Here is a 480,409-nt window from a genome sequence, read left to right as displayed (position 1 = left end):
TTGAAGGTCTGTGTTTTTACTGTAGTGGACAACACTGTGTACTTTGTCTCTGTCATGAAAACTCACTAAGAATGTGTGGTATAAACAGAAAGATTGTGTCTCAGAAACTATTTTTGTTCTTAAATGTTATGCATCTAGGGCAGTTTGTTTGATATAGTAGGTGCTGTGGATTGCCATGTTTGTAGAACACTTTTCACCCCTTTTTCCTTTTACTTTAAAAGTAACAGGAATATGTTGAGGATCTGAAGATATTAGCTCTATGCTTAGCAGTGATAGAGTTGCCAAGCAGAAAAATCATTTTTCCATCTTGGTTGCTTCATGGGGAAAAAATGCAAAACTCCAGATTCCTCCCCGTGTTCGTGTTGGGTGGTTGTTTTATTTTCCAGGACAATGTTCCATTGAGTAAAAGTCCTTGTTTTGCTCTTTTGCTGTAGAGAAGTCAGTGCCTTCCCCTGCCTGCGGCTGGGCTTTTATTGGAGAAGTGACTTTGATGTCTATGCAAGCTCTTTTCTACCAGCTTACCAGCCTGCATCAAATAATTCTTTGAAATCTCATGTAGCTTGTTTTGTGTACATAGTGTTATTTAGCACCTTTTGAAATTGAACCATCTGAAATGTGTGATTGCTTGTGTTGATTTGTAACAGGTACACTGTGCCTGTATGGTATCATAGAAACCATGTTTGTAGACTGATATTAAGTTGCATTTAGTTTCACGGAATCTATTTTTCTACTGTCGCCTCAAAACGGTGCATAACAGTGGTCAACTTGGGCATCCTCAAAATAAACTGGTTTGATATTATGGAATTAATGTGATCTCACATGGGTTGTTTGTTCACTTGAAATGTCAAGTACATTTTGCTTGTATATGATCATATATTCAGATTCAAAGGGCTTTACATACATACAGTAAAGAAAATTATCCATACATATCTGGAGCTTATCTCAGCTGTCATGGGCTGAGAGGCAGGGTACACCTTTGACAGGTTGTTCATCCACTGTAGGGCTAACAGTTTATAACCAACAGGTAACCTAAGAAGCTTTTTGGACTGTAGAGAAAGCCAGACGAATGACACAGAACCCACACACGGCAGGGAGAACACAAAAAGGCGCCAGCTGACCCAGAACCTTCTCACTGTGTGACAACAGTGCAAACCACTGACATGGTCAAAACAGACAAGCAAACATATTTAAGTTAAAAAATAGAAGTCTGACATAATATGAAAAGGTGCATCTGCTCTATAACCTACCAAAGTTTAAAAAACAGCATGCTTACAGTGCTTCTGTGTCCATTATCTACTTAAATTGCTCTCAGCTTTTCTTTTCTTTTTTTTAAATAAAAACATTAAAAGTTTCTTGAAAGGGGGGGGGTTATCCCTGAAACTCTTTCCATAATTTGCAGGAAATAACCATCAGAAAGTAGATCTGGTTTTATAATATAAAATAAAAAGCTCCAATGCATGCTCTTGTTCAAGATTTCTAGTACTTTTATTTTGAGCGTTAGTCAGTATTTTCATCACAGTGAGTCTTTCACATGACATTTACAGACCGGTTTGTCTTAGCAGTGCAAGGATTATGGCATCAAATTCAGCCAAACTTACATACTTTCACACAATAATCATGTTCATTCAACAAACTCTGTATGTTCACAAATGTAATAGTGTGCAATATTTATGTGAGGTAAACTTTAATCACAATCTTTAAAGTTGAGGCATCATCATAACCCAGTTATGACACGAACCTCAAACCTTCAAATAATAAAGTAAAAACTTGAAACTAAAACTTTTTTTTTTACCCCCAACTTCAAACATCACATTGATTGCAGCAAAACGGTTTATTCAAGAGGAGGGTGACACATTCAGTCCAGACAGCCCGTGAACATGGCGTACGGTGGCAGCAGAGTGGACACCTTGTTACTGATTTCCGTCGCTGGTTCTGCGTCTTTTTCTGGCCTGCAGCTCCTCAAAGAGTTGATGTACAGCTTCGACTGTGACTGTCTGATGTAGACACAGAAGTGTTAGGTCTGAGATTTGAGCAGAAGAAAGAAGATGTGACTCACATAGACATCCACTTCTCACCTTTCCTTCAGAGGCACACTGCTCTAAAAATTCACTGATTGAGGTCGTCAGCTCGTTGAAACCTGAGGGAAGAACACAAGATTAATTAGTCCGCCGCATCAATGCGCCAGTGCTTTGAATTTCACTTTACGCAGGACAACTGACCCCGTGGCTTCCCTCCCTATCCTCACCGTAAATGACCTCCAGCTGCTGTACACGGTCCATCGAGTTCATTAGCGCCATCAGTGGGTGCTGCCCGAAGGGCTCATGCAAGCCTCTCTTCTCATAGGCCAGAATAGTGTCAGACTGATCCAAGAGAAACTGCACCTCAGCAGCAACATAGGCCCTCTGAGGAAATGCAGCACACAGGGGACAGGCATTCAGAAACAGGGATAACTTGCAGCATTCTGGCTTTTGTGAGTCTACATTACAATCTTGGAGCTAGAAATTCTGTCTCACCTTGCAGCTCGTGCAGGTGCAAAGCTCAGCGCGCCAGCTGTAAGGCCAGAACACCGCTCCCCGTCTCAGCCTCTCTAGCCCGCGGGCCTGCAGCTCCTTCAGCTTGCACTCCACAATTTTCGTTGTAGCCATCGCAGGGCTGCCTGTCATTTCCTCGTGAGTTCGTTTGCCAGGGGAACTCCTGTTTACAGCTTCCTACGACACAAATGAGATGGGGTGAGTGACTGTATTATACAAGAGGCACAGGCACACCTGGGCTTGGTGAAACATCTCCACTCATGCAGGAATGCAGACGCATCCTGGGGAAGTCTCACTGCGAGTGACGCGGTAAGACGGTTGGGCGATGAAAATCGCCAGTTTACAGTAAGCTAGCCTGTGAAGCCCGGCCAAAGTCATCTACAGAGCAGAGGAAGCTGTGCCTCATGGGTCATTTCTCCTCTAATTACCCCAGAGGAGAGGAAAGCACGATAACAGGAGCTGGTGCCTGCTGTCTGGCTCATAGTCTGCTCATTACTCTCCAGCCCCACCTAGTGGCGCACTGGCATTCAGAAAAGTTGGACAGTGTTGCTCCAAATGAGGTCACAAAATAGACAAAGGTAAAATATACTCCAGAACATAAATAGGAGAGTAACAAAGCAAAGCAAGTGGTAAACACAGCAAGATATATTATGGATTCCTTTCAACTTAAATTATTTTTTGTTTTTTATAATGTAATTTATGCATTATGAGAACACAACTAAAAGAATAAACATGTAAACATAGATCTGAATTCAAATGCCATTGTTTGATTATAAATAAGTCAAAAGTAAAGTAATGTTCTGCCCTCATTTTAACTTGCACAAAGCCATTTTTAGTTCTCCACTATCCCAGAATCCATGCAAACAGCAGAACCGTTTCTCACCTCTGGTTCTGTGCGCTCATCACTAGAGGACGGTTCCTCGTCCTTTCTTTGACCAGCCTCACGGTCTTCCCCCTCAATGTCGACCTCTACTTCCTCTTCGGCATCACCCACTTGGATCACAGGCGGAACTAAATGGAAAAGATGAATTAATGATTATCTGAATTTTGCTGCTAAATGTCTGCCTAGTTAGTTACAGTCAAAAAAATTTGTTACCTGCGATGTGGGCAGCATACGTCCACAAGAAAGGAGCCTTGTTCATGCAGGCCTCACATACCATCTCTTGAAGCTCCTCGGGTTCAACCACAGGGCAGCCTAAGTGCTATTTAAGGCCAAAAATAAATAAATAAAAGAGCAGAGGACTCACAGAAATGATAACATGCAGATCAAAAATCCTCTCAAGCTTACCCTGCTGTGTAACCAATCCTCACAGATGACGCACTGAATCATCTCGTCTTCATCCTGTTAAACAGATTTATTTATATATAGCCACAGATGACAGAGAAACAAGCAGCAGGGTTTAGGGTGAACAACAACAACAAAAAAAAAGACGGACCTGGTCATCGGTGTCTGGGTACGGCCGGTGACACGTGCAGTAGAACCCACTGAAGTTGTGATTGTAGCGATTTCTAATATTTTCCTCTTCTTTAACCTAAAAAGAAAGAGGGGGAATGAACAATTGAAACAACTGGAACGTATCGCACACGTGGCAAACACATCTGGGAGACAAGAGATTCAAAGCGTCTCACAGGATTTAGCTGGCAATGGAAGCCCCCAAACTTTCTGTTTCCACAATCACAGCGAAAATTTCTGCAAGAAAAATAGAAATATTAGAAAACTGTGGGCCAAAAGCTGAATGCTCAGTCTACTCAGTCAACATAGAAGGATTTCTACCTTTTGGTATACAGTTCAAAGATGTCGTGTCCATCATGGCATTTATTGGCGCAGGCCAGACAAACCCCAGCAGGCTCTGCATCATTTGGAGTGCAAGTGTTGCAGGCAAACACCGCCTGTCTCTTCACATAACCCTGCAGAGCAACAACACACGTGGCATCAACACACAGCATCAATTCACAAAATATTACTGATTTGACATCCGTAACAAAGAGAAAATGTGCTTTAACATAACAATACTTCCACCGTGCTTCTCATAAACATCGGTGACGAGAACCACACAGAAACTCAGCGGTGCAGATTGCAACATTTAACACAAAGAAAAACAAAACGCTTACAATGCACAGACCACACTACAATGCAGCATTTGGAAAAGGCTACTAGGCGTACAATGGGCGACACACAGGCTGCAGGGCTGCTGTGCAGGAAGCTTCTCCTACCTTGGAGTAAGAGCAGTTGTCTGGGTCGCTCCCAGCCAGCACACACAAAGCCTTCTCGAGCTCTTCTTCGCTGGTAAGAATATCATCAATATCCGAGTCGCCCTTGTTCGCTGCCATCCTGGGAAGTGAGGGTAAAGATGACTCCAACGTAAACAATGAAACACCGAAGACTGAGCAGCAGCTGCGGTACCGCCACACTGTTGACAAACGACTGTTCCTGGCGGGAGTTTAGGCCGAGACCACGTGGAGGAAGTGACGCAAGATACCTATTCACGACCTGCTATTGTTTAAAAATAAATAAATAAATAAAATTTTAAAAAACGAATTTAAAAAAAATTAAACTCTACTGCACTTTCATTTTCAGTGGTTCCCTTAAAAATCTAGTAGTGTTTTATTTATTATTATATATATATTTTAAAGTACTTTTAAATAAAAATAAACACATTACAACGCAATAAGCAAAAATAATAGTAACATATATAGAACAAAAACACCATCCAAAGATATTTTACTCATCTTACAAGCGGTAATCTATCTTTAATAATAAAACAGAGCTGATTTAGGAAACATTAGTTCATCCTTTATCAAAAAAATTAAACGTTAGCTATTATAAGTGGCACCTAATAATAAAATAGATTCCGTTTCGGGTCTATTTCCGTTTTGGGGTTTACGAATTAATGGCTGTTGCACAAACAAGTACGACTGATTTTTATCTGTTTATTTTCTTTTTTACATATATATATTTTTTTGTTTGGATCTAGCATCACAAAGGCTTTAAAAGGGCATATCAGGAGAAGATGTTTAAGTGTTAATTCGCCCAATATGTAAATAGACGAATTGCCTTAAGTTTTGTCTGTAGACATAGGCAATGGTCATATTTCTATAACAGCTGGCGTATATTTCTCAAAATAGAAACAAGTTGTAAATTGGTGAGTGGTGTGAATTATCATAAAAGGAAAACAAAAAAACTCTCCACTCCAGTGGAAACAATGGAAATGAACAGTGCTGGTCCCAAAGAAGGAGAGGCGAGGGAACAAGAAAATAATAGAGCTCTCTGTAAGTTTAAAGAATATAATATACCCTACCCTTTTTTATGGTTTAGTCTGTGGTCTGTCCTCCTTCCAGCCACTTGAGCAGCGTCCGTTGTGTATTTTTGAAATAGTTTAGTTTTTGAAAACCTCGTAGAATTAAGAATTGTATTCAATTAGATTCTGGACAGGTTGGATGCGTGGATTTAAATGGATTTAATGGAGGGATTTAAAACAAAATAAAATCCAAACCCCTGCATGTGTGGCTATTCAAGCGATAGGCTGAACAGTATCTAATTTGGGATGGCAAACAAATCCAGAGCATCGATGAAATAACAGAAAAATTGGGACTGGGGGAAATTGTTTGCAGGCGAAATATAGAGTTGAATATAGAGTTGAATCCATAATGAATAACATTTTAAAATTGTGAATAACATAATGAACAACACCTGGTATATAGCAAGTGCAATTAAGCCAAAACATGAGTGTTAATGTGCTACCTTTTTACTAACTGAAAGCCTATAGCTGGAGTTTTAACCTTTGGATCACCACGTGCAGGACTTCACAGTACTCCAAAAAAGACTTGATGAAAGCATAAGCAGCAAAAAAAAATCCCTTTAGGCACAAAGGCCAAATGTTTCTGTCCTCAGTGCTAGATATTGTACCCAGTAGTCATCACAATAAAACTTCAGTAAAATCATAAAAGTGTGTGATATTAAAAATAAATTGAAACAGCAGCAACTGTTTGTTGTGGTTAACACCTGCAGAGGTGTTTGCGCACAAACACACGTGCCGTTGTTTCCTTCCTGTCTCTCTCTTGCACTCCCTCTAATGATCTTCATATTACTTTTCTCATTTTATAACACTGGCTGTGGCATTCCACAAATTCTGATTAATAACCTTTTGTTGTTGGTTGTTTTTGTGCCACTTGGGTGGAAACCCCCAATCGCTGACTTTTAATTAGATGCCTTTTCAGTTTAAATGGTAAATGGCCTGTATTTATAGCGCTTTACTAGTCCCTAAGGACCCCAAAGCGCTTTACACAACCAGTCATCCACCCATTCACACACACATTGGTGATGGCAGCTACATTGTAGCCACAGCCACCTTGGGGCGCACTGACAGAGGCGAGGCTGCCGGACACTGGCGCCACCGGGCCCTCTGACCACCACCAGTAGGCAACAGGTGAAGTGTCTTGCCCAAGGACACAACGACCGAGACTGTCCGAGCCGGGGCTCGAACCGGCAACCTTCCGATTACAAGGCGAACTCCCAACTCTTGAGCCACGATCGCCCCGCCAGCATGGGGTTTAAGCATGGGGAAAACATGTTGGACGTTTCGATAGTTTTCCAACGGATGGCGCTAGTGTGACATGCTTCTCTTGTCTGTTACGGGTCAAAAACTGGAAGAGATGATGAATGTGGAGGGACGAAATAAGTATTAACGCATCTCGTCATTTATTATTAGAAAGGCAAATCAACAGAACTTGTTCTAATTATTCAAATCATGAATTAACATTTGAGGGGTTTGAAATGGGAAAATATGACGATAATATATATATATATATATAGTTAAGGGACGTCTTTTCGTTAATTATCTTGTTACATTTTATAGATAAACAATGACTCGATTATTCTATATCATAACAGGAAAGATAATCATTAGTGGAAGCAGGAAGGCGCGTGAAAGCAAGACGCGCTGTGATTCGACAGTCAGTCAGGCAGGGGTGGTGTTTTCCGAGGGGGTCGTGAAGGCGGCATTAGTCTCCTGGATCCTGGGTGTGTGCGGGCAGTCCAGTTCAGAGACTGAGAGAGAAAACACCAGCAACATCTCAACGTGAGCCCAGCGGTGCCTGTCATCGTGCTTGTTACTCCTTCTCCAGCGAACGGGCTGAGAATGGCAAACTACGCGAGCTAGTTTCTGAAGAGGACGCAAATTCAAGGGGAACTGTGCTAAAACTGCCAGGTTAGTTAGCTCTCTATAGCCTCCCGATGTCAGCTTTATCTAGTTGAGGGAGTTGCCTTATTTTTAGGTAACCAGGAGCTGTTTCCGCTAACAATTCACTCATTTCTTATGGGCACGTATTACGACTGTGTTCAGCCTGTAAAGCTAGGAAGCTAGCTTGCGTTTCCTAATTGCACGCCATCGGTTAGCTCTGGAGATTGTCACTACATAGCTAGCCAGCTAACGTTAGCAGTTGGGGTTAGCAAAAGAGGGTCAGTGTGTGGGATTCGCTGATGCTCAGCCAGATGCACTGTAATATTACGTTTGGAAACTATATCATGCTAACCACAAGACCGTGAATATCCAAGAGACAGACTGGTAGAAGACGTCACTTATTGCTTTGGAGCAACGTATCAGTAACCGAGCAGTGAACTTAATTATTCCCCAGATTGCTCCCTGGTTGGCTGTTGTGACACTAACGTGTGTGTGTGTGTGGGGGGGGTCTGTTCTCGTCTGTCCAGGTTGAGTCATTAGTTGCACCATTTACCTGCAAAAAAAGGACCAGGGGCACAGTGGAAATGCAGACTTTCCTGAAAGGCCGGAGAGTCGGCTACTGGCTCAGCGAGAAGAAGATGAAGAAACTGAATTTCCAGGCCTTTGCTGATCTGTGCAGGTTCGTTAACTAACTCCAGTTTATTGTGTGCAGTTGAAATGATTGAAGAACAGCCGTCAAACTACATGCATTCACATAGTTGGCCCCTATGGTTAACAAGTTATGTGACAATTCATCGAAACTTCCCCTTAAGGCTCTGTGACAAGGAGGACTCTTCTCACAGATTTAAGCCCTTAGGCACTTTTCACACAAACGTGCTCACCAAATGTCAGTGAGTGACATCCCTACTCATGCATGCTAAGCATTTAAGGTTGCTGATGTGGCCTGAAGCCGTACTGCTAATCTCCTTTTCTGTTGTATTGTGAAGAAATGTGTTCCCCAAAGGATCAGGCACAAGCCTGTTTTGTGTATGTCCTGGCACAGTGCTTGTTGGTGCATGGTAAATGTGTAACAGGATAAGCTGACAAAACCAGTTTTATTATTAGGTCAGTTGGCTCAGAGCGTTAAACTTTAAAGCAGCTAAATGTGGTCTAAAAGAAAAAGTCTCTTCCTTATTAACGTATCTAAAAAGTAGCATTTGATGTTCAACTCTGACCACCATATCATTTTTTATCATATGTAGATGGAACAGTGCTAGCTCAGTCTGAGGCTTTTGTCTCTGTTTATCAACAGAAAATAAACCTGTTCTTACCAAATGCATCGTCCTAACATGAATTTAGTCAAGGCTGGTGTAAGAATTTGCACAGATTCCCCCAGCCTTGACAGACGCATCTATGTGAGTGCTGTGTGCACACTATTTTGTTGTGTCTCTTATCCAGCTGAGTCAAGTGTTACACAAGCTGAAGGGCCTATATTTTCTTAGCAGATGTGAGCTCGTCCTTGCTGTTTTACGATAGGTGCTGTACAGTATATCAGATTGTCAAAGGGCATTAGGGCGAGACAGCCGCTTTATAGTCTCATTGCAACAGCTGCCTAGCTGCTGGTGATGCAGCAGTCTGACGTTTTCAGTACAGATACTGAAGTACAGTATCGGTTTTGGGTACCATTCGGATACAAGTGCTAATGGACTTGAGATTTTTCCACTAATATGAGCCCTGACTTAGACGTTGTTTCCTAACTTTGTAAACAAAAAAATTTAGTAATAAATGAGCAAATACATTTAAAGTGAGATCAAAAAAAAAGGGGGGGAAAAGACAAAACTCTGTGCTTTTATTAGTTTCTGTCTTCTACTCTCACTTTCACTTTCCTGTAGGTGTCTTTTTCAGTGTGTGCAACTCCCCAGACACTTCAGACAAGAGATGGGTGTCGTTAATCAAGCAGACACAATTTGTTACCTTTGAATATTTGCAATAAAAAAAAATCCGAGCAACTGTTGAATCTCGCATAGCAATATGAAAGGGTGAGAGAGAGAAGCTCTAGCTGGTTCACTGTGCCGTTTTTTGTTTTAGTAGGTATCATACTAGTTTCCAGTATAAGTATTTGGCTCGATGTGACCTTACCTACTTGCACTGTATGAGGGCTAGTTATCACATAGTAACATGTCTTGAAAATCTGAGAGAGGCTGGACAAAACAATGTAATCTCCGGTCCTGTGATTTTGCACACATGTGCCTCAGTACATCAGATATGTTGATATGTTCCAGAAGGATTTTCACCTTTTCCAACAGTGTGTTGCCTCATAAAGCAACCTGATTGAGTCAGCACAGATTACCACACTGTAATCCACGAAACATTTTTAATCTCTACATAAAGCTCCGAGCATACCTCCCCTCCTCCCTGCATCCTGCTCACCACCTTCTTCCCTATGAGCTGGATATAGGTTTGTTCGATATGTTTGACACGAAGAGCTCTGGCTCAGCATTAAGAATTGGTCTTTGTGACGCATAGCCTTTGAAAACTGCAACAAATGGCACAGCAGATAACTGCAAATGAGCCACAAAGTGAATGTGGCTTGTATATGTTCACTATATGTTCACACATGACTACTTCTCCCTGTTAGTCAGGGAAACTTTTCTTCAAGTTCTCCTTTTCCTACTCCAGTCATGTAGCATAGAAAACAAATGTTATGAGGAAAGGAAGGATGGCACTAAGAACACCCTACCACCTTGCATGTATGTTTTCTAAAAAGCCGCGACTTTTGAAAAGAGGTACAGGATGTGGCAATTTTAAACTTTATCTGGACCTGGTGTTGTGCGTCTGAGGAAGTCTGTTCCAAATTAAAGAGACTTTATGTAGTTTTAAATTCATTTAGTGACCCTTTGTGCTTAATTTCATGAAGTGCAATTTTTACTTGATGGTTTAAATTTATCTGTTTCCCTGCATCATTTATTATTATGAAAGATAAACCATGTGTCAGTGTTACTTTTAAACAGTGACTGGACAGAATTTCCCCTGTCATCATGTGGTAAGCAGCTGACATTGTGTGTGCATAATTGAAGAGTCTGTCCTGTCTCTTGCATCTGGACTTTGGGGTTCCTGCTGGTCAGAGCTAGTTGAGTTTATGTCCGCATGTCAGCTTGCACAGCAGTTGAGAGGCATCTTTTCAGTTGGCACACATGCCTGATGCTTTAAAAAGCAGCAACCCTGATTTTCATTAGATTATCTGAAAATATTATTTTCTCATTCTTCAGTTTCACCACAACTCTCATCTACATTATACTACAATATACTAATAATAACAAATGCAAGGAGTTTACTGAAATTGTTGGAAGACTTGTATATAAACCTGGAATGAGCAGAAAAAGATAAATAAACAAATAATTAATAACATGTATATTTAAAAGGTAAAAGGTCTCCAATTCAAGAGCAAGAGGAGAAGAGAAGAAGGGCCTCTAGTCTAAAAGTCTGCCAAATCAAATTTGTGAATCCATCTGCTGTGGTGATCCCATGTGAGTAAGGGAGTAGTCGAAAGAAGCTTTGTATTTTTTGACTAGCAAAAATCAGCTGCCTCTCCAGAATGTTCTTCATGCCGTTTAGCTCACAGAGTCGTTGGAGCAGAACATCAATTTCTGAATTTTCAAAATCGAGAGTAATTCATTTAATCTAGGTTTTAAACAGATAAGGGTTAAAATAAATAAATACCTCAAAGTATAGCTGGCTGATCCACCTAAGTAAAGCCCCACGGAGTAAAATATTAACAGACAAATCTTGAATATCCTCATGGCCTACATTTTCCCTTGGATAATAATTGGTACTTTTTAAAAATTATTTTTTTTAAATGCTCAAAATACTTTTCTGTATGGTTAATTAGCTATGCATAAAATGTTATTTACTTTATGGTCACCATCTCATTTACACCCTTTGTCAACTTGGTAACTGTTAATGCCACACGATGTGCCTTAAATGCTAAACTTCCAGGTTTATAGATGTACAGTGTGCCTGTATCAAAGTGGTTGTGTATGTGTGTGTGAGAGAGAAAGGTTTCCCTTTCACTGTGTTGACCGTGTAACAATATAGCAGAGCAGAGGATCTCCATATCTCACGAAACTAAAGACCTCATTCACGTCGCATGAAACGCACCAGCTGCAGTATTAAATATCCACATTGTTGTGAAGCGGTGAATGGTTGCACTGCTGTTACCATGGGACTGCAACCTCAAAAACTGCTTGCTTGGAAAGGATGAATTGGATGTAGTGTTAGGCTGGTGGTGTTCTCTTTGTGAATTCCCCCAACTAGGAGTCGCTGCATTAAGCATTGGAGTTTTTTCTGTTATGCTTTGCTGTGTAGAAACTCTTTGGCTAACTTTCTGTATTGACCTAGTAGGGTTTCGCCGAGCCAGCTGAACCAGGATTGTACAAATGCCCTCTCTTCTGCTTTCTGTTTGGGCTGAGGTTTTCCTCTCAGTGCAGGTGTTAGGACCGGCATACACCCAGCAGGTTTAAATGTGTGGTGCCAGTTTAGTAATGCTCCTCTCTCAAAAGAGATAAGCCATCTCACATTTAAATTTATGCATATATATTTAAATACTGCTGTGTCCTATTGTTTTTTGTTTTTTTTATTTCTACCCAAAGTCTAGTATTTCTGTGCTGTTCCCAAAAGGTAGAAACTGCACAGAAACTGCAGTTTCTCCAGGTCTGTGGGTGGGATTTAGTATTTCCATCATAATAATCTTACTTGCAGATAAATTTTGTGGCTAAATTAAGATAATGTTTCATTTATTTCCTATCTTCAGATGCAGAAGGCTTATGTGTCCCTGGTTCAGGCATCTTACTGTTCATGAAGTTAAACTATTGGAGAGATATGAGTTTCTGTTTAATTCCTCTTATGGAGGGGAACTCCTTTGATGTGAATTTACATAAAGATTTGTGTTAGATTAAAAGGTAGTGGTTCTCAAAAACCTATTCAAAATTCACACCACGTGTTCTACCAATTTTAATCTTTTTATTTGTATAATTACCAATAAAAAAAAGTGGATTTAGTTGAATTTTAGTTAAGTAAAGTTTGGTGTGATGACGTCAGCACACTCTTGTTTGTTTAGTTTCCCTTAGAACTTAGTATTCGGTCAGCACCCCACAGTTGGAGGAGCCACTGTTATGAAAGCAAGACAAGTGCGGACAAATGATTGAGAAACATGTCTTACATGGTGTAACACAAATGGAAAAATAAATATTTAAAATCAGACCAATCTTACATCATTTAGCTGTGTATGTGTGCACGTGAGCGAGCGTACGCGTGTGTTTTGTTTTATTTATTTATTTTTAATTCTGCTTTTCACTTCCTATCAGTCTTCTGCTCTGAATGTTTGAGCCTACGTCTGTACGACTCAAAGACAACAAAGGCATCTTCACCTACACTACATGATATACTTTTATATAACACGCCTTTAGCGTTTAGGTCCTTAAATAAACAGCAATGTCTGTTTCTGAGCATTTTCATCTTATATCTTCTACAAAATAAAAAGTCTTATTTTGTCCTTTTTTTCAGGAAAAGAGGAATAGAAGTTGTTCAGGTAAGAAGAGCACACAGTTTGATTTTGTGTGTTTTTTACTTCTTTGGTCATGTGTTTGTTTGTTTGTGCTGTGATACTTTTGAATCTCTGCTATTCATATTTGATGCCTGAAAGTCAATCCACCTACAACACTTTACATTTGATATATTTCTTTGGCCAATTACTAAGTGCATAACCTCCTACAGACAGGATGTAGTTTTTTCACAGTCTTGCTTTTTTTGTATGTAGCGTCATTGGTCACAGTATATCACAACAGCCCATGTTCCTTGTTAAGCTGTGATGAAAGTCATCCCAACTTGATATTTCAACACCTGACCTCAATTCAACTTGTTTGTCACAAGAGTCTATTTGGGCGAGCAGCTTCTCATGTTGTGAGTGTGTGTGGAGGGTTGAAGTATTCAGATCCTCAGTTAAAAGTCATATCAGCAGAAATACTTTTATGATCTAAAATTGCATAAATAGAAGAAAATACAGCTCTTTTCAGTGGGAGCTGTTGGTGTACCAAAATAAATACTAGTCTGCCTATAGTAATAATTTACCTCTGAGTGCTGAGCTATGTCCCAGTAAATACGGACCTCAGGGAAGGAAAAGCTGCTGTCATTAACGGCTCTTGCCCAGCATACTATGAGTGTAAGTAAGCACAGGCCATTCAGCAGCATAGTAACAATTGTCACGAAGTACTGGGAGCTCTGTGCACAACAGTATCTGTCACTTAGAGTGCTCTCTGAAATTAAAGAGGAAATTATCCTGCCTTTCTCTCAGCCTTTTACTTTGTTTCTTTTTATCTTGTGGGATTGGGTTTTGGTTTTTTTTTTCTCCTTCACTTTGAGGTTATTTTTTTCCTCTCGCTGTGCTGACAATATCAGCACACCCAGAAAGAGTCTTGTCCTGGGAATAGTCCCAAAGTAAGCAGGGCTTTGTTTCCCACTATGCATTCAGCCCCTCCTGGGAGACCGCAGATCCTCACAGGCCCAAAGTTAGGATGTACCCAGGGCTTGGAACGGTGCTGCTATCTTCTCTGTTACTAGTTCATCTACAACTACCTGCTTTTCACTGTTGTGGGGTTTGTTTGTTTTTTGTTTGTTTTTGTTTTTTTTTCTCCTGACTTCTATAAATCAGCATAAACTTGTTAGTTTTAGCTGGGCTGTCACTGCCAGTCGAGACAGTTCAGTTTACTAACAGAGCCAGAAGTGTTTTTGAATGCACACCAATGATTTGGGTGGCCGCGCTGTGTCCGTTCCTGTCAGTGCCTGCAGTGTCGTGGCCACATCAGAAACAAAGATAACAGTATCCGTTGTCCTACTTTGGCCTTGTTGTACAAAGATTTAGTTTCCTATTGCACTAGTGAATTTGGAGCCTGGGGACTCTTATTTTCTAATCTAGAAAATAAGAGTTTAGACCACTGGGATAGTGTATAGATGGGGAAAGTCAAAACATAGGTCCACGTTAAACCTAGTCTTTCTGGAGAGGACACAGGGAGACAGAAAGCAGGTAAACAAATTAGTCTTGAAGTTTTAATTGGTTTAGAGACTTAGAAAATTACAGTAGTGGGAAGATTATTATTGTTTGGTCACTGTTTTAAGCTTTTAAGAAAGCATACAACTTTTGCTATTTTTGTGGATGTCAAGTCAATTTAACCTTCTCTTGCTGCTTGGTGCAGATTTTTATTTTTATTTTTTGTCAGCCAGTGTAATCGGCTAACCTTGTTCCATGTGGTCTGACAGACAGGCTGGCCCTTGTGCTATCAAGTCAACCCTGAAAATCCAAGGCTAAATGAATCCTTTTGGCATAAAAACCTGTTGATTCATTGTCGGTTTACAGCCTTAATGCACAATAAATTGCTTGTTTTCTATGTGCTGTATGTACGACTTTGATCAATCAGAAGTGTTTTAATGAAACCACCCAACAGCTTCTCAAGTAGAAACTTTTTTTTCTTCGTCTTTTGCTGCTACAGCTACACATGTTTCTTTTCCAACTATTTATTTATAAGTGACTTATGTATGTATGTATGTATGTATGTATATATATGTATATATTGTACTATTCTTAGTTAGCGTATTGTCTGTCTTGTCTTAATGTTGGTTTAAAATGGAGCACTGTAACAAAAAATAATTTCCCCCAGGGATCAATAAAGTATTCTGATTTTGTTATATCAGACTTGTGTATGTATGGCTTTTGGATAGTTTGTTGGACAAAAGAAGCGAAAAATCTTTAAGTTCAGGTCCCCACCAATAGTAAATGGGTAAATCACAGCCCCACTGTGATTTGTTTTACAGACCAGTTGTTTTTTGTCTTGTTTTGTTGTTGTGTAGAAAAAAGCTCCACAGTTGAAGTGACAGAGTTAATGAGGTGCACTTCCCGAGAGGTTGTATTCCCCAAGAGGTTGAAAGTGGTTATGACGTCACCTCGTGTGAACAGATCTTTGCTAAATCTGGCCGCCCAAGGGACTTAATTTTATATTTCTGTTTTCAGTGTGGGAAACCCTTCTGTATGTATATGCGTCAGGACTGACGAAAGTGAAAAAGATTCCATTGTCAGACTTTAATGATTTCTCCTCTAGGCTCTACCAAGGCTTACCTTTGCTGTACCCCTCATCCCTCTCATCTTTCCATTACCTCCCCTGTGCACGTTTTTGAAGCTCATCAATACTGACCCTTTAGCACTGAGTCTACAAGAGCCAGTTTCCCCATGATCCCTACATTAGGTTGTGTATATCATGGGTATGATGAGATTAACTCACCAGGGTTGTTCTCCTGAAAGCCAGTATTCTCTCTCAGGAAAAGGAATCTCAAATGATGAGCCAATTTTTGAGTTGGCTGCCCAGAGAAACTTATCATGTCGCTGTTTTTATTATCCTTAGTGCTTCAAAAATTTAAAGGTAATTTCCGGCATGCTACTTTATCTCTTCCCCCAGTTTTTATGTGACATGTGTGCAGTGTAGTGGGAGTTCAGGGGTGGTTGACGAATGATTTAGTCAATGGTCTGAATACAATGGACTGTGCAGTACCTCCTTTATCTTATCAGCTCTTGTCAGTGGGCTTGGTACAATTATGCTGATGCTTTATTTCTTCATCTCACCTGAAAACATCTTGGCAGTTTGTTCATTTTCATCCTGCATGACTTGGTCCGCCTTTTAAGGAAGTTACTTAAAGTTTTTGTAAGCTACCTACAAAAGCAGTAAAATCAGACCTGTCTAATGCTGGGTAACCTTTACTTACCAAAGCATTTATGTTGATCGTGTGATGAAAGGCAGTTCCTCAAAAGCTTAGATTGCACAATCAATTCAGCAGGGATAAGTCTTCTCTCTGTAAACTGCTGAGGAGAGAGCCATTAGCCTAATTAGCTCCCAGTTTGACCTTCCATACAGTTTTTATGTGGAGAATTTGGAGACTCTCCTTTTGTGTTAATCTTTTGCTGATGTGAGATATGTCTGGCAGCCACAGTTTGTCTTAGACTTGTGCATGCATGTTTTTTTTTTGTTTTTTTTCTTTGTTGCACACTCACCCTAGCGTGCCATCATTGCAACATGGCATACAGAATAAATGATTTATCACATGTCTGTCTGTTCTCTGCACATACTCTTTGGGTTTGCCTGACAACAAAGCAAAAGTCAGGTGTGATGCAGCTGAACTAGAATGAGACTAAGCAGAGGCATCGCCAAATAATGACTGTGGTCCTTATAATTTGTGTGCAGTGTACTTACTGATGAGCAAAGCACTCCACAAGCTTTGTCTTTGCTGTTTGCTTAAGATCATGAATGTTAGTTTCCCATAGGGGAGAGACTGGCCCCACAGCAGAGCTACATCAAAGCTGAAAATATGTTAGCCCTGACCTACCCTCTCCCTCCAGGACCCAGCCTTTTTTCTCCGCTGTCCGTCACCACTACGGCCCACTGCTACCTCTCAGTCCCAGAGGGACTTTGAAAACCATCAGCTGACATTTCTGCTTTTAGCATTTAGAAGGACATCAGTGACTTTACTGCTGGGTTCTGGGATAAGCTCTAAAGCAGGGTCATTCTGTCAGTGCACAGGGAGGAGAGAGAGCTTCATCCTGTGTGATGTGTCTTTGCCAATGGGTGATGACCCCACAATCTAGAGTCCTGTTTTTGTGGCAGGGCCAGGCTGTGGATGGGCCCTCTGTGTGTCATATAAGCAGAAGATTAAAAGCAGTGCCTCAGTAGAGACAAATCCCCATCAGGCAGGCCCTGTCACACTGCTAGGTAGAGAAAAAAGAAAAAAAAGGTGGCTCTTGCCACTGGCGTAGCCCTGTCATCACTGCTGCTCACAGCAGCTAGTGTTAAAGACTCAGTAGTTGTTTGACCACAGGTGACAACACATTTTATGAGTATGACTTGCTAACACAGCATTGGTCAGGTCATGGCAGCATGTTTATGTGTTTTATACATCTGCCATATGCTTGCACCACAGTGTCTATGTGTCCTATGACCACACGATTCCTGATAAACCTGCTGGATAGGCGCAACAATAATTCAATAAAGCAGTGTTTGTTTTTGAAACCTTTTTTATTACAAATGCTGTAGAAGTTGTTACATAATATGATCGATTGCCTTCCTGTTTCCATTGCATTTCACTTCATGAAACTGGTTGAGTGACTTTTGAATCCACTAGACACTTGTATGTAAAAACTGTACCAGCAATATTTATCAGAAAGCTTTTGCTCTCAGAGGTTTCCAGAGATCTCTTGACTTGGGGTGGGTGATATGATGATTGTAAGATTATGTACTCCTGTGTTAATAATATGTTTAACATCTCGAGCTTAAAACAAAACTGAAAGTTTACCAAAATCAGAGGTTCTGCTCTCCTTAATTTAATATGGTAACAGTAAAGTTACATATGCGATCATGTTCTGTACAGTTTCAACTATGTTGGTACATATTAAGCCTTCAGTTCATGTAGTTACAAACAACACAGATGCAGATTCACTTTTCAAGAATCAGTTCATGTTAACATGTTGCTGAAGGGTGTGAACTGAAGGGCGTGTTTCTACAGGCAGGAATGTTCAGTTCATTACAATGAAATCCAACAGTATTAAGATGGCCAGAGGAAGAAATGCCATGTTGATATAGGATAATGAGCTCTTAAAGAAATTCAGCTCAACTTGAAAAGCAGCATGAAAATATGATGAAGCATGTCTTTTCTTTGGCTTCACCTGCACAAGTGCGGAGGTAGGTCTCCCCTGCAGAATTGGTTTTCCCTTCATTGGGAGCAGCGCTGGGCTCTTCAAATCACGGACAAACAGTATCCCACATTCTTGATTTTTAGTTCACAAACACTTGTTGTAATGACTAACTACTCCTGACATTTTGGAGATGTTAGCTCTTTATACAGTAAAGTTACAGTGGGATACAAATAATATCAGGCTGATCCTGCCACGATTTGTCCCCCCGGTTCAAATCACGGACAAACAGTATCCCACAGCTGTTTATGTTTTTGAACCCATTTTGCACAGAGAGGCATTTTTTTTGAAAAATGTATTGATATGTTGAATATTATTACACAGGAAAAAAACAGCTACACGTAAAATAATGACACCGTGACGCCTCTGCCTTTGTAAATGGAGGGACAGTAACTGCGTGTAAAACCCGAAGATAGTCAGATTAACAGTATTTTGTCTCTATCTGCCATTCTGCAATTCCTCTCATGTAAACAATAACGTGGCGCACAGCTGACGTGAAAAAAGACACATACCTTTGACGTTGCGTGACGAACTCTGTATTCCTCGTCCACACGTAAACGCAGAAAAGGAGTTTTAAAAAATCTCAGTTTTCGGTGATTTGAAACGCCGTTTACGTGTGGACGAAACGGCTGCGTTTTCAAAAATACCCGTGTAGGTGCAGACGTAGCGTAAAAGAGTTAGTAGTTTACTTTCTTACTACTGTAATTTATTACAGATTACTTGTATTTATTTAATTGTTTACTAAATGTTTGAGGTGTGAAATAAACCGAAATGGAGCAAAATATGGGCGTGTGTGGTTGGAGGATGTATTGGGGCGTGCGTGGGAGCGGGGGGGGAACATTTTTCTTGTAAAACAAAGAGGGGCCCAGCAAAAAAAAGTTTGGGAACTACTGCCTCAGATATTTAAGACTGCCAGATTTTTATTACATGTGTTAGAAAACACATTGCTGGTGTCTAACCAGAGTTTTCTAATGATTAATGTGTATCAAAGCATGTCTTCACTGATCTAGACCCCTTTTCTGGAGTTATTTTTCCTGCCCTGTCTTCACGTCACACATCAAAAGGACCTCTTTAAAAACTAACTGAAAACTGCAATCATGACACCAAACTAACTGTCATAACTTTAAAAGTTGTTATCTCACATAGACCAAACTCTGTCATAACAGTCTAAACACAGCGACAGCCCCGTTGTGGTAATAATTTCATCATGTTCATGTTCACTCGACACTGGTTGCTAAATTCTAGCATCTCTCCTCTGTCGCTTGTGATGTTGCTACATGCATGTGCTAACCTGCATATGCTTTATCAAACTTGGTGCCTTGTTTTGTCTACTTGTTAGCTACTTGGTCTCAGCAGACAGCCCTTTTCAACACCGTTAAACTTCAAACAAATGCTAATTTGGCTTTTTCTCAGAGGCTGTCGAATATGCTCAATGAGACTCGAGGTCTAGCCAGAGGGAGGCTGGAGTTTTCAAAGATGATGCCAGAAATAAATCCGGGTGTAATTCAAAGCAAAAAAAAACCAAACTCTTGCTAATCCACATTTAAAGCTGTAAATAAAGAGGTAGAACACTATGTAAAATCAGTCATTATGATGTTTTTATAACCAAAAAGTCAGAAAATAAAATGTGTTTCCTAGACCAGAACTTACAGATTTAAGAGAGATTTCTGTCTTCTATTAGGAGATTAGGAGTGTAAATAAGCCTTAAAGTGACAGATTAATGACTTTCCAAATGTAGCCACTGTTTTCTTAAAAATAATTCATCATCCTTGTAAGAGGGAAGCAGTTAAGCATAAAAGAATGTGTTTTTCAGGATGAAACAAAATCTACCCACTGTTTACTTTGTATACTCTTCTTTCCCCCCCCCCTATTGTTCTATATGGTAGGAGTGATTTTGAATAACAGGCTAGTTCACTACAGCCATTATTCTGATTCATGAGTACATTAATTGCAACTATGTGTCTTTACCAGTACCACTTCATACCTGAAGCGATGCATCTACAAGTACATGAATATGTAGATTTTCTGTTTAGCGTGTATGCAAGAAGTAACTGATGTGAATAAATGGTGGGTTAAACAAAAGGAACCCAAAAGGTCAGGCAGAAATCCTATGACTTATTTACTAGCAGTAGGTCTTTGCAGATTTTGCAGGAAATGCGGGACGCCGTGACTTAAGAACTCAACAAATTGCAGGATTGACTTGATGTTGACCTGGCATACTGCAGGTGTGAAAGTGCTTATTTGTAACTGCTGTAGTGTTGGTTTTACACTTCCTTTCTCCGCAGCCAGAGACACAAAAATAACCCCCACACCCATAGCACTTAAAACCCTGACTAAAATCTAATGGGCCAAGAATCTATAATATTGCATTAGTAAGTCACAGATTTTTCAAAGCAGTTGTGACTTTTTAATATTAACACCTGAGTGTTATAAAGATAAAATGTTTTTGTTTTTTTTTTTGTGTGTGTGTGTGTGTGTGTGTGTGTGTGTGTGTGTGTGTGTGTGTGTGTGTGTGTGTGTGTGTGTGTATATGGTTGCTGATGGATATCCATTTCAAAAATGGCTAATACATCCCAGACTGCACAATAATCTTTGACCTGTTTTACACTTCTGTCTTCAGCTGGACCTCAGCCAGCCTCTAGAGGACCATGGACCCCTGGATGTCATCATCCACAAACTGACTGACCTTATCCTTGAGGCTGACCAGAATGATTCACAGGCTGTACTGTTGGTACAAAGAGTACAGGTATGCATCGGTCTGTCTTCCTGCTTATCCCTCCCTCCTCCCCATGTATTCACAAATAGAAAAACCAAAATTTAGGAGAGGACAAGGCCTAGAGAATGCTATTCACACTTTTGGCCTGTTCATTTGGACACACAACAATCTAAAGAAAATAGATACACACACACACATTAAGAAAAATGAATACACTGTATGTGTGGGAAACCGTCTAAGTTCATCCTTAACCTTGGGAATGGTAATAGTGTAGGTGCCATAATGAATAATCTCTACTAATAGATGGATAACAAATACTCCAACTTCTTATTCATCCATCAATTTTATGTTTTATTAAATATCAAACAGGTCCAATCTAAGTTGTAAAATTGTTTAATACTTATTCTTTGTCTTGATTTCATAGATCCATAGCTAGATGAAGCTATTATTGAAGCAATTGCATGGCTAATATTAATATTTATTGTTCTATTTTGGCTGTTAAATAACCAAAAAATAATTTGTTACTCAAAATATTTGACACAGAATTTCACAGGTTATGCAGCCTACATTCAATATTGAGATTAACTGGTCTTTAAAAAGCTTTTTTTTTTTTTTTTTTTTAATGTCGCAAATGCAGAAAAGTCTTGCGACACTGATTGGCTTTGACTGATTGGTTTTGACTGCAGCCCTAGTACCGGCAATAAACATTTATGGGTGACCGAGTTTTACATTTACGATTGTAAATGACCCAGTTCAAGGAATCAGGTAATGTGTTCAAAGAATCAGCCAGGCAGATCACAGGAACATACATGCATTAGCAGCTATATTTGAGCACGTGGTCACTCATAAATCCTTAATGTTATCTCTGAAACTTTTTTTTGTTCTTCCTGAACTAAGAAAAATCTCATGTTCAACGCATCAAATTTGGAGCTGAAAACCTACTTTAGAAACATGCTGTTCTTCTCTGTGTATGCATTCATTAATCTGGCAGTGGTACAGATGGTGTGAAAATGAATTTTATTAAACTATCTTGCACTATGCCTCCGTCTCTCTCTTAGTGACTCAGGAGCTGTAATCGTGATCAGAGTCACGCAATTCTGTCACCATGTCCCTGACTGCTCAATTAAGAAGGGCAAACAGGATGTGAGAGTGGAGCAATCGCTGACATCCTGCAGAACCTGGTCGATATTAGCACAGGCCTGCATTTGATGCTTGACAGTGTACATATAGACTTGTTATTTAGTGAGTTACGTATGATAAAAAGCGCTCTAGATTCCTGTGGATGTGCAAACCAGTGCAATTTTTGACTTACATTTTCACATCTTGTCAATTTCCAGAAGCAAGGCATGGATTTGCTCCTTTGTCTTTAAAAGTTCAATCAAAGCAAAAACTTCTTAGCTGCCTAATACCATGTACTGAGCAAAATGTGGCTGGTTTTCATCAAGCTGAAACCCTCAAGGGCTCAGAAAGAAAACTAAAACTGTAGCTCATACAGTGGCCACTTGAGACTGACTCCAAATGTAAGCCATTCTGCAGAGCTAAAAAGCATATCTGCAGGTTTATACAAAAATTCGACACTCACTTTATAATATTATTGCAATTTTCAAGTTTTTGCAGAATAATGAATGTTGCTTCAAGTTGTGCTCATTGACAGCATTAATATGTTGACAGCAACATATTAATAGGACAACATCATGTTGTCCTATTAAGATAATAGATTAGCCATTAGCTTGCTCCGAATTAGGAGTCACGCTAAGTATGTCCAGTGTTGGATGGTTTTAAAATTATTATTAGGTTTTCCCCCAAACATAACAAAAATATTGTGGCTCCCTGTGGATAATTGGTGACCCTTTCATAAGTTCTCTGAAGGCTTTTTATTTATTTAAATATATAATTCATCCTTTTGCTAAAGCTTAGAGATTTTGTCACTTTGATTTACCACTACTGTTAGCTGTAGCCATCTGGCAGCCCTCTTAATCATCATTCATCTTAATGCATACCCTATGCTTAGTAGTGTTCATATCATTATTTACTAAATCAAATTGAACTGTGCACATTCGAATGAGTCGTTTAGATTGAGACGGGAATTTTTCTGTATTTTTTGCGTTGCCTTAATGTTTATTCAGTCAGCCAGTTGATCTTCAAGCTAAAGGTCTCCTCTCAGTTGGCTGTACGAATTACAAAGAAATGTCATCCTGTAAGCATCGATAACATCTTTGTAGGGTTTTCTTCAGTTCAGAGGAAGTGTGTGTGTTTTATTACAGTATTTTCTTCCTTTTAGTCAGTACTCAAACTTTACCACTGTAGTTAGTGGTTGACTTTAATATCAGCGGGTAAATCAGCAGCCAAGTCTTGTGGCTGAGTCTTCTCCTCTTTTGTTCTGCGTGTTTACCTGAACACAACTGTCATCTGTGATTACATTTCCACTGGAAATATATGTGTTGGCGTAATTCTAATGTTACACAGCTGTGATCATAAATAACCCGGTTGTGTCGTGGAGAGAATAAACCGTCATCTCTAAAATAGCTCTTTATGAAAACAAAATGTCGTCCTGAGATGCACTCTGGTTATTCAGTGGCCCTAGGTGCGAGCCGTGTTCGCAGTAAACCTTGGACAAATATCATTTGCGTTCTCCAACTAAACTGCGAAGATAAAATGGCATTTGTAGCTAATTACCAGGCGCTTTTATCTGTTGTAGATTTTCTTTTTTTCGTTTACCTCGCTGACAAATGGGTGTAGATCGCTACAGTCGTAATTTAGGTCTTCCGGGCTTCTCTGTACTTGACATCTTATGTAAGCTGAACTGATGTGGTAAATCGCACCCATCTGGTTGTAGTTGTGGCTAATACAAATGCTAAAAATAATGTATCGCTTCAGGTTTGACAACTGTGGCATCACAGACATGGCTTACAATCAGCAGGACAGATTAGATGCTCTTCTGACCATATTCCCAAAGACAAACCCATTTATTCTTCTCTGGAAACGGATCTGCTCTGAAATGCGAACAGCCCTCTCTTACACCCACGCTGACATACGTCTGGCTCTTTTCCTCTCCAGCACCTGCTAAAAAGCGTTGATCTCTTTCTCAACTCCCCCTCTTGTCTCTGTTTAACTGCATTTCTTCTTCTGAGATGCAGAATTCAGCAAGTGACTGTCCCTATCACAGAGTATTCCTCTGAACTCCTGGAAGATTAGTTTGGATTTATTTATTTATTATTTATTTTTTCCGTGGCAGCATATTTTACTTACATAACAGGTCAACTGGCTTTGATTAGCGTTGCCTGTTAGATCCCGGCAAATCCTGCAGATGGGTCCTCCATGTCAAGGCAAAGGCGTCGGTTTACATTCTTTGTGCTATAGCGTGTGTGTGTGTATGTGCTGAGACTCTGTTCAAAAATAGACATTTATTTCCACTGTACATGTGCTTGATGTTTAATATTGCACGATGTGTTTAATTTCATGTTAAATGTGTGTGACAGCGGAGTTGTGATGTGAGCAGGCGGGCTGTTTGTGTAATGTGTAGGCCAGCCAGCTCCACCTGACAGCGTTTGTGACTCAGTTTGAAATCGCTCGGAATGAACTCTTGGCAAAGGGATCCATGTAGCCGAAAATCAAGTGTGGAGATGATGGAGAGCGGCCGAGAACAGAGAGGTGGTGTGAGGACTGAGTCGGAGGAAAGCCGGGAAGGCGAGAGAAGAGAAGGGGACTGCAGTTATGTAAAATGGCCAGCCTCATGCTGATCTAACAGCAGGTCATGCAGAGATGCAGTGATGTAACCTATAAAGACCCGCTGGCATACATCTCATGCTCTCTCTAGCTTACACACAAAAACAGATTGAGGCATGTTGACCCTTCAACTCAGTGTTTGGATTTGTCTACGTGATTAGTTACGTTTAAAAAAATAAATAAATAAATAAAAGCCACAAACATTTCCATTAGTAAGTCATCAGTTATTTTTCCAAAAAGTCGGTTTATTTACACAGAATAAGAAGTTTTGGGAAATCATAGCCAGGATATCTGGATTCAGATATCCAATAATGGCAATTTTCTTTTTAAGTCATGGCCTTTGACCATAGTTATGTTACTGTAAGCAATACAAAACCTGTTTAGTCATGATGCAGAGAACTGCATCTGTGTGGACATACATGAAAAACAACATTTATAATAATGGTAAATGCTCTCTGAATGTAAAAATTAAGAGGTTTGTAAATCTGTGTTTCAAGGACTACATTGATGCCCATCCTGAAACTATCATCCTGGATCCACTTCCAGCTATCCGAACTCTGCTGGATCGCTGCAAATCCTACCAGCTCATCCACAGATTAGAAAGCTGTATGCGAGGTAAGGTCTTGTCGGTAACTTCGTGAGACTAACTGGTGTGAGGCTCAGTTGCATTGGAGAAATTTTGGAACAAATCAGCGTATTTCAGTGAAGGAGAGGATTTGCTCACTAATTAAAACCTGTACTCACACTTTAGACACTGTCACTAACACCTGGTAGTTGTTGGGGTTTTTTGGGAGGTTTTTTGTACCCGATATAATATATACAATAAAACATACTTGTCATAAAAATATATTCAAGTACAACAGTACATGACAAATTGAGGTACTTTTCTCGTATGTCTCCTATACAACATCTCATAAAGTGAAAGAAGTATCACTGGGGAGAGCTCATAAAAACGCACTAACATTAGTGATAAATTAGGAAATGGATGATGGGTAAAAAAAATCAAATCAAATGAATAACAAAGCTGGGAACCATTCCTGTAACATGTGAGCCTTGTCCAGTGAAGACACGGTCTCCCTGCATCACTGACGACTGTGGGAGAAATAAACAAAAAGACACAACCACTAAGTGAGATTTATGAAAATCACCCAACATTAGTGTTTTAGGGTTAACTTTTCACAGAAGACAGATAGTTGGGCGATGTGTTCTGTTCTTTGAGTGAACTGAATGTCCTGCTTTGTATAAACCGTTCGCCATTAAAGATTCAGCTTTGTTCTCGGGCGACTGTGAGATAAGTGGATGGCTAGCACCATTAGTGTCTCTGTTCCTAGCTCGCTATGTGAAAACAGAAGCTGTCTAAAAATAGGCTTTGATTTTGATTTAAAAGCCACGGCCTTCTGTTTAATGTTATTGAGAGGGAAGTTGAGGTTACCTTTAGGACCTCTGACTGTGCTCTTCACATCCCAGGGAAGGGGGAGCAGAGAGGCGCTGTAGCTTCTCACTTGAACTGTGTTACTTTAAGTGTTCGCATTTATATTTACATAAACATGAGCTGAGCACTTTGCTGATATCATAGTTCCTCCTTTCTATTTCTCTCTGCTTTATCGTAGCATGATCAGAACTTGCCTTCAGGTCACTCGAGCAACACCTTCCCCTGTCACTGATCAAGTAAACTTACCAGCAGACGATGGCTTTTAGCTACAGAGGGACATTCCCTACTGACACACACTGTAAGCACACCTGTGACTCATCCACATTTCCTTTAAACCCATACGTGGCAGGAGAAAATAAACCTTTATAATTATGATCTCACCAAGTTTGTGTGTGATGAGCTGCAGTCTGATGTCAGAGCAAAGACTCAGAGCTGTATCAGCATGTCGGTGCTTTCCTAAAATAGAAATACGAGAAGACGATGTCTTTTTTATCCAAACAGACACGATTGCTGTTACGCAACAGCGAGTTTAAGATGCATCACTCCGCCTCACTGTGTGTGATCGGTTTGAAGAGGAAGATGCTTCACTAGCTGCATTTTACAAAGCTCTTTTTTTTCCTTTCACCATTCTACTTCCATTAATGTAAGTGGTGCTGTCTGCTCACAGTTAGGCCTGCATGCCAAGGCATCCATGACAATTTAGTCATTTTAGAAGCAATGATACAGTAAACCTGTTGTAATACTAGACTGTAGACTATCAGCATACGCCCCAAGTTAAAGAAGAGGATAGTGTAAGAGATTTTAGGGTTTGGGGTTTTTCTTTTCTTTTCTTTTTTTCTTCTTCGTCTTCCTTTTTTTTTTTTTTTTTTTTTTTTCTTCTTCTTCTTCTTCTTGAGCCTTGCTTTCCTAGGCACAGCCTCTTCCTCCTCCTTATCAGCAGAGACCATGGAGTCCTGAAGCAGCTGCCAAGGCAACCAAGTACTTAAAGACCATAGAGAGCCGGCCATGTTTCAGTCTGTATGACTCAGAATAGTACTCAATAGGAGGAAACACTTGAGGTGCGCTTGTGGAAAAGCAAACCTTATTTTGTCACTCGAGTGGCCTCTCAGTATTAAATGGCCTCAGTCACAGTGCATTTAGCTGTTCTTCTCCAAACTGTTTAAATGAAAATAAAATTAAGTGCAAGATTTAGCTCGTCCTAATGCTGTGTTTAATGTAGAGCAGCCAGAAAAGAGCCACACGAGCACTAATGGATCAGCGTCACTGGAAATTTGGCTCCGATCTGTTGTCAGAGTTGCTTTGTGTTTCCTATGTGAGCCAGACCAAGGTAACTGTTTATGTTACTTAGTGGAATCTGCTGGTTCCTGTGTATACACGAGTTTTTGATATCTTAGTCTGTTTTTTATAGACAGAAACCGTTGTCACACCAACTCTTAGTCTTAAACATTTTCCTCTCCAGCTCAAGATAACAGAAATTAAACTGAAACTATTTATACAACAATCCAGTTGTGCTCCCTGTGCTGCAGTATTATTCTGTCTCTGTGAGGACCAGCAGAGCCAGTTTATGCAAGTGATCAATATTTAATTATAGATATTTCTGTGAATGACAATGAGAAACAGTTGTGAGCTCAAAGAGTGCCACCTTGAGTTTCTGCCTGTCAGGTTCACCTGCCCTACTGTGCTTTGATCGTCATTACATAATACCTGGATTTGCATGTTGTGGGAAAACAATCACATTTTCCTTTTTTCTTTCTTTTTTTTTTCCATAAATGACTCATAATTTTAATCGGAGCGTAAGCCTCTTAGAGCACGACATTGACACAAGCAATGCTCTCGGGGCATAGCCTTGTTTCCAGTTCAATTTAGAATATTAAAAAATCCTGCTGCTTTGCTTTGGAGGGACAAGAAGAGAGCAGCAAAGAGAGGATGCTCGGGTTTCTAGGAAAAAAGCTCTAAATAGCAACAAGAGAGTCTAGCCTTTCACTTAAACAGCACCACAGTTTAGCAAGTATAATGAAACTTGGCTCTCTGTAGTTCCCTATACCTAAATCCCCAAACAAGAGAATAGTGTCGTCTGAGTTTAAGTGTTAAAACAGGCCTTTTGATTATTTTCTTTCCTCTTGAGTGACCGGTTAAGGCCTATGCATTTGGAGTTTATTTGACTGTGTGTTTATGTTGTAATCTAGTGGACGAATGACTTAATATAAGGGATGTCCTGATCCTGAAGACTTCATAACTGTATAATCCCACTTTAAAAAGTACCTCATTGTCCATTGTAGAGGCCCATAAAGACTGTCCTCGGCTCCGTTGGGTCTGCTGCAAGCATGTAATGTTTAGACAGAGCCAGAGATTGATCCTCCCCTCCACCTCCTTCCCCCCTAAAGTGTCAGCCAGAGCCAAGCACGCACACTGTTACAAACTTGGCTACTCACGCGTGTCCACCAGTCTCTGCTCTTTTTATTATAAAACCTGAACTTGGAGCTTGAATTTCTTTTCTCATTTGACAAGGCTCGGGGCTTTTGATGGTTTTTGTTTAGCCAAATGTAACACTATCAATCTTTGGGAACTCAGTGACGTAATGGGCATGTTTTTACATCAGGCTTTTCTTTTTATTATGATGCTGTTCTTGACCTGATAAAATAACATCACTAAAAGGGAACACAGTTGTAGGCAGTGCACAGATGACTCATGGGTAACCCTCCAGGCTTGCTCCCAGCACTGGCGGGTATGAAGCCAGCCCTGGAATGGTCCCAGCTTCACAGGCAAAGGTCGTAGTGCACAGAACAAGAGAACAAGAGTATTGAAGCAACCAAAAATAAACCCTTTGTGGTTAAGTCTTTCTAAATAACCAGATTTATTTTCTTTGGACATAAAAATCAAACGCATTCCTGAAAATTAGTTTTCTAAATGGTGTGGAAACACATGTTTGCCAGCAGCAGAGCAGGGGAAGGTTTAATGTCTTTTTCTCTGACCCATCACGAGATGGAGGTACCTAAAGGATTTTCCTGGGTTATTAAGACATTATTTTCACAGCTGTAGCTAACATTTCACCAGAATCACCGCTGCATGTGATAAAACTGTCATAGGATCAGACTGGTAGAGCCTGGCTATGTAAATCACTTTATTTCAAGGTAGAGTTATTGCACTTGAAATGTCAGCACTATAAAGAAAAAACATTTAAAGAAAAACTGCTTGCAAAAATTCAGCAGTTTAAAGTTGCAGCAACATAATCTCAGTCTTAACTGAAATGTGTGTTTACAATATTAGTTTTGTACAGTAAGATTAAGGTTATTTCATCATTTTCTTTGGCTAAAGAAGCTACTGTATATAGTAACATAAATGCCTGTATGCATGAAATGAAAAATTATACAGTTATCGTGTTTATAGACTACACTGAATCTCTTACAATCTCTTATTTTAGCTACAATTGTATGATTTTAATTGTTGCCTGTTAATTTTCTGTGAAATAACAGTATAAGAGGATCCTTAACACCAAGCATCTTTATATGCTTCGTTATCACCTCGCACAGCAACAGTTGATATAACACCTCTGCACCAGCACCATTATGTTTTAGGTTTATCCCCATATCAGTTTCTTTTCATCTCAATCAACTGGGTCGGGGCTCTTGAATGTCAATGTCGGTGGTTTAAAGGTCAGCGTGACCTCTCAATAGCATTACTGCTATGCTCCTAATAATGAAATATCCCAAAAATGGATAACGGAATAAAATGATAAATTGTCGTTTATTTCCAAAAGGTCAAAGGTCAAATCTGGACAGACATACACTAGGAATTTGGAAAATATACAGACCTGATTCTCCTGAAATTATTCATGAGTAGCTCAGAGCTGGGGATGCTCTCCTTCAGTTTGCACATCTGGGAACTTCTGTAGCTTTAAGTTGAGTAGATGCTCGTAGTGAGTGTACCAGAATATTAGCCCAACGTCACATGAGCTCTGTACTGGGGGGAGCCAAACCAGCTGTGGACATTTTTGTTCGCACATGCACCTCTGTTGGTTTGTTTTTGTCTTTTTATTGAAAGAACTGTTGATGGTAGGTGAAAGCATAGAACATCAATATGATAATTCTGCTTCCAACAACTTCATTTAAGTTGTTTCTGTGGTTCCTTTTGGCCACTTGTACATGGTTTCTGTAAAACTCTGACTGCACCCAGAGTTCAGCACTCTGCACTGGACTTAATTTAAGCAAATGAGATTCTCCTGACCTCAGCACTAGCATCAGCTGAGAGCCCTGCCACTGCTGAGGCCCACGGCACACAAAGACTGGCATGTTTCTATTGTGTTTTGGTCATTAACATTTTGCCAGCTGTTGTTTTGGCCCAGCCAATGATTTCCTGTGGCGTTATCTCCAACCCGTCCGCCTTATCGCCCCCATATACCTACTGCGGAGGGGAAATTACAGAATACAAAACATTAATATAGATGCATCCCCAGTCCTGATATGGTGCCGCTTGTCAAAGCTGCAGGATGTTTTTAAAATTTTTTAGTCTTATCAGAACTGACCAACTTGCTGCTGCAGGATGTGATGGAAAAAAAATACTTGTAAACAGACAAAAAATATAGAGATGGGTGAAAAAGAAGCAGAATTTCTGTGGTTAATACTGGAGAATTTTAAAGACATTGTAACTGCAAGTGTGTTTGTTGTGAAATGTCAGGCCTGTGAGTCCATCAGGTGACGTGCCTGATGACTCTGCGTGTCCTCAGCTGGTTTATCCTTAGTTCCTCATTAAATTGGATGCTTTCCTATATTTCATCATTGTATTTGTGTGGGTTTTTGTGGTGACCTGAACTTAGATATTTTATGGACATAAAAGAAGTATTTTGGACATGAGAAGGGATGGTGGATTTATTGAACAAAGGATGTTGAAGATGGATGTCACAGAGAGGATTCATGGATGTAGTGAAGGACAGAAGTGACATGACAGAAGACTGTACTAGGAATAGGAAGTAATGAGTCACTGCTGTGATCCCTAAAGGGATCAACAACAAAAACGTGGTGGTTAAGGTTAAGCAAGTAGTCGCTATGATTAATTTAACGTATGTGTTTGTAAGGAGCAGAAGGACAGTACCAGATGGCCTCTGCTGTGTTTCTTGTGTAAACACATCACAGGGATGAGTTATAAAAATAACTTTTTGACCTAGTACTACAGGTCATAGCATATGACTGTTAGCCATGTGAGTTGCTGAAACGTTATGTTGAAACTGTATGTTAAAGCTAAAACTGCAGAAGAAAATGAGTTTGATGTCTTAAATCTTCCAAAGTTGAACTGTGGATTAAACAAAGCAATAACTTTTATAAGTTTCTGTAGTGAAAATAACCAAGAGTACACATCTCCTGAGCATTAATATAGTCTTTCACCTTTTTCTCTTATTAATTAATTAATTTTTTAAATATATAGATGAGAGGATTTGCTCTCCTCCATTCATGGTCCTCAACACTGAGTGCAGCCCAGACGTGCTGGAGCAAATCAAGAGGCAAGGACTCTCATTCCCCTTCAGTGAGTAGCTCCGCTGTTGTCATCTTAATTCCTTCTACTCACCACACTTTTTTTTTTTTTTTTTTTTAAAACCTGTTGCCATGTTTCTTTGTTCATCATCATCTCAAATATAACAAAAAAATTTAAGGGTTTGTGCTCTGCTGTAAACTCTGCGCTTTTCTTTGTCTTCATTTCTTCCACAGTTTGCAAAACACGGGTGGCTCATGGCACCAACTCCCATGAGGTAAGAGGCCCGCAGGATTCAGAGGTCACTCACACCCTCAAAAGTTTGCTTTAGCTAATACCTGTTCTGTTAGAGGATTGTCATTTAACTCTAGTCCAAACAGCAAAATCTGATAGTGTTATACCTCATGTAGGTATAACACTGTGGAGGCATTAAGTCTATTTGGCTAGCTTGCCAGGAGTGTCAATTTCAGCGGCACAAGCAGCACTGAATGAAGTTAGATTTTAACCTGCCTCTAACTGCTGATTGACCTCAATGTTTCCTGTCAAGTTCTTTGTCATTTATTGTGTGGCCTCCTGCCCACAGATGGCCATTATCTTCAGTGAAGAGGACCTGAAGGATGTGAAGCCTCCTTGTGTGATTCAGAGTTTCATCAACCATAACGCAGTGCTTTACAAAGTGTTCGTGGTGGGAGACTCCTACACTGTAGTGGAGAGACCTTCCCTTAAGAACTTCCCTGCTGGACCTGCAGGTAAGGTTAAGAACGGACACACAGTGAGAGGGAGAGTGACAGGTGGGGAAGTCCGAGCGCTGCTTACAGGCACACTGGTCAGTCTGTGCAATCTGCACAGCTTCTCCAAATTACCCAATAAAAGAGCTCATAAAATGGCTTTATGGTCCCTGTGATTGGACCTGTTCGCCCTTTTAAGGGGTGCAGCAGAGTGCAATTGAGTTATACCCTGTTGGTACATGTTGTCAAAACTAGACAAGAGCAGCAGTGTTTTTCTCCATAAACATGTCAAAAGCTTTACCCATGACGTGTCTTTGAATAAAGGGTTATCCCCAGACACAAACGACTCCAGTATTTGCATGTGATACAGCAGAGGCCCACATGCAAATCATTTTTGCCGACAGCGTAGTCGTCCGCTTTGTGTAACCATGCAGACAGGATGGCTGGTTTCAGCCTGGAATGCTGGTACAACAGAAAAGCTCACCACAGCACAGCAATACACCTGCACAGCGCTTAGGTCATTGTCCCCCACAGCCTGAAGCTATGCATTATGTTTTGTACCTAGAAAGTGATGGAAAGGGTGCTTTGAAAGGTTGAAGTATGGGTTAGTGTTTGGAAAGTGAGAGATGGGCTGTCCTAGTCAGCCTTCCTTCTTAAAGTGAAGCTTTGCCCATCAAGCCAGGGAATGAATGAGCCAATCCGCCGAACATTTCATTACCGCGACCTTCGCCGTGCCGAAGGGCAGATTTATTTGGACAGTGATGGAACACAGTTTCCCTCCACTCCTTTCTCTCGAACACTGATTCATGTTAATCATTACAAGTTAGAAATCAGAGAAAACGTAGGTAAAAATGTTGTGATACATTCCTGTCACATTTATCAAAGAAAATTCCTCACCCGAGCCCAATGAGTAACCTATTGATGTAAACATATGGACAGTGTTGGGAAGGTTACTTTTAAAATGTATTCCATTACAGATTACAGAATACATGCCCCAAAATGTATTCTGTAACGTATTCCGTTACGTTACTCAATGACAGTAACGTATCCTGAATACTTTGGATTACTTAATATATTATCATGCTTTTTACAACAACGTGAATGTACTATTGCTGTGTGATTTATTACTATTACTGAAGGTCCGCGACTCCGAACTGTAGTAAAGGGACCTCTGACTACTACGGCGGGGTCCCTGTCGGCTCATAGCCGAAAAATAGCTTTACTTTGTTGTGTGGGTCAACTTTTCTTGCGAGAGACAGAGAGAGGCGTTGAAAGACTGCTCCAACCGAACTTATTGTTTTCGGAGGAAAACACGAACACGGTGTACAGTCGAGTCTTAATAGCTTACTTACAACTGGGCTCGTCAGGCTCTCTTCTTGGCTGCAGTGGTTATTATTATATTTACATGCTTCCAGCTCCCGTTTTTCCTCGATGACAACTCGTACCTTTCCACTCCCCTTTTTCTCCCTCCTCGCGCTCACAGACCCATAACGTGTATGGCAGTCCATTCTCCCTGCAACACGGACTACACTGCCCATGATGCTACATTCTTTAGAGCTATGCTTGTAGCATTCTGCCTGTTAGCTTAGCACAACAACAACAACGAAAAGGCGCTCTCTCACCCAGGAAACACACAGTCGCAGAGAGAGAGAGAGCGTCGCCCTGTAACCATGGCAACCGTAACCCTGCCGCCTGGAACAACAGAACATAGCTGTCAAACAAAACCCAAACAGTCCTGACCCGTGACAAAATGAAACAGGAAAGTACCGCAGTGTAATCCATTTATTTCAACAAAGTAACTGTATTCTGAATACCACCTTTTTAAACGGTAACTGTAACGGAATACAGTTACTCATATTTTGTATTTTAAATACGTAACGGCGGTACATGTATTCCGTTACTCCCCAACACTGCATATGGAACACTCAACACATTGTAGGTATGACTGAGAGACTTGTCTTGAGAGCTTAAAAAATGGCCAACTGCAGTTCTTTAGGGTTCACCTCTCATCCAAGAGGCTTCTTCAGTTCTAAAAACAAATCATGCACAGTCCTGGGCATTTTACTCCTAGTGGAGGTTGTCCCGTTTGAAAGTGGTCCATTCACAGTGCATGTAAACTGCCTCCTTTACTGCTCTTTCAAACCATCTTTGTTCAAAACAAAGTGAATACTGGGATCCTCGACAGTATTGTTGATCCTTTAGGTGCAGGTGTACAGCCGAGTCTTGTTCTGCTGAGGTGGCTGGGCTATGCATTTATCAAGTGGCTGTTTGGTTTATCCTTTGTGGAGGTCTGAGCACGCCAGGATATGATGTTGTCTTCAGCTCACAGACTCGACCTGGATGACTTGAAAACTTTTTAAGATGAAAAAGAATTACATCAGTGTGGTTTAGTTACATTCTTTTTTGGGGGTTTTGTTTGTTTTTTAAATACCAGGTATTCAAATTTAGAAAACATGAGTTTTACTTACTAAAGGCCATGGTTGAACTGTGGCGCCACCTAGTGCAGATGATGGAAAATCTAGACAGCTGCACCGTTACACCAGGACTGCAGTCAAATAGGAACTTTCCAATGAAAAAAGACTGAGTGAAGTCACCCAGAAGCATTTGCATGGCATCCTTAATAAGATGTGTTTAAAGTATCTAAATACTAAGAAAAGGTCCTTCGGTCTGGTGTATCCTCTATTGAGAAAATTCAAAACAACATACTGTCAGAGGGTTCATGGAAATAAGCAAACAGTATAACTGGCAGGCAAGGTTGTTCATTTTTAAAATAATTAATAATTTGCTTCCACTTCATGCCCTAACTTGCTGATATTTTTTAAATTTGAATAACAGACTGGTAAACCCACAGCTGATGTCTGACATAAGGCTGCAGGAATAAAGCCGCCTTGTTCTGAAGTTGTTTTCTTGCATAAACAGTCTGTTTAGTTCAGGATCATGAGCTACATATTAAACTGATTGTTTGCATTGGTTACAGTTCCTCAGGCTAAGTACTGCTGTTTTGCAGCCTTTATGATTATCAATAATTAATCCTACCTTTAGTCACAGATATTGAAAGCCTTAAAAAATGTAGAAGTCACTGTCGGGACAGGAAGAGAACATGTATAATTGGACATGATGAGGAACTAATCTCAACGGGTCAGCATTTTTTGTCACATTTTTAGGCTTAAATAGGTTTCTCAATAATGAAGTTATATTTTTCACCAGTTCTTATGTTTTATTTGATCTACATGAAAGTGTATGGTAGGAACACATGGAGCGAACATTTTCCATTGATGTCGGAAAAGTGATTTGGGAACTAATTCTTTGGGAGTTTCTTATGTTTCGTGTAGTCAACACTCTTTAAAATTCCGCCTCACCCTTTCCCTTTGTTTCTGCTTCAGACAGGAGAGCCATTTTCTTCAACAGCCACAATGTTTCCAAACCAGAGTCGTCCTCAGACTTGACCTCGGTACGTCCAAAATGTCACTGAATGAAATGTCATCTCGTTTCTTTTCTAATGTCTTTGTTCTTTTCAGGGCCACAACCCTGACTTTTAAAGGCTGTGTAGCTAATGCACATTTTAATATTTGTTTCACCCAGAGAGAGAACGTGGAGGGAGTGTCTCAGCCACCCAGTGATGATGTCATCAGAGAATTGTCCAGGTCATTGCGAGAAGCACTGGGCGTGTCCCTGTTTGGCATCGATGTAATCATCAACAATCAAACAGGCCAGCACGCTGTCATTGACATCAATGCATTCCCAGGTAGGCACAGCCTCAATCTCACAGACACACACACACATAAATCATCTTCTTTAAAGTATCTGCTCATTAAGTGGAAAATAAACCTCCGATTTTACTGGGAGTTATAATGAATCCATCCTTAGAGCAGCCTTCACCTGTGTAATCCTAAACTGTTTAAGCTACAGGTTCTGCTAACTGCATTTCTGCTTTTTATTAACCACAAGAGAGCATGAAGCTTGTGCAGAAAACCTTAAACCTGCATTCTTTCTAATGGCCAGCAGGGGGCGACTTCTGTTTTTGCAAGGTGTATGGGAACACAGACCTAGGCTCTTTTGAGCTATGACCTCAGAAACCTCTTTAAGTATGAGTCTTATTTTAATGTAATATGAAGTTCAGGGTCCTTCTGGACACTAAAGGGAAAAAAATTCTTTTATGTTCCCTTTAGTGTCCAGGAGCAGCTTTATAAGAACAATTTAGGTAGAATATTGTTTATTTAGCACACAGCCAGAAGTCACTGCTTTTCTTCTTCTTAATATTGCCTTCTCTTTCCAGGTTACGAGGGCGTCCCCGAGTTTTTCAACGACCTCCTTAACCACATCAGCAGCGTGCTTCAGAGCCACAACCCTGACTTTCCTCCTGCCGGCGAACAGCCCAAAAGCCTCCCGGTGAGCACCACGGTACCCAACACTGCCCCGCCAGCCCCGGGCTGCTGCAGCATGCTGGGAAAAGAGCTGCAGAGACTGGGCTGCAACTCTATGTCACCCAACTTCCAGCAGCACTGTGTCTCCACGATAGCTACCAAGGCTTCCTCCCAGTGACTGACTTTCTTTTTTTTCTTTTATTTTCTTTCTCTCCCATCCCCTTACCTCCCTATTTGATCCCTGAACAAATAACGGATGACAGTGGTGATAATAATAATAATTAATAATCATAGTAAATATGATGTTAATGATAATATATCTAATCGAGACACAAACCTTTTTCCTATATAGTTATTGGAAATAATGGTGATTGGATGTAAGCTTTTTTTTTTTCCTCTGCCTTTTTTTCTCTCCTCGTTTTGTCTAATGAGACTTTAACAGTACTGTAATGTGAGCTTTGGGAACTTTTGTCTAATAGCTGATTTTATTTTTCTCTCTCTTGCGTGAGGTCTCTGTGATGAAAGGGTCCAGAAGAGGTAACTAATTAGAATGGCCGAATCAGGACTGGAGAATGATGTGCCACTAGATGTGCAATGTATGATCCCTTGTATCTCTCTCACACTCACTTACACACAGGCACATTTACACTGTGGCCAACTGTGCCAGTGATGTGTGTTTGTATTCTGGTCAATACCACTGAGTGCTACGTGCAAGGGCGTAGAGAGAGGAGGCGTTTGGGCATTTGAACACTACTCCACAGATCCCAGGTTGCTATGTGACTGTGGCCAATCGACTGCAGAGAGTGATGAGATTGTTTTATTGGTTTAAACAAACAGGGGAGCAGTGTTTTGTTTTTTTTCTTTCCCGAGTGCCATTAAATATAATTTGAGTGTAGGAGGAGAAAAGAAAAAGAGCATTATTTTTCAAATCTTAAGAGGATAAAATCTCCATGACCATGTGACCAAGTTTCTTTTCGTAATGATTGTTATGGTGTGTGGGTGGGGGTGTTTTTCTGTGTGTTAGATAAACAAACTACATCCTTTTTGAGTCGCAGTTTGAGTCGCTCCAGTGCAGTAAGATGAGGATCACATTCCCATGTTATCTGTCTGTGGATGTTTTCCGAGAAATTCCATGATTTTTCAGAATTCCAGTGGGGGTTGTAGTCTCCTTAAACAGACTCCCCAAGTGTCTTCACTGCTTGTATCTGTCACGCGAGCAAACTGAGGCAAACTTGACCGACGGACAGACTTGGGGCTGCTGTATAGCTTGTCACTTGGGATTAATAAGAAAATCAGGTGTGTGTGTGTGTGTGTGTGTGTTTGAATACCCAACTAAAGTGAGTATTCATCTGAACAGTCTGAGATAATTGAGTTATTTGTTCAGCTTTATTGTCTCTCAGCGCTTCTTCCAGTTAACTAAACCAACAGTCCAATCCACTCATGTGCTTCAAACCTTATTCTCTGACCTGTCTGCTGTTCCAGCTGCTGTATTTGTGTCACATTTTAAGTGAAGGGAGTAGGTGGAGGTCCAGCTGTCGTTCCCAGTGTTCACTGTGAGATTTTTTTTTTTTTTTTTTTTTTTACGAGTTTGTTAAAATCTTATAATGTCCTTACATCTACTAAGAGCAACTTTATTTTGAGATTTTATGGGGGAAATGTTTTATATAAATGAAAGCAGTGATGTTTTTGAAAAAGTGGGGATTTACGTAGAGGGACGGTAAAATTCTGGGTCTTGCTGTTCAGGTGACGTGAAAGGGACAGATCAGCTGAGCGGTTGTTGCATCCCTCTAGCATCTAGTGGGAAATGAGTGCCAACCTGCAGGAAATACAGATTACTGCGTTCCTTCTCTTGTCCCAGAGAGCTCCCCTTGCTGTTTTCTTTCCTCCATCAGCATCCAAGGGAACCCACCGTCCTCTTGCTTGCCCTGTGAGCGGATATATTTGTGTCATTGCGGCCACCTCACCAGCATCTCTCTGGGACAAAAGAAGAGCGACGGCACAGTGGAAGTTGGCCTTCACTACATGTGTAAACAACCCTTCTGAGTATCCTGGTTTTGATTTGCCTTCAGAATGTAGTGAAGCAACAATAAATTCAAAAGTACCACACCAGGTTAAAATGAGTCTAGGTGTTTCCTCACCTAGGAAGCTGTGGTCGAGTCCCTGTTTAAATTGGAAAAGGCTGAGTATCTGTGTACGCCACTATACTGTGTCCTATCTCGTGTTCTTTACTGTGCTTCTAAATGGGAAATATAAATGGTTAATCCCACTCTTGGTCATTTCTGCAACCCAGATGGTGTCATCATGCTCCCGGCTTCCACCTGAATGTGTACTTCTTGGGTGTCTTGTACAGTACGTGTATATGCGCCTATGCTTGCATCCGTACAGTATGTCGTTTTGTATCGGTTCTGTAATCGAGAAGAATCCTCAATTTTGTGACTTTTTTAATTAAATGGCCAATTCAACAGGGCAAAATAAACATGTGAAACTACTCTGGGTGTGTTTCACTGTTTTTTTTTTTTTTTTTCCTTAAAGTTTTACAACAATCATACTCAAGTGATTCACCTGCTTATAAGAGTCGGAGATTTGAGTCCGCAAGGATATCTTTTTGATATAGCCATGTGCGTATGAGTGTATGGGATGGATAAAAAGCACTTCCAGTACATAAAATGTGTGAGTATAGCTTGTAGTGCGAAGTGTTTTTAGCCGTCACTAAGAGTGAAAAATGGCTCCACAAGTACAACTCCACTATTTACATCATGTAGACGACAGTTTAGTTTTATTTTTAAATAACTTATATTTAATGGTTTGCCTTCCTTCTATATAAATGAGTTGTTGACAAAAGAATAGTAATATGATCCTTGAAAGTTTACCCAAAATACACTATTTTATCTCAAAACAAAACATCCACTCTAATGACTTTCTATTACAGCAGTTTAGCTCTTAGCTCCCAAATCTATAAAGATGCTTCATTGAGCTAATCGGTGATGGGTTTGTATTATATGAAATGTCTTAACCAAATAAAACCAAAGCAGTTTCTGTGTGGTATTTTGGTCTGGAAAAATTTGAATGATGCAAGAATAACGAGTTAGTAAGAGGTCTTGGTGAATACCATTTATGTTTAACCGCTAGCAGGACTCCACGTACATCGACTGAAATAATTAGCACCACATTTCCAAAAGGAGCTCGTCTGGATGCAAATATTTGAGCACCAAAGAAATCGGTATTTACTTTTCTTCCTGTACCATGTGAATTATCAGGGCTCTAAAACTTCAGGTCCACTGATTTTAAGTGACAGACTTTACTTTGAGTAACTAACCTCATTTTTCTCCTTTAGATATAAAGAGGGGTAACTGCCAGCTAAGTTTCAGTTATATTACCATAACTATGCTTATGAATTCTCTATTACTGAAACCATAAACTGGCTATAAATACTTTAATTTCTTTTCTACACAGTTCTGTCATAATACGGAGTGCAAAGAGAAGACTGCAAAAGAAAGTGCAGCGATCCTCCACCCGGCCTCCAGATGTTTTATTGTTTCAGCGTGTATCGGTCGCACATTTCATAGTAGTAGGAAACAGTAAAAAAAACAAGACACACAAACACTAAGTTTTCCAACAGGGCTAATGTAGACACTATACAAAATAGCTGCTTATTAAAATAAAAATATATCTTTTCATAATCTCAGTCTTCTGTACATGTAAAAACAACACAAATAGAAGATATTTACAAGAAGAAAAATGACGGTTTCTAATGCTACTTCCAGCTTTTTGACAGGCCTCTATACACAAGGTGTTAATGGGACTGCAGGTGACGCGCTGCCGGGCTCGCCAACAGGCCGAGAATGGTCGAGAGACAGTGAAGCTTTTCCTTAACGTGCTCGGGCAGCTTCTCGTTCTCCTTATACCTGCAGAGAACACACCACTTCTTACTTTTTGTGCCATACAAATACACTGCAGCTTCTTCTGTGTGGAAAGCTGGCCAAAGATCCAGCAAATAACAAGCTCTGTATTTTTATTCTCGGGCTACTTTGTCCTCCACTCTGCGTCTGTTACAGCACTCAGTTCATCAACTGTGTGAAACAAGCCCTTCAGCTCCATTTCCATTATCTTTAAGAAAACTTTCTTCTGATTGGCTGCCACATGCAAACAAAAGATGTGAACAGCAGGTGGATGGGGCTTCTGAAATGGCCATATTAAAAACTTCTACTCTCACAAAAGTTTTTAAAACAGCTCTTAAAGGGAACACAGAAGACATTTCTAATGTATTTCATACCTGGTGATCTTCCCTTCTGGACACGTGTAGGTGATGCAGGAAACTCCTGCCTGAACCACCAGCTGAGAACCATCGTTGAACTGCACCCAAACCTCTCCACTCGTCAGCTACAGATACAAACAAACAAGGATTTGGTTTTTGTCAAAGTGTCAATTCACATTCCCAGTCTTAAAATATTAATTAGTCATCTATTACCTGGGACGCCCATCCAACATTTGGCACAAATATCGACTTGACCACCTTTCCTGTGCTCTGGATGAGGTCCTGTCGCACTGGGGAGCTTTTCTTACTCAGGCTGGCTGTGGTGAAGTCAGACCCATCGTAGGAAATCATCTAGAAATAAATCAGTAAAAATCAAATGCAGATCTCATCACGGCCTGCACACCCACACATGACTCCAGGTGCTGTTTTTATGTTTTGATTTTTTCACTATTAGTCTTCTGGTTGTACTGTGGAAAGAATCCGTCTGCCTGAAACCAGTGAACACTGCATACACGACATGTTTTTGCCTGAGACGTCTCAGCGTCTGGCGTGGAAATCCACATTATTCTTCATTTTATCCTGTAATGTCAGAACTTACCGAAGGAGTGATTTGTGGAGGTTTAGGAGGTGATGCTGTATCTGGAGGAACCGGGTGCGAGGGCGCAGACGATGAGCCTGGAGCGTCTGAGCTGACGGGTCTCCTGGGAAGTAAAAGAAAACAAACATTTGTCACGCAAGACGAGAAATATAACAAAAAAAAAAAAAAAGAAAGGAAAGCTGTCACGAGGTGGCCAGAATTTTCCTGTCACCTGCCAATCGTTATGGGGAAGAAAGGGACGTCCTTGGTGCTGCGCTGCTCCTCTGCAGTGATGGCGGCCTCGAGAGATAAACACATGGCGTGGCCCTCGTCCGACAGCTCCACATACCTCCGGCACTCGGGGCTCAGGCCGCTCAGCCCCGCCTCGCCCTTCACAGTGTACGACTTCCCGCTCTTCTCCACCACTCGCACAAGTTCGGATGTCTTGTGGGTCTTTGCGCCTGCACGATGCAGTTATTACACGTTAATTTAGACTCATCAGCTCAGCCACCTCATTACTGACGTTCAGCAAACACCTCGGACTCACCATCATAAAAGCAAACTTCCAGGTCCGCGTTAGGAGAGTTCTCCATCAGCATGACCTTGGCATACTTGGTGTAAAGGGTCACTTTAGGAGTCTTGGATTTAACAAGCTGAACAAACTTGGAGGCATACTGGTACTTTTTCCAGTATTTCTCTGTGACAAAAAAAAGAAAGAAAAAAAAAAGCTCAATTACAATTTTATTTCACTTTTTTTTTTTTTTTTTTAAATCTGATATTAATGGGTGGGATGCATCCGTCAGAATACCTGGAAGATCCTCGTAGCTACAAATGAGAATATCTTCTGGAGGAGCTGGCGGGCAGTCCAGCACAGGAAAACCTTTTCCACCATTAGGCTGGTATATCGTCACCTACAGCAGATGGTCATAATAAGCCACAACTTACAAGACTGAAGATTTTTTTCAAACATGGAAAGATTTATTAAGTAACTGCATGATAAATGCTGATTGCCCTACAGAAACTGTACCATTGAGCCATCACAGGAAATCCGGAGGACTTCTTTGACTCTTTCTTGACCACTCTGACATTTTAACAGCTCCATACAAACTTCACCCGTGTCCAAAATGCTCACCTGGATAGAAGACAAGAAAAAAGATGAGATATCTAAAAATATATCCACTGTTCACACATAGAAATTTAAAAAAAAAAGGAAAAAAAAAAAGATTAAAATCTTACAACAGCATTTTTGGTCTTCTGTCTGATCGGCTTCAGTCGGGAGGCGCACAGAGGCGGGATTACGTCTCTCAGCGTTTTCTTCGGCTTATCTGTACTGGGTTTGGTTGAAGAGAGCTTTAACTCTCTGTCAGGAGGAGGTTGGAACTCTAATCCAGGGATGTTCTCCCTGTATGAGTCGGAGTTGGAAAGAAGCTGGTGGTGCAGGTTGGGGTGAAGGTTCGCGCCTCGGCTCATGGGCTTATCTGACCAGGAGTTGTGAACACCTAAAGGTCCTCTACTGCTGTGGGCGCTGCTATCTGCGGACCTCTGTCCAGAGGCTGAGAAAGAAAGCAAAACCTTTGGAAAACTTTGTAGTCATGATTAAAACAACCAAAAGAGCACAAAAGTGTTATTTTACCTTCAGTGTTGAGCCAATTAGAAACTCCCTCTAAGTCCTGAAATTGCAAATTTGGTGGAAGTGCGGTCTCTGTGGAAAAATACCCAGAACTGAAATAGAGAGTGTCATCTGTTAGTCTCAATAACCTGAGAGAAAAAAAGATTATCAACAGACTGACTGCTTACTTTGCTGGCTGCTTGACAGGTGGAGATGGGAGTCTTCCGTGCTCTGAAAACGGGTGTGGAGTGGAGGACACGGGGAAGACTGGGCGTCCTATACCAGCCAGAGTCTCCTCTGAGTGGCATCGCCCCAGCTCAGCATGAGTTGAACCTGTTGAAGTGGACATGGGACGGTCTGAAGAGTGAGCCCTCCTCAGGTAGCGAGAATGAGGCTCTCCGCTTTCTACACCATGAGCCGCCCTGCTCCTGCCCTCTCTGTTGAACCTTTCCAGCGGATGCTGCTGCTGCTGCTGCCACTGGTCTCCATCCTCAAAACAGGCACTGTTGGGCTGGCGTGGAAGGCTTGGGATGGGTGCCATGCGATTAGGCAGAGCAGAGCCTATCATGTGCTTGGTTCGCTTCTGGAGGCGACTGCCGCTGCTGGCAGAGGTGGAGGAGGTGTAGGCTGTGGAGATGGTGGCAATGCCACTGTCAATGGACCCGTCATCCCCAAGCCCCAGCTCTTTGGTCCTGACCAGCAGGCTCTGGGTCATGAATGGGTGGTCCAGTACTGCAGAGAGGCTGGGTCGCTGGCCGGGGTCTTTCTGCAGCAGCTGATAAATTAGGTCCTGAGCCTCCAGAGAAACATGGGTAGGCATCTCATAGTCCCCGAGAACCACTTTGGACAAAGTGTGCTTGACCGTGTCTGTGTCAAATGGAGGGCGACCCATCAGGAAAGCATAGAACATGCATCCCAGTGACCAAACATCTGATTCCAGCCCGTGGGCGCTGCGAGTGGCCACCTCTGGGGAGATGTAGTTTGGTGTGCCACACATGGTGAAGTGCTTTTCATTTGGGAGTTTGAGCTGAGTGGCCAGGCCAAAGTCTGCTATCTTAATGTTCATGTTGCTGGTCAGCAGAAGATTGGACAAAGTCAGGTCTCTGTGCAAGATCCCATGAGTATGTAAATAAAGCATCCCTTTCACTGTTTGGTCCATGAAATGTCTCGCTGTGGGGCGAAAATAAAGTTGTTGTTGGGGTTTGTTTTTGGGGTTTTTTACAGTAGTAGCAACTCACAAAGCTGACAACACAACTCATATTTAGGCTTCTAAACAAAAACACATGTGCCTGACCTTCATCTTCAGAGAAAGGCATCTTTCGCTCTTTGAGGTACCGACTCATCTCTCCATTGTGGCACATCTCCAACACTAAATACACATAGTTGCTGTCCTCAAAGTAGTTGTAAAGCTTTTACAAAAACAAAAGACATAACAATATGATTCATTTACCATCGTCTCAAAATATGGAAACATTGAGAAAGAACAAAATATAGAATATATCTGACTGGATTTTAAAATGATTGTACTACTGTGGTCCTGAAAGCTGTGTCAGTGGGACCACCACTGCCTGCTTTCCTGGTTAATCTTTAAAGCTGAAGATTAGCCAGACTACTGATTAAGTGAAGTGGAAACAAATCGGTGGCGCGCCTACACAAAGTACTATCAAGGACGCCCTGTATAACCATGACAACAATACAGAAAGCTGATATATGCATCATCAAACACAACAGTCCCACAAAGACACAGGAATCCCTACAGCTACAGCACTGGTGTTAACTTTAACTGTAAATCTCACACTAAGCAAGCATTCACACGTTTCAAATTATTAAAGTGCATCATTAAACTGTGTGTGATGCATAAAAAAACAGAAAATGTATATTGTATAGATACACTACAGGAGAAGGCAAATTTAAATAAACAGCAGGGTTGGTGTTGTGTATCAAGCACTTCATGGCAAGAAATCATCTGTGGCTTGTCAGCGTTACCTCCAGTATGGAAGGATGCTTCAGTCGGCAGTGAATCTCCACCTCGTTCCTCACACGTTGGACCATGCCGGCTTTGTGCATTGCTTTTTTGTCAATCTGCAGATGGGAACAACAGAGATAATTATACGCCTGCCACTCATCGGCTCAGCGTGGCATGTTGTACAGTTTGGTTTGATCCTAATAATCAGTTTCCCACCCACAATGGCAACGAAACACTGAGAGCTCATCTGTGGGGCGGGTCAAGAGACCACAAGAACCCCACGGGAGGCAACATATGTCATAACCCAGTAGTTCCAAGTTTACAATTTTACAGCATCACTGATAAAGATGTAGATTATCTCACCGTTTTGATGGCAACCTCCAGACCAGTCTTCACCGATTTGGCCCGGTAAACACACGCAAAGGAGCCCTTCCCGAGCAGAGTGAGGACCTTGAAGTCCTGCGTGCACAAAAAGAGAAGTTGTACAAACAACGCATCTGCAGGAAAATGTGAGCATGATTTCATTTTTAAGTTTAAATCCCACGGGAAGCGAGAGCTTTAAAAGCAAACACCTCGATCCTCGACTCCTGATCATAACAAAAACCTCCTTTCTCATCTCTGCTAGCATGGGAGTCAGCAGTCAGGTTGTTAAAGCCATGGCGAAGAACTTGGTCAAACATCCTTCCCGTAACCTGCGACCTGCTGGATTGTTCTCTACAACCACCAACGACTCCACACGGGAGAAATCCACCCACAACAAACGTTAACTGTCAAACAAGCCACTAACACCTGACGCCGTCATATGGCCAACCAAAACCTTTAATTATCCCGGGTCTCTTCCCGCTAATGAGGACCCACTTGTAGCCGTTTCCAAGCAGCATGACGGGTCCCAAACTGACGCGACACAACAATGTCTGTCCTGGGGGAGCATGGTTACACACCCGCAGAGACGATGTTGACATTTTCTACTACATTAACTACTACTAGTACTACTAAATAATAATAACAACAATAATAATAATAAGTAGAAGAAGAATACATTTAGGCAATCGTAAAGAGCGATATCTTTACGACACGTGAAACAAGCTAAAAACGAAAAACTGAACTATCGCCTTAGTAATTGATGTTAAGTAGTATAATATTTAGCTATGACTAAATAAAAGTTTAACATATCCCCATTATATTAAGCAAACAGTGTTTTTTTTCCTTCTCAGTGCGATATTGTTTAGCTAACTTGTAACTCCAGCCTTTGACTTGACACGAGAACAAGCCATCAGTCCGAGTGGACGCTAGCTTGTGGGCGTTAGCCCAACAAAAGCACTCACCTCAATTTTATCTCCGATCGAAACACTCATCGTGGCGGCTTTTCGCCTCGCAGACGCGTGCAGGTTTGTAATAATGTTCCCCGATAGGCAGAGTGCATGGATAGCCGCTACAGGAGTCCTCACACGACAAATAAATGTTGTTCTCGCGTTCCCCTCCAAAACTTTGCCATATCTTCCATTTTGAAAATATCCGCCCGTTACTCCGTGGCTACGTCACACCCCGCGTCACTTGACAACATTAAGCTTTGTCACGCCTCCTCCAAGCGCCCCGTGTCTGCGATGGAGTTACATGAAGCTTCAATGATCTACATTTAATTTAATATCAGTGGTCGTCCAGACACAGGAACTGCATATATGGAATCAGCTACTACTTTTAAAATTATAAATTTAAATGATACGTGTATTATTAAAGAAAATGTTATCTAATCGTGAATTAATCCAGTAACTTTCTTTTAATTTTTTAAATCAGCTTTAATCACAGGACTCGACCTCTCATTTGTCTTGGTTTGCTGACAAAGAAAGTTTGTTTTAAAACAAAAATGGAGAACCATAATGTGCAGTAAAGGCAAAACATTCCTCACAGTAAGAGGATCCTGGGTTTAAAGTAACCTGAGGTACTTTCTCCCTGGACTCATGTTCACTCTGCGGGATCTGGTTTCTTAGGCCATCTATAAACATTACAGGTTAATGCATGTTTAAGAGTAAATGACTGCTACAAATGACTTTCAATATATATATATTGAAACTTTCCATATCACATCTGAAAACATAAGTACAGCACAGATGGCCACTTTCTTCTGAAAATCAATCATTTCACACGTACAAATTAGTCTTGCAGACAAATGCGTTTATTTTTTCCCCCACCTTCAATTAAATATGGAAAAATGCAAGAAAAAAAAAAAAAAGGAAATAGGCAACCAATCACTAAAGGAAACTTGGTATATGAGCATTTCCATTGTAACACTAGAATGTGTTCTCTATGTACATGTCTATGCTGGCTGCTTTTGTTTACTAAAATAATATTTACAGTTTGTAGACACGGACATATCTCTTCGAACTCGTTGAATACAAATATAATTTGTATTATTGTATACTAACTAAAAGGTTTGCACTAGCAGTGGCATGGACAGCACTGTCTATTTCTCTTATGGGTGATATTGGACACTTAAGAGACACGTGGAATGCAAAACACAAAGCGTACCTTCCTGTGAGATACGAAGGAATCGGTTTTACGACAGACTCATATTTTCATCTATTGTGGCATTCTTTAATTTTTTTAGTATGGCAAACCTTTGAGAGACTAAAGCACACCAGTGTCACACGTAAGGATGAAAACAAAAAACCTCAAATGGTAAAATCCAATGGGAGAGGACACAAAAAAAACAGATCCACATAAGTGGTTGATGAGGACTGAGAAATGTTCCCAGGTGTTGATTTTTCTGCGCCTGTCTAGATGCCGTGTGACGGTAAACGCGTTGATGGTTGCGGAGTCTGCGCGTCGGACACAGATCTCAGTCCACCTCCATCTCTTTTGTGCCCGGCTTCGTCTGCTGGCTCCCCTTTGCTTCCCTCTTTCCTTCCGCTCCTCCCTGCTTAGCCGTCGGGCCGTTGTGAGCTCCGCTGGTTTGGTCGTTCACCTCGGGGGCCTCCTCCACTGTGGGCTTTGGCCTGTTGATCACTGGATTACATATGTCCTCCAGCTCCTGGAGAAGAAGCAAGCAAAGGAGAATCAGAAGATGTCATTCTCACTAAAGGAAGAAGATTATTAGATCTTAAAAAGCGGATCACACACCTGGATTTTAGCGATCATGTCTGCTACTTTGACAACTGGGTCTTGAGTTAAAGCAAGTTTACTCTGCGCATTCATCTTGCTGTTCATCCAGCCCATGCTTTCAGTCACACACTTCTCCACAGTGCTCATTTCCTCTGCACTCAAATGAAGGAATCGCTCGTCCTGGGAAAGAGTTTTTGACGAAGAAAACCTTTAGCAGGTCTAAAATGTATCTCTTTTAAAACAAAGTCATCCTATTATATTTTTCCCATAACAAAATACACTTTAAACTATATAAGCTAAAATACGAAAATAATTTAAACACTTAGAATACAAGATCAAGGATATAAACATAGTAAGACACCATCAACATATTCTCTCAGTAAAATATAAAAATAAATGGTTATTTTGTCACATACCTCAAGTATCAGTTACAGACTGTATTTCTTATAAGTGTCAAGTCATCTATGTTTATATGTCTTATCACGCTTCCTGTTCGCATAACACAGTATTTGTAACGCACTGCACAAAACATGCAGTTCCAAACACAAATCCTACTTCTGTCTTTTTCCTGTAAAGGAGTAATGGAAGAACATCACAGTCAGAAGAGGGCTTACCTTCTGTTTGTAGGAATCTACAAACTTCATGTAGAGTTGCAGTTTCTTTCCCAGTTCCTCAAATGCTCTCGGCCTGTCCTCATGCTCCCTGTGCCGGTCCTGAATGGGCTGGCCCAACCTCTGGAGAATAAAAAAAATTTGCGTTAACATTGAAAGCTACTACCACTTTAAAATATTCTTACATCTTTACTCTTTATTCAACGTAACTTTTAGAAAGTTCCAAATCACAGCATAAATTACAATCTATAAGATTATATAATGAATGAATGAAACATGAACATAAAGCAACAATTCTGGGTAAAGTGCCACTGAGATTTATAAAATCAAAGGTTTATTTAAGCAAGTAATCATTAAGGAAAATATGCGTGCTAAGTAGTAGCTGTGGCTCAGGAGATATAGCAGGTCATCTACTAATCATAAGGCTGGTGGTTGTATGAATGGGTGAATGAGACATGTTGTATGAGCGAGTGCTCAAGCAGAGTAGCAAAGCGCTATATTAGAACCGGTTTATTTACTTATGTAACAAAATGGAAAATTTACATCGAATCAAATTACTAAAAGTTAGCATTTGGGGCATAAATATTTTTTTGTATGCAGTAGTCTGCAAAATCTTTCTTGTAATAAATGTAAACATACCATAAGTGCATCTAGCTTCTCCTCATAGACTTGTTTGGGTTGGTCTTCCCCATCCTCATAGAGCCACTTCTCTGTGTCCTCCAGCATCAGCGTCAGCCGGTTGCTGTCCTGTTATTAACAAACATGAAATGTTTATACAGATCAGTTCTTCATACATCGTCTCAGATATAATAGTCGTTTACTGCAACATGGGGGCTGCTATAATAGATGCAAAAAGTACTACTTACCCCCTCAGTGATGTACTTTTCATAAATCCCACAAAGTTTGTCCCGCAGATCATACACATACTCCTCCACAGCATTCTTTGCGTCGTTCAGCTCTTTCACAAGTTTGTCCTGGATAATCATCTGACGCTATGATGAAAAAATTAAAATGAATGAATAAAAATAAAAAAAGTTACGGATGATTCAACCAAGGCGTGCCATACGATATTACAGTATGACATTTCTGAATAAAACCTGTGCTTGTCCTGATTTCTGTCATAAATATATTACAACAGTAGATGTTCATACATAGATATAAAATTCCTTGTATCAGAGCATGACTTGGCTTTTTCTAAAGGCCACCTGCAACACTCACCTCATACTCCACAAAGTTAGAAAGGACGTCACTGTCAAGCTGTCGAATGTTGTTGATCACAATGGGAAGATCGATACTCTTCACCTTGACTTTGGGCTTGCTTCCTCCTGCTGCTGGGTCCTGCTTCTCACCAGCTGCTCCCTCCTAAATTTGGAAACCAGAGAACACAATGAGGCCTTTTTGGATTTCCAAACATGGGGCACCTTGCCAAAATAATCATCTATTTTTTTTTTTAGACTAATTAATACTGCATGAGTCCATCTAATTGTAGCACAGATGCATCAATGAGCAGCGCTGACATGAATTCAGCAGCTCGCATACAGAATCTGTGACAATACATGAATTACTTAATACTTAATTTAATTGAAAGCATGTCTCAACAATATCAGTATCAGGGTTCTGCTTGTCTTATTATCAATACAGTCTGATATGAGCAAGAACAAACAAGAAAAACATGCAGTTTTAAAGCATCCTTAAATCGCAGCCTGACTAACCTTACTGCTGGAACTGGCATCCTCATTCTGCGGCTCCCCTTGGGTTTGGCCTTCCTGATCCACCTGCATTTTGATCTGAGACACATACATAATTATTTTAACGAAGATTTAAGTCAGGTGTCACAGCATTAGATATTTTTCATTGCATATAAAAGATCAATTAATGATAGTATCTTTCAAAAAACTACAAAAAAGCTGATTTTTAAGTGGCGGAAATCCACTGATAAACAATAAGGAACATAAATTTTATGAGAATAGTACCCATTCTATCCAATAGCTGTTGTGCTTTAACTCTGAACGGCTCAAAGAAACTGACCAGCTGACATCTGTGGCATCACAAGAGTGACTGTGGCAACAATAATCCTACCTGCTCCTCTGCTCTGCTCTCATTCTGCACCACTGGCTCTGTATCAGTTTGCATGTCCTCGCCCTCTCCTTTCTGCTTCTCAATCAGAGAAGCGCCGGACACGCTGAAGATGCCGTGGATGTTGACGCGCACTTTGACTTTCACTTTAGAGCTGTCACCATCTGGCTGGGGAACCACATTCTGTACTGAAAAAAAGCCTGGAAGCAGATGGAAAGAAAAGGAGCGGCTTCTTTAATAGGACCTCAACATGTTCTTGTGACAGGAAACTGGCAGTTGCATAGAAAAAAAAAAAAAAGATATCCCACTTGAGAAAACACACCCACCCACCACATGGTGATACACATACAGTACAGATAATTATGATGTTCGGCTGAGTCACACGAGAACCTGCTTCCCTTACTCCTAATTGCCATCCAATTTGTTGGGCCAGCTACTTAGCGCACCTACATTAGCCGCCTCTTTCTGCATACTTGTGCAGCTGGTTAAAGGAACCTGATACATGCATACATGCAATGTCTATGTAAAACCAAGTAAGGACTGATCACTTTGATGCTAATAGAGCAGAATTAGCACCATTACCTATCCTGTGGTCGGAGTAGGGCAGTTCTTGAGGGTTGCTGTAAAAGGCTTCAAGGTCGAAGGGTTCCCTCTTGTGGAAGGTAATCACTTTGGAAAAAGGAGCAGCATGATTCTTACTGAACACCTCGCACTCTCTGTAGCACAAATTAGCCAAAAAAAAAGCAAAGTCAGGCAATGGAAAGTAATCACAGTCAGCAGATACTGTGTCCTAGAGCTGACTCGTCTATTTGGAGGAGCAAAAAGCAGTAAGTATACATACAGTAGCCTCCATAATGTTTGAGACAAAGACACAGTTTTTGTGTTTTGTACACCACCACAGTGGATTGTAAATCAGTCAATATGTAATTGAAGTGCAGACTTTTAGTCTTTAGTAATGAAAAAGGTCACTAGATTAATGCCCATATAATCAACTCTTATCTAGACCTCTTAGGTATTTATTATATTTTCGATTAAAGTACTGTGCAAAAGTCTTGAGCTACCCCTCATGTTTTTAAAAGTGGTCTTAAGCAATAGTTCTTCAGGCTTTCTGAAGGTCTTTCAAAGTTCTTCTTTGGACACTGGCTGCTTTTTCCCTCAATTTCAGTTCAGTCACTGACAATTTTCAGAATGTTTTTATTTACTGAACCAGTTACACTGACCTATGAATCACTCTAGCATGAAAACACCACCTAACTCAGGTGACGAATCGATGCTGTATCTACACATAACAGACAACTTAGCAAAGGACCAGTTTTAAATGGTATTTTTAGGCACTTTGTTACCATCAGAATGGTGTGCAGGGTGTCCTTAAAAAAAATCTGAGAATAAAGTGACAAGTGGAGCGCAGGAGAAAAAGGTGACAGGCCTAAAAACCATCTACAGAAGAGGAAAAGTCATGTCCTTTCCAAGTCCCCTCATCTTTACTGAAATGAACTAAACTGCTGAACCTATTTCCATTTTTTTCACCTTCACCTTGCATTTATATTTTTTTACAAAATATAAAGAATTGAAAGTTAAAGATTGAATTGAAAGCGGTTCAAGATTTTTGCACAGTACTGTAGGTTAGGACTACCCTATAAACAGGGTAGAAATACATATATTTATGTATACATAAACCAGTTTTTGTCCTCCAGACACATAATCACAAAAAACACTGTCTCTTGTAGAGTGGTGCTATCTTTACCCCAATCCATCCTCTGTGGGTGATTTCCAGCGCATAGTAATCGGGAAAGGAACCACATCAGTGATAGAGAATTCCCGAACCTTAAATGCTGGTGACAAAATTGCGCACTACACAGACACATACGCACAAGCAAAACCACAAAGACGAACACATATTTACTCCATTTTATCACTACTATTTTTTTTCATATTACATTGGAAAGAAATACTGGGTGTTAATATCTGAGGATCTTCCAACCTGCAGTGCACAGCCTCTTGCTACAGCTTCGTCTGCATTGAGTGTGGTGCTGATGTCTTTGCAGAAGAACTTGGCGATCCTCTCTTTGATAGCCGGGATCCTTGTGGCTCCTCCAACTATCTCCACTGCACAGATATCATCCCGACTCAACTCTGCCAGACAAAACATACACATTCCTGAGCAGATTCTTCCTTTGTTTAACATTAATATCAATTAATGAATTAATAACTCTAAGGGGCGTACTTGATTGTTCAAGGGCCGATTTCAATGGAATCTCAACTCTCATGAGATACTGAGCACACATCTCTTCAAAGTGTAACCTGGAGGATTTAAACATTGGAAAAAAACAATTTAGATATCCACATTAAGTGTGCTTATTGAGATGAAAAAAAAACAACAACAAATAGGTTTTTACCTGTTCATCCTGCTGGAAACATCAATGTCATTCATGAAGCACTCTATGTTTAGAGGCAGGTCGGAGGAGTTGGCACTCATGAGCTTCTTCAGTTTCTCGCACTCCTGGTATAGCCGCAGCACAGCCCTCGGGTTGTCCCTCACGTTGAGCTTGTACTTGCCCTTAAACTCCTCGCAGAAGTAATCTACCAATGCCTCATCAAAATTACGCCCTCCAAGGTATGGATCAAATGCTGTGGCAAGAACCTGACGCACCAGATTGATACGGAGTTTAGAATTTAAGAACAAAAGAGCAGATGCAGCTGGAGGACGAGAAGGAAGGCAAAAGGCTAACCTTGAGTTTGCCTTTGTGGAAGGCAGTGATAGACACCTGGAATGACGAATGCCCCATGTCCACAAATACCACGTTTCTCGGCCTCTCTTCTGGTGTAGGAAGGTCTTGCTTGTAGATCCCATAAGCCAAAGCCACTGTTCATAGACAAGACATTTATTTTCAACCCTTACGTTCCATGTTTGACTATGGCCACTTCATAAAGTTACTAATGTATCCAAGAACACCGACCTGCAGTGGTGTCATTAATTAGCCGCAAGCAATTCAGCCCTGCAATCTGAGTTGCATCGAACACCGACCGCCTTTCAGCATCTGTGAAAAAACTTGGGACCTGTAAAGCAGAGTACAAATCTTAATGTTCTCCTCAAAACCGCGTTCTGAATTACACCGACAAGTCTTGTGCACCGTTTTCATCACTCACAGAGATGACACAATCCACCACCGGCTTCTTCAGGGCGCTCTCTGACGTCTCCTTCAGCTTGGTGAGCAGCATCCCCGTGATCTGCTCAACTGTGAACACTTTATCCTCGTCCAAGTAACGCACCTAGGAACACTCAAGCATTTAGGGAGACCCGAAGCAAATTAAAAACCAAAAGGGTGAAGGTGATCGGTTGCTTGGAAGTTGATGGAAAAAGCAAAGATGGGGGGAAAAAAATGGGAAGTGGTGAAAAAGATGTAAAGTACTTTACCTTAATTCCAGTGGTTCCATTGGCCAGCTTATGCAAGCTGTAAGGCAGTTTAGGTCTTTCTGCTTGGATAAATGGGTCATCGAATGCTCTGCCGTGGAACTTTTTGAAGCCATGGACTGTATTTTTGAAGTTTGTTATAATCTGAAAGAAAGGAAATACTTAGCAAAGATTAAAAAAAGACAACTGTTTGAAGATGTAATGTGTCTGCCAAAAATAAAATTTCATGGATGATCTTACTTGACTTTTGGCTGCATTTCCAATCATGCGATTTTTGGAGGCCAAAGACACACAGGCCCTTAATAGGAAACAAACAGAAGTAATCCTGTTAACAGATGTGGCGTACGAAGAAGAACTGCAATTTCGATGGCTGCCAACTGAAATGTTGAGCATTGCCATGAGGGATAGTTCACGGGGGAGAGTGTCTGAACAAGAACTACAAACTAGGGCAGTGAGACATAGCAGATCACCTTGAAAATTAAGCTTTTTCTATCCAAAATAAAGAGAGAAAAAACAGGAAAATCGTTGTGTTTAATGACAAAGACCAACGCTTCTCCTCACACAAGGATTCATTTCACATTGGCTAGCAGTGACAAGTCACTCCCTAGCTTCACCTTGCCACAGAAAAATATCCTCATGCACTTAAAGGTGCAATGCTCCTCTCAGTCTCCTTTCCACGGATGCTGCAGCAAATTCAGTTTACAGAAACGGAGACCCACTTGGAGATGATTTGTTTCAGTCCGCCAAGTTGATTCCTTACATTCACCCTGGGATTTAATCCTCTGTCACTTCTGATCAAGCACTTGCATGCGTTAAAGATGCAGTTTGTAGACGGGCCTTAACTGACGCATTATCGTTATACCATGTCAAAACCTATTCGTTATCCTTTGATGTCTGTACAGTATGCAAACACTTTAAAACGCATATTAAACAAAATAACATGTACAATACAAGTAGGTTAACTGAGTCAGCTTGTCGTGCACTGCGCAGCTCGGTGGTGATAGCCAGGAGACATCTCAACTACCTACAAAAATAAACTGTTATTTAAAAAAGACCTATAATAACCTGCTGTGACGGGAAATGAACTAAGGCCGCATCACTACCGCCGCCACCATCCCTGCTGCCTTCCTGTGCATCACACCGCTCAGTCAGTGCGCCTCCAGTTGCAAACATTGCGTAACAAACTCACAGGCAGACCACACTTACACGGCGATGATGTCTGTCAATATTTCGGCTATACTTACGGCGTGCATCTGTCACTGTATTCATTGGCAATGGTTTCAATGCCACCGCTCCTGGCCACAGCGATGTAACAATTTTGGAAACCCACATCAATGCCTACCACTGACATATTGAGCGCTCTTAAATTCACCCAAGTTATCCTCCGCAAATGACCGCACTCACACCTAGGAGGAAGGGGGAAAAATAACACACAATGGCGGTCTGTTCCTAATTTTAAATTTATTTAAGCGTGTCGTCCGCTCTGAAAATATACGACACGGCTAGCCGAGCGTGCACTAACTGAATTACTAGCTGTTATGTAAGTAAAGCTGTTTATAGCAAACTCATTCAGTGTAATCCCAGAGAGCAATGATGTCCAGAGCGGATTCTCCCACTCCCAGGCAGCCCTAACATCACCCAGCGGCTCCGACTGACTGTATCTCCTCGGACCCGCCCACGTACGCCTGTGATTGGCTGCGTCACACCCAATGTCCTTACGTGATTGGTGCGGCAACCAATCGATAACAGAAAAATCTAGAACCACCTGGAAAAGGGGACCATTGAGTACGTCATCGGTAATCGGCACGGGCCTGACGTAAATTTTACCCTAAATTTAACCTGCAGGTACAGTTTCTACCTTCACATCTCACGTGCCTCAAAATCAATACGCATACAACTATAATATCTATGACTTTAACATTACTGATAGCTAGATCATATCTGATGAGATAGTGGTACGTAAGCGCTACCTGAAAGCATTGTTTGCGAGAGGTAAAGCTTAGAGTGCCCTAAGACGATATATTGCTTATACATACAAGTTTATTAAGTCGGTACAGTAATATTTACTGTTATTGCAAACATTTGTTTATAGCGACATATGACGCTGCTGTTTACGTGTCTTATCTCCATGGAAATGACAACAGAGGGTTGCACTGCGCGTAATCACATTGAATTATATTCATTTCATTCATTGGTTTTATTTCAATGCGTTTTATCTGTTTATGTTTACTTCTTTGTTTAAACAAAATATGATATACATAACTTTTCTGGCTAAGTTGTTTAGGTACCTACCATAAGATAAAATGTTCCAGATAAAAGGCCTAAATGTATATATTAATTATATTATTGGATTAAGGAATCGTGTTTAAGTTAGGTAAGCGTGTCACACAAAAGGCAATTTCCAGTAAAGATAGAATCACACATAACAGCCTTATGCCAACCGGTGCATAGTAATAAAGACATGATTTTATATCAGTAGAAAGAAAACAAAAATTAGTTTTAGGGGGTGTTTTATATTATTATACTTTACCCAATATATTATATTATTTGAATATTTTTAAACTTTGACTACAGCCTATTCAGATTTCCGCAAGTTGTTAGCAAAGCAACACAATAACGGAAAATTGCTGTCATATTGTTCTATCTATCTATCTATCTATCTATCTATCTATCTATCTATCTATCTATCTATCTATCTATCTATCTCCAAAATAAATGTTTAATTGTGAGTTTTGGGGGGGTTTCATAGTGTTTAAAGTCATGGTATTAAATGGCACAACAAAACAAAAATGCACACATTCTTTAAATTCTAAGGTTTTACATAATTAAATAACATAATTAAAATATTTATAATAATAATAATAAAATCAGGTCCTTAGCCAGTTTTACAAGTACATAAATGCAACCTGAGATGAACAGCAGCACATGACATCGAAGACCTTGTTATTATTTATTTAACACTATATTCATAAAAGATAAAATATAATAATATAGCAGACTATTAAAATGATAAAGACTAAACTAAAATGAGAATAGAGAGATTTTTTAAAAAGAAACTGTAATACCTTTCTTTTTGATTCGATCCAAATGCCTTCAGTTTTTTTTAGGGCAAACCCATAACACGTCACTGCTGAGTGTCTCGTTCGATTTCAGCTTTATTTGAACACTTGTTCTTATTTCCCTGTTTTCTTGTTGAGGACGTGAATGTTTACTCATATTCGGACTCAGCCCGCGGCGCCCCTTGCCAGAACAGGAAGTGATAGTTTAACAGGCTGTGCTAGCCAGCTAGTTCAAGTCAAATAGGTTAGCTTGCCTTTTAACACATTGTTTACGATGGGACTGTTCGGGAAATCACAGGAGAAGCCAGCAGCTGATTTGGTAAGTACTGACTGATGGTGACCAGAACCTGTCTTTAAGAGCTGTGTGGACAAAAAGCAAAGAAAGACAGTGGCTCTAGCTATCCTTGCTAACGTTAGCTGTCACACAGCTAGGGCTTGTCCGTCCTGTATGTTGATACTTCAGGCTGATAATTAAGTAGTCAACAGCACTCTAGTTGAAAAAACAACAACAACAACAAGTTTGACATTAGCTTACATAGTTTTTTTTTTTACACTATTCAAGATCACACGCTTGTATACGGTGTCCATTAGCCGATTTATGCTTTCTATAGTAGTGTGCCTGTTAGCATACATGCTAATATAAGTCTTCACTGTAAACAAACCATTGCTGTCCTCACTTTAGCCAACCTTATGAGCCATTACATATTAGCAGCTGTACATGGCGTCGTTGTATTGCGACACCCGTGTTAAAACGAATATTACATGTACATCCACCTGTAGCTGGCCGAGAAACAGAGACTGTGTCATGTTTTAATAAGATAATGTGCTCTTTCAGGTTAAGGAGTGGAATCATAAAATCAGGAAGGAAATGAGAGTGGTGGACAGACAAATTCGAGGTAAGACTACAGCCAGAGTTTGACACTTCCAGGACCGTTTACATTCAGTTTATATCACTTTCACCTAAATATCTGATAACCAAACTGAGGAGTTATAAATCTAGTGTAAGTACAATGTATTTGAATTGTCTGATAATTGCTGTCATTTAATTATTCATCTGGAAGGTGTAAAATAATCATTTGACTCAGTAAGTCATAAAGATACCAAATTAGCTTTTTGTAAATGTAATAAATATAATCAAAGACCTGATAAATTGTGTGTTGTCTGTGTAATGAAATTGACATATTTTGGTTTCAGATATTCAAAGAGAAGAAGAAAAAGTTAAACGATCCATCAAAGACGCTGCCAAAAAGGGACAGAAAGATGTGTGCGTGGTGCTTGCAAAGGAGGTGATTCAGTCCAAACGAGCTGTCACAAAACTTCACGCTTCCAAAGCACAGATGAACTCTGTAGTTCTCAGCATGAAGAATCAGCTTGGTGAGTGTGGCAGCGCACAAGATGGGGAGGAGGGCGTACTTAGTTTGTCACTTAGAGCAGGTTTTCTAATGACATTGTGATCATCAATGCTCTTCTCTGTCACTGAGGAAATCTGTTTTGCGTGTTTTCAGCTGTGGCGCGTGTTGCTGGAGCAATGCAGAAGAGCACAGACGTCATGAAAGCCATGCACAATCTAGTCAAAATCCCAGAGATCCAGGCCACCATGAGGGAGCTGTCGAAGGAGATGACGAAGGTCACTGTTTACCATGATATTATTGTTACGTGATTGTTACACTGTGTCACTGATGTTGTCTAATATTTTAATTCTGTTTATTTTGCTTTGTTGAATTTGAGATATTATTTTAGTTACAGTTGTGTTAAATTTTTGATCAATTTAATTGTTGTGCCAAAGAAATTTCACAACTTTTCATAGTAAAGCTAAAACTTGGCATATTTACCTTTCAGGCTGGTATCATTGAGGAAATGATGGAAGATACTTTTGAGAGCATGGAAGACGGAGAGGAGATGGAGGAAGCAGCGGAGGAGGAAGTCGACAGGATCCTCTTTGATATCACAGCAGGTGACAAAAATAAAATCACAGCTCAAAGTCACATTTTTGTTTTTGTTTGTTTTGGGGGTTTTTTTTAGGGAGTTTAAGTCTGAACCACAGATCAGCTATAAAGTCAAAACACTGAAAACGCTGGTTCTGCTTTCTCTTGTCAGGTGCCCTTGGCAAAGCACCGAACAAAGTCACAGATGCCCTGCCTGAAATGGAGCCCGCTGGAGCCACTGCGGCTTCAGATGAAGAGTCAGAGGAGGACATTGAAGAGATGCAGTCAAGATTGGCAGCCCTGAGGAGCTAAGGTGAACTGCCGCTGTGCTGCCTGTCGAAGTCAGGTGGCTCACTCCGTGAAGGACAGAGATCATTCTGGTGCAGAGGTTACAGTTTCGAGTATCCTCATCGCTTCTTGTTATAAATTCACATAATCATTTGGGGTTAACATTGTGCTACGACAGTCAATTTTTCGATAGTCATCTGGTTTACTCAGCCAGAAGAAAATACGTTTTTGCTTTTTGTGTATAATTATCAAGGGTAAACCCTGGGTAAGTCTTTATTATCCAAAGTCAAGCAGAAGGGTAAGAAGGTGTACATATTGTAAGTAAGAAAAGCCTGCTGTGCCTACAGTGCTTCATCATACTCTTCTTCTTCTGTCCAAAGTTATTATAGACTGGTTGTGGAAGTATTTATGATCCCAAATGCAACAGACTGAATAACTGTTGATGACAAGTCACATCAGAAATGGCCATTCAGCTGTATTTTTAATCACTTAGGATCAAATTATTATTATTTTGTTTGTTCCGTTTACCTGTAGTTAACCTACAAAATCCGAAACACTAGATGTTGGTGGATGGGGTTCACTTTTTGTTTTCTGTACAGTCCAGTCAAAATGTGTCTGTTCGTTCTGTGGCTATACACGTTACACTGATCGGAAACTCCACGCATACTACTTTACTTTTTTTTTTGTTTGTTTGTTTTTTTGACATTAGCAGTCAGCTCGTTAAATGTTTGACTTCATCCCCATGATTCCCTCCTAAACAGAAACAAGCAGAGGAAATAAGTTGGGTGTTCAGAACGTATGTACTGTGGATGTACTGTGTGTATATTTTTTCTATGTCTTGGAGAAAAAAAGAAATTAACTTTTAAGAATAAAGCTGACAGTTACCAGTAACTTGTCTCTGCCTGTTTCTGCTTGCAGCACTGATCACGCTAACCTTTCTTTTTTTGTGTGTTGTTTTTTTAACATCTCAGGTCTCTTCTTGTTATAGTAGGCCTTTTGGGATATGTGAATCAGCCAATCAGCGGGTCAGAAAAAGTAGTGCACACAGTCGGTTTAATGCTGTCTGGCAGATAAAATGGCTCAACCGGCACACAAAAAAATAGCCTATATAAACAATAAAGACCTTAATGAGACTACTCCAAAGACAACAGTCTATCTAATTAAATGCAGGAGCTATGTGTCAAACTATAATAAACTAATGCCTTCTTCTTCTTTTTTTTTTTTTTTTTTTTAAAGGAGCAGAATTTTAATTTTTAGGAAGGGTTCATTTTCAATTCACCCCATTTCAAACCGGCTTTTTCTTTTTTTGTTTGTTTTTGGGGGTTTTTTGGTCCGTTTTGTTAAAATGGACAAAAGGGTCAAGTTTCTGCCAGCCACGGCCCTCCCTTGGCAGCTTTTGTTGGACGGTAACAAAACCTCGCCTGTGTGCTCTGGCTGCAGTTTGTGTGTGAAAGGCTAGACAAAGCCAAGGTACTGTTGCTCTGGTAATGCAGGTGTTCTCAGGTTTGGGACCAGGGGATGAGAATTTCGAGGATAGGCAATGTCCCTGTCCTTGAAATCACTTTTTAGTTTTTATGAGGTCATTTTAATAAGGTTTGACCTTCAGTTGTAAATGTCAACTGTGAGCAAGATTACAGTCAGTACAATCTGAAATATTTGGACTCTTGCTCGTTGTTTTAGGCCACACTAGCTACTCTGCATCTTCCTCAAATTCCCCAGTGTCACTTGATTTGTGGTCATTTGATTAATTGTAAAAATTCCCTTTAAAAATGTTACACCATAGAATAGTAGTAACATCAGAACCCTGCATCCTGAAGTGGGCCTGTGTGTAGTTTAAAGAGCATGACGTGTTAATGGGTAACAGTTGAAAACACAATGTTCTCGTTACAGTTGTTTAATACATTTCTTTAATCTTTTCTTTCAAGAGTGTTCAGGCTAAAACATTTGTTCCTATCTGCAGCTCTGAGGCAGTGTGATGGATAATACTCTCTACTATTCGGACATAAAGCAAGCAATCAAGAAGTTTACTTGTAGATAAATCGCTAATTAAAATGTTTTCGTTGCAGTAATGCATGTGTGTGTGTGTACCTTCATTTAAATGACCACAAAAGTATTCATTCAAACATATCGGCCACGTAGTATTACCGTATTATTCCAAGTAGGAGGTAGTTTGTGGATCTTTGAGCTTTACGGGGATTTGGTTGCAGTATTAAAAGGTAAATTTGAAAGGGATTACAGAATACAAACGCTTAAAAGGAGCACGGAGAGGGGGAACAGGAGATATTTGTCTCCTTTGCAACCCTGCATCGACACATCCACACACCCTTGTGGGCTTGAGGACTCACGCTCCGGCATGTTGTGTGTCTGCTGTCTGTGCAATGCAACACTGCCATCTATGGATAAGAGCTGTAGGCCGCTCACTGTTTATCCCGCATCACGTTGCCGCCTGTGTGCGTCCACACGCAGCCGCCTGGACGCGCCTGTCATCTGGAGGAAACTCCTCCCTGCAGACAGCGCGTCCTGTCGCCTTCCCAGCGCAATGGTCTCCTGGATCATCTCTAGACTTGTGGTGTAAGTCCCCTTTTTAAATTCATTTAAAACATTCTCTGTCATAGAGGGATATGAACAGATCGCATCGCCTGATTGTTGCAGGTGGCAAATCGAGACGCACATTAACGGTGGAGAAGCTGCGCGCTTTACAAGCCCCCGCATTTCTGCCTGACAGCCTTTTTAATCAGAATCAGACGTCAACATAGAGAGCAAGTGTCGTGCTGTTCATTTCTGACTGAAAGCAGCCCGGGTTTGATGGGATTGTACTTTGTCGTTTCAGCCGGAATGAGCCCCGGGCCTGTATAGACCTACTGTATTTCTTAACAGGCTGGCAGCGCGCAGCAGTCTGCCACTCTTTGTTTTTATCAAGTGATTTGTTTTTTATTCTAGACAAAAAGATGACGTTATTGAGTGAATAATGTATTATCGTCATACGAGATGATAAAAATGAGTCAGATCCTGAAATCTGGGGGCTTCTTTCATAGCCAGAAGCCCTAAATGTCACTGAGTGGCGAGGTGTCTGAACAACAGGAGCGGTCTTTGAGTGGACCAATATTGAGTGTGGATGTCCCACATTGGAAAAAAAACCCCAAAAGGGATGGGTCAGCCTTCTCAGGTTACAATGCAAGAGCATTTCATGTTATAAGAGTGGATGCATATACCCCCATGTTTTTATATCAATAGCTGCCTGTTTCCTATTATTATTAGTGTAGGTCATGGCTATTTTTCGCCTGCACAAACTATGAATCAGCATCATTGCAGACTGTGTAAAGCAACAGTAGGCTCTAACCTCGAAATAGGGAAGCAATTACATTTCGATAACGAGATTTTGTTACACTGATTGGACTGCCAGCGCTTTGGCAGCTCAAAACCTGGTTATGCAGATTCGTTTTTGGATCGGTGGCCAACAGAAAGGTTTTAGCTGCGTCGATATTTTAAGCGTCCTTGTGTTTCTGAACTCAGAGTTAGCCGGCCAGGCCCGAGCAACATGATGTGGGTCAGTAATTTGATCAGGTCGCACTTACGCAGCTGTTGCTGTTGCTTGGTTGTAGCACTTTCACAGAGTCCACGTCTCTGTCCGGACACCCAGCAGCACAGGTGCTTGCATAAGAGGAGGAATTTAAAGAAAAAAGACAACATATGTGAACTAATTTTACCTGAAATGACTTGACTTTATCTGTCAGCTGCCAAGCCCGTATTAGCCATGAGTAATGCTTTACAGTTTCTGATTGACCTCATCTTTCCTGGAAACCTGTAAATGTCTACAAGAGGTCCAAAGATTCAAAACAAAATGTACATACAAATGCTTAAGAAGAAAGAATTATTCCCAAATGTCTATATATGGATTGCTTTAATGCACAGCATACACTGCTGTGGAGAAGTCTTTCACCCCTCGTAATTTGCTAGGAAAATGGGAAATAGGTGCAGCGATTTATTAAAAACATGCAAATACACATGAAAATAGAGTATAGAGGAAAAAAACAGGCTGTGCAATACTAATAAGCTTTAAAGTAAAAATCTGATGTGTTCACTTTTATTCTTTAATGCCTCCACTCTCACAGATGAGTTTTCTTGTTGTTTCTTTAAGTAGTCTTCAGGAATAGTTCTCCAAGCTTATGAAGGACATTCAAAGCTTGTCTTTGGATGTTGCCTGCATTTTGTTCTGTTTTCTATCAAATGTCTTTTGTTCTCTGCTTGTCAGTTTTCCTCAAATTTTTTAAGGACACGCTGCACACCATGCTGAGAAATTACAAAGTTTCAGCTACTGGCTCTTTAGGAATCATCTTGTTGGTCCAAAAATACTATTTTATGCCTGTCAAACTGTGTTTTTATGGGAACCTGACAACAACAAAGTGCCTAAAGGTATAAAATTACTTCTTCACTAAGTTGTCAGTTATGTGTAGTCACAACACTGGTTCATCCCTTGGGTTAGGTGCTCAAAGGATTCACAGGTAGTCATAGGAACCAATAGTTCCTGCAGTACAAAGACTGTACAGCATATGAGTTAAACAACAGCCAGTGTCCAAAGAAGACATTTGAAAGATTTTCAGAAAGCCTGGAGAATTATTGATGGAGATCAATTTAAAAATTACAAGAAAGTCTGTCACTTTGGAAACAAAACATAGACTTTTTCACAGCAGTTTATTGTTTTTAATCATGTTTTATTGCATTAAACATGTCTTTGTGGCACGTTTTTTTATGTCTGAATATTAATCGGTTTTCTGTCTTTTAGACTCGTCTTTGGTACACTATATCCTGCATACTCTTCTTATAAAGCTGTGAAGTCCAAAGATGTGAAAGAATACGTGAGTAAAATGTTTTTAGCTTTACAATAGTAACACCATGATGTATTAGTAAATAGAAATGTTTTATGTGGATTTGCATTAACAGATTTGACTTTTCTATGACATTGCAGGTGAAATGGATGATGTACTGGATAATATTTGCCCTATTTACATCTGTGGAAGTGTTTACAGACATGTTTCTTTGTTGGTAGGTGACTGCAGATGTTTTGTGTCAATGATCGTACAGAGGCCCTCCGGGGAATATATTTCAACTCTTGTCTTGAGTCTTGTAGGGTTATCATTAACAATCTTTATGGCAGACATAAAAAAACACAAGTTATTGTGTTTTACTGCTACTCCGTGTTTTCACTGCAGGCTTCCTTTCTACTATGAACTGAAGATAGCCTTTGTGGTGTGGCTGCTATCCCCTTACACTAAAGGTTCCAGTGTGCTATACAGGAAGTTTGTTCATCCCACGCTTTCCTCAAAAGAAAAGGTGAAATCCCTTTCCTTTTTGTTGTTGTATCTTCCTTTATTTCCTCTGGTGCCGTTAAAGGAAAGGCATAGGGGGCAAAATGTTCAGTCTAGGCTTTAAGCTAACACGCGTGGTTTTGTGTCTAATAGAACTGGAGTTTTGCGACTGTCTCAGGAACAAAAGTGCCTTTGTGCCAATTCACTTTCCCACTTAAGCTTTTAAAAATGTGTCCGCTGGACAAAGGCAAAGACATGTCACAGTCTTCTTCCATTCGTCTTTTCCTTTCCACCTTTTTTCCCCCCCTCTGTTTGTGTGGCAGGAAATGGATAAATGAGCTTTCTGAAGATCAAAAGCCACAGAATGAAATGATGCAGTCAAGCAACACATGAAACAGCTGTCCAGCAATTACACAATGCCAATGAGATACATCATGTTCATGTGATTCTTTTTTTTTTGCTCTTTGTTTAGGACATTGATGAGTATATCTGCCAAGCAAAGGACAAAAGCTATGACACACTGGTGCATTTTGGGAGAAAAGGACTGAACGTTGCAGCCACAGCTGCAGTCATGGCTGCAACAAAGGTAATGCAGACTCTGGACATTTGTTTTGTACTGCACTGGGGGTACGGTGCTCGGGCATTGTAAATAATGTGTCAAGCTTGTTGTTTTTGCGGCCGATCACATTCATGAAGCTTTGAACATTTGTTTTTGAAGCAGAGGACGCAGCAGATTACTGTAATGTTTGTGTATTTCATGATGCCATGTCATCCCCAGCCTGTCTCACACTGCTGCTGATACTAAAACATAGCCTTTCCCGGTTTAGGGTCAAGGAGTTCTGTCAGACAGACTCAGGAGTTTCAGCATGCAGGATCTCTCTTCCTACCAGTCTGACCCTGTTAACAGCAGCTCCGACTCTACGCAGCCTGCAGCCGCACAGCACCGAACCCGACCTATGATGCGCAGCAAGTCTGAGAGCTACAAGGGTGAGGAGATGTGATTTCCATACTGCTTCATGCCACCTACAGTAGCCCTGAAAACTAAATAAACAAACAACAAATAATAGTCTTATAAAGCATTATAAAAATGTAAATGAGTTAAATAGCACAACATACCGAAAAATATGGAAATATGGGCTCGATGAGCACACTGTAGGAGCCATTACAATGCTGCAGCAGTGCCTGCCTGGTTTGTGTGACGCAGATTATCGAGGCGATATCTGTTTTCCTGTTCAAGCTCGTTTAAGCCCAAAGATATTGTTTAGTACCTCAGCTTTCCTGACTGGCCCCCTAACCTCAGCCCTACCTTCCTGTTTGGAGCAGGTCAGGCCCTCACAGGGCTAACCATCCTGTGACAAAACTCGCATGCAGCTGGAGGGATTTTGTGCCAACTTTAACAGTGGAATCGGTTATTATTTGTACTAATTCGGTGCTGTATTTTTCAGATAATTTAAAAAAATTTTCATGTAATTAAATTTAGAAGTAACAACAACTGTTAATATCGATGGGGTTACGGTATTATTAAATAATGAATCTTAGCAAGGGTATGTCATCGAATATTTGGTAACCAAGCTGCTGTAAACATCTGAGCCAGCGTTTGAATTTTCATTCATTCTGAGGATCTTTGTTATTGCCGACAAATCCAAGTAAAAGACCAAAACCATTACTTTCTGTGACTTAGACGTTGTCTGTTGTTCATTTTAAGGCTGCATATGTTTATATGTCTAAATAATGTCCTAAACAGCTGGGCAGTGTAGCTACTTGGATACATTTGTTGGGGACTATTTTCAGCTGTGGATTAATACACATTTGGCGAGCTGTATTTTTAGTTGCATGGTTGGTTTGGGGTGGAGTTAAAATTAATATGAATCATAATAAATGTCAGCTGGAGCTAAGATGTGGTTCATTAATGTGTTTTTTATACTTTCTGTATAACAATGGCGCTTAAGGCGCAGAGGCATCAGAAAGTTGCTTTTTTGTGGTTTTGATCTTTTTGTGAGATCATTGGATTTGCTGACAACAACAAAATCACCAAAATGCAAAATCACTAAAGCTTCTACGATATTATCTTTTGTCTTCTGTTGTGGCATTATTTGACATGGAAAACAGGCTAAGAAGGTTTACTCTGACTCTTAAAATAATAGAAAGGAGGACATAAGGAGGGCTAATAAGAACAGCCTTGTTATGCTTGTATTTGCTGCAGCAAATTGGTGTTTGATCTTAGTCGTGCAGCATGCAGGATGATGATGCATTATGATATGAGCATTCGTAATCCCCAAACTGACCAAAATCAGCTACATCTCTTCTGTAATGAAATGGGAAGCATTAGGCCTTTGATTGGTTAGTTTTTCATTCCCTGCTGCCGACCTTTTCCCACGGTACAGGGCAGGATTTTGACATGACTGAGTTTGAGGTGTTGGGGTTGGACCAGTGGGACTCCAAGGAGTTTCTGTCCCAGAAAGCTTCAACTTCTGAGTCTGAGCCCACGCCCATTACACCCACTATGACACCCCAGTCCACCCCACCCTCCGCACCCTCTCTATCTCCCACTCCGGTGGCTCTGGAGCAGCCTGAGGAGGTGAGGAAAGAGGCGCAGGCAGCGTCAAAATCTCCACAGCTCAGGCTGACTAAGCGGAAGGCTCCTGAGGTACACTGCCTTGTGAACGTGGCTGCTCAGCTGCTGTCTGATCCTAACTGCCCCTTGAGAATGGTGATTTACTCAATGATTCACTAATTTCTGCTGCTGCGTGCCTAAATAAATCATCATGGTCCAGTACCTATGCGATGGTGGAGAGCCAGATTGCTAATAGAATTTCTGCACTGATGAAACTGAATCATGCATTAACTTGGTAGAAACATTATTTAGTTCAAATAATGATTGCATGATTGCAGTGACTCAGATTTTTTGGAAATATTAAACATTGTTGATAAATTCACACGGTTTGCCTTCTAGTGTGTTTCACCCATTTAGAATAACTTTTAGTTTTGATGTGGAAATGTTTGTGTGAAATCCTTCCCTGGAATGAACCAGCATTCATTCATAAACCTCAACACCTAGTATGTCTTTGATTGGCGTTCTCAATGAACAGCTAAATAAAGCAGGATTATTAAAGGATAAAGCTGGCAATATTTTTTTTTCAGTTGTCAGAAGATCACATGAAAAAATCAACAATGAATTGATACTACAAATGAGTGTTGCCTGGGTAGCTAAAGCCTGAAAGAGCTTGTTCCTTATTCCTGTGCGACCCAAACCCTGGTAGAAACATCAGTGAGCCACAGCGCATGCGCTAAGTGACATAATGTTTCATCACAATCAACATGGGACTGTAGTTTTTTGTTGTTTTTAAGTTATTACCACATCAGTCCCCTGATACCACAAATACTCTGCTGAGAAACAAATGTGCATTTACGCCTCGAGACCTAGGACTTTTTCCCTCCCCCTCCCAATCAGTTAGTAACAGCTCCAATGATGCAAGGCCAAACTTACCTATTCATTACTATTCTCTAAGGCAGGGGTGTGCAATCTCAGTCCACGAGGGCCGGTGTCTCTGCAGGTTTTAGATGTGTCCTCGAACCAACAAAGCTGATTTAAATGGCTAAATTAACTCCTCAACATTTCCTGAAGTTCTCCAGAGGCCTGGTAACGAACTAATTGTGTGATTCAGGTGTGTTGACCCAAGGTGAGATCTAGGGACACCGGCCCTCGTGGACTGAGATTGCCCACCCCTGCTCTAAGGTCTCGCTATTGACAAGAGAAACGTGAGAAAAACAGTAAAGCATGCTTCTCTTAACCACCAGGCCAAATTCAAGTTTTAAAGACACAAGCTCTTAATTAAGCTGCATATTAAAATTATGAACAGCCTCTCAACAGTCAGTAAACACTGATGTCATTTAAGCTATTCTGTGCCACATTTGATTCAACATACACTCACCAGACACTTTAAGTACCACCTTGTTCTTACCAGGTGGAGCCTATTTTGTTTTCAGAGCTACCTTTAGTCTTCATGGCAGAGATTCAACAAGATACTGGAAACATTCCTCAGAGATTCCAGTCCAGGTTGACATGATAGCGTCACACAGTTTCTGCAGATATGTCCGCTGCATATCCATGGTGGGAATCTCACGTTCCACCACATTTCAAAGTTGCTACGTTGGATTGAGATCTGTTGACTGTGGAGGCCAGAACAGTGAACTCACTGTCGTATTAAAGAAGCCAGCTTGAGATGATTTGAGCCTTGTGACATGCAACATTTTCCTGCTGGAAGCAGCCATCAGACGATAGGTACTGTGGTCATAAAGAGTTGATTTTAAGGGACCCATAGTATCCTATAAAATACTAGGATACTGGCAGCATTTCTTCTATTGTCCAATTTTTTGAGTCTGTAGAAATTGCAGCCTCGGTTTCCTGTTCTTAGCAGGAGTGGCACCTGAAGTGATCTTTTGCTCTTGTGTGTTCAGAGAAGCTCTTCTGCATAAACTTGGTTGCAAAGAGTGGCTATTTGGGTAATCATGTCATGCTCCTCTGACATCTGATATCAAAAAGACATTTTCACCCAGAAAACTACCACTCACTGCATTTTTCTCTCTTTACATACGATTCTCTGTAAACTCTACAGATGGCAGTGTGGGAAAAATCCCAGTAGATCAACAATTTCTGAAATACTCAGACCAGAACCATCTGGCACCAACAACCATGCCATCACTTAAATCACTTTTCTTCACCATTCTGATGCTCAATATCCAGCAGGTCATTGTTCGTAAATGCACTGGGTTCCTGCCATGTTATTAGCTCTTTAGATATTTGTGTTAATAAGCAGCTGAACAGGTGTCCCTAACAAAGAATTAAACACAACACATTCACAGTCATAGTGATACTAGGCGGCCTCTTCAGTAAAAGTGTTGCACTTGGCAACCTTTGAAAGCGTTACATGCTGTGTTTTTACCCTAGAGACAGTCTGGTCCCAGCACACTGAGCTGATAATCCACAGAAGAAGATTATTCACTACTACAATGTTTACTCCTCTTTTGTAATGTTTACAGTACATTTTTTTAAATTGCCGTCTGCTCCTTAAAAGGAATTAAAGTAAATATTTGCAATCTCCTCTCCTGTTAATGACTTCTGTAGAAATAAACAGGCTTTGGTCTGAGAGGTAAATTGGAAAAACAGGGAAACTGTTTCTTAGTTTTGCTTTCATCTTGACAATAAGAAAAATACAAAATAATGCCAGCCTTTATCCTTTAAATACTTTGCGACTCCTTGCAGCTACTGGCTGACTGAATTCCATCTCTCTGTTCGCTTCTCTCGTCCCTTCTAGCCTCCTCATAGAGTCTTAAGGCCTCTCACAAGATCCAGGAGTGCTCTTTCTTCGAACAATGAAGCCATGTGAAACTGTCCTCAAGACTACTCCAGCTGCCTTTTCTGCAAGAAGTTAAAACAAAAATACTGAATGGCCAAAAGCTACATGACTGAAGCAGCCCTGCTTTGGAATAAGGTATTACCAAAGTGACCTATGATGACCCCTCTATATACAGCATATAGCAAGTGACTCATGATTTAAAATGTTGAGGTAGGAGAAATGAGTGAATGGGTGCCATGCTGAGAAGACACTTTGAGTTCGTTGGTTATTGAATATGTATTTATGTACAGGTTTATGTGTGCTTCATCTTTATGATTTCTTTGTTTTTAATCTATCAAGTCTGGACAGGCAAATGCATGTGTGTCTTCCCAGGCATTAGTCTGCTGTTATTAAACAGAATGTACTGTCACTGAACATTACAGCGGGCACAGTGAGCAAGAGAATGTGATAGAAGCCAAGGATCAACAGCATAGACCGGGCTGTTTTTACCCACGTGAAATAATTTTTCTCTGGAGAGCAGCTTTTCTGCACTTCAATAATTATCACAACAAAGTATTAATAAATCAATCAGTTATCCAAGCGAAGATCAAGCAACAAGTGACAGATATGATTCTGTTTATTACCTCTCTCTTAAAGCCTTAAAAAAAGAGATAGCAGAAACTTAAATGTTGCATTTCCAACAGTGTTCTTATTAATATGCACTAGGTTTAGAATAGAAATCACTGCCCTCAATAATCTAAAATAGCTGAATAAATAAATAAATATAAGTCACTGAACACCACCATCAATCACTTTCATTATTGTGCGTTTTTTCGGTGGTAAATAGTTTTTTTGTGTACCAAAAAACAACACGTGCATCACAGATTTAGAAAAGAAAGAAAGAAAAGAGAAAAAAAGTCATTACATAAGATGTTTCGTTAGTGGAGCTGACTGTTTTTGACAATCTGTTTAGTTTCTAAGCATGTTCTGTCATTTAATTGGCAGTTTTTAGTGCAATTAGGATTAAGTCACTTTTCTGCTGTAGCAAGAGTAGGATACTACATGGTTAAACATTAACTGTATATGGACATGGTTGTTTTATCTTTTTATTTACATGTTTAAAATCACTGTGCAATGTTCTGCTGTGAACTGAGCAACTCTAAGCCCGACTCTCGTTACCGTTATTTGCTTCCGTTGTTATTTAGAAAATCACGAGAGTGACTTTAGTGGTTTTTCAGGTTTACAACCTTTATGAATTAGCAGTGCGTGGTGAAGCGTTGTTTGTTTTCATCCTGAACTTTACTCGCTGCGCCTGAACCTCGGCGACGTTCTAAACAAAGTATCACTGTGCTGGTTGTCGATTGACAGGATTAGCCCAGTAGATTTCTAACTTTCCTCTATGTATCTGTATCATTTAAGGTGGGTTTGAAACAAAAAGCTTCTCAGGTACAACTGTTCTGTTTACACGTCACTCACTCTGATGTTGTAGATACACTTATTATGCACATAAAATGCTCTTTAAACAGATAAAAGGTTATAAAAAATGGGGGGTGGGGGGAATCAAATGATGTGTTTAAGCATTAGTAGTATCTGTGGTAGTGTTGGAGGTGATTTCTTTGAAATTCATTCAAAGCAAAACAGGAAAAAACATGTTACAAAGTTGCAGATCTGTATACTTGTGTGTAGATTGATGAAGTCATCATTGCATGATGTTTTGTTATTAATTTGTATGAGAATTTGATTTCTTAAGTGCTTTTGTGTGAAGCTGTTGGCCTCTTCAGATGCCTTGCTGGTAAACATTTTCTTCTTTAGTTGATTTATAAAAAGAAATGTTATGGCTATCAGTTGGTTAAATAAATATATACGCATACAAACATGTCTTATTAACTGGTAAATTAGCCACTTAACACTTTAAGCAGTGGGAGACACGCAAGTCATTGTACTAACGTATCCTCAGATTTTTTTTCTGGCAGGCCAGAATGTCAAGTTAATTCAACTTAAACTTAATTGTGAATTATGAAACAAAAAGACGTGATGTGATGGCATATTGGTTCATGACTATCAATTTGTTTCACTTGTTTAAATATTTCCGTTGGTGAAATCAACTTACAACCATTAAATATAAAGCAGAACTTTTGTGTCTGTTCTTTTTTCTGCGTATTTGCTTTAAAAGAAAACTTACAGGGAAAGTATGGCAAAATGTGATGATTTATCTGACACATATACAACATCATTACATTACAAGCAGAAGACAAGATGTCATTACGTGAATCAGCAAATTAGGGTTTGAGGTTGACCCGATCGTGGTACTTCAGGTATGGATCATCGACGTACCAGTTTCTCCTTTTCCAAAATGAGGTTGTCATTTTATCTAAAAGCTTGCATTGTGTTTTGCTACAGAATACGATCTCTCTGAGGCGCTTTCGTCTGGCAGGTTTCTTCTTCCAGAGCTTCTTCTTGTATCCAGCCTGTTCATATTCAAAATCAAGAAGTTAAATTTAACACGTTACCTACAATTAACATATGACTCAAGCAGCTGTAACACATACAAACCTTGCGTCGGATCCAAAGGCCACAGTGCAGCCTCATGAACCTATCTGTGACAGATTTTACACTCTTTCTCTTCCCCTTCTTGACACTATAGTAAGTCAGACTTCTGCTTGGCTGCTGAGTTCGACTAGGAACAAGTGCCGACACCCTGCAACAACAGAGAGAAGCAGAACAGCTGTTACAAAGAACATACTTACTTTGTACACCTGTTCACCAGCTTGTTAACACAAATATATAATTATCCACTCATATGGAAGCAACTGAGTGGCTTTTGTCATGTAGAGGATGTACTGAAATGAAAACAGAGCATCAGAATGAGGAAGAAGTGACTCTGAACATGGTTGCATGGTTATTTGTGTCAGAAGGGTCAGAATATTTAAAAAGCTGCTAATCTGCTGGGATTTTCCCCAAACAGTCATCTCTATGGTTTACAGAGAATGAGCTAAAAAAAGAGAAAGTATCCAGTGAGCAGCAGTTTGGGTGGAAATGCTTCAACACCAGGGCCCTATTTCAGGAAGCCGGTTTAGAAAACTCAGAGTGAAAAACGATACTCAGGGTTGAGTAACCCCGAACTGTCCAACTCGGAATATTCGGTTGCAGAAAGGCTGATAACAATTAGTTCAATCAACGCGGAGTTGCTTTAACCCCAAATTAAGCGCGTGCACGAGGATACATAAAGCCCTGATTAGTGGAGCACAGATTAAGCGAGTCACCATGGAGACGAAGGGAAAGAAGGCGCGGTCAATGTATCTTACAGCGCTTGAGGCCGAAATTCTGATGGCAACATATGCCGATAACATGCAAATTCCGCGGAAAAAAAGTAACGCAGCCTCAGCTGCAAAAGAAAGGGAGCATGCATGGCAAAACAAAGCCGACAGAGTCAATGCGTGAGTGTTAATTTAAACATTGATCTAGGGATTTCCACCCATTTAACACGTTATTTTATTATATTTTATTTTTTATTTTATACATTTTATTTTGTGATGTGATGTGAGCGCAGGTGCAACCCAACAGGCCCCAAACATTCCTGGCAGCAAGTAAAAATGAAATATAAAAATATAGTCCAAACAGGTAAGGTGGAATTGTATTATGAGCCATAGTGCTTGGTCTGTTTGTCCGATGTAAATCAATTGCAGTTAGAGGCTACATTAATTTCCCCTCTGTAAGCACTTATTGAAATTATCTGAGCACATTACAAGTACATATTTGCTTACTCTGTATGCTCAAATGTGACCCGTTATAGCCAACAGAAAAAAAAGCGGAGGCCCGAAAAACAGGTGGGGGTCCTCCACCACCACCACCACTCACAGAGGCTGAGCACTTGGCTTCCACATTTGTGATAATGTTGGCAGCATCACATATGATCTTCACAGTGCAGAGAACACAAATTAGCATCCATTACTATAATGAAATAATTTGTTAGTTTGAAATGCTACAGGGAACTATGTACCTGCACATTAATGCTGTGGAAAGACTTCCTGTTCACATAGTCTCCTTCATTTACTGAAGGAGCAATGATTGGAATGTGAGTGCCATCTATACAGCCAATCACGCCTGGGAACCGTGAGAATAAATGTAAAATTTAAGTAGTAGTTCAAGTATCACCACATCATGAATTAAGTTTCGTTCATCCTGCTACCTGCAATTTTGTGGCATCCCTCTTTGATAAATCTTGTGGGTCTATGACCGGGGAACACCACAAACGAGTACAGGAGACGTTTCAGTGCAACTGTAACATTCCTGACTGCCCGACAGACGGTAGCCTTGGAAACGTGCTCAGCGTCACCAATATTATACAGAAAGCTCCCGTTTGCAAAAAACCGAAGTGCGATACAAATAATATGTACAGAACTGAGAGAATGTCCACGATGTGTCACATGAGCAATATTAGGCCTGAGGATGTTATTCAAATAAATTATAGATTGTGCTGAAAAACGGTAACGTTCACACAGGAAATCATCAGGAAATGATAAAATGTCCGAACGCGCTCTAATCACTCTCTCCCGGCGGAGAGCTCTGCGGAGAATTTGGGCTTCAACATCTACTGGCTCTTCAAGGAAGGGGCACGCCATGTCCGACACTTCCTACAGTCAGGTTTCCGACAAAGAGGCGGAGAAAGTTAGGGTTAGTTGAAGTAAACCTGCTAGGGGGCAGGTTAGCTTCACGGAGTGTGTCGTCATAGTAACTCACTCAGAATTAATCTAAACTCGCTTTGTGAAACCGAAAACCCAGAGTTTTCGTTAACTCAGGGTTTACTTACTCAGAGTTTGCACTAAACCGGCTTCCTGAAATAGGGCCCAGAAGTCAGAGGAGAATGACCAGACTGCTTCAACTTGATAGAAAAGCAACAGTAACTCAAATGCCCACTATTATGACCAAGCTGTGCTGAAGAGCATCTCTGAACAGGAAACTGATGCTACAGTTAATACTGGGTCACCAAAATTGGACAACAAGACAGGAAAGAGCTTGCCTGGTCTGATGAGTCTTGATTGTTGCTTCACATTCAGATGGTAGGGTCAGAATATGAGTAAACAACATGAAAACAGGTCAAACTGCCCTGTATCAACTATTGACACTGCTGCTGATGTTGGAATAGTGTGGGGATATTTTCTTGGCACATTTTGAGCCCTTAGCACCAACTAAGCTGAGCATTGCTGCTGACCACGTCCCTCCCTTTCTGACCTCTGTACTCATCTTCTGACGGCTGCAGGATAAAGCATCATGTCACAAAGCTCAAATCTTCTCAAACTCATATCTTTGAACATGACAATGAGAATGACTGTATGCAAATGGCTCCATCATCACCAGAATGCAACTTTGGGATGTGGTGGAGCAGGAGACTCACATCATGGATGTGCAGTGGACAAATCTGCAGCAGCTGTGACATGCTGTCATGTCAGTTCCCAGCACATCATTGAATTTGTTTTGCCTTTACAATTAAGGAAATTATGAATAAAAAATGGGGGTCCAAAAAGGTGAAATAAATTATTTATTTTAGGTAAAATAAATAATAGAAAACTCTATTGTTTTTTCAGACCCGCTGCAAAGTGCTTACATTATAAAGACTCTGTGATGCAGCTGTTGAAGTCACATTTTAGTCATCTCAGTTTTTTTGTGTTTTATATCCGAAATAAAGACGCCTTTTGCCAACAGTAGAAACAAACAACTACAAAACACTCCCAGTGAGCGTGGAAAGCAGGTGCTGTGTCACTGCAAGTCCTCTATGCTGTATACCGGCTGTCCACTACCAACAAAAGTGTCACAAAATGAGATTAGCTCGGATTATCAATTCGGTGAAACGGTTTCCTGGAGGAAAACCTGTACCTAATCGTGATTAGGACGAACATTAACCTAGCCTGTTACTTTGGGGAGCTTAATTACTCAAATGCATCGCCCTCATATTTCTATTCCTTCACTCCTTACCTCTGCAGTATGTTGTAGCGTGGTGTCTGCCACACTGTACCCTGGAGAGGAGCACGGACAGCGGCTGTAAAAGAACTGTAGAGATGCGCAGACTGGACGAGGCTGGACTGACAGGTCTGTGGTGTCCGGGCACATACAGACACGGACAGCGGCCTCAGCAACCCTGTTGTCAAACACAAGGACGACAGAGAAACACATGAATATAAAACCGAATTCAGCTATTTCTGTATGTGTTACTGAACAGCACTGCTCGGTAACACACAGATGATAAACAAGCACCGCATCAAGAGGGTGAAATAAAACTGTATTAATGTCAAACTGCAGTTACACACCGGACAGCCTCCTTGCCAGGGTGGCCGCCATGTTTCCTCCTGAACGCCCAAGTAAGTACGGTGGCCCGTTAGGACAAACCTTCTTGTTAAAAGCATGAAGTTAAGTTGAAGCGACACAGCGCTTTACCGCCACCTAGTGAAGGACATGGTTGGCTGTGCTGTGCAGGATATGGCAAACCAGAGCAGGCTAAAAAGAGAGAGAGAACCATTCAAGTCATTTTGAGACAAACCAAACTTGTAAAATGTGCATAAATCGCATATGAACACATTTCAGTGTAATAAAACATGTTTATGGACAATACAATACTGTACATAAGGTTGGTTCTTTAAGACTGGCCTAAGTAAGAGTTTTACCCCCGTCTGACGAGCTTAAAAAAGCTTTTGCTTTTGTTTAGTAAAATAAAATTATGTATAAAAACATTTACAATAAAATACCTAGTATTTTACTGTACCATTGCTTTTGTAAAATGTCATTGTGTGGGTTTAACATAAATTGAGTATTTCTGTGGCACTGTTTATTTATGTCCTTTATAACTTTTCAGTATAACTTTCATGTATTACAGTAATCAAAAGATTATCAGGCACTGCACCACACTACACCACATTTTATCCAATACAAATGTATTAAATACTCCTGTATTCAGTCTACTTGGTGTATATACAGTATGATATAGCTTCCAGCTGTGTCTGTCTACATAGCTGTCACACTGTAATCATGAGATCCTGAGAGTTGCCATTTTTTCACATTCTTCTGTTGAACTTTTACATTATCTGGAAAGAATTGTTCATTGCTGGAAGACCAAATCAGTATTTCAGTTTTCTTATTTATTTAGTCTGGCAAATTTCCCCGTACCTACTGAACAGATAGCCCATGACAGAAATGTAGCTGGAGCAAATATCCACAATCTAGATAGCTAAATGAAATAGTGATTGATGTTCTTAATAACGCCTGTGCTTTCCCTGCTATGATTCATCAAAATGACTGCTGTGCGTAGGGCTGTGTTGTGCAGTAAATATAATTATGCCACAGCATCCATCCATTCATCCATCTATTTTCTTCACCAGCTATACCAGCTGACACCTGGCAAGAAGTAGTACATCGTGGACAGATCACCAGTCAGACAGCGAGGAAACAAAGGGACAGACGAACCTAACATGTACATCTTTGGACTGTAGAAGGAAACCCACGGAGGCACAGACAGAATATCCGAACTCCAACACAGTGGTTGCAACTGTCATAACATTTCAAGGCAGAACACTGACACATATATACAGTATACAACCTGCAGCAGTTACCTGTTACAGATAAAACTAGCAAAAGAGGATTCAAGTGCCTGATTAATGTTGAGAATAGAGTGTGATAGTTCAAAAAATATTTCCATGACTAATTTCTAAAGAATTGATTGATTCATACTTCTGTGGTTTTAGGCATCCTCAGCATCAGCCTGACTCCCTGATGGAAGGTGTCAGGCTGTGGGGGGTTGTAACGGCCATCTGTTCTTCCTGAGGTGTGCGGTTCTCTCCAACTGTGTATCTGGTGTTGCAGGAGTACTGCAGAATGATCTGGGGAGTGATCAGAACCCCGATGGTACAGCGCAGACATGTCAAACTAATTATTCATGTGAAAAAGCCCAGTAAATATATGAAAAAGAGGAGCAATTTCAACAGAACATCTCAATTTGTTTCTCAATTCTCAATTACTGTCTGTAATTGTTGAACAGAAGCTTTTTTATTATTCTTGTAGAGCCATTGTAAAAAAATAAAAAAAAGAGAGAGAGACTTTTCTACAGCAGATAACAGGAACTTTTCTGTCATTTAATTGTTTATTTATTACTTAACTACTTTTTTGTGGCATGAATGGCCATGGTGGGGGAGGACTTTATCAGTAGGAAAAGCTTTAAAACGTATTCAAATACATTTTAAAGTCAAAACCATTGCCCTGCTTCAGAATGTCTTTTAACTAATTTTACTTTCAAAGCTTTGTAGACAAGCGACACATGTAATGTCAGCTGTGGTAGTTATAAAGAGCTGGTTAAGACAGTGTTTGTATTTCTTAATTCTCCGCTTAGCAGAAGACAGTATAACACCACATTCACAGCATACAGGAGCAAGAATTGAACAATTAAAACACAGCCTAAATTACACTTTCTACACACTAATGGAAGGTATAATATCACCAGATTTACTTGAAGGCTGTTATAAAAGCACTACTCTTTGCTGCTGGCAGGCCATTGTACTGTCACTGTTTGTCTTTGATAAAATACACTACAGTTTTGTGTTGTATGTTGCTGAAAGGCAGTTGTTATTACACATTCTGTTCTGATATTAATTACGTTGTTTTTCTTGGTTAAATTAGCCAGTGTCTTTCAAAATGTTTTGAAATCTGTGAAATGTGAGTCTTTCTTGAGTTTTAAAGTTGTTTATAAAAAGTTTATATATTTACATATATATATTATTTGAATTAATTACACATATAGTACATGCAGCCAATCAAAAGTTTTGAATATGGAGAATCAGTACTTGTTAAAAAGATATATCACCAAAAGATTTTTTCCTCCAGGAAATAAATTAATATGAGGACACTAATGATAACAGGTGCTATTACTTACAACCTATTAACGGTCATTCGAAATAAATTACTTTATACTGTCCCAGCATATTAGGACAAATTATCAAGACAATACAGATTTTTGTTTTCATTTATTTTAAAGCTAGTCCACAATATAACATAGCATTTGAATAGGGTTAGAAATCAGAATATTTTATTTTCTTCTAAAACATACAAATATAACCTTAAAAAGCAGTTAAAAACCTTTAAGCAAAAGTATCTAAAAAGAAATATAATTAAATTAAATTTTTTTTAAAAAAAAAAGTATCATCCACAGTTTACACGTAATCACTGAGACAACAGATGTTAATGTAAGTGCACTGAAACAGGAATGCAAAGTAAATCAATTACCTTGTTAAAAAAAAAAAAGTGCTTTCCATAAGTGAAAAAGGCTGTCACCAAGCAGAGGGATGTATGTTGTTTTCGTCATTCCAGCGTACCTCTCATAATCGAATAACCTCACTTACACAAGGAATGTTTTTCTCTGAGTGGAACGATTGCGACAGAAAGAATTCACCAAAGAATCAACCTCCACTGGCCAGTGATTCATTGCAATTGACAGGCTGGTGGTTTGATAAGGTGTAGTCTCTAGAGGGGAGGGAGGGAGTTTTATCAGTGTCTCTTCTTGTATCTTAGTGCTTCACCAGCCCGCATATACAGGTTCTGCATCACAGGGCAGGCCATAGTATCGTCCTTGAGGTTGCTCTTTTCGTAACAGTGGAGCCCGGGCTACTGTCAGCTCTCCGTCAGTTTCTCTTCGTCGACGTAAAAGCATTAAAATGATAAAAAGTAAGGCCACTGGAATAAAAAACACACAGACATATATGAGAGAGACACACACACGTCATTACAGGCATAGAGTGCTTTAGCATGTGACCATGACTCCTAATTCATTTCATTATATCTTTATTTGAACCACCTGACAGGACTGCATTTAGCCATAAGAATTGAGCTTGAATTAACATGGCTCATTTACAGTTATTATATATCAATAAACAGGACTATAACTGAGTCAAGTTACTGAAAATCCAGTTTGTTTCATCACTTTTTCCTTTTTTCAATTCATTTGAATGTGAATTTTACAGAAAACAGGCAACTTTATGACCCATTACAATACCAGACACAAAAAATAAATAAATCGCTTGGATCAAACAATCGTTGTTAGTATTACTCACCCCCTCCTCCAATAACTAACAAAGCAATAGTGACAGGAGCCAGTTCACAAGTGTCCCCTGCTTTGCGGAAGAAAGTCTCCATGCAGTAGCCCGGAGCCAAGCTGCCCTCTGGACAAAAGGCATCACTCGGACACTGAATGGGGTTCACGTCAGGACTCTGAGAGAATAACATGCTCTGTCGCTAAATATCTTTTAAATGCACACGCATGTATTTCATCGGAGAGAGTGTGGCACACTCACAGGGCAGTAGTGATTCTCTGGGCAGATATCACAGCTTTCCTGGCCCCAGTGGATCTGAAAATAACCACTGCTGCAGATTTGACACATATTCTGACGGGCGGCCTTGTACATACCTGTTCAAAAATCACACATCACTGGGATGGAAAGCAATTCTTATCTTTCTCTATTGCAAGCCACAGCAAACACTCACACAAATGACTAAGTGACAGCCCATTTAAGATACTCTAGTTTACCTGGCCGACATGGAGAGCAGTCCTTAGCGGCAGTCTGCAGAGCTTCTGTGCCTCCAGGACACATCTGGCACTGAGTACAACCCGATGAGCTGTCAGGAAAAAAAAACAAACAACATTTATAGCTGTAAAATACATGTGAACACTTTGGAGCAGGTCTACTGATCAAAGATCCTACTAATAATATGAATGGTTGTTGTCAATAGTTAACAGTTAGATCAGTGGATAAAACAGTGACTACTGGAGAAATGTTTTGTAACTTGGTGGTGGCAGGAGGTAGTTCATCAAACTAAAAAAATAAAGAGAGGCCAAGTCCCAAACACTATTTTTAGCATCTGTAAATAACATATGGAGTCGTGGCTGTGAGACATCACTTCCTATCATGGCAGCAGCCCAGGAACCTGCTGGCAGACGCTGGCAGTGAGGAGATAGGCTTTCAGGCTTGGCTGGCAAGTATGGACAGACTAAAAAGGAATATTGCTTTTATTAGTGCAGAAGCAAACTTGCAATCAGCCCTAGGAAGTGCTTTCAGCAGGCAAAGAGGTCACCAGACTCTCACAATGAAGCCTTGAAGCTCTGCCAATGGAGAAGTTGCTTAATATGACTATGAGTGTTTAATGACTGTCAGTTTCTAAATGGTAAAAAACATAAATCCCCAGATCCACAGAAGGAGCTAATATTGTTGCTCTTTTACACCCACAGTTTAGCTGTGATTAAGAATCTTGCAATACGCCTCCCTGTGAAGGTTATTTGGGACACGTCATCTAGACCGCGTGAGCCTACATATCCTATCTAGTCTGGAAACTCTCAAAAATAACCTGGGAAAATCCAAAGGAGTATTAGCCCCCTGTAACCATATCTCAAACTGTAATGGAGGGATAATGCATTTTTGTCATGAATCAAAACTACATTCATTTCAATAGGAGTCACATAAACCACTTAAACAGGGCTGTGCATGCCATTCGTGACTTTGTGCCAGCTGCAGATTACTCAAAGCAGACGCTAGTCCTGTGTGTGTCTGTGCGTGTGGGTGTGTTTGTGTGGCGTGCAACTGTGCAGGCAACTCAGAACCATGAGATGAAAGCATGTGATGCTCAGTTTGGTGGTTAGATAAGTTATTTTCCAAACACTGAGTTCTGCTCAGTTACAGGGCAACAACAACAAAACAGAAAAATGGACACACAAACAGAAATGCAGTCCCAGCAGCAATCAGGTCCAACTTACTTGCAAAAACGTCCTTGTGCACATGGTTTACATGAAGTAGAATTACCCTGCGATGAAAAGAAACCTAAAAAACGAACAGAAATATACATAGTTTGTGGTTTTGAGTTATAGATATCAACATATACTAATGCAAGCATATCTATAGACTTTAAGGGGACCTGTTCAAATTTCCTGAGATAACCATAATACAGATATCACCTCAGAGTGACATCATACGGAAAAGCTACCGAGCAAATGTTTAGAGGAGTCTGAAGCCTGAACCTTAAGCTATTATTTGAAACCACATCCACTAAGAGGATCCATTGTTTTGTAACAGAAAATAATCAAAAGCATAAAGCGTGCCTTTCTCTTTAAGTTGTGTGTATTTTATAGCAATATTTTACAATTAAAGCATATGTATGGGAATCAACACTCTCTGTTTTCTGATATAGAAAACAATGAGTAACTGCTAGATAAACAAACCTGGTGAGCAACTTGTGCAAGAGTCTTCACCAGTGTTATTGTTGAAGGACCCAGGAGGGCAAGGGCGACATAATGGACTTCCAGTGAAACTGAAGTGGATACAGCATATGAAAAAATTATTAGTGATGTAAACTCTGGATTTCTATTTAAAAAGAGAGAGAAAAAAGTGAAGTTTGAATTTGCTGGAACAAAATTAGTCTTTACTTGGTGTAGAAGCCCCGGCTGCAAGGTAGACACTGCTGCTGTCCTTCTAGTGGCTGATAAAATCCTCTGGTGCATGGCAGGCACGCGCCAGGAAATACACACCGCCCTGAGTCAGGACAGCACGTGCACAGAAGGGTGTCTGGGGGGGATTGACAAAAAGTTGATTTTACTCTTCATTTTTGCTGCTTTAATATCATACAGCTTATTTTAATATCAACAAAAGCAAAGCCAGGTACTTAACAGAAAGGACATTAAATATAGCATATTTAGAAATATCATAAAATAAAGCCATGGCAGATGATAGTCACTGACTCACTGTTGTCGTACTGTGACCCCGGTGCACATGGCTCACAAGCAGAAAGGTTAAAAGTGAAGCAGCCTGAGGTGGTGCTGCTGAAAATCACGGGTGTCGGAGTCAGACTGGTCACATTTTCGATCAGAGTGGTATCTGTCACAGCAGGAGTAAGAGTGGTCTGGCTCACCACTAAGCCTGAGAAGGAAGGACACAATGGTATATATGCGGTCAGCTGTCTTAAAAAGGTTCAAAAGTACCTAAATGTAGTGAAAAAGTTATGGCTCGAGTGCATAAAAGCAAAAATATGTGGTATGATCACTAATAATTAATACAAACAGTGTAAGCAAACATTTTGGGGGACCCTCCTGCATACCTTTTCTTTGAATGTTTTCGTTTATTTATTAGTATTGCAAATAATAACCAGGATTTTAACTCCTGTCTCCCTGCATCTCTCCATGATTCAGTCTCCTGCTTTGAAATGTTGCTGTGGACTGAGGTTGAACCCTCACGTCCCTCCTCCCTAGACACGCACTGAGCTAGGACACAGCCTCAGGGACACAACAGAAGTATGAAAAATAAATGTTAGCAAGTGGATGAGTGACCTGAGAGCCAACCTTGCTGCATTGCCTTTATTAAAAGAGGAAGAACTTCTTCAATCAACTATAGCTGAATGATTTTACAAAAAGTTTATCCAACAGGGAAAGAAAGAAAAAAAGGTGGCTGCAAAAGGTATAGGCACATCAGCAAAACAGAGCCCATATTGTGGTAGTAATCACATAAGCCTTGCGCTTAACTGCTTTCTTGAATAGGAGCCATCCTCCTCATGAAATGCAATTATTCAGAAAGGGGTCATATGATTTCTCAGCTCCAGTCTCCTCTGGGTTGGCAGCAGTTCTCTCCCAAATAGATATGCTTCTTGAATTACAAGTCAGGGAGTTTGTAAAAACGGATAAAATTATATTAACAGAAATACAAAAGCAATAAGTACCACGGAAATACAGTGAGCCAGTGTATTAATTTCATTATGGTGTCCTGGTGCAAAGAAAAGTGTGTGTAATAAAGTTTTGCTTTGAACAAAGTCTAAATTACATGATGCAACAACATTAGAACTGATTCTACTGTTTCTATACTTTCAATAACAAACCATCAGCACTTTTCAGTAGTGAATTAACCTAAGGTGACTTCATGCTTTTTTTCATACTATATAGTAAATCTCTGTATTAGACCCTTGGTTTATAGGATTACCGCCGCCGTTTCGTTAACGGTACAAGCCACTCCACTTACCTATGAAACAAGCGGCGGTGATCGCAGCCAGAACTCCCCGACAGTCCATGCTCCAGATTACCGACTGCAGCCACCAAACAATGCTTGTCTACAGCATCTCATCTCTTAAATGTGGCAGCGTTTCCTTTGTTTTCATAGAGTACGCTGTCAGGGGAATCAGCCCACTCATCAGTGTCATATGACAAAAAGGCATCATGTGATTTTGGTTTAGAGGGAAAAAACCGAGAGAAATGGGCTCAATTCAAGACAGATCTGGTGTAGTTACAAGGAACAACCAACAGGGACACCACCGCCTTATTAAAACATCATGCATTAGGCTCAGAGTTGCTCCCGGTCCGCAGGTGAAGCGATTCAAACTAGGTCCAAGCAGTAATACGAATTTATCATGAAAATTACTTAATTAATTTTTACAAAAAAAAATAAAAAATCATATCATTAATATACTTTATGTTGCTTTGTGCTAAATATAGAATATCACAGAGAAATGTTATTGTATATTGTTCAATTCTTGTGTCTATGCTTGCAGTAGTTCTCTTTTTTGTTGTTGTGGATAGTCCCAAAAGATATGATACTTGACTCTTGGTATTTATTTAGTACAGTAAATTGGTAGCAAGACGCAGAAAACCACAGAAAGCCACAGAAAACAGTATTGTTTAGGGGAAGGGAAACATTCCTCATCAGTCACGGTTGAAGGCTCGCTTCCTTTTTTCATGTTACGTACAGACGTGAGTTTCGATAACTTTGGCAGTAATTGAAACAAAAAATAAAAAAAAGTCGTAATACTCGACTGTTGCAGAAAACCAAGCAGCGATCAACATCAGTACATAAGTGCAACTTCAAATGACTGCACATGTTATCCACACGTGTTTTATTAAATTAAACAGTCATAAGATTGCAGTGCCTGATTGTGGTATCGCAAGAAATAAGTGGTTATATAAATATGAGTATACATAATAGTTATTATTCATAGATACCTACATCCTAAGTTCCTGTTAATCTTCTGAAAGAAACAGAATGAATGTGTTGTTACAATGGTAATGCCAGGAGAGGCAGTATTAGTTCTGTGTTACATTAATGTGTAAGGAAGTGGAAGAAGAGTGTGTCCTGTAGGAGGCAGTAGAAAAATGGATGCTCATGTTCTGTACATGCCCTGAAAGTAAGGTTCAGTAAACCAGTGCAACGATACCCCGGTGTAAGGCTCAGTTATTGTATTTTTATTTTTTGAAGATGCAACATCTTTTTGGCGACGAGGACGTTTAGGGGGAAGGAGTTTGGGCGATCGGACTGAAAGAAAAGAGAAGAAAATAAAGTGATGGAGTCGGCTACAGGTTTGGCTAGCTTTTCAAAGAATGCAAAAGTTTTCGGCTGGAAATAGAAGGCAGTGACCTCGAAGCGGAAATGGCTACAATTGGTACGCTAGTAGCGTTCGATCCAAAGAATCAGACTTGGGATGAGTACACGGAAATACTCGAGCAGTTTTTCGCAGCTAACGGGATCGACGATGCAGAGAAACAAAGAGCGATATTAATAAGTGTCGTCGGAGCAGCGACGTACAGCTTGATGCGAAACCTTCTCAGCCCGGCCAAGCCCAAAGACAAAACCTTCCAAGAGCTGGTGCTTCTGATGAAAAATCACTTCGATCCGAAGCCCAGTGAAATTGTGCAAAGGTATAAGTTCGACTCTCGCTCCCGCAAGCCGAATGAAACCGTCATGGAATATGTAGCGGAGCTGCGTCGCCTGGCACAGGATTGTAACTATGGCAACACGTTACAACAGATGTTGAGAGATAGGATCGTCTGCGGAATTAAGGATGACCGAATTCAGAGACGTCTCTTGTCAGAAATAGATCTCACTTTTGACAAGGCTCTGTCAATTGCAGTAGCCATGGAGACTGCAAATAAAAATGCACAGGATCTGCAGACCTCAGGGGCGTCAGCAAAATGTTTCAGTCTCGCTAGAGGACAACAGGAGAGTCGTACCTTTAAAGCAGAAAATAAAGAGTGTTATCGTTGCAAAGGAACCAAGCACACAGCAGCAGACTGTAAGTACAAACAAGAAAAATGTCATGCTTGTGGTAAAATGGGACACATAGCTAGAGCTTGTAAAAGCAAGACTAAACTGAACCAGAAAAAGTATGGATCGACATATGTAAAGAAAGAAAAAAAGCAGAGTTCACACTACAGTACTCACAATGTGGGCGAGAAAGCAGATAACAACAAAACTGATAGCTCTGAAGATGACTCTTTTATGTTGAACTGTGTCAAGTGCAGTCAAGGGCACAAAAGAAAACTGTTCAAGTTAGGGCGTGGCAGTGCGGTACACTTAAGAAGAGTAGACCCCTACACTGTGGATATGCAAATTGATGGAAAAAAGGTGAACTTTGAAATAGACACTGGATGTTGCCTAACAGTCATGAACGAAGCAACATTCAGAGAAACAGGGAAAGACAGCAAGCCCCCCAGCCTGCAGCCCATCAAAATCAAGCTCGAAACTTATACAGGGGATCCTGTTAAGGTGATTGGTGCAACACGAGTCAGCGTCAAATACAAGCAGCAGAAAAAACATCTGCCCCTGGTGGTGGTCGAAGGCGACGGCCCCAGCTTGCTAGGTCGAGCTTGGCTCGAGGAAATTAAATTGGACTGGGGTGAAGTGAAAAACAGTCCTAACAACAGAAAGCTGCACCAAGTCAAAACAACAGAGAAAACACTTCAGCAAGTGTTAAGTAAACATGAAAATGTGTTCAAAGAGGAGTTGGGCACCCTGAAAGGAATGAAAGCTGCTATTCATGTGAAAAGTGATGCCACCCCACGCTTCTTCCGTCCGCGTTCTGTCCCCTTTGCTATGCGAGCAAAAGTCGACGAGGAAATAGACCGACTGTTGAAAGAAGGCATCATCTCGCCAGTGAAATATGCTGAATGGGCGGCACCAGTAGTGCCACTCCTGAAGCCCACAGGGACAATAAGACTGTGTGGGGATTACAAGCTTACTGTAAATACCGTGGCTTCACTGGAGCAGTACCCCATACCAAGAATGGAGGACTTGTTTGCCACACTGTCCGGGGGTAAGCAGTTCTCAAAATTAGACATGAGCCACGCTTACCAGCAAATCCTCTTGGATGACGAATCGAAAAAGTTCGTGACAGTAAACACATCGCGGGGGCTGTTCACGTATAACAGATTGCCTTTTGGAGTGGCCTCTGCTCCAGCAATATTCCAGAGGACCATGGAAAGTCTTTTGAAGGGGATACCTCATGTAGCAGTGTATTTAGATGACATCTTAGTGACTGGAGTGGATGAAGTAAGCCATCTACAGAACCTGGATGAGGTGTTGACCCGGTTGGAGGAAGCTGGGTTGAGGTTAAAGAGGTGCAAGTGTGCCTTCATGCAAGAGAAAGTGGAGTACTTGGGGCACATAGTGGACGCCCAGGGGCTCCACCCAGTGGAAAAGAAAGTTAAAGCAATCATGGACGCACCTACCCCCACAAATGTCACTGAACTGAAAGCATACTTAGGTTTGCTAAATTACTACAACAAATTCCTTCCAAACCTGGCAACCCGGTTGGCACCCTTACATGAACTTTTGAGACACGAGGTACGGTGGACATGGCAAAAGAGACAAGAGGAAGCATTCCAGAAATCTAAGAACCTGTTGAACTCGGCAGAGGTGTTAGTTCATTATTCTGCTGACCGTGAGTTGGTTCTCTCATGTGATGCATCCCCATATGGCGTAGGCGCCGTATTGTCACATAAGATGGAGGATGGAAGCGAGAGACCTTTGGGGTTCATGTCACGCACACTCTCTCCTGCTGAGAAAAAGTATTCTCAGCTTGACAAAGAAGGTCTAGCTGTGATATTTGGCATCAAGAAATTTCACAAATACTTGTATGGCCGAGTTTTCACGATTTATACAGATCATAAACCCCTAATCTCACTGTTCAATGAAAAGAAGCCTATACCTCAGATGGGCTCACCAAGAGTACAAAGATGGGCCGTGACATTGAGTGCTTACGAGTACAACATCAGGTACAAGCCAGGAAAACATCATGAAAACGCGGATGCGCTCAGCCGGTTGCCGGTACCAGACTCAGCACCTGAGCGAGAGATGGCTGAGCAGGTTTTGATGATGGATGTACTGGATGACACATTAGTGGACACTGCACAGATCAAACGATGGACAGCTAAGGATGTCTTGTTGTCGCAAGTCCACGAGTACACCTTAAAAGCCTGGCCAACTGAGACCGACACCTGTTTAAAGCCGTATCGACAGAGAAAGCTGGAACTGAGTGTGAGGGATGGTTGCGTGCTCTGGGGAGCCCGAGTAATTATTCCCACCAAAGGCCGAGACAAAATATTGAAACTCCTGCACCAGACTCATACAGGCATGTCGAAGATGAAAGGCTTGGCAAGGTCGTATGTATGGTGGCCAGGGATGGATGAGAACATTGAAAGAGAAGTGCAGGCATGTGAGGAGTGTCAGAAACACTCCAAGTCACCACCTACTGCACCATTACACCCTTGGGAGTGGCCGGAGTCACCATGGTCCAGAATCCATGTGGACTATGCAGGGCCTTTCCTCGGGGAGATGTTTCTAATCATTGTGGATGCTCATTCCAAGTGGATGGACATTTACCCTGTGAAATCCTCTACATCACAGGTAACTATAGAGAAACTGCGCCAGAGTTTCAGTGTGTTTGGACTACCTAAAATGTTAGTTTCAGACAACGGAACATGCTTCACAAGTGCTGAATTTGAGTCATTCATGAAGCAGAATGGAATTGACCATGTAAGATCAGCACCTTTCCACCCTTCTTCAAATGGGCTGGCTGAGAGGGCGGTCCAGACCTTTAAGGAGGGGATGAAGAAAGTCAAAGGTGATACCTTGCAAACCAGACTGTCCCGATTTCTGTTCAGTTATCGCATCACACCGCATGCCACTACTGGTTTATCACCTGCAGAGTTGATGATGTCACGGAGACTCAGATCAGTTTTGGACTCGCTCATGCCTGATGTGAAAACAAAAGTGCAGCACAAACAATCGAAACAGAAAGAAAATCATGACACCAAGAAAAGACTGAGAAGTTTCACACCAGGAGACAAGGTCTTCATCAGAAACTACTCCTATGGCCCGAAGTGGATTCCCGCAGTCATTGTGAGAGCATCGGGTCCAGTGTCTTACATTGTTACCATTGGATCAGGTCAAACTGTGAAGCGGCATGTGGATCAGGTGAGAGCAAGAGTGGCTGACACTGTTCCCAGTACACCAGACAGGGAGGTGGAGCCATTGCTTGACAAAGAATCAGTGCCTGAGTGCTGCTTGCCATCAGAGTTGGACACATCGCCACAACCTCCGGCAATGGAGTTGCCTTATGCTCCGGAGACTCCAGCTCCCGGAGACTCCTCAGGGACACCCGTGTTGCGACGTTCCCAGAGAGAGAGACGTCCACCAGAGACTTTAAAGGACTTTGTTAGGTAGTGTGAGATCTTCCAGAAATAGAGCAACAATGCGCTCTGATCTCACAGGAAGGACGTACCTTCCTAGTTAGAAAAAAAAAAAGAGAAACATGGAAACCTATGTACAGTTGTATGGTTGTATGGTTACCTTAATTACATGTTGATTGTTTGTTAAGCATTCTTTAGATAAACAGTTATTTTGTAAGTCAAGGGAGTTGTTGACTTAAGGGGGGAGGAGATGTGGTATCGCAAGAAATAAGTGGTTATATAAATATGAGTATACATAATAGTTATTATTCATAGATACCTACATCCTAAGTTCCTGTTAATCTTCTGAAAGAAACAGAATGAATGTGTTGTTACAATGGTAATGCCAGGAGAGGCAGTATTAGTTCTGTGTTACATTAATGTGTAAGGAAGTGGAAGAAGAGTGTGTCCTGTAGGAGGCAGTAGAAAAATGGATGCTCATGTTCTGTACATGCCCTGAAAGTAAGGTTCAGTAAACCAGTGCAACGATACCCCGGTGTAAGGCTCAGTTATTGTATTTTTATTTTTTGAAGATGCAACACTGATAAACACATTTATAGCTTGAGTCAAGAAAAATTCTCTACAAGGCGCGACAAGCTCTGCTCCAGCTCCTCCCAGCTTGTCACACTCGCCTGGCAAAAGAGGAAACAGAGAAAGGAGTTATGGATACGTTTTATTTCTTCTTTCATTTCTTCTTTGTTGTGGACTTTACACTCACCTGGCTGTGTGTCCCTGTGTGTCCTCCTGTCTGTTCAGGGGCTTTGACCTTGCTTTCAGTTTGCTTGAGCTTTTGACGTTCTTGCTTTTTCTCTTCAAGCATCTTCTTCAGAGCTAAAACCGTCTCATCCTGAGCCACCACCTGCTGAATTAATTCCTTCTCGGCTTTCCTCTCCTCTTTCCTGCCACATGCCAAAACTAGCATCAGTACATGCACATGTGCACATTTCTGCGTTTGAGTATTTTTGTTTGCCACTTTCCTGACCTGATGGCCGTAGCTTGTGCCAGGACGCTGCTGTGGAAGTTGATGGCATCCAGCTTCTCCATCAGCTGCTGCTTCTGTTTCTGCTTCTCCTCCAGGATGAGCTTCCGTTTCTCCTCCTGCTCTGCTTGCTGCTTGTTCTTCAGATGGGCCAGCCGCTCCTTCGTCTCATACAGCGACATTTCTCCCAGCAGCTCATGGCCTACAGTCTGACATGGGATTAGATAACTGTGACACAGAGATCGATAACAGCATCTCAGTATAAGATACAGCACTGTGCAAAAGTCTTGATCCACATTGAAACCACTTTTCTTTTTTGCATAGTACTGCAGCTTTCCTTCACTTACGTCTGTGTCATCAAATTTCTTGAATTTCATGCGAGGAAGCGACTCAATGCAGTGAATTTCTCGGATGACTTCAAATTTGCGGCTCATCTCTGCCTCTGCTTCCTCCAGTGCTTGACGAAGCAGCTCCTGGTTCTGTTCGGAGACTTCTTTCACTGTGAAATTTGTCATGACATTGATGTGAACAGCAAAAAGAAACACGTGAAATGCCCCGTTTGACAAGCTGCTTGAGGAGGCGCACCTATGCTTTGCTTCAGCTTCTGTAACTTCTCTTTAGCTGCCTTTGAATTCTTGTGGCCATCTGCCACTTGCTGCACCAGATCCTTTATTTCCTTTTCCTCTTGCAACCTTTTCTCAGCATATCTTTGCATCAGCTGAGCGGTCTAGAAAAAGCAAACAAGCCATAAAGAAGACGACAACAAGTTTAATCCTCTGTGAATTCCTTTTATTTATTAGTTGCCACTTGGTTTTTACCTACCTCTTCTTTCTTCAGCTGCGCAGCCTTCTGATTGCGCTCCATTATACGTTTGCGGGCCAGAGCTGCCTCCTGTTCACTGATGCATGCCTCCAGGTGTCGGCGCTCAATCTTGGGCAACTGCTCCTGAAGGTCCTTCTCACGCATCTCCTTTTGCCACTGCAGGAAAGATGAAGGATCGCGCTCGCCTTGCACCAGCCGCTCAATTCTGTATTAAAAACAGACGCACAAAGGACACAACTTTTCATGTGTTTGATTTGCACTTCATCCTCGTGGAGCACTATGCAGACACCTTGGAAAAGGTCAAAGTAGCAGGTAAAAGCTGTGCTGTACCTTTGGACCTCCTCCTCCACCCAACGCTTATACAGTGCCTCCTTCCTTAAAATAGCTGCATTGTTGAGTTTGATCGGATAGCTGACAGCCTGTAAAAAATATACACATGACAGCAGATATTACACCAACATTAGGCTATCTAGAAACCGGCAGAGTACTTAGGTCTTACCTTATTACTGGAAGGAGCTCCACGGGAATGAAAGGAATTAGGCTTGAGCCTTGAATCCAAGTCTTCCTCAATCTTGGACATCACTCTCTGTGGAACAAGTATGAGATGGTGTTGAAGCCAACAGAATACAAGCCCACCCTCACACACACACACACACACACACACACACACACACACACACAGTCACACACATACACACCTTTGTGTGCTCAGACTTCTGTGGATTTCCACATCTGAACTGTTTGATATTCGCTTCATACAGAAGCTCCTTTGGTGGAAAACAGATAAGCGAACTTTTTAATGGCAGTATATGTAATTGAATTTAAAAATATAAATTTTTTTGATAATATCTACTATTATTGAACTTAAATGTGCCAGCTGCCGTTTAACTGTTAAACATATCTTCTTTTGTATTAGATTCATTGTACCTGAGCCTTTTGATGGTTCTTCTGTTTATTCTCCTCGATTATCTGCTTCTCCTTTGGAGCCTTGTAGGTGCTGCTTGGTACCTGCATGACAAACAAGAGTGACGCACCAGCCTCTACACAGTTTACAGCTTACATTCTCTTTAAGGATTGAGGACATGAAAAATTCTCAAATTAAAGGACTTTTTGTAACTGATACTGACTGGTTTGCATTTCTTCTGCTGTGGGATGAGCTCGGGCATGGGTAGAGGCCGTGGTTTAGGTTCGGTGAGGGCGAACTCCTGGGGCTCAGTGGTTTTGGTTGCAGCTTTCTTGAGCAGATTCCCTTGAGAGATCTTGACTGCAAGCTGGTCCATGAGAATATCTATCTCAGGGCGCCACCTAAAGGACACACACGCAAACATTTGGGTTGTCTGAATTTGAAATGCTCTGCTCACAAAACAACCTCCACTGGAATACTTGTGCACATTTCTGACCAGACTGTGAGGAAACAGACTCAATGATCAATGGCATGAACACCCCTTAGTTCCCTATTCTCTTGCATGTTCACACTGAGCCTATGTGACAGGAATGAAAGAGTCTACAGACGCTGTGCCGAACTTCATGTGACTTCAGCGTCAAATCAATCACTGAATACAGCCCTCAAAGGATTAAAAATTTTGTTTGCTACTGACTGCTGTCATGTCTTTTTGTTGTCAGTGAATTACACAATGTGTAGATTTAAGTTTTCCATTCATTTTTTGAGTTATTATAGTGTTATTACCTAAGTAGTATTTTTGTTTATCATGCTTTTCTCACCTGAGTAGAGGCCCAATCCACTGTTTCTCCACAAAGGCAGCATCATAGATGTTGTTCCACTCATCCTGTATCCACGTGGTGAGGTTTGAGAAGAAGAAACCTAAAAACTAATTTTGAAAAGTGAAACATAAGAAAGCTGCTGATTAATTTCCCTCTTCTGCACCCAGAATTTGTGTTTCTTACCATGTGCATTTTCTTGATGTCCAGAGATTTAACAATGCTGCTAAAACACTGAAGCCCGAGGTCATCAAGAAGAAATGTGGCCAGGTAACAGATAACTGGGGAGCAAGACGATCATTAAAACGTGTCAGTTCTTTTATTCAGGCTGAAATCAGGAGTAGCAATGAAGTTACTCACCAACAAACTGGCTACGTTCACCTCTGGACACTGATTTTACGTGCTGGCCAAAGAAGGCATTGATGACTACATCCAGCAGCTTCTTTTGCTCAACACATCCGGAAACAACATCAAGAATGAACTTCCTCTGCAGCATGTCCATGTCCTGTGACAAAACAAGAAATACAGACTAATCAGAAGCAGGCCTATGCATCCACTCACATTGATCTGAGTCTGACATACCTGCAGATCCTTCATAGCATCTTCTGTGAAGTCATCCAAACACTGTCTGCTAGCTCTAAACTTGTCGAGGAGCTGAACGGCTTCCTTCACAAGTGATGCATAGTTTGATGCCATCTTAAATCCACTAGAAAAGCCCAAAAATAAACTGTTTATATAAGCAAAGCTCACGCATTGAGAGATGAGAGAACAAACAGTTCTCCCTGGGATAGACAAGCCAACCGGGCTGCTAATGAAAGACATCAATTCACAAAAAACATTTGCTGTCTTCGACTCATAGACAGTCTCCAGCCGTCGCTGTGTTGCGTCGTTGCTTAGCAACAAAAACAGGCGTAAACAGACATACGTCCCAGCTCGAAATGTTAAACGAGGAATGCTTCAGCAAAAAAATTAATTATTTAGATTCAAAAGAGGCGTTTTATTATTGTTCAGTTTAACATATTAAATATTTCACAGTTTTAATCCGTACAGATTAACAGAGTGCCCTCCTCATCCTTTGTTGGCGTCCATAACAATAATAATGACGTAGCGTGTTGTGACGTCTTGCTGGGGCTGTGCTGGTCTCCTGCTGCCTTCATGTGCTTTTGGAAATTCTACAATAGACAGAAAGCGATCAAATTGACACGTTAAAACATCTGGTCAAGATGGAAACCCGTTCTAAAAACCGAAGGAAAGTTGTTGGCTTGTGCTTTAAAAAATGATGATTTTACAAAACAAATTTGTTTCCTAGCTTACCAGGGATTTTACGTTGTTGGTATCTGAGGGACAAAAGCTAATTACTGGGTAAATCACATGCAAACTGGGTTTTTATTCTCAGAATCGAGCATCTGAGTTCCTGGTTTAACCTGATCATCATAATCATATTTCTTAACCGGAGTGAAAACAAAGTCATTTGTTGAATTTAAATTAGGAAATACCAAACTAATGTTATGATTAATCTATATGTGATGTATTAGAAAACAGAAAGTTGAAATGACTCCAAAATAGCTTCTGGACAAACACACACTGCTGATGTTAATCATGTAATACAGGCGAAAGCTAAGGAATAACCTGGAAGTGTATTTTGAGTGAAAATTGTTTTCCCCACTGATATTTTCTCTCTAATCTCTTTTACAAACCTAAAAAATGTGCTTAATTTGCTGCTCCTCATTTGGATGGTCTTTACTGCAAAGAATGGCATCTGTACACATCCTAAATCATACATTTATTTGATGAAATTTCCCTGTATTTGCCATTTGATTTTAAAGTTAAAATTAAACAACATTGGGCTACTGTATTGTTTTTCTCACACAACTTAGTTATAAAAACTGAAAACCTCCACTACTCATACTTAAATATATGCATACACTATTGATATAATCTAGATAAGGGGGGGTCAAACCCTATTTCATCTCAAGTGGGCTGGGCCAGCGAAGCTATTGCATAACATTTTAAGAAGATAAAAATGTTATTAAATAAAATGTTAAATAAATCATTTTTTGTGATTTATGGAATATACTGTTAGTGTCAATTTGACACACTTCCTCCAGATTCTAAAATTATTTAAATGTAGTAAATTCCAATTTGTTTCTTAGGTAACAGAAAACAACTGTCATTAGTAAACTTTTCTTATCTGTTGCTTATGTTTTATTACATGAGGAAAAAGAAAGTAAACCATCTTTAAATTTGAAGGGTTTACATATTAAAGCAATAAAAATAATATGGCCCTTACTTAGTCTCAAAATGAGGTTAATTCATCCTGGGATGAATTGCAAATGATGAGATATTATGCTGTATTTATCCAACCAAAATAATAATATCCCATATTCAGAACAATGGGGTAGTCCAAGGAACTCAGTAAGGTTCTAAGAAGGAGGATTGTAGAATTGTGCTATAGTTTATAACGAGTTCTTTTGGAGAAAGAAGCTATTTTTGGAGGAGCACTTGAACGCACCACTTCCTGGGAAAGTGGGAGGTGAATGTTGTCAACGTGACTGTCATCGAGTAACGTTAGAGGGGCAGAGAACAGCGGAGCCTTCGGTGCTCCAGTTGTCTGTATCGTCGGGGACTTGGAAAGTGACTGGGCAGGTGGAGGGACAGGTTGCTAACCTCGGGCTTCAGGGAAAATGGAAATAAGTGGTTATTTCCCAATACCTCCTTTGTGCGCCTTCAGAGCCTCGGTGTAACGTTCAGGACAACTTGCCGTACATTGTCTTTTTTCCTCCTATTTGGACCCAAGAAGCGCTAGCTAGCTTAGCCGCCAGCCAGCCGCCGATAGTGTCAGACACACAGGTACAGGAGAAGAGAGGAGGGGTTGGTGACAAAGGAAGGTGGCGAGGTAACGATGAACCGCTTTCGAAAGTGGCTGTATAAGCCCAAGGTAAGTTGTTGTGTCAGCCCCTGCAGTCAGTCATTTTTTATGCATAGAGCTCGCTAGCCTGATCATTTCATAGACTGTCGGCACATCTGCTAACGTTAGCCCGTGTTCCTGATGTTACACTGTATTAATCAGCAGCTATCCCCTTTGTTGTTGTTGATGCTTTTGTTTTGAAGCTGCAGTCAGGACTAACAATGCTACAGTCTGCCAATTTGGGCTAATACTCATTTACTTACATCTGTCTTCAGCTGACATTAGTGTTCATGTGATTCTGTCTTGTTATTTTAAAGGTTTGAAATACCTTAATAAATCAGTGATTAATAACAATCACAAGACCACTGAAGACCAGTTGAAAAAATATTCGTTTTGCTTGTAATAGTAGTGTCATTATCAAGTCGTTACCACATAAGAGGAAATATTTTAAAAGGAGAATATATTTTTATAACAAAAGCTCATGTTTTTAATTTCCTTAAAAACTATTTGTTTTCATTATTGATTCTGCTGGATATTTTTTTAATAAACGGGTTTATCATTTGGTGCATATACATGCTAGAAAATAGCACCTTTTTAAAAAATAAAAAAAAGTGCAAAAAACATGATTAAAATAAAAGTATGTGTTTATTCCAAACAAAGAACAAATAAAACATGGCACAGTTTACCTGAATTTGTTATTCTGGTCGACGTTTTCCAAGATCCAAACCTTTTTTAAAGTAGAAGGTGACATATTAATATGGTTTTGTTGTAGTATCAGTTCAAAGTCCAAATATATTTTATTTATATCAGGCCAGGACAAAGACACTTTGTTACAATTGATAAGGTGGACTTTAAGAAAACATTGTTTTGTATTTGAAGCCTTAAAGACCACCAAAATACCTACCAGCTATTTTTCTCATGCAGTTTATTTAAAATATTGATTGTCTCAGCTCTGTATACCATTTGTGAATACAGTCTGAAAAAAGGCAAAACAATCAAATCCTGCCCGGGAAACACATTTGTCAGCAAAATCGTCACTTTTTGGGTGCGCTAGTAATGGATGTGCTGTGATTCCTTAAATCAAGCTCAAAGTGTGGAAACATGCCTGACACAGCAGAGGAAGTATTAAAGGCTTGGTTGCCTTGTTAAATGAACAGTTCAGTATATGCCAACTGCAGCACCTTTTAGGATGAGTGAACGTGAACATTTCTCTGGATTGAAAATTCTTGTTAACTTCATAGCAGTGTGTTTGTGTCAGTATATTGACTTAAGGCTTGCACTTAAAAGGTTAAACCTGTGTCATAGCTGCTGTACATTGTAAGTCTTTAAAGATTATTAAGCCTCTTAAACAAGCTGTTGACTGGTGGAGGTAACTGTTATTTCTTGGCATGCTCCTGCTTTACTGAAAGTTCCTCGATGATAATGTTCAGAAAAACCCTTGTTATTATGATACCTGTGATAAGAGGTAAGTCAGCTGATAGGTCACTGTGTGTTTGAACTCCACACTCAAGGAATCATCGGACGAAACAGCGGTGATTACAAGATATGCTGCATAGCTAAGCAGTTGTGATCACTCACAAGGCAAGCTAACCGAGCTTGAGCCAAACTATAGAGCATAGACCATGGGTGGGCAATTAACTTTCCCAAGAGGCCGTAGGAGAAACTGGGACTGTTGTGGACTTGCCCTACATTATGATTCGATTGGCTAGCAACAATGTGAGCAGAGCAACATAGTTCAGGGAGATTAACAGATGGAGTGGTGCCAGCCTGTTATGGTAAAGAGTGAGCTGAGCTGTCGATTTAAGTGCCAATCTATTTTCCTAGCTAACCTATGGCTTAAGATGCGTTCTGGGCACCTCCTAAGTGAGTTGTTCCGATCCCATAAAGAAGGGGTCCAGGGGCAGAGCAAGGACATGTTGGAGACATCTCTTGGCTGTTTTAGAAGCACTTCAGTGTTCCCCCAGAAGAACTGAGGAGGTGGCTGGAGACAGGGTTTCCTGGGCATCGCTGAAAATAAATAAAACGTAATCAATTCATGTTCAATGTAAAGGGATTTTTTTAGCCTTGGAGGAAGGGAGTTTCTACAGTTCATTCACACATTGGCAATAAAAAAAGTGTTTAATACATGAAAAATGCGTTTTGCATCCGAAACCTTTAAAAGGTTTGGCAACATGTATTTCCAATTGGGAGCATAAGTAGAGTATAAGTCAGCCTTCTTGATAATAGAAAACTGCTGAATCACATCATCATTGGGTAATTATAATAAGAGCTTTTGCAACAGTAGTGTCACACAAGGCTTAGATAAAAGGCCTCTGATTACACTTTGTCCACCTGTTCTGGACCACATACACACACCTGCGTCATTCCCTGTTCCTGAGTCAAACTGTATTTGCTGTCGCAGCATTTCGGTGATCTGGGGTCAGGCCAAAGTGTTGGGGTTCACCAGAGTATTGTTACATTCGTAAACGACTACTGCCTCTAAAGTGCTGAGCTATTGCATCAGTGCCTTTTCTGCCAAATCACAGCTATGGTAGGATTGAAAAGAATTACGCATGAGTCTGTGGGATTTAAATGACCAGTTCTGCCTCAAAGGAGTGGGGAGAGGCGCTAAAAGCTTCTACAGTTGTGCCAATCAGCATGAAAAGGCAACAGTAATAAAGAAAGAAAGTTCAGATGACTTTGGCACATGGTGCTGAAGAGGCACTTTGCTAGCCAATAGTTGTTTAATTTGTTCTAAGAGAAAATATTTCTGTACTAATTAAAATCTGTTTCCATCCCCCATATTTTGGCATTTATTGTCAAACACCACATTGCATTGTCATTTCCATCAACAGTAAGTGGTTTATCACTGAACTATGCTCTCCTGGAGATAGAAAAATGTTGAATCAGCTTGTTCCTTTGACTGAAGCAGAGCTATTGATATTTCCATAGCTGCTCTGTACCTCTAAGATAAGTCACACAGAGCAGGACTTTTTTTGCCCCTGCCACACAATCCCTTCTTAGTCAAACTCAATGCATTAGTTCCTGGACAAGATGAATGTGTAAAGATGGATGTCCTGCTAAGAAGTACGCATGGGTTGGAAGGACATAATACTGCAGTATTGACAGGTTAGGCTTTCTACATACTTTGTAGATCCTTAAACTGGTTGAGCTGGTTTTTATGCAGCTAGTTAGCAACCCAAATATCTATAAAGAGCTCTCCTACCTGGTGTGTTTTGTAACTCAAGTTATATTTAGTGTGGAGAAGAGTTGTAGATCAAAAAGATAAGCTTGGAGAAGGATTAATAAGAGTGTGCTACATTGCACATTGCAGAAAACAAAGCCAAGACCAATGTTGGCGAGTGTTTCCTCACCTCTCATCAAGTTGCACAGTGACTGATTACAAAAGACAGGCGGCTAAACCTGGGCATTTCCTCTGTAACCTGTGTTCCTCTCTGTGCTGGTATTCCATCAGGCATTCAGGAGCTGACCTTCAGCTTCACACCACCTCATCTGTCAGTGTGACGGGGCTCACAGGTCGCACCGAGCCCAGTGCACGCACCCCATTTTGCAGCACGCTACTAATTTTGCCCCTCTCCCCACAGGACATTTTAATGTGTAGATAGCTCATACTGCACTCCTCTTTATCTGAACGAAGCAGGTGATAACTTTTGTTTATAGTGTGCTGCTGCTTAATCTTTAGCATGGAAACAGATTAGCTTTTAGCTCGCAACACATCAAACATCAGCCAATGAGGTTTCCTCTTGGCAGATTTGATTAATTACATCATATTTCTAATAACTACTAGTGTTATTTAACAACAACAGTAATAGTCATAATACTGACAATAATAATTTCATTTGTACAACACTTTAAAAAAACGTAACAGTTTGACTAAAACCACAAATTAAAGATAAGTACACACACATATAAAGACACAGTCAGCAATGTCATTTTGCAATTATTCCATCATACACACATTAGATCTGAACTATGGCCCAAACTAATAGGAGGAAGATTAAAGAAGCTAACCGATAAAAATTAATTTTCAGCAGGTATTTGTTGTTGGGCTGGGGAGAGCTGCTCCAATGTTTGAGTCAACATTCCTGCATAAAAACTCAGAGGGAATTTTATATAACAGTAAACAAAGCTTGCATGAGATCAAATCTCTCGAAACTATGCATTTTTTATATAAAGAACAATGCTGTAAAATTATTAACATGTAAATGAAACACGTCAAGGCAGGCAAGTATTTATCATGCTCATAAATCACTGTCAAACCATCATATGAGATACTCTGAAAAAGTTTATTTACACCATCAGAAAGACAGCGAGGCGCGCTGACAGCTGACGGTTTCGACAAAGAAACAGATTTTTTGCTTTCCCTTTGTTCTCTCTTTGTTGTCGGCCGTGTGGGCCCTTCTTGAAATGCATCATTTGAATTTGATTTGAAAAGAAATGTTCATGTATGAAGAGGTGGCGATGACACACAAACTAACAGACGCATCTGTTTGGAAAGTGGGAAAAGGCACAGTCATCAGACTTGTGACGCTTCACATTCTGGCTTTTTAAAAGACCAAAACCTAACACAAGTTTTCATTCCCATTAACACAGTTGTTACTAATACATTTATTGAATTATTAAATGGCTTCTAGGAAGAAGAGTTGAAACGATTAATAGAAGCAAAAAAAAATCTGATAAATTTTCAGATAATTAGATAAATATTAATTCTGAATTGTTGCTTTTTAAATAAAACACTGGGTTTATGTCATTTGAAGATGTCAGCTTGTGGTCTGTGATATGATGATTTTCATCGCAATGTTTATGTACAATGCAAATATTGATAGTAGTATATATCTTTGAGTTTATGCTGGTCAAGAGTGCATTTTTACAACTTTGCTTCTTTTTTTAGTTTTCAATTTTAATCTTTATTCTGTCTTTTGTAACAAATGTGTAATTACATGTAAAGTATTTACATAATCCTTGTTTGTACCTTTAATTCATTTGATTTCGTTTTCTTGTCAATATGCCTCCAACATTTAAAATTTTATTACACTTCATATATATTCTTATCAGAGGGAACCATAGCTGCTTATTTATTCTGTAATAATTGCTCCATGCTCTCGCTGTGCTTGTGTCTGGGGTTAGTCTTTGCACAGCCAGTTCTGCATATTTGCTGCAGACTGGTGAGCAGTGGTCACTGTGGTTTCATATTTAGCCCAGTTTCTGGAGTTCCTTGTGGACATCCCATTCTGCTTACCCAACAGCCACGTGGTAATTGATTTGGTGTCAGCTGCTGGGATTTAGAGAGCTGACCCTAGTGCAGATTCAGGCAGGCCAGGCAATTGAAAGCCTTTTTAAATTCATTGCAGGACTGTAAGCAGAACCCAAGAGGTGTGAGGGCACGATGATTGAAGGAAAGTAGCCGTGGAAAACAGTGAGATTTTGAAGTACCACAGAGAATCAGCAAGTCTCAGTCCTGACTGAGGGGGATGTACACTTTTCTGCACCCTGTTTTTATTGGCATTGGTACCTTTTAAATTGCTCTCTTCATTATCATTGATGAAAAACATCACGATCACCTTTGTCTGTATTTATAAGTTTGACTGTTCTTGGAATTACCTGTAAATGAAGCGCCACCCCTCATGATTTGGCTTTTGTCTTCCCAGCAGAGGATGTGAGTGACAGAAGGAAAGGAGAATAGTAGGCTTGTATTTCTAGGTTAGATTTTGGATTTGGCTTTAGTTGAGAATAATGCAGCTTTTTATCAACACTGTAGGGGTTTTTCTTACTGAATTTTATAACTAAGAACATTCATGCTTTACACACTCTTTGCTTAACTGTTTAAGTAATTATCAGATTATCAGTTTGTGTCGTTTTTTCTGTAGCTTTTATGTACTCAAGGCCTCAATAGCAAGAGCTATTTTTTTTAAAGATTGCGCAAACTGGTATGGTTAAGTTAAAATGAAAAGAGAGAGCACATAAATATAATAGTGACAATAAGGGAAACAATATGAAAATCTATAATTTCTTCTAGACACAGTAATGCTCTGTAATAGGTAAAACTGTTTTTGAAGAATTGGAAAGATACAGATTAGTAGTTTGGCAGCTGTAATGCATGAATGTAACAATGATGGGATAAATAAAATATATCTTATGTTATCCTAAATTTTAAACTCAGACCACAAGAAATAACACATTGGATGTTTCAGCACCAAACCTATTGTTCTTTTAGTTTGCTTTGCTTCGCCCTTTTATCGAGTTCACCTAAATGGGGATTCAGTCTGGAGACTGCTGGTTTTCCATCATCTGAAGCCTGCCTTGTCCTCTTCCTCTAATGTTTTGGGTCATTATCTTGCTGCAGGGTGAACCACTGACAAACCAGTTACTTGTGTTTATTTGTTGCCATCCATATTGAAGCATCTAGTACTAAATCCCGCTGTGCAGTATTTTTCTGATAATACACAGGTTGTCCTGACACTTCCTTTGCACAGACAGAGGGGTTTCTAACTAACCTTAACCCTAACCTATGGAAGCATCGGGTTCCAGTGTTTTATTTATTTTCATTGCTACAAAAATGCCGTAAGATCATTTTAAAAATAACTTTTTAACATGACTTTTCCGTTTATTTCTTTTCATTTTAAAAATGTAGGATTTTTGACGGCTATGAGCAAAGCACCTGCGAATGAAGTACCCTCCCCCACACCTTGGGCTTTGCCTACCACCTGCAGAGGATGGGAGAGAAATGAGGGAGAATGGCCAGTAACTTGGTTGCAGTCAGAAGTAATGCCGTTCTTTATCAACACTAGAAAACTTTGCAATGTTTCAAGGCCTAATTTACTTCTGGTGCTAAAGGGAGGCTTTAAGTTAATGCAGTTCATGACTAACAAAACAGTCTGTGTTCAGTAAAAGTTTAGCAGTTTTCCACTTACCTTTGTATCATGTTAATCTAAATTTTAATGCTGGGTATGCATCTAGCTGTTTTGCAGTGACGTTGAGGTATCAGGAGTGGGCTTTTAGGTATAATGCCATGTGCACAAGCATGATGACTGGCATAAATGTAAGCTTAGTTTACGCTTGCAGTTGTTACCTTTGCTCATGGTGGCATAAAAAGTAGTCATTATTGCTGATGACCCAATGTCAGGTGGTTGTGTGTTTAATTTTGTAACCTGCATCACGTGGCATGCATGCAAACTGGTTGACGTGGCGGCATGAGTCTATGTACTGGTCTTCCTTTAAAAGCATATTTACAGACTATCAGTTGGATTCCCAGTTGTCACAGAAGCTGTGCTGGGATTGCTCAACCAAAAGGAAAATGTGCGACTGTCTACAGAAAAGTGTAGATAAACCGATAATTGTCGCTGTGCTTGCATGACATAGTTCCTTTATATCACCTCTTCTGTTGCTATTACAGTCGTGTAGCATATACTTTTCTCAGCAGTGACGTCTGTCATTTAGAGGTAGACAGCAGTAAGTGAAGCTCAAGTATAAAAGGTTACAACGCTGCGTTGATGTCATAATTGCTGTGCGCAATAACTGATGCATCAGGCATAACCGCAGCTTTAATCTCCACCGACGCCAAACAGAGGTGTGTGTTTGCCCACACAAGTACTGTAGTTATCCCGGGCTGTCATTGTGTGACATCCTGGACAATACTCATTCTCATTCAGTGATCACAACAGTCAGTATGTGGACAGAATTAGCTCGATTGACTTAGAAGTGTGTGACAAAACTACGGGGAGGACGTGCGTTACCGGACTTGCGTGTTGATTCATTAAAATCAGGAAAATTCTTAAAGTCTGGTCATCGCAGCATAAGAAAAGGGTCTGAGCATCTCCACGAATGCTTTCATCTGATTGGGACACCGAGCGATACATGGAAAAAAAAAAGTTGTGATTTTATCAAATCTAAAAAAGCGTTCCCTTCTCTAGCCTTGATCCAGAAAACATTACCGGATTGTATAACCAGATTATTTCTTGCATAAGAACGCTGAGGTTTTTGGGACGAGGGGTGTCCCCATGTGTCACCACATGACCATGGGGGGGTGGGATACTGAACAAGCCCCAGGGCCACCTAAATCCTCAGTGCACTTGTGTGTTCACTCTGCCTGCTCGGACCATGTGCTGGGCACATGCTTGGGTCATTGCTGTAATACAACACCGGATTATTTCCATCCCTCACAGAGCAGACGGGCTCATAGATTATGTCATCAGCCCAGATGGGTTGAGCACTTTGATAATACTGAGTCAGTGCACTCAGTTAAGTTGGTAGCGTGCTGTGGACCCAGATCAACTTTCAGCTGGTTTGTGCAGAAATACTCCTCAGACATGAACACAGTTAAAGATTTATGTATTAAATATCTTAAAATGTGGTATTTATGGATGAAAGCCGACTATCAATAACTCTGAGGTAGGAAGGAAACTCCTGACGCGAGCTGAATACGAAGGGAATGACTCAACATAACTGGAAGTAAATCAGCATAACACGGCATTCTTAGAAAGATTATACTTTTTATTCTGCCAAACCTCATATAAATAATGGTTGCAGAAGTTTCCTTGTTTTCTACCAAAAAGATTGGCTTGCTCTTGCCATGGCTTTTATGCTGAGTCCTGAATAATAAATAAGGTGATGAACTGTTCTCAGCTGCTTTCTGTTTTTTCTTTTTTTTGCCAGTCTGCCAGCTGACTGAAAGAAGCAGAGTGAACTGGTTTCCCCCTACAATATTTGCCTCTGATCGTTGGAAGGAAGCCAGAAGGCAGCAAATTGAGCAAGGTTTCTCATAAGTCCCTCAAGTGGGCTCAATGTGCATGCACCGATGCTATGGATGCTCATGAAGCATTAGCCTGACAACCGTCATCATCTGCACAGTCTGAATAGGAATGAAATCAGCAGCTCAAGAAAAGAGCTGGCTGAGATGATCAAAATGCTGATCACACAGCGGCAGGGAACTTTCAGTAGCACGTTTCAATGAGAGTCACGCCGACACCGCATGTTATTGATGTTAACGTTGAACAAAAAAACCCAGCAGAAATTCAACTGAGTCATTGTGAAATGATGTTTGAGGGGTTTTTACTCTAATTGTCACTCTGGATGAAATCTTGGGATCTTGGTCACCTAAAATGATGAGTTTCTGACCGCAGTGGATGGAGATTTAGAGTCATCCCAGACAGAGGGCACCCAGGACAAGTGACAGCAGGACTATAACAGGAGAGTGGCACGCCACAGGGGACAAGAGCCAAATCTGCTGAATCATTTCCTCACGCAAGGTAGAGCTGTCATTGGTGTTGAATGATGATAACACAACTCACGAGTTCGGGAGTCAAACCCCCAGATGTTTACAACTTTTATACCACGATATGACTCTGCTATTTTAAGGAAATTTTAAGAGAGATTTTCACAGTTATTCTAAAACTTTTAACAATTTTCTCTAAACTTTCAAAGTTTTTTTTATGTAGGCAGATGAACGCAGGCGCTTGTTTCCAATGGATAGCTTGCCTTTTTTAATTTTTGTTTGCTTTTTTAGAAGAGCCTGTAACATCATCATTGACTCATGACGCATGTAACAAAGTATATTACCAGTGGAGACTGTGGATCTGAATCTGTGACAGAGGACTGATCTGTGTTTTATTACTTTCAAAGGTCTGGAAAGCTTTTTTAGTGAATAAGTCATCGGTTTACTTTTAAAGGCCAGTAAAGCTATTTCAGTGAGTATGTCATCAGTTTCTAACGAACATGTGTTCTGCTCTCCAGTCGATACCACTTAACTACTGAGTGTAAAAGGGACCTTGCAGATACATTATTATTTTTAAATGTAGTTATGAGTCTTTTTTCATCTAGTGGGCGCTAATGTAAAAAATAATTTGGGTTTTGCCTCTCCTGGAGGGTGTCAGAATATACAGCATGTGCAGTTAAAATGTTTGTAAGGTCCTAAGTCCACTCCTACTGCCTGAAACTCCTTGTTTGGAGTCCAAGCTTTTATTCCATGACTTATCTACATAACCATGTGCCACATTTGCATAATGCCTGTCTAGGCACGCCTAGTTTGGCACGCCTTCAGACAGACTTGTTTCAGCTGTGAGCATTTCATACCAGATGTTGCATTGTTAGTTGGAACAATGAGTACAAGTCTTGAAAACCCAGGAGATCACTTATAGTTTTAATTGCAGTGTCAACACAGCCACCCATTTATTTTCTTCCACTTATCCAATTGAGGGTCGCAGGGGTCCTGGAACCTATCCCAGTTGTCATGGGGCAGGAGGCGGGGGATAAATCACACCTACAACTAATGTAGAATCACCAATTAATGAAGCCATGTATGTCATTGGGTTGTGGGATGAAGTGAGTTACCCCAAGAGAAAACATGTTTACTCAACACAGAAAGGCCCCTGCCTGAATTTGAATCTGGGGAAAGAGATTCACGTCAAAAGGCTAAAATGGATGAGATGAGATTAAAGGTTTTGGTGCAGAAGATTTTCAGGTTTTGAAAATGGGCTGCTGTAGTCTGTATGTCTTTGTAATGGCTGCATTAGTCCGATAATGTTGTGTCTGTTCACATGTAGCACATTATAACTCAACTAAATTTAAATTCACTTGAGCTGGTGCAGCTGTCTTAAAGGTTTTCACACTAGTGTCAGAAAAGGGGGCTGATGCAGACGTCTACACTGCATGAAATTCAGTCCTTTCATACCTTTGTACTAACTCTTATTAAATTATTATTCAATGCTGTATGGTTCTGTAGACCAAACAGCTCACGCATTCCTGCCTTTACCTAAATCAGCATGCCGTGAACACTGCTTGCCTTTGACTTATCCCCCATGATGCAATGCTGCAGGAATGTTTCCTCTTGTGTGAGGAATGCAGCAGGAGGAGGCTATAGCATGGTGTCTGTCTCAAACACTTCTTTTCTTCCTTCTTCAGCGTTGGCCTATATCCTTCAGAAAGTCTCCAACTGAATGCCGGCAGACTGTGAGAAGTGTTGTGTCCGGACTAGAAAAAGGTCTTTCACTGTCCCCCACTCCTGTTTCCTGTTTGGTCATTGACATTTGTATCATAGGCTCGCTCATTGTTGTTCAGTTGTCCAGTCGAACTGGCCTGTCTTGCCACTGCTGATGTCACAGCTTTTCTCTCTGTTCAGAGGTCGAATTTAGACAAAGAGGATAAATACCTCATCTTGCGATCATTTGGCTGTATTCCTGTATGAATAATATTTCGTTTGTGTTCATTTACCATTAGCCTACACATTCAGAGACACTTAGATATATATATATATATATATATATATATATATATATATATATATATATATATATATATATATATATATATATATATATATATAAAAACACCCAGCACGCCCTGCGGGCGGTTTATCCTTCAAGCTCGGGTCCTCTACCAGAGGCCTGGGAGCTTGAGGGTCCTGCGCAGTATCTTAGCTGTTCCCAGGACTGCGCTCTTCTGGACAGAGATCTCCGATGTTGTTCCCGGGATCTGCTGGAGCCACTCGCCTAGCTTGGGAGTCACCGCACCTAGTGCTCCGATTACCACGGGGACCACCATTACCTTCACCCTCCACATCCTCTCGAGCTCTTCTCTGAGCCCTTGGTATTTCTCCAGCTTCTCGTGTTCCTTCTTCCTGATATTGCTGTCATTCGGAACCGCTACATCGATCACTACGGCCGTCTTCTTCTGTTTGTCTACCACCACTATGTCCGGTTGGTTAGCCACCACCATTTTGTCCGTCTGTATCTGGAAGTCCCACAGGATCTTAGCTCGGTCATTCTCCACCACCCTTGGGGGCATCTCCCATTTTGACCTCGGGACTTCCAGGTTATACTCGGCACAGATGTTCCTGTACACTATGCCGGCCACTTGGTTATGGCGTTCCATGTATGCCTTGCCTGCTAGCATCTTGCACCCTGCTGTTATGTGCTGGATTGTCTCTGGGGCATCTTTACACAGCCTGCACCTGGGGTCTTGCCTGGTGTGATAGACCCCAGCCTCTATGGATCTTGTGCTCAGAGCTTGTTCTTGTGCTGCCATGATTAGTGCCTCTGTGCTGTCTTTCAGTCCAGCTTTGTCCAGCCACTGGTAGGATTTCTGGATATCAGCCACCTCCTCTATCTGCCGGTGGTACATACCGTGCAGGGGCCTGTCCTTCCATGATGGTTCCTCGTCTCCCTCCTCTTTCTTGGGTTTCTGCTGCCTGAGGTATTCACTGAGCACTCGGTCAGTTGGGGCCATCTTCCCAATGTATTCTTGGATGTTCCTTGTCTCATCCTGGACTGTGGTGCTGACACTCACCAGTCCCCGGCCCCCTTCCTTCCGCTTAGCGTACAGCCTCAGGGTGCTGGACTTGGGGTGAAACCCTCCATGCATGGTAAGGAGCTTTCTTGTCTTTATGTCAGTGGCTTCTATCTCCTCCTTTGGCCAGCCTATTACCCCAGCAGGGTACCTGATCACGGGCAGGGCGTATGTGTTGATGGCCCGGATCTTGTTCTTACCATTCAGCTGACTCCTCAGCAGGTACTTGGTGGTTGCAGCTTTTCTAGCGGCCTCTTCATGGTTCCCATTCGCCTGCGGGATCCCCAGGTACTTGTAACTGTCCTCTATGTCTGCAATGTTGCCTTCTGATAGATAGAGATATATATATATATATATATATTTTTTTTTTCCATTACAGTGATGCCAAATACACTCATGAAATGACAGAAGCATTTATTTATTAGCTAAACATCAGTATCAGATGATATTCCCTTTAACCCTTTATCACCCAAGTTTCATGCAGACCTGATGGACTTATCTCATCTTTCAGGAACCATATGAATTTTCTCTCCCTCCCAACATAGTCAAGGAGTAAGGTAATGTGAAGCTCACATGGTAAAAACTAGGCGGAGCTGGGGATTTTCTGTCAGTGTTAAGATAGCAGTGATTACTTTGTGCTACCGTGATACACAGCTTATCTCTGTAAAGCTCATCTTCTCTTCTTTCCTAAACTGTTTTGTCACTTAAAAAAATGGTTGAACAAATGGTCATTTAAAGATTTAAAGAGTGCTTGTAAAAAATGCTCACTCAACTTTGGACCACTAAAAAAATCTTGATAATCTTAGAATTATGACTTTTACTAACATTTAATGGCCTTTTCCCCCAGAAGTCTGCCTTTAGTCTCAGTGATCTGACTTTTCCTGTATAAATCTACCATTTTTCTCACAATTTGGGTGTTTTTATCCTCATAAACAGATTGAAGTCACTGAAAACATTTTCATTCATGAAAATATTTTTAGTATTACCCTGGATTTATCATGTATTCATTTATAGTCTATGTAAGTAGGGTGTAAAGCAACCTTGTTAAGGCCTTCTCTGCTCCCTGCTTCCATCTTATTCAGTAAACATAACACGGCATATGAAACATTGCATAAAAATTCACACACATGAACAAAATGTGCTGGGATATTATTGATTTTACTCGTAGCAAGTTGAAAAGCTGTGTTTGGATACAAAGTGGGTGTCGTATTGGCAATGACAAACATCTGCCCTACTGAAAGAGCCCTAAGCTCGAATTGAAATGCTGATCTGCTTCACTTTAGTGCCGCTGTTCTCCAGTCATCTTAACATGGGTCTTTACCTGGGAAAGACACATTATCTTCCTTGTGATTGCATTGTCATCTAATAAAAGTTTGACCTTGACAAAAAAAATGTACAAAATGTTCTTTTATTGTGCGCTACGTGTTAATTAGGATTGCCAGGACGTGTTTGGTTACTGCTAATAACCTTTCTAGAGCAGCATGTTCACAGTAGTTTTTCCACCTCGCAGTAATAATGCGACCCAGCTGTAGGAGATATCTCTGTTTTCTTCTTGCTGTTTGTTTCATTATTAATGAGCAAGAGAGTGAGGGAACAGCACCATGTATCATATTCAGAGAGAGAGAGAAGCACGCCTCCATGGGGAGAGCATCGTGCAACAGGAAACACTGCAAACTTAAGGGAAAAGATCCTGTGAGAGGTTCCGATAAATACCAGTATTCTCTGGTTTTTCACGTCATAAAAAAACACTTCCCGTCAGTGCACAGCAGGCAAATGTTTACTGGTGCAGCTCTCTCTGCTTCCAGTCTGCACAGTCATGCTGGCCTTTTGAGCTCCTGTGCCATCACTGAGGCTGCGTGGTTTGTGATGATGCACATCGGTATGTGGTCGCCGTTTTCAGAACCATTAACCTTTTGGTTAACAGAAGCCCTTCGCAGGATGTGTGTGTATGCGTTTGTGCACACTTGAAATGGAAATTTGGTATCTAGATTGTCCAGTTAAGTTTGAATTGCAATTATAGATGAACCGTTGTTGTGTTTCCATTTTTTTAACGTATCTTTTTCTGCCTGGTGTGTTGTGGCTGTGTGTGTGTGCTTCGCGCTAAGCTTTGAAGTGATTTGCTGTGTTGTGCGTTTTCGCCACAGTGAAGAGCACATGGCAGGAGATATCCACCAGCGCTAGGCTCTCTAATTACACCTGCTCTTCCAGGGAGCTTTTATACCACAGTACTGTGGAAAAGTCTTGCGCCACTCCTCATTTCCTTGTATTTTGCTTCCAAGGAGCCAAAATTTCTTGTAATTTCTTAAAGTTGCCTTAAGCAGTTTAGTTAGTTTTCCACGCTTTCTGAGGGTATTTCAAAACGTTTTTATTTTCACAGTTTTAACACAGTTTGATGGGCGTGAAATAGTTTTTGCACCAACAATGTAATTCCCAAAGATATATTATCTGAAAACATGACATATCATGGCACAAAGAAGTGACAGGGCTGAAAACTATGAAAGGTTGTTGAACAGTATCTGAAAGTCAAGTCTTTAAGCAAAGACTGGATACATGGCCCAATAACCGGAGTGAAAATCAGTGGTTACATGTCTTATGGAGTGATGAACCCAAAATGTTAATTTCTGGGTCAAATGTATGGAGGAGATCAGGAGATGGGTACAACAGTGAGTGTCTGTAGCCATCTCTAACACGGTGGAGGCTCTGTCATGGTTTGGGTCTGTCTTTCAGCCAGTCATGTTGGGGATCTTGTCAGAATTAAAATTATGAGTGCAGAAAAGTTATTGTCAGATTGGATCCACCATACAGTACGATCTGGAAAGCAACAGATTCATTATTCAATATGACAATGACCCCAAATGGAGTAAAATTGTTCCTGGATAAGAAAAAAAATACACACACAGGAGCCCCAAGTTCAGCATTATTGAAGCAGTGTTGGATCATCTTGATAGAGGACAGAAAATGTGGCCAAACGTGAAAGAACAACTCTGAATGCCCTTCATATGTTTGCGCCTCTAAACACTGCTCAGATTTCTTATTTTCCTAACAAAACTTAAAGAAATAAGGTGTGGCTCAAGACTTTTGCACAGCATTGCTTATAAACCTTTGTTAGCTCCTTTTGTTTAGATTTTAGCAGGGTTAGTCATTTATTTCCTCATACTGTATGTGTTTGTGAAATGTGCGTATGTACGAATATGAATTTCTATTGTATTTCTCACAAATCAATCCCAGCAAATGGGAAAGCAACCTGCGTTACGCTGGCCTTTACAGCGCCCTACTTACCTGATTTTATTTTTGTCCCTAAAGATCAGCAGTATGTTGGTTTGTTATACGTCCTCTGTGTCCTGTTAGTGCTTAATTGCTTTGGCGTGACTTCTCCCTCTGTTGTGCTCTTTTTATTTTGCTCCTTTCGTGTGAGATTAGCTCCTGTATGAGAAATGAAAAGTTGCCTTGAAGCGTTAAATTGACAGCTGGGTACAAAGTACGTTTACATAAACACTCCACCTGTTAACAAAAGGTTAAGTGGTAAAACAACATTAATAACAACAGAGATTTAATACATTATACCACTGACTTGTACAGCCTACGCAGAAAGTGGTAAGATAGAGAACAAAATGTATTTATACCTAGAAATCCACTGTGCAGTCTACAAGTGGTAATGAATGAATACAACATACAGTTCTCTTACTTGATTATTAGTTCCTCAGTAAAGAGTTGAAGAGCAAATTAGAAAATATTTTTTATTACTTTTACTTGGTTTCCTTTCTATTTGCAGGGTGGTTCTTTATTGTAACTATGCTTCTTGGCAATAAATCTTATTCCACTTAATTCCCTTAAATGTTGCCATGTTTAAGGAGAAATAATAATCAGTAATAATCAACCAAACACAAGGCTCAATGCATACAGTTAACAAGAGAGAGAGCATACAATGATGAATAATGATCTACACCCTGTAATGAAAGTAATATAATTAGGAAATCCATTTTGAATCGTGACATCATCTTTCAGCTAGAAATCTGTTTTGTTTTTTTGCTCAGCTGTTAGAAATTCCCCCTTCAAACCCTGAGTGTGAGTGACTCACCGACCCAACAAATCCATCCAAAAATCTTGTTTAGCTTCAGTTGTATAACCGTAGCGTTTTGTTAAGTGAGCAGAGCGTCAATTTTTCTGTTTTTTAGTAACAAATGTCTGATAAACGCAACACAATGGCCGCTATTGGATGACTTCTTGTGTTTTATTTTTAGGGCATTTTAAACAGCACCAATTTTGTTATGAAAGGTTAGGTAACACAGGTGTTATTAATCATATTTAAACCCGAGCAGAACCTTCGCCACTGTCGTTAGTAACACCTGTGTTTCCCTGCTGCTTAATGTGAGAGGGTTGCTGCGAAAAAGGCCTGTGGTAAGATGCATGAGTGTCTGTCTAAATCCAATCCAGGCTAACACTAAGACATAACCATAAAGTGTGCACTGAATGCTAAAGTCAGTTTGAGTATATGTATCTTCATAAGAATGATCACAAAAGCCATCGGTAGCGATCATGCTGTTAGCCCTGTGACTGGCAACCTGTCCAGAGTTGACCCTGAAGAAGATAAGCTGTTAAGAAAATGCATGGGTAGATGATATCAGCGACTGTTGTGAAAGTAAAAACACAACAGTTACGTGACATATTTTATATATCGACATCTGGGTCAGGAGTCAAACATCTTACCAAAGTGTCTGAAGACTTCCAAGTCCTTGCTTTACCTTGTCTGTATTGTTTCTAGTAAAGGTTTTGTTGTTTGCTTTCATGTATAGTGATTTCTTCTGTAAACACTGTGCTTTTTATGACATGTAAGATTAGGTCAGATGACTTTGTGCCTTGTGCCCCGTCCAGAACCAGGCGGGGTGCTCAACCTTTTTGAACTGCTTGCTTTGCCGCTAAGTTAATAATGTTTACTAAATGAAAGACATTCACTAAAATATTAAATGAACACTTCATGGTTTTTTAATTGTCTGACAGATTAACATTCAGAAACTACTGCTCTGGGGGATCAAATGCTTTCTGTCTTTAATAATTCCATTCAGTGCTTATGTTTTAATACCCAGAATACTCAAATATGCCTAAAGATGGCCAATTATATTATATTATTTGCAGAAAATGCTAATATACTAGTATAATACTAATATGCTAATTTTGTAGCTAAGGCTACCTTTATCAAAAAGTGAGAAGAGGCTTTATGTGATGGATGAGGCACAATAGTTAAACCCAGGAGTGAATAGAAATAATACCCCTAATCTCTATAGATGAACGATGGTAAGAAATAACAGTCAGTGATAAAAGGATAGATACACATCATAAAGTAATTGAAACTTATAAGCTTATGCCATTTACATTGCCTTGCTTTGATTGTCAAATACTGAAATTACTGCTTTGTGTTTCTGTGCAGAGGACAGACCCTCAGCTCTTGGCCCAGTTCTATTACGCCGATGAAGAGCTGAACCAGGTGGCCACAGAGCTGGATAGCCTTGACGGCAGGAAGGACCCTCAGAGATGTACCCTGCTGGTCAACCAGTTCAGATCCTGTCAGGTTGGCAGATAACAAGCAAAACTTTCACTGTCTTTTATTACAAGCAATGCATGTAGATACGCGAATCTGTAATTTAGGTAAATTAACCCCGATTTTGGGTTTGGTTTTGATTTCCTTTGCTTGTTTTAATGTAATTTACATGATTTCCTGACTCTAACCTGATTTGGCCTCTCAACTAAAAATAAAGACAGCCACTATTATCCCTTTCCGGACACAGGCGCGGTGATATGACTGTTGCCTTAGTAAACACTGCATGAAACAGTCTTGCTGATAAGTGAGATAAGTAGACTTTGCTTGGAAGCCATCAGTTGACACAGTTAACTTTGCTCTGATAACACAGAGCCCTGTGTCACGTGGGCTCTCTGTAAATGATTACCGGAGTGGCTTCTTTAGAAAGAGGCATTTTATAACCTGAGATGATTTCCTTTTGGGATTAGAGTTGGTTTATTGGTCTCATTTTAATCTTCTGAATATAAATCAGGTTGAATCTGAGCCACAGAACAAGAATCTTAAGGTGTGAATTCATGGTGGGTTATTTATGTGCTCGTGCAGCGCATTGTTGCAGGTTTTCATGAGGTCAAGGCTGAGAGGAGATTAGCGGGTGATGCTGGGCATGAGTGATGGCTGCTATGCTGCGTCATGCTGAAAGACCTAGAGGTGGTAGGGGAGGTTTTCATGTGACCTGTTGTGCCTTAGCCTCCTCCCCACTGGCAGAGCGCACGGGGAGAACCACCTAATAAGGTCATCACTTGATCCCCGACTGTTCTCTTTCCTCTCCATCCTTCCCTCTGCCGTGCTGCCACCTTTTTTTTCTTCTCCATTATATTCTCAATTAGGCTGATTTTTAATTAGTCTCTGATTTTTTTCAATGAAAATATTTAACAGCCATTCCTAAGCACTTATACATTTAGAGAGGAGGCTTTTTAGAGTGGCTTCTCTCAAAGGCATTAAGGTTTTTTTGAGAATGACTGAAGCAGCATGATACCCCATAGCCCAGAGGCCCTAAGAATAGAAAGCAAGTACATTCAAGCCAAAATGTTGTGCTTGAACCTGCCACTGCAGCTATCAGCTCTTATTCATGGACCTCTGCGGGGGTTGCTGGCATGCTGCTCACATTATGTTGGCACTGCTGTTCTTACAGTGTGGCCTGCTGGAACAGGTGTGCGTGTGCCTTTCAAAATGGACAAAGATTGAGATGGATGGAGAAACATAAGAGACAGGCAGAGAAGAGGCCAGATGAGGACAATAAGGAGAGTGAGATGGGCTTAAAAAAAAAAAAGGAGGAAGGAAGCTAGTCTTGTGTCATATTCAGGGTGTCGCTGCAGTCGCAACTCCTGAATACGTGGAAACAAACATAAGTGAAGGTTATCACCAGTGTCCCCTGCTGGGAGGCGCTCACAGACGTTGAGGTGGCACTTGGACCGGCCCCAGACACATATGCAGAACACAGCCATAAAGGAATCAGTGGTTAAGCTCTCCCTCTCAAAGCTTTTTAATCTCTCTCCTCGGGGCGAGCAGAGAAAGACGCAGTGCTGTGCCCGACAAGATTACAGTGCACAGTGCAGCTGCGGTTGAGTGAAAGGCTCATTGTAAGTCATTGTTATGGCTGTTGTACATGCCAGCGGCACATAAGCTCTTGATTAGCTCTTGTTGTATGTGACAGTGCATTTTCACTGCTGGAATTATGTTTTTATTGAAGGAAAATGTAGCTGTGAGGGCCATAATGGTCTCATGTGTTTGTCAAGTTGTTCCCATTCACGTCCTAATCAATGGTCCTCAGACACTGCGCTATAATGGCCTTCTTGAAAGGGTGACCGATGTTTAAGCACGGATTATTGACCAAGATTAGTTAAACAAAACAAAACAAAAAAACGCTTTTCAAGAACAGACTTTCACTCGCTTGTGTTTTTCTCTGCCACTAGTTCAATTTAGTTTTCTGTCACTCCCGTGTTCATCTGCAGGACAACGTGTTGAACATCATCAGTCAGATCATGGATGAATGTATCCCCTTCGACCGGGCCAACAGAGATTTTTGTGTCAAGTTCCCCGAGGAGATTCGTCATGACAACTTGGCAGGGCAACTGTGGTTTGGAGCCGAGGTAGTGTATTCACAACTTCATCAATCTGGGAAAAAATGACCTTTCTCTGGCTCAAAACAAAATGATATTTAATTTATTTTTTTTTCACACACTGAGTTTTTTGAATGCCAAGTGTGCCATCGTAAACAATTTAATTCTCTGTGCATAATTATATTATCTCTGCTTGTTCCTGTCCAGTGTTTGGCTGCAGGCTCCATTATCATGAACAGGGAGATAGAGAGCATAGCTATGAGACCCCTAGCTAAGGATCTTACTCGCAGCTTGGAGGAGGTACGCAACATCACCAGAGACCAGGCCCTGCGAGACCTCAACTTGTACACAGACCGCATGAAGGACGCATTGCGACATTTTGACAGCCTTTTTGCTGAGTTTGAGCTCAGGTAAAAATAGAGACAAGACTTTATTATCAGTGGTATGCACTGGGTTAATCTAGATTTATCGTCCACTTAATGATATTTCTGCAAGTGTGCCAAAAAGTCATTACGTTCCACTTTCTGTTTTCTTCCACTGGCAGCTACGTGTCAGCCATGGTGCCTGTGAAGTCTCCCAAAGAATACTATGTACAGCAGGAGGTGATTGTGCTCTTCTGTGAGACTGTGGAGAGGTGAATTTATAGACAGACATTTTTCTGCTAAATAATCCTCTTCTGTGAAATACCACACAGAGATGATGCGGTTAATTTGACTACTTTTTTTAATTTCAGGGCCCTAAAGTTGGGCTATCTCACACAGGACATGATTGATGACTATGAACCTGCACTGATGTTTACAATTCCCAGACTGGCCATTGTGTGGTAAGTGTTGCCTGTCCTTTCACTGCCCTCTTTGTTTTCCATTCCTTTGCACCCTCTTACAGAATTTTAAACATGTTTTTAGTGGGCTGGTTGTGTATCCAGAGGGACCTCTCAACCTAGACCGAAAATCAGAGGATATGTCTGAGCTCTTCAGGCCTTTTCGCACTTTACTGAAGAAAATAAGGTAAAAGCCATGAATATCTAACATGGCAACAAATGTATTTTTTCACAGTTTATCACTATGCTCCAGCTATCCTGTGCTGCTTTTTTCAGAGACCTGCTCCAGACCCTGACTAAGGAGGAGTTGATGACGCTAGAGAGAAACTTGTGCATTTCTCAAGAAGGGGAGTTGTCCACAAGCCAGGCGCTGGCCACAAACGGCGTACCAGCTCCAGTCCAAGAGAATCACTCGTCCTGCAGTCCTGCTAATGAAATCTCCAAAAGGGGGAGTGAGGGAGAAGAGGAGCCACCGGCTGCGCTTGTCTGTCCCAGTCAGGAGGAAGAGTTGGCAGGAGTGGAAAAAGGCTGGGAGGAGGTGGAAACTGTGAGGGGAGAGGAGGAACAGGAGCAGGGTTTACTCTGTGAGGAGGCAGAGGAGGCTGAGCTGGCATGCTCCATGCAGTATGATGAGGAGGAACTGGAGCAGCTCAACATGATGGTGTACCGCGTGGGAGACGAGATGTCGACTCTGCTGTCGCCTCCCAGCCAGGGTCAATCTCCAGCCCACGATCCCAACAGAGGACAGCCTGCAGGCTCCAGTGGGGTTTCCAGCACAGAGGTCTCTCCACGCAGAATCTTGGGGAGCCGAGGAAGGACGGGCATTTGTACAGAGGAGGAAGACAGGGTCTTCTTCATGGAGGACCTGGATGCAGCAGGAGAACACATCACCAGAGAGCCTCGCTGTTATGTCACCTCTCCTCCCAAAGAGTCTGCTCGTCCTGTGCAGCGCAAGCTCGCACCAAGGCCAGACTCGGTTAGGAACGGCTGGTTTTCTGAGACAACATCTGAGCAGCCTTGTCCACAGCCACGCAACCTGAACACACACTGCCCAACTGCAAAGTGTCCCCCTTGTACTAATGTCCCTGGTTCAGAACCTCTGCCTTACACCAATGGGTGGGACATGGGTTTAGAGGGGACAGCGTCTGAAACAGCTGAAGTCATCGCCCATCGTATGGGAGGCATGAAGCTGTCTGCTACAGTCATCTTCAACCCTCACTCACCCAGCTTGACAGAACTGGCTGTGGACAAGCTGCTGCTACCTCGGCCTACTCCCTCTGAGATTGAGCCCTGTGGCCCCCTGGTGGCCACTCACTGCCTGCTCAACTCTTGCGTCTGCTGTGGCAGCTGCGAGGATGGCCACGAGGATGCCATCACCACAGAGACTACTGGACTCGGTTTAGGGCTCGCTCTGGGATTGGACAAACATTGTACGACGCCTGCCTCCAGCGCTGTCATTCAGTCCTCTGCTTGTCGGCTCCCTCCTCGTCCTCACGAACACAACAATAAGGACGACGTGGCCCATTTGAGCCCTCCTTCCTCCCGCTCTGCAGAGCCACTCGAAGAGGCTCCTGGGCTGGGACACCAGGCTCAGGATTGTAGCTCTAGTGTCAGAAATGGAGCCTCCCCATGTAATCACCAGCTGAGGACTGAAAAAAGACATACTAGTGGCGGCCGACAGAGGGACAAGGAGATGGATAACGAAAATCCAGAAAATAAGGATATGAAGAGGTACACCAAAGAGGACAACAGGAGAAGCTCCAGGTGTGTTTCAGTTTCATTTTACAATATTTTATGTGGCGAACATGGACTCCTCCATGCTCCATTAACACATATCCAGTTTGTTTTGTTTTCCTTAATTCATCACAATTTTCCACTTTCTTTTCTCTTAATATTCATATCCGTTTGTTTTGTTTAAGTCTTTATATATATGCATGAATCTCTGTATTTGGTTATTTTTAGTTTTCAGAACTCTCCACTCAGCTCTGTGTCAGGTAGTGACTGTGAGAGTGTGTCGGTCACCACATGTAGTCTGTCGAGCAGTGCATATACACCCAGGTAACAAATCATTCATCCAAATGTGTGTCTGTCTCATGTTTGTGCTTACTTCCTGCTCACATTCACAGTAACTAAAGAAACCTTTAATGGCTAATTTTAAAAAAATGATGCATTTGTTAATTTGGGCAGAGTAAATGGTGTTATTGTGCATTTATTTCCACTTTGTATTAAAGTGGAGCTTCAAAGATTTTATTCCTGAACTCCACCAGAGTAGCTTTGCAAAGTTAAGATGGTCCTCATTTATTTTATTTTGGACCATTAGTTAATTTACTGTCTAAATCAAGCTTTTTTAGCTCCTCTCACTTTAAGGCAACTCCACTTTTGTTCTGATTGGCTGCCTCTTGCAAACAGAAGGTTTGAACTGAGGCTTTGTAGGGGTGCTGTTGTCACAGCCAGAGCTGTGTACCAGAAGTGACTATATTATGAGTATCCACTCTCATCTACATTGTGCAGTTTTCAAGAATAGAAAAAGAAAACAGAAGCAGAGCATTAAGAGCAAACTGAACCGTTTGGCTCTCAGGATGTCTCGTACATAGTGAATTTGTATGCATATATAAGAGGAAAATCAGGAAAAGGATAATTGGTCCACTTTAAATATGGAAATCTGCTTTTATTGATGTAAACTGACTGTGAAAATGATGTATGGACGTTTGGGGACAGATGTTAATTGATGATCCTTCACTGTGTCTCACCGCTCCCTTCAGTCCTGTCAGCAGTCTGACTCCCAGCTCAGGGACATCAGAAGACCCAGACCAGCAGGAGATCCAGCTGGCCGTACAAGTTGCCAAAGCAGCAGCCAGAAACAAGATCAGATCTCGTTTCCACAGCAGCAGCGACCTCATCCACCGTCTCTTTGTCTGTATATCAGGTATAAAAGCTCTCATTCTTGATTCGCTCTCTACTCACCTCTTTTTCTCGCTTGGCCTGATCTCCATTCTGTGTTTTTGTGTGATGCAGGTGTTGCTGATCAGCTGCAGACCAACTATGCGAGTGACCTTCGCAGCATCCTCAAGACTCTTTTTGAAGTCATGGCAACCAAGTGTGAGGAAGGAGACAATGATAAGCAGAAGAAAGGTCAGAAAGGTGTTTTTTGGTTATGAGATATTTTTAGTGTTACAATATTTTGCTTTCTCTCTTTAACAGACTAAAGACTGAAGTCAAAACAGCCTTTTGAATTAAGCAGAAGTAGTAACTAGTATTTAGTCATATTGCTCAAAAGATTAAACTTTCTTATAAAGATTTAACCAGTGGCCACAATATGATTTTCTTTTAATCAAAACAATGGATTATGGATCGTGTGACAGTGTAAAAATGAATGCTTGCATTAATTATGTGCAGAGAGTGATCATTGTTCACTCGAATAGCATCGTTTTCTGAAGGCAGCTGCTTTCAGTGAAAAGCTCTTTAAAAACACACCATACCTACCACCTTACTTAATGAGCCTGATGTTTCCCTAATGAGGCTCCATGTGAAAAAAATTAACTCTAAATTAACAGTGATAGGTGCGCACCCCCAAGTGAGCAAAAAAAGCTGCTTAACATAAAACAGAACACATTTCTGATCGTGAAAAACTGCTTGTTTAAAAATAAATAAATAATAATAGTTTAATCCCATTATAATGGGATTTAATCCCCCATTTGAAAAACAAAAATTCACAAATGTAGTCACTGGAGAGCATGTTCAAATACTGCTATTCTCTTTATCCTCATTGCCACATTTGCAACACCTGATATTTGCATCAAAAGTCTCAGTTAGATGCAACATAAATAAATAATAGCAAATGTTACTAGCATTTTAGCTCTTTATGGCATGGTTGGAAACTGACGAAAAATGGTGGTAGCTGGGTCTTTGTAAGGAATATCAAATTCAAATTCAAATTTTATTTGTCACGTACACAGTCATACACAGTACGATATGTAGTGAAATGCTTGGACAACTGCTCGTGACCTAAAGAGAACAAAAAAAGGAAAAGGCTATGAATAAGATAGGAAATAAATATGAAAAATTAAAAAGGGTAAATTTAACTAGGAAGGAATAAAATATAAATTAAGGTTAAAAATGAAATAACTGTACAACACAAATTAGAATGAAGGGTAAATTTAACTGGGAAGAATAAGATAAAGATAAATATATAAATTAAAGTTGAAAATAAAATAACTGTACAACAAAATACACAATACACAATATAGAACTATATAAGAATGTATGAAGAAATCTAAATATAAATAAATATATACACAATAACAGCAGCTGTACAAGTTTTAACCGGAAATGAAGAATATAGTGACCAGTGTTGTGCAAAACCAAAGTCCAGAAAGTCCAGTGTGTGTGTAAGAACCATATGTGTGGGTCAGTACTGTGTGGTGGTGTGATTGAGAGACCGTATCGCCTGCGGGAAGAAGCTCCTCCTCAGTCTCTCTCTCTGGCTGTAGAGTTAAATTTTCCTCGAGTTCTGTTTTCTTTAAATAAAGCTGTTAGGCCTGCACTGTCGCCCCAAAATTTTCTAGATGGCACCTGACAGGGGTGCAAGTGCACATCAGGCATGTCTTTTTACACTGCCAGCTCCCTAGTACACGCAGTGTTTTAGTGGGGCTTTTTCTGGTTGTGTCATATTGGAAAAATATGCTAAGAAAAATACACAACCACATCAAAACAGAACCAGGTGCTTGGCCCAAAACAAGTGACAAATGTAATAAAACGACAGCTTGCACAGTAATGGACACAGCAGTGCAATCTTAAATTGCATGCTGTTAGTCACATTATCTAGTCACTTCATCCTCCCATTACTGTTTCATATTAACAGTTAATTAAGTTCATATGTGAAAACAGCTTAGAAAACACTATAGGGTCTTTGCTAACAGCAGTTTTGCACTGTTGTTTATAACTGAGCTGTTAAACTAAATAACAATCAGTCACACAACACACATTTCTTCTTTTATGGTGTTCAGCGGGGCCTGTTATGCGCAGCGCAGTCCTGGAGGACTGTGCTCTGTGTCAGGAGATCATTTCCTCATCGGAATTGGCAGCCAAGGCCCGTGAGGGCCAGTTCGAAGGTCAGCAAATCCACAAACAGACCCACACAGATTTTTTTTGAAATGTCAGCCAGTTCCTTTCTCCTTCTCTCAGCAAACGTTAAGCTGGTGACAGCTCTGCTTTGTGTTTACTGTTTCTTTTTGGCTCTGTGCAGACCCTCCTGACTGGGTCCCTGATGAAGCCTGCAACTCCTGCATTGCCTGCAAGGCTCCGTTCACTGTTATCCGCAGGAAACATCACTGTAGAAGCTGCGGAAAGGTACGATCTGTTCGGTTTAACGTGAACTCGATCAAACTGATAATTCATGCGTTATCATGTGGATGGTAAGTGATACACTGCATGATGTGTCGTTTCAGATCTTCTGCTCTCGCTGCTCTTCCCATTCTGCTCCGCTGCCTCGATACGGTCAGGTGAAGCCTGTCAGGGTCTGCACACACTGCTACATGTTCCATGTCACGCCCTTCTACAGTGACAAGGCGGGCATCTGACCTCAGAAAACCATGCGAATGCACAGTCTGCCACAACAAGGACATATGCAACAGACAGAAAGCTGTGTACAAAGCAAAAGCAGCACTGCTCGGGTAACCCCTAATGGTCGTAATTGTACCAGCTAAGCATGGCCATTCAAAGATGACACGTCAGAAATTCCAGACAAAAAGCCACTGAATTCCGATTTAATATTTCTAAGAGATTCTGGTGTGTCAGCAGGTTTCTCTGCACCCACATGATGCACAAATGCCTGTACATGTTTTTTAAAAACAGGAAAGAGGAAAAGCTGGCAATAACAGATATTAAACTGGCATTGTGCAGCGGTCCTCTGTAGCAAAATCGAAACAGGCCTCCTTTTTCCCCCTCTTCTTTCTTATTTTTCCTTTTCGTTTTTTAGCTTCCGGTGTAAATGAAAGGACTTTGTGAAATATTTCCGATGCTTTAGCGAGCTTCCTATATTTGTGCCCGAACTGTCACGAGTCTTGGATTAATCAAAAGAATGTAAGTTGTGATCAACATGTAAATAACGGTAATTCTGGTAATAAAAACACTAAAATGTCTTCAGTAAACATTTGCTCTGCACTGGAACTGAAAAGCAACCTTCACCAGTCCACCAGTCCCAGTCAAGCAAAAGTGAACGATGGACGACTTTTATATTGAGATTCCTTCATGCTTTTAATGGCAGTGAATGTCTAATTCTGTATCACTTTGTAAGATGGAGTCTGAATTTCAACAAGACTGTCCATTCACCTCTCCACGGTTATGGGCTGTGCCCATTGCTTTTACTGTTGCACCACGGCACACTGAGTTTTCTCCGGGGACTCTCCTGCACGCTGAGATGAATAAAAGGGATTTCTTAGTCATCACTGTTAGGTCTGGAAGGCCCCCGAGTGGAGAGTTGACCTCTCATTACTCAGTGCCCTGATTAGCACCACAATGTGTATAATTTGCTTTGAACCAGAGGCCTTTTCAGGTGCTGGCCTACAGGAATACAGGCCCGTTGATACTCGCTGGGTTTCTCTTTCTCATGATGCTATAGTGCAATATTGTGACTACTAATTGCAGTGGGCCTCCACATTTAAGAGACATCCCTCTGCTGTTTGAAATGCATCTACAGGCCCTTTCAGAAGAGCAATGTTTTGCTGATATGTGTTTACACTGAATTATATTCATCCGTTCCTCTGGTGGTACTGACGGTCAGGACCAGATTACTTTTGTTCCCAGATTGATGTCATTTACTCTCGACTTCCTCTCTGCTCTTAAATCTGCTTCCACAGCAATGACAGCATACACAGTATCTTCCATAGCTACAGTATATTGGTTTGTACATTTGATTGCTCTCAAGTGGCCAAAATGGACCACTGAGCACCTGTTACGAAATATCACATCCTATCCATTCTGCTCTGGCTTAAAGCAGTTCCTCAGGCTTTACATATTAAGAATCACTAAATACTGCTGTATCAATCTTATTTTCATCAAAGAAACATATGAACTTACTTTGGAAAGGTGTGGTTTTTCTTTTATAAAGAACAAAAATAATGTATGAAGCTATAATTATCTTTATGTTTAAAAAAAAACATGGAATCATGCAGTAATTAAAGGTTGGGATATCATATTATTTCAGAGCTTGGTCTTATTTTCTAAAACTTCAGTCCATTTCCATGATGAGAGCTGTGTAAAATATTGAATAAATACTGTTATATAGTTTTAAATGCAATGTATATTGAAATAAATGATTTTTTTTCCTGTTTAAAAGTAGTCTTCTCTTTATTCACGGAACGGATAGAGACTGAAAAACTGCAGGGCGTATGTTATGTTCACCGTCCCATGACTGGAACAGTTGCGAGCTGAAATGTGTCTGTCTTGATATTATGTAAAGATGATCATTTAAAGCCTGGAATAATTTTAGCTTCTATTTGCCATTTATATTCCTGGCACTGGAGTGGGCAGTGTGGGCCTACTGATGATCCTCCTTAACTGAATTTCTTTATGGAGTTTGAGTACCACATTGTCAGAGTTTCATCCAGCCCAATTATAGGATTTCTAAAAGCAGATATTGGACACAGCTAAAGTTTCCTAACTATAGCAGGTGATCAAGTAGCTGATTGTTCCTGGGAAGGAATACATGGAGAGGAATGAAAGCTACCAGGTAGGTTTGGATTACGACACCAGGCCTATGGTTTGTTGTTGCTGAGATTTGATCAACCATTGGCGGGTCATCTAGCAGAGAGGGATGTAATGTTGGACATCCCCACCCCATTCATCCAAACAGGGGTGATGACGCATCCAATGAGAACCAAACCTTAAGAGATCCCTCTTTAAAGGTACCTTTAGAGGGCCAAATAACTCAGCAACATGACTGTCAATACTGAATGAGAGCCAAAACATCAGTAAAACACCTAAGTTCCAAGTACTTACTGAGTGAAGCAGTGATTGTAGTTGAAATTCTTCAGCATGGCAGAAGCTGATCTGTAGCCAGTAGGTGGCAGCACATGTTCATGGCTTCGCACCATTGTATCTGGATACTGAATGGGTGTTACTCACAGCACAGGGTGCTACAGTATGAAGCTATAAGTTTGACTTTTGAAGCTTGTAATTTAATCTGGGCATTTGCGGCAGTATTTCCAGGTATCCGTTACATTAATGATGACACTTACTTCAAAGCTGTAGCTCCTAAGTAAAAAAATCATGGTGTAATTATACTCAAACAATATAATTTATATATTGATTCATTTAGGTATTAAAAGTATCTTTTTATAATATAACTTAAGTTGGATTATGTAAAACAGCTAAAACCAATGTCTTCATGTAATACATCTCTGAGTTAGTGCACATGAGTATGGAGAGCCTCAAGTGCCAAAATGAGTTAAATAAATATATCATTAAATAATTTAAGTTGTTATTAATTAATTTAAATAGGAAAGAAGTAATAGTTAAATAATGAACTTATAATGAATATTCTGTGATCAACTGGCTGTTTGTGGCTGCTTTTGATTTGAAGTATACACTGCAAACATGCTAAATGTCACAAATCTCTCAGATGTGAAAACTCGCTATTGTTATCGCTCACTTTTTCTCCACCGTCACTCCCACAACTGTTCCCTCTTCCTACGCAACCAAATACATTTTGATTAGTTGATGCGTTTTTCTGCAAATAGGCTCTGGGGGTTTCCTCAAAAAAAAAAATCCTGCTTTGAATTTTGACAACAGAATTCAGAGTAAAATATTTATTCTGGACTTACTTGGCCTATCAACACAATTTGAAAGCTAAAAAGTCACAGTTTTGACACAAGTTGAAACAGAGACTCTGTGAGAGTGCATCTTGCTACTATATAATCTTAACTTGGCCATGTGATTTAAACTCTAGAGGGTTAAACGTGTCATTAATTAATCACAATCAGAAACAAGTAAAACATTATATTTTATTAAGTGTTTTAAATGAAATCACTTATACTTAAAATAATTATGGATGCATTTATTTATTGCCTAGTTTGATTAATTAATGACATATTAACGTTATTATTTAATGATGTATTTATTGGATTCATTTTGGCACTTGGGGACCTCCATACAGGGATGCACATTAGTCTGAAAATCAAAATGTTCCCCTCCACTGTTTTCATTGTGTTTATTTCTTATCAGATATTATATTAGAACAATAGAATGGCTTATATAAGGCCCATTATTTGCATGGCATCCTTCTTAACAGTTTGCAGCTGTTATCTCTTTCCCGTGCGCTGAGCTGACAGCGGTGGGATAACAGCTCTGTAATGAAGAGGTTGGTTTGAGAGATAAAGAGTTAAACGTGGCCGGGCTCTGCAGGCTGTGATTGGCCCGCAGCTGCAGCGCTGGGACGGACAGCGAGTCTCGGCTGTGTGCGCGCTCCTGGAAAAGTCACTCTGTGGATGAAGCGGACTACACGGACCGGACTGGACTTCCCTGCGTTTTCTTTTCCCTAACACTTTGGAAACTTTGTTATTGTGATTTATGGAAGTGTCCGGTTTTATTGCAGCCGTGAATCCGTTATTTTATCCCGGAGAGAGGCATGTGCTGGTCTGTTAGAGGTCGGTGGAAAGTCGACCGCTGTCACTTTTGATTCATGGACTCGACACGGACTTTAGCTAAAAGCATTTCAGTCAAGAGGCTGATACGAGGCTGACTTAATTCACTGAATATTAAGGTATGTTAAAGTCCTATTTATACTTTTATTTGCATTCTCACCCGACCTTCATTTGAGCAGCTGGAGGGATATTTTACTGTAAGCACATCAAGAAACTAGCCAAATGCAACAGTTTCCATGAACGCTTTGCTTTCCCAGACCTTGATTTTGTATCTGAATATGTCGTTTAGATACATAACTGTGCTATTAAGATATTCAGCACTTTTTAAACCCTCAATATTGACCCTAATGTAGAGTCCCAAACCTAGGTGTCTACCTGTAGTTGGAAGGAGTGGAAAAACTGCACACATCCTGTGTTATTTAACGTTAACTTTATATGTTAATATTGCCATTAAATAAATTCTGCTTGGTTTTCATTTTAAAATCCTTAAACTTCCTTATAAACCACAAAAAGATCCCAGGTGTCTTAGTTTGGGAACCTCCAGTTTGTTAGTGATATAGTGCATATTAGGTTTGGTCAGGACTTTTATAAGCAAGCTATAGTATTTAAACTATTTTGTATACAAATGTCTTGATATCCTCCAGCAGTGTAACTGTTTGTGCATGTGTCTTTCAGGTTTAGGGAAGATGAATTTGTCTTTGGACAGCATGGACATCCTGAAGATTGTGTTACTCATCTTTGAGGCTGTTTTGCTGACTGACTGCGTAAGAGGTGAGCTGCTTCATTTTTTAAAATTATTTATTTTTTGGGTTTTTCTTTTCATTTATACAGCAGTCGTAGCTCATTATTAACCAAGCTGACTGGCTGGTTTCCTGTGAGCCTGAAGAAAGCCTCAGTTGGGTTTTGAATGCTGTCGCGCAGAGAAGAGATGGAAAACTTAAAACTCACAAAAATCTCTAAACACAGCCCAAAATCAACACAGGACAGCAGAATGAGAGAGGGCAAACCAGCCCGTCCCCTACCCCTAGTTTGTGTGTTTCAGTCATGGCAGCGTGTGTGTGTGTGTGTGTGTGTGTGTGTGTGTGTGCATTCGCTACAGCAAAACCAAACAAACATCATCCATCAGCTTCCCAGGGTGAAAGAACACAAGTTGGTGTAAGAGTCCAGCTCTCAAGTAGCTGGCCAAACGGCCTGACTCACAACACCCTGTGTCTGTGTGTGTGTTCATGTGCGTGCATATTTTCTTGACCGTAACCCCGACTGGAGAGTGGGAAACCTCAGTCTCACCACAGTTCACTGTGCTGTTGTTTGTGCCAGTATCAATACTCTGCTTTATAAAGACAACTTACAGTGAGCTTGTCAACAGCTCGTGAACAGCTCTCGAGACAATTTCTGTGATTTCATCCACCATCACCGACTACTGAACCATGTCTGATGCAATCCAGTGGCATGAGTCAAAGCCAGAGGCAGAATTTGTAACTTCGCTTCAGTTTTTAATGAGAGAAATCTGAAAACCAGAACATTTCCCCCGAAGATTATTCTCTGGCAAAACAAGCAGGCTCTATAGCGCCTTCTTTATTCTCCCCGCTCAGCGTGTGAGTGGATTCAAGAGGCGTCTGATAGGTACAATACCTGCATGTGGCTATCATGGCTCAAGGTAGAAGGGGGCAGGAGGCGGGGGTGGGAGGCTTGGCGGCGGTTTAGAGGGGGAGATTACATCTGTGGGTCTGCAGACAATGCCTCATTCACAGCGTGGCAGCCGTGCCTTCACGGCACAACCAAACCAAAAGTAAACAAGATGTGAAGGCAATTTTCTGTGTTTACAGATTAACATATGTCAGCGAGGGAGCAAAGCAAAACGGGGAAGCCAGCTTGGACGGTGGGGAGCCGAGGTCCGATGGGTCCTGAGCTGATTTAATGTCAGGCAATGGGAAGAATTTGCAGCCTGCTTTTCATAATTTCTCTGAAAGTGGTTGCAGATGCAGGGACACATGTACAATTGCAGATATGCGGCTGGCAAGGAGTCTGAGCGAGATGATTTTTGTACGTTCCCTGACAGTCTGTGAAGTGTAAATATCCCACAGTTCCACCAACAGAAGCAGGGATACAGTGGGTTCTGTGTTACAGTCCAAATGCAACAGCTTGACTCTGACATGCTGTGAAATATAGCCTGTAGGTGGGGGTAGTTGATTCAAAGCTTCTGCTTTTGTAGTGAAGCGAAGGCCAGCAGAGCTGTTAAGCTGTCCCTGTAAAACTTAACAGTGTATGATGACATCGTTGACAAATGTAAATGAAATCATAAAGGACGGGCCCCCTTTTCGCTTGTGTGTGAAACAGTAAAAACACGTAGGGAGTGTTACTTTACTGCTGTTATCTAAACACTTCAGGCAGTGCACCTGAGAGGACAGTAAGTTTGGGTGAACGACTTTGAGCCTGTTGCTGTCAGTCACCAGGTGACATCTGACCCAGGACCCCCTGCCCTAGTACCACAGAGAGCCCCAAATACACACTCAGTCATATACACACAGACCTCCCTCTTTCTGTGCTGCAACGTCACAGCTGGACCCCCTTGTAGCCACTGCACTTCCTCCATCTTAGCACCTTCTGCCGCCCCCCCCCAAATGTGCTGCTCTGCCTCCCCAAGCAGCTGGAGGAGGTGCTCGGTGATGTGTCCCAGCAGAGCTCTAACGTGGTGACAGGTCCGGGGACTGTTCGGCTCTGCTAAACGAGGAATGCAGCAGCCTGGACATATGGATCTGCAGAAATGCACCCTGGGAGAAAAAAACAGAGGCACCAGGTGTCCCTGTTATGCACCGGGGCTAGCTAACAATGTGCACAATGAATGGTACTATTTTGGTGCATTTTAATTAGAACCAGGCATCAAATACAGTGGTCCTTTTAAGCTGCTGCACTAGCCCTTTCCTTTTTTCTTATGTGATTTAACCCCACACGTATTTCCTTCACTTCTAAAACTATCTGGCAAAGTTTAGAGCATGCAAACTCCTCTGCGACCCTGTTGGAAAATATACATTTTATAGCAGAGTTACATCATGGTTTCATACCAAGAATGCACTATGAGATAAACTGCATGCCAAGGGCTTTTAAAATCACAAAGCTGTTTTGGCTCTCAGACCATTTTCCATTTCCTTAAACCGTAATGACGCTAGTTTCTGAGCAACAAAATGCCCCAAAGTCCTCTTATATATATATATATATATATTTTTTTCCTGCATAGTAAGAAGGTGTAACAGTGGCTTGTGGGCCAAGCTGGTGAGACGAGGTGGGGGAATGAGAAAGGGTAGAGCTGAAAAGCTGTTTAACATGTTTGTTTGTTTTTTTAATCCTCCTTATGCAACTCGCACTTTAATGCCTCATTTAGTGCTGGAAATAAAATCAGCTTCATGTTACCTTTTTGTCTTTCATCCCACACCAAACAGCAGAAGTCAAAGGAAGACGCACTTCATCTTTAAGCCGCGACTGGTCCGGCGCATCGTTTCTGTTTCCCACACCACGCGTCCACCAGTGAATGCCACCCTTTTAAACACATGTCCCCTTCTTTTTCTCTGCATTTCCTCTCATTTATTACCAGTCTAAAGTCGAAGGAAGTCAGTTAAGTTAATGTGCTGTCGTTAAAAACAAGGCTCGAGCTGACCTTTACTCCCACCCAGCCTTTCTCAGCTCTTCACAGCCCCATATTTACAGAGGCTGGGTCCATTTGCAGAGAACAATGGATGGATTATTGTGTGCAGTGGTCCCCCAAGGTTGGACAGGGCAGCGGTAATTAATTTTAAACCCTCGTCATCCCTTTTGACTGGACTTATTTGCCGTGTATTTAAGCTCATAGCAGACGGGGGACTCGCTTTTCCTGAGGTGGTGCCACGTAGGCCTGCGTGAGAAGAAGTTACGAGAGCGAATGGGCGCTGCTTTCGTGCCTCTGAATATATGCGTGCGTTTTATTAAGCAGCCTGAAATTACCCTGAGAAAAGTCATGATAATGAGACATCCAAGGAGCGCGGGGCAATTTGGAAAACCTCAGAGGTAGACCAACAACTATTCCCACTCCACCTCCTTCCCCTCTAAACCAGGTGGAAATAATATACCTCCTGCCTACAAATCCCTCTGTTTCTATCGCGGAAATAATGTTAGCAGCGCTATAACAATCCTTGTTCCCAATCTATCAGCGCACAATGCTGACCCTGTCAGTTCAGGAGGAAACATTTGGTGGGAGGAATGTGTCCGACTTCACCTCTCCAAGGGGAACGAAAGGAAAGAGCCGTAGCCGTGATAAGTAGTCATAATGGAGGTCACTCTGTGTTTACTTTAGCGGGGTCGTATAATCCTGGTGAGCAGCACTCCCACTCATTGACTGACTCTAATGGACACTTCAATTAAGATTCATGTGGAATTTCAACAAAGTATTGTCTGCCACTTTCAGCTGTATGCTAATGTTCAGATTTTTTCCCCCTTTCTTTTTACTTTTTAAGAAAGTCCCCATGTCTGTGTGTGTGTGTGTGTACAATGCTCATTAGTTTGTTTGGGCAGTTGGCTCTGGGAGTGTTTTCAGACCACACACACTCTTCCTGCCTGCTGAATGGATTTGAGTTCAGCTAAATAGAATTCCTTTTGCTCCTGTTAACCTTCGCGAAACCCACGGAGCTGCTCGCACAGAGGCGTCGGGACGGCCACCATTCAGATGATAATCGACTTTGTGCCTTTCGCTGGTCTGACTTGCACTATTTAGCAGACGTATGAATAACAGATTTGTGTTAATTGGCAGTTGCTTGGTGTTAAATAAGATGACACCGGACACTGTTTAGACTCCACTCTCAGAGCTGCTGCGTTACACCCTTGGCCAAAGAAAGCGAGTGGACGGAGTGACTGGAAGCAAGCCTTGTGGGTGGGTAGGTGGGAGGGGGGCAAGGGTCCCTGCCTTCCTGGAACCTTACAAGTGACCTTACAATAACATTTCAGCCCCACAGCGGGAAGTGTTTGTCTTGCGCAACCCCTCCTTCTAAGCCTCCTTCATTTCTGCAGTCTCGCTCTGTTTTCTCTTTTCTTTCGAGGAGCCAAGTCATGGAGAGCCTCCCCGAACCCCCCGCTCCCCCACCCAGCCACCTTCCTCCCTGTTTTGTGCTCCACAGCTGCTCGCTCAGTCACTTTAGTAGGAGAAATGATGACATGCCAATTGATCTCCACTTTCATTGCTCAACAGGAGAAGCCGAGGTTTGTTTTCCTGTAAATTTTAACTTCTAGATTTATGATGCATACCTGGGCACGTGAGTTTGGGGAGGGGGGGGGGTGTTACAGAAATTGAAACTTTACTTCCTTCTTCTCCTGCTTCTCCACATCTTTCATCTGGCGTTAGATCCTGGTTGTATCTCCAACAAAATATGTACCAAAGCAACATTTTGTTGCCTCGGGAAAATACTATCTATACTGTCAACTTTAATGCGATGATGGCCTCGAAGGTGTTTCTTGGACTGAGCAGGTTTGGACAAGTTTGAGAGTTGCCATTGTGATGTTAGTGAATAAAAGGCTGATTTAAAGAGCAGAAATATTATCTGCCCCATCTGACTGTGTGTGCCTGTTTGCTGTACTTGCCACAGCCTGCTAGAATCTGTGCTGCTGAAGTCTCTGACTGACTTATCAGAATACCAAATCGTGCACCCAGGGTGAACCTGTTGCATATCATTTGAGGAGATCCTTATTGTTTTCCATCCACTTTTATTTTTATTCTTTTTGGTTTTGAGTCAACTTTTTGATTTTTAATGCATTACTACACATCAAACCATTAAAGATTGCTCTATCTTTGTTTTTCTGTGTTCCTTCTTCTTCCTCTGTCTAGGGTTTAATCTGGAATCTCTTGACAGTCCCTCACACAACCCCTTCCAACCTCTGACTAACCCTGCCACTCAGCAGTTAAAAGGATGATTGAAAGTTATGGTGGTGGCAACAGTGGTGGCTGGCCGGGCTTAAAGAAAGCCGAGCCAAGGCATGGCTGGGATAACGAGCTCTGAATGAGGCTTCTGCTTCTCTTCTCAACCCCCCCCCCCCCCCCCCCCCCCCCTGTTTCAGTTCTCCTCTGATGAGCTTCAGTAAGACCCCACTTGGCGTTGAGGCTTATTCACTTCCACTTTTTATCGTTAAGGATCCTTTTGAATGACCCTGGAAAGTATTTATACATTGTCCCCATTGATTCCAGTTATACAGTCTGGTCTAGGCTACCGCTTCTCACAATATGCCAAAGTAGGAGGATTTTTCTGTGAGCATCCAGGCTGTTGTGATGGAATCTGCATGTGCCCGTTTCTGCACGGAATGTGAAGGCTCGAAGCTCTGATTTTTTTAATTTTTAAAAAAATTTATTATTATTTTGGGGATGCACCACTTTTTCAAATGAATAGAAAAAATCTGTCCCCCTTGACATGAAGAGTGCAGCGGGAGGAAAAGTCATTTCAGGGGGAAAGAGTATAATCTGTCATATTTTATAGCAGAGCTACTGCTGTCCCAGGCTGGAATTCTGCACCATGCAGTGAAACTGATTTGATTTCCTCCTGCACAGAGATGTGAGCTTAGGCCTTGGATCAGTCCCCAGTCTGGATGTAGATAGATTTTAAGACTTGGCAGACGGTGGCAATATGCCAATCATACAGTTACTGTGTGCCTTGATTAGCTGAACTGGCCATTATTTTTGTGTATTTTCAACCATGCAAGCACAGCAATGATGGCAGTGTCAGTCTGTCCAGGCTAAAATATTTCAACAGCTGTTGTGTTACTATGAAATCTGTACAGTAAAGGTCCCCAGAGGATGAATCCTCCTGACTCTGGCTTTCATACCAAAAAACTACTTTAAATTATATTAACAGCTAAAGTTTTACTTTATTGTTGGTGTAGACTCTGAGTGAGGTGGGTGCCAACAATTGTGGTCGTAGCTGAGAGCTGTCTGCTTGGGATCACCACAGCACTGGAACTTGTGGTAGCTTTTTGCTCTTTTTTTAATGCAGTTATCAGACAGATTACATGTATTGCTGTGCACTTAATTGTATCCAAGAGGTATTTTGCTCAATTTCAGTGAGTGAAATTCAATTTTTATTTTATTTATAGGTTTGCACTTATGAACATGTTCATAGTCAGTGACATTACTAAGTATGGACATCCATCCGTTTTCTACTGCCTGTCCAATTAAGAGTTGTGGTTTGGGGGCTGGAACTCATCCCAGTTTTCATTGGGCCAGAGGCGAATGACTGTGGGAGGAAGTCGGAGTAGCTGGAGAAAATCCACGCCAGCATGGGGAGAACATGCATACTCCACATAGAAAGGTTCCAGCCAGCCGGTTGATTCCAACCTGGACCTCCTTGGTGTGAGGCAACAGCGCTAGCTATGCCTTGTGATACTGTGCCGATGGCACCTCTGTTCTGCTACATGGACCACCCACTCACACAAATATATATTTAATTCTGGTTCCAAAAAATCCAAAATGGCACCGATCATGATGCCAAAATTATTCCAATTAACGTGCTTAGGGACACACCCATAACTCCAAATCTCCAGTATGCAGTTGGATAAGTTATTAAATTCACCATCTTCAATGGAAACTTTTCATTGACACCAGCACTGATTTTTTTTTTATACAGGTTGTAAGTATGTCTATTAAATGCTGTAAAACTGGACTAAAATGACATGGAAGTCTGTGGTGATTTTAATGACTCGCTTTTGGAGGCATCCTCAAGTGGCCACTCGAGGAACTGCAGTTTCTGGTGCTGTTTGTTGGCTTTATTTTTCAGCTGTCGGGGTTTCACCTTGATCACACAACACTTGATACTTCTAACCTGGTAGTCCACCAATCAGTGAGTCGCAGTGGCTAAGTCTGTGGTTCAGATTGAAATGTTATGTAACTCTTGGATGGACCGCCACAACATTTGCTCCAGAAATTCAAGTTCCCTCGGGGATGATGTCATCTGACTTTGCTGATCCCTTCAGTTTTCCTTTAGTAACACCAACAACGGGTCAAATAGCTCATTAATTCAGTGAACGCTTGACTGCTTATACTGGATGGATTGGCACCACATTGTGGGCAGAAATTCACGCTTTACAGGAAGTCTATTCTTCTTTGAATCCTTGGCTTTCTCATGTTAGTTCACTATGAGAGTAACTTTACTTCATTAAAAGTCCAACAGTCATTAATGATTGTTGGAAAGAATGCCAGACATTTGTGGTTCCCAGAGGATTCATTATAAAAACATGAGTCCACTGACTTTTTACATGAACCCATTATCAGGTCAAAGGTCAAAATGAGCCCAAAATGTTGGTTTATGACCAAAGTTTCTATTAGCCTTAATGCCTTGCAACTGCTAGATATTAAATCTAAAAAATTCAGCATGCCACTATTTTAAAAGTGAACATGTTAGCATTTACCTGAAAGCACTGTTTACTGCTGTAGACTCTTGGACTTATTATTGTTGTTCGCTTATTTTTGATATCTGGAAATATGGAAAATCGATGATGTAACAGATGTTCTTGCAGCAGGACGTCTGTTCTGGTCATCAGCCGTCTGTTTCTGTGCAGGTCACTCCGGTAAAAGGGCTGCAAAGCTCTGTGTGGACAGTTGATTAACAAAGAGGGAGACAGACAGACTAGCAGACAGAGATGGATAGAGGGCAGTGACCTTTCTACAGTGCAGTAGTAAGGTGAACTGGGAAAGCACTGAACAAATTGTCACTGTGAAAGGGCGAGTACCACATGGTAATGACAGACTCAACAGCTCCATGATGACAGATTGATTTCAGACAATATTCCTGGATTGTCAAGGAGGCCCCATTGCTGTCAGTGAGAGCTTTGCCAGTTCTTCCACCCCCTCCGTCTGTCTCGTCTTGCCTCTCCCCTTCTCTCCCCCCCGCTCTGTCTCGTCTCTTGTCTCACCCGCCTTTCTCTTTCCCTCACCTGCTCCACCCCCGGCTTTTCCCTCCCTCCCGCCGCTGTCTGAATTGCTCCATTCTGCCCAAACACTCTTGCTACATCACAGTCTGTCATTGGCCCTGTCCTGAAAGGCCTTGTTGACAAAGGCACTGGTGTAAAGTGCTTCCTAGTGTCATGGAGATTGGCTTGTCCTCAGACTGTACACTGGTGTAAGGTTCCTGGAAAGCCATAAGAGGTGTTTCACACCAAGCTTAGCCGTCATCATCATCGCAAAGACACACACACTTGGGTCCACTGGTGACTGATGCATGTCTGACTCAGATAGTTCTTGTTTACAGTCTCTGTGCTTCTCTGTCACTCACTGTACACAATGAGCCAAATGCAGGTTGGACACTTTTTTTTCCAAACTGTGGAATGCAGTAAGGATGAAGGAGAAGGAGGAGGGTGTGAGAGGCAGGATGCATCTCACTGCTAAAAGATAAGAGGAAAAAAAACCCCCAAAAAACAAAACAAGTCTTGCTATGAGGAAATAGTTTTTTTTGTGCAGCATTTGTGCTCTGAAGCAGTGATCTGCAAGGGTTTTTTCCCTTTTCACATCTTAAAACTCCATGTATCCCATTGGTTATATATATCTGTGCACTATGGGATTAGAGGGTCAGTAGCTTTTGGTACAGACTGAAATGTGTCTGGTTGTGAGCACAGAAGTCTCACCCACACACTGCTCAAATCTGTTGCTTTCAAGGGGCCAAACAGAAGAAACAAACGCCAAAATTATTTTTTCCAGAAGGTAAACGAACTGAGGAGCTCCAAAAAGATCTGCTATGAGATAAATAAGGATTATTTTGAACTGTGAATCATGCAAAGTGCTATTTAAGAATAAAAATAAAAATCAGGTGTTGGAATATAGCATAGCATAGCTTTTAAAGTAACCCAGCAGCTTAGTTATTGTTGGTTTCTGGTAAATACAATAAAGGTTGCAAAAGCCTCCATGTGGTCCTAGACTTATGCAAAGACTTAGCCTTACCTGCAAAGTTGATATCATGCCAGCAAAAGTCTTTGCAGGTTTTTCACCACCTGGCTCAGACTCAGCTGCAGCTCCTTGAACTCTTGGATGCCCAACGGTCTAAGTCCAAAATTAAAAACACAAAAAGTATCCTTTGATGTCTGAAGGGGGTAAATTTGCTCAATTATTGTGTGTGGTTTCTACAACTTTGTTGGCTTTTTACACCCTGCATAAAACATCTGCTTGTGACACCTAAATAGCTATTTTAGGTTTGAGTTTAGAAGTTTTTTGAGCAGTTTAACCAGTTCAAAGTCTTACACATTAGTACAGACATAAATTAAAAAACAAATCAGGGATTAAATTTACACAAATGTTATTCTTTTAAGACCATTTGAGTGTCTAGAATACCAGTTTATCTTATCAAGATGCTGTGAGGGAGAACTGCTCTATGCAGTTAAATACTAACCTGAAGTTTAATATTTAACACCCTGTGTTTTCTCTGGCGAGGGGGACTATGATAACATACAGATTAATACGAGTTTGTGTCTAAACATTCATATCTGTTTGTCTGCGAGGGAGAATAAGAAACAATGCACTGGCAGTGCAGTGCAGCCAAAACATGTGGGCATTCCCACAATGTCCCATTTAGTGCCAAGTGGTCGGCCAACCTCCAAACGTATTAGACAGACAGTAATAAACAGGTGCTTGTTGGTGCGCTGCTTTGTAATGGAGAGAGGGCAAAGTCTGTTTGAGTGTGTCATGTGGCCGAGGCTGAGTGCGGGCCAGGGAGTGGGGTGCGAGATTGTTGGGATTCTTGGTTGCTGCCGCCTAGGCCCACCTAATCGCCTTTTGCTCCCCCCTGCAGCCCTCCTCTCCTTATGAGCTCTGTTAAAGAAGGCCTCTCTGCCATCTTAGCCTCTGCTCCCTTCTGCTCTCTAAAGTGACCCTCCTCTCCTTAACCCTCACCCTGCTTCTCTCTCCTCTGCCTGATTTTATTTCTCTCCACGTCTCTGCTCTCTCCTTCTGTGTCTGCCACTCTGTTTGGCTTTCCTCTTTCCTCACAGCCTCCCCGCTGTTGCCTCTTCCCTGATAAGTGGCCCTAAGCACACACTCAGCCCGTGTGTGTGCACCAGGCCTTAGCCTAATGGAGTGAGATAAAACGGCTAGAGTGCCACTTGCTGTGCTCTCTTTATGACGGGACAAGCGCAGCAAGACTCACATTTGCATGAAAGATTGTGGCACTCCGTCGGTATGTTCAATTTTCTAGGAATTTTTGGGGAAAATATTTAAATTTCAGAAATATTTGAGGAAAAACGTGACTTTGTAACTCCAGATGAAAACATTTCCTAGTCTGACAGCACTTCCTTTGTTAAATTTGATAAGTTCAGTAAGTGTTTTCCTTTTGATGTAGATAGAAAAAAATAACCAAAAAGTAAGTCACACATTACAGGATAATTACTCTTTTTAATATGAAAAACTGTAATCAGTATTTCAAATACACATGTAGCTTCTATGACATTATCCACTGGATTGTGACACTCTGTTTTACTTTACTGTTTTAAGTTTAGCATCTAGTTTTTTATGATAACAGATAGGGCTGGGCCATATTATACCGTTCACGGTAATACCGGTATAATGTTAGGCAACGATAGGAAAATGAAATATCGCGATAGAATGGGAGTAAAACGCGCATGCGCAGTGCCTTTGTTTTCATACGCACATGGCCGATTGTTGAGTGAAACAGATGAACCAGAATTGGTTTGTAAAAATGGTGCAACTTCAGTGATGTGGAACTGGTTTGGTGTTTGTCCGTCAGATACACAACAAAGCACATTTTTTTGCAGAACATGCAAGCGGCCGTTGTTATTGTCATATTTGTCGGACTAAGATGCTCTTAAATCTGGGAGTAATCTGGGTCCTAAACTCCGTATTCTTCAGGTCAAACAACACTGCAGCATCACTTAGAGTTAAAAACTGTCTAAATTCTTTCATCTTTAATAAAACGATCAGCATTGCTGCTTTACCAGGTGTAACTATAAAGTTTAACTTCCAGGCATCCATGAAAACAAAATGTATTACATTTAACGGAGTTAGAAGTTAGCAGGAAGCTAGCGGAAGTTAGCTCGCTAGTTTCGCTAGTTACCTAAACATGATATTGCATGTTCTGACTGAGAGATTTCTGAAAAAAATCAAACGTACAGCTCTGCTATCACTTCCAACATAAATGAAGACAGGAAACTAAACAGCAGTGACGTTTGTAGGGTTACTGAAGTTGGGCTAGCTGGTATATAATGATGTGCTACGTGATCGCTAGCGACACAGCTATGTTAGCATAACATAAACAGTGAAGCTGGAGGACGAACACTAACACTTTTCCACTTATAAAAGTTAACGTGAAGGTTCTTCATGGTTAGAGACAAATGCAATCGCATGGCAGGATGCTGTAAACGGACCAAACTTCAGTCAGGAGAACAACTGAGATAATCCATCCACAATACGAGGTTAGTCATTAATATACTGCAACAACATGGGAATAGAGCAGCTGCAGAGAATTCAACATTAATGAATCAATGGTACAGAAGTGGAGGAAGCAAGAAGAATGAGTTTAATAAAGTTTGATTTATCTGACTGCTTTGTTTCGCTTAATGTGTCTTATAATCCCGTGCACCTTATGGTCCGAAAAATGCGTACTGCACACTGCAGTTTAATGTTGCAAAGCACCTCTTTTTAACTTCAGTGGATATTATACATGGTTATGCTCAGGATATGTCAGCCCATTTCTACTGGAAATGCCTTTTGGTTAAACTTTCAGCAAGGAATTTGCATTTGCACTGTTACATTTTTATAAAGCTTTAATGTACATAAAAACCAGCTTCTTGTTTAAGTGAAAATAAATGGAAGGTTGTCTTTTTGCGCTAGTAATGTTGTGGAGTTGTATTTTGTCTCGCATCAATTATATCGTCGGTTATATCGTTATCGCAAATTTTCAAATATATATCGTGATAAATATTTTTGGCCATATCGCCCTGCTCTAATAACAGACATGCCTAGCGAGGAGTTGATCTGACTTAGAATATGAGGCCACTGCACGCATTTCAGTCACAGGATAAAGCATACCCAGTCTTACCATTTATTTGTTCTAAATGTGGAGATATGTTATACAATATTGTCTACTTAAAGTAAGACTTTAAAGTAGCTGCTGAGATCATAACTTTATTAGGAAAGTATTGACGGAGGTCATAATGAAGTGAAAAGTAGGTTTTGTTTTTGTTTTTTTGGAACCACAAACGTCATTCCCTGCTGGCCACTGCAAAGAATGCAGGTTTAAGACAATTCTGCATGGGCTTCAGCAACAATGACCATAACCAACAGTGTGTTTGACAATCTCACACATATACAGTTTCATCATTTATAAAGGCTGAGTAGTAGACTTAAAAAATCAAAATGGTGTGAGTTATGCATTTGTTAAATTGCATTTGCACTTTACCTCTTGAAAACTTAGTAAGAATAACCCTTAAAGTTCTTTTCGGAACTGTGCAACTACCCTTGAAAACCCCCCCAGAAAACTTGTCATGGACTGTTACGTGACAAGCAGCTAGTGGAACTAGCAAACACAGTTAAACTCAAACTCACAGCTTTTATTTCACTGGCAAAATAGTCATTGAGTAAGGTAAGAACCATAGAAACCAAACCAAACATCTTATATCACATATTACTGAGGTGTCAAAACTCGTCATTTAGGGTTAAGGGGAGGTCGTCAAATATCGTTTTGTTGGGGGAGTTACTACACATTTGATGCACCAGCTCTCTGATGGCATGATACTGTTAAAATCATTTAAAGTACCTCTGTTTACTGTAAAGGAGTAACATCACTCAGGATATTGTGCTATTCACCTTTAAATAAAGTGAAAAGAAGGGGAATCCCCTGACTCCTTTTTCCCACCACTACACAGCACAAGTCAGTGAAGTTCCTACTGTAACCAGAGTGCTATTTTTTGACACGTCTTTCAAGTCTCTTTGAAAGCAGTGTTTGTAATTAAAAGAGCATTCAAAGGGCAGCTCCTTCGTCAAGGCCAATGCCCTACTGCACAGACTTAAAGAAAGATCCTTTCCAATCTTTATCGCGTTCCTTCCTTCAGTGTTTGGGTAATCTTGCTAACACAGAGAAACAAACAGGCATCAACGATCCCTGATCAGCCCATAAATAAAGAAATGTCCCGTTTTCTGTGCTGGTTGATCAGGTAACATCCTGGAAAACCAACCTAGGAGGTGTTCTACTGCAAACCCCCTTTTTCACTTCCTAGTATTAAGACTAAAACGCAACAAGAAAGACCTCTATTAATTCAGGTTAAAGACTTTCCATAGGGTTCCATACTTCCACACACTTGGAAAAATACAGTCTTCATGGAAACCCCTTAACCTGAAGTGAAAGAGACCTTTCACATAATCATAAAAGTTTTCCCCAGGATGCTTTTGGCAGTAAGCCACCTGGTTCTCAGCACATCTTCTCTTGTGATCAATTTGTTCCAAAAACAAGGGTCTAAATAATAAAATATAATATAAGGTACTTTTTCTGACGTTAGCAGAGGTTGTCTTTGCTTCAGGGGTAATAATAGACCTCTGATCCACATTTAAATGAATTAATCTGGTTTATTTACAAGTAGAAATATTCACTAATTAACTGTTTAAGTTGCACAGGAGAGAGTAGAGAGGAGACTAAAAAAGCTTACACACACGCACAGGCTTTTTGCTCCAGCCGAGGCAGCTGGGGCCGTCAAGTTTAATGAAATATAGCAGCTTAGAGTTCAAAGACTCCACAGTAGGGCCTGTTAAGGGTAAGCCGCGTGATGGAGATGTTTCCCGGAGCTTTATGACGCTGGAGTAATTCTTCTCTGTTTCTTTCCTGTTCTTTTGATGAGCAGTCGGCAGGAGGCTGTTGTTTTGCTGGGCGAAGGAAGCAGAGGCAGAGATGTTACTCCTCTGATTCTTCTATAATCAGATAGATTGACAGGAGCATCTTATTCCCCTTTTCTTTTTATTCCACCCTGTTTCTGCTGTTTTTCTAGTCCCTCGTGTTATCCAATAGCTCCTCCTGTACTATTCCCACCACTAAAGCAGTTGCTATTCACCCCAGATCTGATGGTGCCACAGAAAGAGCCATTGTCCCGACTGGTCTTACCCGACTCTTATCTATTGATTGGAAAGGCGAGAGGGGAAAATAACCGGTATTGATTACCACACTGGGTGAAGCTGCTGGGCAGGACGTCTGGACGGGTAAGAAAAGACGGCATTCTTCACCCTCTGCTGCCTCACTGCTGTCAGAACAACCGCTCTCGCCACTCCACGTATCCCATCCCCTTTCACCCAGCCTCCCCTTCCCACCCTCACCTCCGCCTTTCTTGAATTGCCAAGATGGCTCTCCTCCCCGGTCTCACTGTTTTATGCAGATTTTTATCTCTGTTTGTGAAATGTATAGCCGAGCGCAGCAGAAGCAGCCCCTGAACAGAAGCTCTGGCCTTTCACACACTCCCTGAGCTGCGGTGTCCACCTCACCTTTCGCCCAACCCCTCCGGTCTCAAGTGAAGTCTTCGGCTCTGGATTTGGTTTCCAGCTGGAGTTTTTCACCCCCCTCATTGTCTCTCATATTCCTTGAACTTTGCTTTTATTTGTTCATTTTTTTTTAACTTGTATTATGCCATTGGTCCTAAGGCTTTAAGAAAATGTGTTGTAGAATGCTTCCCTGGATGCACAGGCTCCATTAAACTCCTTCTTCTGCCTTCTGCTGAGCTAACACAGTGCTCCTGAGGAGGAGGAAGCATTCTCCAGCTCCTGTCTGTCTCTGTGCCTCTTATCCTTTATGTAAATACTGCACACTGAAGACACATTCGCTCAGATCTGTGTTTATCTTAGTAATGAATCACTACAGTCTGCCTGCGTGCAAAAGCCTTTTGATGCCTTAGAAAATTCCTGCAGTTGGCTGGAGATTAAGCAACAAAATGCTTTTTATTGGAAAATGTTTGAATAACTGCATCGTGCATTGAGGCGGACAGTGTTGCGTGCATTATGGGGTTGGTCTCATTGTGGTTGGTTAACTTCCAGCTGTTCTCTATTGGTACGGCTGTCAGCAGCCTAGTCAGCCTTTTATTCACATGTTTGCAATGATTAAGGCCGAAGCACTTTGTATGGACTAGAAAATGCATGTACACATCATTACAAATCCACAGGTGTTTAGTAAAAGAGGAAAAAAAATAAACAAGGAGAAAGCTGCCAGCACATCTGAGCGTTGCTCAAGCCTGGAAGCTTTTGTAGTCTTTAACTTTTTAATTTATTATTTTTTATTTCTTTCATTCTCTTCCTGACATTTCCTAACATATTTCCCTCCACAGATGCCTGCACGACAGATCAACTGCTCATTAACCCGCTCACAAGGTTTCGTAAAAGCTGGCTATATTTAGTCTGAATCACAAGAATGCTTCTTATTGAATGTGCCCCTTTCTCTTAAAATAATCCATCACCAAATTGAGCAAAGAAAAACAGAGCTAATTCTGTGAGTCGCCAGGCCTCCTCCTCCTCCTCTTCCTGCACTATGAAAGATTCCATTCACACATGAAGCTCGCTTATAATAAGCAGCGCTTTACCAGCGCAGCAGTACGGAAAAGCCCATATGGTCACGTGTATCATTTTCCAGCAATTCCAACAATTTAAGTAAACGCTCACCAGTTTCTCATGAGTCGGGCAGATGTCCATTTATCCCTGTGTCTGTAGAGGACTGATACTTTGTGAGGTAACCAGAAAAGAGTCTGTTGCAGTACAATCGACCTCCTCTATGGTGTGATGACAAATTGAATATCAGGCATCTTAAACTGTGTATCTTAAAAGGGCAATAATTTCCCATTTCTCAGACCTGGAGTTGTTGTTGCACAGAAGGCCTCTGTGTGCTTTCAAAGCTTTTAACTCCAAGGTTAAGAGAACCTGTCCTTGAGAGGGCAGAGGTGGAGGAGTAGAATGGAGCCCCCCCACCCTCGAAGAAACGATGCAATCATGCACACAACACAAACACTTCTGAAGTTATTCAGACGATGTCCTTGATTTCAGCACTTCTTCATGCCTTGTTTTTCAAAAAAGACTTCAAAAGCTTTGGAGGAACGGAGATTGAGGGAGGAAGTCATTTTGTTGCACATTCCTCGCACTCGGAGCAACAGCCAAAACTGTAATAAGCCAAAAAAGCTCAGGAGTGGCTCGAGTGTCCAAGTTCAAGATCACCCAGACCCTTTCATCACAACCGAAGGAATCTTTTGATATTTTTGGCAACACACCAACTTGGATTTGTGTTCTGGTTTTTGCAAGAATTAGCTAGCTGGGCAATTCAAGCAATAACGTAGCCATCATTTACTGAGAACTGCTGGACTTGCTGGACAGGTGAGAGCAGCCAGTCAGCCTTCAGTTTGCTGCTGAAAAACTCATTTTAACAGAGTTAGTAATGGAGTCTTCCTCAGCACCTCCTCAATTTAGACACTTTTTAGCATTTTCATTACATGAAAGTAGATCATGTTAAACTTCAGATGTTCTTGTATAGTGTCAGTGTGGTCTGTTGTTCATTATTGTAAGTCATGGAATTTAAATTGTATCGACTGCTCTCAGTTTTTAACTCATGCAAGTTTAGATAATAAATAGCGTCTATTTTTCAAAGTCACGCTATTCAAAAATTGATCCCAGCACAATTGATCGATGTGACAGATCTAAGCCATATGCTTTATTCCTGCCATAAACTGCAAAAATATTAGACCGATTATTATACAGTTATGTCCAATGAAGCAATTTCAGTCAGGTTGACACTGAGCTCTGTCCAGGGGCGTTTGTAGTATTTTTTTTAATGGGTGGAAGAAGGTGGGGCAATAATTTCAGAAATAACTGTTGAAAACAGCCTTAGAAGACATATTCATGAGCATCTTTCCATTAATAGAACAATAGAACAACCCATTTCCTAAAAAAATGATAGTAAGCAATTATTCATTGAACAGTATTTATTTGTAAGAAACAATATTATTATTATATACAAGGACCAGTGTATTTTCATTTAAAAATCACAGCTGCAACTTCCTGAAGGAGACCCACCCCTGAAGTGTCATGACCCGGACCACAAGACACGGAGACCGTCAGGCCCACCGAAGACAGCGCCGCGGATAGCTTTCCCCTCCACACCAATGACTGAGAAAACTCAGGCTGCAAAAGTGCAACATGGCAGCTGTTGCGTCGTCCATCTTTCATGCAGTCATTGATACAACTAAAAAGAAAACAGACGATAAAGTTCAGTGAATTTCATTATTTAGCTTGCTAATACTTTGACCTGAATGTTTACACCACTGACAGAAAATAAAAAGAGACAGAAATACAAGTTAAAATTCGGAATTTGTTTTATTGATTTGGAAATTTTTAACATATTGCTAATCAATTTGATTTAAATAGGGCCCAATAACAAAAGCTGATTGAAAGTGCTATATATTATAAAGACCCTACAATGCAAGAGAGAAAACCCAACAATCTGATGATCCACTATGAGCAAGCACTTGGCAACAGTGGGCAGGAAAGAAAAATCCTTTTAATGGAAGGAAACCTGCGGCAGAACCAGGCTCAGTCGGTTGAGGGATTTTAATCCAGTTATAATCAAATTTCTCTCTTGCTACGACATTTTTGATGTTATGTATTTAGGTATTCATCTGCAAGGAAAAAGATGACCATTTTTCCTTGAAGATGAATACTAAGTTGATGTTAAAAAACACCACTTCAAGTTGTGCGTCTTAATGACTCGGTGATGGTTTTGGCCAATGCAATGAAAAACCTGACAATGGCATTTGGCTTCTTTTCTGCTTCTGACAGATGTTTAGTCAAGCTAGATGCAATGTTTTTTACTGCTGTGGATTTCTGTAACTCCCAATAAAAGGTAGATCTGATTGAGAAACCATGGGATACTGCAGTAATCTCACAAGGCTGTGTGCTTTTTGGCTGTAATCGTGACAATAATTTTTAAAAATGATGGCAGCTGGAATAGGCTCCAGCCCCCGCAAGCTGCATGAGAAGAAGAAGATGAACGTATCATCGTGCCATTATCAATAAGACTCAAAACTAGAAAAGAAAAGAAACTATTCAGCTTGAGAACCATCGCAGTTTTCTGTACAATTGTACATCTTTTTGGAACCACAGGCTCTGCCACCTGCTGGCCATTATATAGAATAGATTTGGCTTCATTTTTTGTTAATACACAACAGGATTTCTTCAGGTATTTAATTCTTATCTATTAAGTAGTTATGTTGCTGTTGTGGGAAAGGCCTTTATTAGTAGAAAACACTGTTTGTTGACTGTTTATAAAGAAAGAAAACATTAATATAACACAACATGAAGGGTGTCAGTCATGATGGTGATTGGCAGCTTTTTTCACCTTTAAGCACAACCAGACTTGCCCTGAGAGGAACGAGTATGTAATCAGTTTGGTTTATTTGTCTGTCTAGCGGCTACGGTTTTCATATCATATCTGATTTAATTGTGGTGAAAATTGGAACTTCAAGGTCACACCAAATGTGAAAATCAGGAAAATTTGTATTACCCTCATTTTTTATGGATTATCTTCAAAATTCACAACAATATACTAGGCCTTTGGGGACATCAGTACCTAGGGTGGCTAAGCATTTGAATATGACCTTTATTGCTAGCGTCCGCTGAAGGTCAAAATTTGCGCCTCACAATGCTGCCATGAAGTTTTGCAAAATCACAAACTGCTTGAATATATTTTAAAATCTCGAGTTTTTACAGCTTAGATAAGCCAAAGATTTCAGCCAGTTCTGCTCCAGTCATATGGATAAAGAAGATAAAATACACCATTTTAGTATGTAATGTTTCAAGGTCATGGGGTCAAAGGTCAGACATCAAAGTGTTGTTATGAAAACAGACTGACGTCATCCTGTCAGTCTGCAATAAAAGCATCATAAAACATCAAAGTTTTAGTATAGTCATTGCCCTTCGGGGGGGGAGTGCCGCTCTCTGACTCCTCTAGTTTCCTCTCGTTTCCAGTCCATAGATTTTTCATAGAGAGACACATTTAAGGAGACCAAAATCTTCCTGCCTTTATGTTTAGATTCAGTAACTGGCACATCATATCATGTTTATTCAAGTACAAAAACTTGGAGGTTAGAGATGGAACTGGTTTTTTTTCCTGTGTCAGTATTTATCAGAAACTTCTTCTCATCTAACTTGCACTGATAAAGGAAATAAGGTTACTTCTCCAACCCTCAAATTATTCCTTTATGTTGGAAAGGACACATTTAGCAACAGAAAAATGGGCCTGTAAATGAAGCAGCAGTGAGAGTTCAGGTTAGCCAAAACCACCACAAACATAAAGCCAACAGAAATCTCAGCTTGGAAGGAAATCCTCCTCTGGAAGGTCGGCGTGAATTTACTGTAAGTGTCGAACACTCTGCAAAGAAGTGCAAAAAAAATAAAGTTCACCCTTGTTTTTTTTTAAAATTTTATTTATTTTTTATGAATGGAAACGGGGCATTCAGAAGTTCTCTTGTCTCTTTTTATTTTCTTCCGACTTGTACTTACGTCTCAAGAAATATATTTTGCAGCTTTGACAGAAGCATTTCCTTTGCAAGTTCAATCTGTTTTGATGCTTTACTTCAGCTAAACCTTTGACATGAATCAGGCCTTGTTTTTGTAAGTCACTCCTCTCCATTAATCCAGAAGGGACACATGGTTGAGTGGCTTGTGAGACCATAAGTCGGAAGAGATAACTGTAGCCTATTTGTTCAAGATTTGGCAGAAATGTATTTATGTTTTCCCGAGGCGGTTAAATCCTTTAGGACTCGTGGTCCATATGAGCTCGAGCAGCACTGAGCCAACGCTGGGACGTGTCTGTGGTCCTAAATCAGATCCTACAGAGGAGAAACAGTGAGCGTCTCTGTTCTGATTTCCTAGTAGCTGTGGAGTGAGATACGGGCCAGCTGACAACAGCCAAAAAGACTGCGGTTGCATTTTCTCCACAGACATAAACAATGACGCTTCCAATTTCCTGTGCGTGCTGTGGACCAGGAAAGGACATCCACAGAGAGAAAGGGAAAACTCTCAGTTTATGGGTGAAGGAAAGAGGGTTTCGTTGCTTTTATGCTGCTTTTACGCTGAAATATGTCTTCTTTTTTTTTACTTATACAGCTGTATGTATTTTTTTGAGAGAGAAAAAAAGAGACTGAGTCTGTCACGGTTCTGGGTCCGTTGGACCCGGTATTTTGAGTTTATTATGTTTTGGTTTATTTTTGCATTATGGATTGTTTTCTGATGTTCTGGTGCTTTGTTTATTATTGTCATTATGGATCTGTTTCTGTTATTCTTGGTGAGGGATCAGTTCTTAGGTTTTGGGTTCTCATGTGTGTTGCAGTTTCTGTTCAGTGTCATGTCTGCATCTGGTTTAGTAATTCTTGTTTCCTGTCTTATTGTGAAAGTCTTTGTCTTATGTTAGTGTGTGCAGCTTAGCTCCCCCGTCTCGTTAGCCCTGATCTCCCCCAGCTGTGTCTCCCTTCTGTTGCCCATTCCCTCATTACTACCCTGTGTATTTAAGCCCTGTGTTTTCCCATGCTCGGGGTCGTGTCGTAACATCATATTATACCTGTGTGTGTTTCTGTTCTTCATAGTCCGTCTTCACTTCATGTTTTGTTTTTGTACCAGCAATAAAGCTGAGGTTTTTGAGTTTCAAGTTAGTGTCTGAGTCCTGCGTTTGGATCCTCCTTTACGCCTGCCCGCACACAGAGCCCTGACAGAGTTAAAGATTTTTGGCTTTAGAAATGATAGCGGCCCAGATGTTGTACCTGCAGCTGAGATACATCTGTAAGCAAAGTGATGGATGCCAGGGGGAGTTACCTGTGTCAGGATAATGAACTTCTTGTTTACCATATGTGTGAAATGCACTGAAGGAATGTGACTCCTGTGCGTGCGTGTGTATGCATGCATGCATTGGGAGAGGCCATGCGTACATACCCTTTCCATTGTTTTTACTGCGAGCAGAGCGCCCATTTGTCCTGAGCCGCAGTTTGTGCTCTGTGTACTTTTGAGGTCTGTCGCAGGTATAGGGTTTGGTTGCATTTCCTCCCCCTCTTTGCGCTCCCTCGAGCTCCTGTTTCTCCTCCGCGTCTGCTCTGCTCAGTAATTCAGGGTTTTGTTTAGTTTTTGATGGGGGGTTAGTCAGAGGCCCGGCGCTGTGCGACCAGCGGCGCAGGCCTCCTAACACCATCACAGGGTGTTTCGGCCTGCTTCACTTCACCAGATCTGAGGGCCCAGACCCGAGCCAATTAAGAGCCGGGAGAATAGGCTGCTGTCCGTCTCGCTGCGAACCGCCCCCTCTCATCTCTTTGATGTCTTGCACGCTACACATAACCAGAGCCAGTACACTTCACCCTCTCTGTGCAGGCAGTGAACGACAGGGCTTAACCAATTATTACAATCTGGTTTCAAGATTTTGGGTAATCATTGAGAAGATGACAAATTGCCTCTATCTCGTTTCATCTGCCTCTGATCTCACTGTTTTAGACTCTGGTTTGATCCTGATAAGTCAGGATTCACATGCTTTTTTTTCCACTTGCAAGTGTGAATAAAGCTGTTTTTTCATTATCACTCAGTTATAATCTGTCATGCAAATTAAAAGATTTTTAGATTTTTATGGTTTGACTGCTGTTACTTTTAAATGTTACTAAAAGAAGAAAAACAAACTAAATGATACATGTCTACTTCATCCTAAAGACTCTTAATCCCTCTTCAGGTGATGTTTCATTGTCTGTTACACTATGATGGGGGGAAACACAGTGAGTTGCTGCGTGCTTTTAATGTTTTTGGCCTACAAATGCTAAAAGATGTGGAGCACCATCTGAATATTGTGGTCAGCCACAGAAACACATTTTCACTGTTAACAAAACAACTTTATCACGTGGCCCCCTTTTTTATAAGACTCTCAGTTGACAGTGGTGCAGTGCACATTATTGCACAGACAACAATAATGTTGCAGAAAGAAAGGCAGAAGACAAAAAGCAGGTAAATGAGCAAAATATATTAAGTATAAAGCATTTAAATAGTAAAGAACAACAAAAGCAGCCAAAAATCAGTAGAGTGGGGACATTCGATTGTGAAAAGAAGATTATGTAGTGCTTTGGAGCTATAATGTTATTTCATCATGAGTCTACAAAGGATTTAAGCTGATTTCTATCTCACTATATTTTAATGGTGTCTAAAACCAACCAGACTAACGTTTTCCTTCAACATCTTTTTAATTCTCGTTTCTGTTCACTGGTTTTGCCTGAAGATGCTCTCAGTGTCATCATAAAAAGCAAAGAAGAGAAAAAGATGATCTGAAAGTGAGCGTTCACATTTACTGACTTAAATGTGAGCTGTTACATATGAGGAAATATATGAGACATTATAATTGCATATTTTCTTGCATCCTCAGGACCTCCACGGGTGTCTGACAAAGTTGAGCACAGACAGACGGCCCGGGTGGGCAGTGCCATCAAGCTGCCATGTCCGGTGGAAGGAGACCCTCCACCCCTCAAAATGTGGACCAAAGACGCACGCAACATCCACAGTGGCTGGATACGCTTCCGCATCCTCCGCATGGGCCTGAAGATCAAAGAGGTGGAGACGGATGATGCGGGGACCTACATCTGCAAAGCAACAAACGGCTTTGGTAGCGTTAACGTCAACTACACCCTCATCGTCATTGGTGAGTGCGGACGGAGTTCGGTTTGGATAACCTGCCCCTCGGCAGGCTCACGAGATGAGATCATTGGCTCGCAGAAAAATGTGTCATTCTTGTTAATGCAGCAACTATAAAACATGAAGTCACCTGTCTCTTAACTAAAACCAGAAACAGCGGCAGTGAGTCAGTCCCTGATTTGTACTGTCGGGCCTCATCAGTTCCGCTGTGGTGTTTAGGGGCCAGATTTGTAGCTTTTCCCGGCAGTCAGAAATCTCACCTCAGTTTAAATGTTAAACGAAAGCATCGCTCACAGAGGTCAAGGTCTAAAACAAGTAGATTTATGGAGGTTTAGTGGCTGATCCTCTCATCTGTTCTATGTGTTGCTGCCTCTACCTCTGTCTGCCCAAAGTCAACAGCGGCACGGGATATTGTTTCATACTACTTCATCCTCTGTGACTCAATTGGATCTCCAGCTCTTCCTTTTCCTTAGGCCACACTCTTTAGAGGAAGGAGGTCTGCAGCCTCACAATAAGAAACACATTCAGTGTAAAAGTTTGTCTCCAGCCTCTCCCGCAGCTCTTGTAAGAGCACAATCTGACCGAGTGTGTTACTCTTTTGCACACTTTTGAACACAGTGCATTTCCTCTGCGCTACAGCAGCACATGATGAATGAGCGGAGTGGAGCGTGAAGGCTGTGTTTATTCTAATTACTCTAAGATGCCTAATTTGGGCCAGAGTCTGTGCGCTCTCGCAGGAGGAGTTACAGTCGGGTCTTGTGACAGGCGTGCTTCAGACGAAGAAGAGCCATAATCAGGCACAAGCAGAAAACACAAATCACTTCAGAAAACGGCCCTTATTGCAGTAAAGCATGCGCATGAGTGGGGAATAGATGAGACCAAAGTTTATTTTAGGGTCTCCCTCTGTCTGTTGCTGGTGAGTTGAAAATGAGGGTGTCTGTTGATTGGGCTAAAATGAAAGGTTGGAGACTGGGGCACGGGGCCAGCTATAATGGTTTGTAGTATAGTTGTGCTGTATAGTATCAAAGTCAGACGTGGCTATGGCTGTATGTGTAGTTAAAGGACATTCCTGTGAACTTTTTATAGTGAGTGTAAAGAATTTGTTAAAGATGGAGCTGGCAGTCTTGGTAGTGAAAATACAGAGTTCAGCTAAAGTTAGAGTTAAATCTGAATTGCTGGAAGTTTTAGATGACGTGTGAGCACTCACTGTAGCTAGGCATACACTCACCAGTCACTTTATTAGGTAATATTGTCAGAAATTTCACTACTAGAATTTTTCCACAAAACCATCTCTAAGGTTTACAGAGAAGAAGCATAAGAAGACAAATGTGACATGCCTTGTTGTCGGAGGTCAGAGTTAGAAGGCCAGAGTGCTTCGGTTCAAATAACCACTAGTTTCAACCACAGTATGTAGAAGAGTAGCAGAAGAGCACACCAGGTGCCCCTCCTGTCAGCTAAGAACAGGAAACTGATGCTAAATTCAGACAAACTCACAAAATTGGACTATATAAGACTAGAAAAACGTATTCAGATGCATTCAGATGGGAGGCACGACATCACCCTGCCTTGTATCGACAGTATTGTTCCTGGCCATGTCCATTCCTTTGTGACCACAGAGTATCCATCTTTAATGGGTGCTTGCAGAAGGATAATGTGCCTGTGCCCTCAGATCATCTCAAAATTTTTGAACATGACAGTAAGTTCACTCTACTCAAATTGCCTCCTCAGTCACCAGATCTCAGTCCAGTAGAGCACCTTTAGGAGGGGTGAAACATGAAATTCACATCATGGATGTGCAGCTGGCAAATCTGCAGCAGCTGTGTGATGCTTTTGTGTCAACATGGACCAAAAACTCTGAGGACTGTTCTGTGAATCTGTGCCGTGAAAGCAAAAGGGGTTCTAACCCAGTAATAACAAGACGTATCTAATAAAATGGCCATTGAATGTATGTGTAGGTGAAAGCAGTGATAGAAGCTTGAGGTCCAGTTGAGGTTCAAGTACTGAAATGTAGTAATTGTAGCAGAAGCTGACCTGGGACTGTGAGTTAAAGTGGAAGCAGGTAGTTGGGTCCTTATATGTTTGGATGTGGGTGTCGGGTTTTCCCCTGAAATCAGAAACATGTTTGCCGAGTAATCTAACTACTTAAAGTAAGTTAGGCAAGTAATTTAATGAATCGTCTATGTTGAAAAGGTCTTTTCGCAGCATGTTCAAACTGTTTTGTTAGTAAATAAACATTTATTATGAAACTTTCCAGCCTGCACTTCCAGGAATTCTGTCAGTTTGTGTCTGGAAATTCAGAAAAAACAATTATCAAGTACTTTTTGTATTCCTTAAAGATTTGTGAAAAAGCAAGGAGTATTATTTAGGGGATTGTACTTTATCATTTTCATTGAAACTTGACAAATATAAACTACCGTAATTGTCGGGCTATAAGCCGCTACTTTTTGCACAAGCTTTGAACCCTGCGGCTTTTAGTCAGGTGCGGCTTTTCTATGGATTTTCCATGATTTTTGTGATATCATAAGACGATTTGTTTTGTTTGTTCCGCTGTTGTACGGCACTACGTTGCCTGGCGGAAGGATCGGGGTTCAAGAGTGGTATGTTAGTCACATGTCCGTCCGCCAGGCAACGTAGTGCCGTACGAAGTAGCGCGAAAAACAAACTTCAAAGTAGCGCTACGCATTCAGCAGGAGGCGTGGATGACGAGCGGCGATAAACTTGCGAAAAGCAAGTTATGCCCAACTCCACCGGTGGATTCTGACAGCGTGGAAAAGTGCGAAAACATCCACGATCACCAACGGATTTTGAAGGGCTGGACTGCTGCATGATGGAGAGGAGGACACCGCCACGGCCCTTCTGAGGGTGTTCGACTCTGACACTGACAACGAGGATTTCTTTGGTTTTGAAAGTGACAACGAAGGAGAGAAGCGGAGAGTGGATGACGAAGCCATCCTGAGCCTGTTCGTTTCCGACATTGGAGAAGAGGACTTTGGTGGTTTTAGTGCGCAGGAAGAAGAGGAAGATGGTGAATGACTGACTTTTCTTCTTGTTAAAGCCGTGTCACTGCACCTGAGCCTAAAAGGTAGTCCGAATCTATTTTTCTGGTGTGCTGTAGGTTACTGTTATGTACTACATGTGCAAATATGTACCCATAACTTGTTTTTCAAAATATTAATAAAAGGGGTGTGTCTCCAAACAGCCATCTCTTTCCTGACAATTCCCTTTGTGCATATTCTCTTACATATGATAAGTCAACATTGAAACACCTGCGGCTTTTAGTCAGGTGCGGCTAATGTATGTACAAAACAGGATTTTCCCCTGATTTTAGCTTGTGCGGCTAATATTCAGGTGCGCTTTGTAGTCCGGGAAATACGGTAGTTGTGACATTTTTAGATCTCTTTCCAAGTTGAGAAAAAGCTTAACTAAACAACTAAATAAGTATTAAAAAAGAAAAAGAAAAAAGGAGCTCCGAAACTTTCCAGACCGATGTTTTCTTTGAACATGTGAGATGACCGATTTTTGAAAATGAAGTATTTATCCAGAGTGGAGCCAGAGGTTATTTGGGCTATATTTTTTATTTAAATATTGATTTAAAGTTGGGAGATAAAGACACGCAGGCATACACACTCTCACACACAGTTAACCGATTAATCTCACTGATAAATAACTTTCTCCCTGAGGATAATTTGTGTGGTTTGACTTTCTGTTGTGGCTCCGCTGAGTGAGAAGACAAATGAACAGTTAGATGTTGCTGGCATGAAGCTGGCACTGATTCCTTTGAGATCAGAGATTGCTTTGAGTAGAGCATGCATTGCCCTACTCCTCTTTGAGACTTCTTTAAAAAAAATCCTTTGCAAGTTTAATCTTAAGTCTTTCTTGGAAGCATATTTCCATGAGATTGTTATCAGAAGTCTGTTGACCCTTTATGGAGTTAGCTGGAGACTTTCTGGCCTGACTCTTAATCCTGAACTGGCTTGTTCCATTTCCTACTTATCCTCGGGTGCTGGTGGCAATGAGTGCATAACAAATGGACTCTGCATTTCTCAAGAACACCCCCTCCTCTGTTTCAGCTCTCTTGTCTATCATCCCATTACTCGCTGGCAGGCCATCGCCGCAGCGTTTGTTTTTATAGGTAATTGTTCCATCAGGGGTGCATTTTCATTCGGGTTGCCACAAAGATTATGGGAGCCTCATTGTCAAAATACTTGCAGGACTGAAGTCAGATTAATACAGCCAAATAGTCTGCAATTATCATGAGCAACACTTTCCAGTAACACTGAATCACCTAATTGTGTACGGTTTTTAATTTAGCTGCATGCTGTAAAACCTGCTGTCCGTGTGTGTGTGTTTAGGGGATAAATTATGGTGCTTAGAGAGATCAGAGAACATAGTTTATTTATTTGAAATTCTGTAAATGAGGGGTAGCGGGCTCCAAGCACAACTGAAGTATCCATCATGTGCGTGTATTATTTTTACTGGAGCGAACATGTTAAGAGGAGCAACTGCATTCAGTTATAGTGCCGGTCAGGGGAGGAGGGTCAGCTAAATCCTGGCAGCTGTTCAAGTTCAGCATGGAGAGCATAACTCCTAAGACGTCGCTTGGGACCCGGCAGAGAGGCCAAGCAGAAGAAAAACAGTAAGATAAAGATTGTGGAGTGAGACTGGAAGTGCGAGAGTGAGAGGTTTTGCGGGCTGATCCGTGGAGGCGGGGTGGAGGGGGTTCCACTGAGGCTGGAGAGATATCCCTCTTCCCATCTGCCAGCGGACAGCGTGTCCTCCCAAGAGCTATCTGAAGAATCTGGTCAGTCAGTGCAACATGGCGCCTCCTCAATCCCTCCAGCTGGCTGTTTGGGCCCTGTTTGGGGTGGTCTCCTGACAACTGGCCCCCATCACCTCCTAGCACCCCTGCCAGGATAGACCGATGCATGCAGCAGTCTCATCCTCAGCTGCTCGGGCTACAGCAAGGCTTCACGAGGATTAATATGGGATTGTCTGATTAGCATTTAGAGGATTGCATGTTAATGTTTATGTCTGTGCAGATTAAATATTACAGGATTAGCGCTCCTTATTTTAGGGTGAAAATGTTGGCTCGCATTGTTCATTTTTCTCCTCTCTCTAGAGATGTTGTCAGGCTGGATAAACTGCCATGTGTCTCACTGATCACATGTGAGAGCTGTTTGGAGATTTCCAGAGTGTGATGCAAGGCCACTGAGCATAACTTTCCCTGGACATTAGTGTCCCCAACAACATCTGGAGCTCATTGTGACCCCAAATCATCCAGGCCTTTTCCTGTGGTTCAGCTGGCACAGGAGGCCAGTGTATCGTGACCTGTTTCCTGCGGCTGGATTTGTGAATGAAGTGGGAGGGAATGGCGTCAGACCCCAAACACTGTAGCTAGATCATGAATGAATGGGAGCTGTGTGGAAAAAGATTGACTGTATTTTAGCCAGCTTAGTCTGAGTCTCACTGGAGCACTGTCCCATTTGCGTGAAGAATTTGTGACTTCACACAGAGAGCACTGATTCCATAGTGTGTAACAGCTTTTACTAACCTTCCTGGACACAAAAATGCTCATTTATAGAGGAGGCTTCTTAAGCACTTCTCCTTTACTGATTTTATTTTTCAGATTTCCAAAAATAACCTTCATATGGCAGCCAGGAGATGTCCTACATCACCCCTGTCTGCAGTCCAGTGAGCCAACATTGTGCAAGGACAATAGTGGCAAGGGATAGCTTTAACAGGACAGACTTATAAAGGGCACCATTGTTCCCTGAAATTGCCAAAAAGTAGAGAGGAAATAGATTAAAGAGAAAAAAGTCAGAAAGAAAACCCCGGCAGTGTGGGACCATGTTCTGTTTGGATTGGGAGGTTCAGGAACCAGGAGGAATGTGGAGAGTCCGAGTGAGCAACAGAGAAATATTTCTTCCACTGGAGGCTGTTTTTTAAAGGAATGGGTTATTATAGTTGGCCAGTTAAACCCCTTCAAATAGCCATGACATCATGGCTGGGCTTGGTGCTGCAGGGGACAAACAAAGGAGGGTTTGTACCCAGAGAACCCCAGAGAGCTTTGAGGGTTTCGGGGGGACTCAGAGGGAGGCAGAATGAGGAGGTTAGAAGTCACATCTGGTCTCTTTACCTGACCCAATCAAACCCTGAGAGGGAATCGAGTGTGCCAAACTGCATCTGAAAAAAAATCCCAACGTGAGGCTGCCCTGAAACGGGAATCAAAACGAGTCTTAGAAGGTAATAAACTGGCTGGGAGATTTTCCTATGGGATCGCTGTTAAAACATACTGTTAAATGGAGGTGCTGCTAAATGACAAAAAAATAATCCTTTTTTCCCAAAATGCTACACATACGCTGGTTTCTTTTTTCGTTTTTTAACGTGAGGATGTTTTGTGCAATTGCACCTCATTAATATCGCAAAAATAAATCATTCAATTGAAACACTTCTTCAATAATAACCTGCTTAATGTCCATCTGCACTCATTGGTAAATATTGGCAAGAAACTTGATCTGCTTCATTAATTCATCACTGCTTAACTCGAAAAGTGAATACGCATTACAAACTCATCGATTAGGTTTCACTCATTATATTTCCTCTAAGCCCCTGTCTCAGCTCAGCTGTATGATGTCAGCCAATGACATAAACTCCACAGCTGTCTCCTGGAAGCGAGCTTATATAAACTGGTCATATTACTTCCAAACGCTGCACAGTATGACCTGAGCATGCAACACTCTCAGAAGAGCCTGTCGATAAATGCTGAATTGAATTGGTGAGAGCCAGGAACAGTTTTCTTGCCTTGTTTTTGTATCCGGTCACCGCTACTGCAAAATGACTATAACAGAATAGAAGAGGGGGATTGTAATGGAAGGATTTAAAATGAGCCTGTCATCTGAAATGTCAGTGTGTACCGGATGTTGTATTCATGCACCCAAAACAGTAAATGTGCAATAATTGTTACTTATTCAGATTCTTCTATACTGTAGTGAGGACCTTAATGTCTCACTCAGCCTTTTGTTGACTTATTTGTGTTTTTCTGCTGTGTTAACAGATGATTCGGGTTCTGATAAAACTGGATTGAGGGCACCGGATGGAGCCGAGCTTGGTGGTGAAAAATTTGGTAAGACTTCTGTGCATGCTCTCGACTTTGCAGCTGGAAATTCAAGGACTAATTGAGTTGTTTTGAATGCTTTATTGCATGTACTGCAAGTCATATTTACTTTTACAGCTGTGGGCAAACCTATGTGTAATAGTCACTGTGCAAAAATCTTGAGCCACCCCTCATTTCTTTAGATTTCTCTTCCAAGGAGTCAGACTTTCTTGTAAGTGTTTAACGTGGTCTTGGGCAACAGTTTTCCAGGCTTTCAGGAGCTGATGCAGAGTTTTTCTCCTTCTACGTGACCAGTTTTTGCTGGACCACTCACCACTGGCCTATGAATCATCTGATCATAAAAATGTACCTAACTCAAGGGATGAACCAGTGCTGTGTCCACACATAACAGACAGCATAGCAAAAAAAAAAGTTTAAATTTTAAATCGTCCTTTGTTACTAGTAGACTGTTGCAAAAACATATCATTTGTTTCCATTTCTTTATTTGAATTAGCAAAAAATGACAAACACATTTTGATGGCCGTAAAATTGTAGTTTTGAACCAACAAGGTAATTCCTAAAAACTCATTAGCTGAAAGCCTTGAATGGTGGGCAGGTCTTGTTGATTATTTGAATTTTTTTGGTTCAAAACATCATTGGTGCAACCGTGAATTCAGCCTGTATAACATGGTGGAGGCTCTGTCATGGTGTGGGGCTGCACTTCAGTCAATGGTGTTGGGGATCGTGTCAAAATTGTTGGAATTACGAACACAGAAAAGTGTTGGCAGATTTTGATCCCCCATGCAATACTATCTGGAAAGCATCCGAAAGGCTTCATTTTTCAGCATGACATTGATCCCAAGCACACTTGCAGCGCAGTAAAACTATACTTAGATAGAAAATAATACACTGTGGAACACTATCAGTCATGAGCTGGCCTTCACTGAGCCAAAGACTGATGAAGCAGTGTGCGATCATCTTGACAGAGAACAGAACAAAAGGCATCCATCTTCCAAAGAAGAGCTTTGAATTTCCTTCGGAAAGCCTGGAGAACTATTCCTGACTTAAAGAAATTACAAGAAAGCCGTTTTTTGCTGTTTTTGTCTTATATGCTGTTTTTCCATGTAAGTTTTGCACGTGTCAATACATATTTTCCCAGCAAAATGTAAAGAAGCTCCTCAATTTATTCACTTTCCTAAATCGGTTATTTTTGCTTTATCCCCCTTTACTAAATATCTTTTGATTAGCTGTCGCTCATTAAGAGACTCTCCTGTGATCACAGCCAGAACTGTGTGCCCGAGCACGCAGGAAATCTACTCTCACTGACTAAAAAACTGACTAAAAGTAAGCAGTCTGAAGCCTCAACCTTTGGCTCACAGGGATTACTTACATGTTTGTCTAAGTCTAAGTCATCAGTAATGACCAAGAACCCCAGCCCTGAACACTGTCCTTCTTGGAGACAAGAAAAAAAGTCCTTTTTTGTTAAATATCTTTATAGTTTTTGATGCATGTTGGTTAGAATTATTATTATTATTATTTTACTTTTGACTGCTAAGACTCGGGAGAATAATTTTTTAAAAAGAGCAAATACTACATATTCATATAGCACAGGGTTAGGAGTCAGAGTCATTCCTCCAGACCTCTGAGGGTTAATACAAACTTCCACCATCATAAAAGTATGTGTAGGTCAGGAAATAAGGACATTTTTTAGAAACTCTATAGATATCAATAGAAACATAAAACCTCACTTGAGAAATGTAGAAAAAAGGTAAATTATACTATCTACTCAAAGTAACCAGCTTGTACTTTCCTCCAAAGTGCGTCCCCGCTTCACTCAACCTACAAAGATGAGGAAGAGAGTGATAGCTCGCCCAGTGGGCAGCTCAGTGCGGCTCAAGTGCGCAGCCAGTGGAAACCCTCGACCGGACATCGTGTGGCTGAAGGACGACCGGCCGCTGACGGAGCAGGAGGTCGGCGAGGGCCGTCAGAAGAAGTGGACTCTGAGTCTGAAGAATCTGATGCCAGAGCACAGCGGCAAATACACCTGCAGGGTCTCCAATTGTGCCGGGGAGATCAACGCCACGTACAAAGTTGAGGTCATACGTGAGTATCCCGCAGAGAGCTGAGCTGTACACATACCGAGCACGCTCACCTGGAATTATTAGGGCTAACAGATGAGGCCGAGCAAATTATTTTAAATGGTTACTGCTGTTTGTGCGTCTCATGTTTGTGATTTTATGTACATCGCTGCAGGAAATTCAGACAGCCTAATCACTGTTTCAGGTCTGATTATGACCAAGGAAAAACATGCCGTATCCATATTCTTCCTGCATGGATGAATGTGTAATCATGTATATGAGAAGAATACTAAGAACGCAAGTTTGAGAGTGGGGGCTTGTGCCTTGGTGTTTGTACAGAGGGGAGAGAGCTCAGCTTAGAGACCATCCACCCAATCTGGAGCTGATTAAAGCCCAGCTGTCTGCCAGACCCACTGCCCCCCCCCCCCCTTTTCCCATGAGAAATGTGTGCTGTACAACCAGGAGCAAAGAAAGAGAGGAAACTAATCACACATACTTCTTGTGTTACATGTGGTATTCTTCCCTCAATGTCAATTATAAGTTCTAAGCCTGAGGGTAATAACAGCGTGGAGGACTAAGACCTCCTCTGTCCGCAGAGGGGCTGTCATGTCAAAAGATGTCTGTGTGCATCTTGACAAGTTGGGTTTTGTTTTGTTTTTCTCTGTATGTTCACTCAGAGAGGACAAACTCCAAACCTGTCCTGACAGGCACCCACCCGGTCAACACAACGGTAGACTACGGCGGCACCACGTCCTTCCAGTGCAAAGTGAGGAGCGACGTTAAGCCGGTCATTCAGTGGCTCAAACGCGTGGAGACCAACGAGGAGAGCCGCTACAACTCCACGATCGAGGTGGGGGACCATAGGTTTGTGGTGCTCCCCACGGGTGAGGTGTGGTCGAGGCCCGACGGCTCCTACCTCAACAAGCTGCTCATTAGCCGCGCCAAGGAGGACGACGCCGGCATGTACATCTGCTTAGGCGCCAACACCATGGGCTACAGCTTCCGCAGTGCCTTCCTCAGTGTGCTGCCAGGTGAGGCTCGAGGAATGTCTGTCTGCAGTGTTACAGTAAACTGTAGAAAAGCTTGGATAAAGCCCAGTGCTATCAACCTATCAATCGAATTACATATACAAAAATGTTGTGTTTTTTTCTTTATGTATCTGCATTAGTGCAAATAGTATATGCATGCATAAATCAGGAAAAGGTACCTTTGGAGGCATCAGTATGTTTTGAACTAATTAGGCTATTTTTCCCATCAATTAATTATTAATCATTCAGTAAAAATGTAGCATTTTTAAACTTTAATTCATGCTTTTTCCTCTCTTGTTCTGTTTTATGATTTTAAATCAAACATATGTTTTCTCAGCAACCCATATTCAGCGATGAATAACAACAAGTAATGTGATAATAAAACTACAACTGTTAGTTTGCTGGCAGACAACAGAGTATGGAAACATTTAAAAGCTGGAATCTCATTTTCTTTTACAGACACTAAGCCTCACATAACACCGATGTTTCCGCAAGCCTCCAGCTCCCTCCCCTGGCCTGTCATCATTGGCATCCCTGCAGTAATAGTGTTCATCTTTGGCACAGTGCTGCTGTGGTTCTGCCAAAGCAGAAAACACTGTCCTCCTCCCAGCTCCCCGGCCGCGCAGGTACTGCAGAGCTCTCACCGGCTGCCGCACCGGGAGCGGGACAGGGGCTGCGCGGCTCCCTCGTCCAGCTCCTCCAGCCCCGAGAAAGACTGTGTGACATCCATGAACTATGAGGAGTACCTCGCGCAGCAGCAGCAGCTCCTCCTCGGCCAGGGAGGACCAACAATTCCCGCTAAAATCTACCCCAAAATCTACACAGACATTCACACACACACTCACTCCCACGTGGATGGGAAAGTACATCAGCATCAACACATTCATTTTCAGTGTTAGTGCCAAATATTCCCAAATACTCTCCTCTAAGCTGCGGACATTAAGCTGCGGACTGAACAGGAACTCTGGAGTGACACTCACCTGGCATTAATTTTTTAAAATGGAGATTGTTGGAAAAGTGTACAATGTGTGGAAAAACAGTGGCCAGTGATACACACCTTTTGTTATTACATAAAAACTTCCATATTTGTTGCTCTTTTTTTTTATACCTGTCAGATTCTCACACCACTACAAATGGATCAATCCTTGGCGGGCACTTACTAAAAAGGACGGGGATGTTTTTATTTTATTTTTTAAGAGTGTGAGATTAATAGCAGCTATTAGGACCAGCTGAAAGGTCTTCCTCATCAGATGAATTTTCCATTTTCTCAAGTGAAAGTTGGTCTTTATCTTTCACATGCTCAGCTGTTGGAGCGCACAGATGAAAATGGTACTCAAGACTTACAAAAGGGCTGGTTTTACGCTCCTACTCAGGTTGTCCTTTTGTTTGTTAAAGATGCATTATGCTGGGAATGCTGACCACTATCCTTTATGTTACCTTTTTCCATCCCTGACTTCTGTCAAAAGTGATATAGAATAGACTGATAAATGTTTATTGTCTTTCACAGAGTGGAATAATTACATTGCCATGTCAACTGTGTTGGTCTACATTATCATTTTTTAACCTTTTTTGTGGTAGCTTCCCATCTGTAGTCAGTAGTATGTTGACAAACAAGAGAAGATGAGTCTTTTTGACATCAACCTTTTCCACCCACAGTTCATGAAGCTGTAGTCATTTATAATCAAACTGATGACTATTTAATTTATTTTGCTAAAAAATGTATCAAAGGTTTATTTTTCAGAGTAAAGCGTTTTGCATATCTATGTAATGTTATTACGTTGTTGTGTATAGTACATATTTGAATATTGTCACTCAGTTTATTCACATTTACTTCATGCCAATATTTAGGTATTTTTTGTATGTAATTGGTTGTATTTGACAATCTTATTTGATGTACTCTAAGGTTTAAAAAAAAAAGTTTGAAGGTTTGATAGTTTGATTAAATGACCAGAAACAAAAACAGATGCATTCTTCCTGAAGATTAGTGGATTTTGGGTATTAGTTAAAAGCTGCAGTGTGCACTGTGATGAAGGCGTACCTTTCATGAAACCGTCAGGGCACGCAGGTCAGCTTTCTTCCTTTGAGTGGGTTGAAGTGTCCGTCGAGGGTGACACAGAGGGCATGCCCACAGAGGGGCAGAACGTGCTGGGATGAATGAATAGATACTGTACAGACACAAGAGCAGTCTCACAGTTGCTTTATAGATGAGTGATGGCCCCTGCAAGACTACACCAAACAACCAGCATCTTTTCTCATTTAAGTGAATTGACCCTCTCCTCCCCCCTCTCTAGTCTGCACCACCACCATCTACTCATTCAACTCCAATCTAGGTAGGATTTCCTTTCACCATTTAGGAAGTGCATTGTCCTGCTGTGGGAGTGATGTGACAGGACCCTGTGATTACTCAGGAAAGAAGGGGAGCATTGTATCAAGTGAGCTCTTGTTTTGTTGCAAGTATGGCAGGATGGAGATGAGCTTTGGCTCCAGACAGATGACGGCCGAGTACACTGAGCTGCCTGTTTTTAAAGCAGGTGTGTTTCTCTGAGTCAAAAAGCTGTGGTATTGTCGTGTCCATAAATAACGCTTAGAATACAAAATCCAGCTGAGAAGGTTAAATTATGAGAGCATGCACTGCCCTCTAGTGGTCAGGGTCCTGTATATCAGCCATTGCTAAAGTCAGAAGTGCCACAATCCACTTAGAACATCAAGAAAATCCCATGGGGTCTACCCAGTCTTAACTGCTCACTCCAAAGTGATTTACCTTGAAAAATTGTTTTATGAAAAAAAATAAAAATAAATTCTGTTATAACTGCAGGCTACATGCAGTACCTCACCTGCCCACAGTTTGGGAATCCCTGAGTATAGCATACAAGCAAAACTAAAGATTGATGCAAGAATGATCACCAGATCAATAAATCCTTTTTATTAACCTTTTTACAGTATAACATTGAAAGAGACAAACAGTTCACCACACAAGAAGACACTCTGGACATGAAGATAAAGAACAGAAGCAAACAGCATTTAAAACCAAGTTCAGCCCTTTTGCACATTGGATATGAGTTCATCACAAAGTTTGGTGAGCTCCTCTGCCTCTTTCTCCTGTAACAAGAAAAGAATTTAGAAATGAGAAGAAAAGTGATAATACTGCTGCAAATTCATGAAAAACAACATGCCGACTTGCCTTCTGGTCCAAGCTCTTCTCCAGTGACTGCACTTTCAGCTGCTCTCTACGCAGCTGTGCTTGAAGTGCAGATACCTCAGCCTTGTATTTGGATCGCACCTCAGCTATTCCTTCATTTGCACTGATGGTGAGAATTAAATTCAAGTTAGTCAACGCAAGTCTCCTGATGCTTCAACATAAAAGGCCAGAGTTTCTTACTGGCTAATTTTCTCCTCGGCGTGAGCTTTAAGTGTTTGATAGCGCTGCTCCTCCTTTTTGATCCTTGCCAAGTAGTCCTGTGCACAAGACTTCAGAGTCTCTTCATTCTGGGTAGAGGATGCAGAAAATATTTCAACATTTAAACCTTAACATTAAAAAAATAATAATAATAATTTGAAATTATAGCAAACATTTGTCTGGCTTCCATGAGCTGACCTTTTTGTAACCCTCTATAACGTCCTTGTACTTCTCCAGCCTCTTGAAGAGCTCGCCTAAAGATCTCTCCATAGCGTTCAGGTCGCTGCATAGTTGCTCCTTCTCCAACAGAGCCGCATTGAGCTTCGCCTGGGCCACCTCCCTCTCCTTCTCTTGATCAGCTGACCAGTGGCAGGAAATTTTAAATTAAATGTTTGACAAAATACCCCACACATTAACCCTTCTGATGAGCGCAACATGTACATATAACTTACCCATCATCTTTGTGATCATGAGCTCAAATTCAGCTACTATTTTCCTATGACGGAGACAAAATGTGGTCAAAGATCTTCAAAATTGATTTTATATAAAAACAACAAGAAATTTTAATATGATGCACAGCTCACCTCATTTCTTGCTCATTATCAAGCAGCTTACTGTTCTTCATACTCCACTGGTCCTCTTTTTCTTTACCCTATATGAGAGAGAAATGTACACTTTATTTTTTCCTTGAGACTAAGAATGGTGCCCATCATCTAGAAAACCCATTACTCAATTTTTTTTTTTTTTTTAAATAAAAATTACGCTCAACTTCAATGCCAAGCATTTATTCTTTGGATCCAGAGGAGCTTTGCATAAACCACAATTCAAAATAATCCCATTGATCTTTTCTGGCCTTTTTACTTTAGTGCCATTTTACTTTTAACCTTCTGATTGGCTGCTACATGTAGATACAAATTTTGATCTTTGTGTTTAAAGTGTGGCTAAACCTGATTATTTTAAAATAAATAAATAAGTATCATAATTTAATGTGGATGTTTTTGTGTTCAAATGCTGTATGGATGTGAAAAGCCAGACAACCTACTTCTGCCTGCACTTTGGCGATTGCTGCATCCAAGTCTTTCTGACTGTACTTCAGCACTTCGATGATAGCATCTTCGCTGTTTGCTGGCTGCGGGAAAGGAGGGACAAAGCTCTCAAGGACTGGAGTCTAGATGACATAAGTGGAGAAGATTTCAACAAAGTTAGCAGAAATAACAAAGGCGACGAGAAATTACCGGTCCAGCGGACAGAGTACAAGAGACTCACCGATGCTGCTGCATCGTCAAGCAGTCTGAAATCATCTTTTTGTGGACCATTTGCCACTTTATCTGCAGTCTGTGGTGTTTCAAGCCTGAATTAAACAGAACAAAGTGAAGAGGTTTCCCTTCCGATAAATTTATTTTACAGAAAATCAAAAGCCGATCAAATTCGGCTCTAATGTCCAGTGAGAGCAGCAGCACAACAGAACTACACCGTACCGTAAAACAGGGGCAGCAGGGGGGGGGGCTTGAATCTGAGCACCCGGGCCTGCAGACTTCTTTGGGCTCTCCCTCAGGAGGGGATCAAATTTTAGGTACAAGGACTGTTTCCTCAGTGCGGACTCCTTGAACTATTGATGAGAAAATGTAAACACTTTGAACCTTGTGGTTGAGGATTTAGTCATTTAGCAAAGATAAAGAAAGCACTTACACTGCTGGACCCAAACTGTTCGAGGTAGTCAATCTGTCCATCAAAGTCACTGGTCATGACTGGAGATAAAGATCGTGGGTTAAAAGCAGTAAGAGCTTTCCATTACTGCTAAGGATTGAACAAAAGCACGGTTTGGTTCAAACAGAGCTGAAGCCAACAATTACTCACACATTGCTCCAGGAACAAACTCGTCATTGAAGTCTAGCATGCCAGCTTGTGCCTTCTGCTCAGGCTGAGAGGGTTCAGAGGACTCAGGGAGATTCTGCACTGGTTGTTTGGTGTCAAGGTCAGAGACAACCTTGTTATCTGCAACCTGTCATTCCATAATAAACAGATGTTTGTTAAAAACAACCCACACATACACAATATATTGAGAGTTGCATCAAAGTACATTCCTCCAACTTACCTGTACATGGTTTGGTTCAGGAGCTGGCAAACTGTCTTCAGCACTGAGAAGATGAAAACTTTTAGAGTGAATCTACAGTGAAACATGGCACTACTGGTAAGTGAAGCATCTGCTGCTAATAATAACGATACTAAGCCTTTACTTTCTCTTACCGTGCTGGCGGTTCAGCCTCCTTTGTCACAGGGACATCAGTTTGCTCCTGAACTGCGGTTTCTACTGGTTCTGGGCTGGATTTCCTGCTGCACACGGGGGAGTTGTTTATGGCCGTTTTTGTGCCAAAAGGATTGAAGTTTGGGTCGTCAAACTTTTCAAAGTCAAACGAGTAAGAACTTTTAGGCTGTAAAGCATCAGCATCACCATAACTGACTTCAGGCTTCACTTCAGCTTCTTTTGGTGGTTTGACATCAGACACCTGCTTTGGCTCTTTAGGTCTTACACCAGTTGGCCTTTTGCCAAATTTCTTAGGTGGCGGTTTCCGTTTGACTTCAGCACCATCATCAAAATTGAATTCAAGTTTGACAGGCCCGTTCTTGGTTGGGCCTTCCTTGACTGGGTCATCAGCCGGCTGGGATTCAGCAGGAGGGGGTTTTGCTGTGTCGGCAGATATCAGATCCACTGTAGCGTCATGCTTCACCTCGTGCTGAACAGGCAATTCTTGGGCCACCTCAACAACAGATTGTTTGCTTTCCTCTGCAAGTGCATCTTCATTTGACACCTTTCGCCCAAGGACAGGTGAATTTGGAATTTTAGAGCCACCAGTCTGGAAAGGATTGACTGCGTCAAGGTTGTCAAAATCGAAGTTATAAGAACCTTTTGCTGAGAGTGGAGCATCTTCTGCAAAACTGCTGGACGACTTCTCTTGATCTGTGCTTGAAGACGCAACACCAAGCCGTTTTTCATCAGGTGTCGCAGGCCATGAATTGTCTTCCTCAACCACTGGAACCTTCACTATAACCACACTGCTCTCCGTGGAGCAGATATCGGCAGAAAGATCAGCGAGTGAGTTTTCTACAGACGCGCTGAATGGAAGGGTCTCATCTAGTGCAGACTCCATTTTGATAGGCTCCTCCACGATGTTCACTGGCGGTGTGTTTTCAGACTTGCTATGATCTGCAGGGGGGTTTTCAACAGCAGGCCTCATAGGTGAGAGAGCCATATTGTTAGACCCCTGAAATGGATTGAAGTCATCAAGGTTTCCAAAATCCAGCATATAGCCACCTCTGCTTTGTATTGGCATGTTGTCATCGGGATAAGATGACACTTCTGCAGGGGGAAAGAAAAAAAGTAATGAAGGTATCTGCTAATCTCTCAGCAGTGGTAGGGGGAAAATACATAAAGAGCTCATAACTTACAAGTTTAAAAATAAATAAATTACCTTCTTTGAGTTGCTCAGTGGCTTCCTGTGGCAAAGTACTACAAACCCAAAACATGATAAGTTACCTAAATGCAACACTTTGTTCAATGAAGGCATACTGGTGAATGACACTCATTTACTTACTTTGATTTATCCAAATCCATAACTTTCGTATTCTCGTCAACACTCAACAAATTGACAGACTTGTTGGGAGACAGAATTCTTTTAGTCACAGGGTCTCTTCTTGGAGTCTGAAAACAAACCTACACAAAAATTATTTAGTCAGTAGTCAGAAGTAGCCAGCTGCCCCCAAAAGGCCTGGTTTTGAGCCTTGAAAAACCTTTTGTCTACAAATAACTGCTTTTCTTTTTCTTCATATAGGTTTTCTTGTCCATCTTATTAAAATTCTGTTAACACTGGTTAGAGACAAACAGGCTGAGGTCAGAGTTCATATAGTACCAAAAGTAAATAATTTTTCATCATAGTCAAAGAGTGAAAGACAGTCATTAGCATTAGCTTTCTGCCCAGGGCTACACTGCCTTGTGACTATACAATGGAATGGGATGAAAGTTGTTTTTTTTTTTTTTTTTTTTTACTTTTACCCCCTTTGGTACAGTCTTGCTGGGCAGGTTTTCTGTCTGACGTAGGATGGAGGGCCTTCCAGTCGGCTGATCCAGGGCAAATATGTCGTTAGGAGAGTTGTGCTTTCCTCCTGGGCAGACCCCACGATTTTCATCATTAACATCAACAGAGCTCATCCTGTAAAAAAAAAAAAAAAAATAGAGGAAAAGACTGTTATGCGACTGTACTGGGACCTCTAACCCTCACCACTGAAGGAGGCGTCAGTCTTAAAGCTGCAACCAGTTGATAAGGCACTCTTCTGGTTACAGTTTACTCAGTGTGGGTGGAGAGCAAGAGAGAAAAATAATGTAAGATTTACACAAGAACCAAGGCAGATATATTGAGTCGGTACTTCTCCTGGTGAAGTTCTTAGAACTCATTTGAACTCCTCTCTCCGGGTGGTTTGCAGTAAGGCTACCGTTTGCCTTTGATCCCACCACTTTACTACATTTGTTTTGTGCATTTGTGCACAACAAAATATTTTAGGTAGAATTAGCGCTGCAGCAGTTGCATGGTTTGGCCACCAGATGGTCTTGAAGAGTTTATTTTTTCCACACTCAAATGGCAGTCAATGTCAACAACTTGGTAACAAAAATAATGCTTTTAGATAATATAGCATTATCAGTTTAAAATAAAATCCTAAATATTTATCCGCCAATTTTGATAAATCCTGGTATATAAATATTTATCTAAGCCTTGGCTTTTAGTCTTTAGACTTAATGCTGTCTAAGTCACGTATTAAGCCCTAGATGAATGAAGCATTATTGGGAGGAATGAGTCTTCCAAGTTATTTTAACTGGTTAAACTACATGAATCGCATATATGACCAAGCAGCAACACGTGATTTCTTGTAGCCAAAGGTTAGCATGCCTAAGTTTACAAACCTGGTTACAAATAATGGATAGCGAACTAACCTTCCCTGGTGTCTTAATGGCTGTACAAGACAGCCGTTTGCTGGCACTGAAGCGGTAGATAAACCCCCAACTGTCTCTGATGGATGCCAGGAGAGCAGTGTTTCATTCAACCGTTAGTTATTAGTAAGAGAACAACAATGCACATAAACCGCAGAGTACAAGCCACGATGTGGTTAGGTTACAACAAACAGACATCTACTCCCTACTCAATTTTACCAAATTTTTCATTAAAGCTAATTCAACTTTCGACACCCTGTACACACTAGCACTGATATAGTTAACGTCAACAGTAAAGTGACAATAGCACCTTTGCTAGCTAACCGGTACACTTTAGTTAACGGAAAGTCGAAGAAAATAAAATCTCAACATCACATCTTAAAATACCAAACATTGCCAGAAATAACATACTAAACTGTAATCCCGTGTATCTACCACTTACCTCAATAAAACATATGGTGCTGAGAGAAACCGGGTCTTCGTCTATACAGTGACGATAAGAAACAAAGTCGTTTTTGAAAAACCCTCGCCTTGTGTGGGTGACAACCGTTTGGATTTTAAAAGCCGTGAAACTCACCAATTAGATCGGGGGAAGCGTTCAAAGGGAACGCACTTCCCGGTTAAGCAGCCAATCCGTGAAAGAACGGATGTGATGTATTTTGGTGACTGCGCACTCGAGTCAGCTTTAAAGATGACAGGAGTGGCAAGGTAATGTGCTCTAAAATAAAATGTTACACACTCCTTAAACCAAAACTACTACACAGCGTGATAAAAACAACAACATATATTTAAAGAAAAAAAATACGATAAGGTTTTGTGTTACAGTTCTGGATTTTGAATTACTTTACTACATTAGAAAGGGATTAGTTTATTTTTGTTTTTATTTTCTGTCATTAGACTCTTAGATACGTACATCCCGTAGGTGAAGTAGGTTTTCTGTCTGTTACTTATCTATCAATAATCTACTTCATCAAACGACACAGCTACTTGAGCGTCTGCATCATTAGTCTAACGTGATCCAAATGACATTGTTTATGTCCAATCATTTCTTTCATCATTTATCTTTTTTGGTTGTTTTTGTTTTATTCTGATTTTTTAAATTATCATTCTAATTTCTGCCTTCAGGCTGTTAGTATTATGCTTGAAAATTTCTTAATCGGGTGTCTTTAGTCTTCTTTAGTTTTGAACTCTTTACCTACATAAGCATTGTGCATTTTGATTTGTGTATTTAAACTTGTATTATTAGCCTATTGTCACCCGGAACTTTTAAGAGGTAGTTTATTGACATTACCTACAGTATTGTTGAAAAGTCTTGACCTCCTCCCCCTCTTTTAATATATAGGTGCAGTGATTTATTGAAACATGTAAAAACATACAAAGAACTGCAGTATATGAGGTTAAAAAAAGACATTCAAAGATCTTCTTTGGATCTTGGCTCTTTCTTTTGACAAAGTCCCCAACACCCCCGACTGAAATGCAGCCTCAAACCATGACAAATCCTCTACTGTGTTTTACAGATGTCTGAAGACAAACACTGTTGGACCTTTTTCATACCTCTCTATACTGACAGTTTTAACCAGACATTTCACATTTGGATCCATCAGTCCATAAGACTTGCTGCTACTGATTTTCAGTCAGTGTCAGTGGAAATATGGTTGTCAAAAATCTATTTCTGACAAGGCTTCGGTGAACAGTTGATGAATCAACTGAAGGGCCAGATGTGTCTCGCAGGTCCTATGTCAGGTCTTTATTAGATTTGTCCTATTTCTTAAGGACATAACTTTCAGATACTGTTCATTTGCTGTGGACAGTTTTTCAGTCTTGTCACTTCTTCTGTTCTCCACTTATCCAGTTGTCTCAGATTATCAGGGGCACACTTCACACCATACCAAGATATGCTTTTCGGCTAATAATTCTTTTGGTATCTCCTTACTGATGCAAAAAATAAAAGGTTATGCCTATGAAACTGTTACAATTGACATTTTGTTTTCTTGAAAGACTGATAGTAACAAAGTCCCTACATATTACAGGGTTAAGAAAGAGATTTCGGGATGTCGTTCCTGGGATCTGCTGGAAATACTCACTCACCTAAACAAAACAAGACAAAATCCCTAGAACAAAACAAACAATTAACAGTTTTCACTTGAACAGCAGGTGGCGGTATGTCCCGTTCAATAGTCTGTTCATAAAACTAAGGAAGAAGAAGAAGTAGGAGCAAACTTGCCCGCCAATTTCGAAGGATGTAAACAGTGCTGTCTTTCTGCCTCTGTTAATCGAAATGTTGTGAAAAATATATTTTACCAGGAAACTGAGAATATTCGGCTGTCAACAATGAATTCCAGTGGGAAAGGTAGAGCAGCACAAATGCATGTTTTTGTTGTTCAGCTAACAGGAGTAAAATTAGCTTAAACGCTGCTATGAAACTCGATGCCAGGCATCGAGTATGTATGGAAGCTCTAAGCATGATACTTGAACGCTGTATTATTAATGAAGCTTTAGCTCTAAAAACGACTTGCAAAGCTAAATCAACATCTAACATGGTCATGATTTTGTTAACAGGCTCTGCTGATTCAGCTCACCTTGCTGCCAGGTAATCATACTTTGTCACGCCGTCTGTTTTTTTTAGTTTAAAACGCTGACGCTACAAACCTAAAAGGATAACGGTAAAATGAAACCAGAGCTGCTTCATACTAATACGACCCTAACTCTGTTGCTACCAAGAAGGATCAAAAGAAAACTGTTTCCCTCCTTATGATTAGGAGTTAAGTGACTAAATGTAATGACCAAAGTGAGATAGTTGGTCACATCGTTAGGATTGATCTCTAAAAGGGCTGTAATTTGTATGGATTAGCAAACATGCAGGCTCACAAACTATGTTGGTGTAATCTGTTTGTGAAAATAAATTTCTCAGCTGTATGCAGCACATTTATGGAGCAGGAAAAGTAAAATAAAAATGAGCCAATGTAATGAAATAATGCACGCAATAATGCATAGTGTTGTTGCTGGTACGGTGTGTGGCTAATGAGGCCACTTTAACTGTTATTTTGATGCTTTTGGAAAGACAATAGTTATAGTTAAAACAACCATGCAGTAAATTAGCAGCTGCTCTTTTTAACAGTGTTTAACTCTTGCTATTTTCACCTTAAATATCTTGCTCTTTGTCGTGTTATTATCTGGGCTTAAAGCAGTGAGAGCGACTCTATTAAAGTCTTTGTCAGAGTACGACCTCTGACCCGGGACACTGGGCTGACCACAGATGGCGATCAGAACCTGTGTCTCTCTGTCACGTCACCAAACACCATCCGTTTGCTCTCAAAACCAGAACCACGAACCTTCACCTATGATCATGTTGCTGATATGGACACCACACAGGTTTGAGGCACATTATTGATTATTCGGTTATAAAAATGCCACTGTGTCACTGTTAATATTAATTGTCTAAATTTTATTTTACTGATCTGAGATGTAGCTTTTATGGCTAAAAAAGTAATTGTAACATTTCTACAGGATGCTGTATTTTCCAGTGTGGCCAAGAATATTGTTGAGTCGTGCATGAATGGATATAACGGTACAATATTTGCCTAGTAAGTGATCTTCCCATTCTTTACTTCATAAAATCAATTTATGGCACAGCCAGTCTTCAGTGTGCTTAATGTGAATTACCCATTTGGTTCCTTATTGGTCTCCTCTTTTGCAGTGGACAAACAGGCTCTGGAAAAACCTTCACCATGCTTGGTGCGGCTTCTGTAATATCACTTACATTTTAGAATAAATATGATCGAACAATCATATAACCTAAAATAATTTTTCTCTCTTTTGCTTCAGGGCCATCCGAGCTGGATAATTTCACAGATGATCTAAGGGGGGTCATTCCTCGAAGTTTTGAGTACCTGTTTTTTCTCATCAACAGGGAAGTGGAAAGGGTGAGCACTAACATTTTATTATCTTGAAAGACATATTGTTCAAATTTGTTCTTTAAATGAATTTTTCACTTGTTCTCCCCTCCCCAACAGTCTTCTCAGTCCAAGAGTTTCCTCTGCAAATGTTCATTTATTGAGATATACAATGAACAAATTTATGACCTTCTGGACACGGCCTCAGCCAGCCTTTTTCTCAGGGAGAACATCAAGAAAGGTGTCTTTGTTGAGGGAGTCGTGGAGAAGTTTGTGAACTCAGCGGCTGAAGCGTACCAGGTATAAAGTCCCAGTTTGTTGTGGCTGATGGTTCTTATGTTTACTGTCTAACCAATTAGAATGTATGAAACCTTTATGTTCTTGTATGTGAATTTATCCAGTTTCATAAAAACAAAACAAGCTGTGGGACTGTATAAAATGTGTGTTTTAAACCATTTAGGTGCTCTCTATGGGCTGGCGCAATCGACGTGTGGCCTCTACCTCGATGAATCGCGAGTCTTCGAGATCCCACGCAGTGTTCACTATGACTTTGGAGTCCAAGGAGTCCATCAATGAAGTGGTGAACATCCGAATGTCTCAGCTGAACCTGGTTGATCTGGCAGGGTCTGAGAGGCAGAAAGACACACACACAGAGGGCTCGAGATTGAAGGTGAAGGCTTTGTGTCTTAATGCCCTCACACTATTGGACCTACATTGTTTTATGGTCTCTAAAAGTTGCTGTCTGCTCTGCTTCTGTTGCTCAGGAGGCCAGCAGTATCAATCGCTCCCTCATGTGCCTTGGCCAGGTGATCATGGCGCTGGTGGACGTGTCTAATGGAAAGAATCGCCACATCTGCTACAGGGATTCAAAGCTCACCTTTCTGCTCAGGGTATGTGTAGATGCAAATTCAGGAGGATGTAGCATGGAAATAATAATTGCAGACATGCGCCACAGTCAGGCATTATCGTTGCAGTGCTTGATTTTTAAGGTTTTCTCTCTTTATTTTAGGTCTTAACTTGCAAATGTGATTTCCTAGGTTGTAGAGTATGGATTGCAGTGAATATATGAGATTCATAAAATTTCACAGTGTAACTTCTGGGGAATTATATGTGAAATAATGTTCAGATATATTAACAATTCTATTGTCACTGTAATTTCAGGACTCTCTTGGAGGGAATGCCAAGACTTACATCATAGCCAACGTCCACCCTGGTTCAAAGTGTTTTGGAGAAACATTGTCCACCCTGCAGTTTGCCCAGAGAGCAAAGTTGATCAAAAATAAGGTATAAGTCATAAGAGCCAAATACTTAGTTAAAACTTAGAATTAACAAGTGTGTCTTGATTTCTCACTACAGTTTTTTCCTATCTCTGTATAATTATTGTGCCTTGCCAGGCTGTCATCAATGAAGATACACAGGGAAATGTGAAGCAGCTGCAGGCTGAAGTGAAGAAGCTGAAGGAGCAGCTTGCTCAGGCGCTCACATCTCAGGGAGTGGACTATGGGAGAGACATAGCACCAGGAGGACCTGAACTTCACATGGGTAACAATGAATCAAACATATGTTAATGTTCAGCCCGTTAACAACCTGTTTAAACCGTTTTAGAGTTCAGCATAGGCTAAGTTACTTTTTTTTTTTTTATTCTAACCAATCCAGGCTCATCCATCGAGACTCATCATGATGTCTCATATAAAGCAAAGTTTATGTCTGCTATTCGTCTGTGGAAGAAACAAGATGAGGAAAAAAAGGCAAGATGAAGCTTTTATTTGTTTATTTTGCCACGTATTTTAAAAACCTATAGTGAAACTTATAGTTACGTTTGATTGTTCTCAGGCGCTACTCACCAAGGTGGCCCAACTAGAGGAGGCCTGGGCGCAAAAAGACAAGTTTATCCATTCCAGCCGAATGATTGTCAGGTTTCGAGAAGACCACATCTCTCGCCTGGAGAAAAAACTGAAGGCAGGGGAAAACTTGCTGTCAGACAAGGACTCTCAGGCTCTGATTGATCAGCTGAAAGAAGAGATTAAGATCTTGAAGGATCAGGTACAAATGTCAGCCCACTGCTTAAATTAAAGGCTTTGAAACTATATCTGCATATTGTATAGATGCAAGCTGTAGGAGAAACTAAAATCAAAATACACTCCAGTGGCATATATATTTTTCTTCATATAACAACATGGCAAAAGCAAGGTTACATGTGCCATAATTAATTTCTCACTTTCTTCACCACCACACTCTTTATTTTTATTTTTTTTAAAACACTTCTGCCTTGAACAAGGTTGAACATCACCCAAAGATGACTCGCTACGCTGCAGAGAATTACAGCCTCAGAGAGGAGAACCGTCAGCTACGTTCGCTTGAATCAGTGGTGAAAGCTCAAGAAGTTGCAGCCCAAGTTGCTGTGGAGATTGAAGAGGCCTTTCAGAAAGCTGTGGAGTCAGAGAGACCCACAGAAAGTAAGATTGCCATCCAAAAATTGGAGAATTATGTTTGGAAAAATAAAACTGTGAATTATAATATACTGTTGTTTTTAATTATCACTTGTTGCTCCACAGCTTCAGAAGTCTCTTCAGCCTCTGTGGCTACAGATACCACCTCGGCAGCGACAATTGAGAAACTCAATGCCAAGCTCCTTCAGAGACAGTCAGACCTGACAGGGGCCCTTCAGGCTTTTGAAGAGTACAAAGATGTCACCAAGTAAGAGTTAAAGAGGTTCTTTAATATAAATCTGATGTTAACATCCCTTCTACCTCTTGTAGAAGAGGTATCATATATGAAAACACAGCTCAGCTTTGATTTCTGTGTCAAAAATGTATTTAAAAGAATTTTTAATATGTATTATTTAAATCACAAATAAACTTCACGAAGATTAAAGTGGTGCTTTGTGTTTCAGGAAGCAGATGGCTCAGCTCGAGTCTGAGAAACGATACCTTGAGAAGTCCAACAAACATTTGGAGAAGATTCTGGAAGCTACAAATGCTTATAACAAACAGGAGGTTTCTGAACTGAACCGAATTCATGTTGAAACTCTAAAGGTTAGTCGTTGCAAAAATGACTAACTATAAGGTAACATTAGGTCCAATCTCTATTTAGGATTATGAAAAAATGAATTGGGCTTCAATAATGAAATATCTATTGTACCAGATTCTCAGCACGCCCACCAGAGGATACAACTTGCGGTCCCGCCTCGTGCCGCTCTCCAGCCCGGAGCACCTGAATGGGATGGACGGTAATGAAAACGGCATTTGGTCGGAGCAGCCTCCATCAGACATGACTGAGATGGCCCTGACGGAGGAACTGCGTCAAGTGCAGGTAAAGCAGTGTGGATTTTTGTCTGCATATACTATGCAAATAAAATGACCGCATAAAGTCCACTTATTGTGTTAAACTTTTTCTGATTTGTCATCAGGATCAAGCTAGCCGCATCCAGGCGCAGTTGAATGAAGAGGAGCTGAAGAACAGCAAGATGCTGCAAGAAATCTCCAAACTTGAGGAACAGGTGGCTGTGATAACTCAGGAATCTGACTGCAAGGACGAGGTAGAAATGTTTAATTTGCATGAGAAATTGGAAAATGTCCTTTTTTAAATTGATTTCCTGATTATTTACACTGTTGTACAGCAACTTTCTACTGAAAGAAATAACTGGAATAAAGATCAACTCTGTCTGCAAGAAACTATTAACAACCTGCAACAGAGCCTTCAGTCTGAACAGCAAGCTGCAGAAGGTTAGTCTGTGATGTTTCTGCTGATTGCATGAACTTGTGCTCATCTTAAGAAATGTAAGAACTTTTGACTTTAGCCAGCGATGGGAAAAGTTTGCCACGGTCCTTTTGCACTTCTTTCAGTTCTGAGGAGCGAGATCCGTGACCTGCGCTTGGTGCTGCAGTCGTCCGATAAGGAGCTGGCCTCTGTGAAGAACAAGCTAATAGACAGTCAGAGCGAGCAGCAGAGAGAGATGAGTCAGCTCTCCAACAGTCTGATCAGCACACAGCTCCAACTTGACAAAGTCCAGTAAGCATGAGTCAAATACTGGGGTGGACAACATTTTTTCTTTTTCTTAGAGAGCCATGCTATGTAGAACCACATGTAGAACAACTGAATTGAAGTTGATGAAAATGATGCTGAATTATGGAAAGTCTGTTGAAAACAAATCTGTGTTGATGTTGTTTCAAAAGCTTTCAATTCAGTTTAGGATTGTGTTAATACTGATAAATGTGCTTTCTCCATAAATTTATTATAATGGCGCTGTGTGTTACACAACTGTGTGACATTTAGCTTTATGGGAACATAAAGACTATCAAATCAACTCGCGTTAAATATAGAGTTGAAGGAAAATATGTGTGGCCATCACCAGAGAGCTGTAACGGTTCATTACAGAAAACAGTTTGCCCAGTTCCCTCTGTTTGAATCCAGTTAAATAGCAGTAAAGCAGCCAATAAAGTAGAGGGGGCTGGATTCAAGTGGTTCTTATTTTTTGCAGTGCTGTGGCCTCATTAGTATGTTGATGTGTTCACGTGACAACATCTTCATTCCAGGCTGGAGTGGGAGCAGCTTCTGGAGCAGCATCGGACACTTCAGGATTCGTTTGACCAGCTTCAAGCTGAGGCCAAGTTTGAGGCTGATCAGTCAAGACAGCAGCTGGATGACAGGCAGAAGGAGATCGACGAACTGAAAGCCGAGATCATGGTGAGTGAACTCGCAGGGTTTACGACAGCTTTGTCTGAAAATGTTGCCATGATGTTTACTTTCTATCCTTGATTTTTATTTATTTATTTATTTATTTATTTATTTATTTTACTGTAGAAATTGAATAATTCTCTGCAAACTGAGCAGGAGCACACAAACACCTTAGTCTCCCAGTTAAAGGAAAACAAAGAAAGTACATCAAAGTAAGTTCTGCACAGTTAAAACTTTTAATCTTTTTTTTTTTTTTTTTTTTTTTTTGTCTCCTAAAATGTTAAATTACTACATTAACATGGGTCGCTTTCGTATCCTTCAGGGAACTTCTTGAAACAGTGGAGCAGAATGCACAACTCAAAAAACAAGTCTCAGACTTGATAACACAAAATCAACAACAGGTCAGTCTTAAGAACAAGGTGTATCTCTGCAAATAAAAAAACTTTCATATAAGTATTTGCAGCCTAGTCGTTAAACCTGCTTGTTTCATTTTTGTTTCAAAGGTGTCCACTCTTGCTGATCTTGAACAAAATCTTACCTCTGCCAAGGAAAGCATAAAAAGCTTGGAACAGAAGACTGAACAGGAAAAAGTAAGCCTCGTATCTTTAATTCCTCAAATATGGCTTCTGTATTTCTACTGCCCTTCTAAAAACTGCTTGTAATGTTTTACAGGATGTTGTTTTAGACCTTATTAACCAAACCAGAGACCTCCGCAGTGAGCTGAGCCACAAGGACCAGACCATTGTTCATCTTAATGAAGATATCAGAGACATCACTGTAATCTTACTCCTACGTTATCCTTATACTGTTTGCTGTAGTTACCCTTTACGTTACACAACCATTTTATAGTGCATTTTTATACAGTTAATCTCATTGCTCTTCCAGGCCAAATGCAACGCTGCATGCTGTGAAAGGGACAACATCAAGGAGCAAAAGTGTAAGATGCAGGAAGAAATCTGTGACCTTAAAGAAACTTTAGACAGGAGGGTGGCATCCAACAAAATAGAGGTAATGAAATGACTGTAAATGAATTTGTGGTGTTTTGTAGATTCATCACAAGTAATTAAGAGCAAAGAATGAGTTGGATGATACAAATTGTATATATTGTGTGTCTTCAGGTTGAGGTTTTGCAGGAGGAGATTGTTTATGCCACTGAGGAGGTTGAAAGGCTTACTAAAGTCTTAGATGAGCAAAACAGCCTCCTGCAGGCATCTCAAGAGCAAACCGCCAAGAAGGATGTCATTATACAGAATCTGCAGCAGAAGGTAAAGTTTTTTTATTTTATTTTGTTTTATTTATTCAATTAAGTCAATCAAATAACGCATCAATGTTACCAATTTCCCTAATTTCTACCTTTTACCAGCTGCAACGACAGCAAGAAGCTGTCGAGAAAACTATCAGGAATGGAGCTTTCCAGCCACCCGTTGAACCGACAGTAACGCCTAAATCGTTTCCTCGGGTAAAACCTGCTTATGTTTTTAACATCTACCTGGTCACTGGTGCCCAAATTTAGCTTAACATCCAACCGTGGCTTACCCAAATTGAGAAGCTGCAAGTCATGGCTCAGTGGTCTCATGGTTAACATGTTCACCTTGCATATGAAAGATCTCTAATGCGACACCAGAAGAAGACACAAAAACCAAACGTCAGGGTGTCACAAGCTGAAGTTAAGTAGAGGCTTGTGTCAGAAAGTGTAAAATCTTTGCCTATCAACCATGTGTGCTTGTTTAACCTAGCCCTAACATACCTGGTGAACGTGAAGAAGTTAAATATCCCTTCATAAATGTATGTTTTTAAATTTGCACTTAAGAACATAGCATATACAAACTTTCTTGTTTATTTCTTTTTTCCCTCTTTTTAAATTTAAGACACCCTGTACCCCTGGAAGTTTCAACAGGGACCTGAGCCAGGTGCTGGAAATCCAGGAGCGGGAGCTGGAGAATAGACGCTCTTCCATGATGACCATGGAAATTCTTTTATCAGAGCTGAATGCTGAGAGAGCTGCCAAAAATGAGGAAATCGAACGGCTTAAGGTATATTTGTGGAAAAATTAATGAATCTATAATTTTTCATAATTAGACTGATTTATATCAAGTAGCTTTGTTTTTATAGATTCGAATAAGTTCTTTATGAAGTTCTTATTGAAGTTGCTGTATTTAAATATTTTTTTATTTGCATTTTTCATGAAATGCTTGTCATGAATGCATCCTATTTGAATATATACACAACATTCATATACTGTATTGCCTTTCTCCCAGACGCAGCTCAGTGAGAAAGAGATGGTTCGAATGGAGATCCAGGCTTTGCTTGATAAGTTTTACACTAAGCAGAACCAGATGACCCAAAATGGAAATAATAACGGGTTGAGTATCTTGAAGATTATGCAATCCTCAGGCCACCTATAATGAAAAAGTATAAATAAAATAAATAATGCTACCTTGCATGTGTTTCAGTGAAGAGTTGAATGAAGCCTTCAAGCACTCCATTCTTAAAGAGCTAGATGAGGAGAGAACAGAGAAGGTCTGCATCTGTTCTTCTGCTTTAAAATTCTATCATTAATGAAGTTACCGATAATTATTCATGTCCTGTTTCTCTTGTATTTATTAACAGAGCAAAATGATGCAGAAGCTTTCAGAAACTCAAAAAAAGTAAGCATCTGCATGGATTGGTGTCATCAGATTGATCTGTTTGCTCTTGCATAATGCTTCAAACCTTTTTTTAAGCTTCAGATTTTACAGCCTGCTCTGTTTTCTTCTCCTCTCTGCGATTAGATTGCAGGCGCAGGAGTCTATGTTGGTTCAGTCTCAGACCTGCATTCAAGAGCTCACCACTGAGCTGAGAAACCGCTGTCTAGAGCTGAGAGAGACGAACCAGAGGATAGTGGAGGAAGAGAAATTAATCCAGGTAAAAATCATGTGCCATACAAAGATTGTGCTATGCATAGCCGTCTCATTTTACATCTGGAACACTGGGTCCAGATTTACAAAGACAATATAGTATTTTTAAGACTAATACTGTTGCCAACAGAGTTGTTGTTTTGTTTTTCTAACATTTGTTATGTGTAGTTATTTATGAGTCCTTAAAGTGCAGTTTTAAAATAATCTTATTTTATTGTCACTATGAATTGGGGATTACTCCTTTATGTTCTGCCTGACTCAGCTCTGATCAGCTGGTTGATTCTGGATCTTCCCTGTGTTATTAACAGGGAAGTTCAGGGTGTTTCTCCCCTCTCTTCTTTACCCTTATACATTTTCATTTATTGGCTCTTATAAATGTTGATACGGATATCGGTAAAGAGCCAGTATTATATATATTGCTATGGGTCGGGGTCTAGCATATTGCACATTTGTGAACCTACAGGTGGCTTTTGTGACTTCTGCAACTTTTTGTGCTTTCTTACAGGAGATTGAGGTTCTCCGTAAACAGAACATTAAGCTGTCTGAGGAGAATGGAAAACTTGTGGGACACAAGAATCACAAACAGAGGATTGAGTATCTCGTTAAGCTTAAGAAGGACAACACAAAACTTCAGGAGGTAACTATGTTCTCCTCTAAGATTAAAGAAGGCTTTTCTATGACCAGGTGAATACTGATAACTCATGACATCAATCAAATTTGTGCAATTCTTTGTGTTTTCAAGGAAAACGAAAAGCTCCGAACGGAGATTAGCTTAATGCGAGAGAACACTGGATGTCCACCGCTGGAGTTAAACCTCTGATGCTTGTTTGAACAGTCAAATCGTTTTTTTCTTTTTTCTTTTTTTTTTTTAATATAAGTTTGTTTTTTCTGCCATAATGTTATTCTACTTCTGTTTTTTGGACTTTGACACTGTGCTGTGACTAAACCTCTGTTAGTGCAGGCCCACGTTTTCTTGGTCCTGTTAGGTTAGATTGATATCACGTTGTTCTCTGGTTATGGAGTCTGTGTTCACATTTTGTCGGTGTATATGCTTGGTGCTGTGTTGTATGACTGAAGATTTGAATTCTGTAGAATTTCTTTTTCTTTTTTCTTTTTTTTAGCACAATGAACTTTAAAAAAAAAAAAAAATACTGCAATTAAATTTTTTCTCTTTTCTAAGTTTGAATGTCAGTATTTCGGAGCCTGATCCAAATGTTTTATTTTATCTGAACAACAGCAGGAATCCCCAAAATCATCCTTGTTAAACCTACAAATGTCATGGCTGTTGGGTCTATGTTTCCACAAGCCCCGCTAATTCTAGAGACTTATTCATCATGAAGAAAACAAGACAGTCGATCGATCAATCACTTGCGCAAGGGAGGCCTGTGTCCACCACGAAAATGACCTCACATCTGACCTCCCTTGCTGCCTTTTATTGAGAGACAGTTCACACAAAAAAAACATCAGAACAAAGCCACGCCCACATGGTTCTAAGGTGTGTGTGTGTGTGTGTGTGTGTGTGTGTGTGTGTGTGTGTGTGTGTGTGTGTGTGTGTGTGTGTGTGTGTGTGTGTGTGTGTGTGTTCCATATAAAGGGGAGGAAGTTTACCAACATCAAACAGACCTTCACAAGGATGTGCCTGTGATAAAAACACTACTGCCCCCCCACTCAGAACCTCGAGAATCTGGGGAGGGGAGGACAGAAAGAATTCCTTTCACAGAGTTAAAACAATGTACAAATGGTAAACATAAAAATGACAAACATTTAACAATTCACTCTAACAATGGCCCAATTGAATATAAAGAATTTCTGCACCTCCCCAAAGCTTCAATCAGAAATCTGATTAACACAAATGAAGATGAAGTATCTTCTCTTTGGCTTCGCAGATTCATTTTTATCCTCTTTTAATTTTCTATTTACTTTATTTGCAGTTTCTCATTTCCTACCTGATAGTTACTGCTCCTTTCTACCTGTTTACTCACTAATGACAGAAAATATGGGACAGAATACCTGGTAACTTAAGTCATTTGGATTTGTTCTATGAGTTCTGATTACTTCACTAAATTCATGCCCCAGTGGGACATCCAAGCCCACACCTTAGAAATCACTATGCTAAATATTAAGTTAACACAAATGCTTACATCTGTTTAAGAAATTTGTTTGGCATTTTACATGAGACAGTGCACAAACATAAATCTGATTTTAAGCTGTCAAGTATGTCTTTAGATATAAAACATCCAAGCGAATTAGCTTTCAGTGGTTTAAAAAATAGATAGTGGAGATCACCTAAACAGGTAAGTCATAATTGATAGTAATTTCTCTGATTTTGTTCTTTAATATAGAAATATTTTATTTGGTTGCTATCATTATTGTGACAAATCGTATACAATAATTATCTTCTTGCCTAGTTCCACATACCAAAGGTATTACAGTTAACTAAAATGTTTTCATTTGTTAGTCATGTAAAAACAAACCAAGAGCAGAAAAATTAACAATAATACTATGACTAGTACAGTATTAACTATAACAATTTTGGTTACCCTGTTCGTGGTGTATCTTCTGTGGGTGCTGATAACTTGTTTATAAGGTTCATTTAAAAAACAGACAGAGAGACAGGTAGACTTGCCATTTTTATTCCAACCGCCAGTGGGAGACCTTAGAGCTGCGCCTGCCTCACGTGTTTTCGTCTTCGTGTTACCCGCTATCACAGCGAAGTAGAAAAAAAAATACAATTACTGGCGCAAAATGAAGAAAATATTTACCGCTGAACAAATATCGGACTGGTTCACTTCAGGGAACAGGTTTGCGAACATTAAACTCACAGAAGAAGTGGCTGAGAGGAAGTCAGACGATGAACAATCGTCGAAAGAGAGCAGGTATGATGGTTTAGTTAGCGTAAACGTGGTTGACCTTAAGCTAAGTAGCATGCTAGCATGGTCTAGCTTTGCATTCAGGTGTTAGACACTTAAATATTTTAGAAAAATTAATGGCGTATGGTTTTGTTGTTGTTGCTAGATTTAGCTGCTCAAAGTGATACCGTTAAATTGTTTTTAACTTATCAAGTGTTTTAAGTCGTTGGCGGACATATACATCATGTCTCAGCTTGGCAGCAAGTATTGGAAAGTGAAGTTCAAATAGAAGAAATCACATTGTAGGCATGCTTAAATGTCACCGTAATGGGTAAATGCGTAACGACCAAAATTAACACAAATTATTCCGGAGCTGTAGAAAACAAACGGGGGGATATTTTAATGGTTTCATCCATACAGCTGCACGTTTTTGTATGGTTTTCCTAAAACCTCGAATCTGAATGTATTTTAACCTTTGTTTTTACACTGCCAGTGGTCTTTTTTTTAAGTATTCAAATTGAGATAAGGGTAAAAACTCCGGTGTCATCCAAGCAAATGCACACTGTTTTAAGAAATGTAACAAATATTTGCTCTACCATAGTGATGGGTCAGTCGCGAACGAAATGGCTCTTAGAGCCGGGTCTTTGACGTGAACGACGCGAGCCGGCTCCTTATCGCGAGCCGTGGGGTTTTATTTTCTTTCTCTCACACTTTTTTCGGCTTCACTCAGCATGCGAGCCTTGTGCTTTATGCTTGGAAGAGGGGCGGTAGTTGCACTCAGTAGCACAGGAACAGAGGGAGAGAGAGAGAAAGAGAGCCAGGGACAACAACATCACATTAGAAAGGTATAGTAATCATCCACAACTATTTTCAGTTGCAGATGATAAAGGATTCAGAAAGTTTATACATACAGGCCCATATGACAGAGAATGTGCATCTTATTTTTGTTTTCATATTATAATTTATATTTAATTGTGTTGTGATTTGCAGTGTTTTGTGTTGTTTCACTTTAAATTGGTTTAAAAGGAAAAAGCTGAAAATTTAAATAGTTAAAAGTTGAACTGTAACTAGTAGGTTTTTGTATTATATGATTTATTTATTACATTTTATGTGGCGTGAATAAATAAAAGTATATTTACGGTGACCCCTAGAGACAAAGCATGTACAAACTTCAAATCACGTACGAACCCTGAAGCATGTACAAACTCCAAAACACGTAAAAACTCCAAAACACGTAAAAACATGTACAAACTCCAAAACACGTAAAAACTCAGAAGCACATAAAAACTGAAAACACGTACAAAAGACAACAGAAGTGCTCCAGGATGCTGGGCGCAGTGTTGAACTTTTGTTACCTAGTGGCTACACAAGCCAGCAAGTACCAACGACCGGATTTGGTGTGTGGTAGTAACAGGTAAATGAACTTTTTTAAAATTTTATTTGACTCTATATGAATGCTTGTGTATAAATACACAAACAATACACATATGCTTTCATGCTTTCAATTGTGTAATTTAAGTGATCTAGGTAGCTCTGTTTTGGAAGTTCAGAGCTACCTAGATCACTTATGCTAGAAATGCTAGAAATGAGTTTTGGAGTTTGTACGTGTTTTGTCTCTAGGGGCCACCGCATATATTTATATATAAACATATATGAATAAAACCACTTTTTTTTTACATTAGTAATTCCTTTTGTGCATAATTTTATATTATTGTTAATAATAAATTAATTAAAGCAACAAAACAACCTGAAGAGCCGGTTCGGAGCCGAAAGAGCCGGCTCTTTTTAGTGAGCCGAACCGAAAGAGCCGGTTCTCTAAAAAGAGCCGGAAATCCCATCACTACTCTACCAAAGCTACCAGATTCCTCTTAAAATCTTACACTAGATCCCCTAATACAGGGGTGGGGGAACTCCAGGCCTCAAGGGCCGGTGTCCTGCAGGTCTTAGATGTGTCCTTGATCCAACATAGCTGATTTAAATGGCCAACTTGCCTCCTCAACTGAATTTGGAAGACCATGCAGGCACAGAGAATACCAGCATGGACAGTAAAAATGAGGCAGAACAGGTAGCCCCAAACGGAAGGACCAGTCAAAACTAATTGAGGATCTTATTCCTAAACAAGGGGCTAACTCTCTAGCATGGAGATAGTTTGGTTATGAAAAGTCTGACATGGACCAGAAATCTGTACTCTGCAAATAATACCACAAACAGGTCCCCACCACAGACGTAAGCATGACAAACCTCTTCTACCACCTATGCAAGAATCACGTGAGAGAGTTTACAGATGAGAAGCAAAAAAGAGCCCTCAGGTTCTCAAAATAAACCTTAGACTTAAATGTTAGAACAGACTTTTCCCTGCAGCACGCCATATAATAAACTCGTACAAAGAAAATTGGCGGCCGTTACAACTTGTGTCTAAAAATATATATAGTTATATTGAATTGGTCAAAACACTTGACTCCAGGTACACGATGAGTTGCCCGAGATGTCTTTTAAGTTCTCGAGAAGCCTGGTAATGAACTAGTTTTGATTCAGGTGTATTGACCCAGGGTGATATCTCAAACCTGCCGGACACCGGCCCTTGAGGCCTGGAGTTCCCCACCACTGACCTAATATTATAAGGGTGGATGCTGTTGATGTGTGTCTGATAAACAGTCCCAAAGATGGACTGCATAAGTCCCCACATTTTCTTACCATGTTGTTTGATGCAGGTCATCTAAAACAGACAAGTGAAAAATATCATTTTGTCTTTGCATGTTTTTCTTTATTTTAAGGTTTTCATTACCTGTGAATTATCAAAAATTAATGGTTAGATTATCAGTGTTGATCCGACTGAGGCCTTCACTAATGCAAACTGAATTATAGTAAATCTTATTTTAATGTTTGTTTTTTTTTATTTATAAAGGACGTTCTTTAGTCAAGGCAACAACTTAATAATATTTTTTGTCCAATAGTATATTGATAAGCTAAATGGAAATCATACTATTTATTACCATTTACACGTTGATCTGTTTTTCAAGTTGGTTGATTGAGTTTAATGACCATCAAATAGTGCATTGCTACACTTCTTCCTGAAGGGTGTCTTAACTGTAGCACAGAACAATAGCTGCTGTTTGTCAAGGGATTTAGGACTCCGAAAGGAAGTTAAACACTGATACACAAGAACAAAAACAAGTCCTACACAAATCAAGATGAGTTCTGCCTAATCTATATAAAATGTTTAGCTCAATGTTTTTTTATTTTTCAGTCTGAAACATTTACATTAAAGAGTGCTCACTCAGATTTCCAGGGTTTTTCCTGCATATAAAATGTTTGCCACCCCAAGAGGTTTTGGCCAGCAATAACAGGAAAGTTGACTGACTTGTGTTAGATGAGGTAACGTGGAGTGTTTACATCTTTGCATTAACTATATGTGAGCCAGTCATGTTTTTACACATGTATTCACTCCAAAAGCTGGACATTTTGAGCTCTTAATGAGCTACCACAAATTGACCAACTCAGTCAGTTTGTCACTTAGCCAAAAGCCAAAAAGGCATCTAGTGCTTTTACTATTAAAATCACTCCAGGTTCTTGACATCTCTGAAATGCATCTCCAGCTGTTCAATTGAAGGTTTAGAATAAGGAGTAACTAAACAACTCAGGCTGTGAAGTAGGGATAAGAATTAGTTATTGCCATTAAACATTTGAGTACATATAACACCTAGCCTAGTGCTATTTTGGTAAAGCTAGTGAAATGTCTATATCTAAGACGCATATTGCGATTTGGTCTCCATGCTGTTGGTTGCAGATGGTTAAAGAGTTGTCCTTTCACAGTGTGGTGCTGTAAGCACCTTTGGGCCTGAGAGGTACTGGATAATAATATGGAAGGTCCCAGTCCCTGTGTGCTGTGAATGAACCAGAGTGGCGCATGACCCGATCCACGTATCCAGAGACCGTTGGGATCTCTTCCCTTGGATGGTCGCCACAGTTGGGGACAGTGGGTGTGACAAACCCCTGCTTCATTTTGTACCGGCTGGTCCAAGCCTCCATGGGTTGGAACTGCACCGGCTGCACTGAGAGGTCATCCTCTTCATCATATCCCCTTTGGCTCAGGAAGTCCTTTAGTATTTGCTTAAACACAGATGCCAGCTCCCAGGGTCGTATGTTGTTAGTGGCAAGCACCTCACGAAACCTGTGGAAACATACAACATTATAGTTAATTAAACAGTTCTTGGAGAGGTTTTTCTCATTTCCTCATCATTTATTCCTTCTTGTTTCCTTTGCGCTCTGTCCTCTTGTCTCTGACTTGAAAATCAGTCACACTAAGCCACGTTGAAATATGTCTCTGTTCCTAAAAACACAGTATCACTGTAGTTTATGAAATAGTCACACACTCCTATCTGGTTATTATTCTTTCTGCTGAAGGGGTTGGTGGTAAAGTTTGACCTCTTACATTAGAGACAGTGGACATGAAATCTACTCAAGTTTTGAAAAGCTTTGACAGAGATGTTATTTCTATATTATGACTTTTGTCTTCATAGCAGCAGCCGTGTAGTGATTGTGCCCTCACCCAGAGGTTTAGATTTCACATTTTATTGCCTTAACATTAGCATGGAGCCAGAATTTACCTCCATGCTTACTAACCTTAGCTAACTAAGGTTAACAAGGGTTCATAAACTGTACAGATTCAGTGAAAATACATACATATTGACTAATTAGTGCTTATTAACAAATTAAGTGCCAGATTTACTAAACAGGTCAAAATAGCAGGTGTAAATGGCTCTCAGAGTTGCGGGTTTGCTTGTGATGTAAATATTCACTTCCCTATATTTTGTGCCTTGAGAAAGGAACTCTCAGAAATGCATATGCAATAGAGTCAGTCGGAAAAAATCAGAGTCACTCTATCAGAGTCACTCTAACAAGCAATCTTGTCACTGCGCCATCTTTGTAAATACTCATAAAACTTTAGCACTCACTGCTGGGAGGGTCTGTACATTAACAAAGGCACAAGGTAATAACAGCACAAAGATGTTGAAGAGGATCAGTTTAATAACCTTCAGTAGTGGATGAGCCCTAACAGATTCCAGCTCTAGTTGCCCAACCTGTCAATTATTGAGACCACACTCCTAACTTGGTTATCCAGTTGGTTATAAACAAATTCAGCCCACTCAGAGGACTTATAAAGGGGAAACTAGCTGTAGATGCTTTATAATGTTGCTAAGTTAAATTTAAATGGGAGCCTTTAGGGCACAGGTGTCGAACTCCAGGCTTCGAGGGCCGGTGTCCTGCAGGTTTTAGATGTGTCCTTGATCCAACACAGCTGATTTAAATGGCTAAATGACCTCCTCAGCATGTCTTGAAGTTCTCCAGAAGCCTGGTAATGAACTAATCATTTGATTCAGGTGTGTTGACCCAGGGTGAGATCTAAAACCTGCAGGACACCGGCCCTCGAGGCCTGGAGTGCGACACCCCTGCTTTAGGGAATGACTTCCTTTTTGAGCCATACTCAAGTGGCAACTACTAGAACTGACACTGTCCTTTGTTGGCAGTACAAGGCTACAGCATGTAGATGATGGTCTACAAATGTACAACCATGTCAGTCCCATAAGATGCAAGCAGAGGAGTTGAGTATCTACAAACTAAGAAATAATATTTCCATCAGCATGGTGTCAGCCTGCTAATGTGAAGTTTCTGTGCTTCACCTAAAATGTTGGACCTGTGTGCTTTTATCTGTTTTCTCTCACAGTTTCAAAAAATGACATATCTGGGACAACAGCGAAGATTTTTGTAAATGATAAAAGCATAATAACACATCTTATTAAATATGTTTTTCTTGGCTAAGATGTTATGTAAGCACACAGTAGTGAACTGGTAGAGAGTTTTATGGGGAATATGTAAGTAGGTCACAGTGCTCATTGCTCAACCATGTCTAACAGCTATTTTTCCATACTGGCTAACAGACGAGTGGCAACCCCGGCAGCCTGGCTTCACTCACCCTTACAGGGCGTCCTTCACCTTCACATGTTAACACCCTGTATCGCCTGTGTCTGTGACAATAACACATAATGGCTTTCTTGGCAGCTCGCCCTAGCTCCCTTTCCCTTTGGGTCTTCTCTGCTTTGCCTGCTGTCAGGCCCTGTTGATGCAGTAGCAGCTAGTATCTGTTGACAGCTTACTAATGTGAGGACAGAAGAATGCATGGGTACTACTAAACACCTGGAGAGGACGGTGGCTGCTTGGATAGATGGGATCTGGGCACACAAGAACTCCAGCTGTTGTAGTTCTGATGAGGGGATGAGGGTCCGCAACCTGGGGTACTTTTGAAACCAGTGGAGACCCAGAGCGCTGTGAGCCATCCTATGCTCACGCTCCAGTTCTCTCGCCAGCCGCTCGCGCTCTTCCACATGCCACAGGAGCTCTGTGATCAGCATGCGGCTGGGTAACCCCCCTGAGATTTTCAGAGATGGTGTTTCATCCTGAGCCTGCACTCTTGTCTCATGCGACCATTTCATCCAGCTGAACAGAGGCATGGCATTCACAGCACGCTGTCTTTAAAAGCTGAAGACATTAGAATAATTAGTTATCTTTAGCATCAAGACAGGATTTTCACAACACAACAGAATCATAATAATCATCTGAATTACTGGAATAGACGTTGCTTAAAACAAATTTCTATAACGGTTGCACCTGCAAATGACAGGACGGCATAACAGCAAGTGAGGAACTGCTTAAGTCAGGCAGATGAGGAAAAAACACTGAGGTAAGCCAGGGAAATTAAAACTCTTCTCTGAAAACCTTTAGAAAAAAATAATGGGGTTTTTCCCTCTTTATTAAAAATGTTTGTGGGTACCAAAGAGGTTTTGGTCTTCCCTTAAAGGAAAATGTAATACACTGTGATTACATTTAAAAAACAAAAAAAAACCCCAAAACTTTCTGGGGATTTAACATGCTGTAATATAAAATAATTCTATTGCTATTTAAATCCCCCCCCCCCCTAAGATAACAGACTTTCCTTAACTGTGACCCAAGTTATCACCTCCCAAAATGTGTATTTCAAGTCAAAATTAACCGCTAACCAGAGGAATTTTTCTTGAAAATGGAAATGCTAATTTGCTAATTGTCAAAAATCTTGCAGTTGTACTGAAATGGGTTTGACTATTCAGGTTGAATGAAAATTATTTGATTAGAATGTTTTATTAATTTTATGTGGTAAATCTAGTTTATAACTGAAATCTAGTCTGTGACTCTTTGTGACGTTTTAATAATTCAGAATTTAAGCTTGACATTGAAAAATGATCATCCCATAGCTATTCTGTCCTTTGATCCCTGCCTGATGGCTACTTTGATTTCAAGGCTGATGTCCCAGGTGTGCGTATTTGGCCCTTTTATTCAAGCTGATAGATCAGCTGAGTTTCCACCTGGGATTCAGATGGATTAAACTGCCTGTGGGGTCAGAGGTCAGCCATACAGAAAACCTTAAGGGTTTTCGCTTAGCAAGCTGCAAATCAGATTTTAAAAATTTAAAAAAAATTGTTATCACAATAATATCTGGATGAATAAGAAAAGAAAGAAATGTACTTACTGGTGAAACAGCACTGCTGACTCTTGTCTGAGCTTTTTAGAAATTGGGCAAAGAAGAGCTTTTCACAGAGTAGAGCCTCCAGCGTCTTGTCTCCATGGATCTGCCTGTGCAAACTTTACTCCTCTCACTGTTGACTACGTCCGGCAGCAATCCTTCCCTTGCTTTGTTGTTGCAAATGTTTTTGTCTTGTAGTTTTTTGTCCTGTCCTCTCACTGCGCCTGTCATGCAGACTTTTTCCAGGAGAGTTAGTCACACGCACACGGATAACTGACTAAGAGCTGTCACTTCTCTTCTCCTTTCACCCCACTCTCCTCTGTGCAGTGTGCAGCTTTTGTTGTAGGGTCAGCTGCTTTGTAGCTTGCACGAAACGTGTGCATTGGAGAGAAAGAGAGAGGACGAGGGTGCGTGTGTGCGCACAAGTCGTGGGTGTGCATTTGAGCTCCTAGTACTGTCAGGGTTTTTGTCTGCTGTTGTGATAAAATCCTCTCCTCGCTAAGAGTGCAGGAGGCACACATGCATAAACACACACACAACCGGGAATGCTCCTCAGGCTGCAGTGCTGTGGGCCTGGTCAAGCTGACAGAGGGAAATTAGAGAGGATGCAAAAACTTAGTTAGAAATTGCATTAAGAAGTGAAATATGCAGAGGAAAAAATGTGAAACTTTCTTCTAGAAAATGTATGTTTAAAAACAAAAAATATTTCAAAAGGTTTATGAATCTGTGAGTTTAACTGTGACTAACTGATGTTGACTTATGTTTGGTTATACAGCCCCCTTTTTTTCTTTTATTGCCATACTTAAGCTTTTTTCTTTTAAAAAAAAATTGGGTTTTGTACATGGATTACCGCGTATAAAGAAGGGGAGCATTTTCCTGTTCATTTTGTTTTTTATCTTTGTTGATGTTGAGAAAAATGCTACAACATCTAGCATTATATTCAACCTCACAGTTCCTGTAATGATCTGAAATTAATTCTTACACTCAAAGGAAACTGATTTTCATATAATATTGATAATTTTGATAAATCCTGGCTTCCAACTTGTCTTGTTTTTACCAGTACATATATTTGTCTTTGCGTTGTGAGGAAATTGCGGTATAAAGGTCGAAACAGAAAGCTTAAACGTTAAAGTCTTTTAGTCCAAAACAGCTAATCGTATCTTGTACAGTTTTGGTGTTACTACATTAGATTTGTTTGTAATTCTCAGATTTGGTTTTCTTACAGTCCAGCAAAGATTCTTGAGCATGGCAGCCCAAAACCTGTGATCTCTGATGGAGAGAGGCTGCAAAAACCAGAACCTGCAGTGCGTAAGTACTAATTTTGTCATAGCCTTTCTGAGCCTAGGTTGTGTATTTTGGGATATACAGAAAGCTTAATTCTTAATCAGTTTAAAACTTTATTTTTCCTTTTACTCCTGCAACTTTTCTTTTCACTAGGTTATGCTAATCCTCCTCCACTCACAAGCTATGAGTATCCAGACTTGCCCATAGCCAAAAACAGACAGGAGGTAAGAGATTGACTTAGCTTGATGGTCCTGTAGTGCACTTTCATTATCCCGAGGTTCTGTTCGTCATTTTTACTGAAATTTTTTTTATGTCCCCAGGACACTTGAGCACTTAAGATTTTGCTGTTTGCTCAAGATGAACATTACAACAAAGTTATTTGATGCTGATGGACAACAGCTAACTTCAAATTCCCTAGTCTATTATTATTTGTTGACTAATACAGAGTAGTGTGTGTGTGTGTGTTTTAGGAGATAATGCTGTCATTTAAGCTGGACTTTCTTAATGCAGATTATAAAGTCTAAAATTTAGGCCATAAATCAGCTTACCACATCCATCTGCCCAACAATTTCATAACTTTTTCTCCAAATTTCATTTGTTTTTTCGATGATATGGGTTAGTAGCTAAATGTCCTTCCTTTTTTTTTTTTTATCAAATGCCTTTCTTTTTAACTGTGCACGTGTCCTTTTGTGTTTTTTATGTGTGTGTCTGTTTGCGGTTGTTTCCAGCTGATTTCCCTCATAGAAAACAACTCTGTAGTGATCATTCAAGGAGCCACAGGCAGTGGCAAGACCACCCAGCTGCCACAGTACATTCTGGACTATTACAATGAGAAAAATGCCTCATGCAACATTGTAGTCACCCAACCACGTAAAATTGGAGCCACCAGTATTGCTCGATGGGTTGCCAAACAGCGGAAGTGTACCCTGGGTAGTCTGGTGGGATATCAGGTTGGTGCAGTATTAGGATAGAATGTGATTTTCTTAAACTGCATACACTGCTCTTCGATCATGTAGCAGTAGTAGAAAACCAAGATACAATGACCCATATTGATTCAAACTTTAGACAAAGAGCATTCATTATTATCTTTCTCACAACTTCAGAGTGTTTGCATGCATGTGTTAACAAGCTCTTGTATGCTTTGTTGCTAGGATGTCTGACTGTGTTGTGCAGAGCTTTGAAACTGTGTGTCTAATAATAACCGTTGTCTCCTCCGCTTGATGCAGACCTCTGGAGTTAAGGATGATGTCACTGACAGTGGGAGCAATGATAAATAGTCAGTTTTAGAAGGAGAAAAAATTCTTAGCTTATGCAACAGAAACTAAACATTATGGTATAATTTCCATTATAACATTAAAATAGGGGAGAGTTATATCTATATATTTGTTTAGCTGCAAGTTGGCAAAGCAAAAAGTGTAACATGGATACGCAATCGATTTTGTTGAGGTTCACTGATGTTTTCTCCAGTCAGAACCACAAATAGTCATTTTGGCATTGCAGACATCAGTTTTTAAAACCCTGTAAAAGTTTAAGCCTAAAGCTACAGCAGAGGAAGTGTACTTCCTCTGTGGCCTCTGCTGTTCCTTCCTGAGGCAGTAAAAAGTAATCAGCTTTTTAAAACTTGGGTTTTAAGGGGTATTTATTATTTTCTTCTTTTTTTTTGGGGTTGTATGGAAGCCCCAAACCCAATTTCATTGTTCTTGACAATGACAATAAATAAATAAATACTAAATACTAATACTAAATCTTGTTGTGTTTTTTGGAGCTCAATAAATCCAAGTAGTGCTATAATGCAGCAAAACAGTACAAAAACTTAAATTCTAAAGAAATCAAATTGCAGATGGTATAAAAAGATTATCTGCAAGTTGGTATTTGCAGATGACAGGATTTTTCAAGTTTCATCAGTTCATATAGAGCTTGGGTAAAAGGCATTCTTCTTTTTCTGCCCCATCGTCATGGAATACATTACAGATGGATTTGAGTCTCTCTCAATTGATTTTACTTGCAGACTTCGAAAGACATACAAACGTTTTTGTGAAATCATCACTGGGAAGTTGTTCTTGTCTTTGATATGACTGTGTACATTACACAAATTAAGCTGTTGTTTCTTTTATTGTTGTAATTTTAATGTTTGTCTGGAACAGGTCTCTCTTGTAAATGAGACATTGAGTCTCAATGGAACTACCTGTATAAATGAAGGTTAATAAAAGTAAGAAAAAACCTGAAAAAGCAAAAGACGAGAACAAATGGATGCCTTCCAGAGATTTTAGGCCCTGTCATGAAGGTGCCTTTATAGACTTTTCCAGTTAGCAAACAACAAATCAACTACGTTCCCTGTGGATTTTTATGAAAATGCAAATATGTATTTAATTGACAAGTTTGTGAATGCAACTCCTGTATATATTTGTTCAGATTGGCCTGGAGAAGATGGCAACTGAGCATACCCGACTAATCTACATGACTACAGGAGTGCTGCTGCAAAAACTGGTTCAGGCCAAGTCCCTCACTGAATTCTCCCACATTTTTGTGGATGAGGTGCATAAACCAGATGTCAAATTTTTCATGTTTATATGTTTCTCTGTTAGCTACTGCCAAAAAAAGGGGGAATTTGTGTTTATTTACTTTTTTTAGTTATTTTGGGGGAAGTACAAATATTAAATCTGATGACAGACAGGTGAAATAGTCAAAAAAAAGTACCTTACCACTTGGTCCCTGCAGTTAATTGCCTTGGACACTTGTGTCACTAGAATAAAGGGTGACTACAAATCAATATCAAGTTGTTCATAGTGCCAGAACATTTCTATTGTGATGAGAGTGGATTCTTCCAGGACAATGCCCCCCACCCATAGGGTGCAAGGGATGACTGAATGATTTGATAAGTATCAAAGTGATGTGGCCTCACAGCCTCCAAATCTAAATCAAGTTGAAAATTGTGTGAGACTTTGGACCAGCATGTTGGAGTGTTCTTCACTGGCGTTCAGTCCTAAAAATGATCAGACTTGGAGAGTAAATGCCAGTGTTCAGCTCTTGCAACAACTCTTCTTTGTCTTTGTCTACCATTTATAATACTTTAATCCAAAGTCATTTCTAGTTTTCTGCCACAAAAGGTACTGTTATAAGCTTAAGAATAATTTAATCCTATTATTTAATGAGTGATTCTTGAATGTTCAAAATGTAACCTTTTAACAACTCTGCGTTTGTCCAAGGTTCATGAGCGCACATCAGAAATGGACTTTCTCCTGCTAGTTTTGAGAAAACTCCTCCGTTCCAACTCTTACCACATCAAGGTAACTGTTGGGTCCGGCTAAAAAACTTCCTTCGTCTTCCTCATGCTTAGTCACTTGTACTCTCACTCACAAGAGTCTGTCTTTGTTTTAGATAATCCTTATGTCAGCCACCATTAACTGCAAGCAGTTTGCTGACTACTTTGCCACTCCTATTCGTGGCAAACTGAACCCAGCCTATGTGTTTGAAGTGGAAGGGGCATCCTATGCCACTGAAGATTTCTACCTGGATGACCTCCACCACCTGTCTCCGCATAGGGTAGGTAGTTGAGAGAGTAAATGGTTGCTGCTGGTACAGTTCTCTGCCTTGAAGCCAAATCTATTGTATCTGAATTTTGTGTCTGTTTTAGACTGAATCAGCACATCCAGGCGACCCATACATCTCAGCAGATATGTACAGTCTTGCCATCAGTCTCATCCAGAGCTTTGATGAAATGGAGGGCAAAAATTCCAGGTAAGGCCAAAGTATTGTAACTTTTAGAACTGCTTGAACATGTAAATAGGCAAGGATTTAATTGTTTGTTAACTGAATATGCATACATGTATTTTTGTGTGAGCAGCAAGGCCGAGAAAGAGGGAGGCATGACTTTGTCAGAGAGAGGAAGTGTTTTGGTTTTCCTCCCTGGCATACATGAGATAAGCTACATGCAGGAGGCCTTGACCAAGCTGGTTCACAAAAGGTGAGCAAATGCATTTACCTGCTGAGAATTGTACACGTGATCAGAGTTGCTTAATGTAATGTCTACCATCACTGTACAGGTCATACTACAGGTTGTTTTCTGTTTCCTCAAACATACATGTGCCGCATAAGACAGATTGCCTCACTACATTTTGTTATTAAAGGATATACAAGTATGCAGTACTGTCAGTAAACTCCTTAACACAGACACACCACTGTCTACATACGACGCTGTGGGGTGCGACTACTATAATGGCAGGTTAGTGACTGTTGTTTGCTCCCAGAGGCTCGCTGCGGCTCACATAAATGTGCTCAAGCTGCAAGCAATGCGATGCATCTGCTTAGCAATACAACATTTTTTTTTGGCCATTTCTCTGTGGGTAACATGTTTAGTGAAAACTACATGGATAATTACTTATTTCAGCTGCCAGGGCAGTGCTCTTTCACCACAGCTTCACGGGCTAGCCAAAGAAACAACTGTGTTCAGCAACACCAGATTGTTGTCCCTTTAGTCAACTCGCAACAGGAATTCTGAACGAGGAGGGCATCTTTTGTCCAAGGGGATCCAACTGTTTGGAGATTTCACCTGCAGGACTTGGAACTGAGATAAGGTGGCTGAGATAAGGCTGATTTGTATCGTATATCTCAGTGCCTGCTGTTTTCGCCCTCTCATGATGCAAACGCGTCACTGTACATGCAAATGCTTCCACGCTTTCCTGCTTCTCAACCTGATCCTCCCTAGGGTTAGCCAGGCATACCCATGAAAGGAAAGAATGCTGCAGGCCTCCCTCTGAGCACCACTAAGACGATTTAGAATAAAAGGGCTTCCTCCTTGCTGTTTCAGCATGCAGTGTGGGGTTTACTGATAAACCTGCTGGACAGCACCTTCTGGTATGTTGTTTCATGAGGGGCTTGCATCATAAGCTCACAGACTGTAGACCACTGGTTCCATTAGAAGAGTTGTCTATCAATGCCCCCTCTCTCAAACCCTTTGAGCTTAGTGAAGTAGTGGGGCTGAAGTTTCTCTTACTTGTGCTTCCTGCTCTGCCGTTTGGACTAACCCAGTCAAGCAAGTTAGGGAGTTACAGTTCAATTCAATTCAGTTTTATTTATATAGCGCCAAATCACAACAAAAGTCGCCTCAAGGCGTTTTATATTGTACAGTAGATAAAGAGAAAAACCCAACAATCATATGACCCCCTATGAGCAAGCACTTTGGCGACAGTGGGAAGGAAAAACTCCCTTTTAACAGGAAGAAACCTCCAGCAGAACCAGGCTCAGGGAGGGGCGGCCATCTGCTGCGACCGGTTGGGGTGAGAGAAGGAAGACAGGATAAAAGACATGCTGTGGAAGAGAGACAGAGGTTAATAACAGATATGATTCAATGCAGAGAGGTCTGTTAACACATAGTGAGTGAGAAAGGTGACTGGAAAGGAAAAACTCAATGCATCATGGGAATCCCCAGCAGCCTACATCTATTGCAGCATAACTAAGGGAGGATTCAGGGTCACCTGGTCCAGCCCTAACTATATGCTTTAGCAAAAAGGAAAGTTTTAAGCCTAATCTTAAAAGTAGAGATAGTGTCTGTCTCCTGAATCCAAACTGGAAGCTGGTTCCACAGAAGAGGGGTCTGAAAACTGAAGGCTCTGCCTCCCATTCTACTTTTAAATACTCTAGGAACAACAAGTAGGCCTGCAGTGCGAAAGCGAAGTGCTCTAATAGGACACACCTGAAAGGTCCATCAGGGCGCATGTGACCGGCAGTGAGTGAGAGCTTGGCATCCTAAGTTTTTAAGTTTTTTTTTCTTTTCGTTTCTATTGCTGGCATGTGTTTTGATTGAAGGAAGTGACAGTTTTCTTACAAAGTGACACACGCTCCACAACAGTGAGAAGTTGGGTTATCATATAGCCCGACGGGCGGATTTCTACTGTGCTGGCTTGTTTCCGATGATGAAATCTATCTCAGCCCCGCCCGTCGGGTTATCATATAGCCCAACGGGCGGGGCTGAGATAGATTTTGGTCGCCCGACCGAAGATATCGCTAGCTCCGGGACGTCGGGCTAGCGATTTTGCGAGCCCTGCCGTGAGTCAGCTGAGGATTGTTTACTCCTGCGACAAGCTGTTACAACTTAACTTACCGTATGATGGTAAGGACCTCACCTCATGTATGCCAGATTTTATACATAGACTCTCTAACAGAACAAGTGAGAAGAGGAAGAAGAAAAGAGGGAGACATGGAGGTGTAAATTTGCATCTGAGGAGGTCAGTCGGTTTACCCTGCCTTGGAAATGTTCAGTCTCTTAGGAACAAGCTGGATGAACTCCAGGGAAACGTCAGGTTCCAGAAAGACTTCAGGGACAGCTGTGTAATGGCTTTTTCCGAGACATGGCTGACAGAGCTGGACCAGGACACCGATTTTTCAATTGACGGTTTTGGAGCTCCTTTTCGCCGGGATCGGGATGCATGGGTAACAGGGAAATCCCAAGGAGGAGGAGTATGCTTGTAGCAACAAACGTTACTGTAGCGCTGTGACTGTTAGAGAGTGTATTTGTACACCAGATGTTGAACTTTTATCCGTGTCACTGCGCTCTTTTTTTTTTTTTTTTTATCTCCCTCGTGAGTTTCCACAACTTTTTATTACCGTAGTTTACATTCACGCGAGGGCTCACCCCGCCTCAACCTGTAGTGCAGAAGCTGCAGACGCTCTCTCCTGATGCCCCAAACTTTATAATGGGGGACTTTAACCATGTCTCTCTTAAATCAACTTTGGGCAATCTGTATCAATATGTATCCTGTCCTACCAGACGGGATAAAATGTTGGACCTTTGTTACGGATCGGTGAAGAATGCTTATAAATCCCTCCCGCCTCCTCCTCTGGGATCTTCTGACCATAACTGTGTGCATCTTCTGCCCATATATAAAACTGTCTTAAGACGAGAGAAGACAAAGACTAAGGATGTTGACATATGGTCAGAAGAATCTGTGCTTACCTTGCAGGAATGTTTTAAGTGTACAGATTGGGAAGTTTTTATTCAGTCTTGTGGAGATGATCTTGACGCTTTGGTGGACGTTACTAACTCTTATGCAGTATTTTGTAAAGATATGATTATACCCCGTAAGCGCGTTAAAGTATACGCTAACAATAAGCCATGGGTCACTAAAAGCGTCAAATCCTGTTTAAGTAAAAAGAGACAGGCCTTTAAAGAGGGGGCTGTTACTGATTTTCAGACAGCCACCAAGGAACTGAAAATCGAGATCTTGAAAGCAAAACAGAGCTACAAAAACCTTCTTGAAAGCAAATTTGCTGCAAAAAATTTTGGGTCTGCCTGGACTTGTATGAAAACCATAGCAGGGTTTCAAAATCCCCAGAGCAGTAGTCAGGTCATTTTAGATGGTTTTAATCCAGACAGAGATTTTGCAAATGCTTTAAGTATGTTTTATGCTCGTTTTAGTTCTTCTGATTTTAGCGAGGATATTTTGGAACTGAAACAGAAACTGAGAGATACTCAGCACTTTATCATTGAACTCAGCGATGTCAAAAAGGCCTTTCATACAGTTAATGTGAACAAGAGCCAGGGTCCCGATAATATTAGTGGTCGCTAGGGATGGGTATTGATAAGATTTTCACGATTCCGATTCTAGTTTTGATTCTGTTTAACGATTCGATTCTTTATCGATTCTCTTATCGATTCTTTTTAAAAAGGAGAACACTAAGGTCGATTAGCTTAGAACTTTGTTTTATATCTTCTCTTTGAACAAGATAGAAATTTAGGAGTAACATGGCCTTACAAACCCAACAGTGAGATCTTAAGAGATCCACAGCCTACGGCTCTTCAATGGGGCGTCACAGGGTCCCCAGGGAAAAAAATTGTAAATGTAAAATAATAAAATAAGCTAGCACGGGCGCCCACACAAACGCAAAGCAGGAGATGAAGCATCGCTGAATATGTTTCCAAACCAACTTCCTTACAAGCCAAAGACTAGAAAATATGATGAAGCAAATCTTTTCTTTGGCTTCACCTGCACAAGTGCGGAGGTAGGTCTCCCTGCAGAATTGGTTTTCCCTTCATTGGGAGCAGCGCTGGGCTCTTCAAATCACAGACAAACAGTATCCCACATTCTTGATTTTTAGTTCACAAACACTTGTTGTAATGACCAACTACTAACTACTCCTGACATGTTGGAGATGTTAGCTCTTTATACAGTAAAGTTACAGCGGGATACAAATAATATCAGGCTGATCCTGCCACGATTTAATCCCCCGGTTCAAATCACGGACAAACAGTCTCCCACAGCTGTTTATGTTTTTGAACCCATTTTAAGATAAGATAAGATAAGATAAGATAACCTTTATTAGTCCCACACGTGGGAAATTTGTTTTGTCACAGCAGGAAGTGGACAGTGCAAAAGTTATGACGCAAAAATTAGAATACAATAAGAATAAATACAGTACACAGCTGTACAGAATAGAATAAAATAAAATACTATATACAGTAGAATAAAATAGAATAAAAATATACAATAAGATAAAAATAGAATACGAATGCTATATACAACTGAGTAAAAATACAACGATGCCAGAAAAGATTATTGCACTTAGTGTTATTGCACATGTGTGGATGTGTGTGTTTGTTCAGTTAAAGTCTTTGTTGTGGAGTCTGACAGCAGTGGGGAGGAAAGACCTGCGAAATCTCTCCGTCCCACACCGTGGGTGCCGCAGTCTCCCACTGAAGGAGCTGCTCAGTGCTGTCACAGTCTGCTGCATGGGGTGGGAGATGTTGTCCAACAGGGATGACAGCTTAGCCGCCGTTCTCCTGTCACTCACCACCTCCACTGGGTCCAGAGGGCATCCTAGAACAGAGCTGGCCCTTCGGATCACCCTGTTCAGTCTCTTCCTGTCCCCAGCAGAGATGCTGCCGCCCCAGCAGACCACACCATAAAAGATAGCAGAAGCCACCACAGAGTCATAGAAGGTCTTCAGGAGTGGGCCCTCCACCCCAAACGACCTGAGTCTCCGCAGCAGGTACAGCCTGCTCTGCCCTTTCCTGTAGAGGGCGTCTGAGTTATGAGTCCAGTCCAGTCTGTTCTTCAGATGAACACCAAGGTACCTGTAGCTGTCCACAGCCTCAATGTCCATACCCTGGATGTTCAGTGGTTGCAGTGGAGAATGCTTGTGCCTGCGGAAGTCTACCACCAGTTCCTTGGTTTTACTGGCGTTGATCTGGAGGTAGTTCAGCTGGCACCAGTCCACAAAGTCTTGAGTCAGTCCTCTGTACTCCTTGTCGTCCCCATCAGTGATGAGGCCGACTATTGCAGAGTCATCAGAGAACTTCTGCAGGAAGCACTGGGTGGAATTGTGGGAGAAGTCTGCAGTGTAGATGGTGAAGAGGAACGGAGCCAGAACCGTTCCCTGTGGGGCCCCCGTACTGCAGACGACCCTGTCCGACACACAGCCCTGAGTCCTCACATACTGTGGTCGGTCGGTGAGGTAGTCCAAAATCCAGGTAGTGAGGTGATGGTCCACTCCAGAGTTCACCAGCTTGTCCTTTAGAACCGAGGGAAGAATGGTGTTGAAGGCACTGGAGAAATCAAAGAACATGATTCTCACAGTGCTTCCAGCGGTCTCCAGGTGAGCGAGGGATTTTGCACAGAGAGGCTTTTTTTTTTTTTTTTTAATGTATTGACAGCAATGTTGAATATTATTACACAGGAAAAAACAACTACACGTAAAATAATGACACCGTGACGCCTCTGCCTTTGTAAATGGAGGGACAGTAACTGCGTGTAAAACCCGAAGATAGTCAGATTAACAGTATTTTGTTTCTATCTGCCATTCTGCAATTCCTCTCATGTAAACAATAACGTGGCGCACAGCTGACATGAAAAAAGGCACATACCTTTGACTTTGCGTGACGAACTCTGTATTCCTCGTCCACACGTAAACGCAAAAAAGGATTTTAAAAAATCTCAGTTTTCGGTGATTTGAAACGCTGTTTACGTGTGGACGAAACAGCTGCGTTTTCAAAAATACCCGTGTAGGTGCGGACGTAGCGTAAAAGAGTTAGTAGTTTATTTTATTACTACCTGCAGATTACTTGTATTTGCTTAATTGTTCACTAAATGTTTGAGGTGTGAAATAAACCGCAATTGAGCAAAATATGGGCGTGTGGTTGGAGGATGTGTTAGTGCGTACATGTGTGTGCGCGCGAACATTTTTCTGTAAAACAAAGGGGGGCCCAGCGAAAAAAGTTTGGGAACCACTGCTCTAAGGGGTAAATTTCAGCTTCTTTCCTCGGGACGAAGGTTTCTATTTCCGAGATGCAGGACAAAGCGTTATGAAAATAGCTTTGTCCCCGTTGCTGTCACTGATTTAAATAAGAACTGTTTTTGTTTTTGATTCGAAATATTAAATTACTTTATATGTGCTACAGTGAGGTTTATATCTTTATTAGGTATGTGTGTTTTTTAAGGGATGCCAAATGCTATCATTTTTCTGTAAAGCAAATTTACCTTGCCTATGGGTATAAATAAAGTTACCTTGACCTTCTGAGCTTTGTTCAGAGGTATGTCGGTCCAGAATATTTGTGCAGCAGCAAACTAAGCTATGCCACACATGTTTGTGCATTTTCGCAGGCTGGATGCTGCACAGTCATCTTTGGCTCAGGGTTGACACAATCTGGGAGTAGGTTGTATCTCCCATAGTGAAACACAAAGTGAAGATGCACAATGAACGTGATACACAGTGGTAGAAAGTATCCAATCTCTGTAGATAGTGGGGAAGGTGCAGAAGTAGCAGATCAGTAAAGGTAAATGAGTAGTACTTTAACATTAAGTTCAAACTGAGCATGCTGCTTTTTTCAGATTGCAGGTTTATCCTCTTCACTCCTCAGTGACACTGGAGGAGCAGAACGGCGTGTTCCTCTTTCCTGTTCCTGGATACAGGAAGGTAAAAGCTGTTGATCGTAACTTTTTGCATGTGCTGTCCGTACCTGCTATACCAATTATCTTCTAATCCTCACAGGTGATCCTTTCCACCAACATTGCAGAGAGTTCAGTGACTGTTCCAGATGTCAAATATGGTGGGTTTTTTCAGTTTTAAATTTTTAAAAATTTGACTTCATCTATTGTCACTCTTCTTTCATCATTTATTTACAAGAAACTGAGAATTAAGGCATACAGATATCAATAATGTTGTAAGGAAAAAAGGAAGTTAAATAAGACAGAAAATAAGAGCAAGATACAAGAAATAATTCCCAAGTAGCAGTCCCACCTGCACCTACTACCAGACAAAGGCCATATCAAAATTAATGGTCGTGTCGCTGCCAACATCAGAGAGAACAATACAATTAGTAAGGTAAACAACAATGAATAAATATAGAAAAACAAATAACTGCACTATGTCATCTCCTAAAATTTGACAACATGTGTTAGTTAATGTTTATTTCCATATTACATGAATTAGGTCGCTTTGTCTGTCTTGCACCTAGAGCAAAGATTTGCGTTGAATCATTTCTCCTATGGTGCTCTGGTGTAAAATAGTTGATGTAAAAAATATTCAGCTTATGTGAAAAGGTTTTTGCTCAATGTGATTTCCACTCATGACTTACAAGAGAACTGCCCACATCGTGCTCCCATGTGGTTTTAAGTGGTTTGTTCTCTGAGATCTATTTATGTATTTATTTTAAGTTAATTTGTATTAGCATTTTTTTTAATGACAGTTATTGACTTCTGCCTGGTTCGCCAATTGGTGTGTGACCCGGATACCCATTACGAGTCTCTGCATCTCACCTGGGCCTCCAAAACCAGCTGCAACCAACGCAGAGGTACGACCATTTTAGACCTTTTAAGTGCTTACTATCACTTCTGCCTTTAACTCAATGTTTGTTTCCTGACAGGTCGGGCAGGTCGAGTGTCAAAGGGCTACTGTTACAGACTTGTTACCAAAGAGTTTTGGAAAAAGGAAATCCCAGACTACATGATTCCCGAGATGCTGGTAAGGGACTGTGCCAGTGACCAGTTTTTAATGCAGTTCAGACCTTACTTCTGAAAACCGATCTGTGCTCTACTATTTTCCATTTCCTCAGCTTGCTCCGCTCTCCACTGTCTTGTTGAAAGTGAAGCTGCTGGACATGGGAGATCCCCGCTCCCTCCTCTCCACAGCACTCTCACCTCCCAACCTCTCTGACATAGTTAGGACTGTGCTGCAACTCAAAGAGGTAGAGAGTGTAACTTGATGATTGTGTTCTGAGAGAGGCATTATTGTTTAGTCAAGTGCAGGCAAATGTGTAGCTGTAATGGTGATTGTTATGTATTTGGACGGGCAGCTGACCGCCAGCTCTGTCTAAGGATTAGACCTTGAGTTCTCTGAGAGGAGCTTTGCGTCAGCCAGTGTTCACATAGTTTATGTAGCATGAGAGCACAATAGGGCCATGTCGAATATTAATGATGTCGTGTGTTAGGCTAAGGGAATGAAAACGTGCATGTTATCTTTTTATTTTAGTATTTCTGATTTAATAGCATTTGTTAAGTATTTAATTTTACCTCTTGGTAAATGACTACATAGTTATTTTTGTATAACTGAGCACTGGAATCACCTTTTAAATCAAATTCATTTTTTCACCATAATGCACACTTTTTTCAGTTCAGTTCAGTTTTATCAATTCAGTTATATAGCACCAAATCACAACAGCCCCCTCAAGGCGCTTTATATTGTAAGTCAAAGACCCTACAATTAGAGCAGGGCGATATGACCAAAAATATTTATCACGATATACATTTGAAAATTTGCGGTAACGATATAACTGACGATATAATTGACACTAGACAAAGTTATATAAAAATGTAACAGTGCAAATGCAAATTCCTTGCTGACAGTTTAACCCTTTAGAGCCGGTCGGAGCGGGCACGCTCTGTTTTACGTAACTATTTTTAAATCCCGGTAGCTCTGCAACCACGTAAGCTAGCGCAATAACGCAATAATTTTTTTTGCATATGAAACTGGAGGAGTTGTACTTACATCTTATGCCATCAGCTTGTCCTAGGTCACGGTTTCCTTCCACATAAAGCTTTGCAAAAACTGCATAAAAAGCGCTTGCAGGAACAAAAACATAATATTCCAGTAAAACGCTTTGCTGATCCGATCAGCTGTTCGTAACACTTCCTACGTTGGAATAGACGTCAGCGCGAACTTTAGCATGTCCGCCATTACCTGCCCGAAACCGGAAGTGACGTCATTTTCGCGGAAATGTAGTCTTTTTTACCATCAGGGCCTCAGGGCCTATACTGGTCTTTTTAAAAGTTATGTTTGACTTTATGACTTTCTGTGTCGTTTCTGGGATGCTTAGGACTCATATTGCACTGCTGGAAATAGTTTATTTTGATGCATATGGTACTTTTTTGCAAATTTGCAGTATAATATTTATTTTCGTTTTTCCTGCAGTGTATAAAAATTACTATGAAGACACTCAAAATAAATTTCCTGTGGTAGAAAAGGAAAAGGAAGAGCTGTGGATTGCACTACCGACCTTCCAAGTTGTTGACAAACTGCTTTACTTCCTAAGGGAGGATGTGTATAAAAAGAACACATGCTAGAATGAAGTAATGAAGAAAAACTCCAAAAAGCATAACATGGCTGTTTTTATTAAATAATTTATGACAACGGTCCCCAATCCCCGGGCCTCGGACCGGTACCGGTCAGTGAGTCGTTTGGTACCGGGCCGCGAGAGTTGAGGCTCAGGTGTGAAATGTATGGTTTTCAGGGTTTTTATCAGTTTTCAGCGTTATTTTGTTATCGTTTTTATCGTTAACTCGGTTTTCCTGTGTCTCTTCACGTGTGTTATGAATAAATCTTCTTTTTTTCCCGTACCGGTACTAGTTTTATTTTGTTGTATTTATCCGCGACACCTTAAAGGCCGGTCCATGAAAATATTGTCGGGCATAAACCGGTCCGTGGCGCAAAAAAAGTTGGGGACTGCTGATTTATGATTAAAAGATTTGTGTGTATGTTTGTGTGTGTGTGTGTGTGTGTGTGTGTGTGTGTGTGTGTGTGTGTGTGTGTGTGTGTGTGTGTGTGTATGTATGTATATAGATAGATAGATAGATAGAGATATATATGTGTATGTACAGGGAGTGCAGAATTATTAGGCAACGTCCTTTCCTTCGGCAAAATGGGTCAAAAGAAGGACTTGACAGGCTCAGAAAAGTCAAAAATAGTGAGATATCTTGCAGAGGGATGCAGCAGTCTCAAAATTGCAAAGCTTCTGAACAATCAAGCGTTTCATTCAAGATACCCAACAGGGTTGCAAGAAGCGTGTGGAAAAACCAAGGCGCAAAATAACTGCCCATGAACTGAGAAAAGTCAAGCGTGCAGCTGCCAAGATGCCACTTGCCACCAGTTTGGCCATATTTCAGAGCTGCAACATCACTGGAGTGCCCAAAAGCACAAGGTGTGCAATACTCAGAGACATGGCCAAGGTAAGAAAGGCTGAAAGACGACCACCACTGAACAAGACACACAAGCTGAAACGTCAAGACTGGGCCAAGAAATATCTCATGACTGATTTTTCTAAGGTTTTATGGACTGATGAAATGAGAGTGAGTCTTGATGGGCCAGATGGATGGGCCCGTGGCTGGATTGGTAAAGGGCAGAGAGCTCCAGTCCGACTCAGACGCCAGCAAGGTGGAGGTGGAGTACTGGTTTGGGCTGGTATCATCAAAGATGAGCTTGTGGGGCCTTTTCGGGTTGAGGATGGAGTCAAGCTCAACTCCCAGTCCTACTGCCAGTTTCTGGAAGACACCTTCTTCAAGCAGTGGTACAGGAAGAAGTCTGCATCCTTCAAGAAAAACATGATTTTCATGCAGGACAATGCTCCATCACACGCGTCCAAGTACTCCACAGCGTGGCTGGCAAGAAAGGGTATAAAAGAAGAAAAACTAATGACATGGCCACCTTGTTCACCTGATCTGAACCCCATTGAGAACCTGTGGTCCATCATCAAATGTGAGATTTACAAGGAGGGAAAACAGTACACCTCTCTGAACAGTGTCTGGGAGGCTGTGGTTGCTGCTGCACGCAATGTTGATGGTGAACAGATCAAAACACTGACAGAATCCATGGATGGCAGGCTTTTGAGTGTCCTTGCAAAGAAAGGTTGGTGGTGTTGGTCAGAGGGCCCGGTGGCGCCTTTGTCCGGCAGCCTCGCCTCTGTCAGTGCGCCCCAGGGCAGCTGTGGCTACAATGTAGCTTGCCATCATCAGTGTGTGAATGTGTGTGTGAATGGGTGAATGACTGAATGTAGTGTAAAGCGCTTTGGGGTCCTATGGACTAGAAAAGCGCTATACAAATGCAGGCCATTTACCATTTACCATTTTAGAAAGGTGGCTATATTGGTCGCTGATTTGTTTTTGTTTTGTTTTTGAATGTCAGAAATGTATATTTGTGAATGTGGAGATGTTATATTGGTTTCACTGGTAAAAATAAATCATTGAAATGGGTATATATTTGTTTTTTGTTAAGTTGCCTAATAATTGTGCACAGTAATAGTCACCTGCACACACAGATATCCCCCTAAAATAGCTAAAACTAAAAACAAACTAAAAACTACTTCCAAAAACATTCAGCTTTGATATTAATGAGTTTTTTGGGTTCATTGAGAACATGGTTGTTGTTCAATAATAAAATTATTCCTCAAAAATACAACTTGCCTAATAATTCTGCACTCCCTGTATGTATATACTAGGGGTGCAACGATACACAAAATTCACGGTTCGCTTCGATACTTTGGTGTCACGTTTCAATATTTTTTCGATTAAAAAAAAATGTTCATGCCTTTTTAATTTATCATTTATTAAAATTATAAATATATATTTTAACTCAAACGTACAGTTTTTAAATGTAATGTTGCTGAAACAACAAAGGGATAAAATAATAAATCTATCTGATTGAGGAATCCCTCATCTTTGGAAAAGAGAGTTTGTTACAGAGAAATGGCTCTTTCCAAAATAAAAGCTCTACTATACGCTTCTTCTGGGCTATATTCTCAGCAGCATATTAAACATATCAGGTCCCCATAAGGAGAATCCTGTGCTAACGGCTGTCTAAATGACTCGGGTAAAGTTTGTAGCATGCGTGCTTGTTGTTTTTGTCTGCTTCCACTTGTCTTTGTACTAGGATGATGTCGGCGTAAATGTGCAGTCATATTAATTTTGTTCCCACTAGTGCTGTCAGCGTTAATCTGAAATGACGTTAACGCCACAACACGGCAAATCTCCGTTAACGTGCTACCACGGATCGCCCAGTGCGTGGGGCCAGACGGCGTCAACACGTTAACGAGCTAACTGTGCTAACGCAGTAGTTCCCACCCATGTAATTGAGCATTGCGTGACACATCCAACATACTGTTTTACTTTTGTCCATGACGCGCTTACCTTCAGGGTCATACGTCACATGAAGACCAAAATAGTTCCAAACGCCAGATCTGAATGAGGGTGGGGGAGGTTCAATTTGCCATGTTGCAAGGAGCTTAGCTTCTGTCTTGCTAACTTGCGCTGCGCTCAGTGGATCTGTGCTAGACAGTGCAGCCAAGCGGAGTAGTCGAACGCAGATTCACTGAGCTCTCAACACAGACAGCATCGTCAGAAGAAAAGTTGATAAAATAAATTAAAAATGTTGTATTGTTCGATACATATGCGTACCGAACTGAAAGCACTGTATCGAACGGTTCAATATCGATACGAGTATCGTTGCACCCCTAGTGTGTGTGTGTGTGTGTGTGTGTGTGTATATATACGCATATGTTAAAGCTAAAATGTTATGAGTTTAGAAGTTCATTAGTTGTGTGCATAGAGTATGCTGTCTGTCACACTGCAGATGGGTGCGCTGTCTGTGAAAAGTGAAAGCAGAGGTCAAAATGAAGATGGTGAGCTGACGTTCCTGGGCCGAGTGCTGGCTCACTTGCCTTTAGACCTGTACCTGGGGAAGATGATTGTCCTCGGCCACGTCTTTGGTTGCCTGGATGAGTGCCTCATCATTGGTTAGTCTATCATGGTACTTGGTGGTATCTGTTGTTTACGGCATGTTTTCTAGAGACATAGCTTTACAGCCTAAATGTGTAACATGTTTTTCGGAATACTTTTGCACAATATACTCTCTCATTCTCAGCTGCCTCTCACTCTCTGAAGAGCTTCTTTGCGATACCGTCCATGCAGCAGATTGCTGGCCATAGGTGAGTCTGATCCAGCAGGTGCACTGATTTACAGACTCATGATGTCACATTAGATTTTGTGTACCAACACTGTGGCTGCATTTCATGCATTACGTAGTAAAGTAACTTGATTTAAACTAGAGCTTTTGACGCACCTTTACATGTTTAGTGCAGCGTAATATCTGATGCATTCAGAAAAATGCTCACATTCCAGCAAAAATGAAAAAGTATGAAAAAATAATGTCACATCACTCCACTGTTCACCTCCAGTTTGGGATTTTTTAGTTTAGATCGTCAGTAATTTTTCTTCCAGTGTATACTTATATTGGTCACGTGTCTAATTGTAACATGTTTACATTAGAATCAGGTCAAAAGCAGATATGGGTTGTGTGTTTTGTAATTATTATTTTTTTGTATCATGTGTAACTCCAGGAGCAAGCTGGCTTTTACCCATGGCACACCAAGTGATTCCATAGCTTTCCTAAATGCCTTCAAGGTAAAGAATTTTTTACATATCTCCAGCAGGTTTTGATTTTGAGTGGATTTTCATGTGTGGTTGCTCTATTCTCTCTCGTTTCTTTATATTAGGCATGGCACTCAGCCAAGAAGAAAGGACAGCTGAGGCACCCAAAGGTATACTATGAACTAAATTACTCTAACCTTCAGCGATGTGAGCCACCCTACCAGGATAATGACCCCAAGCACACCAGAAAGCTTTGTACAAACTACTTACCAATGAAAGAAGATCAATAAGTGCTGATTGTCACTCACTTTAACTCACAGTCAGACCTGCTCGAGACGTTTTCTGACATCATAAAGCCTCTTAGGAGGCAAACTATACCAAGAGATTCTGAAAGAATAGAAGTAGTGTAATTGTTTCAGCAATTCACTTTTTCACTCAGACAACTAAAAGGGTATTATTAGAGCTAATGGAGATATTACTACAGTATTTGAAACAAAGAAAATGTACAACTATCTTCCTTCCTGGTTTCAGGATTTTGGATCCTGTGGCAAGTGATTTTCCAAGGCTAATTCTCTATAAAATATAGACAATAATAGGTGCTGGTGCCATTGCTGTTATCAGTTTTTAAGGCAACAAATCACATTAAATGGGTAGCCAAAAAATGGAGGAGCAGCTTCTTCTGACCATGTCTCTCCAACCTGACTATCCATGTCAGCGTCACAGGGATTAAAGTCTAGGAATAAGAAATAGGGAATAAATAGGAAAGGGGCAAGGATAGTCTATCATACAACACTGGTCAGATTGGTGATATGTTGTCTAGATGATGTTGCCATAGAAACAAAACCCACGCACTATGTGGGAGGGCTTTTTATGAACCATCCCCATCAACCTGCCAGCACTTTGTGTGTTCGTACAGCAATTGTCTCTAGTAAAAAAGTTATTCACCTGGTGACTTTTGAGGTCTATTTTTTGGATCATTATCCTGCTGTAGAACCATCTTCTTTACAGTTTAACTTCTAGCTGACTCTGTGAAGTTGTCACTCAAAACAAGATTTATCCTGTGTCTTTGCAATATATTCTGTGCCCTGTTTTTCATGTCAAAGACCTCACATAACAGTTCTTAGTAGCTGCTGTTATTGTTGTTATAGCCTGGTTGTTGTTTGCTGAGGCCAGAAAGATCTAGGTATTATAGAAATGATCAGGGTACCTACTTAGAATTTTTAGCCTCCCATAAAAGTGTTGAGGTATTCAAATTCTAAGAGTGAATTAAACTTAACACAACATTATAACAATGTTTTTGTTTTTTTTGTCTGTTTGTTTTGTGTTTTTGGCAAAAATTAAATGTATTTGCTGCCTTTTCTTCTTAGGATGAACTGGACTGGGGAAAGGAGAACTTCATTCAGATCAAGAGGATCAGAGAGGTACAGAGATCAAAGTCGCATGTGTTCAGAGAATAACATTTCAGGAGAAGGCGTGACCTGAGTGCATTAAATAGCAGGTGTTAAGTGATAATTGCAGTGTATTTTAAGCTGATACAAACTTGGCACAGAAAGTAAGCAAATGAGCCACAGTTTCAGGGGAAATTAACAGGCTTTCCAACAGTGTTGCCAGGAAGCTTTGTTACAACAAAGCAATAAACAACAAAACACAAATTGCCTTACTTTTTGCGCTAAGTTAATTTAAATTTGATTCCTTTTGTGAGGTCATGGGTAACCCCATGATGTCTTTTGCAAATTAGGTATTAAAATTTATAGTCCTTACAATGTTTTCTAGCTGTTGGACATGCAGTTTAAAGAAAGTATAAATACTTGCTTGCTGAAATTGCTGACCAGGTTGCAGAGCTGTATGAGGAGCTGAAGAAGCGTGTGTCCCAATTCAACATGAATGTAGCAGAGGAAAGCCAGTTCTCAGACTACACCAGTGCACGCAAGCAGGCATTCATTCTTCAGGTTAGTCTTTGCTGAAAACTGTGGGATGTTTATAAATTGTCTTAAACATCATAGTGTGACAATGTAAGGAGCTTTGGGTTGTTTTGCATGTCTGAGTATATTTGACTGTCAGTTTGATGTAAATTGTGACTCACTGCTTCTTAGGTGGTCATTGCTGGTGCGTACTACCCAAACTACTTTCTCCAGGTGGATATAGATGAAGCCCTGGCTTCCAGAGAGCTGAGTGGCTTCAACCCCAGAACGACAGTGATGGTATTATTACCTCATCTACAGCTTGGCTCAGCTACACTTTACTTCATGTTAACATAGCACATTACGTTATTAACATAATAAGAATTATTTATAAACTTGTTAATAAGCAATTGGTTGTTGTTATCATTATTAGACTTCATGTACAATTCAAGCTGGCTGATGATTTACCTAAAACAGGCTTTACTTTTCTCGTAAATGTCTAAGAACGACAAATTTATCTCACTCCCTTTTCGCAGCTTGCTTGCATGTCCTTAAAGTTTTTAAAGATGTTTGATGGACAGTTTTTAATTAAAAGTGCATAAAGTATCTATCCATCCATCCATCCATCGATTTCTTCCACTTATCCAATTAAATTGTCTTAAATACAGATCAAGTGATCTTGTTTGTAGTCACGTCTCCACAAAAATTTGTAGCCAATAGTGTCTCTGTGTTTGCCTGCTCTACACATTTATATTTGCTTGTCTAGCTGGAATCTGAAGCCAATTTTGCTGCTTTTGCAACAGACCAAGCTCCATTCCATACTTGAATTCACAAATTGGCCATAATGCTCTCAAAAGCATTAAAAATATTCTGTAAGCATCATTTCCTGGCTTCTACCTCTGACCACCAGAGTTGATTGTGCCCACTCAAAACAGTGTTTGTTCTTTAGGATGTTTCAAAAGCTGCCAAGAAGCAGCCCTCAACTCATTCCCTTTTTTAAAAGAAAGATATGTATATATAGTCCAACCACTGAGACACAAATTTGGATCATTTTTAAATTTTCTTAATAAAAGGCACCACACAGACTGAACGCTCTGCTTCTGAAATGCTCCAAGTGTGATTTTAAACTGTGTGAAGGATAATACAAAGCTGCTTTAACCTCCTAAAACCTGACCTCTTTCATGGCATGCATTTACAATTTCTCTTTGGTGTCTGGGCTGATTGGGACCTGATGAATGTAAAAAAAAAAAAAAAAAAAAAAGAATGACCTGATTTTTGTTTCTGAGAAAAATTAGATCCACATAAGAGTACATTTGTTTTAATTTTGATAGAACAGTGGCAGCATAATGTCCTCGTAAGTGGATATCAGGCCCATGTAGGCCCAAATTTAGTATTTTGGTCTAGACAACCCAAAATGTGATGTTCAAATATGTGGACACCAGGTCCTAGGAGGTTAAAGATAGACCCTGTGTATGCGTCGGGTATGATGATGTCGATGAAGGAGGCTGCAACATGCTAGCCATCCTACTTTCTAATCGAGAGAAATGGAAGGATACAAGTGTAATGACAGATGAGTTGGAAATTCTGTACGGTTAAAATTTGAGTGTACAAGTTATTACAAAGTAAGATACAGTAACTCAAAGGTGTTTACATTTCACAGGTAGTGAGCAGCTGAGCATAAACAGAATAATCCTTTTTTATCACTCTAATAATCACCCAAATTTTTAAAATCAAAATTATTTTATTCCGTTTGACCTGAAACTATCAACTGAGCCCAGGTTCATTAGGAAAATAATCACAAAGTGAAGAAATAAGGGCCGCTTCACCACAAACTTAGAAGAGGTTGTCACTGCTGCTAGCCTTTAGAAAGGTTTAAGGCAATTAAGCATTCACTTTTCGGACCCAGACTTTTTATTTTTGTCCAAATTATAATTTGGTTTATAGGCAATTAAATTGTCAGTTTTGTTTTTCTAATTGTATCATCAAACTGTTGTTTTTAGTTGAGGAACCTTCCACCGTACAGTTTCCTGTATTACAAGCAGCTGCAGTGCCTGTTCCGCCTCTGTGGACAGGTCAAAGCCATTTCCTTTGATAGCTCCAGGTACTAGAGGCTACTGTGGCAAGTCAAACATCATCACTCAGTACTTTGTCTGCTTGAACCTTTGTGCACTTAGTTTTAATCTCACTTTGTGTGTGTGTGTGTGTGTGTGTGTGTGTGTGTGTGTGTGTGTGTGTGTGTGTGTGTGTGTGTGTGTGTGTGTGTGTGTGTGTGTGTGCACTCAGAGCATATGTGGAGTTCTACAGGACATCCCAGGACTCTGGTGTGCTACCTGAAGTGTCTCTTGCCCTCCTGCTGGCCCATCAGAGCCCTGCAATGGAGCTGTCAGTCTACCCCATTGAACAAATAGAAAACTGTGCTGGGAACAGACACATAACTCACATGAAATATTCACGGTACGCCGAGTTTCGCATATTTCAGATGCCAAATGTAGTTGTCTCTCTGAGAAAAATCTAAGTCATGAGCTGAAATCTTGAACATGTTCGGCAAGGACAAAATGTCATCTTAACCACTAAGTTGTGGCTGTGTCTGTCATTTGAGGACTCAGTGTTTCTGGCAAATCTAACCCCTACATAACAGGCTGCAGTGGTCAGTGCCTTGGCCCTAAACCTTAATGTAATCTGACATCCTAGCACTCTGCATGCCTCTTGCCAGCAATCATTGGACTCAGAGTGGAGGTTTTAGGCAAAGCAGTGCCAGCTTCTTCCTACCCCTGCTGGGCTGTAGGGTGACACATTTATTTAATTGTAAGAATGCTGACATATTTTGATAAAATACAGTTTTAGCTTCTCCTCATAATTTGTGTTTTTTTTCCATAAAATATAATGTTCAGCTGTTGTTATTGCTGGTAAATTCTGAATAAAATTGTACGTTTGCTTGTTCTTAAAATGTTTTATTTTGGTGAACACATAGCAGACATCTGTTTACTCTTTAAAATGAGATGCTGACTCAGTTTAACTCATCACAGTAAAATGGCTATAAGTACACACATGCCAGTTTGTAGTCAGTGGTGACAGCGAAGCATCACCTAAAATCTCTGTTTCTGTGCAGCGTGAATGTTGACTTCCAGAGCCAGTCTGTCTGCCCAGTGGGAGTGGTCAGCAGCACCATCGACCCCGCCAAGCTACCCCCCAATCGCTTGTTTGTGGTGAACATCACAAAAGTTAGTCTTCTATTCTGTTTTTATTTCCCCTACTAAATACCCGACTTTCTTTATTTGAATAAATATTAATGGATGTATCGTCTCTGAAATCTGCTGTAGGTGGTGGAGGTTGGTCATTTCTGGGGGTTCCAAGCAGATGAAGCCAGCTTGGAAAAACAGCGCCAAATGACAGCAGATATTAACACATGCACGCTGCATCCTTTAACTGTGTCGCTCTACCCCAACCTGCTGTGCCTGGCTCCCTACTCTGAGTTCAATGAGCAGAACATGTACTACCGTGCCAAGATCCTACACATGCGTGGCAACACAGTGGAGGTAAATATTACTTACACTCTGCAGCCTGCTGCTCAAAATTTAGGACACCCGTTTATTTTCTCTGTAACTTTTCTCTGCAAGTTTTACTTCTATTTTTCTATCTTTTTTACTTGTGATTAGCCTGTCGTAGTTAGGATTCTGTACCTTTTTAAAGTCCAGACAGAAGTTCACCCATGAAGATGGCATTTGACAATCTCCCCAGTACCCTTAATGATGAGTTTTGAAACCTCAGTATATATGTTTGACCATTAGATCAGGTCACAGTTTTTTACAAGGGTGAGCTGTGTAGGCTGAGATCACCCTCACTGACTTCTGATGCACACTCAAACAGGCATCTGAGGGGAGTTGAGCTTATTGGTTTGAAGGTCTAGCTGTAAGTTTTCCATTTGAACTCTTTTTTTTTTTTTTTTTTTTTGGCAAATATTTTTATTGAAAAAAGATAAAAACACAGTACTTGCAGTTACCGAAATACAATTAAACTTTCTTCATTTTCCTAAGTAAATATACTTATTAGGGGTGATACTTTGGTGTCACGGTTTGATATTTTTTCGATACAAAAAAATGTTCATGCCTTTTTAATTTGTCATTTATTAAAATTATACATATATATTTTAACTCAAACGTACAGTTTTTAAATGTAATGTTGCTGAAACAACAAAGTAATAAAAAAATTAAAAAAATCTATCTGATCGAGAAATCCCTCATCTTTGGAAAAGAGAGTTTATTACAGAGAAATGGCTCTTTCCAAAATAAAAGCTATACTATACGCTTCTTCTGGGCTATATTCTCAGCAGCATATTAAACATATCAAGTCCCATAAGGAGAATCATGTGCTAACGGCTGTCTAAATGACTCGGGTAAAGTTTGTAGCATGCGTGCTTGTTGTTTTTGTCTGCTTCCACTAGGATGATGTCGGCATAAATCTGCAGTCATATTAATTTTGTTCCCACTAGTGCTGTCGGCGTTAATTTCGTTAAAATGACATTAACGCAAATCTCCATTAACGAGTTACCGCGGATCGCCCCGTGCATGGGGCTGGACGGCGTTAACAGGCTAACTGCTCTAATGCACTAGTTCCCACCAATTGAGCTTTGCGTGGCACATCCGACATACTGTTTTACTTTTGTACATGACATGCTTACCATCAGGGTCATACGTCACATGAAAACCAAGATAGTTTCAAAGGCCAGATCTGAATGAGGGTGGGGGAGGTTCAATTTCAGGTAGCGTTGAGGCAGTTGCCATGTTGCAACAAGCTTAGCTTCTGTCTCACTAGCTTGTGCTGCGCTCAGTGGATCTGCGCTCGACAGTGCAGCCTAGGCGGAGTAGTCGAACGCAGATCCACTGAGCGCTCAACACAGACAGCATCGTCAGAAGAAAAGTTGATAAAATAAATTAAAAATGTTGTATTGTTCGATACATATGCGTACCGAACTGAAAGCACTGTATCGAACGGTTCATTATATATATATATATATATATATATATATATATATATATATATATCACTTCTAAACTCATAACATTTTAGCCTTAACATTTAAATATTTTATATGTATATATATATGTCTCAGAAAAAAATGTAGATGTTGTTTGTTTGTAATTTTTTTATTAAGAACTGCAACTTGCTCAACTTGAAATCTTCAAATAGATCTGGGTCCTGGTATTTCAGTGCTTCATGAAATTGGATGTAGTTCCTCCTTGGTCTCTAAAACCAGAGAACATTTTTTGAACATGGTAATTTTTGCAAATTTATCACCCAGGCGTCTCATCTTTCTGCAGGTCTTCTTTTTGGACTATGGCAACAATGAGATCGTTTCCTGCAGCAGCCTCAGAGAGCTGCCGTCTGATCTGCTGTCTCATCCTTTCCAGGTAGCAACATCATAAATGCCACAATCAGTCAGCAGATAAAATGCACACCAGATTAATAGTAACAGATAAACTGCTTATCATATCAGGCTCAGGAGTTCCAGGTCACTGGTATGCGTCCTTCAAATCAGTCCATCATTCTGGGGAACCAGTGGAGCAGCCGCGCCCGCAACCGCTTCATCAATCTAGTGAAGGGCCAATCTCTCATCGTGTCCCTGTACTCCATCCTCTATGGTGTGATGCGTGTGGATCTGCTCATCCACTCTGAGACAGCAAACACCAGCGTGGTAGACTTGCTGGTGGAAGAAGGACATGCTGTGAAGGCTGAAGAGAGCTTTGACTCCAAGGTGACACAATAAGCAGAAAGAAATACTAGTTCTCTTAGCAGCTTAAGATGAAGTTATTTCAGTTTTTTAAACTGAACTTAAAACAAAACTTGTATTGAAAAAATACTTTAGCTAATTGAAGTAAAAATGAAAGCTAGAATTTTAAAGACAAACTATTTGAGATGTCTGGCCTCAGGTTTGCTGCATGTGCTGCAGGCAGACTGAGATGCATTGAGACAAAAAGTTCTGTATGAATAGATCTGAAGCATTTTGTGCTTTTCTCAGTCAAAGTATTGAATGTTTTTGTGCTCTTGCAGCAAAACCATGAGGTGCTGATGTCTCTGTACAAGGACATGGAGGAAGGTACATATGTGCCCAACTCTGTAAGCAACACCTGGAGCAACCGCAAAAAAGAGGAGAAGGAGCTCATCGACAGCCTGCTTACCCACTTTTCCAAGCAACCCCAGTCCTATTCCAGGACAAAAGTACGAAACAATCCAGGCAAAGTTTTGCACATTTAGATGCTTCTAAGAAGGAATCAGAAAATATGTTACAGCATGCTTAGTAAACAGGGCTTTAACAATTCTGAAACCAAGACTAAAAATGGAATACAAATGCCCCAAAAGTAGTTAATTGTCACCTTCGTGTTCCTGTGATGCCTGTGCAGTGCTGGTAATTTCTCATGAAAGCATCCTAGTCTAGTAAAACTAGAATGGTTGAAGATCTTTAAGGTTTTGAGTGAATTGTTAGAAAGACAATATCTATAGCTAATGGTGGGTTTTGAATAACACTGAGTCTTTGGTGTTGAATGTGTGATGGATGCCACCGCCTTTTTTACTGTTTGCTGCTGTCAGTTTATCCAGAAGAGGGAGCCATTTCAGTGGCTCAGTTCATGTGTTTGTGTTCATTCAGAGGCACACCCATTCAATGTGACAGCCAGAACAGTGACGACACAGTTTTGCATCACTGTGATCAGTGAATGCATCATGTTATGTCTGATTGCTATTCCCTCTGACACTGCAGGTTCGTCTGCATGGACCAACCAGTCCTCATATGATGAGCTTCCACAGCTTGAGGAGCAACACGCTCTACAAGTAAGCACTACAGAGATTTAAAAAACAAAACAAAGCAAAACAAGAATATGTACCTACAACCACCCTCCCTCTGCCTCAGCTGATGATCACTGTATCCTCCTGTAGGACTGTATGTATAGAGAAGAACAGCATCAACTCCTTGGCTCTGAATGAAAACCCACATTGCAGACATCAGAAGATGCTGGTGGCTGGGACTGTGTCAGTCAGCTCCACAGGTACCAGATAAACAAAATATTACAAGGGTAGTGTCCTCCTAGTCCTGTTCCCAAGACTATAAATTGGGGAGTTGCATCAAGAAGCTTGAGCTCTAAATTCAGCTTTAATCATAATATTTGTGACTTTGAAATATAAGCAAGGCAGAATATTAAATTTACACAGAAAGGATGACATAACGAGGTGGTTCAAATGCAGAGGCGCTTTAATGGTAAAAGCACCATCACCTCTAGAGTTCAACCTCGACTTTGGAACAGCCAAAAGCATCTGAGGCTGTAATTTGACTAAAAAATTCAGTATTTCTGTTTTGGGCCCTGGTCTCCTTTAGAGGTGATCAATAAAATAATGCACTAAAAGCATTTTGAGCTAGCTGAAGGTGACAGACTAACTTTTTATTTTTACCAAATAGAAGGGTTTGCTTTAATCTAGCCTAGAGAAAACAAAGCCATAGATGACTTTTTCCAGGTCAGATTATGAGAGCATTGTTTTGATCTTGGCAATGGGTCTTATCTTATGTAGAGCTTTAAGGGTGTGTTTGTGTTGCAGGTACCCGTATTCTGCTGAAAGACACCTCCATTTTGCCAGACATCCCTGGACTGCCTGCACTTGTAATGATGCTCTTCACTCCCATCATGGAGCTACGGTTGGTTAAATGTGCATTACCGCTGCACATATATGTACAGAAACTCACATTCTTATTTACCTAACATATTTATTTTTAGCACTGATGAAGAGAGAACCTGCTACACTGGGGCACTCTGTGGCTTAGGCTTCAACAGTCAGAAACAGGAGGCCATCCTGCCTGAACATGACATCGAACTGTCCTTTGATGTGAAGATTGATGTTGACGACATCACTGAGGTAAATTTAACCTCAGAGACCGTTGTGTAAAATCATCAAAACAGCCACTCAAAGGATTCTGAATAGAAATCTTTGTGCATGTTTGAATAGTCAGTGTCATTTAGGAAGGTTCCTACATGGCAGGCATAATAAGAGTTTTTCAGTTCTCCAAATATTAAGAACGGCTTGCTGTGTGTGCTTCGCTGTTGGGGAAATTTTAGTATTTTATTAATCTGGTAACACTAACCATTATGTGTAAGTATGTGTGCACTTTACTCATGCAGTTTGCTAACATTTGCTAATACATTAGCTCTCCACCCTTTCATCCAAATGTGATCCAGATGTGGTCATTTCTGTCATTAGTGCTAATGTTGAAGCTTGAAAATAGAGTTCTAAACTACTTTTTATACAGTTTGTAGCTATGCTTTGTGATACTGGCAGTGGTGTGCAGTGTTGGGAAGGTTACTTTTAAAATGTATTCCGTTACAGAATACAGAATACATGCCCCAAAATGTATTCTGTAACGTATTCCGTTACGTTACTCAATGAGAGTAACGTATTCTGAATACTTTGGATTACTTAATATATTATCATGCTTTTTACAACAACGTGAATGTACTATTGCTGTGTGATTTATTACTATTACTGAAGGTCCGCGACTCCAAACTGTAGTAAAGGGACCTCTGACTACTACGGCGGGGTCCCTGTCGGCTCGTAGCCGAAAAATAGCTTTACTTTGTTGTGTGGGTCAACTTTGCTTGCGAGAGACAGAGAGAGGCGTTGAAAGACTGCTCCAACGGAACTTATTGTTTTCGGAGGAAAACACGAACACGGTGTACAGTCGAGTCTTAATAGCTTACTTACAGCTGGGCTCGTCAGGCACTCTTCTTGGCTGCAGTGGTTATTATTATATTTACATGCTTCCAGCTCCCGTTTTTCCTCGACGGCAACTCGTACCTTTCCACTCCCCTTTTTCTCCCTCCTCGCGCTCACAGACACATAACGTGTATGGCAGTCCATTCTCCCTGCAGCACGGACTACACTGCCCATGATGCTACATTCTTTAGAGCTATGCTTGTAGCATTCTGCCTGTTAGCTTAGCACAACAACAACAACAACGAAAAGGCGCTCTCTCACCCAGGAAACACACAGTCGCAGAGAGAGAGAGAGCGTCGCCCTGTAACCATGGCAACCGTAACGCTGCCGCCTGGAACAACAGAATGTAGCTGTCAAACAAAACCCAAACAGTCCTGACCCGCGACAAAATGAAACAGGAAAGTACCGCAGTGTAATCCATTTATTTCAACAAAGTAACTGTATTCTGAATACCACCTTTTTAAACGGTAACTGTAACGGAATACAGTTACTCATATTTTGTATTCTAAATACGTAACGGCGGTACATGTATTCCGTTACTCCCCAACACTGGTGGTGTGTGTGGATGGTAGTACTTCACTTGTTTGTTTAAATGATGTGGCACTTGATTGATTCTTTGTTTTCAGATAAATGCTCTACGAATGGCTATAAACCACCTCGTGTGCGAAGGCCCCAATGGCACTCTGCATCTGGGGACTGACAGGATCAGCCAGCTGCAGGAGGACTGTCGGGACCGCCTCATCAGGTCTGATATAGATACATACTGGGGTTGTTCCTGGCTCAGGTCTTTGAGGGGTCAACATGCACAATTGAGGTGTGTGTGTGTGTATATATATATATATATATATATATATACATATATATACAATTACCCACTCGCCCTGTGGGTGCTCTTTATCCTCAAAGCTTCATCAAATAACGCAAAAGCCAGATCAGCTAAAATGAGAAAGTATGACAGTTACCTCGAGTTTGACTTCATCAAGAATGACGATGGAAAACCCAAATGTGTTGTGTGTCTTCAAGTGATAGCAAATCAAGCAATTAAGCCAGCTAAGCTATAGCGGCATCACATAAAAAATTACCCAGAGTTTAAAGATAAAACAAAGTAATTTTTTTTCAGTGAAAAGGTAACATGCGTCAGAAAAAATTAATGGTGAACCTGATAACAACTTCAGAAAAAGTTCAGTGTGCCTCAGTGCACATTTGGTTTCAGATGACAGGGTGGCATCCCAAACTGGCTCCTGAGGGTATGCAAATATTGCTCCCCTTTCCTGCCACTTACCTCTGTAAATCATCATTTTCAACTTTGACTGTGAAGTACAGAGCTCGTTTATAAGTGGAAGATGATCTTCGAGTCTGTTTGTTATCCATCCTTACAAGAATAGAGAAACTGTGTAGTGAGAGACGCGCTCATCCTTCTCACTGAGTTAGGGAATAATTGTTGTTGATGACTGGATTGACTGTGTGAAATAAAGCCAGATAAGGCAAAATTGCTAGATTTTTCATTTTTCTGCAAATAATTTTAATAAGGGAAATATGTTCATTGTGTTAAAATTTAACCAATTAAATAGTCTTTAAACTGCTCATGAAACAAAATGGGTTCATTTAAATTGTTCCAGTGTTTTCACTGTTTATTTTTTTTGAAAGCTTTCCGATTTATTTAAAAAAAAAATGCTCTGAGTTTAAATACATCTTGAATTTGCCCGGAGTTTAAAAGTGTTCACGTTTATTTAAATTTTGTTTTGTTTATTTTCTATGAAGTTCATAGCTCTTTGAAACAGATTGAGTATTTATATTGAAAAATTTAAAATATAAATTATTCCTACATAATCTAGGAGTACAAAAGGCAGTCTGAGCATGGGGATTAGAAGGGGGTACTTGGAACAATTTTACCCCTGTAAGGGGTCCCTGGCCCCTAAAAGTTTGACAACCCCTGCTCTACCAGAGGACTGGGAGCTTTTTCCTGATGGTCTTTCTTTAGGGAAGGCCAAAATGTCTTTGGTGGACAACAAAAATGTTTTTTTTGAAAAAACAGTAAAAATGCTGAATTTTTAAGTTATTACTGTTTTTATTGTGCAGACTGTTCACGAAGTCTCCGCCAAGGGAAGCCATTGCTCCCCAGTTGTTTGAAAAACTGGGAAAATGGAACCAGGTAATGAGCAGATCAGTGCACTTTTATTTATTCATTTGATCACCTGCTCTGCTTAGGCACATTTAGGTCCTTGTGCTTTAAAATATGTATTTATCCTGCAGGTGGATCCTTCTCTGAGGATGGACATCGTGGAGCCGAGAGGTGGAAACGCCAGAGCCGTTCTCTACCAGCTACACCCTGTAACTGTGCTCAACAACTAAAAATGATTGTTTAAGTGTTGCATTGTGATTTGGTTAACTTCAATTTTACTTTAACTGTTGTTCGGAGGAGGTTTTTTTTTTTTTCCCCCACCCAAGTTTCACGTCCAATTTTTGTTGTAGCTTTCATCCTAACAGGAAAATCCTCCTTCCTTTCTTCATTTACGGTTACCTAGACACTTCCTGTTTAACTTGGTGGCTGCTGAAGTTCATTGATAAGATTCAGCCTCGTGTTTCTGCAGTTGGTCATTAAAAATAGTTGTCTGCAACAGATGAAGCTTGTCAGTCTTCTGATTGTGACTCAAGAGTGAAGTTAAATTTGTCAGCACACACACACAGACACACACCTGTCTCCTACTATTAGAGGTTTGGTGGTGCCAGAATGTATTGGCCTATATTTATAGCTCGTCATTCCAAGTCTCTCATTCTAAGTGTTAGCACCTTAAACTTAGCTGTTGTGTCACACAGAAACACGACTTCACCTTATGAACGTCAACTCATCAGTAAAGTGGCTTTGGAGAAGTTTTACACCAAGGTACATTTATTTTTCTTATTCTTGTAATTAAATACATACTGTGAGTGCAAATAGTTAAAGAGTCCAGGGTCTAAAGAACTACAGAGTATAGTTGAACATAGTACAAAGTTGGACAGTTATTCAAACAAGCTAAATATCACCAGATACTCCTTGTCTTAAGTTGTACAATAGTACCTAAAACATGAGCGTGGGTATTGTTCCTTATGGTTATACAAAAGCAAAAACCCTACAATTACCACATCTAAGACGCATATCGTTAAATTATTTTGTGCTTGGAAACACCAAAAGGAAATCATTTTGGATATTTATATATATTGACATATACTGAGAGAAGCCCCATCTGCTAACTCAGAAACATGAAGCGGTATTCAACATTGGCAGCAGAGCACGTCTGTGGGCGTTTAGCCATTTTGTGCCAAACCGTACAGTTTGTGGTAAGCACTGCAAAGCAAAAAATGTAGCGTGACTTTTAAAAACTGCACAAAAGATATCAAATATTATTTACCCAAGGCTCGACTTCATGCACTTCATAATAAGCAACACAAAAAAAGTCAGTTTCTTTTTTTGTCTTCGAGTTGTGTACTTGTCTACCTAGAAACAGGATTATGTGCATACGTGTGACTGTTTGTGTGTGTGTTAGTGATTAGACTGCTATAGACAAGGTGAAGGCTTCTCCAGTGGATGCTTTTAGAGAACACCAAGATGACATAGCACTACGCCCCACAGATGACGACCAGGCTCTTTAACGGTGGGCCTGACTCCGAGCTGGACTGGACTGTCAGCTTCTCGGTGAGACACGTGGGTCTACTCCTCCTTCCTCTTGGCTCCAGGGATCTTTGCCTGGATCCTTGACAGAGAAAACAGGAATTTAATTTTTATGTTAACAGCAAGATGTTTACGCTGGATTTTCTTTTTCTTTTTTTTTAATTTAAGGAGGGCATGACTTTGTGTGTTCTCTTTTTATGGTAGTCAATGGACCCGGCAAGTAGAGTCTGACTAAAATTAGCAACCTGCGTCCAGGAAGTGCATATTTAGGTATGAAAAGCAGTTACAAACCTAAAAACTCCTTGATTTTTGAGGGGTGTTGATGAGTTTATTTAAAGAAACACCCTGGGCATAATGCAAACATCTGTGGCTTTTCATTTCTTCAAAAGTGGCTGGAGAATAGGTAAATTTGCTAAGCAGTTAGAATTAGTATTTTCACATCCCACAGTTTTGATATTTTTATCATTAACAATAGTATCTGATAATTTTAGTTAAATAAAATGTGCAATAGCATCAGCAAACCTATATTTGTTTTTCCTCATTTGCCCATGCCACAGTTTGAGAACCACTGAGTTGCATAAATATATGAAAGATGCCCAGTAGAAGTTCACTTATATACTGGACACTGAGCAACTTTGGAGAAGTCTGACTGTGACCACTGAAAATGGCAGGTACTTCTCCTTCATTTGTTTGCAGTAGACAAACATGAAAGTTGGTAAGTTGTAAACTTTTTCCCCCCCTTTCTTTGGCAAAAAAGTTCCTCAAATAAAATAACTGAATGGCAGCCACTCACTTGCCCACCACAGAGTTGACCTGGGTCCGTATTAGTCCCACGTACTGATCAATTTGTGCCTAAAAACAAAAAAAAAGACTTTTTAGAAGTTGAGCAATGTTTTTTCCAAACCTTAGCTGACTTGAGTTGATGTGCATTCCTACCTGATGTTTCTCATAGACCACAGGCAAGGTGAACATGGAGACCACAGCTGCAGAGGCACAGAAAAATAATGGTTAAAGTACTCTGACCTGAAGTGGAAATATGTTAAAAACAGGAAAAAAGTTGTTTCAACAGGAGGCCAAGCACACCCCAACCACTTCCCTTATCTAAGGTAAACTGGAAAAGCAAACACATACATGAAATAGAGCAGTACATGCCTCCAATAAATGTATTTGGTGCTCTCTCATGGTGACTGACATGTCATACTTCTGTTTAGTTCCCAATATATAAGGCTCTGTATTCTGATGATTATTAGGCTTCAGATGGAGTGTGAGTGAGTCAACAGCAGTGCCTGAAAGTCAGGATGAGCTCACCTAGGATGAGCAGTGTCAGGCCGTTGAAGAGAGCGCCTACGTAGGTCAGGAGCCACATCAGAACAGCAAACTGAAACAAAGTGTAGTTAAAGTTAGAGCTAGCAGACTTCTCAGCAGGGCTAAAAAGCAAACAGTGATCTTCTTTTAAATGTGATGCAAACCTTCAAAGAGTCAACCAGATCTTGTACAAGGAACAGCCTGCGGAGCTCCTTCATACAGGTGTTGGTGTAGAGCAGGATTTTGTCAGCATATTTACTAATCTGGTCCTGAGACAGAGCGATTTCCATCTCCAGGTAGGCCCTGGTAACATATACGAGAGCAGAAAAAAGTGATACATGTCCACAGCCATCCATTATGTGAATGTCACTGACTGTTTAATGCAAACTGGTCATTTTCTTCAACTGTTTCCACTCACTTGAAAGGATGTCCCTCATCTGTCTTCTGCACAGCCTGCAGTACAGACTTGTAGATCCTGAAGCTGATGGTGGCCGAGAGGGCAGCCAGGGCTAAGTAAGCTCCGACACTGACCACACTGAACTGGGTCAGGGAGAAGAGGAGCAGAAGCACGCTGCTAAACACGGCCCCTGACTGCTTCACATTCCTCCAGTAGAGCAGATCAATCGCTGGGGAGGGAAGGACAGAACAAAGGTAAACTGTGTTAGGATCCATAACCAGCATTCTTTAGGTTCAATTGGTATCCACAGATGTACGTTTCACAAACTGGATTAGGCTGCTGCGGTCTACACACCACACATTTGGGTCAAATTACTGGAAGCTGTTCACAACCCAGGGTCCTCAGAGAGCTGTCACGTTATCTTGTTTTAACCCAGCTTCATAACCCAGCTTTTCATTAGGTTAGGCAGAATGAAGGTGTCCCAGTGACGGTGTGCCGGTTAAGTTTCTTTACCTCTATATATAGAGCGACCTTTCCAAAGGTAATAACTGACTCTGACTAGTTGAACAAGTGCTTCAATCTGTGTTGCGACACTCCAGGCCGGAGGGCTTCATTGTTATACCTGACGTGTGCTTAAAATCAGGAGCATCTGGTTGGGTCTCATACGTATACAAACATACATACCATCGGGCACCTTACACTCCAGATACACCTGCACTGCCTGCTCACAGTGCAGAATTAATGATTGACCTATAGCTCATTGAACGCAGCAGCAGAAATAGAAGCACTATCAGCAGTTCACAGATTATGGCTCAATGTGATCTGGTCAGAGCAGCAGCTCTGGATCATGATGAAGGATGACGATGCATCAGGATCTCATTACAAAACATAATGATTCCTGTGAAGCACGCTCCCTCATACAGGAAGAAATATTTTGGATATACACATACCCCCAGGCTGTCATGTGTCTTGCTGCACTGGTTTCCTTCTGTTCTTCTTTGGGTGGTGGGCCCTGTAATTTAAAGCCACTAGCAAAGCAAAGTGATAACTGAGGATTAGCTCAGTGTACCATTACAGCTCCAGCAGCCGACGGGTCCTCCTCTGGCAGTCGGCTGGAAACATGGGCTTGTTTCCATGAGAACTGTCGGCTGCTCCTTTCACCTCTGCTGAACCGGCTGCCCCTCCACTCCAAGCACACCACTACCACTGCGAGCCAGACAGAACCACTATAGTACGGACGCCATTAAATCCTTGATGACATGCAGGGAGAACTGTTTAATGTAAGGTATTGTGCCCACGAAGAACAGAAGATCGCTGCTGGGGTTTCTTGGGTGTCTTCCTCTGTGCTGTCCGCCTGCCTGCCTGCTCGCTCTAATTTTAGCTGTGGAGCTGTGAGCAGCATAGTGATGACGGCCATCTTTACTCTCCACTAAAAGGCATCTGTAGATGCCAAAGAGGGAGGCTAAACCTGGATGTGAAAGAACAACGATTGTCACTGAGTGAGTCTCGGCTCCGTCACACACTGTTCCCACACTGTGAAACAGCATGTCTTGTCTTCTTAGTAACTAAAATACATTACAAAAATGCTCAAGACCTATCCCAAACAACACCACCACTGTGAAATCAAAGACTCATTCATTGTCACAGCAGCTGCACATGGACCACTCCCCATTCGATCCATTGTTGCTGGCACGGCTCTCCATGTGGCTACTGATTTGAACGGAGATGCTCACATTCAATACACACAAAGACACACACACGGGCAGGCACAGGTAGCGCGGACAAATCAACAACAGACATTTCTGCTCGGGTGACAGGTGTTGACAAGGCAACAGCGACTGAGGTCTGTGATGCGCCGCACAGATGGCACGCAGACTGAAAAGCTTTAGCTGCAGCAGAAGCGAGTACTGACCTGCGGCTCCCATGGCTGAACAGGGAAAGAGGCAGTTGCTTTATCCACGGACAAAAGGAGAGCGGTGAAAGGGGAGTCCCCCCCCCCTGCACAGGAGGGGAGGGGCTACAGCCACACCAGCAAATCAGCATTCGCCTGAGCAGGAATGGGGGCTGAGGGATGGAGAGGGACGTGTATGGGGTGCGGTTGCCAAAGAACCACATTGCAATCCAGCACACACACACATGCAAACACACACTCGTTCTCTGTTGGAGTGCTTTTATGCTCAGACTTTAAGCGCAGACTAGCTGAGATGAGACAAAGAACGTCAACCAGCCACTAATTTAAAAGTCAGCACATCAGAGTGGAAGAACCAAAAGGCTTAAAACTGCACGATTTGACTTACGACAGCTAATAATCTTCCTAGACTGCTCCATTAAAACGCTTTGGTGGCATGGCGCTGCTGAGCACCTGCCTGATGCAGTTACCATAGTTACCATGCTCCATTTTCTCCCCACCGTTCAGTGAGAGATGGAGAGACAGGAAGGGAGGGGAAAGAACGTTCCTTTGGGAACAGAGAGAGATTCATTTTCTCCGAATCTGGGGAGACATCGGCACATAATGTGTCTTTGCACCCGACATATGAACAGCCACTCCCTTTATTGTGGAGCACAAAAGGACAATAGCAGGTTAAATAGGAGGCTTATGGGTGGACAAGGCTGTGTCAGTGTATAATGAAGAGAAGTGAGTGTTTAAAAGGCTTATACATTATAAGTCGACAGTTAACAACCACATCACGAGCAAAATTAGTGTTTGAATTCATATTGATCAAAAGACATTGTGTCTCTTAAGATGCTAAAGCTTCGGCTCCTACACATTTTTTTTTGAATGGGTGAATGAGAAACTTTAAGTGGTCTGTAGAACCACAAGTGCAGCCCATTCACCAAAAGCCTGTTTAACAGCTTAGTCTGATATTCATATAAAGGAAACCCTTAGGTATGATAGCACGATGTAAATCCCAAGTACAGCGATGACGGGGGGAAGCTGATTGAATGTACACAGGAAGCACAAATGCTGCCTGACAGCCCAGTCTGATGATATAATTATTTGCTCTGATATTGAACACAAACACTGAGCAAAAAAGAACAAAACAGAAAATGATTAACACCAGTGCCAATAATTTGATTTCCCATCCCCCTTTTTCTGTAGTGGAACTAGTTTAGCCTGACCTCATTAAATCACTGAAGACATCCTGGTGGCCTGAAATGAGCCATCAGCCAGATGGAAAAAACATGCAACAAGACTTCTGTTGCAACCATCTTTCACAGCCGAGAGTCGGGAAAGATTTGGACCACGGCCACTGTGATTTGGACTTGGGGATGGTACCTCATCATGGTCATTATTATTCTCTAATATTGGTTAATATATTAATGCTATATTAACACAGCTCAATGACAACTTAAGACTGTTAAAACTATCTGAAAGCAGACACACCCACACCCATATATGTGTATATATATATATATATATATGCACTGTGTTCATATCAAACAAGACCAACATATCAAAGAGTGAGGTTTGAACTAATAGCTCAGACTTCAGATTGCGCTGACTCTCAGTTTTAGATATTTTTTTTCTACTCTTATGATGAGAAAAACAGGGGATGGGATCTTTCTGATGTGGTCATGTCAGAGTCATATCAAACCCCACACATCTGCTGTCCAAACCTTCGAACTGTGAGGGGCATTCAATCACAAGGAAGTTGGCTTGAAAGGTGAGCTAAGGGGCTGCACTGAGGCCCAGTGTAAGATTAAAAAAAGATTATTATAATATTTGAAAAGCTAATACAGTCTTGACAGTTGGTTTTAGAGCTGCCACTAGTGTTCTTAATTTTAAAAACTCTGTGACTTTATAAAGTTAAATTCTCCAGGTGGCAGCAGATAGAAAAGCATCCGCAGTGGAGAGAATATATTTTGGCCAACAGTGTGCATTAGAAAACCCATAAGCTGTTTTGTATACCTGTCATTTTTTATTATTTTGATTACATCATGTATCCATGACTCACCCCTGGACAAGCCTACATCATAGTTTGATCAACCCTGATTAGTTTGGTGGCAGTGAATCAGTATTTTGTATGGCAATGAGAATGACTACACAAAAATGCCTACAGCTTCAAAATGATGATGCACAGGCATTTAAAAGGAGAAGATAAATCAGCTCACTTTCATCCTTTGTTGTGCTGACTGCGGTGACTTAATTTGATGCGATCTTGATGCTGTGTATCGTTCGCATCAGGCTATAATGTTACACAGCCTGGGGTATCGATGTAGATCAAATTAAATGTATAATGACTCAGCACATTAATAACAAATAGGATGTTTTTGTCATCCTGAATCAGATACTGTTATGGTCTCTGCTGTGATACAATAAACAGACCAGTCTGTCATGTTTCTATGGCTTAACTAGACCTAAAAAGACGACAGATAATGAACCACAATCGGCGTGGAGGAAAAGACGCCATTTTCTCTCTCGGCCCCCTCTGTAAGCTCTTCCTTGCTGTTGGCACAGACAGCCGGAGGATGCTCTTCTCCGGCCCAGTCTCTGCAAGGTGCCATGGCGGCCAGAGAGAAAGGGCTGATGTAATGGGACTGGGTGCGCCCTGGTTACCATGGAGACAGTCTGTCAGTGCCATTCGGATGCTGTGACTGCCTCGTTACACAAAACAGAGCATCCGCCATAATAAACCAGCTTCCCTACACAGTCGCAAAGCGGGGAGGGTGATTACAGCAATATGCCTTGGTCCATGACACTAGCATCCATATTACCATGCACCCAAAACAGATGGCTCCCAGCACACTGATGAGGATACAGTTATTTTCCAAAACACCAAGCAGCGTCTCTCACCCCCCTCCCCCTCCCTTTGTTTTCCTTTTTTTTTGTGAGATGCACAGACATGAAACAAGAAACGATCCGTCATAAGGGCGTGTCCGTGAGAAAGGTGGAACAGCAAACGGCACAGTTTGAATCCCGTACGCTTACAGCTAATATGTAACATGCAAACCACACATGCAAGGGTGACACACATGAATGTTTAACCTACATGCAGAAATAACCATGTTACCCCTCCACGGCCACAGCGTATGCACAGACAATAAATGAGCAAATCACAGTAAACACATCAGTACCCTGGCCTTTCCAACTGCTCCAGGAGCATTCCTTCTTGGTCACGTCTGCAGCTCCCTGCATGCTGGTGATCAGTTTCTGTCCCTGTTCTCTCTCTCTCTTGATTTTCTCTTTCTGCTCTCCGTTTTCTTCTTTGCCTAGCTCTTCGGTTGCACCGACTCACTCACTCATCCCAGAAAGGCATGAATAGTCGAAAAAGGATGCGAGAGAGAGGCTGAGACGACAGAGAGGGAGGAAGGGAGGGAGGAAAGGTTTCCAAGGTGCTGCCGGCGCACGGAGCACAAAGACTGATGCTTGTGGAGCGGTGCTGGCTAGAAACAGAAGGAGAAGGGAAAGTGCGTATGTGCCTGTCTGTGTGGAGGGAATGGAGCGGAGGGGGGTAAATTGTAAACACCACACCACAGTTTCTGCTGCAGCAAATCATCCATGCAATGATTAAGAGCCCGGGGGGTTTGGGGGGTGGTGACAATCGAAGCTTCTTTCCTTTCACAATAAAAGTCCTAACAGAGCATCTAATTTGTAATAGTGGGGGTAAAAGCAACGGAAGGGTTAGGTGGATGCAGGGTCACGTGGTGTTTAGAAAGCTGCTTTTGTCGTAGCTCCAGTGTGGCATCATATGTATTTGAATCATTTGCAATATGCGCATTAAATATAGCACATACCACATGCTGTGCAGCCTTAAATAAAGAAGAAAAAAGGGAATTCTATAGTCTGATGTCATGCTGCACACCAGACAGGATGCAATGGAATATTTTATGAGCATTGAAAAATATGGCAACCATCCAGATTCGTTATTCTGTATTTGCACATGACACAATTTATGATTGTAGCCATAGATTAAAATAGCCTTTTCCAATATGACTCACTGGCAAATTAAGAGGCAAAGTGCTTGTTCTTAATAATTCATAACAAGAGACACTGTGCATTTACAGCACAATGCTCCTTGCTTAGTGCCTTCGGGATGTTTGTGTGTTATGGTTTCCTCTCCAGAACACATTTGTAATGCAAATGAAGCTGGAAAATGTGACAGAAAAAAGCAAAGTTGGATGTGTAAAAATGCAACTTAAAGAGCACAGTCATTGTGTGGTGTCAACGTTGAACAGAAAACAATGTGCTAATACCAGTTTTCAATCCCATCAAAGCTGCCAGTCCTGTCCCCTCAGTCCTCCTCCCCTCCACCCGCTGACAGCCACACCTCACACCTTCTGCTTCCTCTACAAGCTTGACGGGCCTTCATGCCAATACCCATGGAGAGGAAATGAAAAAGCTAACCTGGTCCCCCATCGCTGTTGCTATGGCAACTGGTATGGAAGTGCATGGACTGATGCAAACAAAATCTTCTCCCCTTCAACACAGCCTAACATAACAAAGGTGCACTATGCCCTCTAGTGGTGGAGATAAAAAAAGACCTGACCTGCTTTTTACTAGCATTTCCAGAACCTTCTTCTAGCAAAGTAAAACAAATGCATTCAGCTGTTATGAAATGTGTCAGTTTACATTTTAAACATGCAGCTATTCACCTGATTCAACCAGGGTGTCGGTACAACCCATGCTTTCTTAGAGGCCACAGAGGAACCAACGCAGACAAAAAAAAATCTAAATCAGAGGTTATTTTATTTGCTCTACAAACATGGGGGATTCAAGAGGATTCCTTCAAAGCTCTTAAGTAAGAGAGTGCCCCAGTTTTGACATCACAGGATTATGTAAACCCGCTGTTTACACTGACAGCCAGAACAGCCAATAGAAATCAAAATAGCCCTGCTGAGATCAAAAGGTGCAGGCTATCCAGCATTAACTGCTCACTGTGAGTGGCATGTCTGACTTATCTAATCTCAGGAGGCTGAAGGCTGATGTGTGAAGCCAGATGTTGTCAAGATGCTGGAAGCCCTCCACCCCCTCCTGCACATTTGTAATTCTTATCATTTGCATCATTAGAGTCACAGGCCTGAAACTGTAGCTGATTTTCAGTTGCCTTGCATTTTAAAGCACCATATCCTTTCTCTGTTTTTCCTTCTATACACCACCAGGGGGAACCAATTGTGGGGATAGTGCAAGACAAGCCTTCCCACCCACTCCTTGTACAGAGATAAACACTGAGCAGCTATTTCACGGCCTTGTCAACAAATCATTGCCAAAACACGCAGTCCATTAAGTAGCTTCTATGATAAACACCAGCAGATAAATTAGTACTTGTTCCATGAGCTGACAGCTAGTATTTAAGATGGGAGCACAGCAACAAATAAAAGATCACAAATAAGTTATAAGTTTGTGTGTAAACCTAAGAAGATATAACAGCAACAGTTTTAGGACTCACCTTTTTGTTTATCAAAGCCCTCCAGGAAAGTTGATGCAATAGGCTTTCCCAGGTCTCCTTTGCCCTCGCTGGTGATTTTGTGCATGTCTTCCTGGTGGGGCTTTTCTGATCGCACCTCGGGAGGCACGGCCGCAGTTGGGGGCTTTGGTTTGCTAGGGTGATCCTCCTCCTTTTTCACTGGGCTCTTGATCTTTTCTGAAACCAGGGGCTCAACGGGCGCCCCCTCAGTGGTACTGCGGGGAGGGACAGTGGTGGGAACCAGGGGGGAGGGAGGGCTGACTCCCTGTTTGGGGCCACTGAAGCCTTGCTCTCTCTTTGGGCTTTCTTCGGACGCAGACTCAATGAAGAGATCACTGTCAAGCTCTGCCTCCCTCTCTTCCCTCAGTATGCTGTAAGCTGTGGGTGGAGCGTGACTGCCAGCGAGGCCTAAACCACCCTTGGCAACTGGGGGACTGTCAAAGGGGTTGTTAGGCTGGCTGAACGTGCCCTTGCTTTTAGGTGGCTGGGCAAATGGGTTGCTACTGGCCTTAGGAGGTTCCTCAGACACCAGCTCAATCTCAGAGTCCCCAGACTCTGCGCTGCTGCCATCATGGTCCCTGCCACTGCCCTTTGTGCCTGGGCTGCTTTTGGAAACTGCATCAGACTTGAATATGTCATGAGAGGGGAAATCTTTTTCTGCTCACAAAAAAATCCAGAGAAAAGAAGGCATTAGTGTCTTCCTTGCAAATCTGGACACACAGTATGTGCATACATGACTTAAAGCTAGATTACATAACTTTTGAAAGAATAAATAAAACTCTTTTCTTTTAGCAAATAAAGTCTGTCTACAAGTGCTAAATGTTAGCATTTTCTCCTATTAATATGGTAATTTGCACACCCCAGCCACAGAGAAAAAACTTAACCTGTAATTCTAATGTGTGTGTGTGTGTGTGTGTGTGTGTGTGTGTGTGTGTGTGTGTGTGTGTGTGTGTGTGTGTGTGTGTGTGTATTGATGCTGATATACCAAGCTACAGACTTTTATCCATGTAGTGCACAGGTGAAAGGTGTTTGTGTGTGACTATGTGCTTTGCCTACTTGTTGGTGAAGCACTGGGAGTGGAGGCTGGGCTGTCGTCCTCTGGCTCTGACAGCGTGACAGTGGGGACCCCCTGTATGCCCACACTGAGGACGCTTTCACGTTCAGACGCATTGACTGAGGGGGGGTGTGGCGGCGGCTCTGCCTTAGTAGTTGTTGGCTGGGACTCGGTCAAAGTGATCTTCACCGGGCTGGCCGTCTGTGGCGTGTCGCCTAGGTTTCGGTAGGAACGGTAGTCTCCCAGCTCCTCATCAGATGGCTCCTCAACATAGGGGAAAGAATGCGAGCCCAGTGCCGGACCTAGATTTTCTTCATCCTCATCATCCTCATCTCTTCTGGGATTCTTATCAATGTAGCTGCCCAATAAGTCATGTCCAGCTGAGCCTTTGTCCAGCAGGTTGTGCAGAGCCCCCTGTTGCTGGTCAGGGCGCTCGTCGCCGTGGCTGATGTCCATGTAGTTGTAGGATTCTGTCTTATCTGAGCCCAGCAGAGATTTTGCTGCATCACTAGCTTGGCTGGAAGTCATCTTGGAGCTGAAGCTGTAGGTGTCACTTGAGAAGTGATCCAAGGAAGAAGAACCTGAAGCGTGGCTAGAGGGCTTCAGGTCGTCAGACAGGTAGGAGGCTTCCTGGCCCGTTGTGAAGGTCTGATTGGACAGCAGGGAAGTGTAGACATCACCATCATCATTCATAGGCTTCCTGAACAGGCCAGACATGGGATCATCTACAAAAACAACCAGACAGACAGAAAGCAAGAGCGAGAGAGAGGCATGAAACTTAGGTGACAGATAAGTGTCACACAGAATCAAACCAGCCTGTGCCTGAGCAGTCTGATTAATGAAAACATCCAGTTAAACAAGGCTGCGCTTCAGCTGGATCTGCTACCAAAAAGAGGGGCTGTGAAAGCAGCACAGTCAGACTGGGTGCCTGTCTGTGCAGATCAGGAGGGATGCGGTAACAGAGCGTACTTGTACCCGACGAGGGACAAAGGGGGATTGTTCAGGCTCCCCCAAAAAACACAGTGTCGGAGCCAAAGTCTGTTCTAAATCATGCCAGCAAAGGGTATTCTGTAATCACATTTCTACTCTGTAATCACCAGTTCTCCATCTTCACAAAATAGTGTCATCAAAATGAGCTTATGCACACATGCTAATGATGCAGCACAGGAACGGTGAGGACCAGGCAGGAAAATAACCAGTCTCACATAATGCAAACTGAAGTGGTAAACAGGTGATTGCTGGCAGGTGTGAGGACTACTCCCTGCCGTCTTTCTGGACTGTGCTGTGTGTTCCTTTGTGGACTGGGCTGATTTATCCACTTGTGTGGTAAGCTGAAAGGTTTTCATCAGTTGCTTCTAGTCACTGTAATGTATATTAAGACTGATCCATGAAGATATGGATAAGCAGTAACAATACAGAGGTATGTCCTGACGGGCAACTTCTGCTTATATTAGGATTATTTAATTTAGTATTTTAGCCTCCCATTACAGGAGTGTAGTCCTGTCCTCTATTTCTACTGCTTAAGCAGGTGAGTCAGTTCAAGTCAGACATAAGCTGTAGTTGGAGTTGACTCACTTTATAAATTTGAATGTCCATGCTTCATTAATGCGGTGTTTTAGTTTATATTGTAATGAAGTTTGCTTACTGATAGGATACTCCCAGTGCTAAAGCAGTGGCTTGTTGGCTTCCCACAACCATGATGTTTTTCATGTATTTTAATATTCCATAAATGTTTTAAATATTTTTTTAATAATTTAATTTAATATGGTTTTAATAAACACCCATAACAATGACACATAATGTCACATAAAACAGGAAGGAATGTCAGAACATTAAGAATCAGGAGCAAAGGTCAAGTCAAGTATTTCCATTTCCTGACTTTAATTTCAATTCAGTTTTATTTTTATAGCGCCAAATGACAACAGTTGCCTTAAGGTAGGACGAAGACCAACAATCAAATGTCCTACTATTAGCAGCACGTGGTGGCAGTAGGAAGGAAGAAGATCCTTTTTTTTCCCCTCCAGCAGAACCAGGCTCAGGGAAGGGCAGGGGACGGGGCAAAACTTTTAATAAATTTGGATCAACTGAAGAATTCATGTCAAGCTTCCCAGTCTAAGTTGACAAAGAGTCCCACTTCATATAAAACTGCAACATTTTTATCTCATCCTCCTGTCACACATATTGAGACAATGTCCGACATTTTTATTGGTTCTACTTTATAAAAGTAAACATGGCTGAAAGAGACACATCTGCAGGTCTATGGGTACATCCCTAACCAAACATGTCTGGATAGTTTGTGTATTTCTTCAGTTTCAGCCTACCCTTTTTTAGTATTGTTCCACTTTGTCCCACACATGCCTACTCTTTGCCCCACATTTAGTTTGTTGGAATCTGTTCACCCTATACCAGTTTTAGTTGTGCAACATGTGTATAAAATGAACATCAGCAATCACAGTAGTCCCACAAAAATACAAACTATATACCATATAATGTTAATATTTGTATTATGCTGTGTACAAATCAGAGTTTATGCTTCCACAAATCCAGCTCCTCCCCCCTGCTCTCCAGCCTTGCTTCTCCCAGGGCAGCGGTGAGGCTATAAATAGGCTGGATCCAGCTGCTGGGCTGGATGAGGGGGTAAGATTTTAAATAGCAGCCTTCGGGTTAGCTCTGGAGGATGCAGACTGACTGACAGAAGACCCAACAGGTCAGGACGTCCCGTCCCTCCCTTTGCTTCCTCTGAAAAGCCCTGCCACCCTTTCCTTCGGCTGTCCTTCCAACTGCTGCTTCCTCAGTCATTAACAATAGATCATACCGCAGTACAGGGACATAAACACTACACACACAAACTGAGATACAGGGGAAAGCGTGATGTGGCACGGAAGGAAAGCAAAGCAGGTCAACACGTTTTTCAATAGGTTGCTGTTGAGCCATATTCAGCTCAGTAACATGAATGCCCTTGATGTACTGCTAAAGTGAAGCAACATGTAATCCTCTTAGTCCACTACTATGGTATAGGTCCCATCAATCGTCCCACAGGCAACAGCATCATAATCTTAACACTCACTGATTCACTGTACAAATGCTGTGCAGTGGGAAGCACTTAAAGCCACTAAAAACTGTGAAGCAAGGTCATCTCCCAAACTGGGAACTGCTCATGCTCCTGTTGATTGTAGGCAACACCCCCACTGCTTCCATCTATATCAAGCATTTTTACATAACAACACAGGAAATACAGTTCAACAGCACGTTCAACAATTAAGAGGCACGATTTCTGTCTTTAACCGCCATGAGAGCAGCTGCTCTGAGCAGCCGCTTGACAAACTTGGTGGAGATTGAGGGCATTTTGAATCTGCTGATCTGATATAGCACCCAGACAATGGGAAAAAAACCCATAAGGCTGAAACGAATGCCTTACTGCAGTTGGGACAGGATTGGAAAAGACAACAGAGGAATTCTCAGCTCACACAACATAATCATGTCACTGAAAGGATGGCGCAGTGCTGTGAATGGGCAGTCCCTTTGTTGTCCTCTGTGCAGCCAGTGCAGCTCTGAAACTAATGCAGCCTGACAATCTGTGCTACACCAAGGCATGGGCTCCTAATTATCAGCCAACACACAAATGTGAGCACAGATATCAAAAGGGTTTGGAGTTGCAACATGAATATATTAGCACTGGAAATAAAGGTGCACTGAGCCGCCTATATGGCAGTCATTCAGTGTGCAATAAAAACGAAAAAGCATTAAAAAAGAAACTTTGAAAATGAGGAGATGCAAAAAGAAATGTCGCTTTCCCCCCCCACAAAGCATGCCTACAGACTCGAGCATCATGGTGCCTCACTCCTTGCAGGCAGCAGTGCAGGAAAGAGTCAAAAGGCATGCTGCTGATTCCATGATCCGTAGAACAAGCTGGACTGACATTCTGGCATAAGTCTGTCTGTCTGCACTGTCCGAGCACACAGAGACCCTCAATAGTCCCAGTCATACAGTTAGTTTCATAAGCCTTTGGATGATGACTTTTGGGGGGGAATTTATGCCTCTGTACGGCCCACAGGATTTGAGATTTAAAAACTAAATCAAGAGGTGATTGGAGATGGGGTTTCACCTGTAATTCAAGTGCTTTAACTAAAGTACTGGATTAACTGCTTAGGAATTACAATTGTCAAATTAAGCAGGAACTTATATTTGGCATCACTGGAACTCTCAATATGAGGTCCAAAGAGATGTGGATGCAAATGAATGCAAATACAAATCGTATACAACAAGATGAAAACTGGTTATACTCAAGAAGAAGGAGGCCAGATTAGAGTTTGCAAGAAAACACCTAAAAGAGAGAGAATTTGTTTTCAGATGGAACCAAGATTAACTTCTACCTTAATAATGGGAGCAGAATTGTATGGAAAAAACTGAGAGACAGCCCATAATCTGGAGCATACCATCTGTCATGGTGGAGATAATGTTATGGTATGGACATGTATGGCTGCCAGTGTAACCGGGTCACTAATGTTTATTGATGACGTGACTGCTGATAAGAGGCAGTAGGATGAATTATGAAGTGTGTAGGGCTGTGCTCTCTGCTCAAATTCAGCCTAATGCTGCAAAACTGATCTGACAGCTCTTCACAGTTCAGATGGATAAATACCCAAAGCATATCGCGGTATAATTTGAAGCATGTGCAGTAATGATATATATTGCGATATATTCTTTTCTTCTGTATAATGTATTTTCCACACTATAAGGCACTTAAAAACTTTGGTAAGCAGCACTGCTTGATGGATTGTCAGAGCATTACGGCTGCCGTAGTGAGGAGCTTCGCGGAGTAATCTGGGCTTCAGGTCCCTAAGTCAAACGAACACTGAGAGTTAAAAACGGTCTAAATTCTTTCATCTTTAATAAAATGATCAGCGTTGCTGCTTTACCAGGTGTAACAATTAAGTTTAACATCCAGGCATCGATGAAAACAGAATTTAATACATTCAACGAAGTTACAAGTTAACAGGAAGTTAGCTCGCTAGTTTCCACCTAAACATGACATACCATGTTCTGAGAGATTTTTGAAACTAATTAAAACGTACAGCTCTGCTACAACTTCCAACATAAATGAAGACAGAAAACTAAACAGCAGTGACGTTTGCAGGGTTACTGAAGTTGGACTACCTGGTATATAATGTTGTGCTACGTGATTGCTAGCGACACAGCTATGTTAGCATAACATTAGCACAGTGAAGCTGGAGGATGAACGCCAACTTTTTTTCCCACTCGATAAAAGTTAACGTGAGGGATTCTGGTGGTCAGGCACAAATGCAATCGCATAGCAGGATGCTATACATGGGCCAAACTTCAGTCAGGAGAACAACTGAGATTATTCATCCATAATACGAGGTTAGTTATTAATATACTGCAACAGCTGCGAGAGAATTCAACATTAATGAATCAATGTTACGGAAGTGGAGGAAGCGCAGTTTTTGGCTTTCCCCATATTTCAAAAGTGCTTCATCTCTTTGCTATGACTGTCGTGCGGCACAATTTGCCGATGATAATGGTTGTAGCCGCTGCGATGCTTTTGACCAAAACAGGTGCAGCTTGATGACATCATCAACATGCGCTATCGCGGTAGAGCGGTATAGTCAAAATCTCTATCGTTGGCCAAATTTATATAGTTTCTATCGTATATCGTTTATATCGCCCACCCCTAAATGAGATATTCTTCATTGACCAAGTCACCTCATCTCAACCCAACAGAATGTTTTTTAGTTACCGAAGACCAAACTTAAGGCAGAGCGACAAGCTTAACAAGGGAGGAAACACAACATGTGGTGATGTGACACCAGCCAGTCATTTACTGAAAAAGAGTTTTATCCAAGCATAAATAACAATCTTTACAGTTAAAAATTTTAGTTTGTTCCATTCATTTTGAACTTCTAAATACTGGGGACTGTGTATCAAACGTCAGTTAGGGCAATACTTTTGAATTATAGCTGACAGTCTACACTTAAAATAATCTTTATTGTTTGAGTTCAAGTGTTGTGGTGTACCGAAGTAAAATCCCAACCCCCCCAAAAGTGCAGTTCTTCAAAAACATATAGTGTATTTGAGCTTCTCCTTTAGGCATCTCTGACTTCACAGCTCTGTTAGGAATCCATTACTCCACCCATGACCCAATGAGCAATGGTGTTACTTTTCAGGTGTTCTCTTTCACCATATGACCTTGTGGAAATGGCTCTATTACAGTGCTCTTCTTTCAACCCATCTGTGCATTTGGGGCTTGAACTTCCTACAAGTTGTCCTTTCTTTACCGGAAAGACAAAAACTGCACAAAAACATGCTAAACATGGACTATATCCAAAGACATGTGCATGTGTCAAAATCACAAAACATTTAAATAAGCCAAAAGTACATGGAAGTGCATATTATTCACTTGTTTTTATTCTTCTGTTTCCCTTTATTGGGTTTTGTAAGTGTGTTAGCAGAGCACAAGTGGTTTACATGCTGGTAAATTTATTTAACTAACTGGTGGTATTTTATGAAGAAAGTTAAGTATTTGCCTTTTGTGATTGATGTGGATGATTGAAATTATAACTCTAGGGTTCACTATGATTTCCTGGTAGCTGGTATAATAATAGATTTCTAAATTGAGTCTTTTGTATATCAGTGTTTAAATGAAGTTAAAGTTGTAATGGTCTCTGGCTCTAAAAGCTCTGGCTATTACATTTAAGTTCATGTACAAGCAGATGAATACCAATCACTGAGTACCACATTTTAATGATGGTAAAGAAAAAGAAAAAAAGGGGAGCACAAAAACAGCCTATACTGAGAGCTGAGGTCGATAGGAGAGCAGCTGGGCAGATGGATTCAAGTGCTCTGCTGCATTGATCCGAAATGACAAGGGCATACAATTACTGTAAGAAATGTTTGGTGAATCCACCACTGTTTAAAAAAAAATCACTTAAGGCCACCAGGACAATTTTTATTGTTCCAGCAGCCTCTGTCAAAAATAAATCCATTTAGAGGCAGTTTAAATAAAATCTATCCCCATTTAGAATGTAGCTGTTATACAGTGCTTGTCTTCCAGTGTATTGATTCTATCTTTCCTGCTTGGATGAAGCTTTATGGATGAATAGAGAGAATGTGGGAGGATCCAGACCGAGCGTCTGCACACCGCTCTCATCGGGTCAATTTAGCGTGACTTTTAAACAGCAATTCGCTTTTAAAAGTGTGGATGCAGGTAGGAAGGCAAGCTGACAAAGACTACCATAATTTACACGCCCACACACAAAAAAAAACTAATGGTCAATGCTCGTTGTGAGTGCCTTTGTTGATAGTAATTCTAATCCCGAGAGCACTTTCGCACTATGCCCAGGGATTACTCAGGACTCTCTGCTCAGCGCTAGAGAGCTGGTAAGATCGGATACATGGCATCATGTTTCACATGTTGGCTTTGAATTGCCTTCCGGGTGAACACATGGGATCTAAAATGTTGACTTATTGATATAATGAGCGCACTAATGCTTTTATATGGTCCCTCTTCAAAAGAGCTTCTTGAGTTTGGTCTACCACACCTTTATTTGTCCTTATATGCCTCAGCATTAGGTAACAGGTCCAGGAGACTGTAAATCCAGATTACACATTATTAAAACTAGTGCCAACTCAGAAGGACTGCAACCCAGGTTAATTCTTTAAAGCTACAATTTACAGATGTCTCCTAAACGTGTCACACACAGACAAGCTAAAAATTATGGTTGTGAAAAGAGGACTGGCATAAGGATGCATTAATTGAATATAAACATTGCCGTGGAGAGCGTGGCGATTGTGGATGCCACTCCTACACACAGAATGGAGTAGTCAGCAGTCAATATACAGGAAGCATGGGTAACAGACAGCAACTTGCAGCCAGAATATGGGCAATTATGCACTGAACCTCAGGTTCATCAACGCACTCGCTCGGCTCTTCAGCATTGCATCCACCAAGTTTGACTGAGTTATCAAGATTGCTGAAGAAAAGGTGGACAGATGAACTATTATTAAGATATGTAAGGCTCATGCAACAGCAGAAACACTCACAGCTGACCATAAGATACCAAGTTAAAGTTAACCTTAAAGGAAAGTGTTGTCTATCATATTTTTACTCTTTCCCATCACGCCAGCCTTTTGAAACACCAGCCTTGTCATCACAGCTTCACCTCTCTAACCATTAAGCCCCCTTCTTTCTTATTTTATCTTGCATCTTTATCATCTGCTCTGAAAAGACCTTGTACTGCTTACCCCCTCCCCCCTCCCCTTGGGAACAGCTCTCACGGCTAAAAGCACTGTGCTGGCTTATGCAGTCCACTAAGTGCTTTTTCTATCTCAAAGATATGGAAAAGTCCCAGCCAGACATATGCTGTCTCATCCTTGTCACTGATCTGTGCTAAAAGGAGAAAAACGTGAGTCTAATCCACCCATCAGCCACTGGATTGGAGTAGAAAGTTTCTTATGACCGATATGCTTTTTCAGGTTGTGATAAAATGATGCACCAGGAGGAGTTATGAAAAAGTAAAGGCAGTGTCACTGTTTGTGTATCTTATGTGCTCAGTTTTTTTCTTCACTGGCAGAATTCAGGCCCAAGCTATCAGAAACACCATCTGCTACAGAACAACCAAACCCAACTGTTGTGTTCTCGCAGCACATCAGAGCTGGTCAGAGCTCCTTCCGCTCCTTCCTTTTCTCGTGACTCTTGAAACTTTTATAGGATGGGAAACTTTTAGATCAAAGAGGTTATCCGATCCGAGGATAAGGTTCTGCCCTGTGGTGATTTAATATGGCTGAAATCAGCATTATCGGGGTCTGTGGGTACATCAGAGCTGTGAACATGATTTAGAACAGACATGGATTGATTATCTGCAGAAAGATATGGTTTCCAATCTCATTTTGTTCAAAGCCAAAAAAATTCCAACCTCAAAACTGCCCTGCTAGATGTGATGAGATCTGCACTGTTCCCACCAAGAACATAACTGACAAAGTGGATTACTTCACTGGTATGGATACGGCTCAATGGGAGTCCGAGGAACAGCACAAAGCTATTCTTTTCCTCTTTTAGGAACCAAAACAAAGTGTGTGTGTGTGTGTGTGTGTGTTTGTCTGCATGCACCTACCCATGTTTGAGCCTGTCTGGCACAGAATGCCAAAAAGTAGAGCAAGTGCTCTGTTTACATCTTCTAGAACACGAGGACAAACGCTGACAAGCCAGTTTAAAATGTCACACTGACTTGCTTTAAACGCTTCAGCAGCGTTTCTGTGTGTTTTATGTCAATTTTCCAAGCGGTTTTCCTACTGCACAATTCAGATTTGGATACTGTCATGGACAATTCCGTGCATCAAAGGATTTAAGTCCAATTTAAGCATTCAGCTATGCTGTTGTCCTTAAAGGATTTACCAGTGGCTAGATGTTTTCTTTTCTGTTTTGGAGCAGCTGCTGCAGAAGCAGCAGCAAGTGAAATGTGAAAAACCTGAGCAGCAAGGAAGAAAAACTGGGCAGCTCTTTTTTTTCTTCTTTTTTTTAAAGCACAAGCTCATGAATTTTTCAGTGGATTGGTGAATAAAAGTGCAGGGCTCTAGTTTTGCTCGCCAAGTGAACAGTGAACACTGTTAAGGATTAAAAATAGCAGCTTGAGATGAGCAGTGCTAAGGAGAATGATGACGGATCCAGAACCAAGGTCTGCCTTATCTTATCACAAAGTCCAGCATCCAGCAATGTGATGACATCACTGACACTATCCACGGAGGTGCACACAAAAACTGGGATGCATCATGTAACCCCTCTCTCGCGCATAAATATAAAAGACAGACAACAACTCCCCTAAAGTTCCCAAAACCTTTCCAAACTCATCTAGTTCGTGAGTTCTTATTATTATTATCATTATTATCATTATATTAGGTTCTTTCATGTTTATTCATCTATGTTATAAACGTGTCCTCTCTGTTACCCATTCTTTTTTGTATTTTTAGTTTTGTTACTGGACTAATGAAATCTTATGCTTAGGGATTAAGCTGTTCTCTTTCTATCCAGACACTGGCTTTGTAAGCTAAGGCCTGTAATTTGTAGCCTCACCTTCTCAACAAGCAAATATTTCTAATATAGATGTAGACCTAGCCCACATGTACGAGATGATACAGTAGTTATGGTAATGAACAGGCCATTCAGAGTTCAACAGGCTATTTGGTATTGCCTTCATCCAAGCAGATTCTTGTCTCCTGAGCGGAAAACCACTCGGTCATGAGCTATATGACGTTTCATAACTATAAAGGGCTGTTGCCGAGTTTAGTTTGGAAATATGTCTGCCATTTTTTCCCCTACGGCATCACTGAAGTTGCTTCCTCTTGGCTTTGTTTTTGTTTTCGAGCTCGGAAGTTTTATCCCGGGCTTACAGACAAGCCGTCTGTCGTAACGCTAATTCTCTGATAAATGCTCTCGCCTGCGTCCCTCACACTGTATTTATTCACACCGTAACATCGTCCTGTTACCTTCTGAAAAAGAAGACACGTAACGTGGCTAGACTGATTATAAACGGTCACATATTTAAGCATTTAAGGGCAATAAGTGCAAGCTTTACCTGTAGATGCAGTTTCCATAGCAACGGGAGGCCTTTTCCCGTCGTCCTGGAAAGGATGAAATTGTTGATCCAGGTCGCCCAACGCGTCGCCGCCTCTCGGCTTCAATTCTTCGCGCAGCTCGCCGAAGCGGCTCTGTGTGTTACCAAACAGGCCGTTCCTCTCATAGTCATCCCCAAACCACTTCCCCTCCGAGCCTAGCTCCTCACCGGGCTGCGCAGACATGCCTTTTTCCTGTCGTCGGACAGATGATATTATACTAGCTACACAAAGCTGCTGCCGCTTCTCTCTCTGCCGTAATCGTTTGCGCTAGGATGTGTGACGGAGAAAACCGCGCAACAACAACAACAACAATAGTGCGGCTCCTGGCTGGCGTCTGTCAGCTGAGACCGGGGTTTGTGGACGCCACAGATGAGGCGGTGCAGTCGGGAGCGAGAGGAGAAGGAGAAGGAGTGAGGTTGATTGTTTTAGTGCACTTCACTGCTCCGACGCTGACGTCATAGTGTCCGCGAGCCCTTACGGTTGGCACCACTTTATTTGGGACACAGTCAAAGATCAAAAAGGTGCCTATAAATGAGGTCAGAGGATTCAGTCAAACCAGTGCTTAGCATTGGTTTGTGAAAATAGCGACAGTTAGCTTATTAAAACTGGACACATGGCCTAAAGAGGAGAATAATAAAGATGTTTTTTTAATAATGCGAAAAGGATATGTTTTTAGTTTTTCAAAAGTGGCAAAAATTCCTCATGTATCCCATGGTAATGTTTTAAAAGGAGAAATAGTTGTGTGCATTTTATGGTTTGATGTTTAAAAAAATGTCCCTTGCCATATGGCGCCCTCATGCGGCCGCTTTTAATATGAGCAGGACCTCAAAAAGTTGCAGTCTGTCTTAGCAACCAGACGCTCTTGCCTGGATACAGACTGATGGCTAACACTGGCTAAAGCAACCAGCGAGGTTTGCTGCTGTTCAGTTCTCCATGGAAAATAATTTTGATTTAGATGTACACTAAATTTAGCCGATTGATATTTAAACGGTCTCCTGTCGTACTTACTATTTACAAGCACAACGTTAGAAGCTAGCACAGCTAGCGCTGATGTGTGGTGACTTCGTACTCTTACTTGCTGACCTCAGTTATTACAGGTAGGTTTACCTGTACTAACTCTCTACTTTAACTTGTCCATTCGTTTTCTCTCAGTAAAAATAAGGCAGGATATTTTCAGCAACATATTTTTTATTAATTGCAGAGATATGTTGTCAAATGAGAAGCAAAAGAACCGCAGTGAAGAGGAAGTGATCAAAAAACTGGTAACTATCACATAAATATTCAGTTTTGAATACGTATAAAAAAATCAGTGCGGGTTTCTCCTATTTACTTCATTCTTTACTGTTTTTAATTAACAGTGCATGGCTAATGGAGTCCCCTATGAAAAAATTGCACAAGAGGGAAGCAACATCACATCACTGGAGATGTTCTTCTCTGGTTTCCCCCGCATGATTGGCCTTTCCTTCTTCCCAAGGCTGTCCCAGCTTACCATAATAGGCCAGAACATAGAGCACATTGATGGGCTTGAGTGCTGTCCTCTGCTTCAGGAGCTCTGGATAGTCCAGTGCCATCTGACGGTGTGTTCGCTATGCTAATAAATGCTGGTAACAACAACTGGTGATAGCTTGAATCATTCCTGTCCTTTAGATATTTTGCCATGTGGATGCAAGTGAAGATTCTTTAGTAATGGGTCTCTTTCACCTATAAAATATGAAATATTAGTTCACACCACCATTGAATCGTGTGTGTTAAGCATAATTATCCCCAGCTGACAAAGACACACGTGCAGGTGTTCCTGCAGGCAGGGTGATAACTGTGAATGAGCTGGATTGAAAAAGGAGGAGGTGCATGGATACACTGATTTTTTTTGTCCCAAAAAGTCTGAAAACCGTGAAAGAAATATGAACTATATGAGGACTGATATAAACAGGTGTCGCATGCACATTTAAGCATGTATGTTTTGTGCCACATGCATCAAACAATCTACTTTCTCTTTATTGCAGGAAATATCTGGACTACAGAACTGCCTGCAGCTGGAGAAACTGTACCTTTATGAGAACAAAATCAGTGAAATAAAGAATCTGGACTTGCAGGTCCACCTAGAGGTGCTGTGGATCAATAACAACTGCATAACTAAGATTAAGGTTAGAGTTGTATCTCCTTTGCTTTTCTGTGTTTGTAATGCAAGATTTTTAATTATTTAGCAGAACAAAACTGCTCTTTTACACATAGTACTGTGCAAAAGTTGTGGGCCACCACTCATTTCTTTATATTTTGCTAGGAAAATGGGAAATACAGCAGGTGCAGCAATTTATTGAAACATGCAAACATATATGATAATATATGTCAAAAACAGAGTTTGTAGAATTCTGAAAAGCTTGAAAGTCAATATTTGATATGACCATCTTAGCATGACAAGGTAGACCTTTACTGCATTGGCAATGTGTTTGGGATCATTGCTGGAAAATGAAGCAGTTGTCAATCAGATACTTTCCAGATGGTATTGAATGGTGGCTCAAAGGCTGATGGTACATTTCTGCCTAAATAATTCCATCAATTTCAGATGGTGTAGATAGTTTTTTAAGGTCTCCCTTTTTCCCTCCACTTGTCTGGTTTTCTCTTTTTTTGTAAAGAACCAATTTAAAAAGTGCTTAGAGACAACACTGGTTCATCCCATGAGGTAGGTGCTTTTTTCAAATACTTGAACGACTCATGGGTCAGTGATGAGTGGCTAAACAAACAAACATTGGTCTGAAAATGATCGGGTATAATGACTGGACTGAAAAATCGGCCAATTTCCAAAGTTAACTTTGAAAGACCTTCAGAAAGGCTTAACTTAGTCTCCACATGTGGTTGTTGTTGTTGTTTTCTCTTAAAGGGCTTGGACACACTTCTAGACCTTAAAGAACTAAACCTTGCTGACAACATTATTGAAAAGATCGGTATGTAATTTGTGTTCAGTTTGATGGAGATTCGGCGAGCTATGTGAAAAATAATGATGGCAATCAAATAATTGTTAACTTCTTCTAAGGGCACAGCCTTGATCCTAATGTCAACCTTCAGAAACTCAATCTGTCTGGAAACAAGATCAGCTCCTTTAAGGTAAGATTAAAAATGAAAACATGCTTTTGAAATACTTTCTCTAAAAACTTTTCTTACTTATTTTGTAAAATCTTATTAAAATCCTTGGTCTGACAAAAGGGCATTTCTAAATTCTTGGGAGAATGCCGGGGTCTCGGCTAGTTCACATTTTCAATCATTTCAACAACAGGCGTGCAACGCAAGACCTTTATTGAGGCATTGTGCGCCATAATTTCATTTTTCCCCCCCCATTCCTCATTCAATGATATACATTCATGAATGCATTTATTTAAATAATATATCTTAGGAGTATGCCTAAGAGTATTTTTTTTAATGTGCAGGTTTGTGTTAGTTACACATTTTAGGCATGCTTCAGCTGAGACGTGCTTTCACAGCACACGTGAATATTGTTTTTTCAAGGACATTTTGACAGGAAGCACAAAGGTTTTCGTATCTCTGTGACTGATTGGTTTAACACCTCAGATCTTGCTCCTGCAATCCACCTTTAGCCCTAAACCAGCTTATTATCTTATTCAAATCTGTAGCTTGACAAAGGGCATTCCTGAATTCTTGTGAAACGTTGAGGTCTGGGTCTTTTCGGATTTTCAATCATTACAACAATATGCTGGGCGATTGTGGCTCAAGAGTTGGGAGTTCGCCTTGTAATCGGAAGGTTGCCGGTTCGAGCCCCGGCTCGGACAGTCTCGGTCGTTGTGTCCTTGGGCAAGACACTTCACCCGTTCCCTACTGGTGGTGGTCAGAGGGCCCGGTGGCGCCAGTGTCCGGCAGCCTCGCCTCTGTCAGTGCGCCCCAGGGTGGCTGTGGCTACAATGTAGCTGCCATCACCAGTGTGTGAATGTGTGTGTGAATGGGTGGATGACTGGATATGTAAAGCGCTTTGGGGTCCTTAGGGACTAGTAAAGCGCTATATAAATATAGGCCATTTACCATGTCTCAATAAGACCTTCAATAAGGTATTAGGCAGTATAATTTTGATTTCTGCCATTATATGTTTAGTGATATACATTCCTAAAAGACTACATAGGTTTTCCTGTTTTGTTTTGTTTTTCAAATCGGCACTTTTATATTATACATTTAATGGTGTACCTGTTGGCTCATTCAGATGACTCTGATCATTGTTGTTCAAGGTCGTTTTGTCAAGAAACGCAGAAAAGTTTTTTTGTTTCCTTCTCTGATTGACGTAACACCTGAGATCTCCACCTTTTCCTCTGCACCCGGCTTGTTATAAAAAACACGATTATCACCATTCACTCTAAAGACCCCACCGTAACTACAGGATCAAGAAAAAAATCTCGCCACCATGTCAATACAATGTGACATCTTTTTTTTTTTTAGCTCTTCTTAAGTGTAGGTAATGTAGAAAAGAATAGAAGTGCTATCGTCAAGATGATGTGTTGAAACATCCATTTCAGTATGCAGCGATCATGATAGTTTCTTTATAATTACTAATATTGCAGTGACTTCTGGAAATGTAATTTATCTTATAGTGGGGGGGAAATATATGCAGTGTCATTGTTTTTGTTTAAAATACTTTAAATTTTCTGTTTCTGTTGAGAACAAAAAAAAAAGTGTCCTTTAGGGTAAACGTACTTAGGATATGCAGAAACTTTGCTGTCCTAGTAAGTAAATAATATTTATTTAGAAATCACATGTAAACATAGCTTTCATTGACCAGGTTTTGTACAAATGAGTAATCCTATATACATGCATCCACATGTAATTACAAACATCAAATAAAAAAGTAAAAATTGAAGACAGAGTACAGATCAAAGGGCTAACAACAAATGTGCAGACACATAACGACAACAAGCAGAGGGGAGCTTAGTGGACGGGAAAGGTCAGAGAATAAGGTGGTTTTGAGCCTAGACTTAAAAGCAGAGATGGGGGGGGGGTCTTTTTATGTCATGCAGTAATTGATTTCACAAACGTGGAGCAGCGGCTGCAAAGGCTCTGTCACCTTTTTGTTTGAAACATGACCTTGGGATGTGTAAGAGATCTCTGCCAGTAGGATCGGAGAGATCTGGGAGCTGGATGTGAACAAATGGGATTGTTGATGTAAGCTGAGGCCTGCCCATTATAAGAGCCTTAAAATTGACCTTGAGTCTTGAATCTTTTCCTGTAACAGGAGTTGAGCCAGCTTGCCCGACTGCCCCGTCTGAGTGAGTTAGCATTGAAAGACCCCACGTCAACCCCAAACCCGGTGTGTCTCCTTTGTAACTATGACACGCACATTCTTTACCACGTGCCAAGCCTCCAGCGACTCGACATCTACGACGTCTCCAGCAAGCAAATCAAGGAAGCAGCTGAGGTACTGATAAGATCCAAGCTTTTTTTTTATGCTGCTTTGGGTTTAAATTGTTTGAAATAAATTTGTAAAATTACAGAAAAAGTTTGGTATAAAATAAAATAAAAAATTGTTAATTGACAGAATGTTTTTTTTTTCCTTTGTCTGTGAATAAATACCTAAATATTAGTAATATATTTTAAAAAACGCCTAAATTTCTATAGTGGTAAAAAACAGGAGCTTTCTGTTTTTTGTGTATTATTTATTTGATTTGGTGTTTATCTGTATTAAAAGCTCCAAAACTTTTAAAAATACAGATAAAATTCTAAAATGTATGTCCTTCACATTTCCAGAGCCATTCAGTGGGCAAGTTTGTAGTCTTTGGTGGGCTGATTCTGGCCCCTGTGCCTTATGTTTGACACCCCTGCCTTATGGTATTTCTTCTAGGTTTCTATAAAAATAAGCTATATGTTTTTAGTGGATGTATTTTGTTTTCTTGTTTTTCTTTTTTTTTTCTTTCTTTAATCTGCCACATTTGATATTTTTGTTTTTTACAAAGATATTTAACAGTTATATTTGATGCATCTGTTATTTTGTTTTAGCCTGAAATAAGAGGGTTTTTTTTTTCATTTTTCTTTTAGTCTGCAGTGATGAAAAAAATGATGTACTACAATATGCGTGTACGCACAGCTCAGAGGAAACTAGCAGAGACCCGGCTCAGTCTGATAGAGAGGAAGAAAACTCTATCGCAGTCACCTGAAGAATGCATCAAGACTCTCACTCGTGCCCTTAAATTTGTATGTACTCTCCATAAAATGTCTTTTTGTAGCAGCTCTAAAAAGCTTCAGGTGTTTGTGTGCACAGAACGATTATAATTTGGATGCATTTCTAGCTCGAACGTGAGCTCTCCGTGGGGCCAGTTGTTTGCAAGAAACCTACCTGCCTGTCAGAAAGCGTAGAAGAAGGGCCACCACACCTGGATGAAGGCTTAACAGAAAGAAATGAATCAATCAGTGGCATAAGTCAGGATCCAGCCACGGAGCACAAAGTACACGCTAAGATTGAAGCGCTGAGGAAACGACTCAAACTATGGACCAGGAGGCTAGATGAGTGAGTTTGCATTTTTGATGAGATACAGAGACAGTGTACAGGGAGTGCAGAATTATTAGGCAAGTTGTGTTTTTGAGGAATAATGTTATTATTGAACAACAACCATGTTCTCAATGAACCCAAAAAACTCATTAATATCAAAGCTGAATGTTTCTGGAAGTAGTTTTTAGTTTGCTTTTAGTTTTAGCTATTTTAGGGGGATATCTGTGTGTGCAGGTGACTATTACTGTGCATAATTATTAGGCAACTTAACAAAAAACAAATATATACCCATTTCAATGATTTAATTTTACCAGTGACACCAATATAACATCTCCACATTCACAAATAGACATTTCTGACATTCAAAAACAAAACAAAAACAAATCAGCGACCAATATAGCCACCTTTCTTTGCAAGGACACTCAAAAGCCTGCCATCCATGGATTCTGTCAGTGTTTTGATCTGTTCACCATCAACATTGCGTGCAGCAGCAACCACAGCCTCCCAGACACTGTTCAGAGAGGTGTACTGTTTTCCCTCCTTGTAAATCTCACATTTGATGATGGACCACAGGTTCTCAATGGGGTTCAGATCAGGTGAACAAGGTGGCCATGTCATTAGTTTTTCTTCTTTTATACCCTTTCTTGCCAGCCACGCTGTGGAGTACTTGGACGCGTGTGATGGAGCATTGTCCTGCATGAAAATCATGTTTTTCTTGAAGGATGCAGACTTCTTCCTGTACCACTGCTTGAAGAAGGTGTCTTCCAGAAACTGGCAGTAGGACTGGGAGTTGAGCTTGACTCCATCCTCAACCCGAAAAGGCCCCACAAGCTCATCTTTGATGATACCAGCCCAAACCAGTACTCCACCTCCACCTTGCTGGCGTCTGAGTCGGACTGGAGCTCTCTGCCCTTTACCAATCCAGCCACGGGCCCATCCATCTGGCCCATCAAGACTCACTCTCATTTCATCAGTCCATAAAACCTTAGAAAAATCAGTCGTGAGATATTTCTTGGCCCAGTCTTGACGTTTCAGCTTGTGTGTCTTGTTCAGTGGTGGTCGTCTTTCAGCCTTTCTTACCTTGGCCATGTCTCTGAGTATTGCACACCTTGTGCTTTTGGGCACTCCAGTGATGTTGCAGCTCTGAAATATGGCCAAACTGGTGGCAAGTGGCATCTTGGCAGCTGCACGCTTGACTTTTCTCAGTTCATGGGCAGTTATTTTGCGCCTTGGTTTTTCCACACGCTTCTTGCAACCCTGTTGACTATTTTGAATGAAACGCTTGATTGTTCGATGATCACGCTTCAGAAGCTTTGCAATTTTGAGACTGCTGCATCCCTCTGCAAGATATCTCACTATTTTTGACTTTTCTGAGCCTGTCAAGTCCTTCTTTTGACCCATTTTGCCTAAGGAAAGGACGTTGCCTAATAATTATGCACACCTGATATAGGGTGTTGATGTCATTAGACCACACCCCTTCTCATTACAGAGATGCACATCACCTAATATGCTTAATTGGTAGTAGGCTTTCGAGCCTATACAGCTTGGAGTAAGACAACATGCATGAAGAGGATGATGTGGACAAAATACTAATTTGCCTAATAATTCTGCACTCCCTGTATGTAAATTGATCTCTTAGGGGACAGCACAGAGCTAAACTGAAACTTTTAATCTGAAAAATTGATGTTCCTAATCTTATATTCAGGATTCACATCTGGTACGAGCGTGATTTGGCCCGAGCCACAAATAGGATGGAGTATACGGTGCAGTTTCTACTGATGGAGCTAGAAAGTGTTGGAAATATCCGTTTGGAGGAGGGCTGCTCCACAGATCCTTGGTACTTTTACTGTTCAGTATCATCCACTGTAACTGTAACCACTATGCAATTCACAGTAACAAATGGGAAATATACTCTCCTTCTTTTCTCTTTTGCTCTGACCGACAGGTTTACTTCTTGTTGTGACCTCCTACTTTCCCGCTTCTCTCCATCAGACTACAAAACGTATGGCATCACTGATATTAGGGTGAATAGAGTTATCCGCATCCACAATAGTGCACTGAGACTTTGCTTTGAGGACAAGATTCACCGTTTGCTAGCCAGCGAAGATTTATCTTCCCAGTAAGGCACGAAACAGATGATGAGCAGATTTTAACGACTATGTTAAGCTTCATACTGTAACTCTATTCTTTCTAAGCAGGAATTACAGACGTCAGCTGGAGTATTTATTCTACATAGTTGACCCTGAAAAATGTGAGAAGGATGAAACTTTGCAGATTCTCCAGGAAGGCTTCAAAACAACAGAGCAGCAGAAGGTATGTGTGCTACCAGAAAGGATGCACAAGCTCCTATCACACACATTTATTCTACTAACAATTAGGGGAGTAATTGAAGCTAATTAGCCACACATTAGACAGTTTATCACTCAACACCTGCACACTTGTACACAGTGCAGTAAACGATATGTGCAAAAAGAAATTATCACGCTCATTTATGGAGCAGATTGCAATGAATACTAAAATGAGGGAAATTTATATTTGTGTGAAACTTTATGTGTGCCTGATTTGTGTCTGTATGGAGAGGTAACCACATTAGGGTTTGTTAAGGTTCAAATATTGGGGATGGAGACAAGAGAAAAAACCACAATAACAACACTGGTCCGGCCGGGTTGAGTCAAACGATGATTTAATGATCACACACGTGGGAGATGGACACTGATGCAGACAGCCTCAAAATCTCAAAATGGTGGAGCATTGCTCAAACTTTTATAGCCTCTGGTGCCTCCACCTTATCATAAAAAGCCTAAACATTCACATGCTCTCTCTCACACAGCGCCTGAGCTACGACCTTGGCTCCCTGTTTATCTGCTCCTGCTGAAATGGGGCAGAAAACTCCAGCACACTCTGTTCTCTTCTACTCAGACAAATTAGACAATAACCTTCTGCGAACAGTATTTCTTATAACTCAGCAATATAATGCATCATAAAACAATATCATTCATTCACAACAAGTCAGCAGTTTAATGTAATGCAAATCAGTTTAACTAATGCAATAGTTATCAGCTTCTTCTAATTCAGGAGAATAATGCAAACTAAAACTACATAATAATTCACAATCTTTAATTAGGGGTATAACATGGCATAAAATAATATCATAATTTTACAATTCCCCCTGATGAGGTCATTAGAATAATGACCTCACAAACACCCTGTAGCCCAGTGTGGCCGGGTTCATCTCTTCTCACTCCTGAGGTCCTTTGTCCCCCTGAGGGGCGAACCATATGTGGGATGACCTCTGTGTTTGCGCAATTCAGATGCAAGAAAAACTAGGATTCCAACAGTAGCAGGTCCAGATGACACTCTCCTTGTCTCCCACTGCTTTCAGCCTTTATCCTATTGCTGCAGCTACCAGTGTCGTCCAGTTGGGTGATCCTCTGCTCTTAATTCTTCAACCTTAGGGGTTAGACAACCCTTCAGTCGTAACACAGATCAGGGGATTATTCTGCCCCGATTTCAAACAACGATCTGTGTATTCTCCAGAAAAAGGAACAGGAAGGTGTCCCCTTTTTGCCCAAAAGCCTCTCGAACTTCGTTGGTCTGGTGTTCCCGGATTTCCGCCAACCCCTTCATGGTTATTGCTGTGTTTATGGGATCCATCCTTTTGTGGTGACTAGCTGGAGCCCAAACGCCATGACCCTTGGACCCAGTTGATGTCTCGGCAGTCACTGTGTCTGACTCTGCTACGGAGGGTCCTCGCATCTCTGTGACCTCGTCTGGTGTCTGTTCCTTTCTCTGTAAGAGACAGAAAACCAAAACACCTCTCTTCCTAACCCTAATAATCTAATGTTGTTATCTACTGACCTTCTAGTGATTCAGAATTGGTCTAAACATTCAGAATGTCCCAGGGACTTATTCTAATCATATCTTATGTGTGTGTAAGCATGTTTGCATTTAGCCCTCTGCACTCAAAGTCAATACCTACAATATATCAGTCCGGACAGTCACGCCGAACGAAGCTTCTGACCTTCAAAAGGCCGAGTGCCAACTCGTTATAAGCACATTTGCAAGGTGTGTCTGAAAATTATTGAAACCCCTCTTTTTAACAAAAGACAAAAAATTAACAAATCTTCTAAACGCTATTCAGTTCATTTCAATGAGTAATGATTAAACATGAAAGTGATAGTTTATGCTTTTTCACTGATTCTCTAAAAGGTCCGTCTTCTCGGACCGCTATTAGCTTAAGCTTTACCATTCCTAAATTATTAAAGACACAAATGAAGTTATAAAATGTTCAAATAATCCTGGTTTGATGTTAAAGCTCAACCTTCCCCCCCTTTTTTGACACATTCCAATGTGTCAAATCAACGGAGCTAGAACATTCAAAAAAAAAAAAAAAAAAGTTAGGCAGCTACAAAGTTTCCCAGACTCTCAAGGTGATCCGCGTGTAACGTTCTGACTCAGGTATTTAATATTTTAATAAATCTCGTTTAATTAACTGCCACTATTTAAACTAACCTTAAAGACATAATTTAAGAAAAGATCACAAAGAATAACATGATATCAGTGTTTTGTAAGCGCGTGCGGCCCTCCATGCTCGAAGCCTTTCCCCTCAATAGATCAGTCAGACATTCGCGCTGACTGTAGCTTTTAACCCTTATTAACTTGAGCACAACTCTACAATGAGCAACAAGTTGCAATATGTATAAAAATGATCATGGTTACACCTGCAATGAAAAATTATATCATTATCCTAACACCTGTAAATGGAAGATTCATCAGAAGTTATAACAATCACAGGAACACAGATGTTAGTATAAGGTCAAAAGCTTCAATAAATGATCATCGATGCAATGCTTGTTGCATGATTCTCATACAATAATAATGCTAACATTGAAAATAACAGTAAAACACCCCCTTTTGTCCCGTTTCACTTGACACCTAAACGTTTATAAATGCCTCTTTAATTCTTGATTTTATTTCCCCCTTTTCTCCCCTTACTGACCACAGCAGGGGGATCTTAGTTTTGAATCAGCCATGAATCCAGCTCACCTGATTCATCAGTGAGCTCCACCATCACTGGCGTCTGACAGGGTGGTGCTGCATACTCTTCCTTTAATGTCACTATTTTCAACCTGTTAATTAGAGTGTTTAAACCTGAAGTCGACTACGTCCACAACAAGTCAATACAGCTGTAAATGTGGCCAATTATCAATCTATTACCAATCAATAACAACAGATAACTTCTATTTTATGCATGCTTTTAATCAACCACTCACCCAGAGGATCTCCAATCCCAGCAAGTTCCTTCTCCTCCTTTAATGAGTCTGTCCTCCTTCCATGCCCTGGTAACCGGTCCATCCAGAGCCATATGATCTCAAATATACATACAACAAGCCAAACCACACCTTGGTCACACCAACCCCTTCCCACCCCCAAGATGTCCAATGCCATCCTAGTATGGACTGTCAAAAGTGGCTTTAACGCTGACTGTCCTGACAATCCATCTCATACTTTTCCTGGTCAGATTTGCCAATCTCTGCACCAGGGTTTTAAACGTTTCGCCATTTTCATTAGGTTTTATTTTTTATTTAGTTTCGACTCCAGATTTTCAATTTTTTGCCAGTTGTAATTAGTTTTTACCAATTGTTTGCTAGTTTAGTCTAGTTTTTATTTTCTGAAAATCCTTAGTTTCAATTTAGTTTTATTTGTGTTTTGCAAAAGTTAAGTGTAACAAAATCTCAGTTCCATCATATCAATCATGCTCTTCTGGTTATCCTTGGGTGTTGAGACTAATAACTATTAACTCTTGCCGCACCGAGTGGTCCTAATTTTGGTTCAAGTGAATTGATAACCTTTTGAAGGCGATTGTTTCACACCTTTATTTAGATGTCCCAGTCCTGTTATCTCGGGATACATCACGCTGCCTTATCTGGGGTTAGCTGTTTTCTTGGGATGCGAGTTAAGTGGGTGAGCTCTAAAAAGAGGGGGAGTGTGCTCCCCCTGATGAGGTCTTCTAGGTAAGCTAGGTTAACCTTCTTGTGTGAGCTTTTCAAGTGCACTTTTAAGGTTTGTGGGATTTTTTGTTTTATAAATGTCCCTCAAGACCCCCTGATGACCCAGTATTTCATTTTTGCGCACTGTAGTACACATTTAGTTTTTTGCTTGTAGCTCTCATACTCTACTTGCCACTCCTCTAAGTCCTGATGTTTCTTAGAGAGGACAACAGAACCTTTAAAATTATATCCCATGTGTGGGGGTGTGGCCTTGCCAATTGTTTTTCCCACCTTTTCAAAATGGCTGGCGTGCCCACAAGCACATTTTATGGAAGAAAGAAAGGTAAGCTTGATATTTACAATTAAAATGTTTTGTTAAACTCAGATTTTTATTTTATTCAAAAATAAACATCTAGTAAATAATTTCAGGGGTCTTTAAGAATTAGGCTCATTTACTTTCACAGGGAACATGACTAATTTATTAATGTGTGCTCTACACATTGGGACTTTATATTTATATTTATTTCACTTTTTCCTAATACCCAACTTTTGACAAAGGCGGAGAGAATTCTTAACACAATTATTAAGGGAGATTCAAACATAGATTTTTCAAAATATGAGAGGGTCAGGACCCACTAAAAGCCACAGAGAAGATTATCGAGATGCAGTGGCAGATGTAATAGAGAAAGACACAGGGCCACCTGAAATCTGTCGTCCCATCTGGTGCAAAACCAACATGTAGTAGAATCTGGAATTTTGATTTTGAGTTAAAAATAAAATATGGGTAAAATGCAGAAATGTTTTCCAGTAAAGTAAAAAAATAAGAGTCGCAATTATAGTTGAATCCATAACACCTAATTGTTTCTACGAGATCACGTCGTTGCTGAAAGTTATCAGTGATCTCAATGTGTGAAAGGAACTCACAGTATCTGGAGTTTAAGCTCCTCTTGGCTGAGAAACCTGGGACAAACATGTGAACAAGACCTGAATAATACCAGTAATGAAGACTTCTCTCCAAAGATCAATAAAAGGAAGCCCCAATCTGATGAGAGTCTAGCAAAATATGGTTCACTCCACTTGCCTGAAATGGTTAGCAGTCCAAGGCATTTCAGTTGTAGAATGATTGGGTACAACAATGAAACAGATGTGAGATGAGGGAAGTGCCAAATGTTCCTTTGTGTCTCCAAATAAAATCAGTACTTCCTCAGATATCCTAAATAAATTGACTTTTGTGAAATAGAAAGTTCAGTGCCATCACTTATTCCTAAACCAATAGTTTACAGCTAGTGAAGTGTCAGTGACTTCTGGGTTGGTCCCTGATCTTCATCTTATGAGATTGTTATTTTAATAACACTTGATTCATTTAAAAGAAAAAAGAAAAAAAGAAAAAAGAAAAAACGAAAATATTTTCTCCCTGTTTTTTCTTATTCTCTGGGTCTCAGGAGGACATTACGTCCCTCTCCACTACAAGACTCTTGTTATGTCTACAAAACAGTCATATTAAAATCATCCTCAATTCTATTCTGGCGCTGTCTCCCAACTTTTCCTGACCTGATTCTGCGCGTGAACGGAGCAGCAACACAGACGACTCGACTAACGTACTACCTTAATTTCACTATAGCAGGGCACGCACACATCAATGCAACCAAACACATTTTGCTATAAATCTAGTTAATTTTAGTTAGTTTTGTGAACATTCAGTACAGTTTTAGTTAGTATTTCTTTTTTTTTGATTTTATTACCGTTAACGCAAATTTTTCCACTTCTACTTTTCGTTATTTCATTTGTTGTCTTTAATAATAATAATCTCCTCTGCACCCTTGAATAAACACCATTAACATGATCAACCTTTTGCTGCTTGTTATTTCACCATCTTATTGAATCAAATACTTCATACTTATGTGGTTTACGACATTATATTTATCTAAATCTCCACTTTGTGTCTAAATGTTTGAAGAATTTTTGAGGGTCAAATTTTGAGAATTTGACCATAGTGAAAGTTATGGCGTTATCACCCCCTTTGGGGATTACCTTTTTCCAGTTTTGATGATGTTCCTCCCCGTTCTTTATTTTTGCAAGTACCCCTCTTCGGTGGCGAGAAACTGTTGGTGTGATCAAGCGGGTGCTGTAAAAACAAAAGCTCAGGACAGAACAGTCACCAGTCATGTACTTCATTCAAAATTAACAAATATCAAGCTTCATATTGATCCTCTGAGTGTAATGGTACATTTTAATTTGCACTTCTAAAAACAATATTTTCTTTATTTTACTCTTGTTCTTGTGCAGCACCACCCCTCAGCACATGCCCCTGTTATTTTATCTTACTTTTAAATTATTGACTACTTCAAGAGAGCGCCCAAAAGACGGGGACCAGTGTTTATCATTACATATCTCCATTTTGAGTGCGGCTGTCTATCATTCCCCTCTTATTCATAGACCTCGGTGGAGGGTTTTTTGTTTGTTTGTTTTTTTCTAAAATTAATTGACTCTCTATAGTGACCCACTATGGTTAATAATAACATGCTCAGTCATGAGTGGGATCAAACCTTTTCTTCACTTTAGCATTTAATATTCCCAACAATATAATGTAATACCTTAATTAAAACACAGCTACTAAAACACAATTTCCTTAATGCAAACATCAGTAGCTCAAAATTAGCAACCAAAGGGTTCAGTCTGCAGTTCACACTGCTGTGAAGCTACAGCTCTTTAGTCTCTGTCATTCTTCTGTTCTTGCAGACAAAACAAAGCAAAACAAAACATCCACCCTTCTTTTACAGGCTGGGTGAATTGTCTGTGGACATTCAATAATCCTAACGTCAGCACCGTTTTTGTCTCAGTATCAAGTCAGTTAAACTTTTAGTCGTCAGTCCATGACTTTTAGTCGTCAGTCATATGCATACATCCACACACATTCATACCAAAAGTTGCTGATAATGGAGTCTCACGCGCAGCCTATTCGAGGCTCCATCACCAGCAAGATGACGTCATCATTTTAAAGGAAACAGCTCCTTGTTTGTTTTTCCTTCTTTGGACTGGATTGACTCGCTGCAATCCTTTTAGGCTTCAGGATCAGTGTCCCATATAAGTGAATTTCTCCCAAGCTCATTATAATCATGGAGAAAAAATACTTTGCGACTGTTTTCAATAAGAATATTTTATAGCGCTTTAAAGTTCAATCTCTCAGGCCTGGATTAAAGAGCTGATTTGTTAAATCAGGAACTCACAAAATACCAAAATATCACCACCGGTGGATCACACCTCTCAGATGTTCTTATCTCAGTGCACTGTAACAAAAGCAAAAACAAACGTAAACAATAAAACACTCATATAATAACAGATACTGGGGCCCATTGCAAACATGTCCAAAGTTCAAACCATCTTTCTCTCTCTTAGAGAAAGAGAACAATCCAAACCTCACTGATAGAATCAACCTAGTGTCAAACAAAACCCAAAGATCAACCAAAACTCCTTTTTGCACCAACAAAACATGTTGGATTTACTTGACTCAATAGTGGACACTAGTTACACACCAACTCTTTACCTTGGCAAAAACGTAAACAACTAAGTTGAATCAACACAACCTTTTCATAATCTCTTCGAAATAAAACTCACACCATTCATTCATCATTTTCGCTCTGTACCACTGCTCCTTGTTAGACTGTGTGAAGCACAGTAAACAATTCAGTGGAGGCTTTGAGCCATAAACAGACATCACGCACAGACATTGTTTTCATTATCAAAGTGCTTCAGACCATGTCCTCTAAATCTACACAAATGCCCTCTGCGTGGCATGAAATACATTTAAGCAATAAATAATCAATCAGTTCTTGCTGTTGTAACCAACTCCGTATTTGGATGTTTGTGTGCAGCATTTGTTAGTAAAGCATTCTTCATTGCATCAGCGTGTGTGTGTGTGGATCACTTCTCAGTTCATTGAATCAACATTTTAATTTGTGTGTGTGTGTGTGTGTCATTTCTCCCTCAATCAACGAGTGCATATGTTCATATGCATGTTTCTTTTCACTCTGAGTCGGTGCATGTAGATGTGTGTGTTTGTGTGGGTGTTTGTGTTCATCACTTTCCTGTTGTAGTGTTCTGGGTAAACCACGGCCTGAAGCGTGCCCTGGGTCCTGCCCTCCTCCTTTTCAGTCTGTTTGCATCCATTGGTGCTGCTGCTCAGAGTTCTGTCCATACTGGTTCTGGCCCCAATTGAGGCAGTCCTTTTCTCCAGTGTCCAGCATCTTCTCCTTATTTCGCTCCTCCTTAACTTGACCCTTTTGCTTCGGTCTTCCTTCAGGGTTTTGATACGCAGCTCAATTGTCTGGATGTCCGTTTGTTGCTTGCAGAAGTGCGACTGCTGTCCGTTTGTTTGCAGGTGGAACGGCTGACATCCAGAAGGTGTATAGGAGAGTCTGCAGCTTCCACCTCCCCAGTGGAAGACCTCAATCTTTGTTCTGTTAGTTTAACACAGGCCTCAAGGCTCTCTGGGATCCCTGCTTGCACTCTCAAGCCCACGGCTGAGGTCGTAGTCGTAGTCCCATTCCAGGGGAATGGAGTCCATGGTTGTTTGGGTGTCTCGGCCCGAGCGTTCAGTCCAGAGCTGGGCAGCCCAGGACGCTGAGCGATCGGAGGACGGCAGAGGCGACAGGAAGCCATCCCCCTAACGTTTGCTCCATAGCAGACCGGACAAATCACACTGCTCATCTAGCTCCAGGATGCTCCGGCCTGATTTCAAGTCCGGTGTCTTGGACTCCAAGCCTGATGGGTTCGATTTTCAGCTAGCTCCTCCTGGGCCATGCTCAGTTTCTGCTCTGATGCCTCGAGGTCTTATTGAGGGCAGAAACCTCAGAGTCTTTTCCGTAGAAATCAGATTAAAGTCCATTGATGTTTTCCTTGCTTTGCTCCACGGCCTTTTGCGGCTCTGCTGTTCGGCTCTTCTCAGAGGTCAGCTCCTGGCCGAGCCCCGACACCTGTGCCTTCAGCTTATTTTCTCCTGGTGTTTTGTCCATTCTGAGGTGCCTCCTGACCTCAGTTACTCCTCCTGTCTCTGGCACGCCCTTTTTGCTGCCCGATGGTCATTGTTGGTCCGTCACTGTCCTGCACAGTTTTAATGCAGAGTGGTTAAGGTCAGCATGGTTTTGCTCGGCCTCACTTTTCATCTGGGCTTAATGGGCGTCTCGTCACAGCTCTGTCAGCTGAAGCTGTCTTTTTCCATATGGCAAGAATGTAAAGAGTGTGTGAGAGGGGTGTGTCCAATCAGGCACAATGCTGGTGGCTTTGCGAGTGCCTCGTTTTCCAAATCCAGATGTTTATTTGTCACGTACACAGCAACAGAGAGAACAGTCTGTTGTTGGGATGGCTGAGGTCCTTCACGATCTTCCTGGTCTTGGTCCAGCACCGCCTGCTGTAGATTGAGTGCAGGTCAGGGTGCTCGGAGCGGATGGTGCGCTCAGCTGATTGCACAACCCTCTGTAGAGCTTGTCTGTCCGGCATGGTGCTGTTCCCGAACCAGACAGTGATATAGCTGCTCAGGATGCTCTCAATAATTCCTTTATATAAGGTGGTCAGAATCGGTGGTGGGAGCCGGGCCTTTCTCAGTCTTCTCAGAAAGAAAAGACACTGACAGAAATCTCCCCGTGTAGTGAAACGGGCCTTGGATTACCGCTCTCCGTCTCTGCTGCATGAGATCATTTTCCTGCAGCACTGTTGACATTTTCAAGTTGTTGTTGCGGGTTCAGCTGCTTTAGCATTTGGTCAGGGTCACATCAAAGATGGTAGAGGAGAGAGCAAAGATGGTAGAGGGGAGAGCAGGAGTCCAGGGTCAGCCTCGGCTTTTCCGGGCCGACAAAGCAGCCTGTAATCAAGCATAAAGAGAAAAAACAAAACAAAACAAAAACAAACGAACAGGAAAATCATGTTGTATTGGCTGTGTTACTCAGAGAGGGGAAAAACAACGGGACCAGGCCCTGTGTCAGCCTTCTCTCCCCCTTTTTTTTTGTTTTTTCTCACCATATAATCCTCTCATAACCCACCAAGCTGACAGGACAACACAGGTACATGTTAAAATTCTTAAGATCATGTTTAAAGCACAAAAATGGAATTTTCTTTCATTCAGTAATCACTTGTATTAATCAATCAGAAGAAAACATGTCACAATTTTGACTTTTATTAACCACTAAATTTGTCGTGTTATCACTGGTTGTGATTTTTTTCTTTTTTTGAAGTTAAGTTGTTGTCCTGCAACCCAGAGGGTTTATTTGTTAGTAGTGGATAAACTTTATTGTGTAACGGCGGGTGTATGTTAAGCTTCACTGCTTTAAAGTTGCTGGAAAATCTTCACATGTTCATGGGTGTAAGCTGTTTCTTCATTGCGTGTATGTGCGTTTGTACATGGGCTAATTTAACGTTTTTTCTCAAACGAGGCATTTCTCTAGCACGTGCCTCTCACTCACATTTCTCTGCTTGTGTGTGTTTTTGTTTCACCTTCTTGTTGTGATGCTCCAGGCGCCTTCCCAACCTCCACAAGTCTGTTGGCCGCAATTTTATGTGTAAAACTTCTCTTAATTTCTCCTTTAATTCTCTGCTAGCTGCTGTCTTTTCCACAGCTGCTGATTCTTGCTGAGTTTGGTTTCCATTACTATAATTTTGCTTCGGCCGCCGTGCTTGTGGGGGCAGTTGGTCCAGCCCCATAGCCACCTGTATCAACACACTGAGAGATTTATTTAATATCATTTTCATCACTGTTAAATAGACTAGCAGGCAAGACGCCCACCTTTGCACTGCAGACTACATGCCAGTCTCCCAACACACTCCTCTCTGAGTTTCCGCTTTAAACTCCAACATCATTCACACCCTAGTCATTCAACACCTTATTTGTAGTATCATAATCAGTAAAATCAGCGTTTTACTTACAGGCATGTATCATTGTTTGCAAATCAAAATTATAAAACTCAAAAACACGCTAAACAGGAAGCAAAGTCCTCTGTGCGCGTCACAGCTCTTTTGCATGTTCACACACCGTCTAAAAATAGCTCGCAGCGCTGCAGTGCGCTGTCGTCACACACAGGGTCACACAAAGCTCAGACAAAACTCTTCTATTTTATATTACAAAGACGTCTTATATTTACAATCACTGACAGGCCTGACAGATTCAGCACCTAACAAATTTCGACAAATTTAAGTTAACGGGTCCAACCAAAGAAAGTTAACTTTTTTGTAATCAATTAACCAGTATCTGTTTCCTCCAGAACAGCCTATGGCCTGATTTCTAAAGTCCCTAACTCAATTTAACTTTGTCCAAACAAGCACATGACACCATTTAAAACGGTGAGGAGATTCTAACTCCTAGCTTATTTCAGGATGCCCTGTACCCCACAGTTAAACCAAACTGAACTAACCCTGTTCGCCGACAGGTCAAGACCGCGCGTCCACGGCCAGGAGGGAGCGTAACCTCCGGGCTATGTGCTTCTTAGCATCTTCCAGTGCCGTCCTATAACAATTTTCACCTAAACAATTTTGACAAATTTTAACATATCAATTAAACAGTATCTGTTACCTCCAGAACAGTTTCTGACCTAATTTGTAAAACTATTAACCAGTCTCTGTTTCCTCCAGAACAGTTTCTGTCCTAATTTCCCTACCAAACTACCTGAGCCTTCAGCTCAATATCCAGGGACTCAAACCCAACATTATATCTGTTACCTCCAGAACAGTTTCATATTTCTTCAACTTCATTAAACATTCTTAAGCAACTTTAACTGCATAACACACGGTGATTCTCATCAAAATCAAAACAGACACTCTACCAGTAATTTCAGTGAGTAGACTTTAATTTAGTCATATCCAATTTGGCACATTTTGGAAATAATTCAACAGGTAGTGCCTTACCTTTAGATAAGCCGGCTTTTGTCCACTCACATCAGACCACTGGCTCGTGCCTGTCCGTTCGACAACCTCGGACCGTCCAAACTTTTAAATTCCACCCCAATACCACAGGACGAGCCCCCAAGCTGTTAAGGTTCAAATATTGGGGATGGAGACAAGAGAAAAAACCACAATAACAACACTGGTCCGGCCGGGTTGAGTCAAACGATGATTTAATGATCACACACGTGGGAGATGGACACTGATGCAGACAGCCTCAAAATCTCAAAATGGTGGAGCATTGCTCAAACTTTTATAGCCTCTGGTGCCTCCACCTTATCATAAAAAGCCTAAACATTCACATGCTCTCTCTCACACAGCGCCTGAGCTACGACCTTGGCTCCCTGTTTATCTGCTCCTGCTGAAATGGGGCAGAAAACTCCAGCACACTCTGTTCTCTTCTACTCAGACAAATTAGACAATAACCTTCTGCGAACAGTATTTCTTATAACTCAGCAATATAATGCATCATAAAACAATATCATTCATTCACAACAAGTCAGCAATTTAATGTAATGCAAATCAGTTTAACTAATGCAATAGTTATCAGCTTCTTCTAATTCAGGAGAATAATGCAAACTAAAACTACATAATAATTCACAATCTTTAATTAGGGGTATAACATGGCATAAAATAATATCATAATTTTACAGGTTACAGAAGAATATGCTTGACTTGTGTTATTCTCACGCTTTCACTTTTTTACGCGATGACTCTCTAAATTAGGCCATGGGAAAAGAGGGTGCTATACCTTTTTCCAATAGCCTGAGTTTGAACGAGCAGTCCAGAATTGAGTACACACTTCGCCAGACCAGCCAAGGTCACACTAAACACAGCATGGATACGATTCCCTTCAGGCACGGTGAGGTCATTTTACAGATTTCATTCATTTCATTATGTTTTTATGCTGTTTTTTTAGAAGCTAAACTGCTAATGCTCTTTTGCTTGTAGGTCAGGTCAATGTTTCCAAAGTGTTCGTGGGTAGAAGCATGCCCATCCGAGATGGAGAACCAGTGGACAGAAGCAATTATCCTGGAGTTTACTCTGTGTATCGCAGTGTGGAGACAAAGCACAGATCTGCAATGAGTGAAGGTATTCACTGAATTAAAAGGAACAACAGCAGTTGCCTTTTTTGTAATTGTTGTTGCTTATTTCTTCACTCCCAATTATTTTTGAATCTCTGTGTCCTTTTCATTCAGAAAGACCTGGCTCCAAGAAAACACACACTGATCTTGAGTCCAGTCCCCGCCGAAGGCAGTGGTTTGTGTTTGACCACGAGCTTGTCCTGCCCGAGTACATCATATATTATGAATACATCACTCAGGTAAATTATTGCATACATTCCTTTGACTGTCACAGACGAAACACAATTGTTCTCTATGGCGGTGTTTCTTCATCTTTTAATATTTAGATATTGAAAAATTGCTGCATTATTTAAAGCGATAACATGCCTAAATCTCAGTTTCAATCCCTGTGATTTAGGAAGTGCAGGTTATTTAGTAATCACAAATTTGGTGATGCCCATGTTTTTCGTGGGCAAGGTACTGAACCTCAGCTTACCTTCAACGCATTCATCGTGAATTGGATGCCATAGATCAAGCACTTAAAGTTCCTATTCAGAAAAAATGAGGGCAGATCTGGAGTTTGACTTTTGGATCTTCAATTATTGACATGTAATGTGTTTACTTTTGTCTGTACAGACCAGGTTATTCATCTGCTGCCTGTGACAGATCTAAAATATCCGCCGTCATCATTTCTAAGAGTTAGCTGCATCGGTTGGAAGCCTCTAAATAGATGAAGGACATTTTTTATTGAGGTTGGAGATCAGACAGCTGAGCTGCAGTTTTCGCGCTACATCCCTTGATTTGATGGGTTTGTTTTCATGTGGGAAACTAAACTAAACTAAGAGTTTAGAAACATGAAAGTGCAATTGTTTGTGCAGGTTATGTTTCTGTGCATGAATTATGATGAGTATGTGTTTGTTGCTCCCCACCTATCTATCTAGACGTCATATTTATTAATTATAATATTAATTTAAAAAAAGAAGTTAAAAAAATGCATCTGTTGGCAGTACATGTTGTAAACATTTTGATTTGCCTTGTCTAGGACAAAGACAAACCTACACTGCTGAGCCATAGCACAGACAGAGATCCTTCCAATGATGTTGCTCTGGACAAAGAAGTCCTCAACAGGGAACCTGTTCTTAAACCTCAGCCCAAGTTATTGAGCTTGGATGATAAAATTCTGCTTAGTGTTGCCCGAGCCAATGTCCTCAGTCAAATCACAGTAAGTGCTCTGCCGTTTTAAATAAGAGGTTGAATATGAAGCAGTTTCATTTCAGTTTGAACCATCATTGTTGCATTGAATCTCCAGGTGCTTAACCTTCATGGCAACAGCCTGAGCAACATAAAGGAGATTTCCAGCCTCACGGCTCTAAGGCATCTTACTGTCAGCTTCAATGAGTTCACGCACCTTGATGACATTTCTCACATGGTAATACAAAATAATGTTAAGATAACACTTAAGAGTGTGTTTAAGTCAAAGAATGCTTCTTTTATGATGTCCCTCTCTATTATTTGTGAAACTGAATAGTGGCTGCATAGCCATAAAGTGGAACTCTCACCTGCTCTCTTACCTAAACTACAGCCAAATCTTGAGTTTTTGGACGCTAGCTTTAACCACCTGGTGACTCTGGAAGGTCTGCGGGGGCTGGGACAGCTCAAACAACTCGATGTGCGCTGGAACAAGCTGACCAAAGTCAGAGAGGATACAGCTGTGCTCAGAAAACACACACCTGCTCTGCTGAAACTGGACACCCGATACAATCCTTGGAACAGGGTGTGTGCTGTGATCAAATAGAAAAAATAACTCGAAATATTCAAGGTTGAACCTCAGCAATAGTAATACTATGTATATGCTCAGAATATATATGTTAAAAATATGAATCTGAGTCTATGTTTCAAACTATACCACTGAAAGTGGCCTCAAATTGTAGAAGTGACTGAGTGAAGATGTTTCCCTTCTTCCAGCCCGAGGCAGTCAGAATGACCATACTAGGCCATCTCATGAACCTCACACACCTGGATGATGTGCTGGTAGCAGAGGAGGAGGCTGCTGAAGCTGTTCAGATGGCAGCTGGGTCCAAAATTAACCAGGTGAAGATTTTGTCAATATTCCTTCTTATATACTAGATTTTATTTGGTTGAGCTGATCTATGTAAAGAGACGTTGTTTAAATGAACAAATCCAAAATTGATGGATTAAAGTAAATGTTTTAAGTGAAGTATGGTAATTCAATCAGACTCGTTGACACTGCTTGTAGGCGTCTCTTCTGGCACACTCGCGTACCAAGAGTGACCGTCCCCGCACTCTTAGTCTGCTGTCAACAGCCCAGCTCCTGTATCATTTGAGTCCATCACCCTGGGGTCTTGGTAAAGAACTGGACCAAGACTGGACTGCAAAAGTGAGCTTCAGCATGTGGGCTTCTCAGTAAAGACGTTTTTAGGAGCGGTACTAGGTGGGATGATGTTGATCTTCGTTACCTTTTGTGTCTACCAAATTGCTGACCAGATCACCACCCTGAACCTTGACAACAAGAGGATTTCCAAGATGATCAATCTAAGTAAGCTGGTGAACCTGCGCTGGGCCTCCTTTAATGATAACGAGATCTCAAAAGTCGAGGGTCTGGACAACTGCCTGAAGCTGGAAGAACTGTCCCTAAACAACAACAGTATTTGCACACTCAGTGGTCAGTCGCACTCTCCGCTTCCCAAGGAGAAATCACACAGTGCCGTCATTGTTTCCATGTCTGTATTTGGTCACTGTTTCCTCAGGCCTCACACGACTCCATTGCCTAAATAAACTGAGTGTAGATGGGAATCGGCTAACCAGTCTGGACGTCTCAACTCTCGACGGGCTGTCCAGCTTGTCTTTTCTGTCAGCTGAGAACAACTGTATTGCTTCTCTTCATGGCATCCAGAGACTTCGGTCTCTCCTTGAACTTTACATCGGCAGCAACCAGATCTCTACATCAAGAGACATCTACTGTCTGAAAGTGAGCATCTAGTTAACATTTAAAAATGGATGAGAAGGTGAAATAAGTAGAGTAGAATTTAATTTAAATTCATTTTACTATGTGAGCTCATGTGACCATTTTGCTTTTCAGGGATTGACAAACCTCCTAATCCTGGATCTCTGTGGGAACCCTTTAGTGGAGAAACTGGAAAACTATCGAATATATGTAGTGTTTCATCTCCCCTTCCTCAAAGCTCTGGATGGAATTGCAGTGGTATGAGCTTAAAAAGTCATATTACAGCGGTTGTTTCCAGTATTTTGTAATTGCTCTTCTTTTCTGCTGTTTTCTCTAGGAAGCAAGTGAGTGTGAGAGCGCAAAGAATATGTTTATGGGAAGACTGACCACCGACACAGTGGCAGAGAAGCTGGGCCACTCAAACTACACAGAAATCACACACCTAAACCTTCAGGCCTGTTCCATTAGGTAATAACAGTGTTGTAATAAAACAGATTATAAAGAAAGATAAAGCCTTAAAAATATATTTTTTTCTCACAGGATAGTTGATCTGTCTCCACCAGAACTCTTCCGTAATGTGCGCTGCATCAACTTAGACCATAGCAACCTCACATCCTTCTCAGGCCTCATCCACCTGCCCAACATCAAAGTACACAGTGCACCAAATGCCAGTACACTGTAATACACTGGCTGGAAATGCATCATGTTCAAATAAATTATTTATGTTGTATTGTTTACAGGCTCTGTGTCTCAACTATAACCACATAGAGTCAATTCTGCCCAGGCAGAAGACTCAGACTCATCTGACAAGCAGACAGATACTATACAGCAAAGTGCACTCCAGTGGCTACAGCCAACAGAGCACATCTAAAGCCAGCAGGTAATCTAGTGTAGTTTTATTTATGGGTTTTGTGCAAAAACAAGCTTCTTTTAAAAGTATTTCAATAGAGTTTTGTGCAGTCTAACCATGAGGGGGCAGCACTGACCAGCCAATGTGTGAGCTGCCTTAAATTTAACAGAAGCTGCTGGCAAACTATGATGAATTTATTTATAGTCAGAGTTTCAGTCAGAGAAATTCTTTTTTAATATATAAAAAAAGTAAGCATTTAAAATGGGGCATTTCCTTTGAGGTAAAGACTACAATAAACTAAACAATTAAAACCTATTTAGTCTGTAGATTAATATAAACATTAGATGAAATATTTGTTGTGCAGAACCACTACACAATGTAGTGCTGTGAGAGCCATCCATTTGTTTAGCCAGACTGTGATTGCCTTGATGTGGTCTGCACCTGTGAGGTCTGACCAGTTAGACGTGGCAGCGGGAGGGACAACGAGGTGCTCGTTTAACCACCGAGATTTCAAACGGCCTTTCTCTAACTGCGTTTAAGGGATACTGGGCCCACTGGCAGCCTGGAGCCACTGATGGGAAGCCTGGAGGTGCTTCATTTGAGTCACAATGGCATCTCCAATATGGCCAATCTGCAGCTCAGCAGGCTCACCAATCTTAAAGCACTCTTCCTTGAAGGTATGTATGGTTGACGTTGCCACCCTTTTCTCTGCAAGCCGTTTAAAAGTGCACTACACAGAGGCTGTGAAAAGGCAAGCGCAAAGAGCAAAGTCTCCCCAATAGACCTAAGGCCAGGTGGGGGATGAGACGCAAAGAAAAGAATGATTGACTTTCTTTTCAACAGCTTTTGATGGCTTTTGATTGAGTTTTGCTTTGCTGGGGTGATTTGTCCCACAAAGCCAACCCTACTTTTCTTTCTTAGAAACCTTTGGAAGCTTGGTTTGTAATTTCAGCACTGTTTACAGCCGAGTCAAGCAAGAAATACCCAAGAAGTGTTTATATGGGCCTAAAATTCTGCCTTTTATATTCTTCAGGGTGTGCAATTTACTCTAGTAGTTAGTATATAGAAATATTAGGGTACTGTTTGGGATGTCTGTTCGTTTTGATTTTCTAAAGTTTGGTCTCTCAACAGGCAATGAGATAAACCAAGTGGAAGGCTTGGAAGGGCTTCACCAACTCAGAGAGCTTGTGTTGAACAGAAACCGGATTAAAACTCTGACCAAGAACTCTTTCGCAGCCCAGGCTCTCCTCCTAGAGCTGCACCTGGCACAGAACCGGATCCGGGAACTGAACCATCTCGATCCTCTGATTGAGCTTCGCAAGCTCTCCCTCGACATGAACAAGCTGCAGGTATTCAGCTTCAGCAGAGGTAGTAGTAGCAGCCTCCTCGCATGCTAGATTTTAAAAAAATGTTTATATTCACAATTTTAATGAAACGGCATATTCAATTAAACTGCATGAATAACTCAGAACGCCGTGATTTCTTGAGGTCACCGCCGAGGTCACAGCCATCTTTTGTGCAGTTTTGCGATTTACTACCAACTTTTACTGATTGGTTCACATGTGTCAGATGTATTTTGTTCACTGTGCAGCAGTATTACTTTTCCCTGCATTTGCAAAGTAAGACTTGAAGTATAGTAATCATGAGTCATTACTACCCACTGTGGCATGCAAGGGGTCGCATTAAGGAGAATCAAGTTTGATTGAAGGTCACGTATAAAGAATCAGGGGAACAATCAGGACAACGTGTAATCAGCTTCTCGGGCTGCATCTCCTCACACAGAGCGAGCGATTTGCACTTTTGTTGCCGGTTCCTTCTTCCCATCACTTCCTTAATGTTTTCACGCATTCAATTAAGACATAGAAATAAAGCAATCATCCAGAGCATTATTCCTCACAGTGGGGGCGTCTTTGAATCACAGCCAAGTCCGAGTATAAAGCTGGGAATGAGAGAAAACATCCCCATGGCCTGTTGCGTGCCCAAAGTCTCTCATGAGATTAATGAGGGCTCACACATGTAATCTCTCCCATCAGCTGCTTCCATCCTGCCCACACCAAAATTATGAAAGGTTCAGCCCTGATGCAAATGCCTCTGTTATCAACACATAGCAAGGAACAGCTAAATGAGGGGTTATGAGTAAAAAAGAACTTTGAAATAATCTTTGCCTCTCTACTTCTTTGCAGGACATCGCAGAGCTTGACAAATTAGAAACTCTTCCCTCACTGAAGGAGCTCTCTGTTGTTGGCAATCCTGTGAGTATTAACAAGTTTTATAGGCAGTTTGTCCATTGGGTGGGTTCTGTCTTTATTTGCATCCACTTGCTGTCAGTCACAGAACATATCTTGAACTCACGATCTCTTGAACAAATGATCAAAAGCACGCCGAGTTCTCATTTTCACAATCCGATACGCTAACACAGGGTAATTCTGAGGTTCCAAATTAAGTGATTACACGATGGACTGTCTGCTGTGCCTCAAACTGGCTGGCATCAGAGACAAATTCGTTGACCAAATGGCTGTGTGCTATTGGCCCTGTTACATCACCCATCTGGAGCTCATGCAGGCCTTAGCAGTGCCTGCAGCCCAGGGCCTGTCTATTGTCCACTGGGTAATGCTCAGCTGCGGTAGCCTCTTTACTGCTCGATCTCATCCCCCTTCTGTTCCCATGCGGTGGGGGTGGTGGTGGTAGTGGGGTTAATCCTGCCAGGGGGTAGAGGCCAACAGCCACCCTGGAGACAATACCTCCTGCTGTTGACCGCATGAGATCCTTTAGCTATGTTCCCTAGCCAAAGTCTGTCTCCTCCTTTTTCAATGGACATCCATTGGCATGCACTCACAACCTCATCAAAGCAGAAGTGTCCTGCAGGAACAGGCAGTTCTGTGGCTGTACAGGCTGGGTGTATAGCCTGGCATACAGGGTGCCCTCAGCTGGGAAGGGACCTATGTGCTGCTGTCAGCTGGGTCACTGGAATAGCTGCTGGGAACATGGTAAATACACTGGGAGCCACATAGCATCATATTTATCCCAGATGCCTCAAAGCAGACTGGGCTCATCTCCAGAATTAATATTTCTGAGGAGTGGTTGATAGCCAGACTGTTTAACCAAACATTTGTTTGTCTTTTTGTTTTGTTTTGTTTTGTTTTTCAGGTGGCACGCAATTCTGTCCACAGACCAGCAGTGGTGCTTCGCCTGCCCCAGCTGCAGGTCCTGGATGGTGTGGACATCACTCTGGAGGAAAGAACCAGGGTGGAACTCCTCAATGCTGATTCATCAGTGAGAACTGTACAAATGCATGCTCGATCCAATGCGTAGGGTCGTCACACCTGTTAAATGTTACACAGTAATTTTTTCTTCCAAAGATTATGTTTAAGATACATTTTAACTCTTGCTTTGAGCCAGCAAAACTCCAATTTCCCTCTGTTTTGTTTCTAAGAGAGGTGGGAAACACTCTTGACCTCAGTCTTTGGAAATTTTAACAAATACATGTAAGGTTAGCGTATAGCTGAGATACGAACCCCTATCCTCTCCTACTGTACTTTAGTTGAATTTTAATTCTGACTGAATTACAAATGTACAAATGAAGACACTGTGTATGCAAAATAGCATAATGGGCCTTATCATGAAAGATGTAGTCCAGCTGGAAGAGTCAAAATGCCAACATCCAAACCACAGCCACCCTGAATAGTATGACTGATATTAGTATGACTGATTTAATGTTCATGTAATGAGAAACCGGGACAGTAATTCTCCCGCAGCACTGAATTAAAAGCGGTCTAAGCCTGCTAGCATCATCCTGCTGATTAGATGAAATGTGCCCGGCCGATAATGCACCAGTGGATTTACCCCCTATTAGCCAGGTCAACACGACCCCCCTCTGCTTGTTAGACGTAAGTATGGAAATGAGCAGAGATCCTGGGTTTTCTCATTAAAAACACAAATGCAGCCCTCCCTCTGTTGACTCTCATGAATGCCATCTGAGTTGTCACTTTCAATCTGTGCCTGTAGCTGCTTTGCTTGAATGTAAATGTTGTTATTTATGCGTAGTAATTACTGTTGGCCTATAAGATGCTTACATATGTGGAACAGCAAGCAATCTAATCCCCAGTCCCCTGGCAAGTGTGTAGGGTGTAGTGGACACATTGCATGGACCGTGGACAGCAGCAGAGATAGAAAAGTGGAGAAAAAATGTTTTATGTTAGAATACATATACTAGTGAGGAACTTAGATGCACTTAATAGATCATGTTTGCATGTTATACTTCACATCAGTTCTGTCCTGGAGAATTATGTCCATTTTCCTTATTCCCTCCTTGTTTTTTAAAGCCATACTCCCATCATCCCGGAGCTCTCCTTCCTACAAGTGAAGTTAACCTTCCTGGACTGCTCGTGCCCCACAACCCCACTCTAAGAGTAATGAGTGTAAGCGGAGGGCCGCAGAATGTGATGCACGGGCACAATGTCCTGCAAAATAACATAGACGAAGACCATTACACGTACAAATGTGAGTATAACATACAAACCCAAATCCAAAAAAGTTGGGATGCTGTGTAAAGTCTAAATAGAATAAAATGTGATCACAGAAAACACATCAGAGTTTTAAAATAAGAAAATGTACCATTCAAGAAAAAGATTCTCTTCAATTTGATGGCAGCAACACAATTTAAAAATGTTGGGACAGGTCCATGTTTACCACTGTGTAGCAGTCGGTCTTCTTTTAACAACAGTCTATAAACATCTGGGAACTGATGTCTACATCACTTGCTTGACATTTGGGAGACAAATATATTGCTGAATAGTCCTGGATCTGCTGAGCTGTTTGATTTTTGGTTTTATGGTGCACCAGATCTTTTCGATTGGTGAAACGTCTGGACAGCAGGCTGGCTAGTTCAGCACTACATTCTTCTACTATGAAGCTGTGCTGTTGTAATAGGTTCAGTATGTGGTTTAGCATTGTCTTGCTGAAAAGATGTCTGGATAGGTGCATATGTTGCTCTAAAACCGGTATGAAGGCTTTTGAACTGAGTGTTGATTGTCTTTCCCCTCCTTACTCTGGAGGATTTTTCATCCTTGCTTTCTAAAAAGAATGCAAAATTTGGATTCCTCTGACCACAGAACAGTTTTATAATTTGCCTCGGTTCATTTTAAAAGAGCTTCGGCCCAGAGAAGACGGCTCATGTTCACAAATGGATTCTTGTTTGTGTGATAGAGCTTGGATCTGCATTTGCGGATGGCGGAGTGAACTGTGTTCACAGTCAATGATTTCAGGAAGGATTCCTAAGCCCATGCAGTGATTTCCATGATATAATCATGTCCGTTTTTAATGCAGTGCTACCCGAGGGCCCGAAGATCACAGACATCCAATATTTTCAGTCTTATCTGTTGCGCACAGAGATTTCTCTGGAATTTCAGAATTTTTTGTTGATATTATGTACAGTAGACGATGAGATATTAAAAGTCTTCTTAATTTTGTGTTGAGTTTTTTTGTAGAAAACTGTTGCAAAATGTTCCTCCATCTGTTTTTTCTCAGTACCACTTACTTTTTCCAGCCTTTTATCGCCTTTCTACCAATTATCTTTTGTCAGAGGTGTTGCTCCTATCACCTTCAAAATTTGAAAACATTTTTCCTTAAAATTTTTAATTTTCTCAGTTTAAACATTTGAGATATTTACTGTGTTCTGCGGTAAATAAAATTATTGGTTTATGGGGTTTGTAAATTGTTGTAATCGGTTTTTAGTTTTACACAGTTTCCTAACGTCTTGGAATTGGGTTTCTTTTTCTTCTTGATGTAAAAATGCCTTGTTTTCAGCTGCCATATGTAACTTGTTATATAGAGATTAGCTGTTCTCCTTTGTGCTCTGTCGCAGTAAGAATGATAGACGTTTCAGTGATATCTAATATTACGCCTGTATTAACTCCCCACCCAGGTAAGAAGCACAAACACAGTAACGTTGCTCGAAGTGGCCAAACTGATATTTACTTCAGACACAACCGAAGAACAGGAAGCAACATTCCGACCACTGCTGGGAACAGACAACAAGAACAAGACAGCAGGTTGGTAAAAGAAAAAAAACAGTGTATATCTGATTTTTTTTCTCCTTATTTTTCCTGATGGAAAACTTTTAAAAAGAACTCAGAGTAAACTAAAAGTTTGTTTACACTTGTTGTATTCCAGATTCCCAAATGGCGGTAGACTTCCACCCCAGTAGGAATCAGAAGAGGTGGAACACGAGGTGAACACATATGGCGGCCATTGCTGTTGTGTGTTTTTATGTCCTGGTGTGAAATTAATGACAACAATAATCTATGTGTATCTAAATCGTGGGATTTTTGTATGTTTTAATAAATTACTATTAGTTAATACAAGCAGCACTTTAAACTGAACTGCCTCTGATGTAAATTAGGCCGTTTTTTGGGGGGGGCACATGTCGTGCCTTCCTCTCAAATGCATATATAATGATTGAGACTTCATTTTTTTTATATGCGGATCACTAACCATGGTAATCTGAGGATGAGAGGTTTTGGTGTCATTTTGAATGCCATCTCATCTTTTGCAAACAAGTAGAAAAAACACACAGATGTAAGGGCGTGTGAGGCTGGCATGCCGCGTCCATCGGGTCAGATGCATCCCCAACAAGTGGATAATCCAGCTTTAGCACACCTCTCTGTGGACAATAATCTGCAGTCGCTCAGATAAAGATATAATCTTGAATACGGTCCAAATGGATTTCAGAGATTGTCAGTTTCATCATGTTAGCCTCTTTTCGAAAAGCCCACAGCAGTTTCGTCTCTAACGTGCAAATCTCCTGTGTTGTAATGAACCCACTCCACTTTGTGTTTATGATGTTAGCTCAGTGGAGCATTAAAATATATTCTTCCTGTTTTCCTGTTGGCATAATCTAGTGGTGCCACAGTCAACAAAAACACCAGTCTGAATAAGCCACATAAGGCATAAATATGTGAAGTAAAAACTCCTTACTGCAACGGGAAACAAAATTTGTGCAAAATTACACAGAGGAATATAATTATGAAATCGCCAGTTTAAAAGACACAGTGTTCGCTGCAGAGATTATGCATTGGTGGCGTTAACATGACCACTAGGTGTCCTTAGAGCTCCATTAACACTGCTAATCAGTCAGTGAGTTTTGACCTGTATGCTGTAAACTGAAGGAGGATGTTTGCACTTCACTTTTGTGTCTCTCTTTCCGTGCAGCCTTTTTGCTCAACATCCCAGAAATAAGCCAGCTCTACGCAGAAAAAGTGAAAAGCTCTCCCCAAACAAGCTCCCCTAATGCATGTACTTAACTTCACTTAATTTGTGTTAATTCCCAGCATTAAGCGGGGCTAATGACTGCACAAGTGAGTGCACTGTCATTACCCTGCTCTGCCTGACATCAAATGGCAGCTGATGTACTTCTCTTGAAAAAAAAAAAAGCACAGGAGAGATTTGGGGGCTCAGTGTGAGTGCTCTAATGCGTTAGGTACTGCAGAGGATAATTACACATTTTATATTTGAGTACAGTATGCGCAGTATGGATGGTTATAAATATATTTCTAATTCCTGTCGTGCGTGGTGTAAGCTTATAGTGAGCATGCCACTTTGCACGGCGTGTCTCATATCTGCATATCTTTCAGTGTTTCTTACATTAAAACGACATTATCATAAAGATTGTGAATAATTCATCACTTCTGTGCGAACCCAGATGCACTGCTCCCTCTGTCTATCTCGCTGCCTTTCCTAGCTCCTCCATGTGAGTAGACCACATGGTTTGTTGCTGGTTTAATGGGATGGAATGTGACAGGTTATGTTTTCATCTGCCTTATATGAAGGCAGGAGTGACCGAGAGGGAGAAGAAGGAGAAGAAGAGACGCAGAGAGTGAGAGTGAGGGGTGGAGAAGGGGGGAGTGAGCTGTCCTCTGCAGTTGTAATCTGGATTCAGAATTAGACATGTTTGAGCTTGTTGTGAATCTGTTATAGATGATGCCTGCCCCCTTCCCCCCAAAAACCTCGCTACACACACACACACACAGAAAAACGCATGCTCTGCATGGGGCCATTACTGCTGGTCCACTAACTCCCTACATTTGCTGTGTCTGTGCATTCAGAGCACCATTAGTCCAAGACTCTGTGAATAATTGCTGAATGGACCGCGTTTTCACAGCTATCTACTCAGGTTCAAGTGTTGGAGGGGAGGTTAGAGGGGTGACGACGCGGATTGAAGTTTGATGCGGAGGTTAACGCCGCACGTTGTGCAGTGCTTGTCGAAAATGCGCCGCATGTGTAATGGATGACCGACGTTACACTCCACATGCATTACACATTTGCCAACCTGTATTAACTTTTAGAAGTGCTTTGATAGGGGCTACAATTTCATCAACATCATCACTTGAGTTGAAATTGCTTTTGGAAAAAATGAACTTGCAATTGACGACCAACTGCAAGTCATCAAGGAAAATTATTTTGTTCTCAAAAGGTGCATATTATGGCCCAAGTTCATTTTATCCTTACAAATACATCCTCTATCTTGACATATTGCTTCTCTTGAAATCTGTCATTGAGTTATTGCTGTCGCTTGTGATTTGCCTGTAATTTGTTTCCTGTGGAATAAATCGTGACTGGCAAGAGGAGAGAAAAGAATGGAGTGAGAGTGACAGTCAGAATGAAAAGGAAAATGCTTTTATTTTGTGCAGACATTTTGGATAAGAGCCCGCATCACAGAGGCATTAAATCTTAATTGCTTTCCATTTCAGGAATCATGTGTCGTTTATAACATTATTGAACTTGTGTGTCATTAATAACATTATTTCAATCACGCAAAGTGTATTGCGAAATGGCAAAAACAAGTTAACAGAACAACCAAACAAGAGAACGAATGCATAATTTTCTTGCAAATTTATCAGGAATCAATTTTCGGAGCTTTGTCAGATGGTTTGCTTTTGGGTAATTTGGTATCAGCCTTTCATATTTCATACAATTTGCAATGTGTTTCTCCTTTAATGACTTAAGTGTTAATTCAAGTGGATATTCTTCACCAGAGGGCTTTGACAAAAACACAGCAATGATTTTAAATACGCGGCGCTATGGGAGGATTGTGGACATGTTGCCGTTATTGATGAGTTTTTTTCTGTTATTATGGTTTATTGTGTCCTATGCGGAATAGAAATCGCTTTTTAAGATGACAAGGAAACATGACCTCCTGCCCACCCTTATCCCCTGAGCCCCATTGAGCAACAACAACAACAATTTAATCTCTTTTGACCCCGATTGTTATTTTTCTTTGTGTTTGTATCTTGGCCTTTTTAGTGATCGCTTCATGATCCTCCCTTTTTGCCCCGCTTCTTTCTAAGTAGACACTTTGCTACAATCACTTTCATTATATTGAAATAAAACACTTGCTTGGATTTGCTCTTTTTGTGTTAAGAACACGATAACAAGGATTTAGAATGCAATATTAATATTCTTAATCCCTTCTCAGTTATTAGGGTCGACTAAGCGCTTTAGAAACGGCATTTAAAGATCCTGGCAAGTGCCAAGTTGAAAAATTGTTTTGGATAAAGAAGATAAACAAACCCATGGGATGCGCCATTTGATGTCATTATAATTGCAAAGAAGGATGGTCTTTCCATTGTTCAGTGAAAAGCAGGTTAGAATGGTAAACCCCTTTGTTTTATAAGAGTGGCATCTGTATTTTTTTTTAAGTTAAGTTTTAATGTATATGTCTGAACTTAATTATACAAGGTCTAAATGAAGCTGGTTAGTGTTTTCACAAAATAAGTGAGGTGATATACAATAGTTGTAATTATATCATTTTCACAATGAGAACTTCTATTCTTAATCAAATCAAATCAAAATCAAATCACTTTTATTGTCACATCACATGTGCAGGCACACTGGCACAGCACATGCGAGTGAAATTCTTGTGTGCGAGCCCCACAAGCAACAGAGATGTGCAAACACAACAACACAAATGAGCAAAATACAAGAATGGCCAACCTGAAACTAATAAATATATGTACAATATATAATAGTGTATGCATTTCTGGATGTGTATACTAAATATTTTCCTACGTGTGTGTGTGTGTGTGTGTGTGTGTGTGTGTGTGTGTGTGTGTGTGTGTGTGTGTGTGTGTGTGTGTGTGTATACACATTTTTACAAATTAAATAGTAAAAAAATAAATAATAATAATAATAATTTGTTGATCTACAGTAATGAGTGGAAGTCTTAAGCCACCCCTAATTTCTTTATATTTTGCTTCCAAGAAACCAGACTATCTTGTCATTTTTAAAGTTATTCTTTGGACAATGACTGCTTTTTCAGTCATTTTCAGTCCAGTCCTTGTACCTGGCCATTTTCAGAGGAATGTTTCATTTTTTAAAGTCATTTAAAACTGACCTATGAATCATTCAACCATAAAACAGGCACCTAACTCAAGGGATGAACAAGTCTATAAGTATTACAGACAACTTGGCAAAGAATCCTTTTGAAATTGTATCTTTAGGCACTTTTTTGCCAGCAGCCTGTAGCAAAAATACATAATTTGGCTTTAGCTAAATGAAAAATGCCAAAGATAACATGCAAAAAAAAAAAACATTTTCCAAAATGTGAGATATTTTAGGATGGTGTACATAGCTTGTAATTTGAGGAAACTGAACCAATGGAGGGCAGAAGAAGTAGCACACCTTAAAATCTATCCACAGCAGATGAACAGTATTTGATAGTAATTTCTTTAAGAAATCTACATCTGTCCCTTCAGTTGATCCATCTACTGTTTACTGAAGCCTCGTCAGAAATGGTCTCAGTGGAAGGGTGGCTGTCAAGAAGCCATTCATAGGGAAGAGGGAAAACAGAGAAAAGGCTGACGATCAGTGACAACGGGTCTTTTTGGAGTATGTCATGGTTTGGGGCTGCAAGTGATCATGGTAATGATCTTGTCAAAATTGATGGAGTTATGAACCCAGAAAAGTACCATCAGTTCTACCACCTGGAAAACATCTCATTGGCAAAAGCTTCATTTTTCATTATGACAATGATTCTAAACTCCCTGCCAATGCAATAAAGGATACCCAGATAAAAGAACACACAGTGGATCACTATCATTCATGGGCTGGCCTCCACAGAGTGCGCAACTCAACATTACTGAACTACTGTGGGATCTTCTTGACAGAGAATGGAACAATATCCTCAAAGAAGCCCGGAGAACTGTTCCTGAAGACTAAAACAGATATAGAGACTATTTAATCCCACACTGGGGAAAATCACTCGTTACCACAATACAAGGGACACAAATAAAATATGAATTAGAAATATTCTGGAAAAACAAAAATGGAAAAAATAAATAAATAAATAGGAAGATACTGTGCCAAGAAAAGCTAAAATACTATACAATGGTTACTATATAAAGTAAAATGCACCAGGATTTGTAAATTACAAGAAAGAGCCTAAGAGAATTTAGACCGTGTTGAACTTTCTGATACCTGTAATTAAAGCTTTTTTAAACATTACAGATGTTTTTCCAAGTGTGCATATTATTATAAGTGTCTGTCGGCTTATAGAAGTCGGTTTTTTTCAACGATGTGTGGTGAATAAATATTCCCCTTAAAGTGAAAACTCTTTTCAAAAATATGTTCCTTTTTGTATTAATAGTTGTGTGTGTGGCACAGACCGTCCATGGTATGTGGCAGAGCCCTTGAGTTGAATGGGCGGGGATTGTACGGTTTAAGCCAATCAGAGGCGCCGCGCTCTTCTTTCCTCAACTCTCATTGGTTAGAATCTGGCTGTGTATCATGCCGATGTTGCCTGGCTTTCTAATGGTTAGCTGGTAGCTAACGGTAATGTTGGCAATTTCCGCCCGTTTCTCCATAATATTACCTTATTACATCTTCAAATACTAAAAAAAGACAAAACTGTCTGCAGTTGGCTATTCGGCTGTTAACGGTAAGTGTATCTCACATTGTGGCCAACCAGCTGTTATTCACCTGTTAATAATAGTAATCTAGCACATAGTCAAGATGAAAATACTTGGTGCCTTCGTTAGCTAACAGTAATAGAGCTAGCTGAAATAAAGGGACAAAAACTATGCCCAGTGCTCAGTGTTCTTTTACCTGGTTTAATTTTGTGAAGCGAGACTTATGATTATCCCTGCTAGCTTAGCAGGTTAGCCCACGTAAGCGCACCCACAAGCTACTGTTGCTGTGTTTTGTTTTCCTGGCAACTGACTAGCTGTGGCTCTTGTTTGCCATTCCTTTTTGTGCTGCACATTATTAAGCGGTGATTTTACGTGGTGTCTTAAAATTGAGTTTCCCCTGATGGAAAATGTGACCCATTGATGTGCTGTTGTAGATAAACAGCTTTAAAAATTATAATAATAGTGTGGTTGTAAGGAGTAACATTTACCTGAGCTGGAGGAAGGTATTCTCAAATAATGATGATGAATGTACTTCACTGTGAAAAATATATTTGTTGTGGCTTATTTAGCTCTAATTTGTGTAATGAGACTACAAAAAAGCACAGGATGGAGCTCCTATTGTATGGTTTCTTTGTCTTATTAGTGCATCTAAACTTTGTTCATTAATTGTTCCTCCATTGCAGGGTGCTTCACTGTTTCTGAGATGATGATGATGAATGGAAACTCTCCTTCAGGTGTGTGGAGATGACCTACCACCCTTTTGGGAATGGTCAGAATGGGGCCAGATGTGCCCCTTCTTAATGAGTACAAGCAGGAGTTCTTCTGGAAGCGCTTCCCCCAAACTGTGTTGGGGGGTCCACGCTTCAAGTTGGGCTACTGTGCCCCACCTTATGTATATGTCAATCAAGCAGTGTTGTTCTTGACACCATGGCTTTTTGGGGGCTTCGGGACCCTGCTCAGTCAGTTGCAGCTGCTTCAGGAGCTCCATGCTGCGGTGCTCTCTGGTATACTTATGTGTGGGGCTGCGGCGGGTGTCCAGGCCCTGGCGCTGTATGCTGCACGGAGGAGCGGCACAGTGGAGAGACTTGGTGCATCCAACATCCTTGTTGATGAAGAAGAAGTGGAATTTACCCACTGTGTCAGCACAGAGACTGTTCGATTCATTGCTCCTGGAAAGCGTTTTGGGCTTAATGTGGTGCTGCATACAGTGCTAGCTGGGGTGCTCTGTGGCTTTGGGACATGGTATGTGTTCCTTGGCAGACTCACTGCTCTTTATGGCAGTATTGGTGCATCTCTGGTGGTCTTCGTCCTGAGTTGGGTGACGCTGTGTATAGCTGAATATTCTCTCATTGTAAATACAGCTACAGAGACAGCCACTTTTCAGGCACAGGATACTTATGAGATAACCCCACTCACGCGGCCTCTTTACATTTTTATTTTCATCGCTGTGGATTTGGCTGATAGGTGAGTGACAAAATTAATGATTTTATTAAAGTACTTTGTGTTTTCTGTCATAATAATTCTGACATGTTGCTGTGATTATAGGTACTCTGATGCTGTCCCTGAACTCCATCTGGCCAGCCAGGTTCTCCACGTGCTGTTCCTCTTTCTACCTCTGCTGTGGGCGTTTGGTATCCTGCCTCCCCTGGATGCTCTGCTCCTCTGGGGCATGGAGCAGACTCTTGTGTTTGGCTTAGGAGGCTCACCCATGTCCAGCAACCTCAGGTACCACTGAAACGATTAGCTGACATCAAACTACAATTGAAAAATTACAGTTGTGGTCAAAAGTTTACACAACTGTACACTTGTAAAGAATATAACATAATGGATCTACTGAGTGTCCCGTTATTTCTAAAACTCTGATTTTTCTCTGATAGAGTGATTGGAACAGATACTTCTTTGTCACAAAAAACATTCATGAAGTTTGGTTCTTTAATGACTTTATTATGGGTTAACAGAAAAAAGTGATCACATCTGCTGGGTCAAAAATATACATACAGCAACATGAATTAGCAATTTTGGTGACTTAGAAAGTTGTCAGTGAACTGAGCTTCATAGCATGGCCTCTTAACTTCTTGTGAGTGATTATGAGTGACTACAGCTGGTGACTTCTCTTAGACAGGTTAAATAGGGCTCATTGGATACTAACGCCCACAAATGCTACAATGGGAAAGTCAAAGGAGCTCAGCATGGATCTGAAAAAGCGAATTATTGACTTGAACGAGTCAGGAAAGTCACTTGGGGCCATTTCAAAGCAGCTACATGTCCCAAGAGCAACAGTGCAAACAATTGTTTGTAAGTATAAAGTGCATGGCACTGTTTCGTCACTGCCAAGATCAGGAAGAGAACGCAAGCTATCACCTGCTGCTGAGAGAAAATTGGTCAGGAGGATGAAGAGTCAACCAAGAATCACCAAAAGGCAGATCTGCCAAGAATTAGAAGCTGCTGGAACACAGGTGTTATTGTCCACAGTTAAACGTGTTTTGCATCTCCATGGACTGAGAGGCTGCCGTGCAAGAAGGAAGCCCTTGCTCCAAAAGCGGCACCTTAAGGCTCGACTGAAGTTTGCTGCTGATCACATGGACAAACTGTACCTGGGCTTGTTGCAGTGACCGGAAGTTAGTAAACTTCACGAGTGTATGCGCTCACTCCAAGAAGCGTATAATTATAAATATTAGGGCTGCCACGATTAGTCGACTAGTCACGATTACGTCGACTATCAAAATCGTCGATGACTGATTTAATAGTCGACGCGTCGTTTGAAGCTTTGTAAGATCACAAAAGACGCAGGAATAAGTAGTAGGATTTAAGAGTGTAATAACGGACTGAAACAGAAGATGGCAGCACTGCATGTACAAGGATGCCAGCTGCCGTTAAACCCCGAAGAAGAAGCAGCTGTGTCCCAGAATTCATAGCGCAGCCCAGCTCAGTTTCCAACAATGGCGGCAGCTAGTTAGTTTTAATATTACTCTTATTATTGTTTCTGGGTCACAAAATAAACGTTTAACATATTTTCAGGCGAGAATGTAGCTGTGTAAACCTCAAATATCTGCTCAGTTTATCAAGACACCACATATTTTCAAAAGCGCTCCGACGTTTTCGGAGACGTCTGTTACCCACTAGCTTGATAGCTAGCCGGGGGCTAGGCTCACTAGCACCGTGAGAGCACCGGACTCCCGGCAAATCGTTTTCAAACCCACCGCCGTCTTTCGCTACTCAGGTTAAACATATAAGTCACTTAGATAACTTCAAAATGTTATTTTTTGGCTTTTTTCAGTGTTTTTTGTTCCTGAGTAAATCGGTTTGGCTGAGATCAAAGTTATAGTTTTTACACAGCTGAATAAACGTCAAGCAGACAGCTGATTATCAGAAGTGTGAGATGCTCCAGAATTTACTCCGGTGTCCTGTTATATTTTAGATAGCAAGGAGTTTATTAAATTTTAATGAAATTTGCAGATTGTTTCGGTGAAGTTTAATAAACTATCATCTTGTCTTTATTTTTAGTTAGCACATACCTTAAACACTTAAAGCTGTAAGCTAATGATAGTTATATAAGAGCAGATGCTGCTGGTGCAATAAGCTGTACGCTGTACGTCCAATGGATGATGATCTGATTAGTCGACTAATCGCAAAAATAATCGGTGACTAGTCGACTATCAAAATAATCGTTTGTGGCAGCCCTAATAAATATGCATATAAATATGCTACGATGAGATAGCTGACTTTATCTAACTAGCAAATGTTTTCCAGGCTACGTTGGTGATGCAGTTTTTTTTTTAAAATGATATTTAAAAAAAAAAATCATTTATTTATGTATGATATTTTTGTCATGCGATTTTAAAGCCGGTCCTACAACCGCATCCAAGAATAACATGCAGCTTATCTCAGAACCGTCGGTGAAAATTATTCTTGGAGCTAGGTTTAATTGAGCTGCATTTTAAAGAGGTGCAATTTCACAATTTGTGTATATTTTCTAAGTTCACTATTTTGTCATGTGTTGAGAAAAACACAGATTTAAAAATTACATGGTCTAATATTTACATTTAGCATAACTGCAACATGCTTTTTTTTTTTTTTTTTTTTTAAAGACTCGAAAGGACTTGAAATTCAAAATTTCAGACTTGTGACTTTACTTGGACTTTTACACCAGTGACTTGAGACTCGACTCTGACTTGCCTGACATTACTTGACTTGAGACTTGAGGATAAAGACTTGAGACTTACTTGAGACTTGCAAAACAATGACTTGGTCCCACCTCTGCCCCAAACACACATCAAAAGTGGTAAAGGAATGGCTAAATCAGGCTAGAATAAGGGTTTTAGAATGGCCTTCTCAAAGTCCTGACTTAAACCCCATTGAAAACGTGGACAATGCTGAAGAAACAAGTCCATGTCAGAAAGCCATCAAATTTAACTGAACTGCACCAATTCTGTCAAGAGGAGTGGTCAAAGATTCAACCAGAAGCTTGTGGATGGCTACCAAAAGCGCCTAATTGAAGCGAAAATGGCTAAGGGACATGTAACCAAATATTAGCACTGCTGTATGTATATTTTTGACCCAGCAGATGTGATCACTTTTTTCTGTTAACCCATAATAAAGTCATTAAAGAACCAAACTTCATGAATGTTTTTTGTGACAAAGAAGTATCTGTTCCAATCACTCTATCAGAGAAAAATCAGAGTTTTAGAAATAACGGGACACTCGGTAGAGCCATTATATTATATTCTTTACAAGTGTATGTAAACTTTTGACCACAACTGTATATCATTTGTTTTCACTTTTGAAACAATAATATTGTAAAAAAGTCATGTGGGTCATTCTATATCCTGAGATTAAAGTGGACAAACTCTGTTTAGCATTTCAGTATTGTAAGATGAGGTATGCATTTGTGCTGAGTGTTGGTGTGACAATAAAAGATGCTAAGAACTGGATGAAATGGTGGCAGATCATCTGCTGTTTTGACCCCTGAAGGGAGCATCCAAAAGAAAACGAAGCAAAACAAAAGAAATTATAGTAACTCAGAAGGTAAAACTAGATAACATTTCTAAATTGCCCATAGGTGTGAATGGGAGTGTGAAATGACTATCTGTCTCTCTGTGTTAGCCCTATATCAGACTGGCAACCTGTCCAGGGTGTGCCACGCCTCTCTCCCTATGATAGCTAGGCTAGGCTTCAGCCGCCTCCACGATCCTGATAAGGATAAGCGCACGAGAATGGACGGATGGATGAATCAGATTAAATGGTTCCACTGGCAGTGTTTTATTACCCTGTTTATCATCAGCCCTAATTTTTTTGTGTGTGTCTGTGTGTGTGTACTGTCTCACAGGCTGCTGTTGATGTTTGGTGTATCCGCTGGCGTAGCTGTATGTAATTACTTCATCCCATCAACACTTGGTGTGGTTCTCCTCTCCACTGCTATGGGATTTCTCTTGAGTCTGGATCTCAGCCAGGTTGGCACACTCTGCAGAGGTTCCAGGTCAGCCTTTGGGGACCGCGAATTGCTCAGAGGGGGGCCGTCACCTCCTCCTCCAACTTCCTTTGGCTGGAATCTAGGCTGCAGGGAAGTACTGCTATATTTGAGCTTGCTACTGGTGGCAATGGCAGAGGCAGGCGTTTTGCATCACTTCATCGGATCAGCTCAGTCCCGCAGCCTGATTACAGGACCCCAGGCTCCTGTCAGTTACCTCCTCCTCATACTGTTCTGCCTCTGCTGGGCTCTCAGAGAGATCCAAGGGGCCTATGTATTTGGAGGGGTGTTCCTCAATCCCCTGTACCCTAAAGGGATGTCCAATGTGCACATTTTTAAACAGAGAAACAGAGGACTGTACATTGCTGCTGCAATCAGAAGAGTCCTTATTTACCTGGGTGAGGTTTTGAGGTTTTTATAATACATATTGGAAGTCACCTTTTGTCCAGTGTTAACAGTTTTCTCAAGTGTGAGAATAACTGTATTTGAATGTGTTTGATCTGTGTGTGTTTTACTTCACAGTGTTTCCATTTGCAATGATTGCTTTCCTGGCTATGGATAAGTCTCTGCAGCTGCTCCACACGGTTTCCCTGAGCGTGGGATTTACTCGAGCCTTTAGAGTGGTATACTTAACATTTATGCTTGCTCACAGTCAAAATAATAAAAACTTGTAAAGCAATTTTGGGGAGATTTTAAACTGGGCAACAACCTAAATAACAGATCTTTGTCAAAAGAAGACTGAAAAGGGTGACACTGGAAAAACGGGTCCTCTTGACAGTTATTTATCCTTTCCTTTTATCAAAATGAAAATAAAAATGTATTAATCAGTGAGCGCCTCTTGCTTGATTTTAACAGCTTCTCTTTATTATTGTTGTTATGCAGGGATGGCAGAGTTCAGAAGATGCTCTGCTCCAAATGGTGGTGGTGATCTTGGTGCGGCTTGCAGCTGGAAACAATGTGCTGCCAGGGTGGGATGACTTAGGTACCGGAGTTCAGCTTCTTCTGGTGAGGTCAAAGTTTTCACCCACCATAAGTTCTTCAGTGCACGCTTTAAAATCTGACCCTTAAATATAAAACAGTGAAAAATGTCACAATTATCTGTGCTTTGACCAGCGCAAATAACTCTTTACTATCCAGATTGGGGCATCTTTGTATTTTTCTACTTGCCCTGAGTTGAATAACTCAGTGTGGCTTGTTTTGTTGTCGGCTGTTGATATTGAGAAGAAAATAACATTAGAGATCAGGGATAGAAGCAGCAGCTTCCAAATGCAAGTGCCTCATTTCAAATCAGCTCTCAACATGTTACTAGCTTTGATAATGAATGGCCAAGCAGGGTATTTTGGACATCTTTTTCGTCAACAGTGTTTTCTACCTCCTCCTGGAGAATTAAGAATATACACTATCAGGCTATGTATATCCATAGCTCTGGTAAGTTCTGTGTTTTCCCTATGGTCTGCATCTTGGAAAGTGCTTAGTGTGCCTGGTAAACCTCCAAAGCAAGACACTCAGGAGGGATCCTGATCATATGCACAAACAGCCTCAACGAGCTCCCTTTGATGTAATGGAGCATTAGCTCTGTTTTGAAGTTCCCCTGAAGACTCACCTTTAACACGGTGCTAAGGTTTGTGTGTCCTGCTGACCCTAAGCCCTAGAAGCTGTGTTGTCCGGGGCAGTAGTTCCTGGCAGGGTTTTCCAAAGTAAAAAAAGCTGAATAGAAGCTGGAGCGCTTTGTTCCAAAAAAAAAAAAAGTAAACCAGGGTCCCCTGAACCCACAACCGGTAAGAAGAGGTATTGGGACCATGCTTTGCGGCTTCTGCATTAACCTGCAATTAACTTTACAAAGTTTAATGCCGGAGGACTTAAGTGTTCTGACCCCTGCTGTTGCAGATTGATTCATTTGACACGTTATCCTCAGTTTTTTTTGACATTGTTTTTGTACTGATTACATGAAATGTTCCTCTGACACCTCATAAAATATATATATTAACTAATTTCCCATTGAAAGCCTACTAGGACTAACATTTGAAGCACTTTTTTGAACTGAGTGCTTTCTGTCATATTTCAGGCCTGTGTGTGAAACAAAATCACTGGGTGTGCATCAGAAATTAGTGAGGGTGGATCTCTGCCTGTGCAGCTACCCTTGAAAAACCCTGAAACTAATCTGATGCTCATCAAATCATATCTTTATTGATATACTGAGGTGTCAGAACTCATTAAGGGTAGAGGGGGAGGTCATCAGCTTTTGCCCTTTTGGGAAAGAGAGTTAAAATAGCCACACAGCCATAAATTTAATGCCTGCATATTGGACATGTAAGATTTCGCTTCATGTTTGCTGTTGTCTTTTGGCTACAGGTGGGCCTCCTGTTTGACAGAGTAACCCAGTTTCTAGCCAAGCTGAAATTCACCCTGATTGTGTTGGTGACATCTTGGACAGAGAAGAAGCAGCGCCGTCAGTCGGCTGGAACTCTCCTGGCTCTGAACGCCTCCCTATGCCCTCTGGTCCTGGCTGTGGTGATCGTCTCTGCCCTGCTCTCTGCCCCTTTGCTGCCCCTGTTCACTCTGCCCATCTTCCTTGTGGGGTTTCCCAGGCCTCAGCGAAGCTGGCCAGGACCCGTGGGCACTGCCTGTCCCTGCCCGGATTCTGTCTTCTACCAGCAAATGAGTGGAAGTCTTGCCTGTGCTCTGAGGACGGCCTTTGCAAGAGGGTCACTGGGTTAGTTGTTCGTGCCTGAAATTTTTTTTTCTTTTCTTAATAAATAAGCCGCTGATACAAAATCTATGTGTTAGAAAAATACAATTGTAGCATTAAGATTAGGGCTGTGCGATATGACCAAAATCTCATATCCCGATATTAAGACATCTATCGTCCGATAACGATATAAATCACAAAAATTTAACATTTTCAGTAAATTCTGTGAATCTCGGGCAGCTCGACTTGCGTGAAGTCTTTCCAGCTGGCGATACATGAAACTATATATTTTTTGACATAAGTTGTAAAGGCCGCCGTTTGCTTTGTGAGTATTTATTACACGACGTGCTGCGGGGAAAAGCCTGTTCTAACATTTGAGTCTAAGGTTTATTTTTTAGCACCTGACGGCTCTTTTTTGCTTCTCATCCGTTAATATTCTGCATACTCTTTTATGTGATTCAGTTTATTTTGAAAAGTCTCAACAGGATCTTGAGCTTTATTGTGAAAGGTTTATGTGGAAAATAAACAAGCGGACACGCAGTGGTTTTACCGTCTTTGTTACTAATGACAACACATAAAAACAGGCGCTTGTCCGTCCGTAGTGTGGTTATATTAAATATAAGAGAAAGAGAGAACTGTAAGAAATTAATATAGCCACTACAGTGACCATCAAAACCATGAAAAAATATTGCCATAAACGTTTATTTTGCGACACCACACAATAAACGATAGCGTAAAATGAAACGATAGACGTTTTTATATCGTCATCCGATGTATAACGTTATGTCGAACAGCCCTAATTAAGATAATGACAAAACCCGTCATGGCATCTAAATTGGACAGCTAATAGTGTTCACTTCCTTTATGAAGCACCTGAAACCTGTTAATTATTAACTAATCAGTCACAGTATCTAAATTTAAATCTGTCTTAAAAGTTGGTTTTGCTTAACTTACAATACACACAGTATTTTTCTCCATTAAGTTTTTCTTTTTACAGCTCTCGGTAAACAGAGGTCACCTTATATAGAAAAAAAAGTATATATATATGTTTTTTACAACAGTGTGTTTTGACGTGGGCTGTAATTGCAGCAACTGAACTCTTGTATGGGTCAAATGGGGACTGTATGCAGATCTGAAAGCAGTGAAGCATCATTTCATACGGTTACACAGTAAGAGGAATTCTGTTGTGAGCAGACTTTTTGGACTACGGGCAGTAATGTGAACTTACGTGATCCAGTTGAGCTTTCTGTGAAGTGACCCTGGAAAAAAAAAAAAAAAAAAAGCTTGGGTCTCTATTCATTACATCCAAATATTTCCACACCATTAACTGCGTAATACGCCGAGGCTAAACTGAGCTGCTGCTCGGGTTTTGTTCTCTTCCCAATCAGGTGGGGGAAAGAGAGGGAGGGGGGAACATGCAAGTAGGGACTTGTTTTTTATGGACTGATGATTTAAGACTGAATAAAACCAAGGTGATGTAATCAGTCAGTCTTATTGTTTTTTCTGAGCTAGGGAAGCTGTGGCTGTGATGTATAATTCAGAAATGTTGCTTGTTAGGCTGAAGCTCACAGTCAAACGGTGGCAGTTTGTAGTGTTCTTTTGCTTTGCTCACACTGGGGGCCGTGGTGCAGTGAGCAGGAAAGAAATCTGCCCAGTGTGTCACTTCACATCATGAGGTAGCGGCTGGGACTATTCTAAGATGTCAGCATGGGACATGACATTATCCTTGAGCCAAGCGAGCACTAGTCAGGTTAAAACAAAAGCTTCCTTTCACCTTGCTGCTGCTGTTCATCTGTGTTGAATTAAACGTCTGTCTTCTGTCTCAGAAAATGAAAATCCACCTTTGTACAAAAAGAGCAAAGTTTTAGGGACTAATGGAAAGCTGGGGACAAGAAGAGATTTAATATTTAGATCTCTGTGCAGTCAGCCAGTTAAATCAGTAGCACGACCTTCCTGTACTATTGTACAGGATGCATCTCCAAGCAGCTCATCCAGTAACTACGTTATCCATGTAGTCAGCAGAGGGATGCACAGCTGATACAAAATGAAAGACTCCCATATGTGTGTTACATGTTTTATGTTCTGTGCTCATAGTCACATCTCCTTACATGTTGGATGTATGGATGACTGATGAGTCGCTCTCCATTTTCAGGTTCATTAGCCCCAGGCTCTCATTTTCTTGGCCGCTTTCAGGACCGCATGGTTTGGATAATGATCTTGGAGAGGGGATATGGCTACTGCACTGTCAACATTAAGGTACTGTATCCCTCTGATTGTCTATTAATAATCTATGTAAGAATCTAAAAGATTACATAAGGTGGGGTGTGTTTGTTACAGGGCCTGGAGCTGCAGGAGACGTCTTGCCACACGGTGGAGGCACGGAGGGTGGATGAGGTTTTTGAAGCTGCTTTTGAACGCCCTGAGCGGCTCGGCTTCACCCAGGGCTTCAATCTGCATTGGGGCAATGCCCTCACCCCGTGTGCTGCACTTGCAGTACGGGTCTACTCTGATGCCCGAAATGTGCTGTCTGGTATCATTGACTCTCATGACAACTTGAGGAAACTTCAGGATGACTTCATGAAGGCTCTGATCTGGTTGCTCCTGCGATATTGTGTGCAGAAACATAAAGGATTTTTATGGAGCAGTGAAGAAGTGTCAGCGGTTGGTGGGATGAAATCCCAGTCTTCACAGTTAGCCCAGACAACTTCTAACCAACCACCTGAGGCTGTCATGGTGGAGTCCAATGTGTCTTCTATAAGATTCAGACAGGACAGCTCCAGTTTGACCTCCTTTGGTGACTGGTCAGATGAGGATGACTTATTTGGCCCTCAACCAGCCAGACGGACAGTTGCATTAGTGACTGCAGAAGCCCAGTCTGGACACGCCACCCTGCAGATGGGGGCCTCTCTGCCGGGCTCCGTGGAGATGGACAGTCTTTTTGAAAACATGGCCCTCTCTGCACTGCAGCCACTGCAGCCTCTGGGACTGGGTATTGGGATGCCAGCTGTGGATAAAGGCCATAACTCAGAGGTATTCGGTGAAAGGTCTGGCTCTCTCCCACATCTGAACTTCAGCTGCCCCCAGTCTGAGGTATTCAACCTACCAAAAGGGTGGAGGACAGCACCATTACTACCATCCCGCTTGCTGTCTCTCAGGCCTTTATTTCCTGAGGATTGGTTTCGATTTACCTTGGGACGCTTTGGGCCTGCTGTGCAGGGTGCAACCTCAGAGGACATGACCAAAGCCCTCAAGGAAGATGAAGCTTTGAAGGAACTGCATATTCATGTTGCACTTTCGTGTCTCATCTCACTGGGGGCAGAGTCTGCCTTCACCAGTCCTAGTTATGTGTACAGGCTGTATTGTGGAGATGTACCGTGGACAGAAGGACTTGAGTGGCTGTCTTCAAGTAAAGAACTTTACCAGCTCACACTTCAGGCTTTCAGGTAAAATTGCCAGTTAGGACCTCTAGATTGTGATTACTATAATCAGCCAGACTTATTTGAGCCAGAGCATCCATAAGAGTTCTGCCTTATGCTTTTGTTTGCCCTCAGGTTCAGTTTCAAGCTGTTGTTTGATCAAGCAAGCCTGGGGCCAATGGAGTCCCCTGAAGAGTTGTTCAGCACTCTGGAGGAATATGAAAGGGACTGGTACATCGGCCTGGTGACAGAGAAAGGCTGGCATGACAGCGTTCTTCAGGAAAAACCCTTTCTATTCTCACTAGGACATGATCTCACAATGGTAATAAGACATAACGAAGCCTCATTTACACCTAAGCTACAAAATATACAATTATAATTACAGTATATTATCCAGTTGACATAAAATTTAAGGTTCTCATAAATCCATGTGTTCAGCTTAGTTTGTTCCACTAGTTAGTTTGTAACATTTTGACTGTCCTTGTGTGCAGGGTACCTACACAGGGCGAGTGCTGACCCTTCAGGAGCAGCTTGTACAGGTGGGCCGTCTCAATGGAGAAGGGGTGAGAGGCCAGTGGGCAAACCTCTCCTGGGAGCTTCTGTATGCTACTAATGATGACGAGGAGCGGTACAGCATTCAGGCCCACCCCTTCATGCTAAGAAACCTAACGGTTCAGGCAGCCGATCCGCCTCTAGGATACCCTATTTACTCATCTGCCCCACTTCACTTTCCTTGCCTCTGAGCTGTGGTTCCATCTTTCAGGTGGGAGTACCACAGAAATTCATGTTTGAACTGTAGCAAAGTCAAGAGAAATCTTAAATCAGGAGTTTTACATTTTAAATTGTTGACTCAGAGTTTGTGAAGTGTCAAGTCGGCATGGGAACCAACTTAATTCTTCACATTAATTTGAGAGATGGAGCAGTGGCATCGCCACCAAAGCACAGACATTTGTGTTTATTAATGTTTGTGCTGAAACAAAAGGTGAATAAATTAAGACCCCTCCTCTCCAGGAGACGACTAATAAATACCTCTGGTTTAATTCGACTTTTTAATGTTCATGTGATCCCCCTTCCCATCCTCCCTCACTTTTCCACAAAAAGGAATGAGGATTTTATTGCTTTGTTAAAGAATATCAAGGATGTGCCTTGGGGATGTCTCGCTGTACACGTATGGTGTTTAGTGCTGTTGTTTTGTTTACAATTCACTTGTTTACAATCTAGAATGAATCTGTCCACAGTTTCTTGTACATATTGTTAATTTTTATATGTGTAGCTGTATATACTTACAATAAAAATAGCTTGTCAAAAGCTGTTTTTCATTAAACAAACTTGCCGGGATAGAGAAAACTGAACATAACTCAATTTTTGTAGGCATTTAAAGGGTCGTTGCAGAAACATTGCCATTCTTAATATAGTCTTTATAGCTTGTTGTCCATTCTTCAAGGCTGTGTACCACAAGTTGATTATTGGTTACAAACATTTCATTTAAGATAGGAAGAGGGCACGGAGCTTTCAAACCAGTTATGTCTCTAAATATTTACTTCAAGACTCAATTCAATTTCATTTATACATCGCCAGTTTATCGCCCGCAACAGCCATCCCAAGGTGACATGACATGAAAGCAGAAATGTTGAAAAAAGGAGAAAAAAAATACAAAGTCCAACATTAGGAATGCAATTTCCCCTTGAGGATGTGATTTTCAGGAGGTCTTCGGTTTAGTCAAGTTCGCAGAGTCTGCATCCTACAAAAGAAGATGCTAACTGTCAGCACTTGATTTGCACCAAAAATGAAAAATTATTTTATTCAAGGTTGAAAATTGTCTGAATATATATCATGTTAACATCTGTAAATCTTGAGATACTTTATTGGTCACAAGCATGCCCCTTACATTGCCCAACTATTTCACTGTAGAGGAATGTTTAGATTCTGTAAGTCTTTATAGTGTTTCCTCTTTTTCTTTTGGTCCCAAAATGATCCTCCTTCATCCCAAGCAAGTGAATCCACAATGGCTAGCCAGTAGTGGCATGACCTTTCTGCATGGCCCTCAGCTGTCACTGTCCAGCAGAGGCCACCAGACACACTGGTCAGTCAGTTATCCAGTCAGCACCAGGGGGAAGGAGTCATGCTCACTGTCATACCCTAGCCACTGCCTTCTTCTTATTAGACTCAACCAAGGTCAGTAGAAGCTAGAGCCTCCCAGCTGTTAAGAGACAGCGCTACACACATAGTTCAACTTTATTCAAGTATTTTCAGCCTGTTCACACAGTGAGAACCCACCAGTCTCAGGTCTAATCTAGCACAGCTAACCTTGCAGAATACTGCAGCAGCACAAATGTTGCAGAAAGAAAGGGCAGCATCTGATGTGCCCCAAGTAAAGTGGAAAAAAGCTGCATGTTCACCTGCATGCTCCTGACCAAGTCAAAATGTGTAAAACAAATATTATGAAAAAAGATTTTTTACTAACTCATAAAGCCCAAATATATACTCATATTGATCAGAGTATTTGGTAAAAATATGGTGATGTTTGAATTTCTCAGACCTACACTAATGTGTAAATAATATATCTACAAGGGAATTTTGCACCATAAAAACTTTCTGTACCTACCCGACCAGCTTTGAAATTCTGCACCCATTTTCTGCCCAACCTGTCGGACACGGACCAGGCGAATGTGGGCGCATACTGCCAGGTGTAGTAAAGCAGGAGCATGGGCTGCTGAGAGATCCACATCTCCTTGACACCATTGGAAATTCCCACTAGCATTAAACGCACACAGCGATCTGTTGGCATCCTCTTCAGATGTCCAACTGTGGGTGGAGGCTTGAAGTAATGAGAGGAAAACTTGTTACTTAAAACATAGCTTTGAAATGGTTATATTAGGCATATCAACTAAAAAAAATACCTTGTTTATTTCTGCTGTAAAGGCATTTTTGGCGATTTGTGATTGGACGGGCCCTGGACACACTGTGCTAATTAGTATTTTTGGATAGTCAGTCAGCTCAGTTCGAAGGGAATTAAAGAAACCCTGTGGATAATACAGCAGAGATCCAGATCTGTTCCCACAAGCCAACAACTAATACATTTAGTTGAAAAGAATTAAGAGAAATAAAATGGTCATAATCTCCTTTCTGAAATCTCATCACCTGAAGTGCATGCTTGCTAGCAGAGGCACCTGTTGCAAGAGGCGCAGCGGTAAGGCCAAAGAGGCTGCTGACAGTCACGATGCTCCCCTGGCCTCGCTGCGTCATGTGAGGCAGCACCTGCTTGGTTAGAGAGACCGTACCGAAGAAGTTGAGCTCCATCAAGGCCTGGCACACATCCACGCTGGTTTCCAAGAACAGAGAGCGCTGACTTCGACCGCCATTGTTAATGAGGATATCAATCTGATGAGGGATAGAAAAGAACATCTGAAATCTCATTTATTTCAGTTACCTATAGTTTTGTACTTTCTAATTTGTTTTTATTTTGATTCAGTTAGTTTTCAGAGTGGATTTTGTTGTTTCAGTTTAGTTTTTTTTGTGCGAAAATGTTTAGTTTTAGTTTAGTTTTTATTAGTTTCAGTGGAAGCTTTAGTCTTTTTATTATTATTGAATAGAGGACACATGTCTCATCAAAACTATCACAATTGTGAGGGTGAATGTTTATGGAGAAAAAACATTGTTTTCAGCAGACATTTAAAACAGAGTAGCTATCTGAGAGTTTACAACCTCAGAAGAGATGGTGCATGTGGATTTAAAATAACAGTTAAAAGGCTCTGATCAGATGATGACTGCTGGAATACATCTCAGTAGATCTGCTTTTGTAAAAGGGGCACAACAGTGTTAGGCTTTAAAAGTGGTGGAACATGTCACAGCTAACAGGGGGATTTAAAACTGCAGTTTGATCAATCCAAATTTGAAATAGTTCCTGGAAATCGTGGGTGCCACACATGGTTCGGGCTAGAAAAGGAGACAGACAACCAAGCTTACTGTGAGAACCAAGTCCAAAGGTCAGCATCTGGGGCTGCATTGGTGCACACAGCATAGGTAACAAGCATATCTGTGACAGCACACCATTAATGCTGAAGGATACAGATTTTGGATGCTGGTTCCAAACTGACTTCTGCATGTGCTACAAAAGGAAGGTTTTGCAGTAAAAGCTGGAAATACGTTTTGCTATATTTTACCTTAGCCCTTTTTCATGTATGGCATACATATCCAGGTTTTCTACACCTTGTTAAAGTAAAAAGTCTTGAATTTACACACTGTCACAGGTTCTTAGAAAATGACTTGAATAATGAAAAAATAAACTACATCCACAAAGTGAAGTGAAACTAACCATCCATTAAAGGATGTCTTTAAAATAAGACAAAGGTGGTCTCTATTATGTAAATCAAACCCAGTATTTGAATGTTATAGATGAGTTGTTAATGCAACAACAAAAAAATTCATGAAACTATGAGCAACTGCAGTGAGCTTACGTGTCCAAAGTACCCAATCACAGTTTTTGTTTTTGTCTCATGTGACCTCCTCTCCAGCAAATCAAGTGGAAGAACAAGAATATCCTCATCCTTAAGTTCAGAGGTCTCTTAAAGAATAAAGGACAAAAAGCATTCATTTAGTCACTTTTGAGTAAAACTGAACAAACTATAACTGACATCATATGGAAACCTAGTATGTTATTAATGTGTTATACTCCATATACGTCCATGTACCCAAGCTTAAGTGTTCCTTCACATTAAGTGGGTTTCTTTTGGCTGGAATCCACTTTACTTTGATATAATTTGACAATTTAAAACAATTTATCTTACCTAAGCAATGGCGTTTCACTCTGTGTAGCTCATCCTCACGCCGGGCAGACAGGATGAGACGTGAGCCGCACTTTGCCAGCTGGTAGGCCAGCTCTTCTCCAATACCGCTGGATGCTCCAGTGATCCACACCACCAACCCTTTCAGCTTCCTCTCTGGTTGACACAAACCACAACAGTCAACATTTCCTGCTACAGTTCTTTGGTCTTTATAAACTTTCAGAGAGATAGCAAAAACCTAAGGAGCAGCCAAATCCATAATCTGGTACATCGGTAAAAAGGAAATAAAGTTTCACTCCACCATCTGGTGGGGGCCTTTCTGTGTGGAGTTTGCATGTTCTGCCCATGTTTGCATGGGTTCTCTCCAGGTACTGAAGCTTCCCTCCACAAGTCAAAAACATGCAATTAGTGGGGTTAGGTTAACTGTTGATTTGAAATTTTCCAGGGTGTGCATGGAAGGATGGCCATCTCAAAAATACCAAAAAGGCCTGAAAGACCACAGATGAAAACTAAAGTGGCTGGTCACAGTATCCTTTCCTTTTTTTTCCTTCAGTAACATCTAAACAAGTCAAGAGAACTCTCGAAGAGATAGGTGTATCATTGCTAAGCTGTCAAATCAAGAGATGTCTTCATGAATGGAAATAAAGAAAGTTTAAAACAAGTTGGAAACCACTGGTTACACTCAAGTACAAGAGGCCAGATTCCTGTAAGTTTTAATGATACTCTATGCATCATGCTTTACTTTCTAATTATGGTGAAGACTAAAGTGCTCCTTACAAAACTATCTAACAGCATAAAAATAGTTAAAGTTTGACCTATATTTGACTAGCTACAACATCAAACTCCTGCTTACACATTAACATGGCAGGCCTAGTTATAATGGTACAGTATAATCCCGGTTTTATCCCCTTCAGTACAGCACAGTACAGAATGAATTCACACTTCAGGTCTCAGTGCAGGTTTTCAGTCTAATTTAGCTCTCTGTAGCTGTTGTCCTTAACAGTGATCCTTGGGCACAACTTCCCTCTTTAAGGTATCACATTTCAGCTTCACAAAAATCACCGCATTGCTATCAAAGATTGTTTTATTAAGTAAATGTGTTTCTGTTTAGAACAAACCCTTGGCTGACAGACAGTCTGTGCTTTCCCTTTAGGATAACTTTGCACTTAGTAACAGCAACAGGCTCTGAAGAGGCCTCCTGTGACTGCCACTGCTCCCTGATACGAAAACATTTGTGAATAATTGATAAGAGAAAAATGTATGATCTCTTCCAAAATTTGCCTTACTTAGCCTTTGCTGATTAACATTTTTTATTTTTACTGTCCCCAACAGTTGCAGAGATACACATTTGATCACAAATCTGAGCCCCTTCTTTATTAATAAGAAACTTCTCACAGTGCTGGGGGATGGTTGTTTCACTCACCTGGCCTTTGCCCTGTCAGACTTGCCCAAAGCAGAGTGAAGTCTGCATCCGCGAAAATGAAGCCAATTAAACAGACAAGTAAACAAAATGCTATGAAGCAGCTCAGTGCAGATACAGTGCAGGACTCCATTCCTTGTAAAACAACACACATGCACAACCAACAAATTTATGATTTAAGTAACTACACCGCAACCTATAATGAGAGGTGGTTAAAGTGTAACCACTTGTGTAATCACTTCCTCTCTAGTATTTTCAAATTTAAACCTAGAGAGCGATATTTAAAGTCTTTATTCTTCTTCTTCATAATTTTTAAAACACTCTGTGGTTTCTCGACTGATTGGGATCCATTCCTGCCTTGTTAGAGTTCAAAGCTGATTAACTTGTGGGTTCCCACTTTTTACCCCAAAAGACCAAATGTATCATTGTGTATGGATCCAAAATGTTAATTTGATGATATTTGAACCATTTAAATATTACTTTAGCCTAGAGACATGGTTTTCCATCATGCTTGAAAATGCACCAAAGTGTCATCAAATTGCTCCCTGGTCATTGTAAGAAGCTAGTCTTTGAGGCCTTTTTTTTTTTTTTTTTTTTTTTTTAAACTATGAGTCAATCTTGACACCAATAGGAAGGAAGTTGATATCAAGCTTGCCACAAAGAATTTCAGAGGTTATGAAGAATAAGGGTCAAGAATTTACACCAATTTCAAAAGTCTTTGAAACTTACATAGTGGTTGTTGTTTTTCTGTGTCTCAGAAACATGTTAAAAATATATATAATTAAAACTGAAGCTGCAAAGTGCATGAAACACAAACAGGTGACTGTCAGTAAATTCACCATGATTTAGAAACAGCTAAAATTGAGACTTAGTCTCATCACATTAAAATTGTGATTCCAGGGCCTGGACAAAACTGGTAGGCTATTAAGAACGTTATTTCATTGGACGGTTGGTTATTCAGGTGAAGTCTGAGTATGAGTGCCCAAGCGTGATTCCAAAGACTCCTACAAGAAGATTTGTGAAAGAATAACCTCACAAGGATTTTTAAGCTTCTATGAAGACGTGCATTGGATTGGGTCTTGCTGTATCTGCATAGTGTTTGGTGTGATGTTGTGTTGATAATTTTACTTGTCCCTTTAAAGGAAGTGTAAATTTTCTAAGTCCTCTACTCTTTCATATGCTTACAATAAAAAAATTTAAAAAAAAAAAAAAAAAAAAAAAAAAAAAAAAAAAAATCGCTCATCAAACAGCAGTTTAATGTTTCATTAAACAACCTGGCCCAAAAGAAAATTTAAAGTAAACTTTATTAGTCATCCAAAAGGTCATTCAAATCTGTAATCATTCTTTAGGCCAAAAAAAAAAAAAAAAACCCAGGGGAAAAACAGACTAACTATGTCTGAGACAAGAAGAGCTTTTAAACTGAGCTTTTAAACAGTCATGTCCTTGAATTCTTCCTTCTGGATGGAAAAAAAAATCCAAAGTCCAACTTTAGGAACACATTGAAGTGTTTCTTCCTGAGGACGCAGCTTTCAGGAGGTCTTTGGTTTAGTGAAGTATGCAGAGTCTGCATCCTGCAAAAGGAAGAGTGCGGCTGTCAGCACTGATTTTCTACTTCCCTGAATCAAATCAAAATAATTTAAAGGAAAACGTCCAAATAGACATGCTGTTAATATTTGTACATCTTAACAAAATTTTTTTTTCAAGGTGGTCACAAGATGACGAGCTTTATAGGCAGGGATTTCACTGTTATGCTATTCATGTTTTTTTAGGCTCTTTCTGTTTCAAAATGATCCTTCTGAAGCAACGGCCACCCAGCTGCAAAATGACCTTTCTGTAAATTAACCTCTTTATATTTAAGGTCCAGTGTGCAATTTATATGCATTCTCCTCCCTCTCCGTTAAATACTGACATAATTACACTCACTGGCCACTTTAGTCAGCTGATCAGTAACATAAATATCTAACCATCCAATCACAAGGTAGCAAACTCAATGAGTTTAGGCAAGTAAAGAAGATTCAGATGACCTGCTGAGGTTCAAACAGACCATTAGAATGAGGCAGAAAAGTGATTAGAGTAACTTTGAATTAGGGCTGCCACGATTAGTCGACTAGTCACGATTATGTCGACTATTAAAATCGTCGACGACTAATTTAATAGTCGACGCATCGTTTGAAGCTTTGTAAGATCGCAAAAGACGCAGGAATAAGTAGCAGGATTTAAGAGTGTAATAACGGACTGAAACAGAAGATGGCAGCACTGCATGTACAAGGATGCCAGCTGCCATTAAACCCCGAAGAAGAAGAAGCTGTGTCCCAGAATTCATAGCGCAGCCCAGCTCAGTTTCCAACAATGGCGGCAGCTAGTTAGTTTTAACTTTACTCTTATTATTGTTTCTGGGTCACAAAATAAACGTTTAACATATTTTCAGGCGAGAATGTAGCTGTGTAAACCTCAAATATCTGCTCAGTTTATCAAGACACCACATATTTTCAAAAGCGCTCCGACGTTTTCGGAGACGTCTGTTACCCACTAGCTCGTTAGCTAGGCGGGGGCAAGGCTAACTAGAGCCGTGAGAACACCGGACTCCCGGCAAATGTTTTCAAACCCACCGCCGTCTTTCGCTAGTCAGGTTAAACATATATATAAGTCACTTAGATAACTTAAAAATGTTATTGTTTGGCTTTCTTTAGTATTTTATTTGTTCCTGAGTAAATCGGTTTGGCTGAGATTAAAGTTATAGTTTTTGCACAGCTAAAACTGTCAAGCAGACAGCTGATTATCAGAAGCTGGAGAATATACTCCGGTGTCCTGTTATATTTTAGAAAGCAAGGAGTTTATTAAACTTCACCGAAACAATCTGCAAATTTCATTAAAAATTAATAAACTACCATCTTGTCTTTATTTTTAGTTAGCACAAACACTTCAAGCTGTAAGCTAATGATAGTTATATAAGAGCAGATGCTGCTGGTGCAATAAGCTGTAGGCTGTACCTCCAATGGATGATGATCTGATTAGTCGACTAATCGCAAAAATAATCGGTGACTAGTCGACTATCAAAATAATCGTTTGTGGCAGCCCTACTTTGAATGCAGCAGATGTATGAATGTAGCTGGTAAGCGTATTTCAGAAACTGTTTGAAAAAGAGAAAATATGCAGTGAGCTACAGTTCCTCGGGTGAAAATGCCCCATTGACACAATAGGGAGACCACACCGGGTGCTATTTCTTGTCAGCTTAGAACAGGAAACTGAGGCTACAATTCAGACAAGCTCACCAAGGTTGCACAACAGAACTCTGGAAAAATGTTGCCGTGTCTGATGAGGTTCAACTTCTGTTGCTACCTTTGGATGGTAAGGTCAGAATTTGGTGTAAAGAAAATAAAAGGATGGATATTTGGGTTGCTTGGGATCAATTGAGTATTACCCTTTTATCACCGCATCTTCAGACAGCTGCTTGAAGCAGGATAACCTGAGACATAAAGCTCAAATCAACGCAAACTGGTTTCTTGAACATGACACGGGGTTCACTGTACTCAAACAACCTCTGCAGTCATTGAATCCTAACCCAATAGAGCACTTTTGAGATTTGGTGGACTCCAGAGAGTCACCTCATGGATGTGTAGCCAATAAATGTGTAGTAACTGTGTGGTGCTGTCATGTGACTATGGACCAAAATCTCTGAGGAATGTTTCCAGCACCTTGTTAAATCTATGCCATGAAGAATTAAAGCAGGTCTGGACTCTATGTATGAGCTATAGACATTTTTAAAATTCTCACACACTTAAATGACAGGGAGTGAAAAGGACACAAATAAGGCTCAACTGCATAACCAGGGCAAGAAGATAGGATCTATTATTGTGTGGTCTTTACCCTACAATATAAGACACAAGTTTTAGATTTTGTGCTTTATATTAATTTATATATAAATATAATAAAACATGGTTGCATCAAAAATGCTTGAGTGCAGACTCCAGAAACTAATGGATGACATGCAATGGCCTCATCAACCTTTTATGTACCCAATAACCAAGCTCAGCCATGAAAAAACACATCTACAGCAAAGTCTCTATAGCCCGTTTCCCCTCATAACATGTTTTGCTCTGCCTGTTTATCAAGCTGAAATTTGGGGGTTTGAATGCTTTGACTGACAGGTTTACAGACACGGGGAGCTGAACTGGACCTCTTAACTGGGTCTGTGCTGCTTAACATCCCCTGCTATTATGTACAGCCTGTCAGTTTGTGCATTAGTTTTATTAGTCTGCTATTTATCACTAATTAGCATGTTGCTAACTTGAGCCAATATCCTCACCCTCTGATCTAAATATGTTCACTTTTGGCGCAAAAAAAAAAAAAATCAACATGATGCCTTCAGAATTCCGAGTCCAGAGGCCAAGGCATGCTGTCTTGGTGGCTACACCCATCTTTTACATACACCCTGTGCATATTATGTACGTACCACACCAGCTTTAAAATTTTGAACTCTCTTCCTTCCCAGCAGGTCTGTGATGAACCAGGCAAATGTAGGAGCATACTGCCAGGCGTAGTAAAACAGGAGGAAGGGCTGCTGTGCAATCCACATCTCCTTGACACCATTGGCGATTCCCACTAGCATTAAATGCACACAGCGACTTGTTGGCATTTTGTGTTCCTGGCTTCCAACTGATGCCACAGGCTTTACGTAATGGAAGGAAAAATGGTTACTGAAAGCAAACGTTCTCAAAAAGCACTTATGTCACAAATGTGAAATCGCAACAGCAAATAAAATGCATTACCTTGTTTAGCTCCTCTGTGAAGACGTTGCTGATAATCTGTGATTGGACTGGCCCTGGGCACACCATGCTAATTAGTATCTTTGGATAATCAGTCAGCTCAGGTCGAAGGGCATTGAAAAAACCCTGTGGAAAATACAGCAACACCACTTACCCAGTTGGGACCGGTAATAGTTTTTTTTCCCTTCCTTTGTTCCCCATATATAACTAATGCTAAGTTTAGACGAGATGCAGAAACATTCAATTACATTAAATGAGTTAAATTCAAACCACAGAGTCATGAGAAATCACATCACCTGAAGAGCATGCTTGGTGGCACAGTATCCTGTTGCAAGAGGCGCCCCGGCGAGGCCGACTAGGCTGCTGACAGTCACGATGCTCCCCCTGCCTCGCTGCGTCATGTGAGGCAGCACCTGCTTGGTTAGAGAGACCGTACCTAAGAAGTTGAGCTCCATCAAGGCCTGGCACACATCCACGCTGGTTTCCAAGAACAGAGAGCGCTGACTTCGACCGCCATTGTTAATGAGTATATCAATCTGATGAGGGATGAAAAAATAAGATAGGATAAAAAAAGTGCAGAAAGATGACGTGACTTGAAAAGTTATCAATCTACAATCTGGTGAAATAGAATTTTAATTGGGTCATTGTTTGATTCCTGGTTTAAAACCAGCATCTTTTAAATAAGTTGCAGGCGTCAGGAAATATTAATGTGGTAATGAAACTAAGAACTAAGCCTTACATTCCCAAAGTAGCGAATAACTGTTTTTGTTCTTTCCTCGTGTGATGTCCTCTCCAGCAAATCAAGGGGAAGAACAAGAACATCGTCATCCTTAAGGTTGGAGGTCTCTTGAAAATAAAAGAATAAAAATGATTCAGCTGATCACAAGCAAGTAACACTGAACTGAAATCAAGCTAATGCCCAGTTGCAACCGAACTGACTGAAAAGGTAAAAAGTTAAAGCACGGATGTTGAATACATAACAACATCAATTTAATTTATCTTACCTAAGCAATGGCGTTTCACTCTGTGTAGCTCATCCTCACGGCGGGCAGACAGGATGAGACGTGAGCCGCACTTTGCCAGCTGGTAGGCCAGCTCTTCTCCAATACCACTGGATGCTCCAGTGATCCACACCACCAGCCCTTTCAGCTTCCTCTCTGGTTGACACAAACCACAACAGTCAACAAGGCGAATTTCTTTTACGACACTTAGCAGTTAGCAACAGAGGAGTCATAAAGATTGCCTGATTTTGTTTTAACTGAATACGGCACTCTTATTGTATGCTCTTACTTTCACCAAAATTATTATTACTTATTTTATCTTTTTCACAGAAGACTCTTGAACTCTTGGATAGTTTTGCCTTTAGTACTTTTGTTGACTACCTGTGGTCACTGTTCAGAAAATGTTCCAGTGCACTAAAATGGAAGACTTTTGACATTCATACAGAGAAATTATTAAGTGCATATTGTAACATTATACGGAATTTGTTGTATGATTACATGTCTATATAATATAAGAAGCTGTGTGTTCTGCTGAGGCTCACATCAGAGTAAAGTTAGCATGGCACACATTATCTTCTAAACACAAATGACGTTTTGCCGTTAAAGAGTTCAGAGGTCAATCTGAGTTGAAGACGAAGCCTTATAAAATCAACTTATTGTTCTTTGACAGTTCAACCGATCAATCACAAACAGAGAGGTTACCCGTGCTTGTCCCCTCATAGGACGGATTCCCTTCGTTATAAACAAGAAGGTGAAGACAACATGTGGTGTGTTTCGTTTGACTCACCTGGCTTGTGCCCCGCTAGACTTGCCCAGAGGAGAGTGAAGTCTGCATCCGCGAAAAGGAAGCAGAGTAAATGGATGAGTAAATAAACTGGTATAAACCAGCTGAGAGCAGACACAATCCAGCAGTCCATTTGGTGGAAGCAAGTGGGCTACAGTACACGCGTATACTTTTAAAGTGGCTTGTCACTACCCGATCCGTACCGGAAATCCGATCGGTACCACGCATGTGCGAACGGTGTCTACTTACGGTCGAAGCATTTTACGATAGTTACAGGTCAGAGTATCTGTTAAGATGTTAAGAATAATAAGTATCTCTTAAAATGTTTGCAATAATGAAGCAGTAACCCTAACCCCATAGCTACAACCAAAACTAAGTTAAAGGATGTCTACGTCACTTCCGCTTTATTTTCAAAATTAAATCTTCAGAAATAAACGTGCTTCTTCCTATCTATCGCTCTTCTCCAGGTTGCATAACAGTATAACAGTTATCTTTTGCAATAACGAACTTGAACCACAGCTGTTACACAGTGTCCTGCAGAACCCTGCGAGTCTCCAAGAAAAACAAACAAAAAACCCCCAAACCCAGCCCTGAGTTTAGATGAGAGAGGATTTAATGGAACAGAATCAGACTCACAATACTTTACTAATCCCTGAGGAAATTATGTGGTCACAGTTGCTCCAAGACAGTAAGATATGTAAGTATAGTATGGCAGTAAGTAAGATGAGGGGATATATTTCAGTAATACAAGCAAACACACGTTTTCCCAGTATGAGGCATTAGCGATATGCAGTTTTGCATGTTGTATTTCATTTTAAAGTAACCTATATCCATCTATTATCTGTTATTATTATTAAAATAACCTATATCCCCCCGGTCATTGGTTTATGCAGGACGGATTTGCATAGTATAAAAACTGTGATCTTGACTAGTTTAACTAACTGAGGACAGTGTTATTTTCATGTCGGATTTAATGGGTTTAGAAACACTCCAAACTGAAAAACATGCATGTGGTGGTTATTTTACTGGCCGAGTGCAGTTAGACACAAGGCACTTAATTTTGATTGCTTAGCACACTGGACACATTTTGGCTCATGGATGTCTAGTGTAAATGTAATACATTTTAACTCATTTTCATAACATATCTTTTAATTTTTCTTTAAATAATATCTCATTTTTACCAAACAGACCCTTCAGAGTAAATGGATCATGACATGTTACATTGATTCATGTATTGCTCAGTTCCTCTTGATTACATCTTAATTTTCGAGACCCCTGCATCCATGTGAATACCATGCTCATTTAAAGAACTGTCAACCATTAAAGCTACAGCGATGATAAGGGAGTCTAGCAACTCAGCAAGGTTAAAGGGCATTTAAGATAAGATACTACAGTATTCATCCCAGAAGGGAAATTATGCTAGAGCAGCTGTAACCTAAGACAGAATTGCTTAAATTAAATAGAATAGCTCAGTATGACATAATACAACATGACAAAACAAAAATAGCTATAAGGTAAAATACTCAAGAATATAAATTTACATGAAAATAAAAATGTCAAACAATATAAAATGAATGAGCTTAAAAAACAAAAATCAGAAAATAAAATAACAAATGACATTTAAAAAGCTGATTATAATATAACAAGGAACTCAGTAATAAAAAAAAGCAAACAAACAAAGTAAATATTGGTATTGTGTTATGATATATTGAAAAGACTTCCTGTTGGGACAGCAAAGTCAATTCAATCTATTAGAGAAAGTCCTCCCCTAACTGTCCACAGTAAAAATGGTGCAGATGGTGGTCATCTTCTACCCACAGGCTTTTGGATACTGGGTTTGAAAGCCTGTTACAGAAGAGCGAGCAATGCCACACACAACCTCTGTGTCATCTCATTTAACTTTTATGAGACTTGGCCTAAAGATCCTCTGTTACAAATATACCCAGCAAAAACTTGTCAGCTTTTTAGGAAACCCGCTTCTGTAAAAAATACAGTATGACAGTGACTGACCTCAAAGAAACACTCGGTGAATCAGACTAGTTTATGTTTCTACAGCAGCAAAATAAAACTATCGTGGGAAGTTTTATGGGAATGTTTTGTTTGTAGATGCCAGTTGCCATAAAGTTTCGGTTCTTACGTTTTAGATACTACATATAAAACAAAATAATGAATTGCAGATAAAATATTATGTAATATATAATCCCAGAAACATGTACATCTAAATGATTGCTAAATGTCAATGAAAAATAAACTTTTTCACAGGAATCATCTGAAAAGTAGAACTCATTTGTTTTGTGGTTGCACATATTATAGGTTATAAATTTCCTCGAAAATTCTTTGGAACAACAAATCAAATAAGAAAAAGATTTCACTCATTTTTATGATTACATATATTGTAACCTAACTTTTTGGACAGACCTCACGAATTATACTTAACAGCTAAACATAACAATTTATGCATGCATGTTAACCTTTATAATTGTTTATAATTTGCTGTAGGAATGTGGTGGAAACCTTCCAGTTGTAAATTATTATAATTAAATAAATAAATAAATAAATAAATAAATAAATAAATAAATAAATAAATAAATAAAGCAAGCGATTCAAGTGCATAAACACACCTATAATTCGACCTATTGGTGGCGCCGGAGAACATGGCGGGGGAGGGGGGTAAAATAAAATAAATTAAAATTAATAAAAACAAAAATCAAGCAATGGTCAACATTAACTGTGCCACATTTCCCTTCTACAGACTGAAATTGCACAAGAAGCAGGAATTTGTGCAATAACGACATATTTTGACAGAAGCACTTATGCAGCACGTTTGCAGGATTGCACTGAATTAATTGTCATTTTGTACGGGCTTGTTTATATCAGATTTGGAAGCCCGTGTTGTGGTATACATGCTTTGCGAGCATGTTTCTATGTAGCAGCTGGAGCAGCCAGCCACAGATCTTTAGGAATGATGTCATGTTTTCGAATGCGCAACCTGCAACATCCGGGTCCTGTCTCCGTCGCTCCGTGCCGCTCAGGCTAACGTTAGCTAGCAAGTTGTCAGGCTGTCAAGTGGAGAGGCTGGGGCAGACGTTTCAGCTTCCCTTCCCCTGGCTTGGCCGCATAAACCACCGGCCACCCCCCAAAAAGCCACGAGAAAATCCGTTTGAATATTCTCGCCAGCTGAGATAATGTAATGCATCACGGACGTACGCAAAGAGGGATCTCCGCACCTACACAATTTATATGCACCGAATCTTGAGTGACGATTGCTCGCTGCTAACTGGCTAGCTACCTTAGCTAAACCGCCGTATACCCCCTAGTTTCGTCGGTGTACCCTCTCTGGTGCGAACTGCGGCCAGTCGGTCATCGTCCCTGTTGTATCTTCCGCTGGTGTCGACTAGTATTTTGGTATTTGGTAAGTCATTAAATGTTTACTTTGTAGCCAGCAGCTGTTGAGGAACATTGGGCAGCCGTAGTTCTTAGCTGTGTTAGCATGTAGCAATTAGCAAGGCCAAGGGCTTTGCCTGCCTCAATATTATATTAGCGCACCACGGCAGGGAGGGAGGCCTGTCAGTTAGCTGTGAGGGACAAGGGTCAAGGCCCGTAAGTAGGCTAGGCTGTTTGTTTATTTCAGTTGTAGTCGGTACTGGCTGCAGAGCAAAGTTTCTCACTAAACCCAGCAGCATTATTGAGCCTTAATAAACGTGACTATGGTGTAAAGTAGTTCATTACAGCGTTAGAGTTGGTTTTGACCGATTTTATGTCTTGTGATGGTTATCGAGTCTGCTAGCTGGGGCTAGCGCTACAGGCGTGTAGCTGCAACTCTTTACTACCCCAGGTAGCTAGTATGGTGAAGTGGTCTGCATTGCGGAGGTCACAGTGGTTTAGTGGACTATCAAAATGAAAGTAAATAACTTAAAACGTTTCGTTACATTTATTGGTAAACTCTAGACAGCCACTGGCCTGAGGGCGTTTCAGTCTGATCCACACCAGCAGTGTTCCTAATGTGTGGCCAAAATGTGCACACAAGTCTACTATTTTTAGACTAGTAGGGGCTGAACTCAACTCCAAGATGTTAATCTTTTGCCACAAATGGATCTAAGACGTGCTGTTAGTTTATTGATAGAATTGGTGCCTCTTTCTGGTTATTTCTTAGAAAACTATTTTTCAGAAAATTTGTCAGATTTGTACTCGTTTTATGTTTTCACATTGTCATAATTAGACAACATGTATTGTTTTAGTTTCCAAATTGGGGCTTTGATTGGACTGCACTTTCTTAATCAACGAATTTGTCATTTCTTTTGTGTTACAGGCTTTTAAAGGGACACAATGGGTGCATTTCTGGACAAACCAAAGATGGAAAAGTATAATTCCCATGGTGAAGGTAACAACCTGAGGTATGGGCTGAGCAGCATGCAGGGTTGGAGGGTTGAGATGGAGGATGCACACACAGCGGTAATTGGTCTGTCTCATGGTCTCGACCTGTGGTCATTCTTCGCTGTTTATGATGGGCATGCTGGCTCTCAGGTGGCCAAGTACTGCTGTGAGCACCTGCTGGAGCACATCACCAGCAACTCAGACTTCCAGAGTGCTCTTCAGGATGACCCCTGTGTGGACAGCGTGAAGAATGGTATCCGCACTGGGTTCTTGCAGATTGACGAACACATGCGAACCATCTCCGAGAAGAAGCACGGTGTGGACAGAAGTGGCTCCACTGCAGTGGGGGTAATGATTTCTCCAAGCCATATCTACTTCATCAACTGCGGCGACTCGCGTGGGCTCCTCAGCCGGGGTGGCACTGTGCACTTCTTCACACAGGATCACAAACCTAGCAACCCACTGGAAAAGGAAAGGATCCAGAACGCCGGTGGCTCAGTCATGATCCAGCGAGTTAATGGGTCCCTAGCAGTGTCCCGTGCTCTGGGAGACTTCGACTACAAATGCGTGCATGGAAAAGGCCCGACAGAGCAGCTTGTTTCTCCGGAGCCTGAAGTTTATGCAATAGAGAGAAGCGAGGGGGAAGATGAATTCATTATATTAGCTTGTGATGGCATCTGGGATGTCATGGCCAATGAAGAACTGTGTGACTTTGTGAGGTCAAGGCTAGAGGTTACGGATGATCTTGAAAAAGTCAGCAATGAAATTGTTGACACCTGCTTGTACAAGGTATACCATCAACAAACCCTCTTCTGACACTTTGTTGAACTGTTTGGTACAATGGTTGATTTACATAAATTCTTGTTTGTTATCTTTGATTTCTTTGCAGGGAAGCCGGGACAATATGAGTGTTGTGCTAGTCTGCTTTCCTGGGGCCCCAAAGGTATCTTCAGAAGCAGTGAAACGAGAAGCTGAGCTGGACAAATATCTGGAGGCCAGAGTAGAAGGTAGTAAAAGCACTTTTGGTTGACATTATTATAGAGTAAAACATCAAGTTTACAAATGCTCATATATCTTACTTATATTTAGAGGCAATGAAAAATGCAAAATCAAAGAGCAAAAACGGGAAGTGTTTTGTTTGTAATGTCTGTAGATTGGGTCTTAAATATCTGATATATTTAAGGTAGATATTTGAATCATACTGTATAATGAAGCATTGAAACACCAAATGAAGGACTTCAAATTCATTGATTACAGTGAGACTGCCATTGACATCTTAAGTTTATTTGCGCATCTTGCACATGTATCAATAAAACAATATCTTACTAGTGATGTCAAGTCTCTCAAATGCTGCCAGTGATCATCATTTCCTTTTTACCCCCTAATGTTCTGGAAGTATTCAACCTTTAGATTAAAAAAACAAAACCAAAAACCCCCCAAAAAACTTTTAAGTGTAAAACAGGGTGTGAAACTTCATGAAGGGTGTTGCTGACAGGTAAAGTAAGTTTTTCCCAGGCAAGATTTAAATTAACAGCCTGGTTTTCAACTGAAGATATTTTGCATGTTAAGCAGATGCTTTAACCACTACACTATGGAGAAACAAATGCATTTTTGAAAAGTTGGAAGTGGTGGAGGTTCATCTGATAATAGTTTAGTAAGTGATTTATGGTGTCCATAAAGATGATATCAAAAGGGCAACTATCAGTCCCTGTCTTTTTGCATCCACTACGGGGTGTTTGTGTGTGCAGATGGGGTCGAACAGAGTCAAAGGTGGCAGTGGCCTTGGTTGGCAACAGGGAGACTGTTGCCTGATACTTAAAACATACCAGGGGAGGAATTCTAAAATACCTGTAGTGCAAAGCACCTGCAGGAAACGGTAATCCAGCCATAGGATCAACTATGGAAACCTTGGGACTTTTACTAACTTTGAAATAGATTGTTGACTGAGGGCTCTCATTGTGTTGCCTTGACTATAAACTCAGTAATAACCTTGAGCTTTTAGACAGGGGTTAAAAATGCACAGCCACAAATTAAATAGGAGCGTCTGATTTATAACAAAGACAATAAAAAAAGATGAGTTTTGCAGTGAAAACAAATGCAAAAGAATAGTCAGTTTATCCAGTTATTTTGTTGTCACTGTCGGTGAAATTGCAGTCGAGATTCAAATTTGGTCCCAGTCCACCAATGTAGTATCCCAGTGGCAAGTAAAGGTAAAAAAACAGGCAAGTGCTGCCAGCTACACCATCACCATTGGTGTAGCACCTGTTGGCATGATTCCTGCCTGGGCTTATGTTGTTCTGTTTGAGCATCAGTTAATGCTTCATTACTATTTTGTAGAATTAAAAAAAAAAAGAAAAGTAGCAATTGCTGGTTGAGGTTATACCTGTTGTTGCGTCCCATTCATCGCGCAGGAACGGGTATTATAATAATAATAATAATAATAATAATAATAATAATAAAACCTGGATTTTAGGAAAATGCCTTGTACTTATTTCTTCTTCACTTTCCGGGCTACTGCCTAAAGGTTCTGTGAAAAGAAGCTGCTTTGGGTCATATAAGAAATCCCGGTAAAGTTTTGTACTCGCTAGCATAGTTACAACAGCTTTATACATTATTTACACAGGGCTTAGTTCTTCTCAACCTGACTAACCACTCAGCTAAAAAGGAACAAAAAAGGATAGATGTCTTTATCTTTTTTGTTTCACCTCCTGTTTTATCTGTCTTTGTTGCCTCCCCTGCTTTTCTGTGTTGTCTTGTGGCTTAGCAGCTGCATGTAGAGAAATTTTAGATGCGCTTAAAGCAAAACAAACTCCAAAGTAAATATCGTTACTGCCCATGTTACCAAATTTTAATGATAGCCTTTCAGTTTTAGATGGTAGAATGAACTTGTCTGGTTGCCAGTTGTTATATCTCTAATTAATACAGTGGGGCAAAAAAGAATGTGAAAAAAAAATCCATGAATTCACATGGTAGGATTTGTAAAGAATTTATTCGTAAATTAGGGTGGAAAATAAGTATTTGGTCACCTCAAACAAGGAAAATCTCTGGCTCTCACAGACCTGTAACGTCTTCTGTAAGAAGCTTTTCTGTCCCCCACTCGTTACCTGTATGAATGGCACCTGTTTGAAGGTGGAGGAAGAAGAATACTGAGTTGCATCCCAAGAACACCATACCTACTGTGAAGCATGGGGGTGGAAACATCATGCTATGGGGCTGTTTTTCTGCCAAGGGACAGGACAACTGATCCGTGTTAAGGACAGAATGAATGGGGCCATGTATCGTGAGATTTTGAGCCAAAACCTCCTTCCATCAGTGAGAACTTTGAAGCTGAAACGAGGCTGGGTCTTCCAACATGACAATGATCCAAAACACACCGCCCGGGCAACAAAGGAGTGGCTCTGTAAGAAGCATTTGAAAGTCCTGGAGTGGCCTAGCCAGTCTCCAGACCTCAACCCCATAGAAAATCTGTGGCGGGAGTTGAAAGTCCGTGTTGCTCGGCGACAGCCCCAAAACACCACTGCTCTCGAGAAGATCTGCATGGAGGAATGGGCCAAAATACCAGCTACTGTGTGTGCAAACCTGGTAAAGACCTATAGTAAACATTTGACCTCTGTTATTGCCAACAAAGGTTATGTTACAAAGTATTGAGTTGTATTTTTGTTATTGACCAAATACTTATTTTCCACCCTGATTTACGAATAAATTCTTTACAAATCCTACCATGTGGATTCATGGATTTTTTTTTTTCACATTCTGTCTCTCACAGTTGAAGTGTACCTCTGGTGCAAATTACTGACCTCTGTGCAAGTTCCCCCACCTAAAATGATGACAATCTGTGGCTGACTAAATACTTTTTTGCCCCACTGTATATCTTAACATGACGTAACTTTGTATTTCTGAAGAGTTACTTACATAGCTGTTACATTTGCTCCTTAAACAAAATTGACTGTGAATTCCTATAAGATGCTCATAAAGTCCAGGGCCAGTAATAATAAAAGATGATTGTCTTTTGTGGTTGATACCCTAGTAATGTCATTAACAGCAGAAGGCAGAGACAAACATAATTTATATTATATTATATTTATATTTTGTGCAAAGCTTAGGCTGAATGTAATAGATGAAAGTAGGCTTATTAAATTTTTTTCTACGCTTACTATTAAAAATAAGCATCAAAGTTAGCAATATTTTATTTAGTTGGGATGACCGTTTTGTGGCCTCTGTGTTACATCAGGGAAGAAGTATTACTATGACAAAGCTTTTATTTTACATATATTCACACTTAAACAGCTGTGATTTGGTCTAAATTGGACAATATTAATCTTGTTAGTTTGTTATCCTCCTTGTACACATGGATATATAATATTTTAATTGCTCATATCAATTGTGTATTTTTAGAAGTATTCTGGTGTTGTTTAAACAGAGCTGTAATCGAATCAAATTGTGTTTTCCAACAGAGATAATCAAAAAGCATGGGGATGAAGGTGTCCCGGATTTGGTCCATGTGATGCGGACGTTAGCATCTGAGAGCATCCCTAACCTTCCTCCTGGTGGGGAGCTGGCGAGCAAGTAAGTGATATTTGTGGTTAGAATGGAAACTATGCTATTGTGACACTGGGTGTCATATGTATATATTTTTTCATTTTGAATGAAAACTAGCATTGATTTTTTTTTTGCCTTCCCCCTCAGACGAAGTGTTATTGAAGCAGTGTACAACAAACTTATCCCGTATCGAAGTGATGACACAGTAAGTATTTTGCTTTAACTTCCTGCAGATGTGCTTTCTTTGAAGTATGCATGCTTTTGTTTTCTTTAAGCACACTTGTACTAATCCCATGCATGCTATAAATATTCAGAAAGGTAAAACAATGATATTGCCAAGAGATCTTTTTCAAAATGCAGTCAGGGGAGAAAAAAATATGGATTGACTCAAGCAGTTCAGACAATTGTCATCAATGTTTATCTTAACTAAAACCATGAGCTAATTTCACCAATTAATGCAACTGAACTAAAAAAGAAGTCACTAATAAGTGTGGCATAAAAATGGTCCTCTTCAAACTGATTCAAAATGAACATTTCTCATAAGTCCTTTTCATACAAACAGGACTCAGAGCTTTTGCCCCTGTCCACTCAGATATTGTGCCTTTTATCAAATAGGCTCATTGAGTCAGCTACACGTATTAGTGCACATCATCTTGTCCTTGACAGTAAAACTTGTCCTCTGGTTCCTGTATTTCATGTTTGTGTAAGGAAGGTTTTTTAATTACTTAATTTACTTTCACTGGTAATTTCTTCAAAAAAAAAAACAACCCTCAAACCTTTTGACTCACTTTTGCTAATTGATTAAATTGAGATTTGTTTTTCCAACCAGTTTACACAAAGATTTCTGTGTTCAGAGGGCACTAGGCTTCTTAGAAACTGTTACAGTCAACTTAAAGTGACATTCTACACTTTGTTCGTTCAAGCTTTTTTTTAAGGGAATAGATCACCTTTGGTGCTATTTGCACTTTAAGATCTTCACAACTTGTTATCATTGCAGTTGTATACAGATGTATTCAAAACTCAGGGAGGAAGATGTGAAGTTAACTTAGATTATTTACAAAATTACCCCCCACCCCCCGGGTACCCTCAATTACGAGTTTTCGCACCTCAATATTTATCGATAAAGATGTGGTTTAACAATCATTAGAACAGGTTCCACGTCATTTTAGAAATAGGCCTGAAATATGACAGAAACCAGTCATTTCAGAGAAGAGAAACAAGGGATACCGCCAGTAATGTTCCAAGGGGGACAAAGTTGATGAAGATAAAATCTGAGGTCTGTCCTGGCCTTCCAAAGACCGTCACTCCTTGTGTTAAGCAACTCTAATGTTGCTGTGTGTTGTTAGATTTGTTTGATAGATTGTAAAATTGTAATTATACCCATTTTAATATCTTGTCTTTTTTCATGTATGCCTATACTGATCAATTGTTGAGATGCAGCTAAACTACTGTAGCACTGCAAAATTTAATATGATTGGTCATAAAGAGTGCTGCATAGAATGGATTGAGAGTGGACCAGGTTAACTGCCCCATCATTTTATAACACAATGATTATACATTTACATAATTACACTGCCAAATGGCATGCTGGGTAGGGTTAGCTGGCTGGTAGCAAAATGGTCTGCTAGCACCTGAATAAACCTCTGTCACTACAGAACAGTGAGAAAATAGAGACATGATGAACCTATGGACTAAGTGACTCTTTGGAAACCTGTGCCAGGTTCATACTGTGACACTGCCAAATCTGATGGGAAAAAATACAGTGATACTAAACTTCAGCAGTAACTATAACACATTATTTCACACTTCTAAATATAATAAAGTCATATAGGCTTACGTGGAAGGTAATTTATTATGTCTTAAAGGAAAATATGCACTGTCAGCCACTTTATTAGGTACACCTGTTAATGTAAATGTCTAATCAGTCGCATGGCTGCAACTGAGCATTTATGAAATTGCAGATCTACTGTCATCTTCCCACACAATCATCTTCAAAGTTTACAGAGAATGGTCAGAGAGAAAATATGCGCACCAGTTTCTCTCAGTGAAAATGCATTGTCGATGCCAGAAATCAGAGGAGAATGAACTGATAAGAAGGTAACAGCAACTCAAAAAAACCCCCACTTAGGACAAAGGTGGCACCTCAAACCATGGCGCAGGTTTTCAACAGCAGTATGACCGCATACTGCTGTTGAAGACCTAAAGACCACACCATGTGCCACTCAAGTCAGCTAAGAATGGGTAACTGAAGCTTTAACTCACACAGGCTCACCAAAACTGGACAAAAATGTTGTCTGGTCTGATGATTCTCCTGCAACAATGTTGCAATAATCAGATGGTAGGTGAGAATTCAGCAATTTTAAAAAAACACGAAAGCAGGGATCTCTCCTGCTTTGTATCAACGATTCAGGCTGCTGCTGTTGACATAATGGTTTGGGGATATTTATTTGGCACCTTTTGGGTGCCTTAAGATGAACCCGAGCATTGTTTAAACACCACAGCCAGTTTAGCATTTTTACTGATGTCCACCGCTTTAATGACGGTAGTGTAGCCAGCAAGATAACGTATCATGTGAAAAAGCTCAAATAATCTCAAACTAGTTTCTTGAAGATGACAATCAGTTAACTGCATGCAAACAGCCTCCTGATTTATTTTTTTCTTTTTATGCTTTCATGTATTGAATTTGTTTCTGATATTCACACTGACTTTTTTTTTTTTTTTTTTTAAGATAAATTTCTTATCTAGAGAGATTTTTTATTATAGCTCATGTAGCTTATGTTCTTTGTTTAAGTCATCCTTGTGGTCGTGATCCAAACTGCTAATATTCAGTGTTTTTTTTAAAACATTTATTTTTTTGTTCAACAGCCATCAGTTTGAAGCTCTCAAAAAAAAAAAAATCCCGTCTCTTAATTTTTCATATACAGGCTAACTATGATTTGACTGAAAATTTTCACTGTTTGATGTCAACCTTTATGAAGACTAAGATCTGCAATTGAACATTCTAATATTATAAACTATAGCAAAATAAAATATAACAAAGTTTGAGGAGTTGAGTGTTCCATTAGGGCCTTTTAATTGAACCTGCTAGTAGTCATGTTAGAGAGTAAGGATGGTAAGGAAGTTTGTAATAATATCCTTGACAATATAGGAAAAAAAAATACAGAAGAGTGTTTTTATTGTTGCAGCAGGATCCAGGATCATGGTGCAACAATGGAGATATATAAAAAATATCTCATAGGACGCACCCTATGTGGTGGTTTTTATGAAAATTTTATGCAACATCAAGGATTTGCATGACTACATAAATACACATCAAATTCAGATAGTGTATTTTTATTATTTTATTAGTGTACACTGGAAATTGCGAGTTCAAAAATGTTATCTGTCGATGTTTCCAAAGTGCAACACGTAAGACACATTTGAAATGTGGTTTTATAGGACTATGAATTAAAGTTTCATGTAGTTCCTAACATACATGAGAAATAATTGTTTGGGCAATGTTTACCTTTGTCCATTTAAAGTGGACTAGTTGATGAGTCAAATATTTTTCTCTTGTTTTAAATGACTAGCAGATGAGTTGCCATGGATATCGTTAGTAAAAGCAATAACAAAACTGCTTAACACTTGCACAATAACTAAAGTAACTTAACCTTGAAACCCTTTAGGAGGCTGAATAATATTGCCATATAATTGACTTGAGTTGAATTGGTTGAGCTTTTTAGTCAGCTTCTTAAAGCCCTGCTTTTCCATTGAGAAACCCTAATCAGTGAATTCCATCCATCATTTTGCTCTTCCCGTCATATAGAGTGCAAATTAGAGGGTGCTCCAGTGATGCACGGTTGAGTCATTTGTTTACTTTTCGGTCACAAATTATGAGCTGTTAGCATCTCTTCCTCAAGTACCTTCATAGCCTGGTTGTATTCAACAGTGCTTCAAGTTATGAAACAAGTTTGGTGTTTCCAACTTTTAGTGGAAACTTTTTTCTTGTATGTTTTGCAGTGTACTTTGCAAAACATGGACGGCACAAAGGAGGTGGATGAAGTATGTTCTTTTTTTTTTATTATTTTTTTTATTTTTTACAAAATTGTCATCGGAGGCTGATGTGGACTTTTAGCTGTCAGCTGGTAGCTATGTTCTATTGTAATGCTAATGACTGTATCCGGATACGAAATTATCGCATTTAACTACTGCTGTTAGTTTCTTTGAATCCAAATCTGCACTTGTTTTATTTATTCATTTATTTTTTATTATTACTATATTGTGGTGCACAGCAGGGAGGATGATGGCAGACGAGCTATATGTCAGAGCTAGATCATGTGGGTAATTTTTGTAAACACTAACTGTAATAATAATAATAATGGCATTTTAAATAGCAGGGGAAATCTAATTTGAGACATCTTGTACTGCTTTTGGCATCCTCGAGGCATTTTTCTCATTTTCAGAAAAATTTCTGTATGGCTCACATAATTACCCAATTTTGTGTGGTTTTGCTAAGATAAAACCATATCAGAAAGCCGCCATTAGTAATATTGACAAAAATATAACGGCATAACAGACTTATTTAATACAGTAGTCACAATATATTCTTAGTGCATCATATCAATAAAGAAATGTGTAAAATCTAATAATTAACCCTTAAGTTTAAACATTTAAAAATAAAAGTTTAAAGAAAAATCAAATCTCTACATGTTATAAACAAAAGTGTGTGTATTGTACATATTTTTCCCCCCTGTAGGAACTTGGTCAGATTTCTCTTGAAGTGAAAGAAAAACATTTAGATTTTTTCAAAGTTCAAGGTCCCTTTGACCTTGCAAAACCTAATGGATCGTTCTGAAGAGGTCATTATATTCAAATGTAGTACTGTAATAGGATGACATCGTTACAACAAGTCAGTTTGTGAAACTTCTTCCTACTTATATAATTCACGATCAACTATTAGTCATATTATTAAAAAGTGAGAGCGTTTAGGAACAACAAAAACTCATCTATGAAGTGGCAGACTGCTTCATAACTGCAATGCAGTACTCTAGTTTTTCGTAGTAGATTACTTAAAATATTGCAATATCAGAAATGTGAATGGATAAATATTTTAATGGTACTCTTATCGGTATTGTGACCAAGTACTTTACCTGTACTCTAACTCGGCGGTCCCCAACCCCCGGGCCTCGGACCGGTACCGGTCCGTGAGTCGTTTGGTTCCGGGCTGCGAGAGTTGAGGCTCAGGTGTGAAATGTATGGTTTTCAGGGTTTTTATCGGTTTTCAGCGTTACTTTGTTATCGTTTTTATCTTTTAACTAAGTTTTCCTGGGTCTTTTCACGTGTGTTATGAATAAATCTTTTTTTTCGGTACCGGTACCAGTTTTATTTTGTTATATTTTTCCGCGACACCTTAAAGGCCGGTCTGTGAAAATATTGTCGGACATAAACCGGTCCGTGGCGCAAAAAAGGTTGGGGACCGTTGCTCTAACTAATTTTAGTGAAAACATTTGAACCATACAATTGGGCAATCAAAACACAGGCACACTAGAGTACACTAGGCACTAGAGTAGGGGTGTCAAAACATAGGGCCCAGATGGTCTCTAATCTGACCCACTGAATGAGATTTTTTTGAAAAGTGTGAAGGAGTGCATCGATTTTAAACTCAAGTGTATTTTCATAAGTTTTAAAGCCTTTTCTGTCAAAGTAATAGATAAACAATTAAATGACAGAAAAGTATTTGCTTTTCACTACCTACTGTAGAAATATCTCCTGTCTAGGCACTGAGCTAGCATACATTTTTCTGTAATTTTACACATTTGTTATGTAGCAAAACTGAAGCTTACTGTTGAAGGTGTGCTTCTTTTCCTCATATTAAGACTTCTCAGGGATTAAATGCGTTACATGTTGTTATACTGATAGAAAGAGGAGTTTCACTGGTCTGGCCCACTTTAGTTAAGGGATGTCGAACCCATTTTACATTACAAAACACTTTGATCCTCACAGTCAGTGTGCTGTGTTTCGTTCGTATCTTATGTACTTTCAGTAGATGTTTTAGCAGACTGCCCTTGTTTCTTATCTTAGATGCATAGAGCTTTCCACACTTGTTGCACTCATTATGTGGTGCAGCGCAGCGGCTTGTGTGTATTGCGCAATGCTGCAGCCCACGCCACTCACATACATACTGCAAGGGGGACAAAAGTATATTGTATGAATGCATAGTGGAAGAATGTTTTAATCGTATCGCAAATAAGAAATGGAGCTAGTGGTATAAAATGTGGAAGGCTACACTATAGCCATCACCTGTGATAAATGGGAAAACCAGCAGAGTAGAAACTAACATTAGAGCTTATCATCTTTCATGATTGAGATTCGTTTAATGGCAGTGTTGCTCACTAAATTTGGCAGATGTTACTTCCATTAGCGAAGAAGACATTCATAAATGAAGTCCTAGCTTTGATTTTAGATTAGTTTTAAACTTTGATTAGGATTCTTAGAAGTTCCATAATTTGCATCAGTATTGTGATGTTGTAAAGTGAATCTTCCTCAGTTGAAGTTTAACTTGACCCATAGCAACAACAGGACAACAAGCTGGCCTTATAAACCAAAATCACATATGACACTTGTCAGCCATATCAGTAATGAATTTTCTGTGAAGATTTTATATTGTTATTTTATGTACTTGATACTTTTTACTAGAGATGGACCGATCCGATATTACGTATCGGTATCGGTCCGATACTGACCTAAATTACTGGATCGGATATCAGAGAAAAATAAAAAATGTAATCCGATCCATTAAATATCACGAAAGCACCTCACAAAACTTGCAACACGCCGTAACTCACCTCAGAACGTTAGCACGTCAGAGCAGTATGCATCACGTGATAGAGCGGCTGTGGCATGCGGGACCTGTCGGTGGTCTGGATAGCATTTGGAGCTTCGCTAGCAACCCAGCATTTCATCTCCGACAAAGTTATCCCGAGAGAAGTAAAGCAAGTGTGTAAGTCCATCTCTGAATGTAAAGCATTCCTGCGTTAAGCTTAACAAGCGATATATGGAGCGACTGCCTCTCCTGCTGCTACTTCAATCATGAAACTGCTTAACGATCAGCTGATCAGCTTTTCTGTCGTGAGTCCGTGTCTCTAGTTTGTTTTTGGCCCACTTTGCACCAGAAAGAGTAAACCAGCAGCTGAACAACAGCAGCACGTTTAAGCTTGATCAGCTATTGTTAGAATGTATTTAATATTACTTTCTACTCCAGGATCTTTTTCTACGTAGCTGACGCTGGTAACTGTGCAGGGGCGGATCTAGCAAAGTTTAGCCAGGGGGGCCGATAGGGCATTAACAGGGAAAAGGGGGCACAAAGACATACTTTTCTTTCTTATTCTCATTTAAAATGTCTAGCTTTTAATAAATAATTATCTGACACCCAAAGTTTTAATTTGATGTAAAATGAATAGAAGTCAATTACTGTATATAGTAACTATTAAGTCTAATATATATACCCTAGTAAGCTATAGTACTTTTTCCTTTGGGAAGGTACCATCTGTGCAGTCTGCAATTTTGTTGAAGAAAGATGTTGAATCTATTTAATATTTCTTGAAAAATAATTGATTTCTGTGCATTTTTTTTTCACACTGCATCAAATTAAGGTTGATTACGTCGATTAAGCATCATGAGGTGGAGCGTGAGGGGTGGTTCCCTATTTTTTTATTTTTTTATTTTTGTTGTTGCTGGGAGTTGGAACCCTATTAGTTAGGTTGCTTAATATTTATGCTAAGTACTCTTTAAAATACCAGAATAGGGAGGATGGTGTAGGTTTAAGTTTATTAGATTGATCAGTATTGCTGAACTATGAAATATTTTTTTTTGCATACAGGTATAACAGAATAGCTTTAGTGTAGTTGTTGTTTTAAACTTGAGTATGAACTTATACAAAATGCAGCAAGATATTTAAAAAACAGTTTTGTTGATTAAAAAACACTATATTGGATTCATATCGGTATCGGCAGATATCCAAATTTATGATATCGGTATCGGTATCGGACATAAAAAAGTGGTATCGTGCCATCTCTACTTTTTACATATCTTTTATTTCACTGTAATTATATTGGCATCAATTTTTACATATCTCTATGCACTCTTGGTCTTATGGAGTTCTGATGGATGTAAAGCCAGAGTCTGAAGGGTTTTTCCGTCCTCTCCTCTCTTATCAAGGACTCTGCATCCACAGACGACATGTGGTAACACAACCTCCTACCACTAACACAGCATAGAGTTTACAAACCACCATCCTCTCAAGACCCACAGCAGCTCAGCTCAGCAGTCACTCTCCGTCACTCTGAGCTTTTGGTTTCTAAGAAGGGAATTTCATGGGAGGCGGAGGAGGAAGAGGAGATGCATGCACACAAACCTGGAACAGTGCAGCACCGGTCCACTCTGGAGTTCAGGATCCCCGCTGTCTTGTCTCCCCTTTATGTTCACCCACCTAAATATTCTCCTCTAAAGTAATCCATAACAAGTGAGTCCACAAAGTTTTCTTCCATTTTGTTAAATAATCAGCTTCAGTAGTAAGATTCCCCCCACCTTTTTTTTCCCTTTCTGTTTTTTTTTTTTGTTTTTGCTGTAATTAATTTGATTCACATTTCCTTGTGTGTATTTGTATATTTCTGTTTTTGTGAAGTGCAATTGTCCTGTACAAACAGCCTGTATTTAATGCAGCTTGATTTTAAGTTAAAAAATGAAAGAAATGGAAAAAGAGAACCTTTTATGCACTATCTGCCTTTTCCTGCTCTTCTGGAATTCTAACAAATGTCTATTCAGTGAATATTATCGCTTGTCCTCCAGGCACAATGTCTCTGCGCTTTTATTTCTCTCTTTTTTTTTTCTTCTTTTTTTTCCTCCTCCTCCAATTAGTCTATGCTCCTTTTAAGAAACGGGTAAATTGTATAGTTGACAGCACAGTAAGCTCTATATCAAACCATTTGAGTCCTAATTATTTTCCCCTGTGCTTTTTTTTTTTTTTTTGTTTTAATTATATTTTACTTTTGTAAGTAGTTTTCTGTACATGCTCAAATAATAATGGCAAGGTGTTTCTCAATCAAGTATGAAGTGGAATTTTATTTTTCTTCAATTTTGAGAGGTATCTGATGGGTCCCATGTTAACGTGTTTGTCTGTAGATACTTGCAAGCGTGCTTGGGTGTTTGTGTGCACATGTGTTGGTAAAATGCAGATTTGGATGTGCAGCTCAGATTTCAATTTGGCATGGTGTTTTGGTCAAACTAGGCTGGAGTTTAAAAGAAGTGCTCTCCCCTTACTTGTTTTCAGCCCCCTCCCCCCCTTTTTTCCCCAGCCAGTGTTTCATATCAGCTCAACACAGGCTTCATTATTTCTAATTCCAAACACCATTGGACAACAGAGTTTACATCTTACCCTGTTTGATTTTAAAATGTATCTATCAGAACCTGAGATGAAACTAGTAATTCAGTTGAAATGTTTGGAGGTTATTCAGGTTTACACATCCCATCGTGTCATATTTAAATATCAATTTGTAAATGTAGATGAATACCAGTGACCACTGTGGGTGCCATATTTGTTTCTTTTCTTTTTAAATTACACCTTCAGCTTTAGTCAGCCTATGCCAAGCCCCCCATTAGATGCAGTTTTTGTATGTGTTGCAAATATGTTTGAGCTTCTTCATTTTACATCTGATTAAGATCTGTTTGTTGTGAACAGTTTAAGCACTGAACAAAATTTTGCATTGGCAATTTGAAAATAGAAGAAACTGCTGGCTCTAAAACTTACGAGGCTTTCTTTTGGGCATTCAGAACAAGAACAAATCTGCTAACAAAGCTTTCTTGTTGTGCGGCACCTTTTTTATTCCCATTAGTTTCTTCTCCAGTTTAAAAACTCTCACCACGACACTGCAAGGCACAGCACAATACAGTTTGCTGCTATTGTGTTAGATCTGTGGGTTAACACCCTCGCTCCACTCCCCTGTAAAGATAGTCGCTGAATAAATCTGTATTTAACACACATAGTTGATATATTTCTCGAAGAGAAATAGTTTTATTTCAAATTTATTTTCTGGCATTTTGTGTGTGTGTGTTGCATTGTTGGAAACCTATGTATGTGTGTATATATTTTCAGCTTAAATTTTTAAGGAATAAATCATTGCTTGAGCTAGGTATTTTTTTTTTCTTCTTGTTTGTCTTCAGGTGGTTGGTTAAATGTTTGTGTTTGACCAAGTTTTCCATTTAATCCATTTGGTGTTCCTGTGATTAATACTGAATGGTTCCAAATATATGAAATACAAAGTAATTATGTACTAAATTTATACTCCTTGATTTATCATGATGACAATCCTAACCATTTCAGTACATTTAGATTTGGCTAATTATTAAGAGTGGGAAAAAGACTAACTTTGATAATAATCCTAAGCTACTTTCTAATGTGCTTAATGTGGCAAATAATGCCAAAGAACCCCGAGGTTTTACAAAGCCCGCTTCACAAGTAAAACTAGCTATAAATATTTACTTATTGGACTAACTGTAGTTTATTTTTCTTAGTTTTGGTTGGTTGCTTTTTAAAGGTGCTCTGTGGAGTTTATGATCATTGGTTGAAAAGAAATCTATAAGCAGGTCCTCGCACTGCAAGTGCACACTTTAGAGGGAAAAAAAGTGCAAGAAATGTCCTTGAGGTGATGTGAAATGCACTTTTGCTGACTGCAGGGGGCAGTAATTTGTATATCAACAAGTGGTGTCATAGTAATGTGACATAATGGCCCTTTCACATAGAAATTTGCATTCGTTTATGCTTGTGGCCAAGTGAATGGCCTGAAATTTGTGTTTCGCTGATCGCTGCACACCCTGTAATTCTGCAGGGTTTTTTTTTGTGTTTTGTTTTTATCGTGTGGAACAGGCAAGTTTTCCTTCGCTGCATTTTGCCTGTCGCGTAGGGAATTGTGCAAACAACAATATCCGAGTGCAGCTGTGATGCTGTCGCACATGTGAAGGGCCTTTTAGAGTGCCAAAGAACCATTAAAATACTCCAAAACCAGATGATGATTTTAGGGAATGAAGCCTAGGAAAATATGATTTTATGAAAAAGTTTGATAGGCCTTAAAGCAAAAATGAATTTGCTAAGACGTGTTGAATGTACGTTTACTGAGAGACTCCATAGTGTACCTTTAACCAGTAATCCTACAAAAGTATGACAACCATCAAAAGATTTGCTGAAGTGGCAGCTAACTCAAGTAGGAAATCTGTGTGTTTGCATGAAGATGTGGTTTCACTGAATGTTCTTTCCCTTTATTAAAATCAAGTTGCAACAAAAGACAAACAGCAGAGTAAAAATGTTTCATTTCCATCTTTTTGGTTTTAAAATTAAGAGTTGTATTTCTGCTAGTATGATACCATAATACTTGTAAACCTGCTGTACTCAGTTGAAAATACTTCAATTTATTCAGTGGATTTTTTTTTTTTTTTTTTTTTTTTTTTTTTGTGTGTGGAGCAGCTCATATTTAATCTGTAAGCTATTTATTTTGCTCTGCATAGCTTGTATTTTTTTTAAGTGCACTAAGTGTCTCTTACCTAACAACCGTCAGCACCCAACTGCTTGTTGCAATCCTGGTAGGTATTTCTAACTTTGGTAATTTTCTCTTCAAGCCTAGCGATGAACAAACATTTTTCTTTGTATGTTGAGACAGTTGACAAAACTCATGCCCCTGTGTTTTCACATGAATAATTTAAAGCTAATGTCGTGGCCCTTCCTTAAATTTTGCTTGTTATCCACTTCCTACAGTAGAAATGCACCTTTCAATATTCAGAATAGCTGTAGCTGAAATGTTGTGAGATACTAAGAGTGGCCCGTCTATAATTTGTCCTCATGTGCATGTTTTCAGTGATTGCAAATTTCCATTGCACCCCTGTTATTTCCCCCAAAACCTGAACAAAAATTATTCCAAGCATATATTGTTTTTTATTTTTCCATTACCTTAAATACCTCGTGATCTCAATAGTAAGTGTTTTTGTCTTTAGTTCAGCAGTTACTTTTAATTAGAGCCTTTCCTTATTGTTTTTTTTTCCCTAGAGCCCATTACTTTAACACTGGTCTGTTTGATTGGTATAAGGTTATACTCATGTACAGTATTTGCCTGAATTGTGCTGATGTTAACAAATAAGAGTAACGATTGAAGAAACTACTGGAAAAGACAACCTGTTTTAGTAAGTAGGAACACTATCGGCCTTGTCCTGTAAAGCTCCCCCTCAACCCCAGCCAATGCCCTCAAACACTCACCCGTGTAATTTCAGCTTCTCGTGCACTTGTGTGATGCTCACTTAGCTCAAATCTGTAATTGTATTGAGTTCAGGGTTTTAAACATGTGAGGTGTGTGAGAAAATAAGTGTGACTATACATGACGAGTCATATGCACTGATCCTCTATATAATCAGCTTTTGTTTTCTTCTTTTCAGAAAATTGTTATTGTATTAAAAAAAAAAAAGATTATAGAGCTATTTACAGAGTTACTTTCGTTGCCTGGAATGCATCCTGTATATTCTTGTACAGAGGATTACCTGGCAGAAGCTGAAGAGATTTTAAAAGCTTGCGCCCTCTTGTGCATATTTATGTACCTCAGTTGTGGCGTTTACTGTGTGACCCTTAGTGGTGGTGGTTTATTCGTCCCCTTACAGGACGTGCTGAGCCTCGCTTCGACCTTTTTTTTTCTCTCTCTTTTCTTTTTTTTTTTCTCAGCTCATAAATAAGCTCACCGATTTGCCTTACCCAAACTCACATTGCCCCCCTAAAGTACTTGTCCAACAAAACACTACGAGGAGAAGTAATGCTGCTAACATTACACTCTCAGAAAATGAAATCTGTCCATTTTAAGGTACTTAAGCTATCAGCAAAGTGACTTTGCCAGGTTGTCACCAGTTAGAACTTTTCAACCTTTGCGGGTTTGTTTGGTTTTTCTTCTCTCCATGTTACTGTATCAAATCTGTGTCATGAAAGCTTATTTAATTTCCACTGCAGATGATGTCATACTTTCAACAAATGCAAGTGTTTTAACATGGTAACCTCGTAAGCATTCAAAATGTGCATACATACATTAATGTCTGCTCTATTTATGATTACATTCAAGAATAGCTTTAGAGTGCTGTAGTTAAGTATTGTCAGTGTTGATTCAAATGCTTCTCAGAGGCCTCTGTGAGTGATTTTACAAAGTTCAATAACTGTATATTTTGTATTATGTTCTAGCTCCAAAGGAATGGCGGGAAAAAAAAGAAATGTGTTTAAAAAAAAAAAAGAAAAGGAAAAAAAAGCTTTGCTCCCTGAACTAAATTGTTCTATTTGTGTTGTCGATTGAACAAATTGCATTCCTTGCTTGTGAATAGATGCATTTTTCTCCCTGCTGCTCAAATCCCCCCCCCACCTATCTCCCTCCCTCCTTTCTTTCATTTTTTAGCCTTTGAAGTTTGAATAAAATTTCTAGTTTGCAGAATGTATTACTAAATAAATGGGTTGTCATCTTGTACCTCTCATTTAATCACTTTTATCTGTCGGGGCCTGTTGTCCGAATGACACGTTCTCTGCAGTTAGATTATGTAACGCCAAACATTTTATTAAAAGCTGTCTCAGCTGTGAAAGTGAAGGGTTACAGGAAAAATCGGGAACAACATGCTTAATAAAAGAAAATCAGATGAGTTCATCATTTTTTTTCTTTTTTCTGTGTCCATGAAACCCAGTGTTTTCCTCATCCAGATGTGAGATGCCTTCACAACAGCTGTATGTGTTGTTCATCTGGATTCTCTGAATATTGCCTGGTATTTATTTATTTTAGGAAAATCTAATCCTTAGCTCTGTCAAAGTGTAATGACAGTGTACATTCAACTTAATGCCTCAGTTTGTGTATTGCTACATGCTTTGAGCTGTGATCTCCGAAGCACAAGGATGTCGCAGACTGGCAGTGTCAAAGTTGTTCCTTTCTCAACGCCTTTTCTGCCGGGGTGTGGTGAGAGCAGCATGTACTATGAGGGGCTTGATCTCAGAGAATGGCCAGGCCAGTCCACGACAACTGGGATTAAGAACTGCGGGAGGGATTACTTTAAATGTCAACATAATGTCAGGAGCTGTGCTAGAAGGTCAAACGTTCAAATGGTGCTCAGTGGCAAGCAGTTAATAGATCAGGCACAATTTGGATTGTTGTGGCTCCTGTGATGAATTGACTAGAATGCTTAAACAAGGTAGAACATGCTTCCCAAATAATATCCATAGAAGGAAGAACTATTAATATTTTGTCTAAATGATTGTTATGAGAAAGACAGAATATGATTTCTAATTTCTAGACTTTTCCAGTGCCATAGATAAATTAGATCCTTTAGAAAGTACAGTACAATGCAAAACAATGTCCTAATCAGAGTGCCAACTAGCCAGAGGGGGGCAGTGTTAATAACCAAGACTGATTAGAGAGGCCAGCAGAAACACTTAAAACTGTGATGCACAGTTCTCTGAAATCTGATTGATTAAAAACCGTGTTTATTCAGTGATTGTATTTTTAAAATGTTTTTAAGCAGAATTTAATGCTGGGAGGTTTAAAGGTTTAACTAGAAACTAGGAGCAGATGTATAATCCAAATATCAGCAATAGACACTGCAGGTTATTGGTAGGGTTGCAGAAGCTTATTGTGGTGCTCCTTTTAAATTTGTAGAATGAAATCTGTCCTCCCGACATGAGGAAAAGCAGCTGATACCTCTGCAGCAAAAGTGGCAACGAGAGCTCTGATACGCACTTGTTTTTAAGCATGTGCATTCCTCTCAGAGAGCCGTTTGAACTGCACAAAATGTGACTCATTAGATCTCGGGCCACCTGTGCACCCATAATGAATCACGCTGCCCTTGTATTCCTCCACATCAAAAAAAGCGGCCGCTGCGACAGAGGCCATCATCAAATGGAGCTGGCTCGTCATCTGCCTGCCATTGTTGAGCGCATGTCATGCTCTGCTTCTCATGGCGGAAAAACCCATCAGAGCTTGACTAATGCAGCCATGCAGACGCAGCAGTAAGAGGTGGGGGTGGTAGGGCGCACTGCATACTGTGTGTGCATGGTCTCTGCACTGAGGTCACTGAGCTCCACATTTGTTAATTTGCTTCAGAGTGCACTCAAATCAGACTTTTTCTTCTTTTTTCCCAGGGCTGCTCAGTATAAAAATTTCAATGCAAAATTTTGTGTAATTTAAGCACAGAAAGGAAAGTGAGAAAATAGAGTATTGTTTTATCACAGTCTACAATATTTGGTATCTGTTCTCCAAACCCGCTGCTTCTCCCCCACCCGCCATGCTTTCCTTCTCCATTTCCTCTTTCTGTGAGTGCTCTTGTTGCCCGAGGTCAGTTTGTCACGGAGAACACAAGCTTTTCTCACTTGGACGCAGCGATTCAATGATTGGTGTGTACAAACAATCATATCAGGCAGGGATGACATGCACCCTCCTCTCTCCTACAGACATGGAATATGTCCTTCCTGCTCTCTGTGCTACTGTCTGTCTCTTACTCACACTCTGTGGGAGTGACTGTCCCCTGCATGAGATGGGTTACACAAGCCTCTGCCTTGGGAATCCCGGTCCTGCTCATTATCCTTCGCCCCTGAGACACAGCTCATTGTAAATTAGGACATCAAATCGGGCTCGTTAAAGAGCCACAGATACACTCATTAGCATTGGCACCTTTCCTCTTTAGTGCCTGTATCAGCATTCGCTCCCACCACCTTATATCCTGTTATTCCCTCGCGCTGACTGGAAGGTTTAGGATTAATGTCAGTTCTAGCCAACGGGTTAGCACAGTTGTGCTTCAGATATGGGACTGACTGATCGATGGTGGCGGGAAGCTGTGGAATTTGTTGACAGCTGCCAACTATCCCCACCACTTCTATTCATATTTCATTGTGTGGAAGGGGAGGGGGAAAAAAAAAACCTGTCTCAGAATAACTCGTCTGGCAAGTGGCTGACTAGTTGTTTCACAGCTACAAGGGATTAGCAAAATGACTGAGACATCTCGAACCTTGCAAAAGATGCCTAGTTGGTTGATTTGTCAACATTTTTGCTGATTTTGAGCAAAAAAATGACCATGACTTGGATGCGTATTTGCTTTATGTATAGGTGAAAGTGACTCTTCTCTTTGGCGTCATGCTCTGTATCAGTTTGTGCACTTACATAAGGATACACATGCCCAGCCTCCAACATGCAGGTGGCAGCAGCCGCACGGCAACAAAGGCAGTGAAGAGGAAGGCCGCTTGTGTTTAACAATTTTGTTAAACTTGAAGGATGCAGACAGTGTATTTTGGTAAGTAAAACACATTTTATTTATTTAGATTAAAAAAAGCAGCAGAAGGAGAGCTCCACAGTCTTGTAGACTACATGCCATGCTGACTTTACAGTATTACCATACCTGCATCTAATCAAAGTTACACTGATGTAATGCAACTTACTTTTTTTAATCTAATGTTTTAAATTGGGAATTTGTAAAAATGTCCTCCACAGGCAGCATTTTCAATGCCAACGATCAAAAACGGCAAACTTGGGGACCTCTTCTGATTTTAGAAGGAAAATGTTGCATTTCAAGAGCCCACATGGGCTCGTGTCCAATGAGATAGACACCTGCCTTGGCATGGTTGGTTGGCTGCAGGACTGGAAGACTCCAACAGCTTGGAAAAATGTGTTTGATTGGCAGGCAAGTGAAGTGCAACAATTGATGGCATTTGACCGTGAGCATGAGGGAACAATGAAATGAAATGAGTGGAGACTTGGGACAGGCCCTAATGAGCCATCTTCGCCTTAGTGGTGTTGCAACCATGGATGTCCTGGTTTCTTTGCTGATGTCTGTTCCTCTTTAGATGTGATGATTTATGCAAAATGAGTGTATCAGGTAGTGGGCTTGTCTCACAGAAGCAAACCATGCATCTTCAAATAGACCAACATGGAATGGAAACTTTCAGATATGGGGAGCAAAATTATAGACCTGACAGGAGCAAATATAATAGCTTGTCCTGAACTTCCATCAGTCTTGTGTCAATCCATACCAGCCACACTCCATGTGTGTAAGACCCAACTGCTCTTTACTGTGAAAATATGTCAGCATGATTCATATCAAACATTTGTTCTTTTTGTACCTGACTGGAGATTTTCTCATATCCAGCATGCTCTCCTATCTGTCATTGAGCTGCAGTAAGATAGAAATCTGAGCATGCGGTTCTTGTCATCATGCTGTCTCAGTGGGTCCTCAATGATTAATTGCTTAAAAGAAGAAGAAGAAAGAAACAGATAATGTCACAAGGATTTAGTCTCTTTTTCATACATTTTCCCCATCTCCTCTGCATGCTGTCTGACCTCTGGTAGCATGCAGCCAGTGGGTGATTGAGTCATCCCTCTTGCATGTCGTCACTTCACTTCATCCGTGTCTATAAACTTCACCTCATCTTCATCCTGCTCTTCTCCTCCCCCAGGACCCAGTCATCCTCCTCTTCCGTGGTTTCAGCTAAAATGAGGGCTAATCAGAACATGTCAAGCAAGCATTAGTTGCCACGCATTTGTCGATCACTGTAATTATCCACCCTCACTAAATAATTTATTTAATGTGGTTTACATCTCCAAAACACAAGTAGTCATTCATCGTTTCACTCCCGGCGTGTTCAGCGTCCAGTCTTTTCAAACTGTTATGTAAGTATAATTTTAAATACAGTATAAGACAAAGATGGAAATTCATAAGTTATTATGGAGGGGTTTTAACTTAATATGTCTACAGACCAACTATTTTAACAACATAGCTGGAAAAGAAATCCACACAAAACCGATTTAGTAACGTGTTAAAGGTGTGTGTGATGACTGTTTTACTCTTGTAGTCTGCAAATCATGAAAAAAAAGCTGTCATTCAAACTCTATTATTGAGTTCTCTGTTATCACACTACAGGAACATTTTCTACAAAACAGACATTGCAGGTATGCAAGGACACTTCAGAGGCCTAAGGCTCAGATAAAGGCAGTTGAGCTGTATGAACCTGTGAAATTCAGTTCACAGGTTTTAATGAAATTATAAAAGACAGCATCATCAGGGCCAGCCAGACTAAGGGAAACACCTGAAGTGGTTTAGTTTTGTCTTCTTTTCTAGAAAACATCTCATAACAAGTTTTAAGACAAAACTGAGTAATATGAATAAGGCTATAAAGGTATATATAAATATATGTCCTGCCAGTTTATAGAGGTGCAGAGGTGGTGATTGATTTATTGCAACCATTTTTTCCAGGGTGAAATGACTGTACAGCATACTTCTTTAATGACTTTAACAAAATAAGGATTGCGTGCACAAGTCTGAAATTATTTTGGACTTTCTCTAATTCACATACAGTCAAATTGTAAACAAAGAGGCTCAAATATATACATACACCCATCTTTAATAACTGGTGCTGAAAATTCTGTGATGCCTTTCTTTAGTATTCAGAATCGACTAGAGCTGGTTCTTTCTCTTTGCCAACATAAAATGATTTGTTTGACAGCACTCATCGGATTGATCATAATTCAGAGCAGTGAGAACGTCCAAGCAACTCTGTGAAGATCTAAAATAGAGAATTTACATATGTTGGGAAGGTCTCTTGGAGCTATTTCTAAACAACTGGCGATTCCAGGATCATCAATTAAATAGTTTTATATAAGTACAAGTTATTCACATATGTCACTGACACAAACCAGCCAAGGTTTGGAGGAAAATTCAATCAATCACCCTCAGATGAGAATAAATTGGTTAGGACCTTCAGGAACAACGAAGGAACCAACAAAGCTCAAGCCTGTCATGAATTGAAATATGTGGAAACACCAGCATCACTGTCTACAGTGAACCGCGTTTTACATCACCTGTACTGAAAGGGTGCTGACCAAGAAAGAAGCTCCTGCTCCAAAACCTTCAAGCTAAACTCTAATTTGTAGCTGCCCACGTGAAAAAGCCAAACGCCTTCTGGAGGAAATTTTTGTGATCAGATAAGATGAAAATTGAGCTATTTGTATAAATCACCAGGTAAATGTTTATAGGAGTAAAGGTGAGGCTTTCAACCATAAAAACTCTGTACCAGCTATCAAGCATATAAGTGATAGCATCATGCTCTGGTGCTGTTTTGATGCCAGTGGTGCTGGAACATTGTGCAGAGTTGATGGAATAATGAAGCAAGCAGTACTACCTTCAAATTTTTCAACTTCAACTCAACAGGTAGACAGTGTAGTGTTCCAACAGGTCAGTGATCCCAGAAATATATCAAAACTGGTTTTGTAATGGATAAAGCAGCCTAGCATTAGCAGCCTAGTTTCTGGAATGGCCTTTCCAAATTCCAGGCTCACCCAATTGAAAATTTCTGTACTATGCCTAAATCCAGCTCCATCTCCGAAAACTAACGAATTTAAATAAACTCTGCTATTTCTGCCAAGAGGAGTGGTCAAATATCCTGCCCGGATTATGCCAGAAGCTTGTTGATGGCTACAAAAACCATCTGATCAAGGTGCAGCTTGCTAAGGAATATTTAACCAAATATTACTGCAAATGTGCTTATATATTTGAACCTATATGTGAAATTTTGACCGCAGGTGTATTAGAGAGATACACCTGGTGTCAAACTTGTACACCCAATTCTTGTTTTTTAAAGTCACTAAAGATATATGCTGTACAGTTATTCCACCTGGAAAAACAACAGCTCAAGGAAACCATTAAAGCACAAAATTACCATAACATTCATCCCTCTGATGAGTCTGTGTAAACTTCTGACCACAACTGTATCTGGCTCTTGAAGTATTGCCCCTAGTTGCAGCTACTAAACTGTAAAACTCCTCTTAGTTTGCTGCTAAATGGTTTATTTTTGGTGCTTTTGCCTTTGCATACAAGTTTTGTTTCTGATTAGCTTAGTCAGGATTTTTTCCCCCCTTTACATCATGGACTAGAAGTAGTAAATCCCATTTTTAAAGGAACCAGGCCAGTAAATGGAGTCACAGCAGTAATATTCACTGTAAGTCTACAAAGCAGCAGGGTCAACTCTTGCAGCTTTTCCACTGGACCAGTGTTGACAAGTCACTGTTTCTATGCCAACAGTGTATTCAGCGAAGGTGATTTTGAAATTGCCTTCATGTTGAATGTTAACAGGCGTTTATAGGGGCTTTATGTTTTAAAGCCCTAAATACATGTTGCTGATAGAGAGGAATCACATGAGCTGTACAACCCCTGGCAAAAATGATGCAATCAACACACTTAGAAGATGCTCACTTGACTGTTTTTACTATTAACGACTAAACAAATCACAAAACTGTTCCTTTTTTGATCAATAACTGAACATTCTTGATGCATGAAATTTACTCTGAATAAATTTAGTTATTTTAGTTAATGACACATTTTTCCCCAAATCCAGTAAATGAAAAACAGTCGGAACATCTTTTAATCTTTTTTATCTAAAACAAATATAGACAAATCTAAATCTGCAAAATAGTCTGCAGTTAAAAGAGAGTGTTTGCAGACCACAGTGAGTTGTTGCGCTTGATGTAATGAAAGGAAGCATGGCTCTAACAAGAGAGCTGTCAGTTGAAACAATGGAAATGATTATACAAGTCTTTCAAGAAGGAAATCCAGCATGTTGGTTTAGCCATTCAGCTTTGTCTAAAATGGTGAGAAATGGTGAGCAAGTAGATTAATTTGATGTTGGGGTGAAAAAAAAATTGAATCCCGGAAATTGAACTTTGTTGCAGCCATTCAGGGTTTTATGGTGGGTGGGCAAATTCACTATTCTTCAATTTCCACCTTGAATTTTTACTGAAGTTGAGATCTGGACTGTTTGCTGGCCGTGTTATTGAGCCGTTATGCCTTTCCTGATGAAAAGCTTTAAGGCTTTTTGCTCAGGGAAATGAGAAAAATGTCCAAAATGTAATTGTCCATCTGTGCATTTACTGTAGAGGTAAAGCTTGCCATCTCCTCTGGAACTTTAGCTAACGTGACCCCGTAGCATAAACGAGTAGAGGAGAATCTGTTTGTTTGCGCTTACATCTTTTATATGTGTGAAATTTCCAGATATATATTTTATAGCCTTTCAATTTAGTTTCTGCTTGGTCCAAATGTTAAACACGGCTGACTGGGAGTAGTCAACATATTTTGCAATACTCTGTGCTCCTGTTGGGGGCATGCTTCCTTTAAAGCAATCAGGTGCAACAGCTCAGCGAGGTCCGCCATCGCAGACTATTTTGCATATTTTGATTTGTGGAGGTTTGTTTTAATAAAGCATATTTCCTCTACCTAACCTTGCTAGGGTTTGTGCTTCTCATTTTTTCTTGGTCCATCATTAAACTTCACCTCAATCAACAGTGGTGCTGAGCTAAGTTGCTGATTTAAAGGCTGAATCTTTCCTGAGCGACGGACCCAAGCACTTCTGTTCCTGCTTGTACGACCACAGATCATTTAACCAACACAGCCTATGGATCAGCACTTAAATCCAAAGCTTAAAGCTGTACTGTACTTTATTGAACTATGTTGTATCTTCTGGTCAAAATCAAGGCCTGAAGATCTGATAGGAACAAATCACAGTCACATAATGTTCTGTCTGAATCTGTGTCCATAATTAAAACCTTGAACTGTTGCTCTCCATCGTGTGTTGTGTTCTGTTGTAAACCATTGTAAGCGTCTGTAGCAGTATGTCCTACGTCAGCACAGAGTTATGTTATGTGACACACGAGTGGTTACGCGCCCCCGGTTTATTGAGCATCATCTCTCACCTTGCTGCTCTTCTTTTTCTGAAGAAACATGAATACGTAACACAAAGCTTTTTTTTCACTAAATAAGCAGACACGAGAATGGAAGAGGTCAGGAGCTGAGCAGCCTGGCGACAAACGTACATGTTTTCAAAGTAAGCATTTAAGACTTTTGCTGCCTAACTTATCAATGATCTGAATAGTTTTATTTTATTTCTTATTTAGCTATTGGATGAATTGATATCACTCCCACACAGTTTCTATGGCTTTTTAGGTTTTAAAATTTTAAAAAGCCCAGTTGAATCCACATTATCATCAGATTTTTATTTTTTTATTTTTTGGTAACAAAAAACGGTGCACTTTCTTTCAAAAATCACATATGCATTTTTTTTTCTCTGCCTGTTCTGTTGGTTTTTGTCTTTTGCCCTTCTCCCCCGTCCCTCTTCTCAGCTGTTTCTCTTTCCCTCTTTCTTTCTCCCCTTCTTTCCCCCAGTCAAGTCTGTCCCGTATTCAGTAAGTGAAAATAAAATAAACAATAAAAGGTGAATCAAATGGACCATTACGGCAAGGCTGGGATGGTCAGTTTGGTAAAGTAAATCCGTTGGGCATCTTTCTTTGCCTTTAGACAACAATTCTGATGGCAAAAGAGCCAAACGGGACAGGCCAAAAAAAAAAAAAAACACATAAAGTTTATTTAGCGAGAGCTCCAACTCCTGCCTTTGAAAGCAGATGATGGAGAAATTCTCTCTATTTGTTAAGATTAATCAGCTTCATGGTGAGAGAACAAAAGATGATCCAAATGCTGAATATGAAATTGCTGAATAGCCCATACTGGTTTCAGCCTATATAGTTTTCTATAACTGATGACTGCATGTATGTCAGTATGATTTTTTTTCCTGAATAGTAAGGTCACAGCATAGTTGTAGTTTCATACCGTGTGTTCTTTTCAGTACTCTTTTAGTTGGAATTGGCAACAGCATCATAAAGAGAAGGAGCCTATACATTTCATTAATTTCCTAGAAAAAAACAAAACATTGCCTTTACTTTTATTTCTTTTTCTTCAGTGTGTCATTTGTAGCTGCTATATCATCATCATACCAAGATAAAGCTTAATACTGTTTTTTAAAAAAACAAGCAAGAAAAACAGTTTTTTCTTTTTTAATTAGACAAGAAGCTTTCTCAGATTTCCTTGACTTTTGCCAGAAGAAAAGTTGATATTACTTGTGCTCCATGGTATCTAAGTAGTTTACTTGAACACACACAGCTGCGGTGTGTTTGTAAAAGCCATTCCTCCAGGTTTATATCATATATTTTTTCTGAAATTGTGAAAACTGCAGCTACCATGAAGACGCACTTGAAAAAAGCTGGCTTCCTATATTGTTCTTCTATATTCTTAGCATAATGAGACTGCAAGGATTCAGCACCATTCACCCACAAAGCACAAACAGCTTCTTTTCCCCCCTCTGCTAAGGTTATTGAGGCATCTTATGACTTTCCTGCCCAAACTGGGAATTATTTTCTGTTTGTCAATGACGATTACTGTAATTTGGCCTCAAGCCTCTTTGCTGTTTTTGTGAAAAGGGTTTCCCTATTCACCACTACCCATGTGAGGAAACTACTATTTTGGGCATGTGCAGTTTGTATAAGGACACGTGTTACAGCTCGGTCTGAGCCTTGTACACTAACACAATTCATCAACAGGTGTGAGAGGAAATAGTTTTTTTCTCTCTCTCTCAGCAAGAAGGATGTTACATTTGGAGTGTGTGGGGTAAGTGTGAGAGAACAAAAGTCGCCAGTAAGGGGCATTCAGCCTGCAGGAGGATTTCCTTGCTCAGCAGAGGAAAGAAGAGGGAAGCCTTGATGCAGCTGGTTGTGTGGAAGCATTTATACCAGCTGAATTAACTGGACTTGTTTGCTCTGATAATGGTTAACGTTAAAAGATCAGAAAAGCTTCAAGTAAACTGTAAGGGTAGAATCAACCTATAGTTAATATTCACCTTCACAGGCTGTTTTTATGTAAGAGACCAACAGAAAGAGCCCTTTTGTCAAACAGCCCTTAGCCTGTAAGCTGCTTCTAAAAGACTCTGAAACTTGTGTTTTACAATGAATGCCTGTCACCAAAACGGAAAATGGTAAAGTACTGCATATGCACTAATAACCATTCATGTGAAATCTTAAAAATGTACTTTGAGTAAAGATTAAAGTTGCAGCTTTTTCTTGCTGCTGTGACTTGAATTGGGGAGGGGGAGGAAAGGGAGGGGGTAATAGGGCAGATGCAGGCATATTAGTGGTATGTTGATTTGTAATGGGTTTTTTTTTTAATCTCTTTGATACCTTTCATTTGAGAAATGGGATGCTTGGCCTTGCCATCAGCAATATTTTATATATATTTTTTCCAACATCATACTTTAATCCCCTTGAAGGATGTTTTATGTAAAACATGCTTTTTGTGCCCTGGAAAGACATTTAATCAAGACTAACCTTGGTATTTTAGTAGCCAATGGTCTAGCTTTGTGGGGTTTAATAATGGAAGACAATTATAGTACTGCTTTCAGTTCTGAGGATCCACTCTTATGGAGAAAAAAAACATTTATTTATAGTAAGATTTTTTTTTTCTTTTTTAGGTGGATTTTTAAAAAGGACTTGTAATGGGAAATGTCTTTCCTTCTTTTTTGCATAAAGCCTGCCATAAGTTGACTTTTCTGCAAAATTTTGGCATTAATAACTCCTCCTCTATATTAGAAAAAAAGTTATTATGGGTGAAATGATCTGCAAAATGCTCAAACCTTTAACAGAGTTATAAAGAACTTTTTCTCAGAAATGAAGGTCTTTTAATTGATTCCAAGCTCAAGTATAAAAATACATATAACCCCCCTCCACAAATGATTTGTTATTGTTTGCAATTCTTCACTTTTTTTTTTTTTTTTTAGGAAATACTTATAGCAGCCATTAGCTGAAACGTGGCAGCAGGGGAGCACTGCTCTTGTGAATGTTCATTCATAGTTTTCGGAGCATGGCAGACTCGAGTATCCTCTTATTGTCCGCTAAGAAAGTTCGGAGAAAATAGATTTCCTGGGTGGTCCGACTCATTAATACACTGTGCACTTCTTGATTTACGGCTCACAGTTCAACTGCTGCCAATTAACATGAAAACACACAACAACAAGAAGAAGGAGGAGGTGGGGGGAGTACAGACGGGGAGGAGGAGGCCGATGAGTTTCCTCCCGTTGGCTCAAAACTTGAGTCAGGATGAACCTGCCCTCCACATCAAGGTAGGACATCGGAAACTATTAAAAACTCTCTGAAATGATCTTAGCTAGCACACAGGCTTTGCAGCACACAGCTCCTCGAGGTGCTGTGACTTTAAGACTCTTTAAAAGTTAATTACACAACAATGATTTTTTTCTTTTGCTTGTCAAGCTTATATAGTTGATTTCCTCTGTTGCATATTTAAAGAAGAAATTAGATGGTTGGGCTACATTTTTCTAACATCTTATCGTCGTTGTCACCCTTCGAAAAACTAGACAGCTGTAAAATAAATACGCCATTACAGACTTGGAACTATATCATATATTTTTATAAAGTGTTACCATCATTTTATAATAATGTCCTACAGTTTTATAATTTATTTTCATTCATTTAAAAGGTACTAAATAAATAAATAACCTAGCTAAAAAAATGTTTTTCATTATAAAATATCCCGAAAGCTTTTTATTTCTGATCAATAATAAGAATACTACTTTCTTAAATAACAAAAATGATTCCGTGGAAGTCATAAAAATTAACAGCCCACGCAAATACAATGAACATCCGCGTCTTATCGATTATTTAAGCTAGTTTATTAATGATGATGTTCATTTTCCACACTTTAAGGCTGTCGTAAAACCTCTGGGAGAAATTGCATAATCATAATAAGAAAACTTTAGATAGAAATTAAGCAAAACAAAACATTAAGCACATTTTTTAAATACAAAAAAGCGTTAGTGACTGCAATAAGAAAGGTAAAAAAAACACAAACGCATGACAGAGGTTAAATAATCTATTAAAGTGGATCCATCATGTCACGCTCATCAGCCCTATCTGTTGTCTTTGGAGAATCAGAGCTGCCTCTTTTATTCATAGCAAGTCAAGTTTAGCTTCATTTGTACTTCACTGATTTCTTTGGCAAATGGAAAAGCAGTGTGACAATGCTATTTACAGTTTCTGTTACATGATGGTCATTTTTGCACGCCTGGTATGAATAAGATACCAGATGAGTTTTCATATCTACGTGAGGAGTACATGACACATTTTCAGCTGCTACAGCAAATGCATTAGTCTACCTGCTGCTTCAAAACCCGTGCCAGCACAATTTGATCAATTTTCTTCAGGGTGCAGGGTGTGATATTCTGCACTCTGGAGCATTATTTGAAGCTAAACCAAATTATGATAAAGATGTATAAAGTTACTGCCATTCTTTCTGAAATAAAACTAATCATTTTTGCAATTCTAGTCTTCTTATGCTGATGTGTAAAGGCTATTTGAGAAGAGAGCTGCTGCTATAAGCCCTCAGAAAGAGTTCATTACTGTTTTTTATTGCCCCTATAGCATACTGCTGTTCATACTTTCCAGGCCAAGTATTTGTCACTGTTACATTAATACGTCTCAGTGTCTAAAAAAGTAATTATTCTCTTTTTCTTTGCTCCCATCTCCGCCCTGTTGGGGTCACGCACTGTTGCACGGTACCCTTTGACCTTGTCAAAAGCAATCACTTGCCGTAACACACAACTATAGCTTTCCTCTCATCTTAAGACATAATCTCTTTAATTGGTGTCAAAGGTGGGGTCCTTATGGTGAAAGTCCTGAAAATACACACAGACAGACATGCTCACTTGTTGACACTTAGGGGGGAAAAAACAATAAATGAAGCAGAGCCTCGTCAATGTGGCGCTGAAACTTGTTAATCTTCAGTGGGAGGGGTGTTACCGCAGACCCTCTAGCCACTCCAGGCTGACAGGATCCTTCGACGTAAGTCAGTCCCATCTGACCCCTCAGACTATTCAGTCTTTACACCTGCTCGGTCCCAACAACAAGTTAGGAGGACAGAGGAGATTTGCTTTGAATCTCACAGGGCTTCCACCTTGAGGAGGAAATTTATCTCATCATTTGATCAGAATTAGGCTTAGGTGTTGTCTAGTTTAACGCTTATTTTCAGGATCATTTAATCTGGCAGTTATTTGCATGGATAATCCCTAAAATGTCATTCTTAAAAAAAGGAAGCACAAAAAGCCCCTGATATTAATTTTAAGGAATGGGGTGATTTGTTCGGATTGCTTGTTTTACCTGGCTAAAACTTTAAATTGTTTAACTACACTGATATAAAAGGAAATGCTCACATTTTAGAATCGAGACCTAGAGTAATATTTAGCATTATTACTTGAAAAATGACCAAAATTTAAATGATTAAATGTGTTGAATATTGATGTTCTGCCAAGCGACAAATCTGCATATTGCATAGATTAAATTTGCTGTATTCTATGCCAGTATGGCAATCCTTTTAATACTGCTAGCTCCAAAAAGCAATTCAGTGTAATTCAGCACTCATTGAGGTGGACTGCTTTATGGTAATAGTACATTTACAGGATATAATAAAGCACTTTGATTTGTCGGTCATTTAGCATTTCTCCTTTTTATGTGTAATGTGTATTTATGTATGTCACAGTGTAAGATGAAAGTGCCGCAGTACTTTAAAGCTTGTAATGTTCAGTTGTTGTTGAAACTGAGGGGACAATTATTGTGTTTTACTGAAAGATGCTTTTAGTAATTAGTATAGCCTCACTGATATTAGTGCACCGACTGAAGACACAATTAATAGCAGTGTTGGTGCATTAGGCTGCATTAGTTTTAATAATGAATTTTCTAGTTCAAATCTTTGATCATATACGTGAAAATAATCAGGAGAGCAGTGAAAACCAAGTTAATCGTTAGCTGTGCCTGGAGGGATTATGAAAGCATACCAGAGGATGTTCTCATAATCCACCTAATTCTATAAATGCTGTGAGATTCAATAACAGAGATGACTCTGAGGTTGCACTTGCAGAAAGGTGCGACCTGAGAGGGTGTTGCAGTTTGTTAGGAAGGCCACCATCACGGTCACCCGAGCCAACGTGGCAGTCAGGCCTGCAGGGCAGAAAACTAGTATATATGCTTGAATATCAGTGAGCAGAGGTCAGCCCTTTATTTTTCTTACCTGTGACCTCTTAGAAGACTCATGCTTTACCAAGGAGTTTCCTGGGGATGACTGTGAATACAAGACCCTGGCTCGAATCAATTAAATCACTGAATAAATGTCCATAGGGAGGCTGAATGGAAACCTTCAGGGATTCAAAGATGCGTAAGATTCTCTGACATAAATCATATGTAACACGGCCAGGCGAAAAAAAGGGCATAATAGTGTTCAAATAATTTATTTATTTTAACAAAATACAGAAATATAGTGTAGAGCAGCCTTCATAAACAATAATTAAACCAAAAGCTGTTGTAAATGTTCTCTATCTGAGCCTGAACATTCACCTGAATGCTCCTCACCTTTGCCACACGAGAGTAGTGAGCAGAAAAAGAGGAAAGCCAAATGAATGTGGAAACGCACACATAAATAAAACAGGAAATTGGGGGCTAAAAAGTGCAAATAATCACTGGATGTGAATGTGTCCATTGAAGCACTCTTTTGGGTGCTACCCCGATGCTCCCACTAATGGTCTGTTTTACTGAAGTAGGACCAGGAATGCTAACCTTCTCAAAGCTTCACAACTCAGGGCAAGCATGGCTGCGCTCCCATTTGTGTATGTGTGCGCACCTATGTGTGCCTCGCTGTTATTATCCTTTCTCTAGAAGGAAGGGAAAAAAAGAAAAGGGGGAACTCATTCTAGCATACGCTCCCATCCTGTAATGAACAGAGTCTACATATTTATGTTTTTACCAGTGAACACTCGAAACACAAGAGGGGTTAAAGTAAAGAGTGGGGAGGTCTTTGGACCGTTTTCAATATTTCCCCCCTCTGCGCCCAATAGGGCAAGTGAGGGTTTGGTTCTTTATAATAATCAGGTGACCAGAGGAAAATAGTTGTGGCCTTAACAAGCCCAAATTAAAAAAGAACATCATTTTCATTATGCAGTCAAACACAATTACAAGAAAATGTTTTCTCTGTGGAGCTGCCCCTGCTTTCAGGGTCTTTGTCCCTCACTCCTTAGTGTGTGCAGAGAAAGGCCCCGGTGGTCAATGGGCAGCTGAGTGGTGTGTTCAGTGGAGGCCCACATCCTTAGCCGCCAGCACAGAATACGTTTTGTTAGAGGAGCAACCATACATTCTCAGCAGATTTGTTGAATTAGAGAGCGCAGCAGGAGATGGGGAAGTGGGGGGTAAGTGATGGGGAGGACTTGTTGCTAGGTGACTGACATACAACTGCAGCATGCCAGTTTCCAGAGCCTGGCACTCCTTGTCTGTTTTTGTTTTGTTTTTCTTCCTTACCTCGTCTCCCCTCCACCCCCTCCACCCCCCACACCGCCTCCCAAACCCTCTACCCCGCTCCACCCTCCCATCAATTCACTTGTCTAGCTCTCCTCATTGCTGAAGTGCAGATAATAAAACGGAGAGAAAATACACAAAACAGGGTGAATGGCAGAGGATTTTACAATACCCTTCTACTACCTACTAAGAACCTAGTCATCAGCTTCTCAACTGTGTCGATACTTTAAAAAAAACCCCTTACTGCGGTTGAGTGTTGTAGCAAAAGGAAAATGCTTTTATGGGGGAAAGTAAAGGTGGATCCTCTCTTTCTAATGTGCCAGTTAGTATAGAATCTGACATAAAGCATTAGCCTCATGGAGACACTTTGCGCTATCAGCAAAAAAAAAAAAAAAAGTCTTTTCCTGTGGCTGGTAAGTGACACACAAGGACAGGCAGGATTTCTCTGAGCCCCCACCTCCCTGTAGGCATCCCTGCTTGGGAGATTTGCCATTTGAAATGCTGATATTTCTCCCAAGCACACTCTTAAGATATTTGCTGTGTATGTATGCATGAAGCTATCACCTTCTCCCTTATACAGATCTATATTCTCTTCTCAAACCCATATTATTGGAGGATATGACTAATGAAATATGTAAAGTGAAGTTCTGGCTTGATAAAAACAAATTATCATTAAATTTGAATAAATCTAAACTGATGTTATTTGGAAATAGTAGTTTAAATACAAATGCAAAGATTCAAATAAATGGTGCTGATATTGAAAGAGTCAGTGAAAATAAATTTCTGGGGGTAATAATAGATGAAAAACTTAACTGGAGAGCTCACATAAGATATATTCATTCCAAAGTATCACGAAGCATTGCAGTACTAAACAAGGCAAAACAGGTATTCGACAGAACATCACTTCATATTCTCTACTGTTCACTGGTTTCACCATACTTAAGCTATTGTGCAGAGGTCTGGGGCAATAACTATAAAACCACATTACATTCACTTTTTACTCTTCAAAAGAAAGCAATTCGAATCATCCACAATGCAGGTTATAGGGAACATACAAACTCACTATTTTTGCAGTCTGAAATATTGAAAATTGACGATATAGTGAAATTCCAAACAGCACAAATTCTATTCAAAGCAAAAAATAAAGAACTGCCAGGTAATATTCAGAGTATGTTTTTTTTGAAAGAAGGAAGTTATAATTTAAGGGGTTTTTGTAACTTCAAAACAATGAAGGTACGTACTACAAGAAAAGGCTTTTGTGTTTCTGTTCAAGGAGTGAAACTATGGAACAAACTGAATATGGAATTAAAGCAATGTCCAAACATAAAACTGTTCAAAAAGAGTTATAAAAATATGATCTTCTCGATCTATAAAGAAAAGGAAAATATTTAAATTAAGTGAATGTCTCTATTTAAAAACAAACAAACAAAAAATTCATGATGTGATATTATAGTATATAGTATATCAGAAATCTGTTCACTATTTTTATTACAAATTATATCAGTAAGGAAGCTGACTAAATATTCACTGATAATTTATGGGACAGGGATGGGATTAAATAAGTGTATACTTCTTCCCACTCCCTTTCAACATGTAAATTAATCAGAATGTTTTTTTGTATGTAATTTGTATAGTATATTTTTTTTCTCTCATTTCTTTTCTAAATGTACTTGTATATTGTTCACATGTTGAAATAAAAATTACCAATCAACCAATCAAATATTACAGTTTTTTTATTGCTTTTTTCCCCTGTTTGACAGATCCATTGAATTTTCCTGAGCAAACACTTCCCTCAGCTTCACCTCTCATTCCATAAGTGTCTTGCCTTTCTCCTGAATGCCTGACTTAGCAGTCTGACTACTTACTTTGTCAACTCCATCACTGCTCGTCGAGCATCTCAGTCCCATCCAGCCACATCTGCAGACAGAAGTTATGAGCACGGTGGAAAAGACTGAAATGTAGAATACATGTCTTTATCTATACTGTCGTGAGCAATTTAAGCTTATCCAAAAGATTAGTTAAGACAATTAGCACGTGTACATTTAGGTACGCATTACTGGAACGATGCTTATGCTTTTTTAAATCGTCATTTATAGGTTTATGTTGGCAGCACTTCTGTGTTCAAGTGTATGAATACATGAAAAGAAGTGACTGTGGCTGCTGGTGCTGCCAGTTCTGGAGAGGCCTTACCCGCACACGTCGTCTCTCTGCTTTTTTGAAAATATATTACATCTTTGAACATCACATATTCATTCCAGGCCCGCGTAGGGTGTAGAGATTCAGGGTCATCGGGATTTTTGATTTCCCCCTCGGTGTTGCATTTATTTGAAGCTCTGTCTGAAGGTCAAAACCAAATACACCCAAACGAAGAAGCCATTGTTGATCTGTTTCTCCACCTTGTGCCTCCATATTCCTTTTCACCAAGAAAGCAGCTATCTTTCTTTGTGCTGCCGGGGGCTTATGAGACTATCAGAGCACACCTGTGCCCTGAGGAAAATTCCCTTGCTCTCTCTAAAGCTGTATTATTCAGCACAAGGCCGTGACAGTCAGTGTTTCTAAAAGCATTTGGAACATTGTAAATGGTGATGCTAAAAACTCTCAGGAACCCACCAAGGTATCAAAAAAAAGAAAGAAAAAAAAGCAAAGATACTGTATACAATAGCATCGCTTTATATGTTGGAGGCTGACTAATTGCCAGGAATGAGATATAGGCTTTACATTGGATGGTAAAATACCTCTATAGCTTACATTATCAAAATAACTGAGTGAAAGCAGTGAAAAGTAATTTTTGCCATGTGATCAAATACTTTAGTAAATTTGGTGATTATATTTTTTTAAATTAGCCTGCTGAATGAACTGGATGACTCAGTGAAATGCTCGTTTGGAATGTTTTATTATAAAATGAACAGATCAAAAATTGCAACATTAAGTAACCATCGCAACTATTTGCTCAATTATGTCTTATCAGTGTGGGTTTTATTTTGTTAAATGTGGGCATGTAATAAGGCCAGCATTAAATGTATTAATAATACAATAAATATTACTGTAAAAAATAATTACATAAATATTCAATCAATTATACTTTAATTGTACTTTTTAAATAACAACACAAAATGTGTGATTTAACATAATTTTCCCTCGTTGACTAAATAACTATGACAGTTTTCACTGTAAATTCATATTTCTGGAATTTAACAGGTTGCACTTAGTGTTCAAGTTTAAATGAATGGCTGCAATCCTCTTTTTAAATTGAGGGTCTGTTTGTGTGTCTACCTGTGTATGATCACATGTGCTGGCAATGAAAGAGCAAAGGTTATCGATCCGTGCAGCTCAGCTCAGCTCGGGTCTTGTATTGACATGTGTTTTGGCTGATGGGATTAGCGGGCCCAGCATTGCTTTTGGTCAGGCTACAAACAACTTCAGAGATAAGATGGCATTAACGCTGTCTCGACTTTTACTGGCTCAGCCTCTGTCAGAGCTGATGTGCTGCAGCGTGCCAAACCATTTGGCAGGATGTTAATGAAACTGGATGCTGACGAGACCTCAAATAAACTCGTGGCACATTCTTTGACAGTTACATAACAAATGCATTGAGTTTAAAAAAGAGCATTTGTATCCCTCCTCTAATGAATCCAATCTTTATCCGACTTAAAATGTGGAATTCTTTTCTTGAACAGACACCAGTGATATGAATTAGCACTGCTATATCACTGTCACTAGAGCTCACCATGCGAAGGCTAACAGCCAGACTTTTTATTGATCATCGTCCTCTTCTTTCTGATCTTATCACTTTGCTTGTTAGAAAACCCACCGCTGAATTTTATGTTTTACAGTTCGCTCATTTACATTGACCCAAATCCCCTGCATGCCTGTTAAGTATATGATTTAATCTTCCCTGGCAGGAGCACCCAGAGCACCCCTCTGCTTGGCCTCCTAACATGCATTTTTAATCATTATATTAAGATGTCACATAACAGTCTGAGCTCATCAGCAATGCTGCTGGCCATAGCAAATATGGATTCAGCTGTTTAGGGTAGTATTAGACACAGGCTGCTGCCTATTAAAGAGTAATCACTGAATGGGGATGCGTAAAATGTGCTTTTTCTGATATGAGAAGCATAATAAGAGCGACGGCTCACCTGCAAATAAAAAGTAATCTTAGTCTCTTTTTTAAAGACTATTGGAGGCTGTTATATTTACTGTGGAGCGGACAAGAGTGGGAACCAGTGAGGAAATTATTTGACTCATCTTCTCAAGGTCTCTGAAGTCTCCACAGGGCCTTGTCCTTGTAGCACAAGACTGCTGATGCCATGCAGTGCACTGAGAGGGCTGTACATGGATAAATATTTGAGTATTTGTGAGTGGCGAAAGCGAGATGACTCTCAGCCTGTCAGTTATGTTTGGAGGCCTGGCATCAAGCAAACAGGGACCTGCTCAGTGACACCCGGTAACCCAGGCAATGACATCAACACATACACATATACTTTCTTTTTGCACCCCAGTGCTCCCCCTCACCCACCTCACTGCATCTCTCACTCGCTAACACACACACACACACATGCAGCCCTGTCAGCTAACTTCTGTCAGAGACATCACCCTCTAGGTAGTGCGGTGAGCTTTGTGCACACAGTGATCAGGCAGCTCGCCAGCTCTGCCTTCTCCTGCCTCTACCTAGATGATCCCCTTCATCCTAATGAGCTCTGTCAGAATGGCATTTGACATAAGCCATCAATAAAGCACAGCTGACAGATATTAAGAGTCTGGAAATCCAGGATATCCCTGGTCACTGCCTCTTGTACTGCAGACAACTCCTGGACTCTTTAGAAGGCAGATTATTGCATCCACGCTTTGATCCAGTGCAGGCTTAATGGACATTCCAACTTTAAAATATGCACTTTCATTCAAATCTCTAAGCAGTATGTATCATTTTTATAATAAACCAGCCTGTTTGATAATTGCTGCTATTATTTTATATTTCATTTACATGGTGAATTGATTAGAAAATAATAACCTTAGCCAATGAGAACATCTCACTTTCTAAGAGACCGTGAGTGCAATTGTGCCACATTATATGCTGAATCTCTTTTTTCTGAAGCAAGCTTCACAGATTGCTGCTCTTCTACGATTGGCACTGATAAATACTGTGTCAAAGAAACAATTGTGTTTTATAGAAACTAATCAAATTAAAGATGTCTTTTTGATCATCGTAGTAACGAGTGTACCCTTTACTACAAAGCAATTGTAACCTCAGGGTGAAGCCACTGCATGGAGCTCAGTATGATTCATTCTCCTGAGTTTTCTCTCAGTGCCTGGATGTGTGTAGGTAGTCATTATGAGAAGGCAAACAAATAAATGTATGAAGGCAATCCGGCACGCCATGTTTGTACAAGAATGAAGTGTTTGTAGCGGATATTTTTAATAAAAGCACATTTTCTACTCGCATACAACACATTAAGTCGCACGCATCCTAAAGAGATATGTGTAAAGGTCACTTCTGAAAAAGCTGTGATAGTGCAGACAAAAGAGCAAAGTATATTGACAGTGTGTGTGTGTGTGTGTGTGTGTGTGTGTGTGTGTGTGTGTGTGTGTGTGTGTGTGTGTGTGTGTGTGTGTGTGTGTGTGTGTGTATTTTGACTTGGAGGAGCAGAGGCTCTTAGACAATGTGAAGTGGAGGTGAGGCCCAGGCGGCATGGCTGCGGCGTTGTGACCTCTGCCCTGACTCACGCATCATGTAGCTCCCTAGCGCCAGAGGTCCTCCTGAGTGTGATGAGTTTTGACTCCTGTCACCTCTGGGTGTCGTCAAGATCCTATGACATGGACAGAGTTTTTTTATTTATTTTACTTTTCTTATTTTTTTTGAGAGGGTGACCACCATCCCCACCAACCAAAGAAAGGAGCGAGAGGACCCTTGGGGACCCTTATCAGACAACAGGAGCCAAGGAGGAGGTTTGTTGGACGCCTTTAGAGACAAAAATAATTAGAAAACTATTTTTAGAAGCTTGTTTTTTATAGAAATGTCCCTCATATAATGCTCAGAATAATGGTTTTACAGTCTCAGTTAGAATATAGCGTCCTCATAATAGTATTAAATAATAGGCTAATTTGTGATCATTGAGATGTAAAAACAGAGTGCTCTTTTTTTCCCTGTTCCAAGCCTGGAGTATTGTAAAGTTTGTTACTGAATAAAATAGATAAAGGGAGAAAGAGTGTGTGGGTGGCTGCAGAGGAAGGTCTAAAGACCAAGCTTTCAGCCAACCCACCTGTCTTGACGGTTTGTCTGTAGCTACATCAATACAGTACATTCAGTGAAAAGGCTTTTTTATTTGATAATATCTTCTCATACAGTACTCAGGTTTGACGACTGGACCCTTGCGATGCCCCTTGGACCTTAGAAAACACTACAATTTGGCCAGTTTACTTTCATTCACTGTTAGACTTGATGGCTGCAGTTCAGTGTGTCAGAAAACAAGGGAGTGATTGAAAGCATACCACTGGATGCCAGTTTAATGCATGCTATGTATATGGAAAGTCACTTACTGCTGTGTTCAGTTTCATGCATGTTGTTCTTAAGCGCGTGTACACGCAGGCTTTACTGCTCATAATTACCAGGTTGGCATTTTAGCTGCTGCCTCAAACACACAATCATTTAGTTGTGCGAGTGCTATAGGCGACGCATGCATTTGTTCATTTGCAATTTCTGCCCTCTATTACTCTCCCTCTTACACAAACACTCACAAACGCGGGTTATATAAAGCGGTGCGGTGTGCACTGTGCGCTCTCCCTAGTTTCATTTAGCCCTTTATCTAGTCAGAAATTGACTGCATTCAAGAGTGGAATGGATGTAACAATTGCATGCACTCTATAGCATGCTCCGCAAATGTGTTTTTGAGAAAAAAAGGGGGGGTTTCAAGGTATTTCTGATGGCTTTCTGCCAAAGATTAGATGTTCGCTCTCACTGTACCTCACTGCATTGTTTGTTTGCGACAAAAAAATCGTGTTTCCCCTACATTTGTGACAGGAGGAAGGGGAAAACGTTTCGATTTTCCGACGCACTGTGGGAATGAAATATTAAGGTTCTGGAAAAACCTTGTAAATGGGATCTCAATTTTATGCTGCAGGACAATAGGGGGATTTAATAAAGTTACATCTATAGGCCGCAGACAGTTGGTACAACCTTTTGTAATCCTACAGAGATTTACACAACAGAAAATCGATTGGACCAAGGTGTTTGTTTGGCCTCTGTGTGACATGATGAACTGTTTTGTTGGTAAAATGACTCTTCACGTAGCATTGAAACACTCACACAAATACTCCTTGCTGCTGTCATGTCTACGCTCTGACTTTATGGCATTGTGGAATATTTATTCTATAGCGTGTGCTAGAGTAAGCTAGCATTAGTGGGTATAAGGTCAAATGTCATGTGCATTGGTTATAATAAGAGTATTATGGCTGAGCTCTGTAGTAGATGCCCTGTGGAACAAAAGCATGGGAGAGCTATATGTGTGTCAGGACAGACGAGGCCGTGTGTCTGTGTGTGTGTGTGTACACAGCCTCCAACACTGGCTGCTGCTGCAGCATTGTGGCTCTCCTCTGTTCATTTCAGCTGGGCTGTGTGACTGAAAGGCAGTGGATTACATACACTCAGGGCCAATGGGTCAGTGGATAAGAAGTCTTCTCTGTTACCACAAATCCAGAGATTAAACACAGCGTCAAGAGCTACTGCCGCCCCGGGGGCAAACGGGTTTGAAAACACAACTCTGAGAGCTTTGGCTTAACCCTCCTGTCATTGTAGAGGCACGGCAAACATATGAGTGAAGTGATGTCTCTTTAAGTCCCAATACATTCAGGTATATTGGTTGTGTTGGTGACATGATGTCTTAATTGGAAAGTTAATCCTGTGCTGGGACAGCTGACTCTAAGTTAAAACAGTCTGTCACGAGCAGAGAGAAACACTGCAGCCTGTGAACCTACACACTAATGTTTGCATCCTTCATCTTTGCCAAGCAGAAGCGGCTTCCCGCCCGGGCAATTAGCTGTGTACATTATCATTGTGTGGCAGTGCTTTCCCTCAATGCCTTCTGGTTTCTCAATTGATGCTGTTTTAGTGATTTAAAATGTGCCGTTTCCATGCGAGACTAATCAGAGCATATTTAAAGTAAAGGTGATATTATGCATTTCAGATGCAGACCGGCATTTGTTTGTTTAGCAGGCACGAACATTTTTGGTGTACCTGTGCACATGTTTGCTTACATCTCAGCAGGCTTGTGGACATGATGAGCAGATGGAAAGAGAAAGGTACTGTAGGTCTGTATGGGATAGTGGCAGGATGGCTCTTGGTGACAGGCTTTTGTAGTGTCTTGTCTGCTCCAGTGATCCCAGGGAATCTGGGTCATTTCCAGCCTGTTCGCATCTAACTATTCCCCACTCCTTCCCTCCCTCTGCCCAGGGCAAGCTACGACCCAGCTACATGCAAGTGATGACACAAAGTAAATGTACTCATCTCTGATCGTAAACACCTCATTCATCGCTCCACCTTGCAGTGCTCTTTATGCTCTTGTTTGTCATGGAGCTGCCACCCACCTCGAGTAACATGCATATATCAAGCTGTTTCTCTTTGCCAGTGATATTCTCAAACTCTTTAATGTAGTGAATCTCTTGAAATTACGGCCACAGCAGCTTTATAATGAGCCACTGTGGATAAAGTGCTACAAAGCCTCCATTATTCTTCATTACAGTAGGTTACTGTTGTATTTTTTAGTGTGTGCAGAATGATAAAGGTTTCCAATCGGTTACTATGGTTTTATTTTATTTCATAAAAATGTGCGGGTTGAAAAGATAACAGTCAACCCTGTTAAAAGTCTCAGTGGACAAGTTTTATTTGCAACTTTCCGAATTAAATTTGTAGTCATTCAGTTTAGGTCACAGCTGAATTTTATTACTAGGTGCTACTCTAATTTGCTTGACTCATCCTATACCTCACCACATTGTTTTCAGTCTTCTCGAACCAAGTCTCTCATTTGAGGATTTGAGTAAGAAGATGTGGAGAAGGTACAAAATAACAAGTTTTCACACTCATTTCAGTTTATAGGCCACAAAAAGCTCAATTTGATCTCAGGTGGCCCTGACATGTAAAACCATTGCATAATAACTGTTTTTGGAAAAAGCATCTTAAAAGCCCCCACCCCCTTTTCTTTTAGTGAAAAGAAGTAGGCTCACACTGCACTGTGAAAATGTTCACCTTTAATGAAGCATCCTTTCACAGACAGATGATGAACAGCTGAAAAAAAAAAACAGAAAAGTCAGTGCAGTTTGAACAATATGTCCACATTTAGTCTGTCTGCTGTCACTGCAAGTGCCGTTTACAGAAAAAAGCTACAACACTCTTATATGTAAAATATTTTGCAAATAATATCTCACTTAAACGTTTAAACAGCACATTCACATATAGAAATGCTTAAACCGATTCACACAATATGCAATAATGGTGGTATCGCCACAGCAAGAATATCAGTGCATGTTATTATAGAACAATTAATTTTTAGTAACTGCAATTATCACTCTTTACAAAACTATCCAATAGGTCAGACTGAATCGTTTGGCGGTTATAACCCGCGGGCTATCCCTTCAGTCTGAAAGCGTGTATCTACAGCTGCCTTTGCTTGCACCGCATTAACAAGAGGGATTTGCCAACTCTAATATATAGAAAGCTGAAATAGCCTGAAGTTTGTGCGTTCGTGTGTGTGTGTAACTGAGGACTGAAGAGAGGCTTTGGGATTGGTGAAACAAACAGACAAAAGAAAGAAAACAGATGCGTTTGAATGACGTCCACTGTGTCCCTACGCTGCATGTGCGGAGATATTGGTGTCAGGAGGCCTATCCTTCTGACATGGTGTCATAGGCCTTTACGCATTGCTGTACACTTTGGGCGTCAATCGCTCAGCAGTCGATATTTAGGATTGCATTGCCAACCTGTGGCGGTGTTGGATAAGGTATAATCACAGGTTCACGAAGTAGCAGAAACAACTGGCTAAATAAAAGGAAATGTTACATTTGTGAGCCTTTACGCGAGATAAATATGCACAAACGCCTGTTTATTAGCGCAATAAGCCTGCTCATATAGTGAATGTCACTATGAAAAAAAAATCAACTTTTTCTTAAAAAAATTATATAAATCTTTAAAAACATGCCTATAAGGTAGACGTGTTGTTTACACAGGATGAGGTACAATAGTTATTTCCAGTTCTCCATTTAAGAGATCTAAATCAGGTTTATTTTTTATTGATGCACGCTTCCTGGAGAAAGCATTGCAGTCCTTGTAAATTTAGGGTGAGTCGGGAAGCCTGCAGGAATGAAATATTTACAGGCAGCTAAATATTTCAAGCCAGCACCTTGTCAGTCGCCCTCACAATTTATTTCCACTGCTTCTTCCGATTGCGGTCTTATTCTTTATTTACTGCCATTGGTGTTGTAGTATGGGTGAATGAGTGGCGACCCCGGTCAAATACAAGTTAAATAGTCCCAGTCTGTACATTGCTCAAATTGCGTGCGCAATTTTTGAAAGATAACGTGGTGCATATTTTTGACAAATTAACTGATTGTGCTCATTATTATTATTATTTGATATAAAATGAAACAGCCAAAGACTGAACAGCTTCTTGTACAGAAGGCATTTCATAACCCCACATCAAGAGTCTATAATTCATGCAAAAACATCCCGAAGGGGATTTGGATCGAGCGTGTGGTGCGTGCGCGCACGTGCACGACAGAGAGAGGGAGAGAAAGAGAGAGGGAGGGGGTGGGGGGTATCTGTGAAAACGATATCAGGCTTTTCCGTCAGAATGAACTTTACTACTGTATCCAGCCATGAAATAATCTGACCTGACACTTCAAACCATCTGCGCTATCTATCCGCCCTCTTATTTACTAAATCAGCCTGTGCACAAAACGGAATGTGTCTGATACTAAAACCGAGTCGCCTGGCGGGGCCATGATAATCCTATATACACAAATATTTCTCTCCCTGCTTTGTTTTACAGCTATCACGAGCTGGACGGACGCAAACGCGTGCGCGCTGATGGAGGCTACTGTAAATTAAAAAAGAGAGAGGAAAAAATAACAACAAAACCAACAACAGCAACACAAAACTGAATAAAGGTACCTAAAGGCTGTCATCACACTTACGACTGTTAAACAACAGCAAACATTTAGCCATTTGGAAGAAAAGAAAGAAAAGAAAAAAGGAGCATTTGTTCACGGGTTATATAAAAGAGCGCGCTTCACCGACGACACCTGATAATATTTTATTATGATTATTGTTAATAAAGATTTTGCAGCTGTTCAAGGTTGGCTGCAGATTTGAGGTCCTGTTGAAATGCTGTAATAAATACCGACAATCACACTTTATTTATATTTGTGCACTTGCACTGTGGCATAATTTTATATTAGACGTGCGAAAGGACAAAAATATATATTTTAAAAGGCAAAACAAGCATTTAAAATACGGTATAGAGGCGCTTATAGTAGCGCTTTATAAGATTCTTACAGGCGTACGATGGGCCGACTTATGACGGAGGGTACATCACAGAAAGCATGGCAGCCTAGCAGGCCATGCTAAACACAACTACAAATGTGATGTGTCGAATTTAGCTTCCACGCCGTCTAATATTATCTGTTGTTATTTATTTATTTGTTTATTTATTTATTACCTCAGGGCAGGGCAGGACGGGGCAGCCTATAGTCATCGGGGATGTGTCATTTTGCTGCGTAAAGCCTGTTTCATAAAGGGAGACTGAGCGTGTCTGTCTGCTCGGGCACTTCACTATATAGGACTCTTCCTTTAACACCGCCCGCCGCGCACAAAGGCGGAGGAGAGCACGGAGAGGCAGCTAAACGTTTGAAGACGCCAAGCAGAAAAGGTCAAAATGTTTATATTATTTTTGAAAAGGGTGGTGCTAAGTGCTCCTTTCCGCCTGATTGGCTGAACTTGACAGTGATTGACGTGCATCCATGGCAACCGGGCAGCCAATCTGCCAAGTCCAATAGGAAATCATCGGAGGGGGCTTGACTGTCTTTTTCTCTCCCCCCTCCTTAAAAATACATCTCAGCTCGGGCTTTAATTCTTTCGTACATTCAATCCCAGCATACCTTGAAAAATAGACTACACCGCCGCAGTGGCTTTAATTTTTCCCCTTGCACCTTCAGCCCTTTGCCTGACAAGTTTGCCAAGCCCAGAGGATGCGGTAGCCGGCCCCCACGCAGCATTGTCCCTCCTCTGTGGCGTTTTTGGCGTGTGTGTTTTTTCACGGCTGGTCAGACGATTGGTTTGATAACTTTGGGATTGCCTTGTTTTCTGGGTTGTCTTGGATTGCCTCGGCGCACGGGAAGAAGAAGCAGAGGACTCGGCGCGGAGGAGAGAGAGAGAGAGAGAGAGAGAGGAGAAAGGAGGGGGAGAGGGAAACACGGGAGAAACCTCCATGTTTCAGTTGCCCATCTTGAATTTCAGCCCCCAGCAGGTCGCCGGGGTCTGCGAGACTCTGGAGGAGAGCGGGGATGTCGAGCGCCTGGGCCGCTTCCTCTGGTCGCTGCCCGTCGCGCCAGCGGCCTGCGAGGTCCTCAACAAGAACGAGTCGGTGCTCAGGGCCCGGGCTGTCGTCGCGTTCCACACTGGCAATTTCCGTGAACTCTACCATATCCTGGAGAACCACAAGTTCACCAAAGAGTCGCATACGAAGCTGCAGGCGCTGTGGCTCGAAGCTCACTACCAGGAGGCTGAGAAGCTGCGGGGCCGCCCGCTGGGACCGGTGGACAAATACAGGGTGCGGAAGAAGTTTCCCCTGCCCAGAACCATCTGGGATGGAGAGCAGAAAACCCACTGCTTCAAGGAGAGAACCCGGCACTTGTTAAGAGAGTGGTATTTGCAGGATCCCTATCCAAATCCCAGCAAAAAGAGGGAGCTTGCACAGGCTACTGGACTTACACCCACACAAGTAGGAAACTGGTTCAAAAATCGCAGACAAAGAGACAGAGCGGCGGCCGCGAAGAACAGGTGAGCTCCGTGCATAACCGTCACCGCCACAATCCTAATTTACGCGAACGCGTCAGAAACGAAACATACCCACACTCCATTACTGCCCATCAAGTGATTTGCCCTGCTTTCAGTTTAGTATACGTGCCTCTTCGGAGGCAATCAGCTCTGACATCAAATCATATTAAAGTCAAAATTATACTGTAATCCCGATTTTCTTCTTCTTCTTTTGTAATAAACGCCGCTTTCAGTGTCTGTGTTGAATCGCAGAAAATGGCCAACCAGCACAACCAAAAAATGGCAACGGGTTTCTCCGTTTTCTCCTGTCAGCAATGAATTATTTGGACTCTGAATAAACATTTGTATTATTTAAGTGTAATATTCCGACTGAAATTAAGTCGACCCTGCAACTACATTAATGGTATTATTAACAGTGACTCCAGTATTCTCCTGGTACTATTATTAGCAGTAATAATAACACAAACAACATAAATCTAATTGCTTTTACATGCAGTTTAACTGATGTCACGTTGTGCTTTCAAAGAACTATTTTCACCGGCTCTATCTGCCTGTTAGATGGTCGGTCGACTTACATAAGGTTATGTTTCATAAAGCCTTGTGTAAGCTAGACATTTACTACTGAGAATGACATTTGAAATTGTCCCATATCCAACAGTTATCCAAATAATATATTTGCTGTCTCCCTGTGGTACGTGGTAAAAATGTATCAATTATAAATTCACTAAGAAAAAAGTCAGATTTCACAGATTCCATTTAATATTTTTGTTTTGTTTTGTTTAAGCAAAAGTAGACATTTTTCTTCTTCTGTATGTTTGTTTAGGATTTTTTATTTTTTTTAATCTAATAAAAAAATCAATTTTGTAAATAATCGATGTAGACAATATATTATATATGTTCTGTATATATTATATACTTATAGACAATAATTTTGATGATCCTCGAAACAGACGGGCTTTTATTGTCATGTCTCTCCTTCCTCTGCTCAGGCTCCAGCAGCAGGTCCTGTCCGGCGGCTCGGTTCGCTCCCTGGCGGACGAGGATGGCACCGTGGACCGCCTGGGGAACTCCTCCAGTCCCGAGGCCAGTCTGTCCAGCAAAGCAGCCGCCTCGGCCATCTCTATCACCTCCAGCGACAGTGAATGTGACATCTGACGGGCAGATCGAGGGTGTTAATGAATTAAAAGGGGATACGAGTGAAAGACAATCCAATAAACAAGTCATAGTGCCTGCGTTGAGATAAAAAAAAAAAAAAAAAGAACATACACACACATACACATACATACACACACAAACTAATATTTGACGGCTGCCAAAACATAAAGGGATCTGTGATCTGCTGCGGACTGCCCGTCCTTATCCTTTTAGGCCTATACTTTTGTTTGCGTTTTACCCACGTGCGGATAACTGAACTTAACACTTGGACGAAACACATTTCACGGACTAATAAGCCAACGCTTCGAGATGAAACGTTAAAAAAAGAAGAAGAAAAAATAAGTAAAAGGAAAAAAAGGAAAAAGGGATGAAGACATCCACACGCGCCTAACCTGCTGTTCTCTGTGGGTATTTCATGTTGAAAAGAACTGTGATATTTTTACTTTAAAGTTTTATAAATAATGTTTATTTGCCTATTTAAAACGATCTGCTCTGTCTCTTCGAATTTCATATTCATTTGCTTGGTGTTTTTAATACTTACCTTCTACACAGGTAAACCTGTTGAGCATGCGCGCTTTAGTGAACATGTGTTTCAGTAAAAAGAAAAAAACCCGTAAAGATAACTTAATAAAAATAATTGTTGATTCAAGAGAGTTTAAAGTTCAGTCTTATTTCTTGGATTGTCGTGTGGATAGAGTAAGAGGAGAAAAAACAAAGAGTTAATAAAGCTGTAAAAATATGAACATTCATATGCTGTTATATAATAATCTTGGATTTTTTCGCTAAGACAAACGTTCTAGTGATATTCGTTTTGATACCTCGATGCTCGACTCCTTGACACGTTTCAGAGTGAGGCCTAATTGGCCGACATGCTTTGCGTCCTGTAATGCAGGGTGACAGCGAGAGGTCACGGAAAGGCCGGCTCACTAACCCGGATGATCTGCGGGAGAGACCATGGAGATCAAAACACAGCACAGATTGTGGACCTGGGCTTTACGCTGCACAGACGGCGCAGGAACAGGCTTCTTAAATCGTGCAAGTGTCCATTTTCCCAAGACATCGAGAATCAGACCGTACATGAGGCAAAGCAGTCTAGTAATTAACATAAACAGACAGCGACGATGAATTTAACACGGTGATACACACGTGCATCATGTTATCTTGACATATATGTGTTTGGACAACAGCTATATAGTTTGTAAGTTAGATGTGTGTGTGTGTGTGCGCGCGCGCAACTGAATCCTAATTTCATGTTCGGCAACCCTTCAGCTACAAAAAAACTTTTTAACTATTTTATTTTATTTTATTTTATCTGCATAGCCTCTGCTGCCTTTGTGTTGCCCTGCAAACAGAAGCGGGATGTGAGCACAGTGAGAAAATCCAGACTAAACCACAATGTCAGCCTTTCCAGCTGATGGGGCAACCACCTGGTTTCCTCCTATTTGCCATTAATTAGGCTACTGTAACTTATGAAGCACACAAAAGCCTTTCAGCTTGAACAAAACAGAAGCCAAACGTGTATGGTGAATTGGAGAGAGCGAACAAGTGAAGGGTACTAAATGGGGGTTCAGGGTGCTTCTTTTGATTTATTTATTTTTTTGCTCCTTCTTTTTCAATCTAGGAGGACAAAATAGCTAAATATTTCCGTTTCTATTAAGAATAAGGACAAGGGGGGACTACATGAAAAAAGTCTTTCTCGCAGTCAATAAGGTTGTCAAACTGGTCAGCGGTAATCAGTGCTAATGATGGGTCTGGGGTTCCAGCGCAGACAAAAGGGGTCCTGCCGCTGTTTTGTGAGGAGAAGCGACCGCGGGTCGCTATCCAAAGAAAAGACTCCGCGAGGAGGGTCTGGGGCGCAGAATCACAACTTCTCCTGTGTGTGCGTGCGTGCTTGCGTGCGTGCGTGCTTGCGTGCGTGCGTGTGTGTGTGTGTGTGTGTGTGTGTGTGTGTGTGTGTGTGTGTGTCCTCGCTCTCTACGGGGTGAACTCATGGCTTGGCCTATTAATAGGATGTAATCACTATTTTATTGTCTTTATTTGTGACTAGCCCGCACATAGACGCAGTGCGGTGATTATTCTGCGATGAAGTTCTGAATTAAGCAATTTAACGAAGTTTTTTTTTTTTTTTGCTAAATGAAGCAAAGTGACGTCTTTTAACTTAGAAAACTTGTATTTGTCAGAGAAGAATATTTACCGATGCTTCAGCTTTAAAATATTTTTTAACAAGTTAAGGATAAGTGGCGCGGAGACTCTTTGAGCTGTGGGTGTGATATGTGATGAAGGGCAGGCAGCAGCCTTGGTTATGTGTGTTTACTGTGATTGAATCTATCAGCGTCCTTCCGTGCAGACACTCTGGAGTGCAGCATTGTTTATCTATAAGCAGGACTACATATCAAAGCTGTGTGTGATTGAATTGGATCCCCATTATAGCTTACTTATTATAATTGTATGTATATACGTAAATGCGTCCTGGACGTTTCCTTTGGTTGATACCGTAAATTGAATTTCATTCGTGTTTTCCTTCAGGCATAAAACGCAAGATGCTCAACAGTCTCCTCTCACGGTGTACCAAACTGTGATGGATGAGGCAGGAACGCTTAACACCTGGGTAAAAGAACAAAAAACAAAAACGCACAAAAATGTGCGTTCCAGGTGCAGAAAATGTTTGTTTTGAGTTTTTCACCTTAAATTTGTGAAAGATCCAAATTTTGTCTCCTTCACTGTCCGAAAACCCATCATATTACGTTTTATTATGCATGCCCACATTTCCCCCCACTCAGATCTATACGAAATGCAAATTAATGTTTCCATCAGGTGATAAAATAAATATAATACCCACGAGAGCATCTGCACGGAGGGTCTTTTACCTGGAGTATCCCCTGAAGCTGGTGTTTGATTAAAGCCCGTTTAGCGTCTTGATAACACAATAAAGCTAACGCGAGAGATCTGACTGCAGAGGTGATATTCCTGGTAGAGCTCTGTAGGCTTAGACAGAAAAAGAAACATCCTGATAGTTTGCTGGAGTACATCTGGACACCTGCTGCATCCAAGCAATACCCACAGGCTGTCTGTGAATGTAAGGCATTGATTGGATCCTCGGAGTTTAGCACATTGTTCCACTGATGCATTAAAATATGTGCCATAAATTTGGAATATGCTGATTTTTACACTGTGAGGAGCTCTGGAGTTTCCAGCAATGGAAATAAAAGTAGACCACTTAAATCCTGCACAATTTTGAGGTAATCTTCCTTCTTCTCTGCTTCTTTTTGGCGGTGAATGTACTTTTTATTCCGCTGCATTTGGCATCATCGTAGATTCTGATTATTATGCCATGAGGGAACTCGGCTAATAGGTACACCTGTACAATCTAATACAATACAGTTTGCATGATGCGAAATGACTGTTCTGCTCCTTGGTTTCATTTGCACCGCAGGCTTCGCCAAAGATGTATTAATTAACGTGTAGTTTTGTGTGACGTATACAGATCCTTTACTTAAGTAAAAGTACAGATAATAAACAACGAAATACTCCAGTACTTAAGAAAAAGTATTACCAGCAAAGTACCGGCTATTTAAAGCTTGAGAATGAAAAGTATGCAGTGTGCGGAAATATTTGCGTTTCGTTTTGCATTTTACTGCTGTGGATGTATCATTTGATCATTTTGCAACAAAAAGTCAGCTTTCATCTGCTGAGAAAATTATTTCTGTTGTTTTTATTAGACTCTATTTTCCACTTGATCCAAAATTGGTTAAAGCATTTCACCCTTCCGTTAACCACAATCTTTTTTTTCCAGAATCACCAAATAGGCGGTTTGCCTATCTCCAGTATCTTGACACACACACACACACACACACACACACACACACACACACACACACACACACACACACACACACACACACACACACACACACACACACACACAAATAGTAATTGTAACCCAGTGATATTACCAGTGTATATATCTGTGTAAAAGGGGTCACTATGCACGAAGCGTGCTGCAGGGTATTAATTAACTATTTCTAAATATTAATAATAATAATAATAATTTTGATTCACCGGTATTGGACTTGTGGCATAAACTGAATATTTTCCTTGTCAGCACATCTCCTGAATTGGTCGAGGTCACTCAGCAGGGGAAATGTGCCCTTTTCAGCGGGGCTTTTGTCCTCCGCCCTCTTCGTTTTTCTATCAAAAACCGCACCCCAGCAACTTAAAAAAATACAAAACAAAACCCCCCAAAACAAACAAACAAAAAATTCATCTTGCTTGTTGTTTACAAGGTTTCACTGCGCGATCTTTAAAAAAAATCGCCATCAAAAATAGTTTATTTGGTTGAGGAAAGCGGGCGTTTTTTTCTGTCGGCTCATTGTGCAAAAGGCCATGAATTTGTATCCAAATAATTCATTTAAAGCCGTTCCTTTCCCCAAGTTCTTTCCAACCTTGGGAATGTAACTACTTCCACTTATTTGTGTTTGCTTGTTAAGGTGTTTTTCTTCCCATCTGAGAGGTTTTCTTTTCAAACAATGGCAAACAATGTGTTTGCGCGCTGTGGAGATGTTTCACTCTGTGGGGGCTTCACAGCACAATCGTCTTCAAAGGGTACTGAAAATGGAAAAGTGCGTGCCAGTGACGCCCCCTGGCGGTGGTGTTTTACTACAGCAAAAAGGTGTCGCTGGTGGGGATGAAAATACTCAATCCAGTTAAGTTTTTGTGTTTTTTCCTTTCACAAAGGTGGTTAAACTTACAGGGTTTATTCCCCCCCTTTTATTTCATCTCCTTACATAAAACGTAATAAATAAATAAATTCCCAAATATTGAAAATCATGCGGATTCACTACTTTAAAGCATATTCCAATTGCTTCAAGTAGTCCTGAATGAAAACAGGATCTGAAAACACAAATGGAAGTGCATACATGCTTTATATGCTGTCTGTATGATTATGTTTTGTTTTTTTCTAAACCATGTGCCCATGCAGGTATCACGGTATCTTTTCTTCACGCAATCTAAACGGAAGAAATGCCAGATCTTTTCATCCAGTCTAGTTTTCTTAATTTCAAATCGTTCCGAGCGATCACATTTGCAGCTGATAGCCAATTAATATTAAAGAGCATCACATTTGTTATTGCAGGTGTCAAGAGATCCATAATACTACTGAGCTGGGCACCAGTGTCTTCAGTAGAAGCTGTCCTGATTTGATTTTAAAGCCCGTTGTTGACCTAACGCATATTTATTTCTGCAAATGCCAAATTTAAAGTCAAATATACTCAATCAGATTTAAATGATAAGAGCTGATTTCCTGTGAATGGATGTGCTCAGCCACCGAATCGAAAGGGAAGTGCTGCAGGAGACTTTCAGCACCACGGACAGAGACGAGGCTCTGCACCTGCAGTACACTCTCCAACCACCTCATCAATCACTCGTTCTGTAATTATCCACCTCTTTGATACAGATGATATTGTTGGGGGATGATATCATTATTCACAACAAAAGAAAATCCTTTCAAAAAGAGCTTCAGACAACGCTACAAAAACTTTACATGCCGACTGTACCCTCTTATGGGCTGCAGCTGCTGTAGAGACACACATTTATAGTTTGAAGTTTAAGTTTGAAACAAAGGTCTTGTTTGGACTAATTTCCAGTGATTCTCGGTAAATTAGTTCTTTGGATCGAATGCAGGGTGTCTGTAATAGCCTCGGAACTCAGAAAAAGTCTCCAAATCCACTACACAGTAGCATCATAACTGCACCAATTTTAAGGACCTTCTGTATAGGTCGAGCACTCATTGATCAGCCGTTCTTTGCAGGTTGTAGGTTACAGCGCTGTAAGTTTAACACACATTGATTGGACACGTTTCGTTTTTGCTTCTAATCATCTGTTCAGCCTCCGAAGCGCGCTTGGATCAATCAGCCAATCTCAAACGTCGCTGCTCACTTTGGAGACCGATATTGGAGACCGGTTATTATAAGTGGTTTTTGTTTTCGGAGATGCTGGGAATAGAAATAAGATGACTGCATGAGCAGAAAACACGCCGTCTATCCCATCGCTATGCTTACTCTCCTGGAGGTGGAGCTGCTGTTTGTGGGTGGAGGTCAGACGGCCTTCAAGCACGTGGCTGTGGCTCTGAGAGAGGCTGGGCAGCGTTTAAGGAGCCAAGAAGAGTCCATTACTCTGGTGACACTGTAGAGCAGGGGTGGACAATGAATTCCCTCAAAGGGCAACATGAGAAACTGGGACTGTTATTGAGGGCCCACCAGTAAGCTAAACTGAAATCTGCTGAATATTTATTTAATCTCTTTAAAGGCTTTTTGGTCCAGCCCTCCACAACAGTCCCAATCCCTCATGTGGTCCCTTGGGGGAAATTAATTGGAGCAGGGATTCAAATATTTCTTCAAATGTTGTTTTTTGTTTGACTCAGTAAGTAGCCCCAGGGAAAAAAAAACACCCCCCCCCCTTTTTTTTTTTCTTTTTACATTGAAAGCAGAAAAAAGTGAACCCAGTGAAATTACTGGTTAATATTACACTTTCATTGTTTGGTGAAACAAGAGTAGGACACAGCTATGGATGATAATATTATTATAATATTTATCATTATTGTCATCCACGCTACAAGTTAAGGGATCCACCTCGCTTTACACTGTGTCAGTGGTGCATATATTTAAAACTACAGTAATTATTCTGCACAAAACACACAGTCAGAATACTCAGTTATTAACCAGAGCCAATAATGTGGCCACAGATGCTCCAAGACAGTAAGTACAGTAAATAACTAAAGTAACTTAAAAAATACAATAAAGAAAGAGTTACAAAATATAACAAAATAGCCCTAATAAACACAAATAGCTCTAATTATAACTATCCTACTTAAATATATGTAGTTCACACTGAGGTGGCCTGTAGCACTGATGAGAGTGTGGGGTATAAAGCCCAGTTTTCCTATTTGTAAAACAGTTCTTGTTGACATACAGTTGATAACAGGATTCAGCTATAATGACTCATTACACATCATGGGCTAATGTTTGGTCTTCTGACATTATGCAGCCGAGTAACAAAAAGAAGCGTAGGATCTGTTTTAATCCAAGTATAAGCCAGTAATCAGTAGCCCTCAACATTACATCTGTCCGTACTTAATATACTTAGACTGGGTGCTACATCTCTGGTGCATGGCTGTTTTTAACCTTCACTTCAACTTTCAAGGAAAGATGGATTTCAAATTGGTCAGTTGGTCAGAGAAGTTCAGTTTATGGCCACCAGATGGCGACAGCGACCAAATAATGACATCTCTATTTTACAGTTCTGTTCTGTGGCTCATGCTTCAACGTTTAAATACAAGTTCATGTGCGACTCACAAATGGCCTGTCAGATTAAACCAGATAATTAATATAAAACCTTTTACATTTCATGATATTTTTGTCTTGGCTATATTGATATATCGCTTTTATTTTTATAAGACAAAAATAAACAAACAAAATAACCCCCCGAATTTTAAATGCACTCACTTAAGAAAAACAAAAATCCTTATTCGAGCCTTCATAAAATCGCCAGCTTTTGTAACTGTATGTTTGCCTGGTTGAAACGAATTTAGTTACTTTCAGCTAAATAAAAAAAAAGAAAAGAAAAGAGAAAAAGACGAATAAATAAAAAAACTCAAAGCTGACTCACAATAGTTCAGTCAAAAAACAAAAAAAAGCATCAAGTCACCGTTAGTGGGTGTGTGTAATATGCAGACTGTTTGCAGTATTTCCCTGCGGCCACAAGATGGTGCATAAGAACCATAATGGAGAGGAAACCGCGCATGCGCATCAAAACTAGGCTTTGCAGACATCTGTTCTGTTCAACTGCAGTACACATTAAAGCATGTACAATAAAAGGCCTCAAAGAGAGAAAAAAGTTGCTTTTATTTCAAAGAAGAGAAAGTAAACAGTTCCACTCGTCAGCCCGAGATAACACAGACTATACACTATGTTTGCAGGGTAAGTGTTACCATGTTTTTACTTTAAATATTATCATGTTTAAAGCCTCTCGTGCCCCTTTTCTGACATAGAGAATAAACCATATCAAGGACACCAAAGATCTTTTTAATCTCCTCCTTTATGCAAACAAACAAACAAAGAGACAAAGTGTAGCTTCAGGTTTTGGCCTGAAGTGTAAATGAGTGTACAGCATTGCTGAGTGGAGGGTGTGAATGTACATGTGTAAGAAAGTGTTGAGGCACACAGAGTGAGGGCACCAGTTGGGATTTTAAAGGGTCTATATTTAAACTATCTGCTCTCCAGTTTCTGCAGCTGTCGCCAAGTTTAAGTTCAGCAACTTGGGCCTTTCTCAGCCGTGCTCTTGGGTCGTAGTTATAAACCTGCCAAACTCTGAGAGGCAGAGAGTGAAGCAGGGAGTCTCGCATCTCCTCAAAGCTCAAAGAAAGTGGAAGGTTGTTCTTTGTGTGGGGCTAATTTTAGACTGGTGAAAATGTAGTGAAAAGTTCTCCTACAGCCAAATGCTGTAGGAGAACTTTGCTTCCTGGATTCTTGTGTTGCTGTGAACGTGTGCATCATCCACCTCTGATTGACGCCGCGCTAAAATATCTGCCCAATTACCAGCTCGTCTTTAACTTTTACACTTCCACTTTACTAACACTGCTTAACAGAGCACCAATAAGTTAGTGCTTCTTTAAGCATCACTTCTTTAAAATCATTTGGCATTCTGCTGTTGTAAAACCCTCTTATTTATAAAGGAATTAACTCATATGGAATATAGTCAAAGCAGCTCATATTTTTAGGACATTTTATCCAGTTTTCATAAGAGGCTTCTCGAAGCTTATCGCACAAAAATCTAGCTGAAATCATCAACAACTGATGCAGCTTTTGAAGCTTCGGGAAAAGTTTAGTTGTTTTACTAAATGATGTGTAGCTGCTGCTTCTACAGCAGGCATCAGAGGGATGATGAGAGGGATTTTTTAAGGGTGAAATGTTTCTAGCAAACGGGGCCTTAAATTAGACACTTCACTGATTCTGTTGGATGTGCGATGACAACTGTTCTGTGCATAATTTAGCTGCCGCATAAACCAAACATGCTCCCCACATGTGACAAAGATCCTACTAATCTAGCACTTCAGCCTGTACTTTGGAGGTAGTAAAACAATCTCTCATTTATGCAGACAGAAGAGATACATAGACAGACTGTGTGTGTGTGTGTGGGTGTGTGCATGTGTGTGTGTCTGCTGAAGTAGTGCCTACTGTCCAGTGGCAGCTCTGAGCCTAATAACAGAGCTTAGCTGGCATACCAAAGCCAGTGGCACACTGGTGTAGCGGTAACTCAAAGAGAGCCCGGTAATTACCACCGGCCGCTGACACCATGCTGCAAATGCACCAGTCAGCAGTGAGAAGACCAGTGGGGCATTTCGCCTCCCCCTGCTGCCAGAGTGTCCCGGTGATCAGCCCTGGCACATCAGTGGCGAGCAGAATGAAACAGCCTGTTTTCCACCTCTGACTACACGAATATCCGAATTTGTTTTTCCCCACTTTGTTGTTGAACATCAAACATCTTCAGTTTTCCCTTTGCCCCTCGTGTAGACTCACTCTTTTGGACTATAAGCACCAAAAGGGGAGTCATAAAGACTTTCTCTCAGGAGAGGCCCACTAGAAAACATACTGCAGGGCCGGAATGGGAAGTTTATTTTGCTTGGTGCTTGCATATCTGTGGGATGTGGGACTCTGTGCGCAGTGGGCTGCAGGAGCACACCACTTTCTGCACGGAGGAGTTCATCACGTCAGCTCCCTCTCCTCAAATCCTCCTCTTCATCTTCTTCTTGTAGTAATTTGAATTCATTACCCCTACATCCTCCTGATTTTTAATTTCTTGCTAATCTAAATATTCCATTGTCTGTTTTTCTGTCTTTATCCATCCATGTTTCCCTAAGACACCCTCCCTCTTCCTCTGTCATCTGCAGGCTAAAATAGTCCCAGCAGCTTTTCTCTGGGCCTTTTGTCCCTGCTCAGGGAGACGTTTGGCACACAGAGGATCGTGTTACAACTTTCATTTCCTGAATGTTTTTTTTCTTTTTCTTTTTTCCTTCTTCTTCTTTTTTTCTCCTTCTGTGTGGAACCAAGAAGGGTATTTCATCCCACTTTCCAGTATGAAGATGAAGAGCGAGGGGGAGCAAGATGGCAGCTCAGATTCAGGCTGCTGTCACTCCAGCTTCAGCAAACAAATAAAGTACAAACTGCATATAGCTGCAGGGTCCTGGTGGAGGGTAGCTGCAGTGTGGTTTGGGCACAGTGGGTGTGTGGATCATGTGTGTGGAGTTGCGGCGACTGGTTACTTGAGCTATTTGTGAGCCCCAGGATAGGTGAGGCGATGCCTCTTGGGAGCGTGAGGTAGATTTCATTATCCCATATCCCATACCACTTCCTCTTGTTGTGTCTGCCACCCGTGCCCCTCCCTAAAAACCTCTTGAACCCGAAGCAGAGATGTGTCTTTGAGACCTGTGGACCAGTCTTGGCTGGGCATAAAAGCAGAAGAACACACAGCAGAGTGATAACAGTCACTAGCAGGATTATTATTGCGAAATAAATCCTATGAAAAAACAGTGATCCCAGTCATTATGCCTCTAGTTATGTCTGGCACCTTCAGAGATGCCATGAAGGCTGATTTATGTTTTGAACCACAGAGACAGATGCTAGTGTCTCTTGATGCCCGAGGGTGTAACATTAACTGAGGTGCTTTTAGGTATATTTGTAACATGTGGTTGTTTGAGTCAGTAAATGTACTTTTTGGTTTGGTTAACAAATCATCAAATAGACAAGAAAGAGCAATGTGTTAGTCTGTCTTCTACTGCTATTCAGCTTTTTCACAATCTTTGTTGCTTTGGCAACAATACTTGCCAACTGTTGGTCGCTTTAATGGCACGGAGAAAGAATTGTCAAGCGATCTCCAGCATCTCTTCCACCTGACGTCTTCCAAATTTGTGTTTTAAAGGTTCAGGAAACGTTTCATTCATATGGTCATTTGGAGAAATAATGTTTCAGCTTAGTATCTGTGATATTTTTCTCAAGATTCCAAATCTCCCCACAGATCCCCCCATATTTGACCTTTTTTCTGGTGCCACTGAAACAGTTTTCATTGCTTTTAGCTCTACACATATACTGATCGCTTATCCAGTGTGTGGCTACATACATAAAGTTACATGGCATAGAGTTTTTAATACTTAACTAACTTGTTTAATACCAGTTAAACAATTATGACTTTATTCTGTTATGGTGTAAAATACTTTAAAAAATACTTTCTGTTAGAACATTATGCTTAATTTTTATACTTACCAGGTCTAGTTAATCCTTAAGCTAGGAGAAACTAAAAATGAATCCCAAAGAAGAGCTCAGGTAGCGGGTGGTTAATTTCCCCATGTCTCTCCTCGCATGCCTTTGTAGGGAATCACTCAGATGAATAAACTGCTGGATTTAGACCCACAGACCAAATTTAATAACTTAATGTTTTGTCACAGGATTTGTTTACAAACTTAGACATGTAGATAAGAAACGTTCTTAAGTCAATTTCACAGACATGCTGGAGTCTCAAAATACACAAAAATTGTGCCAGCCTCCTTTAGACATCCAAGTTCATTTTTTTTATTTTGAAATTTTTTCTGTTTGAATAAAGCGGTTGTGGTCAAGACTTATACTGCTGCTACTGCTTAGAAACTTCTGCTGTAAAAATGAAGACATGTGTAAATTAACATTTTCATTCGTCTATACATAAAGAAGCCATGGAAGCATCAGTGAACTGATCTTACTAACAAGTGAGCGTCACTGTGGTTTTGTATTATAGTGTGTTTTGACTCATCCTCCACACGCAAAAAGTTCATGTATGGCCTTTTGTGCCTGTTTGAATAGCGCTGGCTGGTGATTAACAGCATGCAGCTCTTTAGGAAAATGATTTTTCAGGTTTAAAAGGTTTAAAACAGAGAAGAGGGCAGATTTATGTAAATTATTGGATAAGGTGGTTTTAATGGACACAGTGTATAAAAAGACAGCAACCTTTACATTTGTAGATTTCAACTGAACTTTCACCATCCAGCAAGAAAGCAATCACACGTTACTTAAGAAGGATATTTGTTTACAACTTCCCCCTACTGAAACATGCTCTTCCCTCATTTTTATTCTTTCTCTTTCCTTCACAAAACATCCATACCTTCCATCAGCCCTTTTTAAGCTCTGAAAATTACATTAACAAAGCCAGTAAGTGCTCACAGGAGTGGACCAAAAACACTCCAGACTGAAGTCACTTTTCTGATCAAAAGTATGAGGCTAATGCGACTATCACCTTTCTCCCCGAGCTCCAAAAATACAGATATCTGATTCTGAGCAACCAGAGCTGGGTTTTGTCTCAGGAAGGGGAGAAGTTATACGAGCCTCTGCCTTCTGGTCAAATTATAAAAAAATTCAAATCCTTTTTTCATAAATGCATGTCTTGTCTTGTCTTCTCCTTTTTTCTCTCTCCCTTTAACACATTAGAGAATTTCCCCCCTCTGTTCATCGGGTAATGTATATGATGCTGTCCTTCATTTGACACACAACATGCTATTTAACACCCTAATAGTACAGGATCGTCTGCAGATCCTCCTCCTCGCGTCTGAGTCCTGGGTCATGCATCACTCACACGACTGGGAAGAAAGAGATAAATATTTCTTTCAGCTCTGTCACATAGAAGCTTCCTGAGCAGCTTCCTACTCTTGTGTGTGGAAGCTGTCTTTGGCTCGCAGCCCCCTACATCAAGATAATTAACATTTTTTTCTGGCAGGGTAGTGTTCTGGAAATATAGCAGACCCCTTGCTGTCTGCATACAGCATGAGTTTTGCTTTAGTCAGTTTTATTTTCTCAGAAAAACACACACACACACACACACACACACACACACACACACACACACACACACACACACACACACACACACACACACACACACACACACAGCCTGTATCTGCCTCTGGCTTCGGCCGGGCAGGAACATTGTCAGATCCATGCATCATTGGTAAGAAAATCTCCCTACCTCCCCCCACCTTCCACACCACCACCTCCGCCCCTCTGAGGCAGACCTGAAAAGATCCTTTTGTCCCTCATCACCCGCCTAACCCCACCACCCCTCTCTCCCTCCTCTGACACACACCCCCCATACAGCCTATGTGGTTATAGATACCTGGGATGGTCTCACACCCGGCTCTCTCCCGTACCTGCAGGCACCAGACCGTGCAGAGGCGGCTCGGCTTCGGATTTTCTCCTTATACAAGGAGCTCGCTGACTCGGATGCCAGAGAAAACATTAACCCAGCTGAGGCGGGCTCATGTGGGCCACTCTCCGTGTTTATTTGCACACGTCAGGGCCCTTCCTGCTGTTGATTTAGAGCCACTGCCACTTATGCCTATGACAAATGAAATACCCCTTTGATGACTCGGACTCTGTTTGCCATCAGCAGCTGTTGTTACTGGCACTGGGCTGCTCGAGGCTGACGTTACCTCCAGCTTTTGTCATCCAGTCTATAGGCCGGAGCACGCCCTCCACTTGCACTTGTTACACCGGCCGATGAGAGCAAACACCGGGCTGATACAGCACGCTGATTTATGATCGCAGACTTTGTCCGTCCTGATTCGGAAGCGAGGGATTCGAGCGTGATTAAAAGCGCTGTCAGAGTTTCCGTGCCGCATCGATTTTAGTCTCTTGCACATCCTGAAGGTGACTCTGATAGCCTCTCTCTGTCATGTGGCACAGAGCCTGTGTAATCCTTGCTGTGTCTCTGCCGGACATGTTGTCATTAGATTAACAGGTATGAGGAGTCTCTTTGCTGGCTTTGTGATCACCTGTTTGTTAATTTGTGAATATTTAGCCACTCTGTGTGCCAAGAGTGAAGGTCACGTGCTGCGGGCAGAAATATACATGATGCGGAGGACCTCTGCTCTCTGCTGACCTCTGCTGCATGGTAAACACAGGCAATCCTGTGAGAGACTTGGTTGTGTACTGTAATAATAAATGCAGATTTTACGTTATTACTACAGTTGAAACTACTGCCAGAACTTGTTTTCAATAAATCTAATCGTCTCTTTGCTACAGAAGGCTGCAATGCCAAAATAAAAGTCTTTCTTAATCAGATTTTACAAATTAAAACTCTGCATTGTAAAAGCTTCTTATATATTTACATAAGGAATCGTTTTCTCTGCATTAAGAAAACAAATCACTACTTTCATTCTCACTGTTCTTGTGAACTACATTTAATGTTTTTTGTCTTTTAACACAAATTTCTGTATAAAGACTTAATATTTTCCCGCTCATTCATAAATATTTAATGTTACAGAGAAAAGCATCAAGCCCAGTTTTTCCCTGCATTATGTCTCCATCACTCTACATTTTAATGACCGAACAGCTCAGGATTAGAAAAAAGAAATTAAATACTCATACAGCATCATGGATCACACAACCAGTGTATATGTTAGTTAATATTAAAAGAATTTCAGGCAGCCAGCAACATTAAAGTACAACTCCACACATTTACCCATTAGTAGTTGAACTCTTGGTACTTTTGTGAGTACTGTTAGATTCTTACACCGCTGCCAACAGATTACTTTCTCCACCACTGACTTTCATATCACATAATTAGTTCAAAATGCAAAAAGAATAATGACAAAAAATCTCCCCCCTAACAACCAGCCTTGCTGCGGGTCTGTAAAGGCCCAGCGGGATAAATCTCTCACACACAGCCACGGCGAGCTGTGATGTCTTAGCAGAAATGAAATGCTGAGAGGAGTCGTACCAGTGAGGCCTCTGGGATGGAGAATACCTCAAGGTTTCCTTCACTGAGAGTGGGAGCTGCAGCCCTGCAGCTCTGCAATCTTCGCAATCAGGCAGTAATGCAAGCGGCGACTGTTTCAGATTATGCTCAGGAAATCCTCGGTGCTCTCTGCTCAAAACAATTTACCCTGACATGAGCCCAGAGAGAGCACAGAGGGGGTGGGGGGCAAGAGAGCTGTCCTCACCAGATTCCTGCTCTCAGACCACCTTATTATTATTATTATTATTATTATTATTATTATTATTATTATTATTATTATTATTATTATTATTATTATTATTATCATTATCATTATTATTATTATTATTACTTCTGTTGACCTCTGTGAGAGTAGGTGTGTCTGTTAATGCTCTGATTGTTTTCAGTGGTTACAGCTGTTTGCTTAATGCTAAAGTCCATGTATTTGGTTTTGTTTTCTTTTGGATGCCATAAGTCACTATAAACTTTAAGCTATTTTTTTTCGCATATGGGATGTTTGCTCATATTTTTTCTGAAAAAAAAAAAAGAGGCTGGTAAAGGTTGAACGGTGGCACTTTCTCATGGCCCGGAACCGACAGAGCAAACTCTCAGAGAGAGCAAAGAAAACACGGCAACAAAAAGCCAATGATCCGCAGCAACTGGGCTAAAAAAAATAAATAAATAAAAAAAATTACGCAAAAAAAAAGGAAGAAAAAAACCCTTCCTCCTGTAGCCAAAACATGTATGATGGAGCAGAAGCGATTTTCAAAAGAGTCAAAGCTGGTTCCTGCGTATACACAAGCCTCATGACAGACAGCTGCTGATGTTGACTCATATTAGTGTTGAATTAAATTTCCCGTCATGACTCTCGGTTTATTGTTGAAAAGCTGAGAACCAGTAGAACAGGATTTCGTCCGTGCTGGAAGGAAAAAAAGGCGACTTATAATAATTTCCGATTCAAATCCCACCCGTGCAGATTTGGAGATTTGTTTAGTTGTTGTGCAGTTGTCAGAGGACGGGCTCATTCAAGTCCCCCCAAAAAGAAAAAAAGAAAGATAATAGAAATCTGTCCTATTAATGGCGTGCTTCCTTTGGTTTGCTTGGATTTATAAAAGGCAGTACCAGCCCCCCCCCCCCCCCCCTTTTTTTTTGCCCCTCGCTAAATACACAAATAACACAGAGACAAATTAATTAGTTTTGTTTTATTGGAAACTAATTACCATGACTCTAATGAAAACGTTACCTCTTAGTTTCCATAGCAGGAGGTCGCTATATTTTTTTTTGTTTGTTATCTTTAACAAAATATCATAAATTAAGCAAACGGGCAGTCCAGTTAAGTGTTTCGTTAAGAGTTTCAGAAAGGTCCTGTTTGTGTGTTTCCATGTGCAGGAGATCAGAAAAGCTCCTGTCGTGGAGGGGGTATATGGGTTAAGCGCCTTAAGGAATTTAGTTCTAACCAAATTTAACGACAGACAAGTCAGTCTATATTATAAGATAGGCTACTATAGTGTTATTTCATACATGTATTTAATCTGATACACTTATCAGTCTTTTTCTTTTTTTTCCTGTTTTCTTTTGTCGAATCTGATCGTCTGACAGCCTCTTTAAGAGCCCAAATCCACAAGACTGGAGGTTAGAGGTCCCAACAAAGAGTCCTGCAGTTGGTGTGGGTGTCCGTGCATGCCGTGCACCGGCTGTGGGGCCCCCAGTCCGGACATGGGGTAAGCGGAGGCCCCGGGGTGGCTCATGTTGCCCTGAAGCAAAAGCGCTGAGTTCTGGTCGGGGCTCTGAGGTGGAGAAAACTCGTCCTCCGAGCTGGACATGAGAGACTTTCCTCCGTCTAGAGGGGACAGCTGGTTCTGTTTGTTGCCGCCTGCGTTGTTATTTTCGCTGTTCTCCCTGGAAATGACAACAACGGGGAAATTTAGAGAAAAATGCTCTCAGTTTAGTAGATGACATTATATCAGCGAGGCGGGCCTTGAGGAAACGTCTTTATTAGTTTGTAAACGTGGATGGATATTGCGCACAAACCGCAGCGTTTTTGCTAACAACGAAATTTGTCCTTTGTGAGAGAGAAATGATTAAAAAACATTATTATTGTTCGCCTTCTTATTCTTTTCCTGATTTTTAATTTCACCGCATATTATCTACATTTGCTGATCTGTTTAAAGTAAAAGTCGTGTGTTAGACGCATTTATATCCCCATGTAACCTAATTTAACCTCACAGCCTAACATATTTCAAATTTCCATGGTCTCAAAAAAGTTTCATATTATTTTATTATGATTTTTTTTTGTAAAGAAATTTTAAAAAAGAAGTCACGTTGATGGATTTCAAATTGTTTTGGATTACAATTCGAGTCGAGACAAGTCAGGCGTTTTTGAAGTGAGTTCAGCGTTTGACAACATCTCGCTGCTGTTTAACACCTTCACTGTTATCAGGACAGATCTGATGTGGAAACGTGAACACGTCCTAAAATACTCAGTGCGTGGACGATTTGAATGAGGTGTTTCGCATGAGAAGGATTTATATTTTTCTCTTTACTTCAGGATTACTTCAGGGCCACGCTGTCAGAGCGCTGTCACTGATTCATTTATATTCTCGCTGCTTGAAGCCACTTACAAAAAGCATTTTTACCAAAGAATTATTTGCTCTTGAAACATGTTTTTAAAAAAAAACACTAAACGCTTTCTGCCATGGAGTGAGACAGCAGCGAGGCTGTGACAGTTTCACGTACCTCTCCTTCGCCTCTGCGGCTCTGTCTCTCTGCCGTCTGTTTTTGAACCAGTTGCTGACCTGCGTGGTGGTCAGTCCTGTGGCCTCGGCCAGCTCCCTCTTTTCCCGCGGGGACGGGTATGGGTTGTGCGTGTACCACTCTCTCAGCACCCCCCTGGATTTCTCCTTAAAGCAGTAGCTTGTCTCCTCACCGTCCCATATCGTGCGGGGCAGCGGGAATTTCCTCCGTACCCGGTACTTCCCTACAGCTCCGAGCGGCCGGCCCCGCAGTTTCTCCGCCTCCACGTAGTGCGCCTTGAGCCAGAGCTGCTGCAGCTTCGGATGGTTGTGCGGAGAAAACTGGTGGCTCTCCAGGATCTTATAAAGCTCTCTGAAGTTCCCCCGATGGAAGGCCACCACCGCCTTGGCTTTGAGGACGCTCTCGTTCTTGTGGAGGTGATCACAAGCGGGCAGCGACCACAGGAAGCGGCCGAGCCTCTCCAGGTTTCCACCCTGCTGCAGCACCTCGCAAACGCACGCCACTTGCTCCTGTGTAAACCCGAAGGACGGTAATATAGACATGATGTCCGGGGCTCAGTCCTCTGCGCTGTTATCCAAAAAGAAGCGGTAGCTGTCGTTGACTTTGTTTATATTCGTTTAATTGTGAGTCCTCGCGGTGCAATCCAGCGCAATCCGACCGCGCTGCACGGGCCTAGAAGCTATCCACTCCACTCCAGCCCCTGATGCGCGCAGCAGATTGGGATGTTGATTGTTGGGACAATTTGTTCCTGTTGGAGATATGTCAGGCTTAAAGGGAGCCTCTGCGTTTCGGTGATTGGCTCTCCCTCTGCCCTGCACCCTGTACAGCAGAGCAGGACTGAGTTTGCAGCTCCGTTTCCTCCCCAGAGGCAGTGCGTCAGGGGCTGAAATAGGAGCGCTCCCACCTCCCGCCCCCACAGTCCCTCTCCCGCTTCATCCGAGGGAGCAGAGCAGCACCTAAACACTAATCAATTATTACAGACCTCTTAAAAGTCGCATTAACGTGTTCTGAATGGAGGCTACATCTTCTTTAAACGGTGACTATGGACGGCAGACCTTCCCGCGTGGGACAAAAAAACCAAACCACAGAATGCTCTCCCTCCACACGTTATCAGTAATCATAGTCAGTGGAGGGTGAACCCACAAAAACACAGAGCTTTTGGTTTTTGAAGACAGGTTTATGCTCGATTAAAACAGAGATTGTAGTCTGCTTTTATAAACAAATAGTTTTAGGTAGAAACCCAGAAGATTTTTTTTTATTTTTTGCTGAAATTTATGTTGTTTTAACCAATCCCAAGTCTTTGTTTTTCTTTTGCTTTCTGTTTTTTTTCTTCGATTTACCATCACTGTGTGTTGTGGACACCATAATTACATGCAGGCTGCACATTTTTGCTTCACCCTCACCTTTGATATCCTATTAATTAACAAAAGCCGTTTATTTTATGAGGTGATATAATTTAATAAGTTCCTCAGATAGCTGGGTCCATTATGCGCCATTACGAACTTCTTTTATACGAGGAACCAACACTACCTGCCAAACGTGTTACGGCCCATAGACCACCAGTAGGAAAACAGCCACTTAAGCGTGTGTGTGTGTGTGTGTGCGTGTGTGTGAGAGTAAGAGGGAAAGAGAGAGAGGTTGTTAAAATATCATAGTGGACCTTTGCAATTTGCCAAACATCCTCACGAATAATAATAACACATAAACACTTAATACACACTTTATAAAACTGAAATAAAATAAAATCCATCCTGCTGGTGACAAACATTTTGCTGATCCACGTGAGTCTTAATATTAATATTATAGCCCATCCGGACAAATAAAAGATGCCACTCTTTTGCTTCATTCTCCTTTTTATCACTGGGTTTCTGGAGAGACCCCATTCAGTCTGCAGCCTATACATTTATATTTCAAGGATTAGACGGGCACCGCACTGGCTCCAGTGTTTTCTGCGGGGTGAAACTCTAAACCAATCCATTAGTAAATGAGTTCACTGCGACACTGGTCCTCGGTGGTGCAGTTGTTGGTTTGAACCATATAGATCACATTTCTTTATCTACACCAGAGTCTGAAACTTAAACCCCCCTTTCAATATGTTATATGGGGCGGGATTGAATTATAATATATACAAAATTTAACCAAAAACAATTTCACAGAAAACGTTTTTGTTTTTGAAGACCTTAGATCTCGCTAAGGCATATTTTTGTGATAAAGATTTAATGCTTTGAACTCGTTTTAGTGCTGTCAAACTCAGTAAAATGCACTTCTAAAGACTCTGGAGCAAGGCTGTAAATCACGCTGTAAGATTTTACGGGCAAACGTGTGAAAAACAAAACGTCTCAATATTCGGGAATATGGGCGAATGTCCAGGCTATTAAATAATAAAAACAGAAAATGAATTCAAAACTGCGGGTGAAACATCCACGTGATCGCTTCAGTGCTATGCTGCTATTTGAACTCGCTGAAAGGACAGGCCCTTGAAATGCAGCATCTCATTTTCGAGGTCATAAAGACGAGAATTTAATTTGTGTAGTATATTAAATGGAAACAATGCAGAAAAACAAATAATTTATGAAATTTGAAACGAATTGTTTAGCGTGTGTTCATTAATTTGAAGCACTTTCCTCTTGGATGGACCGCTGTCTCACCAAGCTCAAATTATAGCTACTGGAAAAAAAAAAAAGTATATATTATTGTTTAAAAAAACAGAAAACATTCAAATGTCCACTTTTCTCACACATGCGCAGTTAAAAGCCCAAAACCTCAATTTGATTCAAATGTAACAAATGCTGTGGGATTTATAATGTGGAACAAGAGTAAAAGCGGATACCCTATGCAAAAAACAAACAAAAAAACCCTCTGAGGTAGGTGGACACGGGACTAGGCTGGGGTGTAAGCAGCACTCGGGCTGTGTAAAACCCTCAGTGCTTCAGTAAATGAGCTGTCTGATGAGCGGCTCTCGGGTTTCTCTAATATTTCTACCACATTGCGCCGCGCCTCCTCCTTTAACCCGAGCAGCCCGGGGGGCGAGATTATTTCAAGATGTGGACTCTCCCCCTCTGCCACGGCCAGTGCTGGTCTGCTCATACCCCGACAAGGAGTTAATGCAGTACTCGGATAGGCTATCAGTCGTTAGGCCTATTCGTTCCAGGGAGCAGGGATTCCTCATTCTGTACTTTTTTTTCTTTTTGTCCCCACGCTGTCTCATTCGTCCTTTATTAACTTATAAACCCCGACTCCCTTCCTGTGTGCTGCTGAAATCCAGCACCGATTTCACAGAAAAAAATTAAATAAACTTTTTTTCCCCTCTCCCCCCTTCTCTCATTAATCTGGGGTTTATGCGTAAAGGAGGCCATTGATCTGAGCTCTCTGAATTATGCTCTTCCAACTCCTTATTTGGACTAATTAGCCTTTTGACAGCAGCATACACCAGAGCATTTTGTGTAATATTGATTTTAAAAAAATAGGTGAAATGTCGCACTTTTACTCAATTTCAGTGCGCGACAACTCAAAACAGTGAAAACACTTCATAAAAATGTCATCGTCAAAAAGACAAAAGAGAGGGGTGGTGGGGGGTAAGTTTCCTATTGTAGGGTTAATTTTTTCCCCTCAAATATAGAGGAAAATTGAAACGAGCACTGGCTCACTTAACAGATGGTTTTCAGTCTGTCTAAATCCAAAGTGCTATTTCAGCTGTATGGACTGGAACAAAGCCGATGCTGTTTAAATTGAGTGAAAAATGTCAGATTTAGTCTCCATGGTGTTTGAGCATTGTGGGGTTTTTTCCCCTTAAAGGAAAATGTCACTCCAACAACATGTATTTAACATGAATCATTTATTTATTTAAAGGGAAAAAAATCCCAAATCAACAACGCATAGGTGGATTCCGGTTATGAGTGACGCCTGGTATTTCTTAGTTTCATATGGCAGCTCACATATGACTGACTCCACATTGGGCAACAGATTAATAAATATAAGTAAATATAAGTAAACCCTTTCGTTGCCTCGGAGATTTGCCCATTCAAGATGCTCTAAATGTCTCTTCGATTAGGAGTAAAAGAGGTTTATCCGGTTATGTGGATGGCAGTTTAAAAAAAAGGCAGCTCCTTCTCTCAAAACAAAACACAACTGTTGACATGAGTGAGTTAAATGAAATTGGAGCTGCAATTATCAGCTTAACAGAGTTTCCTGTCATGTTGGAAAATTAGACCTGGTACAAGTGTACTGGGGTTAGACCCCCTCCACCACTGCCACCATCACCACTCACCCACCCGCCCCTCCTCATCAAAATCATTACGCATTTCCTCAGAGGACCACCTCCACAAATATGCAATTACGGCCTTGGCTTTTACTGCGCTCTGCTCGGTAAACACGCTCCGGGCATGTGGAGGAGCACATGCCCATGTTTTAGAGAAACTCTTTTCTTGGATGGATAAACAAACGAGGTCGGCAGACCAATCCATAAACAAACAAACAAAACAAAAAATTTAAAAAGGGAACAATTTCAACGTGATGTGCCGGGGAGCCATGTGTGCCTTCTGGCAGGGAGGGGGCGCCATGACAATACTTCGCATCCGAGTCCAAATGTAAAACCCTGAGAGGATGGAGGATGAGCTGGTATTTGGGTATTAGGAGTCGCGCAGTTGTGTGGCAGGTGTGCGGGTGCGCCTTATGGTCTGCATTGGTCACTTCAGTCCTCATGTGCGCAGCTCCTGTTACAAAGTGGTGTTTTTTTCTCTTTGGGAAATACCTTTGACCACTGTGGTGTGCACTTGATGCTGCCTCCCAGCTGCTGCCCCTGAGTGTGTGTGCGTGTGTGTGTGTGTGTGTGCGTGTGTGTGTGTGTGTTTGTGAGAGAGAGAGAGAATGTGAGTGCATCACACAAACACTCAGACTCACACATGCACACTTAAAGCTGTCCTCATGAGTTATGTTTTCTGTCCTTGTGCTCCAGAACAAAGCAGTGAATCATGCTGTTTGCATCCCCCCACCCCATCTCTTGCCACACTGGGTGATGCAGCAGACATGTGTGCATACCTCACACTCTGCCAAACAACAACTTAGGAGGTAAAAGAAAACTCTACAAGGTCATTATTTCCCCTCCATAGTTCAAACACTGCCACATACTTTCCACAGCCCGGCTGGAGCCAGCAGACTGTTTGTGCCAGGACCGGGGCTCGGCCTGTATGGTGGGTCTGTACAGGGCAGGCTGGTACCCGCTGACCCCTGCCCTCTCATTAGTGGGACGTGGAGCAGCGGAGTACCGTGCTCCCCAGGTCATGTTACATATGGCTTGCAGTCTGCTGCGCCGCATTAAATGTCAGCTTTGAAACCATCTGAAAGATCAGAGGTCAGTGTTTTTAATAAGGCCAGAGTTCTGGGGGAGTTCCCTCCTTTTTAACTGCTCGCCTGAGTATGTTTCACGTTGCGTGTTTGAAATTGTGGACAAAATGATCCACTGCACTGTTTGGTTTGGCGTTGGGGATGTCCTGGGGTTTTTTTTCTTTGTTTTTGCCCATAAAAAAGCATTTTATTTATGAAATCTTTAAACATTCTGCTGTAGAAATCCAAACACGCCGTCTTTGTGGCAGCGCTTATTTTCCTTTTCTGCTGAATTCATAGGCACAATACACAAAGGTGGAATTTGGAGTTTTCTGTTCCCCCTCTCCACCCTCCTCTCCCCTCCCCGTGAGATCCACAGACTATGGGATCCTGCTGCAAATGGGATATTGTTCTGGGCTCCAACAAAGCTGTTTTCACCCTCTTCAATATTACAGGAGGAGCTACCTGATACCTAACAATCAGCTAATCCACTGCCCATGGCAACGAGGTCACCTGTGCACAGGTAACTTTATCCAGGTTGCCTGCTTCTCTCTCCCTTTCCCGATAGTCCCTGCCATTTTTCTTCTCCCCCTCTCTGTGACTCAACAGTGAGCACAGACAAACAGCCTCTGTTTATTTAGGTCATCAGCTAGATCATATATAACTCCCGTAGCCAGGATTCCCCGAGCAAGGACGACTCCTATAATCCAGCACAGACACACACTGCAGAAAATAAAAATCCCCTGCTGTTCATTCATTTGTCAAACTTTGTCTCCATCTTATCTCTCCACTGCTGGTTTGGTCAGGTGCCCATTGCGCGAACAAGTATTGGCTTGTGATTCATGAATTCACAGCGAATCCCCTCAAGCCTTGAGAAGAGCCTCGGCTCTTTTCTGGATCAACTCTGTGTCTGTGAGTGACAGCACCTCAGATTCATTCTTCCATATGTTGAAGTTAGGGAGTGGGGGACTTGGCCTTCGCTCAGGGAAAAGACCATTGGATTGGACTGAGCTGTGGGGAGCTGCAGACCCCCCACCCAAAAGGAGCTTTACCTCTGGAAATCTCATTGCTGTTTATTTGAATTACAGAGACTGAGATGAGAAAAGGAGGCCTAATGAACTCCAGGTTGCCAGGCATGTGCAAACGATCACTGCAGGTTTGCAGAGAGCTGCACCAGGCTCGCTGGATTAAAGTGTGCCAGTTCACCCCTCCCCAACCCCGTATCCTCACAATCTGGCTGCACAGGACTCCAAAACACTGAGATGAGATGTTCTTTTTGTCCATCATAAACTTCCATTTATCTCAGACATGCTATGACGAAAGAGAATTAAATAACGCTATTAGTCATCTTCTAGAAAGAATTAAAAATGCCTGTTTTCCATTTTTATAAATATAAACTTTTATTGCAGTATGGAGATTTAGAAAAATACATTCACATAATTTCAGATAACAAACATATAATTCAAACTAAGATTAAAAAACAAAAAGCAACAAAGACACAAAAAAGACTATCTTTTGCCCACAACTCGTTTTTGGTTTATGACATTAAAGCACTGAGGATACTTTCACTGAAATGCCCACTCAAATGAGAGGATCATGTCACAGATCCTCAAGAAAAGTGTTACGAGGCCACTAGCATGTAGATCCACTGATAAATATGCATGGTGCGAGTTGGCCATGAGGTTGAAATGTCCCGCTTACGGTCACGTATGAAAGCGAGAACTCCTGCTGTGAAAAGCAAATGGGCTCTGCACTCCTGTGTCTTTCCCTCAGTTGATACCCGACTAATGTCCTGGCGACGGTGACAGTGGGAAATCTCTGAAGCTGCGTGGCAAGACAAAGATTAAAAAAGTACAAGGCACAAGTGTCCCAAACACGATGATGCCACGCAAAGAGAAATGACCACAATCTCTCTCTGTTTTTAAAGTGGGACGATTTAAAAAACAAAAACACAATTTTTCCACTTAGTCACGTCCATAACTTCTGTCCCTTTGTTCCTTATACTTTTCGAAAGCATACGTGATGTTTGCACCTGGTTTTTACAGAAAAAATATAATTCGTGATCACTGACATCATGGAGACGGGTCATAATGGAAGATGATACAGCACGGTGTCACCACATCAAGTTGACATACTATTAGCTGCAGCATTAGAAAAAACATGTGACGTCCAGCGTGCGAGCTGACCTTTTTGATCATCGTTCATATGCTGGTCTCACAGGTTGATGATGAGGCTTGAAATAGGAGCCATTGCCGAGAGGGTTGTGCGTTTGTTGAGGTGTGTCACACATGACAAAACCCTCAACACAAAGGCTGTTTGAAACACATCCGTTGTATTGTCACTATGGTAGTGCAAATGCCCAAACAGGCCAATGCCATTGTGTATGTTAAGTAGCAGAAAGGCACATTTTGTCTTAAATGTTGTCCCATTTTTGAACCCTCCCAGCTCATTTGGTATGAGTTAAAGCACAAAAAGCTGCACTTTTTAGTACTGATTTGTGAGGCTTTTGTAGACAATCTAAAGTGCTTACTGAAGGACACTCCCCCACCCCCAAATCAGCAGCTTTGTGTGTTTAGTGACCTATTCTCTTTATAAACGCGTGTGCAGTCCTTCAGTAAAGCTGTTGCTGTTTAACTGACCATTATCATAGAGGCTCACTTGCTGTTCCCCCTACAGCATGACCTTTTTGGTTTGACCCAGATGACGCATTTAGTTTGGAGGAACATCCTTGTCACATGACTCGAGGCTTTCCAGCACCTGCTTCTGCAGATCAAATCCACTCAACAGGAAGTAGCAGGTGCAGTCTATAAAAATGCACATTTAGACACGGCTTAAACGCTTACAGCAACGTCTTCTGTTAGCACATCACCATCGTTATTATTATTTCGTGATAAACTGATAAAGCCCACCTACTAGGCTCCTCTCTGACTTGAGTGCATTGTAAAAGTCAAATGAATGCAAATAATTTAACATTGAAAAGGAAATGAATGTTTTTTTAAAAAAAAACAAAACAAAAAAACAACCCACACACACGCACACAAAAAGGAGTAAAAAGATTCATCATATCACTGCTTGGGCGGACTTGAGTGCTTCTGCAAAAGGGAGAGGTTTGAGGTTAAAGGTCAGCCATGTCCTCATCCATCTGCACTGTCTGTAGTTTGGCCAGCTCCTTTCCCTCCGTAGCCTCCATCTCCCCACACATTGCCCGCACCATTTCGTTCATGCTTCCTGAACCCGAGCCATCCACCTTGCTCTCTGAAAGGTTCATGTAGTTGTTGTTCATGCCGGGGCCCATCAGGTGTGAGGACGGTGCCCCTCGGACCTCGTGGCCCCCAAGGTACTCTGTGGGCTGGAGGTGGTGGTTGCTCGGTTCTGTTTGAGCCATCAGGGGTGTACTGACAGTGAGGGTGGTGTAGACCTCTGAGTCCGGGCTGGATGAGCTGACGGCAGTGACCTCGGCGGTTGAGGCGGGACCTCGGCTGGAGGAAATCTCTTCTGAACCGGAGTAGTTGATTTGACCACTGGGGTCCAAGTGGAGCCCGTGATGGTACGAGGAATAAACACCTCCCTCCAGAGGCTCCTTCTTGATGGATGGCTGGCCGCTATTGCTCATGCTGTAGAGAACCGTACTGTGGTGCAAAGATGCCATAGTCAGTTTGTCCTGCTGCTCGAATGAGTCGCCACTGGAGGAACTCACTGCTACATTATTCAGAGCCATGGTACCTGTGGTGATACAACAATAGATCAATACATATATCTTTCTCCAGTTTGGCTGCAGTAGATCCCCTTCCCGCTGCCTGATCCCCTCTTCGGTTCTTGCAGTATTATGCGTTCCATTTACAGCAGGCCTTGGCCGCAAAATTGCTGTTGTGTGTCTTACACACTTTGAGGACGTTAAGATCGACCCTGCAGTTGCACCAGAGAACAAATGAATAACGCTGCCAGAACTCAAGAGAAAGCTGCAATTTTCTGTTTTTTTTCTTCTTCTTCTAATTATTCATCCTGGTTTACATTCTCTGCTTCATGTCAAAGTAAGTGCTGTAATGGCTTATTCCCTGTTAGTGCATTTCATGGCCTCTGATTGTCTCAACATATTTCCCCTCCCCTGCTCTGGAGATCAAGAGCGTAATGATGATGAGTGATGGTGACTTCAGAACTTGTTTTTATCCATCTCTGGGGTTTTAAAAGGACCACCACTTCTATATATACGTGTGTGTGTGTGTGTGTGTGTGTGTGTGTGTGTGTGTGTGTGTGTGTGTGTGTGTGTGTGTGTGTGTGTGTGTGTGTGTGTGTCCCTTCTATATTTCTTCTGGTCTGTGTTATGTGCACCATCAGCCCCTAGGGCTATGGCCCAAACACAGACAAGCCAATAAAGCAGGTCAGATATATTGGGTGGGTGTAGTAGAGACCTGTTGACAAACCACTGGGGACATTTAAGGAGGGGAAAGAGCAACAATCACGTATTATAATGCAAGGTGGTATAAGGCTGTGATTTCTGTGCTATAGATTTAATTCAGATCTTCATTCTGATACAACATTGGATTCTGTTTTTGTACTTTTGTTGACTTTAAAAGTATATAAAGACAGTTTGATTCATATATAACTGTCTGTTATTAAAATCAACAGCAGATGGCTCTAATTTTTATCTAAAAATCTTTTATCTCCCTTATGAGACATTGTTGCTTCCTTAGTGAGAATAGTTAAAGTACAATTATTCTTAGCATAGTTATATTTGTATCCATGTCCATTCTGACTCAGTCTCTTCCATGAACATTTCAGCTACACATGACCACGTAACCTCTAAAGGTAAAAAAGAAGATCAAAGTATTAAAATTGAATCATCTTAGACAGCAAATCACTTCATGAACCCACCTTGTTGTGTAATTGTTGAAGAAGAGGAGGCAGAAGAAAGCTGCAGGGGAGGAAGACCTACGTCGCTGTTGAGTAATGAGCTGCCATCGCTGTCAGAGACTCCACTTGGTACCTGGACCAGGCTGTAGCCACCCAGCTGCAGAGCGCCTGATGGGGAGCTGAATGTCAGAACAGAGGAGCCGCCATTCTGGGCAGCCATGGTGTGAACCCCTTCCAGCTTCACCTCTGACCCATTCACACAGCCAGCGTAAGATGCATATGGCAGGGTGGACTCCTCAGCATTCCCTAGTCCTTTGTCCTGTCCTGTCTGCATCTGCATGTCCACTCCAGAGCCCCCCAGCAGCACCCCTCCAGAGGGTCTCAGAGGATTAAATGCCAGGGGCTGGATGCCCAAATTGAGCCCGTTGAAGAGGATGTTTCCAGGTGAGTGGAGGTAAGATGATCCACCATTGTGAAATACAGTAGAGGGCGTGTTACTGGTCACTAGACTTCCATTGTAGAGACCGCCACTGCTGGATCCAGGAGGCATCTTGATGTCCCCGATCTGTTGGATGACCACCCCACTGTCCAGAGGTCCCGTCTGAATAGGAAGGTTCCCGTGGGTTATCACCCCATCTGAAGAATTGGAGAGAGGACGAGGAGACAGCTCCTCCTGGCCTTTACTGGACTCATCCTCTGTGCTGTGGTTTCCATCTGATTCACTGTAGAAAAACAAAAGAGGAGGGAGAAAGATGGCAAATGGTGTGTAACAAAACAGAGGAAAATAAAAAGGGAAAATTTGTGTACCATTTGTATATGTTTCTGGGAAGGAAGAACACTATAAACACCGACACAATTAGACCATAAACTCGTATAATGGAATTCATTTCATTTCCACCCACATTTTGCTTTTAAGCCAGAGCACACAGACTCACATTTATTGCTGGGTTATTACAAAGCTTTGAAGGCAGGCTGTGTCTGTGTAGCCCTCTTACCTCATGGAGAGCTGCATGGACAACAACCAGGCAGCGTCAACAACCGTGCAACCATTTGGCGCAATAAATTCTGGAGTGACAAAATGCCAGCTCTGACAGGACAAATGGCTTCAAGTATTTATTTATTTGTTTTGCCTCTGATTTGGGACATTCCAGTGAAAATTCTTATTTTTAATTTTCCAAGAATAACAAAGTGAAAGAATAGGAGCAGCTATATTAGCAGCCTCATTTTGTTTACTAGCCCCCTTTTAAAAGACTGATTAAAACAGCTGCACCACTTCACACCCCCACTCCCCCCTAAGGGACACACACACACAAACACACACGCATCTAAACCCACCACTTCCAGGAAAATATAAAAGGGTGTCACAAGTTTAAAAAAAAAAAACAGGGGAAAAAAGAGAACGAAATCAAAGGTTTATAAAGATTTAAAAACTTTGAAATTATTATTTTTTTACTGGCGATTTTAAGACAGCTTACAATGGTGTGTATATGCCTCTGTGTGTGCGCGCGTTCGTGCGCGTGTGTGGTTAGAGAGACAGAGGGGTCACCTCCACCAGGTGTGCGTCATCTTTGTTCACTCAGAGGGAAACATGAAAGAATAGCGTGCACATGTCAGTCTGTTTGTCTGCGGGATTATGAAATGAAGCGCAGGAGTTGATGGAAGCTCTGAGATCCTTTCTTGATCCAAAAGGAAGAAGGGGAGGGCAAAAAAAAGAAGTCATGATCATGAAAATGATTTATGTGCTACTGAGTACACGCGCACCACCAAGTGTGTGCGTGCGCGCGCTCAAACACACGCACACACACCACGAATAGATAAGAAGATTTTAACCTTTCAAGTCATCTTTTGAACCGTCTCATTAAAGTTGCCCACTCCCCGCGTCTGATAGTTTAATCGCTGAAGTGTGTATTTTGTTGCTTATGGTTTCCATGCCTCTTAGCACCAACGCACTTGAAACTTGATCTGAATGGCAACAGCTTCATATTTCAAAACATTAAAAGCGTGCTCCTAACCCCTTTTACAAATAAAATTTTGTGTTTCTGAACTATGAATAGTTAATGATTTAAATTGTTCGTTCTTATTTGTGAGGCCGGCAAGACGATTATGAAATACACTCGGTATTGTCAGTAGTCGAACTTGGTCCAACTGCATAATATAGCCGCTTTTCCATTAAAAAAACAACAACTTTTAAATACTTGGTAAAGTTAATCGGCGTTCATTTTAATTAAAGGGCCTTTTACGCACATAATCTTCAGAAGTAAAATTTATTGCCGTTTGATGAGCGATCTGTGACGGGAAAAGGTCTGTGGCGTGCTCCTTTTGTTGCCTCACCTTTTTGATTGTGCTTCCGACGGGTTTCTGTCTCTCTGTCTCCTGTTTTTGAACCAGTTGCTGACCTGGGTCAAGGAGAGTCCGGTTATCTTGGCGAGATTTCTTTTCTCCGCTGGAGACGGGTACCTATTTTGATTATACAGATCCTTCAGTGCGTTCCGCGACCTCTCCTTGAAACAATAAACAGTCTCCTCGCCGTCCCAGATAGTCCTGGGGAGAGGATACTTTCTCCGGATTCGGTACTTGTCCACTGCGCCCAGGGGTCTACCCCGCGCCTTCTCCGCCTCGGTGTACCGCGCTTTGTACCACAGATCTTGCAGAAAGGTGTGGTTGGACGGACTAAAACTGTGGTTCTCCAAAATACTGTACAGCTCCTGATACCGAGCCTGATGGAAAGCTACGAGGGCTTGAGCTTTCAGGATGCTTTCGTTGCCCCGTAGCAGGTCACTCTGTGGCAGGGACCACAGGAACCTGGCCAGCCGGTCCACATTGCCTCCCTGCTGCAGTGCCTCGCAGACACACGCCACTTGCTCCGGGGAGAAAGCAAGAGAGGAAGCGGCATTCACCAACAGCTCAGTGCGCACCGCGTCAGTGCTGGGAGTCGTGCGCTCCATGGGCAACTCCGCCGCGTCCAGCGCCACAAGCTTGATGCACTCCCGCGTATCCACCTCCTTCACATTTTCCCTCTTGATGTCATTTGCTGTTGTGACTTCTCCGGCAGAAGAAGAAGACATTTTTTTTTTTTTTGGTTCAAGCCTTCCCTGGTAAAGTCACTCCTCCCCGCTCGATCAGGTTACCTCCTCGCCATGCGAATGCGATCGGATATCTGACAGCAGCTGTAAGTAGATATCTCTCTCCCCTTTTCCTTCCAACGTGACTTTTACTCTGCGGGGACTGGAGCTGGAGGGAGACACGGTGGGGTCTATCTACAGGAGCGCCTCGCTATTGGCCGTCGAGGGCCCGTAAGGGAGGAGCGAGCATGGATTCAGACGCGAATGTTTGGTTTCCAGCTGTCAGTCATATAACTTCCAGTAGATTAACGTAGCTCACCTGTGCAAGGTGAGTGCTTTTGTGATCGTGGGAACGGGATATCTTTGTTGTCTGTATTGTCAGGAGATCATTTGTCTGTAGGTATGCACATAAAAGAATGTTTTATTTCCATCTCGATGTATGGAAATCCAAACGGAAGTAATGCTGGGAATACTGTCACTCACTTTATTTAGCCAGTTTACATTTATTTTGACAATTTTAAAGTAACAAATGTTAACAAAAAATAGATATCAGATTTACTCACACTTTAAATTTGTTTTTATTGTTATTTCAGGAATGAAGGTAATAAAGTTTCAGCACAGATCCTGCTTTAAGTGGCTATTGCGAGGTTGTAGCCTACCCCTCCCACCAAAGACTGGATCAGAATACTATACGCGACCAAAGTAATGTCAGAAAAAAAACAGCACACCCCTATGAAAGATATCATATGAGGACTAGACCTCAAATTTCTCTCAAGAGTAGCTCATTCCCAAATCAGGTGATCTGTCTAGCATCACGTAACAGGTGTCCAACACCACATCATTACTGATATTTGAACTTTAAATTATGTTTTCATTGAATCTTTTATAGTAAAAGAGTCTCAGATCGTCTTAACAATTACTACCATCCACATATAGTCAATAAACTATTATAGCTCAAGCACTGGGAGGAATGAAAACTAAAAATATTTAAATATCAAACTAATTCCTACGAAGTTCACGTTTTCTCGCAATGATTTCATAAAACTAACTTAATGTAACTTACGAGTTGTTTTCCCAAATTCACAATCATCCAGAAACGATATGATGTCAGAAACCCAGGGAAACAATGTCTGGGTTGATTTTTGTTTTTAATTATGTTTCTGCTCAGACTTACAAGATCATATGCAAGTTTTTTTTGTTTTGTTATATTTACTCGATTACTACCATTACTACTACTATTACTACTAGCTAAAGTTATTTATTTACTTAATTTATTTTACCTCGCTTCCACTGGGACTCCCTAGCAACCCTTGCATGTATGTGCGCCAGCAGCTATTTGCACCTCACCTCTAAAAGCAATCATTAAATAGGAACACATCTTATTAATGCCGTTTCCTGTCGGACCTCATTTTGTGTAACGCAGTGGTTCGCAGCTTGGAATCTGACAGGAGAGCTGCAGGTTATTGACGTGTTTTGTTTTGTTTCTGAAGTGCTTTTTATTATTGCCATTATTTTTTTAGTGTGGTGCAGACAGAAATGGACGAACAGGGCTGTCCGAGATGTAAAACAACCAAATACAGAAACCCGTCGCTGAAGCTGATGGTGAACGTCTGCGGCCACACGCTGTGAGTATTCACACCTGACAGCTACAAGGAAAGAGCACAAATCCTCCACAACATCGCGGCGTTTCTGCTCCAGGCTGCTCGAAACGACACGCAAACACAAAGCACCCCCCAAAAGCAGCTATAATATAGCGTTTAAAACTGTTTCCGCACATACATCTCTAGTCTTAATTGGGGGACTTGGACGTAAACAAAACTGATAAGCCTCGAATGCTGACGGTTTGTTGGGCTAGCTCATATTTATAGTCTTGGTGTTAAATAGCTGTGTCATTGTAGACAGAAAGTGTGCTTTAGAGGTGGGTTATGTTTCCTGATAGAGCTACACAATTGCAAAGCTAGGCTAATACTGCTGGTAAACACAGTATAGCGGCCATTGTTTACATATGACCTACACTGGCTGTAAGCAGCTCAGCTTAGAGACCTCTGTAGAAAAGCAGACCCTGCAGTTGTGTCTTTGTGTGTGTGTGTGTAAAGTACAGCAAGTTTAGGATGGCAGGGGGAAAAGTGACTAATGATGAGGAGCATAAACACCCTGTGCTGAGTTTTGAACCACATAATGAATATGAATTATTCAGAGGTTTTTGAAAAGGGCCAGCTCAAAGGTGCAAATCAAATTCGAGTTTGACTGCGCAAGTTTTTCCATGTTAATCTGCCAACCTAACTAAAAGCTACATTTTTATTTGAATGGCTGCACCTCTGCCACAGGTCTGGCTTAATTTGGAATTTGTCATTTTTGCATTAAACGGAAAATATAATGCAAAACCTAAAGTAATGTATTTTATTATTATAAGAGGCAATGATGAGATGGTTTGGAGGGAGGATATGTTGGTTAAAGGATATTGAAGATGGAGCTACCTTGCTGGAGGAAACGAGAGAAGCCACAGTGATGGAGGAAATGCAGAGGGTTGGTTTGACAGAGGATGAAAGGGACAGAATAGGGTGAGATGGAGGTAGATGATTCACTGTGGCTACCCCTAAAGGGATCATATGAAAGAAGTAGAAGATTATGATTATTATTTGCATAACATACAGAAATGGATGAAAAGTTAGCATGTTTCCATTTGTTCGTATTCTGCTACTTCTGTGCAGCAGCATCATGTAGATACTTTTTCGAACTTCACTGTGCATTTTTCAGCATTTAACCTTGTCCGCCCTTTAAAAACATGGACGTTTAAATGAAGGGGACATGTTCTCCATGAGCATTATGCAGCGACGGTGGTAGCTTGATGAGCACATCTTTTTCGACCCTGTCTGTTTATTGACCGTGCCATCAGGAAGTGGTCGTGCTTTGTCATCAGGTCAGCGGGCTCATAACTCACTGCCTCTGTCTGGATGCAGGACTACACACAGAAAATTAAAATGATTCTGCAATGAAGCAATTTGGAAAGATGTCCTAGCCCGGGTCACCTTGGATCTGTTCCTCAGAGCCGGTGCGACAGTGAATTTATGCATCACTTGGAAACTGCTGCACTCCCTAACCATATTAGTATTTTCATCACTGATGCTTTTTGGCTTTTCTTTCCCCCCCCCCTTTTTTTTTTTTTTTTTTTTTTTGAAGCAAGTCTTACAGAAATGCTACAAGATCTGTAACTCTGTTTCAGAGTTATCCATTTTCTCATTTTTAATCAACAACGCTCTTCAGAAAAACTATATAAGAAAAAGAAAATCTAAGAGGTTAATGCACATGGTTAGTTTTTAGATGGTTACCGTAATTGTCGGGCTATAAGCCGCTACTTTTTGCACAAGCTTTGAACCCTGCGGCTTTTAGTCAGGTGCGGCTTTTCTATGGATTATCCATGATTTTTGTCATATCGTAAGACGATTTGTTTTGTTTGTTCCGCTGTTGTACGGCACTACGTTGCCTGGCGGAAGGGCATGTGATCAGACACACAGTATCGGGGTTCAAGAGTGGTATGTTGGTCACATGTCCATCTGCCAGGCAACATAGTGCCGTACAAGTAGCGCTACACGTTCAGCGGGAGTCGTGGATGACGAGCGGCAATAAACTTGCGAAAAGCAAGTCATGCTCAACTCCACCGGTGGAATCTGACAGCGTGGAAAAGTGTGAAAACATCCATGATCACCAACGGATTTCGAAGGGCTGGACTGCTGCATGATGGAGAGGACACCACGGCCCTTCAGAGGGTGTTCGACTCTGACACTGACAACGAGGATTTGTTTGGTTTTGAAAGTGACAACGAAGGAAAGAAGCTGAGAGTGGATGACGAAGCGATCCTGAGCCTGTTCGTCTCCGACACTGGAGAAGAGGACTTTGGTGGTTTCAGTGCGCAGGAAGAAGAGAAAGATGGTGAATGACTGACTTTTCTTCTTGTTAAAGCCGTGTCACTGCACCTGAGCCTAAAAGGTAGTCCGAATCTATTTTTCTGGTGTGCTGTAGGTTATTGTTATGTACTACATTTGTTACTCATTTATGAAGCACAGTACATGTTTCATACTTGTAATTACCGCTACTTTTACATATACCTAAAAAGCTGTGCAAATATGTACCCATAACTTGTTTTTCAAAATATTAATAAAAGGGGTGTGTCTCCAAACAGCCATCTCTTTCCTGACAATTCGCTTTGTGCATATTCTCTTACATATGATAAGTCAACATTGAAACACCTGCGGCTTTTAGTCAGGTGCGGCTAATGTATGTACAAAACAGGATTTCCCCCTGATTTTAGCTTGTGCGGCTAATATTCAGGTGCGCTTTGTAGTCCGGGAAATACGGTATATAGTTTTTGACTCTGTGCACCAACATACATCTTTAATCCAAGGGGCTTAACAAAAGCAAACAAACAAAAGCCTTTGGATAAATGAAACTAAGATGAATGAATATATACCAGAATTATTTAAAGAGAAAAGTATGGAGAAAGAGTGAAACAGCTCCTGATCTAAAGCATATCCCATCATCTGTCAAGCATGGTGGAGGCAGTGTTATGGGATGAACACGTATGTCTGCCAGTGGAACCTGGTCACTAGTGTTTGACAACGTGACTGCTGATAGAAGCAGCACAATGAATAATGAAGCATACAGAGCTAAACTCTCTGCTCTCATTCAGCCAAATGCTGTAATACTGATCAAAGAGCTCTTCAAAGTACAAATGGATAATGACCCAAAGCTTATTGCAAAGCCAACCCAAGAGTTTCTCAAGCCATAGAAACTGGATATACTTCAACGGCCAAGTCAGTCACCTGATCTCAAACCAGTAGAGCATGCTTTTCAGTTACTGAAGACAAAACCGAAGGTAGAGACCCACAATTGTCGACCTGTCCTGCGTGTACCCTGCCTTTCACCCTATGGTAGCTGGGATGGGCTCCAGCCTCCCCGAAGCCTTGATAAGGATAAGCAGAAGAGAACAATTTGATTCCCAGCGTCTCCAGTCTGCATGTCCTTGGTATGAGAGAGAGAGTGTATGTGATAGGTAAAATGCTTTAAAGATGTAAAATCTAGTGCCGTGTGTGTGTGGTAGCATAAAGCACTTTAAATGTTCATGAAGTATAGGAGGGATATATATAAACACCGGCCTGTTTACCAGGAGAAAGTAGCACTAGTGAGAGCACAAAGCAGTTCAGTTATTCAGAGCGATAATGCTAATACAACACAACCAATTCTTCGCAAAACAAGTCATTTGAAGATATCACCCAGGCCTCTGTGAAGCCATTTTCTTCAGTGACTGTCCATTAAAGGATTAATTGACTTACTGAGATACATATACTAGATGAATCATAAACAGCTGAGAATACTTGGACTCCATTTAGATAAATGTAAGAATGTCTCTTCTTTGAGTGGCCCGTCCAGTCTGCGCTGACTAGCCTTCAGCAGTTGCATTATTAGCTTCTCCATGCATCTAAATTTAAACTCCACCGCAGCACATTTTGTATCCTTGTCACCAGGGGCATTTGATGTGGGTTATTTATTACCTTTGCACAATGACACTGGGTCCGTGTCCTTTGGCATTTGACACTGGGCACAGGCAGGCAAAAACAGTTGTAGCTGAGGCACACAGTGCTGTTTAGAAAGTGGACACAGTGATGCTAACATTACAATTATAATCGTATGCTGCAGGATAATCTACAGCAGCAATGCAAGAAGTCGTTTTGGGGATCGTTCAGATTTTTTTTTTTTTTTTTAAAAAGCGTCCAGTGTGAAGTTCAGACATGTTCTTGGCTTTTCTTTAAAGTACTATAAATGTGCGGTTGGGGCAAGCTTTTAGTTTAAGCAGTCATAGTGTTGGTCTTTGGCATTTTCTGATTGTGATGCTGCAGGTTTTGCAGATTGTTTAGATTTCATACAATGCCATTACACAAATCCATCTCTACTTGGTCTTGAATCGACCCTTGGTCTAAGATGGAAACAAAAATATAGAGATCACTGTAACAAGCAAACAAGCTCGGTCTCATGCTGTCTCCTGCTTTTCTGTTTTTGCACTTTAATTCAAAAGTGACACAGCAAAGACGCAGGCAATGTCACTGAGAGATGGTGGGGGTAGTGGTGGTAGAGGAGTCTCTTTGCTGAGCCAGGGCCCTGTTTACCTTCCCCTTACCACCCCCTTTCCCTGACCTGCTGACAGCTGCAGATGGGAGAGATAGGAGCCTGGAGCTCCGAGCAGGACAGGTGAGAGAGGGAGGAGTCAGGAGTGCTCAGTCAGCGACAACAGCCTTGAGACTCAGAGATGGCAAGTAGCTAAAGATCTGTCCATTTAAATGTTTGCAATTGAGCGTAGAATTGGCAAAAAAAAAAAAAAAAAAAAATCTTGATCCTCCTTTGATCGCAAAATGAAAGAAGCTCACAATCTCAAAGCTGGCAAATTGATTCTAAGAGTCTCCTCCCTCCCTTTTAGACGGTCATCTCTTTGCTCTAGAGTTACACAGGATTTCCCCTTTGGAGAGTTCTGTTGTGTGGTCCATTTATGGGGCGGGGGGCTAAGCTACACCCCACTCCTTGCCCCATTTTGATGAATGGGCTCTTTGTGGGCCTGTGGAAACAAGCTGAATCCTTCAATCTACCTCCATATGGCCAGGCCTATAGATCTCCTGTAGCCTGAGGCCACAGCGAACATCTGCCTCTTCCAGGCTGCACTTCAGACTCCGAAGCACCAACTGGATGGCGCAGATGTTTGTCTGCCGTTCAGCTTTCATTTTTACATTGCTGCTTCTTGTAAGCCAAGCTGAACTGCTTGTAAGACAGTCCTCCGTGGTGCTTCGTCAGTTTGTTGTATAGCTGCTTTGAAAGCTTTGGTGTCACAACTCTGCAGGTTGGGCTTGTTTGACCCTTATGTGTGACGCTAGGTATAAACAGCCAAACTCCACGGCTCTGCAGTTTCTCCTTTAACTGCTTTTTTTTCTGCTTTAAATCCTGCTGATGAAGTGAAATGTCTTGCAGGATGGCTCAGTCATGATTGTTCTAATAAGCTCCATCCCTGGAGAACTTTTGACTCGACACCAGTGCCTCATGCCCAGTGTTTGACTTTTGGGAAGAAATGACTCAACCATACCATCAGTGACGTGTGGTGAAAAGTCGGGTTTTTTCCCCCCCCTTTAGCTTTGTTATACTTTATTATGAAAACTGTAAATGCTCAAAAGCAGATAGTGCTATTTGGAAACCAGATGTCTTTTTTGAGGTGGTCACAAGCAGGAAGGTGGATTCCTGTTGAAATAAAGCTCCACAGAGACCTAATTAAAAGAGTGTACTGTGCAAACGTTTATCCAGGCTCTCCACCCCATCAGGGGAGATAAAGGAACATTCCCATTGTCTTCGGTGTCCACTACTCACTTGCGTGTGACTGATGGGTAAACGCCTACCTGCATAAAGGTGTGATTGATGGCTAAGCACAGAATTGTGCCCTCAGGTAGGTCTGCTGATTGGTTACCATGGCGTTTCCAGTGAGGGTGCACAAAGTTCCTGTTTTGGCCTGTGTTTCTTTTTTTCTTTTTTTTTAAAACCTGAAATAGTTTCTTCCTTTTGTGTAAAGGCACGCTCTTTACCGAGGAGAGCTCTGATTCATTGTTGCTTATATGGGGAACTAAAGGCCACCTGAAAAACTCATCATGACTTTGCTGTACTGCTACATATTTTTGCCTTGGAAAGACGTAGCCGTTTAACAGATTTATAGCAAATACTTTGATCAGTAACAGCCTAGATTTCCACAGTGTTTAAGATTGTGGTTTATTCCATTGCAGCCTCCTTTCATTTAGGCACCATGTCAGGAATAATAAGAAAGTGGGGGAAGGTTGGAATGACTTTTGGATCCGTTTTTAAAAAGGTATAAAATATTTCAGATTTATTAAAAGCTTTAGTTTAAATGACAGTTCAGCTTAAGTAAGATACTGCTGTTGTTCATCTCTATGCATTTCCCAAATTACATAAGACTCGGTCCTTTCCTGTAATGATAGACTATGCCATGAGTTACCAAGCTGGATTTTATCATATTATGCAACGTGGCTAAATGACTGAGGCCTGTTGAAATAACAATAAAGTAAATGTTTTTCCAGTGCAGACAGACGCTCCGCTGATGGGGTGTCGGGCTAATTTCCTCCTCTCTGAGAGCGGGAGGCAGTCTAATCGACATTCCAATCATAATCCCAGCCATCTTTGAGCACTCAGAGGAAATATTCATGTTCCCCATTATCACCCATTGTGTCTGATGGTTTACAGAGATTTAAAAAAAACCACACAAACACAAATCTGCTTTATTCTGAGGGAAATTGCCACATACGCTCACACAAGCGTGCTTACTACTGACTCTCAGAGGTGCCCAAGGAGGGTCACCTCTGGGGAAAAAATGCAGTTCAGCTTGCTGTTTAATGCCTGTTTTTGTTGCAGATGCGAGAACTGCGTTGAGATGCTGTTCGTTCGCGGCTCGAGCAACTGCGTGCAGTGCGACACGCCTTTGAGGAAGAGCAACTTCCGCGTGCAGCTCTTCGAGGACCCGACAGTAGATAAGGAGGTGGAGATTCGTAAGAAAGTGCTGAAGATGTGAGTGAGGGGGACTGTGAGGGTGAGGGGTGTGGTTCTTGGTGTTTATATGTCATCCCATGCCTCCTCCCACTTCTTAAGCTACCTTTTGTCTTTCTCATTACACTGTTTGTTTTGTAGACAATGCATCTCCCCGGGGGTGCTCAAACGGGAAGGCTCTTTCTCTGCCAGATTTTTACTTCTCAGCCCCTCCCTGCCTCCTCTCTCTTCCCTGTTATCTGTTCTTTAATAGCCCCTAATTGACATCTAATGTGCACCTATTAGCCAGGATACAGACATGGTATTATAAAATGGTTGATTTAATGGAAGCTATTAATGTCGGTGCATATTTGCTCTCACCAGGTTTTACTTTTTTGCATCACCACTTCTCTTGTTTCTCTGCAGTTACAACAAGAGAGATTTTGACTTCCCCAGCCTGAGAGAATATAACGATTATCTGGAGCAAGTGGAGGACATAGGTAGGAGCTTGGAGCTTCATGCTGAGACTAGTTTAATGATTTCTCCTTGACTCTGGCTGCACAAGAGGATGTTTTACAGGCATTAGTGTCAGCCGGGGCCACAGATTAGGAAACAGAACTTGCAATGTTCACACGTCTTCACTGGCAGGTCAGTGTAAACTTGTAGCTTGGATGTATTAGAAGAGCTGCAAAACAGTGTAAAAATCCATCTAAAACAGACAAATAAAACTGATGGAGTATTTCTTAAAATAAATAAATAGATATACCATTTGGGCCAGTGATGCTGTTTCCATCAGTCCAGTCACCTTGTGAGGTTTTTTTCTCAACTTTTATTTTCACATTAGAAAACTGCAGGTTTAAACAGTTTAAATGCTTCTCCCATCCACCGCTGGTTTATTTTACACAGCGAGGGTGGAGCTAAATTGAGCAGAAGCTAAAATGAAAGCTGTCTGTATGCAGATAAACTTCTATATAATTAAATTTGGCAGATTTCTTGTAAATTGTCTCTTTCTAGCAGCAACACCTACAGCATGTATATAAGTGGGTCTTTATTATGTTAATTTGTATTATGAAATATATATGTGTTAATAAATTGTATATATTGTTATAGATTAATCTGGCAACATAAAATAATCAAATTTGCTTGTTTTTTGTGCGATCTGCTGGTTCGACGGCCCAATGAGGGGGGAAAAATGTCATGATGAATAATTTCTCCTCAGCTCGTCTTTACATCGTCCCTGGGTTTAAGATATCACATGCATGTTGATTTCAACATTTCAGTTGAATAAATTTGTCGTTATTTCGAGTACAGTTTTAAATGATTTGGAGGATTTAGATAGTGGGTTTAATTAACGGTATTGTGGACTTGGAGACAGTGGTTCTGTCCACAGTGTGAGTTGTGATGGATTGATATGTTCAACAGTGGCTGTTCTTTTGCACACAGTGTATAACCTGACAAACAACGTTGACGTGGAGAACACCAAGCTGAGGATGGAGCAGTACCAGAGAGAGAACAGAGATGTCATCCAGAGAAATAAGGCCAAGCTTGTAAGTACTTTTGAAGGTTTTCCCCCCTTATAAAAGGATAATACCTAATAATGACACTTGTATTTAAGATAAACACTGGCCTTTTTTATTTTAAAGCCAGCTGCTCTGTTTGTCTAAGAGGGCAAAGTGTAGAATCAAGTGCAACAGGGCGGTGCTACAGCTTGTGTAGAATCTGCCGCGTGGTCAATAAAGCGACAGGTTCTTCCAACTTGCCGACTCTCTCTCCTCCTCAGACACGGGAGCAGGAAGAGCTGGAGGAGCTTCTGTTGCAGGAACAGCAGAGCAATGAGCAGCGGCGACTGGAGGTGCTGCAGGAGGAGCAGAGGCAACTACAGGCCAAGAGGAAGAACAAACAGGCTCTGCTGGACGAACTGGTGAGATGCACACGTTGCATGGCCGTGTGCATGTGTAATGACAAATCTAGTGATGCAATTAGCGAGTCACATTATGACAGATGTTCCATGTCGGATGTGCATGCGCTCGGCTCTAGGGTTCGTGGATGTGAGATCATTAAGAGCTTATTACCAGTCATTGTGCTGCAGGTTGCATTGTTCTCATTCTGTGATTCCAAAGCCTATCGGCTCCATTGTGTTGAGCTGCAGGCTTTGAAAGTTATTGTTCCGGCAGAGCGGGCTGCTGAAGGACCATCACAGATAGCTGGCTAAGCTGTGTGTTTGTTTGTTTAAGGCACAGGGCCTGTTGACTGTAGGCAGATGAGATCAGCTCTCACCCCCCCCCAGGGGAGCTCTCCTGAGCTCTGACATCTGTACGGCCCTGTGGCCACTAGGCTTGCTATTCTTATGTGGGAACACTCACATACATTACATCAACAAATACATTTAGACTGCATGTTGCCGTTTCCCGGAGTGGCTAACTAATCAATAAAACACATCAGTAGGAAGTTGAAACACACTAGATTATTGTTCTTCTCTAATACAACATGTACTCTACGCTGGATTCACATTTGTTGTCTGCCATTTTATTTCACTCATTTGAGTAAAATGTGTCAGTTCTTATGGTCAGAAGAGGACCCATAGTATGGAAACTGATTTAACTGTTACTGACAATATTGATAAATAGCGCCAAAAGCTCTAGACTGTCCCACCTTTATAGTTCACCCCATCAAAAATGTCCTACCTCTACAGTGAACAATGTGTCCAGGCTTGTGTTCTTAGATCTATGCGCTTGGCAATACTCCACTGAAGAAATTGAAACGTCCGACCTTGCATTTAATGGAGGTGAAGACGGCGCAGTGCACTTGAAGCGGCGTCCCCTGACAGCGGCACAGTTTTGCTAATACGACTTACTAAAGTTTTGTGGCAGCTGGCCTGAAAGCAGCCCATGCTCATGGTAATGGTAAATGGCCTGTATTTATATAGCGCTTTACTAGTCCCTAAGGACCCCAAAGCGCTTTACATATCCAGTCATCCACCCATTCACACACACATTCACACAATGGTGACCCAGCAATGGGTGGGATATGTTCAATGAACTACTGCGTTACATTTCACACACTAAGATTAATACTTACAAAGTCTATATACGTTTTTTGTCTCCAGGAGCAGTCTCAGCTTCCTGCCACCCTTTTACTCGCTCAACACAAAGTTCGCGCTGCCCAGCTTGAGACCCAGATAGAGCAGCAGAAACAGGCTGTGAAGCCCACCAGTCTGTTTTCAACTGGAATCCATATGGTAAGTGCAACAGTCATATTGTAGTTTTCTACTTCTCTTTCCATCCTGAATGTGTGTTATTTACACACACAGGAAGTGATATGACTTATATGGTCATCAAGGAGCTGCTAATTCAAAGAAAAGCAGCTTTTGAGGAGGATGGAGCCAAAAGTGCTCGTTTCAGCCTGACAATGAATGGAGGGGTTGTATCATGAGCTAAGTAAGGATAATTTCTGTGCTATAAATCATGGACTGGTTTTCCAGCGAAGTTCAAGAATAAAAATATGGAGCTCTAGATGGAGCACAATAGGTCCCATTTAAATCCTGAGAGTTCGATAATCTGGGAAGGTTTTTTCCCTCGCTTACAATTGTGGTTGTTTAGAACAGCTTTAATTCTTTTTTTTCTTTCCACTGTGGTTGGGCAACACATCACACACACAAAAACGACTGCTTTTCATACAAACCCCTGGACTAAGTTTGCTTGTTAGCATACGTCCAACAGACTAAACTTTGCTGCTCTGAACTTATGTTGCAAAGATCTAAGACAAGCAGCAAAACAGTGAGAGCAAAATGAGCATCAATCAAGTTTTAAGAGGCAGTTAATACACATAGTGACATGCCTCTGCTCAGTGCGATTAAGGTGAATCTGAACTGTTGAGGTCATTAGTGTCAAAACTTTACACGGATTGCTTGTTGACAATAGTGTGTCATACATGGCCACGCTTTGAAAAGGAGGATGTTCCTCCATGTTTGGTGCTTCTTCAGTGTGGGAAGAGGCCCTCACCTCTTCATTCATGTCATCACATTCCTCTGGGTGTGCAGTAGGTCCCACAGAGAGCGAGATAAAGCATGTGGGCTCAGGGTTTCGGCCACTCTGAGCTTGCAGCTTTGTACGCACCGTGTCTGGAGGGACCTTCCATTTGGCTGTAGCTCAGGTTTTCAGTCGTTTATTTTCATTTTACTGCGATGAGATAGGCTGTGTCATCATCCCCACCCCTTTCACAGCAACCCTCATGAGGCATGGTTGTCTTCCCACAGTTCAGTGGTGCGTGGGAGAGATATCTGCTTAGCACTCACCTCAGCTCAAGCTGAAGCAAGGTTTTGACATACTTGGGTAGAACCGAACTCTATTTTTGAAGAAAGGACTATCTCATAAAGCAACACTCAAAGTATTGAACTGAGCTATACGGGGGGATTCAGTACTCTCACTTTCACCTCCTTAATATACAGCGTGAAGTTAAAAGTTGCTGATGGAGAGAGAAACTGCATGATTATGTTGCTCTTGGCTTGTTCTGTGCATGTTTTTCCTTGCTTCTTTCTCCCCATTTCTCCTCATCTTCCCATCCCTGTGCTCTTGTTGGTGGAGTAGAGTTCTTCCCATGCATCTGCTGTTGGACTTGAGAGACTTGAGTCAGGGGAATGTGTGGGTTTGGATTTCCCTTCACCTCAGTCCATAAGAATGACTTCTGTTTGACTTGGTGGGGTTTCAGCACAGAGCGGCAGATTCCTGGAGATTGCTGGAATTCATTTATCTGCTAGGTTCTGGTCCCTCGCTCCAAACAGGGTTTCAGTTTTTCTTCAGCAGAAATTAGGAGAGACAAATATAAAAACACACTTTTTTAAAAGCTGGGCCACATTTCTATGATTTTGCTTTGAAGCACGACTAATATGTGCCAATCTCTTTACTGTGATATCATGTACTGTTATAATGATTAGTCATTTTTGTAATTTTCAAGCATAAATGGCTCCGGTTTCCTTGGACCCTTTTTTTCTATCACGAGAAGGAAGTCTTATATTTAAAAAAGCAATTTTAAAGGTATTTGCTTTAGGCCTGGAAAACTTTAACAGTTTTCCCAAACTGCTTAGAAATATCAATCAATGAAGTATTCATTAGTACAAGTCCTGTTATCGCTTGTGAAATACACTGACAAATACGAAACAGTTTCATGTGACAGTGATGAATGGGCTTGGAGCACATTTTTGACCTCTTGATTTTTTTCATTTGGATGTTTTTGCCGAGGTGACGTTCACCAGTCACAGGAGCACAAATGTGCGGCGCCCCTGACTCTCTGTACCCACAACCCCCCTCTCTATACTGTCACCTTAACGGTATTTCAGCCAGCTGTTTCATCCGTGGCCAAAGTGAGCCGTCACCAGAGGAATGACATATCTGCCTGTCTTTGGGCTGGAAATTGGGGATGCCAGTTATTCCTCAGCTTCCTAGTCGTTCCGGACTTTATTTAAAGCGTGATCTAATATTGCACCTAGTTGTGATATGTTGTCAACTGGAAACACGCATGGAGACATCTCAGCCATGCTGGCTCTGTTCTTTGCCAGAGTGATTTTCTCGGAGTTCGTGAAGGGGACTCCAACCTTGGCCCTGATGTTTCTGGTTATGCACTACCATTGCTGTTGAGCGGACGTTTGAGGAAGTTCACCAATCCTCAGGGAAAGTAGTCTTATTCCAGGTGTGATTTTGAAGTGGGATGGGCCTGGTCTTGCCTTAGGAATGGTCTGAAATCACTCACTAATCCTTTACTTTGTAGGGACTCTATTGAAGCATGAGACACACATTACCCGTGTGTGGATGCGCACACACATATAAATCCCTCCTTAGCCAACCTGAGTAAACATCCTTTGAAGAATAAAGTGTCTTTTAAAATAGATGTCCGCTGATATCAAAAGAAACACTCTGTGTGGGCGGGAGGTGACTATTCGCTGTTTAAACAGGTTGCTTGTTGTAGTCTGACACATAAAACGAGCCTCAGTGCCAAGCTTAATGACAAGAGTCACAATGCTCGGCACCTGCTCTGACAAAATCAGAGGGTAATAATTAGCATACAAATGACATCTACTTTGATTTTATTGTACTCTTGCGTGCTTGCTTTATTTGTACCTGTACATTTTCTTATATTTTCCGGTGAAACAGTGTGTGTGTGTGTGTGTGTGTGTGTGTGTGTGTTTGCAGTTGGGAATTTTTTTTTTTTTTTCCCCAGCTGCTACAGTGTCCCATTCCTGAAAGCATTTTGACTGATGGGGAATCTTTCCACCTTGGGGGCAGCTTTCAGCGCCATCTTAAATGAAAGGTCCCAGGTTCCTGCGCTGCTGGGGCCCAATCCCCTCCTCACAGGCAGGAGAGCAGCTGACATACCTGACGGGGCCGGCATGGGCACCTAATGAAAGCAGGAGGCAAGAACACACATAAACAAAAGTGGAACTCACACACACAATCGGCTAAATGTGGGTGGAAAGTTTATACCTAAACATTGACGTGTAGCTGGCTGAAATAACCTCGGGTCCTCTCTGGCTGTAGTCCATTCTACTCTTAGGCTGTGGAATTTGAATACCACAGAAAACACAAGCAAACACAAACACACACAGACATGCTGTGAGCTTGTTTGCTCAGGCCTGTTTCACTTGGTTAAGTTGTCCTCTAGGGTGACCTCTGCGCAGTAGACGCACTTGTCAGCGCTGTGCCGGCTCTGCTTTACTTCGCTCTGGCAGACTGGCCCAACCTGTTTTGCCTGCAAGTTTGTCGCTTTATACTTAATGCAACCCCCACTCGCTCTTCTTCAGTGTTATCTTTATATCCCTTATTCACAAATTTTTACAGATGCAGGTAAATTATGTTGTTTATACTGAGATTGTTGACCTTGCAGCATTCAAAAACCAAAGGTGACATGTTTTATGTGGGAGAGTGCACAAACTCTGTCCTTTGGCCTTTTCCTTTATATTGGACTGCTGGCACGCAGGGTTGAAAGCGCTGGCGTGGGGGGGTCACCTCAGGGAGAACCGTCAGCCCTGATTGGCACCAGCACATGTGGGCATTCACACCTCTGCCCCTGGCCCCGGCTTGGCCCTGTTTAGGTTGGCCTCAGCAGCCCTTGGGCAAGCTGCTTCAGCCCAGCCCAGCGGAAAAAGAAGTTGTCAGCTTTAGGGGCTTTGCGCTGGGGCAGCTGCCACTGGTCAGGCAGTTATATTTAAACTTGTAAGGCAAGTTGAGGCACTGTATGAGAAGCAGTTTTACACTTGCTACTTGCTGCTTAGTGGGCTGCTGGGTAGCCCAAAGCTCTTTATCCATACAGAAGCACTGGCAGCACCAGTGCGGAAGGTGGAAGTGAGGACTGGAGTTGGGCTGGGACTAGCCTGGCCCTGAACTGTGGTTATTATTTTTTATCCCCTCTGCAAAACCAACCACTGTTCCCCCTTTTCCATTGTTCTCATTATCAGGATTTGCATTAGCGCCGAGTGCCTCAATGGCTTTGGAGCTGTGGCTTCCCAAATCCTCGGGGACCACATGAGTGTATGTGGTTGTGTGTGCGAGTGCGTGGATGTTGTGGGAAGGTGCTGATGGAGAGGTTAGTCTCAGCAACCTTGATGTGTCCTGCTGAGCTGCAAAGTCAAGGGAGAGAGTGGGATGGGCGGGGAGTGCTGACGATTGTTCCGTGTGTGTGTGTGTGTGTGTGTGTGTGTGTGTGTGTGTGTGTGTGTGAGAAGGGGTCTTGTGACCCACAATCTGAGCCGTTGACCAATGAGCCTTTTGGATTAAAGTTTGGCATCGTTAACGCTGTATAAGATCTTCTTCTTTAGCCTTGTTTGACCGCAGTTCTCACATTTTAAATCCTATTCTAATCATACTTTAGCATTGATGGTCAGTGCCAAGTAATATTATAGCTTAATATGCCATTAAAACATATTTTTTTGTGAATCCTTTAATGACACATTCTAGTACTTTCAAAGTTATGTGACTTTTATGAGAGTCCTATAAAGTTACTTTAATGTTTACCTATATTTTTAGGTTTCAGGCGCGATTTTTCTACTTTTGGGTCTCTATGATGTCAGTAATTAGGATTATTTTTTTACCTTTATTTGTACAGGTAGTTCCACTGAGACTCAATGTGTCATTTACAAGCGACACCTACATCAGACAAACATATTAAAATTGCAACAATAAAATAGTCAACGCACAAATGTTTACACAGTCAAAAACAGGAACAAGTTCCCAGTGATGGTTTTGCAAGTTCATTTGTACATCTTTTAAAGTCTGCAAGTCAAATCAGTATTCCATGTGTTCTTTCATGTACTCAATGAAGACGGGGCAGAAAAGGCTCTGTAACATACACAGCTACTTTAGTAAAGTCCATTAATGAAACTACCCCCTAAAAACAATTCCCGCTAAATAAATACTTATGTGTAATGTTAAAGCACAATATCAGCCTGCACACCTGTTACCTGCATCAGTTAACGGATAGACACCTGCAACAGTTTTACTTGGAATTGGTTGTGGTACAACCGGATAATGTTGAGGTACAAATTCAGGGTAAGTTGAAGTACTCCCGTTGGCATGACGGTGATTTTCTCAAATCATCCTCCCCTGCGGTTTTATTAAGATTGATGGCCTCCAGAGTTTCACTTTAATGCCACAGGGGTATTATATGAGCCTTAAAACCAGTTACATGCTCAAACTTGTAATACACTGTGTTGTATAGGTAGGAGGATGGGCCTCCATAATGATAAAACCAGATGTTTATTTTGGCTCTTGCTGGGGCGTTGTTTCAATAGCCCCTTAGTCCCTCAGCCATTTCATTCAGTTTTTTTTTTCTCTTTCAAAGCATTTTGTATGTACTACAAGTCATTCATTTACACATTTCTGTAAATATAATTAGAAGTCGCTATGTTTGCGTGGACATCTTTAAAGGCTGCTTTTGTGGGTGCTGATGCATCTGTGCCAGTTTTCAAGGTGCCCTTGCAGAGGAATGTAGAAGAAATTTCCCCAGAATGGGGGCTGGGTCTGTTGTGTCTGCCACTTAAAAAAAAAAAAAAAAAAAAAAAAAAAAAAAAGGTGGTCTGATTTACTGCTCTTCAGCCATCTGCAACTGCCAATTTGCTGCTCTTTCTTTACCACACCACCACTGAGGAGTTTTCTTCTTCTGCTTCTCCTTCCACCTTCCCTTTGTCCCAGTGCATCTCATTGAGTGCGCAGTAGGGGAGTTAAGCAGTGCTGAAAGTTTGAAAGAAGATGGATGAACAGTCTGAAAGAGTGCAAAAGAGAGTGAGAGTGACTGGGATTGCGTTCATTGGTCTGGATTTCATTAGCCTGTGGTGGGGCTCCTCTGCGTTGGATGAATGGATAGGATGGTATAACAGAGCACTGGTACCTCAGGGTACAAGGTTGAATGAAAACCATGGAGAAGTGTGTGCCTAGTGCTTTAAAGGAAACAGCGTTTATACACTAGCAATGCAAATATATTATATTGTTTTTTCTAATTTACTTGCATATATTAGGAATTTACAGTTGACAATCTGGCCAAGAACAGATACCCAGCAGTTTTTTGGCATCCCTTGATGAAAGAAGAGAAAAATATCGTTTAACTGACAGTGACATCATAAGGAAATGTTTTGGTGTGATTTGATATTTAGTTTTCATAATTTCTTCTGTGGAAAAACCCACTTTTAAAAAATTTATTGCTGTTTTATTGCTTTTAATGTGCTGCAACTGCCGTTATCCCTGTTGCCACCCACACCTTCATGTGTAAACCACAGCTGAATGCAACAGGTTTAGACTCGTTCTGTTAAAATAATTGAAAGTTATTCTGGGAAGCAGGATTTTGTGAAACAGATGAGATCCATCTGTTTAACTTCCTATAGGTAAATGTAATATGGGGTGGGGGGTGGGGTTGTTTTTATTTTATTAAGTTAGCCCATAATGAATTCAATATCTGGATTATTTTATGGATCGTAAGGGAAAAATGATGCTGGCCTAATGTGGTCGGAGGTGAATGAATGGTGGTTAAATAATTGTCAGGATAGATATATTTATTTTTGAAGTGTATTTTATGATAAGTTGCAGGGAATTTAAAAAATAAAATGCAAAATACACTACGTAGACAAAAGTCTTGGTCCACACCTCTTCCTTTTTCAGTCCCATTGCCACATGTGTGTAAAAGTACGTAAAAAGAAGCCAATGCTGTGCTAACTATATGCAACTACAGTGGGGCAAAAAAGTATTTAGTCAGCCACCGATTGTGCAAGTTCCCCCACTTAAAATGATGACAGAGGTCAGTAATTTGCACCAGAGGTACACTTCAACTGTGAGAGACAGAATGTGAAAAAAAATCCATGAATCCACATGGTAGGATTTGTAAAGAATTTATTCGTAAATCAGGGTGGAAAATAAGTATTTGGTCACCTCAAACGAGGAAAATCTCTGGCTCTCACAGACCTGTAACGTCTTCTGCAAGAAGCTTTTCTGTCCCCCACTCGTTACCTGTATGAATGGCACCTGTTTAAACTCATCATCTGTATAAAAGACACCTGTCCACAGCCTCAAACAGTCAGACTCCAAACTCCGCCATGGCCAAGACCAAAGAGCTTTCGAAGGACACCAGGAAAAGTATTGTAGACCTGCACCAGACTGGGAAGAGTGAATCTACAATAGGCAAGCAGCTTGGTGTGAAAAAATCAACTGTGGGAGCGATCATCAGAAAATGGAAGACATACAAGACCACTGATAATCTCCCTCGATCTGGGGCTCCACGCAAGATCTCATCCCGTGGGGTCAAAATGATCATGAGAACGGTGAGCAAAGATCCCAGAACCACACGGGGGGACCTGGTGAATGACCTGCAGAGAGCTGGGACCAAAGTAACAAAGGTCACCATCAGTAACACACTACAACGGCAGGGAATCAAATCCCGCAGTGCCAGACGTGTTCCGCTGCTGAAGCCAGTGCATGTCCAGGCCCGTCTGAAGTTTGCCAGAGAGCACATGGATGATACAGCAGAGGATTGGGAGAATGTCATGTGGTCAGATGAAACCAAAGTAGAACTTTTTGGTATAAACTCAACTCGTCGTGTTTGGAGGAAGAAGAATACTGAGTTGCATCCCAAGAACACCATACCTACTGTGAAGCATGGGGGTGGAAACATCATGCTATGGGGCTGTTTTTCTGCCAAGGGGACAGGACGACTGATCCGTGTTAAGGACAGAATGAGTGGGGCCATGTATCGTTAGATTTTGAGCCAAAACCTCCTTCCATCAGTGAGAACTTTGAAGATGAAACGAGGCTGGGTCTTCCAACATGACAATGATCCAAAACACACCGCCCGGGCAACAAAGGAGTGGCTCCGTAAGAAGCATTTGAAAGTCCTGGAGTGGCCTAGCCAGTCTCCAGACCTCAACCCCATAGAAAATCTGTGGCGGGAGTTGAAAGTCCGTGTTGCTCGGCGACAGCCCCAAAACATCACTGCTCTCGAGAAGATCTGCATGGAGGAATGGGCCAAAATACCAGCTACTGTGTGTGCAAACCTGGTAAAGACCTATAGTAAACATTTGACCTCTGTTATTGCCAACAAAGGTTATGTTACAAAGTATTGAGTTGTATTTTTGTTATTGACCAAATACTTATTTTCCACCCTGATTTACGAATAAATTCTTTACAAATCCTACCATGTGGATTCATGGATTTTTTTTTTTCACATTCTGTCTCTCACAGTTGAAGTGTACCTCTGGTGCAAATTACTGACCTCTGTCATCATTTTAGGTGGGGGAACTTGCACAATCGGTGGCTGACTAATTACTTTTTTGCCCCACTGTATATGCAGAGCTTAAACCTCCTCTGCCATTAACATCAGCACAGAAACTGGAGTGTGAGCTTCATGGCCGAGCAAATCCTTTAGGTGTAATGTGAATGTGGCCAAGTATTTTTGTCCTAGAAAACATGATGCTGATGAGATATAGCATAATAATAGTGATTAGAGCTGGGCGATAGAACGATAACGATATGTATCGCGATATAACTTTTACTCGATAGAGAAATTAAGCTATCGCGATAGACCTCGCCGCTCTTGTCCTCTTAAAAAAAAAAAAAAAAAGGTCAGCCGATCCAAATTCAGTAGCGCAGAGCCGAACCAATCACAGCCGCAGCGTCACGTCGCGTGACTTGTTACGTACAGCACAAGTGCCAAGCCGCACGTGTGTTTGTTTGGGAAGCAGCCAGCGGGTAATGGAGCCAGCGCATAATGGAGGAAATGAGTGTGCCGACTAGAAAAATCAACCGAGCGTGACCGAAGAGAAAACAGATGATGGTTCCAATGCCGGAGAGATTGTCGAACGGAAGAGCCATAGAAGTCCCGTAGTGTGAAGGTATTTCGGCTATTTCAAGTCTGACAAAAAACAGAGTAGCGTGCACTGTAAATTGTGCCGAAAGCAAGTCTGGAAATACAATAAACTGGTGCATGCGTCACACTGTGCGCCACGTTATTGTTTCGGTGAAATGAATTTCTACAATACTGTTAATTCTACTCTCTGCAGTGTTTAAATGCTTACATACACACACAGTTACTGTCCCTCCACACATACGACTCGGTTCTGCTTCTATGCCCCAGCTTTGTTTACTTTTTCCCACCGAGGCTTCTAGACTTCTGATTGGCGAACATTTCTGCACGGTTAGGAATCTAGCGCCACCTGCTGCTTTGGCATGTTCATAGCAGCGTTTTCCTTCATTTCTGCCTTTATGTGTGGACGGGATTATTTTTCAAAACGAAAACGGAAAATCTCCGTTTTCAAAAACACCCGTGTACGTGTGGACGTAGCCTCAGTCTCTGACTGGAAGCGCTAATTCATCATTCGGCTTTTGTCAGACTAAAGTAACTGTTAAAACTGTTTGAAAAGCTCAGCTATACAACAAGGAGAGATTGAGAATTTCCTTTTAGTTCTCAGTTTATTTGATATTGACAAAAGTTAGTCAGTTTTGTCTGTTCTTCTGTAAAACAAACTAAGATTTATTTTTAGAATTAATATTTTGTTTCTAAGTGAAATTGACAGTTTAGTCTGTTTCATTTGTTCTATTTTGAAACTTAAACGCTTTAGCGGCTGCCTTTTGTGTAGTTTGCAATATTTGCCTTTATTTAGCTGAAAAAGTCTCATGTTCCTTAAGTACATCTACCCTGTTGAACTTATTATGGGAAATAAATATTTAAAAACAAGCTGCTGATTATTTCACATTTTACTTGTGAGCAACGGCACATTTAAATCTTACAAATATAGTTATTTGGCTTATATCGTGATAGATATCGTTATCGCCTGAAATGAAAAAAACATATCGTGATATGAAAAAATCTCATATCGCCCAGCTCTAATAGTGATAATGATTATGATGATGATAATAATGAAAAGAAGAAGTATAATAATAATATGCAAAACGACAAACTTCTTGAATCTTGAAAAATAGATAAATAAAGCTGAAGTTTATTTTAATGCTCTCATGCAATGTTGTACTCATCTGCTGTCTTTCTGTATTTCAATAACTGTTGTTACTTATCTCTCCTACTTTTCTTTTTGGTGAACATCTTTCAGTAGGGTTGCATTTATCGTTCTGCGCTGCTCTGAGTTGTCCGTTTTCAGCATTTAGGCGCGCGACAACATCCTGTTTATCTGTGCCAAGATGATGAGGTGGTGAAATATCAAAAACCTCTTTATTCAGAATTTCTGTGTAAAAGTTGCGTTGAGGCTGCTGCATCTCCAAAAGCATGTACAGATTCTCAAATTCTTTTGGTTGCGTCTTTCTTAAGCTAAAAGACATAATCTTGTGCATGCCTGTCTGTTAATGTGACTGCATGCAGTTCAGACTTGCACTGTTGAATCTGATAGGTTTGTCATTCAGACATGAAGCGGACCAGTTCAGATGCTGTCAGATTAATGGGGGGAAAAGTGCACATATGAAAGCACCTTTATTGGGACCTGGAAGGAAACTCTGCATGTGTTGTCATCTCATGTCTTTGGTGCTTTTGTAACTTCCAGCTCAGGTTTTGGTTGCTCTATTTCCCCCGTGTCTGCGCTCATATGGGTCAAAGCATGTGTGAAGGCAGGCAGTGTGAGGCCGCAGGGCACATGTTACTCGTTTAGTTTGGTTTTCATCGACTCCCCTCTGTGTTCTGTTGTTTATACTCCCCCCACTACTTTTTTTTTCTCTTCTTGGCTTTCTCTCTTATCTTTTTATCTCTCCTTTGTCTCTGAGGTCCTTCGCTGCACTCTAAAATAGTTCATGTTTGTTTAAACATCATCCTTTTTAATTCCAGGTTTGTTTCATGAATCAGGCTTGTCTTATGAGTCTCATTACTTTAATGCTGGAGAAAACATAGCGGTCGGATGCTGTGTGGAAATTCCCCTTTGATGGCAGAGCCCCAAATCGAACAATGCTGCAGTATCCCGAAGAAGTCTCGTATTTCTTACTCGATCTGCACGGTCAAGAGCATTAGGAACTGGAATAGTCTGACTGAAATTTCAGCTCAGAGTAATTATTGATTGGATTAAAAAAAAAAAATTAAACAACTTTTATAAGATTTACAAGCGTTTGTAATTTGAACATATTTCAGTCGGAGGCAGCTTTGACGGACATAGTTTTAGGTGAAACCACGCTAAAATAATCACAACTCAACCCACAAACAAAGCATTTCCTCCACACTACATTTATACATTATCAGCCGATTTCTCTTTGGTGGTTTTATGGAGCAAGCCAATAGCCATTTTTGAACCAAAGTACACTTGCTTTGTTATCAGGAATTGCATTTCGGCCGACCACAATTTTCCTGAATGATGTTCTCATCCCTTTTTTTTTTTTTTTTTTTTTTTTTTTTTGTGTGTCCTGTTCAGTTTCCAAAACTATTTGACTGCTAAAAACATGTTCAGTCACTGTCCTGCCTCAGTTTCTCCTCCAAACCGCCGTTGCCGGGGGAAAGTGAAAATGTTGTCAGACAGAACTTCTATTTCCAAACCAGTCTGTCAAGAACCAGTGGGTGCTAATGCTGCGGACTGATTGACTTTAACCGTATTCCAAACAATTTTTGTGTGTTTGCGCCATAGCCATAAAGTTTCCAGGGTTGCACGATGCGCCGAGACAATGACGATTATTTCCCGTCTTGAATGACGTGCCTCTTTTGTGTTTTTCTTTCAGCGACAGACGGTGTCTCTCCAGCCTGTTACCAAGATAGAGGATGTTCTTTACCACTACAGACCCCTCCAAGTTGAAACCTATGGACCCCCGGTGCCTGAACTGGAGCAGCTGGGCAGACTCGGGTACAGTTATTTACTCAGTCTCATTTAGTCTCAAGAACTCTGAAAATGTGGATTTTCTTTAAGTTCTTGAGAAATTTCCTGGAAAGCATTAAGCAATATGGCCGTATGGTATGAATAAAGATAAAGTTATGTCATAGTCAAAATTGTTCAAATATACAAGAGGACTTTATTACCAGTTTATACACAGAATACTGCTGGATTATTGTTTCTAAAATAGAAGTAATGAATTAAAAATGTTTTCAGGAATGATCCCATCAATTTATAGTTCCATGTCAGTTACAGGAAATTACAGGAAATCTTGGGAAGGAAAAAGTATTTGCAATTCATTTAAATTATTATGTTTGAAAAGGTTTTGTTGTAGGTGTAGCGAGTAGCTGCCAGATGAGAGGTCTGCTTGGAAAATCTTGACTCTCTTCTGATTAACTGGGAGAGTGAAAGCAAAGTGAGGGTGGGGAAGGGAGGAGGGAAAGGGAATAACAGCCATCACCCTGCCACAAGCCGCCACAGTGCATCTGCAGGAGCGTCCATTAACACACAGGAAGTGCTTTCCCCGACGGCCCCTTTGGGCCAATCAATCCACGACGCCATTGGTCCACTCCTCACCGAATGTAAGCTATCTATCAGCCAACCCAGCGCCCAGCCGTCTGCACTGCAACTGGCTGGCACTATAGCCTGCCCACACGTTGAGGGCGGCCTGTGTTTATTGGGTGATAGAAGCAAAGTGGGGTTATAGCTTTTTAATTTCAGGGGCAAGCTCAGTGCTTCACTCTAGCAGTAACTTTAATTTGGCTGAGACGTGCATATTAAAGTATAATGTCAGCGTGTGTAGGATAAAGGATTTCTAGTTTTATTGTTCCTTTTTTGTTCAGGAAAAAGTTGCCATTGACTTTTGTTGCACAATCACCTGGAAAAGCACAAGCTGAAGGTGAAACGTTTCAGGAGAGTTTAAGCTGAATAACTGCTGCTTGTTTACATTATGTATTCAGTGAAGTGCTGAGGTTCTACTTCTTTTGGCCAGGCTAATCAATATGCAGATGAAACACATCTCACAATTTTTGCTGCATGCTGGAGCTCAGTGGAAGGAGGAAAAGCAGCCCCACCTCCCCTAGTGTCAGCAGTTCAGGGGTCCAGGAGGACCGATGCTGGAGAGGAAGGACTCTGCCACAGAGATAAATGAGGCTCTGTTCAGTTCAGTGAAGAACACAAGTCCCTTTGGTGCAGGCTGCAGGCAGCGACACAGACAGCCCCCTACAGACAAACCACAATTCCCAAGATGCAATGTGCTGTTAAGTAAAAGAAGGGAATAGTGCTGACATTTCTGCGCTGCTGGCAGTTTGTGATTCAGCTAAGTTGGAGATTTTGCGATGTACATAGACGATCAAGCCTGTATACACACACGCCCACAGGGTGCCCCGTAAATGTGCTGTAGGCTTTATGTCACACACACTCACCTTTTGTTATTGGAGTCCCGGCCTTTTGGCCACAGTGGAACTCTTGCGATGTGGTAAATATTCACAAGTGTGCGTGCACAAGAGAGAGAATGCAGACAGCGTTGAGAGAGTGGAAAGTGAGTCCCCTGTGTAGAGCGTTGGACTACAGCTCCAGTCCTATGACCTGTGAAGGGAATTTGCTTTAATGTGTGACGAGATGTGGATGTGCCTGAGTGTGGATGAGGTAGAAGGGCCTGTGAAGGGGGCAGGTACTTATTTTAAAACACGGCTGTTTGTCTTGGTCAAGGCTCACTGTGACAGCAGCTCCACTGGTAATTTGTCTTGGACACAGCCATCAAGTAAAACTGGAGGATCGAGCTCATACACACACACCCCCCTCCCTGGTGGCCCCGGGGCCTCCAGGGCTCGTCTTTTGCACAGGATGTCCAGTCAACACAGGACTGAGTGGAGCCATGCCTTTTTTTATGTCAACTTGCTCTTTTCTTCTGCACCACATACCCCCCACCCCCCTTCTGAGTGTCTGTCTTTTTCGTCTTGTCCCTTTGCCCCCCAAAAAAACCGCAGGAGCGCAGCACGCCTGCCAGGAAAAAGAAAAGCCACACCTCTTTCACCGTGTCTCCTTCTCTGTCAGCTGTACCTGAATAAATATGAGTTGAAGTGGACTCTTATATTAAAGACAGCTGCCTGGTTATAGGATGCATGTTCAGGGGCCTCCAAAAGTGCCCATTCAGCTTCCACCTCAGCATCTACCCTCTCCGCTCACATATACATATCGCGCTCTACAAACGCTCCTGTCCTGACGTGCATAGGTGTGTTTGATTTGCCACGGAGGATGTGACCCCCACTGTGTGAGGTTTTCTATAATGGCAGCATAGAGCTGCCCATCTCTTTGACTGGCACATACCCTGAGCTTTGCGTGAGCTGTCAGAGTTATGAGTAGACTGTGAATGTAACGCTACAGCCTGTACTCCAAATGTCCTGCCATGGCTCCTTGCTTTTATGTTGAACAGTAAAAGCCTTTAATAAACAAAATCAAAGTAAAAGTAAATACCGCTTTGGAGACACAAACAGTAACATATGATGTTTACATTGACATGGCTGCGATATGAATCCCAGCACACAGCACTGTGGGACTCGAGTAGTAGCTGTTAAACTCCTGCCGCCAGCTGACAGCCATAACCTTCAAACAAATGGATACATCACAATACACAGCACCTCAAAGACACGTTTACATTACACTTACAATAAGTTTTTGTGCATGAGCTCTTGGAGGCAAATGCTGGGGGTTCCAAAATAAAAAATATTATATTTTTGTTTTGCGTATGTAGATGAGCATCTGGATCTGAGTTTGTTCTCTACCAGAATACTTTTTAAGCGCTGACTGTGCAGGCGATGAAAGACTGACTGGGATCTTGGACAAGGACAAATCATATGGGGGGAAAAATAGGGGAAAGAGAAATTGGCTGCGGAGCGCTGAAAAAATGTGACTCAAACCTCAAGTGCTGACAATGAAAGCAATCCAGAACAGTTGTTTGTGTTGGCACAGGGTGCCCTGAAATTAGCCCATCTTTCTCTGACAGAGGTTGCTCAATGCGCTCCGCCAAATGCCAGTGTGTATAATATTTTGAAGTTTTGCCTCCTCCCCCACTCCGCATTGCTTTCTATAATTGGTGGAAAAAGTGAGGTTTTTCTCTGAGAGTGCTTGTCAGGCGTCCGTCTCTTGTCGGTGGGGAGAAGGGGAGCAGCTGAATGGACGGAGTGTTTAGTCTAGCGCTCCTCTCCTGGGGATGCACTTCTCTGCACAAGGAAGCAGTCCAAGGACCACTCTGTCTGAAGGGTTAAATAGGCTTAGGTAGTTTGCTGTGACCTTCATTCATTAACGAAGACAATCAGTCAGTTTTGTCTCCTGAACACTCAAGTTTGAAGTAGATCAATGTTCTCATGGACATACAGTTGCAGGAAGAAGTTTGAGCCTCTTTTGAAATTGCCAGGATTTCTAAATTAGCAGCTAATAAAATGTATCCCGATCCCCACCAAAGTCACAATTACAGACAATTTGATTAAACTAATAACACTCAAAGCCTTTTTCAGACATGCGATACGTAGCTTTGGTGGCTTCTCCGAGCATTTTGTCATTTAGACACTTTGAAGTTAATATGCATGACCGCTTCAGTAACACAGAGAGAGCCATGATACATGAGCAGTATTCACTACACACACTAGATGTACCCCAGCTTTTACAGGGTCACTGTTGTGCTAGCCACTGTAGATAATACAGTCCTGCACTAGTTCATCCAAATCTTATGCTTGTTGACTAATCAGACTTTATATCTGACCTATTAAGACTTCTAAAGTATCCATCAGGCACGCATGATTCTAAATTGACTCTGGCAGATAAATTGCTTAAAAGTCCATTTTAAAAAGCGCTATATGAATGTATGGATAATAGTAGCTTGTAAGTCACACTTGAGTTATACTTTTCATATGTTTACTGAAAACATTAAGTAATCACTTAGTGTGTGGGTTATAAAAAGTAAGTAAACCTTTTGAACATAATAGCATGTAACACCTCACTTAGGAGCCTCTGTCAGGAATTTCCTGTAGCACAAGCGTATTTTGCACCGTTCCTCCCTCTAAAACTGTTTCAGTTCATCAACATTTCTAGGAATTCTTCCTCAGACCACCCCCCTTCAGGTTTAACCACGTTTTCTTTTTTCTTGGCTTGTGTGCCAAAGTTCATCGTTGTCGTGTTGCGTTTACCAACCTGGCTGCTGCCCTGACGTTCTCCTCTAAAACTTTTGTGATTCAGTTTTGAATTCATTTTTCCCTCAGTGATTGCAAAAGGTTTAGACTCCAAGGTAACAAAGAGATAAAACTCGATGCTCCTTCCAACGTGCGGAAATAGTTTGGTGCATTTTTATTTTTTCAAAGCAGATTAATGTTTGTCACACCAGTACATTGTCCCATGAGTACTGTGGAGTATCTGGGTGGTCTGTGCTGCTCTAAAAAAAAAAAAAACCCAAACAAAACAAAAACTTGCAGTTTTTTTGGGGGGGGGTTAAATAAAAACACAGTGAACATAGATTTTTGGCGGGTTTTAAAGTGTCTAGCCGGGACTGTGAATTATTACTCCTCGTTTGAATAAAGAAATGAATAGTATAGCTGTTTGCTGAGAATGTGTTTGTACATAACTGTCTCTTAGCTGAAGCTCAGATCACATTTTATGAGTAATCAATGCAGAAATCCTGGTAATTACACAGGGTTCATGAGCCTTTTCTTGTAACTGCATAGATACACTTGGACACAGAGCAGTAATACATAAATCACTTGTGCACACACACAGAGACTAGCTATGTTTAACATGTACTTAAAGGATGCCTGCTCACTGTTCTGGTTGGAAGCCAGGGGTTAATGGCTCTCTGAGTGATGCTCTCCTTCTGCCTGTGTTCTTTAGCTTTCCACCCATCCCTTGGCGTCTGCGTGTTTATTTGAATAGTGTGTGCATCTGTTTGTTTGTTTGTGTGTTGACTTATACTGCATGTTAAGTGCTTTGGTGGGAGTGAGATATCCAGGATAGTCAATGGTGCCATCACAGCTCTCAGTTACCGGCAGCCAGCTTCTCTAGCCTCTCCCTGCTTGGTTGGCCTGACTCCAGGTCTGAACTCTCAATCTTTCCAGCTCTGGCCTCACTGGCCAAGAGCACAAGCAGTGACCCTGGATTTGGCTCTGGAAGTTAGCAGGGACCACTAAACATGGTCCATTGAGTGCTTTTGAATCCATTTCTGCCATCGCTAAATTAGAGAATATGAGGTTTACATTGCATACAAATCATTCTTTTCCTTTCCCTGCTTTCCTTTCTCACTCTGCGATGAAAGTGCAAGTCAGCCATGATATTTTTCTTTTTCTCTCAATATGCAGAGGCGAGGCGCTCCAGAGGAATCTGTAGAAACAGCCATGAATAGCTTTACCATGTAACCCAGATTCTCTGAGCCCTGCAAGGCATATATCCATCTGATGGGTCAGGAAGGGCCAGGGGGTGGGGTCAGAGGTCACTGACCGTGGGGGACTGAGGTGCAGCACCAGGATGTCAGGGTGCTGAGACTGACAGGAGGAGAATGATGGCACCTTGGAGAGACTCTCGTATGCTGGGCCACAAATAGTCATAGACCCTCACACTCTCTCCCACACAAACACAGCTTTGATGCTTTAAGTTATGAGCCGGAGAGTGAGGCACCAGTGAGTGTGACCTCAGATGAACTCTTTTGAGAGCAGTGGGCTTTGATCTACTTTTACTACTATTAGATAATGTCTCAAGGCCCATATTTTGCTCTCACTGCGCCAATTACAATATTCTCTGACGCTGCCAAACAATACCGTTTATGGGAAACGGTTTATTTTGCTCTTGCATAACAGTGGGACTGTTTCTCAAATACCTTGGAGTTGTCACCATAACATAAAGGTGGACCTGGTTTCCCAGAGATCTCCTATACGACACAGTCAATGCACGTGCCATTGTCTTGTTACTAGATCCAGCATTGCTAGTAACGATATAGTTCAATGAAGTGCTTCAACGACCGTTCAAGTGTTTCTACAGCTTAGATCTGATAGCTTGACTGCAGCCATGAGACACAGATTTAAAATTTGCATAACCAAAAGAGAGTATAAAAGTGTGGGAGCCTGAGGCCAGCTATTTGACTTGCAAACCTGTCTGTGTCAACAGAATGCCCCATCTTTATTTAGAGCACATATCCACCACCTTACTTAGGGTCCAAGTTCCTTGCACACACAGATGCGTACACTTCTTGTTACTAACTATATCAGAAACTGAGTGGAGTGTGGCCACCGTCTGATTCACCACCAGCCAACACCCAGACCATTATCCTGTCTGCCTCAGTAAACAGACCATTAACAGACAGAGCTGGAGGAGGCCACATCACTATTGTTTTCCCTCCCATAGATCTGTGCAAATATTGATTTTCTCTTGAAGTATGAGGCAAAATAAGCATGCACTGTAGTTGACTAGAAGCTTTTTAGTTGCGGGTGAGTCATTTCTGACCCAAAGAGCGGGCGGAAACGGAGGGAGCGTAACAGAACGACCGAAGGGGGAGGTCCGTTTGTCTAGTGTGTATTCTGGTCATTCGAAAGAGGCCTGCTTTTAGTGTTATTGTTTCCCCTCTGGAGGCAGACCAGCAGTCTCCTTGTGAGATCAAGCCAGGCCAGGCCCAGTCAGGCTACTCGCTGCCAGCAAAGGAGACAACAACAAGCAGGGAACTCCAAGGATAACAGCCTCTCTTGCTTTCAGATTTATTTGTATCACAGCCTAGCGGCGGCAGGGTCAACACCCAGTGGAGGGTGAGGTGATGTCTCCTGCCTATTTTAACACACTGATCTCTGTAGTGGTTTGCATCCATGCACTGTCTAGAGTTGCACGCTTTGATTTTGAGTCTGATGGGGCTCATAACTATGCATACACACAGACTGACTGGAATTCTGCGCCTCTCCTCTGCTCTTCATCCCTGGGGCAAAGGGTCCAGTAATGTACAGGGGGATTAACTGGCTCATTTTTCCCTCTTAAGAGCTGGAGAAACAAAACAAACTCCTGTCATGTGGGGCTTAGCTGTGGGGACTTGCCACACACACCTCAGGGGAGGAGGTACTTCTCCACTGTGACGTATGAATTAAACCCTCCTCCTGTGGTACCTTTCCTTTTCCTTTTTTTCCTTCTGTCTCTCCCTCTTTATTATTTTCTTGTTTTTCTTCCTAATTGAAATCCTCTTTGCCTTTTTACCAGTGCCTCGGGGTCTTTTGTAACTGATAACTGCATACGAGACCGCACCCCCCATGGGAAAAGGCTTTTCTTCCTCTGTGTATCAGTGATCTATCCACTGAATGTTACATCCAACTGTCAAGGCTCCTTTTGCTCTGTGTATGGGTGTGTCTTGTGCTAGCAGCCATTCACTGGTCAGCATATGTGCTTCCATTGTGTACAGCCCCATTTGGTTAACGATGACACTGATGTCATGTCATTATCCTCCCCTCTCCCTCTTTCTTCTTCTAAGCTTTCCAGGGGGCAAAGTTATCAAGTGGCAGCTCGGGAGACAAAAGAAAGATGGTGTGTGTGTGTGTGTGTGTGTGTGTGTGTGTGTGTGTGTGTGTGTGTGTGTGTGTGTGTGTGATGCTTATACACTTCTCAAGGCTGCTGCAATTAATTGTGAAGGTGGCGGCCTAGCCAGTCAGCCAGCCTCTATTGCCCCCATCAGGTTGGATATAGGAGGTGCAGGGCCAAGATCTAAGAGCTCAAGATGAGTCGTGACAGGTGATGGCTTAGTCCAGGAAGTGTGGCTGAATTTGGGCAGAAGTTGCACTATCTGCTTTTATGGTGGCCACCTCAGCAATGCTGCCCTTCATAATGAAAACAAGCGCACCTCTTAATTATCACTGATAGCAACAAGCTGCCTTCTCGAGGACAGGCTGTCAGTCACTCCACACGAGAATGTATTTCTATAAGCGTTAATGTCAAGTGTCACCCAAAGCTTCTGTTAACACTCTAAACATGGTCTCTCCTTAAGAAGGTAAGTGTTAGCAATACTCTCCTCCCTCTCCTCCTCTCTTGTGGGATGCAGAGACTATCAGTGGTGATGATAAGACGCATGATAATGGATAAGAGGTTTGTATGCGTCTGAGGATATGACGTAACCGCACTGAGCCCCCCTCAGACACACTCACGGAGCACAACTTGAGATAATCTGGTAGACGGTGGATAGAATAATGGCCGAGGATCTCACTCACACACACTTGCATGTCCCAGAGGAAGCTGCATTCAATGGAAAAGAGTGTGACCTATGACCCACAGTGATGAAAGACTGCTGTTGACAGATATAGTATACCTGTGAGAGTTCTCTGTGTTTGGCTTGTCTGCGGGGGTTTTGTTTCGTAGACCACAGCCTGGACCAATTCACACATTCTCCTCTGGTTTAAAAACTCGGCTCCAACGGTTCGCTTTCGGTATCGATACAAACAGCTCTGCCGTTGGATAAACATGTATTCAAGCACATGTGAATCACGTAGACGCGTACACGGGGGGCATGAGCACGCATCGCACATCCACACAATGCGCTCAGTGTGCTGTGTGTCTCTCACAGGGGTACATTTTCTCTCAGGGCAGAGTGTAGGGAAGGAGGGGCAGATTGAGCAGCAGTGCTGTGAGTGAAACCAGAGCTGCCTGAGGAATGCAGGGGGTGTTTTGGGAGGACTGGAGAGTGGAGTTTAGTGGGTGAAGGTGGAGGTGGGGGGGTGGTGACTCGAGGGGTTGGATGGGTGATTAGGGGGTGACAGCTGAGTGCTGACCCCTCTATAATGACAAATCATCTGGCAGGTGTGTGGTTCTGTACAACACCCCCCCCCCCCCCTTACCCACCCAAACTCCCATCATTCCCAGGCCAGGAATCCTCAACTGCTGCTGCCGGAGCAAAGCGCTAAAGGAAGACTTCCGGACATTCACACCGTCGCCCTGCAGACTCATGACTTGTCTTTTAGAAGTACGCAGTAGCCTGTCCGCTGCCCTCTTTGTGTATTCAACACACAAAGTTTAAGCTCCATCTCTTTAATAAACATAGCTAATGAGGCTCCAGTCCTTGGAGCAAGACAGGGTAGAGTTTATTGATTTATCTGTAGATGTTATTTCTTTTTCCCCCCCTTCCAGTGTCGGTTCAGCTGAATACAGAGTTTATCTCCCGGGCAGCCTGAAAGTCATTGTACCCTGTTTGGGCCGTGATTCACGTTGACGACAGGCTAAATCCAGAAAGCGTCTGATCTTTGGTGCTGTAAAAACAAGTGGTGACCCCGGATCAGCGATAGGTCTGTAAAATCAGACAGGTGTCAGTCTGAGCTCTGCTCTCAGGTCAGTAGTGTAGGAAGAAGTCAAGACTTGAGAATTTCATGTATGTAGGAGCCTGTTTCGCTCCTTAAACTTGCCGCATGGTAAACAAGAATGTATGAAAGCAGCCAAACCACACAGAGTGGTCTGCACTGAGCATTGTTTAAGGCTGATTCAGATTGCTCTTCTGTCATGTGCGTCCGCCTTGTGGTTTGTATGTTGATTAAGTGTCTGCTTGGCAAAATAGTCACTGTGGCATTGCAGGCCTCTTTTCTTTTCCATCAAGCTCAGGCTTCCACACATCTCCTCTTAATCTAATTCTAGCCAACACATGGAGTCTAGACAAGAGGCCCAGCGCAGCCTGCACCTCCTTGTAGTATCTGTAGTTTTTCCCCTTCAGGGTCCCAGCTTCGCAGCCATTTCCCTGAAGAACCCCAACACCCTTCGCTCGGGAGCGGCGTCCCTGATCCAAACGCAAAGAGGAGCCACACATTCTCAGCTGGAAATCGCGCGGAAACCCGCCGGAACATTTCACCACTTATCTTTTCACTTTGAATTAGAGATGGGGCTCTGCAGTGTTTTCCAGGCAGCAGGAGTGGAGAATACTTTTTCGGGGTCCCGTCAGGAAAGCCTCTGATGGTTATTAGCATTAGCAGGAGACATTGCCCAGGTATTCAGAGCTCCAGACCCAAGTGGAAAAAAAACACTGTTAACTCGGAACTGTTTTGATCCAACCGCACATGGCTTCTTAAAGCAAAGGGTAGCAGCAGATGGTGAGAGTCAGAGGTTGAAAAATAATGCAAGCACTTATCAGCTGTTATGCTTTTGTGAATGCTAAAAGAAATCAAGTAATCTTGCTGTGTGAGAAATCTGCAAAAGCTCCACCTTTTTATGTAAATTATACTCTTAGACTTGTATATGAGGGAGTTTTCCATATGGGGAATATTACAGTATTGTTTACTTAAAGTCATGATACTTTTGTTGGAGAAAATAACACACATCACTCCTTGGAGTCAAACCTCGACCCGACCCCCCTTTACATATTCCCTTGTGACAACTGCAGTCCTAACACTCACACTGTGTCATACTGTGTCATTCAGTCGTCTTCATCACCTGCACCCGTCCTTTCCCGCCTCCCCCTTAGCGACATAATGGGCGAGCCCAAAGTGACCCATATTTACCCAATAATACGAAGCTTTGAAAAGACCCATATCGAGTTGCAGCTAATGCTCCAGTGGGGCCCGGAGAGTGAAAGATGTTACCGGCCGAAACGGCTTGGGTTTCAGCGCCCTGCGAAACAAAAGGCAGTCCAGTCCTCGGAGAGAGAGGGGGGGGAGCTGATGGGGTGAAGGAGCATTGGTGCACACAGTGTAGCAGTAGTGTTCAGAGGGGAGCAAAGCGTCTATTTCACAAGTAATTTTTTTTCTTCGTAAGTTGGTGTTTGGCTAAAAAAAAAAAAGCATTCTTGTTGTTGCACGTCTTCTGTTGCTGGTCTGTCCTGTCAAGTACAGTCATGTGAAGTTTATCTTTCAGCTTCACTTACATCTAGCCTTTATGGGAAGATGCGGATATTATCCGCCGAGTTAATGGAGCAGAACTGAACTAACCTCGGGTGTTAGGGGTGAGCGGAGGGCAGGCAGGGTTAGTTTAAGAGAAGAGGGTTTGTGATGATGATACCCAAAGGTGATTTCCCCCCATATCCTCCCCTCCTTCCTCTTCCCAACCCCCTCAACTACACTCTTCCTCCCTCTCCTTCATGTTCTCTTTCTGCGCTCTCTCCCTCTCTCCCTCCTTAGGGGCAGGCAGGTATAAAGTTACACAGAGCTCTCAGCTTTCTTGGAAGGAATGACCACATGAGTAGCTTGGGGATTAGATTAGCAGGAAGAGCAGACTTAGCCAGGCTGTAAATAGCCCACTTTTTTCACCATTAAAAAGGCCCAGTACAATATAATCAATAGATAGCACTCATCTGATGCAGGAAGCCATATGAGAAGACCTCCCTCAAGTGCTCTGAAGGACAGGCTACAGCAGCTTGGGCCTAATGAAGTTATTATTAATCACTGGGCCTCCTGTTTTGAACTTGTGTGCCGTTTCTCTAGTGGTCTTTGTGTGCACCGTCTGGTTGACATTTTGTGCTGTCCTCCTTGTTATTTTCACTCTGTTGTGAGGTGTTTGTGTTTTTAATGTCACAGACATGCTACCAAGCATGTTTCACCTTCATTTTCAATGTTTTTATTGGGTTCTTAGGAACAACAGAAAGCAAAATCCGATCTATGCAGCGAGTGTTATCGCCAACACCTTTTCCCCCCTCATCCATCTCTCATTCACATACACCTCGGCTCTGTCAGTCTCTCTGAGCCTCCCTGCAGGTGTTAGGTTTCTCTGTAAAGCAGCCTGAATGAGCATGGAAATCAGAGTGCTGTCTGTGCTCTTGATTCACTTTTCACTTTGAAGTTTCCCGAGCTCACAGGAACAGGGGCCACAAAGCCAGACTCGTGTGAGGGCTTTAGACGCCTCTGCCAGGACTATGGCAGGACGGGGGGGCGTGAGAGGTTTGGGCAGTATTGATGGGCAAGGCTACGTGTTGTCTGGATCGCTGGCGGCCTTTGCTTTTTTTTGCTTTGTAGTAACACGAAAGAGAAAACGGTACGGCTCGCTTTTTAAGCGCACAATACACACTTGAGAAATTACTCGACTGGGAAGGGACGGAGCACTTAAGTAGAGAGGCAGCTATCACTGTGACTGTTTTTTCTGCCCGTGCACAATTGTGAAAATAAACAGTGACGTTCGCGTTTGCTTAAGATCCCCGCAAAGGTTTGGCAGGATACATCTGTAAGCACTTAGAAAAAATAAAAACGGCTATAATACTTTAATAGAGCCATGTCGGAGAGACTTTTAGGCACAAGGTGTTCCACTGTCGGTGTATGTCTACGTCCGTCTTCGCTGATCTCATCAAAGGGCCAAAGGGTACCAGAGAGAAGGAAGGGAAAAAACCTTCAAAAATAAACTTAAACTCAGGCTACATTCGCAGGAAGAGTCTTTAAAAGCAGCCTTCGGGGTGCCGGCCAGGCAGATTATTTCTAACATATCCAACCTGCGTTACTCAGCAGAGCTTTCTATTTGTTCTCAGGTATCTGAATCACGTGCGGGCTGCCGTGACTCAGGACACAGCTGGAGGATACACCTCAGGTTTGGCGTGTTATCGCGCCATCCAGGACGCGTTCAGCGGGCTGTTCCCTCTGAGAGGCTGAAGAAGCTGCTCCAGTTAGAAATGTGACTGAAAAGACCTTAAATATTGCACTACTACCACTACGCTGCTGTGGGTGGGGAGTGCTCTGACTTATATGTATGTTGTATGTAACTTTTTAAATTTTGTGCAAACTTTATTTTTTAAATAAATGGCAATGAACACTGAGGTTTTGTCTATCATTTTGCAGATTTATTTTAAAATTAAACGCAGGCCAGAATTTAAAAATAGAAAATGCAAATGACTTAGTCACAAAGCTGAGCCGTGACTTCTTCAAATAAACAATATTTAAGTGCAAAAAATAAAGTTGGCTCCTACGCTGATCCTCATGGTCCTCATTGTGCCAAGTCGATATTTATCCTTACGTTGCATTTGTAGTTTCTTCACACTTCTGTCTCTTTGAGGCTGGCTCTTCAATTTGTTCTGTAGACAAACAGAAAAAAGCATCATGGAAACCATCTCTGTGCCAACGTTGAAAATTAGCTCTGGAATTTCAGCACATATAACAGCGCAAACACAGGTATTTAGTATTTAGTATTTATTTATTTATTGTCATTGTCAAGAACAATGAAATTGCGTTTGGGGCTTCCATACAACCCAAAAAAAAGAAGAAAATAATAAATACCCCTTAAAACCCAAGTGTACATATTTAACCCAGTGTGACTCCAATGCAATAAGACAATCCTTAGCAATAATGTTCGTAGAAATTCAGACAAAGACCTGAGAAACATGACAAAATACAACAATGCAACCCATTCAATATTATTGTACTGTGAGATATGATATCAGATATGATAGTTATCTATTTAAGAAAGAGGGGGGGGGGGGGGCAGGAGGGGGAAGAGAATAAAGATATGATGCACCAATGCAGACCAGTTCATTGCTATTAAGAAGTTGGATATGGTTATTGTCCGTGAGAGGGGGGCAGAGAGTTCAGGTATTCATGCTTTACTTTTAATTGTGTCTAAATTATGGTCACAGAAATCATCCCCATGCATGCAAAATTCACACTATGGGCTAAGTAATGTCTAAGTAAAGTGGGAACTTAAAATGTTATGACAGAAAACTGAGGAAACATGCTTTTCTCTTGTTTATTTTCAATTCCTCTTCTTCCTACATTTATGGGATGTTTGAGCCTTTTCTTTTGGAAAAGACCTCATAAGAAGGAGTGATTCCTTACCTGACTCTTCAGCATCACTTCCAAAGAGGATATCTTTAGGGAGTGTGAACCTTACACACATCATATCTTTGTTAGGAGCCACGTTGCGCACAAAATGCACAGAGCATCGGTTCTTCAGAGGGAATCCGAGGCTGCGGGAAGCTCTCTCCACCACATCTGTGTCAGGGTCATCATCTTTGGAGAAGCCGTAGCAGTGCACTGTAGGTAGGTTCTCGTCACAAGGAGGCTCCTGGTGGTGCAGGAGGCCCCTGAACGCATCCAGGAAGTCCAGAGCTAAGGCAGGCAGGTTCATCACCACATGAATGGCAGATGTTCCCCTCATCAGTACAGGCAGCTCCTGCTTTAAAGGTCCCCGGATGAACGCCCTGCCGTCCAGATTGAAGGCTCTGACTTTGCTCTCCACCTTGTTGAGTTTGCAGTTATGCTGCAGCCATCGGTAGGACTCTGGGTTGAGGTCGTTGGCTAAGATGCTGGCACCTAAGCGAGCAGCTGGGATGGCGAAGGGTCCGACGCCAGCGAAGATGTCAAACACAGTGTCGCCGCGCTTGACGAGCTGCACCACCCGCTGGTGTTCTGTGCTCAGCCGAGGGTTCCAGTACACGCGAGAGAAATCAAACTCGTACGTCACCCCGTTTTCTTTCACCTGGATCGGGATCGGGACAGCGATTAGCCTGTGCACTGAACATATGTAATAACAAGTGTGAAACAGAGGGCTCTGTGGAACTACACATACTTTGGCGACCATGTTCTCCTCTCCAGCCAGCACTTCCATCTTAAAGTTGCGGTAAGTGGAATCGATTATGTTCGTCTTATTGACCACACAGGTGACACCAGGATTTTTGTCCATGATCACCTGACCTGCAAGAGAAGGCACAGAAAAGAAGCCTTACTGTAAATTTGGAAATGATGGGTGATCCCAGCTGATCCACTGTTTCTGTTAGCTGTATTTAGTCAGATGTACTTGTCATTTTGACATTTTAAGACACAGGTAAGTTTGGGTGACACATTAAAAAAAATAAAGTGAATAAATAAGCAGAAAGACGTGTAGATACTTCAGTTTGTAATAAAACCTCCCGCTGTCCAGGCAGCAGCCTCTCACCTATGAGGTTCTTGTATGTGAGCTGGTGGTCCCTCAGGTTCATGTGTGCGATGTGGCCCACCCGACTGAACGCAGAGGTCACATCCTGACCTTGGGGAAGCACAGCCTCCAGCACTTCTTCGCTCTTCAGGTTGTCATAGGTCAGCTTCAGCTCATAGTAGTGGAGCTCCTCACTGACACTGAACGACCTCAGAGCCTCAGCTTCAGTCTCACTGAAGGAGCTCGGCGAGGAGACTCTGCGAGGGTCCAACAGGACCAAGCGAAAGTCGCTACTCTGCTCTTTGTCCTGAACCACCCTGGGCACACCAGGGCGCTGGATGCTCGACTTTTTTAGGCTTTTCACTACTTTGTTTAAGACCCCAATGGGCACCCGTAGAGCAGGGACTGTAATAGTCTGTGTGAAGGCGTCTTTGTCCAGAGAGGTCATACCCCGGACCTCTGGAGGGGGTCGGTACAGTTTAGGCTCCATTATGGGCTTCACAGCCAAGCAAGGATACGCTGCAGAGCAAAAGCAGCGGTGCACAGTGGCAGGATTCAGGCTCCTTTGAGTTTGTGCAGATACAAAGATCCTGCCGAGAAACCTACGAACATAATAACGCCGTAATAATCAGGCAGAAAAGAAAAAACATTCAAATTATCAGAACAAAGCTTAAAACAAAAGTATACAATTAACCACTAACGATAAACCAGATCCAGACAGCTCACCTCAACATCCTCCGATCGCAGGCATGCTTGAACTACGTCATAAGACGTCGACCACCGTCGAGCGGTGATTGGTCAAGCGAGCAGCGACTCGCATTTTGATTGCACGGTGTAATTTCTGACGTGTAGAACGCGACGGAAATAAGAGGCACGTGACTCAACATTAACAGTGATCAGCTGACAAGTTTAGAGGAGGAGAGTTTGAGATGGTATCGTAACTCTGCGGCTCCCCGCCTCCTCTCAATCTGCGAGGGTTTTTTTTTTACACTAATACATTTGTTTCCCGCTTCGGTTCCCCACCCACAATGAGCATCAACAACGATGTGGACGTGGTCCGTGAACGCACCGCCCAGGACACCGAAGAGACTGCACCTCTGTTACAGGTAAAACAACAGGCGAAGACCCAAAAGTGAAACTGCGCTGAATGACTTGCTGACCTAAAATCTACAGTCTGAGACAGAAAATAAATGTGTTTCTGTCACAAGGAAGAATTTATGTGTTTTATATAACTTTATTTATCCAAGAGACATTTGACAAATGATTTTTTTTCTTCAAATCTGGCGAAGGGGTAGCAATAATTGCAACAAATCTAAAATCACAGTTCAATAAACATATTTTAAATGGTCCAAATTTAAAAAAATAAAAGTCAAACATCAACAGTGACTTTTTTTGTTTAATTTAATAATACACTGTGAATTACAGCAGTTAAAATGGCTGGTTTTTGTAGTGTTGTCAGTAAATCAGGCTGTCAAAATGTCCAGGAAAAATATCACGTGCTTGTTTTGAACTGCTTGTTCATCTGTTTTCTGCCTGTGTCAGCACTTGCAGTGAAAGTACACCCAACACCAGAACCTCTCTTTCTTCTTCTTTTTCCCCCCTCTCATGCTAATCTCTAACTTTGTTTCCTTTGGGCTTTGTCTTTTTTTTGCTAGTAAATTATGTCCAAAATTGAAGTAGACAAATATATGATTTTTTTTTTTTTAATATACTGGCATTATTTCAGTATTTCACTGGTTAAAAATCCAAAGGACCAGACAGGGCACAAGAGAGGTGAACAAGAGAGTGCTTGGAGACAAGTGACCAGGATGGACAGGATTAGAAAGGAGTACATCACAGGGACAAAGTCGGGACTGTTTGGAGGGAGGGATAGTGGCTATATTAGACCAAGGATATTGAAGATGGAGCTGCCAGGCAAAAGGGAAAGAGGAAGACCTCAGAGGAGACTATGGATGTAGTCAAGGACAGGAAGAGGGTTGGTGTGAAAGAGAAGCGTGATTTAATTACATACCATGGTTTCACAGTTAAATGGACAATTCTACTGTCAGTCCCTCATTTGAGGATGTTGTTGTGGTTATATTAAATCAGTTGTCCACATACACGCTGACAGACTGCTCAAAGCTGCTGATGAATCCTGCAAAAACTCTGCAGAAACCAAAGTGTCTCCATCTGCACCTCTTCAGAATGTGCCATTTTAATAGTGTGCAGGGGGAAATGGGGGAAAACAACAACAAACCAAATTCATATTTCAGCCTTTGAACCACTTATTCTTTGATTTGATGTCAGACTAGATTAATTTAATGTTGTTTGCTGAAGCTACTTGAAGCTAAAACAGTGCACTGATAATGCAGATAAAGACTTTATTGTGACACAGAGACTATTTCAGTGCCCACTTAAGTGTTTAGAATTTTAACTTCAGACAAAAACTTTTTGACCTCATTATATTAAAAATGACTGTTACAGTCATTTTTAAAACATCAGTAATGTATGTTTAGAGAGTTTAGAAGTTTTAGCTTGTCTGTCTAAAGGTAATGAGAGACTCTTTCTAGCTTGATTTTGTTAGTTTATGTGGCTGATTTCAGTGAGCAATATAGAGTTACAGTTCAAATCTAAGCAAGACATAGTGTGTGGTGTGTGTTGTTGATTCAGTGAGAGTATGTGAGGGTTACCATAAATTTTGTCATCATGGTGTGAACATGCGGCTCAATCTGGACGTACACATGTTTGCAAAGTACTGAAAACAACATGTTCTCCCTCCTTTGGCTACTCTGTTTAGGGGTCACCACAGCAGATCATTTGCCTCGGTCTCAGCCTATCCTTAGCATCTTCCTCTGTCACACCAACCCTCTGCATGATCTCCTTGAATAGATCCATCAACAATCTGTGTGGTCTTTCTCTTTTCTCCTGCCTGACAGCTCCATCTTCAACATTCCTTGTCCAATATATCCACTCTCCCTCCTCTGCACGTCCAAACCAACTCAGCTTTGGCTCTCTAACTTTGTCTCCAAACATCATCACAGTGGTTTGATTTCTCTTTGTTTTGCTTCCAACTGTGTTGAATTGTACCCTGTGCAAGCTGGGATAAGCTTTACCTCAGTGTGCCATGCTTTACAATAAACTCCAGCTACTTTGTATTTTTATTCATTTGGGGTCTTAGTTCACTTCCTGTCTCTCAGTACTGTAACAGGGGGGACTGCAACAGCCTGAAGGTCAATCTAAGCTTGTTGTGACACTGACACAAGAGTTGCCACTCGTTCTGTCCAGGATATCCCCCATTAGAGAGGTCAAGCAGTTTGGGCAGCTCCCCTTATCCTGAGCTCAGGCAGCTGTCCCACAGCCAGCAGCTCAAATCCCTCTCCATCCATTCCCATTTCCATTCCCTGATCCTCCATGCCACTGCTGTGCTCTTTTCATGACATCCATCATCAGGGCAAGCCAGTTGTTCTTAATACTGTCATGAGTAATCTTCCTGAGGCTCTTACAAAAATAATCAGATTTATTCTGCTGCATCTTTTTCTTCATGCTATTTATATTGTGTGTTATATGTGCAGGGAGCTGTGCTATCCAGAGCCAGAGGTGCCTCCTTCACCTCCTCTGTGTTTAACCTGATGAATGCAATCATGGGCAGCGGCATACTGGGTCTAGCTTATGCCATGGCTAGCACTGGAATAGTTGGGTTTTGGTAAGAATCTTCTCGGTGCGTAAGGCAGAAAAATGCATGACTTGACCCCTGGTATCCCAGACGATATCTGGATTAGTTTGTTATAATTCCTATAGAGCATCTAAAACTGTGTCTCCCAGTGTTTATTTTTGCTTTACAATTTGATACGTGCTTGTAAAGATATGATGAGAAACGTTTTTTTCCAGTATCCTGTTGGTGCTGGTGTCCAGCCTGGCTGCGTACTCTATACACCTCCTGCTGAAGCTCTGTGACCAAACAGGTGGGTGGGATGCAGGGTAACACGTCTCTGTGGGTGTATCCAGGGGGCTTCATCCAGAGTTGTTACATTTAAACACCCTCACTTGATTTTTTTTTCCCGTTCCATTTACTTATTATTTGCATCCTCATTGTGAGAAACTTCAGATGATGTTTAAATAATATTTTACAGGAGCAAAGAGAGGAGATAAAAACCAGATAATCCCATTTTTCCATGAAGAATTTTGTGATGTGATAGTCATCCTGACATCGTTTTCATGTCTGATTCTTCTTTTTTTCCCTCTTCTTCTTGGCTTTAGGTATCAATTCATATGAAGACCTCGGAGGGAAAGCCTTACAAAAACCAGGAAAAGTAAGTGTTGATTTTTGGATTGCTGCACATTTGCCCTGCCAAAAAGTTTTTACAAGTTTTTCCACCGTGACCAGAGAACTTGCTCACACTGACTGTCTTTTTAGGTTCTGGTTGGAATCGCTATTCTTATCCAAAATATCGGTGGTAAGTGAGCCCCCGGTTCAATGTGCAGTTACATACATCATTTCTGACATGCTGGACAGGAACTGATTTTTGTGGGTTTTTATAGGAGAAGGGTGGTGAAGAGGGTGAGGAGTGCTGCAGGGTCAGACTATGGTCAGTTTATTTTGGAGGTAGATAGCGCCTCCTGCTGGTGCCCAAATGGCTGGTGTTTTACAGCCACCCTCCTGTGTGGCTATTATCTCGATTCCCTGATAACCTCTGACCCTGCAGCCGCTGTCTCCTCCCCTGAGCCTGAAACATGACTTCTCCTCTAATTGATCGCTGATGGTAAACCCACTCCCACCGTCTGTGTGTGGAGTAGCCTAATGGGACCCCTCCCTTTATTTCCCCCACCCCCTCACTTCTCTCTCTCTCTTTCTCTTACTGTCATTCCTCAGCCACAAACCGTGCTTCCCAGACAGTCGAGAGCTGAGGTGATAGCTCCTCTGCAGTCATTAGTGGCACGGCTGAGTGGATTATTGCCGTGCCCTCTGGTATGTGTGCGGTTTTCCCAGCATGGGGGCAATATGTGTGAGAGTGTGAGAGCCAGCACTCCAGCATGCATCTGTCTATACCCCGGGCTCCTTTTATAAGAGTGCAATTAGCCTCACTCTGGGTAAACATTCATCTGCACTGCCAAAGGCTGATGGGCCAATTGACCTTAATTACTGACCAGCCCAGGGCTCTCACAGCCGGCTTCGGCCCTTGTCCTTAATGAAATGAAAGTGGCTCTGGCCTTTGTTGAGCACACTCTGCCGCTATTTGCTGACCACACACAGAAGGTTTAGATCAACTTTTCTTGAAGTTTACATACGTACTTATTATTCTAATACGTTTTCTTACCACTTGGCAACGCTTTCTCTTCACTCAGGGTTTTTTTTTCCCCCTCCCTGCTTTTTTTTTAAAGATGCAAATACTGTCCCACCAGCAGTTTCCACAGATGTGGTGTTATACTTACAGTAACCAGCTGCATCGAACGAAACCATTGCATCATGTCTGCTGTGTGTGATCTCTGTCAGCATGTCTTTATTTGTCTGTGGCTTAAAACGATACATATAATATAAAAAAAACTTTCATGCTTTCTTTAAGTTGACGGATGAACTCTCCCAGGGTACGTTTTTGATTAATCTGCTAAAAAAAACCCGCAGCCTCAGAGTAACATCTTATTGACAGATTTGAGCGCTTACATAAAATGTCTGCAGTTATTCTCAGAGAGGGAATGTCCGTGCGTCTGTGTGGGCCGAAGTGTTGCTGGGGGAATTTTCTTTCATAAACAAATACAGGATCTGGGGGATTAAGGCCAGGCTTATTTAACGGCAAGCGCAAGATCTGCCCTCCGAGGCAATAAGGGCCCAACTAACTCTGGCTAGCGTGGCTTCACAAATCTAAATCCCTTAACATTATCTCCCTTTATAACTGGCCACACATTGCATCTGAATACCAAACGTGCTCACTTCTGATGATGCTCTCTTCCCCCTTTCTTGCTTGCTTTCTTGTTTTTGGGGCTTCTAATACTCACAAAAAGTGACCCCCCCCTCTCTCTCTCTCTCTGATTGGTTGCCTGTGCATACAGGGAAGTATCCTGTTTCCTAGTGAGGTGGAGAAAGGGGGAGAAGTACCTGGATTAGCGTCAGAGATCATTATTGTTAGCATTCCTCCCCCCTTCGCACTTCTTCGTCATGGCTGCTACTCGCGGTCTCCAGCAGTTGGAAGTCCTGCATAATGTCCGCTCCTCTATGCCAAGGGCTTTGCCGGTGATCCCCTTGAGCTGCCTGCCCCACCCGTTTGCATTGGAGCCGTAGTAACCCCCCCCCCCCCCCCCCCTTCCACCCTGCTATTTCCTCACACTGGAAAAACGCTCATCATCCTCACACAGCAGCTTATGATTGCTTGTGACAGCACACATTCATCTGCTGTTTTTATGATTTAGTAGCTTGGTGTGATTATGGGCTTTTTTTTCTTTCTTTTTTTTAATAAACACTCAATTTCTGAACCCTTTCTGTTCTCTCGCTTCTCAGCCATGTCATCCTATTTGTTCATCTTGAAGTCGGAGCTTCCTGCAGCCATCAACAGCCTCCTGAGTGCAGACAGCCCAGGGTGGGTATATCCAGCGCTGTGAGCTCCCTCGTTTGCCAAAAAAGAAATTCAGCTCAAAATCTGTCACAGCTGCGGGTTGAACAAAGTCATTCTTTTGAATTAGCTGCACTGAGATAAAGAATGAGTCATTCCTGTTCCCATGATGTTGTAGATTATACCTTTTGGCCTTTTTTAAATAAGTCAAATTTGACACTTGTGCGCCACAAAGCTACACAAACTGGAATTAGTCGGGCAATAAGAAGCGCATGAATAATGTCGGGGAAGCTCCCTCGCTAAACCAAAATACACTGCTAATGTTTTCTCTGTCTGTCGTGTAGCGTGAGGCATGCCCACAGGAAATGTATTCCCGATACGAGAGCCATTCATCACCTATCAGCAGCAGCCAGTGCCTTTCATTGGTCTGCGTGGACATGCCTGCAGAGAAGTCCTTGGCAAAGAATGTAACTTCTATCACTTTATTATTGGCCACACTGGTTTAAGCAAGAGTTGTAGCTGCTCTCAGCCCTATCCGTCAACATCTGAATCTTCCACACACAGCTGCTTTGTATTAGCGCTCTCCTTTCACCCCCACCCCCCAAAATCTCTCACACATGTTCCCCGGAATCAGACTGATACAAGGGGATATCAGTTTTGCCATTCTAATTACAGCTCACTGCTGAGGGAAACAAAACATTTCTGTTAATGAGCGGCTTTGAGATGTTAACAGACGCGCACATTCGATTCCATCAAAGCCCAAATAAATGAGTTGTTTTATATTAAAACGCGTTTCTTTTATCTGGCTCATTTATCATAATACGGCAGAGCGAAAACAAAGTCACGCTCAATCTTTTCTGCGCTGCTGCTAACAGACTGCGTGTGTCCCGCTTCTCTCATCGCGTTTAAATTCAAGGCCAAAGACACGGACAGCTGTGGATCTGGGATTGTGCGCGGCCAGATTTAGAAGATGGAGAACCAGCTTCAGCAAAACAACGTTGGTGAAGTCTGGAGAGGCCTCAGAACCATCTCGGGCCACAAACAGCAGAACTCTCTGCCTGGGAGGGATGTGAGGTGGGCAAATGAACTGAATCATTTCTTCAACAGATTTGATTCAACCATGAGACAGTCTACAACATCGGCTGCAGACTCACCCACCCCCACTGCTGCTGTTCCACCTCTGACACCTCAGACACTTCACACCTCCTCTATTCACCCTGCTCACTCCCCCCCACCCCCAACAACAGCATCCAATACACACTCAACACAAGGCTCCAGCCTGTCTCTCTCAACCACCCAGGTTAGGAGGGAACTGAGGAGGATTAATGGCAAGAAGGCAGCGGGTCCAGATGGCATCAGCTCGAGGGTCGTCAGGTCCTGCGCGGACCAACTGTGTGGGGTGATGGAGCACCTCTTCAACCTGAGCCTGAGGTTGGGAAGAGTCCCACAGCTCTGGAAAACCTCCTGTGTTGTACCAGTGCCAAAGACTTCACGCCCCAAGGACCTCAACAGCTACAGGCCGGTGGCTCTGACATCCCACCTGATGAAGACCCTGGAGCGGTTGGTCCTGGCTCAGCTTCGGCGCCTAACAAGCTCATCACTGGACCCACTTCAGTTTGCCTACCAGCCTGGCATTGGCGCGGATGATGCCGTCATTCACCTCCTACATCGTTCCCTCGCTCACCTGGAGACCGCTGGAAGCACTGTGAGAATCATGTTCTTTGATTTCTCCAGTGCCTTCAACACTATTCTTCCCTCGGTTCTGAAGGACAAGCTGGAGAACTCTGGAGTGGACCATCACCTCACTACCTGGATTTTGGACTACCTCACCGACCGACCACAGTATGTGAGGACTCAGGGCTGTGTGTCGGACAGGGTCGTCTGCAGTACGGGGGCCCCACAGGGAACGGTTCTGGCTCCGTTCCTCTTCACCATCTACACTGCAGACTTCTCCCACAATTCCACCCAGTGCTTCCTGCAGAAGTTCTCTGATGACTCTGCAATAGTCGGCCTCATCACTGATGGGGACGCCAAGGAGTACAGAGGACTGACTCAAGACTTTGTGGACTGGTGCCAGCTGAACTACCTCCAGATCAACGCCAGTAAAACCAAGGAGCTGGTGGTAGACTTCCGCAGGCACAAGCATTCTCCACTGCAACCACTGAACATCCAGGGTATGGACATTGAGGCTGTGGACAGCTACAGGTACCTTGGTGTTCATCTGAACAACAGACTGGACTGGACTCATAACTCAGACGCCCTCTACAGGAAAGGGCAGAGCAGGCTGTACCTGCTGCGGAGACTCAGGTCGTTTGGAGTGGAGGGCCCACTCCTGAAGACCTTCTATGACTCTGTGGTGGCTTCTGCTATCTTTTATGGCGTGGTCTGCTGGGGCGGCAGCATCTCTGCTGGGGACAGGAAGAGACTGAACAGGGTGATCCGAAGGGCCAGCTCTGTTCTAGGATGCCCTCTGGACCCAGTGGAGGTGGTGAGTGACAGGAGAATGGCGGCTAAGCTGTCATCCCTGTTGGACAACGTCTCCCACCCCATGCAGCAGACTGTAACAGCACTGAGCAGCTCCTTCAGTGGGAGACTGCGGCACCCACGGTGTGGGACGGAGAGATTTCGCAGGTCTTTCCTCCCCACTGCTGTCAGACTCCACAACAAAGACTTTAACTGAACAAACACACACATCCACACATGTGCAATAACACTAAGTGCAATAATCTTTTCTGGCATCGTTGTATTTTTACTCAGTTGTATATAGCATTCGTATTCTATTTTTATCTTATTGTATATTTTTATTCTATTTTATTCTACTGTATATAGTATATTATTTTATTCTATTCTGTACAGCTGTGTACTGTATTTATTCTTATTGTATTCTAATTTTTGCGTCATAACTTTTGCACTGTCCACTTCCTGCTGTGACAAAACAAATTTCCCACGTGTGGGACTAATAAAGGTTATCTTATCTTATCTTATCTTATCTTTATGCTGATGTTCGAGATTGACTCATTGGCAGTCGTGCTCCGGCTTTAACCGAGAGCTATCCTGCATCTCGTTATAGCGTGAAATGTTCCACATTTCATGGTTCTTCTAGGTATCCTGTGACTTTACAGTAAGCCTGCAGCCTCCAGAGATCCCTTTTTCTTTTTTTTTTTTACAAAAATGTCTGCAGGAATGAGAGCTTTTTTTTCTTTAATTTAAAGTGCTTCTTGTTGAAAAGTAATGTGCAAATAAACCGGCCTCGCCTTAATTAAGATTGGGTCGAATACTTTGTGTAAACTTGGCTTGGAGCAGACCTGATTGGACCAGAGAGAGTCCAGGTCAGAGCAGAGGTCTCGGTGACATCCAGTTACAGGGTAGAAACGGTGTAGATGCGGAGACAAATCCATCAGCGCCTATGGTAACGCCACAGCTGTGAAACTGCCAAACAGGGGTCAGTGGGTGTTGATGTTGTCAGAGCAGGTGCTGCTTGACTCTGGAAGCCCCCATAAAGAGCGGTGGAGCCAGTCCCTCACGACCCCCGCATACAACCCGCAGCAGAGAGCCGGGCAGCACCCACCTCGACCGACCCCGGTGGAGCCGGCATGCCTTCCACATGTGTCACCTCGAACGCCAAGCCCCCACCCCCCTCCTCCTCCTCATTTTACTCCCCGATCTCGAATGAACTGCCAAGGCTATCCCTCGGCAAAGGAAAATATTATTCCCCCTCTCCAAAAACCCAGCAAGTGAAATGTGGTCTCATCTGATGGAGCGACACAACGTTTGCATGTGAATTACATAATTGTTATGGTTTGCAAGAGCTAAAGCCTTTAATTCATACCACATGATGAATCTGTCGCTCTGTATTTGAGCACGAAATGGAGACAAATTTCCAGAGCCGGCCCATCTTAAGGCATGGAAGAATACTCTCTCCTATCCCTGACCTGATAATAAAACGTGGCTTAATTCAGTGTTAACCTGTAATAGTTCACTCCCTTGCTGTTTTTATTCATTCATTCATTTATTTATTTTCCAGAAATGCCTGGTATGAGGATGGCAGGCTGCTTCTGATCATAATCACACTTTGTGTCGTTCTACCTCTGTCATTGTTGCCTAAAATTGGTACGTTAAGCGATCCTCAAGCGTGTTATTTATTTTTTTCTTGTTTGGTTGCTTCTTGATAGATCTTTCTCCCGTCCTTACAGGCTTCCTGGGATACACTAGTAGTCTCGCCTTCTTATTCATGCTGTACTTTGCAGTTGTGGTAAGCTCTGACACGAACCTCCATACGTCCATCTGTTTGTTTGTTTGTTTTCATTTTTGACTTTATTTATTATCTCGTGTAGGTCGTGGTCAAGAAATGGTCCATCCCCTGCCCACTGCCCCACAATATAACGTCCCTTTCAGGTGCCTTCAAGGTAAGAACAGCATTTCTTTCAGCACATAAATACTCTTTTGAAAACAACACAGATCTGGTGCAGTATGGTCCAGAAGGTCACGGGCACGGGATTAAGAGGAAAGCCCAGGAGATTGAGCTTACTGATTGTGTCTGCACAGGCTGATGAGGACCAGAGAAGGCTGCACAGATCTGTGTATGGTAACTGATGCTGTTCCTGAAGGACAGGAAGTCCAGATAACCTTGCCTGATCCTGGAAATCAACTCTGACCTTTAGGAATTAAACAGACCATACAAAAAACCTGCTATGAGCTATATTAGAATACTTGTTTCCCTTAAGCTTGAAATTAAGCTTTACTATTTGCAGCAGCACTGCTGAACTCATCTCTTTCTAGAAATAACCGGCTCACTTTTTCACCTTGTTTCTCCAGATATCAAATTCCTCTGACTCAGAGTGTTCTCCAAAACTCTTCGTCATCTCTAGTAAGGTACGTATAGGAAACCAGCGTTTTTCCTCGGCACTGAACACGCGGAGGCTTTGAGGTGGCAGTGAGAAGCTGTTAAACGTAGATCTGCTGCAGCTGCTCCACTGTGTTGACAGGTCACACTCTCACCTGTGAAGTGTAACCTGTACATGTGGAACTCAAGCACACTACGCAGCTGACACATGACACCGATTTACACTTTCTCGACCGTTTCCTATAATGTGCTCACACGGCACTATAGATGTATACTTGCACGTAGTATAAGATGCATTTAGTGGAAGAAAAGTTCAGAAAGTTCTCACATTTCGATTTGCATCCTCACTCTTAGCAGCCCAAGCAGTAATTACTACTATGAGGACCATACCTTGACCCACCTACCTCCTCCCTCCAGTGTAACTGAGTAGGTTGTTAATTTGTTAATGACTGCTGTGCTCTGACTGATGTGTGTGTGTGTGTGTGTGTGTGTGTGTGTGTTTGTGTTGCAGAGTGCCTATGCCATCCCCACCATGGCCTTCTCCTTTCTGTGCCACACGGCTGTCCTGCCGATCTACTGCGAACTGGATCGGTCAGCTTCGCGTTTATTTCTACTATTTTTGCCTGTTTTCTGTCATATGTATCCAGTTATGACAGAAAACAGCTGCTTATATTAAACACGGCAAAGTTTCAAGTAGTTGGAGGATGCGTGAGTCAGAAGCTCAGGCTTTAGGCTCCTCTACATGCATTTCCTACAGTTTGCTTTCTATGTGGAGAGGAGGTTAAATGACCTGACTTAGGGGCTACACCAAGGCCCAGGATAGGATAATAAGATAAATTATAATTGTTATGTATCATTTAAAGATATTCTAAGTCTATGAATAAAATATGGAGCTGGAAATGACCATAATAGGTGCTTGTCACGTGAATGCATTATTATCGCTTTGTCTTTCAGACCTACCAAAGCCAGGATGCAGAAGGTCACGAATATCGGCATCAGCCTCAGCTTCTTGCTGTACTTTATTTCTGCGCTGTTTGGCTACCTCACCTTCTACGGTAAGTCATCAGGGACACTTTCATTCAAAGGAAAGCATTGTCCCATCTCTGTTTTCATCTTCTAACTTTTAGCTCACGTGGAATCCGAGCTGCTCCTCAGTTATGATGCATACTTGCCCCGGGACACCATGGTGATAGCGGTTCGACTGGCCATCCTCCTGTCTGTGCTGCTGACTGTGCCACTTATACACTTCCCTGTGAGTAGACCTGCTTCATCATCATCATCATCATCATCATCATCATCATCATCATAATAATAATAATAATAATAATAATAATAATAATAATAATAATAATAATAACAACAACAACGATGCTTTTTCCACACAGGTTTGTTTAGTGCTTCTTCTTTTTTCTTTTTTTACTCAAACTGTGAAACTGAAGAACTGAACTGAAAATACTTGAAGGCTTTGTTGATCATTTTTATGTTGTTATTGTGATCAAGATGGTTTTATTTTTCAGTTCCACCTTTTTACTCTTTCACTTTATCAATTTAAATTTATTGTCGCCTAGAAAATTCATCTGGCTCTGTTACTGTGTTACAGCTGCCAGAAAAGCAGATTACTTCACTTTCCTTCTTTCTGCTTTAAGACATTTAGTTGCAATAACACTCGAGTGCTTTCAGCTTGAATGGGTACTGTCTGTGTCTGTGTGCTTGCTGCAGGCCCGTAAAGCTGCAATTTTGATGCTTTTCGGGGGGCGTGCCTTTTCTTGGCTGATCCACATCGCTGCAACTCTAACCATCCTGTGTGTGGTGCTGATACTCGCCATCTTTGTGCCTGATATCAGAAATGTGTTTGGAGTAGTAGGTATGTGGTACTTTGAAAATACTTTTAACATATGGGAGTGGGGTATATCAATAGATATTATATTGTTCATAAATTATAGATATATTTTTATTTCCTTACCTGTAACCTTTTAAATATGAACAGGCATTATAAGCTGCCAATATCCCAGTAGCCCACAGTTATTGATTGTACTGGCTAGAACTGCAGTATCTGCTTATACATAATTGATGGCTGGAGTCCTGCTCAAACAGTTTATAAATCTCCTATCATGAGCCTTTCCTGTTTGTTCCTCAGGATCAACAACATCCAGCTGCCTCTTATTTGTCTTTCCGGGCATCTTCTACCTCAAAATCAGCAGGCAGCCCCTCAGGTCCTTCGACTCTGTTGGGGTAAATGAGCTCTTCCGTAAATAGAAGATCTGGCGATGAAGTTGCATACATTATATTTTGAGGTAATCTGGTAATTATTTCGATTTTTTTCTTTTCTTTTCTTTCTCCTCTCTCCCCTTCAGGCTGCACTACTCGTGGTCTTTGGCATGATTATGGGAGTCATCAGTTTCTGTGTTATCGTCATCACATGGGCAAAGAGCTCCTAGCCCCCTTCTGGTCTCCTCCCCCAGACCAACAACAAAACCAAAGAAAATGAAGCGCGCACCAAACAAACTGAAAGTTGAATAAATAAAGGGAACAGCATCGCCCCCAGGCATTTATTTATGATAAAATTATTCTACTTTTGTTTTTTACGTTCTTTCCAATCTCAGCTCAATGTTTACATCTCCTGTACCGCACTGACCTTTGTACTGTACCAAATTCAGGGCAAGTCTTGTCTTTTTTTTTTCAAATCTGATGTGTGGGTTTGTGATACAAAGCTGTAAATTTACTTTAATGTGCTTGTTTTTTCATTTCTACTTGTTCTGTGTTTGCGATTTTTGCACTTTATGTAAATTATTGACCACCTGATGAAGACTACATCGAAGTTTACTGCTTTCCTAAATTTTGTATGTGACACTATATGTATTTGTAAACACAGTGGGTTTTATGAATCACATTTATTTTTTGGGGCATTTGTTTTGAGTGTCTTTGAGCTTTGAGCACTCTAAAATCAGGTAAAACTATTTCTGCTACATCATCTACTGCAGTGAATGTGATAAAACCGGTGATCAGTTTGTTGGTTCATTATAGCGCACGCCATGTGGGCCTAATTTAAAATGTGTTAGATTGTATCAAATTGCCAGCACTTGATAAAAGAGACATTGTTTATGTAATGACATGTCAGTTTTGCTCTATTTAACCACTAAAATGTCTTTATCGGTTTTCTAGAAAGCTCATCAGTCAAAACATGTCTGCTTGTTTGATTGGCAGGCACACTGCTGACGCTGAGGCCCCGCTCCTCAGTTGTACTGTGGTTTTCAGCCTGTAGCTAATGAAAGCCACATGCTCTGTACGTTTCTAATCATAATGCTGTTTAGATTGTCTTCATGCTGCCTCTGGAACCTACGGCCACCCGACTGCTGCTTTTAATCTGAGGAATTAGGCAGGCTGGCCCCCGCCATCCCTGCGAGAAAGCAGCGGCTGCAGGATTTTCACGCCACCCTTTTTTCCTTTTTTTAAAACAAGGTTCGGTAATGCAGGGAATATCCCCGTGCTTCAATCCACCCCTCTTAAGGACACTCCCAGAAATAAAGGGCACCACAGCTGAACATATATATTTGGTTGTCATGAGGGGTAGAAGCAATGAAGTATGACAGCAGAAAAAAATACTGAAGTACATTTTTTCCAAATAATTGTAATAATTTTGGCCTTGAAGGAATAATTTAAAGAAATGCCAGTGAGAAAGTCCTCAGATAAAGGAGCTATAAATGAAGTGGGAAAACAACAGTGTTTCTGACAAATAGGAACAAATTAAGAATCCTGACCTTCTCCTGCACGGGATCATTTACAAACCTCTATGCTGAACGCAAAAGCAGAGCAAGATTGCCACCTGGTGTCAGACTGTGTCCACAGCAGTCCAGGTCGGCACCATTTCACAGAAACTCAGGCGTCCTATGTTTTATCAAAACCTAACTAGGTGAAGATAACCACATGCTCAGATATTTTTCCAGGTTTATAATGAGCTGGAAAAATGCATGTTAACTCAAACCAGAGCTGGGTTTTTTTGTTTTTTTTTAAATGGAGATCTGACTGGGTCCCGAGTCCTCGGGCCCAGAGGTGGGAGTGTTTTTGTTTAGTTAAACTCACTCACACCCTGGGCCCATGTCCAGCAGTATGACAGCACCATCTCCCAGGGTTAAAGGATGGAATGAGCCAGCAGAGGAGCGATGGTGGGCCGGAATTAAGCTCCTGCTGGCAGCCGCCACTTTTGTATTGTTTCAAGAGGCGTCGGCTGTGTTCTTTGAAAATCATTTTCTGTTGTTGGAAATCAGGAGAAGGGTGAACCTGGTGTCCTCACTTTGACCTTCAGCCTACTTTGCCCATCCTGTGTGTGAAAACAGGCTGGGAACCACTGGATTAGATATGCAGAAAGTATTATCTACGTTTCTACAGGTGGCTGGAGACTGTTATCAGTGTGTCTTCTCTCTCCCTCCCCTCACCCCACCCAGTCACGGCAGACAGCTGCCCCTCCTGAACCTGTTTCCGTCTTTATTTCCTGTTAGGAAGGAGTTTTTCCTTCCCGCTGTTGCCAAGTGCTCGGTCACAGGGAGTCGTCTCATTGTTGGAGTTTTCCCTGCGTTATTGTAGGGTCTTTACCTTACAACACAAAGCAACTTGAGGTGACTGTTGTTGTGATTTCGTGTCTTTATAAATTAAATTAAATTGAATTTTCTGTTGTGGTGGACATCAGAAACTGAAAATCTCAGTGCGGACAACATCTGCTTTCTGTTTGCCTGCATAATCTTGTTCAACAGGCATTCCTGGCTGAAAGGTGCTTCACATGAGCTTTTTAAATGCCGGTTGGCATGATGAGTGGCTGTCCTTGTTAGTCACGGTGGGGACTGCAACTCAGAAGAGATGCCATCAATACGCAAGTGTCATCACTGATGAAGTGCTCTCCATTTATTTATTTTTTTCCTCTTTCCTCCCATTCTCTCTGTTCCCTCCATCTACATTCACTCCATGCCGCTTTTCTGCTTTTAATCAATTTCCATGCTCTATCAGTAAACATGTTCTTTGTGTCACAGTAAGAGCATTCCTCACTCTGAGCACTCTTTCTGAAAGAGCACACGCTTTGGTCATAGGAGAATGTGACCCATTTATACTCCTTATTTCTTTATGATGTTTTTAAATATCATATTGCTTAAATAAGGCCTCAAAGCAGGAGAAAAACACGATTAGAGATCTTTATATGTGACATGGTGCAGTTTGACAACATCATCTGCTCCTGCTTTTCAGCTAGCGTGCTTCAGACAAGCCCGTGCTGCATTTGTAGATGAGCGATGTCCTTTAGCCCTTTCACCAGGGGAGTCCCCAAAGCTGTGTATTAACTGAAAACCATTGTGTGCAGCAAACTCGTCACTTTCTCGAATAAAGGGGAAGAACTGACTGACACACGCATCACCTGCCAGTTCACAATAAGGGCCAACACAATGACTAAAAAAATAAACTTGACTCCAAGATTGCAGTCCCTATATAGTCCTCGAGACACAATACACCTCTGTAGCAGAGCCGTATGTTTTCAGGACTGGAATCAAGGTCAAGAGTGAAAGAGGAGGTTTTATAAATAAACAAGGGAAGTTTTACAAGGAAAAGCTTTGTAGTGGTTTGTCAATTTGGCATGTAACGACCAGAGGTTGAGGAGTAAGGAAGAGCGCCGATGGAGGCCCAGTGGTCAGCAGCGCAGTGTGGGATTCTGTTTTTTTTGGTTGGGAGCAGGGGTTAGTTTGTGTCACTGCAATCCCATCAGCCCTGCGCTGAGCCTTTAATGCAGCCCTGACGCCTTTCTGGCGCAGGGGCCACGCTGCCTCACATCTGGAGCCAATTACCCTGGAGGGGCTGTGACAGGGCCCCCACCATCCTCTACTCTCTGCTCCTCTGTCCAAAGCAGTTCACACCACTCTCACAGTTGCATTCTTCTTTTCACAACATCATGCTTTATTTGTCAGTCCTTTTCCTCTTTCTTTTTTTAAATTTGAAAACCATAACCTCCTCTACACTCAGAATCCCCCCCCCCCCCCCCCTCTAATAAGCTGATAAAGAAGAATAACAGGGTATGTTTGTGGCCGAAGGGCTTAAGAGAGCAGAGAGCACTACGTAATGTCAGAGTCTCTTGTTTGAGGCCAGCTGTGTGTGTGTGTGTGTGTGTGTGTGTGTGTGTGTGTGTGTGTGTGTGTGTGTGTGTGTGTGTGTGTGTGTGTGTGTGTGTGTGTGTGTGTGCACAGCCTTACCTGAGGAGAAGCTGGGGTCTTGTGACTGGACTGTAGCACGGGGGTTAGTCCTGCTGCTTGGACCCGATGACTGATGAGGGTAATTGAGTTTGTGGTAGTGCAGCAAGCGTGTTAGGGGTGTAGACTGGCCCCGTAGGATTTCTCTCACCGAGGTCACAAGCGCTGGGAATGGGCTTCACCATATCTGGACCATACTCTTGTTAGTTCCCGCCCCACAGTTTGGCACCAATGCTATGGTTCATTAGCTGCAGCTATAGGGTGTACCTGGGCAGAGAGCCAGGGGATTGAGCTGTCCTGGGTTACACAGACATAAATTGAGAGTGTAGACTGTGAAGCAAATGTGGAAACTCTACAGGTGGCTGAAATTAAGCCATATACACAGAATCAGCCTGCTCTGAAAAAAGGAGGGGGGAGGCTTTTGGTAGCTGGCTTTGTGCTCGAGGCAATAAAATCTTGGCATTTTAAGGAGATACCTCAGAAGTGTGTGTTCATGCCTTTGTGTGTGTAAAGCATGCACATGTATATGTACACATGAAGCTCACAAGTCTGTGTGTTCTCAGTCTCTGGAGTCATGGAGAGCTGCAGACGTCTCCCATGGGTGCATAAATTCACGATTTGGCCGTGACAGCCTCTTCCAGAGAGAGAGAGAATGTTAGGCTGGAATGAGGGGGAAGCCATGCAGGGCAAAGAGCCACTGAGTTGGCAGACAGAAGGAGAAAAAGAGGGGGAACTGCTCGTAGAACAAAGAAAGAAAACAAATCATCCTGAGCTGTAAAAGTGCCATCTCTCGTTCTGGGGTAAAATATGAGCGAGTGGAAGAAAAATTGATTTTTAAAGTTTATCATAAGAGGGATGTGAGCAGAAAGGAAGAGGAGGGGGTGGAAGATGAGGGGGATCAATGGATTAAACAGTCTTACTCTGCCCTCTGCTGGACAGTTCAACAAAACAACATTGAGGCTTTGCTGAAAGCAGGAACACTCTTATGACCTTTCTCAAACTGTGCACAGAAATAGAACTAAAATACCCCGACTCTAACATGTATTTAAAAAAAAAAAAGCCATGTGAGAATACCTGAACATTTGCTCCTGCTGGTCGGGGTGATCTGCAACAAAAATTTAAAGGGGCAAAATGTTTTATTTTCAACCACCAGCTTTGAGAGTCCTGCCGCTGATTGCTGTAAGTGCACTGACACTTTTTGCACTGAATCAATCTGCTATCGGCCCGCTTTGGCATTACGACCTTCTCTTCTCAGTAAGGTCATGTCTGAGAGGCCGTTTACAAGACATCCTGGATTCAGGGGATGTGCAAGTTCTGGGACCCCAGCCCTTTATTTATAACAGCTGGACCAGAGAGATGTGGAGTCCTGACATTTGGCAGAGTGGGGTGAGAGGTCAAGTCTAACACCAATAAAGTGAAGACTTTGATCGTGGCATTTATGGATAGAGGAGGTACAGCACCCTCAGAGTGGGAGAGAGTGGTGTTTAAAGAATAAAGAAAAAGAGCACTCCTGCAGTTAGGCGAACCAGCCGGTCAAGAAAGAAAAAAGAAAAAGAAATTAAGTAGCTGAACTTTTACTTTCATTTCAGGATTTATTTTACAGCCCATTGCCTCCTGCTGGTTCACTGAGCCCAGTCAGAGGATGTCAATAAGCACAGATGTGCATGTAATAATAATTTGAATTACTGCTTTTTTGTGTGTGCTGTAAATATTGAGGAAAGTGCAGCTTTAATTCAAGAGGTTTAACAAAAATATTGCATTCCCTGTTCAGGAAATGCAGCCTTTTTATATACAGACTTTATAATTTTCAGGCACAAGTGCTATTTAAGTGCTTGCTTGACTGACAAGCACTTTCATGGCCAAGTGGAATCTGTTCTCTCATTATTCCATGACAAATTAAGCAGATAAAAATCTGTAGTTGTTAAGTGTTAACACAGATAGACAAATACATGTTTAGCACAGCAAGTGCTCTCAACATGAATGTCATGGTCCCCGTGTCTCTCTGGTTGGCCCACGCTGGCTACAGGTTTTGTTGTTGTTGTTTGTTTTTGTTTTCTTTGTCTCTCCTCCTCCTCTCTGCCTGGGCGGAGCTCGTTACGGGCTCTCGCTCTTGGCCCACGCACCTGTGTGATTGTGTCCACCTGCTGCTGATCTGGCTGATTTCCCCAGCTGCTATTTAAGGCAGTGGCACAGAGCAGCTCACCGCTGGAACGTTGAACCTCCTGAGTTCGTGCTCTCGGCATTTTCAAAAGAATGCCCTGTGTGTATTTTGCTGTGGAGCTAACGTTAACTTCTGTGTGTAGATATCCCTCTTCTGGACCAAATCACAGGACCTGCCCGGGTGTGGCAGCGTGTGTGGAGTTTTGGAGCGAGTGCGGCTGAAGAGGAGTGCGTGTGTGCGGAGGAGCTGTGGCGGTGACTGTGTGGAAGAGGAAGCGTGTGTGTGGATTTCCCCCCTGCTTCTCTTCCTGGAGCCCTGGACCCCCCTCCCAACTCACTGTACATATATATATAGCACTGAGGTGATCCCTGTTGTAAATAAATCTCCTTTTGTTCTCTGAGAAAGAACTGTCTGCGCGTGAGTCCGTTCAGTAGCCATGACAATGAGGTCCAAAGATATAGGTAAAGGTGGCCATCATTAGTCTGAAACACCGGAATAAAACTATCAGAAAGATAGTAAAAGCTTTAGGAGCGGCCAAATCAACAGTCTGGTGCATTCTTATAAAGAATAAATGCTCCCATACGGCTCAGCATCTACCTGGAAACCACAGAAAACAACTAAAATGGATGATTACAAATGCTTTGCTTGGCTAGAAAAAGCATTCACAACATCTAACCAAGTCAATAACACTCCCATGGAGGCATGTGTATCATTGTCTACAATCATGAGAAGCCCTTGTGAATATAAATGCAGTTTATACAATGAGGTGGAAAGCACTGGCTTCCCCGAAGAGCAAGAAGGCCAGATTAGACTTTGCAAAAAAGCATCTAAACGGCCTGCACAGTTCTGAAAAAAAAAAAAATTATATATATATATATATATATATGGACAGATTAAATCAAGATTAACTTGTACAATTCAAATGGGAGTATGGAGAAGAGAAACAGCTCTCCTTAACATACTGTGGCAGGAGTGTGGTCTCTGGTATGCTGCAGTGGAGGGGTGGGGACAGGTGTGTGTGCTGTGACTGATGACTCTCTCTCCCTATATAGAGTGATGGCAGAGACTGACGGGGTGTGTGCGCAGTGGAGGAGCTACAGAAGGAGCTGACTCCTTGCTCGAGTGCCTTAGTCACAGCGAACTGCTAAACAAGCGAAATAAAGAAATGCAAAAACACGTCAAACACTGTGTCTGTCGGGTGCTTGCTACACATGCCGTCTGTGATGGTGGGGGCAGTGTTAGGGCATGGGTATGTATGGCTGCCAGTGGAAGCAGGTCCCACTGTGGCTGCTGATAGAAGTATCAAAATGAACTGTGAGGTGTGCTCAGATTCAGTCAAATGCTGCAAACTGACTGGACAGCAATTCATGGTGCAAATGGATAATGACCCAAAGCATACTGCAGAAGCACCCAAGAGTTTCTCATGAAATGAAAGAAGTGAGTCAATTCGGTCACATGATCTCTGGCTAATAGAGCGTGCGTTTTAGTCAACTGGAGACCAAAATACCCACAAACCAGCAGCAACTCGGTTTGGCTGACATAGCATCTCAGGAGACGAAACACAGTATTTGGTGATGGGTTCTAGACGTCATGGAGTCATGAAATATTAAAAATGATCCTTATGGAGCTTGGGATGGGGATTGGTTATATGCTGTTCAGTAGTTCTCAAAAATCATCCAAATTGTAATGGCCTGAATGTATTGAGGTATGTCTTTGTATCGTTTGGTACTTGTTTTATTAGGCCTGATATGTCAAACTGCATGTAAAAACTCTATAAATAAAGAGGGGGGAAAGAGCCTTATGTATAAAATTATGTTAGTTTGTCTAATTAATTTTGAGCTTCTGAGAATGACAGGCTCTATGTAAAAAATATCTGCAATTCTTAAACAGTCAATTAAAGCTGAAAGTCTGCACTTCAATCAGATCTTCAGTCTTTGATTTCAGATCCCCTGCGGTGGTGCACAGACGCCAAACTGCATGAAAATACGTCACTATGGCTCTAACTGGAAGCACGATACTTCCTGCTTGCTTGTTTGGTTTAAATTACATTAGATTTTTGAAATATTTCTCATCATAACGTCCAACAATACACTAAATAATAAATATCAAGTCTCGTTCCAAACTGGTCTGTTTGATTGATTTTTACTTGGTGTGTCCTGATAAAATCCATTAAGGCTCTAAATATAAAGACAAAAAGTAGAGCTTTGCATACTTACTTATGTGTCACGTCTCATGTTCGTTTCAGGGTGTTTCATTGTATTTACTGATCTTTCATGGCCATCTACTGGATGAAGAGCAAATTGCAAACATAAAACTATCAATACACTGTGTAAAAGTACATCCAGTTCTTTATTTATTAGTTATTTGCATTGTTTTTCTTTAATTTAGAAACAGATTTTTTTCATTTGTTGTATTTTTTTTCTCCACTTCTGCAGAAGTGCAAGGCTAAGCTGTTGTCGGGAGCTCTGATGCGAGGGTAGATTTTCTTTGTTGACAGCCTGTGGTCAGCTTATCTGTGCTGGTTCTGATCAGAACTAATCAAGCCTACTCTTTATGGTTTTAGCAAGCTTTAGATTAAAGTATACTTAAGCAGCTGTTACACGAGCTATGACAACTGCATGTAAAAAGTAGCCAGTCAAGTCTGACAAAGAAAAAATCTCTTTTAAATCTTTTTAAAGCCTGATAAAGCCCTTGAAGTTATAAATGAGAAACTCGGACTCTGTAGTGCACGATAAGAGCCAAAGGGGCGATATTTCATCACAGAGTGAAGGACAGGTGAAGCACCACAGCACCTTACACAAACAGAGTGTTGCATCATGGTCTATATAGTACCAGACTCCATTTTTTTCTACACAAAGAACTACAATACAACCACGTGACACACCAACCCGACAGTGACAGGTTGAGAGGTTTGCTGATGTGTGTGTGTGTGTGTGTGTGTGTGTGTGTGTGTGTGTGTGTGTGTGTGTGTGTGTGTGTGTGTGTGTGTGTGTGTGTGTCAAATGTTATGCGGAACTTGTGCCTCCTCCCCAGCATGCTGTCGCTTCCTATTTACTGAAAGCATTTGAAGCAGGTTCGCACCGATACTGGCTGCAGCTTTTTGCGCTCACAGTAAACGCGCTGCACAGACGGTCAGCACAAAAACTTTTAGGTCAGGATGAGCTGACACCAAGAACTGTGAACAGATTTGGTCGTTGTTGACCTGAAGTGAGCGTGAATGACTTTTTCTCCATATTGTTTTTAAAATATTATTTTTAATTTGCCTGCTGTCTTTTTAACTTAGCGCATATATAAGCTTAGTAAACATGAAGTTTAACGGGTATCTAAAGCTCCGGATCGGCGAGGCGGTGGATCTGAAACCGACTACCTTCTCCCTCCGCCACTCTGTCATCTTCAACAAGGCTCCTCCAGCCATGGACCCCTATATTGTGGTGAAGGTGGACGACTACAAAATTGGGCAGACTCACACCAAGCAGAAAACCAACATGCCCACGTACAACGAGGAGTTCTGCCTCAGCGTGAACGACGGCAAACAGATCGAGCTGGCTGTTTTCCACGACACTCCAATCGGATATGATGACTTTGTGGCCAACTGCACCATTCAGTTCGAGGACCTCATCGAAACTTCCAACACAGGGGAGACTTTTGAGGGATGGGTAAGTTTTAGGGTTCCCTTGTTTTTTTTGTTTAAGTGAAACTGTCATTTAATGGCTGTTTAAGTGTTATTTCTTCCATTTAAATTTAGACCATCCTTTAACCATAAACATGGGTGGATTCGTCTGTCAGGATGCCCTGGGGCACAGATGTGCAGCTGGCCACACACCACTACATACACCTCACAATATGAGAGCAGGCCTGTGGTCTCGTACTGAGAACAGTGCCTAATAATAATAATAATAATAATAATAATAATAATAATAATAATAATAATAATAATAAGAAGAAGAAGAAAAATAAAATGTTTTTATTATTAAAGTACACACACCTCCAAGCAGAGTTTATTGGTTCAACCCGGAGCCAAAAACGCCTCAGATCCAATGACAATATGATGGCATTTCCTGCCATCATACATTGCCTTGGAAAATTAAATAACAGCCAGAATCAATATACCTGAAGGTCCAATACCAACAATACTTAGTATGTCCAGCATGATCACTCACATCACTTACAGCTGCCACATACCCAGACATGAACCAGTTCCTGTTTGCTGGAGCAGTAACTGACCCAAAGTTTCTGCCTGTCCCATCTCATGTAGCTTTATTGTAGTATATGTATGAGAAATAATGCAAAGGAAGAGACTTTTACAATTCTTTATAATACAGAAACTTTAGTGTCAAAAGCTCTTAAAGAAATTTATCACTGATCCACTTTTAGTTGGTAATGTGAAATGGGCCTACTGTTTACAAACCTATGGATGGCTTAATGGGAACATATACTTTTATTCTTATTTTTTGTCAGATATATATGCAATTTAAATTGCATATTCATGTTAAACAAGGCTTTAACTATGTTAAAAATGCATTATACAGACAGCTTTGAATTACTCAAAGAGTATCTCAGAAGCTAGTGTGATATTATTTTGATACATTGCCCACAATAACATTTGAATACAGTATTCTGTGTAACTGAAGGATAATTTTTTTTAAAGGGTGAAAAGCTGGAATTTTATATGCAGTACGTACACTGCGGTGTCACATTAGTGTATAACTGATTAGTTCAGTGAATTCTCAGCTGGATGTTCACCATCTTTACTAAAGCTTCTGTGCATTTTACCCTCATTCATTTGAGTAACACCCCCCAGTGTGTCTGTAATTGCATGGCAAAAAAAAAAGTATTGTAATTTTATTGACCCACCTGTACTGGGAATGCTAAATTTTTACTTTCGGCAACAAAAATGTTACAGAGATTTCTTTATAGTCATCTTCAGGCCTACGAAGCCAAACTAAAGTCGTCTTGCTGCCAATATATATGTAAACATTTCAGTAAAACAGTGTTCTTCAGAAGTCTTACTGACACTTAATTTACTCTTGTCAGCAAATACCATGCTAGCTTTGTTAGCTTTGGTTGTTCCTGACAGCAGACCTTTCCCATGTCAGTCATGCATTGTATGCCAATTAACTGAAGCATGCACAGGAAAAAAGCTGTACATATGTTTTTTGCAGCTTGTGACTGAAAGACTTAATTGACCGAACACGAGAAAACAAACAATGCAAAGGGCATTAATATTTACAGATCAGTCACATGTTACACATGTTGTTCATGCGCTTATTCCTGGTTAGATTAAGGTTCCAAAATAAGCAAGTTAAGTTGAGATTCAAGTTTTAATCAAGAACAAACAAACCAGTGAACAAATGCAAAAATAAACAAGTGTTGCTCACAGGCACGCGGTGCTTCTCCTCAGCAGGCTTTCTCAACGCTGGCCAATCAGACAAGTGTGCTTTAAGTCAGTTTTTTTTTGTTTTGTTTTACTTTACAAGGGTAACTTTTCTGAATTTAAAGTCCCGGAATCAAAATATGGACCTTATGATGAAAAAAATCATCCTATATTTTCTAATCCTGCTTAAATTATTAATTTCTTCTATCCATACCTAAGCAATTTTAAGACAACGCTATAAGACTGATTAAAAATGTAGTTCCAGGTTGATTTATAGTAAAAAAAAAAGTTAACCTCTAAAGTCACATTCACATTAGGCGCTATTTTAACTTCACATCAGAGCTTTAATACTTTATGAACAGCGTTTTAGAGCAGGTTTAGAAGGCAAAGCCTGTTATTAAGCTCAGGGCGCTGTTCACTACACGCCTCAGTGTGTGACTAATTTTCCCTCTTTTTGTGCCTGAAAACAATAACACCATCCCATCTGCACTGAGGTCCTCCCTGCTTCTACAGGAGGAAGAGGTTTAAACAGAGTCCGAGATTTATTAACTCATTTTCAACATAAAGTGTTGGGTCAAGAACCTCTGTCATAAATGTTGCTCATACACTGCCTTAGAATTGTTATTGGCAGCAACCATGGTCACAAACCACACATGCAACTGCAGTGGGGAGGTGTTAATTTTACTTATAAGACCTGCTAACTCACAAGCAAATACAGAGAAGTACCCAGGCCTGCACGAGCTGCCTCTAGAGACATGTATTTTTATAACTTCCACACGTCTGCTCTCAGCCGTTTACAGAGTTTCACAGTTCACAAAACTTTGTCGATTGAGGCGTAAAAGAAACTTTGTCCAAAATTTTGTTGCTATAATACCATATATGCACAGTTTTCAGTGGAAAAAATGACCTCATGAAGCTTAAATTAAAGCCTTATGTGAAGTACCACAGTGGTTTCACTCTTATTTACACTGAAACACAAAAAAGTGCTTCTTGAAACTGGAGTTTCCCTGTTCAGACTTACTCTCATCCCTTCAGGACTAGAAGCCACTGCAGGTGTGAATGTAACCTGAGCATGGCCCTTACGCTGTCTCCTCACTTTCTCATTACGTCATAGCACATTAGAAACAAATGCCTCATAGAGTCCATTTAATGTGGCGGTTTTGTATCAATCAGCAATAATATGCAAATTGCAATATAATGCAATAGTGCTATAACCTTCAGTAGTTCTCTATCTCACATTTGGAAACAGCTCTGCCCTTGCACATAGCACAGCACACATACATATATTTAAATATATATATATGTATGTGTATATATGTATGTGTATATATGTATGTGTGTATATATATATGTGTGTATATATATGTATATATATATATATGTGTATATATATGTATATATATATATGTGTATATATATGTATATATATATATGTATATATATATGTATATATATATATGTATATGTGTGTATATGTATATATATGTATATGTGTGTATATGTATATATATATGTATATGTGTGTATATGTATATATATATATGTGTGTATATGTATATATATATATGTGTGTATATGTGTGTATATGTATATATATATATATGTGTGTATATGTATATATATATATGTATATGTGTGTATATGTATATATATATATGTATGTGTGTATATGTATATATATATATATATATATATATATATATATATATATATATATATATATATATATATATACACACAGAATTACTAATAAGGTAATTAACTGATTTTCATGAGCAGTGCATGTATTTATTGGCAAGAATCAGCACTTTAAAGTCCCCTGAGAGTCGCATTTGTAGAGAGAAGCATGACTTTCAAGACTGCTTTTGCACACATTTACACCAAGACCCCAGAAGTGTAGGGGAAGTGGTATGAAAGTGGAGCTTGGTCTGCAGTTTTAGAAGAAGTGGCTGGTTAGTGCAGCTGACTTTCTCACTTCAAGACACAAATTCTAAGCCGTTATCCGCTAGATCTGAACTGTGAAGGCTTTAAGGGCTTTGTTGTGCAGAAGTGCTGGGCTGGTTTGTTTCACATGAGGCGCAAGCCTCCACACGCCCACACTGCTGTTTATCAGTCTTCTCACCAGGCAGCTGATCAGCTCTCTCTCTTACTGCTAAAATAGTTAGTCTCAGTTGGCTTGTGTTCAAATACTCTTCTTTCTGTGTTGCCTTTTTTTCTCTGTCTCTTCTTTTCACACCTTCTTGTGTCCAGGAAAGAAACCTCCACAAAACTCTTCGTGTCTTTTCTTCTGGCTTTTACTGGACTCAAAGCACAGCTTAAGCAGAATTCTTCAGGAAGTTACTCAACTCCTCCATTTAACCCAAAGGCGTTCAGAGACATTTAACATGGCATTTACACACACACACAAGCCCAGCTCCTTTGACTCCCACCTGCTGACAGTACCCAGCACTACTTTGTGATGTCTTTTGCTTATTATTCGGTTGTTTAGCTGCTGTTTATTTTATGTGTTTGCTCTAATCAGTCTTGAAGTACTTGTGGATGTGTTCATGCAGTGGTTTTTGAGGGTTACAAGCTATGAAACTAAAAGTGGGTTAAATGTGGCCCCTCAACATTTTCCACCACTGATTATTGTGCTGCTCGCTTGGCTGAAAAAGGGACCCTACCCTCCTCCCGTTTACAAAAAAAGAAAAAGAAACTTCCCTCTCTATGATGTAGCATTCAGTGTTCTGCTTTTTAACTACAGCGTCTTGCTGTCCTTTACCTTTACCCACAGTTATGAGATTACTTTAAGGTCTGTATAAAAAATGTGCACTTGCACAGCTTGCAATGGTTCCCTTTCTAAAGTAAGTAGAAATGTCTGCATGTCCTGAAATAGATGCAAAAGTCAAACCAAAACCTTGTTATCACAGATTGAATTTTCTGTAGCACCACAGTTCTTTATGTGTTTGTATAAAGATAAACAATATGGACACCTCCTTTAATCTGCCCATCTGCCCAATTGAGCTCTGTCACTCAGTGAGAAGGAAACAAATTCTAACCTCTTAATGTATTGTTGTTTTTTATTATTATTATTATTATTATTATTATTATTATTATTTATTTATTCACTTAAACTAAGCCGCAGTCAAAAAGGCAAAGATAACATAACACAAACACACACACAGAGGAAGTTCTCACAGTGGACAAGTCAAACCTGTCGTCTAGACTGTAGATTGAGACAGGATATGAGCGGCAACTGAAAAGAAAATTGAGGTTTCGTCACTTCTTAACTGAAATTATCTTTTTCTTTTTTCATTTTAAACTTTTACACCAAGTCATTTTTTTCAGAGCTTACTATATATTTATACTCCGTGTCATCGTCTGGTTTGCTGTCAGTATTTTCCAGGAAGGGCTTATGTGTATAAATAGAGCTTTGCTCGACCATACGGTGACATAAAAATTTCCATCCAGTGGTTTCTGCAGGAAGGAAGTATCTCTTTCTGTCTGCTCATCTCTGTCCAGCTTTAAAGAGGCCAACTTATATATGCAGATGGTGATGCTGTTAATTATGGTTAAATAGCTTGGCACCACTCTCACTGTAAGTAGCCTGACATGTAAGACCTGTCAGGCCTGCTTTGTAGTCTTTCAGTCCCATTGTCCAGATTCCTGCGACAGTATGTGCACTCTGAAGAATGACACAAAAATGTCGTGCCATAGTTGTGAGTCTGGGATAGTACACCCGAAGGACTCGAGCTCTATTTTCAATGCTATTTAAATCCAAACATTCTTTGATCTAACAGCTGTTTCTAAAACTCTAATATTTTTCTATACAAGTTTTATAACATTTTGTATACGTGTGAGGTAATGTATTTTTCCTACACTTTGAAATATAAGGTAATGTTTGGACATAAATATCGCAAAAATTATGAAATATAAGAGGTAAAATTTTGAATATACTAAGAGGCATTATAAATGCAACACTGTAACATTTCTTATATTAAAATCTGATCCTGGTCCCTGCTTGCCTGTAGCAGTCGTGGGATTAGGGATAGGGTCTCGTATGACATTACTCACATAAATTCATATTATTTATTTGTATGTATGAAAAACTGTACATCAGTACAACTCTGTGTGTGTGTGTGTGTGTGTGTGTGTGTGTGTGTGTGTGTGTGTGTGTGTGTGCGTGCGTGCGTGTGCGCGCGCGCACGCACGCACGCACGCACGCACAGTTTATATATACATGCATACATACACACACATGTGTGTGTGTATATATATATATCTTGCCTTGGTAAGTGAAGACAGGCAGGAAATCGGAAAAGGCACACAGCAAAGGGCTGCAGGTCGGCCTCGAGCCAGGCGGCATGTGGTTGCCTGCTTACCCGCTGAGCTAAACCGGTGCCCTAGTCTCATTATATTTTACACTCTACCTGAATTATAAGACTCTTCCATGGGTCATGGAAATGAACGGTATGCATATTCGCTGATATTTTAGGGTCTTTTTTTTTTTATACTAGTTGTGTTCTGAAATGTAATTTCTTTATTGAATTATTTAAAGTTATTTTTCTTCAAACATGACACTTTAAGGACTTCTCACTTTTTTCCCCATATTGTAACTAGCCAATACTCGGTCATTTTGATGTATCTGTGCCAAATTACACACCCTGATTCATTTTTATGTTTTGGTCATATTTGTTTATTATATATGACCAAAAGCATAAAAAATTCAGCCAAATCAAAGGTCACTGAGCAAAAATCTTCTAAAAATGTGGTGATCTGAGATTGAACAATCTAAGTGTATATAAATGGCTGATTTGTTATTTGTGTAATATTAGTAAGCTAGTTTGGTTAAGCTAGTTTGGTTTGGATATCTCTGCTTCTAGCCAGATACTTTAGAACCGTGTTTCACTGTGGCAGATGTGTGTTTCAGTTTTACTGTCTGGGTGTAGTGAAATCATTTCGTGTCATGTCTTTGAATCTGCAGATGGACTTGGAACCAGAGGGCAAGGTGTATGTTCACATCACACTCACCGGATCTTTTGTAGATGGTATGTATGCAACGCACAGTCTAGTTGTTCTCCTCGTGCCTACATGTCAACACCCTCCAAGAGCAACATAACACCAATGCCAGCTATTTAAACAATTCCACTGTGTTACCTTCACCTTTATTCTACTGTGAAACTCCACTTGCCCTTATGAATAATGATTATCTGACTCATTAAATACCAATGTCTGTCAATGCAAAGGCTCTGATAGGTGCGTGCGCATGCACGTGAATGTGAAAAATGTTTGCCTTTTTTAGATGTCGACATCAAGGCGCTAACTTAAGTACAAACTCTTTCACCAATGAGACAAGGCCATTTAAATGAGATGAGTGGGAAGTGATGGTGCAGGACTGTTAAAGCAGAAGTTGATTAAAAACAACACTGGGCTACATTCTCTGTTGTTCCTGTCAGTTTTCTCATGTAGGTCTAAAAAAGGTTCTCCTAATGTTCTTCCTCTCATGTTCTTCCCTTGTGGACATAATCCACGTCCAAAACAGCTGAATCAAAAGCTTTCGCATCATTAATGCGATTGACCTCAAGGAGGATGCAGATAGCCACAAAACATCCAGTTCTACATATCAAGATGATATTTTGTGATAGGGTAGGTCAGTGTGGTTGAAATCTTTTTTTTTTTCCTTTTTTTTTTTACACTGAGACTGTACATCCTTGGCAAATCTATGCCACCTCACACAAGTTCCCAATTAATTAATTCTCAGAAACAAGAGCCTACAGTCAAGAAAACACAGGAAAAGCAAACAGAAATGCTTAAAGTTGTGTGAAAACAAAGTGCACCTTTACTGCTTCTATAGAAATTACTAGGGTAGCAGCCAAGTGCCGCTCATTAAATTGACTTGATTAACTGATCACCAGCAAGTATGACCAGCTTTATAAAAGCAGATTTTTTTGGAAGTTTGCTTCTGTGGAGTATTCAGGTGTGTGCTGAAATAATGCCAAAATCCTTCCAGGAGTGGACAGCTCAGCAAAATTCACCCTGACTGTCCAATGCTCAGAAAAACTGCAAAAAACCCCCAGAAATACATCTCAGACTTTACAGACCTCAGTCAGCATGTTAAGTGTTAAAGTTTATAACAGCAAAGTTAGAAAAAGACTGAACAAGAATGATGTGTTTGGAAGGAATGCCAGGTGAAAGCCTCTTCCCTCTAACAAAGAGTATAGCAGCTCATCTTAGGTTTACAAAGGGGCATCTGAGCAAACCAGGAGACTTCAGGAACTATGTCCTTTGGACAGACAAGACCAAAGTGGAGATGTGTGGATATAATGTACAGTAGAGCTGTGCAAGGCCGAACAACTTAGCAGCAAAACACAATCTGTCAGCACAAACACCTCACAACAACTATCTAGCACATTGGAGGAGTGATGATTTTGGCTTGTTTTGCAACTATGGGAACCTGGGCAATCTGCAGTTACTGATTCAACCCCGAACTCCTTTGTAAACTATTTTATTTGAAAAAGTGGGTGAATGGTTAGGTTTAGGACGTTATGATTAACCTAACCAGCAAATCTACAACAGAATGGCTGAAAAAAGAAAAGAATTAAGGAGCTGCAATGGCCCAATTGAATTCCAGACTTCAACCTGATTGAAATGTTGTGCCAGGACCATGAGAGCTGTGCATGAACAAATACCCACAAACCTCAGTGATCTGAAGCATTGCTCCACAGAGTCTCTTTCTTGATGTATAGATATATATTCAATGACAAGACCGTAACAGAGTAGCCAAGAGCACAATGAATAGCAACAAACACCACATCAAATGCATAAATCTAAATTAAGATGTTGTGTATTTTCAAGAAATACCTGTCGCCCGTGGAGCGCACTACCACCTGAAGCAAAATATATGTTGGACTAAATATGTGTAGTGTGTATATTGGGCTTTGCAGTATATGTAGAGGCTCTTAGTCTGAAATGAACGCCCCCTTTTCATACAATAACCACACTACATCTATGTGTTGTTTGCAGGGGTGGGGTGTGGGCTCAGCAAAAAGGTTTCCGTAATGCATGTGTAATGCTTGTGTGGTTTTGCAGATTTCTTTACTGACTTTCATTACTTAGGTCTAAACACACAGTTACAGTGTAGATGTTCACAACATAAATTACAATATGACAACTCTAGACTCTTTGTCTCTTTTATTCTGCCTTCCTTTCAAAGTCTTGTTTGATCTTTGACAGATGACTGAATTAATTTATTTAATAAAAATAAAATATATTGTGAATCATGCTAGGGTTATGTGATATGGGAAAGAAGTCATGTTTTAATAGTGTCAGGAGTTTTTATTTTTAGTTATGGAAAATTCTCTGTTAGACTTTTTTTTTTGTGTAGGCAGTGTCTGTCTGTTACGTTGGCTTAAATGGTTACAAATAAGTAATATCAGACTGTTGTTTTGTATTCTAAAAATCATTCAGAAATGCCAGACATTTATTTGTTCCAGCTTGTCAGGTTGATAATTCAGGGCTTGGTTCTTTTTCTTTTTGTTTTTTTTGCTTGTTGGTTGTCTGTCTTACTTTTGTTCTGCTGGTTGGGCAAAACTAATATATCATAGATGCCATCTTGCAGTTCATGGAAACAACGATGGCAATTTTTTACGTCATTTGTGAGACAGTTCATCAGTTGATTGAAAGATAAGAGGATTGACAGTAATTCATCCTAAAAATAAAAAAGTTGTTTTTTTACAGTCCCTGGGAGTAGTCCTAGAACTGTGAGAGATAACAGTGTCTGCTTTTAAATGCTAATCGTTCCACCTTTTTCTTGCTTGTCCATACACTGTAGTGGGTGTGTAGAGGACATTTTTATGTGAGAGTGGCTCCCTGCGGTGCCCAGAAATATCCTGATGAAAGCTGTCAAAATGAACCAAAGAAGTAACCCAGACACCCCCTCGCTAAAATCACGCAACCACACAGACTGTAATGCAGCACCATCACATGTAACTGTCAGATACAGTTAAATAATACGTCATCAAACTTCAAATCTAAAAGAACCAGAAAAATCACAAACTGTTGAATTAATGCAAAACAGTGATGTTGAGCTGAAATATCCTCAGAGTTGAGCAGAAACACAGATTTTAATAATTCATATTTCACATTCAAGTATAAATAAAGACTTTATATCCACTTTAAAGAAATCCCATAATGTGATAAATCCATTCTAAGAGTTCACGCACTTCTTCTGTGCTTTTTATGTTACAAACTTATGTTCTTGTCTTGTTGCCAGATGAGGCCGTAGTGAAGAATTTCAAGCAGTTTACAAGGAAGCGGCAGGGAGCCGTGAGGCGAAGGATACACCAGGTTAATGGGCACAAGTTTATGTCCACTTTCCTCCGTCAGCCCACCTTCTGTTTTCACTGCAAAGAGTTCATCTGGTGAGAAAGTCACGCATGGGTGATTCAGTGCTGGCAGCGCATCTCTGTGTAGAATGTAAACTGGATCTAAATGTGTTCTCTTTTATGTTAATAGGGGTGTTTTTGGAAAGCAGGGTTACCAGTGTCAAGGTAAGCAGAACTTATTTTTCTCTTTCTGCCTTTTACCACAGTTGCCTAAACACACCTGTGTTTGTTATGAGTCCGCCATTGACTCGTTGTCTTGTCTTTTTTTTTTTTTTTTTTCAGTGTGTACCTGTGTGGTGCACAAACGATGCCACCAGCAGGTCGTCACTGTCTGTCCACGCATGAAGAAAACAGCAAAAGAACAGGTAACGACACATTAATACACTCTAATCAGCATGTTTACTTCTAAATAGTTGTTCTCTTTACAGATTTTTTTTTTTTTTTGTTTAAATACAGAATGTCAAAAAAAAGCACCCTCCCCCTCCTACACACACATTCACACACGCATCTGATTAACACCTGCAGTGATCAGTAGGCTGTTTCCTGTTTCTATATTCTGTCTAGACTGGTCACTGAGGCAGAACACTGTACTACACTATTATTTTCCACATATGAACACTATAAATTTTTATGCTTCTATAAATACATCCATGACAGTTTTAGCAGTTTGAACGCAACTATGTAGCTTAGTTTTGTTATTCAAAGGAGCTTGCAAAGAAAAGCGTCTGGACTTCTTTAAGTTGCTTGAAGACGTTTCACCTCTCATCCGAGACGCTTCTTCAGTTCTAAGGTCAAATGGTGGAGAGTCCCTTAGTTTTGTTATATTTTGCTGAATATTACAAGTTTCTCTTCCCTAAAATCTGACAGGATAATAAAAATTTATACGCTAAGCATGTTTATTTTTAATACACCATTTACAAATTTTGTAAATATAGTATAATCATCATTATATAATTCCTTTAGACTTATTGTCTCTTTTATGCTATGTTCCTTTAAAAGTCTTATTTGATCATAAGTGACAGAGAGTAATTGATTGAGTTTTTTGTTTGTTTGTTTTTTAAGAAATTAAACATAAGTATGAGGCATATTGTCAAAACAGATGAAATTCTTTTCATGGAAGGTGCTTGCACATTTTCTTCTTTGGAGCTCCACAGGGTAGCTGTCTGGGTCCATTACTTTTTTTTCTTTACATGCATGGAAACATTATTAGACAGCATAAATTTTTGTTACTGTAGTTACACAGATGCTAGACAGCGTATTTCTGTGGAGCCAGGTGACAGTGTACTGAACTCATTCACCAATGTGGGTGGCTGACTTTAACAAATGGATGACTGCAATTTAAAAAAAATTAAAGATAAAAATTTTGCTTAGTCCTAAAATAAAATGTGATCTGCTCATTTGCAAATTAGGAGCTGACAGAATAAAACCAAAAGTTAAGTCTTATGATCATTACTGTGATGCAAGCTTTAAACTTCTTCCATTTCAGGAAGATGTGTCTGACAGTACCAGACTCACCATGATTCTAAAAAACTTCTTCATGCATTCATTTCCTGCGGACGAGTTTGAATTTTGAATGTATTTATTCAAAGGGGACAGTGCAGATTAATCAACTTATCACGCAAATGTGCAAGAATGAACCTTAAACAGTTTTCTAGCTCTAGTCCCTGACAGGGCAGACAAAAGATAAATAACAAAGAAAATTAAAACACCATCAGACAGCGTACAACAATATAGTCCAGACAACAAATACATGAAATCCACAGTACAATAAGAAAACACAGAACAACAAATAAATATAAACACATACGACATTAAAGATAACACACATTAGTATAAAATGAATGGTCACAGGTCTGGTTCCTTTTTAGCCATCATTTGAGATGAGTTTTAAATGTATTCTCTTATTACAGCTGGAATATTTTTCCAAATCTCACTACCTTTAAGTGATAACAGCTTTTTACTAAATATCATATGTCTAAAAGGTATTGCACAGGTATTGGTTGTTTTTTTTGTTTTGTCTTTTGCTGCAATGCTCTTTTTGTTGGACTTCCCAAAAAGGTTGCGAGAAGGCTGCAGCTTACTTGAAACTTGACTGTGAAGTTATTAACTAAAACAAATAACAGAACACATCATTACAGTTTCTTAGCAGACTTACAATGACTTCCATTATCTCACAGAACTGATTTTAAAATAAAACTTCTTTCCCCTTTATAGGGCACTCATTAAAATACGTAGAAATTCAAAATTTCAACCCTCGAGTGTTATTGGAGCGTATTACAGGCCTTTTTTTACTTGTAGGATGTTTTTATGTTGCAGATCAATGTCAGTGAAGTTAACATAGTAACATACCAGTTCCTCATACATTTAAAGGAACATTAGTGTATGAACATTTTTATTGATGCACATTGGCAGTTTCCATAAATGTAACAAACATAGCAAAGTACAGCCCTGAGTAGACACAAGCAACTTGCTTCCCAGTACCTGCAATAAGATCATGTGACTAAACATTTAAACTTTTCTACAAAGATAAAATTGAATTCTCTGAACTGAGCATGTGTGCACATCCTACTACAGGTGCTGTCCTAGAGCATGGCACTTATATAAAAGAGGCAAGTAGACAGCTCCACAAACATGAGTACATCTTTGAGACAATGTCCTGACATTTTCCATGTTTGTAGGAAAACCGAAACAGTAAAAACAATATATTGACATAGAAATTGTAACTGCATAACAAAAAGTAACAATTGCAATTATAACTACTCATTTTTATTACACTTAATTTAATCAAACTTAAATAAATCACAAATATTGAATTACTAAATTTATTTTAGCATTAATAACGCTTCCAATAAAAATAACCACTTATATTTGCAATTCAAGTATAAATTAAAAAAACTGCTATGTCATAAGATGATCAAATATTTTACAATGTCTAGTCTTAAAAGTCTATAAACAGGTTCAATTTCTTACTATAGCTCTGTATAATAATATATACGAAATTGTGGAAAGATCCAAAAGAGCATTTAGTATTGCTGCTCTACGTTTAAAATAGAGTGTGGGGTTTTGTTTTGTTTTCTTAAAAAAACAAAAAAACAAATATGGCTCACTAGATCCACCTGGTACATGTCTGAAAATTGCCTGACACTTGCACTAGTTTTAAGTAAATTCCACTAATTTCTAGAAATCTAGCACATTGAGTTTCTAGAAAACAACACCCATCCCAACATTTAGAAGAGCTATTGAGTAGGGAAAGTTTGGGAACAACCTACCTCAAAAAAATAGGGAAGCAAACTCTACAGATGATTTGAAGAAACACAAAAAAATACATCTCTTTTAATCTAGCACTAAACTAGTGCTATAATTCGACTGTAGAGCCTCACGTAATCTGGTAGATACAGAAGATAGGCATCATTATTCATCAACATATTGGTCTTCTGGTTCTATTACTTCCAAGATTGTTTGTTTCACAGGATTTTATTTACGATTTAATTTTCCTTTTGTTATTTGTATGTCTGCGTTTGTGGTTTTATATATGTGTGTAAATGTGTATTCTGATGGGTTTCTTGTTTGTTTAAATGTTTTAATATGTAAGTGACTTTATTTCTCATGTGTTTTTATACCTGCGAAGCCCTTTGAACTTCTATATGTGATGTTGGCCTGTGCAAATAAAACTGAGTTGAACTGAAAATGCATTGTGGACGATGCTGTTGCAAAGCAGTTTTACATCTCGTAATTACCATGTGCTCTCTTTCTGCAGCCTATAAATCAAGGTTTCAGCATCAACATCCCTCACAAGTTCAACATGCATAACTACAAGTCGCCCACCTTCTGTGACCACTGTGGCTCGCTGCTGTGGGGGATTGTCAGACAGGGGCTGCACTGTAAAAGTAAGACTCGCATCAGCATTCATGTCTCAATATCTGCATCCAAAAGTTGTCTTTCATATAGAGTCACCGTTTCTGTGATTTCTCTCTTCAGTCTGCAAAATGAACGTCCACATCCGTTGCAAATGCAACGTTGCTCCCAACTGTGGGGTCAACAGTGTGGAACTGGCCAACAAGCTCGCTGAGATGGGTCTGCAGGCAGAAGGACTTGCCAAACGGAAATCAGTGGTACAAACGTCTGAGTTTTCCAGAATAACGGAACAGTTCTAAATCCTAATCACAAACGTGAGTGTAATCAGAAAATTGTCTTTTTCTCTTTGCATTGACAGGTGAAAAACACAGAACAGACGAGGACTCCATCTGAGGGGAGGGATTGTACGGAAACTCAGCAGCAGTTGCCACGGCTAGGAATTTCAGACTTCACGTTCCTTCAAGTGCTGGGCAAGGGCAGCTTTGGCAAGGTAGGAATGAGATAATAAGATTATAGGAAGTACTCTGTGCACTTAGTGTAATGATGAGCATTGGCTCATACTGGACAAAAATGGATTAGAGCAGCTTAATTCTAACGTTTGACTAATAAAACATTCACATGACCACAAAAATATACAACTGGCATTAAAAAACACTGAATTTTGATCTCCATATATTGAGAAGTGAGCAAACCCTTTCACCAGTGGCTAAAGAGATTCAAAAAAATGCTTGAAGAGTGTGTGTTGTTGAAATGCCTCCCCCACATTAACAACTGAGGCCTCAAAACGGTCACTTAAAGAGGTTAAAAGCTTCAATTATGAGTCCAAAATTTGCAAATAGAGATGGTTTAAAGAGCCAACTGCAACATGGTGGTTTGTGGTTAGCATTGTTTCCTCATCAAAACCCACACAGAAGGCCAAAACCCTTCTGGGTCGGTTTTAGCATGCTTGTGCTGGCTTCGTCCTCCAGTTTATCTCGCCATTGCAAATGTCTCGTTACTGTTCCTCTGACCGATGCACAGACTTACTCCGGGCAATGCACGATTGCTGCCCACTGCTCATAATATCAAGGATGGTAAAGTAGATAAAAAGCAGAGAATTAATGTCCCTGCAGGAATTAATAAAGGGAATCTATTAACCCTGACACAAGAAGAACCTCACTGTGTCCCTTAAGCTTGGACAGTCCACGATGCCAGTGGGAAAATGTTTTTGGCTGATTTGTTTTTGAAGATCAATGTAGCACAAGTACCATAATTTTTGGAGTTTTTATGTGAATTTAAGATATCTCACAAGACAATATCAGAATGGCTGCTCTGCAGATTACTGCAAAACCTTTTGTAAAGCCTAAACAGAAATACTGTGGAAGGAAGTCCTGTTCGTTTAGGCATCATTACAATGCGACTTTCTAAACAGCGCATCGGTCCAATTGATAACTAATGGAAACTGCTGCCAAAAAACACACTTTTAGCAAATACTAAATTTAAGTTTACTTGCCAGCACTCTAAATGATTAGCAGGTGTTTCCAGGAAGGACCCTAAATCCTGTCGCTGTCAAGTTTAGCACATTTTATTAGCAGTTAAGCAAATCATTCACTTTCTCACGTGGCTTTTCCTGTTACTATGTTTGTGTTACTCTCCAGGTGATGCTGGCGAGACTAAATGGCAGAGATCGGGTTTTCGCGGTCAAGGTGTTGAAGAAGGACATCATTTTGCAGGATGATGACGTCGAGTGCACCATGACAGAGAAGAGGGTGCTGTCACTGGCCCGCTGTCACCCGTACCTCACACAGCTGTACTGCTGCTTCCAGACACCGGTCAGTGAAAGCATGGCCGCACACTTCTTTCACATAAACTCATTTGTGACTTTTAGCCCTCTTCACTCATGAGAAGCTTTCACCCCGCCTTAAATGGCTGAAGATTGTGATGATGATGACATTTCTGCTGAAAAATAGAAGGGGATGTTTTGGCTCATGATGTCTGTGTCATGCACAGATCTTCCTTATGAGTGCTTTAGAAATGTCGTGGCCTCATATGACCTTATTTTCATTTTTACTGCTTTGCTTACCAGTAAATGATCCACAGAACTGGTTCAAGTAAGGGTCACGGCACTCAGGCATACCCTACTTTTGGTTTCTGGTGCTAAATGTAAATAGAAAAATATTGGTCTGTTTCCATAGATGCCAGTGCATCATGTGGTCAGAAGGTGGCAGCAGTTCCCCAATCTTATGTCTGTTCACTCCTGGCACAAGCCAGTGAATGATGCTTGACTGACAGAGCTGTTTTTCTGGCTCAGACGGGATATTTCTAATCTGCTTTGGTTGGTTGAACCACGACTGATTGAGATCGAAGTGAGCTTGCTGCGCAAACAGTTTCAAACCCAGACAAAACAATGCAACAGCTATTGTTCCACGAGAACGCCTTGTTTTATTTAAATGCCTGTCACTTGTTTCCTGACAAAATACTTAAAAGCACCTTTTATTATACCAGAAGTGTAAAATTGTTCTATATTTTGGTAATAGAGTCATTCAGTTCACACTAATACCACAAAATCACGTTGCAAGGGACAATTAGCGGCACTTTCTGCATGGCATATAGTTCCATTTCACAATAATTCAAACTAAAATATGTAGAATGTTTTTTAGAGATGATATTCCATTGCTAACTATATGCATATTTTTCATTTTCAAGGCCCACTTTGTAGGTACACTGATTGCCCTGGAGGAGTCTTCAGATTAAGTTTAAAATATTAAAAAAAGGCATTTAAATCGGCCAGCACGGTGGCACGGTGGTTAGCACTGTTGCCGCACAGCAAGAAGGTCCTGAGTTCAATTCCACCACCAGGCCGGGGTCTTTCTGTGTGGAGTTTGCATGTTCTCCCTGTGTTTGCGTGGGTTCCCTCCGGGTACTCCGGCTTCCTCCCACCGTCCAAAGACATGCAGCTTGTGGGGATAGGTTAATTGGATAATCCAAATTGTCACTAGGTGCGAATGAATGTGAGTGCGAATGGTTGTCTGTCCCTGTGTGTTGGCCCTGCGACAGACTGGCGAACTGTCCAGGGTGTACCCTGCCTCTCGCCCTATGACAGCTGGGATAGGCTCCAGCACCCCCCGCAACCCTGAAAAGGATAAGCGGAAGCGAATGGATGGATGGATGGCATTTAAATCGCAACAAATCTCGATGTAATAATTTTTTGTTTCTACAGATAAGCAAAAACAAAAGAGATTAGTAGCTCATTTCATGTGAGTATGCTTAAAAGTTGCCGTGTTTACATAGTAGCCTCGTTAGTCCGATACAAGAACCTAACCCTAACCACGACTCCTACCTGCAAGCAGGGATCAGACAGTCGGCATGCTGACCTCCGGCATGAATGCTTCAAGTACTGTATTAATAAAAAGGCTGCTTTGTTGTAGTTTTAATGTATTATATATATTTTAAACATAACCTGAATCTGAAGCAGAGGGTTTAAGAAGTGGAGCTGTGTTCATGTGTACAGGTCATCTAAAGTGCTAACCAGGAAATTAGTAGTAATAGACAGTCAGACTAATGTTCGTCAGGTTCCAGGATGAATGGAGAAACTCTTTGGATAGCAAAACTTTGGAAATCCCAGTAACCACTATATTGGCAAATTAAAGAGCTGATCCAGGAAGTGACGTCCATTCTTGCTTTTATGTTTGAGCAGTTATCTATGGAGGGGTTTAGTATTGCAAAGTAAATTGTCACGCCAGATCTCTGATGGCCTGACAAGTCAGTTTGACTCGTATAAGACAGAAAAACCCAGAGAGATTTCTTTGAACATACAAAGTGCTCCCTACTTTGCCTGTGCAGCACGTCCTTATTGGACATTATATGTGCAAAAAGGGGGGGAAAAAAGCCAGACCTCTCTAAACCACAGACCAGTAAAACAGAGTCAGCTGTGCCTCAGTACCCAGATCACTTCAAGAGGCAGATCTCTAAATCATGTCGTACTGCAGTCTTTTCCCCAGGTTCCCATTTTGTAGATCACCTATCGACCGTAGCCTGTAATGAGAAAGAAAGAAAGATTTATGAGTTAGATTAGGGTTTGTTTGGTTTTTTTGCTAACTTTAAGCTGCAGTTGGTTGCACAGGAACACATTATACAGGCATCTGAAGTTAATGAGAAGCAGCCATGTAACATCCTTGAAGCAGCCTCAGCATGTTTGCGGTCGTTGCTCCTTGGACTGCTTAATAACGTGGGAGCTTCTGTGTGCCCAATGGGGGTTTTGTGTGCACACGTGTAAATGTCATCTCCTAATTCTCACTGCAGGACCGTCTCTTTTTTGTCATGGAATTTGTGAACGGCGGCGATCTCATGTTCCACATCCAGAAGTCCAGGAAGTTCGAAGAAGGCAGAGCCCGTTTCTACACAGCCGAGATCACCTCTGCGCTCATGTTCCTGCACAGCAAAGGCATCATTTACAGGTATAAATACATAAAGCAATCGAACTAGCCTTTATAGCGAGCTCAGAGCTCACTACCATAGTTTACTATATTTAAAAAAAAACTTTAATATCATAAAGAGTGTAATATTACTGCAAAGACACTAATTATGCAGTTTCTTCTCTTGGATGTCGGAATCAATTTATTATCAAGAGGAAACTGCATATATGATACATTAATCATGTGAAGTACTACATGGCTGTGAACACTAAATCAGAACATTGCAATCCTGAGACTCATACGTCACGTTAAAGAAGACTGCCGCTGAGAACCATCCAATGAAAATGTGCTACCAAGCATACTTGCAGGTTTAATGAGAGTTTGCTTAATTCATGCATTAAGCGGAGGGTGTGGAGGTTCTCTCCCAGGAAGCACTCCATTTCCTGCTCTCTGATTCATCTTTATGCACCACTTTTGCCTTTTCGCCATCAATTTGTGTTAAAAATGTCTTTATTTATATATAAAAAGAAAAATCCAAATTTCAAGTTACAAATGATAAAATCATATCAAGGAGGATAATGCTGCTAAATCTTGTTGTGTCAGCGCACACACACGCAAGCACACACAAACACACACTGTACTACAAACTACGTTCAACACATCTAGTGTGTCTTTGCATTCGCTGACTCAACAAAGCTTAAAACCGAAGCTGAAAGTAACGGATGATGACAGTAATTATCATCTTTCTCTGTTAAGTCAGACTTTCTGCTTCAGGCTCTAAATATAAAATATATATTTTCCAGCAGCAGATTTGAATCAAGTAAAACATTTACACATTTTCTGCATCACCTACTTAACAATTATATGCTTCATTCAGCAGTTTTAGTAGGATACAGATTAACGATGTGCACAAATGAAGCGTATTCCTCAAGCTGAGAATCTATAATGAACTTAAAACATGCTGTAAATAAAAGAATAAATGAAAACTTGCCACTTTTCACTGTTATGGTTTCAGCATAAACTACCACGGTTATTTAGGCAGGCAAAAAGAGAGGCAGGCAACACTGTAAATCCAGTCTGGGGCCTTCCTGCGTGGAGTTAGCATGTTCTCCTCGTGTCTGTGTGGGTTCTTTCCAAGTACTCCAACTTTCTCTCAAAGACATGTGCAGGATTACGGTGATTCTAAAATGACTGTAGGTGTGAATGCGAGTGTGAATGGTTATGTGTTTCTCTATGTTAGCCCTGTGATAGATTAGCGACGTGATCAGAGTGTATCCAACAATCAGGATAGACTCCAATACTCCCTGTAACCTTGAATTTGATAAGGATTAATGACACAGAAGACTCTGACAATAATGTTGCTACGCATAAACGCATATTTGTGTTTATGCGTGTATCTCATCCTGAGCTGTGATAATGTTGTTACATTTTAGATTCCTGAGAATTCTCATCTCTATAGAAACACACTGTGTCCACACATGTCAGGCTCTGTGACAGAACGCCAGCTTTTACCAAGAATTATGAATAGATGAACCAATAACGATCCCCCTTCCTCAGCTTCTAATAGCTACATATATTCAAAGACCTTTTTTTCGGACTGTCCGCTCAAGGAAAGTCGAGTGGGAAATCTTTTGGTGTCCTGCCAGTACATAATGAAAAAGGAAAAGGAACATCAGTAAATCCTGAGTTATACTTAGTAGTATGTCTGAGTCTCCTTTCAGCATGCACTGCATAGCATGACAGCAAGCTGAAGAGGTTGCATGCACCTTGCGTGCTATAACTAAATAAGTAAAAAGCATCCAGAATAGTAACTCTGACATCAGGCAAGTGTGGGAAGAATAAAATTGTAGCCTCGGTCCTTGTGTTGTGTAATATGCGTGTCTTTTACACTGTGTGTGGGGGTTTTTGGCTTCAGGTAAAGGCTTTGAGGCTTTGAAGCTTCTCAGTTGACGCCACAGCGTGTCCTTGCGTTTCCTGCATTTGTCCTTAAAAAGACGTGTACAGTTCTCGAGGTTTCAGTTTGAGGTTTTAGACATGAAAACTCAGTTTTGCAGTCTGAATCCACACTGGCTGCTTTTAAGAGTGAGAGCACGTTTCATGAGGAGAGCCAATTAAATCCACAAGGATTAAAAAGGCTGTATGGCGAACAGCTGCTCAGTGTCGTGCAATAAACACATGCTTTGTGAAGCCTGTTTTGAACTCCGCCAGGGAGGTGTTGTGTGTCTCTTTGTTTTGTCCTGACCCACATATGCAAAGAACAAGTAAATTCAAGACTGAACAAAATAGATAAAAAAATACTCAATTTTTTTTTTAGGCTTATGCAAGTTGTGATATATATCGCATCCTTAGGTTGATGCATAACATTTTAGGAGCCTTTGATAGTTTGATTAGCCTCTTACCATAATGAAAAAAACAAAGTTTGTGCGTCAGAACTTTTTCTGAACTTCCTCCTCTTTTCTTTGGAATCTCTTTTATTAGTGCAACTCTATCTCCTACTCAGTGACTCATTTTGCACCGCAGCATTTTTTTTTCTGCAGACATCGCATTGTTTGATTGACCTGTTTCCATCATCAGTCGTTTTCGCCCGTGCACTGCAGCACTTCCATTTTCTCTGCTTTAGCAGGTGGAAAATGCAGGTAAACATTACATTAAATTAAATCAAAGAGAGTACTGGCAGTAGTGACAACATTTTCTCTCCTGACATCGGCCAGAGTTCATGTGTGAAACTGGCTCAAGTCAGGCTTGTCTCTCCCATGTGGTGAAGTCGTTGGATGAAGGAGCTCATACAGGATGATTAGGTGCAGTGAGTGATGTGTGGTTCTGTGTAGCTCAGTGATAAGAGGCGGTTAAATTTCCCACTGGACACATTCATACTGAAAAAAAAACCCAATAATGGTCCAGGAAATGGTTTGGCAGTGTGCGAACGATTATCAAGAAGCAGAACTGGCCATATAACTGGAAGAGCTCAGACACCTACTTAAAAATACTTTCCCCTGCGTCCAGTTTCCCAGTTTTGTTTTCCTAGCTGTGATTATCCCTAACACAGCTTAACACAGTCTGTGTGTACTTTGTGATGTGTGAGTGTCAGAGCTGCTCTCTTTGCCATGTTTTAGACTGTGTGTGATCAGCGTTACACAATCGGCTTAAGATAGAGAACGGCAGACTAGATTAATCGAACCAAACTGGTTCCTGACCCTCAGTCTTTTACAGTCAGGCTTTCTGTATTTTGGTTTTTCTCATCCTGTTATGTATACATTAACAGTATCACTGTCCAGCTAGGATCAGGCCATCTATGTAACACTGTCTGAAGTTGAGTCACCTGATCACAGATTAGAGCTTAACTCCAGAGCCCACACTCGACAGCTGTAATCGCTCTGTCAGCTGACGTGAACACAGGACAGGAGATTTTTCCAGTGTTTGGTTTGGAGACATCCCCATGCACAGTCAGCAGAGGGGAAAATATACCCGTGGAAGGCATACTGTGAAGACGGTGCATATTAGCAGTGAGTGGCAGAAAAAACAAAATGCATCTTTCTATCAAGTGGTCACAACTTACGTATTTTGCTTTAAGCTAAGCCTGCTTCACAAAGGCAGAGCAATAAAATGGAATAACTGGGAGAAGAAGTTTTGCTTTTTTGGGAGCAGAATAAACACAGACACTTTTTCCCTTGGTGTCAAATATGCAAGGGTTTGCTTTCATCCGTGTGAAGTGCATTTCATCATCAGTGGGTGCACAAATGGCTCTGTGTGGTTCTCTGTGTACCATCCAGTTTGACTCCGTGCAGATGGTAAGCTACGAGGGCACCGGTGTTTAACCCCAGCTCCAACGATTTTTCTTTTTTTACTGGTTGCCAGTTAAGGGTCAGGGAGTTGTCTGTCAGTGTCTCCCTCTGCTTTAAGTGTCACTGTCTTCAGAGAACTATTTCCTTTTGTCTCACCACAAATTTCTACCTTCCTCACATATAATTAGAAACAAGACCAGCAGGATGCGACTGGAGTCTGAGCACTGAATTGGATTTTTGGTGGCTTATTTCAGGCTTCTGATTTATAGGTGCTGAATAACAGTCCCTGAGCAAATACCTCATCTATTTGTTCCTTTTTGCGTTTGCCTTTCTTTTCAGGGATCTAAAGTTGGACAATGTTCTTCTTGACAAAGACGGTCACTGCAAATTGGCAGATTTTGGCATGTGCAAGGAGGGCATATTTGAAGGTGTTGCCACGGGAACGTTCTGCGGGACCCCGGATTATATTGCCCCTGAGGTCAGTTTCTCCCCCCTACATTAACCAGCAGAAAACATAGTCGGCACTCAAAATAACAGATACTTCAGCTCCAGATTTATAATAGAACATTTCATATATTGAAGCAATGTTTTCACATTTCCATTTTTAAGATGACACTAAAGAATAAACTTGGCCATCTTTAGCTTCCAGCAGCTCAGGTTCTCTGAGTTCATATGTTTAATTTCCATCACACCACCTCACTAAGAGCAAACATTGTGGTCGCTGCCCGGCACTTCAAGCTCCCTCCCTCCTGACTGGAAGGCAGCATACCTGTGAGGTCAACTTATTGACTTGACAAGCCCAGATTTCCACTTCTTCAGACTGCGCCTTCAGAGGCGTGTTTGGCTTTCATAATGAGGAATTAAGATGGCCTGCATCCTCGTGTTTGAGAGCTTTTTCTCTAACCAAGAATGTGCATCTGCGTTTATGAAAGACCCCTTTGCTGCCCTCAACACTTACTCCTCAGTGTGTAGCTCCGCTAATCCAGCACATACCCCTAACTAAACTTCATAAAGTGGTTTTAAATTTGCTGCTGAGACTCTCTAAAATCTCATACTCATGCTCAACTTCATTTTTCTACTCTGACATGTTTTCACAGATCCTGCAAGAGATGCTGTATGGGCCTTCTGTGGATTGGTGGGCCCTCGGGGTGCTACTGTATGAGATGCTCTCTGGACATGCTCCTTTTGAGGCGGAAAATGAAGATGACCTCTTTGAATCCATCCTCAATGAAGAGATTGTTTATGCCTCTTGGCTCAGCACAGAGGCAGTCAATATACTGAAAGCTGTGAGTCTGCCAGGAGTAATATCTTTTATTCACATTTTTGCGGTCACCAGCAATAAAAATTTAATGATAAATGGAGCTGGGTGAAGGCCAGGTCTCACTCTTCTCAGACCAGCGCCGTCAGACTGTGTTTGCTTTATACAATTGCAGGAAATGTCAGAACGGCTTTTTTTTAAACTCATGTAATGATAGAGGAAATCAATTTGTCAGTGGATTTGTGATATCTCTGTGGAGAAAAACGGATGAGCATTTCCATGCCTGGATATTGTATCAGTAGCCAGATTCTTGTCTGTCTGCCTGACTGACACCGTCTGACTGCAGAGTGAGTGGCAACCCCACACAGTCTTCCAGCCAGCTGTTTGGCTGGGGTCTTTACATAACTATATTAAGGCATGGTTCACTGCCCAGCCACAGCACACAAGCTATAAATACAACTGCACCTCCTCTCCATTCCTTCTCTCTCACACTGTTCTCCTCGTGTCCTTGTTGTTATTCCCGCATGGCTGAGGAAGCACCAAATCAGTCTCCCCATGCCGATTTGTCATTGCCCCCCACTATCACACGTTACTGACTGGTGTGAGTGGATTTTAAACGCTGCTGCTCTATTTTTACTGGAGGCAGATCCATTGCCAAGATCACCTTGTTCTTAAAAGGAAGTTCATGGAGCTCAGTTGTCAGGTTGTTCAAGGTCGTGTGAGAATGGCTGCAGAAATGTCACGAGTTTGTGAGTCATGGTGAAAATACCTGAAGGCTGGTAGATGCCAATGGTCAAGTTAAACTATCACATAGCGCTGAAACAAAGCGCTTTTGATCGCTTTGTCCAGCCCAGCATCAACAATCTAAAAAGAAATAAATCTAAAGTTGTTCAATTTATATTGTTGTATAACAGCAAACCTTTCATTTCAGGAGCTGGAAGTGTTGAATTGATTTTTCTGCCAGCCGACCGATTGATTGACTAAAAGTTTCAGCTCTAATATTCCCCGCCTTCCCGTAAACGTCTTTTTTGCGAGTGTAGAGGAGAACGGCTTCTTCATGCAGAAATGCCCACATGGCAGGTCTGGCTCTGAGAATGGCACAACTGACGTGCAGCCATGGAAAGATGGCATCAGCTTTAGTGGAAAAGTTTTTCTTTGGTTTTGTGGTCAGTTTGCTCCTGAACTGAGTCACCTCTGCTACTCTGTCATGCTTACAGTTAACTCCAATTCAAGCACCATACTGGTGTCTACTGGTGTGCCTTTTTTCTTTTTTCAAACATGTTTTAATTCAGTAACTGGAAATAATGTCATCACAGCTGCAAATCCCTGAGTTTAACTGCTGTAACCTTAAACCTTTATTCATTAGCAGTGATGAGTATAAAAGGGACAAATGCAACATTTCAACAAAGCATGTTTTTGTCTTAAAGTACAGTCACAACCATGGGCTGATGCAGTTCAGTACATAGATGTACAAAGGAAAAGCAACGGGTGAAAAGGCTTACATGAACAATAACTGTGCATCTCCCAATCAATCATGTTGGAGGCGTTATTGGCAGAGACACTGACTACAGCAGAGCGACACACATGCTGTTTATTATATAAAATTACGCATGGCAAGGCATCAGAGTTTCATTAGTCTCTATGAATCCTCGTTATTGTTCATTGTAGCTTGATGCTTTTGGGACACCTCCCGTCTTTTTGGGCATTGCCCCATCACCTCCGCAGCTGCTTCCTCATTCTCTTGGAGCTCAGTATTGTTGAGACATGCGGTTTTGTTTAGGCAAAGTCTCTGGTAGTTAATATCGTTTGGAGCTGACACAATGAGATGTATTAATCTCTGTATTAATCAGTGTCTTCAGGTTAATCTTAACACTGTCACAATGGAGACGGGGACTCATTAGTTTGCTATGCTGGGTCTGAAGGTCACCATTATCCCTGAGGTGCACACAGAGTCACCATGCGAGACGGTTTTCCAAAACAAAGTGGTGTTTTTTTTCTGTTTCCCCCCCAGAGGCAAGTTAAAACTATTTTAACTTTTATTTGTTTTTGTTTGGGCTTCTTCCTAAGACCTGCACCACCTACCCGACCTTGGTCAGAGAGAAACGGTTAAAGTTCAATGGCTGATTCACTATTGTTTTAATGAATACAACCCCAGGAAGTTGAGACACCTCAGCTGCACTTTACTGAAACTAGTTGAACTCTGGCCAACTAAGACTTTGTGGGAGGAGCTTAACACAATTCAGGGTGTGTGTTTTTTGTCAGTTGAGAGGGAAGGACTCACTAGATGAACTTGAGCCCTGTTTGGCATCCCTCCAGAGAAATCTAATCTGATCTGGTGCTACACATTTCCCTATTTTGCACCAACCACACAGTCATGGTAAACGGAAAGCAAACTCGCTTTATATTCTGAAGTTAACATAACAAAAATAATTTGGCATTTAGCAGCTCTTGCTAAGGTAAATGCATTCTCACATGATTTCCAAAACATGACATATTATACTGTGGTATTTATTTAACAGAACCTAAGCAAAAATCCCAAAACAGTGTGTGAAAAACTAGGTAGACCCTTATTGCTTCCATAGGAAATAAGAGGATAAGTAGCAGGCAGTTGCTGCTAAATCAACATTTGATTAATTCTTTTTTTGTCAGGAAGTATAAGCATAAGCTTTGGCGCTGAAGCATTCAGGTATGTGTCATCACATTGCCAAGGATGAAAGACAGCAGCAATGGTCTTTAAAAAGTTGTTGAAGTTGCTGTCCATCAATCTAGGGGAGGGTTACAAGGCCATTTATAAACAATCTGAAGTTCATTATTCTACAGAGAGAACGATTATTCACAAGAGGGAAACATTCAAGACCGCTGCCAATCTTCACCGGAGTGGAAGTCGCAGCAAATTAAACCCAAGGTCAGACTATCCAATGCTCATAGAAACTGGAAAAAAACCTCAAAAGCTACATCCCAACTCTACAGGCCTCAGTTGGTGTGTTAAATGTTAAAGTTCATCACGGTTCAATTAGAAGAAGACTGAACAAGTATGGCTTGTTTTGAAGGGTTTCCAGGAGAAAGCCTGTTCTCTCTGAAAAGAACATGGCAGCGCAGCTTAGACTTGCAAAGTTGCATCTGAACAAACAGACTTCTGGAAAAATGTCCTTTAGACAGACGAAAGTGGAAATGTCTGGCCATAATGCACAGTGTCATATTTGGAGAAGACCAAACTCATAACAACCGTCAAACATGGTGGTGGAGGGGTGTTGATTTGGGCTTTTTTTTGCAGCCACAGCACCTTGCAGGCCTTGAGTTCACGATGGACTCTTTATACCAAAGTATTCTAGAGTCAGATGTGAGGCCATCTGTCCGACAGCTAAAGCTTAGATGAAATTGGGTCTTTAATTCATCAATTGTTTTTAATTCATCCGCATTTTATCTTCGCAGCTCTTGACCAAAAACCCGGCACGGCGTCTGGGCTGTGTGCCCACAGAGGGTGGAGAGGAGGCTGTGACCAGCCACGCTTTCTTCACAGGTATCGACTGGGAGAAGCTAAATCGTAGAGAAATTGAGCCACCTTTCAAGCCCAGGATTGTAAGTCACATGATTTTATTGATGCTAAATGATAATCGGTGTACTCACCAGACATTACGCAGTGTATGATTTTGTCTCACATTCTGTGTGTGTGACTGTACTCTATTGTTGTCCTCCAGAAAACCCCGGAGGACGTCAACAACTTTGACCCAGATTTTACTCAGGAAGAGCCCACGCTCACGCCCATCGATGACCCTATGATCCCTTCCATCAACCAGGAGGAATTCAGAAACTTTTCCTTTACTTCACCTGAACTGCTGGAGAATTAAGACTCAGAGACTGATCCACTAGCAGTCGTGCGGTCACCCTTACTCTTCTCAGTGTCTGTGCATTTGCCTAAAACATTTTCCACTGGCATATAAAACACGGTGCGGACACATTTCCCAGAGATATAACTGTGCGAAAGTTCCAAGTGGCCAGCCAAAACATGCTTGACAAGGACCCGAGCTGCACTTGAACTGTAAGAACTTGTACCTCAGACCCAAATGTGGAGTGTGGCCAGCTTTTGAAATAACATTTAGTTTTGGCTTCATTTACACATTCATGCAAGTGTGTATGTACGTGTGGACAGGATGTATTTTATTATGTTGTATTCTGATGAAATTGCTTCTATTTGCTCAATTTTTGCTCTTTTGCTGCTCAGAGATGGGGGGGAAAAAATTGGGATCTAAATCTGCTGGAGATTCCCAGAAGAGTCAAAGTTACACAAATCCTGGAATGATTTCATGCACAGATGGAATAGTTTCTGAGTGATGCATCTCCACTCTGGAAAAAACACAAATTCACACAGAAACAGCTGAGTCCATCCACTGTTAAATAAAGGGTTAAAATCACCTGAAGCCTGAAATATTGGTTTTGAAATGAGATAAAGGTTGAAATTGGGTTAAAGGATAGAATTTCACTGCACTGAATTCCCGATAATAGAGTATTTGTGTTTTTTTATTTGTGGCCCACACCCAGTAAGAAAAACTTGGCATCCGTCGCAGTAATTCTCCATGTAAATTGCTCCGCCAGGCATGTAGACGATGATGCAAGATTTCATCTGAGGTGAAAGCAGCTCGATGATTCATGGTAACTGTGAAATATTGAAAAGTCTGTAGATTTCACAACACTGTTAGTGTATTGTCCAACTGTTGCCAGAGTGTTTGAAAGCTTCCAGCACTTTCTACAGACCTGCTTGGATAAGTGAATTCACGTTTTTGTTGTTTGTTGTTTGTTTATTCTTATCCATAAAAAATATAAGAAAAACACGTAAGTCTTGAAACCCTGCAGTTCTGTGCTGTGCGTCTAGTGGAGGGCCAGCAAACCAGCAGAGAATAAACAGGAAACCACACAGCGTCACTACTGTCGCCTTTGCTAGAAAAAGGAAGACACGAGAGAGGAAAAAGTGATGCTTTTTTTCAGGGGGGTGACATTGAATTCATATATAAATGCAGTATTGTATACTGCATGATGTTGGAAATAAAAGCAAAAACTTTGAAAACACAATGACAAAAAAGAAAAGAAAACCCTGTGTTGAGATGAATCTCTTTCCTCCGGAACTTGCACAGACACGAACAAGCCCAGCCCTCCAGGACGGAGTCTTCCTGTTAGTTTGAATGAGGAAGTTTGGGTCTCAACATCTGTTTATCTCTTCAGCTGGGTGTCCTGTGGAAGATTCTGTCTCTAAATACTGCACATTAGCACCTTAATACTCGGAAATGCCTCAAAACGAAGCCTCCTCTGCTTTCTGAGCACAGAACAAACCTTTTGAGCTAAGGAACCTGCTTGAACCTGCTATGTTGGTGTGGTTTTCAGTCCGGTTCTCCCCTCTGAGTGAAGCAACACCATGAAATGAAAACAAATTTTTATGAGTGATTACCTCGACCCTTTGACGAAACATGTCAGAGCAGTTGTCCA

The 480,409-nt window shown here is 41.1% G+C and overlaps 29 protein-coding genes across 47 annotated transcripts in view; 15 read left to right on the top strand and 14 right to left on the bottom strand.

The window, feature by feature from the left end:
• The window catches only part of btbd7 (BTB (POZ) domain containing 7), a 25,529-nt gene extending 24,725 nt beyond the window's left edge, over window positions 1-804 (top strand). For both annotated transcript variants that reach the window (XM_085390932.1, XM_085390931.1), the window contains exon 11: window positions 1-804. This exon is cut by the window's left edge and continues 2,748 nt beyond it. The gene's annotated coding sequence lies outside the window, so the exon portion shown is untranslated.
• Window positions 805-1,677: 873 nt separating this feature from the next.
• LOC146647072 (putative E3 ubiquitin-protein ligase UBR7) lies at window positions 1,678-4,976 on the bottom strand. The gene is made up of 11 exons (XM_085390933.1): window positions 4,746-4,976; window positions 4,306-4,439; window positions 4,161-4,221; window positions 3,968-4,063; window positions 3,820-3,873; window positions 3,628-3,733; window positions 3,415-3,542; window positions 2,514-2,708; window positions 2,246-2,402; window positions 2,076-2,137; window positions 1,678-1,994 (listed from the first exon to the last, which is right to left on the bottom strand). The coding sequence occupies exons 1-11, from the start codon at window positions 4,860-4,862 to the stop codon at window positions 1,911-1,913; spliced, it is 1,194 nt and encodes a 397-aa protein (XP_085247059.1). The 5' UTR covers window positions 4,863-4,976; the 3' UTR covers window positions 1,678-1,910.
• A 2,549-nt stretch (window positions 4,977-7,525) lies between these two features.
• LOC146647071 (inositol-tetrakisphosphate 1-kinase-like) lies at window positions 7,526-39,391 on the top strand. The gene is made up of 11 exons (XM_085390532.1): window positions 7,526-7,738; window positions 8,239-8,390; window positions 13,253-13,277; window positions 21,094-21,219; window positions 25,413-25,530; window positions 31,766-31,864; window positions 32,047-32,087; window positions 32,394-32,559; window positions 35,922-35,989; window positions 36,121-36,283; window positions 36,815-39,391. Exons 2-11 carry the CDS (start codon window positions 8,296-8,298, stop codon window positions 37,078-37,080), a joined length of 1,167 nt encoding a protein of 388 aa, XP_085246658.1. The 5' UTR covers window positions 7,526-7,738; window positions 8,239-8,295; the 3' UTR covers window positions 37,081-39,391.
• A 160-nt stretch (window positions 39,392-39,551) lies between these two features.
• Window positions 39,552-46,837, bottom strand: plk4 (polo-like kinase 4 (Drosophila)). Its single transcript, XM_085390531.1, has 15 exons — window positions 46,635-46,837; window positions 45,673-45,768; window positions 45,330-45,425; window positions 44,638-44,752; window positions 43,532-44,513; window positions 43,368-43,456; window positions 42,971-43,287; window positions 42,762-42,866; window positions 42,543-42,645; window positions 42,282-42,431; window positions 41,967-42,195; window positions 41,756-41,858; window positions 41,371-41,508; window positions 41,176-41,282; window positions 39,552-40,807 (listed from the first exon to the last, which is right to left on the bottom strand). The coding sequence occupies exons 1-15, from the start codon at window positions 46,662-46,664 to the stop codon at window positions 40,696-40,698; spliced, it is 2,772 nt and encodes a 923-aa protein (XP_085246657.1). The 5' UTR covers window positions 46,665-46,837; the 3' UTR covers window positions 39,552-40,695.
• A 627-nt stretch (window positions 46,838-47,464) lies between these two features.
• On the bottom strand, window positions 47,465-56,145 carry hspa4l (heat shock protein 4 like). Its single transcript, XM_085391519.1, has 19 exons — window positions 55,752-56,145; window positions 54,748-54,805; window positions 54,511-54,651; window positions 54,243-54,365; window positions 54,053-54,152; window positions 53,825-53,958; window positions 53,492-53,736; window positions 53,320-53,396; window positions 53,077-53,228; window positions 52,840-52,946; window positions 51,678-51,811; window positions 51,099-51,295; window positions 50,732-50,806; window positions 50,238-50,381; window positions 49,886-50,011; window positions 49,659-49,766; window positions 49,023-49,142; window positions 48,427-48,588; window positions 47,465-48,337 (listed from the first exon to the last, which is right to left on the bottom strand). The coding sequence occupies exons 1-19, from the start codon at window positions 55,856-55,858 to the stop codon at window positions 48,146-48,148; spliced, it is 2,502 nt and encodes an 833-aa protein (XP_085247645.1). The 5' UTR covers window positions 55,859-56,145; the 3' UTR covers window positions 47,465-48,145.
• Window positions 56,146-57,727: 1,582 nt separating this feature from the next.
• Window positions 57,728-60,670, top strand: chmp3 (charged multivesicular body protein 3). The gene is made up of 6 exons (XM_085392229.1): window positions 57,728-57,885; window positions 58,402-58,462; window positions 58,761-58,940; window positions 59,072-59,193; window positions 59,406-59,520; window positions 59,664-60,670. Exons 1-6 carry the CDS (start codon window positions 57,841-57,843, stop codon window positions 59,801-59,803), a joined length of 663 nt encoding a protein of 220 aa, XP_085248355.1. The 5' UTR covers window positions 57,728-57,840; the 3' UTR covers window positions 59,804-60,670.
• A 1,553-nt stretch (window positions 60,671-62,223) lies between these two features.
• On the top strand, window positions 62,224-71,831 carry reep1 (receptor accessory protein 1). The gene is made up of 8 exons (XM_085391274.1): window positions 62,224-62,350; window positions 64,563-64,635; window positions 64,746-64,822; window positions 64,990-65,110; window positions 65,558-65,671; window positions 65,913-66,072; window positions 67,470-67,732; window positions 70,401-71,831. Exons 1-8 carry the CDS (start codon window positions 62,319-62,321, stop codon window positions 70,470-70,472), a joined length of 912 nt encoding a protein of 303 aa, XP_085247400.1. The 5' UTR covers window positions 62,224-62,318; the 3' UTR covers window positions 70,473-71,831.
• A 780-nt stretch (window positions 71,832-72,611) lies between these two features.
• mrpl35 (mitochondrial ribosomal protein L35) lies at window positions 72,612-76,858 on the bottom strand. The gene is made up of 4 exons (XM_085391275.1): window positions 76,727-76,858; window positions 76,395-76,557; window positions 72,975-73,119; window positions 72,612-72,889 (listed from the first exon to the last, which is right to left on the bottom strand). Exons 1-4 carry the CDS (start codon window positions 76,755-76,757, stop codon window positions 72,701-72,703), a joined length of 528 nt encoding a protein of 175 aa, XP_085247401.1. The 5' UTR covers window positions 76,758-76,858; the 3' UTR covers window positions 72,612-72,700.
• A 2,452-nt stretch (window positions 76,859-79,310) lies between these two features.
• LOC146647065 (uncharacterized) lies at window positions 79,311-84,616 on the bottom strand. The gene is made up of 9 exons (XM_085391555.1): window positions 84,449-84,616; window positions 83,186-83,359; window positions 82,870-83,008; window positions 82,666-82,754; window positions 82,204-82,267; window positions 80,983-81,071; window positions 80,750-80,862; window positions 80,510-80,666; window positions 79,311-80,132 (listed from the first exon to the last, which is right to left on the bottom strand). Exons 1-9 carry the CDS (start codon window positions 84,495-84,497, stop codon window positions 79,975-79,977), a joined length of 1,032 nt encoding a protein of 343 aa, XP_085247681.1. The 5' UTR covers window positions 84,498-84,616; the 3' UTR covers window positions 79,311-79,974.
• A 404-nt stretch (window positions 84,617-85,020) lies between these two features.
• cfap99 (cilia and flagella associated protein 99) lies at window positions 85,021-94,500 on the bottom strand. The gene is made up of 16 exons (XM_085391959.1): window positions 94,028-94,500; window positions 93,806-93,950; window positions 93,632-93,726; window positions 93,449-93,555; window positions 92,854-93,031; window positions 92,654-92,734; window positions 92,425-92,493; window positions 92,226-92,312; window positions 92,057-92,145; window positions 91,727-91,931; window positions 91,490-91,631; window positions 91,252-91,403; window positions 90,908-91,113; window positions 90,644-90,824; window positions 90,472-90,557; window positions 85,021-85,354 (listed from the first exon to the last, which is right to left on the bottom strand). The coding sequence occupies exons 1-15, from the start codon at window positions 94,265-94,267 to the stop codon at window positions 90,492-90,494; spliced, it is 2,043 nt and encodes a 680-aa protein (XP_085248085.1). The 5' UTR covers window positions 94,268-94,500; the 3' UTR covers window positions 85,021-85,354; window positions 90,472-90,491.
• A 1,521-nt stretch (window positions 94,501-96,021) lies between these two features.
• Window positions 96,022-124,406, top strand: zfyve28 (zinc finger, FYVE domain containing 28). 3 transcript variants are annotated; one of them, XM_085391212.1, is made up of 15 exons: window positions 96,022-96,383; window positions 105,006-105,598; window positions 114,058-114,198; window positions 116,160-116,297; window positions 116,475-116,677; window positions 116,812-116,901; window positions 117,001-117,090; window positions 117,173-117,274; window positions 117,364-118,851; window positions 119,050-119,145; window positions 119,850-120,013; window positions 120,103-120,219; window positions 122,094-122,198; window positions 122,333-122,436; window positions 122,535-124,406. In XM_085391212.1, exons 4-15 carry the CDS (start codon window positions 116,190-116,192, stop codon window positions 122,664-122,666), a joined length of 2,799 nt encoding a protein of 932 aa, XP_085247338.1. In that variant the 5' UTR covers window positions 96,022-96,383; window positions 105,006-105,598; window positions 114,058-114,198; window positions 116,160-116,189; the 3' UTR covers window positions 122,667-124,406. The 3 variants fall into 3 exon arrangements, with proteins under 3 accessions (XP_085247338.1, XP_085247336.1, XP_085247337.1); XM_085391210.1 differs by lacking the exon at window positions 105,006-105,598; XM_085391211.1 differs by lacking the exons at window positions 105,006-105,598; window positions 119,050-119,145.
• A 2,096-nt stretch (window positions 124,407-126,502) lies between these two features.
• On the top strand, window positions 126,503-163,118 carry LOC146647062 (fibroblast growth factor receptor-like 1). 2 transcript variants are annotated; one of them, XM_085392457.1, is made up of 7 exons: window positions 126,503-126,847; window positions 127,404-127,499; window positions 150,128-150,400; window positions 157,448-157,516; window positions 159,305-159,589; window positions 160,242-160,595; window positions 161,052-163,116. In XM_085392457.1, the coding sequence occupies exons 2-7, from the start codon at window positions 127,415-127,417 to the stop codon at window positions 161,489-161,491; spliced, it is 1,506 nt and encodes a 501-aa protein (XP_085248583.1). In that variant the 5' UTR covers window positions 126,503-126,847; window positions 127,404-127,414; the 3' UTR covers window positions 161,492-163,116. The 2 variants fall into 2 exon arrangements, with proteins under 2 accessions (XP_085248583.1, XP_085248584.1); XM_085392458.1 differs by lacking the exon at window positions 126,503-126,847 and adding an exon at window positions 149,984-150,035 and having other exon boundaries at window positions 161,052-163,118.
• Window positions 163,119-163,500: 382 nt separating this feature from the next.
• Window positions 163,501-169,555, bottom strand: tacc3 (transforming, acidic coiled-coil containing protein 3). 3 transcript variants are annotated; one of them, XM_085392454.1, is made up of 17 exons: window positions 169,413-169,555; window positions 168,035-168,197; window positions 167,583-167,701; window positions 167,460-167,497; window positions 166,237-167,347; window positions 166,085-166,127; window positions 165,847-165,991; window positions 165,679-165,737; window positions 165,468-165,598; window positions 165,256-165,340; window positions 165,032-165,157; window positions 164,574-164,641; window positions 164,442-164,485; window positions 164,188-164,348; window positions 163,972-164,078; window positions 163,774-163,894; window positions 163,501-163,691 (listed from the first exon to the last, which is right to left on the bottom strand). In XM_085392454.1, the coding sequence occupies exons 2-17, from the start codon at window positions 168,194-168,196 to the stop codon at window positions 163,626-163,628; spliced, it is 2,586 nt and encodes an 861-aa protein (XP_085248580.1). In that variant the 5' UTR covers window position 168,197; window positions 169,413-169,555; the 3' UTR covers window positions 163,501-163,625. The 3 variants fall into 3 exon arrangements, with proteins under 3 accessions (XP_085248580.1, XP_085248582.1, XP_085248581.1); XM_085392456.1 differs by having other exon boundaries at window positions 165,032-165,118; XM_085392455.1 differs by having other exon boundaries at window positions 168,041-168,197.
• A 1,608-nt stretch (window positions 169,556-171,163) lies between these two features.
• kif15 (kinesin family member 15) lies at window positions 171,164-181,522 on the top strand. Of its 3 annotated transcripts, none has more exons than XM_085391720.1 (35): window positions 171,164-171,320; window positions 171,530-171,560; window positions 172,159-172,342; window positions 172,478-172,554; window positions 172,668-172,705; window positions 172,796-172,893; window positions 172,984-173,163; window positions 173,324-173,533; window positions 173,628-173,753; window positions 174,025-174,147; window positions 174,258-174,405; window positions 174,520-174,611; window positions 174,697-174,906; window positions 175,142-175,319; window positions 175,419-175,560; window positions 175,757-175,898; window positions 176,008-176,175; window positions 176,273-176,401; window positions 176,483-176,588; window positions 176,709-176,874; window positions 177,399-177,549; window positions 177,667-177,752; window positions 177,863-177,941; window positions 178,044-178,130; window positions 178,213-178,317; window positions 178,426-178,548; window positions 178,659-178,805; window positions 178,904-178,999; window positions 179,409-179,573; window positions 179,799-179,902; window positions 179,994-180,060; window positions 180,151-180,188; window positions 180,312-180,444; window positions 180,943-181,074; window positions 181,180-181,522. In XM_085391720.1, exons 1-35 carry the CDS (start codon window positions 171,302-171,304, stop codon window positions 181,255-181,257), a joined length of 4,158 nt encoding a protein of 1,385 aa, XP_085247846.1. In that variant the 5' UTR covers window positions 171,164-171,301; the 3' UTR covers window positions 181,258-181,522. The 3 variants fall into 3 exon arrangements, with proteins under 3 accessions (XP_085247846.1, XP_085247845.1, XP_085247847.1); XM_085391719.1 differs by having other exon boundaries at window positions 172,156-172,342; XM_085391721.1 differs by having other exon boundaries at window positions 171,241-171,320; window positions 172,293-172,342.
• A 1,576-nt stretch (window positions 181,523-183,098) lies between these two features.
• Window positions 183,099-223,029, top strand: tdrd9 (tudor domain containing 9). Its single transcript, XM_085392480.1, has 35 exons — window positions 183,099-183,313; window positions 192,067-192,149; window positions 192,279-192,349; window positions 192,854-193,075; window positions 194,538-194,660; window positions 195,332-195,412; window positions 195,504-195,668; window positions 195,760-195,863; window positions 195,970-196,089; window positions 202,949-203,033; window positions 203,109-203,166; window positions 203,806-203,910; window positions 203,983-204,080; window positions 204,172-204,303; window positions 208,956-209,118; window positions 209,247-209,310; window positions 209,722-209,785; window positions 209,878-209,922; window positions 211,120-211,173; window positions 211,585-211,701; window positions 211,846-211,953; window positions 213,654-213,754; window positions 213,937-214,107; window positions 214,763-214,874; window positions 214,974-215,189; window positions 216,972-217,061; window positions 217,148-217,405; window positions 217,702-217,869; window positions 218,408-218,478; window positions 218,584-218,693; window positions 219,238-219,334; window positions 219,414-219,552; window positions 221,034-221,152; window positions 222,487-222,559; window positions 222,661-223,029. Exons 1-35 carry the CDS (start codon window positions 183,183-183,185, stop codon window positions 222,757-222,759), a joined length of 4,017 nt encoding a protein of 1,338 aa, XP_085248606.1. The 5' UTR covers window positions 183,099-183,182; the 3' UTR covers window positions 222,760-223,029.
• On the bottom strand, window positions 186,038-191,182 carry rd3l (RD3 like). Its single transcript, XM_085392481.1, has 3 exons — window positions 190,848-191,182; window positions 189,482-189,823; window positions 186,038-187,457 (listed from the first exon to the last, which is right to left on the bottom strand). The coding sequence occupies exons 2-3, from the start codon at window positions 189,793-189,795 to the stop codon at window positions 187,094-187,096; spliced, it is 678 nt and encodes a 225-aa protein (XP_085248607.1). The 5' UTR covers window positions 189,796-189,823; window positions 190,848-191,182; the 3' UTR covers window positions 186,038-187,093.
• Window positions 223,030-223,275: 246 nt separating the features above from the next.
• Window positions 223,276-245,247, bottom strand: rtn1a (reticulon 1a). Its single transcript, XM_085392479.1, has 9 exons — window positions 244,808-245,247; window positions 234,221-234,943; window positions 233,147-233,821; window positions 225,780-225,987; window positions 225,526-225,664; window positions 225,365-225,434; window positions 224,993-225,039; window positions 224,850-224,908; window positions 223,276-224,138 (listed from the first exon to the last, which is right to left on the bottom strand). The coding sequence occupies exons 1-9, from the start codon at window positions 245,028-245,030 to the stop codon at window positions 224,096-224,098; spliced, it is 2,187 nt and encodes a 728-aa protein (XP_085248605.1). The 5' UTR covers window positions 245,031-245,247; the 3' UTR covers window positions 223,276-224,095.
• A 446-nt stretch (window positions 245,248-245,693) lies between these two features.
• Window positions 245,694-277,103, top strand: lrrc9 (leucine rich repeat containing 9). Of its 4 annotated transcripts, none has more exons than XM_085390682.1 (33): window positions 245,694-245,944; window positions 246,049-246,109; window positions 246,206-246,424; window positions 246,851-246,991; window positions 247,726-247,789; window positions 247,879-247,949; window positions 250,075-250,257; window positions 250,875-251,030; window positions 251,126-251,343; window positions 253,031-253,162; window positions 253,271-253,444; window positions 253,524-253,638; window positions 265,968-266,103; window positions 266,193-266,333; window positions 266,441-266,565; window positions 267,348-267,527; window positions 267,615-267,734; window positions 267,888-268,079; window positions 268,271-268,396; window positions 268,563-268,703; window positions 268,811-268,988; window positions 269,074-269,294; window positions 269,406-269,528; window positions 269,608-269,738; window positions 269,811-269,919; window positions 270,011-270,150; window positions 270,661-270,797; window positions 271,252-271,469; window positions 272,304-272,372; window positions 273,268-273,393; window positions 274,443-274,620; window positions 276,044-276,170; window positions 276,292-277,103. In XM_085390682.1, the coding sequence occupies exons 1-33, from the start codon at window positions 245,898-245,900 to the stop codon at window positions 276,323-276,325; spliced, it is 4,533 nt and encodes a 1,510-aa protein (XP_085246808.1). In that variant the 5' UTR covers window positions 245,694-245,897; the 3' UTR covers window positions 276,326-277,103. The 4 variants fall into 4 exon arrangements, with proteins under 4 accessions (XP_085246808.1, XP_085246806.1, XP_085246807.1 ...); XM_085390680.1 differs by having other exon boundaries at window positions 273,268-273,402; XM_085390681.1 differs by having other exon boundaries at window positions 253,521-253,638.
• A 4,804-nt stretch (window positions 277,104-281,907) lies between these two features.
• On the top strand, window positions 281,908-294,903 carry pcnx4 (pecanex 4). Its single transcript, XM_085390886.1, has 11 exons — window positions 281,908-282,052; window positions 282,707-283,487; window positions 283,569-283,748; window positions 287,350-287,888; window positions 288,013-288,113; window positions 288,373-288,495; window positions 289,843-290,203; window positions 292,332-292,435; window positions 292,517-293,622; window positions 293,731-293,917; window positions 294,087-294,903. The coding sequence occupies exons 2-11, from the start codon at window positions 282,790-282,792 to the stop codon at window positions 294,336-294,338; spliced, it is 3,651 nt and encodes a 1,216-aa protein (XP_085247012.1). The 5' UTR covers window positions 281,908-282,052; window positions 282,707-282,789; the 3' UTR covers window positions 294,339-294,903.
• On the bottom strand, window positions 294,893-300,983 carry LOC146647054 (dehydrogenase/reductase SDR family member 7-like). The gene is made up of 7 exons (XM_085390887.1): window positions 299,803-300,983; window positions 298,383-298,535; window positions 298,053-298,159; window positions 296,737-296,976; window positions 296,496-296,618; window positions 296,201-296,413; window positions 294,893-295,336 (listed from the first exon to the last, which is right to left on the bottom strand). The coding sequence occupies exons 1-7, from the start codon at window positions 299,951-299,953 to the stop codon at window positions 295,295-295,297; spliced, it is 1,029 nt and encodes a 342-aa protein (XP_085247013.1). The 5' UTR covers window positions 299,954-300,983; the 3' UTR covers window positions 294,893-295,294.
• A 169-nt stretch (window positions 300,984-301,152) lies between these two features.
• On the bottom strand, window positions 301,153-306,737 carry dhrs7 (dehydrogenase/reductase (SDR family) member 7). The gene is made up of 7 exons (XM_085390888.1): window positions 306,354-306,737; window positions 305,570-305,722; window positions 305,305-305,411; window positions 304,862-305,101; window positions 304,569-304,691; window positions 304,253-304,468; window positions 301,153-301,370 (listed from the first exon to the last, which is right to left on the bottom strand). Exons 1-7 carry the CDS (start codon window positions 306,481-306,483, stop codon window positions 301,329-301,331), a joined length of 1,011 nt encoding a protein of 336 aa, XP_085247014.1. The 5' UTR covers window positions 306,484-306,737; the 3' UTR covers window positions 301,153-301,328.
• A 2,629-nt stretch (window positions 306,738-309,366) lies between these two features.
• On the top strand, window positions 309,367-336,913 carry ppm1aa (protein phosphatase, Mg2+/Mn2+ dependent, 1Aa). Of its 3 annotated transcripts, none has more exons than XM_085392533.1 (6): window positions 309,367-309,762; window positions 310,660-311,513; window positions 311,614-311,731; window positions 315,179-315,290; window positions 315,411-315,468; window positions 332,737-336,913. In XM_085392533.1, the coding sequence occupies exons 2-6, from the start codon at window positions 310,677-310,679 to the stop codon at window positions 332,770-332,772; spliced, it is 1,161 nt and encodes a 386-aa protein (XP_085248659.1). In that variant the 5' UTR covers window positions 309,367-309,762; window positions 310,660-310,676; the 3' UTR covers window positions 332,773-336,913. The 3 variants fall into 3 exon arrangements, with proteins under 3 accessions (XP_085248659.1, XP_085248661.1, XP_085248660.1); XM_085392535.1 differs by having other exon boundaries at window positions 336,615-336,908; XM_085392534.1 differs by lacking the exon at window positions 332,737-336,913 and adding an exon at window positions 323,460-328,600 and having other exon boundaries at window positions 309,369-309,762.
• A 19,697-nt stretch (window positions 336,914-356,610) lies between these two features.
• Window positions 356,611-362,300, top strand: LOC146647051 (homeobox protein SIX6). The gene is made up of 2 exons (XM_085392028.1): window positions 356,611-357,545; window positions 358,532-362,300. Exons 1-2 carry the CDS (start codon window positions 356,974-356,976, stop codon window positions 358,695-358,697), a joined length of 738 nt encoding a protein of 245 aa, XP_085248154.1. The 5' UTR covers window positions 356,611-356,973; the 3' UTR covers window positions 358,698-362,300.
• Window positions 362,301-374,671: 12,371 nt separating this feature from the next.
• six1a (SIX homeobox 1a) lies at window positions 374,672-377,100 on the bottom strand. The gene is made up of 2 exons (XM_085391574.1): window positions 376,221-377,100; window positions 374,672-375,383 (listed from the first exon to the last, which is right to left on the bottom strand). The coding sequence occupies exons 1-2, from the start codon at window positions 376,778-376,780 to the stop codon at window positions 375,089-375,091; spliced, it is 855 nt and encodes a 284-aa protein (XP_085247700.1). The 5' UTR covers window positions 376,781-377,100; the 3' UTR covers window positions 374,672-375,088.
• Window positions 377,101-384,496: 7,396 nt separating this feature from the next.
• Window positions 384,497-389,616, bottom strand: six4a (SIX homeobox 4a). The gene is made up of 3 exons (XM_085391214.1): window positions 388,743-389,616; window positions 386,433-387,133; window positions 384,497-385,283 (listed from the first exon to the last, which is right to left on the bottom strand). The coding sequence occupies exons 1-3, from the start codon at window positions 389,474-389,476 to the stop codon at window positions 384,676-384,678; spliced, it is 2,043 nt and encodes a 680-aa protein (XP_085247340.1). The 5' UTR covers window positions 389,477-389,616; the 3' UTR covers window positions 384,497-384,675.
• On the top strand, window positions 389,562-426,069 carry mnat1 (MNAT1 component of CDK activating kinase). 3 transcript variants are annotated; one of them, XM_085391223.1, is made up of 9 exons: window positions 389,562-389,580; window positions 390,994-391,098; window positions 397,925-398,077; window positions 398,462-398,535; window positions 399,479-399,582; window positions 399,816-399,956; window positions 401,142-401,273; window positions 413,206-413,327; window positions 425,785-426,069. In XM_085391223.1, the coding sequence occupies exons 2-9, from the start codon at window positions 391,010-391,012 to the stop codon at window positions 425,903-425,905; spliced, it is 936 nt and encodes a 311-aa protein (XP_085247349.1). In that variant the 5' UTR covers window positions 389,562-389,580; window positions 390,994-391,009; the 3' UTR covers window positions 425,906-426,069. The 3 variants fall into 3 exon arrangements, with proteins under 3 accessions (XP_085247349.1, XP_085247348.1, XP_085247347.1); XM_085391222.1 differs by lacking the exon at window positions 389,562-389,580 and adding an exon at window positions 389,667-389,801; XM_085391221.1 differs by lacking the exon at window positions 389,562-389,580 and having other exon boundaries at window positions 390,877-391,098.
• Window positions 426,070-426,094: 25 nt separating this feature from the next.
• Window positions 426,095-445,862, bottom strand: trmt5 (tRNA methyltransferase 5). Of its 2 annotated transcripts, none has more exons than XM_085391218.1 (5): window positions 428,886-428,992; window positions 428,181-428,761; window positions 427,815-427,939; window positions 427,082-427,724; window positions 426,095-426,324 (listed from the first exon to the last, which is right to left on the bottom strand). In XM_085391218.1, exons 1-5 carry the CDS (start codon window positions 428,891-428,893, stop codon window positions 426,263-426,265), a joined length of 1,419 nt encoding a protein of 472 aa, XP_085247344.1. In that variant the 5' UTR covers window positions 428,894-428,992; the 3' UTR covers window positions 426,095-426,262. The 2 variants fall into 2 exon arrangements, with proteins under 2 accessions (XP_085247344.1, XP_085247345.1); XM_085391219.1 differs by lacking the exon at window positions 428,886-428,992 and adding an exon at window positions 445,748-445,862 and having other exon boundaries at window positions 426,096-426,324.
• On the top strand, window positions 429,051-442,409 carry slc38a6 (solute carrier family 38 member 6). 3 transcript variants are annotated; one of them, XM_085391216.1, is made up of 16 exons: window positions 429,051-429,265; window positions 431,711-431,841; window positions 432,027-432,100; window positions 432,396-432,448; window positions 432,553-432,592; window positions 434,629-434,707; window positions 438,705-438,790; window positions 438,874-438,932; window positions 439,015-439,086; window positions 439,496-439,552; window positions 440,035-440,114; window positions 440,478-440,578; window positions 440,651-440,775; window positions 441,243-441,387; window positions 441,661-441,755; window positions 441,878-442,409. In XM_085391216.1, exons 1-16 carry the CDS (start codon window positions 429,188-429,190, stop codon window positions 441,959-441,961), a joined length of 1,359 nt encoding a protein of 452 aa, XP_085247342.1. In that variant the 5' UTR covers window positions 429,051-429,187; the 3' UTR covers window positions 441,962-442,409. The 3 variants fall into 3 exon arrangements, with proteins under 3 accessions (XP_085247342.1, XP_085247343.1, XP_085247341.1); XM_085391217.1 differs by lacking the exon at window positions 431,711-431,841 and having other exon boundaries at window positions 429,068-429,265; XM_085391215.1 differs by lacking the exons at window positions 429,051-429,265; window positions 431,711-431,841; window positions 432,027-432,100; ... (10 more) ...; window positions 441,661-441,755; window positions 441,878-442,409 and adding an exon at window positions 435,597-438,696 and having other exon boundaries at window positions 434,631-434,707.
• A 5,098-nt stretch (window positions 445,863-450,960) lies between the features above and the next one.
• Window positions 450,961-479,995, top strand: prkcha (protein kinase C, eta, a). Its single transcript, XM_085390913.1, has 14 exons — window positions 450,961-451,561; window positions 458,243-458,306; window positions 461,531-461,678; window positions 461,773-461,807; window positions 461,925-462,007; window positions 465,400-465,529; window positions 465,621-465,754; window positions 465,856-465,987; window positions 467,135-467,308; window positions 469,779-469,933; window positions 474,013-474,151; window positions 474,771-474,959; window positions 478,364-478,510; window positions 478,630-479,995. Exons 1-14 carry the CDS (start codon window positions 451,211-451,213, stop codon window positions 478,777-478,779), a joined length of 2,031 nt encoding a protein of 676 aa, XP_085247039.1. The 5' UTR covers window positions 450,961-451,210; the 3' UTR covers window positions 478,780-479,995.
• The last annotated feature ends 414 nt before the right edge of the window (window positions 479,996-480,409 follow it).

This window comes from Rhamphochromis longiceps, linkage group LG19, assembly GCF_057381845.1.
Source record: "Rhamphochromis longiceps isolate RC_006_pf linkage group LG19, R_longiceps_female_GT1.1, whole genome shotgun sequence".
Lineage (NCBI taxonomy): Eukaryota > Metazoa > Chordata > Actinopteri > Cichliformes > Cichlidae > Rhamphochromis > Rhamphochromis longiceps.
Note: the sequence above shows the minus strand (reverse complement) of the source record. Positions and strands in the feature narration are given on the sequence as shown.

What these genes read in the sequence shown, in the direction of transcription:
- LOC146647072 (XM_085390933.1), bottom strand. Translation starts at nt 4,862, where the DNA reads ATGGCAGCGAACAAGGGCGACTCGGATATTGATGATATTCTTACCAGC. An exon ending in GTATGCTGCCCACATCGCAG is followed by an intron (nt 3,543 to 3,627) that starts GTAACAAATTTT and finishes TTTTCCATTTAG; the next exon opens with TTCCGCCTGTGATCCAAGTG. An exon ending in ATGAGCGCACAGAACCAGAG is followed by an intron (nt 2,709 to 3,414) that starts GTGAGAAACGGT and finishes TTTGTGTCGTAG; the next exon opens with GAAGCTGTAAACAGGAGTTC.
- LOC146647071 (XM_085390532.1), top strand. Translation starts at nt 8,296, where the DNA reads ATGCAGACTTTCCTGAAAGGCCGGAGAGTCGGCTACTGGCTCAGCGAG. An exon ending in CGTCCTCAGACTTGACCTCG is followed by an intron (nt 35,990 to 36,120) that starts GTACGTCCAAAA and finishes TGTTTCACCCAG; the next exon opens with AGAGAGAACGTGGAGGGAGT. An exon ending in TGACATCAATGCATTCCCAG is followed by an intron (nt 36,284 to 36,814) that starts GTAGGCACAGCC and finishes TTCTCTTTCCAG; the next exon opens with GTTACGAGGGCGTCCCCGAG.
- plk4 (XM_085390531.1), bottom strand. Translation starts at nt 46,664, where the DNA reads ATGAGTGTTTCGATCGGAGATAAAATTGAG. An exon ending in TTTCCTGTGATGGCTCAATG is followed by an intron (nt 42,646 to 42,761) that starts GTACAGTTTCTG and finishes CATCTGCTGTAG; the next exon opens with GTGACGATATACCAGCCTAA. An exon ending in TAGCTACGAGGATCTTCCAG is followed by an intron (nt 42,432 to 42,542) that starts GTATTCTGACGG and finishes TTTTTGTCACAG; the next exon opens with AGAAATACTGGAAAAAGTAC.
- hspa4l (XM_085391519.1), bottom strand. Translation starts at nt 55,858, where the DNA reads ATGTCAGTGGTAGGCATTGATGTGGGTTTCCAAAATTGTTACATCGCT. An exon ending in CCCACAGAGGATGGATTGGG is followed by an intron (nt 51,812 to 52,839) that starts GTAAAGATAGCA and finishes TTTGTGCTACAG; the next exon opens with AGAGTGCGAGGTGTTCAGTA. An exon ending in CTAACTTTGTGGAGTATGAG is followed by an intron (nt 50,012 to 50,237) that starts GTGAGTGTTGCA and finishes TTTTCATCATAG; the next exon opens with CGTCAGATGATTATCCAGGA.
- chmp3 (XM_085392229.1), top strand. Translation starts at nt 57,841, where the DNA reads ATGGGACTGTTCGGGAAATCACAGGAGAAGCCAGCAGCTGATTTG. An exon ending in AGAAGCCAGCAGCTGATTTG is followed by an intron (nt 57,886 to 58,401) that starts GTAAGTACTGAC and finishes GTGCTCTTTCAG; the next exon opens with GTTAAGGAGTGGAATCATAA. An exon ending in CCTCTTTGATATCACAGCAG is followed by an intron (nt 59,521 to 59,663) that starts GTGACAAAAATA and finishes TTCTCTTGTCAG; the next exon opens with GTGCCCTTGGCAAAGCACCG.
- reep1 (XM_085391274.1), top strand. Translation starts at nt 62,319, where the DNA reads ATGGTCTCCTGGATCATCTCTAGACTTGTGGT. An exon ending in ACAGACATGTTTCTTTGTTG is followed by an intron (nt 64,823 to 64,989) that starts GTAGGTGACTGC and finishes TTTTCACTGCAG; the next exon opens with GCTTCCTTTCTACTATGAAC. An exon ending in CAAGTCTGAGAGCTACAAGG is followed by an intron (nt 66,073 to 67,469) that starts GTGAGGAGATGT and finishes CCCACGGTACAG; the next exon opens with GGCAGGATTTTGACATGACT.
- mrpl35 (XM_085391275.1), bottom strand. Translation starts at nt 76,757, where the DNA reads ATGGCGGCCACCCTGGCAAGGAGGCTGTCCG. An exon ending in CCTGGCAAGGAGGCTGTCCG is followed by an intron (nt 76,558 to 76,726) that starts GTGTGTAACTGC and finishes GTTTGACAACAG; the next exon opens with GGTTGCTGAGGCCGCTGTCC. An exon ending in GCCTTTGGATCCGACGCAAG is followed by an intron (nt 72,890 to 72,974) that starts GTTTGTATGTGT and finishes GAATATGAACAG; the next exon opens with GCTGGATACAAGAAGAAGCT.
- LOC146647065 (XM_085391555.1), bottom strand. Translation starts at nt 84,497, where the DNA reads ATGGACTGTCGGGGAGTTCTGGCTGCGATCACCGCCGCTTGTTTCATA. An exon ending in TTGCACAAGTTGCTCACCAG is followed by an intron (nt 82,268 to 82,665) that starts GTTTGTTTATCT and finishes TTCGTTTTTTAG; the next exon opens with GTTTCTTTTCATCGCAGGGT. An exon ending in CTGCTCTCCATGTCGGCCAG is followed by an intron (nt 80,863 to 80,982) that starts GTAAACTAGAGT and finishes ATTTTTGAACAG; the next exon opens with GTATGTACAAGGCCGCCCGT.
- cfap99 (XM_085391959.1), bottom strand. Translation starts at nt 94,267, where the DNA reads ATGTCTTTCATTAGCAGCCCGGTTGGCTTGTCTATCCCAGGGAGAACT. An exon ending in CGCAGCTGAAGAAAGAAGAG is followed by an intron (nt 91,632 to 91,726) that starts GTAGGTAAAAAC and finishes TGCTTTTTCTAG; the next exon opens with ACCGCTCAGCTGATGCAAAG. An exon ending in AGAAATTTGATGACACAGAC is followed by an intron (nt 91,114 to 91,251) that starts GTAAGTGAAGGA and finishes ATCCCATGTCAG; the next exon opens with ACTGTAGGCCATGAGCTGCT.
- zfyve28 (XM_085391210.1), top strand. Translation starts at nt 96,348, where the DNA reads ATGAACCGCTTTCGAAAGTGGCTGTATAAGCCCAAG. An exon ending in TCTCTTTGTCTGTATATCAG is followed by an intron (nt 120,014 to 120,102) that starts GTATAAAAGCTC and finishes TGTGTGATGCAG; the next exon opens with GTGTTGCTGATCAGCTGCAG. An exon ending in CAATGATAAGCAGAAGAAAG is followed by an intron (nt 120,220 to 122,093) that starts GTCAGAAAGGTG and finishes TATGGTGTTCAG; the next exon opens with CGGGGCCTGTTATGCGCAGC.
- LOC146647062 (XM_085392457.1), top strand. Translation starts at nt 127,415, where the DNA reads ATGAATTTGTCTTTGGACAGCATGGACATCCTGAAGATTGTGTTACTC. An exon ending in GTACAAAGTTGAGGTCATAC is followed by an intron (nt 159,590 to 160,241) that starts GTGAGTATCCCG and finishes ATGTTCACTCAG; the next exon opens with AGAGGACAAACTCCAAACCT. An exon ending in CTTCCTCAGTGTGCTGCCAG is followed by an intron (nt 160,596 to 161,051) that starts GTGAGGCTCGAG and finishes TTTCTTTTACAG; the next exon opens with ACACTAAGCCTCACATAACA.
- tacc3 (XM_085392454.1), bottom strand. Translation starts at nt 168,196, where the DNA reads ATGAGCTCTGTTGATGTTAATGATGAAAATCGTGGGGTCTGCCCAGGA. An exon ending in AACAGTTTGGGTCCAGCAGT is followed by an intron (nt 165,599 to 165,678) that starts GTAAGTGCTTTC and finishes TCTCATCAATAG; the next exon opens with TTCAAGGAGTCCGCACTGAG. An exon ending in TTATAGAGGGTTACAAAAAG is followed by an intron (nt 164,079 to 164,187) that starts GTCAGCTCATGG and finishes TCCTCTACCCAG; the next exon opens with AATGAAGAGACTCTGAAGTC.
- kif15 (XM_085391719.1), top strand. An exon ending in TTAAGATCTTGAAGGATCAG is followed by an intron (nt 174,907 to 175,141) that starts GTACAAATGTCA and finishes GCCTTGAACAAG; the next exon opens with GTTGAACATCACCCAAAGAT. An exon ending in TGAACAGCAAGCTGCAGAAG is followed by an intron (nt 176,589 to 176,708) that starts GTTAGTCTGTGA and finishes CACTTCTTTCAG; the next exon opens with TTCTGAGGAGCGAGATCCGT.
- tdrd9 (XM_085392480.1), top strand. Translation starts at nt 183,183, where the DNA reads ATGAAGAAAATATTTACCGCTGAACAAATATCGGACTGGTTCACTTCA. An exon ending in CAATCGTCGAAAGAGAGCAG is followed by an intron (nt 183,314 to 192,066) that starts GTATGATGGTTT and finishes GTTTTCTTACAG; the next exon opens with TCCAGCAAAGATTCTTGAGC. An exon ending in CCCACATTTTTGTGGATGAG is followed by an intron (nt 194,661 to 195,331) that starts GTGCATAAACCA and finishes CGTTTGTCCAAG; the next exon opens with GTTCATGAGCGCACATCAGA.
- rd3l (XM_085392481.1), bottom strand. Translation starts at nt 189,795, where the DNA reads ATGCCTCTGTTCAGCTGGATGAAATGGTCGCATGAGACAAGAGTGCAG. An exon ending in GCAGCCACCGTCCTCTCCAG is followed by an intron (nt 187,458 to 189,481) that starts GTGTTTAGTAGT and finishes ATGTTTCCACAG; the next exon opens with GTTTCGTGAGGTGCTTGCCA.
- rtn1a (XM_085392479.1), bottom strand. Translation starts at nt 245,030, where the DNA reads ATGTCTGCGCAGCCCGGTGAGGAGCTAGGCTCGGAGGGGAAGTGGTTT. An exon ending in GGGCTTTGATAAACAAAAAG is followed by an intron (nt 225,988 to 233,146) that starts GTGAGTCCTAAA and finishes TTCCCTCCCCAG; the next exon opens with CGATTGATCTGCTCTACTGG. An exon ending in CCTGACACTGCTCATCCTAG is followed by an intron (nt 225,040 to 225,364) that starts GTGAGCTCATCC and finishes GTGCCTCTGCAG; the next exon opens with CTGTGGTCTCCATGTTCACC.
- lrrc9 (XM_085390678.1), top strand. Translation starts at nt 245,898, where the DNA reads ATGTGTGGTGACTTCGTACTCTTACTTGCTGACCTCAGTTATTACAG. An exon ending in CTTCAGGCCTGTTCCATTAG is followed by an intron (nt 269,739 to 269,810) that starts GTAATAACAGTG and finishes TTTTTCTCACAG; the next exon opens with GATAGTTGATCTGTCTCCAC. An exon ending in AGCACATCTAAAGCCAGCAG is followed by an intron (nt 270,151 to 270,660) that starts GTAATCTAGTGT and finishes ACTGCGTTTAAG; the next exon opens with GGATACTGGGCCCACTGGCA.
- pcnx4 (XM_085390886.1), top strand. Translation starts at nt 282,790, where the DNA reads ATGGTCAGAATGGGGCCAGATGTGCCCCTTCTTAATGAGTACAAGCAG. An exon ending in TTACTCGAGCCTTTAGAGTG is followed by an intron (nt 288,114 to 288,372) that starts GTATACTTAACA and finishes GTTGTTATGCAG; the next exon opens with GGATGGCAGAGTTCAGAAGA. An exon ending in TAGGACATGATCTCACAATG is followed by an intron (nt 293,918 to 294,086) that starts GTAATAAGACAT and finishes CCTTGTGTGCAG; the next exon opens with GGTACCTACACAGGGCGAGT.
- LOC146647054 (XM_085390887.1), bottom strand. Translation starts at nt 299,953, where the DNA reads ATGTGTGTTGTTTTACAAGGAATGGAGTCCTGCACTGTATCTGCACTG. An exon ending in AGTGAAACGCCATTGCTTAG is followed by an intron (nt 298,160 to 298,382) that starts GTAAGATAAATT and finishes TTATTCTTTAAG; the next exon opens with AGACCTCTGAACTTAAGGAT. An exon ending in AGAATTTCAAAGCTGGTCGG is followed by an intron (nt 295,337 to 296,200) that starts GTAGGTACAGAA and finishes CTTCTTTTGTAG; the next exon opens with GATGCAGACTCTGCGAACTT.
- dhrs7 (XM_085390888.1), bottom strand. Translation starts at nt 306,483, where the DNA reads ATGGACTGCTGGATTGTGTCTGCTCTCAGCTGGTTTATACCAGTTTAT. An exon ending in TCTAGCGGGGCACAAGCCAG is followed by an intron (nt 305,723 to 306,353) that starts GTGAGTCAAACG and finishes TGTGTCAACCAG; the next exon opens with AGAGGAAGCTGAAAGGGCTG. An exon ending in TCACAGAGGAGCTAAACAAG is followed by an intron (nt 304,469 to 304,568) that starts GTAATGCATTTT and finishes CATTACGTAAAG; the next exon opens with CCTGTGGCATCAGTTGGAAG.
- ppm1aa (XM_085392533.1), top strand. Translation starts at nt 310,677, where the DNA reads ATGGGTGCATTTCTGGACAAACCAAAGATGGAAAAGTATAATTCCCAT. An exon ending in TTGACACCTGCTTGTACAAG is followed by an intron (nt 311,514 to 311,613) that starts GTATACCATCAA and finishes ATTTCTTTGCAG; the next exon opens with GGAAGCCGGGACAATATGAG. An exon ending in CGTATCGAAGTGATGACACA is followed by an intron (nt 315,469 to 332,736) that starts GTAAGTATTTTG and finishes CTCCTCCCCCAG; the next exon opens with GACCCAGTCATCCTCCTCTT.
- LOC146647051 (XM_085392028.1), top strand. Translation starts at nt 356,974, where the DNA reads ATGTTTCAGTTGCCCATCTTGAATTTCAGCCCCCAGCAGGTCGCCGGG. An exon ending in GCGGCGGCCGCGAAGAACAG is followed by an intron (nt 357,546 to 358,531) that starts GTGAGCTCCGTG and finishes TCCTCTGCTCAG; the next exon opens with GCTCCAGCAGCAGGTCCTGT.
- six1a (XM_085391574.1), bottom strand. Translation starts at nt 376,780, where the DNA reads ATGTCTATATTACCGTCCTTCGGGTTTACACAGGAGCAAGTGGCGTGC. An exon ending in GCCGCAGAGGCGAAGGAGAG is followed by an intron (nt 375,384 to 376,220) that starts GTACGTGAAACT and finishes TGTCATTTCCAG; the next exon opens with GGAGAACAGCGAAAATAACA.
- six4a (XM_085391214.1), bottom strand. Translation starts at nt 389,476, where the DNA reads ATGTCTTCTTCTTCTGCCGGAGAAGTCACAACAGCAAATGACATCAAG. An exon ending in TCGGAAGCACAATCAAAAAG is followed by an intron (nt 387,134 to 388,742) that starts GTGAGGCAACAA and finishes GTTTTTCTACAG; the next exon opens with TGAATCAGATGGAAACCACA. An exon ending in TTCAACAATTACACAACAAG is followed by an intron (nt 385,284 to 386,432) that starts GTGGGTTCATGA and finishes GTATCACCACAG; the next exon opens with GTACCATGGCTCTGAATAAT.
- mnat1 (XM_085391223.1), top strand. Translation starts at nt 391,010, where the DNA reads ATGGACGAACAGGGCTGTCCGAGATGTAAAACAACCAAATACAGAAAC. An exon ending in CGTAAGAAAGTGCTGAAGAT is followed by an intron (nt 398,078 to 398,461) that starts GTGAGTGAGGGG and finishes GTTTCTCTGCAG; the next exon opens with TTACAACAAGAGAGATTTTG. An exon ending in GAGCAGCTGGGCAGACTCGG is followed by an intron (nt 413,328 to 425,784) that starts GTACAGTTATTT and finishes ATTTGTTCTCAG; the next exon opens with GTATCTGAATCACGTGCGGG.
- trmt5 (XM_085391218.1), bottom strand. An exon ending in AGGAGAACATGGTCGCCAAA is followed by an intron (nt 427,725 to 427,814) that starts GTATGTGTAGTT and finishes ATCCCGATCCAG; the next exon opens with GTGAAAGAAAACGGGGTGAC. An exon ending in AAGTGATGCTGAAGAGTCAG is followed by an intron (nt 426,325 to 427,081) that starts GTAAGGAATCAC and finishes GTTTGTCTACAG; the next exon opens with AACAAATTGAAGAGCCAGCC.
- slc38a6 (XM_085391215.1), top strand. Translation starts at nt 435,651, where the DNA reads ATGGAGAACCAGCTTCAGCAAAACAACGTTGGTGAAGTCTGGAGAGGC.
- prkcha (XM_085390913.1), top strand. Translation starts at nt 451,211, where the DNA reads ATGAAGTTTAACGGGTATCTAAAGCTCCGGATCGGCGAGGCGGTGGAT. An exon ending in GCAGGGTTACCAGTGTCAAG is followed by an intron (nt 461,808 to 461,924) that starts GTAAGCAGAACT and finishes TTTTTTTTTCAG; the next exon opens with TGTGTACCTGTGTGGTGCAC. An exon ending in AGCAAAGGCATCATTTACAG is followed by an intron (nt 469,934 to 474,012) that starts GTATAAATACAT and finishes CTTTCTTTTCAG; the next exon opens with GGATCTAAAGTTGGACAATG.